Source organism: Orcinus orca, chromosome 10 (assembly GCF_937001465.1).
Source record: "Orcinus orca chromosome 10, mOrcOrc1.1, whole genome shotgun sequence".
Lineage (NCBI taxonomy): Eukaryota > Metazoa > Chordata > Mammalia > Artiodactyla > Delphinidae > Orcinus > Orcinus orca.
In genome coordinates, this window is record NC_064568.1 from 85533216 (window position 1) to 86027104 (window position 493889).

General features: G+C 41.6%; 2 protein-coding genes, 1 long non-coding RNA gene and 1 pseudogene across 18 annotated transcripts; 3 read left to right on the forward strand and 1 right to left on the reverse strand.

Moving 5' to 3' along the window:
• Positions 1–9233: 9233 nt before the first annotated feature.
• Positions 9234–327871, reverse strand: CARMIL1 (capping protein regulator and myosin 1 linker 1). Of its 11 annotated transcripts, none has more exons than XM_049715467.1 (39): positions 327177–327869; positions 323025–323122; positions 204163–204213; positions 198933–198992; positions 189440–189561; positions 177543–177640; positions 177136–177206; positions 176813–176886; positions 155890–155965; positions 150341–150429; positions 149045–149139; positions 136698–136784; positions 129064–129167; positions 126574–126651; positions 126353–126429; positions 123252–123356; positions 118130–118199; positions 109571–109652; positions 108685–108784; positions 108530–108584; positions 103599–103771; positions 101957–102025; positions 99109–99202; positions 92309–92407; positions 81232–81360; positions 80221–80352; positions 68965–69140; positions 66822–66909; positions 62853–63002; positions 44732–44749; positions 40464–40530; positions 40022–40218; positions 31566–31678; positions 25841–26276; positions 22127–22208; positions 20178–20381; positions 18871–18996; positions 16116–16262; positions 9234–10279 (listed from the first exon to the last, which is right to left on the reverse strand). In XM_049715467.1, the coding sequence occupies exons 1-39, from the start codon at positions 327214–327216 to the stop codon at positions 10143–10145; spliced, it is 4269 nt and encodes a 1422-aa protein (XP_049571424.1). In that variant the 5' UTR covers positions 327217–327869; the 3' UTR covers positions 9234–10142. The 11 variants fall into 11 exon arrangements, with proteins under 11 accessions (XP_049571424.1, XP_049571423.1, XP_049571425.1 ...); XM_049715466.1 differs by having other exon boundaries at positions 16116–16265; XM_049715472.1 differs by lacking the exon at positions 9234–10279 and adding an exon at positions 16601–16625 and having other exon boundaries at positions 16126–16262.
• LOC125965529 (uncharacterized) lies at positions 10228–12344 on the forward strand. The gene is made up of 3 exons (XR_007479515.1): positions 10228–10351; positions 10835–10996; positions 12236–12344. It is a non-coding gene; the product is annotated as an uncharacterized LOC125965529 (long non-coding RNA).
• Positions 327872–385164: 57293 nt separating the features above from the next.
• On the forward strand, positions 385165–485521 carry LOC101281745 (cytidine monophosphate-N-acetylneuraminic acid hydroxylase). Of its 6 annotated transcripts, XM_049715475.1 has the most exons (19): positions 385165–385386; positions 392183–392265; positions 424952–425013; positions 429239–429336; positions 429577–429780; positions 433164–433255; positions 448129–448238; positions 450521–450711; positions 456262–456409; positions 456739–456820; positions 457595–457732; positions 460114–460249; positions 468213–468353; positions 471753–471927; positions 473507–473623; positions 476895–477062; positions 478413–478528; positions 481386–481482; positions 484208–485521. In XM_049715475.1, exons 4-18 carry the CDS (start codon positions 429329–429331, stop codon positions 481459–481461), a joined length of 1902 nt encoding a protein of 633 aa, XP_049571432.1. In that variant the 5' UTR covers positions 385165–385386; positions 392183–392265; positions 424952–425013; positions 429239–429328; the 3' UTR covers positions 481462–481482; positions 484208–485521. The 6 variants fall into 6 exon arrangements, with proteins under 6 accessions (XP_049571432.1, XP_049571433.1, XP_033290650.1 ...); XM_049715476.1 differs by lacking the exon at positions 424952–425013; XM_033434759.2 differs by lacking the exon at positions 476895–477062 and having other exon boundaries at positions 385171–385386.
• On the forward strand, positions 445452–446985 carry LOC117202678 (myc-associated zinc finger protein-like; annotated as a pseudogene).
• Positions 485522–493889: the final 8368 nt, after the last annotated feature.

Genomic DNA, 493889 nt, shown 5'->3' on the forward strand with positions numbered 1-493889 from the left:
TCTGAGGTCCCCAGAACCCACGAATCCAGGCACGCTGAGCCCCTTTCCCACCCACTAGCCCAGCAGGAGGACGAGGAATATGGAGAAGGGTGGGAAGAGGCCAGGGTGCTGGGAACATACGCCAAAGGCCTATTTCCACCCGAACGTTCGTCTCTGTAAGCCTGGCCCGACCATCCTGCTCAGGTATCTGCTAAGGGACCGTCAGCATGCTCTCATAGGAAGCTACAGAAGCAGACCTTCTCCCAGAGTGCATCCCTCCAGCCAGGAGTCTTAGGGGGCCTCTGTATTAATCATGCCTTTTTATTTTCTGTAAATATGATGCATTGACATCTTGGGGCCTTGCTGACACTGGAGAAACTGCCCCTCCCAGGGCTGGCCAATTCCTAGAGATAGTAAACAGCATCTGTGTGCTTTTCATTTGCAAATTAACCAATCCAGAACCCACACACTCACCACCTACCTCCCCACTCAGGGCCACTATTCCCCTGCCCTAATCACTCCAGGGCCAGGTACCAGCAAACTTGGGACGGCCACCGTACTCCAGAATCCACTGAAATTATTCAAACTAACCAATCCTAAACCTTCTTGCCCTGCCTTGCCTATTCCTTCCCACAGAAACTATAAGCACCTTATTTTTTTTATTATTATTTTTTAACATCTTTATTGGGGTATAATTGCTTTACAATAGTGTGTTAGTTTTGGCTTTATAACAAAGTGAATCAGTTATACATATACATATGTTCCCATATCTCTTCCCTCTTGCGTCTCCCTCCCTCCCACCCTCCTATCCCACCCCTCCAGGTGGTCACAAAGCACCGAGCTGATCTCCCTGTATAAGCACCTTATTTTATTGCACTTTGCAAATGTGGTTTTTTTTTCTTTACAAATTGAAGGTTTATGGCATCTCTGCATTGTCAGATGATACATTTTTAGATTAGCACTTTTTAGCAGTAGAGTATTTTTTAATTATGGTATGTACCTTATTTTTTTAGATATAATGCTATTGCACACTTAATAGACCACAGTATAGTTTAAACGTTACTTTTATGTGCACTGGGAAACTGAAAAATTCGTGTGGCTTGCTTTATTGTGACATTTTCTCACTTTATTGCAGCGCTCTGGAGCCGAATACGCAATCTTCGAGGTATGCCTGTACCATATAGACTCTTGCCCATGTTCCCCCCCACCCCCCCGGCTCCCCAGAGGCGGAAGATGGGGCGTTGGGGGTGGATGCAATGGTGAAAGGCGTCAAAAGGTACAAACTTCCAGTTATAAAATAAGTCATGGGAATATAATGTACGCCATGGTGACTGTAGTTAATAGTACCGTATTGCATATTTGAAAGTTGCTGCACACAGTGGGGTGCTGCTACAGAACCTGGCTTCAGACCATGTAAGATCCCCTGTGCAGTAAGCCATTGATGTCTCTGTCACAACAGGTGGAAGACATTACAAAAGGCCTATCCGAGTTGTCTAGTAACGCAAAAACAAACAGCGTTTGGGGCCTAGAAGAGCTGTGTGCGCGACATACAAGACCCCCATGGACATTAATAGTGACCAAGGGATCCACTTTGTCGGCCATGAAGTTCAGGAATGGGCCGATAAGAATGGCACACACCGGCATCTCCCCCCGCCTCACAACCCCACTGCTGCTGGGCGGTGAATGAGCTGCTTCAACAACAGCTGAGACGGGAAACCCGCTCCTTCAACGTGTGGACACATCCCAGGAGCTGACGCCATGTTAACCCAGAGGCCGCTAGTCAACGCCGTTCAGGTTCAGCTGTTGACCACTGAAGGACCGTTGCCGACTGCTGGCCAGGACGATAACTCACTTTTGCCCTCGCCACAGGCTCTACCCCCAGGGGAACACATCATAACATGGCCCTGGGACTGGCAGGTAAGTCTCTGTGGTTTGGGTTTGCTGCCTCCTGGAGAAGAGGATTAGAAAGAGACTTAAGAGGTTTCACCTGTCTCCTACCCAGCCCCACCTAAGAGCACTAAGGTAATTAATCCGCGCCCCCTACTGGAGAAGGGCACCATTACACTAACCCTGCAGTCTGTTATATGGCCTCTCCAGTATTCGGCACTGGCTGTGGGGACTGAGGGTAGACAGGCCGTGGGGTCCTGCAGGCCAGGACAGAAACCACGGGCAGGGGTGGTGGTATCTCAGTGCTGTTACTGCTTGTATTTTGCTCAGTGGTCATCATCTTCCCTGTATTGTGCCTGTTAAACACCTTACATTTCACCCCTAGTCTGAGCAGAGGGAATCTGTTCACAGACTGGGCGACAACAGTGGCCTCACTGTGAAATGAGTTTGATGGCTGGGTCTACAGGGAGACGCCGTCATGGTCCTCCTCTGGCCCCTCCATGACCCGATAAGCTCCTGACTCCATAGGTTTGCCCACCTCTTGGCCTCCTGATTCTCTTTCGCTGCTGTTGTCTGTATTGCATTTGTGGTAGCTGGTTGCAGTTCGTCTCTGTATACCTGAACCCTCAGAAGAGGGACAACGAGGAAGAGGGATGGGCCAGGACTGTAAGGGTCGTGCAGGGTGTTTAGGGATGGAGTGTATGGTCAGGTCGCTCAAGATGGCTGTTGCTCCCTGCACATCCCCTGCTCCACCGACACCTGAGTCAGCTCTGCCCTACTCACAGGAAGGTGCTTTCCCCCTGCCCCTTAGGCCAGAATGGCTTCACCTGCTAGTTTATTAAAAGGAAACATCGGCCCTGGTGAGGGGCTGTGAGGGAGGTGCCCCGGCTGCCGGTTTCCCTGGTAACTGATGAGCCTAACTAACATTGGTCAATTTCCCCTATAAATGGTAGACCACCACCCCCCCCACCACCCCCCACCACCACCCCCCCCCACCACCCCCCACCACCACCCCCCCCCACCACCCCCCACCACCACCGCCACTATAGGAAAGACTGCTGTTGTGTCCTGCTCGCTGGCTGCCTCACACGGTGGGGTGTTGCTCCAGGACCTGGCTTCAGATTTGTAAGCTCCCCTGACCAATAAGCCGTTATGTGTCTGTCGTTGTCTCCCGGGTCTTACTTAGGTCTTGAAGCTGGGCGACTGCAAGGCTTGCAGGCCTGCGGGGTGCAGCCCAACAGAGTATTACAGTGGAAACTAATTACATTGATGTGTACAGTTACTAAAAATATTTTTAAGACAAATTTTGATTTAAAAGTGAATGCTTTAGAGGTGAATGTGCTTTAGAGGTGAACGTGCTTTATCTATTAAATAACACGATCTAGCAGGATATCTCATAACTACCATAATTCTGAGTTGTGATGTGTGAAGGATGTCTTGCAACGCCTGCAGTGATTGTAAACTGGTAGGAAAATATCCCAAGTATTGCTAATACAACCGTGGCTTGTTGCATATCCTCAAACTGAGGGAAATGCTAAATTGCAAACGAGGTTAAAGAAAATGAAGATGTAATTTTCACGATCCAAGTTCACAGATGCCTTGAATCCTACCCAGCCCTTGGCCTGCAGGTTAATGACCTTGTTTAGGGTTTGGGAAATCAGTGGCAGGTGGACAAGCTGGTCTCTTTGGACTGAGTCTGGCTTCAGCTCAGGGGCACTCTCCAGGAGCCCAGCAGTCCAGGCCAGCAAATCATATCTTTGTTAGCAAATGGTCCCCCCTGCCCTCTGGCCTGGAGTGGGGAAAAAGCCATGCTTTTCCTTTGCAATCTTGGGCGATGAGGGTACCATCAAGGTATCTGGGATGGGATAGAGCAAGCTCGGCAACCTTTTGCAAAATCAGTTTCCGCTCTATAGAAATGTAAGGGCATGGTGCTTCTGACCCCTTATCTCCGTCGAGAGTTGGGTCTTGTGAGTCCTAGATCTCTACAGTTATCACAAAGTTTGATTTTTGTCATTACTGGGCACGCCTCATGGTCACTCTACACTCATGAATCACTGGTATTGGACACGATTACTTCTTTTTTTTTTAATTAATTTTTTTAGAGTATAGTTGCTTTACAATGTTGTGTTAATTTCAGGTGTACAGCACAGTGAATCAGTTATATGTATACCTATATCCACTCTTGTTAAAATTCCCTTCCCATTTAGGTCACCACAGAGCATTGAGTAGAGTTCCCTGTGCTATACAGTAGGTTCTCATTAGTTATCTATTTTATACATAGTAGTGTGTATATATGTCAATCCCGATCTCTCAGTTCATCCCACCCCCCCTTCCCCCTTTGGTAAGCATAAGTTTATTCTCTACATCTGTGACTGTATTTGTGCTTTGCAAATAACTTTATCTGTATCGTTTAGATTCCACATATAAGTGATATATGATATTTGTTTTTCTCTTTCTGCCTTAACTTCATTCACTCTATGACAATCTCTAGGTCCATCCACATCTCTGCAAAGGGCACTATTTCATTTCTTTTTATGGCTGAGTAATATTCCATTGTATATATGTACCACATCTTCTTTATCCGTTCCTCTGTCAGTGGACATTTAGGTTGCTTCCATGTCTTGGCTATTGTAAATAGTGCTGCAATGACCACTGGGGTACATGTAATCTTTGTGAATTATGGTTTTCTTCAGATATGCCCAGGAGTGGGATTGCTGGATCATAAGGTAGCTCTGTTTTTAGTTTTTTAAGGAACCTCCATACTGTTCTCCATAGTGGCCGCACCAACTTACATTCCCACCAACAGTGTAGGAGGGTTCCCTTTTCTCCACACCCTCTCCAGCATTTATTGTTTGTTCATTTTTTGATGATGGCCATTCTGACCTGTGTGAGGTGATACCTCACTATAGTTTTGATTTGCGTTTCTCTAATAATTTGTGATGTTGAGCATCTTTTCATGTGTCTGTTGGCCATCTGCATGTTTTCTTTGGAGAAATGTCTATTTAGATTTTCTGCCCATTTTTTGATTGGGTTGTTTGTTTCTTTGATATTGAGCTGCATGGGCTGTTGGTATATTTTGGAGATTAATCCCTTGTCAGTTGCTTCATTTGCAAATATTTTTTCCCATTCTGAGGGTTGTCCTTTCATTTTGTTTATGGTTTCCTTTGCTGTGCAAAAGCTTTTAAGGTTAATGAGTGGACACGATTATTTCTGATGCCCATGGGTCATCCTACTGATGCTGAAGACAGTGGGAAGCAAGAGATGAGGGGGACGTCATCACCAAGATGCGAATTGTAGCCTTGGAAGGGAATAAGGTTACCTGGTGGTGTGATCAAAGTGAGAAGGTGGTCCATGAGGGGCCAGCCTCAAAATAATTTGATTACTGAGAGAACAGGCTTCCAGGACTGGCCAGGCCACAATGTGAATGTGCCACCAAAGGGTCAGATGTCCCCTTGAACTCTTTTGATCTCATAAGTTGGAAACAGCCTGCCTTTACTCTCCCCTCCGAGGACCTGAGAGAAGATGGTGATCTCTTGACCCCTTGGATGGATGTAGGAACATCCCTAACATGAGCTGCCCCCTGTACCAACACCTCCCACTCTGCAGGCGCTGTTCCAGGGCTCCCTCCTCCATGGTTCCTGCCATGGGTAAGGACCCTGTTCTACGGAAGAATCCGTGTACAGCACACCTCTGAATTCTCTGCAGGGATTCAGTGTCTAGGAGGTCAAAGCACATCTTCCCAGCAGTGGTTTTTCTGCATCCAGCCAGGCTGCTCTGATCACATGGAAACCAACTTGGAGTGTCTGCCACCTTGACAATATTTGTCTTTGAGATAATTCCTTCACACCTTAAGAAACAGGTTAAATGTATGCTTTTATTGTCAACAAAGACTTCATGATCACAGTATGGCAAGGAGGTGCAGAGTTGTGCCTAATCCCAAAGTACTGGGTTGGGTATGGATGCATGAAACAGGCCCGCAGTGTAAACAGTGCATACAGTGTGACAGCCTCATTCTGAGTTAAATCTAATGCAAGCTGAAATTAGAAAGTATGGATGTATCACGCTAGTTCTGTTATATTTGCCACCATTGAATAACGGCATGGATATTACCCTTGGAGGGATACCTAGTGTGAGAAATCTCTAACGGGGGAGAGCATCTAATTCATAAGAAATTTTTCCTTCATCAAAGAAGCTACAAATTCAAGGTGTGATTATGAAACAAGGTAAAAATCTGACCTTAGACTAAGAAATCTTGAGATGCAGTGTGTGGGTCTCACGTGCCTTGTTCTACATTTTGAACCTTGGCAATTTGGGGGATGGTGGCCAACAGTGATCAACATTCCAAACCCCAGGCAGACGACCCTGGCTCCGGGCAGGTGCTGACGGATCCACAGAAGCCAAATTCATTGCTTTCCCATGTCTAGATGTGAGACAAACATCACATAGATCTTAATATACGTTAATTTTGTTACCAGCAGATGAAACTGATGGCCCGTGTTGGTGAATCAAGCTTCTCCTGTGTTCAGCTGTGTCACATGGGGTGTGTGTGCAGCTATAGTTGCAGGGGGCTGGGAGGCTCCAGTAAAACAGCTCGCTGAGCAGTTTGCCCAGCCCCAGGCCTGTACTGTGAAGGAGAGGTGAGGCCAGGCTGCTTCAAAGCATGGATTTTTAAATTTTATTTAAAAAAATTTTATATATAGTTTTTATTTTTTTAATTTTTATTATAGTTGACTTACAATGTTGTGTTAGTTTCAGGGGTACAGCAAAGTGAATCAGTTATACATATACATATATCCACTCTTTTTTAGATTCTTTTCCCATATAGGCCATTACAGCGTATTGAGTAGAATTCCCTGTGCTATACAGTAGGTCCTTATTAGTTATCTATTTTATATATAGTAGTGTGTATATGTCAGTCCCAGTCTCCCAGTTTATCCCTTCCTCTCCCTCACCCCCTGGTAACCGTAAGTCTGTTTTCTACATCTGTAACTCTGTTTTGTAGATAAGTTAATCTGTACCCCTTTTTTAGATTCCACATATAAGCAATATCATACGATATTTGTCTTTCTTTCTCTGACTTACTTCACTTAGTATGATGATCTCTAGGTCCATCCATGTTGCTGCAAATGGCATTATTTCATTCTTTTTTTTATGGCTGAGTAATATTCCATTGTATATATGTACCATCTCTTCTTTATCCATTCCTCTGTCAGTGGACATTTAGGTTGCTTTGATGTCTTGGCTATTGTAAATAGTGCTGCAGTGAACACTGGGGTGCATGTATCCTTTTGAATTATGGTTTTCTCCAGATATATGCCCAGGAATGGGATTGCTGGATCATATGGTAGCTCTATTCTTAGTTTTTTAAGGAACCTCCATACTGGTCTCCACAGTGGCTACACCAATTTACATTCCCACCAACAGTGTAGGAGGCTTCCCTTTTCTCCACACCCTCTCCAGCATTTATTGCTTGTAGATTTTTTGATGATGGCCGTTCTGACTGGTGCGAGGTGATACCTCATTGCAGTTTTGATTTGCATTTCTCTAATAATTAGTGATGTTGAGCATCTTTTCATGTGTCTGTTGGCAATCTGTATGTCTTCTTTGGAGAAATGTCTGTTTAGGTCTGCCCATTTTTTGATTGGGTTGTTTGGTTTTTTGATATTCAGCTGCATGAGCTGTTTGTATATTTTGGAGATTAATCCCTTGTCAGTTGCTTCATTTGCAAATATTTTTTCCCATTCTGTGGGTTGTCTTTTCATTTTGTTTATGGTTTCCTTTGCTGTGCAGAAGCTTGTAAGTTTCAGTAGGTCCCATTTGTTTGTTTTTATTTCCATGACTCTAGGAGGTGGACCAAAAAAGATCTTGCTGCGATTTATGTCACAGAGTGTTCTGCCGATGTTTTTCTCTGAGAGTTTTATAATATCCAGCATTACATTTAGGTCTTTAATCCATTTTGAGCTTATTTTTGTGTATGATGTTAAGGAGGCCAAGGGGTTGGGTTCTGGCCCGGTTCTGGTCTTCAGCAGTTTGACTGAGGGATTGGGTTCTGGGCTAAATGAGAGTCGGGAATGCAGGTTTCTAGTTGACTGTGTGTGTACCTTAGGAAGAGCAGGACTCCAAACACAGCAGTGACAATCCTTGAGGGTCTGAAACCTCTATTTCCTTAGCGCCTTATAGAGTGGACATGAGGGTCAGCCACATAATCTAGAGCCTCTACCAAGACCTCCCACTGGGCTCCTTCAACAATCTATAGAAGGTGTTGGTTAATGTTCTTGCTCTGAAGAAAAAAAGAGGAACAGGCAGAGAATGAACTCCAAATGGTTTCTACAGCAGGGCCACCGCACCTGGGCAGTGCTTTTAATCTAGCAAGTAAAAAATGCTAAATCTTTTCATGGCCATCTCAATTTAGGATTTGCACACTAGGGGTTGAGGACAGGTGCAACATTTTTGAAAAACCAGGGCTGCCCTGCCTCCTTAGATTTTCTGTTGTAATTTTTCCATATATTTTCTTTCACAAAAAAGAAATGAGTCATTGTTTTCCCTTCAAGTTTGCAGTATTTCCTCTGGGAATACTGTGTTAAAGTGGATACTGAACAGAAGCTGGATCACACGGGGAAACAAGCCAGCATGGGGCAGGATCAAAGGCATGAGAACATCTTTTCTACCACAGGTGGAGACAGGTGGAGCTCCCCATTGTAAATAACCAGGTGTCGGTTATCCTCTTCCTGGATTTTCAGTGGCCATTTTTTAATTGCAGTTTGACTTCTTTCCAACACCTGACACATGCCTGCCCAATTGCTGGCCAATGGCCTCTGCAAAGTAGACCCAGGCCAACCAATGTTAAGCTAAGGAAAAATACATTTGGAAGGTCAGCCTGCCCAATGTAGCCATACAACGAAGCGTCCTCAAAACAAAGTGATTCCTGGCTTTTTTGGCCCCTGTTTGGTATAATTGAGATGGGGTGTGAATTACTGATAGGCTGATTCTTAGTTTAGGGCTTGCACATGGCACCGGTAGGAAAACCATGGTCTGTAACTTAGGTGAAGATTCCCAGACCCCTCCTAGCAGTAGTCCGGCTCATCTCACAGTGCCTTGGTATTTTCTGAGCAACTCAGGCACCCACTCCATCATCTGGCCCTGTCATTTGGCCTGAGTGGGCTCTCTTGGACACTCATAATATAACCTTTTGATGAATTTCATCCTTTGGCCAAAGGTGAGAGGAGGGCATGGAATTAGCAAGTTGCATTTACTTGGAAAGTAATAGGTTTTTGATTATCTGGGAACTGTGGTTATTGTGGATTTTTGGAAAACAAAGTTCATCACAAGCCAATCCTCACTAAAAAAGTCACTGGAGAAAGTCGCAGTTCCACTTGTAAAATCATTTTATTGGTATAAATATACATATGCATAAAATACCTTCAGCGCGTATGTAAGTGAATATTTGTGAAATGTCTTCAAAAGTAGTAGTTTGATTTTTTTTACAGGTGTCAAAGTAGTCTCTCTTAATCACACGTTAAAAGCTAATATGCAGACAGAAATTAAAGGCCTTCAAAAAACACGAATATTCATAAAACCTCATTCCAGTCAACTATATACATTAATCTGGGCACATGGTAGAATCAGCCACGGGCCTTTCACTCGGTTCTTAACTCGCTTGTTGATGGTATCACAAAGGTCACCAGACCAAGTTAAAATGTACAATTCCACATCGGGAAGGAAGGAGTTCCCCATGGGAGAATGCAAAAACCATACCCAAGATCTAATATATATAATTTATACAAATTATTAGTGTGCTCTGTTAATATAATTACAGTGTGCAATTGCATACATCAAGAATAAATTGCTCTATCAAGTCAAGTGCAGATTTGACACAGGTACGTGCAGCAGTACCCCAGGGTCAGCTGGATGGTGTTACTTGTGAGTTTGTGTCCAGTTACTTTGTTTACCTCCCACAACTCATCTTACAGGGCAAACTGTAGCTGCCTCAGAGAAATTCAAGTAGGGCCCATGGGATAATTGCTGGCATTCACTGAAGGCATATGAAGGAATGCATAGAAATCAAATGCTAAGGGTTGGGAGAAGATCAGACATGTGCTTTGATTACCGAGAGATGGATCTGTTTCAGTTTTGGTGAGGGGGGGTGGGGTGGGGAAGGACAAAGGAAAAAGCACCAAGAGAAGATGCTTAGGAAGTAGGAAGAGGTGTTGCCCTTGGTTCCTCTCTGATGGCCAGCAAACGCACCCCGCATGGTAAGACTTCTACGTGGGTGACCGTTACACAAAAATAAACTCTTTTTCTGCTTCTTCCCCAGAGTCACTGGATTTGCTGCCTTGCTGGCCATCTTTACTGGAGGACCACTGCTTTTGTTCTTGACACTCCTGGGCCTGCTGGCCCCAGCTTCTCCTGGACACTGAAACAGAAAGGAAAGGAAGTCATTATAGTTGATGAACAAGAAGATGCCAGTGGCCTGAGCAGTAATGGGGTGAGATGCAGGGGCCCCGAAGAGTGGGAGGGTTCGGGATGAACTTGCTCAAAAGCAACTTGCCAAGTACATTTCAAGACTCTAGACAGAAATTAAAAACGAACCAACAAAACAAAACAGAAAAACCCCAGTCTATGAGAGGGTGAGCCTCTCATAGATGTGGTTGACCATCTGAGGGCAAGGACCCCAGGAGGTGAGGGTGTGGGTGGGAGTGAAGGGAGAGGCCAGGAAGGAGGAGCACTGAAGCCACTGTGCCCCAGGTGAGCTCCTCAGTCACAGCTGCCCCCTCATGCAGCACAGGAAGCAGAGCCCTGAGGTGGACCATTCAGGGTTGGCCATCCCTGCTTCAGGGACGGGATATAAGCAGAGGCCCTAGTAATCCTTGTCAGGGTTTTCTATGTCTTAGAAAACTTCAGTTTCACTCGCTAGGAAATGAATCGTCTTGTAGAGATGAATTAATACTGCCTATATTCAATCCTCTAGGAACCAGCCTCCAGGTAAAAGAACTGCCATTTTTGTTGCCTGTTTTGATCACATATAAATACGAAGGATCTGCTGTGTCTCTACAAAGCAATGAGAGAACAATCACCAGCCTGAGCCTTTGTGATGTGTCCTGCCAGGCGCTCTGTTGTTCACAGCTACGGGGTAGGTTCCATAAAACTTGGAATCGGGATTTAACCCAAATCTTTCTCCAAAGCCCATGTTCTTTCCAACTAGATCATAGCTTCACTGCTACTATACCTTGGGAAAGGTTCAGATGCCACATTCCAGCATGACTGTTAAGGGTTATTAAATATTACTCACCAAGTCTATTGTAGAGACACCACTTAAGCTAAAAATACCAAACCCATGCACTTTGTGTGGCTTGAAAGAGTACAGCTACCTCACTCCTCAGAAGTTTAAATGATCCAACCAGGCACGTAGTCCTGGAAAAGCAAGAGGATTCATTTGATTCTTCTAACCATTTCGATGTTAGCATTATGCTAAAAAACTCATCTTGGATAATTAAATGTTTACTCTGCTAAAGAATGGTGTTTCAGGAAGTGAAAGCTCATGAAACCTAATAGTCAAAATGCAAACATAGTAAAGTACTTCTCCTGCCACTCCTGCCTCCCGGCCAGATTCTGACCTCTAGACAATAAAAATTTAAGTTTCGTTAATTACATTAAATTGAAATTACTCAATTCTGAAAAGGAATAAGCTTTCAAATCTCACCATACAAGTAATTTTTAAAAATTTTTTGACTTCTTTTTACCCAACAGCTTTGAGCAAATTCTCAGATGGAGGGGAAAAGCAATGAAAAAATGATATATATTGATTTTTATTTTTTAGCTTGCATTGGGTAAAAAAATTAAATGTGTTTGTTTGGTCCTTTGAAAGTTGTTAACAAGCCAGGTTTTGGAAAAGTAAATAATTTTCTATAAATAGTTTGCCCTTTATCACAAAGCCAATTTGATAGTATTCAATAAGACTCAAAGTATTTAAGTTCTCAACTTGTGTGTATATTATGAACAGGAGTTAATAGAGAAAATTTATCATATTTTCATCTTGAAATACTGTGCAATAAATAATCTAACCTCATAGTAGAGCATTACTAGTGAAAACTGCTAGGAAATTTTATTCATTCATTTTAAAACTAAAGTAAGTATTACTCAAAAATTTCCAACACTACAAGCTCTAAGGAAGAAATAAGTATGGTGATGCATTGCTCATTTGTTTTCAGAGCAAACATATTAGCTTTTATTCTTAGATTAAAACTTTTCATCCTTCCCAATAGTTTAGGCTTCCTCGAAATCCCAGGTCTAATTGATGTTACATGATATGACATCAGACTACTCTCTAAAAATGGAGAAATTCACGCAATCAAATATGTTTCTGTCACAGATAAAAACCGAGAACCCTGGACCAGGGCTAAGCGAAACTGAGAGAAATCCAACACAGGAATCTTCCCTGCAAAAAGTAAGATTGTCCTTTAGCCTCCATCCAAGTGACACTAGTATTTGAGTCCTCCAGGGATGGGGAGTGGGCGGGGGGCAAGTTAACAGGCTGGTTTCTGAGTTGGTACCAGTCATGAAAGCAAACATTTTAATTTGTCCGACATAGTCACTGAGAGGAATAATGACATGCTCTTTCTGGGGGACTGTCAAAGCAGTTCACTAGGGTGGTACCATTATCTAAAAATTTATTCTAAACATATTCACTGCCATTGATTTAACTCTACCAATTGGGAATGTGACAATGAGTCTAGTACCAGGCTGACATTTTCTTTGTATCATAGGTAGGCACCTTTCTTGGATAGGAAAACTGAGGCATGGTGAGATCAAGGAACTAGTTGCACAACTAACTTTGCGTTTGGAACCCAAAGCACACAGTATTAGTCCAGATCACTAGTGCAAACAACTTTGTAGGGGGAATGTTCTTTAGGGGGAATGTTCTTTGTCAGGCTTGTTTTCCAGCCTTTAGGCAGCATTATTTGATTGCATGTGATTAGGATGTTAATTACAATTATATTGAAGTAGGTTCAATATTTCTGAATTTAGACTCTTAGGCAGCCTGCTTTAATGTGTGAATTCTTACATTAAAGAAGTGCAGTAAAACAATCTAATTTCTTTTATACTGTAAAGTGCTGGAACATCTCTCTATATGTCTATACACATATTTATTACCGTTCCAGGTACCATTAAAATTATAAAAGATACCTGAGTAAGTAAACAGGCAATGTATTCAACAGACACTCCATGTATATTCATATCCTATCTACAGTGGCGATAACTGGCCTAGAGAGGCTCAAATGTGAAATCTGTCATTCTTGAAGATGATCTGATTTTGCGTATATATATATATATATATATATGCAAATACATATATATGCTAATTTTAAAGCTTCTGAAATGTGCATATAAATTCAGAATTAGAGATTCATATAAAAATTTGAGCTTTTCTTCATTTTAAGCTCCACTGACCTCCATATTTCCCAGGAGAAAACATTATGATGACCTTAAAATAATACTCAGTAGTCGGCCCTGGTTTCTTAATACTTTCTGGCAAGGGCCCAAAGTGCCAACCAACCATTAAATTTCTTTTGAAGAATTCACGTAGGGGTAGTAGAACCCAGATCTGGTGAAAAATGGGGAACAGAGCACTGGCTTACAGACAATAATATTTGTTGGCTATAGGCTGAATTATGGAAGAAGCAAGTGATATATATAGAAGGAATCTCACAATAAGATGGCCTGTACAAATAGAATACATTACAATGCATACAAAGCCAAAACCAACTATTTTCTTCAAGAAAACAGGACATACTCTAATGAAAACATCACAGCTTATGAGTAAACGTAGCGAGGAAATGATATGAAATGCATATCACTTGATGCAGTTACAAGTACTTCCAGGAAAAGAAAGTAAGCATTTTACCTGTCACATCAATATTAAAATAGCCACACAATTAAAACATAATAATCATGATAAAAATAGGTAGCATGCTTTGAGAACAACAGCCTCTGTTTCACGCATACATTTAGGAAAATAAGAAAGCTATTTTAGCATAAACAAAGCTGTTCTTAAAGAAAAGTACACACTGTGGTTTAACAGAATTGCTCTGCTGAACGCTATTGGTTAACCAGGAAACTATGCAGAAAGACTGCTACGCAGTTCTCAGGGGTGAAGACAAGTGCTGGGAATCGGCACTAACAAAACAGGATTAAAATATTATACATAAAATTACTTTAATTGAAGCTCCCGTAAAAATTACATTTTTGGTTTCCTGTCCATAGTTCAAGAAATCAAGGCAGCAAAGCAAATCAAGATGGTCCTATTGAATTCCATCAAAATTTGCTGCAGCCCATCACAAAGAGGTCATGAAAAAATCAGAGAGACACAGAAGTTCTCGCCTGTCTAGGATTTGGCTTATCTCTGGCTTCATCTTAGTTTAACTCAAAGCCTCGCTGGCTGATCCATGTGGTACTGGCAGGCGGGCTCCTCGTCTGTGTGTTGTATAAAGTGCTCTAGTGGCCTCTTGAAGAAGGAACATTACTTTGTATCAAGGGTGCTTTGTTACTAACAAGTGATATGAGTCAACTGATGCAATAGTTCAAATGTAAATTTCCAAAATCTAGAAACATCTATGTAACCTTGGGTGTCCTTATCAAAACTTCTGATTTCATATACTCTAAGAATTAATTCTCTCCAGAAGATAAGTGTCTTAGGTGTTCATTTATGTAATTTTTCTGTGACTTGAAGACAACTGATTTTCTTAGAAAATCTCTTGCAGGGAAAAGAGTTACTGTAATCGTGTGTCTATGAACACACCTACCACAAAGGAAGTACTTTAAAAGTGAAGGACCAAGCTGGTTGGTTTCCTCTAGGGCAAGTGCTGCTCGGCCCAAACAGAATGGTCCATGCGTATCTACAGACTACGGACTTCGCTTTATGTGGTGGGCATGTCCTTAACTCCACCCTGTCATGTGGCTAGTGTGCGCCGGGCCTCCAGGCAAGTCAGAGTACATGGCTCATCCAACAGTACTGGCCAAGAAGGCTGATTCCAAATGCTGTTGCTCGTGGGGGGCTGGTAGATGTTTTCTTTGTGTTTAAATCTGTCGAGGAAAGTCCTCAAAGACAGTAGTTCCTACTTGAGAAATCATAACTCACTGGGCTACTAAGCTCTAAGGTGGGAGAGGTTTATCATCAATAATCAAGTGCTAAAGTTTGAGAATGGTTTCGCCTTTTAAAATAAAGGGAAATTATCCCTATTATAAGGTCACTTCCAGTGCCCTTCCCTCTTGAGGGATGTGGGGTTATGGCTAGACTGCGTGGCTGTGGGCACTTTATCCTTGGAGCCAAGACACTCATATGTTAACATCATATGTTAACCTCTGATAGTTTTACAGAAAGAAATAAAAGCCGCCTTCTAAGGGAAAAAGTCCCTTAAGGAAATTTCACATACCAGAATTTTATATTCTTTTTCTTTTATGATACTAAAATTTCCTTTAAAAGACTTTTCAAGTCATATTTATAAAAAGTTATTAACCAGGGAGATGATGAATGGTCATAGAAAAGCCATTTCCTCTCTGAATCAGCAGTGCTTGTTCTAAAATTTCCCATTGGAGACGAAAGCTGATTTAAAATCCGTCTCCTTTTTCTCTCCTAGGACTGTCCTCACCTGAAAATAACTTTACAGAATTTACTACAGTGTCAAACGGCAGAGAGAAGTTATTGAGTAACTGCTGTGAAATAGTATAAATTGTTCCTAGAGGTTGAAAAGTTAATTGGTACTTTTCCTTTCTTACTAAAGGGTCATAAAATGTCTGCTAAAAGATCACGTGCATCCTTCCCTAAAAGAGTGTAAGGTAAGGTGTTAGACCAGCATTCTCTAAAGGGTAAACTGTGCTACTCTAAGAATTTCTGACCCCATCCCAGTTGAAATCTAAGAGAAGAGTAAAGAGAGAAAGGGAGAGAATAGGAGACATGACCCTGAATATAAAAATAAACCTCCAGGATCACAGAAATTTGAAAGGACAAGTCACCATTCTCCAAAGTAACTTGATCCTCCTCATAAGAATTTCTAAATTTAGATTTTTAAGTCAATACTTTTTGCCCCCAATGGAAGGACCATCCCGTTGCCATTTAGAAAAAAAAAAAAAACCAGTTTATGAATAATCCCTGACCCAGTCCCAGGATAGAAGTTACTCAATTAAAGTTTGTTTTTGTTAGTGCCAGTTCATAAGCTTTGGGACAGTGAGGGATGATAATTGAAGACTCTAACCATTTGTTGGCTGTGACCTCCTGTGCCCAATTGCATTCACTTCCTCTTCTGCAATGGTGGAGTACAGTTTTGAAGGTCTTTTCCCTCTACTGGAAGGCTTGCCACTGTCATGATCTGAATGCCTTTTGTAATAATCTCCTCTTTGCACTACTGAGGAAAAGGGATTCATTTTACCCTTTGTAGTAGCAGATAACATCATGTTGACATTAATATTAAAAAATATTAATCTATAAAACTTAAATATCAGCTTACCCACCCCACTTAAGATTCAAGGAACCTCCAGTGTTGGTCCTGAACAGATATACCATTATCTACAGAATTCAACAGCCAACATTATGGAAATGTCGTGCAAAATGAGGTGAGCGCTGAGTCTGCCCCCAAAAGGTACTAATAAAAAGGCCCCCGCATTACCATTTCGATCCCAAGATGGATTAACGAAAGTCACATTCACTATGGAATAATCCAGAAGAATCACAGCCATTTACCTGTTTCAGAAATGAGTTGGGCACGCTAGTCCAAAGGGAGGCACAGAACAAGGAAATGAAGTAACCAGCATGAATCATGTACAAGAAAATAGGAATGAGCACAGCAGGAACATTTTTCTAAAGAAAAAGAGAGGGCTCACAAGGGCTCTCCTTCCTGGGCCAGCTTAGTGGACAAGCTGAAAAATAAACTGAAATCAAAATATTACCACCTCAGACATGTACAGACCGTGCTCAGACCTCACCTAGATTTTCAGTCCACTTTCAGTATCTTACAAACCGTGCTCAGACCTCACCTAGATTTTCAGTCCAATTTCAGTATCAAGCGACACCATCAGAATGATCTCGGTGACTAACTTATCCTGGATGCCAGAGGGGAAAGCAGTGGTCTCCCCGGCTCTACAGTCTTTAGCTGGAAAGACGGGGTCGCAAACCATCCATAGTATTTGCTGCTGGGGGGAGTGAGGAAGGGAATCAAACATCTATCCCTGAAGCTATGAAATGTTTGAGAAGCAACTCATTCATTCCTAAGTTCCTGGGGAAAGAACACCTGAATTTTTCAAAGCAGCAACGAGCACACAAGCAGCATCCAGTATTTCACCCGCTCCGTTAACCAGAGGCTCCATGGTACGTGCTGTTACTCATGAGGCTGGCGGGTGACTCTAGGCCTTGTCTGATCATATAGCCAGGCGTCTTAGAAAACATCATTTTTCAAAAATGTTAAGCAATTATTTCTTGTTCAACCTTCTCCCCCTTTCTTTTTAATCCTTCCATATTTCCAATGGCTTTTTGATGAGGTGAGCATTCCTACTTACCCCTACCACCCCTCCATGCCTCCCTATTTCTCTCCAACAAAATTCTCTCAGGCATTTTCAAAGCTTCCTTATAAGTAAAGATGCAAAGTCAGCAGTGGCAGAAAGAAGGGCAAATGAGGGGTGGGGCTGTGTGGTGTGAGTGGTCCTATCAGGGACACTCGCTGGCTCCAGTCCCTCTGACCTGACACCACCAAAGTTTCCTCTTCCTACACCAAGACTTCCTACACCAAGACTTCCAAAGGCCGTGGCTGTAACACCAAGCCCTGTATTTATTGATTACCCCGTGTGAAATGACTATACGTGTCAGTCATTGTTCATGGCTTTAGTTTCTCTGACAGAAGTGGTCTGTCAGCTTTGGTCAAAAACCCCACCTTTTTAAATGTACAGCCAACAGGTGAGTGAAGCTTGCACCCACCAAGTAAATCTGCAGAATGGAGATGAGAGAGCAGGCTGTGTTATTTTTCATTCGACTCCCAATTAACAAAGACAGTACTCACAAACACTTTCTATTAACTTCAAACCAAGACCATCATGAAGAAAAGAAAATGGCCCAAGGGAGGAAGATGTCAGAGCGGTCAAAGAATTCTAAAGCATCAAACAATAAAATAAAACCAAGCAACTCCAAACCACACTGAGAGCTATCTGGACATGGGTGACGATGGCGCTACAATTTCTTTATAGGTGGGGCTTAGAGATGGCAATTACATTACACTTTATGAAGGACAGAACCCTAAAGGCAACTGTGCATTGAACAGAATGGGAGGAGTGGGGGAAAGACCTGGTGGGGTGCGGAAGACGTCCCGAACACACCTCGCCTCCGCCGATACCGACATTTGATCTGATTCTGGGAGATGAGATTCAAGTCCCGGGACTACCTTGTTCTGCTCCCACCTCAGCAAATTAGAAGGAACACACTGGTGCCACGATGCGCTGAGGGCATCCACGCAGATGACACACTTCTGAGAACGAGGCTCATCTGACCTCACGACTGAGCGAGCTAACTAGCCACAGGGTCTCCCAGGCCTGTGCGAGCCGCTCCTGAACCATAGCAACGGTGACTGACAAGGTGACTGACAACCAGGGGGAGCTCTTCTGAGCAGTGATGGGACCTAGAAACCTACAGGTAGCAACCAAATGAGCCACAAAACAATGTGTGCGCACTTCTAACACACTGGCAGTCACTTCAGGAGCATCTAGAGATTATTATTACAAAGATCTTTGGGCTGAGTGTCTCCGTTACGCTTTTATTCCCTGTATATGGTCCTCCTTTAAGACCCAGTGTCACCAACAATGTTGAATCAAGTTTCTGAACAAAGTACTGCACTGGTTCCAAAACTTAATCCAAGGGACGCTGAGCTGACCGACAAACTCTAGGATATAAGTTGAGTCCAAGATTAATTCCTTCCGCTTGAAATGACTCTCCTTGCGGAGAGCTCACTCAGAGAAAACATGTCTTACCTTCCCGGGAAAACGTCCTGGGACTGGGCTGTGGGCTGCCCTGGCTATCTCTCTCCTTTTTCAGGACAGGCGGAAGAAGAGCGACTTTAGGGGAATCCGGGCTGGATGGAGAGTCTGGGATGTCCTCTACGGAGACACAAAGACATGAATCAACCTGTCTCACAAACTGGATTCCTAAAGCTATAAGCTGGGTTAATCTTTAAAAACAAATGACTAATAATCTTTTAAAAGGCAGCAGAGAATTTTTCTGGCCAAAAACTAGCTTCATAGCTCAGTGAAGTAACAAACAATAGAGAGAAAAATAATGAAAACTTACGAAGAGTTAAAATCTGCAGATGTGAATCTATCTTGCATATAGAATTTCAATTTCAGTGAGTTGGTATTTGAAAATTAGACTGTAAGTGAACTGAATACTCCCTCTGCCTCAAACACAAAGGCTATTTGATTCTCTTAAAATACGTGATAGTTATAACCCATTGCCTTTACCTGTTGTCAAATCCAGTAAAGTGGTCACCATATGTATATAATATATATTTGCGCTTTCAGGAGTGGAGGTGCACGTACCTACACACACATACTGAGATCAGTAAGAATAACTTAGAATCATGGACTTTGAGAACCAGAAAGGACTGTGGTGAGCACTGTATAACTGGAGACATTGAATGACCTGCTAAGCTAAAAAGATGGCAAAATAGGTAGGATTAGAACTCTCGTCTCTTAATTCTAAAGGCTGTCCTGTTTCAGTCTAATTGAAAGGATTAACTGCATTGCACTCCTTTCTCTGCTCTACCACCAGCAAAGTAATTCTCAGTTTGGTGTGTGTGTGGGCCGGGCTGTGGTATACACAGACGGTAGGGCTGTGTGCCCATGACATGTTATTTACAAAAACAGCCCCATAGTTTGCCAAGCCCTGTTCTAAACCCTAAATATTTCACAGGCTATGGGATTAAAAACACAGCAACTTATGCGTTCCCTATTTGTGGCCCTCATCCTTCAACTGTGGCCTTCTGAAGGGTCGGAGCACCAGGACACAGCTTTCAGAAAGCTACACTGAGCCCTGTGAAGGGGTCAGCACCCCACGAGGCTGCTTTATCCATCCTGCCTCCGAGCCGTAGCCCTGAGCGCAAGGACAGTCCCTGAGTGGGTGACCTCAGGGCTGAATGAAGGCACCCTTCAGCCTTTGTCACTGTGGCAGGTTTCTCACGGCCCCTCCCGCACACACGCCCCCTCCACGTTCACCAGCCGCCCTGGAAACCAGCTGTGGAGGCCCGGTCGTGGTGTCACTTCCTGACCAGCAAAACCCTTACCAGGCCGCGAGGCGGTTCTCGGTTTCTGCGGGATGGTGGGCCGCACCGACAGGCTGGGTTTGGGGGACTGCAGGAGGGGCTTCGGGCTGGTGGGCCTGCTGGAAAGGCTCCGGGACCTGGAGCCCGCCTCCACCTTGAGCTCTGCTTTGGTGTTCTTTTCTGGTGTTCCCAAACCGAAGCGGTTCTCTGGATGCACTTTAGGCACTTTTAAAATGAAAATGAGTACAAAAAGCACTTTACTGTAAAAACTCAAAGGTGAAAAAAACCAGTCCTTTGAAGGTAGAGGTCTGGTGCAAACTGCTATAATGGTTTCTTGTCATTTCTCATCAGATATTTTATTTAATTGAAGTATAGTTGACTTACAATATTATATTAGTTTCATGTGTACAACATAGTGACTCAATACTTTTATAGATTATACTCCATATATAACGTATTATAAAATATTGGCCATATTCCCTGTGCTGTACATTACAGCCCTGTATCTTATCTTGTACCTAGCAGTCTATACCTCTTAATCCCGATCTTGCCCCTCCTCCCACCCATCACCCCACTGGTAACCACTAGTTTCTTTTCTGTATCTGTCATCAAAGATATTTTAGAACAGGAACATGCTATTCTAGCATGTTTTCAGAATCAGAACACGCTGGTGGAAGACAAAAATTCTTGCTAGAAAAGTGGTGAATTTGGTGGTGCTCTTCCGATCACCCCTGACTATTCCAGAGATAAGCCTCATAGTTAATAGGGTACATGTCCATATGAGTGTATAGGGGGAGAGCAGGCCTCAGGCCATTTGAAGCCATCAGATCTTCCTTAGATCTGGCACAAGGTACAGGTCTAACCAAGTGCAGGTGCCTCCGTTCTGGAGCACAATCAGTTAGGGGTCTGGCTGCAGGTCCTGGGAGAGGAGCGCTGTGCCGATGCCCAGAACCTCAAGTCTAGTGAGAACCACTCCAGGAGTATCATCAGCTCATGCCCCGCCTCCATAGCTTTTGCTGCCTTAATTATCCAGATAAGAGGCAAAAAAGAGCCAGTTGAATATGAGTTTTAGTCCAACTCTTACCTTATGAAGATGCTAAAGCCAAACACAATAACGTCAAACAGTAAAATGAGGTAATTTCTGCACAATTTACAAGTTACTCGCCAGTGTGCATCTAAAGTATCTTACTCTCTTTCTGCACCTGAAAAGTCCGAGGGTCAAAGGAAATCGGATATTCAGGAATATTCAAGCTGAAAGAAAAGAGCATCCCCTCATGTCAGTTAAAGGGCCTCCTCCCATATACCATGTATGGCCTATTTTTAAATCATCAGTAAAACAGAAACAGATTCATAGATACAGGAAACAAGCAGGTGGATTCTAGAGGAGAAATGGGTAGAGGGATGAGTGAAATTAGGTGAGGGAGATTAAGAGGTCCAAACTTCCAGGGACAAAATAAATGAGCCACAGGGATGAAACGTACAGCATGGGGAATACAGTCAGTGATTTTGGTATAACTTTGTACAGTGACAGATGGTACTTATCATGGTGATCATTTTGTGATAGAAATATCAAATCACGGTGGTGTGCACCTGGAACTAACACAGTGTTGTAGGTCAATTATACTTCCATAATTAATTAATTTAATTAATTCATCAGCCATGATGAACAGAACAAGGAAATGAAGTAACCAGCATGAATAATGTACAAATGCCCACAGTTTAGGAGTTCTTCTCAATGAAGTCTCTTCCCTTTAGGGAACAGGGAAAGGTGCCCTGCCCAGGTGCCAGGCTACTATGGTGGGAGGTGTCGGGCAGGTGAAGGGCTGTGGTCTTTCAGGTGAAAGCTGAGAACATGTAACACAGAGGCCCATCCTTGCTCTCCATCTTTATTTGCCTTCTGTCAATCACATTTGAGGCATGGAATCAGACCGTGTTTTTCTTAAGGGGGTGACGGCAATGGCCTGACTTACCTGCCCCACCTCCATCCAACCGTTCTGTGCTGCTCAAGGCCAGGCTGGAAGAATCCTGGGAGATGGCATCATTTCCAAGTTTCTAAAAAATTCAAGTGCCCCGCCCCAAAAGTGCATAGTTTTTTAAAGTGTAAGAAAAAGAACAAAGCAGATAATAACTGGCAACAAATAATGGCTCCTTAACTCTACTGTCATTACACTGACTGTGTCCGACCTCCCCATCTCCCTGAGGCTCTGCTGCTGGGACAAAACCATGAGACATGCTCTGTTCTGTGTTTACAATCAGGGCTCTGGGGTCCAAGGTGCGGCCAGTTCCCTCAGGATGCTCCCCATGGACAGAGGGGCGGGGCCACAGGGAGCCAGTGGGCGTGGTGCCGTCTCTTGTTTTTCTGATTGAACACCTAGGCGGGCTCTGCAGCCCCTGATGCTCCACGTGATGGGGGCACTGATACTCCAATTGTTTCCAGGACCCTCTCCAGATTGGGTTCCACTGATCTAAAAGCAGTGGAAACCTTCCCAACCTCAGTGTACGAAATAGGTAGGAAGGGGCCTGAAATGGGCAGGGTCTTCCCTGCCACTGAGGCAGAAGCACTAGACACACGTCTATAGTTTAGGAGAGGCAAGTATAAATAGGTCTGAATTAATTTTTTTTAAATCTGCAGGTGGGAAGAGTTTATGATGGCAAAGACAAGGAAGGTGAGATGGTGAGGGAGGAATCAGCCTCTGCTTTATGGGGCAGGAAGTCCACAAGAGCGTGAGGCATTTAGACACAAAAAAGATATGAAAAAACAAACAAAAAAAGGCTAGCGTTTGCTCAGTGATACCCGAGAACCCTATTGGCAGAGATGACCCACACCTGCCTCCCGTCTACAAAACAAAAAAAGCGGGGCGGGTGGACCAGGAGGCATGAAGATTCCTAAGACAGTTCGAGCTTCGGCCTGCCGGTTCTTGCTCAACTCACGCTTCTGACAAACCTAAAAAGCAAATATCTGCTGCCAGTTCCGGGCTTTAAATTGTTTCTGATGATACAGGAGAGATGATCTCAAACACAGTTGAGATCTGCCTCGTTACAATCTGCCACAGCCGCGCATCCGCCAGGAGTGCCAGCTGTGTCAGGAGGGAGGGGGAGCGTGGCAGGAGTGCCGAGGAGTTTCTCAGCGAGCCTATGGAAGTTCCACTTTCACTAGTGATGGTTACTGAGGTCTCAGAGGAAGTGTGTACACAAGTACCACAGCGAAAACGACACGTTATTTGACATCATTATGGAAAAGTGACCCCAAGGAAGGGAAGCCCCGTGCCAGGGGCAGCACGTGGAGACCTCTGAGTCCTGACGCAAGTCCGCAGGGCCAGGGGCTAGCCATGAACTGCCAGCCAAAACCAGCAGGGGGCGCTTTACTCCCCCCCCAGCCCCCAAGCCGTCTAGAGGCTGGGCCAAACCGGTCCTCAGATGCAGAGTGCCTGACCTAGCCTTTTATAGCTTCTTAGAAGGCAGGGGCGTGGGTATCCAAGCTCAGATAAAAATGATAAAGTGGAGTATTTAAACAGGGCCAGGAATGAAGAGAAGTTAAATTTGTGCCCTGAGCGCCTTGCTTAAGGAGAAACTGCCTTTTAGGCTCATGCAAGTGCAGGGCCGGCATCTGAGAGTAAGGGCCTCCTTAAATTTTATACCCTGGGCGCCTCACTTGCCTACATTTAAAATCTAATCCTAGGAGTTGTTTTCACTTTTTCCTTCCAGGCTTTCTGAGGTAGTTATAAATCCCCAAAATGCCTGTGCGGAATGAGGATGAAATAACCTGAAGTCAATTGTCTCTGAGTGCAGGCAGCTGACGAGGTGGCCCCAGGAGAAAAGATGTGGCCGCTAAGCTTTCAATACCTGTTACTCTCCTTTGTTAATAAATATAAACACCATACTTTCATTTTCAGTTCTTTCTATGAAAATATATGTATTTTTTAATAAACACATATATTAAAAGTAAGTAGTGTAAAGAGAATTACTTCAGATGAAAGTGAAGGCTATATGTATACATTCACACACATAATATATATATATAATATATATATTTATCATAGTATATTCACTTCTGGTGCTTATGTTGCTAACTTTATAGGGAACACAGTCATGGAATTTTAGGGGAAAATATTCTAAAACTCATTTTCAAAACACGTTCTCATTATTTTATAGTTCTGATAGAACACCCTTGACTGGTTCCAATTTTAAGTACTAAGGATTTTTATTCTTGTTTTAATAGACACTAGATGGTGCTCAAAGATCATTAGTATAAGTCTTGAACAAATTAAACCTTAAGAATTTTGTCACTTGGAGCCGGTTTATCAAATCCAAAGCACCTGGAAAAAAACCCTCCAACACTTCTCATCTTTCTACCAGAAGGCTGCTATTCACCAATGGAAACAGTGATAAAAATAAACCGCTCATTAGTGAGAACAGCACATCCCTTGTTGTAAGGAAATTCTATGAAACAGATTAAAATGTAAACATATCCTTGGGTGTGTGACTCACCAATGATGTGGTCACAGTGTTCAGAATTCTGACCAGTGAGGCCACAACACGCCTCCCATGTTAACAGAGTGCAGTTTCAGCCCCTCAGCTCTTCTCTACGGCCTAATGAGCGAGTGAGGAGGGATGTGTAACTAGAAAATTGCTAGATAACGATGGTGCTGGCGGAAGAACTACGGTGAACAGCTGTAAAATCATGCGGGGTGCAGGATTTAATGAAAAAATAATCAGTTGTTTAGAAGTAATATAAAACAGCCCTGCATGTCCTGGTAAACAGTTAACCATTTACTTTCTGAAAATCAAGGGTTCATTGGGATGAACTATTTTATTCTGATTCAAATAAAAATCGATGTGCAATTTTCCCTTCATTGGAGAACCCAGTTTCACAAACATAAAAGAGCTCAGGATAGTGCACAGAAACCAAAACCTGGGTTAAACATATTAATCTCTGTGATCACAATAAGGATACAATCCTCAAGTAGCTGCAGGAAAAAATAGAGGTAAAAGGAGAAAAAAAAAAATACGCAACTTATATTTTAAACAGTTCAAAAGTAAGTAATGCATTAAGTCAGATTTTGGGGGGACTCAGCAATTTTTAAATGATAAAGTGCTTCTTCATAGCAATAGACAACATATCTCAATGGTCAAGTATTCAATTAATTCTAACAGAATACTTTGACTTTTAAACCTGGAATTTAGCAAGGAACTTTCAGGTTTGGAAAAGGACATAAATTCTGAAATAACTGAAAAACGGATCTCCCCTGATATAACTAGAATCTGGTTTCAATAATTTTATTTGCCTCTGTCAGCTCTCCTATCTCCAATCACCCTCAGGTCTCTGTTTGGATTCAACAGACAGTCTTTCCCAAAAGTGGGGCATGTCCCTGGCACAGCTGTCACATGTTTCTATGACACGCACAGGAGCACCTGAGCAGGTGAGACAAGGCCCATGGACCTTCAGCCACTGCCTGACCTTCCCAGGCTGAGGCTCTCCGGGAGACCGTGACTCTCATGCCAGCGGGAAAACATGGGAAGACCAGGCCCTCTGATCTGTGTTCCGGGTTCTTTAGGAAAAAGGCGTGTTTTCGGATTTTTATTTAACCCACAGGTTATTTTTCTGTACCTGTCTTGCCCATAAAAACCGAGTGGAGACAAAAACGACAAAGGCAACCAAGTCAAAACAGACCCTCCTCCCTTACCTTCAGTGAGCAAGCAGCCTTGGCTTTCATCTCCTGCTTGGCCTTCATCTCTGCCAGCAGCCCGCTGCCCATCACTTGGACCCTGTACCTTCGCCCTCCTTGGGGGCTGCCCTTGCTCTCACTCCGGTCCACCTTCCCCACGTCTTCCCCTTGACTTTCTTCTAGGGAGTCAGGTGTTTTGATCTCCTCTACCCGATCAGCACTGCCATTGTGCTCGGCTGGCTTCGTGTCCTTCCTGGGGGTGTCCACAGCTGGACTGCTGACTCCTGCCTTTGGAGAGGAGAGTTCTTCTGTCATCAAGACCGTTGGTGACCGCTCAGGTTTGGTCCGGGGTTTGAGTAAGTTGAGAAAGCCACTTTTCCGAAAGTCCCGCTTTTTCTTCTCGTCTCCTCCTTCACTAAGCTCATGGGACTCTGAGCCTCTTGCTGACCCTCTCCTGTGATTCAAAAGAACAAATCCTGTTGGGTTTACTGTAATGAACGCTCCAGCAAGAATCAGTCAAAATAGAAACAGGGAGATCGCTGCTTACACGGCAACCATTCTGAAGCATTTAAAGAAAAGCTGACTTTGGAAATAGGAATGTTGAATATCATCATATCCACACAAATCGACAATGGGAATCTGATGTGACTGGGAGGACTGAGAGCGGAGTGGAGTTTAATGTTTAAGTGCTCCAGAGAGCTTCCAGAAAGGGTGGCTCCACCCAAGACACAGGTGGGCGACGGACTGCCTTATTTAATTTGGCGGGCACTGGAAGGGCCAGATTTCCGCTTAAGCCCCTAAAATCCTTCCCTGGTCATTAGATAACATCTGAAATCCCGCCCTAAGTGCTCAAACCAAGATCCGGATCCCTGCTTAAATGTAATACCACTGCAAGAGGCAACAACATGAAAAAGTGGACAGTAAGCTTTGGTAGAGGTTTGTCAGGAAATGGATGGGGAGAAAGTGTAAATGATGTGGGTTGAGTGGGAGGTATCATCACTGCCTTTCACTTAAAGCTGGAAGGATGAATACCCGTTTAGCTCCTTGAGTCCCCGGGAAAATCCCAGTAAGGGATTGAAAAAAAAAAAAAAAAGGCATAAGCCCCAGAGGGGAGAAAAGGCAAAAACAACAGTTCGGAAGCCACAATAGTTAGGACTTAATCTGGGAAAGCTGAGCTCTAAAGCATTAGTAGGGGAGGCCCTGAAGCAAATGGATTTCAGGGGAAGGGGAGCAGAATGTGCCACCCCGAAGTATGCCTCTTTGGCACAGGATTATTTTTAAGGAACAGCAGACACAGGAGAAGCTCTGAAAACAAGAGTAGTTACCTTTTCTGTAAGAGAAATTTACATTTCTAAGGAAAATCTCCATTTGTAAGGGTGTATTCCTTTCAGTACCAGGAAAAATAGAATCACTAAATCCCTAGAAATGTATCAATGGAGAAGGCAGGGACTTAAACCTGCATAACGACCTTACCCTTGTTTATGTGGTTCAGGATAACCTCCCCAAACTGTCCCCAACCTCATCTTTCTTCTGTCTTTAGCTGAAGATGGTATTTAAGGTGGTAGTGTGGGCCATTTCAGGGAATTATTGTTTCCCTTGGGATCTCCCATGTATTCAGGGGGTATACATGTTAATAAACTCCATGAAACAAGAATAATAGAAAAATGTGACAGCATAAGTGGAAGACTCAAGGTTGGAAGATAAGACAGAGGAAATCGCACAGAAAGTTGATGGGTGGAGGCTAAGAAAAAGAATGAAGAAACAGAAGAGAAACAGTTTTAAAAAAACAAAACTAGTGGATTAATAGAGGAAACAATAATGGGAGTTTAAGAAAAAGAATATAGAGCAAAAGCAAAGAAATTTATATATATATATATATATATATTTTTTTTTTTTTTTGCAGTACGTGGGCCTCTCACTGTTGTGGCCTCTCCTGTTGCAGAGCACAGGCTCTGGACGCGCAGGCTCAGCGGCCATGGCTCACGGGCCCAGCCGCTCCGCGGCATGTGGTATCTTCCTGGACTGGGGCATGAACCCTTGTCCCCCACATCGGCAGGCGGACTCTCAACCACTGCGCCACCAGGGAAGCCCAAAAGCAAAGAAATTTAGAAGAAATAATTCACGAAAAACTCCAGAACCAAAAAATATAAATTCCCAGATTGAAATGGCTCATTAGTGCCTAGCAAATGGGTTTCAACAAAACAAAATCAAAAAACCCACACAGAGGATATCATCATAAAATGTCAATACACCAGGAGCAGAAAGAAGATCCCAAATGCTTCCTGAGAAGAGGAAAAAAAGAACAAGCCACAAACAAAGGATCAGGACTCAAAATGACACTGGATTCTTAGAGCAACTAGAAGCTTGAGGATACTGGGACCAGGTTTTCAAAATTCTAAAGAAAAATGGATTCCAATCTAGAGTTCTATACCTAGTCACACTATTAAGCAAAATGCAAGACATATGCATTTCAGAAACTCACTTCCCATGCTTCCTTTCTCAGCAAGCAAACCGAGGAGGTGCTGCACCAGAAAGAGAGTGAAGTAATAAGGAAGACGACGACCGGGCCAAAGGAAACAGTAAAGACACAGGAATGAGCGAGGGGAGGCCCCCAGCAGACAGCAAAGGGACATCCCAGGAGGACAGCAGGGGACGCGGCCTACAGGTCACCCTGGGGTGATCAGAGAGCAGTGAAGGATGTGCCCAGGAAGATGAAACTGAGAAGACTTGGGGAAATTTCTACCTCTACTGGAGACTTAGGAGATATGTCAGAGATAGGAATACAGAAAACTAAGCAAATGCAAAAGGAGACAATTGTTAACTCCAGGTAAAATAAAATAGCAGATGAACCTATTTGCAAAGCAGAAATAGAGACACAGACATAGAGAACAAACGTATGGACACCATGGAGGTTGGGGGGGATGAATTGGGAGATTGGGATTGACATATATACACACTACTATGTAGAAAATAGATAACTAATGAGAACCTATGTCTAGCACAGGGAACTCTACTCAGTGCTCTGTGGTGACCTAAATGGGAAGGAAACCCAAAAAGGAGGGGATATATGTATACGTATAGCTGATTCACTCTGCTGTACACAACATTGTAGAGCAACTATACCCCAATAAAAATTTTAAAAAAAGAGTTGTATAGGAAAGGAAATGTAATCATACCATACTGTATAACTTAGCTGTGAATATTTACATGCTTATAATGAAGTAAACATTAAACACTGATGTAACCAACAGTTACGACATAACTAAATAAGATGGCAGGAAGAGGAAGTGTGTGTGTGCGTGTGTGTGTGTGTGTGTGTGTGTGAGTTTGCCTGCATGCGTTTGGTGGACAGAAGGGTCAGACTGTATAAGAGCTAAAGTATCATCCTCTATATAGTAAGAAGCCACCAGTTATGGTTACTATTTAAAACTGAAAAATAAGAAACAGCAACAACAACAAAAAAGAAATATGGAAGCAAAATCAAAGTAAACGGCTAAAGGAACAGGAATTAATTGCCCTGGGGAATAGGGAAAGAAACAGCCCCCCGCCTTTATTTGTTAATAAAAAGCCTTGAAGAACACCTGACATTTTAAACTATGAGGAGCACGTATGCAACTTTGACTTTCAAACTTCCTTCATACAACTTGATGGTCTGACCTGCGCCTAGACCTCTACGTAACAAACTGACAATGATCTGGTTTTATATAACAAAATAAAACAAATCACAACTTTTAGTAGATTCCATCATTATTTGACAAAAACTGATGTACCTAGTTCTATGTGTGCACTTGGACATGCAGAGAATCCTCCTAGAGCAGTATCTTTGTAGAAAGTGGGTTTTACACCTTATAAAGTTTGCCCAACTTTCATTCACAGCCTATTAAAGAAGGAGGCAGCTTTAAGGGCAGAGGACATCACTCTGGCGGTGACACCACAGATGATCTAGATCTAACGCGCACAGATCTCTCCACTAACTCAATTTCCAAAGTTTGGGAAGAGGAGAGCCTACAATTTTATCTGTTTATACAGATACAGGCCAAAGACTGTTTTGATTCATTAAACCAATAGTGACTGAGGGCAGATGATACATTATGGGCTGTGTCAGACACTGAAGTTATAATGAACAGTAAGACCCAGGCATTGTTTGTGAAGAAAAGCATCCTTTGGGAAGAAAAGACTTGAAAGCCAGTCATCAAGAAGGATTTTCCCGTTTGGCTCAGTTTATGCTCGTACTGCTTGAATCTTTTGTGCTGAGAATATGTCCATCTATTCCCCACGCTGTAAAAAAATTAAAAACCAAACAAACTCTGGAAGGATTCTGTTGCCCTAACACGTGTGTGTAGAGGATGAAAAAAAAGGGGGGGGGGCAGGGTTGACTCAGCACTAGAGAAAGAGCAATTAATTTGGGGGGCTGGGGGTGGGAGGAATAGTCAAGGCTTTCCCCTGACTAGAATAAATAACATTTATTTTGAATAAATGACATTTACATTGGATCTTGAAGGAGAGGAGAATAGAATTTTCCCTAGTATGCCAAGCTTCAAGTGTCAAAGAAGCCAAATGATTGGGTCCTAAAGCTTATAACATTAGGTAAGTTATACTGGTATGGACACAAAAGTTTAACTTGTTCCCACCTCACCATCCTGCTAAGGCAAGATAAGGCACATCAATCTATAGAACGGACTAGCTTCTTCCTTCCCAGTGCTGGCCTGTTCACCCTCAGCTTATCAGGATGCTTAAATTCGTTCTTGAATTTGATATCTCAAGGTGAAGAATACTTCACAGACACAAATCCATATTCAGAGAGTACTTGGGGATGGATCTGCATATAGTTGGGGATTAAGTAACTTGGTACAAGTCATGCTTAAAGGCTGGAGTGTTTCAAGTTAAGCTCTTCATAAAAGTACTATTGAGTTGTCTTCTAAGGAAACTCCATGTTGTTAATAAGAAAATACAGAGGAAACTTTTTAGAGGCTAACTCTGAAGGCTCTTCACTAATTCTGTTGTCATTCTGACACTGTCTGTTAAAGCTTTGCTATTTAGCAATGATATAGGCCCCCAGATACATCAAATTATGAACGTGAGGAATTTTTAAATACAGCTGACCCTTGAACAACGAGGGGGTTAATTCACATATAACTTAGAGCAGGTCCTCAGTATCCGAGTTTGTCCACATCCACAGATCAACCAACCACAGCCTGTGCAGTACTGTAGTATTTACTGTTGAAAAAAGTCCACAAATAAGTGCCATTTAAACCTGCGTTGTTCAAGGGTCCACTGTAAGTAATTTCAGCCTGCCAGTGCCCACTGTCCTAGATATACCCAGGTGAATGTGATGATGCCCTAAAAAAAAATACCTTGGGGAGGTACGTTCTGTGGTCTGATTTAGAAGAGTACAATGGTCCTTCAACTTGAACGTGCCTCAGTACACCCTGGAGGGCTTATTAAAACACTGGCTGCTGGGCCCCACCTCTAGCTTCTGATTCAGTAGGTCTGGGGTAGAGGTTTGAGAATTTGCATTTCTAATAAGTTCCCAGTTGATAGTGATGTTGCTGGCCTGAAGATCACATTTGCAAACCACCAGAACAGTAAATCCCCTGCAAAATGTACTTATATGAAATGTACATGAAATACATTTCATACTTACATGAAATAAGAGCCTTAGTACATACTAAGTTTACTTGTAATTGTTAGTAATTTAAATATGAATTAAATCGTATGATTAGTGAAATGACTCTGAACTCACTTGGAATCCATTTTGGTCACCTTCTTGGTGAAAAATTCATCTACACCTTCATCCACTCTCCCCATAAGACCATTCTGTTCACCATCTTGGGAGACTAGGCTGGTAGCACAGCCCTGCAAACCAAACAGGTGTGATATTAATTTACATTCAACTTAATTCGGCAAACATGTATTGCTAGATTCAAGGCACTGTGATAGAGGCCACGGGAAGGACAAGACTGACTGACATAGGGCCCTTATATTCTACTGGAATAGAAGTCACATTACAACTGTAACAAGGGTAGAAAGAAACAAAAGTGAGAAATGCACTAGAAACACAAAGCCTGCTGGAGGATTAAGTCTGACTGCTGTCTCAGAAGCAGCTTGGAACCTAGCAGGCTATGAAGAGTCATGTGTTCCTGAAGCAGAGGAAGGCATTGCGGGCATATTGGTAAGGGAAGAGAGAATGCGTGAGAAAATGATACACTAAGTTTTGAAAACAGTAATAACTCCCATGGCCGGGGCCTGAGGTTTAGGGATAGAGTTAACTGCTGAGTATTAACCCTAGCAGATACTAAAAATGGCCACTCCAAACACCCCCCCCCCCACCACCACCACCTGCTTTCTTTCTTGCTTGCTGGAAGAACCCTGATTTCAAGATGGAATACTTATCTGAACAAGTCAAATACATTAATCTCCTTGTCTGTGACTGGCAGGCATGGGCATGTGATACAGTTCTGGCCAGTGAGTTACAAGGGGGCTCATGGGCAGGTTTTCCTGCAGAGGAAGGGATGCATTTTTTTCCTGCATGGTTGTGGGAGAGAGGATGTGATGTCTGAGCTGCAGCAGCCACCTGGAGTTCAAGAGGAAGCAAACCTGAGGACAAAATCCACCATGCTGAGGATGAAATAGCAGAACAGTGGAAACCACCTGGGTGCTTATGCTGTGAATAAACCAGTCCTGGATCCCGAGACTTGTGGATTTCTTGTTAAGTAAGAAAATAAGTATTTCTCATGATTTACGTCCTTTTTAGTTCAGTATCTCTCATTATCTCTAATTGAATGAATACTTCCCAACTAATAATACAAGGACTGACAGTGAACAACCTTGAATCCTATGCTAAAAAGTGCGGAATTTACTTTGTAGGTGAGAGGGAGCCTCAAAGAAATGCCATGGCCCAACCTGTATTTTGGTCAGATGATTCTGGGGCAGCATGAAGGATATACTGGAGAAGCCAGGGATTATAACTAGGGAAATCTGTTCAGGAACACAAACGAAAGACTTCTGTGATTGTTTGGTCTAATCTGGAGGAGATGAGGGACTAAGTACTAGTGAAATGAGAAGAGAAAGAAAGACGTTGCCTAAGATGAGGTTGAAGTTTCCAGGCTGGGTGAATGGGAGCATCATTCTAGGGAACACAGTTCAAAGATTCAACTTTGGGAAGAAGATGATGAGTCCAGTTTCAGGCAGTGTTATCTGAGGTGCTGTGGAAATCCAGGGGCAGGTGTCGAAAGCTTGAGTCTCAGGACAGAAGCTGGTGAGAAGGTATATGGAAATTATTCATCAATCTAGCATTTCTCTTTGAATGGACAACTCATAGTGAACTCAGTAACATGCTTGGTTTGTGTCTGCAATAGTGTATTACTATTTCACACAGATAGGTTGTGGGCCATTGAGAAAGGACATGTATCTTGCCCATTCTGTTGGGCAGAGGACAAGTTCCCATGTGGTTGCGATATCTGAGCAGGTTGTCTTGCCACAGAGCGGTGGGAAAGTTCCTTCCTGTAATCTTGATTTGCAAGTCTCAAGTTGCCTCTGGGGGTACCTGGCTCTTGTCTGCACAGGCACTGTTTAAAGAAAAGACCCATCATTTGCTTTAAACAATCATTCACTGGCAACGTCCATTATAAAAATGAGCTGTGTGTTTGAGTTCACATTTGTGAAATGCTGAAAAGTGAGCAGACAATAGGTAACAGACCAAGAACCCTGTGAAATGTGAATAATGAAAACAATGAGCCTCTCATCTGAATGGGCTTTACAGTGGAGCAAGGCTTTCATGTGAATTGCAAGAGAGCAGAGAATCAGCCACGTTTGAGAATTCAGTTATGGAGAGAAAGCAGCTCACTGAACAACTGCTGTTTAAATTACAAAAGACAAAGTAGGGGGAAGGGTGAGCTGTGACAAAGCGAGAGAGAGGCATGGACATATATACACTACCAAATGTAAGGTAGATAGCTAGTGGGAAGCAGCCGCATAGCACAGGGAGATCAGCTCGGTGCTTTGTGACCACCTAGAGGGGTGGGATAGGGAGGGTGGGAGGGAGACGCAAGAGGGAGGGGATATGGGAACATATGTATATGTATAACTGATTCACTTTGTTATAAAGCAGAAACTAACACACCACTGTAAAGCAATTATACCCCAATAAAGATGTTAAAAAAAAAAAGAGAAAGTAGCACAGAACTTGCTTGGATTGTCATTTTGCCTTTTGTAAAAGAATGGAATCTCTACAGTAATAACAGCTCCCTAAGTTTGTACAGTGCTCGATAGTTTACTATTTCATCTTCACACCTACCCCTTGAACTGCAAAGGAAAGATAGCGTTATCCTAGGTTTTGGTTAGTAGATCAAACCTTGGCTCAGAGGGTGAGGGGTGCCCACACAGGTCACCTGACTGATGGATGAGAAGGATGTGACCCCAGGACATGTGGTCCTAACATGGGGCTTCCTTCCAGGGCACCCTCTCTTGCCCTCAGAGGCTGCCTCTCAAATTCCTCTTCCCATTTTGAGGGGGAAAAAAAAGTTTTACTAGTATAATTTCTCCTTTCAGCCCTTTTCTTTTTTGCCTGCTTTGAAACAATTCACAGCTAGCATAAAAGGTCTCTGGGGACATGAAGAACAATCAACGGATTTCAGAGACGGAGGCACACAGGGCTCAACAAAGCAATCTGGTTTCCTGTCCTGTAGGACAGGCCAGTTTTTAGGGCTGGACAGGACCTTAGAGACCCCACCCACCACCCCGGGCCCAACCCTGTCATTTTAGAGATAAAGAGACTGGGAGTAGAGAGATTAAGAGAAGTCCAGGATCACTGGGAGACCTTGAGCGAGATGCAGCTTAAAATGCATCTGTTAAAAGCAAGAGGTGTCAGCACCCTGTAAGAAGAGCAGCAGAGAAGCTGAAGACTCAAATGACATGCAGTTTGGCAGGAGAGTTCAAAGACAAACATACATGCTGTTTCAGGTCAATATCCAGCAAAAGGAAAGGAAAGGAAAGGAAAGGACATACAGACATCGGAAGTTCTCACAATTCCATTTGATTTGGGTCTTTAATGTCAAGGAGAATAAATTTCAGACTAAAAAGGGGAGCGGAGCTATTGGAAAGGGAGAGCAGAAAGCTTAGCCCTGAGCTAGTTGGAACCAACTGCACCTGTGCTCAGAGGCAGGCTTTTGCAAATAAAATCAGAAATCGCTGCTGTTGGTATCTGAGAAATAAAGAAGGTAGATTTCACACCTCTGGTGTATAAGTAAATGCTAATAGGATAATTTGTGAATGCTTAGAAGATAACCCGGTGATTATGAAGACTAAAGACAATCAGACCACCCTCCGCTCTCCTCTTCCTGGATTATTAAGATGAATGCACCGGGGCAGCACTGTAGGGGTGCACCTGGATTTTGACAAGGCAGCTGCCAAATCTCTCATGTCTCCACCGGGCGGGGGGGGGCGCGGGGGCGAGAGCTGGGCAGGAAGGAAGGACAATTAGGTGCATTAGGGACTCTGAGCAAAAGAAACCCGAAGACTGCTAATTAGTGAGTTGAATAATCTTGAAATTTTACATGCATACATTAGACAGTAAGAAACATGGAAAATTAAGAGCCAAGCAATCAAGCCAGGAAAAAAGGACTCCAAGAGGAAGTAAAAGCAACAAAATATAATTTAAAAAAAATAAGGCAAAAATTAATGAACTTGAGAGGACCAGTAAAGCTAATTCTTTGAAAAACACTAGTAAACGAGACCTTGCAAAATTAGGAGAGAGGAATTAAGATATATTAGAAATGGAAAAATGGGACACAGCTATTGATACAGAAGAGATTAAAAATGCAAAAGAATTCTATAAACAAGTAAATGAACTATTAGACTAAGTAGGCAATATCCTAGAAAACCAGAAATTACCAAAGTGGCCTCAAGGAGAATTAGGTAATCTGAATAGATCTGATGAAATAAAATTCACATTTTACAGCAAGATGAGAAAAATTTAAACATAAAAGTTTTCTCTGCCCGTTTGGGCCTCCCTCCCCCCCTCCCCTTTAGAGTGTATTGTGCATTCTGCCTTAACCAGACCTCCTTAGGCGATAACCTTCCTTTTTAATCTTGTAAGGGGTCAGGATGACCCACTTCTCACTTTGTTCATGCAGGTCTGGATTGTGTAAACTGTCAGTACACCATCTGACGTATAATCCTTTGTCTCAAAAACTTATATAACTGTGTTTCGACCACTAACAGGCAGAATAGTCCTCAGAGCTTCCTGAAAAACTGTCTCCCGGGTTATAATCCTCAGGTTGGCGGAAATAAAATTTTCCATTTCTTTCTTAGATTGACTATTCATCTTTTTCATCAATAGATCTATAACAAAAGAAATAAAATCCCTAGTTTAAAAAAATCGACAGATCAGCATGACATGCACACAGACAGCACATCAGGCCCAGGTGGCTTCCCGGGGGAGGAACAGAAAATCTATAATACTTGCAAACTGTTCCAGAGACTAGGAAAGGAGAGAGAGCATCCCAACTATGTTATGAAGATAGCTGTGATATAGTGATTTACAGTAAGAAATACATATTTGGTCTTCATCCCCATTTCTGACACAGAGCTCCTAAACGCTTGGAATTTCCTAACTAATGAGAGCCATAAAGGTGTTTTGGTTATGTTAATGAGGTGACTTTGGAACCCACCTAAAAATGGGGGCTGATAGCCAGGAGACCCAACCACGTGATTAGAGGGTTTGAATTTTCAGTCCTACCCCCTCCACTTCAGGGAGCTGATAGGGCCCAGAAGTTCAATCAGTCACCAATGGCCAGTGATTTACTCGATTATGACTATGTAATGAAGTCTCCATAAAAACCCCAAAGGACAAGGTTCGGAGGGCTTCTGGGTTGGTGAACATGTGGAGATGCAGAGAGTGTGATGTGCTGGGAGAGGGCATGGAAGCTCCGTGGCCCTTCTCGCATATCTTTCCCTAAGCATCTCCTCCATCTGGCTGTTCCTGAGTTATAACCTTTTATTATAAACTAGTAATCCAGTAAGTAATGTCTGGGTTCCGTGAGCTGCTGTAACAAATACATCAAACCCAAGAAGGATTGTGGGAAACTGTGATTTATAGGCAGTTGGTCAGTATGGGTAACAACTGCCAACTAAAGGTTGTCGCTTGCCATGTCGCTCTACAAGGATTAAGCCATTAGCCACTGCAGTCACTGACCTTCAACACACCCAAAAGGAGTTCCCTCTGTGCTCTGGGAAAATTGGCAGAACAGGCCTTCAGAGAGTTAAATATTTTCAAGAGAAAATGTCATGAACCCAATTTCTTGCATCTTCCCATACTTAGAAAAGCACTACAATCATTAAGATATCGGTGCCCCATGACCAGCAGCAACCTTCTACCAAGACATGTGCTTGACTGCACATACCCGTTCTCCAAAATCACACATATGCTGACCTGCCCCCCACCTCTTTGAACAGTTCCTCAGAGTCTTTGAGAGGCTGTCTCCCAGGCTATAGTCCTCAGGAAGTCCCCAAATAAAACTGAAACTCACAGCTCTCACATTGCATGCTTTTATTTCAGTTGACAGTATCCTTTATAATAAACCAGTAATAGTAAGTAAAGTGTCCTCTTGGGTATTCTGAGCCATTCTAGCAAATTATCTAACCTAAGGAGGGGGCATGGGAACCTCCCATGAAGTCCATCGGTCAGAAGTACAAGAGGCGACCTGAGACTGGTATCTGAAGTGAGGGTACCGCTGAGCCCTTCACCTGAGGGGTCAGAATTGAATTGAATTGTGGGACACCCAGTTGTTGTCCAGAGTTGAAGAATTAGCAGGTGTAGGGGGAAGAAAACCACACATTTGGTATTAGAAATGCTGAAAGTAAAAACAGCCTCCATACCTTGGCTTTGAGAGTTCTGACATCTAGAAAAGCTCATTAGGGGCATTAGGGGTCAAGGACAAGCTCTAGAAAAGCTAAGATCCATTTAGGGTGGACTAAGGCTACTCAATCCACCAAAACAAAACCAAAACGATAATATTAAATGACTGCTGCTACTAAATACTGCAGCTTTCTCACCCGCCACTGGAAAATGCGGACAATGGGGCCGGTGTGGCAGCTTCACACAGGTGTTCAATGTGAGAGCACTTTGAAAATCACAAGCTCTGTGAAACCATCAGGCAGCATATTTTCACTGTGAACCCAAGGGAGAACAAGCTGTGCACGTTTTTTCTCAGGCTACCAAGCCTCTGGGAAGATCTATTTAGACCCAGGACCATAATCCATTATCCTAGGACATACCCTTGTGCTACAGAGTCCTTAGGATGAAGCAGCCTGGGGTTTGCCAACCCTGTTAAAATCAAGTAAGTTGGAAAAGAAAACAATTTACTAAAATCTTTTTCTTTTGTCTTTTTGAAACCATGTCAAGATATTCAGAATCAAATGAGAGAAATCAACCAAATACACCCAACCTGGATCTGGAATGAGCAAATGACTGACCATGCAGGTAACCGGATGTGACTTTTATCCATCTACGACTCCAGTCATCCACCTATCATCCAGTGAGTATCGAACGCCTGCTACGTTGTATTGAATAAGTTCATACCAAGCGCTCAGTATACAACCATGGATAATAAACCACACACCTTCCTACACAGAGCTTACACACAAGGAGGAAAGCGTGCTTAGAAAACACTGGACGGCGAGGGCTGTAACAGGGTAAAAGCCAGGCACTGGGGGAGCAGGGCCTCCATGGAAGGTTGCTCAGGCTGTGCACTGTGCACAACTAGTGTGGGAGAACAACCTTCGCTGGAGCCGTGCACCCCCAGCCATGTGGGAGAACAGAGGTAGAGACAGGGAGGGCTTCCTGGGAGAAGTCTTGCCTCAGTGGAGGTCTATTCAGTTAAATTCTATCCACCTAGGAGCTAAGGGTAGGGGGATGGAGGGGTGGGGGCGGGGGGGAGAGAGGAAGCAATGACAGAAAGGCTGCATCACTGGAGGCCTGAAACAGGATGAGAGTGAGGGATGCAGGGATGATGAGAAAGGAAGAAGGTGAAGAGCAAACAGGGACGGCAGTGGGGGCTGGTGTTGGGGATCATATCCAGGTTTCTAGCTTGTTGACTGGTGACGCTCCTTGTGGGGCAGGGCAGGTTTATAGAGAAAGATAGGCTCCCAGTTTTAAATTTGTTGAACCTGAGGTGCTCTGGGGCTTTAAAGTTCAGGAGGCAGGTGAATATCTGAATATGGAGTTCAGCAGAGGAGGCAGGAGTCAACAACAAACTGAAACCACGGGTTTAGATGACATCACCGAGACAAATAATACACTCAAAGGCCAGGCAGAGGAAAACTGAAAAGGCATCGCTGGAGAGGTGAATAGGAAAGAAAAGAGAGTGATGACTCAGAGGCCCACAGAAGGATGGCGCCTTCCGGGTCAAGTAACTGCTGAGGTGTCAAGTAGGCTGACAGCTGACAAGTGTCCACAGGATTAGGTTAGGAGTGACCTTGGCAGGGTCGTTTCAGAGGTGGGTAGGTACAGAATGAAGATTTTGGTGGGTTGCAGAGAGACAGGAAGGTGAGGGAGAACGACCACAGGCAAAGACGAACTCTTTCAAGAAGTCTGACTGCAAAGGAGAGAAAAGACACTAACCAAAGACAGACATGGGGTCAATTGCATTAAGGCTCCTTAGCGCAGACAATTCAGTCCTCTCCTGAGTGGAGAGCAGGACGCTGAGAAGCATGCCGCCTGCGTGGTTCTCCCAGGTACGGCCTCTCCTCCACCGCTCAGCTTGTGGGGTATCAAAAGCCAGGGCACCAGAGCAGGTCAGGACACGGAGGTGGGGGAGTATATGGGTGCGGTCCAAAATCAAATGCAAACAATTTTTAATCACAAATCAATTCTTTGGTACTTAGTCTCCATCTTTTCACACCCGGACACTATAAAATCCTATAGATGTAGGCTTTTTATCTCACCCATGTGACTGGTATTTTTCTAACAACTTCCAAGGGGCAACTCTGTTCTAAAGAGTTGAAAACCTTACAGTGTTGTCTTTTCCAAAATTGTTGAGCACCAAATGAGACATTTTATGTGAATACCACACACACATAGAGGTTCCATTCTCCTTAACTACAAGCTTTCAGGTATGCAACACGCTTTTATAAGACTCTCCAGGTTTCCCTGGAGGAGGACAGGGTGAGGGAGAGATGGGCCCCCTCCAGCCCACCTACCGCTGCGTGCGTGGACTGCTGCTTCTTAGCCCGTTTTGGTCTTAACTTGGTAAAGTGCTCCAGCTTCTTTCCTTCCTCGGACGGCAAGTCAGAGATAAACCCCGAGCTCTGTTTCTCTTGTCTGATGGATGGGAAAGGCGGGTCTTCAACGTGAATTGGCACTTCTTCCAGGGCTTTATCAAGGTCAAATTCCATTTCTAAAATAAAGCAAGGCCCCAGGTTGAAGCTTACTGCATAGAGATGGATAGAAAAGTTCCTAAAAGTCATTTTAAGTCTATCACTGAATAGCAAACACTCATTCACAAATCACTTAATTCTCTTTCTCAATATTTACTCACTTAGAGCATCCCTAAGAAATATCCTCGAAGTGGTCCGAGGTTCTTGCTGAGGGGTGTTTCACGGTTATAAGGAAATGACTGGCATTAGCAAAATACTCACTCACCAAATGCCCTGGAGACAGGCCGCAGCATCCGGCTATGAATAGTCTTCCTTTTGGATTTAGGCGTCATCTAGCAATAAAATAAAGAAAGCACTTAGACAGGTATTCCCAGAAAACTTAACTTTCAAAGTTTAGAAACATTGTTGGGGGGGGGGGTAATATTGGGACCAATTGGTTTACGCTCAGTATTTACTCCTTCAGAGGATGGTTAGTAACATCTGACAGCCAGACTGAAGGGGCGAAGCCACGACATTTCTAAATGTTTACCACTTTCTCAAATGATAGAGCCAACTTCTTTCCCCCAGCCCTATTCAGTTAAATTCTATTTTTATAGCTAAAAGGAACAATGAACGATATAGGATTTAACTCTAACCTGCACACGAGGATGTTAAAACAGATATAAGGAATAAGAATGAAAGACTGTAAAAATCAGTCGCTAAAAATTGAAAACACAATTACTCACTGTTCATTATCACAGCAACATCAATATAAGCAACACCAAACTCTTTGTCATGTTAATGATTTAAGCAGTTTAACTGTTGTTGTTGGTTTTTTTTGCGCTATGCGGGCCTCTCACTGTTGTGGCCTCTCCCGTTGCGGAGCACAGGCTCCGGACGCGCAGGCTCAGCGGCCATGGCTCACGGGCCCAGCCGCTCCGCGGCATGCGGGATCCTCCCGGACTGGGGCACAAACCCGTGTCCCCTGCATCGGCAGGCGGACTCTCAACCACTGCGCCACCAGGGAAGCCCAGTTTAACTGTTTTGTTTCACATTTCTGCCACAAAAATTTTGATCTTTACATTATGAGCAAAGACCATAGACCAAAGACCAAAGAAAAAAGTTGCCATGATTTAGAAGTCTATCTGCTGTCCCTTCTCAGTAAGACATCTTTGATCCTTCTTTTCCTTTTAAAAAAGGAGACCAAAACCCAAACTATGCCCAAAACTTCTTAGAGCATTTTTCTAGCATTGGTGTCAACTGTTGATTATGTTAAGTCAAACCTTAAGGAAGACATTAGCTTCTCCCTCAACACGATAACTCGTGTCAAAGCTGGAGGGGACCTTTGTCATCACCTCCACAAATTGCAAGGAAGAAACTGAGTCATGGAGATAAGGACTACAACTCAAGTCAAGAGGAGCAGGGCCAGGGACAGAGCCAGTTATTAAGGTCAGCCCAGCATCCCTCCTGCCTCACCACTTGTGATCAATGAACGGATGGATTTTAGGGGTGTTAACTGCTTTGATACTGGAAACTGGTATTCGTGTAAACTAAGATATAACTGAAAGAACTTAGTTTGTAGACTTTCATTTCACTTAATAGGTTGTCATCTAAAGCTTTCTCAGAAAAAGAAAATCCACAGGTTGATAACAAGGTTCAAAGAATAAATTGTTTCATATTGACCTTTAAAGCAAACAGCTTTACAGTTTTGACAATCTTATGTCATTTTTAACAATAATATCCTTTTGCTATTATTTATTATTGAGAGAAAAAGGAGATTAAAAATGGTGAGCAATAGAATTTAAATCCAGACTGGTCTTCCTGAACATAATGAAACTTGCTGATTTGGTTCTTTCAAGGTTTTTGAAAGGCAGACAATCAGAGGAAAATCTCTTTATAAAGCATCGGGCTTTGCAGGTTCAATAAAAATACAACCAATCCAATGCAACTGGAAATGAATCCAGTTTCAAGATAGTTCTCCCCAAAACAGGCCTTACAGTTGGTTGAAGGTGGTGTGACTGGTCTATTCGTAAGTGAAACCTCTAAAAATAATTTTCAAGGAGACACAAACTATCAAAATATATGCTGTGTTTGGTCATAAAAACTCCTTCAGTATTGTATCCACCTTGTGCACAACCTTGATAGGTAAAAGGATTAAGAAGTAGCTTGGGATATAATTTCCAGCCAATTCATTTAGATAGTCACAGATAAATAGGAAAGAAGTTTAAAAATGCATAGAATGAAGATGTCTTCCAAAATGCTTTCCTGTCACTCCTGATTAGATTTTATAAGAAAAAGTGTTTGTGGGCAAAAATAATCTGGGTCAAGTTTCCCTATTTAGCCTTTATAATGAATACCAAATACATGTTAAAACATATGACAATAATGACATTTCAACTATATTATAATTTTTAAATATATAAAAAGAAATATAGAATTACATATAAGAGAATATATATAACATATATAAAAAATATCATTTACAAACTGATGCCCAACTGTAAATGGATCATTCCGTTCAATCTAATTTTATAGACACACTGAGAAACATACAAAATCATCAGGATTTTTGATGGCTGACAGTAATCAAAGGGAAACCAGTTGCCTTTCTTGGTCTCGCTTTCTAATGCCTCAAAACGTAGTACACAAAATTTGAATATCAGAAAGATGCATTCTAATGCATTTTCATTGCTTTCTTTCATTTCATATGCTCTTTACATGAGCATATAACTTCCGGTTGCATTCTGCATAAAACTCTCTCTCTGTGTCTGACATATCTGTGAATTCTGAAGTTGTGCCATGTTTGGACAGGGCCAACGGCCTTTTGCTAAAATGGTCAGAGCTTGCAATCAGGCTGGTTTCTACAACTGGTGTTAAGAACGCAACCTGATTTTATACATTTCTTCCGATGGATGAACTGTTTTACAATCTCTTTCTTTCATGAGAAAGAATAAATATGGATTTAAGTATAACAATGGAGAAAAAAAGTGAATTTTATTTCTTCATTGTTTTCTTTACAATTGTTTCTTCCGTAACAGTTTTACAGACAGTGTGGACTTGCTCAGTCTTATTGGCTCATTCCTATGATTTGATTACATATAAATCTAAAGCAAGAGGAAATGTAAGAATGATACAATTATCCACCTATGTGTACATTTAGGAACACATACTGTATGTTTCTCTAGAAAGATGGTTTCTATGCACTCTCTTCCCCCTTCTCACACCTGTTGGTTAGATGAATTGAATCCTGGAAAAAAAAAAATCTGGCTTTACCATCCAGATTTACATTTACTCTCTTCCCTTTTTGAACCAAAATGAAAGGGTTAATTTTCTCACGCTATGTCTTAGTCCTTGTTTACTCTTCCTGGACATTTGTCAATGCTTAAGTATTTTCTGATCAGAGAAATCACAAAGTGCCCAACAGATGAAGGGGGTCAGCAATGGAAGCAGGAGAGGTACACACGCCAAAGGGACCCTTCACAAATCGATGTATGATTAACATTGCCAACTATTACTTCAGGCCTAGACTTCAAAGTGCATTTTATGAGAAGTAAGTAATTTTCAATATTCACATCCTCAGGAAATATGAGGAACGATGTGTTAAACCCTTTAAAATATAACTTTAGAAGGAAAACTCTAAACATAGACTGATTCTGATATCACAAACATCAGTAAATCCCCATCGTGGCAGACAGTGAATGAAATGCATGGCTCTATTCTCTAAGCATCCAAAAGCAGCACAATGTCTACATTGCTTGGAAATCTTACTCGTTTGATCCAATTTTTATAATGGATTTATAACTATTCTCCATGTAGCTCAATAGAGATACATATCCACTTTTACCGTAAGTTAAGGACTAATGTTAGAACCTTATAAACAACACATTTTTCCTGTTAAACTCATTTTTAACACATAATTGCTAGACATACTAATTTTTTTTTAATGAGAGTTAAATTGTTTCTATCACCAGAAAAATAGGAATGGAGTAGTTTCCTCATTCATTTTACCAAGTTTGCGCAAAGAATAATAAACAACACCCTCACTCCGAAGCTCAAGATTCCTTAATTACTTTTCTTTTCCTTGAGGTTAAAAAAAAAAAAAGAAAACAAACAGTTGGAAAGCAGATTAGTAAAAATCTTCTAATACAAGAAGGTATTATGATGCCAGTTTTCTACAACTCTGGGAAACAAGTAATATGACAAGAATCAGAAAGTAAAAACCTTGGAAGTTTAAGTAATCATGTCTTGTTTTTTAAACATGAATGGAAGAAGCACTTTTCTCCTCTTGAATGTTTATACCCTCTTCATCAACACTTTGCTTGCTTTCAGGCACATGGCTGGGAATATTTTAAATTCATCGCCTGTTTTGCTAAGCTGAACCATCTTGTAAAGTTCAATCTTGTCTCTAAATTGCTGCCTATTTTATTCAGGATCCAAGATGGATGACGACACTACAGTCTCCTGGGAGATCAGCCAGGCAGCGCGGAAGCAAATGGAGCACAAGAATGTAAACTAGTACAGCCAGAATCTGCAGAGCCACCAAAAAATACTTACACTTGTACAGCAGAGAGTCTCCATGCAGCAAAAAGAAAGGAAAAAAAAAAATTTGAATGGAAGAGAAATAAAGCAACAGCATTACAAGAAATGGGGAGGGAGAGACACCATACACAAATAAACAGAAAAGCTACATAAAAAGCCTTCATAGCAAAGGAATGAGGCAAGAATGAGGCCAAACTATTATTAGCTTAAGCCATCCAACCTAGCTTCTTTTAAGCAGAAGCACAATTACAGCTTGAAAACTGCAGAAACTCTTAAGAGATATTACCTCTTCTGCTAAGTGCGTGCAAAATGCCATCTACCAACCCCGTAAGGTATTAATCCCACTTGGGAGATGGAGATGTCATCAGCTCCAAAGGCACATAGTAGACAGAACACTGGATGGACATTAGCAAACTCCACGCAGGTGTTGGTTCTCGGGCCACAGGGCTAGTCACAGCAACTAAATAGGGACAACGTGTCTTTGGGCACGTGTAAGCGTCCCTTCTCGGAATCTTTACATCATTCTGTCCTCCCCACTGTAGCAGCAGCTTTGAGTTCTCTCTCCCCCTCAGTCATCAGAGCATTTCAAGCAAGGATCTGATACCAGGACCTACCACAGTTACCTACCTATAGTGTCATTAACATTGATAGTACCTTATACCTTAGTGGGAATTTAGGTCACCTTACATTTCACATTAAATCTCTAATTGAAGAATTGTTAAAACCTCATTGGTCACCATTATTAACAGTTGTTAGGGCATGTTAATATTCTGAACATTTATAAAAGAATTTTTAAAAGCATAACAAAACCAAAAAAGTCCCACTGTAGAACGTCAGATCTTTGTGAAGATGGGGGGGCATCTTTTCCAAACTTCCTGAAAACACACTCAGAGGAAGGCCACCTACTCCATCTACCTGGGGCTGACTTTTTTCCTTCAAGTTCCTTATTTTGTGTGTGTCAATTCTTCTCAATATACAGCAGGATGAAAATACAGGGCTTCTCAGTTTGTGACTAAACCGGTGGGTGGCACACAAGTAAAAGGCTTCCTGTAACCATCACCACCATCATTTTGATCATCCTTGGCATTATTTGCTTATCAGAAAGGTTTCCCTCAGCAAGGTCCTGAAAAAGTCTCAATCCACAGACTTCTAATTTCTTATTTCATTAGGCAATTTTCTTCAAATACACCTCATTTTTTTTTTTTTTTTTGCGGTACGCAGGCCTCTCACTGTTGTGGCCTCTCCCGTTGCGGAGCACAGGCTCCAGACACGCAGGCTCAGCGGCCATGGCTCACGGGCCCAGCCGCTCCGCGGCATGTGGGATCTTCCCGGACCGTGGCACGAACCCGCGTCCCCTGCATCATCAGGCGGACTCTCAACCACTGCGCCACCAGGGAAGCCCAAACTTAAGGATTTTTAAAAATTAATTCAATGTATCCTAAACTATTACTGTCATTACTGTTTTGGTTGCAGGAGTATCCCAGTGGAAGCCATTTCAATCTGGATTTTGTATCCTTTGCAATGATCCCACTGGATTTAGAGCCAATCCTTGCTTTTTGATTCAAGATATCCTAGTGTCATCTTGTGCTTTCCTGTGTATTTTTAAAATGAATATGGGTAATCCCTGTTTAATGAACTAGACTGTAATAATTTAATATTTCCTACCAGATTGTCATCTGAGTCAATGCTCAAGGGGAACCCAAAGTTAGTCATTATTATTTTTACCCTCAAAATATCTAACCAAACAGTATCATCACATTTGTAGTTTAAAAAGTAATTTTTATGCATTTCTACTTGTTAAAGTTTGAGGCGGTATAAATCTTACTGAGAAAATGAGATACCTAATCCTTCCTATGATGACTGTTGGAGAGCAACAATCTTTAATATCTAGGAAGAGTAGTATATGGAAGCCGTAACTCTGAGAAAGCCACTATAAATCAATGGACAAAAGGAGGAATGATGTGTAGAGATTTAGTAAGGCATCACATTTCTTACTGAATGCAACATTAAATCCAGCTATTCACATCACACTCATTAACTTTTATATCCAGAATCTCATTTCATATAAAAGTTAAAATGGCATCATGATGTTAAAACAAAAACATTCAGGGAGCTGTACTGATGAGACTGTTGTGAAGATCACAGTAGAGTACTATTTTTAAATGAACATGGTTTGTTTCCTTATTTTCCAGATCTGCACAGTTTTTTTGATACAAGAAAATTAAATCTTTATCTTTGTCATGTTTTCTCCAGGAAACAGCCCACTTTCTTATTCATTTTAACTAATCTTGCAACCAAGCTATAGTGGAAAGTTGAATGAACTGTCTATCAAACACACTGTGATGTATTACAACCAAAGAAGGATGGCTTTCAGAGTATGTAATCTCTATCGTCCTGACTTAATGTTAACTATAACAAACCCTGTCTTGTCAATGACTGTCTTTCATTAACATTTTCCAACATTTAAGGCCTCAGCATCAAATAACAGGATACAGATGGTCAACGGATTCAGTTACCTGGGGAGTGGAGGTCACACACTGCGCAACTAGAAGCCCTTTCTGAGGTTCTGCTACGGCCGTGACAGAGGACGCTCTGAAATCTTTTTCAGGGAAGGGCCATTTTGGCCGTGCTGAACTGGGTATGGCATTTGGAGATTTCAACTGGGTACAGTTGACCCTTGAACAATACAGCTTTGAACTTGTGCAGGTCCACTTAAGTGGGGATTATTTTTCAATAAATACATACTACAGTACTAGTCAATCCGAGGCTGGTTGAATCCGCAGAGACGGAACAACAGACATAGAGAGCGGGCTGTACAGAGTTATAGCCCAATTTTGGGGGGGTGTCGGCACCCCTAACCACCGCGTCATTCAAAGGTCCAGTGCATTCATGCAAGGGCTGAAGTGGAATGAAGGCTGCTCCCAGAGAATCCTGGCTTGACTTACAGGTACCCACCCTACCGTTCAGCTCTGGTTAGTTGATCTCCTGTCTGGGAGAGCAAAATGACCACATACCTCAATTTTGATAATCAAAGTCAGATCAGTTAGGTCTAAACCTTGCAGCACTAGTTCCCAAGGTTAAGGCTCCACCTCACCCAGCAAGCAAAACAGAGCACCATGGAGTCATAGATAAGGACTGATCTTGAACTCTGCTGTATCATAACTTCATTCCCTCCTTAGCAAGCCTTTATTTTCAGGAGATATTTGGCTAACCCTCAAATTCTCCTAGGCAAGAAGGAAAACTGTCCAACTGAAAGTCAGGGCCAGTGGCATGGCCTGAGTAAGCAGGACTGAATTGGGGATGATCATGTGTGTTCTCAGTAGGCAGCTTCCAGAGGCAGACAGCCCTCTCTTCTCAGTTTTTTTTGCTGCTTGTTCCCATCAGTTCAGACACCTACAACTCGAGCCATCACTTGCCCCATTATTTCAAAAGGTGGGATTTGCTACCACAGGTTAGAATCCCTACCAGTTCACTAAGAGGAAGAGTAAAACCCTGGAGGGACAGAATTAGCCTGCAGTTAGAGACACCACCCACCAAACTCTCAGTGCAAACCCTCCGTGAAAAGGCTCTTCCCCAACCCAACCTTCCCTGGACTTTTCTTCCAGTGACCTGGTCCAGCATGAAGACCAGGGATGCAGCAGAGAGGGTACAGGCTTGGGAACTGGATCATTTGGAGTTGAGCCCTCCGCTCTGGCTACCCCTAAACCAGCCGTGTGATATGGGGCAAGTGTATTAACGTCTCTGAGCTCTCATCTGAAAAATAGGTTAAAATAGTTACCACATATGGCTGCCATGACAAAGCAGGGGGCACAGTGCATGTCTCACAGCGGGTACGTGGTTTTCTCCTTTTTTCCTATACAACTTGTTGAGAGCTTGGATTACTGAGGATATAACCTATAATATTCTCATTAATAGAACCTCATAGGTTTAAAGATAGCCTTTTCACGCCAAGAATCATTTTCTAGAGTTTCCAGAGAAATCTGTTACTGACATTTATTGCTGGCATTAGCTGTATAGAATTCAAAGACGTAACTCCCGTACCCTCAAGGAGCATAGAATCTAGCAGGAAAGTTGAGCTAAGCAAGGAACTGCAGTACAAAGCCAAGGCATTAAACAAAATGTACTGAGCAATTATTACGTGCCAGGTACTGGGCACTAGATACTGGGATTATGTTGTCCAAGTACAATCCCAGTCCCTGCCCTCTAGGAGCGTATGCTCCAGCGTGGGGAGATGGCAAAAAGTACCTACATGAGTAAACAAGATCATTTCAAGTACTGATAAGTGCTGAGCAGATAAAACAGGATAATATGGTAGAGAGGCTGGAGTGTTTCTTTGGCTCGGAGAGTCATGGAAAACTTTTGAGAGATCTGAGTTAAGACCTGAGTGGTGGGGAAAAGGTAGCTGAGGGAAGATCTGGTGAAACGTGTTCCAAGCTGAAGGAAGAAAAGGATAAGATGGGAACCAGGGCAAGTTCTAGAGAAAAGCAATGAGGCCACAGTGGCTTGAGGGAAGTGAACAAAGGAGAGAGTAGAGCACATAGAGAGATGGAGGCCAGATCATGGAGGACCTTGTGAACCCCGTGGGGAAGAGACTCCATTTATCCTGGGTGCAATGGGAAGCTGTCAAAGGGCTTGACACCTCACACATTGATCTGTTCTCTACTTTAGAAAGTTCCTGGGCTACTGAGAGGGGATTGATTGCAGAGAGGCCAGAGTGGAAGCATAAGTATAAGCTACAAGTCTATTTCAGGAATACAGGCAAGGGTGGCTAGGGTGAGGGGCCGGAGTGGATACGGACAGTAAGGGAAAGGGTAAGATTGAGACTGACTGTGGAGTTAGGAACAAACGGGTAGAATAGAAGGTGGTGTCCCACACTGAGAAAATTAATGCTCCAGTAGGGGAAGGGGAAATCAATGATTCTGTTTTGGACACATTAAGTTTGAGATACCCAGTAGACATCTAATTGAGATGTCGACTAGGCAGATGAATATACAAGTCTGCAGCTCAAGGTAAACTGAGATAAATGTCATGAATGTAGGAAAAGAAAAGTGCTTATAGAGTTGAAGGGACAGCGGTCAGGTGAGGGAAGGTGTCTGGTGAGTGCATCTGTACCATGGCTGTGCATGGATGACTTACCAATACAGCCCGGGCTACTGAGCTCTGAGGCCGCCTCTACAACTCCCTACTGGACATCTCAAGCCAGGGTCTTGCAAACGCCTCACCTCAACATAACCAAGACGGGAATCACTAACATCTGTTTCTGCCAAAATCTGCCCCTTCTCCCATATTCCTCACCTTCAGTGTTGCCTTCAAAATAAATAAACAATATAGAAACAAGTCAACCCTCAGCGAGCTCTACGAGGCTCTTGTGATATGGCCTCCACCCTCGTCACCTATCCTCTCTCCTACCCTTTATTCCCGTTGTATCATAATCCCACAATAGTTCCTCAAATCGTGATGCTCTCTCCTCACTCCAAGCCTCTATATAAGTACTATTCTCTCTGCTAAATTTACTTACTCATTTTCCTCTCGGCCAACTTCTCCTTCAAATGCTAACTCTCATTGTACCAACAGTTACTAAGGGCCTTATTATGTACCAAACATGATGCTCAGAACTTTCCTCCAGGACGGCTTCCTTGACAACGGCCCTTCCCAGGCTGGGCTGGGCATCCCTTCTCTCCACAGCAACCTACACATCTCTGTCAGAGCTCTCTCCCACCATATCTCATATTTCAGTGTATTAATGCATAACCACCTCAGTCCAAAAGAAAACTGAGGCTCATGCAGAACATCAAGTTGTTTTTTTGATTTGTTTTGTGTTTTGTTTTTTTTAGTTTATACCCTTTTACTAACCTATATCTATTCCCCAGCCTCCCAGCCCCTGCCGTGGCAAACACTTTTCTACTCAGTTCCTATGAGTGTGACTCCTTTCTTCCTTTCTTTTTTTTTGAATTTTTTTATACAGCAGATTCTTATTAGTCATCCATTTTATATATATCAGTGTATACATGTCAATCCCAATCGCCAAATTCAGCACACCACCATCCCCTCCCCACCCCCACAGCTCTCCCCCTTTAGTGTCCATACGTTTGCTCTCTACATCTGTGTCTCAATTTCTGTCCTGCAAACCAGTTCATCTGTACCATTTTTCTAGGTTCCACATTTATCTGTTAATATACGATATTTGTTTTTCTCTTTCTGACTTACTTCACGCTGTATGACAGTCTCTAGATCCATCCACGTCTCTACAAATGACCCAATTTCATTCCTTTCTATGGCTGAGTAATATTCCATTGTATATATGTACCACATCTTTTTTTTCCATTCGTCTGTCGATGGGCATTTAGGTTGCTTTCATGACCTGGCTATTGTAAATAGTGCTGCAATGAACATTGGGGTGCATGTGTCTTTTTGAATTATGGTTTTCTCTGGGTATATGCCCTGTAGGGGGATTGCTGGGTCACACGGTAATTCTACTTTTATTTTTATAAGGAACCTCCATACTGTTCTCCATAGTGGCTGTACCAATTTACATTCCCACCAACAGTACAAGAGGGTTCCCTTTTCTCCACACCCTCTCCATCATTTGCTGTTTGTAGATTTTCTGATGATGCCCATTCTAACTGGTGTGAGGTGATACCTCACTGTAGTTTTCATTTGCATTTCTCTAATAATTAGTGATGATGAGCAGCTTTTCATGTGCTTCCTGGCCATCTGTATACCTTTTTGGAGAAATGTCTATTTAGGTCTTCGGCCCATTTTGGGATTGGGCTTTTTTTAAATATTGAGCTGCAAAAGCTGTTTATATATTTTGGAGATTAATCCTTTGTCCATTGATTTGTTTGCAAATATTTTCTCCCATTCTGAGGGTTGTGTTTTCATCTTGCTTATGGTTTCCTTTGCTGTGCAAAAGCTTTTAAGTGTCATTAGGTCCCATTTGTTTATTTTTGTTTTTATTTCCATTACTCTAGGAGGTGGATCAAAAAAGATCCTGCTGTGATTTACATCATAGATTGTTCTTCCTATGTTTTCCTCTAAGTTGTATAGTGTCTGGTCTTACATTTAGGTCTCTAATCCATCTTGAGTTTATTTTTGTGTATGGTGTTAGGGAGTGTTCTAATTTCATTCTTTTACATGCAGCTGTCCAGTTTTTCCAGCACCACTTACTAAAGAGACTGTCTTTTCTCCATTGTATATCCTTGCCTCCTTTGTCATAGATTAGTTGACCATAGGTGGGTGGGTTTATCTCTGGGCTTTCTATCTTGTTCCATTGATCTATGTTTCTGTTTTTGTGCCAGTACCATACTGTCTTGATTACTGTAGCTTTGTTGTATAGTCTGAAGTCAGGGAGTCTGATTCCTCCAGCTCCGTTTCTTTCCCTCAAGACTGCTTTGGCTATTTGGGGTCTTTTGTGTCTCCATACAAATTTTAAGATTTTTTTTTGTTCCAGTTCCGTAAAAAATGCCATTGGTAATTTGATAGGGATTGCATTGAATCTGTAGATTGCTTTGGGTAGTATAGTCATTTTTACAATATTGATTCTTCCAATCCAAGAACATGGTATATCTCTCCAGCTGTTGATATCATCTTAATTTCTTTCATCAGTGTCTTACGGTTTTCCTCATACAGGTCTTTTGTCTCCCTAGGTAGGCTTATTCCTGGGTATTTTATTCCTTTTGTTGCAGTGGTAAATGGGAGTGTTTCCTTAATTTCTCTTTCAGATTTTTCATCATTAGTGTATAGGAATGCAAGAGATTTCTGTGCATTAATTTTGTATCCTGCAACTTAAATTCACTGATTAGCTCTAGTAGTTTTCTGGTGGCATCTTTAGGATTCTCTATGTGTAGTAGCATGTCATCTGCAAACAGTGTCAGTTTTACTTCTTCTTTTCCAATTTGTATTCCTTTTATTTCTTTTTCTTCTCTGATTGCTGTGGCTAGGACTTCCAAAACTATGTTGAATAATAGCGGTGAGAGTGGACATCCTTGTCTTTTTCCTGATTTAGAGGAAATGCTTTCAGTTTTTCACCACTGACAATGATATTTGCTGTCGGTTTGTCATATATGGCCTTTATTATGTTGAGGTAGGTCCCCTCTGTGCCCACTTTCTGAAGTGCTCTTATTATGAACAGGTGTTGAATTTTCTCAAAAGCTTTTTCTCCATCTATTGAGATGATCATATGGGTTTTCTTCTTCAATTTGTTAATATGGTGTATCACATTGATTGATTTGCATATATTGAAGAATCGTTGCATCACTGGGATAAATCCCACTTGATCACGGTGTGTGGTCCTTTTAATGTGTTGTTGGATTCTGTTTGCTAGTATTCTGTTGAGGATTTTTGCATCTATATTCATCAGTGATATTGGTCTGTAATTTTTTTTGTAGTGTCGTTGTCTGGTTTTGGTATCAGGGTGATGGTGGTCTCATAGAATGAGTTTGGGAGTGTTCCTTCCTCTGCAATTTTTTGGAAGAGTTTGAGAAGGATGGGGGTTAGCTCTTCTCTAAATGTTTGATAAAATTCACCTGTGAAGCCATATGGTCCTGGACTTTTGTTTGTTGGAAGATTTTTAATCACAGTTTCAATTTCATTACTTGTGATTGGTCTGTTCATATTTTCTATTTCTTCCTGGTTCAGTCTTGGAAGTTTATGCCTTTCTAAGAATTTGTCCATTTCTTCCAGGTTGTTCCTTTTATTGGCATAGAGCTGCTTGTAGTAGTCTCTTAGGATGCTTTGTATTTCTGCGGTATCTGTTGTAACTTCTCCTTTTTCATTTCTAATTTTATTAATTTCAGTCCTCTCCCTTTTTCTTGATGAGTCTGGAAAATGGTTTATCAACTTTGTTTATCTTCTCAAAGCACCAGCTTTTAGTTTTATTGATCTTTGTTATTGTTTTCTTTGTTTCTATTTCATTTATTTCTGCTCTGATCTTTATGACTTCTTTCCTTCTGCTAACTTTGGGTTTTGTTTGTTCTTTTCTCTAGTTCCTTTAGGTGTAAGGTTAGATTGTTTATTTGAAATTTTCATTGCTTCTTGAGGTAGGCTTGTATAGCTATAAACTTCCCTCTTAGAACTGCTTTTGCCACATCCCACAGGTTTTGGATTGTCGTGTTTTCACTGTTATTTGTCTCTAGCTATTTTCTGATTTACTCTTTGATTTCTTCAGTGATCGCTTGGTTATTTAGTAACGTATTGTTTAGCCTCCATCTGTTTTTTTTTACATTTTTTTCCCTGTAATTGATTTCTGATCTCATAGCATTGTAGTCAGAAAAGATGCTTGATATGATTTCAATTTCCTTAAATTTACTGAGGCTTGATTTGTGACCCAAGATGTGATCTATCCTGGAGGATGTTCCATGTGCACTTGAAAAAGTGTAATCTGCTGTTTTTGGATGGAATGTCCTATAAATATCAATTAAATCTATCTGGTCCATTGTGTCATTTAAAGATTGTGTTTCCTTATTAATTTTCTGTCTGGATGATCTGTCCATTGGTGTAAGTGAGGTGTTAAAGTCCCCGGGTATTATTGTGTCACTGTCGATTTCCTCTTTTGGAGCTGTTAGCAGTTGCCTCATGTATTGAGGTGCTCCTATGTTGGGTGCACATATATTTGTAATTGTTATATCTTCTTCTTGGATTAATCCCTTGATCATTATGTAGTGTCCTTCCCTGTCTCTTGTAACATTCTTTATTTTAAAGTCTATTTTATCTGATATGAGTATTGCTACTCCACCTTTGATTTCCATTTGCATGGAATATCTTTTTCCATCCCCTCACTTTCACAGTCTGTATGTGTCCCTAGGTCTGAAGTGGGTCTCTTGTAGACAGCATATATATGGGTCTTGTTTTTGTATCCATTCAGCAAGCCTGTGTCTTTTGGTTGGAGCATTTAATCCATTCATGTTTAAGGCAATTATCGATATGTATATTCCTATTACCATTTTCTTAATTGTTTTGGGTTTGTTTTTGTAGGTCCTTTTCTTCTCTTGTGTTTCCCACTTAGAGAAGTTACTTTAGCATTTGTTGTAGAGCTGGTTTGGTGGTGCTGAATTATCTTTTCTTTGCTTGTCTGTAAAGCCTTTGATTTCTCCACGGAATCTGAATGAGATCCTTGCTGGGTAGAGTAATCTTGGTTGTAGGTTCTTCCCTTTCATGACTTTAAATATATCATGCCACTTCCTTCTGGCTTTTAGAGTTTCTGCTGAGAAGTCAGCCTTTAACCTCATGGGAGTTCCCTTGTATGTTATTTCTCGTTTTTCCCTTGCTGCTTTCAATAATATTTCTTTGTCTTTAATTTTTGCCAATTTGATTACTATCTTGGCATGTTTCTCCTGGGGTTTATCCTGTATGGGACTCTCTGCGATTCCTGGACTTGGGTGGCTATTTCCTTTCCCATGTTAGAGAAGTTTTCGACTATAATCTCTTCAAATATTTTCTCGGGTCCTTTCTCTCTCTTTCTCCTTCTGGGACCCCTATAATGTGAATATTGTTGCGTTTAATGTTGTCCCAGAGGTCTCTTAGGCTTTCTTCATTTATTTTCATTCTTTCTTCTTTATTCTGTTCCACAGCAGTGAATTCCACCATTCTGTCTTCCAGGTCACTTATCCACCGTTCTTCTGCCTCAGTTATTCTGCTATTGATTCCTTCTAGTATATTGTTCATTTCAATTATTGTATTGTTCATCTCTGTTTGTTTGTCTTTAATTCTTCTAGGTCTTTGTTAAACATTTCTTGCATCTTCTCGATCTTTGCCTCCATTCTTTTTCCAAGGTCCTGAATCATCTTCACTATCATTATTCTGAATTCTTTTTCTGGAAGTTTGCCTATCTCCACTTCATTTAGTTGTGTTTCTGGAGTTTTATCTTGTTCCTTCATCTGGTACATAGCCCTCTGCCTTTTCATCTTCTCTATTCTTTTTATGAATGTGGTTTTTGTTCCATGGGCTGCAGAATTATAGTTCTTCTTGCTTCTGCTGTGTGCCCTCTGGTGGATGAGGCTATCCTAGAGGCTCGTGCAAGTTTCCTGATGGGAGGGACTGGTGGTGGGAGCTGGCTGTTGCTCTGGTGGGCAGAACTCAGTAAAACTTTAATCCACTTGTCTGTTGATGGGTGGGGCTGGGTTCCTCCCTGTTTGTTGTTTGGCCTGAGGCGACCCAACACTGGAGCCTACCTGGGCTCTTTGGTGGGACTAATGGCGGACTCTGGGAGGGCTCACGCCAAGGAGTACTTCCCAGAACTTCTGCTGCCAGTGTCCTTGTCCTCACGATGAGACAGAGCCACCTCCCGCCTCTGCAGGAGACCCTCCAACACTAGCAGGTAGGTCTGGTTCAGTCTCTATTGGGTCACTGCTCCTTCCCCTGGGTCCTGATGCACACACTACTTTGTGTGTGACCTCCAAGAGTGGAGTCTCTGTTTCCCCCAGTCCTGTTGAAGTCCTGCAATCAAATCCCACTAGCCTTCAAAGTCTTATTCTCTAGGAATTCCTCCTCCCGTTGCCGGACCCCCAGGTTCAGAAGCCTGACGTGGGGCTCAGAACCTTCACTCCAGTAGGTGGACTTCTGTGGTGTAAGTGTTCTCTAGTTTGTGAGTCACCCTCCCAGCAGTTATGGGATTTGATTTTATTGTGATTGCGCCCCTCCTACCATCTCACTGTGGCTTCTCCTTTGTCTTTGGATGTGGGGTATCTTTTTTGGTGAGTTCCAGTGTCTTCCTGTCGATGACTGTTCAGCAGTTAGTTGTGATTCCAGTGTTCCTTGTTTTGTTTTTAATGAGTAAATTAGGATAAAAATGGGAAATAAGTGAAGCCAGAACTAAGACTGAATACAACAAACTATACTTCTTTAGGCCTGGAACTGCACCCACGCCCCTAGTTTTTTGATGTGGACCATTTTTAAAGTCTCTATTGAATTTGTTACAATGTTGCTTCTGTTTTATGTTTTTGGTTTTTTGGCCACGAGGCATATGGGAACTTAGCTCCCCAACCAGGGATCGAACCCACACCCCCTGCATTGGAAGGCAAAGTCCTAACCACTGGACCACCAAGGAAGTCCCAGGCCCAGAACCCTTTTAATATGTCAAGTGCACATACAGCTCTGAGCCTCTCAACTTACAGTACAAAAGGCAGGCATAAGTCATAGCACAATTCACTGTGTCTGAGACAGAGCAAACTAACGGCTCCAGGTTTCCACTCTTCTTGACAAAGAACTGCAATTTCTTCTGCATAGATTTGCAACAAAGGCATCTTGGGATGAAACTGAACAGTGCCCACAACAGTGGTACAGACAGTAGAAAGAGCACATATGGTAACAATTTTTATAGGGATATTAAAGCGGCCCTTAATGAAAGTCAATGACATGGTGCAAAAGCACAACACAGTAAGAGCAATGCAATACGATAGGAAAACCAAAACAATAGGAAAAAAAGGGGTTGAGTCTATTTAGCAGAGACCCTCCAGGGCACCATACCCTCTGCTACCCCCAAATCTCTGTTCAAGGCCCTTCTGGACCTTGGTCCTGAAGGAATGAGATCTGGAATGTGCTTCTGGCACTTCCACCAAGGGCTGTCAAGAAAATTACTAGAAATTTTAAGGAACATACTTTTTAGCTGAATTATACAGATGGTATCATAGTTCTGAAATTTAGAATCTGGAAATTAAGAGGTTTTCATGTGTTGCTTTCTAGTGGTTAATAAGTTAAGCCTCCATTTTTCCAGAGTGATATCAATATGAAAATGACAGTACAGAATAAATAAAACTGTAAGAGGAAACAAACAGTTAGGACTTGAATCACCTTCTGTGTACAGTTAATATCAGTGTTGACTAATTTTAAAGGAGATATCGACTTAATAGTCTGTGCTTGGCAACACTGTTAATAGATTAGTTCAATTAATAACTGTTGGTACATGAAAATGAGGTGATTTGTTTAAAAATAAAATATCATTTTGACCAAGACAAATGGATCTTCACTGAATTTTAATCTATATTAAAAAGCTTAAAAATTATATATGTAAATTTGAGGTTGAATTCGTTAAGGGAAAATAATTGCTATTTGATCATTGGAGCAAGGATTCACAAGATATATTCTGTAACAATTCAAGCCTTTTAAAATTGTTTTCCTAGGAAAGAGCAGTAAGTATATGACCTGTTCCCCTGCATGAATATATTTTGTTTTAAAACTGGTATGACACTCATTAAAATAACTGCAAGAATTACACACAATTAGTGAGCTAGTTTTGCCTAAGGAGAAGATACTGACTCTTCACCACTTGGCACATTATTTGAAACCTCAAACGTATGCAATTTTTTAAAGGTAGTAGACTATACATAGTGACAAATTGAATATGTAGACATTACCAGTCAGTAGAAGGAGAACTGTATCCTTTAATACCCCAAGGGCCAATGACAAACCAAAGTTGAAAGATATGGTGGGAAATACTGATTTCCTAAGAGCACCTGATAGCAGGAAAAGAACAGATTGTCTACGGACAATAAAGACTCTAAGTGAATACCCGCTTCAGCTTGACATACAAGGCATGTATGTTGAAATGACAAGAAGCATATTGGAAAGCTCATTAATCACTGTCAGCAACAAAGTAACACATGGAGAGGCACGGAATGTTCCAGGGAAGCCAAAAGTAGACAGATTCATTTCTAACAACTGGATAACCATTAAGTGGATCAGATCCTTGATGCAGTTGTTTCCAATAATGTTTAAAAACTATGGGTTTACATTATGGTTAAATGGCACACATTTTTCGTTTCTGTTCACATATTAATTTAGTATGGAAATAGTAAGCAGATATTTTGCATAAAACAATGCAGTCTATTTACATCTAACTTGGAATTTAATTCTGATTGCAAGAAACGTACCAGATATGAAATCAGTATACAGATTATAGCAGACTGGTTAAACATGCAATGGTCTACAGACCATTGGGCGCCTGCCTTTGGGTGACCTTAGATCACCTCGGCCAAGTTACTTAATATTTCCATGCCTCAGTTTCCTCATCTGTTAAATAGAAGGTATTAACAACACCTATCCTTCATAGGTTGTCATGAGAATTAAACGGGTTGCAATTTAATAAAAAGCTTAGACTAGTGCCTAGCATGTCATAGGTGCTATGTAAGTGTTAAATAAATGAATAAGAAGACTTTTCAAGCCATCTGATTCCCAGCCCTGGAGTTAAAGGGTTATCAGAATCTCTGGCGCTACGACAGTGGATACAGGTTGAAAAGCCCTGAAGGTTATTCTAATAGTTCTTGTTCTACGCTGCCCTCCTCCCCACAGGTAAACTAAATTACCTCTTAGTTTCTTTCTAGATAAAAGGAAAAAAAATAATAATTACTTGACTGGAGACAGAGTTTTAAAAAATGATTCCCCTTTCTGCCATTTTGTTTAAAGAAATCAGCCTTTTTTTTCAACTTTATGAAATTAAGGTTGATGAGAAGCTCTCAGTCATCCTCCCAGCAGATAACAGGCCCCATCAAATCATTCAATCATCCCTATTTCAGCCCTCAAAGTACAAGTTTAATAGGTGTTGACTAAGTGAAGAATTCCCTTTTAAGAAATCAATCATTGTTTCCATCTCCACGAAGGCAATCCTTAAGTTCAAACTAATATGTATTTCAACAACTAATCTATGGCTCTGAACCTTCCCTAGTGCTATCATAGCTATTGGTTCTTTAAAGAGACTTAAGCACTGAAATGGAATTGACTTTTGGACCACAGAGAAATGGAGGAAAACATAAAGATATCCAGGAATAGGGGAACGAAGAGATGCCCAGAATCTCCACTAAGTCTGTTAAAGAAATGTTCAACAATGGATTTAGTAGATACCATGAACATCACAAACAGAAAATGCCAGGATCTGTTAACAATCTTGAATCTATAAGTAGTAGGTTGGTGATGAGTCAGAGTTACTTTGGAATGTCCTAGGGAAACTATTTCAGGGCTTTGGGCTACAAATAAACATTTGAGGGAATAAAGTTATAGTATCTCCCAGAGCAGTCACATTCAAGAGAGCTCTGGCTCCATGTGGCATGATTTCTACCTGCCAGGGATGTATAATTCCATGTGGGAAAGGTTGTATGCATGTACTTAAATGCTTCTAGAATTTTCTATGCAACAGTTTATCCTGTGTCCTTACTTCCTGGATCACTTACGATCTAAACGCTGCCAAAGAATACATATAGGCTCATTTAGAAAATCATCACCAATTAAATGTCTCTCCCTTTGAAATATGTACTTCAAACATTTTTTTAAATTGTACCACATAAGGATAACAACTTGAAATATGTGGTAAGATGTCAATGAGAAACAAAAATGATTTGCTACTTTGATTATGAAAGGTGGCAGTGCAAGTAACTTAAAAAGGCAAATCTAATGCTCTTTCCAGTTAGATGTGAGTTTGTACCACTGGCTTAGGGTACAAAGTCCAGAGCTTAGAAAGTCGATTTTCTTTCAGGACGGGACCTTTGCACCTGGGGTAATAACTGCCACCATGTAAATGGGGCTATCTTTGGGTGGCTTAGAATCAATAGTTAGGCTGAGAGTATAGAGAAAATTACTACAGCACAAAATCCACTGACTTGCACTTTCTACACAAAAATGTTCTTTTTCATTAAACTAACATCAAATTTGGCTCTGGTTTTCTGCTACTTAACAATTCATTAGCCTCGTTAAAACAATGATCAAAGACAAAATTTTTAGAACTGAAAATAATGCTATTTTTAATGGCTTAAAAATTCTGCCCAAGTATTTTTCTTTATAGAGAGCTCTGTCTTGTCTCAACAAGACACTCGACACCAGAGGCCCTGCTTTTGGTCCTAGGATTCAGTAGGTGCTCACGTCAGAAATGGCCCTAACTGCTTGCCTCCCAGCCGTCTGAACCAGAAAAAAACCACCCTTCTAACCTGGGTCATCCTTTGAGTGAAGTTCAGAGAGCTCTCCATCTAGTTCTGCCTCTTTCTGCATCATGGCAACAAGACAGTTTTTACAAAACGGAAGCCACACGGTGCTGGATGTGCCTGCAGCATGGTTTGCCCTTTGGTCCTCATAGTGGTTCTGCATCTGCATTTTTTTTTTTAAAGTACAAACTTCCAGTTATAGTAAGTCCTGGCGATGTAAAGTACAGCATGGTGACTGTAGTTAACAATACTGTACTACGTATTTGAAGTTGCTAAGAGAGTACAGCATAAAAGTTCTCATCACAAGGAAAAAAATCATAACTATGTGTGGTGATAATGTTAATTAAACTTGTTGCAATCACTCTGCAATATATACATATATTGAATCATTATGTTGTACACCTAAAACTAATACAATGTTATGTTAATTGTATCTCAATAAAAACTAAATTTTAAAAAAGGGTTCTTTTCCTCTATCCTCACCCCACCGACTTTAAGAACAACTTTTATTTCTTTCACATTACAAAAGAAAATTAGTCAATCAAACAAAAACAAACCAAGCTTATACAATTTAAAACCATGAGCTAAGCCAATCTTTTTTAACCAACACTCCATCACCCAAAACCACATGACTTATAAACTCAGAAACTCATGTTTCCTATACCCCTTTCCAACTCACACACAATCAGATAATTCTGGCAGAAAACATCATATGTAGAGTTAATTTTAAATTTTTAATTCAAATCTATTTCCTATTACTCCTTTTTTCTTTTTAGGGTTAGCCTAAGAGGTTTCCAGAGTAATTACCCTATGATAACTTAGTGTCTATTGCCTCAAAGTGTAAACAAAATTTAAAATATTAAACATACATTTTATAACATACTAGATAAGCAAGTTTTAAAAAACTTGATATTCCCTCTACATAGACCAAATATATTTATAGATTTATACAGTTATATATTAACAGGAAATTATTTATCTTTAGTTATACTAGAATGTTACTAGTTGAAGTATATACTAACATACTAATGTTGAAATCTAAGATATGTTTTAGTCTTTCTTTGCTAGTCTCCTTGTATATGATAAGGTTTTATCTGGAGGGCATTTAACTATTTTATTCACAGATTTTAAAGATGATAGTAATGGTTTATAAATAAGGAACTACTTAAAGCATATTCTCTTCCGGGCTAGAAAAGTAGTATCAGTCTCATCAGATCTTTGGTTATGAAAGTGAAAAACAAGTACCATTTCTTTACAATGGCTGCATTGAAAAATTACTAAAATCAGAAGCTGATATAGAAATGTTTGGGCACATAAGTAGACCAAACCTAGTCTCACCAGCACCCTCTCAGATTACAAGAAATTACTAAAAATGAATGTTTTAGTAAAACATAAAAATACTACATACAAAGGATGAAAACATATTTAATACAGAGGTATATACAACTATATTAATGGTAAAATGAGAAATAACTACACTAATACCACAAATTTTAGAATAATAAAAACAGACATCAAATTGTCCCCAGAAAAATGAAGTATCAACAACCTGAATGCTTCAGTTTTATGGCCAGATGGATGCATCACGTGGACGCACCGTATTCCATCTTCTAAAGCACATCAAGTCAAGTCAATGAAAGAGAATATGAACTAAACGGTAAATGCAAATCTTAGAGTGTACCCCAACATTACGTAAAGAAAAAACAGGAAGAAGCAAGAGATTTTAAAAATACCTATAGGACCAACAAAGAGATAATCATCCTATGTATTTTTGGGGGGAAAAATTCCTTCCCCACGTTTTTCTGAAGGCTTATTTAAAGGTATTTTCCCATCACAAATGACCTTTAAAAGGTAAAAAAATAATTTCTCCTAATTAATTTAGGAATTCCCACCCCCCGCTATGGCTTTAGGGACAGATCCAAGTTTTATGTTCACTGCAATTTTCACAATTTTTCATTTTTTGGGGGGGTGAGTGGGGTGGGTGGAGGTACTCGTTAAGAAAAGTTTTAGAAAATTACAGATAAAAAGTGAGTTATAGGGCCTTCGTGGGAACCAGAAGGTTAAGCTTCATCAGTGTCATTAACAGACTATATACAGCAACAAGTTTCTGAAAGAACTGTCTCTGCAGGGAAGTTTTATTTGGTCTGGTTTGTAAAGGTGAGATTTTTTAAAAAAAAAAAACAATAGCAAATCCAGTGAATGGGATAATGCTGTCACCAAAAGATGTGTCTTACCATACAAGTATCCAGATCTTCCAAACGTTCTATCTCTGTGAGCTCCTCCACCATGACGATGGAGCGTTTAACGGGCTTCTCCTCAGGCAGCTCGATCTCCAAGGAATCTTGCTGAGGAAGGGCCTTGCCACGTCTGCTGAAATGGTCGGCCTAGAGAGTCAAGACACATCCAAGGAGAAATGAAAGCCCAGAGGCACAGGAAGAGCAGGTCAGCTGAATTCCAGAAGATACCTTCCACAAGGTGGCACAGTGAAGGATACTGTCTGCACTTGGTTAATGGCGACTCTTAATACATTCACACTGGAGTAAGTTACCTCTTTTATCATCTTTCTTTGGAAGGTGGAGTATTTTAAACAAGAAATTACAAAATCTCCTTTTAAACATCTTTTGAGACGTTAGTTGAAAAATAGGTAATTCATAAATGTTTGCCATGTTCGTGTAAATATGAACAAAGTAGGCATGTATTTTTGTTTTCCAAAAGATGCATTATGAACATTTTCAGGAAGCTGATGTGATTTTTTTCTGCTTTCAGTCTTCAATACAATCACCTAAATGTCCGTCGACAGATGAACGGATAAAGAAGATGTGGCACATATATACAATGGAATACTACTCAGCCATAAAAAGAAACGAAATTGAGTTACTTGTAATGAGGTGGATGGACCTAGACTCTGTCGGAAAGAGAAAAACAAATACCGCATGCTAACACATATATATGGAATCTAAAAAAAAAAAAAAATGGTACTGATGAACCTAATCGCAGGGCAGGAATAACGATGTAGACGTAGAGAATACATCTGAGGACACGGCGGGGAAGGGGAAGCTGGGATGAAGTGAGAGAGTGGCACTGACATATATACACTACCGAATGTAAAACAGATAGCTAGTGGGAAGCAGCTGCATAGCACAGGGAGATCAGCTCGGTGCTTTGTGACCACCTAGAGGGGTGGGATAGGGAGGGAGGGAGGGAGGCTCAAGAGGGAGGAGATATGGGGACGTATGTAAGCATATGGCTGATTCACTTTGGTATAGAACAGAAACTAACACAATATTGTGAAGCAATTATACTCCAATAAAGATCTATTAAAAAAAAGAAAAAAACACTGGGAAGCAAAGAAGTCAAAGGGGAAGGACAGATTGAAGTCGCTGGATTAGACCCACAACCATAGCAACTCGGGGCTGGTCTGGACGCTGATTCCAACATCTTAACTGGAAGAAGACATCTCTGAGTCAACTGGGGAAATCTGAATATAAAATGGATTCTAACTGGTAATAAGGAATCTTTGTTGATTCTTGTAGGTGTGACTGTTTCGGCAATCATGTAAAAATCATGGTGCCAGTTAGAGACACCTTCTGAAGTATTTACAGCAAAATGGCATGGTATACGAGAGATGCTTTTAAAATAGGCCAGAAAAAAGTGGGGGGGGGGCGGGGAGAAGAGAGAGGTAGGTAGAAAAAGCAAAGACAGATCAGCAAAATATTGGGATAATTGTTAAAACTGAATAGTGGGCAGAGGAGGGCTCACTGTCATACTTTCTCTGTTCTTGTCTGTGTTTGAAATTTTCCACAATAAAAATGTTTTCTCCCCCTTGGGGAAAAAAAAAAAGTAACTGAAGCACGATGTCATTGCCACCAACATTACTGGTGGAAATATAAGGGAAATTTAAACCAGAAAAATAACTGACACAGGGTAAATGGGGAGACCACTTAGTACAAAAGAAAATAAGAAGCGTTCTTTTTTGTTAATTTTATTTCGTATTTCCTCTGAAAGAATTTCTTTCTACATCTAGTGCTCAAAAGTATCTAATGAGGGGAAATAAAATGATTCCAACCTTCACTATTTTTAAAGGACTGAAAGGAAAGAAACTGCTAATAAAATTTTAATTATTGCTAGCTTTCATTGTTTTCATGTAATAATTATCATATTTTACATGACTTATTAATTACCAGTGTTGTACTTTAGATAAACCTAAAAAAGTAAATGGTAAGAGATGAAACAAACTGGGCTGAAATTAATAAGCTCTAGTGCTGAGCTGATTCATCACCAGGAACTTTGAAACGTTGAGAACCAGTTGACAATTCTATGGAACCTTCGGGAATATTTCTAAACTTAAGTCGGAGAAAATATGAATGCTACTGGAATGTCTTTGAAAGCAGTATTTCATTTTGAAGGTACAATTTCTTTCACACAGCAGTTAAGCTCTCAACTTACAATCCAAATCAGCAGTAAGAAATTCAAAACGAAAGTGCATTCACACAATTCTTTTTCGATTGTAAAAAGAAAATGTCAGTACTTAGAGTTACCATATTCTTCAAAGAAGGACAAATGCAAAAAAAAGTGAAAACATTCAAAGTGTCAGTGTAGTTCTCACACGCAGCCAAAGTGATACAACATCTAGTATTTGTGTCATCAAGTAGGCACCTTGAGACAGTCCCTGGAGCTGTAGGTTATCGATAAACTATTTCTATAAAGGATGCCTTATTGATTTTGTTTCTGCTTATTAAAAGAAAGTTTGAATTGTGATCTCTTGACAAGGTTGTAGCTCTTTATTGTGCAACGAACTGCAAACCAGTGCTTCTTAAAATCTCTGTGGTGATGAACCAGTTTTTAGTATTTCCAATTTGTCACAAACCAGTATATTGATAAAATACAATACCAATTAAAAAATTTTTTAATAACATGTGTTTGCATATTACTGCCATGTCAAATTGCTCTAGAAGTCTCTCCACGCTTCCTCTTAGTTTCTGAACTTGCCTTGTCACGGACTAGTAACCATTCATTAGTGGGCCAGCTCCAGTCCACAGGCAATACTTTGAGTAGCTAGAGATGTCCAGCTTATCTTTTAGATTTTAGAGAAGAGTCATATATTTTTCTCAAGTGAATTTTTCAAAATACTCATTTTGTCTGCCTCCTCAGAAGAAGCTGTTACTGCTCCTGTGACTTTGGTGTTCTCTACTGTCACTCAACAATTCAATGCCATAAAACTGTATCTACAGCCTACATAGTTAACCTGCAATTCTTCTCTGGAGAAAAAACACTGTCATAACTTGTTTGGGAGATTTCTACTGCATCATATCACAAATATTTTCGAGACACAAGATATAGCCACTTATAAAACCTTCATCTGCACCTCAGAGGACTTCGTGAAGTTTCTGATATATTTTTCATATGCACTGATATTGGAAATATTTCTTCCTAGTTTCTACCTTGATGTAGAACCAGTCGCTAGATGAAGAAAATTTTAGTTTTCCACCTTGGTGATATCCAAAAGGCCTGGCTGGACACTCGGCAGCTATCAATCGCTGGAATGTGTCCATTTTACTCTTGCACTCTCTTTGGACTCCAAACATTTCATTTCCGTCATGTTTTTAAGAATACTCTGTTATCAGATAATCATATCAGAGAACAACAAAAGGAGCACAGATAAATTAAATACAGGTGAGCCTTGGACTACGTGGGTTTGAGCTGTGTAGGCCCACTTACACGAGAATTTCTTTTAGTAGTAAATACTACAGTACTACACGATCCGGGTTGGTTGAATCCTCAGATGTGGAAAGCCAACTATAAGTTATACGTGGATTTTCAACTGCAGGGAGGGTCCTGCCCCAAGCCCCCGGTGTTGTTCAAGGGTCCACTATAATCTAAAAAAAAATTCTCAATTTTAGACCTCAGTCCCAACATCATCTCCTATCAAAATTTTTGACCTGTACGCATTTTAAACGAACAACAACAATTCTGAATACCATCGCTTCTGCTTTGCCCTGCCATTCTCTCTGGAGAAATTCTAACATGCTCTGGAACAGCTGGAAGCAATGAAGAAGAAGGAGGAAAACTAGGATTTTAACCCATAAAGCTGCAAAGGAATAAAATGTAGAAAAGCAACCACAACCCCACGCTGGAGACTGCCCTGCGTTACCGCAGACCAAAGCAGGGTTAGGATAAGGGTTCAAGACGTCCACAGCACTTACCAGTTTGTGATGGCAGTGTGAAAGTGCATCCAGAATTTCATCCACGATTCGATCAGATAGGAAGGAGGCCACTGTCAACTTCACTTCACTGTGTGAAAACCAAAAGCACAGAGTGGCATTTTAATTTGTGCAAGAGGGAAAAAAAATCACCCACCCTTGATACTATGTTGATAAGGTCAACTGTGATTTTGTTTCTGTCTTTGAAAATGGCATACAAGAATGTGCAAACAGGGCTAAGGAGTTCCAAAAATAAGCCTTAAACACTGCCATAAACACACAGGTAATAGACTTTCTTCACCAATTCCAACCTGCCTCTACAATTTCAAAACTCAACGTTTAGTGGTAGAAATAAAAAACATCTGGATAAAGACAAACTTAATGGGAACCATATGTACCATGTGGGAGGAACAATTCATCCATTGACATAAATGAAAACAAACTTGGGCTGGAGTAAATTAAGAAAATCTAGTCTGGTTGTGACGTCTTGGTTATTTCTTTCATATGCATATCCACCGCCTTTCACAAAACTTTTTACCAGTCAAATGGTACCATATTGCACTGCTCCCGCTTTGACTTGCCATCAAGTCAAATTCACTGTTCTCTTGCCTCTTATGAACAGCAGTTATTAAAATGTTTAGTTTTAGTGCCTCTTACCTAACCTTATAAAGATGCCCAGACAGCAAGAAGTAGCTTCTGGTTTTTACTAATAAATGACTCAGCCGCTAAGGTTTCCATCAGAGGGCTGGTATTTTGGTTAGCATTTTAGCTATTTGGCATTCCCAAGAATTCAACTGCCATGTGTGTCTTCAGTCTACATAACCCTACCTAAATGCACACATGCACAAATGTGCATAAACGCACAATACACTGCAAGGTAAATGTGCTGGCGAGATACGTACCCACGTTCCAACATCGTCACATAATTTCAGCCTACTTCTGAAGTCAATAATTTAAAAAATTTTCGAGCAGGGAAAGGAGTTATCAAAATAAGATTATTTACTCCTAAAGCTAAAGTTGAAAGTATATTTGTGCAATAGGGGAAAATCTTTCTAACTGAAATTTGCATTGCAATGTTTCTGCTCAGAAGATTTCTGATGGCAGGGCAGAGGGGAAGCACCAACTCTTTGATGACTACAGTAAAAATTTTCCTGGGCTACATATAAAGGAATGTTTCTTTAATTCCTGTCTCTCAAACAAGGTCTCACTAGCTATTTGGTTTATCTAATACTATATTATTCCTCAGAGGTGTCCACTGATAAGATTCACCCGGGTTGCTTATGAAAAATACAGATAACTAGGTCCTACCCCAAACATCCAGAGAGGCCTGGGAATCTAATGTTAACAAGTACTTCCTCTGATGCTTTTAGACATGTTCGGGAATTCTGCTTCCTTCTAAGACTACAGAGTCAGTAGTTTGTTTCTCTTCCCCACCCCCCGCCTCTCTGAGGTCGGGAGGGAAAGTTTATTGCAAGTTATAACATCAAAACAAGGTTCTCGGGCTTCCCTGGTGGCGCACTGGTTGAGAGTCCACCTGCCGATGCAGGGGACGCGGGTTCGTGCCCTGGTCCGGGAAGATCCCACATGCCGCGGAGCGGCTGGACCCGTGAGCCATGGCCACTGAGCCTGCACGTCCAGAGCCTGTGCTCCGCAACGGGAGAGGCCACAGCAGTGAGAGGCCTGCGTACTGCAAAAAAAAAAATGAACCCAAAGGGAAACATGGTGAAGTCCTAGTGGGCCTCTTTGCCTATTTATAGGCTGTGCATTGGCTCAGAATATTCTGGTGGTAGAAAGCAAACCGACCTCAGTCTTCAAAAGTTAGTGATTTATAAAGGTGAAAGATAAGCTTCAGAAGCAGAACGAAAGAGGGGATTACAAACAGGTACCCCCTCTTAAAAAAAATAAAACTCTTAAAAAGAGCAGGTAACTGTTCCGCAGTAATGCAGGCATATCTGTGGTCATCTGATTTTGGAAATGTATTAAACCTATGCATTTAGGCACAGCTATATCTGTATATAGTCGCTGCCTCATAGACATGTCTAAACACATTCTGTACGAATAAAGCCAACGACAACACTCTTCACAGCTGCCTCAATTGCATTCACAGACACTGCAGCTCCTCGGTTTATTAACATTATAAACCTACCTAATTTTGTTAAGGATATCAATTCCAGACTGCTCCAACAGGACATTTTTAACAAAGGCACGTGGGATGGAAATCTTCTCAGTGCTGGCATGAATCAAGTCTTGCCGAATGTGGGCTTTTTTCATCACATTGGGACAAAGATTCTCGGCAGCATCAACCATGGACTCAAGCAACGCCTGCAACGCAGCACAAGTGGAGACAGAGGGATGATGACACAGCCCCGGAGGCGACCCCCATAAAACTGAAAGGTGGTTATTTATGACGCCGAGCTCTCGGAGAACAGGGACACAGCAGAGTCCCAGGTGCGACTAAGGATTCGGAGCTGCCCTGGGATGACTTGCGACTGCTGGGTGATCACTGATTGCAGGTGATCACTTTAAACCAGACACCTGGCAGATCCACGCAGGCTTCACCCTGGCGTCTGAAGCATGATGGTGTGCTAGCTGTCCTTAACACAGAGGCATTCGTGATAAGATTTACAAAGACACATATACACCAATTTACCACACCAGACTGTTCTCCTGGGTATTAGCAAATAAATTTACACATGTCCCTAGAACATACATCAAGTTAGAACTCTTGTGCAATTTCACAAATCACAGAAACCTCAAATCAGGGTGAAGCATTCAATAGTTCCATCAAAAGAGCAGTCATAGCAAACCGCTACGTAACAACTTCTGGCTTTCCCCTTTTAAAAGAAAAGCTTTAGTGTTCAGTAAAATTGTAATTGTTATCGGAACAATCAAAAACATGAATAACAGACAAAAATATTAACAGAGCACTTTATAAACAACATTAATAATAACAGTCAAAACCTACTTATATAGCACTTCAGAATTTTAAAAATGTTTCCGTTCATTTTATCCTTCCAAGATCTGTGAAGATGGGTACCGAAGCTATTCGTGTGATCACCATCTTATAGTTGAAGAATGTGAGCTAAGGGAAGTTAAAAGATTTGCCTGAGATGGTGGCACGGCTGGTAAGTGTGGAAAGGGCACCCAAGTTAGCATCAGACCTAAATTTGAATCCCAGCTGAGTAACACCGGGCTAAGTTACTGATCTCCCAATTTTACTTTCCTCATCTATAAAATGGCAGATAAAAAAGTTCTTGCCTAATAGGATTACTGAAGATTAAATGATATGACATGTGTAAGGTGTTCAGTATCGTGTCTAGCATACAAAAAAATTCAGTATATCACAGATAATGTTATTAATTTGTTTTCAAAGATGCTAATCCTCATGATAAGATCCCAGCATATACCCTGAGAAAACCAGAATTCAAAAAGAGTCATGTACCAAAATGTTCATTGCAGCTCTATTTACAATAACCAGGACATGGAAGCCACCTAAGTGTCCATCAACAGATGAATGGATAAAGAAGATGTGGCACATATATACAATGGAATATTACTCAGCCGTAAAAAGAAATGAAACTGAGTTATTTGTAGTGAGGTGGATGGATCTAGAGTCTGTCATAGAGAGTGAAGTAAGTCCGAAAGAGAAAAACAAATACCGTATGCTAACACATATATATGGAATCTAAGAAAAAAACCCAAAAGTCATGAAGAACCTAGGGGCAAGACGGGAATAAAGACACAGACCTACTAGAGAATGGACTTGAGGATGTGGGGAGGGGGAAGGGTAAGCTGGGACAAAGTGAGAGAGTGGCATGGACATATATACACTACCAAACGTAAAATAGCTAGCTAGTGGGAAGCAGCCGCATAGCACAGGGAGATCAGCTCGGTGCTTTGTGTCCACCTAGAGGGGTGGGATAGGGAGGGTGGGAGGGAGGGAGACGCAAGAGGGAAGAGATATGGGAACATATGTATAACTGATTCACTTTGTTATAATAAAGCAGAAACTAATACACCATTGTAAAGCAATTATACTCCAATAAAGATGTTAAAAAAAAAAAGAAAGCCAAGCTTGATCCCATTACTATTCCAGTATGAAGGGGACTAGTGGAGCATTATTATGTAAAGACTAGTCTCTCGGCTCATATATTCACATGCAGAGCACGATGCCGATGCCAATAGTACAATCTCTCATCACACTGCAGGATGAGCAGCAGAGCAGCAGGATGTTTATAAAGATCCTGTGAGAAGCAGGAGAGGAGTGGGGGAGGCAGCCACTCGAGAAGTTTCCGAAAGCCACTCGTATCCTGACAGTGCTCTGTCCCTGTGAGAACTCTGAATAATCACTCATTTAGTACATTATTCCAAGAGAGCTACAAGCCATGCCAAATGAGTCAGTTTAAGACAAATCATTTTCCTCTTTGGCATTAAAATAAACACATTCTGTTCCAGATGGAGTAGCAGAGTCCAGCACTCCTGATAAGAACGACCTCAGGTATCAATACGCTGTTTGAATTCTGTCATGTTCATCAATATAGCGTGACTTTCTGAAAGGTCCCCAGCATGACAGTGTTCATTCAGTTGGAATGAACTCCAGACCTAAGGAGGGAAGCCTGGCTTCCGATGCAGATCCCGACGGGAAATTTCTGTGGAATGTTAAGTGCGCAGCGTTAAGTGAAGAACCTTTGCAGATCTCTGCTTTCTGACCTATAAAATTATTTCTAAGGTCTCTTTCTGCTCTACAAATTGACTACTGAATGATTTTTGACCCTATAAAAAGGAATTTCATCCTGCCCTGGGCATCCAATTCGACAGATATTTTGCAGTTAATTCCCTACTACCATCTCTAGCCCGACAATTTATACTCTACAAAGTGATTTCATCCATGATTTCCTTTGATCCACATAACAACCCTGTGAGTAGAGGTAGATTTTAGCAAACCCATTTTATAGATGAGAAAACGGAGACTCGGAGGAGATAAGTGACTTCCTCAAGGTCACGCAGCTGGTTACTGGAATAAGGGAGAAGGGGACTCAGGTGTTTCATCTTCTACTCTTGTTTCCTACTCCAGCCACCCTCTTCCAATGCTCTGCCCATTGCCCAAAGGTGTGTCCCTTTCGGCTCTCTTCATTACCTACAATTTTCATCCCCTAATGCTGGTACCTAATGCCACCATGGTGGATGTTCTGGTGACAGGGCTGGTAAAAAGGGGAGAAAGGATCACAGGATAAATTTGTAATGCAGCCCCTGACCACTTCTTTGTGTCTAGCCCCCAGCTCAGGTCCTTAAACAGCATCTCTTTCCAAGTCCCATGGCCCTCTACACACCAAACCATATTCTTCAACATCCATCCTTCCCATGGCTTCAAATTACTACCTATATTCCAATGGCTCTCAACTAAATGTTTACCTATAGCCACCTACACAAAACATCCAATGCATATATAATACAGCCTATTAGGAATTTCCACCAGGATATTCTACCATGGCAAGGTCAACTACAACATGTTTGGCCTCCCATTAATCCCACCTAAACAGTAACTGTAACAGCAAAATCAACCATTCTTGCAGTTTTTATTGTGAGGTATGGTACCAAACTAGGGCAGAAATTTGCAACTCTCCTTACACTCCACCTACCTCAACTCCTTCCACCACAAGTATCTCTAAAACATGTTAAATTGACTCCTAGACATTTTCTCAAAAGTGGAAATATGCCAAAAATATTGCTCATTAGCACAGAATAGAAATCCCTGAAATATCTGGTAAATGCTCAATTTTCTAGCCTCATTTTTTGTCATCTCTCTATATTCCCCTTATAACTATTCATATCCAGTTATAAGGCAGTTCCCCACATGATCCAGGCTCTGTCTCCATGCTTTCTACAACTGTTCTCTTAGCCTAGAATCCTGTTCCCCTCTGTAGCCAGAATAAATCACCTGTATGCCTCCCTTCTCAGCTCAGCTCAAGCATCACCTCCTGGAGGAGATGTTCTTGCTTGTTCCTTCCACGCCCTTCACACTCCAAACTGCACTTGATGATCTCATAGCATCCCGTGGCGACCTCAGTAATCAAATGTGTTATAAAACGGGCAAGAATGCAGTAACGTGGGGATCAAAGAACGCCTTTGAGAATCGATGCACACGCATCCAGAAAAATTGGTATGAGATTTTACATATAACTTTGGAAGTTCATGGAGAGCTAGAGGCACCAGACTCCAGATACACAACCTGTACCTGATAGCAACTGTGAAGCCCTACCCTCTCTCCCCAGGGCCTAGCACACTTCTTGGAACAATCTCTAAGAAACATATAAAAAGTATTATAAGCTCAGGAACTTACTGAATGTGGGTTCTGAATAGTCCATCATTTTTCTGTTGATCAAAGATAACTCACTGAAGGCGGCATTATGAAAATTTGCATAGATGTATGGGTCCATTTCTGGGATCTCTCTGTAGCATTGGTCTGTCTACCTCTGCATACTGTCCTAATTATGATAAGTCCTAATATGTGGTAGGGCAAGACTACCAACCTTCTTGTTCTTCCTCATAAGTGTCTGGGCTTATGAAGAAGCCATATATTTCACTCTAAGTACTGGTTTAGCGGCATCTCACAGGTTCTGATTACTAACTACTTTATTGTTTAATTATAAATATCCTCTAATTCGAATTTTGCCCTCCCCTTTGACCCCTGGGTTACAAGTCATTTTTAAATTTATAAACATGTGGGGGTTTTCCCTTTTTAAAATTTTGATATTAATTTCTAATTTATTTTAAATGAAACCAGAGAATACCACCTTTGAAAATTGTTGAGATGTTCTTATAGACCTCATGTCAAATATTTCACGTATCCTTGCAAAGAACTGATAGTCTCCTATTATTGGTGCACTGATCACATAGGTCCACTAGGTCACAACTGAGAATTCTATTGTTCAAATATTCTTTATCATTATAAAGAATTTTTTCAAATATTCTTTATCATTACTTTATTTACTTGATCTATCAGTTACTGGCAGTCATTTTGAAAGATCTCTACCATAATAGTAAATGTTATCAATTTTTCTTTGTAATTTTGTCCACTTACTCATATATATAAAGCCATATAATTAAATACATACACAGTTGAAATTATCTCTGGCAAATTGGATCATTTGTCATTATTCACTGATCTATTTTATCTCTAGTAATGCCTTTTTTTTTTTTTGGCCACGCTATGCAGCATGCGGGATCTTAGTTCCCTGACCAGGGATCGAACCCATGCCCCCTGCAGTGGAAGCGCGGAGCCTTAACCACTGGACCGCCAGGGAAGTCCTAGTGATTCCTTTTCTACTGCATCGCTAGATGTTGAGTGAGGGCATTCCTTCTGGCGTGGAACTGAACCTTGTATTACAGCATGTTTAGGATCATTATCACCTGCCCATGCCAACCCAAAATAATCCCAAACATTTCCTAATGCTCCTCTTGGTATGCAGTATGACCCCTGGTGCACTGCCTCTGTTTTGGTGGTTACACTAGAAAGTTTAACCTGCATGCTTTACTTCATGTCTAAAGCAGCAGTGTCCAATAAAACTTTCTGAGATGATGGGAATACCTGTGCTGTGCAATATGGGAGCCACTAGCCACAGGTGGCTATTGAGCCCTTTAAATGTGGCTAGTGCAACTGAGAAACTGAATTTTAAATGTCATTGAAGTTTAATTAATTTGCATTTAAATGACCATATGTGGCTAATGGACAATGGACAACCCAGATCTAACGTTGATCCCTTAAGTTTTTTCCAGAATAAAACTAGGATGTTACACTTCTTTTACTCACTCCTGACTTAGATGCTCACTTCTAGTATTTTACTTGCATTTATTCTTAATTTGACAGCAAAAATTAGACATCCATGTTGTTGTCTCATATATGATGTTTCACATTTGGCATTTTCCCTGCTCACTATTCTTTCCTGCAGCTCAGACACTCTTTCTTTGATAATGTTTCCTTTGTCCTAAAGCATATCCTTTAGGTGTTTATTTAGTGTGGTCTACTGGCAGTAAACTATCTTGGATTTTGTTTGGATGAAATGTTTTCATTTCATCCTCATTCTTAATAGGAGGTTTATTGAGTATATAATTCTTGATCTGTTCTCTCAGAAGCATGAAGATATTATTTCATTGTCTTTTTAGCTTCCTGTCAAGAAATGAGCTGTCCTGTCCGTCTTCATTTTGATCTGTTTAAAGTAATATGGCTTTTCCTTCCCTCTGGCTCCTTTTAAGATCTTCTCTTTGTCTTCAGTGTTTTCCACTTTTCATTATGATGATTCGAGACATGGATTTGCTTCTATCTTTCCTGTCTGGGTTTCGCTGGACTTCCTGAATCTGAAGATTCTAGCCTTTCATCAATCCCTGAAATTCTCAGCCACCATCCCCTCAATTGTTACCTTCTTCTATTTATCTTCTCTTTCCTTCTGGAAATCTAATTTGGCTTATGTTAAATTTTCTCACTCTATCCATGTTTCTTAACTTTTCTTACATATTCTCCATTTTGTGAGTCTATGTGTACTACCTTTAGACAACTTGAATGAGCAGGCCCTGTATTTGAAATGTGATAATCAGATTTCATTTTGCATGTATCTTCCAAATGATAGTTAGGAGAATCTATATTTCTTAACTGTAAAAATAACTAATAGTACTTAAACCTTGTACAATATTTGTAAAATAAATTGAGTTAATATCCTTAACATGGCAGCTATGCTCACATATTCTTGCAGTGAACAAATGACTAGCTGTAATTCATTACAAGCAAATACAACTTCCACACTGAAGTGCTCTGAAATTTCTCTTTCTTTTGCTTTGGAAAATATTATATAAAATGTAGGAAAATAAGAAAACTCAGAGAACTCTCCCAGCAAACTGAGTTAGTACTTGCCAAAATGCCACCTACACCCCTCAGGCCTCATTTCCTTGGTAAACCTGATATTTACCAGTGAAGCCCTGGTATTTCACAGTTGAAGCCCTGAGGGAAATGAAGCATTTTCAAGGCCAAAACAAGCATTCTAAAATTTAAGTCCAGAAGGGGAAAATGAAAGTTCCCTTATGTTAAAACATTCAAATCCCAACATTCAAATCCCACTTATTCATCTACGATTACCCCAGGAATAAATGTTAGGATGAAAAACAGGGAAAACAGGAGGTGAGTTGTCATTTAAAAACACCTAAAACAGGCCAGTCCAGAGAAAATATCACTTCGTTTCAAAGAAGGACTTTCTCCACACTTACTGCTTTCTTCTCCTCCAGAAGTTTGCTAAGAAGGCTGGCTCTTCCGGCCATTTCTTTGGCTTTTCTGAACTAGTATTTTTTTGAAAGATGACTCAAAGAGCTATTTGAACTTATTCTTATCCAGAATTCAAAATGTGTACTGCTGGCCATGATGCAGGATGAGTAAATATTAAGGATAAAATCTCCCTAATTATCTCGAGACCAAGACAATCCTGCACAAGGAGGCTCAGTCCCAACAAATTAGGTGACTTGCTTGGAGCAAACAGCTAGTAGCAAACCCAGGTCACAAATCCAGGCTTGCTAGTCCCATTTTTTTTAATTCACTACAATAAAAACATATTTTTACAAAAAAGTACATACACTTTAGCTTTTGCTAGTATAACATGTTAATCTTAAGAGAATTTCAGAAATAGAGAAAGGACTCTTTTTTAACCAAACAAAATATAATACTACTAGTGAAATAAATTAGGACACTGTTGTTTAATTTAAGAAACTGAATATTGATTGTAGTAAAAATACATTCTTTTCCTACATAATTTTAAGAAAATCAAGGTGCTGGAAAGCTATATAAAATAGATAAATGGGGATTTTTTTTTTAAATCATAAAATGATGTCCACTTGTCAGGTCAACTGGAAGGAAAAAGAAAGGAAGTAACTGTCTATAGTCTGTTGAAAGTATCAAAAACTGTGAACTCAGTGAAAGGGAAATTAATAAGTAACATTTAATTAAGAAGTTGTGGTTGAGGATTTACTTTGATTCATGCCAGAAGTCCCTGAAGGGAAGAGAAGGGAAGAGAACTTGCAACTCAAAAGGATTGAGAGTAAGGAAAACAAGGGAGTGGGGAATAGAAAAAATCAGGGCATTTGGGAGCCTGGGACCTCAGAGACAGAATGAGAGAAAAGCAGGTGATGACACTTGCAAATAAGGAAGCTGTAATGAACGGAGAACACTGGTGACACTGACAAGGGGCCAGAAAGGTCAGCCTCAAAAAATCTGGGGAATGTCTATTTACAGAAAAAATATTTTTGGTCCTAAATATATTGTTATTATTTCAGGCTTTTAAAAATTCAAATGCCTTTTACTTTTAGACCTCTGCCTTCTACTCCCTTCCAAGAATGACTGGCAAGAGTCAATTCCAACCATCTGGTGTGCTGGGGAGGAAACGGACCAAAATTTCAAGGGATAGCTTGTGGTTTAGACCAGTTGAAACAAGTGCCCGTAGGAAGCTGTTTGACAGGAAAGTTCCAGTTGCAACGTTTCGTGCTGATTTAAATGACAGCCCATTCTTAGTATATAAGGAATTCTTACAAAAACTTTAAAGGAAAAAGGCAATAGATACAAATATGTAATTTACAAAAGAAGAAATACAAATGGATAATAAAACTACTTGATGCCTCACTGGCTACTAAAGAAATCCAAAAGACAAAATGAGATTTTTTTTAACCTGTTACACTGACAAATATTAAAACGTTAAAATGCTTAGTATGGGTGAGGGTGTGACAAAACAAGCAACTGGGTACACTACTGGAAAACAGTTTGTGAATACATACGAACGTATAAAATGTGTGTACCATTTGACCTCGGAATGGATCAACTACAGGCATTGACTCTAATAGGATTAATCAGAAATTAGAAAATAAATTATGCTGGCTGTGAGATAATAGAAAATATATATTGGTCTCTGCCCCCAGTTCCTGGCATAGAGCTCCCGAAACCCTTGTAATTTCCTAAGTGATAAGAACACTAGGGGGATCTTTTGTTCTAATATTTGGTCCTTGATCCTGGTTCCTTACACAGTATTAGGTGGCACAGTATACCTGGTTCCTACACAATATTCCTGAAACCCTTGTAATTTCCTGGGTGATGGGGGTGTCTTTTGCTTTATTGGGTGGGCTCTTGGATGGCTCCTGGATGAGGGCTGGTCACTGGAAAGACCAAGCCATGATTAGAAGCTTGGAATTTTCAGCTCCACACCCCGCTCCTAAGGAGGGCTAAAAATGGAGTTAATGACTGGCCATGCCTACATGACGAAGCCTCCATCAAAACCCCAAAAGGGGCTTCCCTGGTGGCACAGTGGTTGAGAGTCCGCCTGCCGATGCAGGGGACACGGGTTCGTGCCCCGGTCCGGGAGGATCCCACATGCCGCGGAGCGGCTGGGCTCGTGAGCCATGGCCGCTGAGCCTGCGCGTCCGGAGCGTGTTGCTCCGCAACGGGAGAGGCCACAACAGTGAGAGGCCCGCGTACCGCAAAAAAAAAAAAAAAAAAAAAACCCAAAAGTATGGGTTCAGAGGGTTGGTGAACACGTGGAGGTGTGGGAGAGTGGTGCTCCAAGAGAGCATGGAAGCCCTGAAACCTTTCCCACATACCTGGACCTGTACATTTCTTCCATTTGGCTGTTCATCTATATCTTTTATCATATCCTTTAATAAACTGGTAAACATAAGTGTTTCCCTGAGTTCTGGGAGCCACTCTGGCAAGTTAATTGAACTGGAGGAGGGGTTATAAGAACCTCGGATTTATTGCCAATTGGTCGGGAGCTCAGGTACAAACTGGACTTCCAGTTGGTATCTGAAGTGGGGCGGGGGCAGTCTCGTGGGACTGAGCCCTTAAACTGTGGGATCTAATGCTATCTCCAGGTAGATAGTGTCTGAATTGAGTTAAATAGTAGGACACCCAGCTCGGGGGGCGGGGGGGGAACCCCTCACATCTGGTGACCAGAAGTGTCAAAAGTGAGGAGTTCTGTGTGAAAGTAAAGGAGAGACACAGAGGAGGACTGAGCTTCTCCAGTGCACTGGGACATCTATACAATGAAATACCATGTAGCCACTAAAATGATGATGAGTACTCACTGATCTAGAATTGTATTCACGATATTGTACCAAATATTAAAAAGTACGTGTAGTATGATCACACACGTAAAATTGTGTGTGTAGACAGAGAATGTTTGGAAATTCACTAAAATATTAAGAATGATGCTGTCTCCGGGATTTCAAGTGATTTTTACTGTTCAAATGTTTCACAAAGAGTAGTTTCATTTTTTACAGTCAGAAGTAAATAAGCAACAAAGATGACTTTATTTTAAATGTGTAAGAAAGTATCCTTTTTACATATTTGATCCTTCATGGAGGATAAAACAAGTGCTGTTAGGTAACAAACTGATCTAGCAGAACTCTATATCAACCAACCAGTCCTTTTCCTACCCCTTTGTCTTTGCTCAGAATGTATTCAAAATAACCACAGTTAAGTAAAATAAAAATGATACACAAGAGTCTCTCTGTATTGTACTACAGGAAGAAAGGGGCTTAAACGCCTAAATAATCCACAACGTTCTCTCCCACATTAATTAAATTTACAAACAGAGTAATTAGCATGTTGCAAAGTTATGACTGAGCTGCTCATCAAATCCCGCTGAGCTACAGCAATTGTGTTCTCAGAAGAAAACGAACCAAATAAACACAGAAATTTAGACAAGGTCTTTTTAAGGCATCCTTGAACACACTGAAAATGATGAAAACTTTCGGAAAGTGAAATGTCTTCTGCTGTAGCTGTTTTTTGAAGTTACCTTAGGAAAAAGCTGGTCTTAGGTTACTCTCGTCGCTTAAATTTCAAAGACTTTTTTTTTTTTTTCTTCAACCTATGAGCCTATAGACAAGTTTCTGCTACTTTGGGTGCCTTGTAACTTCATTCTAAATCCCTCTTTAATCTTTCAACCAGCTCTTTACCTAGTGGCAAACTCTCCATATACGCAGAAGCTTGGCACTGTAAGCACACAGCTCCGTCATCTCTCCCATTCTCTAAATCGAATGTAGTAACAGGAGATATTTTTTCGCGAAGCAGACTTCTCTTTCTAAGCAAAAATCAATCTTTCCCTTATCAGTGGCCACCTGTCATACGTTAAATACGGTTAGAGATTTACCATCAAAAACAAAATTGAATTTGATAGGTTTTACTTGACCTTATTATGCAAAAAGTTATTCCAAAAACTACAGATGAAGCTGGGAAAGGCACGGTATTCAATTTTTACTACACGTGCACACGTGCACGCACACACGCGCCTATAAAATATAGGATGGCATGGTATGAAATGCTATCATACATAGTTAAGTCATAACGATTCCATTTTCCAAAATAACAGAAACCACAAACCTTGAGTTGTTCATCTACAACTCTCGTAACTTCTCCGGCCATCGATTCCAGGGTCTCCTGAATTGGACTGGATAACAAGCCACTGGCTCCCGCCCAAGATGCACCACCAGCGTGGTATAAATTTGGTAACAACTGTAAGAAAAATAAAAGTAACCTCTCCATAATAAATATTTAAATAAGCACCAAAGTCACTGCAGAGTTCATAAAACAGGGTCGAGAAATACTAGAGATAAACGAAGATCGTCTTGATGAAAGGCCCTTTATACCAATTAAAAAACTGAGGTCCAGCTTTAAACCCAGAGGAACAGTACCTTACCTGTTTGTGCCTTAAAGTCTTCATCTCGGGTGTGAGAGTATCTGACTAATCCACAAGATTCCTCCTAATTATAAAATTCAATGATTGTGTGATTCTAATAGCAGAGCCTGGACCAGATCCCAGGTTTCCTGACTCCCAGTTAGTCCTTTCTCTATGAAATCACACTTTGGGGACCACAGTCTAAGTTGAGAGAAGCTTCCTTTTAGAGGTGACAGAGGAGAGTTTCGTGCTATCAGTTTGGCAGTAGAATCATGTGCAATGAGTTGCTACTCATTGAAACTACAACTACCTCCCAGTTACCTAGAACCTGATTATACCCTTTGTAAATCACACTGACCCTCTGCTTTTAATTCTATACAGCCGCTGGCTGTATCCGAGGCTGCAGAACCCGCGGATAAGGAGGCCCACCTGTGCTACACCATTTTATATGTAAGGGATTTGAGCATCCACAGATTTTGGTATCTGCAGGGGGTCCTGGAACCAATCCCCCCGCAGATTCTGAGGGACAACTGTATTTTGATTATTGGTAATTAGCACGGGTACAGAAAGGAGGCAAAGACTAACTCAGTTCACCTTGCCACTTGTTAGTAACCTTGAAATTGGGTAGAAAAGTAAATTTAGTTAGAACTAGTTTCTAAAACTAGTTTAAAGTCTTTTTATTCCACAGGACTCATGTAGCTGGAAGTGAAACTCACCGTTTTAGAGTTCTTAGCATCACGCATGAGCCTTTCTGCTGCTTTTAGATCTTCCTGGACAGCATCTCCCCCACAGTTTCGTAAAGAGTTGAGATGATCTTGTACTTTCACACATATTCTGTCAATCATCTGCTCCACACATAACAAGGAGAGCAAGCACCCAGGTCAGCACAGCCAATGTTCAGACAAAAGGAAACACTGAATGAGGATGAATACTTCTCCTAACTGGAATCTTCAAGACAGCTTATAGCCAATTATTAATTTATCTATTTCTGTAAGAAACCTTTAGCAACATTAATTCCAAACAAACATGTAAGGGATTTTGGTCCCCTCTCCTGCCTTAGGAAATGCAGCATGTAGAACAAAAGTGAATACTTCTTGATGATTCAGAATCTCATAGCTACTCAGTGACATTTTGCTTGATAGTAACTCTCCTTCATTAATTTTTTTGAGTACCCTCTATGTGTCAGACATAGTGCTGGGTACTGAGGAAACAGAAAAAGGAGATGTACAATTCTGAGGCAGCTGATGACAAAATGATGCCCACAGCCAGTTGGTCTCAATATTATGGAAATCAGAACATCCCTGGAAATTAATATTTTTTAATTAGTTCAATTATATCAGGTAATTTTCTACCAAAACAAGCATAAGCTGAGGTTTTATTATATTAACATAGGCAATAATAAAGTTAATAACATCTAGTTTCTATTCTATTAAGGTCCTTCTCCCATGTTAATTACATCTGAATCACTTTCAGATGTTTCATGGATTTAAACATAAAACCCACAGGGTAGTGGCAGATCACTACTGTGGACAAAAACTAGTACAGAAGGGTAAGATTATGCTCTATTCTATTTGTATGTATAAAGAGAAACATGAACAAAGCTAAGACGTCTGAAGAAAAAGACAATTACAGTGTGGTTTTAAAAGTTTCTCCAATTTTTTTTAATAGATCTTTATTGGAGTATAATTGCTTCACAATACTGTGTTAGTTTCTGTTGTACAACAAAGTGAATCAGCCATATGCATACACATATCCCCATATCCCCTCCCTCTTGAGCCTCCCTCCCACCCTCCCTATCCCACCTCTCTAGGTCATCACAAGGCTAATCTATCTCCCTGTGCTGTGCGGCTGCTTCCCACTAGCCATCCATTTTACATTTGGTAGTGTATATATGTCAATGCTACTCTCTCACTTCATCCCAGCTTCCCACCCCTCCACCCCAGATGTTCAAGTCTATTCTCCATGTCTACATCTTTATTCCTGCCCTGCCACTAGGTTCATCAGTACCATTTTTTTTTCTTTTTTAGATTCCATATATATGTGTTGATCAGAGCTGCAGATTGTCTATTCTTAAAAAAAAAATCATTTATTCCCCAGAGACCCTACATATCAAGTCGTATCCTTCCTGATAATTCATTCAGCAGAGGTGACGATCCAGCAACAACCTTTTTTATTTAAATTCACACTTCTCTATTTAGTTTGAATTATTTGGTATAACAGCTATAGGAAGCCAAAATGAGCCCTCCTTCCCCCATAAATTCCACCATAATAGAAACTTTACTACACTGCTCAGCAAACTGAAGGTCTGATTATAGAGCCCGCATCTACCTGCTGCAGTATCACCGATTCTCCTGCCTTTCTCTTTTAAAAAATCAGTTTCGTAACGTCTACTCCATCTTCTTTTCTAGTGTATGATGAAGACAACCCAGTAAAATAACATCACTCAAAGCACTTAGTCTCTTGACAAAGGGTCAGTGATGCTAATGTTAACGTATGACCTCTAAAAATGGTTCGTTATTCACCTGACCCAGAAAACCCCACAAAATCATGCAAGTCGAGAGGTTCAAATCCTCGCGTTCACTTTAAGAACACTTGTGAAACTGCCCAGGCCGTTAAGGGTACACATATCCGAAAGCCACCAAGTATCTGAAGGATGTCACTTTAAAGAAGCAATGTGTGCCATTCTGCCATTACAATGGTGGAGCTCGTAGGTGTGCCCTGGCCAAACAATGGGGCTGGATGCAGGGTTGGTGGCCCAAAAAAGAGTGCTGAATTTTTACTGCACATGCTCAAAAATGCAGAGAGTAATGCTGAACTTAAGGGCTTAGATGGTCACTGAGCACATCCAGGTGAACAAAGCCCCCAGGATGGGGTGTAGGACTTACAGAGCTCATGGTCAGATCAACCCATACATGAGCTCTCCCTGCCACACTGAGATGATCTTCACTGAAAAAGAACAGATTGTTCCTAAACCAGAAGAGGAGGTTGCCCAGAAGAAAAAGATATCCCAGAAGAAACTGAAGAAACAAAAACTTATGGCCTAGTAATAAATGACACAAAAAATAAATGCAAATAAAAGTAAAAAAAAAAAAAGAACAGCTCCTATGACTGTAAAATGTACTGAGGCTACATAGAACTATGTGCAACTCTCGTAGGAAAAAGAAGTTACTTGAATAATGCTTCTCATATAATAATCATCTCCCTAACCAAAATCTAAGGTTGTAGGCAGGGAGCACATCTTAATTTTCTGCATTTACACAGAGTCCTGAAATAACTATGTTTTTTTTAATCTTAATTGATATAAATTCCAGCTCTTCCAACTATTGTATTGATCTGTGCTTCCTGAAACAAAAATGGTCATCAATAATTCATATCTCACCAAGAATGAATACCTAATTTCAAGAAACAAAATGAACCCCATACTAAGAAAGGAACTGATATACATCTGAGGCCACAAAAGACTAATTTGAGAGGCATGTGGATGTGGTACCATAAAATTGATCATCTTTAATAATCATGAGAGACCAGAGACCCTTGAAGCGTGTGCCATTAAGCGTACACCAAGGAGAGAGGGTGTAAATGGACTCAGCAAAATGGTCTTTAAGTAGAACTTTTAAAATCACATCCAAAAGAAACATAAAAATTTCGTTCTTCGATTCAAATAAGACATTAAATCTCACAAGTCTCAAAGGTTCTTCTGTACACACACTTGCTAAGGTTCAGCACAGCCCAATAGATCACATTCAGATACTTTGCAACTAAAGACCTCAAGGCCCAGAAAAGTGAAACTACTTAAGATGACACAGAACGATTACACAGAGTACCAACCGGAAATTTTGAAAACAGGAAACCAAGGATTTTGACTCTCAGTTCATATTCAAATCCCTAAGATACACAAATAAAAACAAAGGAAACTGCAGTCTGAAAGACTGTCATCTCTTTGGTTATCTCATGAAAGACCTCAGGGTAGATGATTGCATTTGGGCTCTTGATTTTCAACTCCCTACTTTACCCTAAGCCCTAGTGTTCCATTTTCTAAAGCACCCCAGGAAAGTTGTTAACTGCCATAGTTTGAGAAGCTCACTTTTTTCCAAGGAAATGTACTTGGACTTGGTCTTCTTTGAGCCCTCGTCTGTCTTCCCATGTTCTTCTATAGGTCACATGTCTTCCCCCTTGAGAGCACTCTGAACAGTCACAAGCTCTCTTCCATGTGACAGTCTTGCCCAGTCTTATCTTCTCTAATCTTTTCTTCTTCAGGATTGACATTCCCAGTTCCTTCTACCATTCTACTGTGACACCACTGTGTGGTCCCTGACTGCCACCTCCCCCTGTCCACCCCAGGTCACTTCTCTGAATTCTCCCTCCATCTAAGACCGTCACAAAACATGCCCCCCCCTCAATAAAATAGATTGTAACACAGGAAGAGTGGATCAGTAAGCTGAACGGGGCTACCACCTTTCTTAACATAGAAAATATACTTTCATTTATGTGGTATAAGTCAAATTGGCTTCTTTGGCAACTAAATCACACAGCAACTCACATGTCACTTGGCAGTGACCACTTAGGCTTTTCCAAACATACTGGGCTATAGAACCCAAGTGCAGAACTTAGAACCATTCGCAATAAATGCTATCTTCGGTTGCTTGCAACTTGTTACAACTGTTCTCAGTCCCAGCAAATAGCTTACTCGTGGAAAATTTTATCTTCCTCCACGTCTATTTCTTTATTCAATTCAAAAGAAATATACTCAACACCTTGCACTGAATGAGATACAGTCCTGAGTAAGATATACCCTTTGCCACCAAGCAACGTAAAAATCTAGAAGTGGAAAGACGTATTAGCAATAACACAAGATATAAAGTTTGCATAATGTAATATCCACAAAGACAGGCACATTTTGTTCACTGCCAAAGCTCCATCTCCTATAATAGTGCCTGCCATATCACAGACCCTTATAAGTGTTTATTCAATGACTAAATAAATGACAGAAAGTTCTAAAGGATTTCAGTCAAGGGAGGGATCACATGTAGCTGATGCTAAAGGTAGCTTTTAGACTGGGTCCTGAAAGATTTCTACAAACTGAGAAAAGAGAAGGGAATTTTAAAAGCAAAGAATGAACATAAGCAATGGCATATCCAGACACTTGTGATTCCTATTTCCTGATTAGGAACAGAGGTACTTTATTGTGGGAGATCAGATTGGAATGTTGAGTTGAGGCAAGATAGTATAAGACTCAGGCACAGGTTAAGGAGTTGAAACACCGTGTACAAGGCATAGAGCATCTATTCCCCCAGCTTCTCCCACAATTGTGAAGATCTAAAAATTCCTTACCCCATAACACTCACAGTGACTCGGCTTCCCTGATACAAAGGAAAAGGGCTGTAAAAAGCACAAGGAGAAAAGAAGATATACAGACTGCCAACAAACACATGAAAGAATGCTCAACATCATTAATCATTAGAGAAATGCAAATCAAAACTACAATGAGATATCATCTCACACCAGTCAGAATGGCCATCATCAAAAAATGTAGAAACAATAAATGCTGGAGAGGGTGTGGAGAAAAGCGAACACTCTTGCACTGCTGGTGGGAATGTGAATTGGTACAGCCACTATGGAGAACAGTATGGAGGTTCCTTAAAAAAAACTACAAATAGAACTACCATATGACCCAGCAATCCCACTACTGGGCATATACCCTGAGAAAAACAGAATTCAAAAAGAGTCATGTACCAAAATGTTCATCGCAGCTCTATTTACAATAGCCAGGAGATGGAAACAGCCTAAGTGTCCATCATCGGATGAATGGATAAAGATGATGTGGCACATATATACAATGGAATATTACTCAGCCATAAAAAGAAACGAAATTGAGCTATTTGTAATGAGGTGGATGGATCTAGAGTCTGTCATACAGAGTGAAGTAAGTCAGAAAGAGAAAGACAAATACCGTATGCTAACACATATATATGGAATCTAAGAAAATAAAATGTCATGAAGAACCTAGCAGTAAGACGGGAATAAAGACACAGACCTACTAGAGAATGGACTTGAGGATGTGGGGAGGGGGAAGGGTAAGCTGTGACAAACTGAGAAAGTGGCATGGACATGTGTACACTACCAAACGTGAAATGGAGAGCTAGTGGGAGGCAGCCGCATAGCACAGGGAGATCAGCTTGGTGCTTTGTGACCACCTAGAGGGGTGGGATGGGGAGGGTGGGAGGGAGGGAGACGCAAGAGAGAAGAGATATGGGAACATATGTATATGTATAGCTGATTCATTTTGTTGTAGAGCAGAGGCTGACACACCATTGTGGAGCAATGATACTCCAATAAAGATGTAAAAAAAAAAAAAAAAGCACAAGGAGACATAGAAGATGAATAAACTAGTCTTTGCAGTGCTTGTAAAAGAAGACATAGGAGGGAGTTAATAAAAAGCCTTAACAAGAGGAGAGGCAATAGAAACAGAAAGAAAAGAATGGCTGTAAAAAACACCTTGAAGGTAAATGGGCAGTGAATAGTGACCTTGGATGAAGAAAGCAAACGAGGCATCCAAGATGACTCCAGGAGCTCTATCCGCAGTGAATGATGATGTCACTGAGAGAAATGGCAAAATCGGTTGTTCCAAGGGATGAGTTTGGTCGTAGTGACCGTGCTCTCTCAGAGGGCCATCTGGATGAAGATGCTGAACAAGCAGTTGAAAAAAAGGATTTTCTGGAAAGAAACAGGGACTGACAGGATAGATCCAGGAGTCATCCACAGATGAGAGTTAAAACTGGCAGAAGCAGATCAGATAGCACTAAGTACAAAACTCTGAAAAATGATTGCATTTGAAGGATAAAAAGAGAAAGTTATGTAGAAAGGAGACAAAGAGCAGTAGAAAAATATTCTGAACAGCACACTGTCGGATGAACCAAGAAGTGCGTCTTAAGAAAGATGAAACAGTCTATAATAATGATAATAATCGTGATAATAAAAATATAGCTACAAACAATGTTTACCAGTGAGGAGCCAAGTACTTTGCACGCATCACCTCACTGAATTGTCACAGCACCTTCTGAGTCATTTTCCCCATTTTTACAGATGAAATCAAGCCTTAAAGAGGTTAGTAAATGACTAACAACAGTTCCCACCGAGAGGGAATAGCAGAGCCTGTACTTAAATCCAGGTCATCTGACTTGAGAACCCAAGTTCCTGACCACTACACATACAGACGGCCTCCTTTCATCAAAAGACAAAGAGGGAGAAAAGGCCTCTGACTCGGTGACCAGGTCCATTGAGAGCCATCTCGGCAGACAGATTGGGACAGAGGGCACATTCTGAAAGGTTGCAAAGTGAGTGGGTAGCAAAGAAGTCATGAAAGCAAGTATAAAAATCTGCACATGAAAGGAAGGAAAGAGAGTGTGCTAAGTAAATAGGTCTAGGCAATAAAATTGTTTTGTTTTTTCTTTTAAGGGTGAGAAGGCTTAGCATAGTTTATCAATTCTGGGCCTGTCTTTGTAAATAAAGTTTTACTGGAACAGCCACACTCACTCATGAAGATATTGTCTATGGCTGCTTTTGCTCTACAATAGCACAGCTGAGTAGTTGCAACAGAGACCATACAGGCTGTAAAGCCTATTTACTGTTTGGTTTTTTATAGAAGAAGTTTGCTAACTCTTGATTAAGAGGGTTTATAAGATGGAAAAGAAGCGATCAAAAGCAGAGGTGGAATGTTGAGTCATGTGAAGGTCAGAGGTGGAGTGTCGTCATGTGAAGGTCTTTCCTAAACAAAGACCAGAGACAAAAACAAATATGTGAACAATTATGAGACTGCAATGTTTCACTGAAACATATTTTAATCCCTCAGTGTCACCCGGGAATGATGACTGGCTATGCGGTTGGCAGAAGTAGTCACAGAGGGTCTATTCTTTCTGTGTTCCTATTTCTGGAAACTTCAATAAGAAGTTTCAATAAGAAGGAGATAAATCTCTCCTAAGGTGACTGAAACAATTAAAGTCTGAAAACTGCTAATCATCATGTCCTAAGAAATCCCTAAAGCAAAAAGGTGGCAGTATACCTACTACATAATGACTCAAATAATTCAGAATGATTTATTCCCCCATGCAGAATGAAACATCTGTATATGCCTCCTGTGTATAATTTCCTCTTGATTGAGAAGACGAAACCTACTTTTAAGAATTAGCATTAAAGGTTGTGGCAGTAATTTTTTTGGATGAGCAAAACCCCTGTAAAGGAGGAAAAAAGTTAAAAGGATATTGTATTAAGAAAAGCCTGCCTTATGGTAGCTCATAAAGGAACCCAAGGCAAAGGTTCAATGTAAGATTTTAGCACTCTCATTGTTTTTAATGTTAAACACTAAAACCAGGAAATAACAGTAAACCATAAAGTACTAAAGGTTCATATTGGTCTGCTGCAGGAAAACAATTTAGATTTTTTAAGGCACTGGTAAGGTCAAAATAATGTTTTCCTTCTCAAAACTCCCTGTTACTTCACTAATACTCATAATTACTGTTTTTCTTTTTCTCAACACATATCGCTTTACTTTTCCTTATATAAATAATACATGCTTACTGTAAAGCATTCAAACAATACTGTGAAGTATAAGAGAATAAAAATCACCTAATCACAGCACCTGAGAGAACCATCATTAACATTCTGGTGAACACTTTTCACAAATCTCTATGTATATCTATGCAGTCATCCATATAATTTTACCTACTTAAATATTACACGCAACTCATTTATTATGGACGTCGTTCCTTCATTCTCTTTTAAGAAAAAAGAACAACAAAAAATTAAAATGACACTCCATCCCAAAGCAGTAAAATACATATTCTTTTCAAGAGCACATGGAACGTGCTCCAGGATAGATCACACGCTGGGCCACGAAACAATTCTCAATATATTTAAGAAGATTGAAATCATACCAAGCATCTTTTCTGATCAGTATAAGACTAGAAATCAACTACAAGAAAAAAAGTGCAAAACCACAAACATGTGGAGGCTAAACAATATGCAACTAAACAACCAATGGATCACTGAAGAAGTCAAAGAGGAAATCAAAAAACACCTGTAGACAAATGAAAATGGAAACACAATGATCCAAAATCTACGGGACGCAGCAAAAGCAGTTCTAAGAGGGATGTTTATAGTAATACAAGCCTATCCTGGGAAATAAGAACAATCTCAAATAAATAACATAACTCTGCACCTAAAGGAACTCAAAAAAGGAGAACAAACAAAACCAAAGTTAGTAGAAGGAAAGAAATCCTAAAGATCAGAGCGGAAATAAAAGAAATAGAGACTAAAAAAAAAAAAATAGAAAAGATTAATGAAGCTAAGAGCTGGTTCTTTGAAAATATCAACAAAACTGATAAACCTTTAGCCAGACTAATCAAGGAAAAAGAGAGAGAGGGCTCAAATAAATAAATCAGAAATGAAAGAGAAGTTACAAGTGACATTACAGAAATACAAACAATAAGAGATTACTACAAATATACACCAATAAAATGAACAACCTAGAAGAAATAAATTCCTAGAAACATACAATCTCCCATGACTGAATCAGTAAGAAATAAAAAATATGAACAGACCAATTACCAGTAATGAAATGAAATCAGTAATAAAAAAAAAAATTCCCAACAAACAAAGTCCAGGACCAGATGGCTTCACAGGTGAATTCTACCAAATACTGAGAGAAGACTTAACACTTACCCTTCTCAAAGTATACCAAAAAATTGAAGAGGAAGAAACACTTCCAAAGTCATTCTATGAGATGAGTGTTACCCTGATACCAAAACCAAAGACACCACAAAAAATTAAAATGACATCTGCCCAAGGTAAGAAAATAGAACAAACCATACAAAATGGTCTCAAATGACAAAACTTTCCCTACCAGTCAGTTCCTCTCAATCTGCTGAAATAAACATTTTTGAAAACCCTGTTTTAATTCTTTTGGTGGCTTCCATTTTAACTTTAAATAGATTTACATCTGTATTTTTTATTTATGAATTATAGAATATAGATTATTCCATGAAACAAAAAGTAAAAATTTAGTATACTTATACTACCACTCACCTTTCTCCCTCTTCAACTCCTAATTTTAATTAGTTTCATTACTTTTACATTAAAATTTCCAACATGTAAATTTTTTAGTGTAGCAATAATTAGGTGTTCCCTTCCTGTCTAAGTTGATATTAAAATTTTAAGTCCACTAAAATGCAGGTAAAGAATTATGATTATGGGATTCATAGAGAAAGAAATGTAATCCTGTATCTTTTAATTCTGCAGCTCAAAGCAGATTTTCCCAAAGTGGCAACTTTTTAAAGCTTTCTTTCAGCTCTTATAACTTCTATGATTTCGTTTCTGGTTCAGTTTCTTATTTATACCTCGTATTGTATACTTTCTTGTTTTTCTTTGTTACACTGGAGAATTTCCTCAAAAAGCCTTTTTTCATATGGAATATTGGGGGTAAAATTTCTGGGTCCATGTCTGAGTACAGTTTTAGTCTGCCCTCGCATCTGTTTGATAAAATGACTAGATATAGAATTCTTGGTCCAAAACAAATCCCCCTCTGAACCTCATTTGTTTCTAGCAATTGAGATTGAGGCTAAGAATTGGTTCCAGTTCCCTTGTAAGATAGCCTGTTTATTCTGTCTGGAACTCTTTAAGATGTTTTTTCTTTATTCTCGGTGTTCTGACGAGGTGTGGGCCTTTACCCATTCATCCATATCAATTTCAGTAGGTCAACCCCAAGATTCATATGAAATGCTTTTCTATTATTTTCTCTTTTTTAACTTTTTCTATTATTCTTTTTAAATTTCAAGGTTCCTATTAGAAGGCTATTGGTCACTTTTAATCTCTTCATGATTCTGACTTACTTTTCTCTCATCTATTTTATCTGTCTTTTTACTGCATGTTTTAAGATTTTCTCTTGTTTTCTACCAGAGAAACAGCTTAATTTGTGCCCTATTGGTTAATTTAAATCTATATTACAGTTTTCATATTTTCAACTGTTAAGCATTGTTTCTTATTCTCTGATTATTCTTTTTCATAGCAGCTCATTCCTATTTTATGGATATAATATTGTCTCAATTCCTTCTGAACTTACTTATTACAATATTTTTTTAAAGTCCTCTGCCGTACTCTGAATTATCTGAGCTCAATTCTTTGGTTTATCTTCTTCTTTCTTTGACATCCTATAGGTTTTCCTCAAATATCTTATGTTCCTTGGTTTTGGTTAACATTTTTGGAGGAAAACATTCCATACTTTTTTTATTCTAAAGTTGGGTAGAGAGAAGAGGAATGAAGTAAAAAACTGTTTAGTTTCTCTTCAGCACTTGTGTTAATTAACATTCAACAAATTCTTAATTATTCAGAAGAATAATTCTTAACAAATTCTTAATTATTCAGAAGAATCTGGGAATTTGTTTCCTACTCATAGAAGTGAGAGCGAGTAGAAGAAAAAGAATAGGATGTATCCAAAGTAGCAAATTTGATTACCCTCAGACTTTTATCATCTGTAATCCAGGGTTCCTAATAGTTGTATATAAATCTAAGATACACCTTACTGACAATCTTAAAAGGCAGAAATCATCAACAATGAAAAATGCATATTTAGCATTTCTAAACTCTACTTAACATTTGTTGTCATTTTCAGAAACAGGTTCTTGCTGCCCCATTGGGAATGATTCAAACGATAAAAATCCTTGGTCCCTGGTTCTTTAAAGGGTCAGTTCAGCATGTGTAGGAGGAGGAACTGTCACTGGGAGAAGACTGGCACCTTCTTACCTGCTGCGTGGTGCTGGTGACAATGCCCTGCTGTAGGCGGTAGGCCTGCTCTTGAAGGTATTTTCTAGTCTCGTGATTCCGGAGCAGATAGTTTTCTATCTGGAAATTAAGCACATGTCTCTCTCAAGAACACATTTCGACTCAGCAGAGAGTAAAATCATAAGTGCAACAGCCAGTTGCTAAACTGAAGACCCAAGCGACTAATTCACACATCCTGCCAGGGCCTTGACCCCACAAAACGTATGAGATGGGGAAACTGGCTATTGTCGTGATGCATTACGGGTGTTTTTAGTTAGAAATTTCACTCGCAGGTAACCAGGGTAATTTTTATGTGACTCAGTAGTTGACAAAGATGAGCAAGTGTTTAATTGCCTGCAGGGTTAGAGACCCCTTTTAGTGACTTCTCATCACTTTCCTGTATACGATCGCAATCTTTCTCTCTCACAAATTTTTAACCACTAAACAGTTCACAAGCTAAATAAATACCTCTACAGTGTATGGATGGTCCTTTCTGAACCCCTTGGCCTTATCCACCAGCACTCAGAAAATTCTTTATTTTAAGGGAAAAAAGGAGAAAATAGGTACAAAATTGGAAGGATACAGGCTGGTACAACTCAAAACCATATACCAATTTCCTTAATCCACCAGGTTTACATGTTTTCTCAAAAACAGGAATGCTTTTAGCAAAATTACCAAAAATAAGAAAATGGATTTCTACAGAAAATGAGAAATCTTGAAGTTGCTTGACAATCTATATTTTTATACATAGACAATGTTTTATGAAAAATTCAAACATACAAATGATAACTAGATTGAAATAAAGTATTGAAGAAGAACAATATACAATGGATATATAATACATTGAAAAATGTAAACTATTGATTATAATGAATACCTATTAATGTGGTTTTTTAAAGAACGATTGAGATGATTAAGTATGCCATCTATTTTTTTTCAGTTGTTGTTTTTATTTGTTTTCATAACGCAACTTAACCATTTGGCTTCTAATTTGTCACTACAGTTCCCTGGTTAAGAATTTCTAGTAACTGTGAGGCTTTCAGGATTATTACATTTTCATTTTCATTTTGCATACGCTAAAATGACTACTACTTAATGCCAATTAGGAATAATTAAAATATAGGCTATAATTATCATCATCCTTGGAAACCATAAAGCAGAACAAAATGTACCATTCTACTAAACATAAATGAAGATATTATAAAAAAAGATCCCTGAAATGAAGCATCATTAAGGTGACACATTAATACCATGACATTATATTACATTAATTTTCTCTTGCTGCTTCCCAAGAAGTCATCTCTTTCCAAGGTGACATTACCATCAAGGTAGAATGTCTTTGCTAAAAAAAGATTCTGCCTAAAATATGACAGGCACGCTGCCACCCAGCTTTGGGTGATTTTGTTTTGTTCTTCTACATTTGGCCTCATTAAGCCCTGGCCATGGGCCAGTTCTGAGAGCAGCTTGTTTATTCAGGAGGCTGAGCTCACACACAGGCAGTGCACCCAAGGCTGGCCCATGCGCTTCCAGGCCTTCCCCAGGTGCACCAACAGTGCTTCACAGACTGAGCCCGCAGGGAATATTTTAGAAAAAAAAATAAAAGTCAAAGCTCATTTCTAAAAGCTAGTGCAAGGGGAAGGAAGAAAAACAATGCTTAAGTGTCTTTAATAACGGTGAAAGTTATTTGCTGAAAGTATTTGCATCTGGAAAGTTTACAAGGTAAACTTTCCTTCTGTGCACCATTAGAGACCAAGACAGAGAACCAGGACAGGACACGGGCCTGACTCAGGTCAAAAGGAAAGAGGAAGAGCCAAAAGTGTCATTAAACACATTTGCCAGTACCCCTGGGCAGCAGTGACCTGGGAGACAGTCTACAGTCAGTCAGACATCTTCAGTCTCATTGCTGAAAACAGCAGCAGCACAGAGGGCAAAAAAATTCTGTTTTAATAAAGGAATCTTATATTTTAAAAAAATAAAGATTTAGTATAGAATCACAATATTGTTTCTCAGTAGAGTAAAATTAAAGAGCCATAATCCTTCCAGAGGACAGTTCTGTTAAAATGAAAACTTGAGGGGCTTCCCTGGTGGCACAGTAGTTGAGAGTCCGCCTGCCGATGCAGGGGACACGGGTTTGTGCCCCGGTCCAGGAAGATCCCACATGCCGCGGAGTGGCTGGGCCCGTGAGCCATGGCCGCTGAGCCTCCGCGTCCGGAGCCTGTGCTCCACAACGGGAGAGGCCACAACAGTGAGCAGGCCCGCGTACCGCAAAAAAAAAGAAAAAAGAAAAAAGAAAACTTGAATATATAAGAGCATAGTTAAATACTATAGGGAAGAAAAACCAATAAATATGAGCTTTAAAGTCACCAATTTTCATTTAAAAAAGACACAACTTTTATAATTAATATATTTGCATACTCTGCATTTGCTCTTTGTTTATTCTTTTAACCTCCTCTCTTTTTGTGCCTTCTCTGGTTTTAAGTATTGTATATGATTGCACTTTTCTCTCCTTTCTTAGAATATTAAGTATACTTCTTTATAAATATTTTAGTGGTTTCCCTAGTGTCTGCAATATACATTTACAATTCATCCAACTCCTCTTTCAAATAACACTGCAGTTGTCCCTTGAACAAACAGGTTTGAACTGCACAGGTCTGCTTATAAGTGGATATTTTTCAGTAGTAAATACTACAGCATACTTGGTCCATGGTTGGTTGAATCCATGGATGAAGACAAGAAGGGCCAACTATAAGGTATACTCAGATTAAGCCCCATGCTGTCCACGGGTCAACTGTATACCGTTTCACAAATAGTGCAGGTACAGGTACATTATAAGGGAGTATCACCAATTTCTCCCTTTCACCCCTTGTAACACTGTTGTCTTAGAAAGTATTTCTTCTTTATTTTTGAAGGAAAATATTGCTAGATACAGAATTCTAGGCTGCTGGGTTTTGGGGGTTTTTTTTTCAACACTTTAAATAAATATTTCACTCTACTTTCTTCTTGCTTGCATGCTTTGTGACTCAAAGTCTGATGTAATTCTTACCCTTATTTCTCAATATGTAAGGTATATTTTTCCTCTGGCTTCCTTCAAGATTTTCTCTGTCTTTGGTTTTCTGCAGTTTGAATATGATATGCCTACACATCATTTTTTTTTTGCGGGGGAGGCGGTATTTATCCTGCTTGGTGTTCTCTGAGATCCCTGGATCTGTGGTTTGATGTCTGTCATTAATTTTGGAAAACTGTCAGTCATTATTACTTCAAATATTTCTTCTGTTCTTTTCTCTTTCTTCTCCTTCTGGTATTCCCATTACCAGGATGTTCAATGTTTTGTAATTGTCCCATAGTTCTGGGATCTTCTGTTCTTTTTTCCCCCTATTCTTTTTCTCCTCTTTGCATTTCAATCTGAGAAGTTTCTACTGACATATCTTCAAGGTCAATGATTCTTTCCTCAGCTGTGTCCAGTCCACTGATGAGCTCATAAAAGGCATTTTTTTGCTTGTTACAGCATTTCTGATCTCTAGCATTCCCTTTTGATTTTTTTTTAGAGTTCCTGTCTCTCTGCTTTTATTACCTATCTGTTCTTGCTTTTTTTTTTTTTACTTTTTCCATTAGAGCCCTTAACATATTTGATCATAGTTATTTTAAATTACCTGTCTGATAATTCTAAAATCTTTGAGTCCGGTTCTGATGTTTGTCTCTTCATACTGTGTTTTTTCTTGTCTTTTAGCTTGCCTTTTAATTTTTTGTTGAAAGCCAGATATCATGTAGCTAGTAATAGGAACTGAGGTAATCATCCTTTTAATGTGAGGCTTTTATGTTCATCTGGCTAGAAGCTGAGTTGTGTTGAATGTCTGCTGTAACTGTATATGGCAGTTAATTTCTTCTATTGACCTTGTTTATGTCTCCCCTGCTGTTTTGGGGTTTCCCTAGAAATGCCTCCTTAAATAAAGTGTCTTACAGCTTTGCTTAGTTGTAATTCAGTGTTATTATAATTGATTTGTGATGGAAGTATAATACGGAGGGGAAGCATTCTATAATCATATGATTAAATTTAGGCTTTTTTTTTTAATTTTTTAAAAACCAGGCCTGAGTCCCTGGACTGTGACCTTCAGAAGTGTTTCTTGGCCTTTTTTTTTTCCCTCCCTTATGTGCAACAGGAAGGCTGGAAGGGCTGCAGTGGTCTGTCTTCTACTAGGTCAGATAAGGCTCTGGTAGAATAGTTTCTCTTGAGGGTAGGCCTTTGTTATGGAGAACAGCATGCTCTGAGTGTATTTCAAAATGGTTACTTTTTCCCTTCCCCCTGCCAGAAACAGGAGTGAATTATCCTCCTCCAATCTTCACTGTGATAACTTGGGTTCTTGTAACTAAAACCCAGGCAAAGGTCAGGGCCTCCCTAAGACTAAGCACCTAGGAGTATTTAGCTTCTTTTTTTTTTTTTTTTAAGCTCTTAAACTAGTCCACACTAAGCCTCCAGCAATTCATCAATTACTGTTTAAGCATTCCTCTGAGTTACCAGCTCCATTAGCTTCTGCCCCTGGTAGGCTTTGATTCTCTGTATTACCATCTCTCCAGTTTCCAGGGTGACAGTTTGCCTTGTAACCTCAATTCTCTGGCAGACCTAAGAAAAGTCACTGATTTTCCGTTTAAGCTTTTTTTTTTCTTGTTGTGAGGATGGCAACGATGACTTCCAAACTCTTTACATGTCTAATCTGAAACCAGAAACCTTGTTTCTGTAGAATATGTCTTTTGTTATAAGCTGACTAATATCCTTTAGGAAAGTGTAAAGATATCGAACATTTGTATATTGCTTTACCGTCTACAAACTGCTTTTCACATATACCACCTCATTTGATCCTCATGGACACCTTAGGTAAATTACTTAATCACTCTGTCCTTCAGTTTTCTTATCTGTAAAATGAGCATATAATAGAACCTACCTCATGGGTTTGTTTTAAAGATGACAGATGTTAATTTATGTAAATCATTTAAAATAGTGTCAGGCACCCAGTATAAACTATATGCTAAGTGTCAGCTAAATACAGTTATTGTGTAGCTTTATTTTTTATGTAGATGGAGAAACTAAAGTTCAGAAAAATTAAATACATACTGAATTTACGACGCTGGGAAGAGTTTGATTTAGTCAGATCTTCTGAATCCAAACCTTAGATGGTTTCTTTTGCTACACCACAGCTTCCTCTCCCCTCCACTCCCAACCTTACTCCCTTTAATTCACTGAATGTCTGAAGAACATCCAAGCATGCATGCCAGGTACTGCACTAGCTTCTGAGAATAAAACAAGATGAAAAATATAGGCTCTGCCTTCAAAGAGCTCACAGTCGCTGGGAGAAAAGAAAAAAAAAAAAAGAGGCAGGTAACTTAAAACAATGTCACAAGGCCAGTGACGGAGAGAACCACAGGAAATTGTGAGAAGACCACCTACCTAGCAGGGAAAAGGGACTCCAAGAAGTCTTCCTGGATGAACTGACCCTTGATTTCAATCTCAACAGATATGCACAGTAGTGGGGAAAGCAAGAGTATCATCTAGAGTCCAGCAGTGATTCTCAAATGTTACAATCATCAGGACAACTCAGAAAAACACACATGGCTAAGTCCCACCCCAGTTTCTGAGGCCCAAGAATGTGCATTTCTAACAAGTTCCCTGAGGTAGAGCAAAACAAAGACTAAGGGTTGGTAAGAGATGAAATTGGCGGTGAATAGGAGGCAGATCCTGGGCAGAAATTCATGATAAGTTAAGGAGATGAGGCTTTATCCTAAAAGCCACCAGGAGGAATGGATTGAACGTTTTAGTCTGATCAACTTCACCATGAAGGAAGATGGCTATTTTTGACCGCAGCATGGAAAACAGACAAGAGGATGTAATCATCCTGGTGAGAGAGGATGAGGTTTGAATAAAGGCATCTGTTATAGGAATAGAGGGAAGGAGAGTTAATGAAGAGATTTATGCGCTAGAATCAGTAAACTTGGTGACTGATTGGCTACAGAAGATATAGAGGGAAAAAAGTCAAGCTTAGGAGATTGGACAGAGGGTGGTACCACCAGATGAAAGAACAAAGAGGGAAGAAAGATTTAGAAGATTTCCCAAATAACATCATAATAAAGGTGGAGTAGGCTTCCTCAGATGGGAAATATTTGAGCACATCTAAAAGTAGAGAGAAAGGTAGCCATAACCATAGAACGAGAAGGATGAAGATATGAAAGAGCGAGGGAATGACTCACAGGGCAAGTTTCCAGCACAGGGCAGAGATGTTGGGGTCAAAGGCACTGAAGATGGCTGGGCTTTGAAGGGGAAGGTACCCATCATCCTCTGGGGTTGCCAGAAAGGAGGTGGGCATGGGTGTGGATTCAGACACATTTATAGACAAAGGTGGTAAAGCGAGATCTCAGTAATGCCTTAAATTTCTCGATGAAGAAGGAAGGGAAGGCTCTAGCTCTTGAGGATGAAGGGGATGAAGGTTGTGCTAGCTGTCATTCACTTGTACACATTCTCCAATGGACGAAGAGGGAGGTATCCATGCCTAAGTCTGGCACGTTGATGCTGTAAGAATGTTATTTTACTCCATTTAAATTTCATGACAAGTTCTAGTCTTTATTTTATTCCTCCCCCAGTCATGCATTATGCCAGTCATGATCATAAGAATACAAGCTAATGTGAAGAAAGCTTTTTAAAATACAAAGCACTGTTCATATGTTCAGAATGTATTATTCACACAATTCCACTCGAATGTGAATTTATTATAATTAAGTTACTGAGCCTTCAATACCTTCTGCAGAGCCTCTTCTGTTTTTTCAGGGTTTGTTTTTAAGGCTTGAGAAGCATCATACATAGGAATTGGCATAAATCTCAACGTGTAGTTCCTAGAAAAAGGAGAAAATGGTGTGTTTATTTGAAAATAACTTCCTATTATCTTAATTCAGCACTCTTTTAAAATCTGAAAAGAGTCGCCAGAGTGTCTTAGAAAATTCTAAACTACCGGACCATCTTAGGCCCCTCGACTGCAGGTAGGTGGTCCTACCACCTGTGCGACACCACAAGTGACCTCGTCGATTCACGCTGTCTACAAAACCTACGCAACTTGAAGGAATCTGGTTTTGTTGTTCTGCTTTCAGCTTTCAGTTACAGTAAGGACAGGATTTTCAAATTGGAACTGGAGAGATGGTCTGAGAGAAAGGCTGGGAAAAAAGTCCAGCATCAACTTGCTACTTGGATTTTAGTCACCAACGGATCTGAAGGTAACTTGATTACCACAGTGACAACGTGACAGACAGACCCAGAACAGTAGAGGAAAACCCCAAAATAGAACCAAAACATTTGCTCGCCAAGCCAAGGATGTGAGCATCCACAAAAACCATCTGTTCAGGCTCTGGGTTCCTTTAAATAACCAAGTCCAAGACCAGTGACTGTCTTTAGAAAACCTTCCTGCTGGCTCAACAACCTGACCTCTGCAGGGCCTGGCAGTGGGCACCCCAGATCAGCCCGAGTGCCCCAGGCTCTAGACACCAAGTAAAGCAACTGTGGAACTCTGGGTCTATGTAATACCTCACACGGCTGTTGCCTGGCTGATCAGACACAAGAATGCGAGGGTGAGTCATTTTTGCGTGAGAACTCTGAATCCGCACTCTGGCCTGTGTTCCTGAACTTGCTACAAAGTGCTATGTGTCTGGATGAACACTCACACCTGCTCCCCTACCACAAACTCTAGACCTGGAGATGCCTCCTCTCTCCCAACCAAAATGCATCTGTTTCTACAACAAGACACTCAGGAAGGATGGCCTTGTGGGCCACGTGTTGGCAACCGGTACCTAGGCATCCCACAGCTGGCTTGTTTCAGGTCTCTCAACAACAAGCAGCATTCATGGTGTAACTCTTATGGACAGTCAGGTGGCTTCTACTGGAAGAATAAATTAACAACTAATTCCTAAAATAGGTACTAATAATGAAATAATAAAGAAAATAAACAGTCATCTTAATAAAAGCAGCCAATCTGGATGGTTACCTAATGGGAAAAAAAAAACAACTGTTCTTCATCCAGTCCAACTGACAAGATGGCTTAAAGTAAAATAATCTGCAAAGACAAGGCTGTTATTTCTATAACTTTCATTTTTACCTTAGCTTTGTTTGAGCAAAATTGCTTTTGTTTGACTTAAGAGGAAACAGCCAACTGAAATTAACAGATAATACGTCTCTTTTCGCAGCCTTGAAGCTTTTCTTTTCCCTCATCCACTTTTCATCATGCTTCAGACCAGTGTGGTTTATTTAAACCAAATGTGATTTCACACCATTGGCATCTTGTAGCACAGAGTACATAACAGGCTGTGATCAGGGAGTTCTACTTTCAATCTGGAAATGTGGAGTGTTGAGGCTGCATCCTCTTGGCTTCTCACAAAGACCTGCCTGGGCTGGCAGTCTGCAACATCATTAGAGTGGCAGCTGTGCTGTGAGCACCCAAATGCAGCAATCTGTAAATATATGTTTCCATTCAAAGGTTTTGTGTGCAATAGGTGTAATTACAGGAGGTTCTGCAGTCACAGAAGTCTCCCGGGAGAAGTGGCCATGATGACTGATGGCATAAGCTGCCTTATCCATGTTTAGCGATGGCTGGTGGTGGCAGCAACTTTGACTTCCTGGCTAAAGGAGAACCACGGGATTTAGAACTGAAGCCACTTAGAGATAATTTACTGTGATTTCTCACTTTATAAAAGAAAAATTCATCAATGAGGTGAAATGATCATAGGCTCAAGATCATAGGCTTATTGGTGACAGAGCTGGGGACTGAATGGAGGGCTCCTAATTCCAGGTCTAGGCTTTTATCCAGGTCACCATGTTGGGCATGACAGCTCCACCTGAGGGGCCGTGCATGCAGGAAAACACAGAATAATGAGCACCCCCTCCCCCTCCTAAAAGGCCCAACTTCTGTGCTACTGGCCCCTAATTTCCCTCCTACATTTTGTAACCTCTCGTTTTTAATGCTATAAATCTGCTTTGATCATTTCTACCATTAGAATACAATAGGAGGATTGAAAAGCTCAGAAAGAACCAGATTTCTAGCATTTTTTTCAGCCACGTCTGTATTCTTCTTTCCTCATTTAGTTTACTGGGAAAGTAAATTTGACAATAAGTAACAGTTGCAGACTTTAGTTACGAAGGTAATTTAAAAAAAGCCTTTTACAGGAATGAGACCAGTGAGCCCTGGCCTTGCCACTTCCTCAATTTCATTTTTATTTTCTGGACCTCAGCTTTCTTCTCACCACTGGATTCAGAGTTGTCATCCTGGGCAAAAAAAGTGAGATCCAGTGGAAGGAGATTTAAAACCACAGGGAGAAAAGAAGCAAGGTGACCGCTGTGTAGCACCCTCCACCCCACCCCCCTGCGACCATGATCTTGTGTGCCCTGTGGAATAAGCATCTCTGCTCTCATTTTATAGATGAAGAAACTCACACCAGAGGAGAGTCAACGTTGGTCTTCCCAGGTCCCATGGCTGGTTAGCAGGAGACTAATCAGACCCAGATCTTCTGACTCCCAATCTACTGCTACCTGTATTACCCCACAGAGACACAAACACCATTGGTTCTTTTCTATTTTTCTAGACAGAAGTCCTAAGTCAAACTTACTTTTCCATAGCAACAGCTATATCTTGAAAGCCTTGGGCAGTAATGTTGTTCTTGTCCCATATAACAGTCCTGTTTGGAAACCAAATCACATAAATGATCAGATACTTAAGAATGGAGGAAATGATTCTCCCATTGCAGATAAATCTCTTATAGGCAACACTGTCTAGGTATTTTAGTACAATGAGCAAGGAATAATGTTCAGCTTTGTTTCAAACAAAGCAAGGATGAGCATTTCCCCCAACATTAGATTCCAAAGCCATTCTCTGCTCAAGTACTATGAAAAAAACCATACTTAAAAGCAACAGCACACACATTAACTTACCACTAAGTCACCTAATGCTTTGCTAGCCAGAAAGCCCTATTTCCCTGATATTCTCCCAACAGATTCTCCAAACAGCATTCTAGTATTCAAGTCTGAGGCTGAAGTGATTTATACAAGAGGCTAAACAGTCTCATGTCCAACAGAAAGAATTCCAGATACTGAGACTTTTTTCTCTTCTAAACAACTAGAGGGACAAAGTGGTCATATTTTCTGACATTTCATCACTGCCCTGACGTGATATGATCAGCAGTCCCAGCAATTGAGTTCGCTCTGCGGATAAACCTCAGTTACTCTAGGAGGTGGTTTACTTTCTAAATACAAAATCTATTTTGGAAGAAAAGTATGACTTTCCTTTCAGAATGTGAATACTTCGGAAGTATTGTAGGATTTGTCAATTCACCTGACACATGAAATGCCTTTTATTTGTCTGAACGCTCCCAGGCTCACAACCTCTAATTGCTTTCTTTCTCTTCCTAACCTCAACGACCTTCTTCACGTACACACTGACCTTCAAAGAAACTGCGGCAGATTTTCGCTTTTGCCTTCAGTTTAGACGGAAGGTGCGGGCTCTGCCTTGCACTGGGAAGCAAGGGAAACAGCCAGAAAAAGCCCTCGAGGAGCAGTGTGAATTATTAACTCTTCCTTCACCAGACTGCCGGGCTAGGTAGCAACTGGGTCTCTCTGAACGATGGATGGTAAACATGGTTACCAGATAACTAGTCCCTAAGAGAAGTGGTTACTGCATAGCTCATCCTTAAGAAAAGCCATGCTTGGGAAGCACTACGGATGAAAACCACTGAACAGAAGAGTTAGCATCCAGTACAAACTTGCCTTTGACACAGTGGACTTCATGGATCCCTTGGGTTTTAGGTCTTTATGTCGCAGGAGTGGGAAGGGAAGATAAGACGCTGGGCTCACAACCAAGTACAGGGAAGCCCCTCGTGTTATTCCTCCAGTCTTCCCAGCTCTGCCCCCAAACCCCTCCTCTGCTGCCCCCTGCCTTTCCGGACACATCAGTCAGCTGCCAATGCTGCTGTGAAATGGGAAACTGCAATGGTTCTCAGCCGGGTTTACCTCATAGTGCAAATCTTTAAGACAGCAGTTTGAAGGAATGACTGTGTCTAAATTTGGGAACACCCTCCTCCATATTTTGAAAAAAGACTTGAAGCTGTCGCTTCTGCTCCCCAGCTGGTCGCCTGGGAAACTCAGGCCTCACACGAACACAGCCGGCCCCCCCAGTGGTTGCTGGGTCAGACCCTCTTCCAGACCTTCCTTTGAACCAGCATCCACTCCTCGGGGCCGAGGGCCCGGCCTGCGTACCTGAGCTTGGTGTTGATCTGCAGTGCTTTGGCCAGCATCTTTGCCCCCATGTCCCCCATGCCATTCCCACTGATGTCCACTGTGGTCAGGGAGGTGTTGCTTCCCAGGGCATTGATGATGATGGTGACCTCGTTCTTGAGTTTCGAGTCAGCCAGGGACAAGGACTGCAGAGGCTGTGGAGGGAACACCAGGCAGCGCTCACACAGTGTTGTCAGAGCTGCTGCCGCTCGCTGGGACCCACTTCATGCAGAACCATCAGGGGAGGGACCCACCGCACAAACACAAAGTGCCTCATTTGGAAACTTCTGGCCAAAAGACACTGATGAATGGGACCTGAAGGTTCTGGACCCTTGGAGTCAAACATGAAGAGCTTGTGTCTTAATGTTGAATATCAGCCACCTCTCTTCTAAGGGAAGCTGTGGAAAGATACCCAGAGTGGCAGATGCCAGCTCTTTTGAAGTGGAGGATGGGAGGAAAGAAATAAAAATACTACACGGAAACGTCTGCACTTCAGTATGGCAACACTATCCCTTGACCCATTTTATTTCTATGCAAGGTAGAAGGACGTCTTAAAATACTAGTAGAGGAATGCTAGTACTAAATTACTAGAAGTAGTAAATGCAAAATAAAACCCAGCCAAGATCAATAATAACTGACATTTATTGAACACTTAACCACTATTTAAGCTTTTTACATATATTTACTCATTTAATCCTCCCAGTAACCCAATACTTAGGTATTATTATATTAGGTATTGTTATCCCTACTTCTCAAGTAAGAAACAAAAGGTTAAGTGATTCAACCAAGGTCACACAGAAAGTAGCTGAACAGGAACCGGACAGACTGGTTACAGATTTTGTGTTTTCAGCTCCTACACAACATTGCCCTTATTGGCTTATCCTAGATCTTTTTGATCCTCACTCTTAGCTTTGTCTTATAAGATCCAATCAAAAGACACACTTACAATTTAAAAACAAAAAGTCAAATGTGTGTGACCTTTTCATTACTGTAAGCTGTGTGGTGAACCCAAGCCAATCCACTCACTGTCTATTTAAACCAGAGACTGAGAGCCCTCCGCCTGGAGGCATGTTTTGTTTGGCCTACAGAGTATCTGACCAAAAAAAAAAAAAAAGAATGGGCTCCCTACTTACACCCAGCTCACACGTGTTTATGTCACCTTCCTAGCGCTGTGGGCATTTAAATTGCAATCCCTGATTACAGCCATAACTGAATTAATGAGGTGGTGCGAATTCCAGGACTTAAGCCAAGGTTGCTCTAAAAGTCAGAACTAAGACTTCTCCGGGGGATTTGGATGTCTTCTGGGTTGCCTGCAGTGGTCTACACTGGCCCAGCCGTATTCAACAATTGTACATGCTAACTCCATGAGCAGTTCGTACATTACAGGAGATGGATGCTGGAAGCAGCTTCTAGGATCATCTATGACCAGGTTCCATGGTGGCCCGTGGGACTGGGGTTCTTGAGATGTGCCTAGGTGGTCTGTAGGACCCCCGCACAAATCGTGGGGTGTATTCGTGTCCACTTAACCACTGAACACGGACTTCTAATAGAACACCTGTTCCAGGCACATCTGCCAAAAGGCTCAGGAGGCAGAATGAGAGCGTTGACAGTTTCAAGACTCGTATGTCCACAAACTGGCATTATGCATTTGGTTCTACTTTTCCCGAGTGATTGTCCTTATTGTCCAAATTTGACCATGTTTTCTAAACATCTATGGTAAAATCAAAAGGTAATATTATATAAATTAGAATCAAATTTCTTAAGGTTAAATGGCATAGTAAGTGCTAAGTCAATTAAAACCTCAGCCCAAAAGCCTGCGTAATCTTAGACTCAGGCAGGTTTAGGGAGGGAGCTTCAATTTTCTTAAGAGTCTACGTTCCAGTAGATAGAAAAAAAAACTAAACGAAAAATGCTTCAGACTCAGGAAACTTCACGTTTTAAATGAAAACATAAGCAATGCTGCTTTAATAAAAAGCTGTAATCGCATCTCCCATCATTTCAATAAGCTCTATTCAACGCCTACAAAAATGACACATTACAGCTTCTTCCTCATATTGGAAAACTGGCAAGTCTCCAAGCTGGAGAGCACCAATTCCAGTACTATATTCAAACCCTAATACACCCCAGTCAACACTTAAAAGTAATAGGCAGAGCCATTAATGCGAACAGAACAGCCGGAATTGCATGCATATTTATAAGGTCATCCCTTCCTGATTTACTGCACTTCCAGGTAACATTACTATTTGAAATCTTACTATTCCTGTTCATAGCTGAACACGCCTAATCTGACAATCTGTCTCCTTGCTACAGGGACTCCCAGGACAAACACATACTGTTGTATTGTTCACAAACAACACAGGTTTGTATGTAATACTTCAGAACAAGAGTCCCTGTCATCTTGGCCCCTCAGTGTTACCGTCCCTCGAATCTGGGAGCAGCAGCCTGACAACCACTGTCTAGAGCTGAAGGTGACACGGGAGCCCGTGCGTCTAGGTTGTCCAAGTGAACATACTGTGCAATATCGGGAGAATAAAGTATTCCACACGCTGTCTAAGAATAAGCTCTACAGACACAAGGTCAGAATGTAAAAAGCAAAGAGTTTTCTTTTTATATGTAGAAACCTTTAAAAAAATAAAACCGAAAAATGAGCCCAATGGCGCCAGTTACGGGTGGAATTTTTATAGTCACAAGACTGAACTCCTAATCATTTTAAATAGTTTTGCACATTACTGATTCAGAAGTAGAAAAAGGATAAAAAGAATGTAATTACTTATTGAAAAAGCCACCTACTTTTCTGTGACATGAACATAAAAGGCTTTTCACTGTACATTATTAGCGGCAACTTTTCAAATTTATAACAGAGTTCACATTTTTGTAGCAGACTTTACCATCTGCGAATATGTTTTTAGGTGTACTTTAAATATCAAGATTATCTTTGAGTAAGAGACTTTGAAAATTATAGGAACAGAGTTTGAAGACCCTCGTGTAATAAGCAAAACATGAAATTAAGAAATATATTTTTCATAACATATAAATTTTCCTGAAATATGTGCTAAGGAACAAATATTTGGGAATGATTACTAAATATGATTCTGCAGGGCTTCCCTGGTGGCGCAGTGGTTGAGAGTCCGCCTGCCCATGCAGGGGACGCAGGTTCGTGCCCCGGTCCGGGAAGATCCCACATGCCGCGGAGCGGCTGGGCCCGTGAGCCATGGCCGCTGAGCCTGCGCGTCCGGAGCCTGTGCTCCGCAACAGGAGAGGCCACAACAGTGAGAGGCTCGTGTACCGCAAAAAAAAAAAAAATATATATATATATATATATATATATATATATATATATATGATTCTGCAATACTGGCTTCCCCAACCTTTTAAAACTGGGCCAGTACTAGGAAATCAAAATCTCAAATACAGCAGGGTGGTATAAAGTCAAATTAAATATGTAAAACAAACTGCATGATTCTGAAAAGTGTAAATTACATTCTAATTATGCCTCTAACTTTAATAACCCAGTATAAGAGTACAAAATATGGGGTTTATTAGCAAATGAGGACAAAGAGAAGTGTCTGAATTCATTAAATAATAATGAGTTTCATTTCTAGTCCACAGGTTGGAAATTATATCCACACAATGAAGCGGCAGGACAACAGAATTTTCTCCTGCCCTCCAGGTCAGAGCTCCACAAAGAGATGTGGGCAAGGGTAAGCAAGGAAAAGTACCAGTCTCCATCTCTCCTGACCGCATGGCTTCCTCCAAAAGTTTAGCTTACAGTTATAGTAGAATTTGCTATAACCCTGTGTGAATTCAAAATGGGAAATGATACTTTTTGCTTTTAAAGATTTTTTTTTTGATGTGGACCATTTTTAAAGTCTTTATTGAATATGTTACAATATTGCTTCTGTTTTATGTTTTAGTTTTTTGGCCGCGAGGCATGTGGGATCTTAGTTTCCCCACCAGGGATTGAACCTGCACCCCCTGCACTGGAAGGCAATGTCTTAACCACTGGACTGCCAGGGAAGTCCCGAAATGATACTTTTTTTAAATGTGACATATCTCACATGATTAATACAGGAAATCACTCTTATAACCTACAAGAGTAGCTATCACCAAACATGAATAATATGAATCTTCATTATACAAATTGATTTGGATTTTAGGAACCATAAAAGCTCTTCGGTGGCTGAATAGGACTAAGATAGGAAAGGGACAAAATCTTAAAGAGCATCAGTAAAATATAAGATGTGATGCACCAGGTTTAAATGAAAGGAATTAATGGTAGAGCGCTTCTCACTTTGTCCATAAAATATCTTCCTTTATCCTAATGCATTTCTAAGGGCAGCCAAATAGGATACTATGTGAAATTAAATTTCTTTACCCTGAACCGAGTCTTAGCCAGGAACAACTAAAGGGAATTAAAATAGAAGAAGGATTATTAGAGTTCTAGACACAATTTAAGATGGGGGACAACTTTCTTAGTCTCTTGTAATTCTGCATAATTACTAGATGAAATTCAAATTAGCAACATGATGCTTCTCAACATGATAGAAGGTTATAAAGTCAACTAGAGAGTAAAAATTCACACTTGCAGATTAGTGTATTAGCTGAAGCTAGGAAGTAGTAAGGCTTACTAAAAGATGGGCTTAGGAGTCAATGTATACGTCTTTTCATCTATTAGTTACAATCTTCCTTTAATTAGTGATAAGCTGAATAAAGTGAAAGTAGGTAAATTTTAAGTACTCTCTAAAACTGTACTAAAGCATAAATATTTATTGCACTTAAAAACAATAACAATAGAAAATGTATACAGAGATAAAATTATCTGAAAGCGTATCTGCATTAACCCAGCAGACATAATTCGTAAGAACAGCAACAAACGGCAGATTTTAGGCAAGAGTGTTAAAAGTAATACTCACTGATTCTTCATCTTGAATCATCTGTACTAAGTTGTCCAACACAGGTGTCAGATTTCTAAAGAGATTTTAAAGATGTGGACAGTGGAATCAAATCAAAAGCTTTCAGGAGGCTGGTTATTTTCATCATTGTCATATAAAAAATGCAAAACTCTTACTTGGATTTCATATTATTAAAATTTTTGCCTAACGCCAGGTGTTGTATGGATCTGTTTTTACTGAGCCACACTATTAGGGTAGATAGGTCAGATTCTAAACCTGGAAAGAATCAGAGTAAATGGAGAATCAACACACATGTGGATAAACAAATTCTCAGGTGCAGCACAATTAAACAAAGGTGCAAGGCAGTGGATGACTTTCTGTACTGTCCTGAGAGTCCTGAGATGCTAATCCTTCTTCCCCCAACCCCCCACCAAAGGTACTCTGTGTCCTCTTATTTCACAGGGATAAACTCATTCTCCACAAAGACTTACCTAAACCTCTTATGCAATCAGTGGCTAAATAAAGTCAACAAGGAATGGGGAGGCATGACAGCAGAAAATTTCATCTCTCCCCATCGCTTTGTGAAAGAAGATTCTGACATACTGTTCACTGGGAGGTAACCGCAGTTAAAGTTGTCTATGCAAATTCATACTGCATTCTTGTCTGTGCAAGTTCATACGCACATGTTAATGTAACCAGTAGAAATAAAGCTAATGAAACAAGTTTCTGAATAAATAAACAAGACCTCAATTTTATTACCACTAAGCATGCAAAAGGTTGGACTCAGATCTTTATCAATGTATTGATGACAAGGTTTTTTTTGTTTGGTCTGAATTGTTTTACTGCATAGACTTTTCATTTTTGGCCATGGAAAAATCTTAGTAAGACTCTGGCACAGAATTATTCCATAAATAAACTCTGTTGAATTAAAAGGTCCTCTAGTCAAGAAGTGAAATAATTTTATTAAGGTGTCATCTAGATTGGGCTAGAAGATTATTTTCCCTTTACCAACTTGCTTCAAATAACATTTCTATGTCTTTTCTTCTCTGATTTCTGACTTACCATTATCGGAGATGTCTAGGCTGGTGATGTTGTGGATTTCGGCGATGCAGCCTTCTAATACCTGCGCACCTCCAGATCTCAGCTAGAGAAACACAAACCAAACAGGTAAAGTGGTCACTGGAGGGGTAAAGCCAAAAAAATGAAAAATAGGAGATACAGTCTCAAACTTAGCACCAAAGAAAAAGTGAAAACTTATCAACTCCAAAAAAGCTATCATCAATGTAAAAAGCTAATCACTAGTCATTATATGGTTTCCCATCTCACGTAAGTCTGAAAATCATTAGAAAAAGAATCAGAAGACAGAGGCCACTCCACATCACCATTGCCAAGATGGTCTCCGTCAACACACAAGAATTTTCTTCATTTCTGACTTTTGGAAAGCTAACAAATCCCTTTTATACATTAGAAACTGCTACTATTTTATTTGATTATTACAGATTTCAAGGTATAACTCTCCACCATGTAGCAGCAAAACAACCAAAGGAGACAGTAAAGACCTATAAAACCCTTTTCATCTTTTCCCATAAAACCAAAAGCATATTTTACAGAGGTCAGAGTATTGTTGTTTTCCGTTCAGCAACTATCTGAGTTCCTACTATGTGTAAAACACTGTGCAGGATGCAGTTTCCCAAGCTGTGGCCCTTTGTTCAGTAAACTTACGATCTAATAAGGGAAAAGAAATTCATTTATTGGGAAGCTACCATATGCCAAGGAACATGGTAGTTTCTCTATTCACTTAAGAAAATTTAAATTTATGTAAAAATTCTACACCAAATTGATAATACTTTCTACTTGTTCAAGTTTTGATGTAAACATTTAAAGAATCCTTATTTCACTATTTTAGATGAAATATGTCTGCGGTACTCTGGACCAAACCCTGCCAATTTCCCTGGCTGCTTACATGTTAAGTAGAATTTTGCACAGATCTTTGGAATTGCTTTATTCAGGAGTATTTCAGCTGGAGTGTTTAAATTCAGTCCTTTCTACTTTTTCAGGTAACAGCAGGTCACGGTGAGGTGCCTGATGTGAACTCTGACGGGGAGTGTCACACAGAGGCAGACCTCCCCAGGAGGCTGGTCTACACGCTTCAGGGAAACCAAGGCCAACCAACTCCACAGCTGCAGGGCTACGAATCCAGTGTGTGGAGCTATGGCCATTTTTATTATATTTTTGCCAAAGTACTGGTTTATGATTGGCTGTAAATTTTAAAACAACAACCAGGTTCTTCACAAATAGATTTGAGAAACACTGTTCCAGGCCACAGTTCGTTAATATTTGAAGAAGTGAATGTTATATGTAGACTACGTCAACATTAAAGCAAGAAATAATTTAGGCAAACACTTCCAAGGAATATAATTTGATTTTCAGAGCGTGAAAAAAATTATGCTTTTGAGAAGACAAACATAAGTTTTTACAATTTCATTATTTGCTGTTAGTGATTTCTCTGTTGAGAAGTCAAATTTCTACAACAAAATCTCTACTTCTTATCATAATGTATAGTAAAAATAGTCCATTTGCAAAAACGGAAAATAAAGGTGAGATTTCAGTGCTCAATTCTGTTTATTTTCCAAATACTCCTGACTGATACTTGTAGCATATACTAACATTTTCCAATACTAAAAAATGTCAACATACCCTAATTTATTGATTCAAAAAGTACTTACACAATGGCCAAGCTAAGGAAAGCCCAAGGAGAAAAAACAAAAAATGTTAAGTAAGCAGAATAAGAACAGAGAAGTAGACGTCTATCAACACACGATGTAAAAAGGCAGAGTCAGAAAAAACACTTCAACTAAAATAAACTCCCAAAACAAAAATCCAAAACTTAAATAAGAAAATAACTGACCTTCAGTCACAAGAACATTCGATTGAACTCACAGGTTATTAGATGCCTAAAATTCCCCCAAAGCTTAAGGCTTTCCCAAAACAGTAAAAGCTTTTCCATTACTGTAAATGAAAATCCTTTTAAACAAATTTGCATAATTAGAGGCTGTGTCTGCATGTATGCATGTGAAACTGGTTTTAAATTACCCTCATTTGGATCCCACACACCAGCATTATTTTAAAAGAAAGCAAGATCAAAGAGGAGTAAATGTGACTGAATCACTCAATACTTTTTGAAATGTTAAAAATAAAATCACATTTCTTTCAAGAGAGAAGTGTGGTCTCACTCAAGGAAGGTGGAATATTTCAGCTGGTACTCACAGTTCTAAGTGAATAGTTCTATCTAATACAAAAACTTCCATAATGGGTACAGAAACAAGGAAACTATAATCTAGAGAACTTTTAATAATTCATTTTCCTTCCTCAAGAGCACTGGCCATTTAAAAAGAGGTGGCAAATATTACAGGTTTAAATATAAAATGACCTCCCTATTTATCACTTGTCCTCTATAGGGGTTCCATTTTTAATGAAAAAATAACTTCCATCCTGGGAAATTTTCTCACATGAAACTGTGAATACTGTAAGATTCTCCAAGAACAGAAAATGGTTTGACATGATCCAGTTCAACATATCCTCGCTAGCAGGGTTTGATGCCAAAAGGTAATTTAGAACCCAAGAAAGATATATAATACAATCGACCCTTGAACACCTCTGGGGTGAGGGGAGTTGGGGGGGCCAACCCTCCACACAATCAGAAATCCAAGTATAACTTTACAGTTGGCCCTCAGTATCCGTGGTTCCTTCCCCACGTGCAGATTCAACCAACCACGATGTACTACTGTAGGAGGTATTTAGTGAAAAGAAATCCACGTGTAAGTGGACCCATGCAGTTCAAACCTGTGTTGTTCACGGGTCAACTATATATATACTGTCATTTCCAAGAGAATGGAAATACTTGCATTTCGAAATAGTTGCATGCATTATATTGCTTATGTCCATCCTGTGGTGAAACATTTTCCATTTTGCATTCCACACCCAGCCTAACAGGAAAGTGATAGCAAGGGGTACAGCAATGATGATGCTCAACACACACACGCAAACCCGCCTTCTCACCTCAAGGTGAATGACTGAGTGGCTGAATGACTGAATGGCTGAATGACTATCAAATTGAGTGGAACTGTCTGAAAAGTTCCTAGTGACTTGCTGCAATGTCCTACTTGTTACGAATTTTAATATCTGATGCTCTTTTTTCTACTCATCATCAAAGCACATGGCAATGAATATGGCATAATGTGCAGGTAAATTTCTCCTTAAAAGAACCAACTCCCACATCCAGACTGCACCAAATCCTCAGTTATGGCTAGCCTTTACGTCTTCTCTGAAGCATCAGAGATTTTCCTCTCTCACCTGGAAGGAGATTAAGCTTGAAGAATTCAGTCCCAGCACTGACTTATTCTTCCCTTGAAGTATGACTATGAAGTAATAAGATTTTTAAACACAAGCCAGGATGCATACACCCATTGCCTCCTTTCAGGCAGAGGGGTACATGGGGAGAATGCATATGAATGTCAACATCACTATCACCATATATAAAAGAGTTTTGAAACTCTTGTTTTGGAACTAACCTTGAGGACAAGGGAACATACACATTTCTCCGAACACCTGCACAGATGCTAAGTCCTTACGCTTTGAGAGTGAGTTGGGATCAGCCCCGGGCCATTCAGAGCCTGGCCGTAGAGGGTAATGCTGTTTTGTGTCCAAAACCAGGTGTGCCTATAAATTGATGAGACTAATTATTCTTGAGAGATTTAAAACAACTTTGAAGGTGATTTTTTAAAAAATAGTTTCATAAAGATAGTTACCCTAGGCTTGGCATTGTGCCAAATACTATCTCGGCAAACTATTACAGTCGGCTCTCTGTGAAATTTCAGTCCTAGGTTGGTTGAATAAGCAGATGTAAACCCTGCAGATATGGAAGCCAACTGTATTTATTGTATTCCACTATATTACATGCGGGACTTGAGCATCTGTGCATTTTGATATCTGTAGGAGCTCCCCGAACCCATCCCCGGCGGATACTGAGGGATGACTGTATAATCCCCATTCCACAGGTGAAAAATGAGGGCTGAAAGAAGGGAACCTCTTGGATTCCAAAGTGCCCACCCTTTGTTTGCTATGATACTCTCTTTCCTTCCATGACTCCTTGGAGTCATTTTCTTATTCTTCTCAAAGAAAACTTTTCTGATACTAAAAGACCAAGAAAATGAAATGATAACATAATTAATGTGAAACAGGTAAGTTTTTTCTCTAAGTAGAGAAGTTATCTGTAAATGAAAGGTTAATTTCAGTACTGACTAGCTGAGCCCTCAGAGCAAAAGATTACAGCCCCAAATTTTGGATTGAAGTTTCTAAATATCCAGGATGTTTGTGTTGTAGGAAAGCAACTCCACAATTTATAAATATCTGCATGACACTTTTTTCTTTAATAGCATGAAGTGTGAATCTCTCTCATTCAAACTGATGAATGTGAAATGCCTCTTTCAGGGCAGTACTGAAGGATAACACACCAAGAAAGGTAAACGTGAAGAGTAAAGGAATCAGTAAATGGTAAAAACAAAATAATCTGCTTAAGGAAAGTTATTCTAAGTTTCCTGTCTAGACACTTTTAATTCCTGTTTCAAGGTTACAGTCTCTCTCCTCCAAATAAACTCAACCACGATTTTAGATGATGGTCGTTTACTTTCTATGACACCCATATAAACCTAATTTTAAAGTTAATCAGTGGAGAGCAGCTGTTTTATAATAAAATAAGTAATCTATTTATAAATATGAAAAAGATTTTCAACGTATTTCACATTTGTCCTCTGCTTCCATGGTTTGGGTAGACTATTGTACTTAGAGGTATCTGTAGGGGGCACTGAACTCATACAGTGCCCACATCTGAAACTCCCCAGTATTATACAACAGACATTTGACCTTTTAGGTCTGTCAGTCCCTCACCTTGAGTAAGCCACCCCTGTAGAAATGACTTCCCGAGATGATTATGGCATCAGGGTGAAGCTTCTTTCCCCCCAACCCACAGGTGGGGGCATTTATCTGATGATCAGTTTCTTTTTATTCATCATTAAGTGATGAATTCTTCCATGGTTTTGACTGGCATGATAATAAGAGTAAAGAAGGCTGGGTCTACTGTGGCTAACTAGAGAATGAACAGAAAAAATTCACATATGCATAATTTTAAACTTCCAAGTTAGTGAACGCTTTTTTCCAAGAGCATTACATAAATTCTGAAGCAATGAATGATTTAAGGAGTAGGAGTTAATACTCTAAGTGCCAAGCATTCTAAACAGAAAACACTGTAACTTCTAGTACCTTTATAGGAAAGAGGTTTACTGTATCATGGAGATGAGCAAAGTGAAACCTAGTTAAACTTGGACATCTAGCTTTAAGAAGAAAAATGTCACAAGACACCTTAATTTACAAAAATAATTTTGTGTTTCATTAATTTTTATGAGCAGCAATACAATGTGTGACTTAATAAACGTGGTCACCAGTACTGTGCTTCAAGCTGTAAGATGGTGGAACATGGCACTAAGGTAGTATTAAGGGGTCCCCACCTCAGCAGTATCATTTTATCATATAATTCACAAATGAATGGCCAAAATGAAGTTGGAATTATCATCACAATAATGGTCAATCCTACCATCAGAATTTGATCTGGATTCCTACTTTATTAAGAAAAATTATAAAGGAAAACGTCTACTAGCATTTGATGGATTCATATGAAACTGCCAATAGTCTGCCATTTTTTTCTTCCATTTGTGTAAAATAGTTTTTTAAACATCTTTATTGGAGCATAATTGCTTTACAATGGTGTGTTAGTTTCTGCTTTATAACAAAGTGAATCAGCTATACATATACATATATCCCCATATCTCCTCCCTCTTGCATCTCCCTCCCACCCTCCCTATCCCACCCCTCTAGGTGGTCACAAAGCACCCAGCTGATCTCCCTGTGCTATGCGGCTGCTTCCCACTAGCTATTTTACATTTGGGAGTGTATATATGTCCATGCCACCCTCTCATTTCGTCCCAGCTTACCCTTCCCCCTCCCCGTGTCCTCAAGTCCATTCTCTACGTCTGAATCTTTATTCCTGTCCTGCCCCTAGATTCTTCAGAACCTTTTTTTTTTTTTTAGATTCCATATATATGTGTTAGCATGTGGTATTTGTTTTTCTCTTTCTGACTTACTTCACTCTCTATGACAGACTCTAGGTCCACCCACCTCACTACAAATAACTCAATTTCGTTTATTTTTATGGCTGAGTAATATTCCATTGTATATGTCGATGGACACTTAGGTTGCTTCCATGTCCTGGCTATTGTAAATAGAGCTACACTGAACATTGTGGTACATGACTCTTTTTGAATTATGGGTTTCTCAGGGTATATGCCCAGTAGTGGGATTGCTGGGTCATATGGTAGTTCTATATTTAGTTTTTTAAGGAAACTCCGAACTGTTCTCCATAGTTTTCTGCCATTTTTGACCCACAGAAATGTCAGTTTTATATGGTTCACCAAATATAACTGTCTCTGAAAGTTATTCTGAATAGGATCACAAAGGAGTTTAAAAAAGAAGCTGTGTGACAATCTAACACAGTGTTCTTTGGTCATATGGTACCTATCAACTTATTTGAGGAGAAAATGTCTAATTGTATGATATTCTAATAATTACTAGTATTAACAACAATCGGGAGAGCATACTTTGATTATGACTCTGCCATTAGTGAGCTGGATTATTTCAGCTTCTTTAGACCTCAGTTTCCTCATCAATAAGCATGAGAATCAGATGATCACTTATGTCCATTCCAGTTTTGATTACAGAATTAAATGAATGATGTTATATTGGTAGCAATCGTGATCTTTAATCAGGATAGTAAAGCATATGGGTTATTGCTAATTCAGTATTTTGATCTAACAGCAATCAAGGTTATACCAGCTTGCTTTTTTAATAGAATAACCCTTTCTATCCTCATTCGTCTTACGCCTTCCCTCATAAGGAATTTTTATTATTTGCATGCCCTTAATATTAAGTGCTGGTAAACAAATAATTAATTCATATTACCAGAGCTAGTTTCTGTTTTATGGTCTGCCTTTATAAATGAAAGAGCATTAATTGGTACATGAAAATTTCACAATGCCAGGTTAGGTTTTTAAGATTTTCCCTTCCCCCCACTCCCCCCAACAAACAAAAAGACTAGTAAATCACACACAGTTGGCGTTCACCCCAGCTCAAAATTAATAAAAAATCCTGCACTAACAATTTATATGGCTGATTTCAGACTTGTCAGTTTCTAGAATTTTCAGAGAGGTAAAGCATTAATCTTCAATATTTAGTGTTGGCTTACTGCTCAGCATTTTGTTAGTGGCTAAAGGAAACACAAAGCAAAGTAAGACACAAATACTGCCTTCCATAAAGCCACAACCCAGCTGGGAAAGCATACAGGAGCCAATTTAATAATTGTGCAAGGCACTACACGTGGTTCAGTGTCCAAATGCATGTCACCGTCATTAAGTACTAGACAATTAGAAAAAAATAAGACCACAAAGTGCTGAAGCAGTCAGGGAAGAAACGTACAGACAGATAAGCAACAATAGGGAACAACCTTTATAGGTACCAGACGATCTAAGCATCACATTTCAAAGAAGAGCTCTTTTAAACCTCATAACAACCTACTAGAAGAGGCACTAATGTTTCCTTTTTGCAAATGCAGAAATTGAGATGTAACGCTATCAAGTAATTCACCCGGGATTGCATAGCTAGTCATGGCCAAACTCAGATCAAACAGTAGGAATCTGATGCAGGTACAGAGGAGACAGCACCTGAACTAGATCCTCAAAGAGAGGGAGGCCTTGGGGAAAAGAGGGACATGGCGGGAGTGTTCCAGAAAGAGAGAAGAGTGGGTATAAAGGCCCAAGAATAGGAATGAATAAACTCCCACCTCCAGCCCTGAGAAAAGGCACCAAGTTTGACACGGTGGGTAAAGTCAGGCTCTGAAGAGCTGGATAGTTTGTACCCGGGTATTTTCTTACTAATCTCCACACAAACTAAAAGTTTCAAGATAGCGAAAAAGTTCAGGTACCCTCTAAAATGTGGAAGCTTTTAGTCTCAATTCCTCTGTGTGTACTTTGATAGAAACTGCTTGTAGTTCCTATAATTTTGAGAAGCATCTTAATTTTCCTGCTTTAAAATGAAGATATTAAAAAGCAAAATTAATGACAAAGATCTTCCCTTTCACACTCTCCAAATCCAAGTTAGGCTGTACACATCTTGGCCCCTGCAAGGAAGGCTGTATGGTACAATTTTCCTGATGGTAAAGCTAGTTTAAGGCTTGATATCTCCAAGTTTCATCATAAAATACTTAAGCAACTGGCAGGAAGAAGGGGAGAAAAAGAAAAGTCATTAAAAGCACATTTGACTGCTTTCTGAATGGTGTTCCGTGGCTGTTTGTAGATAAAACTGACAATATACAGAACATCAGAAATTTCTATAAAGTGTGTTATTCTGCTCCTTGTATACCGTCTGGAATCACAGTATCACACTGTTTCCAGGAAAAAGACAAAGCAATTTTCAGGCTATTATCTATTCTAGTGCATCATCTAAAGGTGTTCTTACCTCACAGTTGCTGAGATCAAGAGAAACTCTCTTCAAGTTATGATTACAAGCCAGGCCCAATAACAGCGCTCTGAGGGGAGGAAACACACACACTTTAGATAAAAATTCCACTTGTTGCTCTAAAAATGTGTAAGCACACTGAACAAAACCCAGAGAAAGAAGAAGGCCTTTTCTGAATCACAGGTCAAGCACCAAGTGGCGTCTCACTTTTAAAAATGCCAACTGCATTTCCGCCCACCAAGAGTAGTGACAACAATGACAGGGAAGCACTCTTCTGTTTGACACAGAGCAGGTCCCTCATAAATGCGAAACCCGACAGGGTTGCTAATTCCTCAGGAAATAAACCAACAGTGCTCCTCATTGCACACTGAAATTAAATTGTGTTCATCACAGATAAACTGCCCCCTGCATCTGCTTGAGAACACCTTTAATAATGTTTAGAATATTATTAGGCAATTGTTATTAGAATAGCAAAGTAAAGCTAGTTTTCCCTAAGGGTTATGTTAATGGGGGAAGGCAGGCCCTAGAGTATTCCAGGATGTGAAATCATATCTAGATGAGTTTGTTAAAGGACTTGCAGAGGTGGGATGGGTAAGGGTGTACAGCATGGAAGACAAGGTACTAGTCTTGAGTTTGAGTGCAGGATCCTGCCTGTCTATCCAACTACTAGCTGGTCACAGGATAAACACCATCACCGCTCTGCAAAGGATTTTTCTTAACTGCTTATGGAAGAGACTGGACTCATCATGTGGATCTCATAGGTAAGAGAATAAATTAACTCCACTTTTACAAGTCAGTCCTATAAAATCCAACACCACTGAACAGGCTTGAAACAAAAATTTCATACAGGCACCCACATCCATTAATTACACCCAAAGGAAAAGAGACCCTCAACTAGGCCCTGTGAGGAGTACAAAGATGAGCATGAGAGGGCTGCCAATCTCAAGCAAAGGAAACAAATACGTGTGCAAATAACCACAATGCAAGGCAGACAGTTGTAAATACTACAGAGTAGAACCAAGGCAACTGTCACCGGGGGGTGACTACCTGTTCTCTATGTTCCCAGGAAAGGCACCTCTACTAGCAGACTCCAAAAATACCCCAGGCGAAGGGGGAGGTGGGAAAGTAGGGAATTACTTCATGCCAAAGTCTCTGAGATTTTCCCCCATCCACTGATTCTCTGGTCTCATCCACTGAGAGCGAATCCCCGAGGTGGGCAGAGCGCAAGAACTTGGCTGTTCCCAGCTGCGAAAACAACCCCTGTGGGTAAGAAGGTCGAGGAGACTGCGTGTCTCTTCGTCTCTTCGTTCCTTTAATCGAGTTCACTGTCCTCTCTTCTAAAACACCATCCTATGAAAAAGGTTGGGCATGTCTCATCTGTGTGTGTGCCTCTGTTCAATTAATTATTCAAGTGTTTCTCTTTTCCTAAAAAGTGCCTTTTCGCCCTTTCTTTCTTGGGGGCGGTATTGAGCTACTGAAAGCTATTGGTACTAAGAACCAAAAGGCCTGTCCTCAGGTCCTGATTCTGTTACTGAGCATTGGGTAGCCTGAAGGACATCACTTTTCCTCTCTGTGTCTCAGGTTCTCATCAGCAAAATGGGAGAGTCAGGACATTACCAAACAGGTCCCTACATTTCTAAGTTTTCAGTTTCTAGGACCTAGCCACATATTTTAACATTGTATTTGTCTAATGCTTAGATGGAGGGAAAACTCCTCCTACTTTTCTGACGAGTAGGTTAAGGACAAGGAAATAAATGGTGTCCTTTAAGATACTTAACTACAGAAGGCCAATGATTAAGAGGTAACGACTCATGAGACAAATATAAATAACCCACAGAAACTGTCCCCAGTAAAACTAAACAGAAAAACTACAAGAAAGCATCACAGGCTCTGGGGGAAAACTCCATCACAAGGTGTGTTGTTTATTTTAACCCAGAGTGAACTGCCTTCACATCGCCATCCTCTTGGTCCTCAATCATTAGCGCCAAACTGACTAACAGAAGAATTTGTTTGTTTGTTTCTGCTTTATAACAAAGTGAATCAGTTATACATATACATATGTTCCCATCTCTCTTCCCTCTTGCGTCTCCCTCCCTCCCACCCTCCCTATCCCACCCTCCCTATCCCACCCCTCCAGGCAGTCACAAAGCACTGAGCTGATATCCCTGTGCTATGCGGCTGCTTCCCACTAGCTATTTACTTTACGTTTGGTAGTGTATATATGTCCATGCCTCTCTCTCGCTTTGTCACAGCTCACCCTTCCCCCTCCCCATATCCTCAAGTCCATTCTCTAGTAGCTAACAGAAGAATTTGTATGTCATCTCCACGGCTCTGGCAGCGTCACCATGTTCTTAAAAAGCCCTGAAATACTTTAATGTGGACAGAAAAGAGCCTCCAAGGAAAAGCACAATTATGAAATAAGCAATTACATCAAGAGAAGTTGCATTTCTTTAGCTTTCTCTCTTATGGCTACTGATCTCCCTTTAAGAAATGAGGGCCTCCCTCTGCCCCTCTTGGTGCCTGGGGATACAGTGTGGGTTTAGGAACAGGATTGAGCCAGTGTCCGCTGGCTGACAGCAGTGGACTCTGCAATGTACCTCCCAGAGCCCCCTCAGCTGTCGGTCCTCTTTGGGGGCTGCCTCAGCCCAAGACAAGTGCCTCGCCCAAGGTCACATCTGCTTCTGGGGCAGCCTGTCTCCAAGGACTGATCAACACAGGGGTATACAGGCCCAGCCTCGTCGCCCAGCTCAGGGACATTCTAGCAACAAAGCTCCCATCGGGTTGGCTGAGGTCTTCCCAGTTCAACTTGCCCTCTGTCCCATCCTGCCTTCTTCCTGCTCCCCCTCCACAGGTGGGATTGCAAGAGCACTTCCTAATAAACATCCTACATGCTAATCTCCAACTCTGACTTGGCTTCCCAGAAAACCCAACCTGCGATGGCAGTGAGTTTTCACAAATTACTTAGCTTCTCTGAGCTTCCATTTCCTCAGCTGTAAAATAGGGATAATGATACCTTCCCACGGCTGTTGTCAACACTGCAGGTGACAGTTTGTGGGTAAGCACCCAGTTGTGTGTCTAACTTAGGGCAGTGCTTGGCAAGTTCCTTTCCATCCTCACCCCCTCACAGGCAAACCCAAGCACCTCAGTTTTGTTATATCTTTTCAAATTATAGTATCACATTAAATGTACATCCAGAATTTTGTTTACAGAATCTTTGGCCATGAAGACTTTTTCCTCATATTAAAATTTTTACTGAGTAAAACACAGACCTGAAGAGACTACGGGCATACCTCATCGTATTACATTTCAGAGATACTGCGTTGCGTGTTTTTACAACTTGAAGGTTTACGGCAATTCGCATGAAGCAAGTCTATTGGTGCCACTTTTTCAACAGCATTTGCTCACTTCACGTCTCTGTGTCACATTTTGGTAATTCTCACAATATCTCAAACCCTCCACCAGCAAAAAGATTACGACTCGCTGATGGCTCAGATGATGGTTAGCGCTGTTTAGCAATAAAGTGTTTTTTATTTAAGATATGTACATTTTTTTGGACATAATGCTATTGCACACTTAATAAACTACACTATAGTGTAAACATAACTTTTAAATGCACTGGGAAACCCCCAAATTTGTGTGACTCGCTTTATTGCAATATTCACTTTATTGCAGTTGATCTGGAACCAAACCCGCAACATCTCCGAGGTCTGCCAGTACTGATTTATTATTAAACATTAACATAAGTAACAACAGGTCACAAGATTTAACACTGACCTATAATAAAGTACAGTAAATCCAGTGTTGTTGTGGTGAGGATTATTCTGTAAAATCAATTGTACTAATCAATGAAGAACTACTCTATCTTTTACAGGAACCAGCAACATTGAATTAGCATACCATGTACCTATCACTAAAACTACTTTGAATATGCTAATCTCCCGCTGATATGATGGGATAAAAGCAAGTCTGGTTTTGCTTCCTACTCAGCGCCTTCCTGGCATCTAGTCTGTTGTAAATGCTCAATGAATATCAGTTGAATGAATATGGTTAAATTATAATGGATCCCCTTTAGAATATTGATGCTGATAGCTTTATTAACATCCATACAGCCTAATCATGTTTTTACAATTTGCAGCTATTATATTTAGAGATCTCTATTACAAAGATTCAATTCTTCCTCTTTTTTTTTAAAAACAGGCCGCCATAACATCAGGATTTTTTTTTGCACAGGTGGATCAACTGTTCTTAAACGCCTCCATTGTTTTAGTCATATGGTACTTTGTAGAAAACTAATCAAGAATCTCACACCTCTCAAAAAGCAAAGAAAAGGCAATTTACAAATTAGATGATTAATTTTCTAGTAGAACGAATAGCAGACATTGATTTTAACATTTCATACAAATTGCAAGGGAACAAATTGAATGCTGATTTACATGTCAGCTGAGGAAAGGAGAAATCTGTGCATACATTTGAACACACCTGACAACGTAGATATTCAAAACTACTTGAAAATGTTCTTTTGACTCAGAGAGAATTAGATTCTATAGTCCTTTTGATTATTTCTGGCAATGGTGAAAAGAAATTCAAGGATAACAAATTATTCTAAAAAGTTCAACTTTACCATGACACCTACACTAAGGATATTAACCCATAAGTTGCCTGCCAAGTAAAAATACCAAACAAATAGATACCTAGGTAATTCAGAAAACAAAGCACCTAAAAATTGTTTCTGCTGCACACATGTGTATAGCCTTTGATTATTACTGTTAGTAGAAATATTGAGAATAGATTTTAAAATGCACACAAGAATATACCTAAAATGGACTGAACAGAGGTCAAAAGAAAGGTGATGGTACCCAGAAACACAACTTTTATAAATCAGTGACTACTGCCAAGGTCACAAACCAAAGGAAGATTTTTTTTTTCATAGAAGATGCAATAATATCAACAGCATACAATGTACTCAGAAAGAATTTGACTTCCTTTGTGACCCAAAGTAAAAAGGCATTTTTATCTGCCTTGTCTGTCTTAGGATTGTACGTCTTTTTCCCTTCCCTCAAGCACATTCCTAATAACAAATTGAACTTTAAAAAACTCTGGAGAAAATGAATTCAACACTCACTTTAAGGGCTCAGGAGACAGTTTTGTGCCTGAAAGGTTGATTTGCATCAGAGCCAGAGAACTACTAAAAAACTGCTTGAAAGATGGGGGTGCTTCTTTTCCTTTCCTGAAAAACAAAACATGAGAGTCTTACATGCAGTTAAACTTCCATCTCTGCACCCCACTTCCAAACTGGCACAATTATTCATCGGTAAATTCAAACCCTGTGAAATAATCCATGAACTGGCTGTGTTTCAGTAGAAATTTAAAGGTAAAAAGAAACAAAATGTCTGAAAGTTAAATAAATTAATTCAGTGTACTTTCGAAAATTATGTAGGAGAGGTTAAGAAATGTCATTAAGTCTTTAAAACATTTTATTCCTATTCTTTGTAGCCAAAGAACTCATTGTGTTCCCCCCCTAGTTCTTCTTCAGGAAACTCCGTATTTGAATTTTTAAGAAATAAGTCAAAGAAGATACATATTTCTCACCAATTTAAAGAGCCTTCCCACTGGGTGGCATCAGATTGTTAAGGATCACTACCTGTGTTTGGCTATGTTTTCAGATGCAGCAGGTCTCAGACGCAACGGGATTGTGACCAGATGTCAAGTCTGATTGGCAAGAAGCCTGCATGACAAGTATCCTACTCGGCTCTTATATCCATATCACAGATCTAATTATTTCAGGCCAAATATTAGAATAAAGACAAAACTCCAAAAAGAAATGCGTATAACCTCCAAATACGTCCCCTTGCTATTCCAGTGGGAAGTATATGAATCAAATCATACAACTCAATAAGAAGACAGAGTCAACACTATGAGGATTTAAGAAAAGATTCCAGAGTCCAAATTGGAATACGAATGCTTTGTTTGTTTTGTTCTATCTGATAGAATTGTTGGAAGGTCTGAGTAAGTACAGCACTTAGCCTGATGTATTGTAAACACTTATTCAATGAGAGTTATTCATATTCTGTGGAGGGAATCATAGACTCTCAGGGCAGAGGCCGTCCTAGGGGTCAAATTCAACCACAGAACATTCAACAATATTTTACGTACAGAGGTCTAGGAAACCTGTCAATATTTGAAAAAGGTTTTAAAACAGGACAATTTCAGGCTGAGAAGAAATACCTAAGCAACCAGAATATCTATTTAAGAGGATGAAAAATACACTTAAGAGGAAAGAGAATTCTGGTAGAATACATATTAGACGTTTCAAAACAACTCTGGTCCCCGACAGACGCTTGTATATCGTGTTCATTTTCTTTTTCTTTTTTTTTAATTGAATAATTGAAGTAAAGGTGAATTACAATGTTGTGTTAATTACAGTTGTATAGCAAAGTGACTCAGTTATACATATATATACATTCTTTTTCTGATGAGCAGACTTTGGCAGACTTCAGAAATGGGGTCTTGGTAACATGAATAAATTGAGGGTGGCTAGCAGCCAAAATCTCAGGAAAAACAAAAAAATGAACCTGCCTTGTATTCCCTGAAGTACAATGGGATGTGAGTGGAAGTGATGTGTGCGATTTCCAGAGACAAGTTTTACCATGATTCTTTCTCCTCTACTATGTGACTGTCAACGTACTAGAAAGAGGCTGCTCTGCCTCCCAGAGTGATGTGGCTAACCCATAAGGCACACGTCGCAAAACTGCTGTTGCTGAAAGCTGTGGAGAGGGTGGTGGGTTGGGGGGATCATTTGTTACTGGAACAATCTGACCTATCCTGACTGCTACACTTATGAAATTATCTGTGAACCAAAGTATGAATAGCCTGGCTAACAGTCCACAACTCAGTGTAAATGCAGCAATTTCTACGTAATTACTAAGGGCTTTCTATGGTTATATCTAGGTAAGGTAGTGGGTACTAAACAGTTTAATCACAGCCTCTCATTTGGAAGACAAGGAAATTTGTTAGCACAATTCCAGCTCTATAAGCTTAATAGCTCTACTTAGGACCAGTCATCACAGAATTCACAGTAGTATGAATTCAAAAGAGCTGATCAGATGAAAATCCTTATCACCTATGATATCCTTTCTAACCCAGTTCCTCAGTCTATTATAGCTCCACCAAAGCATGACCTCATAAGCTGACTTCAAATACATGAGTGGTCTGGGTGGTCAAGTTAATACCCTCTAAGGCCTTTGAAATAAAGTATCTTAGAAAACTCTCAACTTCTCCCACCATTTTATCTCGTACATTTTACTCTCTCTGATCTTATCCTATTGAAGTATACGTGGCATATTTTTGCTATCATAGACATTTACATACTGTAGAAGTAATGGACCAAGAATACTTTAAAATATAGAATAACTCACTATGAGGCATAATTGTAGAATAAAGCATGCTGGATTGTGAATTTTCCAAACAAGTGACTGTTATCCCTTTGAATATGTAAAGTTTTCAAAAAGTTAACCAATAAAAAAGGAGGTATTTCTAATATTAAGCAATTCTCCATGTTATTAAAAAGCATATAATGACTAAAACATTGTTTACGACTTGTGGTAATAATTACAAATGCTAAGTGTTGAACTGTATTAATACACTAGATGGTTCCAGAATTCCACAGTTACATAACCCATGTACTTTTCATAATGTTTCTGCATTCTGCCGTTCTAAGTTGCTGCTGTGTGTGAATACTTTTGCTTCTAATCTACTGCCTGATTTTGCAAACAATTCTAAGTCGGGAAGGTAGAAGTGAGGTACTTAGGCGGGCCCTCCACTTCTACAAATCAGAATGCATGAGCTCTGGGGTGACGATTCTCTTTATCTCCCAGACACAGTTGATACTTAATTCAAAGTGCATTATTGAGAAACACCCATAGAAGTTTCCAAAAGGGTCTTTACCATATTAAGAGAGAATGCCTGTCCACATATGAGAAATAGTACATTATTACATCGTTCATATAGGCAGTCTGGAGTTATTGATAATAACATTGTCCTGCAGGGAAAAAAGATATAATAAAAACTTGAACTTGCAAGGTCTAATAGTCATAGATAATGATTTAGGACCATCCCCTTTCATGCACAACATTCACCCTTTATCACTCTGTTTTCATCTCACTACAACTTTCTCTGAGAGAAAGACACTCCTAGATGAGAACGATAGCAGGAATAAATCCATACCGGTGAGAAAAGACAGTTCTGGAGAGATTGAGCACAGCTAAATACTGAAGGCAGCCACGGAGAAGAGCTCCACAGACCTGGGAAAGAAACAAGGCTCTCTTATTTTCAAATATTTCTAGGACTCGGAGAATATTTTATTGGGAAGAAAGCCCACTGTTTCCCATCTAAATATGGGACCCCCATATTTGAGACCCCCCCCGAGCAATATAAAAAAATATTACCATGTCCAGGGAACATTCTGTATTGGACAAATCCAGATGAGCAATGGCATTTGGCTGGGCCAAAAAACTGTACATGGACTTGAATAAAAAGCAAAAACCAAATATGTTAGGATCCAGAAACACACATGCACACACTCGCGCGTGCACACACGATGTTAAGTTAATATTTTAAAAACAAGTTGCCCAAATCCACTGAGGATCATCCTCTACTCTTCCCAAGAGAATGGCAGAATTTTCTGTCATTCCATTACCTTCCCTGAGAGCAAAATCCCAAAGAATATTTTAAAGTATGTTTAAGTTTAAAAAAGGCCAAATGGAGTCCTGGCTACCAAACCTCCTTTTTGTTACACATGGCTCAGTTTTCCTGATTAGCTCCATTTTTATTACACAATTTGGAACAGTGCTAATTAATTTTAACTGCTGAGATTGAAATACCACCTGAATTGCAGCCACCCTATCAAAATGCTAATCACTTTTGAAAGTGTTTAAGGAGCCACTAATTTGAATTTGAACCACAAGGATGGTGGTCTCGGGCTATACTCTCTTCAGTTCAAGAAAATAATTTTTCTATCCTTAGTTACTTCCAAAATCTAACAAGAAAGGGCCTGACAGCACTATTAGGCTTTTTATTTTTTTCTTAATCTCACTTATAACTAAGACCCTCCAGTTTCTAGAGTGTCACAATGCCTAAACTATACCCTCATCCCCATGCAAGGCTATCCAAACAATAAAATGAACTCTCTGTTATTCTCTAATAGCCCTGTGTGAGTAGGTGGCGCCAGTATCCACCAATAGCCACCAAATCCCAGCTCCTGCCACCAGGCAAACAGCTGAATTCTGCTTTGCTTCACTGGATGCCACGAGATACTTGCAAAAACAAACAAGCTTACATTGAGAGGTCCTAGTCCTTGGCAAAGACTCGTAAGTGTAGCAGCTTAGCTATAGATGCTTGAGAAAACTCCTCTTGACCAAGGAATTCAGAATAGCAAAAGACTGGCCTGTAAGTATTTTAGAATAACCAGACATACAATGTACTGTATTATGAAAAGTTCTGATTCAGAAAACTAATCTTGTTCTGACTTAATGAAGATCTGACTCTCTGTCTTTGCCTGGCCCTGTGAGTTTACTCCTGGCCACCAGCTGCGGAAGCTCTAATCACCCTCAAGTGGTGACAAGACCCAACCTGGCCAACACTTCTCCAGCAGTCCCTGCTAGGCTGCTCTCCTGGAAAGCACAGGGCCAGGTAAGCCCCTCCCTGCACCTGCTGAACGGCTCTCAGAACCTCAGCCTGTCGGGGCTAGAAGCCCACTGTCACTCGGCTTCATCATTCCACTTGCCCTTCCCCAGAGGCGAGCTGGGACAGGGCTCCTGGCTGGCTACTTTGCTGTCTGGGGTGACTATCAATGCCCCTGTTAGCACCCTTCTTGTTTAATCTTCAGGCTCTTCTTTTACCTTTCTCTCTATCCTGCTAGTTTGTCACTGTAATGTTTGGGTGGTTTCACATCGGACTCCTTGTTTCATCTTGGGAGGGAGCAGATTTATGAATCATCAGTGAAAGTGACAACTACAATTGGACAACACACTGAAAAAGTCACGGCACACCAGGAAGCAAGTACTAATATTAGGTAAATGAGTTCAAGAGTAAGGGAGAGGAAAATAACTACAAAGAGGGCTGTGGCAACATTCCCTGTCTTACAGGGAAAGGAAAACAGAAGAGAAATGAGAATACATGTCACAGTGTTTTTCACTCCCATAAAGCAATGGAATGTAAATTAAGGTCCTTTGAAGAGGTCCATGTGCTGTGGGTCCCACCCCATTGGTAAGGGAGCATTTCTTCTAAATTCTATCCTGTGACTAGAGGGGACTATTCACCCCATCTGGCAATGAGATCATACCTAATTCACTGTATCAGTAAGATCTGCCAAACATTTATATTACTGATTCAGCTGCATGAAAAATCTTGTTATAGTTGAGGGGAAACTTTTTGCCTTCACACTCAAACTTTCAAGAGTGGCCCCAGCTGACTCCTAAGCCTTCCCCTCTCTACTGTAATCATGGAATATGGGACTGAAGTTCATCCCAATATCCCCTTTCCATCACAAACCATGTTTTTAAAAAGCCACCAGTCTTCTTAACAATATTATTTAATGATGAAATAATTCATTTTACGTTTCCAATCTTTCTTATCAGGCAATTTTAACAGGTGCAATAATGTTTTGAAGTGGAGAAAAAAATTCTTTCAGAAAAAGTATTTCCAAAAAGAATTTAAACTTCAACAATCTTAAGTGAGGGGGGATAAAATCTCTAGAATAGGCTACATTTAGTAAAGGAAGGCTCTGGAACATTTCTCTAAAACTGTTCATAAGCTCATGACTAAATGATTTGAAGGTGTCATGATAAAGGGAGATGTGGGGAAATATGTTTCGAAATTATTCCAGGGTTAGTAAGTACAGCTTCTTTGAAGATGGCAGTAAGGAAAAGAAAACCTACCGAGAGGTCATCTCCGCGAAGGATGTTCCCTGAGAGGTCCAGATGGTTAAGAGTGGTGGCGGTCAACAGGTTGGCACTGAGTGACTGAGAAAGGCTATTCACCCCTGCAACATTGATGAGATCCAGGCTCAGTTTCCACTCCAGGAACCAAAATGAGGTTTGTGAGTTTCTTTAAATGGTCTAGCAGCCCCACCAACTTGCAGGACTGAGGTTAACCATAAGCCCTGTCCCCAAAAGGCAGCTCTAGGATGGTCTTCTGACAGGAAGAACAGGTTAGTCACAGACACGACCAACTCACCGAGTAGGAGAAAGAAACAGAATCAACTTCATTTTGCTCTACTTCTAATGATGTGGAGGGAAAGGATTTTACTTTGAAGTCTTAAAATGACGCAAGCAGTCTAACTGAGCATTTTCGTCCTTCTCTTAATCCTGCCAGGTGATTCTTGCCTTAATGTACAGTATTGAAAGCATGCAGATGCAAATTCAGATACTTTAGGCTATTCAAAGTACTTGGAAGTTAATACAGGAATGTACTGCTCTACTTAACATATTATATACTCAAGGCAAAATTTAGATTGAAATGGACTTTACAAAGAGCTAATGACATGTACACAATGGAAGAAGCAATCAAAAGGAAAAACTGATAATGAACACTCTACACACTATTTATATACATAACATAAATGGTTCAAGTCAACTGAAATAAACTGATAATACCACCTCAAAAAACAAAGAATGAACACAGGAGGAGGGTAAGATTATTCTGTGCAGAGAGAGGTATGGTCTACTATCTGTGGGTAACAGGAATTGAAACAGGCCTGTTAGTCAGGAACTTGTGGTGGGTAGATTTTCATCAGGTCACTTCAAAATGGGAGCCCAGAAGAGGCTGGTCCCTCCCTGGGATTCAAAGAGGTCAATACACACAATTATCACTGATGATTATTCTTCAGATAACTGGGATATGGATACTGCAAAGCTCTTCATGTTTCTACTGAAAGTCCATGGTTCTAAATCGTATATTTTGGAAATACGGCTATTTCTAAGGTGGGTATACTTTCATAAATCGTTCTGTTTTTCTTGTTTTTCAGTAAAATTCTTCGTGAAAATCCCAGCCTATCTTAACCACCCGAAAGGGAAACAGGGAACGGGGTTTTTGCCTGCACATGGACAGAGCCTTTCATCAGGATAAGGGGCGAGGGTCAGGCCAGAACTGGTCATGGCTGCAGGACCCAAGGAGGCACTCCAAGAAAAAAAAAAAGCTGAGGGTTACAAGTACTCTGCTCCACGTTTAGAATGTTTGGTGCATGGCACTCATGGAGGGGTCACTACCTCATCCTTCAGCTTTGGAGAGTTACAGAGAACCAACTCCAGTGTGTGTCCAATAAAGGCTACTGAGCCATTTCTTGATGGTGAGTGTCCATTTGGGTTTGTAGGGAGAAGACTCAGAGGCAGAGAGGGGAAAATGTTTTACTTAAGTACATGGAAGAATTTCTTGGCCATCAACTCAACATGTATTAAGCGCTCATAACGTGTTTATCAAATGCTGGGGATTCGGGAGATATGTGTAAATAAGACCCATTCTTTGCCCTCAAAAAGTTCAAAGACCACCACGAAAGAAGCTAAATAAATTCCAGGATGAAAAGCCAGTGCTACACGAGTATTTATTCAATACAACAAATCTTTATTTAAGGCCTACTGTATACCAAGGCGTGGGCTTCTGAGACCCAGGGGATACCTTTTTACCCTCTCAAAGCCAGTCCAGTGGGAGACCCAGACAGTTGAATAATCATAATCTAGCGACGTCAATACTATCAAAGAGGTAAGAGACAAGAGCTTTGCAGTGAAGGAGGCAGAGATTTGATTAATTGTGTTAGATAAAAGGAACTCGCAATGGCCCACAGAAAAGGTTAATTTCTGGAGGAAACTTCTAGGATTGTTTAAATGACCAACTCCCTTCAGTTTGTCCTGTTATTGGTAGTATCAATGCATTCTGAAATGGAATAATCGAGTCCAAAACCTGTGGAAAATATCAGACTCTCATCAAGAAAATCATTTTTAAAATTATGTCCCTAGTGGGGTATAACAAAACTCAATAAATAAATTCCGAAATTAGAAGGTGAAATTAGCCTTGACAGCAAAACGCTCCTTGCCAAGCGTGGGCGCTTGGCAGTTGGCCAACATTTGAATAGAACTGGGAGAGAATCATGTTATCATGATCAGCTTCAAGCTACTGAAACAGAATGAAGGATTTCCTCCCCCACCTCTGGAGCCTACATCCACATGAGGCCTGTGTTAATAACACACTAATAGCAGGAAATCACAAAAATGTAGGATGGAAAAAATCAGGGCTCTTCCAACCCAAACTAGGCACAGATTTTCATGCTATTGTCGATTCTGGTTGTCTAGTGATTTTGACCATTCTTCATATTTATTATTGGAGTGTTTACAGCTGGAGAAAGGTGGTACCAGATGGCCCTGCATTGACATAATCTGGCAACCAGCAGGACATTTACTAGAAATCCAGAAAACTATCACTTAGCTAACATCTGAGGAAGAGAAAGGATATTTGGAGACAGTGTGGATGTCATGGGCAGATTAAACAAAAAAAATCTGTCTTGAATTATGAGCCATGAATATAAATGTTTTCGTGGAACAAAAATACAAATGTGAGTCAAATTCAGCAAAAGCTTAAAACTGCCATTTAATCTGAGTTATTCTGAACCTGCAAAACCTTTCAGATCCTTTGTGACAGTCTGCAAGAATACTGAAAACCTTTAAGAAATCAATTTTTTAAAAAAACAACATTTCAAGATATACATCTTAGGAAGGGCAACTTAAAATTCTTTGGGTCACGTTATAAAACAATATTAATTCTCAAACACATTTTATTGCAGAGAAGAGATAAAGGTGTTGATCTTTATTTGTGAAGGGTATAGGGCATGGGGAGCTGTCCTGATTCACAAGGAAGTTGAGGAACCCAGCTCTGCCTAGGGACTCTGCCCACTCTCATCACACTGGAAGGGACAGGGCATCAGTGAGTGGGTGGCACTCAGGTGCCTCAGAAGCCAAACCTGCCCTCAGAAGGATCAATGATCACAGCAACCCTCTATCTGTCTTATAGTAATTAACAAATAAGTTAAATAAATATAATCAAGTTTAAAAACAAAAAAACCTCTACCTAAAAAAAGAGTTAGACTTATGAAGCACATAATAAATGATTAACATTTTAATGTGTGGAGAATTCAAATGAATAAAGAAGAAAATTGACACTCTAAACAGAACAGTAACAGAGGAGGGGGGACTAGCAATTTCCTCCAAAAGAAATACAAGTGACTAAGGAACAAGGCGGGAAAAGCTACTTAAGCAATAACTGAAGAAACTAAAATTAAAATATCAGAATACTTTTGTTCATATGCTTGATAAACAATTAAAAAAGAGAACAATATCTACTGACAGTGAGAGTGTAAAGAGGGTTATATGAAATACTTGGAGGACAACTCGACAATAAATATCAGAAAAAGCTTTTAAAAATGTTTGCAAACTCTTGGGCTTCCCTGGTGGTGCAGTGGTTGAGAGTCCGCCTGCTGATGCAGGGGACGCGGGTTTGTGCCCCGGTCCGGGAAGATCCCACATGCCGCGGAGCGGCTGGGCCCGTGAGCCATGGCCGCTGAGCCTGCGCGTCCGGAGCCTGTGCTCCTCAATGGGAGAGGCCACAACAGTGAGAGGCCCCCATACAGCAAAACAAACAAACAAACAAAAATGTTTGCAAACTCTGATCTAGCAATTCTACTTACAGGAATTTATCCTAAAGAAGAAATTAACACATGACCATTAACTGGATATAGAAGTCATTTTAGTGTTCTTTGCACTACTGAAGAATTTTAAATGATCTAAATGTACAACAGATCATTTAAATAAATTAGGGAACATTTTGCATACGCTGAACTATGGCATAGCCTTTGAAAGTGGACCAAGTATTTACTGACATAAATGATCACAATTTACTACAGGGGGCAGGGGAGGAAGCTTATGCGATAGTAAGCACAGTATAATCGCATATATGCATGTAAGTGTTTTTTGTAGGTATGTATATAAATAAACTATGTACAGGCAGAAAACAGTGTGGAAGGATGGGTACCAAGTTGTCAACAGTGACAGTCTTGTAATGGCTTGGTACTGGCATTACAAGTAATTTTTGCTTTCTCGTTTATACTTTTCAGTATCTTCTAAATCTTTACCATAAATATGCAATGCATCGATAATCATCAGAAAAAAAAGGTTTTTATGAAACTAATTTGCTGAGGTAGAAGAGTGATAACAAAAAGGGACCACACACACTTAGCTTTAAGATCTGTAGATGGCTTCAGGCAACAAGACAGAAAACACTGGCTCCCAGGGAAATGTTTCCCTTTGGAAAGTTGCTTTTATGCCTTCATCTTAAACATGTGGGTACAAATGTGTGCACATAAAAAATCATGGGACGTATGGAACCACCCCCAATTTCAAATCACTCAGTGAAACTGTATGGTCAGAATAAAGTATGACTAGATGGACAGAAAACCATTCCGGGACCACTTTGCTTCACCCACGCATCCACGACACATTTAGTGAGAACTTCCAGTGTGTTGGGTGCCAGGGACATGGCAATGAATGAGGCAAAGCCCTTACCATCCAGAACCTCCCAGGCTAGGACACAACCAAAATACAATGGGAGACTCACTAAAACTGAGGAATTTACAAATTCCTGTGCTATGGAACACAGAGAAGGGAACATCTAGTCCCACAGGGTGTGGTGAGAGGAGGCTGTCTGAGAGGCTTCAAAGAGAAAATGAGACAGAAACTGAATCTTCCAGGAGCAGCAGTCATTCACCAGATTTGTAGGTGTGACACTGCGGTTGTCCCAGGCGAAATAAAAGCATATAAAAACACACAACAGAGAGAGGGGAGGAGGGAGGGAGGGAAGGCGGGAGGGAGGGAGGGAGGGAAGGCGGGAGGGAGGGAGGGAGGGGAGGAGGGAGGGTGGGAGGGAGGGAGGGAAGGCGGGAGGGAAGGGGGAGGGCGGGAGGGAGGGAGGTAAGGTGGGAGGGAGGGAGGGAGGGGAGGAGGGAGGGTGGGAGGGAGGGAGGGAGGGAGGAAGGAGAGGAGGAGGAGAGGGAGAGGGAGGAGAGGGGAGAAGGAAGAGGAAGAAGATGATGGCGGCAGGGACAGCACGGCCCTTTGTGCCAAACACTGCACTGTATGCGTATTAACCCATTTAATCCCACACCTCTGATGAAGCAGATGCTCGTATTTCCATATTACAAATGAGGCAGGTACAACCAAGAGATTGTAAAAGCGAATTTATAGTAAGCAAAAAAGTTAGGATTCAAACCTAGGCAATCTGCAAGAGAACCAGCCATTGCTACACATACTGCCCTCAAAACATAGTGATATAGTTAAGGAATGGGAAATTATTCAATTCAAGAAACTTTCACTGAACACCCACAATGGTCCAGGCACTATGTCAGGTGCTGGAGATACGGATATGAGAGATACAGAGGCTGCAAGGAGAGCCCCCTTCAAGTAGGGAAGACACCACATTTATACAATAATGTTAGATATGATCTAGAAAGGAACGAGAAATTGATTCTGTTGAGGCCTCAGGAATAAGACATCTCAGAAGAGATGATCACAGACGAGGGTTTTATAAAATAAACTGAAGCTCTCCAAGAATATTTGGAGATGTGTGAGATAAGAGAAAATATATATGGGTCTCTGCCTCCCATGCCCGTTCCTGGCACAGAGCTCCTCAAACCCTTGTAATTTCCTAGGTGATAAGAGCACTAGAAACATCCCTTGTTCTAATATTTGTCTTTGACCCTGACACTGACCCAGGTCTCCTTAAACTCCTGTAAATTCTTAAGTGGTAAGACTATTAGCAGCATCTTTTGCTCTAATGAGGTAACCCTGGTGGGCTCCTGGATGGGGGCTGGTCACCAGGAAGACCAAGCCATGCTGAGAAGCCCCACCCCCACCCATCAACACTTCTGCAGAAAAGGGAGAGGGTCTGGAAATGCAGTGAATAACTGACCACGCCTACGTGATGCGGCCTCCATGAACATCCCAACGGTATGGGGTCTGGAGAGCTTCCAGGTTGATGGACACATCCACATCAGGAGAGTGACACACCCCGACTCCACAGGAACAGAAGCTCCTGGGCTCAGGACCCCCCCCAGACCTCGCCCTAAATATCTCTTCATCCGGCTGTTCATCTGTACCCTTTATCATACCCTTTAATAAACTAGTAAAGGTAAGTACGCGTTTCCCTGAGTTCCGCGGACCACTCTAGCAGATTAACCAAACTCAAGGAGGGGGGTCTTTGGAACCTCTGATAACCTGGGCGTGTGAACTGGTATCTAAAGGCGGTCGGGGGGCATGGCAGTCTTGTGGGACTGAGCCCTTAACCTGCAGGATCTCGTGCCATCTCCAGGTAGATACCGAGCTGAATTGTAGGCCACCCAGGTGGTGTCACAGAGAATGGCCTGTTGTGAGGGAAAAACTTCCACACATCTGGTGACCAGAGGTGTCAGAAGTGAGATGTTTTGTGTGAGTAGTAAAGGAGATGCACAGGAAAGAGAAACACAGAAGGCAGGCAAGAATGGAGGTTTTCCCTATACAAGATGAAAGACAAGTTTTTCAAGCAGAATACGAAGTTTATACAAAGGCACGGCGTATGCAGGGAGATTTTAATTATTATTGTGACGGTGCTGATGTAGCAAAATAAGAACAAAACTGAAAAACTGAGAGGATGGTGAGTGGAGTCAGGATACAACCTGGGGAAGGAAAGGCAATTTCCAGGACAGGAAATAGAGCAGGTAGAGCTACAGTGGTGACTGGGACTGGGCAGTTAGACCCAACTGTTTTCTGTGCAGCAGACAGTCCATCTGGAGGGGAAGGGGGAACGGGGAAGTGGGGATGCCTGATGTCTTTCCAAGGATGAACCAAGAAAAACGCAACCAGTAGTGACCATTTTGTCATGTAGAGAAATATCGAATCGCTATCTCACGCACTTGGACCTAACAGAGTGTTGTAGGTCAATTATACATCAATAAAAACAAACAAAACATTGCTAAATCAAAAAAACAACAACAGCAAAACACAACCAGCTACCTCTAGGAATGTGAGGCAGGATGCAGCCAGGTGAGCGTTCCCTGACTCAAAGTTTAAAAAGTTGGAGACCACAGGCATACCTGAAAATTATTCTCTACTCTGAAAGCATTTCACTTTAGAACACCAGAAGTCCAATCAGATAACTTCTTTATCTTAAAAGTACTTAAAAGAGTACTATAATACACATACAGATGACCCCTGAACAACGTGGGGATTAATCTGCGTGTAACTAATCGTCAGCTCTCTGTATCCACGGTTCCTCCACTTCCACAGATTTAACCAACTGTGGACCGTGTACTACTGTAGTATTTACTGTTGAAAAATATATGCATGTAAGTGGACCCGGGAAGTTCAAAGCACATTGTTCAAGGGTCAACTACATTTTTAAATGCAGATACACAACAAGTATTAATTCTAACTATGTAAGGTACCATGGGGCAGCAGAAATATTATAGACACAGTTAAGTAAATAAGATATACTGTACCTTTAGGTGACAATGAGGTTTTAGATAAATTTAAATGCTTTAATCCCTTTGGGAGTTTGGCAAACTGAATACTTAAAGACGACACACCTGAGAAAGAAAGGGAACAGGGGGATTGTTAGAATTTTTAAGTTGTTAGGATTGCATTTGTTTTACAATGCCTGAAAGTTAACTTTGATTCCAATTAAAGTGATCGTTTTTTCTTTCTAATGTTAGACACTGTTTTCTAATCATCTACCATCATGCCTCCTTTACTTTCAGTCCTACCTATAGGGTAAGAGAAAAGCACAATTATCGAAACTTTACCATTAGAGATGTTTTTCTTTGGACCAAGTATTATCCTTTCCTCATAGTGCTATTTCAAATGCAAATAGTCTTGGGAAGAGTGATATAATTTCGACTCTTTTCTTTTTAACCTGTGTCTTAATGAGCTGATCACTCTTCTGGGTGAACGGATGCATGCTATTTAATTATTGTCAAGAAAAACAATGTGATGTTAACTATTCAGATAACGGCTTCACTTTAAGCAGATGACTTCCAATATTTAATTGGCTTATGGCTAACAACCTCAGACAAAGCAACAGAGCATGTTTTAAACTACCTTTAACCTACGTTTGGTAACATAAAATTAATCCCAAGGAATGTACAGTAATAAAAATCCGGTGGTCTCTAAATTTAATGGCCAGAGTGGGCTACTGTGAAAACCAGCTCACTCACCCAAGGACTGTAATGAACTCTTTTCTGGGAGGAAATAAGTAATAGATGAATGTATGCTCTTCCAACAGGTCCTTCAACCAACCTCCTGCTGTATCTGAGTTATCACCTTCCCAGGGGGCATGTTTTGGGAAGAATCCTAAAACAGTATTAACTGTATGGTCCCAAACTCCAGGCACCAATAAGGAACAACCGTGCTGGCTGCTGCCCTATCACATAACCCCAAATTACATATAAATTTTATCAATTAATACGTACTACTCTAGCAATAACCTAAACGTCATTCAGCTTGATGAAGCTTCTAGATGGGCATTTCCCCAAGGATGGTAGGGTACTGAGAGACCCTACCTATCTCCCACAGCATTTCCAAAATAAGTTTGACAATCACTGGATTAAATAATGGATTATTGGACAATAATGGATTAATGGACAATCACTGGATTAAATAATGGATTAAATCCAGTGATTAAATAATCACTGGATTAAATAACAGGTTTTTAAATTAAAAATATTTCTAGAGATTTGAAAATGTTAATCCATAATATTAATTGCAGAGAGGGAACAGGACTGATATTTAGTCAATACATTCTTGTAAAATGTATTGGGGTGGGAGGGGAGAGAGGAAAAAGATGGAGAAATTTTGAAAACTTTATTAATCCAAAAGTCAAAAAAAGGAAAAGGGAACAACAAAAAAAAGTGATAAAGAGAAAACAGATATACAGTAGATTGTCACACAAATAAATCAATAATTACATTAAATATAAATGTACTAAGTATTCAGACTAAAAGTCAAAGATGGATTAGCTAAACAATAATATCAGATGGCTTTGAGAACACTTAGAAATGCATGTATTCCAAAGTGAACCTAAAAGCATGGAAAAAGATATATGCTGCAAATCTAACCAAAAGAAAGCTAGTTTATCTGTAATAATATAAAACAAGTTAGATTTTAAGAAGTATTACTAGAGATAAATGAGATATTTCTTTAATGAAGAAGATGTAATAATTTTAAATCTGCACAATCTGAACATCACAGTCTCAAAATATATAAAGTAAATCTAATGGCAAAAAAAGAAAATACACGTATTATTATACATATATATGTGTGTGTATACACACACACACACACTCAATAGAGGGAGATTTTTAAACACATCTATGTCAGTAGCTGATAAATGGACCAAAAAAGCTATAAAATATACAAGATATCAAGAGCATACTGAAAAAAATCTATTTGATATATTTAAAACACTGTACTTAATAACTACAGAATATATTTCTTCAAAATACACAAGGAAAATTTACCAAAAGTGACCATCTACTGAGTCATAAAGCAAGTCTCAACAAACAGTATATTCCTTAACTTCTGTGAAATCATACAGAGTATATTTTCAAACTATTAGTATGTTCTCTAACTGCTACCATTACTATGGAATTAAGATAGGAATTATTTAAAAAATTACAGTTAGAAAAATCCCCCAATAATTAGAACTTAAGCAATATATTCCTACATAACAAATGAGTCCAAGAAAAAAAAATCACAATGGAAATCTTTTTAAAATTTTTATTTAAATTTTAAAAAATATGATATCCAATTTTGGGGATACAACTCAAGCCCTCCTTAGAGTGAAGTCTATACTCCTAAATACATATGTGAATAAAGAAGAAAAGCTGGAAACTAATTATCAAAGTATCCATCTCAAGATGTGTAAAAAAAAAAAAAACAGCAAATTTATCCTCACTCCATCCCTATAAACAGAAGGAAAGAAATAACAGAGAGAAGACATCATTAAACAGAAAGCAGTCATAAAGTAAGTAAATTTAACAAAGCTTGTTCTTCAAAAAAAAAAAAAACCAATAAAAATTAATAAATCCCAGCAAGACTTTAAAAAAGAGAGAGAAAGAAAAGGATCAAATCAAATTATATAAATCAGAAATGAAAACAGAATGCTAGTAGCGATCCTGCAGACACTACAAATAGAACTGAAGGGTATAAAAAAATCTACAGATCAAAAAATGTATCATTTTAGAAGAAATTCCACATGAAAAATACAACTTGGCAAAATTCACATAAGAAGAAATAATCTCCTCTATTTAAGAAAATAATAAATCTATTATTAAAAACCTCTCAACAAAGAAAAGCAAAAGAAGACAAATATAAAAGAGTATGTATTATATAATTCTATAGTGGTGAGGTTCCAGAATAAATAAAGCTAATCTATCATAACAGAAGTCAGAATAGTAGTTACCTTTTCCAGGTGGTGGAGGGGAAGGGTGGGGCAAAACAAAAGAGAAGCTTGTGTAGTGCTGGTAATGTCCTATTTCTTGATCTTTGTAGAGGTTGCATAAGAGCATCCTCTTTGTAAAAATTCATTACGGGATTTACAAACTTTTATCAATGTACATTATACTTCAATGGAAAAAGTTACTTCAGAAAATTAGGTACGGAAAATAACAGAGGAGAAAATCTAGATGTCTGTGGGTGGCAATGACTTTTTAGATACAACAGCAAAGGCACAGTCCATGAAAGAAATCATTGATAAGCTGGACTTCATTAAAATTAAAAAGTTCTATTGGTTACCAAGGAGGGGGGAAGGATAAATTGGGAGATTGGGCTTGACACACTACTATATATAAAATAGATAATAAGAACCTACTGTATGTCACAGGAAACTACTCAACACTCTATAATGGCCTATATGGGAAAAGAATCTAAAAAAGAGTGGCTATATGTATATGTATAACTGATGCACTTTGCTGTACAGCAGAAACTAACACAACATTGTAAATCAACTATATTCCAATATAAATTAGTTTTAAAAAATCAACAAGTTCTGCTCTGCAAAGGACAATGTCAAGAGAATGAGAAGACAAGCCAGAGACTGAGAGGAAATCTTTGCAAAAGGCACATCTGATAAAGGACTGTTATTCAAAATATACAAGAACTCTTAAAACTCCACAGTAAGAAAATAAACAACCTAATCAAAAAATGAGCCAAAGATCTTAATAGATATCTCACCAAAGAAGATATACAGGTGGCAAATAAGCATATGAAAAGATGCTCTACATCATATGTCATCAGGGAAATGCAAATTAAAACAACAATGAGATACTACTACACACCTATTAGGATGGCCAAAATCTGGAACACTGACAACATCAAATGTTCCAGGATGTGGAGCAAGAGGAACGCTCACTCATTGCTGGTGGGAATGCTAAATGGGACAGCTGCTCTGGAAGACAGTTTGGTGATTCCTTATAAAACTAAACTTATTGTTACCATGTAATTCAGCAATCACACGCCTTGGTATTTACCCATAGTAGTTGAAAACTACACGAAATTCTGGAAAAGGCAAAACTCTGGAGACAGTAGAAAGACCAGTGATTGCCAGGGGTTGGGTATGGGGGTGCATGGGGAGGAAGGATAAACAGGTAGAACACAGAATTTTTCAGGCAGTGAAAATACTCTGCATGATACTATACTATAATGAGGGATGCATGTCATGATACATTTGTCCAAACCCATTCCACACCAAGAGTGAACCCTAATGAAAACTATGGACTTTGGGTGATTACGATGCATTAATGGAGGGTCATCAATCGTAACAAATGTCTTAACTCTGCTGATGGATGTTGATAACAAGGGAGGCTATGCCTATGTGGGCCCAGGGAATATATGAAATCTCTCTACATTTCTCTCAATTGTGCTGTGAACCTAAAACTACTCTAAAAAAGTTAAGTCTTTAAAAAAATCTAGGTATGGAAGAGGAAAGGACACCAGATTCTTATTTTAAATATTGACAAGAGTTATCACTGACTACTCATGACCAATTCTTTCACGTATTTTTTCACTCAGCAAAGTATATGCTACGACAATGTTTAAAAATGGATATATATATCCCCAAATCATGCTGAAAATATCTGTTAGATCAAAGTTAAACTTCAAATTTGTTTCACTCAGGTTGACTTGAGTTGTTTTGCTTTGTTCTTTGAGAAAATGATAATTTCTAAACTTTCAATATTTTCTTTTGTGTCAGACACACCTGGAACACCACATAAAATTGTAAATGCCTACAACCAAATGAAAGGCCAGAATGGAACAATTATTTTACACTACTGGTGACACCCACCCATCTGTTCATTCCTTAATCATAAACTTCCTTTTAAAAAGGAAGGTAGACAAAAAAGAATAAATAATGCAACAATACTTTTCTCTAGAAATAGAACTATCACACCCTCAAGTAATGAAAGTAATAAAACGTGAAGCTCCTAAGTTAGAATAAAGGTGAATAAAGTCATGTTTGAGCGTTTATTTTAAACAAAGAAAGCAGCATTAAAGGTAAAAAGGACTAAAGTCTCAGATACAAGATTGTTCAGTTAAAGTATTTTTTACCTAATCCCAGACTAAGTTACTAGCTTCTTTTTTTCCTGATGAAATGTTTTGTTTTAGTTTCCTAGGCATCCACAACTCATAAATATATTATATTTCTTCTTTAAAGAAACACCCTTGCTAAGTGCTAATGGAATGAAAGGCATAACTGGGGCCAGTACTGTTCAGTTTTTTGAAAACGAAAAAACTAAATTCACTTTTGATAAAAACGTAACAGATTATTACACAAAGGGTCCTCCACTCTGGCAGACTTCAGAAATGGGGTCTTGGCAACATGAATGAATTGAGGGTGCCTGGCAGCCAAAATCTCAGGAAAAACAAAAAAATTAACCTGCCTTGTACTTCCTGAAGTCAGTTACTCAACAGTGCCATGGAAGAAACTGATCACCAAGAAAACATTTCCCCACAAAGAAAGGACAGAAGAGACGTTTTCAACCTCTGGCCAAAACTATTCAATTCTGCCCCCCAAATAAAGCAAAACTTAGCCTTCAGAGCTGTGAATTAAAACGAAATTTATCACCAAAAGCTTTCATCTGGACACTTTACTGGATGAATAACCCTTCTTGTAATTTATTTTTGTTTTACTATGTGTCAAATTTAGAAGAAAAAAATGGTCAAATTTTTATTTCTCCTTTCAAAACAAAACTATTATCGAAATATTTATGACTAATAAAAAAGTAATTATAAAATGTTTAGAATTATAATTTGCCATCTGATGTAATTAACTTCCTAAGACAGGAAATTAAATTTGACATTGCAGTTTTAACCCATTAATCATGCATGTACTTAAAAGCCTATGACAATCACATATAAAACTCTAAAATTTTGATATTCTGGAATCAGTGTGATTCACATGGTTGGAAAAAACGGTTTAAGGTGGGTCCTGGTTGACCGGAAGCATAATATTAATAATTTAACAAAATCCTGCTATGGAGTTCTAGCAACATGATACAGGGAAACAAAAGACCTCTTTCTTGTCGGTTAGAAAGCATATAGATTTGACACTGTAGATATCAGAACACAGGTGAGAGTTAAAATCTTTAGATTTCTACTAATTCCAATGGCTTCCCTGGAGAGTTCAGAAACACTAAAAAAAAAAAACTAAGTAAATAAATAAAACACGATGGAGTATTTCCATTTCAAAAATAAGACTGAGAGAAAGAGATTCAAGAACTAGGAATATAGGAATAAAAGACTAGTGGGAAAAAACTGTCAACACACTTAATTTTTGAATGCCCTAAAATCCAAATCTATGCAGTTTTTAAAATACTGTTTTACCCTGTATAACCATAAAAATATCAATTAAATATGGCTGAAATCATGACTCTAAACAAAAGTACTTTCTGCTGAGTAGCTGTCACACAGAAACCTGGCCTCTTTAAATATCAAAGATTAAGAATTAATGATTAGGGCTTCCCTGGTGGCGCAGTGGTTGAGAGTCCGCCTGCCGATGCAGGGGACATGGGTTCGTGCCCCGGTCCGGGAAGATCCCACATGCCGCGGAGCGGCTAGGCCAGTGAGCCATGGCCCCTGAGCCTGCGCTCCGCAACGGAGAGGCCACAACAGTGAGAGGCTCGCATACCGCAAAAAAAAAAAAAAAAAAAAAAAAGAATTAATGATTAAGAAAATGCATGACGTGCTATGGAAAAAGCCAATGTTTTCCAAATTGCATACACAAAATTATTTCCTTACACTTCCAAGGGAAATCTAGACAGCCAAATCAGAAAATCCCAACCACAGTATAAGAGGCTGATTGATCACTAAGGCAATTCTGAACAAGAGTCTGTCGGTACTAGGTATGACTCTGCAACTTTTCCAAATTATGTAAACATGGTTTCCTCATCTCTAAAGGGGAATAATAACATTTGTGCTATTTAACTTCACAAGACTATTTTATGAATCAAATATGGTAGTAAAAGTTAACACTTATTGAGAGTGCATAGTATGTGACAGGCGATTCTTATGGCTTTTATGTGTATTATCTCATTTAATCCTTAGAACACCGTTATGTAGGAGGTGCTATTATTATTTTAGAGATGGGGAATCTGAGGCATAGAGAAGTTAGGTAACTAGTCCAAGGAAACTCAGATGTAAAGTAGAGAAGCCCAGATTTGAACCTATGTATTTTGACTCCAGAATCCACTGGTATACACTGAGATATGAAAGATCTACAGCACCCCAAAATGCAAGGGACAATTCTAGAATCTATTTATCTTGTCTCATCCAGAAAATCAAATCAGAGCCACCACCAGATGGCTGGAGAAAAAATAAAATATTTGGGTGCTTCAGGTCAACATTTCCAAAAGAAAAACACTCCAAGACAGGATTCTAAATCATCTTTGAACAAAATAATCCAATTTAGAACAAAGTGAGGGGAGGAAATAAGGACAGACATTCCTGATGAGGCTAAGATCATAAAATCTAGGATAACTGGGACGGGTAACTAGGGAGAACAGAATACAGAGCTTGTGACATTTAGGGAAGGAAAGTGTGTGAAATGAGCAGAGAGAGAAGAGCTGCATTCCCCCAAAACACTCAACTTTGATCCAAAAAGTCATCAGATCCAAAGGATTAGTCACGAGGTGATGACTGAAACACCCTGGTTCAGATACTAGGTCAGCCCAGAGGACTCACCACAGAACTAGTTAATGAAGTTCAGCTAGAACAGGGAGTTTGAAGCCTTTTCAACCATGACCCACATAAAGAAAGAGATCTGTCATCATGATGCAGGAACCTCATACCAAAATAAACACATACACATGTAATAGAAAACTAAAACCCAAAATTTCCTGAACAATGCACTCTGATATTTTCTATTCTATTTCTTTTTTTTTTTTTTTTTAATGCTTACCAGGTCTTGACCCACAATCTGAAAACACACTGGGCTAGAAGGCCAAGAGCAAGCTGGGGCGCAGGGCCGGCCCCACAAACAGGATAAGAGAAGTTCCTGCCTGTGTGTGGTCCGTTCACTGCCCTGTGGGGCTCTCGCAGAGCGGAAGCAGGGCATCCAGCATTGGAAACGTTGCCCATACACACTACACCCCTCCTACTAAATCATACTTCAACCTCCTCCACCCCAAGCCCCTTAGCAACAGAAGGCTGCCTGTCCTCTGCACATGAGCCTGACAGGGAAGCTGAGCTGTAAATATCAGGGCTTTGCTGCATCAACTTTCATATCACAAAGCAAGGAGCCAAACTTCCTCTCTAGAGTTTCCAAATAAGTCCCTGAAAGAATGGTTCAGGTACAAAATCAAATTCCACTTGGTGCTTAAATTCCTCAGAATTCGAGGCTGCCAAACTGCCTTGTGTTTCTTTGCAATTCCTTGTAAATAATCTTCCTGGGCTCGGTCTCAAGACTGAACAATTCAATTGCAAACTCCTCCCCCATGCTTTTTTATTGTTTTCCATTGAAAAGCTCAGGAAAAAAGTCATGAACATTTTTCCCTATTTTGAAGTTTCTATAAATATTTTACACTCAGTTGGATTTCTTGTGGACTTTCCATCCAGGAGCAGAAAAGCTACCAATCACTTTCAGATATTTAGCCTGGATGAAAAAAAAGCCCGTAAAGAATTTGTGTTCAGGAGGGTCAGCCCCAAGAGTGAAAAAAGGTGGGGAATACAGGTGTTGGCAATTGTCCCAGGGCACCGGCAAACACAGCGACGAATGAATCAGAGGGGGCAGAAACGTGTCAGGAGTGTCAAAACTTGAATGTAAGTGAGCAGAAAACACCCCGAAGAGTCGGTATCTACGCATCAAGCTGTGGAAAACATCCTTGGAGGGATTCATGGTTCTAACACCTGGGAACAGACTGCAGGTAGGGGAAAAGATGCACAGAATCAGGTCACACAGGTAGGAAAGTGGAGCAAAGAGGCAGAGAAATGTCATCTCTGAATACATGCTCTGACTCTGTACAAAAGAAATCTCTATAAACTTCACCATGGTTTTCAACTGCAATTTAAAAACCACAACAGGCAATTCGATTAAATGAAATCAAATTTAAAGAAAATATTTATTGATTACGTACAAGGTCCTAGGCTAGATGTAGTGTGTCTTTGAAGGTTAGGAAAGAATGACGGACGGAAGTAGGGAAGAGAACTAAGCTGGTGGAGAAACATCCACATCTAATTACAATGCGGCAGAATGAAGGAAGCACTGTTGCAGGAGTTTAAACCAAAGGAGAGGGTCCAATAGACAAGGCTGTCCAGTAGGGCTGCACCTCAGGGCATATGATGCACATGACAAGAAAGATGAAGGGCCTCAGACTCATTCTGCCCCTCACTGCCTCCCAAACCCAAACAGTAACAAGAGGTCTTTGGGGTCTGGCTTCTTCAACTGAGTGTAACGTTTCTGGGGGTTCAACCGTGTCTTAGGCAGGATCAGTGCCACGTTCTCTCATGCTACTGAGTAGTGTTTCACAGTACAGATACACCATATTTTGTTTATCCCCTCACCAGTAATGGGCATTTGGGTTTCCACTTTGGGGCGATCATGAATAACACTGCTATCAACATTCATTCACGAGTCTTCTTGTGGACATACGTTTCATTTCTCTTGGGTAACACCTAGAAGTGGAACTGCTGGGTCATCAAGCAAATTTGTGTTTAACTTTTTTTTTTTTTTTTTTTTGCTGTACGCGGGCCTCTCACTGTTGTGGCCTCTCCCATTGCGGAGCACAGGCTCCGGACGTGCAGGCTCAGCGGCCATGGCTCACGGGCCCAGCCGCTCCGCGGCATGTGGGATCTTCCCGGACCGGGGCACGAACCCCTGTTCCCTGCATCAGCAGGCGGACTCTCAACCACTGCGCCACCAGGAAAGCCCGTGTTTAACTTTTGAAGCAACTGGTTAACCAGTATCCGAAGAGGCTGCCCCATTTTACACTCCCGCCAGTAATGCATGAGTTCCCATTTCCCACATCCTCTCCAACGCTTATGTTGATTATAGGCAAACTATTGGCTCTGAAGTGGTATCTCAATGTGGTTTGAATTTGTGTTTGCCTGATGACTAAGGAGTGTCCCTTACTGCACTCTGGATTTCACATCCTTAGCAACTGGCATTTAACAACTACTGATTTTGTCCTGCCAGTAGAGAAAAATGTTCGAGTCCCTTCCATCTTAAAAACAAAAGCCAAACAGACCTCATGTCTATAAAAGGTGATCTATAATGGTTTCCACTTTGTTATAGTCACCTCTTTGTGGCATTCGACTAATAGAACAGTTGTTTTTCTTAAAGAAAAGACTAAACCCCAGAGAAACTCCTGTTGCAGGGATATGTCTCCATTATTTTCAGCTTTGCCCTATATATCTATGAGAGTGTCTTTCATGTGAACTAGTTTTCCAATTCAGTCTCAACCTTCCTTTAGGTTCACTACTTCAGAAGCTGTGAAGTTCCTCTTCGAATGTTTGTTTGGAAACCACATGGGTATCTTTTTCAATGAAGAACAATGTCAATATCAGGAATAAAAAAGCAGAGCTGAATGTCTATATCAGTATCTTCAGCTCAGCTGAATAATTAATCCTCATCGAATATATCACATCACAAGATGAAAGGCCCTTATTCAACAATGCTGCAAAACACCTGCAACAGATAATGAAAATGAAGTATTCCCTCTAGAGATAAAGCTACTTCATCTTAAACCTCATCCTACTGTGAATTCAAACTCTCAAGTTTCACTTTCTAAACCTACTGACTCTTCCCTCTACTCACACAAACACTTGTAATGAAAACTTCTTTTGCCTCAGCATGAAATCTAGTCCTTCAACTTCTCTCTATTCTTACATTCAAATCTTGTTAAAAATTTAAAAACATTTGTGATGGTCAGAATCGTAAGATGGTCCTCAAGATTCCTGCCCCCTGGTAAACACACCCGCTATAATTTCTTCAAGTGTGTGGGCAGACCAGTGAATATGCTGGGATATTATGAATGTGATTAGGTTACTAATCGGTCAACTCCGAGTTAATCAAAAGGGAGATTGGGGCTTCCCTGGTGGTGCAGTGGTTGGGAGTCCGCCTGCCAATGCAGGAGACGCGGGTTCGTGCCCCGGACCGGGAAGATCCCACGTGCCGCGGAGCAGCTGGGCCCGTGGCCATGGCCGCTGAGCCTGCGCATCCGGAGCCTGTGCTCTGCAATGGGAGAGGCCACAACAGTGAGAGGCCCACATACCGCAAAAAAAAGGGAGATTGTCTTAGGTGGGTCTGACTCAAACAGGTGAGCAGACTGAAAGAAAGAGCATCAGAGAGATGTGCTTCTGCTGGCCTGGAATGCGAGGCAGACAGGCATGTTGTGAGAGGAGGGGACTACATGGCAAGGACCTGAACACAGCCTCCAGGTGTTGGGAGTGGTCCCGGGCAAGCAGCGAGCAAGAAAATAATGACCTAGTCCTACAGCCTCAGGAAATTGATTCTGCCAACAACCAGTGAGCTTGAGGAAGACCCCAGGTCACAGGTAAGATCACAGCCCCAGCTAACAACTTGATTTCTGCCTCATGACACTGAGAACCCACCTAACCTCTACCCAGACTTCTGACCCCAAAACACTGTGTCATAATAAATCTGTGTCACCTTAAGCGGCCAAGTTTCTGGTAATTTGTTACCCAGCAATAAAAAACCAATACAATAGTTTAAAAATAATATCCTCTTTCCAAGAAAGACAAATACCGTATCACTTATACGTAGAATCTAAAATATGACACAAATGAACATATCTACAAAACAGAAACAGACGCACAGACATAGAGAAGAGACATGTGGTTGCCAAGGGGGAGGGGAGGTCGGGGAGAGGGATGGACTGGGAGTCTGGGGTTAGTAGATGCAAACTATTTCATCTGGAATGGATAGACAACATGGTCCTACTGTATAGCACGGGGAACTATATTCACTATCCTGGGATAAACCATAACGGAAAAGAATATAAAAGAGAATGTATATATGTGTATAACTGAATCACTTGGTTGTACAGCAGAAATTAACGCAACATTGTAAATCAACTAGACTTCAATAAAAATAATAAATAAAAATAATATCCTCCTTTCCATCTGTGTCACTTCAAGAATAGCTTATCAGCTGATAAAATTGTAGCACGAGTATTTTCACAAAAGGGTGGAAAGAATTAGAAGCCAACAAGAGCATCAGCAGTATTTATACCATAATTACAACTAAGCTTGACACTATTCTCCAGGCACGGCTCAATTAAAACTCCCTAATCCTCTTACAGTTCTGGCATCAATGGTCACGTAGATGTTACGGTACCTCGATCCTCCAGTGGGTTGCCAGCAAGGTTAATGGTATGGAGTCCTGAGTTGGGATTATGTGCTAGAGCACTGGCCAGCTTTTGTGCAAAATCTCTGCAAGTAAACAAAACAGTCAGATGAAATAACACAAAGTGTAAAACTGCTCAAATAAAAAAGTTAAAGCTAGAATAGCTAGGGTGAAATCTAAAAAGAGAAAAGCATTCTTTACAATATTAACCTATATATCATATATTTGTTAAGAACCAATCTATTTACCCTAGTTCATATCCTCATTAGAGTCTGTAAAGCCATAGCTAGAATATGGTTCATCTTGATCAGTCAAAATCTCATTCAAAAGAAAAAAGAAAATATATAATTGCCCCTTTAAAGACACACTGCAGGATGCTATTAGTAGTACTATTTGGCTCCTTCATGACTTAAAAAACAAATCCTGAACTGAACCTGCTTTTCATGAAAAGTACAGTAGGCTATTCACTGTATCCGTTCTAATTTCATGCAATAATCATGAACGCAAAACTGACTGCCCTAATCATTGAATTTAAAGGCTACAGTCGCTAGCACTATATTTTAACAAAAGTCAAAATCACTATTTCAGGTGTGTTTAACGTAAAATAACGCACTAAGTGCTATGATTATGAAACCGTCAACCCTCCTCATGTAGTAGCAGTAAAGTCTTTACTCCAGCAGATTCAAACTCGCCTGCCCCGGTAAGGCTTGGGTATTGGTTACTGAACCACTAGATGAAGATTATTTAAGTGTGAATTTGAAAAGGGAGAGAAATGGCTAAAACAGCTCAAAACAAAGCAGTAACATCTTATGAAATGTGTTATTACTATGACTACCATTAATGATACTAGCAAAAGCTAACGCATAGCATCTATAATATGAAAGATACTTTTCTAAACACTTCCCAAGTATTAATTCATTTATCCTTACTACCATATTCTATAAAGGAGGCATTATTATTATCTCCACCTTAAAGATGAAGACACTGAGGCACAGAGAACTGAAACAATTTGCCCAAAGCCATCAGGCATCTGGCTCAAGGGTCCATGCTCTTAACCACTATACTTACGTACCCTCAGAAATACCATGTGACACAACCGCAAAAGATGTTAGAAAATCCTTGACCTTCATGATAATGATGGGGATCACAGGGACTTTTTTAAAGAAAGGAATACACTATACTCTATATGTGAGTAGCCTAACGTTTTTCTCAAAACTATACATTAATTTTAGAGGAAATGGCAAAATGTTTTAAAGCAACACATTCATGTATTCAGGAAATACTCACGTTCTAAGTCCAGCGTTTTCCAACACCAGTTCTTCCAGTCGATTGGACCTACTCACCACCCTCAAGATCTGTTCGCAGACATCAGTGGACTATAAGAGAAAATATTGTTTGACCATGTCATAGGTCTAAAAATAATCTCACTTCACTGTCATAATCTATGCAGATGCAAAGTTTTTGTTAAATAAATCATTCATTCGACAAACTATGACTCAACATCTACTACTACACACCCTCACGATGAAGGTCCTGGGAATACAACGCAGAGGACAAGGTCTCTGCCTTCAAGAGTGTACCCTCCGGAAGGCAATCAGACAAGAAGGAAATACACAATTATGATAGAAAAATAGAAATATAGAAATAGAAAACTAGAAGGGCCATTTTTGGTAGTGCTATGGGCATACAGAGGCGTATCTCACCCAATCCTGGGAAAACCAAAAGGAATTCCCAAGAAAGGGATATCCAAAATAACACACTGAAGACTGAGTGGTAGCAACAATGGTGATGATGACGATAATGAGGCTTTCTTTACTGAGCTAAGCCCTTTACGTGTATTTCATTATAAAACTGTTAATTATTATTATTCCCTTTTTGTAGATAAGAAAATTAGATTAAAGATGTCATGTACTTTAAAAGGGAGGCTGAATAACCACTTGATAATCGTTAGGTATTACGATGTTCCTACTAGTTGTAGGTAATAAGAAAGACTTCAGTAATTAATAAGAAAGGTAAGACTAAGGTAAGGTAATAAGAAAGACTTCAGTAAGGTAATAAGAAAGACTTCAGTAATTAATGGTCTCATGTTAATAAACCTCATGTTTACAAAAATTATGTAGTTGTAAACTTACATCTGTCAAACTATTTTAAATTCTTATGATATAATGTTAAATGAAAATGCATAATTAAAATGTTTAATAAAGATTACAACAATTGAAATAGGTGAGCTACGTAGCAAAAGTCTTGAGGGGGACTATGAAAAATGAAGAGTTGTGCCCTGGTAGAATTGTGCATAATTTTTTCTTTTAAATTTTTATTTATTAATGTTTTATATTTACTTATATCCTGCCTTATTCCAAAAGTAATTTAAGGTGGCTCCTGACCTTAAAATTATTTGGACATTAAAAAGTGATATTTAAATGTCATTATAATCTAGGGTCTATTTAAATCCTTTATATTATTTTAAAAAGAGAGAGAGAGAAATCATTTTGTGTCATGCATACAAATGTCAAAGCAGTTTCTTTTCTTAGAATACCACATAAAAGTATTATAGTTCTTTGATTTATCAGATCATAAATACCCAAGTGGATTAACCATTATGGGAACAGTATAAAATATAGCAAAAGTTCTCCAGTGAAGTAGCCTTTAGAAAAACTGACTTGGAAAAACCACCAAGTCACCCAGCATTTAAGGCTGTTATAATTCTTCTGTGCTGCTTGATCCCACTGGGTCTATAATGTTGCTTTCACACTATTCCTGGGCTTCTAATGTGTCCCACAGATTGATGAGGGGAGAGGAAAATTAATTCCAAGGGACCCAATGCCTGCAATTTATATTATGCTGACAGTGGTGATTTTCAAAATGGTGACCCCTTATCAGTATAATTCTTCGCCTTACAATATACACCCAGAGGAACTGATCTTATTCTGTGTCGTCATGATAAAAAGTGATTACTCAGACATGTTTTTGCAAAGATTATTCTAATTTCCAGAAATAATCCATGGTATCATTACCGTTCCAGGGCTACCTCAGAGCATCCAGAAAAGTAATTTACCAAAGCCAGGATGTAAAGCAGGGCTTTCATTTACCCATTGGGCATAATTACTGTAATAAAAGTTTTTTTAAAAATGTATGAAAAGTGTGTCCAACTTTTCTTTAAGATGCCAGTAGGGGAGAGGAGTAATAAGTCGTTCATGATTACATTAATTTTGCTACTTTTTATTAAGTGCCAACTACATGAAAAGCATTATTTGCTACACCAAAGAACATAAAGTGATGGACATTTTAAAGAGATACACACACAAACCTAGATAACAAGTAAATGTTACCATTACGTAGTCTTCCCCAAATGTCTACTTCATGTTCAGCACTACGTTTACAGATTTAGAGGAAATTTTTTTTAACGAATTAATACAATGACTCTCTAAGAGCTTGTATTTATTTAAAAATCAAATGTAGGACTTCCCTGGTGGTGCAGTGGTTAAGAATCCGCTTGCCAATGCAGCAGACACAGGTTCAAGCCCTGGTCCAGGAAGATCCCACATGCTGCAAAGCAACTAAGCCCATGCACCGCAACTACTGCGCCTGCACTCTAGAATCCGCGAGCCACAACTACTGAGCCCGCGCACCACAACTACTGAAGCCCGCACACCTAGAGCCCACGCTGTGCAACGAGAAGTCACTGCAATGAGAAGTCCACACACCACAACGAAGAGCAGCCCCTGCTCGCCTCAACTAGAGAAAGCCCGCGCGCAGCAATGAAGACCCAACGCAGCCAAAAAAAAATAAAATAAAATAAATTTAAAAAATAAGAAAATCAACTTAAAAAAAAATTTAAAAATAAAAAGTACAGTATAAAAACTAGAAGAATCACTATAAAATAACAAATGAACTAATCCAATAAAACAAATATGAAAATCTGGAACTAAGAGGAACCACGTACATTATCCAGCCCAACCATATCATTTTTAAATGATTTTAAAAGACCCATTGATGCTCAATGACTTGCCTAAATTCTAAAACTGAGAGCGTTGAGCAAGACCTCAATTCTACTGCTAATTTAATGAGTCCAGAATCCTGGTCCTAATTGCATATTCAGCATATCTTCAAAAAAAAAAAATCCCTCTATCCCTCCATTTAAATTTACGATACTGACTGCTAACTGGCTTCATAAGATCAGCATAAAGCATATGTCATATTTTTCCTGTGGTACCTTCAGCTCAGGAGACTTCTACTGAGCAAGCGGCAATCTTAACAACCCAGAGAATTCATGTAACTTGAGAGGAGGTTACTTCTTTCTACACTTCGTGTTTTAAAAAATTCACGGAAGGTGTAATGTCTTCCTTTGCCTCAAACAGACCAGGTGTTAGAAAATGTTCTGAGACTGCATACTGTAGAAGCCATCAAAGGGGAAAGTATCATTTCTTTTTTTTTTTTTTTAATTTCTCTTTTTGGCTGTGTTGGGTCTTCGTTGCTGCGTGCAGGCTTTCTCTAGTTGCGGCGAGCAGGGGCTACTCTTCGTTGGGGTGTGCAGGTTTCTTATTGCGATGGCTTCTCTTGTTGTGGAGCACAGGCTCTAGGCGCACAGCCTTCAGTAGTTGCAGCACGCAGGCTCAATAGTCGTGGCTCATGGGCTCTAGAGCGCAGGCTCAGTTGTTGTGGCACACGGGCTTAGTTGCTCAGCGGCATGTGGGATCTTCCTGGACCAGGGCTCAAACCCGTGTCCCCTGCATGGGCAGGTAGATTCTTAACCACTGCGCCACCAGGGAAGTCCCTATCATTTCTTTTTAACTTTGAGTAATAAACATGGAAGAATTGCTAGTATTCTTTTTGAAAACTTGCAAAGAGATAGCCCAAAGACCATTTTTCATTTTTAAATACCCAATATTAAAACTATGCACATTTGCATTTTTATGTTTAAATCTCAGTTAATAGATAAGCAGTGAGGGCAATCCTCAAATCCTGTCACTCCATTTCCTGCCATCCCGGGACACCCAAGAAAGCATATGAACACTTACATGCTTTGTCTAGCCAAGACTGAAATAATTGGGTGCATGTTTTCTTCCCTAAACATCTAAGGCAGTTAAAAGGAGATGCTGCCTGGGAGGAATAATGACAGAATGGCAGCACCGGTGGCCTGGTACTAATGATTTGGGACAACTTCCAAAAGTGGGATTTCCACAACCTCCTCACAGCTCTCTTGTGCCCCGTTTTGAAAATCATGGGCTTAAGGTGAATGTTTGAATGAACCAGGAAACCTGACTTGGTAGCAAAGCATTGTTCTCTCTGATCCCACAATCCCTGGGCTAATCTACTTCTCATTCCTCAAAATGGCTCCCCTCGCGCACCTGGAATCTCTGCTGCTTCAGTCCTGCAAATGGTCCCCATCCCTGCAAACAGCAATGAGAGACTTCTGTTCCCAGGTCTCCCATCACGGCTGTTTGTTCCCTGGGAGGTCACCATCCGTACCTCAAATCATCACTGACCTCAGACACCACCACCAACCCCGGCCATGTAGCTGATACAGTTTCCATAATTCATGCTCCCCCATTTGTTCATTTCTCAGCCTCTTTGCTAATCTGATTGTGACATGCCTGTAATACGTTAGGCATTGTTAGAATTTCTATACACATTATTTACTCATCTCAATAACCTGCAAAATAGTTATATTTCTATGTCCATTCATTCAACAAACTCATTTGACATCTATTTATTAAACCAAGTTTTACTGTGTAGCTATTGAGCCACAGATTCTGATAAGACATGAGCTCCAACTAGCTCACAATAATAGGGATGCAGGAAACAGAGGCCCTGGAAGGTCAAGTAATGTATCTAAGGTCACACAGCCTTGTAATAAGAGTCAGAATCTGAAACCCAGATTTGTGGGTTTCCAAGCCCACACTCTTTTTGTCTGCTGCATTGGCTCTTAATAATCCCCAAATGAGTTCTGCCTATGCTCATACCTATAACGCCTTAAGCCACTCACACGCCAGGCAAGTTCAGAGAACCAGCAGGCTGGCCGCCAGCAAATCGCAACCCTCCACTTTCAAGAGATCCATGTCTCAATCCAAATTCTACCTCTTCACTTTTAAAATCTTAAACCCCCAATTTCTATGACCTCTGAAAGGTGGAGGCTTGAATGTAAGAGTCTCCGATAAAACAACATCTAAATTATCTTCTGTGCTAAGATGAAGCAGCAGAAACCTAACTCATGGATAAGCATCTGTCCATATGGCTGCTTTGAATTTGCAAAAAAAAAAAAACCCAACAGAGCATCTTATTTCCTATAGTAAAACAGACCAAAACTTTGGCTCCCCCATGCCTTATGAAAACTAACAGATTTCACTTTGATTTCATTTTGCTTACATATAAATCTGCCCAAAAACTCATCTAGAAAATGAATGTTAACTATCATAATTAAACCAGACCAACTCTACCTTAGCAACGTTTTCCTAAATTCTCAGGAAGGGAAGCTTTGTGGAGATGGAATGCAAGATAGGAACATACAACCTGCTATCTGCAGCTGTGCAAATGTAACTTTAATAGCCCTTGCCAACAGAATGAGTGTGTACTGAAGCTCCACTAAATGTGTCTTTCTGTTCATCATCTAAAATTGCCTGAAGCAGCTGAAAACATGAGGAAGTACTTCTCTGAAGCATCTCACATTACAAACTTTATTAAATGGTCTGCAGATCATTTATAAGAAAATATCCCCCTAAGAAATAACATGTACATGGCTCACCAGTGTGGTAGAAAAACAAATGTGTGTTGTGTTTTTATATAATTATCGGGTTTTTGAAATTCAGCAAAGCTAAGCAACATCTTCAATTACTTACCAGTTTTAGATCCTTAGAGGACAGCTTAGTGAACCACTGATTGTATTCCAGAGCAGCGATGATAGGTATTAGGTCCCTAGAAGCAGAAATAACAAAATACATGAAAGTGCTCTTACAGTAGCCATATGGCGCTTGACTTTTTAATCCATGACATCCCAGTTCACCTGTTAATTTCTGTTATTTATAAGCACAACATTCAGCTATATCTATTTTGACCCCCAGACAACAATTAAATTCTCTAGGACAGATCTTCAGGATGATGTAAGCAGAATTCCTAAAAGTTGAAGGTAAATTACCTCTAGGGACTCTGATTCCCATTTCCAAAGAAAAAGAGGTTGGTAGCAGTGTTTGTTTGAAGAACCTCCTTACTCTAAGAGAAATCATATGTCTAATTCCATACTAACAGGTCCTATTTCTTTAGACTGCTCCTTCATAAATTCTTTCACCATCAAGTATATCATATGCTCTCTAGCTAGAGGAGTTTATACGGCAAGCAAGGACAGTATCTAGCCTGATAATGAGTGACATCGGATGGGATCCCCAATGCTTATTGGCAAGGATCCCACAACCATTTGGTACCTTCCTTGCAGTTCTTAGTACTGATTATACACATGAGATAGTCCAGGTGTTATTTTTTGTCTTATGCTTCATACAAGTTCTTCAACCATAGAGTGAAGCTATTTGTAACAGAGATCTGCCACCACACTGTTTTTCCAGCCCCTAACTCATGCTCAAGCCAAAAAGCAGACACTTCACTACTCACCAAACATATGCAATTTCACAATCAGAGTTATCTTTTACCACGGGGGAAGAAGGGTGGGGGGAAGGAATAGTTAGGGCGTTTGGGACTGACATGTACACACTGCTATATTTAAAATGGATAACCAACAAGGGCCTACTGTATAGCCCAGGGAACTCTGCTCAGTATTATGCAACAACCTAAATGGGAAAATGTATAACTAAACCACCTTGCTGTACACCTGAAACTATCACAACATTGTTAATCAACTACACTCCAGTACAAAATTAAAAGTTAAAAAAAAATTAAAAATTAAAAAAAAGCTGTGTTCAGCTACAAAAATCCATGTATCTTTCAATGCCTGTATCATAATTCTCTCCTCTATTAAGTTCCCCCAGGTCACCTCAACCAGCACAATATTTACACCTCTACTTAGCATTTATTTTATTCTGTCTTATAGTATAGTTTGATGCTTAAACATCTATTCCTCATCACCCCAGGTTGTAAGTTCTTTGAAAACAACATCGCTGTCTATTTCAGCTTTGTGGCTTCAGGGAGGCCATATCAGTTTTACCCTCAGGGCATGACAAGCAGCAAATGAACACATCTTTACTGAAATAGAAATGAAAGGCAGAAGGTAGAAAGAGAACTGAAAATCACTATTATTTCAAGCGTCAAGGTACCAGGCCCCATGCTAGGCACTTTACATTTAAACCTCAAACAACAGCTCATTTAAATCTGAAAACAACGCTAGGAGGTACTATTGTTTACATTTTACAGATGAAGAAATAGATGCTCAGAGAAATATAGTGAAACTAGGCCAAAGGGACAGAACTACAGTCGAAACCCAGCCTCTGAAGCACGTGTGTGTAGTTGCATCAGATTTGCTTTAAAAAGTGAAATGAGCACCCACAGGTGTCAGAGAAAACGCCAGGGAATTAGTCTTCATCATGGGGTTCCACGTGCCATCTTTTCCACCGAAAAGCCTCTTTATTAACTTTGCTAAGTTTTAGATTAAAAAAAGAAGTTTCAGATTAAAAAACAACTCTTCCCATAGTTGTTTTAGGGTCTCCACTCTCTCATCTCTTTCCATCGACCGAGGGCTCAGAACAAGTCCCGACATTTCTCCATGACATCTAATGACAGTTGCAGCTTCTCTGGGAGTAAATTCCACCTTATGATACAGGGCCCCCCAAGCCCACGGTATCTGAGAGTTCTCACCTGTACTTCCCCATTCAGGAACTATGGCAAATCATTCTCATCTCATCTCCTTTTGTGGATTTAATGTCAAGTAGTGACTACACTTCAGAACCTCTTTATTGTGTATTTTGTTCTGTCACTTGATGTGACTTGAAGTACAGCTGGCTTTTGTCATATGAATTCATTTCCAGGAGTTGAAGGGCACATCAGTAATAGAACCAGATTTCACGTTAATGCGGTGGGTAGGACAGCATCATCTCTATATGTGACATGCAAAAACCTTGAAAATAATATTTTGGTACACTAAAAGTCAAACCTAACACTTAATGACACCAGAAATGTTTGGAGTGCAATATTAAATTTTAAAAATATACAGCGTTACAGGTGCATACTTGTGTGATCAGAGCCAATGAGTGTAATTGGTAAAAACTACATATAAAATGATAGATATAAATGCTCACAAATATAGACACTGTGTTTTTTTTTTAAGAAGAAAAGTATAGCAAAATGTTACGAGAATACCTTGCCTGGGTGGTAGCATTAAAGATGATATGAATATTTTTCTAACAGAATTTTTGTACTATATTTCTAAATTTATCTAGAATGATCCATAATCTAAAAGAATCATAAAAGCAAATGTTCTATGGATGGTGTAAATAAAATTTTATTATAGAAAAAATGTCCATGAAGATGATGGAGACGCGTGCATGCTGGCATGGTCTGCCCACCGTGTTTCTCTAAATTATGTTAATGCCTAGGCTTTTTAATGTTAAAAATAAATTAGAAAAGGACAAACATATACCGTAATTCATTCAATAAACATTTATTTAGTACCTACTAAGTCCTAGGTAGGGATATTAAGGTCTGAGGATTAAGTGATGAGTAAGGGCAGCTCTGCAGTGGTGGAGAAAGACCCCTCCTCAGCTACCTGCAGCACCATGGGAGACATGCTGAAAAGGGAGCATGTTCAAAGTGCCCTAAGAACACAGGAGGACATGAGCACTTCATCCTGGAGCAAATGGGGAAGGGTCCACAAGGCTTGAGAGATAGGAAGGGGCCAACCAGGCAGGGAAAACGGAAGAGAGTATTTCAAGTAATTAGGAAGAGCATGTGCAAAGGCATGGGAACTCGAAAATGACCAGCAACTCCATCCATTCACAGATCCAGCGAGTGCCACCCACAGTGCATGAATCACTGGGTTGAGGCAACAATGAACACAGCAAGATAGCCCCTCCCCTTGTGATACTAACCACCCAGCACAGCCTAGCAGAAGGCTCAGAGAATAAAAGCAACTCTAATAGAGTGAAATAATCCCTCTGGCATAGGGGGAATATGAAGTACTACTGTGCAAATAAGAGAGATGTTAAAAAAAAAAAAAAAAGCAGTCACGAAAGATTCTTATGGGAAGTTCGTGAGCCTTCTAGATGAGACACATCACCATCCCAGAAGAAATGGTCAACAGAGTAATGTATGGCTTAGTCAAAGAGTTTTTTTGTGTTTTTCTTTTTTTTCTTTTTTTGCTGTACGTGGGCCTCTCACTGTTGTGGCCTCTCCTGTTGCGGAGCACAGGCTCCGGACGCACAGGCTCAGCGGCCATGGCTCATGGGCCCAGCCGCTCCGCAGCATGTGGGATCTTCCCGGACCGGGGCAAAACCTGCGTCCCCTGCATCGGCAGGCGGACTCTCAACCACAGTGTCACCAGGGAAACCCAGTTTAAGAGTTTTTATATCTGACGCCAAAAGCAAAGAAAAAAACAATGATACACTGGACTTTATCAAAGTCAAAAAGTCTTGCTCAGCAACAGATGCTGTTGAGAGAAGGGTGACACAACCATATTCTGGGAGACAATATTTGCAAATCCCAGTTCTGACAAAGGACTTGGTATTCAAAATGTATAAAGAACTCTCAGAAGTCAGTAATAAGAAACAATTAACTCAATTTTTTTCAAATGAGCAGAAACATCTAAACAGACACTTCATCAGAGAAAACATACTGAAGGCAAATAAGTACATGAAAGATTTTCAAAATTATTAGCCATTAGAGAAATACAATTTAGAGCCAAAATAAGATGTCACTACAAACGTACTGAATTGCTTAAACAAAAAAAAAGTGACAATATCAAGTGCTGACCAGGATGCAAAGCGACTGAAACCTCATACACTGCTGACGGGAATGCAAATGGCACACTCAAGGTGGACAACAGCATGACAGTGGCTTAGTAAGTTTTATGTACATGTACCACGATCCAGCAACCTCAATTCTGGGCATTCACCCAAGAGAAATAAAAACTTTTATTTACACAAAAGCTTACATATTGGGTTGGCCAAAAAGTTCCTTTGAGTTTTTCCATAAGATGTTACGGAAAAACCCAAACGAACGTTTTGGCCAACCCAGTAGTATTGTTGGTAAACAGCTGTATTCGTAATTGTCAAAAATTGGAAACAACACAGAGGTAGATGTCGTCCAGTGATGCTGTGTGACACCAGGTTAGAAAAGGTAATAATACGGCTGCTGCTTGGCCCATTCTCCCTGTCTCCCTCTTCCTCTGATTTGGCCTCCCTTAAATAGAAAATACACAAGACACTACATAACTAATTTCATTTCTGAGAGTTCATTTTCCGGGACGGCTTTCTCAGAGCACAGTTATCAGTGAGCACATAAGCAAATCTTGGATAAATACTCAATTTGCATTCACATGCGTCTCCCAGCTGCTGTGCTGATGTCACCTCACTGCAGAGAACTCCCTGCACTTCCCTGACGGGGGTCTGTTTCACTCAGGAACAATTCTTGCCCATGTTTTCACTAAGTACTGCTTGTATCACATAATGAGTATATTATACAATGTAGAAAGCTTTCCAAACACCCGTGCTAGTCATCTTGACTGATTTTCTCATGGTGGGAAGTGGGTAACAGCTTTTTGCCATCAGTTCATGGCATTTATTGTATATCCCACTATGGCTTTTTCTTTTCTTTTTTTTTTTTTTGCGGTACGCGGACCTCTCACTGTTGTGGCCTCTCCCGTTGCGGACCACAGGCTCCGGACGCGCAGGCCCAGCAGCCATGGCTCACGGGCCCAGCCGCTCCGCGGCATGTGGGATCTTCCCGGACCAGGGCACGAACCCGTGTCCCCTGCATCGGCAGGCGGACTCTCAACCACTGCGCCACCAGGGAAGCCCCCCACTATGTTTTGCTTTGACTTCCTAAATGACCCTTCATTACCACGTGACTTCTGATCTGAAGTTAGCCTTGAAGAGTTACAGCCGTTGAGGGAAGCCTCTTCTGAGGCACCTCACAACACAGTATTCTCATGTATGTTCTCATGTGACACTTCTACCATTTCCTTAAAATGGGAGTACAAACCTTTCAAGACTCCAAACCCTGAAAAGGAAGAGCCAGTGTGAATAACCTGGAGGGCCACACGGCAGAGTTGTTTCTTATACTCTGCTGAACAGAGACAAGACAGTTCCTACCCCCTAACTTTTTACTGACGTAAACGTACTACATACAGAGTTGGTCTGTTGTTGTTGTTCGTCCAGCCTCTAGTTGGGGTTGGTAATAAAAGTTGGGATCCTTATTTCTCATTTCAGTTGACACCTTTGAATAATCCAAACTTTCCCTTAAAACTCAAAAGAACTAAGTTTTTCCCTTTTATCTTTCTAGAAGAAAATACCAGCATAAAACTGACAAGACAGAAGCAACATAGAAAAGACCATAAAAAACTCTCTGAAATATCTAAAATTTTCTGTAATGTAGGGATTTTGTAACTCTAATCCTTTTTCTTTCAATTAAGAAAACTGGTCACTTCATATAGTTGTTCATTTAAAAAGAGGGCAAATCTTGTAGGATATAAAAATAGCAAGTATTTATTTAAACATTTTTATGTACTAGCACCAAGTGTTTTTTTTTTTTTGCGGCATGCGGGCCTCTCACTGCTGCAGCCTCTCCCGTTGTGGAGCACAGGCTCCGGACGCACAGGCTCAGCGGCCATGGCTCACGGGCCCAGCCGCTCCACGGCATGTGGGATCCTCCCGGACCGGGGCACGAACCTGTGTCCCCTGCATCGGCAGGCGGACTCTCAACCACTGCGCCACCAGGGAAGCCCTACGAAGTGTTTTAAATACATTAATCCATGTAGTCTTCACAGTAACTCCAGGAGGGAGGCACTGTCATTAACACCACTTTATAGATGGAGACCCACCCTCCTCTCCCAAGGCACAGAGAGGTTAGTGAGCTGCCCATGGTCACAAAATTAGTCTGGACAGAGACAGGATTCAGACCCAGGCACTGTGACCTATGATCTGGTTGTCTTAACCACTGTGCCATCATCTCGCTAATGGGTCAGATGCTTTCCATATTGTCAAGAGTCTTCAACCTACTCTACAGGGGAATCCAGGGTGGCATATCCATGGGTTTTCAAATCAAAAATTTCAAACCCCTTTCATTACATTCAACCAACCACTTAGTTTCTAATTTGAAAGCCAACACTAAGATGTATTCTGAGGTGATTTCTTAAGCAACGATTGTCCTCTTATTCCTTTGGACATCAAAAATAAACTAATATTTGGGGGCTATTAAAAGAAGTTAAAATGCAAAAACAAAGAAGTTGGCAAGCAATCTGGAGTCTAAATCACTTGCCAAATTCTTTGCCACTCTAGATTCTAGATAATCTATTGAATTAGAATTTCTCACCTGACCTTTGTGATCTAGATGACTTTGTAAGAATTCAATTTTTCCAGTTATTATTTTTGGGCCAAATTTCCCTCCTTACTCCTTCGCCCCCGCCCGCCTCCTCCCTGAAACTGTAAAAACACTGTGACTTTCAAATAGTGTGAAATACTCCAGGACAGTGTTAACGAACAAAAATGACTGACAGATTGGAAGGATGTCTAGCAGGCCCCATAATCTACAATGCAAGAAAAGCACAAAGGTACAGAGTAATAATCCAATGAACAATATTGTGATTATCTGAGTGTGTCCACATTCCACAGGATCGAAGAGTTCCCCCCAATAAATCTTACATTTAAAGGCTCGAAGGAAGCGTTTCACGCAAGAATACAGAGTTTTGCCACTCTGCTGCTTTCTGTGTGCACACAATGAAATATGCTCTGTAGTAGAAAGGCTGGTAATACTCAGAACCACAGCAGTCTGCTCCTGACATATTCATCTGATAGCCTTTCTGGGGATAATTTAGACTTTTCTCCTTTACATCTAGTTTGAAAATGGGAGTGGGAGAGCTTTAAAATTTTTTAAATGTCATGGATACCAATCCTGCCTGATATGCTAATTTATATAGATGTATGTTGATGTTCAGGGACATCAACATATAAATGCATACGTCTATATAAATGAGTTGGACCACTCACCAACTCTGACGATATGACAACCTGAAACACTTCCCAGATGAGGACATGCCAGAGGCCTAAAGGGGTATTCTCTAAATTTTTTGATCGTTCACTCCTAACTGAAACGTATTTTGAGCACACATCTCCCCCAAATCTGTGTGTTAATCTATAAATTATATACATGTGCTACTATATTAATATATTAGGCTCAGTAAAAAAAAAAAAAATGCATACCCACACACATAAAATGGATAAGAAGAAAATAAGCATAAAACAAGTTCTACTCTTTTCTCCACATTCCTCAATATCTCATCACTTACTGTGTTCACCATACAGTCCATCTGACCCGGTCTGGAGACCATTGTTTTACAGAATTATTTACAGAAATTTAGGAATGGAAATAGAAGCTAATGCTTCTGATTCCACACTCCAAACAGCATTTCTTCCTTTTTAAATGAGAGCAGGAATAAAGAGAAGGAGCTTAGATTGGGAAAGAAGTACACCAGCGTCTTCAGGACAACCTTGACAAACATTAATCCACACTCCAAACTCTTCCCTGAAAGCATCAGGCACATGAATGTCACCTTGATGAGTATGAAATGTGACAAGACAAAAACATGAGTCTGAAGGGGATGAACTGCTGGCTGCGCTCTCACGAGCCAAGTTTAAGCTCGATGATGCGTGTCGCGGAGGCTTCAGAGGAGGGAGAAGATTAGCTCCCCTTAAAAATCTTCAGGGAACAAGAAAAATCGATGTAGTTAAAGCTATATATTCTCTTCTCCTCGGCACCACCACCTCTAACCTCATCGTTCCCTGCCACTCCAAATTACAGTGTAATTACATTTTTAACATGTCAGCTCACAGGCCATTGAGAGATCCCATGAGAAATGTATAACAAAGCCTTCTTCAACCTGTGCCATCTTTTCGGCCCACTGATACCTAAACTAGAATAAATTTTAAGAATACACTTAAATAAAATTTTGGAAGCTATAAATAATAACTGAATGGGCATTTTTCCAAGTACTTCCTAATGCCTATTCTCCTCCAGAGACGAACTGGATGGATCCAGGATGACCGCTGTCACCCTCATACCTGAATGCTTATTCAGCAACAACGGGGTACCTGGCCCTACATTTAATTCTGATAGAGCCATAGTTCGTTAGTTAGAATCAATTAATTCATTAATCAGTTACAGCATTCAAGTTGCTTATAAATCTACCTTGAAGCTCCTGGGCAGACCCTAAGCGGTCTAGTGAGGTAGCAGAATATATAGGAACAGAGAGGCTGGTCTACAGTGAAGAGAGAATAGCATGCTGGATGACTCCTAAGAAGCCTCAATACAATGTATACACTTCTCTATTTCTCAGTACATGAGGCTCTATAGGTCATGTGATGTAACATGTATTATACCACTGGGCATGTCTCTGAAGAAGAGCAGATCCCAGGCAAATCAGAGGGTGAGGACATTAGTAAGGTCTCTGTGATGAGAACAACGACAAGGGCACTGCCCTGTCCCTAGATCTGCACCTTCTTCTAAATCCGTCTCCTATGTGTGATGATGGGGTCACACAGAGATCACCGTTTCTTCCATCCCTGCGCTCCAGATGATAAAGCTGCCAAAGCCATGTGTGGTCCTCCCTGTTACTAGACCTGCAACATTAACATCAGTACCACACACACGACCCAGATCTCCCACTTTGTATCTGAGCTGGTCCTAGAAAACGGTAGTTACAAACCCCTGGGTGCAAAAAGACAATGTACTGGGCGAGTGAACTGAAAGAAACAGATGGAATTGCAGAGGAATCCAGACAGGATTTAGCCCTGGATTCGAGGAGGTAACGCAGAGCAAAACGGGGTGCCGTTACAGCAATACTTGCCAACTTGAGTATGGGGAAGAAAGTAACTGAGTAATCCGATAGGCTCTTAACACATTATTGACCGGAGGATTTCTGCAGAAACCAACACCTCTGGCCGTAATATATCTCTGGTCAAAAATGTGTCAAAAATTAATCCGCTCAGCCTCCCAGGATTCCGCTCTGCTATCCTAGAGCAGTTCAGTTTCCCTTGAAAAACCTTCACTCTGAGCCACTGGTTTGACTGCAGAGTATCAGGTCATGCAATGTGAACAAGACAGAGAGAGCCCAGTTCCCATGGAACTTCCATCCTGGGAGCACTAATGATTTCAAGGACCCTTAAGGCATCTACCTCTCATGACTAATGCAATGGGGAGAAAAAGTGGAATGAAAAATAAAGCTTTGAATGATGGACAATCGGGAGAGCTTTCAGACTGACTATATGAAATGGTGTACAGCTTTCTAGAAGGAAGTCTGCTGAAATGATCAGGTTCAGGGACATCAACATATAAATGCATGCAGAATCTCATTTTAATTGTAAACAAAATTGCTTATTTGTATCTGAATTATGATCAAATAGAGATACATGGGAGCCAACTGCCACAGTGGGAAAAGTCATCAGTACATATGAGAACTATTGCCCCTATTTTCTAACAAACTCCAGCTCAACACACGGCCCATTTAATCTCTCCTCTTACACCTCTAATTCCTCCGTTCTCTTCTCCCTAACTCATACCCAAATGAGAAAAATACAAACACAGCGTGTTGTAAAACCTCTCAAATGACCCCCGTAACACTCAAATTGTGCCATTATGAATCCTTCCAAACTCCTGTGCCATTTAAGTACAGACTGTTCCTTCATGGGTAAGAGTGCTCATTCTAACACAGAGAAATGTTCAGCCAATATAATTTGTTGCAACTTGATTAGAAAAATACTATTAATACAGGCCATCTAACAGGACTGGGGGTAGCCTCTTTACACAGAAGCTGGCTTTAATTTTAACAGTAAGAACCATGGGAAAAAATTAACTCCTCAAGAAGAGGAGATAAACTTTAAAGATCTGGGTGATTAAGACAGACATCTGAAAAAAGCCAACTACTTAGGCATTAGCAGGAGAGATGACATCTAGGGCAGTGGTCCCCATTCTTATTAATCAAGCCCACTACAGTAAAAAAGTTTTCTAATTTTTTAGAAAAAAATAATTTTTTAACATTCAGTTATTATATACGAAATATATCATTGTCATTATATATTATAAAACCAAGATAGAAATCTTAAAAGGAGTCAACAATAAAAATCAATAGAGGTTCTAATGTTTTTTGTAGCTCCTTCGGTTACATACATCCTGCATAAGAAGCCACTGATCTACATCAAGAGTCAGCAAGCTACAGCCCACAACATATATATATATATTTCTTTAACCATTCTTTTTAAGGATTTATTTATTTATTTTTGGCTGCATTGGGTCTCTTAGTAGTGGCACGTGGGATCTTTGTTGAAGCACTCAGGCTCTTTGTCACGGCACGCCGGCTGGCTTCCTCTCTAGTTGAGGCGCCTGCGGACTCAGTACTTGTAGTGCACAGGCTTAGTTGCCCTGTGGCATGTGGGATCTCAGTTCCCTGACTAGGGATCGAACCCGTGTCCCCTGCATTTGAAGGCAGATTCTTTACCAGTGGACCACCACGGAAGTCCCCACAACACATATTTTTGCAAATAAAGTTTCACTAAAACACAGTCACACTCATTCAGTTACATACTGTCTAGAATTGCTTACAAGCTATAGCAGCAGTGATGCATAACTGTAACAGTGACTGTCTCATAAAGCCTGAGATAGTTACTATCTGGCCCTCTGCAGAAAATATTTCCAACTTCTGATCTAGAGTCTCAGGAATGGAAAAGTCCTTCTAGCCCTTAATGAAGTAAGAAAAGCAGATGATGGTAATCCGCCCCATTAATGTGGTGTTCACTGATGAAATAAAAATTCTCCAGCTAAGAAATTAGGAAAAATCTACTCACGGGAAAATTCTAAGTTTTGACAGAGTTTCTCGATTTTACATAGTACTCTACATAGTTCAAGTAACTGTATTTAGGAGCTTCTCTAGATATAGTTTAATCAACAAATTAAGCACAGGGGATTAACTGGAAAGTTTAGCACTGATGCCACGCCTAATCTATTAACAGTGTAAAAATCATGAAGAGTATACGAAGGAAAGCTGGAGAAACACCTCAGGCTGCCCTACATGTCTTCACTCCTGCAGACCAGCTGTTCTCCAAGTATGGTCCATGGACCCCTGCGGGACCCTGAGACTCACTTAGAGGTTCACAAGTTCAAAACAATTTTTATACTAATACTAAAACAAATTTGTCCTTTATATCATGTTGACATTACATGGATGGTGCAAAAGCCATGGTGGCAAAAACTGTTGGTGTCTTAGCACAAACCAAGGCAGCAGCATCAAACTGTGCTAGTCATCACTGTATTCTATACCACAAACAAACATCCATTTCATTTAAGAATGTCCTTGATGGGACTTCCCTGGTGGTCCAGTGGCTAAGACTCTGCGTTCCCAATGCAGGGGCCCGGGTTCGATCCCTGGTCGGGGAACTAGACCCCGCATGCCGCAGTTAGGAGTTTGCATGCCACAACTAAAGATCCCACATGCCGCAACTTAAGATCCCACACACAGCAACTAAGATCCGGTGCTGCATAAATAAATAAATAAATAAATAACTATTTTTTAAAAAGAAAAGAAAAATCAAAGTGATCTGCCAGACCGGTGGAGCTTCAAGATGGCGGAAGAGTAAGACACAGAGATCACCTTCCTCCCCACAGATACATCAGAAATACATCTACATGTGGAAAAACCCCTACAGAACACCTACTGAACGCTGGCAGAAGACCTCAGACCTCCCAAAAGTCAAGAAACTCCCCACGTACCTGGGTAGGGCAAAAGAAAAAAGAAAAAACAGCGACAAAGAATAGGGACAGGACCTGCAGCAGTGGGACGGAGCTGGGAAGGAGGAAAGGTTTCCACACACTAGGAAGCCCCTTCGCAGGCAGAGACTGCGGGTGGCGGAGGAGAAAAGCTTTGGAGCCGCGGAGGAGAGCGCAGCAACAGGGGTGCGGAGAGCAAAGCGGGGAGAGATTCCTGCACAGAGGATCAGGGCCGACCGGCACTCATCAGTCCAAGAGGCTTGACTGCTCACCCGCCGGGGCGGGCGGGGCCGGGAGCTGAGGCTCCGGCTTCAGTCGGAGCGCAGGGAGAGGACTGGGGTTGGCGGCGTGAACACAGCCTGAAGGGGGTTAGTGCACCACGGCTAGCCGGGAGAGAGTCCGGGTAAAAGTCTGGACCTGCCGAAGAGGCAAGAGACTTTTTCTTCCCTCTTTGTTTCCTGGTGCACGAGGAGAGGGGATTCAGAGCGCTGCTTAAAGGAGCTCCAGAGATGGGCACGAGCCGCGGCTAAAGCGCGGACCCAGAGACGGGCATGAGACGCTAAGGCTGCTGCTGCCGCCAGCAAGAAGCCTGTGTGTGAGCACAGGTCACTGTCCACACCTCCCTTCCAGGGAGCCTGTTCAGCCCGCCACTGCCAGGGTCCCGGGATCCAGAGACAACTTCCCCGGGAGAACGCACGGCACGCCTCACGCTGGTGCAACGTCACGCAGGCCTCTGCCGCCGCAGGCTCGCCCCGCACTCCGTGCCCCTCCCTCCCCCCCGGCCTGAGTGAGCCAGAGCCCCCCAGTCAGCTGCTCCTTTAACCCCGTCCTGTCTGAGCAAAGAACAGACGCCCTCAGGCGATCTACACGCACAGGCGGGGCCAAATCCAAAGCTGAACCCTGGGAGATGTGCGAACAAAGAAGAGAAAGGGAAATCTCCCCCAGCAGCCTCAGGAGCAGAGGATTAAAACTCCACAATCAACTTGATGTACCCTGCATCTGTGGAATACCTGAATAGAGAACGAATGATCCCAAATTGAGGAGGTGGACTTTGGGAGTAACGATATATATATTTTTTCCCCTTTTGCTCTTTTTGTGAGTGTGTATGTGTATGCTTCTCTGTGAGATTTTGTCTGTATAGCTTTGCTTTTACCATTTGTCGTAGGGTTCTGTCTGTCCGTTTTTGTTTTTTTCTTTTTTACTTAAAAAATTTTTTTCTTAATAATTATTTTTTATTTTAATAACTTTATTTTACTTTATCTTCTTCTTTCTTTCTTTCTTTTTTCCCTTTTATTCTCAGTCGTGTGGAGGACAGGCTCTTGGTGCTCCAGCCAGGCATCAGTGCTGTGCCACTGAGGTGGGAGAGCCAAGTTCAGGACACTGGTCCACAAGAGACCTCCCAGCTCCACATAATATCAAATGGCGAAAATCTCCCAGAGATCTCCATCTCAACATCAAGACCCAGCTCCACTCAACGACCAGCAAGCTGCAGTGCAGGACACCCTATGCCAAACAACTAGCAAGACAGGAACACAACCCCATCCATTAGCAGAGAGGCTGCCCAAAATCATAATAAGGCCACAGACACCCCAAAACACACCACCAGACATGGACCTGCCCACCAGAAAGACAAGATCCAGCCTCATCCACCAGAACACAGGCACTAGTGCCCTCCACCAGGAAGCCTACACAACCCACTGAACCAACCTTAGCCACTGGAGACAGACACCAAAAACAACGGGAACTACAAACCTACAGCCTGCGAAAAGAGACTCCAAACACAGTAAGTTAAGCTGTGAGATGAGAAGCTGTGAAATGAGAAGACAGAGAAACACACAGCAGTTGAAGAAGCAAGGCAAAACCCCACCAGACGTAACAAATGAAGAGGAAATAGGCAGTCTACCTGAAAAAGAATTCAGAATAATGATAATAAAGATGCTCCAAAATCTCGGAAATAGAATGGAGAAAATACAAGAAACATTTAACAAGGACCTAGAAGAACTAAAGAGCAAACAAACAGAGTTGAACAACACAATAAATGAAATTTAAAATTCTCTAGAAAGGATCAATAGCAGAATAACTGAGGCAGAAGAACGGATAAGTGACCTGGAAGATAAAATAGTGGAAATAACTACTGCAGAGCAGATTAAGAAAAAAGAATGGAAAGAATAGAGGACAGTCTCAGAGACCTCTGGGACAACATTAAATGCACCAACATTAGAATTATAGGGGTCCCAGAAGAAGAAGAGAAAAAGAAAGGGACTGAGAAAATATTTGAAGAGATCATAGTTGAAGACTTCCCTAATATGGGAAAGAAAATAGTTAATCAAGTCCAGGAAGCACAGAGATTCCCATACAAGATAAATCCAAGGAGAAACACGCCAAGACACATATTAATCAAACTATCAAAAATTAAATACAAAGAACAAATATTAAAAGCAGCAAGGGAAAAAGAACAAGTAACACATAAGGGAATCCCCATAAGGTTAACAGCTGATCTTTCAGCAGAAACTCTGCAAGCCAGAAGTGAGTGGCAGGACATATTTAACGTGATGAAAGAGAAAAACCTACAACCAAGATTACTCTACCCAGCAAGGATCTCATTCACATTTGACAGAGAAATTAAAAGCTTAACAGACAAGCAAAAGCTAAGATAATTCAGCACCACCAAACCGGCTTTACAACAAATGCTAAAGGAACTTCTCTAGGCAGAAAACACAAGAGAAGGAAAAGACCTACAATAATAAACCCAAAACAATTAAGAAAATGGGAATAGGAACATACATATCGATAATTACCTTAAATGGAAATGGTTTAAATGCTCCAACCAAAACAAACAGACTGGCTGAATAGATACAAAAACAAGAGCTGTATATATGCTGTCTACAAGAGACCCAGTTCAGACCCAGGGACACATACAGACTGAAAGTGAGGGGATGGAAAAAGATATTCCATGCAAATGGAAACCAAAAGAAAGCTGGAGTAGCAATTCGCATTTCAGACAAAATAGACTTTAAAATAAGGACTATTAAAAGAGACAAAGGACAGCACATAATGATCAAGGGATCAATCCAAGAAGAAGATATAACAATTGTAAATATTTATGCACCCAACATAGGAGCACCACAATACATAAGGCAAATACTAACAGCCATAAAAGGGGAAATCGACAGTAACACAATCATAGTACGGGACTTTAACACCCCGCTTTCACCAATGGACAGAACATGCAAAATTAAAATAAATAACGAAACACGAGCTTTAAATGATACATTAAACAAGATGGACTTAATTGATATTTATAGGACATTCCATCCAAAAACAACAGAATACACATTCTTCTCAAGTGCTCATGGAATATTCTCCAGGATAGATCATACCTTGGGTCACAAATCAAGCCTTGGTAAATTTAAGAAAATTGAAATCGTATCAAGTATCTTTTCTGACCACAGCGCTATGATACTAGATATCAATTACAGGAAAAAATCTGTAAGAAATACAAAAACATGGAGGATAAACAACATACTACTTAATAACCAAGAGATCACTGAAGAAATCAAAAAATACCTAGAAACAAATGACAATGAAAACACAACTACCCAAAACCTATGGGATGCAGCAAAAGCAGTTCTAAGAGGGAAGTTTATAGCTATACAAGCCTACCTTAAGAAACAAGAAACATCTCAAATAAACAACATATTCTAACACCTAAAGCAATTAGAGAAAGAAGAACCCAAAAATCCCAAAGTTAGCAGTAGGAAAGAAATCATAAAGATCAGATCAGAAATAAATGAAAAAGAAATTAAGGAAATGATAGCAAAGATCAATAAAACTAAAAGCTGGTTCTTTTGAGAAGATAAAATTGATAAGCCATTAGCCAGACTGATCAAGAAAAAAAGGGAGAAGACTCAAACCAATAGAATTAGAAATGAAAAAGGAGAAGTAACAACTGACACTGCAGAAATACAAAGGATCATGAGAGATTATTACAAGCAACTATATGCCAATAAAATGGACAACCTGGAAAAATGGACAAATTCTTAGAAATGCACAACCTTCCGAGACTGAACCAGAAAGAAACAGAAAATATGAACAGACCAATCACAAACACTGAAATTGAAAATGTGACTAAAAATCTTCCAACAAACAAAAGCCCAGGACCAGATGGCTTCACAGGCAAATTCTATCAAACATTCAGAGAAGAGCTAATACCTATCCTTCTCAAACTCTTCCAAAATATAGCAGAAGAAGGAATACTCCCAAACTCATTCTATCCTTCTCAAACTCTTCCAAATTATAGCAGAAGAAGGAACACTCCCAAACTCATTCTACGAGGCCACCATCACTCTGATACCAAAACCAGACAAAGATGTCACAAAGAAAGAAAATTACAGGCCAATATCACTGATGAACATAGATACAAAAATCTTCAACAAAATACTAGCAAAGAGAATCCAACAGCACATTCAAAGGATCATACACCATGATCAAGTCGGGTTTATCCCAGGAATGCAAGGATTCTTCAATATACACAAATCAATCAACGTGATACACGTGATATTAACAAACTGAAGGAGAAAAACCATATGATCATTTCAATAGATACAGAGAAAGCTTTCGACAAAACTCAACACCGATTTATGATAAAAACCCTCCAGAAAGTAGGCATAGAGGGAACTTTCCTCAACATAATAAAGGTCATATATGACAAACCCACAGCCAACATCATCCTCAATGGTGAAAAACTGAAACCATTTCCACTAAGATCAGGAAGAAGACAAGGTTGCCCATTCTCACCACTATTATTCAACACAGTTTTGGAAGTTTTAGCCACAGGAATCAGAGAAGAGAAAGAAAAGGAATCCAAATTGGAAAAGAAGAAGTAAAGCTGTCACTGTCTGCAGATGACATGATACTATCCATAGAGAATTCTAAAGATGCTACCAGAAAACTACTAGAGCTAATCAATGAATTTGGTAAAGTAGCAGGATACAAAATTAATGCACAGAAATCTCTGGCATTCCTATACACTAATGATGAAAAATCTGAAAGTGAAATTAAGAAAACACTCCCATTTACCATTGCAACAAAAAGAATAAAATATCTAGGAATAAACCTACCTAAGGAGACAAAAGACCTGTATGCAGAAAACTGTAAGACACTGATGAAAGAAATTAAAGATGATATGAACAGATGGAGAAATATACCATGTTCTTGGACTGGAAGAATCAGCATTGTGAAAATGACTCTACTACCCAAAGCAATCTACAGATTCAATGCAATCCCTATCAAACTACCACTGGCATTTTTCACAGAACTAGAACAAAAAATTTCAGTTTGTATGGAAACACAAATGACCCGAATAGCCAAAGCAATCTTGAGAAAGAAAAACGGAACTGGAGGAATCAGACTCCCTGACTTCAGACTACACTACAAAGCTACAGTAATCAAGACAGTATGGTACTGGCACAAAAACGAAAGATAGATAAATGGAACAGGATAGAAAGCCCAGAGATAAACCCACACACATATGGTCACCTTATCTTTGATAAAGGAGGCAAGAATATACAGTGGAGAAAAGACAGCCTCTTCAATAAGTGGTGCTGGGAAAACTGGACAGCTACATGTAAAAGAATGAAATTAGAACACTCCCTAATACCATACACAAAAATAAACTCAAAATGCATTAAAGACCTAAATGTAAGGCCAGACACTATCAAACTCTTAGAGGAAAACAACAGGCAGAACACTGTGACATAAATCACAGCAACATCCTTTTTGACCCACCCCCTAGAGAAATGTAAATAAAAATAAACAAATGGGACCTATGAAACTTAAAAGCTTTTGCACAGCAAAGGAAACCATAAACAATATTAAAAGACAACCCTCAGAATGGGAGAAAATACGTGGAAATGAAGCAACTGACAAAGGATTAATCTCCAAAACATACAAGCAACTCATGCAGCTCAATATCAAAAAAACAAACAACCCAATCCAAAAATGGGCAGAAGACCTAAATAAGACATTTCTCCAAAGAAGATATACAGATTGCCAACAAACACATGAAAGAATGCTCAACATCATTAATCATTAGAGAAATGCAAATCAAAACTACAATGAGATATCATCTCACACTGGTCAGAATGGCCATCATCAAGAAATCTACAAACAATAAATGCTGGAGAGGGTGTGGAGAAAAGCGAACACTCTTGCACTGCTGGTGGGAATGTGAACTGGTACAGCCACTACGGAGAAGAGTATGGAGGTTCCTTAAAAAACTACAAATAGAACTACCATATGACCCAGCAATCCCACTACTGGGCATATACCCTGAGAAAACCATAATTCAAAAAGAGTTATGTACCAAAATGTTCATTACAGCTCTATTTACAATAGACAGGACATGGAAACAACCTTAGTGTCCATCAACAGACGAATGGATGAAGAAGATGTGGCACATATATACAATGGAATATTACTCAGCCATAAAAATGAATGAAACTGAGTTATTTGTAGTGAGGTGGATGGACCTAGAGACTGTCATGCAGAGTGAAGTAAGTCAGAAAGAGAAAAACAAATACCGTGTGCTAACACATATACATGGAATCTAAAAAAAAAAAAAAAGGAAAAAGAAAATGGTCAGAAGAACCTAGCGGCAAGATGGGAATAAAGATGCAGACCTACTAGAGAGTGGACTTGAGGATATGGGGAGGAGGAAGGGTAAGCTGGGACAAAGTGAGAGAGTGGCATGGACATATATACACTACCAAAATAGCTAGCTAGTGGAAAGCAGCCACATAGCACAGGGAGATCAGCTCGGTGCTTTGTGACCACCTAGAGGGGTGGGAGGGAGGGAGATGCAAGAGGGAAGAGATATGGGGACGTATGTATACATATAACTGATTCACTTTGTTATAAAGCAGAAACTTGACACAGCATTTTAAAGCAATTACACTCTAATAAAGATGTTTAAAAAAAAAAGAAAAAACAAAGTGATCTGCCAAAAACGTAAACTGATGCCACTTTTCTTGCTGACTGATTTTTGTTTTGGAAAATAGTTATTTTTTATAAAAATGGTATATAGGGCTTCCCTGGTGGCGCAGTGGTTGACAGTCCGCCTGCCGATGCAGGGGACTCAGGTTCGTGCCCCAGTCCGGGAGGATCCCACATGCCGCAGAGCAGCTGGGCCCGTGAGCCATGGCCGCTGAGCCTGCGCGTCCGGAGCCTGTGCTCCGCAACGGGAGAGGCCACAGCAGTGAGAGGCCCGCATACCACAAAAAAAAAAAAAAAAAAAAAGGTATCTATATTAGCATGTTATAGGTTTACTAACATTATTTTCAAAGGACTTAATAAACTTTTTTTGGTTTTAATTTCCAATATGATAAATACCGTAAGATAAAACCCACATGAACAATGCAACCATTTTTAAGACTATAAAGAGATTCTGGGGCCCAAAACATTGAGACTGGATACTGTAGGCCTACCTACTCTTATCTTATTCTACATATAATTTTGTTTTTATTGAAAAATATTTACAAAATAAAATATCTTCCCTTTATGTTTCTCAGTGCACTTTTTCATGATCTACACAGGAAACATCTTCCCTAAACGGGAGTATGACATTCCCTCAAATATAGGAAGAGGGAGAACGGCTCTAAGCAAGAGAAAACTCCCTGTTCCACAAAAAGGAATCAAATCTGAGCTTGAGAACTGGGGGCTTTAGGCTTTAGCCACATCTACAGACATAGCCGAGCCTGCTTCACCATCCACCGTAGACCCAGGCTGTGCACAAAGGCCATATCCATCCAGCACACTTTTTCTTTGTTCAATTCAGTGGCCAGAACTCTCTGGGGACTCTGCTACAATTTTGGACTCCCTGCCAGGTAAGTGGGAAAATAATTTGAAATGGTATTTTGGGGGCAAGATGCTGGTGGTAGAAAGAGGCAACCATCCTCTCTACAATTCCAGTCGTCCAAATGGCATGAAAGGTACACCTGGAATCTCAGATTTCTCTCTCTGCATTCCAAACAGAGAGAAAAGATTTCTCTAGCTGGGATTCATTGCGATGGAGCTATCATATCTGCCTACCTAAACTAACTAGCAGCATCTCCAGGGTTAAGGAGATAGGCCGGGATAGATGACCACAAAGACTTGCCAGGGGCAGGGGGGTGGGGTGAGAGGGGGGTTGCAATGCTCAGCATGTCAGGTATCAGAATCACTTTGCTAGGTCTGCTCTTACAGAGAGAAGGGGAACGGAACGAAGTTTCTTCTCCGGGGCCTGATCACACAAGCCACAGCCCTACATATAGTAAAGTCGACATCTTAAAACCTACAAGTCTCTCAAATAACTTGTAACAGGCTTCAGTCTTTTATTATCACTATCGTAAGGTAGATATCGGCAAACTGATTCCCACCAATATATGCATATAAACCCTAGCCAGTCCCAATAAAGGAATTGTAAAGTCATTTGTTAGGATTTTAGCATAAAGTTCCCTTATAGAAAAATGTTCTAAATGGCAATTAGGCAAAATAGTACTGTATTTTATATACAGGGTAGATTAAATAGATTTGTGGGCTGGCATAAGAACCTAAGAATTAAATTGTTTCCACAGTTTATAAGTGTAAATCCTGGACTTGAGGTACACTCATGCACCCCCATCCCAAACCAGTCGTAGTGATAAACACACTGGAAACTCTTACTTAAAAGGCAAAATCTAGAGATTCTTAGGCTCTCCTGATTCCCCTTATAAAAAAAGGATTCTCTGGAGATAATGTACACTTATAAGTACCGACAGACAAGGGCAGCTCTGAAAGCAAAATCAGAAGTGAAAGAAAGGAAAGAAGGAAGCTTACCTGTGGTCAAGATGACTGAAGTCTTGTAAATTCAATTCCCTGGTGTCTTGTGTCAGATAAATTGTATCCACATCCTATTTGAAACATAATTCAGTCATATAAACAGTCCCCATAGAGGATCAGGGAAGCAAGAGAGATGCAAAGAGAATCAGACAATGACACAGGCAGATTTTTATGTAATCTGAGGAAGGAAGATGTTAAGCAAGCAATGAATGGTGGGGGGAAAAAGAGCGAGCGAGCGAAATAAGCCAGTCAAATACTGGAATATTCTCCAGGTGCGTGTGTGAGAAAGCGTGTGTGTGCATGCGTACAGATACACTTACCCATTGTACTTCTTCCCTGTATGAAAATCCAAGCCAGTCACAAACACAGGCATACATCTGAGAAAATCCACCTGAATTATGCAACAGAAATGTGACAGGTTTTCGACTAAATGTTTTTTAAGTTAAAATTTAAAAGCTTAAATATGGCCGATGTTGACAGTGCTGATTATTCTCTCCTTTTGGGAAAACAGCAAAGATTCTCCCCCCTGTTCTACAGTAAGTACATAGCAGGATGCAATATAGCTTAAATATAGGATGCTTGTCTACCAATCTAAAGTCTGTGCGGTGCTAATTACACCTTAAAAGTAATTGTACCTTTACGGTAGCACACTAGGAATAGACTTAGCTTCCTGGCAAAACGGCGGCCATCCAGCCATTTATTTTTCGGTTTTAAAATGCATGCTCACCACAGGGGCCCTGCTCGGCCACAGTCTGGCTGTCCCACAGAGCCTGGAGACTGGCCAGTCGCTCAGATGGCTCCATGCAGACTTTTTTCATGATTCTCCTGGAAGATCAACAAAAACAACGATACATTTCAAAAATCAAGTTTTCTGAAATGCACTCAGAAATTTGTGATACACCATTTTTTTTTTAAACAAACATGGGTTTCGGGACTTCCCTGGTGGTCCAGTGGTAAAGAATCCGTCTTCCAGTGCAGGGGATGCGGCTTCCATCCCTGGTCGGGGAACTAAGATCCCACATGCCGCGGGGCAACTAAGCCTGCGCGCCGCAACTACTGAGCTCACACACCTCAACTAGAGAGCCCGCGTGCCGCAAACTACAGAGCCCATGTGCTCTGGAACCCGCACACCACAACTAGAGAGAAGCCCAGGCACTGCAACAAAAGATCCCGCATGCCTCAGCGAAGATCCCACGTGCCGCAACTAAGACCCGACGCAGCCAAAAAAAAAAAAAAAAAAAAAAAAAAAATGGGTATCACTTCAATTTTGGTAAATATAATTCCCTTTTTTGAGTACTAGGAGCTGGAGAGCTATAGGGACTTAATAATAAAGCCCTTTATTTAATGCCCATTTGTAAGCTAAAGGTATCTCACAACATAAATATTCTCCATGTTTAGTTCTTTCACAACATTAGATTTTATTAGAATAGTTAGAAAATGGTGTGTTCCACTCAATAAAGTATCTAATTTATCTAATAATAATTTATTAGATTATGTGTACACTAAATATAAATTACTAATTTTCAAGGAATTAAAGTACAAACCTCCTCTTCTGTCCTTCCATAGTACTAATAGTACAAATGTCCATCAAGAAACTGGGCATTTCATATTGGAAGAGCTGTTCCTTTTACTATCTCTTCCCCTGGACTACAACTCCTAGGGAGCCTGTGCTTTCCAGAGACTGAACACAGTTCAAATCAGTTAGCAAATAATGTGTGATAGGGAGGGGATAACAGGAATCTAGGAGCTAAGTGGGAACCAGGTCACAGTGAGCCTCAGAGGTCAAAGGAAGGGGTTGGGATTTTATTCTCAGGGCAATGTGGAGCCACAGAAAGGCTACACAGGGAGTATAAGATGATCAGACAGCACTGCAAACAAACTGCTACAGGGGTGGGGGATAAGCCTGGGGCAAACTTGGGAAATAAAGAGAGAGAATAGCTTGAGAAATTAAAAAGAACTTCCCCGGCCGTTAAGAGCCCAGTGAGAGTGAACGTCATGAATTGGTGGTGGTACCAAGCTGAACAGCTGTGTGATCTTCTCCTACAGCTCCCAGCAGCCCAAATGTGTGTGGAGAAAGGGCAGTTGGCTTGCTGCACGGATGCAGGCTCTCCAGGCAGGCGAGCCAGAAAAACAGTGGGGACAGAAGGAGTGGGGGATACTGACAGGGCCCCACTGAAGTGATGGACACCATGGGGCTTGGCGGTCAGGAAAGGAAGGGAAGGCAGGAAGGAGATGGAAACAAGGGGAAAGCTAAGGGATCCATGGCCTGGAGGCCCCCCAGAAGTCCAAGTATGGGTACCGCCAAGGGAGAGAAAGTGAAAGACTAGAGGCTGTGGTCCGAGAGAGATGACTAAATGATGATTTCACCCCAGGAGAAGCCGTTCCAGGAGATGACAAGGTGTAGGGTGTGATCATCAAGGGTAAAGCGGGGTGGAGGGGTCACGGGCTGTGAGGAAGGCTGCTGGCAGGTCGAAATCACCCAGGACCATGACAGGCCCTGGGTGCAAAGTGGTGAAATAAACATAGTAAGTCACACTGAACATCATTTTAATCTTTCTTTAATGATTTAAAGCACTTTGGCTATGTGTATAATGCTTATCCTCATGAATTTCCATCACCTTGTATTGTACTGGAAGAGAATGGTCCCAATTATTTCCACTTTCTGATTGGATGAATATTCCAGATAAAATGTGCCAGAGCCTGCTGACAAGTTGCCTGGCTGGCCTGTTCTACTCCTAGAAAAAACTTCAAATACACACCCAAGCATTTAAATACAAGCATTCCGCTAGCATTGAAAAATACTCCTACTTCTTTATAATTTCTATGACTGAAGCATAAGCAGGTATTACCAATTGATGTCAATTATCAGTGATCCCTTCAAATTCTTGTGTAAATGCATGACATCTACAAATGCAACATGATTTTTCTGTTTTACCTGAACACACATATGATTAACTCTCATTATTCTAAAAGTGCTTAATTTGGGGACAACTGTGGGTTAAAGAAGATGTTCATCATGAAAGTGATATTACAGAATCCCGCAATTCGGAATGGTTCATCGCAGTTCAATACCATCATTCTGGTATCGCAGTGGCATTATTTTCTGGCTACAAGACAGCGAAGCCGGATATTATGTAAAGAAGGAGCAGAGTTGTTGGAAGCAGATGCATTTCCACAGATGAATTAACTAAACCTTGGACACACCAAGCTGGATTTATGTCTGACTTCATCTGAGATCACATTTCTCTGCTAAAATTCTTGCTTTATTTCAGCTGAACTGTAGGGCATGTTGTTTCAATAACACACAGGATGAAGTTGAGCTAGTCCAAAACAGACAGAAAATAAGGCAGGAAGCTGGTAGGATTAAGAATAGGAAGGTGGCTGTCTAGGATTATAGGGAGGAATAAACTAATCCTTATGGCAGGTGCAGAAACCAGAGCCTAATTTTACTCCAAAAACAGCACTGGACAGTCACACTCAGAAGTAGGAGGAAATCATCTGGAGAGGGAAGCGGCCAGTGTAGACATCCACGTGAACAGGGCCCTGCTGTGAGGTGGTTACACCTGGCATTTTCCCTAAACTTCAAACCACCCTTCAAAAGTATCAGTCTGAGCTTCTCCAAGTAGCTCCCCTTCTGTAACAGTTTTCATCTTTCTTTTTTCAGGAAGGAAAAAAACTTAGGTATCAGGAACTAAAGGAGTATCATGAAACAAGTGCATTTGTTTACATAAGAGGTAAAGTCATAAGAACTAAACTTCCAGAAGGCGGCAACTGTTTCTTATGTTTTCTAACACTAGAGAGAGACAATGAGGAAAAGAAAAATCTACCCCACATGAGTTCTGCCTGTAGCTAAATAACAGCAAAGAGCCATCTGTGTATGCGCCACAGGGCACCTGCTCACACACACACACACAAAAAGAGCGCGTGTGTGTCAGACACAGACAGACGAAGGAGTTGCTGTCAGAATAAGTGCCCTAAGAGGTAAACCAAAATCCTAGCGAACAGATACGTACATCCTGCCTCTCACTAACAGGCGGCACTATACAGCTGAACCAACTACATTTCCATTACGTGCATTTAATTTACACAAGACTCAGAAAATAGTTGTATGTGGTAAGAACAGTGAACTCGGTGACAAGCATGCCCGCTCTCTATGCAAATCTCATGCTTAAACTGTTGACGTGGGAAAAAAATCTGCAAATTATTTTAATCCAGGTAAATTAATTGGTTTATAAAAATTCAATTCCAGTGCTCATCCTATACCATATGGCAGCTGTCGCCAGAAGAGGACACGTTTTATTGACGTAAACCACACCACACAGTGCTACCTACTGCTTTAGAGAAATATAGAAACTGCCACAGCCTGTAAAGCACCTTTCTGTTGTTTAACCATAAACTTCTATTTTCCCACTTCTCTTCACTTATAATAACCTCACCTTTTCATACTTAACCGGCTTTCGACTTGAAAAGGGATTTGCAATTCCATTTTTATCATCATAGTAAAGACGCATTGTCCTAACATACCGACACTAATACCCAGCCAACTTTCAAATTGTCACATACGTGAAAGAATAATCCAATATGATGAAAGCCTAGAAGAAAATCATGTTAGAAGGTTACTGTTCTGTCACCTAAAAAGGTATTATGAGCCACATTTAACAACAAAGAATCAAATTAGAGAAATGCAACCAACTTACATAGAAACATATAATAACAATAATAAATCATAAACATCAAATAAATTCCCTACGGATGTCACCCATTTCCTTTCCAACAGTGGAGGCTTTCATTCCAGGGCCTCTGGGTAAGAACAGCAACGGGCTATACAGCTTAAGACTTGTGGAGCACTTGTTAAGCAGTCAGCACGAGTTAATTTAATCCTCACAAAACTGCATGAGTATCATTATTCCCATTTTACAGAGGAGGACACTGAGGCATTGAGAAGTGCATTAACTTGCCAAGAGTCTCGCCCCCTAAAGTAACCAGACAATCTGACACCTTCTAGTTCCACCTGGAGGCTCTCTTCCCCCAGGTTCATAAATCAGTGCTACAAGACTGACTCTCCCTTAAGTGTAGCTGTCATTTCATTCTAAAGTTCAAAAGCCTTCACTAGCTCCCTACTGCCTATCCCAGAGGCTTTTCTTCAGGGCCTCTCCAGGTGTGCCTTACCTTTGTCTCACAGTGATATCTGCAGGCTCCCAATTCTAACTGCTTTAGGCTGGCTGCTGTCCTCCTAAGGCAAGTTAAGTTACAGCTGCACCTGCCCTCGCCTCTGCCTCCAGCCTCCAACCTCTGCCATTTCCCCCACAGAACTCTCCCTGGAGCTCACCCCCAACAAAAGCCCACCTCTCAAAACAAAGAGGAAAACAGACACAAATCGAACATTATTTTCTTGACATCCCAAGTTACATGGAACATTCCCTTCTCTGAAATCTGAGGATATTTCACTCTCTTCATGATATTATCTGTGGAACTTTCCTACACTACCTTTAGACAAGAAACTCTTAGATGGCAGGAAACATTTCACTCATCTATGTTCTCTAGTAAACATTTTCTACATTAGTTCTAACTCGCCCTAACGATTTAATTTAATATTAAAAAAATCTAGCTTGGTTTTGAAGAACAGCCAGGGTTCTTGGTATTAGAAAAGCGAAAGGCCGTAACACAAAACAGCTTCCTGAAGGGAACTGCCATTACAGACATCTCTGTGAAACAGATTAAACAACACTTAGGCTACAAATATTTCCCTAGTTTCCTCCCAATATCACCGCCTTAGAGATGAGGCCTCCAGTGATAGTGACTATCACACAGCAAAGATGAGAACGTTGACAAAACAATGCTAATGGTGATCTGATTTTTAAATTTAAATTTTCTTCTTGAATCTTTACATTTTCTCTATATTTTAAAATAAACTTTCCTTATTTAATGGGGGGGGGGCAGCAGGGAAATGGCACTCTGTGAGGGAAGAGAGGGAGAGAGGGAGAGAGAAACATCCTAACACATACCTGTAGCAGGGAGGTGAAGATTCTAGGTGTAAAAACTTAATTTTAATTAAAGTTCTTCATTTTTTTTTCCTACCAGCATTCTCTTGACTATAGTCAAGGGGATTGGTTATATTTTATAGAGATATATACTATTTTTATATATTTGATTTTGATCATGGATGTTATTTCAAAATTATATTTAAAACCAGAAATTCAGGTCCTGGCAGGTTATCATTTCATTTATAATATATACAGCCAACCTTAGGTTATTCAAGAACGTATTACGTTAACTGAGGCCCTGGCTGTGTTTGTCCTCCTGATTCATCCACTTTCTGATACCCGCTCATCAGACATTTCCCCGATGATCAGGCTCTACCTGGGTAAGGAAGGAGGTGAGGGCTAAGGACCCAAGGGCCCCACGACGGGCTCAGGTAATACATTTGATGGGACAAATGACTCAAGCAAGGCTTGAGAATTCCAAATACAGTATCATATTCTCCAACTTAGTATGAGCAGGTCGTATGACGTTACCGGGGACCTGTTTTCTTTTGCGTGTTCTATATTGTTTACGTAAAGGATCTATTTCCCTTCCTGACAGCGTTGACTACTAGGAACGTAGAAGAAAGGGTATGATTACCTTCTCCTTCCACTCTCTCTAGTCACAATAACCAACACCAATAGAATTATACATTTTCCCGGCCAACTTCATGTAATACAATCTAAGGAACTTCACGAGTAAAGGCAGAACATGCAAGTCACAAAATATTAAGAGTTTATTTGGACAAGCTAACTGTGCATGTTGGGTAAGAAAGCGAAATGAAAGTCAAGTATGTTTATTTAAATTCTCTGCCCAGTCATTTTCTAGATTATAATCTATACCGTCTTCCATGTTGGTATATTCATTTGAACTGCCTCTCCTTTCCCTACCCTTTCCTATAAATTCTCTCCATCCTTTCCAGGTAGATCTCCTCTGCACAGCCAGCCTCCACTCACTCACCGCCCACTTACACCCAATCACTTTCAGCTCAAGAGTCCATGGTTTGAGGGCAGAGCTACCATCTTGTAAGTTCTATACACTCCCAGGGCACCTCTCCCAACAATGTACTAGGCACAGAGGAAGCACAAAATGGATGTGCTCATCCAAAACCTCGGTGACTATCTACTATGTGCCAAGGGCTAGGGACTTAAGATTAAGAAAAAAATTGGCCTTTGCTCAAGCAGCGCCCAGGGTAGAAGGAAGGTCAGGTGTGTCTTGTACCCCTCTTACCTTCCCAAGGATATTGCTGGTTTATTACCAATGTCTCCAGCAACAATCTCTTTCTACTAGATCATTCCCCTTGTTACAGTCATATATTTTAATATCTCCCATTCTGAGTACAAAACAGAAGTTCCCTGAAATTCCTCATACCCGTCATAGCTAAACTTCTCTACTTAGTTTTCTACACATACCACATCCACATTCTCACATCTGAGTTCATCCTACAGCCACAGCAGTCTGCCTCTCCCAATCAGAAAACGTGAACTGCTCTGGTCAAGGTCATCTGTGCCCTTCACGGTGCCAGTCCACTGGAAACCTCTCTGCCCTTGGCTTATTCCATGCCCAGTAGCATTCTGCAATCACCCACTCCTTCCTCCAGAAAATTCTCCCAGGCTCTGCTTTCCCACTGGAATCCACCAAAAAATCTGGTTTCCTACTAGAGTAATAACCCAGCTCCCTTTGTGGTTCTTCCTCTTTTGCTTGACCTCTAAATGTTGGGACATTTTCTCCTCTAGGTCCACATCTCTCTCCAGGTGATCTTATCAACAGTCATGAATTCAAGACCCTCTTTACACTAATGACTCTCACATTTGCTACATCTCCGGACTTGGACCTCTCCTCCAAGCATATCTAACTGCCTATCTGATTTCCCCACCTAGATGCCCCAGATTTCAAATTTTGCATGCGTAAAACAAAATGGTTGGTAATTTTTCCCCCAAAAAAACTTGCCCCACCCTACTCTAGGCCCTCTTCACCTCACTGAAAAGTAGTGTCAGTCACTAAGTTATTAAATCAGAAACCTAAGAGCCATCCTTGGTTCTTCCCTTTCCTCACTGCTGTCACCTACCTACCGAATCCATCATCATGTCTTATATCCAAAATAAATCTTAATAAATCTACTGTCGCTCTCATCTTTATCTCTACTAGCATTACCTTTAGCTATCAGCTTTCAAATTAGCTTTGATAATTTCCAAATTAGCTTTCTACTTCTACTCGTTCCCCTTCGCAACCCACTCTATCTAGAAGCAAAAATAATTTCCATAAAATATACAAGGAACCGTGTCTTTCCTTACTTACAATCTTACACTGACTTCCTAGTGGAATTCTACTAAATTCCAAACTCTTTACCAGGAGTCTCTATATAAACTGACCAGGGCCTATGTTTCCAGCCTGATCTTACACCATTTCTCATTTTTCTTTTTTAGGGGGTTTCTTTCCCGGTGTAAGTAATGCAACTTCCCAGTGTAAGTTCCATGTGGTCAGGGACCATATTCACTGTTGGGCCCCAACACTTAGCACTCTGCCTAGCATATAGTAGAAAGTCAATAAATACTCACTGAATGTATAAATGTATAAACAAACAATTATAACATGATGTGATATGTGGTAGTATAGGCAGTAATCACAACGTTCTATGGAAACATAAACTCTTGACTGATGAGGAAGTCTTCACATACTTGGGCTATGTCTTTTGGAGTGGGAGTCTGTCAGGATTAGAAGCTTATATAAAAGGCATGAGAATATAAAAGAGGCTGATGTGTTCAACAACAGGCTGGACTATGGGGCAAGATGGCAGTGGTTTTCTATGCCAGGCTACACATTTTGGATTTTATCAGGAAGGATAGCCATTAAAGAACTTAGGCAAGGGGCTTCCCTGGTGGCGCAGTGGTTGAGAGTCCGCCTGCCGATGCAGGGGACACGGGTTCGTGCCCCGGTCCGGGAGGATCCCACATGCCACGGAGTGGCTGGGCCCGTGAGCCGTGGCCACTGAGTCTGTGCTCCGCAACGGGAGAGGCCACAACAGTGAGAGGCCCGCGTACCACAAAAAAAAAAACAAAAAACAAAAACTTAGGCAAGGAATAGAGACTATGTGAATTATGGAAAGATAATTCTGGTGACAGTACGGAAGATCAGTTGGAAGGGCAAGAACTAGAGACAGAGAAACTAGCTAGAAAGATGCTGCACTGGGCAAGTGAGAAGAAAGACAAAGGACCAAAGAGCTATTAAGACAGAAGCAAAAGACCTTGGCAACTAATTAGATGGACAAGTAAGGAACAAGAAATCAAAGCAGCTCAGCTTTTCACTCGGGAGACTATGTAAATGAAGAAGCCACTCACTGAGATAGAATATCCAATACGGGGAGGTTTTCGGGGAAACAGTAAAAAGTTCCGTTTGGGACATACGAAGTGTGAGGTGCGTGGGGACATCCTTGTGGAGATGCCTGAGAAGCAGCTGCGGGACAGAAATGAAAATCAGGGTGAGGTGGAGGGTCATGGATTTAGAAACCTCTCTAGAGGTAATGGCCTCTCTAGAAAAGAAGCTGCGTATTTAAGACTTGTGGTTTAATATTTGCTGCCTAAATATTTTAACAAGAAGTTAAATGGAAGAGGAAACGCTTTTCGTACACAACTTCCTCCAGGAAAAATAAAAGGGAAAATCCAAACCAAAAATAAAACCAATAATCTCCCCCCCATGACAAATCCCTAGAGCATTAAACAAAGTTGCCTTTTAAAGAAAACAGAGATTCTCACTATCACTCTGAGGGTCTTACAAGCCCTTGCTGAATAAGGCTGTGCTTAATAATTTTCTTATTCCATCGGTGTTGATTTGGAATGAAAGGAAAGACACTCTGGAAGGAACCCTGTGTCCAAAGTCACATTACTCAAGTGCAGTTTCAGGAAAATGGGTTGTATAATTACTGCTATCTCATGATTACCCCGGACAGTTCTCTGGCGGCTCTAAGGATGATATGGAAAGCATTCCTGAGACTGTTTTGCTCTGGGTACTTCCCCATTGCCATGCCTCACCTCATCCCACCACCCGTCCCGGCCCTCGCGTCCCCTCCACACACACGAGACCAGAGACAGCCGGCCTTTCAGACACCTCAGACCTGGAGATGGAGCCCCGGCTCCCCGCTCCACTCCGCTGGGACGGGGCTGGGACCACTTAGCTCCCTCGGCAACCAGCTACCCGGATCCTCAGAGCAGCACAAGGTGACTTCAGCTGCAGGAAGGAGGAAGCCCTTTCTGAACAGCCAGAAAGCACAGGGCCAGCCCCTCCACTGTGGTGTGTGAAGGGAGGGAAGGGACCAGGGAAGAGCTGTGAGAAGGACCAAGCAGGTCTTCTGAAGCCGAGGAGACTGAAGGGAAGCTCCTATCCCCCAGGAGCCACTTTCCGCTCACCAAAAAGGTTTGAAAGACACGAAGGCCGGGTTTTCCTGCTGCTTTGCCTCCTAATTTACAGGCAGCAGCAGTGTAGGGACACGTTCCATGAAGGACAACAGTCCCCCGAATTCCCCTCCGGCCCCCACCAACCAAGGCACACAGCTACCCATCTCTGTGCTCTATGGGAGGTTTCAGCAGGGATTTCCTGCGATCTGTGTATCATCTCCTTCCATCAGGAAGGTATTCTGAATATGCGCTATTATTTTAGGGAGCTTTCTGACATAAGGATCTCTCTGCCTTTCCACCTCAGCCAATTTAACTCCCCCTTTCCAACAAGCTACACATTCCCTATGATCAAACTCTGTTACCTAAGCACAGAATCCTGGTTTAAAATGCTTGACAAAAAAAAAAAATATGAGGACATGTACAGACAAAATGTACTCATATCCTTAATGTGTATTCCAGAAACGTGAGAGGAAAATGAAAGAGGCTAATTTTGATGTTCAGTTTTGGCTTTTTAAGTTTCCTCTTACTGAACAGAAAAAAATAAGGAAAATGAAGCACTCTCACTCTTCATTAATACTCACTGCCTTCCTTTCAAAGCATGCAGCTCCTGGCATTCTGCTAATAGCTGTGAGTAAAATTCACACTAGGGTAAATCTCAGGTTACATTAAAAAGGCTTCTGTTTTAGTCTTAGGAGTGGAGGTCAGAGGATTGCCAAATCCCTTCATCACTCCAGCTCTTTAAAGAGCAGCCATATAACAGAGGCAGAACACTCTATGACACAAATCACAGCAAGATCCTTTCTGACCCACCTCCTAGAGAAATGGAAATAAACACAAAAATAAACAAATGGGACCTCATGAAACTTAAAAGCTTTTGCACAGCAAAGGAAACCATAAACAAGACCAAAAGATAACCCTCAGAATGGGAGAAAACATTTGCAAATGAAGCAACTGACAAAGGATTAATCTCCAAAATTTACAAGCAGCTCATGCAGCTCAATATCAAAAAAACAAACAACCCAATCCAAAAATGGGCAGAAGACCTAAATAGACATTTCTCCAAAGAAGATATACAGACTGCCAACAAACACATGAAAGAATGCTCAACATCATTAGTCATTAGAGAAATGCAAATCAAAACTACAATGAGATATCATCTCACACCAGTCAGAATGGCCATCATCAAAAAATCTACAAACAATAAATGCTGGAGAGGGTGTGGAGAAAAGCGAACACTCTTGCACTGCTGGTGGGAATGTGAATTGGTACAGCCACTATGGAGAACAGTATGGAGGTTCCTTAAAAAACTACAAATAGAACTACCATACGACTCAGCAATCCCACTACTAGGCATATACCCTGAGAAAACCAGAATTCAAAGAGTCATGTACCAAAATGTTCATTGCAGCTCTATTTACAATAGCCAGGAGATGGAAGCAACCTAAGTGTCCATCATTGGATGAATGGATAAAGAAGATGTGGCACATATATACAATGGAATATTACTCAGCCATAAAAAGAAACGAAATTGAGTTATTTGTAGTGAGGAGGATGGACCTAGAGTCTGTCATACAGAGTGAAGTAAGTCAGAAAGAGAAAGACAAATACCATATGCTAACACATATACATGGAATCTAAGAGAAAAAAAAAAATGTCATGAAGAACCTAGGGGTAGGACGGGAATAAAGACACAGACCTACTTGAGAATGGACTTGAGGATATGGGGAGGGGGAAGGGTAAGCTGTGTCAAAGTGAGAGAGTGGCATGGACATATATACACTGCCAAACGTAAAATAGACAGCTAGTGGGAAGGAGCCGCATAGCACAGGGAGATCAGCTCGGTGCTTTGTGACCACCTAGAGGGGTGGGATAGGGAGAGTGGGAGGGAGGGAGACGCAAGAGGGATATGGGAACATATGTATACGTAAAACTGATTCACTTTGTTAAAAAGCAGAAACTAACACACCATTGTAAAGCAATTATACTCCAATAAAGATGTTAAAAAAAAATTGAATCAAAAAATAAAGAGCAGCCATATAGAAAATCTCAGACATAAAACACAAAGGTTTGAGAGAGGGTTGTAACACGTAATGTTTAAGAGAAGAAGAAAGTATGAGAGAGGAACCAAGTGAAGGGGCAAGAGAAAGGCTGTTTTCAGTTTGAGGGAGAGACCAGGTCTCTGCTCTCCTCACCCTCCCGCAGGAGAACTCACAATGGGGAGAAGCCAGGGAAGATCTTCCGCAGGCTGGTGCCGATGTGCGCCAGCACCTCACTCACGTCCTCAGGTGATGCCATCTTCAGGGAGATGCTGCACTTCTCAGTTTCCACAACCATCTGCAACAACCAGGTTGGACACTGCTTAATAATGAATCCAATTCCTTCGATTTTTTTATTTTAAATAATGTAAACTATATACGGCAGTCCCCCCTTAGCCGTGGGGAAACGTTCTAAGACCCCCAATGGAAGCCTGAAACCTCGGATAGCACCGAACCCTATATATGCTGTTTTTTCCTATACATACATGCCTGTGATAGTTTAATTTATAAATTAGGCATACTAAGAGATTAACAACAATTAACTAATAATAAAATAGAACAATTATAACAATACACTATAATAAAATTTATGTGAATGTGGTCTCTCTCAAAACATCTTACTGTATAAATTTAATGCCTTTTCCATTTTTTGTAATTGAAGTATTGATGTACATATTATATAAGTAACAGGTATACAAGATAGTGATTCACAATTTTTAAAGTTTATACTCCATTTATACTTATTATAAAAATATTGGCTATATTCCTTCCTGTGTTGTACAATATATTCTTGTAGCTTATTTTCTACCTAATAGTTGTACCTCTTAATCCCCCACTCATATATTGCCCCTTCCCCTTCCCTCTCCCCATTGGTAACCACTAGTTTGTTCTCTATATCTGTGAGTCTTTCTTTTTTGTTATATTTGCTAGTTTGTTGTATTTCTGAGATTGCACATATAAGTGATATCACACAGTATTTGTCTTTCTCTGTCTGATTTATTTCACTTAGCATGATGCCCTCCAAGTCCAACCATGCTGCTGCAAAAGGCAAAATTTCATTCTTTTTTATGGCTGAGTAGTATTCGTGTGTGTGTGTGTACACATACCACATCTTCTTTATCCATTCATCTGTTGGTGAATACTTAGGCTGCTTCCATATCTTGGCTATTGTAAACAGTGCTGCTATGAACACTGGGGTACATGTGTCTTTTCAAATTAGTGTTTTTGGGTTTTTAGGATATATACCCAGGACTGAAACTGCTGATCATAAGGTAGTTATATTTTTAGTTTTTTTGAGAAACCTCCATACTGTTTTCTACAGGGGCTGCACCAATTTACATTCCCACCAATCACGTACACGGGTTCTCTCTTTTCTCCACATCCTTGCCAGTATTTGTTATTTGTGTTCTTTTTGATGACAGCCATTCTGTCAGGTATGAGGTGTATCTCATTGTTTTGATTTGCATTTCCCTGATGATTAACGATGTTTTGCATCTTTTCATGTGCCTTTTTGCCATCTGCATTTCCTCTTTGGAAAAATGTCTATTCACGTCTTATGCCCAGTTTTTAATCAGGTTGTTTGTTTTTTTGATGTTGAGTTGTATAAGCTGTTTATATATGTTGGATATTAATACCTTATCGGTCATATCATTTGCAAATATTTTCTCCCATTCAGTAGGTTGTCTTTTCACTCTGTTGATGATTTCCTTTAATACCTTTCTTCATCTTAATTAAGCAGTTATCACACTCTGTGGTCATAACTTCGGCAATTTGAGGTGCAACAGCAAAACTCGCACAAATTTCTTTTTCCTGCTTCACAATTTCACAGATAGAAGATTCGTTCTTGCCATAGATCTTAGCATCCTCAGCATACAAATGTTTTTCTTTCCTTATTAATCAAGAACTTTCACCTTTTCTCTTAAAGGGAGCACTTTATGGCTTCTCTTTGGCACTTCCAAATTGCCCATGTCATGACTCTTGTGCTTTGGGGCCATTATTAAGTAAAATAAGGGTTATTTCAACACAAGCACTGAAGTACCACAACAGTAGATCTGATAACCTAGCTGGCTACTAAATGACTAACGGGTGGGAAACGCTGGATGAAGAGATGATTCAAGTCCTGGGTGGGAAGGGGCAGGACAGCGTAAGATTTCATCATGTTACTCAGAACAGCATGAAATTTAAGATTTTTGAATTGTTTATTTCTGGATTTTTCCATTTTCCAACCATAGTTGACCACAGGTAACTGAAACCACAGAAAGTGAAACTGCGGTTAAGGGGGAACTTCTGTACTCACGCTGATAGATACTAATACAATACCAGCTTCTTAAGAAGCACTTCCTTAAAATAATGCTCTTAACCTTAAGACTGAAAGAACTGTTTGGGTAGAGGGTGGTTAGTTTGTCAGAAACGTCCAGAAACTGAAGCAAGTTTCTAAGGGCCAAACTGCAGATTCAAACAGACCCCCACCCCCACCCCCACCCCCGGTGATGGAAACTGAATAGCCACATTTGCAGGTGAGTTCTCCTTTTACGAAGATTTCATCTTGACTTACAAAGTCTGTCACATCCCTAGCATCCAGTGTAAGTAAGAATACCTCCTTCAGTGAGCACCGGAGGATAACCCAATAGTCACTTTTTTGTAAAATGTGTTTTAAAAACAAGACACATCATGAGATGTTTAAGTAAAATGGTGAAACCTTTTGCCTGATAACAAAAGAAAAATCAAGTGCTTATAAGAGCTTCAACTATTCTAAGAAGACAGGATACTTGGAAAGGATTATACAAAGGGAACAAAGTAATAACGTCCATGCTAGGCAGAGACTCATTCCTATAGTAACTGCTGGAGATGTCCAAAAATGCCGAACTGAGGTCATATAGCTAGTCTTACAAGTAAGTATAAAACAACCTGACAGATAGGGCAGGTCACAAAAGGGAAGACAGGTTGATTATAAACACGTTCCAAATAAAAAGAACTGACTTCAATCACTCTTTTTTAAAAAAAATACTATTTATTATCTTGGATCTCAAAAATATTCATGTGCAATTCAATCCTTTTGATGATCACTGCATCCAAATATCCTTATACATTTACCTCTTGTTGTTACTTAATTTGTACAAAAATATGATGGGGAAACACTACCCTTAATGTGCGATTAGCCAACTGGATTGACAAAGAAGCTTTTAGATTTGCTTTAGGTTGTCCTACGATTAGCTCAATTTTAAAAAAAATAATCTGTCTTTCAGAGTGTTTATGTTAAAAGAACAAGCAATCCAATCTATTTGTCAAAATGATGAGATCAAAGAAAAAGACTTCAGTGATTTGAGTCCTTAAAATGTTATTTCTTCGTAAGTACCCCTAGGGGAATCTGTTAACAGGTATTTAATACATACCACCTTTGTACCAGTTAGTTGGCTCCCTATATAAAAAACATTTTTTAATCCTAATTCTCAACACATTCATTCCTCAAGGAATTAATGGCACTGCCTTTGAAATTCTCTAGACAAAAGATTGCCCCGGTCTTGGAGAAGCTGGTCCAAGAGATATTTACCCCCAAAAAGGCAGCAAGTATTATTGTACTTGGAGGTATTTACTGATACAACACTTCAGTGAGGTGTCTTAAGTAAGACTAAAACTGCTTTATGAAATAAGGCTCAGATATTTTATAGGCACCTATCTGGGCAAATGTATGTTTTAAAAAGCCAGATACTTTGGGATGCAGCCACCTTATCTATGTTCCACACCCCACCCCCTACCTTCCCACCACAGGTAATTATATTTTTCACTATAAGGTACTTCTTCTTTCTTCACATCTAGTGCATCTATTCAGTTCACAGTTTGGGTACGAGTAATTAGTAATTAGCTTATTCTAATTCCACTTAATCTTAACATCTAATCATCCTTAATTGCACAGGATTGAATAGAATGACACGGAAGAAGAAAAGGTGACAGGTGGGAAGAAATGAGGCCTTTAAATTCAACTTCACATAAAAGCATTCATCCAGCCCTGCATAATGTGTCACCACCTTTGCATAATGTGTCACCACCTTTGCATAATGTAAAGAATTACAACAAAGTGACAGAGGTGAGACCAACACAGTAAATCATTTCATCAGGAAAAAGAACTCCCTCTCAAATATCTCTTTCCCTCCTATTTCAGCTGGGGAAAACTAGAATGTTTGAAACAATTTTTGCTTAGACACCTAGCAGAACATAATTCATGACAACCAATACACATTTAAAATAATAGTGATATAAGCCCTAGTATCCTATTTAAGACTCAAGTTTCCAAGCCCACTCTGCCTCTTGTTTTAAGGTAGAACCACCTGACTAACCTTTAAGTTTTGTGTTTTTTTTGGGGGGTGGGGGGCGGCTGCGTTGGGTCTTCGTTGCTGCGCACCGGCTTTCTCTAGTTACGGCAAGCGGGACCTACTCTTTGTTGCGGTGCGTGGGCTTCTGCTTGCGGTGGCTTCTCTTGTTGCAGAGCATGGGCTCTAGGCCCGCGGGCTTCAGTAGCTGCAGCACGCAGTCTCAGTAGTTGCAGCATGTGGGCCCTACAGTGCAGGGGCTTCAGTAGTTGAGGTGCGTGGGCTCAGTAGTTGTGGCTCACGGGCTCTAGAGCGCAGGCTCGGTAGTTGTGGCGCATGGGCTTAGTTGCTCCACGGCATGTGGGATCTTCCCGGACCAGGGATCGAACCACTATCCCCTGCATTGGCAGGTAGATTCTTAACAACTGCGCCACCAGGGAAGTCCAAGAAAAGCACTTTTTACTAAACCCCAGCCAACAGATCTGTAAAGTGTTTCTCTTTCTTCTAACAAAAACAGCCAGGGGTGGTTTACCAAAATCGTTCTATGACGTAGCAAATAATTAACTTACAATTAAAAAAAAAATTTTTAGCAGGTACTTCAGTTGTACAAAAAAAGGTCCAAAAATTCTATAACTATAAAACTATACAACTTTTGGTCTCTATTTATTGACTGTGACAGCAAGAGAACTTGAACACCAGAAAGTGTGATGGCAAGGAGACTTATAAAGTAAGATGAAGGTCTCCCCCATTTTCACAAGAAAGAGGAAAAGAGCAACAGTAAAATCACACTTCACAAACTCAACAACACATTCACTCACTCTCACTCATATACCATGAATTGTGTGTACCCCCTGGCATTTTATTGGAATTTACAAACTGTAATGAAATAATGATAAAAATAGCAATGACAGAGAAGTTAATAAACCCCAGAGAACATCAGAAAAAAAATGTTCTAATCGAGGCTAGACTGCAAGTGCCACAGGCAGACACGATCATCCTTATGATTTCACATCAGAGAAAATCAAAACCAGAGACAGCAAGGGTCCTGAGGTTACACAGGTTATTCACTCTCAACCTCTGGAACACAACAGAATCAAATGCCCACCCCAGACATATCGAAGCCTAACTGTCATGAGAGAGAGAGAGAGAGAGAGAGAGAGAGAGAGAGAGTGTGTGTGTGTGTGTGTGTGTGTGTGAGAGAGAGTGAGAAAGTGTGTGTGTGTGTGGCAGCGGGGTGGGGTAGAGCTGCTGGATGTATCAGTATCTTTTTGATTTTTTATTCAATTTTTAAAGGTTACACTCCATTTATAGTTATTAAAAATATTGGCTATATTTCCCATGTAGTACAATACATCCTTGTAGCCTGTCTTAAACCCAATAGCTGAGGTATGAGTATTTTTAAAAAGCACCATAGGCAATTTTGAAACATCAAATTTTGAATACCACTAAGTGACTCGTATTCCAAGTGTCTGGATTGCTAGCTCCTCTGTGAAGTAGTACCACTGTTTCACTATATAGTAATTTCATTCCCAAGGTCCGTACCATGGGACAAAGTCAAACTGAGGTCATGTTGTAGAGCTATTTTTGTGGTACTTACAACCACAGAACAGCTCCATGGGACTAAAGTGGATTGCTTTACACCCAGTTCCTCTGAATGCTGGACATATTGAACAGACAGGACCACAAGTGTAGTAAGAGCAGTTTCAGCAGCCACATGGGAAAATTAGTCTTGCTATATCAACATCCTTTCTCATAATTAAATACCACAGTCTAATTATATTCTGAATATAACCTTGGCACTGGCATTTCAATAGCGCCCTTCTATTCCCATCCCAACCCCAAAATCATAAACATAAACATTCCTGAATTAAGACCATCAAGAAGGCCCTGGTTATGTCATCATTCATGAGTTATCACTCACTCCTGCATATGTTTGCCCATTTGGGCAAATATATGGTGCTGTAATTTTTCTTCCAAACGCCAGTTCTTGGAGAATGATAAACATAGGATAAAACATTGCTCTAAGATGAACTATGGAAAAGTTCCAAGGATTTGTATGTAATCTCAATCAACATAAAGTGATGATTTTGACAATTTCTTTTACGAATGCTATCAGCAAACTACACACACACACACACTCTCTCTCTCTCTCTCTCTCTCTCACACACACACACACACACATTTTCTTTAGAGTTTTAAAAACAAAAAAAAATAAGTAGAAGGAAGGAAATAAAAAGGTCAGAGTAAGAATCACTGAAATAGAAAACAATCAATGAAATCAATAGAGAAAAACTAATGCAACTGAAAAGCAAGTTCTTTGAGAAGATCAAAAGAATTGATAAACCTCTAGCCAGACTGACATGGAAAAGAAAACAGAGAAGAACCAAATTATCAATATCAGGAATGATATTCTACAGATATTTAAAGGATAACAAGTGGATACTATGAACAACTCTATACCAATAAATATGACAACTGAGATGAAATGTATAAATTTCTTAGGAGACACAAACTACCAAAGCTCACTCAAGAAAAAAAATATGAATGTATCCATATCTATTAAAGAAACTGAATGTGTAGTTAAAAACCTTCCCTAAGAGAGAACTCCAGGCCCAGATGACTTCACTGGAAATTCAACCAAACATTTAAAGAAGAATTAACACCAAGACTACACAGAATTTTCTAAAAACAATTGAAGAAGGGGGACTAATTCCCAAGTCATTCCATGATACCATGATTTATCTAATACAGAAAGCAGATTAAAACATTTTAAAAGAGAGAAAGAGAGAATTACAGCCAATAAGTCTCATTAACATAGTTGCAAAGTTCCTTCACGAAATTTTAAAAAATGAAATCCAACAATATATAAAATGAGCAATACATCAGAACCAAGTGGGGTTAATCTCAGGAATGAAAGGTTGATTTAATATTTGAAAAATCAATAAAATTTACCATATTAACAAAAGAAAAGAAAAGCACACAATCGTATATAACAATAATTCCTAATACAAACTTTCAGCAAACTAGGAATAAAAGAGAACTTCCTCAACCAGATAAACGGCATCTATGAAAACCAACAGCTAAAATCACACTTAATGGAAAAAGAATGATGCTTTCTCTCAAAGATAGAAGTAAATCAAGAGTATCTGTTCTGGGCTTCCTTGGTGGCGCAGTGGTTGAGAGTCTGCCTGCCAATGCAGGGGACACGGGTTCGTGCCCCGGTCCGGGAAGATCCCACATGCCGCGGAGCGGCTGGGCCCGTGAGCCATGGCTGCTGAGCCTACGCGTCCGGAGCCTGTGCTCCACAACGGGAGAGGCCACAACAGTGAGAGGCCCGCGTACCGCAAAAAAAATTTTTAAAAAAAGATGTCAATTCGCCCCAAACTGATTTATAGATTTAATATAATCCCAATGAAAATCTCAGCAGGCCTTTTTGTAAAATTCATATGGAATTGCAAAGAACCTAGAATCACTAAAACAACTTTGAAAAAGAACAAAGTTAGAGGACTCACACTATCTGATTTCAAGTCTTACTATAACAGCCTCAGTAATCAAGACAGTGTGAGAGCAGCATAAGGATAGACAAATAGACCAAAGGGACAGGATTAAAGGGACCAGAGTCCAGAAATAGACCCAACATTTATGTGAACAATTGATCTTCAACAAAAGTGAAAGCCAGTTCACTGGGGAAAGGACAGTCTTTCAAACAAATGGTACTTGAACAAGTAAAAATACTATACATAATGGGGGAAAAAAAACTGATCCACATATTGCTTTATACACAAAAATTACCTCAAAATGGATCATAGACCTAAATGTATAACTCAGAGCTATAAAACTCCTAGAAGACATAGAACATCTATGATTAGGTTAATCAAGGATTTATTCAATAATGATACCAGCATGATCCATAAAAGAAAATACCGATAAACTGAACTTCATCAAAATTTAAAATTCCACTCTTTGAAAAGCACTGTAAAGAAAATGAAAAAAGAAGCCACAGACTGAGAGAAAATATGTACAAATCACATATATGATAAAGGGTTTGTATTCAGAATATATAAAGAACTCTTAATAAGAAAACTCAATTTTTTAAATGGCAAAAAATTTGAACTGGCACTTGAACCAAAAAGATATATGACAGCAGATAAGCAGATAAAAAGATGCTCCACACATCTTTAGTCATTAGGGAAATGCAAATTAAAACTACAAATGAGAAAGCACTACAGATTTATTAAAACGGCTAAAAATTAAAACGCTGACCATACCAGTGTTGGGAGGATGTGAAGGAACTGGAACTCTTACACAATGTTGGTGGCAATGTAAAGTGGTACAACCACTTCGGAAAACAATTTAGCTGCTTCTTAAACAGTTTACATACACATTTACACTATATACATACATACATTTACATACATACAATTCAGCCACTCCACTCCTAGATATTTACCCACAGGAAATAAAAGCCAATGTCCAATCAAAGATTTGTAAATAAATGTTCATTGCACCTTTGCTTGTCGGCCAAAAACTGGAAACAACACAAATGTCCATCAGTGGGTGATGGATAAACAAACTGTGATATAGTCATACAATGGAACACTACTCAGCAATAAAAAGGAATGAGGTATTGAGACATGCAACAAAATTCATCAGTCTCAAAATAATTACACTGGCTAAAAGAAGGCAGACAATAGTACACATACTGTATGATTCCATTCATATGAATTTTTAGAAAATGCAAACTAATCTATAGTGCTGAGAGTAGCTGCCTGTAGATGATTACAAATGAGGAGGCAAGAAGGAATGTTTACTAAGATGCCTGAGAAAACCTTGAGGTGATGAGTATATTCAGCATCTTGACTGTGGTAATGGTTCCATGGGTCTACATGTCAAAACTTACCAAACTGTACACTTTAGTTGGCTGCCCGTTACTTATAGTTCAATAAAGCTGTTGTTAAAAATCTACATTTTATTAATACCAAAAGATTCACTTATCACTCTATTCCCAGAAAGATCTTACAGATTACTATAGAATAGCTATGAAATGTTACTGTTGTAACTTGTACAACATCTCTAAGGAACAGTACTCTCATGTTTACATGGCCAGGTAACGTAAGAGCTAATTGTTCTTTTCAAATTGAGTTATGGAGAATGTGTTTCCCTTATCACAAATTCCCGGTCCCCTCCCACCTAGCCCCTGTTCAGTCTCTCATGCAGAAACTTCCATTTTCCCTTACCTTGTTTTTCCACATTATCTCAAGAAACTTTCAATAGTGAACCAAATAGAAGGTATTAGCTGGTGTCAGAAACTCAAGAAAGGTTCTGACCTTGCAGTAATGACAAACAGGTCATTCACACCCACCTGAGTTGGCTTGCTGCACAGGACACCGTGAATCTCCAGGTAGCTGAAGGTTACCTCGAGCTGCAATTGAGGGAGGAGGGGGAAATAAAGACCTGTAATGAGGGTTTTAAAACCTATAATTCAAAGTAAAAATGCTACAATTAGAAACAGTCCAGTGCAAACAAAACATTGGGCATCTTCTGAAGGTAGGCTGGTTTAATATCTCCATACATTCAATACAACATGACCTTGATCTAGCATATTTCAGGAAAAGCATTATTCACTTTCCCAAAGGGCTGAAAGGAAACTCCAAGTCTGACTTTTTAAATTTCATCCAAGGACAAACCCAATGGAAAGTTTCTGTACTTCTACTCCAGTATTTATTTACTGAGAAATGAATAGATGAAGGGAGTCATCTAAATAGACTTTTTTTTCTCTTATTTCAAGATGTTGCTTCAGCAAATCAGATCAGGATAGAGACAATGTTTGTTTTCCCTTCTCTCTAAACCTTTACCTCTTTGGGTTACCCTCTGACCACTTACTGGAGTCATCTTTCCTTCCACTGTCTTTCATTAAAGTTCATATTTTGAATGGATTTAAAAGAATATAATATTTAGGAATTTTAATCTGTGTTTCAATGAAACACACATAGTTAAAGTCTTCTCTCTCTCTCTGTGTATATACATAAATGATGATTTATTTCCTTTCCATTTTAATAACAAGTGTCCCTTCCTCGCTTCTCCTGTAATCAGCATTTCTTTTTCTTCAAAATACCTCTAGTCTCACACTCTTTGCCTATTTTTCCTGGAAAACAGCCACTAATCTTTCTCCCAGTTTTTCAGTCTCTCATCTCAGTACAAACAGTCACAGGGCCTGGTACTAAAGACAATGAAGAACTGAGTTGGATCAGTTTATTTTACCCTCTCGTCTTAAAACTAGAAATGTGGGGACTTCCCTGGTTGCGCAGTGGTTAAGAATCCGCCTGCCAATGCAAGGGACACGGGTTCGAGCCCTGGTCCGGGAAGATCCCACACGCCATGGAGCAACTAAGCCCGTGCGCTGCAACTACTGAGCCTGTGCTCTAGAGCCCGCGAGCCACAACTACTGAGCCCACGTGCCACAATTACTGAAGCCCACGCGCCTAGAGCCCATGCTCTGCAATAAGAGAAGCCACCGCAATGAGAAGCCTGCTCGCCGCAACTAGAGAAAGCCCATGCGCAGCAACGAAGGCCCAATGCAGCCAAAAATAAATAAATTAAATAAATAAATTTATTTAAAAAAAAAAAAAAACTAGCAATGTAATGGAAAAAGAACCCATTCAGAACCAAACCCATAGGACCCTTAGTTCTGCCTGCTGGTGCTATGTTGTACCTTTACACATTTGGTCAGATAAATTTTAGAACAGAGAACCCCTGAATCCCCAGTATGGTGATGAGGGCTGGAGGTAGAAAGATAATTCATTCTTTCGTCATTCACACAGCCAACCAGTAGAATTTACGGAAGGCCTACTGTGTGCCAGCACTGGAAAGAGGAATGAGACATTTATCTTGTCCTCCCATGGTTACATGCAGCATCGGGGGCACATTTTAAACATTCCATTAGAGTGGACGTCTTCTTACTTATCATTACCAAGATCTATACTTGGTGGATTTTGAAAAGTCATTTCAAGCAGGGAATCATTCTCTAAAAACAGTACCTCTCTACCTTCATTTATTTCAAATTAAAACTTATAAACATTTTCATCTGCTAGCCTTGGACATAATGCCAAATTTTCTTCTTTGAGTCAAGTCCCATTGTCTGGCCCTCCAGTGGCATTTCCTCTGTGGACCACACCCGTAAATGCAGGACACACAACTTCCAACTGAAGCTCTTTAAAACAGAGTGAGAGCTTGAAGACACTGGGAAAGCAATGTGAGGGCATAAGTTCTCTAGATTATTATGTCCCCCAACCCCCCAGCCTTTAACAGTTGTCCGGTCCTTAACAAGACAGTAATTTTTTAAAGTGAATTATTTTACCAACATTCAGTATTTCACAGATACTCTCTCCTTTTGCAGCCTATTTCATTGATATGTAAAATATCTTTTTAACAATTTACTATTGTAATTATAACTGTTATGAATAGGTTTGGAAGCAAACCACTGACCCTTGGTGGGCATCTCATACAACTGGTGGGAACAGGTGTAAACAGCTACAGTCTCTTATAACCTAGCGGCTCTGAAGATGCAGCTGGCATCAGTCAGTGTATCAGGACTAGCATGGGCAGCTTTGGTCAATTTGGCTGGGGGAGGTTAGCTGGAGGTCAGGTAGGATGCTTCTGCTGCACCTCAGTGCTGTCCCTGGAATAAGCAAAGTGCCAGGGAACCAGGAAAGCACTGAGACATTCCAGCTAGGCCCTGAAGAATGACTTCAAGTGTGTCAAAGAAAGAAGGAGTGAAAAGGGAAATCCAGGCAGCAGAAGAAGAATTTGCAAAGGCATAGAGGCATTCAAAGAACAAGGGCAAGACAGAAACGAGAAGTAGACCCTGCAGTTTCAGGGATGCGTGAGGGGCCAGGCTGAGCACGCGATTCATCGGAGCCCTGGTTCTTATCAATGGTGAGGAGGGGAGATATGGAGACACACTGACCAACATCACAGCAAGGTTCAAGCCATTCTCTCTAATCTCACCCATGGCTCTTTTTAACAGGCCTTTGTTCTCAGCTCCCACCACTGACCCTCCTGACTCCAGCCCACCCGGAAGACAGTTTAAAGAATGTCACTGGGCAGGAGGGGGCAGGGGGACTAGTTAGGAAGCTGAGACACAGGCAGGCTGCAGGAAGACCTGAGGACATCTTTAAGAGAGAACCACAGGGCCTCCCTGGTGGCGCAGTGGTTGACAGTCCGCCTGCCGATGCAGGAGATGCGGGTTCGTGCCCCGGTCCGGGAAGATCCCACATGCCGCGGAGCGGCTGGGCCCGTGAGCCGTGGCCACTGAGCCTGCGCGTCCGGAGCCTGTGCTCCGCAACGGGAGAGGCCACAACAGTGACAGGCCCGCGTACCGCAAAAAAAAAAAAAAAAAAAAGAGAGAGAGAGAACCACAGATACAAGTGATCAGTTAGATAAGAGGAAGGAATCATCCAAGGCCCGCCTCTACCCTCAGCAAGACAGTCCCCACCCAAAAGGCAACAGAGCGAATCTAAATGTGATTATGTGATGCTCCTTCGGGAACTCCAACCGTTCCACATGCAGCAACCCATGTCACGACTGCCCATCTTTCTGACCAATTTCCCTCCCTCCACAGCCTCCTACTCAGTCCTGGGCCCACATCTCAGCTCCCCAAACACACTGTGCTCTTGCAAACTGCTAAACCTCTGACCAGCAGGAGACCCCTTTATCTGCCTGGTTGACGCAGGCTGATCCTGCAGCCCAGCTTCTCTGTAGACCCTTCCCTGATTTGACAATCACCCGCCCCCCTCCTCCCCCCTTCTGGAGGGAATGGCAAAGTTCTACTTCTTCAACTGAGTGTGACTGCAGAGGTATCTGCTTTGCAATTTATCACGGTGATATACATTTCTATTTTGTGCATTTGACTGCGTACGTGGTACATTTAACAATAAAAGGACAAAAGAAGAAAATGTTTAATTAATCAGCCCCCAGAGAAAAGAGAAGAAACCTATGTGAAAATCGGGGCTGTTGTACACTACTGTTCTGAATATAATTATTTCCCCAGAAAAATGTCATTGACACCGGTTCTGCTTCTCAGCCAAGGTGCACTGTGACACATGAAAACCAGCCTTCTGCAGGCAGGTCACTTTGGAAGAAGATCTGCCTTTATTTGTGATGCTGACAGTATCAGAAATCAGCACCAATGTCCAAACTACCCTAGCCAGGCCGATGTGAGATGTTATATACATCTTGGGATGAAGCTGGGCCTTCCCTCAGGGGCAGAGCAAGGAGGGGGCAACAGAAGGGAGGCAGATGACTTCCCAAGAGGTAATACACCTTCTGCTGTGTCAAAACATTTTTAATTAGGGTAAACATATCTTTCAGGAGCCTTCTACTCAATAGGCTGCTTGACTATTTTCTCAAGCCCATAAAATTTCCTTCCACAATTAATTTTTCACCAGTGGGATAATGGTTAACACTTCCTTATATCCTGCCTTCAGGTACTTTAGCATATAGGTAATTTAGTCCAACACCATTTATATAATGACTGATTTCACTTATAACACATTATAAACATAAAGACTCACTTTGTATTATCAAAAGGGGTGGGATAATATAAAGCCTCATTCCTCGGAGAAACTTTATAAAATTTAGCATTTGTATGATCAGAAAGAAAAAAGGCAGTATGGCCTTTGACTAGCAAACAGTGGGTTGGTACCTTCTCAAAGTTCAACAAAAATCATGCTAATCATTAGTTTGTCAGTCCTACCAGGTCCACTGCACTACAGCACCGTGTCCAGCACGTAAGTAGGTATTCACAGGACAGTGGCTACATGTTGAATTTTAAGAAGCAAGAAAGGACTGAGAAAATGAGCAAATAACACTGCAGCACAAACATAGGAGCAAGGCTGAAAGCGTCTCCCAAACCTTCCCCATTTTCCTGGGTTTGTGGGCAGGTGAGTTCATATCCTATAAAATCAGTCAACACCTTTCTGTTACCATAAAGAAAATAAAAGAAGCAATTATGATGCCTAATTCATGAGCTATCAGTTCAAATGTTAATTTGCACCGTATAACGAAGGACATCTTATGGAAAATGTTAGATCTTTTAAGGAACCAAGTGGCACCGTGTTATTTTCATAGGCAACACCAGAGTCTGCCCATGAAAGAGGGCTAGGTGGCTACGTTCCCGGTAATGCACTCCGTAGAGTTATGAAGGTCATTTCCCACGTGTCAAAGCCTTAGAAAAATGGGTCGTTACTGGACCCAAAGAAATAAGAACTAGACTTGAAGAAAGTGTAAACCCTGCCCCAGTTGAGAGAGAAAAATAACTGAAATCCACAAGCCTCGGGGATATGGAACATGAAATGCTTCGCCACTTTTCTTGGGATGCCTTTAACACGGAGAGGGAACAAAGGAGGAAATGTTTAGGTGCTTTCTAGGGAGAAGGAAGGAAAATATGGTTGTGCAAAGAGAACTCTGGACACATTGGCCTAAATCATAAGTGTACGCAATTGAGAAGCGAGTGCGTTTTGCAGTGTGTGTGTGTGTGTGTGTGTGTGTGTGTGTGTGTGTGTGTTGGAAGGAGGAAACTCTTCAACACTTACCTTGGTGGGGATTCGTGCTGTGACAAGGAAGGCTCGGCATGATGTAAGCACCTGTAAGACAGAAGCAGCCGCATCAGTATAAGTACCGAAAAGTGAGCTGGTGGGCTTTGGTGTGACCCGCAGGACTTTAATGATACTGAAGCCTCGAGAGGCTTGGTTCCTGACATGTAAGAAGAAGAAGTGACCTGGGACAGCTTGTTGGCCTTGTCGGATTACTAGCTGTACTCTAAGAATCACTGTATGAAGGGCCCTATCAAACAAATCACCTGCAAAATCTCAAGACGAGCAACCAGTCAGCAGCCCAAAGGAGCCACAGATTACGCCAGTTGAGTAAGCAAGACAGGTGTCTAAGATATTAAAACACAGATATCTTATCCATAGGAGGAGCCTCACTATATCAACAGCAAACTTAATGAAGAAGCCAAGTACTCATTCACACTTTCCAAATTACAACCGCCACCCACGTTTGCCCTCTTGCCTCCTGTTCTCTGTCCACTAACTGATAACATTACATGACACACAGGCAGCAAAACAGGCTACTCTCCCAAGAAGTCAACCCCGACTTTGATCCTCAGCTATGCCTCTCTCAGTCCTAGAGAGAACATTTACCAATTCCAGCTCTCAGCTCTCAGCTAAGAACATACAGATAGCCCATGGGGTCCCATATGCCTACAGGCACCTCTTGCCCAGCAGGGGCCCTTGTGAATACAAAGGGGCTGGAACTAGGCTGAACTCCTAGTTCCTACCTTAATCTCTAAACGTGCCACTCCGCAACCCGGAGGTCCGGGCAGGCCTCGGGGGCCTTTGCAATAAAGAAGGCGGACTCCAGCACTTCTCAAGTTCTGATGGGAGACCTGTCTTTGATTTTCCAAACAACTTGCTTGTCACTAAGTTGATATTTAGCAAATGATACGTCTGTGCTAGTCTGAGAATGCTAGATTTGAACACAACTTGAGAAATCATAAGTCAAGGCCACTGAGGCCCAAGTTGCTACAGGATTTATCCGGATTCAGGCCAGGGCTCATCCTGTTCATTCACACACAGAAGGTGAGTCTATGCGAGTGCCTGTAGCCTGCTCTGTGCCTCTCTTTACGCTCCCAACTCTAAACAGAAACAGTATATTTTCTAGATAACTCTTCTTTAAATAATCAGAGGTCACTGCTATTGGGAATAACTCAAGTCAGGATCCTTTATGAGACAGATGGTAAAGAGAGGTAGCCCAACACTGGCTGGGAGAGTCTGATAACGAGCAAAGGGAAGGCGGAGACAGAGGGGCACGGCCTGTTGAAGACTTTCCACCCAGATGCCTTCAATCACAGTTATTCAGGGGATCCTTTTCCACCCGGGTTCATTTTTGCTACTTGACTTTAGAGGTGATATGCTCTAAAAGACCATTAATAAGTGACTTCTAAAAGTGGAGTCAACAAAAGACATCTATATTTGAATATTCTTAGGCCATGAACCACAGTTCTTTTCCCAAAGGAATGATCCTTACTTTTTTTTACTCAGGCCCTTCAGAGATGGGGCGGGGGAAGCAACAAGCAATAGAGAGGGGAGAGGCGTGTAAGAAGTGGGGTCAGATGAGTGAGTGGAGGCCAACTGCAGCCCAGAAGTAGCAGGACTGGCTACATAAACTGCAGGGCCCTTTGTTCAAAAATTATGAAGAATTTTAAAGACAGAGACAGAAAGCATTTACCCAAGCGTAGGGCCCTTCTGAGAGCAGTGCCCCATGCACCTGTACAGGTCACATGCCCATGAAGCCAGCCCTGAGTAGTAGCTACCATTTATCAAGTGTTCCCTATGGGCCATAAATGGGCAAACATCCTTGGATACACTGATTCATTTAATCTTCCCAACAACCATATTCTCTATCATTATTACCCCCATTTTACAGATGAATAAACAGATTCTGTGATATAACCCAAGGGCAGGAGTAGGGTTCACGTCTGTCAACTCCAAAGCCTATGCTCTTCACCATTAGGCTACCTTTACACATTCTAACCCAATCTTGCCTCCTGGTCTCTAGCCCCTGGCAGTTCGGTTAGATTTGGGGTAGAAGGGTAAGAGCCCAGGGCCACCTGTGACTGGGAAGGGATTCACAAAGCTCCCAGCTCAAACAGTATCTTCCTCAACATTCCAGTAGTTTAAAAGATTCTCTTTTCAAATCCAAGAATGGCCCGGAGAGCTAAATTTTTCAAGTAATCTACACTAGCCAAGCCTTGACTAAGACAGCAGTACCCAGGGAAGTAGAGTTTGGCTGCCTTTGGGGAAAAGGCAAGAGGCAGTCTTATCGCGTGAGACACACAGGGCTCAGTGGTGAACATCAGACAGTCAGAAGAGGCCTGACAGTAATAGAAAGGGAGATAAAAGGGGGCCAGAGACAGGCGTGGCTGGTGTTCTCATTTGCTTAGGTCTGGCAAACAGGTTATCTGTGACTAAATTACAAGATAAGGACTCATCTTAAAGGATGAAAAATTTGCCTTCTCTGAACTAAGACCTTGTCCCACAGCACTTTTTTTTTTTTTTTTTTTTTTTTGCGGTTCGCGGGCCTCTCACTGCCGTGGCCTCTCCCGCTGCGGAGCACAGGCTCCGGTCGCGCAGGCTCAGCGGCCATGGCTCACGGGCCCAGCCGCTCCGCGGCATGTGGGATCTTCCCGGACCGGGGCACGAACCCGCGTCCCCTGCATCGGCAGGCAGACTCTCAACCACTGCGCCACCAGGGAAGCCCAGCACATTTTTTTTAACTGAAGTTTAGTTGATGCACAATATTGTGTTAGTTTCAGGTGTGCAGCATAGTGATTCCGTATTTTTGCAGATTATACTCCATTATAGATTATCACAAGATAGTGAGTATAACTCCCTGTACTATACAGTATATACTTGTTGCTTATCTATTTTATATACAGTAATTTGTATCTGCTAATCCCATACCCGTAATTTGTCCCTCCCCACTTCCCCCTCCTCTCTGGTAACCACAAGTTTGCTTTCTATATCTGTGAATTGGTTTCTGTTTTGCATATACATTCATTTGTATTACTTTTTAGATTCCACATCTAAGTGATACCCTTCAGCACTCGCCTTTCTCTGTCTGACTTATTTCACTAAGCATAATATTCTCTAGGTCCATCCACCTTGCTGCCACTTTCATTGTTTTACCGCTGAATAATATTCCATTCCACGGCACATCTCGACGTGGCATCCTTTCAAACACTGCTCCTCCTCCAGGGGAAAAGGAAAAAAGAAAAAGAAGGAAATCACGCTGACAGTCGTGATGACCAGCATGGCTATAGGAAGCCAGACTCCTCACCTCTTTACCTATGGTTGACCCTTGACCAACTCGGGGCTTAGTCTGCATATAACTTAGAGTGGGCCCTCCATACCCCCAGTTCGGCCACATCGGAGGATTCAACCAACCACAGACCATCTAGTCAGTACTACAGTCTTTACCACTGAAAAATATCTGCATAAAAGTGGATCTCTGCAGTTCAAACTCATGTTGTTCAAGGGTCAATGGTACAATGGCAGCACACACGTTTCTTTCTTCCAGGGGTACTTGTATGATCAATCCCTGATTTTTCAAGAATCTTTTTTTTTTTTTTTTTTTTTTTTTTTTGCGGTATGCGGGCCTCTCCCGTTGCGGAGTACGGGCTCCGGACGCGCAGGCTCAGCGGCCATGGCTCACGGGCCCAGCCGCTCCGCGGCATGTGGGATCTTCCCGGACCGGGGCGCGAACCCGCGTCCCCTGCATTGGCAGGCGGACTCCCAACCACTGCGCCACCAGGGAAGCCCTTTCAAGAATCTTAAGTCCACAAAACCTTTACACAGAGTCAAATCATAAAACTCACATGCCAGAAAGGACTCAATATCAATCACCTAGTGAAGACCCCCTTAGAGTTTATAATCTGAGAGCAGATCCAAAGAAACTCATCTCGTAGATAGTCTGTGCCAGAGCTGGACTGGAAGAGGCAACTCCTTATTCCCAGTGTATTACCTTTTCACTCTCTCCTCAAACGGCAATAAGGGTCAATGCCAAAAGCCCCAGACAGGAACACACAGCCTCTTCAGTAGTCAGAAAAATATGTTTAGCTCTGTGAACATTCCCTCAAAGGAAAATTGGTCCTACAACATCCAGGATCCTTTTACAAGCACAGCAGTAATACCAGTCAATACATGTTGGGTACCATGTTCTCATAGGTTTGCATACATCATCTCCTTTAATCCTCACAGCAGCCTATGGGCTAGATACTATTATTAACCTCATTTTAAGAAGAAGAAACTGAGACACACAGAGAGTATATTACTTGCCCACGTCACTTAGCAAGTAGGTGGCAGAGCTGGGATTCGAACCCAGATGGTCTGGCCCCAGAGATTGTGCTAATTACTTATAAGGGCTCTCAAATCTCACCTGCCCAAGAACAGCTTCCTCAATAGTCTGCACACATGCAAACACAGATGAGTCACAGAGCTTTAAAGCCAGAAAGAAGCAAACAGGTAAAAGCGTCATCCATAAGGTGATGGATATTTGCATATCGTAAGAACAAGGACCAGTCTCTACTGTCTGTCCAGACCAGTGTCTGTCTGTCTCTGTCTCTCTCTGATCACAGGGTAATCTCTGTGAGTCTCTATTTGGATCTGTCTACTTGATTCTACACGTGTATCTCTCAGCTTATCTGTGTCTCTCCTTGCCCGTTCCCCACCCCTCCCTCCAATCCCTCCTCTCTGCTACGGCCTCCGCTATCCCCACCATGCCCCAACCCATCTTCTCGTTCTCTTTTCCCTCCTCTGGCTCCCCACCCGCTTCACTCTGCCCCCATTTCCCAGCGCTTTCTCTCTGCTAATCACTGAGAGCTTGTATCTTATTTATGCCCATTGCAAAACAACATGCACCCATCACAGAAGAAATTCTCCATTCTCAAAGAGTATTTCATTTGGAACATAGTCACAGAGAAACTTGAAAAAACCATGAAATAAAAATGACAAGACACCTTTTGACATTATTATACAACGAGCACATCAGTAATTAAGTGATTACGAGGTCCCCTGGGTGAATCTAGTTACTAAAATCTAATCTCAAAACAGGCATCCACATAACTGCCACATGGCAGCAATCTCCAGCGCGAGGCGCGGGCTGGCCTTTCCGCCCGTTTACAAGTGTCACGTTTTGGAGAATAACGTCTCCCATGAGAGCCGAGGCATCAGGTGACCTACCTGACTTCTCTTGATCTGCCCTCTCCTGGAAAGTCACCAGGGGGTTGGTTGCTAGGGGCCACTGACAAGGTATTAACTGGCTCAATATATTTTTTAAAAGAGAGGGAAAAAGCCCAGGGTGTTCACACGGATTCACCTTTCGAGTAAAGAGCAAACTCTTGACCATATGTAGATACATGAGGTTCTAATGATCACTTCCGCTTTCACTCTGGCAACAACAGCGCTCACAATCTGTGGCCCTGCATGCCAACTCCCTTTCTTTAGAAATATTTGAAAGGCCGCGTAGGTACACAGTGTCCTTCAGAAGTTGGACACAGGCCAAAATCATCTGTTTGAAAAGAGACACACCCAGGCTTTGAAGGCACAAGCTTTGTGCTGGCGGTCCCGCTTCTGGTGATCAGCTCAGATCTCCAGAGGCATGAGGACTGTTCTTAGAAAGCCTTGAAGGGGATGGAGCCGAAGGGATGAAATTCTCCAATGCTGACCCAGCCTTTCCCAACACCATGCCCACTTGTGAGCACAAGAGCGTAGCAATGTTTTGAAGCAAGTGTGCAAAACTATGAATGCTACCATTCCAAGAATTGTACTTTTTGTTTTTTGTTTTTTTTGCGGTACACAGGCCTCTCACTGTTGTGGTCTCTCCCGTTGCGGAGCACAGGCTCCGGACGCACAGGCTCAGCGGCCACGGCTCACGGGCCCAGCCGCTCCACGGCATGTGGGATCCTCCCGGACCGGGGCACGAACCTGTGTCCCCTGCATCAGCAGGTGGACTCTCAACCGCTACACCACCAGGGAAGCCCGTGCTTTTTGTTTTATCAACCCAAACTGCGCCAATAAATGGGGCCACATTCATGCTGAGAACCCCAAAGAACTCAATCTCCTAGCTTTCCTGTTTGGGGCCAAGATGCCCTAGGATTTGTGGCCTTGGAGGTCTTACACACACACACACGGCTTCTAGCAGGTGAGGGGGGAAATCGCGCAGGAAAACTCCTCTTTGATCTATCAGGAAGTGTTTCCCGGTAGTGTGCACTACCTTGGTGCTAGGGATAGCAAGCATCTTCCTTGCAGGGTGACCACATCTTCATTTCCAGTTTTAGCTCTGAGAATCCTGTCTCCCGGAAACTGGAACACTTGGTTGCCCTACTTTGCCGGGGTTTTGGAATCAGGAAGACAGATTCCAATGCTGGCTCTGCCGCTTTCTAGCTGTTTAACACTGACAGAGTTAGTTAACTTCTCAGTTTGCTCACCTGTAGAACAAGAATAATACTGCTGTGCAGGACTAATCTAATACTGTTGTTTTAAGTAAAATACAAACGTAGATAAAGCCCTAGCCCAGCACCCAGACGTCTCTGCTGAATATATCAAAATAATTGGTGTAAGAGCATCTTAAATTTAGATTCCCAAAGTAAGACTAACATCTATTGAATTTTTAAATAATGGCTTTTGTCAACAGAACAAAACAAACAACAGCAAAACAGAAACAACGATTCTGAGACATCTCCTAGGCTGGCATTTTCAGTTCAATATATATACCTTTAACCTTGAAGGAGAAGAATTTTCTTGCAGAGTTAAAAAAAACGGGGGTTCGGGGTGGGGGTGTGTGTGGAGGGCATTAGAAGAAGTATATGGGCTGAGCCAAGGAACCTTAACCACAAAGGGCAAGCTAGAACTTCCCTCCCACCTCCTCTGCGAGGCCCATTCTTCCAGAAGAGTCTTAGCATGCAAACCACATTTTCAACCTCTATAATGAATTTCCTCTCCCTTTCATTGAAATGCAAGCAGCAGCCTGGTTCCCTTTGAGGCTTCTTGGTTCAACTTTTAACTTCAAAATTTCACTTGGAAACATTTATAAAAATCCTCCCTACTGTTAAGACTCATAGCTTAGCAGAGAAGCCTAAATTTCGTTATGGAAATGATACAAAATGAGGTCGGTCATGGAACCCTATCATGGCACACTTACTAAAAACAAAAGTATCTGTTTCACCCTCTTATAGGACTCCATTACCTAAAGCCTACCGCTGCACAGGCAATCCATAAATTCACGGCCCCTAAATCCACATTCTCTCCTGCACATTACCAAAAACGCCTTTCCTGTAAAACTGGGCTCTTCATGGCAAACATTCGACCAATGGTCTTAAACCACCCAAATGCTCTCTAATTTGCAAGCAAACTAAATGATGAGTGCCATTTAATACGTTTCCCCTCTTCCAAACCCCCAGACCTCATTAATCCAAGACACAAGCTTTGGGGAGGGAGAGGGGCAGGTGGCGAGGACTGTTAGCGCCACCGTGGAGAGTTACGAGTGACAGATGCTCAGGGACTTGGGCAAGGTCACCCAGAAAGTTGAGGAAGAATAAAAAGCCCCTCTGGCTCTGAGCCTCGTAACAACCCACTGCACACAGCTCTGATGACCTTCACCCTCTCTGGCCAAAGCACGACCCTTCACCCAAAAGGAATACAAAACAACACATCGTTTTAGCGCAATGTCTGGCCCCAAATCCCTTATAAAACTGGATCACCACACTAGGAGGCAGCATAGTCCAGCGCAGGTCCTGAAAACTACAAATCCAGCCCCACCTGTTTTTTATAAATAAAGTTTTACTGGGACACAGCCCCAACCATGTTTAATGGATCATCTCCAGCTGCTTTCACACTATGAAGGCAGAGCTGAGCAGATGCAACAGAGATTTTTATGCCTCACAAAGCCAAAAATATTTACTATCTGGTCCTTTACAGAAAGTAAAGGTTTGCTGACCCCTTGCATAGTGGTTTCGAGGACAAACTCTGGGGTCGGGTTGCCTGGGCTTCCAAGCTTCACTATTTACTATCTGTGTGCCTTGGGGCAAACTACTTAATCTTCTCAGTGGCTCAGTTTCCTCTTCTGTAAAATGGGAGCAACAAGGTACACCTTATGGAGCCATGAGGGTTAAATAAGTTAATGTGTGTCAATAAGTGAACATATGTAAAGTGCTGAGAAGAATATACGGAAAGTGCTAGAGTTTGTTATTATTTATATTACAATATTATAATAATATTATACATGTCCATTATAGTATTACACTAAGAACAGAGTTACTGGATTTAGCCTGGGTTTGGCCTCAAGCTGGCCAAGTGACCTGACTCTGAGCAAGTTACTGTCTCTGTGGACCTCAATTCACCCAAGTGTAAAATCAGGGGGTTGGAACAGGTGTCTAACTTACCTTGCTACACTCTGGGTCATGACTCAGGCCCACTGTGGAAATGTCCCAGTTCTAGGACCCCTCTTCTCTTTGCTTTGCATGGACAGCCAAGAATGGCAAATCGCCAGTAAATATTTGCTGAGAGGAATTAATTCCTTCTTGGGCCCCTGCTCCCCGGAAGGACAGACGCTCCCTCAACAGGGGGGGCAAGGAAGTCAGTGGAGTTTGGTTTCTGTCTTCTGATATCTAGTTTCGGGGGAAGTCTTTGTACTCTAACACCTGTGTGAATCCATTTCTTTTCACCTGGTTATTTATGCCATTATGCAGAAATGGAATGTTTACATACAGCTTGTCAGACACAATGGCTTCATTCTTCCTGCAGTGCTTTCATTGCAAATTGTAAGGTTTTATCAAAGCATGAAAGAAAACAAATGTTTCTAATTTTTCCCCACGGATGAACATGTGGCTACTTCCAAACAACATCAATTCTTCTTGATGTCACTAACATTTCAGATCTTCGTTTCAAAGCACTGGCCAAAACAAAACTCTGGAACCAGATGCATTGATTCTATGATGATAACATATTTTTAAAGGCAGAATAATGGCGTGACCATAATCCCTGGAATGGGACCACCTCTTAGGCTAAGAGTAAAGATGAGCCCAACACCTAGAACCAGCTCCACAGGTCCAGGAAGGTCAGGCTAAGGCACTTACATGGGGCAGAGTTTCTGCCCAGACCTCTCAGCATTGGGGTCTCATGGGTCTGCATGGGGCACACGTGGAAAGGGACCTCTGCTAGTCATCACTGTCATATTTATGGTTTAAATGAATTCACCAACAGTAGAATCACAGTCATTCAAAGAATACAGAAAAATACAACATGAATGTAAAGGTCACATTAACCCAGTTAACAAAACTCCTCGTGCTTCCCTAACACAAGGCCAGCCAGTCTCTTCTTGAACAAGCCATGAGTTACCAGAACCTAACTCTAGCAAAAAATCACAAAGTTAAAAGCAATCTGGAGATAGGCATATCTAATTCCTTTATTTTATAGATGAGGAAACAGACCAGGAAGGGTCAAACAATTGTCTGCATTTATCAGGGCTTGCTTTTTTTTTTTTTTTCCAAACAATGGAATTTAAGCACAAATAAATGTTTTAAAGGAAATGAGTAGCTCTCATAATAAAAATTTTTTTTAAAAAAATGTTTTTCATTAAAAACCAGAGCTCAAGAGGGACAGAAACGAAATCAACTCTACAGATTTGAGAAGAACTAGTGGGGAGTCCCTTCTGGCTGCCCTGATGGAGTGAATGGACTTCAGCCACGTTTCTTCCAAGTATGATTCCTCTCAAGATTCAAAACCCAGAAGCGAGAACCCCATCCTGGGCATGGCACCCAATAAAGACCACAGAGAATTACCTGAAAGGAAAGACACGTAACAGTTACGGCTGAATGACAAAGACCACGGGCTCCAGAGGCAGAAAGCCTGGGTATGAACCCCCGCTAGACCACTCACTACTAGCTGTGTGACCTGGGGCAGGTTACTTAGCTTCTCCATGCCTTAATCACCCCACCTGTAAAAACATGTATACAATACGCCCACTAAGATAACATAGTTACACAGAACGAGACCTGGCACATAAAAGAGTCCAATAAACACATGTTCTTGGACAAGTTCAGTGGTAATATTAGTTAACCAGCTATACAGCAGAGCTGGAACATGAAGTAAGTTTCACTCATCTTTTATCACAGTTCTCATGCTGTGGTCCCTCCCCAACCTACACTATTTCAACTTGCAGCCTACAAGGGGGGCCCTTAGATCCCCATCTTCTCAAGCCAAGGAGGCACAAGTGTCACTTCCTTATTCTTCACCTTTTGTTAATTATCATTTTCATCAAATGAAAAAAAGTTCACATTTTCTTTCCTGCTCTCAGAGCAAATTTATGAAATATTCCTCCACTCTGCAGAAGTGTGGGTGGCATATGGTAGGGGGAATTGGCTTAGATTTAATACTGTTGCATAAATAATCAGATTGAGAGATATTCTTCATTACATTCCACGATAAACAGGGAGAGAAGGAGAAAAAAGATTTGGAGTGATTATATTGAGAAATCCAGGTATGCACATCATTTTCAAACTGAGGGCTGCAGCCCACTGGTGGCTGGTTAAATCAATTCAGGAGAGTTTAACAAGCATATTAATAAAATAGACTGAAGTGGCAGTGAAAAGAAAATCAAGTGCATTGCAAATAGAAACCAGAGCATTGTTTCATGAAACTTCTGTTTCAGAGATATCAGTGTGCTCATGGCACACAGGCATGCGTGTGTGTGTGCGCAAGACTGTGTGCACACGTGGGGGGGTGCTTCTCAGAATCAATATAAAATGCATTTCTTCTGTGGGTCCAGATTTTGAGAGTTTGATAAAGACTGGTTTACGGCACCATCCGCACCTATAAGTATGATCCGCCATGAGGCTATAAGAAGGTTGAGGCAGCGTGGTAGGATGGCAAGAACATGAGCTTTGGAGACAACAAAATCCCAGCTTTGGCATTTTGTGAGCAGACTGGTCATAGGCAAGTTCCTTTAAAACTCCAGGCTGCAGTATCCACACCTCTAACTTGGAGACAGTATTTGTCCTTGTGTAAGAATTGGAGATTACCTATCAAGTGCTAAGCCTAGAGCACACATTAATATCAAAGAAGTCATTGTAACTGGCCTCAAAGAATACAGCTCTGAAAGTGATCTATAGGGATAAAAAACTGAGACCTACAGAGACATGTACACACTTGTTAGTTAGGGACAGAGACAAGCCCAAATGCCCTGTCTCCCGCCCTGAATCCCGTTCTCGACACATCATCTCCAGGATGTAGGTTGAGTCAGTGCAGGGGGAGATTATTCCCATGGTAACTACAGCCTATCTGAGAATTAGAAAAGAATTTCCATGTCTGGATGGGGATGTAGTGAAACCTGATATAGAGAAAGAATGGGCTTTACATCATAAGAGACTACTACAAGCAGCTCTATGCCAATAAAATGGACAACATGGAAGAAATGGACAAATTCTTAGAAAGGTATAACCTTCCAAGACTGAACAGGAAGAAATAGAAAATATGAACAGACCAATCACAAGTAATGAAATTGAAACTGTGATTAAATATCTTCCAACAAACAAAAGTTCACGACCAGATGGCTTCACAGGTGAATTCTATCAAACATTTAGAGAAGAGCTAACACCCATCCTTCTCAAACTCTTCCAAACAACTGCAGAGGAAGTAACACTCCCAAATTCATTCTATGAGGCCACCATCACCATGATACCAAAACCAGACAAAGATACTACAAAAAAAGAAAATTACAGACCAATATCACTGATTAATATAGACACAAAAATCCTCAACAAAATACTAGCAAACAGAATCCAACAACACATTAAAAGGATCATACACCATGAACAAGTGGGATTTATCCCAGGGATGCAAGGATTCTTCAAAATACGCAAATCAATCAATGTGATACAACATATTAACAAATTGAAGAAGAAAAACCATATGATCATCTCAATAGATGCAGAAAAAGCTTTAGACAAAATTCAACACTCATTTATGGTAAGAGCACTCCAGAAAGTGGGCACAGAGGGGACCTACCTCAACATAATAAAGGCCATATATGACAAACCGACAGCAAACATCATTCTCAATGGTGAAAAGCTGAAAGCATTTCCTCTTAGATCAGGAACAAGACAAGGATGTCCAGTCTCATCACTATTATTAACATAGTTTTGGAAGTCCTAGCCACAGCAATCAGAGAAGATAAAGAAATAAAAGGAATACAAACTGGAGAAGAAGAAGTAAAACTGTCACTGTTTGCAGATGACATGATACTATACATAGAGAATCTTAAAGATGCCACCAGAGGCATGGACATACATACTCTACCAAATGTAAAATAGCTAGCTAGTGGGAAGCAGCCACAGAGAGATCAGCTCCGTGCTTTGTGACCACCTAGAGGGGTGGGATAGGGAGGGTGGGAGGGAGACGCAAGAGGGAGGAGATATGGGGATATATGTGTACGTATAGCTGATTCACTTGGTTATAAAGCAGAAACTAACACACCATTGTAAAGCAATTACACTCCAATAAAGATGTTAAAAAGAAAAAGATGTCACCAGAAAACTACTAAAGCTAATCAATGAATTTGGTAAAGTTGCAGGATACAAAATTAATGCACAGAAATCTCTTGCATTCCTATACACTAATGATGAAAAATCTGAAAGAGAAATTAAGGAGACAATCCCATTCACCATTGTAACAAAAAGAATAAAATACCTAGGAATAAACCTACCAAAGGAGGTAAAAGACCTGTACTCAGAAAACTACAAGACACTGATGAAAGAAATCAAAGATGACACAAACAGATGCATAGATATACCATGTTCTTGGTTGGGAAGAATCAATACTGTGAAAATGACTATACTACCCAAAGCAATCTACAGATTCAATGCCATCCCTATCAAATTACCAGTGGCATTTTTTTTTTACAGAACTAGAACAAAAAAATCTTAAAATTTGTATGGAGACACAAAAGACCCCAAATAGCCAAAGCAGTCTTGAGGGAAAAAAACGGAGCTGGAGGAATCAGACTCCCTGACTTCAGAGTATACTACAAAGCTACAGTAATCAAGACAATATGGTACTGGCACAAAAACAGAAACAGATCAATGGAACAAGATAGAAAGCCCAAAGATAAACCCACACACCTATGGTCAACTAATCTATGACAAAGGAGGCAAGGATATACAGTGGAGAGAAGACAGTCTCTTCAATAAGTGGTGCTGGGAAAACTGGACAGATACATGTAAAAGAATGAAATTAGAACACTCCCTAACACCATACACAAAAATAAACTCAAAATGGATTCAAGACCTAAATGTAAGACCAGACAACTATACAACTCTTAGAGGAAAACATAGGAAGAACACTCTTTGACATAAATCACAGGAAGATCTTTTTTGATCTGCCTCCTAGAGAAATGGAAATAAAAACAAAAATAGACAAATGGGACCTAATGGAACTTAAAAGCTTTGGCAAAGCAAAGGAAACTACAAACAAGATGAAAAGACAACCCTCAGAATGTGAGAAAATATTTGCAAATGAATCAACGGACAAAGGATTAATCTCCAAAATATATAAACAGCTCATGCAGCTCAATATTAAAAAAACAAACAACCCAATCAAAAAAATGGGCAGGAGACCTAAATAGACATTTTTCCAAAGAAGACATACAGATGGCCAAGAAGCATATGAAAAGCTGCTCAACATCCCTAATTATTAGAGAAATGCAAATCAAAACTACAATGAGGTATCACCTCACACATTTAGAATGAGCATCATCTGAAAATCTACAAACAACAAATGCTGGAGAGGGTGTGGAGAAAAGGGAACCCTCCGCACTGTTGGTGGGGAATGTAAATTGACACAGCCACTATGGAGAACAGTATGGAGGTTCCTGAAAAAACTAAAAACAGAATTACCATATGACCCAGCAATCCCACTACTGGGCATATACCCAGAGAAAACCATAATTCAAAAAGACACATGCTGGGCTTCCCTGGTGGTGCAGTGGTTGAGAGTCTGCCTGCCGATGCAGGGGACACGGGTTCGTGCCGCGGTCCGGGAAGATCCCACATGCCGCGGAGCAGCTGGGCCCGTGAGCCATGGCCGCTGAGCCTGCGCGTCCGGAGCCTGTGCTCCGCAACGGGAGAGGCCACAACAGTGAGAGGCTCATGTACTGCAAAAAAAAAAAAAAAAAAAAACCACATGCACCCCAATGTTCATTGCAGCACTGTTTACAATAGCCAAGTCATGGAAGCAACCTAAATGCCCATCAAAAGGTGAGTGGATAAAGAAGATGTGGTACATATATACAATGGAATATTACTCAACCAGAAAAAGAAACGAAATTGGGTCATTTATAGAGATGTGGATGGATCTAGAGACTCACACAGAGTGAAGTCAGAAAGAGAAAAATGAATATCGTATATTAATGCATATATGTGGAACCTAGAAAAATGGTACAGATGAACCAGTCTGCAGGGCAGAAAGAGACACAAATGTAGAGAACAAACGTATGGACACCAAGGGGGGAAAGTGACGGAGGGGGCGGGTGTGTGTGTGTGTGTGATGAATTGGGAGATTGGGATTGACACATATACACTAATATGTATAAAATAGATAATAAGAACCTGCTGTATAAAAAAATAAATAAAATTCAAAAAAAAAAAAGAATGGGCTTTCGACTCAGACCAATTTGAATTCACTTGCCAATTCCCCCACTTCAATTATATAATCTCTGAGTCTTAATTTTATTACCTGTAAAATGGGTACGGCATAAGCTCTCTATGACAGTTGTGAGGATTAAATGAGATAACTTGTAAAAACACTAGCACTCTCTTAGACACCCTAACTTTATTCACTGATGATGCTAACACCTGGCTAAAAGTCTCTATACACCATCTCTTCTCCAACTTCTGAGATCAGAGGTCAGTAATGCATCCATTCACATAAGGGCACTAGACTCTGGAGATGTACTGGAGTTTTACTGTCCCAGTTTGAATCCTGACTCTGCCACTCACAAGTGTGGGTGACGTGGAGAATGGCCTCCCTGTGTCTCTCTTTCTCATCTGTAAAATAAGGGATCATCATACACACCTCATTGGGGGCTGTTGTGAGGATATACACAAGGTGCTTAGAACAGTGCTGCCAACAGTTAAGTGTTAGCATCACTGTCATGCATCGGCAAGACTCAGTGATCAGGTGGCCTTCTTATTCTTTGACCTTTTGGTCCCCTTAGTCATTCCCTGGGCCGTGCTGTCTATCTGCTCTACGATTCCTATTTCATGCATCCCACTCTCTGACCACAACCTTCTCATTTCTCCTTCACTGTGACCCATGGGCCAGAGGGGCTGGCATCACTTAGGAGCTTGTTAGAAATACAGAATCTGAGGCCCCACTCCCAGACCTACTGCATCAGAATCTGCAGTTTAATAAGATCCCCCGGTGATTTGCAGCATCTTTCCCTCTCCTAAGCTGGGCCTGCCACTCTGTTACTTGCCCCCTGACCCTGCCAGGTCACTGACCATCCTACATCCCCCCAGCCCATCTTCATCCCACTAAAACCCCACTGAAATCATTCCTCCACTGTTAATACCTTCGGCCTGTGTGCCCTATCCTTTCATTACGCCCACAGAGAAAACCCTCAACCCTGGAGGAACCCACCCAGCCACCTATTCCAGGTTTGCAGTGGCGCCTGCCAAGTGCAGCTGGAGAACAGGTCTAACCCACGAGTTGATTTCGCTTCCTGCATCTGGGAAAACGACTTCACTCCTACGCCACTGAGTACACAGACTTCATCAGAATGGTACCGCTGACCATCCCACCCCAACCCTCCACACCTGCCTGCCCCTGCGGCTACATCTGTCCTCTCATCTTCCTCTTCTTCTGCCGTGCTGGAGGTAAATGCCCACCCCCTCACCTGGGCTCTGGATTATATCCTGCCCACCTTTGCAGGAACTTTAAGTGACTAACTATGCCTTCCATTCCATATGTAAATATCCAGATAGAGAGATCCCAAGATCTAGATCTGTAGCCTGGATTCTTCACCCCTCTTGTAGCTCCATCTAACTCCCTCCTTCCTCTGAGCCCAACTTCTCAAAAAAGGATCTGCACCTCATGTCTTCATTTTTCTGCCTCAAATTCACTCTACTGTTCAAAATTGGCTTCTGTCCCCACAGCTCCACTGAGGTCCCAATCACCTCTTTGTTGCTGAGCCCCGTGTATAGTTCTTAACATTTCCTAACAAGATTTCTCCTTAGCACTGGGCACAGCTGAATGAGACTTCTCCTTAGCACTGGCACAGCCCTCAAGCTTGGAATTCTCTTTTCCACAGGTTTGTCCACCCACCTCCCTGGTCATATCCATTCCCCACTCCCCGCTACCTGCCATTCTCTTCCATGACTTCGATGGATCTCAGAGGAATCCCAAGTTCACGTGCAGCCCGGATCATTCTTGGATCATCAGATCTATCTCTCTAACTCCACTTGGATGTCTCTCCGAACCTTAAACTCAGCATGTGATCTTTCTTCCAGAATCTGCTCCTCCTCTAAGAGTTTGAGCTCAGTAACGAGTCATGGCCATCCATACAGTTTCTCAAGCCAGAAATCCAGGCATTGTCAATGTCACTCCCTACCTCAGTCATTCACCAAGTTCAGTGCAATCTAAACATCTCTTAAATCCAGTCACTTCTCTCCAGCTCCAGTGCAATGACTATACTCCAAGCCACCATCATCTTGCTCCTGTACCACATGCCATAGCCTCCCCACAGACCCATCTTGCCTCACCAAGTCAGCTGCCCATATAGAATCTTGATGCAATCTTCTAGAAACCCAAACATTATCTTATCGCTTCTCTGCTTAAGCTCTCCGGTGGCTCTGCATGACTCCACTGATCCCTGCTTCCACCTGCAGCCTCCTTTCCCTCCCGCTCCTCCCCACCCCCCCTCCAGTTCCAGCCACATTGGAACTTGGTCCCCTCAAGGGGACCTGCCCCACCCTCTGCTCCAACTGCTCTTCCTTCCCGCTTTCTTCACCTTCACGTGATTCACACCTGCTCATCCTTTAAATCCTAACCTAAAGAACTTCCCTAAGAAAATCCAGACTAGAGCAGGTCTCCTGATCATATATTCTCACAGTATTTGCACATTTCCTTAGTAATACCTTTTAATTATTGGTGGAATTGTATATGTAACATCTAACAGCACCACCAGACTGTAAGGTAGCTGGGAGCAGGGGCCATATCCTAGTCAAAGTTTACTGCTCTACCTCACCCCCTTTTCAGCTGCAAAAACTCGAGTTCAGAAGGTAAAAAGAGTTGCTACAGTCTTTGAATCCAATTATAAAAATTCTGTTATGCCTGTTTATTCCTGACAGCTACCACATAATAGACACATCCTTCCTATGTAATAGTCATATCCTATAAGGGAAGTACCTGAAAATCTGTTGTGTGCAGCTCATCTCGACCCACTTCAAACAGATCTACTAGCTAATCCCCAACTCACCTGCCAAAAAAAGAATAACAGAACAAGAAAACGGTAACCTAGCAGAGGAAAGGTGTAGCAATGCCAAACGCTGACATCCCTGCCTTTTGCCTACTGTGTTTGAAGAATTTCTTTACTCAAAAATTCACTACAGAAAGACTCTAGTTTTCTGCAGCTCCCACAGGCTGGGAATGTCATTTCTAACAACAGACGCAGGAAAAGCAAAGTCCACTCCAATAAATGATTTCAGGCGTCCTAAGGCTCTCTAGACCTTGATTTTGCCCTTGATTGTGCCAACAGAGTGAAGTCCACAAAACGAAACAAATCACAAAAGGTGGGTCAGGGTACTGATGGGACAGACTTCATACAAAATATAGGGGAAAAAAATCACATGTTATTTTAACTGACAATTAATAGACCATTTAAACAGAAGGAAACTTATCTTTAAAATGCAGCCATAATGAAAGGACATGCCAAAGAGAGGAAACCTTGTTTTGTAAACAGAGCATGTTTTTCTTTCTTGAAACTTCAGATAAATGAGATTTGCTATGTGGAGAAGTGTTTTGCTCTGGGAACACAGAAACATCACTCACCTGTTCAAAGAACCCCACCTGAACGTTGTGCCCAATGGCTCAAAGTTGCCAGATAAAGTGAAACTAGGGGCAGAGCTTTCTAAGCCAAACCCAGCCTTTGCACAATGGGAGGAAGTGAAAAGCTGACATCCCTCAAGCGCAAACACTGCTGCTGCTACGCCCTTTAATGTAGAAATTAGCAACTGGCTCTCCGTGTGGCTAAGCCTCCTCCTCCCTGCCTCGGTAGGAACCAGCAAACTGTAAGTGACCCCTGTATTTTTTTTGCTCCCGACCACTCCCAAGCTTTCCCCTCTCCCCAGCCATGCCAGAAACAGGCCGGGTACCCCAGTCTGGCATCAGCCACTTCCCAGCGCGGGACAAGAACTCTCTGCCTCTCTGTTTCTAGATTCCTATTTCTATAGCTCATCACCTCCCCTCCCAAGGCAGCAAACTCTGGCTGGCCCCTTCCCCCATGGCCCCTGCTTCCTCAGACACACAGACCCGTGCAGCCCAGCTCCAACACCAAGAGGATCCCTCTTCTGCCTTCTTTGAATGTCCGCAAAGGACTGGCTGGTCTGCCCAAGGATCAGCCCAGACTGGAGCCCCAAGTTCTTTTTCTTTTCCAAGTTGTCCACATAGAAGCCCTGGAGCCCTGGTCCAAACTCTCCTCTCTGGGGCCCCTCAAGACTAGGAGGGAGAACAACAGAGGCCTCTGGCAGAGCCCGCAAAAAGTGGAGGCTGAACCCAGAGTCATCTCAGAGGGGAACGGGGTAGAGGCAGGATTATGCCGGAAGGTGTGCCTTTGTGTTTCTCTATCTCTTGCTAAAATGAATTTCATTAAACTAGCACTCTTTGGTTCCAAAAAAGTAGAATTCTCTTTTAAATGCACCTATCTTATTCTTTTTTGTACTATTTATAATTGTCATTAAATATGTAAGTCATTCATTCATTCATTAGATTATGGTTGTCTGCCTTGTAGACGTTAAGGATAAAAAGACATAAAGCCCTGCCTTCAAGCAGCTTATAGTCTACCGGGAGGAGACAGACTACACACAAATAAATAAGTAAAAATAAGGTATGTCAGATGGTGACGAACGTTATGGAGAAAAAGCTACCAGGAAAACGGAAGAGTGAGTGCTGTGTGGGCACTGGAGAGGGGGTGGTGGGTAGGTGGCATTTTTAAATAGTTTGGTGAGACCTCATTATGAAGTGATGTTGAAAAACGTCTAAAACAAGTGAAGGAATCAGCCACGTGGACATCTTAGATAAGAGTGGTCCAGGCAGAGGAAGTGGCAAAGGCAAACACAGCATATTCCTGAGGCAAGACTATGCCTGTGGTACTTGGAGGAGAAAGAAGAGCTCACTGTAGCTTGAGGGGAATGAGAACCAGTGAGGTCAGACGGGGCTGTGAGACCCGCGAGGCGCTACAATCCACTGTCCACACTTTCACTTTTACTTGGAATAAAAGGGGAAGTCACTGGGGGATTTTGAGCACAAGAGTGATGTGACCTGACATTTAAAATGATCTCTCCGACTGCCGTGTTGAGAACAGACTGGAAAGTGGGTGAGAGGGCAAAAGAACAGACGCGGGGAACCAGTCAGGAGGCAACTGCAATAACTTGCGAGAGAGAGGGTGGTGGCTGGGACCAGAGTGGTCAGTGGGAGTGGGGAGAAGTGGATATCCTTTGATGACAGAGCCCGAATGGATTTGTGAACCGAGTGGATTTGGAATATATTAGTTATTTTGCTAAAGGCAACAGTTTGGTTCATACCCGTGAAATAATCATATAACAACTGAAGATGGTACATGATTAAGTGACTACTGTATTGGTCTGGGTAACGTTACTTAAGTAAGAAAATAATTATGGAAGAAGTGCAACTTGAGAGCAAAGAACTGGTTCCAAGATTTTCCAAGTGTTGTTCTGAAAAGCATGTTTGTCCTCAGCAGGGAAACAAATGATGTTTGGAAGTAAGTGGTTCTTCTCTGCCCAAACGCCTTTTGCTTCCCTTAACCATTTCAAATGTACATTTAAAATTTAATAATATAAGGCCAGAGATTCTATCTGAATTCTAAAAAGCAACTGGGGGAAGGAAGAGGCAGGGAATTTTCTTTTGTCTTTTTCCAGTTCCTCTAGAGTAGTACTGTCTCACAGAACCTTCTGGAAATGTTCTATATCTGGACTCTCCAATACTGTAGCCACTAGCCACATGTGGTTACTAAGCACTTAAAATGGGACTCACTAAAAGTTTAATTTCATCTGATTATAATTTTAATTAAAATAGCTACCTCTGGCTAGTTGCCACCAGATTGAACCATACAGCTCACCACACAGAGGAACATTCCTGAACTAAACATAACACTATTTCCTTGAAATTGAGTTTAAAGGATAGATACGAAATAGATGTGTAAAACCTTGAAGTACGCATTCTTATTTTCTATTTTACCCTACAGTCACCATCTAATTCTCCTATTTGAAAGGAAACAGTAGATGGCTTGGTTCTAATCATTTTTAAACACATTTTCTTAGTTTCTGCAATGCAACTCTAATATCTTTTCGGCCATCATTCTATCAATGACATTCAAAATGAGATTTCCCTCCCTGATGCGTATTCAATGCTAACATTTTAAATGTCACATAAAAATAAAGATAGAAGATTCTTATTTTAATTGAACTTCCCTCCTGCTCTAAATTCAAAGCACTTTGTGGCATCAGTTATCTTATTTTTTCTTCCCAAAACGAATGAAAGGGCTGAAGTTAGTACCACCATTTTTCAGTTGAGAAAATCAAAGCAGAAGATTAAAGGCAGGCCGTTATACAGTGTACATCCATAGTTTTGGTGGAAAAGAGCAGAAATTAGGAAGATATAAAAAGGGAAATCAGTTGAAAATGGGGGGGGGGAACTACATGTAAATCCTTGGTTACCAAATTCAAGTGAGCCGAGACATGGGTCTAGAAAATGCTGTCTGGATGAACAGGGTTGGTGTCAGACCTTCTGCGGGTCCCTACAGTGCACCTGATGCAAGATGCTGGCTCCACAACTAGAGGGTGAAGAAGATGCAGTGGTCAGGCTGTGGCTCGATTAATGAGGTGGTCTCAGGATAATGATGCTGGCTTATTCATCAGCAACCCAGGTTCAAATGACAGGGCAACGTTCTTGAATAATCTCCTAACCCGACAGCTGGAGAATGAGCTTTCATTAATCTTGCTTTTGAAACACTCAGGCTAACCCCAGTTATATCACTAAATTGCATGACCCAAGAGATTAACAGGGCAATTCAATCAGTTTAGAGCTGACCTCAGAAGCTGTCAGTTAAATTCCTTCATTTTGAGAATGCGGATACTAAATCCCAGGAACACTGTGATACTTACAAAAGAGCAAAACGTTATTCATTTTACAAACAAGCAAGGCTGCATTCCTATGTTACGTATAACTGATATGGTGCAGTGTCTCCCATAAATAGTTAAAAGAAGAACAGTTAAAAGACTATCCTTATTTTGTAACTCCAATATGTTTCTAGAAACTATAGGTTAGAGGATAATCAATGTTATATATGTTATATTATACATATAACATATAACCTGATTATCACATACCAATAACATATAACATAATTATATATATATACAGTTTGTATGTGTAACTTATATAATTTCCCCCACAGGAAGGATATTAAAATTGGTGACTGCATCCCTTTACAACATTCTTAAATCTGAACTGAGACACAACAGTGTTATAAAAGCAAAGATTAAAAAAAAGATTAAAAAAAAAAGATAAAAATAAAAAAATAAAAAAAAAATAAAAGCAAAGATAAAGCAAATACAAACCATTAAAATAATTCAAAATTGTTCAAGAGCGTGTTAGTTCCTATGAAATAAGCATAAGTATACTAAATATATTATAAACAGAGCCAAAAGTACTATTCAATACCTAGGAAATGCATAAAATGAGAACTATCTATATCATAAATCTTGGAATTTATGCTTCTTGGAATCTGGAAGGGCCTCCTCAGGAAGGCTTGGTTGGCCTGGTCTTTCAAAACGCAGTCTGGTCAAGTCCAAACTGATGCTTCCTTTCAGTGAGCAGATACTCAGACATCCCACCCACGCCTGCCCCACCGTAGCGATAAGGCAAAATGCTGTATACGGGCAGTGGCTTCAGACGCGTTTCCCACGACAATGAACACGCTGGTGGTGATGGTGTTTTCAATGCTAAAGCGCAGTAAGGCCGATTCTGCTCTGCTCCAGGTTTCCTGCCCGAAGGTTGCCAGCTGTGTGGCGTCACTTGGCTTATCACTTTGATAGCCACTGTTAGGAAAAAACACATTTCCTTCGTAAGCGATTTTTTTCATTCCCCAAATTATAAGTTTTTAAAGGACCTTCAAGATATGAGTCCAAAAAGTTCCCCATCTTAATCCTGAAAAAAATTTTGGCCAATACCATTTAAGTACAGCCAGGGGCAGGGATATAATCTGCATAAAGCATTTTAGAAAAAAGGGCGATGAGTCAAAATTCCATCGTTATACTTAAAATGTCATTTTGATACCCTGAGACACCTTCACGGCAGGAAAACTGATTCCAATTCTTCCAAAGATATGCAGGAAGGAAAAGCTTCCAGGAAGATGCGTGTTGGTCTAACACAGAGAGAAGCTAATGCAATCAGAATGGGCACTGGAAGAACCAAGTTCCAGAGACTTCACCTTACAGTCTTTAGGTCTTTTCAGTGAAAATGCTAAGTGGGTTCACCATAGATTTTGCTAAATTAGCATGATGTACATGTAGATTTTAAGGTGAAGAACTGAAGACAGAGAGGAATAGAACAGAAATGGAAGCGGCACAGACATATGGCATGAATTCTGCATGTCACACAATTCCCACAGACATAATTCTAGATGATGCTACAGAGCTTCTCAAGACGGATATGCCTGAGCCAGCTCTACTGCTTACCAGTGGTGTTAGGCAAATTATCTTATCTCCCTACACCTCACATCCTCGGCTGTCCATGGACACAATACAGTATCCACTTCCTATGAGTGTTGTGAAGATCAGATGCGAGGATGTAAAAGCTTTCCGGCACAGGGCCCAGCCAACAATAACAATTCAATAAATATTAGCTGTCTAATGATCATAAGAAGAGCAGTCATGGTTCAAACAGTATAATAGCTCTCTGAAAGGCCAAGCGAAACCATTTTTTTAATTCCCCTAACATACCAATAAGTTGACGGAAATTGGATTTAAAATTTCCCCCAGGCATAATTTGGTTTACAAGTTCTCTAATGATTACATAAAGGACATACACAGAGCAGGTTCCATCCAAACCATGCCTACACATTCATTAGTGTTATTTTCCAATTTAATAAGTTAGCAGAAACTTTTGTTTTCCACTCATTAGAAGCCAGCCTCTTATATTTTCTGAATGTTCAAGGGCTGGTTTGATATCTGGTTTCGATACCTCTGACATTTTTACAAAACTTGCCAATTTGCAACCATTTTCAGAAACCTGACTCACACCCAGTCACCAAATACACACTCGTCCCCAATAGAAGGTGGCCATTCAGGTCTCCTATAAGCATCCCTGGTCAAAGGGACCACGGCCGTCGAGGAATCTTCTCTAGCACATGGGCAGGTTTACAGCCACATTTGGGCAGAGCGTGAAGACGGGAAGTCCAGAATCCTTCGTTAGCAGATGTATTTGGAACGACAGCCCCAGCAGCTGGGCAGCCCCTGCCGTCTGCATTATACCTGCACAAGCAGGGAACCCAGGCTTTATCTAGACGCAAACACTGGCCTTCCGCTCTGGACCACTCATATAGTATCTTTCAGATACGTATCAAAAGATATGCTAGTTCACAACTACTCTTCCTCTTAAGAACTGCCTGGGAGGAGGAAGCAAGGAAGGAAGATATTTTTGAAGTCTGCTGTAAGCCAGGAATGGGGAGGCACTTCCCTCATTGCATTTAACCCTGTACAGAAGGTACCATAATCTTCGTGTTATAGATGAGGAAACCTAGACACAGAGAGGTTTAATTTAACTTGCCCCAAGGACACTGAAAGGAGTCAGAATTTGAACCCACATCCATCAGTTCCTACACCCGTGTTCCCAGCAGCTCCCCCTGTGGGGTGAGCCTCTCACTGTCAGTGCTTGTCATCACCACCTTAAACCAAGCTGTGGTGCTTGAACCGTGAGTCACCTGATTTACTCCTCACCTCAGCGTCTTCTCGTGTCGGGCAACAATTTCTACGCACCTCAAAGAGCTTGTCCACGTCATACTTCATTCAGCACAGCGTCTGGTAGAAAGGAGGCAGCTGCCCGATCTAAGTCTCCCCTCTCCTGACCTGAAGACAGCAAGCCTGTGTCCTCTGCATGTGACTATCACATAAATGAGCCTCAGTAATGTCAAGCTTCCAAAAACCAGCCTCTTCCCACTAAATAACAGGCTAGTTGGTAATTAAAAGATGCACTGGTCCCTCATCCTAAGCACTTCACGTTAAGAAAAGGATTAACTCAAACGGAGGACGCTACTGACACCCCTATGTAGGGAGACCTTTGGAGGAGGGGGGGAATATGCATTATTTTCATATACGTGCTGATTTCTCTACTTGTGCGTTCCATTGCCTCTGAGTCGTTAAAGAGGCGTGTCGTGGCTGTGATTTCTGAGCGCAAACAGATTAATTATCCCTAGTTGAAAGCTCTTGGAGGAACAGATCCTAGTCACGAATATCACTGGGTCTCACTATTAGAGATGCAAAGCTCCATCCACGTCGGAAAAACATTATAATTGTCTCATTCATTAATTTGTAAACAGTTCTTCCTCCAGCCATGCCTCTTTTGCAGTAAATATTCAGAGATGTGACCCCTTTTCTGATTGCTTAGGAAACGAATCCTTTTCCTCCCAATACTCTCAAAACATACGAATTTGTGCTGAATGTCAGCATCAATATTGATAATCCAGGAAAAGGTGTGTACATGTCCCCTACACCCCCACACACATAGCTATGTAAATAAAAGGAAATAAACCTAAATTTATTTCAAATGTGTACATTTGCAAAGAGTATATCTGCCTAATTTTAAGTGCCTAAAATATGATTTCAAATTTCATGGATTCTCCAGGAAAACTATACCGAGTAAGGGAAGGCCTAGGAATACATTAGGGGGAAAAGAGATGACGGCCAACTTACTAGAGATAAGCCAGACAGCAAACCATCCTTTACCCAGATTAAGCAGCACTTCTCCAGTGAATACCGTGCTGTGCACTTGACAGAAAACAAGCGTGTCCAAAAATGGTCCCTCCACGGGAACCACTAAAGTGCACATAAAAAAGACCCTTTCTGGGAATTCCCTGGTGGTCCAGTGGTAGGGTCTCCGCCCTTCCACTGCAGGGGACACAGGTTCGATCCCTGGTTGGGGAACTAAGATCTATGCATGCCGTGTGACACAGCCAAAAAAAAAAAAAAAACCCTTTCTTTGGTTGGTGCCTATAGCTGCAACTTTCATCACTTACCCTCTGCCTTTTTAGACTCATCATTATCCCAGCCCACATTCAGAACTGCCCCCATTCCTGTTGAGTGCTTGTTCCCCAAGGTCTATTTGCTGCCATTTCCCCAAACCATCCAGATTTCTATTCCGACCATCTACTTGACGATGCTCTCTTGATGGGAACTTGGGCCAATCAGCCTGCATTCCCCGCCTCAGACACCGTACACTACAACTTGGTATCTCACCTTTTATGACAGTTTAACCACCAGGCATTTGTTTTTGTGGAGATACGAAAACAACACACATTTTTTTGGAAAAAGAAGCTAGAATCACTGGGCTAGAAAGAACTTTAAAACTGTAAACGCCTTCAAACACTTTTCTGGACTATCTGCTCCTTGAGGGCAGGACCAGGCTTCAATCATCTTTATATCTTGGTAACTCACTCCCCCAAAAGTGTTTGCTGAATGACAACCTCTTCGATGAAGCCTCTCACCAGCCTCTTTCGTCAACTGGCTACTTACATGAAAATTGTTAATCAGCTTGGGACAAGAGACCTTAACGAAAATGGCTCCATGGAGTGAAGAAAGCACCGGACCAGCAATCACTAACGAGCTATTCCATGTTGGGTGAGCCCCCTACCCTTGATGCACTCATTTTCTCATCTCTGCAGAGTATGACCAAGACCACTTCTAAGGGACCCTGTGGCCCTATCATTCTCTACATTTAGGTTAAGGAAGAACTTCCTTTAACTTCCTATCGAAAGAAAAAACAGACTTTGTTACTGTGCGTTAGTGAAACCACCTAAAGACTAAGGTATAATATTTACTGATTCTCCTGGGATGCTTTTGCCCCCAGGGCTTTAGGAAGCAAGGATGTGGGCAATGGGTTCTGGAAGAGCTCTTTCTTGCAGTTCTGTGACCAAGTGAGGACTTTTCAAAACAACGTTACAATACTGCTATTAAGTTGTTTATAATGCTGTGGCTTTTATGAAATAGACAGTCCTTAAAGAAAAAAAATTTTTTAAAAGGCAGAGCAATTGTAATTTTTCCTGGAAAGAAATGGGGAAAGACCTCCAGGAAGTGCTGCCAAAATAAATCTGCTTGGCTTTGTCACCGGGAGTCTGCATGCCCTGAAGGGGATAAAGAAGGGCTTGAGTGTTACCCACCAGTCAAGAAATCACCACAGAGCAGGAAAGACTCTGGGAGGAGGGCGAGGCACGGAATCCTATTCAGAATTTGTGTCATGTGGAAATCACAAGGACCCCCACGGTCAAGGGAGCCACCCAGAAGAATAGTCAACACCACAGCATAAACAACAGGCTTCATCACCCTGCTAGAAACTATCCTCCCCTTGCAAGTGTCTCACCTCAACAGGATGACAAATGAAGTTTTCTTATTTCCTCCATCCTCTATATAAAATTATCATCTATAAGAGCACCTTTAGAGGAATGCTAATAAGGATGACTTGCAATGCTCAGGCAGCTCACTGATGCAAAAAAGTAAATAACAATATATGAGTGATTACTGAAGAGGTTCTCAGATTTTTATTTATATGTAAATAAAAACACCTTTTTAAATCCTTTAACAGGAAAAATTAAAACAAAACTGCATATTATCTCATTTCCGACTAGAAGAGGCATTCTTCAGTTAACAATCTTATTCACAGATACTGATCAAGGAGTGGCCCCAAAGAGGGTCAACTGCAAATACTTTATTTTAGCTTCGTTTTTTTTTTTTTTTTAAACTGTAATTTAAAAAAGCCTTACCCCACCCAAAGAAGCCAATGAGCCTGGAGCAGGAAGTTTCTAAATTTTCAGTAGTGCTAAGCATTTAACACAAAGGATGCTTTTGTTTTTGATGTATAAAAATTCTTGGGCTTCCCCGGTGGCGCAGTGGTTGAGAGTCCACCTGCCAATGCGGGGGACACGGGTTCGTGCCCCGGTCCGGGAAGATCCCACATGCCGCGGAGCGGCTGGGCCCGTGAGCCATGGCCACTGAGCCTGCGCGTCCGGAACCTGTGCTCCGCAACGGGAGAGGCCACAACAGTGAGAGGCCCGCGTACCGCAAAAAAAAAAAAAAAGAAAAAAGGATAAAAGGGAAAACATATTGAAGGAACAGTATTTTTTTTAAGTGATAAGATGCCTTGGTAAGTGTAATTAAGGCACACTTTACAATACCATTAATCAGAATATGTTTTATGGGTAAAGTAAATAATCCTTAGATACATTTCCCCCAAATTATTTTCCTCTGCTAAGGCAAAAGAAAAAAAGTCTATAAATAGTAAGACACTTCCAAATAGGTAGTGTTCATTTGCTGGAATCCTTTATCCTGTCACAAACACCCCCAAAAAGCAAACGTTTATGTATAAGGTTTCTTTGAAGTAAAACTAGATACATAATGTAACTCTCCTTTACTGAAATCCTTCATTTCTAACTATTCCAGCAAAATTGTTTATATCAAAACACTGATCCTTCCAACAACTCATGATGGCCTTGTTGGGAGAAGACCATGACTTCATCACCTGCATAACCCCAGCTCCTGGCACAGCAGTGGCCACAAACTAGCAGCTGGAGACAAACGCAGAGGTTACTTTTCATGATCATAAATGGTATCTCAAATTTTTTCTATTAATTCTATAGATTAGAAAAAATTTTTTAAACCTAGCCTAACCAGAGTGATTACCAGATTTCTCGTTTTTTTCCTTACTAGTTGTGTGATTTGGGACACATCATTTCATCTCCCTGTGCCTCAGTTTCCCCTTCTATAAAATGGAGATAAATTACAGCATTTGTCTACTAGCATCATTATAAAGATTAAATGAGTTAATAATGTAGTACTTTGCGCTGAGTACCCACGCCATCATCCTAACCATCATTACCAGTGTTGGGAAGAGAGACAAAACCATGGTGGGAAGGGCTCCAGTTCCCGGAGAAAATGACTACCACGTATCAGCTCTGTAAATACAAGTTCATTAACAGTGGATAATGACAGAGGGATGGATAGATTATGTGACAGAGTAAAATGTAAAAGGTAGAAACTAGGTGGTGGTATGTGGGTATTCACTGTAACAGTCCTTCAACTTTTCTATATGCTTGGAAATTTTCATAATAAAATGGTGAAAGAACTGGATAAGGGGAAGAAATACGTGAAAAAGAAAGAGAAATTAACATGGGCGATTAGTCACTCGACCTCCCTCCAAAAAAGTATTATTCATCAGTAACAACGAGAGCACAACAGTAACAGCCATGATCTTCACAGAAGTCTCACCTACCGTGTACTATCATCTTGATTTTAAGGCTTAGAACGATCCTAGGAGGAAGCTACTCCAAGGACCATTCCCATTTCAGAAACTCAAAAGCAAGGACAGACAGAAAGACCTGCTGGGGACATATGGTTGATAAGTGTCATCACAGAGAATTAAACATGTTCTGCTGCATCCTTCCCAATCGCCGGAATAGTTCTACCACTCATTTATGCCCTCTTCAAGGAAGAAACCTCTCTCCTTCACCTCTGTGTCCCCAGTGCCATGGTTCTTGACACACAGCAGGCACACAAAGATTGGTGAATGAATGGGATGAAGGAAGGAAGAAAGAAAGGGAGGGAGGGAAGGAGGGAGAGATGGAGGGAGGTTGGGAACATTACCTTCTTGTTTCACTCACTACATCCAAACTCTACCCAATATAGTGACTGGAAAGAGAAACAGTGCTTTTATTAAAATTATATAATAGTTTCTGATTATAAAAGTAATACATATTTATTACAGACAACTGTATTACTTCTTACCAAAAAAAACTAAGTTACTATGTCTCCTACAGGTGGATAAATAGTAGCCATTTTTTTCCCTCAAGAAAGACTTGCCATTTTCTGAATGTACCTAGCCATGAGATACATTCAAATGAAAGATGAAATTTTCAGTCACACAGATCTAAGCCATCCTGTGGAGTTTGTCCAGACAGAAGCAAGCAGGATGGTGAGAGGTTTGCAAAACATGTCACATAAGGCATAGCTGACGGAAGTAGGCCTACTTAGCATATAGGAGAAAAGACATAGGAATGACAGGAAAACAGTCTTCAAGTATCGACAGGGCTGCATATCAGAGGGAGTAAACTTTTTTTTGTGAGCCACCTTGGACCAATGTGTAGAAATTAAAGGAAGGAACATGTTAGCTTGATACTAAAAAAAACGAGATTAGAAGTTGTGGAAGGAAATAAACTGTTTTAGAAGTTCTCTCACCATCAACAGCCTTGTCAAGAGTATGTGCAGGGCTTCCCTGGTGGCACAGTGGTTGGGAGTCCACCTGCCGATGCAGGGGACATGGGTTCGTGCCCCGGTCTGGGAGGATCCCACTTGCCACGGAGCGGCTGGGCCCATGAGCCGTGGCCGCTGGGCCTGCGCGTCCAGAGCCTGTGCTCCGCCAACGGGAGAGGCCACAACAGTGAGAGGCCCGCGTACGGCAAAAAAAAAAAAAAAAAAGAAGAGTACGTGCAAGGTTAAACTAGATACCTTCAAAAGTCCTGTCCAACTCCAATACCCTGTGATTCTAGATCCCCATGTCCTCTATGTGATGGGCATCATATAGACCAGGGTTAGCGATATATGGCACATGTGGCAAACTATCACTGTACACACATGCAAGCGCGTGTACACACACACAGCCTAAGGTGAATCACAAATATTTATAAAACTAGAATTATGTAGTAAGAACTAATTCTATTATTGAGTCTCTCTCACAGACTTTGGAAGAAGGATGTAATACTCCAGGGACAAACGTTTTAATTCAAATTATGATGTCCAAAACTGAAGAGCTGCATGATATATACATTTTTTAATTGCTAAACTAGCGCAAAGTCCTGATTCTGCACTAACTAGTTACGCGACCTGGGGCGTGCCAGTTCATCTCCATAGATGTCGGTGTGCAAAAGAACTTGGAATGCAATTCAATATGGTAGCCACTAGCCAGGCGTTCCTTTTGGAGCCTTTGCAGTGCGGCTAGTGCAACAGAGGGATTCTTAATGTAAATATAACTTAATTATATCTCGTAATTAATTTATTAATCTAAACAGGCTCATGTGGCTAGTGGCTATTGTATTGAACAGTCAAGCTCTAATGATTCCTGAACACTTCTGAAGGAGAGAGTGCGATTCCAGACCAACTTCATTCAACCCATCATCCTGAGTAATATCTCAATACCATAGAGGCAGCTGTGTGAGAAGGAAGAGAGATGAAATTCTTGAGGCCCAACCACAGAAGATTATTAGGGCTCCTGCCAGCTACTGCCTCTCCAGTGACCATCTGTCCAATATCCTGGGATAGACAGCCCAGTAGCCCTTTATCCTTTAATGTCCAGAGTTGGGTTCCACATTCAAGTATGGCAGTGTAATTATCAAAGTTCTCCGGAAAAGATCACCTGTGAAGTGCAATGCCCTGTTGGTGGGAACTACCACCAGCCAGTAATACCACCAGCCACCTACCCTAATATGAAGACATCAGTGAAATATTTGTGAATAATAGTGAATAAGTAGCACCTATCATTGAAATATAAGGTTCCCTGCAGAGTACAAAAAGCTACCTCTAAATTAGTTTAACATCTCTTATGAAGTACACCATCGGATTTAGTTTTATTTATTGATTTCAGATCAAATTGTGCAACCAACCCTAAAAGCTCTTTCACATGTTTGAAAACATACTAAGTCATAAAAGCCAAAAATTATGACTTTTTAAAGAGTCATCTTGGTTGTTTAAGAAATGTAGAGTCTAGAAAAACTCCCTTTTAAAAAGTTGCCGGATAATGTTAGTAACAGGCATGTTCCAGAGCTTCAGGAGAAAGCTGGAGACAAATCTACTAACATATATTAGTAATATCAATCATTACAGCACTGGAAAATGAGACCTCAAAACAGCAAATGTGAAAGGGCAGGGAGCCTAATCACAGGGGCTATTTTTAGGAAAAAGTTCACAGCATATCTAGGATATTTTATTATTATTATTATTATTATTATTATTATTATTATTGCAGTACTCTATTCTTGCAATATTTTAAAGTCTTTGTTTTTAACTAGGCAATGGCCACCAGAAAAAACATCTTACAAATTACAAGTCAATCATCTGTTTAACAACTGAGTGGATGGCTTCCTAGCATCTAATGCACCACCACTGGCTAGTCTCACAGAGGAAATTCTACACAGAAAACTCAGATGTCAGCTTGCTGATTCTTAATTCCTGAACTGCATTCTGCTGATAACGCATACTGCTCGTAATTATCATGAGTCCTATATCCAGAGAACAAGGCAGACGAAAGCTCCATTGCTGTGCCCATACCAGCATCAGCCTGCCTTTCCCTGCTTAGCTGGCTCTGATCGCTGGGCAGACACTGCCTTTTTCTTTTCACATGCTGACTCAAGAATTTCCAGCATGAGTATTCATGTTTCAGAGTGTCTAGAATAAAAAACACTGATACTCAACTCCAGCAATTATCCCATTTTAGACTTTAAAGAAAAGTGATCAGCTACTTCCAATCTGACTTAAGCAGCTAACATTTTTTAAACACTTGACTTAAAAATAACTTGAGGTTATAAAAAGTATATATAATGGACAGTACCATAATTTTTTAACATTTAATGAAAGGCTGAAGGACAGATTCCTTTAAAGTTGCCCATAGACCCTGTCTTAGTTTGCTTGGACTGGTATAACGAATACCCTTAGACTGAGTGGCTTAAACAAAGTTTACTTCTCACAGTTCCAGAGGGCTGAGAGGTCCGGGCTAAAGGTACCAGTCAATTTTGTTCCTGATAAGAGCCCTCCTCCTGGTTGCCAATAGATGCCTTCTTGCTGTATCCACTCATGGCAGAGAGAGAGAGAGCTAGCTTTCTGGTCTCTTCTTGTAAGGGCACTAATTCCATCATGAGGGCTCCACCCTCATTACCTAGTTACTTCTCAAAGGCTCTGCCTCCAAATAACATCACATTGGGATTAGGGCTTCAACAGATGAATTTGGGGGAACACAAACATTTAGTCCATAGCAGACTCCACATAAGGCATGCAAGTCCTCCTCTTATCTTCTGAATTAGATCAGCACATTTTCAGTAGGGAGGGTATCCAGAGGTGAGAGAAGCACAGTGCATGGTACAGTTCCAGGCACTTGGAAATGCCTGATGAATGCTGAATTTGCAAACGAGGGTGTGTGGGTTTCCCTGGCCGTGATGGAGGAAATCCCCAGCAAAAAGGAATGAAAGCTGAATTCCCCTTCAGCTAGCTGTTCCTACGTTCTAGGTAAAGCCTATCTCGTAAATAAATGGAGAAACCCATATTGAAAGATGAAAAAATAATGCCATTGTCTGACTAAATACCTCGGAAAGCTGCAGGATTAATATAACAGGAAGCGTCATTCCTATCACAGAACTTCAGCTCTTTCAACTAGGACAGATATCACCATAAGGAACACTGGCCTTTCAATACTCTCCGCCCTTAACTCTCCTGGAGTTTTCGAGAACAATGCCAAGCGTAACATTTATCAGCTCGTGGATATCAAGACTATTTCCAAACACCCGCAGACACATGACAGGTGTGATGCTGCAATCACAACATGATTCACAAGGTCTGGAGGCTCCTTGCACTTGAGACATTTGCTCCCACTTGCCCACCCGCTCAAGGTCCCTTCTTTTTTTCTCCTTATGAATATGCTTCCCCTGTTTCCTTTTCATTTTTCCAAAAGATATCCAAAATGACAGAATCCATTTGTCAACTCATAGCCAGAGTCCAAGAAGTCATTACCCACTGGAAAAGGGGTCCATAGTCACGACTGGTGGTTATTCTCCAGTTCATACAATGCCTACATGTTTACATTTTTCCCTCCAAGGCCTCATTCTTGTACTAAAACTATTCTAATTGTAATTATAAAGTCATCACCACCCATGTGTATAGCTGGTTCATTTTGCTTAGAGGTCACTGCAGCCAAGAAACAAGTCGCTTTAGTTTCCGTCCCTCCCTCTCGTTGTGCTCAACATCTTCGCCAGTTGCATCTAGAGAAAGGCTTGCTGAATTGAAAAGTAGAAATTCCAGATTCTGCATCTTCAAATCCAAAAGATGGTTATAAAAATCGTAGCTTGAAAAGCCGCTGAACTGCAGAATATATATTGCTATTTAAGAGTCTGTACGTCCTCTATTTAAGGAAGAGTAGACCCCTTAGAAAATTCAGAACAATTTACATTAATGCTTCATTTGTCTTGAAATAGGGCTGGTGAGCACAGTGCCTGATAAACTGAGCTATCTAATATTTAGTCACAGACTTTGATGTTTCTGCATGCGTTCTTCAGAATTATTATTTTGGGAACTGTTGAAGAAACGTCAAAGCCGAAATGCTATATTTACCTGTTCCTCAGTTTGTAGTAAGAATTTTTCAAACATAAGTCTACACGGATAAACACTTTCAACTTCCTTGAACCTAAGTATTTTAAAACGTCTAGTCTGCCCTTGCTAGTGAAGTAAAAGGTGATATAATTTTATATTATCTAGTCCCATATGCCATATTGTCTTATATTATCTAGATATTGTATCATCTAGTATTGTCCTGATCCTCACCTGTTGCTTATTAATTTCAAAGTTCGACTGATTTTCAAAAGTATACAGATCCGTAATAATGGCCAATATTTATATAATATTTACCAAGTGCTGGACCTTAGGCATTGATTATATTAATTCATACGATCCTCACCTTGACCCTAGGAGGTAGGTACTATTACCTCTCCAAGGCCTCAGGGAATTGTCATTTGTTTTTATTTTAAAATTCCTACTCCTAAACTATACCAGCAAAGTGCAAGTAAAAATAAACATCAGAGGAATAACAAAATAAATTCCATGTCCTTATATCAGACCAGGGTAACTTATTTCATACTGCAAATGATTAATGTGATAGGTAAAATAATGAAGTATATTAATTCCTGGGCTATTTGCTCACATCAAATTTCCAAGGTTAATCTGACCCCTCAGTGTGTGAGACACACACCCACCAGATACATCCAGACATGGAGTTACCCAGGCTTCAGAGAGAGTAAGAACTACAGACTAGAACAAGACCATAGACAACTTGCAATCCAATTTTTTGTATGAAATATTAATCTCATCACTTTCTTTACCGAATCTGCTAACAAGTAGCAAGTCAAACAGAAGTTTCACTCTCCTCCGTCCTCCCCAGTCTCTGGTAGAGGTGCTAATGAATAGAAAAATGAGAGCCTACAGCCTAGAATAATCTACAGACTGGAATAATCAATCTTTGAAACTTCAAGGGCTGATTTAATAAAACTTTACTAATTTGCACCACAGAAGTGGCTCAAATCCAAGATAAAATACCCCAAATCGGCTGATTCCTTTATATAACAAGCATGTATTCAAAAGTTTGGCATGATCATGAACACCAAACTCTGCAATTTATTTGGTATTAATAACTTCAAAAAATCTTACTACTATTTCTCTTTTTGGTTCTCCTTTGTGAACAAATATTCCATGTGCCTAGAACAGAGCAGGGCACAGAGCAGGTGCTCAGGAAAGGTTTACTTAATGAAATGCATGAATGAATAGTTGAGGCACCTCAGCATTCCCTGAGTTTCCAGTCCCTGGCCCCTGAAAACCAGACTGCACATAAACACAAGAGAGACTTTTCCAGAACACAAATATATCTATGTTGCTACACTACTTGTATCCCTTTCACAGACTTCCCCACACCTCAGCAAGCTGAACAGACCTGACTCTGTCACAGAGCAACTGTGTTACATCTCCAGCCCACAGTCTCACCACTCTTCACCTGAACGAGAGTGAAATTCCCCATGGTGTCCTCTCCTCCCTTCCGTCCACCAGATGCCTTAGCTGACTGTGTTCTCCTGAAAGGCTGCACCTATCTTTATCACTGCACTTAGCTCACTGTTACTAACTCTTTTGGTGTCTAACTGCCCCCCCCAGCCTATGAACTCTTTAAGGGAAGATTATTTTAGTAATCACTGTGTCCCCAGCATCTAGCAAAGTATTCAAAACACAGTAGATATCAGTAAATGTTTACTGCAGGCCTGAATGGATGAATAGATGGGGAAAATCACACAGTACTACATCTATTCATAAAAATCCCAGGCAGCCATGCTTTTGAGGATGATGATTTCAGACTTGCCAGGAGGAAACGAAAACCACCATAAACGAATTACATAACAAAATACTCCCCATTATTAGCAATGATTACAGAATGTATACTCATCATGGAAGGCACTGCCTGTTGGGACTTTCAATTAATTTCTCAGGGCAATGAGGTTTGGGCAAAACTAAGAACAGGGAGCTTAAGCGGTAGCTACACACCCGTGTATTCTCTGCCCCAGAGGTAACATTCTGAAAGCAAATCTAAAAACAGAAATGATTTTCAGCCGGTGCTAAGGAAAAACAAGCCAATGCCCCTGCAGTGCCATGCAGGCACACGGCTTCCACTCAGCGCAGAGCGGGTGGGGGCTGGCCCAGTGCAGCCTTAACCATCACCCCACAGGCACACCAGTGCAAACCCACCCTCCTGTAGAAGAGACAGCTATCAGAAGCCCAAGTACCTGGTGTGCACTGACTGGGCTGGCACTGCAGAATTTAGTCAGTCTAGCTTTAGCTAGAACCAGAACGCTGGCCAGAAGTTTTTGGTTAGTGTCTCAATTGAGGCATCACCTTTGGCACAGATGCTGAGCGCTGCTGGCCACAGGGGGACCTGAGCATCAACGTTGGCAAAAACGGACAAAAAACTAGAGTGTTTTTGCTGCATCTGAGCTGGGCTAGGGAAGGTCCCACCGTGTCATGCTCCTGCGCTTCAGGCTTTGTCCCCAGATAGAACACAGGGGACAATCGGCATTCACTTCTTGAAGAAAACAATTATTCTGAATTTCTGTATCTTCAAAACAGAAAATAGATGGGAGGTTCATTATGCTATTCTATTTTTGCAGATATTTAAAACTTCCGGTAATAATCTGTTCTCAAGACATTTTCCATAGTAAGTTTTTGAATCTATAACTCATAGTTTTCTATCTCAGGACTTTAATTCCAAGGTAATTGGGACACTAAAAAATAAGAAAGTGATTATCCCGTTGAAGGGAAAAAAATGCCAAAATACTAACAATAGATTTAAATTTAGATTTCATCCCACCTGGTATAGAGTGACTCGATTAATGTCACCAGAAGCAGATCATACTCTTCTCTATGAATTGTTATATATTTGTGGAAATTGTGCCTTTGCAATATATTATTTTTGTTTTCCATTTCTAAAATACTTCAGATAGGCATGATGCTTTTCTTCTACATCTATATATGTTTAAAACCTTACACAGACAGTCCTAGGCACCCTCAAATACCACCATCTGAGCCCATCTTATTCCCACCAGCTGACCCTTCATGACCGCAAAGGGCAAAGTAGAATTTCCCTCTACTTCAAAGCAAGCCACTATTTCATCAAAACAAAAAAGGCTTTTCCTCTATATTTTTTATAGAGGAATATATAAACCGCTGCCAGTTACATATTTTTATATTCACTCCCTCATTGTGTCTTCATCACTGACATACTCTGCCAACTGTATTTGTAAAAATGTATCTTTTTATTTCTATTCTTTAAATGTTCTTCCCTCAACCCCAACTGCTTCCTCTCACCTCAATAAACTCTACTAAAGCACATCTTTGGGATATTTTTTATAATATGTAAAGTAAAAAGAAATGAAAGCCTCTTTCTTCCAAAGCCTTTTCCAAAGTCACCTGAGCCCAGATCTTTCTCATCTTGAAGCCGAGTCTGCTCCCTCTCTCTCCAACTCCCTTGCATTTTGTTGATAAAAGGAACAATCCCTCGAAAGGGAATCACCTCCTCATGCCATACTCCTACTTCGGCAACAACGTTCTATCTGTCCTCCATTCCATCACACGTAAATTTCAGCCTGGCTCCCAAGGTCCTCCGCTATCAGAATCACGGATACCTGTCCAATTGCGCCAACCCACAGTGCTCAATGGGCCACGCCACTTGGGGTCGGAGAACTCACATTCCACACCCACTTGGACTTTAGAACCTTCTCCTTCATGAACTGCCCAACAACTCCACCCAGTCTGCAGAGGCCAGAACGACTCAGGTCCAAAGAACACTCTGGAAAGGTGACTAGACACAGGACAATTCTCTACACCTGTGTATTTCGATACTATTAGCATATTACCCTCTGCAATCTGGTGGGGCTGGTCTATAATTTGATGGGGAGAGCTGACAAAAATTCACAAAATGATGTAAGGTGACTAAGTTAAAACTACAAAGGGCAGGAAAACACACAACCTCTTGAATTATCAAGACTGAGAGTGTTGGCAACCAAGTACTAAAATAAATATTTTCACCACTTGTAAATTCTTTGAGCAGACTTTTCTAACAACACGCAAATAAAGAGAAACAAAAATACAGAAGTCCCAAGTGGATATACAACAGAGAAAGAAAAGATGAGTGTCCCCCCCCCCAAAAAAAGTCTCTTTTTCGATGCAGGTTCCTTGGTACATTGAGCCGTAAATTTGATGTGGTCCAAGGCATGGGCCCTCATTTGGCAACAACGATGCACTGTCTAGACTGTGGCTCCCTAGAGGAAAGGTCTGTGCCTAAATTATTTGTGAACTTCCAATGACCTACACAGTGTCTGGTACAAAGAAAACAATAAATGGTTGCTTAATAAAGAGAGGCTTGTTTTGAACCTTAGATCCTAGATTTTAAAAAAAAAACTATAGATAAAGATGTTTGGGGTTTATTCACAAACTCATTATTGAACATGAAGTTTAATCCAAACAATAGGAGAAAATTTTTTTCAAGCTTTTGGTGGAATTAATTTTCTGAAAATGTTGTGATTTGCCTACTTTTAATTTGCCACTTACCTTTCCAATCCAACAAAATCTCTTTCCTTTAGGGCAGGGTTAGTGGACCAAATTTGACTCTCTGAAGCAGTCTGCTATCTATTTTTATAAATAAAGTTTTATTGCAAAAAGCTATATGCAACTATTTATCTGTTGTCCATGGCTGCTTTCATACTACAAAGGCAGAGCTGAGGACTTGCCACAGAGAATTGACCTGCAAGCCTAAAATATTTGCTATCTGGCCCTCTATAGGAAAAGTTTGCTGACCCTGCTTTACGGCATCATGTAATACTTAATATCCAATAAAACTGTGTCGTTTAAAATAGCTGGAAGGTTTACTGAGCTAAAGTTATTTACAAGTTAATTGAATATACTATTTACTTCTGGCCACTATGGTTTTATTATATCCTCAAAATTGAAATCTACCAAAGACATGCGTCGAAAAAAAAAAAAAAAAAAAACAGAAGTCTAATGATAAGGAAATTTTTTTCTTGCCACCTATCTTATGCCATGGTTTTCTTAAAGCCTTTGAGAGCCCATAGAGAGTAGAATAGACTTCATAGAGGTAAGAAGAGGAAAGGAAAAACTGCATAGAGAAGTTAAGAAGAAATTTAAGACTGTACCAACTGAAGCAGGGGACAAGGCACACAACACCTTCATCTCTCCACAGATGGAGCAAATGTGGTATTTAGGAGAAAGAGGTCTGAGTAATGGTAAAGAAAAAATTTTTTAATTGTAGAGAAAATAAGGGAGTGTTTTGTTTGGATACGTCGGCTTATCCAGACTAAAAGGCTATCACAGCAAAGTGCCTTTTGGGGAATATGCAATCCTAGCCATACACAAGGAATTCTCAGTGAAGACAGTGGGAAGAGAACACACGCATTTCCCCCTGACCTGTATCCATTACACCAGAAGGTTCACTCCACCCAGCTTTCTGTAACTGGAAAGCAGCAAATTCCCGGAACCACCTGGAGCCTCAAAGCCTGCCTACTCATCCTCAGTGCAAACAGCTCTCCTGCCAGCTGGGAGGCCTCACCTTCCTCTGAAACAACCTTGTTTATTCCTACCAAGTATACCCTCACCCCTCTTCCATCCATCCAAATGCCACCTATTATCCTTCATGGTCCCATTCAAAATCCCAACCAGTGCACCTGTAGCAGTCAGAGGGACCCACTCACAAAGACGATAGTGTGAAGGTTGCTCGCGGAGTTGTACAACACGGCGGCCCCAATCCCAGCCCCTCCATAAAGTGTCTCCCATCCACATCACAGCAGGCTGGCAGTCCCTCTCTCTTTCCTAAAAGTATACGTGTGTCTCATGCCCTCACTGGGCTCGCATTATGTATTTTTTCCATACGTAAGTCAGCAGTGACACGAACAACAAACAGCCCTCCGTGAGTCAGGCCCCGCGCTAAACGCTCTGTGTGCGTCATCTTGTTTAGTTCTCAGAATAATCCTATGAGTAGGCATTACCACCATTTTCCAGTTTCATAGGTGAGGAAGCTAAGACAAAAACGGTAAATTTGCCGGAGGCCACACAGCTAGAAAGTGGCTGAGCCAGGATTCTGACTGGGGTCTGTGATTCCAAGGCCAATGTCCTTAAATGATACTCTAACTCTCACCCAGAAGGTACTCAATGAAACTTGCTTCGTAGACCAAAACTCTAGTTCAACCCCTAGCTACCCTTTGGTCTTTCCACTTCTTACTTAGAACAGCCCACAGAGTGGGAGAGCTTTGAGGCAGACACATCTAGTGCTCTACCATCCCACACAGAGTGACTACAAGACTCCATTGGGATGGTACAAAATACCGAATATCCCTATTTTTCACTCCTATGAGCAAGCATATCACACGAACAGTTTACAATTACTTTCCACGCTTCTTTTGAACAGCCAGGCGATGCGTGGCTTTATCTTTGACCACTGAGCTCATCAGACTACACACCCTCAAAAATAAACACAGTTACAGGAGAGTAGGTCTGTTCCAGGCTACTCTACGGGTAGCAAAATGACTCTTACGGAACCTTGGAGCTGTGGTCAAAATGAAGACTCTCCTCTCCTTTACCTGTTCCCTCCTACTCCCAGTGAGGTGAGGGATTAAATAAAACGCAGGCATCCAGCTCCCCATTCTGAAATGAAAATTCCATACTTAGAAAAGCATTAAGAAGGTCCCTTATCATGCTGGTTTCAAGTGTTTAATTATATGCATCATGTAATTATATTGCATACATACTTTGTCACTGTTTTCTACTGAGGTTGGCGGGGACAGAGAAACTCAGCGTTGGATTCTTAGTTTAATGGGCTTGTTTTTCTGCTTACTATACAGCTTGCTGGGTGAGCACCGGAGAGACAGTCTGATAAGCTTTAAAAGAGGTGGCAAGGAAAACCAGCCCCCTGTGGACGCTACCCATATGGAAACAGGCCAAGACTGGAAACACCTTTAGGAAGAAGGGTATCCAAGGTAAGCGACATCCTTCAGAGATGGATGAAACCTTGACTGCAACCCTCCTATTTTCCAATAAGATTTTGAGCTTTGAAAACAAGTGGATGGGGGCGGGGGGAGCCACAGCTGCTTAATCTGAAAGCATCTTTCAGTTTCCTTGCAAAAGTTTCCAAGTCAAGGAAGGGGAAGAATCAACACTTACCGCACAAAGCAGGCCCTGGAGAGGCAGCAGTACCCCAGGGTACGGTCCCACCTGAAGGAAGTGCTCCCAGTGGAAGAAGCTACTATGAACCTAAGGCCCGTAAGGGTGAGAAGTCAGAAGCTTATTTGGGAGTTTGCCACCTTGAAGCGTAGCAAGTGAGGAAGTAGTGAGAGGTGGCAGATGGGATGGGGCGAGGGTAGAAACTACACCCAGACAGCTGTGGTGTTAATAAAACCGCAGCAGCTGAGCAGCATGGAAACAGGAGTCTTAAGCATCTGAGTATCTGAGAAGCAGCTGTGGTAATTTCTGAAATAACTTGGGGAAAAAAATCAAAATACAGCATTACATTCAACTGTTAGGTAGAATCCACGGATTAAGAATAAAACTAAAACCCAAGACACTAAGCGTTGCTCTAATGGCATCTACGCCCGGGGCCAGACTTATGGGTAAAGCCAGCTTATAGGGAGCTCTCCCATCTGGGACTTACAAGAAGAGTTCCCTAGAACAGGGTCCAAGACCGATCCACCCAGTATTTAAAACCAGCCTTTAACAAAGGCCCCGTATGGACACCAGACTTAGTCATTTGAGCCTAAGAAGAGCCTCCTAAAAAGTCAGATAAACTTGACTAACTTGAACTCACCCATTAGAGCAGAGATAGAAAGAATGTGTAATCCAATCATGTAAAGGTTTTTAAAACTCAGCCAGAATGACTGGCAAATAGGACCATATGAAAATTTTCTTGCTAAAATGGCAAAAAACCAAAACCCTCCTAAAAGAACGCTTCATTATAATTCCTTACTGTAAATCAATAACTGTACCGTTCTAAAGGACATATTGGTCCATACAAGCATTTTGGCTGATTCAAAATTTGGATGGAGAAACATGAGCCTAGGACAAGGGACAATGGCATACATGTGAAGTAAGGCTGCAGACATGCAGAAGTCTCATCAATTCCACATCTAGACATTTGCGCCATTTCTGAAGGGCGGGCAGAGAGAGGGCTTAAGAGTAAAGACTGCCCACTTCACACACACTTCAGTGGGAAGATTCACAGATTATCAGACAGTTCTTGTGCTGTTGGTTATGCCAGGTCATTTTGCACTGGGTGTTCTGTGAGATTCTCATGTCTGCTTTGTCTCCCCAAACTGACTGCCCACCTTCAGTTTCATTGGAAAAACCTTGATCTGTATGTATCTGGTGCTTATGAGGAGGTGTTACCTGTCTGCTCAAGGAGCTCAAAGAGCGATGTAGTAAGCTCATTTAATGCAAATGGCTTTATAGTTCTGTCTCAACCTTCTTTCTGCAGCCGCCTACTTTTTCTAGGGCAGGGTAATGGAAATGATTTCAAGAAATGGGAAAAGTGTGATTTAAGTTAACGCAACTGAGCTTATTTCCCTTGGGAAAAGGACAGCTAGCTGACTAGGCTCAGAAATTAATTAAGTGGTGTCTGACCTCTATTAGTTATTTAAATTTAGTAGTAACTTTACTAACAAAGAGAAGGTGCTCCAGTCAGCTCGAATGAACGTCAGGATTCTCTGCTTTCAGCATACTGAATGACTGAACTCGCTGCACTTCCCTCACAGCTGTACACAGAATTTTCTTTAACGTTCAGCTGACATAGAAGAGTCAGAATCCAGTACATGAAAGGTGGTTTGGGGGTGTCTGTGGATAGTGAAGGAAAGTGTGAGTTGTTTGGGAGCCAAGTGTTCACACGTGGGGCCTGTCTCAAAAAAATGAATTACTTTCTTGCTGTCTTAACGTTCTCCCTTAACTCTTCCCTCTCCAAGCTGTCTCCTCCTGGCACTTTTCTTCTTTAATTAAAGTACAGTTGACTCACAGTATTATATTAGTTTCAGGTGCGCAACATAGTAATTCAATATTTTTATAGATTATATTTCATACAAAGTTATTATAAAATATTGACTATGTTCCCTGTGCTGTACATTACATCCCTGTAACTTATTTATTTTAGACCTCTTAATCCCCTTCCCCTATCTTGCCCCTCTCCCCACACTTCTCCCCTCTGGCAACCACTAGTTTTGTACCGGTGAGTCTGTTTCTGTTTTGTTTTTTAGATTTCACATATAAGTGAAAACATACAGTATTTGTCTTTCTCTATCTGACTTACTTCACTTAGTATGATAATCTCTAGGTCCATCCATGTTGCTGCAAATGGCATTATTTCAGTCTTTTTTAGGGCTGAGTAATGTTCCATTGTGTATATATACTACATCTTCTTTATCCATTCATCTGTTGATGGGCACTTAAGTTGCTTCCATATCTTGGCAACTGTCAGTAATGCTGCTATGAACGTTGGGGTGCATGTGTCTTTTCGAATTAGTGTTTCTGTTTTCTCCAGGCATTCTTAACTCATATAGGGCCAAGTAACAGGAAGCACCCACACAGCCACACCACAGAGAGCTGGAAGTCCTGCAGGCACCAGTGGGAGAGGGGGTGCTAGCTCTCCCTTAGGAGGCCTTTTCCAGCTACAGCACACCCCCTTCCTGCTCCTCAGCTGCTGCCACCCTCCACACCTCGCTCCCAAACCACTCAAGCAGTCCCAGGGAAACCAGACCTTCATCCAGCCCGGAAGCTTCCAATTCCACCCTACCCTACAATGCTGTTGTATAGACAACACTGTATTTTTTCAACCAGAGCATATATTACAGAAAGTATCCCGAGAGCAATACTTACATCTTTTTCCATTCTTTGCACTAACAAAAACAGCCCCCAAAGAAAAATTTAAACCAATAATTTACTTCCATCATGGATTCTCCTTTCACCCAGAAAGTAAATGCTCTATAGCACTGGGCCACACCCCCCAGATCAAAACAGTGACACAAGCTAACAGAACGTATGAGGGAGACCAATTTACACAGTAGCAGCCAACATGTGCGAATACTTTCATTGCAAAATTGCAGAGTGTAGCTCACCAAATACATGCTGGAATGTTGATGTGAGTAATTACACAGGTGGTTATGCAAACACTGAAGTCATGCTTCAATCTGGCAGAAGGGTAAACATTTCTAGGACAGTTTGCAAGGTTCAATTATCTAGATCGCCTGGCTAATGTCCTTTACATCTGAAAGAGTTCCCCCAAAGTCGATCATTTTCCAACAGAAAAGTCACTGCTAGGAACATTTTCTGCATAGGCAAGAAAAGTATACACTTGTAGTAAACTGACTCAACATTTTTAAATGAGCATCTTTACCAGGAGCTGACCTGTGCAGACATGATTATTCTATTGTGTCCTACAACTTAGTTCAAACAAATCTTTACTCTTGAAAACATTTATTTGAATAATATCCATTATCTACTATTTGCCACGCACTATTCTAAGATGCTGGGGACACAGCAAGGGATGAAATAGGCAAAAACTCCTGCCTTTTGGAGGCTCATGTTCTACCGGGGGAAAACAATACAGTCACATAAATAAGACATAGGGCATGTTAGATGGTGATCAAAGTGTGACGGAGAAAAATAAAGCAAGTAAGGAGAATGGGGTGGGGGCGTTATAACTTTAAATATCAGGGAAGACTACAGGGAAAAGGTAGCATTGTTCAGAGACTTGAAGAAGGTTTAGGGAAGGAGCCAAGCCAGGTGGAGTCCTGGAAAATAACTTTCCAGGCAGAGGGAGCAGCTAGTTCAAAGGCCCTGAAAGAGCAGCGTGCCTGCTGGGTTCAGTGATCAACAAAAATCTAGAATTGGCTAACTATTCCATAATCTTGTTAAAGACTGTATCCCACATAGAGATTTCAAAAGGCTTCACTGTTTACAGTTCTGGAGTTTTCTCTTAAATATATATAGCCTTTGACATGACTGATTCATAGAAATGTATGTGTTTTGCTTTCCCCCATCCCTGCATGCACTGACAGCTTCTTGTTTGCAGTGACTTAAGTCCCAAGGGCCCTGGGAGTATGTTTAGTACCACAGCAACCAAAGCTAGTACAGCACTCAGATATGCTGTAAGTCAAAGATGCCTATATATGGATTCAAGGAAAGGCGTGCAGGAATCTCTACCTTTATCCCCTAACACCACAACATCCTCCTCCTTTGTGCTCCGGTGTCAAGGTAGTGAGAGGTCAGCAAAAAAATCTCCAAAAATGGTAATACGCTCAAAGCAGAGCTGGAGGGAAAAAAGTACCCATCTCTGCACTTCCAAAATAATAATGTGATCCAATTTGCTTTCTTAAAAGTTACAATTTTTTAAAAAAGAAAAAAAGCCAAGAAGTCTAATTTTGAATACAGGGAAAGGAAAAGGAGAACTGAGTACGTAAAAGAACAGACTGTGAATCCCGAGTCCAGAGTAAGGTCAAGGGCAGAGTGAGAGGCCCCAGGACTAAGAGTCTGGCACACCTGGGCCCCCTCTGTGCTCCACTAGCTGTGTGGCCGTGGCTGTGCCACTTCACCTTTTCGAGGCTTCACTTCCTCATCTGGGGGAGAGGATTCATAATCCGTACAGTGCTAGATGGTTGCAAAGATTGGAAGCGGTGCATGAAAAGGGGACAGCGTGGAGAAAGGCCAATCGCCAAAGGTTATTATTGTGTGATTCTATTTATAGAGCATGCGTGAAATGACAAAATTACAGAGGAGGAGAACAGACTGAGTGGTTGTCGGGGCTGAGGGCAGGGGATAGAGAGAAAGTTGGCTATGATTATAGAAGGGGACCACGAGGGATCCTTGGAATGGAGCTGCTCGGTATCTTGACTATGGCGGTCACGTGAATTGTCACACGTGATAAAACTGCATAGAACTCCACACACACACACACACACACACACACACACACACACACACACACACACACGTGCATGTAAACCCTTGGAAATCTAAATAAGATTGATGATTGTATCAATGTTAATTTCTGGATTGTGAAGCTGTAACACGGTTATGCAATATGTTACCACTTGAGGAAATGGATGCAAGGATATAGGGTCTCTATCCTTTCTTACAACTACATACGAATCTATAATTATCTCAAATAAGTGTTTAAAAAAAAAATCTCGGGCTCGGCTCTCCCAGACTACTAGGAGGTCGGCCCGCTGTTCTGGCAGCGAACCTTCCCTCTAATAAATTCTGTCTTCTTTAAAAAAAAAAAAAAAAAAAATCTCATCACCTTAAAAAAAACAGTGGCTGGCATGTCATGAACACTCTCTAAGTGGCATATTGGGCAAGTTATCTGTCACCTACAAACCAGAACTGCAAGTTCCTACTTCCGGCTTCAGATTCCAGAAGAAATGCTGAGCGCCATCCCTGAGTGAGCACACCATGTGGGGGTTCATGCCACAGAGGTTATCACCACCACCATCTTCGGACCCCAGCCCTCCAAAACCTCACCAATATCCAAGTGAAATACACATACTCTTTATATAACCAATGGAGAAACTTACTGACAGGAATCCACTTACCACACTATTTAAAGAACCTTTTTTCTGTCTGGGAGTAATAAACACATACACACTAATAAAAAAGAGCTCTCTAAAAACAGAGAGAAAAAGTACTTTCATGGTCCAGAGCAACATGTTCCAAACTATTCTCCAACCAAGGAACACCAGTCCCCCTCAGGGACTAATAATTCAATAATGATAATGCAAAATTTTAAAATCACGGTCAAGTAAATTTGGGAAATACTGCATACATTTTCCCCCTCTGAGAGCTCTAGTGGGGGCGAGGGGCAGGAATCCCCTTCATTTAACTCAGCTTTTTCCAAATTTACTTGTTCACAAAACCATTTTATTATACCTACTGGCATCCTGAGAAATACTCCCAAGGTCTAGAAATTTAAAAATCATTCTACATCGGTCAGCTACTCACTACCAAATTTCTTCACCCTCTATGTACTTTAGAAGAGAAATGGATGGTTTTTCTATAGCTAGCACAGTAGTTTTAACTGCATGCAATTGGTCATCAATAAACGTTTGCTGAATTAGATACAATGCAGGTACAATTTCCAGGATGACAACTTTAGGCATAGGAGAAGCAGCATTTCCTGATGTTGTTGTTGTTGTTTGTTTTTTAAGTCTCAGTTGAGAAAACAAAAGTGCTCCTTTCTAGAAGTTTCTAAACATTTCTCAGAAACTTGTCTCCTCCTGAGTGGCAGCTACTCACAACTAAAACAGCACTTTACCACATGGTATGATTATAAGGAATAAGCTCAAGACTAAAAACATCTGTACTCAAAACTCTAGGTCCTGAAATTCGATTAGCAAGATATAGGGCCTTGCATACCAAAAATAAGGGAAAAAGCTGTAACTGCGATTATTCCTGGGAGAGGGAATGAGTTAAATTTGTCATTTCATGAAGATGACTTTAGCTTAAATGAATTTCGAATGTCAGAGAGTTTTCTGAGATCAGGCTTGGATGAGGGCAAGAGAAAGGTGAAGACCCTGAATCCTAGGGAGGGGCAGAAGAAGAAAGAGAAAAGGGAGGCAGACAGTATCAAAAACAAGCTCCATTTAATTCACAGGTACCTCAAGGCCAGAGACACTGGTTTACAATGACACATTTCCATTTATAGAAATAACCCATACTCAACTTGAAGAACCATAAACCAACTGGAAAATTAAAAGGAATTAATCAGAATAATTTTAAAAGAATGAAATTCATCAGAAGAATGAATAAGAAACAAACATTCAGGCTCTTTAAAAAATACACAAAGCGGGCTTCCCTGGTGGCGCAGTGGTTGAGAGTCCGCCTGCCGATGCAGGGGACACCGGTTTGTGCCCCGGTCCAGGAAGATCCCACATGCCGCGGAGCGGCTGGGCCCGTGAGCCATGGCCGCTGAGCCTGCACGTCCGGAGCCTGTGCTCCGCAACGGGAGAGGCCACAACAGTGAGAGGCCCACGTACCGCAAAAAAAAAAAAAAAAAAAAAAATACACAAAGCACTTGAGGAATATGCACTTGGAAATTAACTAAATTATACACATCTTCTATGTAAAGATTTGGAAAAGAAGAATTTATCATGAACCCCTGATGTACCAGAAAAATGTATCACCAAAGGATAATAAAGTGAATTCACTGAGCATTCCCCTCCAAGGCACACTCATGCATTTTAGGAACATTTCCAACATGTCTGAAAACAAAATGGGTTTCAGATAGAACATCAATTTAACCGGCAGAACCTAGCTTCGCAAGCATTCCTGGTTTTCAAGGCTGCTGTGGAGAACTGAGCAATGGTTTAGACATTCCATCACAGTGAATAATCCCCACATCACAGGAATACGGCTATCACACACATCCATTTCTCAGTATGAATAAGGCCAGGTCTAATCGTTCCAGTTCAAATGAACTAAGATGTCAACTGACAGATGTCAATCTGGCCCTCCACTCTGCCTTCTCTGTGGTCCTCCCCTGCAGCATCACAGGACCGCATCTCTCCCCTTGGTTACAATAATTTGAGCAGCTTTTGCCTTGACTGTCTCAGCCTTCTCCTCTTCTTGGCCCAGAAAATACTATGGCGAAAATATTAAGTATTTTGGTTAAAAAAATGTTTTCTTGTAATTGAGCTGAAATTGACATGACAACAACAACAAAGTATCTATGGTTTAGCAGAGATCCCAATGAGCTTCCAGAACTCCGGCCCCCACAAACTCAACAAATTGGAGATAAGAAAGTCAACAGAAAATTTCTAAATCTGCCTGCGGACTAACTGAAACGCCCTAATAGTCCATGAAAGGTTTCTTACAAGGAGCTCAGGTATCTTTTATACTCTCCTTGCAGCAAGATGTTCTTTTCCGATTTCAAAGGGAGAAAAGTGGTCTGTTTCTTTCCCTCCCCCATTCATGAACACAGGAAATAGTGATTTTCCTAAATTCCTTTTAACACTGATGGAAGGAGGGAAAGCCTAGGTACTCTATCCCTAATCCAGTATTCTATTAATAGAATTTTAAATGCTGTGCACTTTTTAAAATAATTAAGTGCGGGCTTCCCTGGTGGTGCTAATGGTTAAGAACCCGCCTGCCAATGCAGGGGACATGGGTTCGAGCCCTGGTCCGGGAAGATCCCACATGCCGTGGAGCAACTAAGCCCATGTGTCACAACTACTGAGCCTGCGCTCTAGAGCCTGCGAGCCACAACTATTGAGCCCACGTGCCACAACTACTGAAGCCCGCGCACCTAGAGCCCGTGCTCCACAACGAGAGAAGCCACCGCAATGAGAAGCCCACGCACCGTAACCAAGGGTAGCCCCCGCTCACTGCAACTAGAGAAATCCCATGCACAGCAACAAAGACCCAATGCAACCAAAAATAAATAATTTTTTTTAAAAATCATATTAAAATAATGTAAGTGGGAGGACAATGAACAATGACTGTACTGGGGCACTCTGCTCCCCTCACCTCTCCAGGAGGCTGACTCATATCTTATCTGGAGGCTCCCATTCGGACACTGATGCACCTGCAAAGTGACAGGCCCTGCCTACCTGCAGCAAAAGCACTCCCTTTTATCCTTTAACCTGCCTAACCTCATTTAGGTCAATAAAGCCAGGTTCAAAAACAAGCTAAACTTTTCTCATTAAAAAAAAAAAAAAAAAAAAAAGGGCTTCCCTGGTGGTGCAGTGGTTGAGAGTCCGCATGCCAATGCAGGGGACACGGGTTCGTGCCCCGGTCCAGGAAGATCCCACATGCCGCGGAGCGGCTGGGCCCGTGAGCCATGGCCGCTGAGCCTGCACGTCCGGAGCCTGTGCTCCGCAACGGGAGAGGCCACAACAGTGAGAGGCCCGCGTATGGCAAAAAAAAAAAAAAGTGCTGGGACTTTCCTGGCACTCCCAATGAAGGGGGCACGGGTTCAGTCCCTGGTAGGGGAACTAGTAAGATTCCGCATGCCACACCACATGACCAAAAAAAAAAAGATTAAAAATCTAAAACAAAAAAAATTTTTTAAGTGCTTTTGTTTTTGTAAAAGACTAAACCATTCAGCAAGACTTGGCCAAACCTTCCATTTGCACAGTGGGAAACACAGTAACAACTGGCCCAAATAACCCTAAGGGAAGAGCCAGACTCAGGGCTTCAGAAATGAGCTAAAGCCTCCAGGTGGGCTTCCTGGTTCCCCCACTGTGCACATTAGGGCACTCACAGGAAATGATTCCCGTTGCGATTCCTCTGCTTCCATAGTCAACGGAAGGCAATCCCAGCAACAGGAAAAAAAAAAAAAATTACTATGCCACTGGAGCTCAAAGCCTGCTGGATCATCAGAGCACCTCCTCTCCAATTCCAAACACAAACCCACATGCCTGAAACGCTGCCACTGAGGAGAGGCTGTGTGCCTGCCTCCAGGTCTTGCTCCGCTAAGTATCTTCACGTTTATCTTAAGCACTGGGCCAGCCAAATGGCTGATGCTCTTGCCTTCCTGGGTCCAGTGGCAAGTCAGCCAGGAGATCCTCCCGGCCAGGCAGAAAGAGCTTCGGTGAGCTAAGGGAAGCCAGCCGTCAGAGCTGTGTGTGTCTGAGAAAGCAGCCTGCCCTGCCACGCGGTTCTGAAACACCAGCTCATTAAAGGCTTCCAGCAGCAGGACTGAATGGTGTCAGCAAAAATCAGCGAGTCCAAGTCCTTCCGGCTTCCCTTTCTGGCCAGTATGGGAGAGTCTTAGCCCCAGCGGCCTTCATAGACCTCTGCCCAGCAGGAGGGAGCCTTCCCTTTAAGGCACTCAAGAAGCCTTTTCTGTGCACCCTGGCAGAAAAGGACAAACCATGATGCCAATAATTAATGCACACCCAGCAGAGAACACAAATCAAACTTAGCATGATTATACATTCACAGTTAGCGTCCCAAACTGGGTGAAACAATCAGTATTCTTGGTCACAATGGCCACATAATAAAACTGCTATCCTAAGAGATTTCTAAGCACAACGTCAGTATACATGAATTGCATGTGGCTAACAGGATTGCTGCTCAGATCGCTGGACCCTCCTCATGTCATATTTCTTAAATTGCTTATATACTAAGTTCCGTTGTTTTGCTGTACATTTCCTGGCTTTACTTCTCAGAAATGCATGGTACACATTGCCACTGTTTGCTAGGGGACCGGCCTTAAACAATCTATGGCTTCTCATATAAGCAGCTAGAGACTACTTATACCTCCTTCAGAGATACATCACTTCCTTATAATAATGACTCCGTATGACCCAACTATCACTGAGGCATACAGATTGGCTCTGAATGTCCCAACTTTGTACAGCCTTTGACATGCTTTACAAATATTGTAATGTTTATAGGTAATGTGTTATTTGATTAATTTCCTAACTTTTACTTCTTTTTAATCTCTAGCATGTGCTCTAACCCCCAGAAAATAGAAAACCCTGTATATTTTTTCTACATATCACATTAAAGTAATACCTCTCCTACCTTCATATTCCCTCTTTGTTTCTACTGTCTATCTAATCTAACCAGAAATGAAAGTACAAGACAATTACAATGCTTCACCCAGAAATAAAACCCATCTCTTATTTCACGGAAGAAAAATTACAACCAATACGACACTTTCTGCTGATGTTTTTAAGCCAACAGCCAAGACACAGCAACAGCATAAGTTGTGTTCATAATCTAGTTCAGAAATGGTCGGTCCATGCATTGAATTGGTTAAGTTTTATTTTAAACCAATATTAATTTTTATTACCAGAAAGCTTTTTTTTTAAGTGCATGTAAGGCACTGTTGGTTACTCCTTGTATAAACAAAACCAGTGAATAAGACAAGTTGGTCCAAGTTGAGGGGTTAAAAGCTTACAACCCCACTCAATTAACTAACTAGATTCACCCTGCCCTCGCGTAAATCATAAAGTGTGTGATTTCAAACTCTGAGATGATCACACCTAGAAATCTGAAGCATTCACAACATACCATCAAAGACAACGTGCCCACCACACCACATTAGTCCACCCCCAGGGAGTAAGGTTGAAATTCTTGTGCCTTCATTTCATTCATCAGCTACTTGTTAGAAAGGCACTTCAACTTAAGAAAATAGTTAGAGCTTCTTATCTCATTAACCACATAATTACAGGTTGTTTACCCTGAGCTGGGAAATTTACCCCTACCCAGGATAGGCAGTAAATGACAGCTTCTCAAGGCTTACTAAACATTAATTAGAATAATAAACCATATCTATGTGCTTTCAGACTGTGTTGAGTTTTGTGACACATATTTGTGACTCTGAAATTTCAAGTGCTTTCTCAATTGTATTAAAAAAAGAAACAGAACCTGACAACAACTGCCCCAAGAAGGAAATCCCAGTTATCTAATTTAATTTCATTTATTCTAGAGGTGAGTCCTCCTGGGGAAAATTCATCTAATAACGGACTTTCCTCAACCCTTACAGGTGGCTACAAAAATAATACAAAAGCCTCTGTTACGTCTCAGAACACAGCTCCCATCCCACCCTGATAGATAAGCCCACTAAAATTCTCAAGTAAGGCACAAAACCACCTGCAAAGGTAAGAGGTGGAAGAAAAGGCTGCAGTTAAAGGGTCCCCAAAGAGAATTCTGTTTTTCCCACCATTGTTTACTAAAGGCTGCACAAACAGCATCCTTATAAAAGAAGGTCAGCTGGACAGACCACAGATTGCCAGGGTGCCTGCCTGGTAAACACAACTTCATGACTAATTCATGAATTCAAGAAACCACACAAGAGCCTAACAGCAATAAGGCCAATTAACTCAAAATTAAACAGCACCCAACACCTGTGATTCAGGCCCAGCAAGACAAGGGCATGGTTGCCAGGGGGCATTAAGAACTAGGGGAGCTACCATATGGGATAGTGGAGAGGGAGAAGAGCCAGGAAAAACAACCCTGTACATCTTTCCATGCTGGGACCTTGTGCTCAACTCAGAGAATATTTTCAGCTGAAGTATTTGGTGAGGTTTATACTTGCGGCCCCAAACATTCCCTCTTGTTAAACCAAATCTCTGGTTTTTCAAACCCTACCTCTACCTAGATTCGCAGGTAGCAAGTTTGTAAAGACAATACAACAACTTGGGCAAATTCACTGAATGGCTGGCTCAGCAGTCTTTACAGGGAGGAAAGTCTGGCCAGAGGAGCATCTTTTCTGGACTAAAAGCCTCAGTAGGAGCATTTTGTAGAAGGGGGACAAGCAGCAGGGCAAGCGGTAAATGAACAAACATATAAAGATGTGTCTCACCCTACGTCACTGTGAAGCATACTCAGCAGACAAGATGAAAAAGTTCTGGAGATGTGTTGACTTTTGTTACCTCTTGGGCATAAGATGGATGCCCTGCCTCTAGGCTCAAGCCCATGTGGAAGGCAGAGGAAGCTGAAAACAGGAAGGGATAGCTCCTGTCTCAGAAAAGCAAAACTTTCACAGAAAGCCCCAGCGGACTTTCACTTGTATTTAGTTGGCCAGAATGTATCACATGGCTCTCTCCAGGCCAGGGTTTCTCAGCCTCAGCCCTACCAACATTTGGGGCCAGATAACTCTCTCTTGTGGAGGACCACCAGCCTGTGCATTACAGGATGTTTACCTGCAGTCCTGGCCTCTACCCACACATGCAACTAGCACCCCAACCGCAGTTGTGACCATCAAAAATGTCTCCAGACACTGCCAAATGTCCCCCGGAGGGCACAATCACCCCGGGTTGAGAACCCCTCTTACGCTAATCACCATTCCATAGGCTAAGATGAACAAGGGAGTGATGAACGGGGCAGTCAGGCAACCAACAGAGCCTGCCGCAGAGGCTCTATACCTATTTCTTTTCTTTTCTTTTTTTTTTTTTTTGCGGTATGCAGGCCTCTCACTGTTGTGGCCTCTCCTGTTGCGGAGCACAGGCTCCGGACGCGCAGGCTCAGCGGCCATGGCTCACGGGCCCAGCCGCTCCGCGGCACATGGGATCTTCCGGGACCGGGGCACGAACCCCCGTCCCCTGCATCAGCAGGCGGACTCTCAACCACTGCGCCACCAGGGAAGCCCCTATACCTATTTCTTAAATGTTTTCAAATGAGCTCACTTACCACCATGCTAAGTATTTTGGAAAATTGAGGAGAAACAAAATGCCCCCCCCATCTTAGAAGTACTAACAATAAAATTTAAAAGTCAAGATTAATACACAAGAAATAATCAGCAGGAAAAAATATACTGTAAAGGACTTAAACCATAGAGAGAGGAAAGACATCTTTCATTTGGTCTAGATCAGGAGGGATAAAAGCACATAAGAGTGTAGCCTGGAGTCCGTAATGAAAATGTCACTTCAGAGCAGAACTTGCTTTTGAAGACTCGAAATACTTAAGACAAGTGGCCGGAGAGAAGGAAAACAATCTAAGCAGAAGTCATAGAGTGAGCATGGCTAAGAGCTCAGGAGCTACTCTTCAACAGGCCTGGGTTCTGACGAGTCAAGCCTGAGAATGGACAAGTCATTTAGCCTCTCTGTGCCTCAGTTTTATCATCTGTATAATGGGGATAATAACAACATCTACCCCCTAGGGTTGTTGAGAGGATCAAGTGAGAGTATTTGACAAATAGTAAGCAATCAGTTGTTAGTTTCGATTGTTATTGTACAGCTATAAGATGATAGACTAATTAATATAATAAGAATTCAGAAAGAGAGGCTGCCTATCAGGAATCAGAGGAGTCCCTGTTAGAGAGTAGCTGTGATATTCTAAGCAGGACAACCAGAACCTAGAGTTGGTGGGTAAAGCCAGGCTCCTGATGGCCGTGAGATACTGGCTGAGATCCAGGCGGGACAGCAGAAGGACCACCCCGAAAGCACCATCCACACCTACCAAGAGGTGGCGGCAGGAGGGTTGGCTGGAATCTGTGGGTGATTTCTAGTAAACATCCTTGCCAGCAGCCATGGTCCAGTCAATAACAAGACATATGTTATAAAGGAGTTGTAGGTTACAAAGCATTTCTTCATGTACTAGCTGAGTACTTTGCATGTAACAAGCCCGTCCACAGCTAATAGAGAGCTACCCTGGCAAGAAGGGGTTCAATTTATCATGTGAAAAGTTACTGCCAAGCAAAGCCAATCTGCGGAAAGAAGTGAGAGATGTTAAGACTTGCCTTTATAGCACGAGACATGGATTTGAGCCATAAAATGATTGATTAATGCAGTATCTTTCATTGATTTAAGAGAAAACAGATAAGCATTAAAAAAAATTTTTCCAGTTATGCATTTTTATCTGTGAGCAGGCCACCAATGAGCCTTCAGAGTCCCAAACTCCTATCTGCTGCGTCCTGATTCTTTTATGATCAAAGGAGAAAGGATTAAAACACACACACAGCTACCAATTATTCCTGGTACGCTGTGCTTCCATTCAGGGTTTCTCTAGCAGTTAACACCTGCAGATGCTCCCCAGGGTTATACACATTCATCTTCCACTAAGTTTAATAAGTTCCATAAGGCACATAATAATAGTTTGAGGAAGTGGAAAACTTAGCCTTACCTAAAAAAAAGAAAACAACATAAAACTACAAAGTACTCCTGTGTGTGCCAGACACCCACAAAGGGAGAGGACCAGATGAAGAGCAGGGATGCGTTCTCCACGGCATGGTTTTGGTTACTCCGCCCATCCTCACTTGTCCAGTTATCTGGGATCTTTTATGTAGTAATATATAGATTGCTTTCTACCGTACCCACGACAGATGCCTCCAGCTTCTGTCAAAATTCAAGGCGTCCAATACTTTCTACAAAGTATCTGTCATTTAGTCCACTGCTGGGTTTCGATAAATACTGAACCTCAACAACTGAAAAGACTGATCCACTTATAATAAAAACCTTTGCCACGGAAGGAGTGAGTAGAAAAAAATCCACGTAGAAAGGTTTTCTGGTGGATCCACGATCACATCACAGAAGCAAACAGGTGCCTTTTTCTGATTTGCGGGGCAGCCTTACTTCTAGCACACAGAAGTGATAAAATGAGACTTTTTTTCATACTACCAGGAATGATAAATTTAAACAAAAATAAATATCATTTACTGTACTGTGTCCTCAATATTACACTGGGCATTTTACATTTATTATTTTCCCTAATTTTCACACAATAGGGTGGATCACCAATGTCCCTAATTTTCAGGGCAGCGCTCTGAGGCTCAGGAGGTTAAATAATTGACTCAAGGACATACTAGAGAAGCTTGAATTCCAACGAGCATCTTTCTGACTTCCAACAGTGTCACACCACCAATACAGCCAAACAAGCAATAGAGCAACTTGGTATCCAACTACATGCACCAAATACACTACAGTGATCAGTGAAGTACAAACTTTATTAAAGCCAAGAGTTATGAAAACAATTTACCATTCCATTCTGTCCACACTTGTTCTTTGAACTTGACTTTACCACAGCCTAGAAAACAGGCTGCTCACCCTTCCTTGCCATCAAATACAGCAGAATCTAGACCGCCCCATCCAGCAGAAACATAACATGAGTTATGTCTGTAAGTTTACATTTTCTTGTGGCCACATTTTTTTTAAGTAAAAAAAGAGAGATGAAATTAACAACTTAATTTAGTTAATCTAATTATCCAAAATAGCAGCATTTAAACATGTAATCAATACAAAAATTATTACTGAGACATTTTACATTCTTTCCTTCATGGTAAGTCTGAAATCTGGTATGTATTTTACACTCACAGTGCAACTCAATTCAGACTAGCGCATTGCAAGTGCTCAGTAGCTCCATGTAAATTTGCAGCTACCATATTGGGCCACACAGATATACACCCTTAGAGTTACATGTACAAAACCCCTTTAATAATTAGCCCTGTGTCTCTATAATGATCTGAAAAGAGAATGCTCTCTTCTTGCTTCTATATGTACACGCTCCTAAACGGGAGGTGGGGTGGAGGATGGAAGGACTGGGAGTTTGGGGTTAGCAGATGCAAACTCTTATATATAGAATGGATAAAAAACAAGGCCAGACTGTATAGCACAGGGAACTACATTCAACATGCTGTGATAAACCATAATGGAAAAGAATATGAAAAAGAACGTATATATATGTATAACTGAATCATTTTGCTATACAGCAGGAATTCACACAACACTGTACATCAACTACAGTTCTATAAAATAAAAATTTTTAAGTACAATTCCTAATTTAAACAAATAAACAAATAGAAGTTTACATTCCTGGGATGAGATTACAGGGATACCAACCAGACACTGCCTGAAATTCCACCACTGTAGCTTCTTCCACTTAGTTCTTTAAATATAGTACTTTGAGCTGTTCTAACAAAAACGCCCCTGAACAGAACACTTTACACTGATATGCATCATTAAACCTTAGGTCACACAAAGGGAGCTGACAGCATGTCCGGGAAGAGTGGACAGGACACAGAAGACAAAACGAGATAGCCGACTTTCGGCACACCTAGGCTCTGAGCCTATCGCAAGTCCCTGTCCCAAATTACCTTTGTCCTCCACAACTTGGAGGAATTACTGAAATCACTCCTTGTCAAGAATAACTAATGTCAAGAAACACAAAAAGGATGGACTTCCCGGGTGGCACAGTGGTTAAGAATCCGCCTGCCAACGCAGGGGACACGAGTCTGAGCCCTGGTCCAGGAAGATCCCACATGCCACAGAGCAACTACGCCCTTGTGCCACAACTACTGAGCCTGCGCTCTAGAGCCCACAAGCCACAACTATTGAGCCTGTGTGCCTAGAGCCCATGCTCCGCAACAAGAGAAGCCACCGCAATGAGAAGCCCCCGCACCGCAATGAAGAGTAGCCCCCGCTCGCTGCAACTAGAGAAAGCCCATGGGTGGCAACGAAGACCCAATGCAGCCAAAAATGAATAAATAAATAAATTTTAAAAAGGAATACATAAAGGAAACTACTGGGGCTTCCCTGGTTTCCAACCCAATAACCTAAGGCAAACGCTGTAAATGCCCACAGGGTCCCACAGATGGAATGCAGGGGCCAGATGAGCCTGTTCCCAGCTGAGGGCACAGACTTGAGTCCAGGCCAGGAGACCATGGCGGGTGGGAATGTGGCCCCAGCGTTGCTTGGTCACCTGACTTCTCAAGAGAAGTCACAAAGCTGGATTTTCAGGTTCATCACCTGATTTTTACGTGGTAGCAACTCACATAATATTTTAGATAACCGTGTACAGCTAAACAGGAAGTGGCTGCAAATCATACGTTATCTCAGGGAACTCATTTGCACACTCGGAGTTTACATGCAGACTAAGAGTGGGACTAGACCTCATGGAGCACTGACACTGCACCCTCTTCCTGCCATGATCTTTGCTGTCCTCTGGGGGAGACAAAACCATCCCTTGCCAGCTCTGAGACCAAGAGAAGCACAGAAAGCAAGACAGGGTGGGCTACGTGCAACGTTTGCCTCCTGGGGCATCTTCACCTGTAAGATGAGGGGCTGGTTTAGCCCAGGGCTGCATCGGGAGGGGCACAATCTGGAGTGAGTGGAATACACTTGCCCGTAGAGAAGGGACAGCCACATCTTGGAGGCACTCAATTGTCCCAGTCAGTGGACAGACCTGGAGCAGCAGGAGCTACCAATGTCTTAAAAAGAAGGCAAAAATACAGATTTTTCTGGAAAACCTCCGAATCATTAAATGTTGGCAACTAATTCAAATCCTATTCCAATATTGTATGAGCTGAATTCAGCTCACAGGGCCACCTCTTTGTAGCCCCTGGATCAGGACGTCTCCAAAGTTCCACCTAGCCCCTTAAATGTGTAATTCTCACAACTTCCCTGCAGCATTAACTTGACCCACTTTCTCATGTAAAGTTTTGAAAGAGGTGCTGTTGATTGCAGGAGACTAGGAGAAAAATGACTAAATGAAATACAGTATCCTGGATTGGATCCTGGAATTAAAGGACGTTAGTGGAAAAACTGGTAAAAATCCAAATGAAGTTGGCAGTTATAGTATTGTATCACTGTATCTTGGCTTTGGTAAGTTTACTACAGTTAAGTAAGCTGTTAACGTTAGGGAAAGCTGGGTAAATGTACATGGGAATTCTCTGAACTACTTTGGCTACTCTTCCATAAATCTAAAATGATCTCGAAATAAATTTTTTTTTAAAAAACTCATAGAACTGTACCCCACCCAAAGTACTGACTTTGTAGTACATTAATTTCTAAAATGAAATGTGTTTTTAAACTTGCTGGTAAGCAGAACCATGAATTGCCTTGAATCTTCACTCTGATAGACTAAGAGAAACCAGAACGTACCAGGACAGGTTCTGTCCTTTGCTTTATAGCGTCTGTGCAATAACCTGTGGGGCATGGAATCAATGGACTTTTACTAAGATAGCAAATGGCTGAATTTAGGTAATTATGATTAATTTGACTTGAGAAAGTTGCCAAATACTCAACAGCTTTTTGGTCTTAGAATACAAATTAACTTACAACCGGAGGACTGGAGACATGATTACCCAAACAAGAGAGGTAGAACCGAAGTAATAAATGAAAAGTTCTGGCATGGAATAATGCAAACTGCACAACAAAAGGCAGTGATCAGTGCCCTCTGGCAAATGAGGTAATTAACATAAATAACATACAGTCTATTCACATCTCACCCAGCGTTTGAAACAGCACCGTAGGTTACAACATACTTACATCATCAGTTTCCAACCAGCTCCTTTCAATCTTTCTTTGCTTTTGTAATAAGGCGGGATACATGGACAGAAATAAGCTGACATATATTTCCAAATGTATAGAGAAAGCTGTACCATGAATGGGACGCACTGAAATCAACCAGCAGGAAAAGCTGTAGGAACCCTTTTCTAATTTGCATTCTGTCTGCCATTCCTATTATTACAGTCTTTAAATCAATGTGACATATATAGTAAATATACTTACTAGAAAACATGAAATAAAATAATTAGTTTCATTAGTGCTTTGTGGCAAACAGATTTACAATAACTTTAAGCCACAAGAATGCCCAGAGCAAGAAATAGTCATCCTTGTTTAACAAATATTTATGAGGCTCTACCACAAAGCAACCTATGCGCTCAGCCCCGGGAATAAGCAGTGAGCAAAACAAAGACCTCTGGTCCTGTGGAACTTACATTCTAGCAGAAGGGAGAAGAGACAAGGAATGAGATCAATAAATAAAATGTAGACTCTGTTAGATGATGCTAAATGCTAAGGAATAATAAAGTAAAGAAAGGAGACAGAAAGTGTTGGAGGGGTGTTGAAAGTTAAGGCGGGTGGTCAGAAAAGGCCTCACTGGACAAGTGACATTTGAGGAAAGACCTGAGGGATGTGAGGGAGCCTTGCCACATGGATACAGGGCGGGAAAGGAAAGGGAATTTCAGCAAATGCAAAAGCTCGGAGGTGGAAGCAGGCTCAGACTGTTTGAAGAAAGTCAGGATGGATGAAGTGGAGAAAGTAAACGGGGGAAAGTAAAAGATGAAGTGAGAGAGGAATGGCGGCCTAGGTCACATAGTAGCTTACAGGTCACAGGAATGACTTTGGCTTTTCCTCTGAATGAGATGGAAAGAGGATTGACATGATCTGAGCACATCTAATAACAGACTAAAGGGGATCAGGCTGGAAGCAGAGAGGCCGGTTAGGACATTCCATTAATCCAGGTGAAAAATTATGGTGGCCTGGCCCAGCGTGATAGCAGTCAGATGATAAGAAATGGATTCTGAATATATTTTGAAGGATTTGGATTTGCTGATGGGGTGTGAGAGAAAGATAATTCAAGAATGACTCCAAATGTTTTGTCCTAAGTAAATGGAAGAATGGAATGCTGTTCACTGAGATGGAAAGACTGGCGGGGCAGGTTGGTGGGGGAGGGGAGCAGCTTGGCGGTAAGAGGAGAATTAGGATTTCCTTTTTGGACAATTACATTGTTTGTTTTTATTGTGGTTTTAAATTCAAGCACTCGATTTTTTTTTTCACGTGGGAATAGTTTTAATTGGCTAAATGCCCTAACTGAACACACTTCCCAAAATTAAGTAATAGCCACACCATTTTCATTAAAAACATTTCAAAACCAAAAGAACAAAAGAACTTGAAGTTTTGCCTTTTCCCCAAGGTTCATTAAACAGCCAAACACAGAGCTGAATAGATAAATCACAAAATAATAACTAGTAACTAGCAATACTGAAACCTAGTTAACTCTCAGTTACCCAGATAATCAAGTTATCCAGAACACTTTACTCACCAAAGTCAATGGAGAAATGGCACTGAATGTATCAGTGGACTAGAAAATATTAAAAAAACATCTGTACGTTTCATGCAGTTGATTTTTATTCCAGTATTCCTGAACTTATATAATCAAAAAAAACAAGCTGACAGGATATTACCTCAAGGTCCATTCAGAAAAGGCATTATCAGCCCTAGGTTTCATCACTGATTTACCTTTTCCAAAGCTCATCCCCACATCCTACACCCCTCTCAGACTCTCCCTCCGAAAACATTAACGCTCCTCAGCAGTAGTAACTTTGACGAGACTCAAGCAATTAACAAGGCAATTTTGCCCCCAACCTGCCTCTTTTTCCCCTCCCTTTTGCCCACACATCCTTGTGCGATCCCCACAAGATGCAATCTCCCAGAAAGGATCCCCTAGAAATGATCACCCAGTGAAACAGACACCTCTCAGCACCCTTGAGGGGTTCCAAGGACATGTTATGTTTGAAATGCCTATTAGACACATCTGAGTATCGACGACCAGCAGGCAGGCAGATAAAGGGGGCCTGGGGTTCACAGGAGAGATCAGGGCTACAAATAAAAATGTAGCAATCTTCACCATACAGATGAGTTTTAAAGCATAAGCTAAACAGAGAAGAGATATAAGTGCCCTGAGGCACTCCATTTAGAGTTTGGGGAGATGAGGAACCAGCAAAGGAGGCTGAGAAAGACCAGCCAGAGAGGAACAAGGAAAACCAGGAGGGGTGTGTCCGGGCAGTCAAGTGGAGAATGTATTCAAGGGGCAGAATAATCGACCGTGTCAAATGCTGCTGTAGTTGAAATAAGAGGAGACTGGGACCATGGTGGACCGCAGCAGTTAAACGTCACTGATGACCTGATAAGAGCAGAGGCAGTGGAGTCTGAATGAGGGGTAAAAACCCCACGGTATGGGTTCCGGATAGAACGGGGCGGGGTTGGGGGCGGATAGCAATATTAGACGTGATGAATACAGATGACTCATTCCAAATGTTCTGTTGTAAGAGGAAGAGAAGAAATCGGCCAGTAGCTGGAAGCGAAATCAGAGTCAAGAGAGGATGTTTTTATTTAATGGGAAAAATAATAACTTGTATGCCTGTGGGAATTCAGTAGAGAGAAGAAAACTGATGATATAGGAGGGAAAGGAGAAATTTTATGGAGATGGAAATGGGATGTCGTGCCCAAGGAGCTGGGGGCTCGGGCACAGACAGGCAGGTGCTAGGTGTGGTGCAGGGAGCATGTGGAAGTTCTCTTACAATTGCTTCCATTTTTATTTTTAGTTTTTAGTGAAAAGGGGAATGGCAAAGAGTACAGAAGACAATGGATGTTTGAAGAGCAAGTATAAAGTATGGGATGGTTGTCTAAGAGAGGGAGGGAATGAACAGACAGTGGCAACACGACATGACTGTCAGGTGACATCAAGGGCCCACCTGGCACTTGTGATCACTAACTTAGAGTGAGATGATCAATACGGTGGGGTATGGTTTTGTCCTGGCACATGTGGCTGCACAGGTGCAAGTACAGAGTAGGTGCAGAGAAAGAGATGGATTTAACTGGAATTGTGGTTTAGTCAAGCGAGAATGACACAGTGTGAGAGGGACAAGAGTGATGAGGATGTAAGTAGTGATGAGAGTGGTTGATCGGGGAATTCAAGCTGGGAAAGGAGAGAAGTCAGGACTTGGGGTGAGGGTGGAACCGTGAAGAGGTGGCGGATTCAATGAACTGAAGGTCCTGGTGGTCCAAGGACTGCCGAGGTTGGAGGTACCACACAAGGCGAGCCAGAAGGACGGGAGTGGTGGTCAGAGTGGGGTGTCCAGAGAGAGCTATGGAGGCACTGAGGTTACTGGTGATGACAGGACCAAGGGCATGACCCTGGGATGGAGTCACTGAGGAAGCTGGGAGACCACTCACGGGAGGAGATGAAGTTGAGAAGCTGAGGGATGAAGGGGTTGGGAGGATTACCGACATGAAGAGTGAAATTCAGGAGAACCAGCAGGAGTTGCACTGGAGAGAGGGACAGTGAGCCAGAAACCGAGCCCTTCAGGGAACGAGGGGAGTGACTGCATGGGGGAGCAGATGCCTGGCAAGGGACGGGGGGGCCACAAAGAGACCTGAGACACAGCAGGAGGCTTTCGGGAGGAGGGGACACAGCACAGAAACTTCGGAGAAAAAACCTTTTTTTTTAAAAAATAAATTTATTTATTTATTATTTTTGGCTGCGTTGGGTCTTCGTTGCTGCACGCGGGCTTTTCTCTAGTTGCGGTGAGCAGGGGCTACTCTTCGTTGCGGTGCGCAGGCTTCTCATTGCAGTGGCTTCTCGTTGCGGAGCACGGGCTCTGGGCATGCAGGCTTCAGTAGTTGCGGCACGTGGGCACAGTAGTTGTGGTTCGTGGGCTCTAGAGCACAGGCTCAGTAGTTGTGGCGCACGGGCTTAGTTGCTCCGCGGCATGTGGGATCTTCCCGGACCAGGGCTCGAACCCGTGTCCCTGCATTGGCAGGCGGATTCTTAACCACTGCACTGCCAGGGAAGCGTAGAGGATGCTACCCCATCCCTAACCGTGGTTCAAGGGTAAGGTTAAAAACCTGCAGCCACTTGAGAGGCCTGCAGGAGAAGCAGTATTGTCAGGGGAGCCCCAGGTTTCCATAAAAGCAAGAAGGGGAGGGGATGTCCACAGACAAGGTCAGGAAGTTGGGGATTTGCTGATGACTGACCCCGAGGGCACAGAGTGCACAGGGAGAGGGCTCCAGAGGGAGAGACAGGATTTTAAAAACTGAAGTAAAGAGTCAAATGAGGATACGACAAAGGGATGAGGGATGCCTTGGGAGTCCAGGCCTCCTATGGTGACTGGCACAAACAGGAGTAGCAAGTGTGATGCGACTGGTCCTGATGCTGAAGGTAGAGAGTGATGGAGAGGCTGGCAGTGCGGAAGGGTCTTTCCAGGAGCAGAGAACTGGGGGTCCTATCTGACCCCTACTGAGGACGTTAGGGGTGCTGAGGAAGGTGGGGGGCTGCTGAGAAGATACAGACTTACTCCTCACTAATGGGCCAGTAGAGAGATGTTTTGTAAAATTAGCCTCTTCCGAAAAACGTGAAAATACTGACTTGACCTAACTATCCCAGCAATTACCTTAGATCCTTTACGTCTAGAAATAAATGTAAATCCTCTAGAAACCACAATTCTGCGTTTTTTAAACTACCCAAGGGAACTCCCTGGCAGTCCAGTGGTTAGGACTCGGCGCTTTCACTGCCAGGGCCCGGGTTCCATCCCTGGTCGGGGAACTAAGATCCCACAAGCCACGTGGCCAAAAAAATAAAATAAAATAAACTACCCCAAATTTCCTCAACTACGGGAGAATGAACATGAAAGCACATAAGCCTTCACAGTGGCACACTGGCCATTGGGTGCTATAAACATTCTAAGTTAAAGAAACACCCAATGATGTACATTCTTCCGCAAGTACCTACAATCTTATAAAACATCGGAACAAGGAGAAGCAGTGCTTAGGCCCTGAACTCTTCAGGATTCTTAGAAGGAAACTGTGTGCTTATTTTACGTCTGGAAAATAACATTAGACAGATAGTTACCTCATATTTCCTGACAAGATTATTAGAGTGCGGTCGCCACAGTAACCAGTGAGCCACGTGCAGAGCTGGAGGAGGAGGAAAGTTAGAGGGCATCTTTTTCAAAAAGAATAAATGACATACTTTCAGAGCAGGTAAGAATTGCTAAAGGCCCTGTAGTTGGATCCTTCACCCAAAGGGCCCTAGAAGATATAAAGTTCTTACATATAGAGAAACTGTAAGAAATGCTCTTTTGAAATTTCCCATCATCCAAAGAGAAAAATAAGGTAAAAATGAAACTTCTTAGGCATGAGTTGAGAGATGCTGGAAAACTTATCAGTAATAATAAATAAAATAAAGATTTCAAGCCTAACTACAAAGAACAGAGACATATCCTCAGTACTTACTAGATGCCGAGCACTTTCTTTTCACTTAATCCTCACAACAATTCCATTTCTTCGGTTGAGCAGTCAAAGAAGTAATCAAGGTTACAGAGTATAGTTGGCCCTTTGGATCAGAGGGTTCCGCATCCGCAGATTGAACCAACAACAGATCGAAAATATTTGAAAAAAAAAATTCCAGGAAGTTCCAAAAAGCAAAACTTGAATTTCCTGCACTCTAGCAACTATTTACACAGCATTCACATTGTATTATGTATTACAAGTAATCTAGAGATGATTTAAAGTGTGCAGGAGGATATGCATATGTTATATGCAAATATATGCCATTTTATATAAGGAAGGTGAGCATCTTGGATTTCGGTATCCTTGGGGGGTGTTCCGGAACCAATCCCCTCGCGGATACCGAGGGATGACTGTAAGTTCTAGCGCTGGGATTTGAACCCCGGTGAGCCCAGCCCCCAAACCTGCCCTGCATCTAGAGACTCTCGGGACGGCCCGGTATCCATGACAGCTGTAGTCAGGTTATCAGTCCAGATGAGCGTCTAGCCTGTTTCTCACCAAAAGCTGACGTGAGAAAGTCACTCTCATCCTCTCTGAACCCGAGTTTCCTCATCTGGAAATGAGATGAAATAACCTCTTCACAGAGGGAAAACCAAAGATCCAAATAAGTCTCTGGCCTAGTCTTATACATACAAAGTCATGTTCTTAGAAACAGGTCAGAGGAAACCTTAATGGTCTCATCACCTCCTGGTGTTTATATCGCGTCTGAGACATCCCCGTGCCGAAGTCTCATCCATCTTACACCTGACTTCTTCCAAGTGCAGGTTACTAACCAGCCAATGAAGAAAAACACTTTAACTCCAGACAATTAAACTCTGTCCCGTCTAATGTCCTTTCTCTGACTCTAGTTGTATACTATGCACTCATTCAGAGCAAGTCTGGATACTCAGGAAGCTCTAAATATTGGAAGATACCAGCTCCTTTGAAGAAGAGCTTCGCAACCTGTTCCACACCTGCGCCCCCCTCCACCTGTCAGGCACTATTTTCTGCTCTCCATGTTCCCTAAAGATTGCAGGCATGGATGAACAACCTCTAGCCCAAATGTCCTCAGGACCCTGGGAAGGTATTCTGTTAGGCTAAGAGACTTAAATTCATTTAGAAAAACTAGATCTTTCTTATTACTTCCCCAACACATCGTTAACATTCTGGATTTTTAAATATGTATATAAAAGATAGACCCAAAAAAAAAAAAGATAACAGGAGGTGAAGGGTTATGCTCCATCAGTACACACACTCTCCATCAGTTCCGTTCAGATGCAGCTTTTATTTTCCTCTGGCTCTGAGCACTCCTTTGACAACATTTTACCGTCCATAGCATCTTCTGCAAGTCTCACATCTCTCTAGAATCAGACAGCCTCGAGTCACACCCCAGCTACTTAACTAGCTGTGCAACCTACAGCACTACCTAAAAGCTCAGTGCCTCAATTTACTCATCTGTAAAATGGCCATAACAATAACATCAACCTCATAAAGTTCTAGTGAGGTCAAATAAGAACACCTAGTGCCTGGCACAAGTATGTAAACATTAGCTACTATCACTGCGGTTCCCCTTGACTGTCAGGCCTCTGTTTTTTGTGTACTTGCTTTTAAGACCTAAGTTCATCAGGAAACTGCCACATTGTCATACTTCTTCCTTCTGGTACTTTCCCCTTATCTTCTACGAAGGATTCCTTTATAAATACACAGTCAGAATTAAAACATCTGAGAGTTTCCTAACTTTCCTGACATCTGGAGTATGATCACTTAGCAATTCTCATTCAACATTTTTTAAAACAATAGCTCCCTTACAGTCTCTCCAGCATTCATTTTGGAGGCTGAGTTTACCGACTCACCACCTTGTACGCAGGGGGCGTTTGGATCTCTCCTCCTAGTGAGTGGCTGGTTCATGGTCTTCTGCGGATCCATCCGGTCTTTCATCTATGTGACCAATGCCCCTTGTGGTCAACAGCACACATGTTAAAGACAGATGGCTGGGGTCTGAGGTTCAATCTGAAGTTGTGGAACAAAGCTACACTAATTGGCCTATCTGGGAATTAAACCTCTGGTCTTTGGCCTTTTTAAGTATCATACATAAACCAACAGGCCCATATTCTTGGCCTCCAGACAAAAGCAATAAATTCTCGTGGATTGTTCTTAGTCGTTTGTAAAGTTCTACAAGTGGAGGATCTGTCAGATAACGAATATTCTACACTCAAAATGTTGTGACAGGGCTTCCCTGGTGGCGCAGTGGTTGAGAGTCCGCCTGCCGATGCAGGGGACAGGGGTTCGTGCCCCAGTCTGGGAGGATCCCACGTGCCGTGGAGCGGCTGGGCCCGTGGGCCATGGCCGCTGAGCCTGCGCGTCCGGGGCCTGTGCTCCGCGGCGGGAGAGGCCACAACAGTGAGAGGCCTGTGTACCGCCAAAAAAAAAAAAAAAAATGTTGTGACATAAACACTGGTTCAAAAATAGCAATTGTTACAAAAGACATTAAGCTACACATTGAACACTGAAGACTTTAATGGCAGCTGACTTTAGAAGTAAGGAGAAACCTTCTGCTTCTTCAGTACGGAGCTTGAAAAACAAATGACCCTCCCAAGGAAGGTCTGCCCACCTGGGTTAGTTGGGGAGAGAATCAGAGGCTCAGTCAAATTTCCATTTTAATGCTATTTAGAAAGTGGTCTCTGACTGTGGTTAAGGCTAAAGAAAACATCTTAAAAATATAAGTAATGAATCTATAAGGAGGGGAAAGTAATAAGGAACCAAACAAATAATGAAGTTGACAGTTTCCTTGAGTCTGACGACAACGCAGCCTAAATGGGCATGATGGTGGAATCTTGGAAACTGGGAAGGGAGCGTCTACAGCCAATTCTTTCTTAATAACATCACCATCACCTCCACCATCTACTGATCATGTGCCAGTAAATGACTGTGCTAAGAGTGTTCATGTCATACCTCATTAATCTTTATAAAAACCCCAATGGCAGAGATTACTGAGGTTTAACAAGGGTAAGTAACATGCACAAGGTGGCAGAGAACAGGGCTGGGACTCAAACACCAAAGCCACTCCATGCCCTTAATTACTGCCTTCCAACTAACACCAGCATCCCTGCATCTGGCCTCCCACTTCCCAGCCAGAGACAGACCCAACTCTGAAGAGAACAGCAACTTCCATTTGGTGGCTTTACCAGTACTGGACACCATGGTCCCAAAGGCCACCGATTTGTCTACGGCCACACTGCTAGGAGCTGCTGTTCTGTTCAAGAAAGACCATCTGAAATATCTACTACCTGAATATCCACCACACAGGGAAGGATAATGAAAACTGGACAAACTCCATGATCGGAATCAAAGTAAGCCCAGAAAAGAAGCAGGCAGGTTGCATAAAAGGTAAAGGGTTTCCTGCCCCAGTATTACATTAAGAAAATAACCTCCTGGCAGGGAAAACTCCGTGAATCCCGGTGAAAGGAAGCAGAGGGAGATGGAGGTGAGAAGTAGAGGGAGGTGGATGTGGGGAAAACCAAACTCCACCTTCCTATGCTAGCTAGAAGCCAGCCAGGCAAACTCAGACTCGAATGACTTCCCAAGAGGGTTCAAACAGCTAAGGAGGCGAAAACATTTTCCCCTCCCAGGCCAAGCTTAAGAGATTGTGGGTGTGTGCATGGGGGAGGTGGTAGGCCCCTATTTATAACAAGGGCAACGTCTTCATTTTCACCCCCATCAGTTGGTTGTGGTGGTTTTATATTATTTTATATTGGTGGGGTAACAAACGGGAACTTGGGTAGGGAAAAAAAAAGTCACAAAGGAAATTCTGTAGTTTGTTTTTCATTCATGGAATATACAAATTCCATCAAAACTATTACACCCCTTAGGGACCCTCTATGGGAGGAGTAATGCTGGTGGAAACTCAAATTCTGAAACAGTGGGATCACCCTGTAACTTTCAGCATAGAAAACATGTGCCGATCCGTTTCATTTTAAATAACTTTCAAAAGACAAAAATAGCACAGCCCAAGAAGTAAGATTTAAGTGTGAAATCCCTTCATAACAACAACTCATTCATCAAAACAGCTGTTAAAACCCAATCAATGGGGCTTCCCTGGTGGCGCAGTGGTTGAGAGTCCGCCTGCCGATGCAGGGGACACGGGTTTGTGCCCCGGTCCGGGAGAATCCCACATGCCGCGGAGGAGCTGGGCCCGTGAGCCATGGCCGCTGGGCCTGCACTTCTGGAGCCTGTGCTCCGCAACGGGAGAGGCCAAAACAGTGAGAGGCCCACGTACCGCAAACAAAACAAAACAAAACAAACAACAACAAAAAAACCCAATCAGGGCTTCCCTGGTGGCGCAGTGGTTGGGGGTCCGCCTGCCGATGCGGGGGACGCGGGTTCGTGCCCCGGTCTGGGGGGATCCCACGTGCTGTGGAGCGGCTGGGCCCGTGAGCCATGGCCGCTGGGCCTGTGCGTCCGGGGCCTGTGCTCCGCGGGGGGGAGAGGTCACAGCAGTGAGAGGCCCGCGTAACGCAAAAAAAAAAAAAAAAAAAAAAAACCCCCAATCAGTGGCCCACTCACTTACTGGAAAAGTGCTAAATACAAAGATTTCCTCAGGATAAAACTCTCTGAACTGGTCTTCTAAAATAAGTGCAGCAATTTATATCTGCTCATAGATAATGACATAATGGCAAAACTATTACCAAAAGTACAGACTCTCCTAATAAAAGTAGTCAAGACACAGAAAAAGGACCACCTTTTTTCTGTAAAACTAACATGTAAAGGCAGAACTACTAGAAAAATCAAGGGACTATGCCTGCCTCTATTCTCATCAGATACACAGAAAATGAGGACCATGGCTCTTTCCCTGCCGCCGCGGAGCTGCACAGAGGCGGAGGCTCGGTGCACTCAAGATTCGGTTCCACCCTTAACCCACCACCATGGCCCCATGGCTGAGGACGGCTTTGCTGCTGGAGGTTTAATGGACGTTAATACTGCTCTGCAAGAGGTGCTGAAGACCGCCCTCATCCAGGACAGCCTAGCACATGGAATTCGCGAAGCTGCCAAAGCCTTAGACAAGCGCCAAGCCCATCTCTGCGTGCTTGCTTCCAACTGTGAGGAGCCTATGTATGTCAAGTTGGTGGAGGCCCTTTGTGCTGAGCACCAAACCAACCTGATTAAGACTGATGACCACGGGCTTCCCTGGTGGCGCAGTGGTTAGGAGTCCACCTGCCGATGCAGGGGACGCGGGTTCATGCCCCGGTCCGGGAAGATCCCACATGCCGCGGAGCGGCTGGGCCCGTGAGCCATGGCCGCTGAGCCTGTGCGTCCGGAGCCTGTGCTCCGCAACGGGAGAGGCCACAACAGTGAGAGGCCCGCGTACCGCAAAAAAAAAAAAAAAAAAAAAAGATTGATGACCACAAGAAACTAGGGGAATGGGTAGAGGCCTCTGTAAAACTGACAGAGAAGGAAAACCCCGTAAAGTGGTTGGTTGCAGCTGTGTGGTGGTTAAGGACTATGGCAAAGAGTCTCAGGCCAAGGATGTCATCGAGGAGTACTTCAAACGCAAGAAATGATCAAATTAAAAAACTGGGTTCTTGTTCCTCATATCTGGTTTTTTATTTGGGGCAGGGAAGTAAGGTCCCTGTTAATGAAGGACAAAAGATATTCATTGCAAAATAACTGGCAGCATGCTATCTGTCTCCTGGTTTCTAAGTGAAAGGCTATTCTCCCAACCAGTAAGTAACTTCAGTGTTGGCAAGTAGAAGAGCACAGCAAAGACAGGCTTACAGTAAGGTATTGTTGACAGTCAGGGCTTCTTGGGTGTGGACATTTATCACAACTACGACAAGGCCAGCCTAGAACCTAGAGAAATGGGTTGAGGCTAGTCAAGCGTGGGTGTCAATAACTTAAAATCCTAAAGCTGGATTGGATTTAGGCTGTGGGACACTAGGAGGTACATGAAGTCCAGGTGCATTTATGCACGTGCCCATTAGGGAAGGTCAGGGTGCCTTAACCTTTATTTACCTAAATATTAGGCACAGAAACAAGACGTGCTTCTATGTATTCTATTCCCTCTAGAATCTCAGTAGGGAGACGTAATGGTGACCCATGTACTTCAAGCCTGGATCGAGTTGGGTTCGTTGGTATGAGTATGAAATGTTGAGCCAGGTAGGACTAATGGAAGTCTTAAAACTGCAATCCCTTGTAAATTGCCAACTGGGGTGCCTTGAGTTTCTCTCCCCTGGTTTGCCAGTCTTACTATACAGTTACAGGACACACGTGAAGGGAAAGTGAATTGTTTGCTTTTTTTTTTTTTTTTTTTTTTTGGCGGTATATGGGCCTCTCACTGCCGTGGCCTCTCCCCTTGCGGAACACAGGCTCCGGACGCGCAGGCTCAGCGGCCATGGCTCACGGGCCCAGCCACTCTGCGTCATGTGGGATCTTCCCGGACCGGGGCACGAACCCGTGTCCCCTGCATCGGCAGGCGGACTCTCAACCGCTGCGCCACCAGGGAAGCCCTCAGTTTGCTTTTAATTCTAATTCCTTTATATCATCGTTGGCTTAACATTTTGAGTCCCTACACTGTATTTGGCGCTGTTTGAGTCTGTTGATGCAGTGGAAAAAGCATATTTTTGTTTGAAAAAAAGAAAAGAAAATGAGGATTGTGATTTGACAACCCTTGCAAAATAGTCTCCCGGGGGACAAAAGTCCTGGGGACAGAACGCATCAGTGTACAGCCACAGCCAGTGGGGTACCCTCCTATCACGTTAAACACTACTGAGTATTTGTAACTTATAATAACCTTCTTTACACACGAAGACCTTGTGGTTAAAGAAGTGTTTTTTAATATCTTTACTGAGTCAAAATATTAGTCACCAAATGAAAGTTTTCAAAAACTCTTCACTACATCATGTCCACTCTGAGCAAATAACACTCTTTGTTACAAGCACATTTTCGAGTATTTTGTTTCACAGTGGAACAAAGGAATCACTCACTGGGCTGTCCTCATTCGCGGCTGGCCTCATTCAGTTCACTTGAAGAACCTCTGACCCATCACCACCACGATCGCCCCCCCCCCCACTGCCTTGTGTTTTCTCTATGGCACCTTTCAGAGAACAACTCCACTCAGTTCAAATGTCAATGATGCCATTATGGGCATGGAACCTTTTAGAGGATGTTGGCTGCTTATACCATTGTGTGACTGGACAACTGACTTGACATTCAGTTTTTCAGAGGTGGTCCAGATCTCAGTTTCCTTCCAGCTTCCTTAAAATAGAGGTGAGATCATCAAGGTCAGAAGAAAGGTGCCCAGTTACTATAATACCAATGAATAAACAGAAACGTAAAAAATAAAGAAATTAAGACCCTTAGCTCGTGAATGTTATTTGGGTTTCAAATAGTTGTGGAGAAATGAGACCGAGTGCAAATATACTGGAGTGAATATACTGGACACTGAGCCATCAATACCTGAATCTTGAACGGATATATGGCTGACTCACAGCAAGACATTCATTAACTCAGAAGTGGAAATGCATCATGAGGAGGTAGAGAGATGTATTTGAATAGCTCTACATTTTTTTTAAAGGCACAAATCATGATAAGCATTTGTCTCTTTAAACTTTATGACATCATAATCCAGCACAATGACTGCCTTTACAAAGAAGCACTTCCCTTACTAGAGCAGGCATACAGTTTATTTAAACATGATACTTTTTACATCCAATCTATACACTGTCTTTTAAAGGGCAACTGTACCAAAACTACAAATCTGTGAGTGAACGAACAGAATTTTAAAAAGGCAACTCTAAATGACTCCTGAGTCTGAGGAAGATACAGATATTAAAGTTTATATCTATACATTGCTCCTAAAAGGATGCATCTAAAACAGTGATTGAAATAAATCTTTTCTGGAACACAGCTGGGCATAACTTGACAAACACTGAAATAGGTGCTCTGTTAACTGATTGTTTCGGTTGACTCATTCAGATAGGCAACGTTTACTGAGTGCCTACCAGATACCGTGCACTATGAAAGGGGCTTGAGGGTATAAAAATGGAATGAGAGTAGTTTTTTACTCTTAATAAAAACCAATAATAATAATACTAGATTGAAAATATAAATAATAGTCAATAGGACTTAAGCATAGGTGCTTTCATGAGTGATTCACATGCATTAACTCATTTATCCTAAAAACAATCCTAGGAGATAACCATTTTACAGGTGACAGAGCTGAAGCACAGAAAGGTTAAGTGACTTGTCCAATGTCACACAGCGTGGAGCCAGTACAGCACGGGTTTGAACCCAGGCCACCTGGGACTACAGTCCACACTCCTCACCATCATGTTGTACTAAGTTGCTCACAGGCTGATGGGAAGGTGGCTGCATCTGGAAAGGCTTCCTAGAGAAACACACACAGGAGCCGAGTCCTGAAGGATGAGGTGGATGGAATGGGGAGAGGGAGGCATTTCGGTCAGAGGTTAATGCTACCTAAGAGCATAGAGGGAAGAAACCTCTTCTCATCCACAGAGCAAGTAGTTGCTAAAGCTGGGACTAAGGATGCACACAACAAAGGGCAGGAGACGTGGCTGGAGAGGGAAGCAGGGGTCAGAGAACAACACCTGAAACCTATGGGCGGGAAGTGGGTGAGTGAAGGGTTTTTCCTCCTGGGAATACCGAGGATGGGTGGAAGGGGGGTGAACTAGGAAGCGAGGAGGCAAGTTGAGAAGCAATTCAAGAGAAAAGTGATGAGGATCTAATGGAGGTGGTGGGAACGGTCAAGCGACCAACGATCATAGCAACACGACAGCATGGAGATCCGCCAGGAATGAATAATTTAGACATGCACCGTCTTCATGTAAAAGATGTGCATATCTTCCACATAACATGACTTTAATTACCTGTAGGTGATGTGGAAACCTAGAGATCATAAACAAAAATACAGATGCCAACACGAGGCGAGGGAAAGAGCACTGCACATGAACCCACGGAGCACGGCTTCAGCCCCCACTCTGCCACCACAGCGGGGTGACTGCGACAGCCCACGTGACCACTCGCTGCTCACTTCTCTGTAATCAGCCTAGAAATGAGCTATATACGTCTCCTTCTCATTGAGTCTCTGCCCGCCATTTCTCAGCTGGAGGCGTGTCAGAATCAGTAAAATGCTTCATCCTACTTCTCTATTAGCTTATTTTCAACAAGTGTTTACAACAAACACAGCTTCACAAAAATCACAAAGATTAAAAATAAGAGTACAACCACACTCTCAGAAAACAGGTCTCTTTAACAGACATTGCATCAAAATGGAAATGCCTAATGACACTGTCTAGAACGTGGAACGTACAGGGACCTCATGTCATTTTCATAATTTAACACACCCTTATCATTTAAAGCCAGGAACCCAGAGTTATTATATATTCCTTATAACAAAATCAAATCGATAGAACTGTGTGCTTTCCAGGATTTCTGAGGATTGGCCGCTCACCTATAGAGAAGGCCTGAGTAATAATACAAGAACCAGAAGCACAAGTTGCGATGCAAATTGCAATTTAAAAAACAAACACATTCAGACCATGGCATATGGTTCACAGAGACAAGCATTTTTATACGACAACCCACACGTGATGGGGAAATGAATGTCAAAGACAGGAAAGCTGAGTTTACCTTCCAGACCAGCCCTGACTTGTATGACCTCAGGAAGTCTCTTAACCTATGTGTGACTCAGTTTCCTCATTTGTAAAGATGGGATACTTATAGGTGTTTCACTTCTTTTTTTAAACCCACAGTTAAATAAGTTTGGCAAATACTGCGTACTTGGGCTTCCCTGGTGGCGCAGTGGTTGAGAGTCTGCCTGCCGATGCAGGGGACACGGGTTCGTGCCCCGGTCTGGGAAGATCCCACATGCCACGGAGCGGCTGCGCCCGTGAGCCGTGGCCGCTAAGCCTGCGCGTCCGGAGCCTGTGCTCCGCAACGGGAGAGGCCACAACAGTGAGAGGCCCGCGTACCGCAAAAAAAAAAAAAAAAAAAAAAAAAAAATACTGCGTACTTTACTAATCCTCTGGAAGACGCGCAAAACACATTGAATATTAAAGGCTCTGACAAGTTCTGCCATCAAGAAACCTCTTTCTTTAAACTTGTTTGACCAAATAAAGTTCTAGTCATTTAACACTTTGGAACCTTGGCATTCCAAGAGACAAAGCATAGCAAACAGCAGGGAAGGGGTCTTTCCACAAAGCTCAGCTTTCCTGGGTGAGGACCTCATCCTCCGCTACTCAGAAAGGTTTCCTCCCATGTAGCAGGATCAAGGCACAGGCAGCGGAGGGGGTACCACACAGTCTCTCCAACTGAAATACTGCCTCTCTCTCCAGGGCAGTGTTTCCAAAGACCCCAGTTAGGACTCTTGCGTGGGTCACATGTCCACCTCCTGGACTAATCGCTGTGGTCAAGGGACTAGGGCACAGGGACCAGCAGGCACAGAAGCACAGGACAACGACGCAATAAATATTTGCAAACAAATGAATAAACTGGGAAAGGGCTGCTGGGCTGGGCAGACAAACAGCAGATTGCCAGTTCAACCACTACCTAGGCTTTTATGATTATTATGACTGAAAATTTTAGCGCTGAGAGTCCTGGCAACAGAGGCAAAAAGCAAACACAGTGTTATTTTAACTAACTGATTTTTTAAAAGGAAGCAGGTTAAGTTTTTTAAATGAGAAAAGTTTGGTTTTCCTGGCACTAGATGCTAACAGCAATTTAGCATAGAAGCTATTCACTCAAAAATATCATTCACGGGTCCTTAAGGGAGCACAGAATAGGAAAATGGACTGATTATTCCTTTAACCAAAAAATGTGGACATGTCCTTCACACTCAGCTTCTCATATCAACTTTTGCTAAAAGACAAACATTAAAAATTAAAGACACTTCTTCAGGGTGCTTCTTCCGGGTGGGTCCAGCCAGATAGTTTTCTAGAAATCTAGTAACAAAGAGGACTCTATTCTGACTACCTGGGGGACAGTCCTCTGGGTCCTGCCAGGCGGTGAGGCAGAAAAGAAAGAGTAAAGGCCGCAGGGTTGGACAGACGACCAACGTTGTCGGCTTCTGGCCTCCACTGATTAGCTTTGGAAAATGGTTGAAGGATTTTAAGCAGGGAATGAAACGCTTGGATTTTTCATTTCAGAAAGCCACTGGGGCAGCTGTGCAGACAGAGGATCAGAGTGAGGCCACAGGCCATGGGGCCAGTAGTTAAAAGGCTGCTGAAGTTTGCCTGGAGAGCCGGTGATGACAGCCTGAACGAAATTTTAATGGGACTTAGTGCTCACAAAATCTCCTTAGTCTATGACAGGTCAGCCTCACTCGTGAGGCGTCTATGACAGCAGTGGTGCCCCAGGAACACACAGTCCTTCCCCAGAATATTCTGTGGAGGGCTGTTCCCCCACCCACTAATGAGGTCCTTGCATGCAGCAGAGAACAAGTGACTTCTTCACCTTTTATACTAAAACAAACAGAAGAAAAATGGTTCTGACAGCAAGAGGCTGGAGGAGGCCCAGAATGAACTGACCCCAGAGCGCGAGCAGTGGCTAACGCTTCGTTCCTCAGGGTCCTCATGGGCGGAAGAGATGCTGCCTACCTCCTCCCAGGAAGCTTGTTTCCCCTTGTTGAAGACTGATTTCCCATAGAAACAATGTTAGAATCAAACAAACTTCTTGTATAATTTATCTTGATAAACATGATTCACTTCTGCAAAACTTTTAGCAAAATTATATTACAATAAGTTCTGTCCTCCCTCTCCTATCTAAAACACACAAACAAAAAAACCCCTTAAAATACAAACTATAATTTAAGAGCTCAACAAAATGATAAGACTGACCAACAATCCTCGATCTTTCTAAGTCTATAATGGAGCATCTGAGCCAGTCCTTCAAAATGGCAAAGAGCCAGCACCTCTGAGAAGTGTTCACCTTAGGCAGCAGGTAAACCATGGCCTAGGCCATTCTAGGTCCCATCCTCACCTGTCTTCTAAAACCAAAAAGGATTTTCTGACTTGGTTACAACTTAGCAGGTCTCCCAGCCTCCAGCCTTGCCAGTCTGTAAGCCCGTTACCACACTGGGGTCAAATGTAAATCTGATGTCTCCCCTTCTTTCTGGACTCCTTAAAAGGTTCTGGAAAGCCCTCCATGACTTAACTCCAAACTATACTTCAAACGTTAAATTCTTTTCCCACCTGTCACTAACTCGTAGCCTTCAAGCCTCAACTCAGGCTCAACTCAGGCGTCAACTTCCCAGGGGAACGTCCATCTAGCTCTGAACTAAGCCAAGGGCCAGTCTGTCATCCCACAGCACTGTGGGCGCACCTCTTACTACATGATACTGAGATTGTCCGTTAGAGTCTGCATGTTCTTTTTGTTTTGCTTATCTTCCTACCCCTGGTAGTAGCACTGGGCCCAGCACATCACAGGCACCTCATTGGTGTTTGCTAAACTAACTACAGAATGAAACTTCTTCTCTGACTTCCCTCTCTACTCCTGACCTTCAATTTCCTGCCCTACAACTGTGTGCCTCAATGTGCACAAATGGGTTATTTTAACCACGAATCCCCGGTGCTGAATAGAATCACATACTCTTCACAAGTTCACCACTAAACAACTCATATCAAAGAATGTCTGCTAGGGGACTTCTCTGGTGGAGCAGTGGTTAAGAATCCATCTGCCAAAGCAGGGGACACGGGTTCGAGCCCTGGTCCGGGAAGATCCCACGTGCAGCGGAGCAACTAAGCCCGCGAGCCACAACTCCTGAGCCCGCGAGCCACAACTCCTGAGCCCACGTGCCACGAGCCCGTGCTCCGCAACAAGAGAAGCCACCGCAATGAGAAGCATGTGCACCACAACAAAGAGTAGCCCCCGCTCGCCACAACTAGAAAAGCCCACGCGCAGCAACAGACCCAACACATCCAAAAATTAATTATTTTTTAAAAAAGAATGTCTACTTAGATTAATAATAATGAGTCAATGCCCAGACTAGAGATTGAAACCTTCCATATATCTTCATATACACTGAACAGCCTGAACAACTCTTTGGGGTAAAAGTATCCTTTCTTCTCATCGTTTTTCTCAACTCTATCTTTCAAAACACACACATGCAACAATATCTTTGAAAAATCCGGGCTGAAACAAGAAGGGATCTGTACTTAGATATGACGGAAGAGATGATCAGTTCTCTCATTGAACTTCTCCAAAAGATCCCTTATGTGTTCCATTTAAACACATGTCTCCTCTTACTCATATCTTGATCTGAACACCAGCAATGCTTCTTAGACGAGAAGACTTCTCACCCTGTGCTTCTGCAAGGATAATACACATTCCTGGGCTTCCCTGGTGGCGCAGTGGTTGAGCGTCCGCCTGCCGATGCAGGGGACACGGGTTCGTGCCCCGGTCCGGGAAGATCCCACATGCCGCGGAGCGGCTGGGCCCGTGAGCAGTGGCTGCTGAGCCTGTGCGTCCGGAGCCTGTGCTCCGCAACGGGAGAGGCCACAACAGTGAGAGGCCCGCGTACCGCAAAAAAAATAAAAAAATACACATTCCCAAACACATCATGTTCTGATCACTTAGGGTGAGGGTCAGGGAACCCAAATGTGTACAGAGGCCAAGGTGGTGTTGGGCCAGTCACTACCTCTTCTGATCTGTGTTAGGCACAGACGTAGGCCTGATTCCAAAGTCTAAGCTCTCAAGAGCGGCTGGAACTGAGATATATGACTGAAATCTCCCAATTTGTAAATACTGGCAACCAATTTAATTTTTTTTAAACTCTGTGTACTTAAAGCACGTTAGAATAGGCTGCAGGCCGCTAGCTGGTGACATCTGCTTTCCGTCTAAGCTACCCATTGTCATTTTCAGTGGCCCACTGATTATAAACTTTTGTCTTCTCCAACATGGCACAGAGATCTTTTGTGGCTGGAAATACATACGACCCTCTAAGACTGGCACCAATTGTAGGGCCCAACACCCGATGCCCCGGGCTCCAGAACAGCTGGATTAAAGCATCCATGTTCACCCACAGGAGTTTCATCCAGCTCATCATTCCAGGAGTTTCCCCCACATTTCAGCTTAATTACCTCAACCACTGTTTCCACCAGGAGCCAGGGGAGAGGTGACAGCAAATGCAGTCTACAGGGAACTGCTCCAAAGGCCCACAGAACCCGAGATAAGTCTGGGAGAGAGAGAGAGATAATGATCCCAAGATCGTAGAGTGGAACTTGAGAGAGAATAGGTTAGGAGGCTGAGACATTTGAACTCAGAGAGATGGAACTTCTATAGGAAAGGAACAAGGCCTTCCAGGTCTAGAGGGAAGAAAAGGTCAATAAACCTCAAAATAAAAAGGAAGCTTTTAATGAAATGCCCAAAGAAGCGCCTGGTCTTTAACGTAGCTGCTTTAACGTAAGATTCACAGGACTATCTAGAGAACTCCCAGGTCCGTCTTTAAGGGCCAAGCCCAACACTGAACATCTAAAGAGTCCTTTCTGTTCTGTGAGGTACCTGCCAGTGAAACTAAACTTAAGTGCCTTGCCATGGCTCAGTCTCCTTTAAAGTACCTCATTAGGGACCTCCCTGGTCCAGTGGTTAAGACTCCGTGCTCCCAATGCAGGGGGCCCAGGTTCCATCCCTGTTCAGGGAACTAGACCCTGCATGCCGCAACTAAAGATCCCTCATGCCACAACTAAGACCCGGCGCAGCCAAATAAATAAATATTTTTTTAAAAAAAACCAAAATAAAATAAAGTACCTCACTGGTCCTTTATCCCTTGCGGACGTGTCTGGCTTTATCTGGAGAAACTCACTCTGTAAGCCCTGTCCCACACTCCGCTCTCACACCTACTCTGCCCTCATAAGCTTGGCATAGAAGAAAGATCCATTTTAAACTTGGATTTAAACAGAAATTTTCTTTATTCGCTCATTTCATCAGCTACAAATGAGGAAATCCCACCTGCCTCACAGTGGGGATGAGATGAAATAATAAACCAATGATTCCAACCATAAACGGTGCTCAAATGTTCTTTTCTCTCCCCAAGCCCAGTCTCCCACTCCAGCCCCAGCATTGTTTTCTTTCTTTTTCCTTTTCTTTTAATTGGAGTATAGTTGATTCACAATGTTGTGTTAATTTCTGCTGTACAGCAAAGTGATTCAGTTACACATATAATATCTACATTCTTTTTTTATATTCTTTTCCATTATGGTTTGTCATAGGATACTGAATATAGTTCCCTGTGCTATACAGTAGGCCCTTGTTGTTTATCCATTCTCTATATAAAAGCTTACATCTGCTCACCCCAACCTCCCACTCCATCCCTCCCCCTCCCCTCAACCCCGTCCCCCTTCAGCCCCAACGTTTTATAGTTTATGACCCAAAATGTCAAAAGTACAAAATTCTGAAATACTGACTGTACCGAACAGAAGCTTGAAGTGATACACAAGTGATAAATCTCGTTTTCCTCTTCTTACTCATTAATATAAATTTGCTCAGTGACAGATTAACTAAAAAACTGTCAATTCCACGAAGTTGGATGCAAAAACACAACTTAAAACACACAGTAGCCCATATCAACAGCCAGTAATAATTTTTATTGCCGCCTGTTACACTAGTTGCCAGGAAATTTTTTTTTTTAATCTTGGATGTTGTTTTAAATATGTAATAAAAGAAAATATGACCGGCTGTTGAAGCCCATATGCTACTCCTTTTCAGGACTACAAAATGCTCACTCAGAGCTGGTTTGCACACAGCAAGGAGCAGCTTCCTTCAAACACTCCCTCGTACACTGGCAAGTCCCAAACGTATTTCTTGAAATTAAACCTTTCCCTGGGCTATGCGCTCATGCTGCCACCAAAGGTCAACATCTTCACTTGGACGTTTCAAAGGCATCCCAAACTCAATGTGTTCTAAAGTTATGTCCTTTCGCAACCCCACCAGTCTCCCGCATCACACTGAACAAGGTCCCTACCTACCCAGTTTCTCAAACTCATCACTGATTCCTCTTATTTTCCTCAACTCTCATATGCAAGTCCCACTACTTCTATATTCCAAACACATCCCGAATCTGTCCACCTCTCACCACCTCCTCTAGCAATCCTGAGACAAGCGGTTCTCAAACTTTTCCGTGCATCAGATCATCTGGAGGGCTTGATAAAACACAGATTGCTGGGTCCCGTCCCACCCCCTAGAGTTTCTGATTCAGTAGGTGTGCGATAAGGCTGAGAATGTGCATTATTACTAATAAGTTCCCAGGTGATTCTGCTGCTGCCGGTCCTGAGAACACCTTGCAGACCCATCACCCTACACCAAGTCATTATCTCTCACCTCCCTACCCAGGAACACCTAAATTACTGGTTGTCCCACTGTCTTGCCTCCCTCTAATTTATTCTCTCCTTAAGAAGCCTCAGTCATCATTTTAAACATATCAGATTGTGTTATTTGAAAATAAAATCCAAACTCCTTAGTTACCACAGTGTATGTGGTCTGGCGTGGCTTCTCTGATCCATCGTGCTCTAGCCTCGGTGCCCCTTTAGGTCCCCTAAAACCAAAAGCTTCCTCAGGACCTTTGCATATTCTGCTGAATCTGCCTAGAAGCCCCTTCCCCTCACTCTTCTCTCTTGACCTCTCTTTTCCTTCAGGCATTACCTTAAATGTCACCTCATAAATGTCTCATCTAACTACCCTGCATAACCCCCCACCCCACTCCAAATTCCTTATCATTGCACCCTTTTTGACAGTTTTTAGCCTTGCCACAATTAATGTGTATGTATTTATTTACTTGTTTGTCTGCCTCACTGTCTAGATGGCGAGTCAAGCCATATGTGTCATACTTGCTGTACACCTAGCACAGGGCCTGCCATATATATGTAGTACATACCGAATAAATTTCTATTGTATAAATGGATGGATAAATGAATGAATAAATAACAAACCTTATAACAAGAGCAGACAATGACTTCAAATTTCTAGCTAACATAATCAAACCACCTTCCAGATTATTTGAATCCATCTCTTTAGGACAAGTTAATTATGTTGCAAACAAGTCAAAACAATACCATATGAGAGCTGTAAGGGGTGGGAAAAATACAACTGAACACAAATCATTTCCACAAAAACAGACCCACAGCAGAACCCTGAAATCTGAAGGTAGACTGTCTTGTCCAGTCCTTTTTTTTTAAGATAACTAAATATCAGCCTTCCCACCAGATGACATTTTTACAAAACATTTCCATATTAAACAACTCACGGTATATGACAATATGTCAACACACTTTCATAGAATATATATTCCTGCGTCACATAACAGCAAATATTCAAGTTTCAACGAAGTCTCCACCACATGGTGGTGGAAACCTCATCTCAAGGCACAGCTCAGGGAACTGGTCTCCACTGATACTCAGTAATAAATCAGGCAAATGATCACAAAGCTCAAAGGAACCTGCACCCCCAACCCCCCAAATCGTGTCTGCTCTTCTCTGATCCTTGATAGAAGGCCTACTCCATGCTTGCTCATTTAGCAAATTTTTTTTGAGGAATAAGTAAAATCATACATCACGGGCACTCACAGCAGTATCCTGTAACCACAGCGCCACTGGTATATTCCTCCTAGAGTCTGTTATCACTTTTCTGCTTATAATCCTCTGATAGCTCCCAGGGGCCTTCAAGAAAAACTCTATACATTCCTCAGTGTGGCACGTGAGTCCTTCCTGACCTGCTTTTCCTCGCTGCGGCTGATGCTTCCAGCTACATTTCTCACCACTCCCTGGATTCTCCTCTTGCAATTCTGTAACCAAATTTGTTTCCCCTCAGATCAAGTCTCCTTGCTCAGCAAACCCACCACTGACCATCTCCTTTTTTTTTTTTTTTTTTCCTGGTACACGGGCCTCTCACTGTTGTGGCCTCTCCCGCTGCGGAGCACAGGCCCCGGATGCGCAGGCTCAGCGGCCATGGCTCACGGGCCCAGCCGCTCCACGGCATGTGGGATCTTCCCGGACCCGGGCACGAACCCGTGTCCCCTGCATCGGCAGGCGGACTCTCAACCACTGCGCCACCAGGGAAGCCCGACCATCTCCTCTTCATCTAATTCTAGTTTTTCCTCAACACTTAGTTTGGTGTAACAAATGTGGACCACGTGCCACTCTCTGGGCTTCCCACCACCATCGCTCTTCCTGGACTCCACGGAAATAGTTCATTTACTTGCTTTCTCCTTGACGACACTGTGATGTCCCTGAGGGTCTGATCCGGGCCGTGTTCTTTTCCCATCCCAGTACCTAGCACAGAGCCTGACACAAGCAGGGTTCAAAAGAGAGTAACAATAGCCAACAGCAGAAGCAACCCAAATGTCTGCGAACGGATGAATGGACAAAGAAAATGGGGTATATTCATACAGTGGAATATTATTCAGCCTCAAGAAAGAAGGAAATCCTGTCATATGCGACGATGAACTTTATGCTAAATGAAATAACCCAGGCTCCAAAAGACAAATACTTACTGATTCCATTTATATGTGATATCTTAAGTAGTCAAACTCTTAGAAACAGAAAGTAGAATGGTGGCTGCCGGGTACAGAGGGGGCAGAGAAAATGAAAGTTGCTATTCAATGGGTACAAAGGTTCAGTTGTGTTTTGTTTTTTTGTGGTACGCGGGCCTCTCACTGTTGCGGCCTCTCCCGCTGTGGAGCACAGGCTCCAGACGCGCAGGCTCAGCGGCCATGACTCACGGGCCCAGCCGCTCCATGGCACGTGGGATCTTCCCGGACCGGGGCACGAACCCGCGTCCCCTGCATCGGCAGGCGGACTCTCAACCACTGCGCCACCAGGGAAGCCCAAAGGTTCAGTTTTGCAGGATGAGAAAGGCTCCAAAGCAAACCAAGAGGAGACCATCCAGCAAGCCGAGGGCCGACAAGGCCCTGTGTGGCCCGGCCCCTGGTTACCCCTCCACCAGCCCCAGCAGCCTTTTTGGGGTTCACACGTGTGCTTCCTTGATCAGGCCAAGCATACTTCCACCCCAGGGCCTCCATTCACACTGTGCCCCAGCTGGAATGCTTCCCCCCATCACTGCAGAGTTCTCTACTGAATGTCCTCAAGTTCCTGACAACCACCATCCCTAAAACAGCACCCCTCACCCCACTGGGTCCCCTCTCCTCCCTGCTCTTATTACTACCAGAGATTTTGCCATGTGTTTATCTATCTGGCACTGTCCATCTCTCCACCAGAATACAGGACTCTGAGACTTGTTTTGCTTGCTGCTGTATTCCCAACACCTAGAAAGTCCCTGGCTTACGGTAAACACTCAAATGTTTGTTAAATAAAGAGCAAGATACATTCAGCCCTACATGAGAAACCGTGACACTTAACACTCTTAGGACTGCCGTGCCACGCTTAAGCATCCTGCAAAAATCAGCAGCAACTTCCCAACACCAGAAACTTACTTCTCATTTTCTTCTGACCAGTGTGTTTACCACGAGAGCTTTGCCCTGAGAGTCCCTCTATCAACAGATGTGTTTTGAGCCTCCCCCCAAAAATAAAATGTATTGAATCGTGAGGTATGACGCTCTTCAACATAATTACTACCTTGCATTAGGGATGCTATACTGCTGTCAGAGCATCCCCAGCTCTATAAGTGGAAACAGGAGGGTCTCCCTTCAGGGGTAACCCAAGTCTCCTCCACACTCCCCAGCCTGGGGTCTGCTACCCTCTGTAGCAGCCGCAGACAGGAGAAGGCGTTCCTACAGGCCAGCGCCCTTGTGGGGCATTAAGTGAGGTGAACTTCCACAACTCATGACTAGCTAGATGATTATCTAAGCCATGGGCTCCCAAACTGCTGACTTGGGATGGCAGCCAGATACTCGTCTTTTTTTCTCTTTTGTCTGTGCCTCTTTTTTTTCTGCCATGATGATTAATTCCTACAACTATCACTACTCTTCCAGCTTTCTATTCTGAGCTAGAAAACCAAAGTTCCCTGAGTCCTGAGCCATGTTTTACCCTCTTGTAACCTGATCACTTATATGTGAAAACGATAGCCGAGAGGGGGAAAAAATGAAACAAGCAAATGAGCAAACTGCGCTTTGCACGGGGGGATGCGAAGATGAATGCAACAGTCCCAGTCCCCACAGGTGTATAATCTAGTGACTATCCATAAAAGGAGCTGTCAGGAAAACTGGAAAAAATAACCAGGAACTACTTATGGTTTTCAAAACTCTTTGCAACCATCCACAAATTCCTTAAGGTCAGCTTCAACTAAGACAACCAACCAACCTTCAGGAATACTTTTTTTTTTTTTTTTTTTGCGGTACGCGGGCCTCTCACTGCTGTGGCCTCTTTCGTTGCGGAGCACAGGCTCCGGACGCGCAGGCTCAGCGGCCATGGCTCACGGGCCCAGCCGCTCCGCGGCATGTGGGATCTTCCCAGACCGGGGCACGAACCCATGTCCCCAGCATCGGCAGGTGGACTCTCAACCACTGCGCCACCAGGGAAGCCCAGGAATACTTTTTAGTTCACTTTCTTTTACCCATTCCTTCCCTCTGTCACTGTGAATATTTTTTTCTACGAATACTTTTCCAAATGTTGATCCAGCACAAGATAGACATCCCTTTTGATTCTATCCACCTAATAGATTTTTACTTCTCTGTTTCTATCTGTTGGAACTCAAGAGCTACCTAGCCAGCAGTCTACAGTGAGAGAAACTTTCCAAACAAAGTTGGAATTAATTACTTGTAACATTTTCAAAACACCAAAGGGAGAGGGGAAAAGAGTGCTACTGCAGGAAAAAAATTAATCCCACCATCACTACTCTAGCTCTCCCCCGCCGAGTCTCCTCCCTCAGTACATGCAGACCATAAATCATCACGTTGTCTTTGAAGCTGACTGGAGCAACCCAGCCAAAGAGATGGGGCCTTGGACTAGATGGAATGGTGATCTGTTCAGAGATAAGATCCCAGCTTTGCATTTGGCAGAGAGACTCCTGTGAGAATTATCTGAATATTGATAAGGAGGGGCAGAGAGACGTAAAAACCGGGCTTCCGTGATAGCAGTAAGTTATCAGAGCTTAACAGAAAGCCTGCTCCTCAGAGGCTTCAGCCTAAGACTGTCACCCAGGTAACGCCATCCAAATCCAGTTGGATCAAAGAACGTCCCACTACAGTATGGAGGTAGCATTTTTTCAAATCATTATAATGCAGAGACTGTGGTAGTAAAGGGAAGTTTACAAGATCATGGAAAATAGAAGATTCTGATGGCCAAGCAACTCAAAGGGAGCGCCTAAGGGGACAGAGGAAAACGTTATATAAGGTCGAATGCAGCTTCACTGTACTTCTGGCATTTTCCTGTGTAGCTTTAGGGAGAATAAGACAACTTTCTGTCTTTTCTCTACTGATAACTTACATGGAAAGGTTCCCACAACTAGAAGTGATGGGGACACTCATTCCTCAAGTGTTTCCCAAGGTCCACGGGCCACACGGTGTGCTGAATGCTGGCAATACAACGGCTCCCACCTTTGGGGCATCCACAGTCGAGGGGGTCAACCCAACTCACCAGGGAACCCTCTTCCCATGTGAGATTAGGCAGCAGTGCTACTAACCAATGCCAACACAATGCCTTTGTGTTGAAAAACAGTGGACCTTGAACAACGTGAGCATTAGGGGCAGTGGAAAACCTGCATACAACGTGTTGCCAGCGTCCCCGTACACAGGAGCAGCTCCTCCACACCCTTGGGTTCAACAACCCTGGATGCGTGGTACTGCAGTATTTACAGTATTTATATCCTCATATGAGTGGATCCGCGCAGCTCAAACCTGTGTCATTCAAGGGTCAACTGTAGTTATTTTCTTTTTTTTTTTTTTATAAATTTATTTATTTATTTTTAGCTGCGTTAGGTCTTCGTTGCTGCACCCAGGCTTTCTCTAGTTGCAGCGAGCAAGGGCTACTCTTCGTTGCCGTGCACGGATTTCTCATTGCGGTGGCTTCTCTTGTTGCCAAGCATGGGCTCTAGGCACGCAGGCTTCAGTAGTTGTGGCTCACGAGTTCTAGAGCACAAGCTCAGCAGTTGTGGCTCACGGGCTTAGCTGCTCCATGGCATGTGGGATCTTCCTGGACCAGGGCTTGAACTCGTGTCCCCTACATTAGCAGGCGGATTCTTAACCACTATGCCACCAGGGAAGCCCTGTAGTTATTTTCTTAGAGAAGAAATGTTCATCAATACAGCTCTGACCTGAGGTTGGCATTGACAGTAAACACAGATGACAGCTCGGGGAAAGCCCCAGTGCTCCCGCAGCTTCCCCATGCCCATAGAAGCCATTAGACACATTTCTCATGGGTTGTATCTAATAACTTCACTGGCCAAACTTGAAAACGATTTTTCATCTGCCTCCTGCATTCTTCCTCATAAGTGTCCTAGCTGCTCTGGGACACATTCTGACACTTACAGAAATTATCTATAGGGCTTCCCGGGTGGCGCAGTGGTTGAGAGTCCGCCTGCCGATGCAGGGGACACGGGTTCGTGCCCCGGTCTGGGAAGATCCCACATGCCGCGGAGCGGCTGGGCCCGTGAGCCATGGCCGCTGAGCCTGTGCGTCCGGAGCCTGTGCTCCGCAACGGGAGAGGCCACAACAGTGAGAGGCCCGCGTACCGCAAAAAAAAAAAAAAAGAAATTATCTATAGATTGTAAGTACTTCAACACATAATGATATACCATCCCCGCAGCAGGAGAGAACACTGAAAATTATACGCAGCATTCACTGACGTGCGCACACATTTATGTCACCTAAACTGTGTGTGTGTGTGTTTAATCCAGAGCACTTTAACAATCACCCTATTTACTCCTTTGCATCAAAACATTGATTTCTTTAAAATTAACTGAAAGAAATGGAAGACTCAAAACAGCATCAAATACTTAAATTTATTTTCCCGAGTAATATGTAATGTAACATATTACATGTATGTTGTGTTCTGTTGATTCAATTATCTTCATTTTTGGAAGCCTTCTTTGTTCTTTTATTTGGAAAATCACTTTAACCTTTCCTATTTACATAAAGTGCCCAGGCTGTAACATTCCGGAGGTTTACAGTAACAGTACACGTTTACCATTCATTCAAGTGCCACGTTCCCCTGAATCTTACCGGTCTCACCGAGGCTGAATCACACCCTCCTTACGCTTCTCAAGCATTTGGTGTGGCTGTTAGCAGAGCTCTGCTCTCACCTGCAGAGCTCCTAGACTACCTACCTGTCCCCCCATGAGTCTGGGAACAAATCGAGTACAAAGACTTTTCTTGTCTTACCATAGCGCCTTCTAAGTTCCTGCAACCCCGTAGGTGGGTGACGGCTAAAGGTAGAAAAACAGTAAATGACCACATTTCTATTGACCAGCGACTATATTATATGCAACCAGGTGCTGTAAATCCTCCCTTCGAGGAGTAATTCCAATTCTGGACATTTATAGAAGACAGGCAGAGACCAGGCAACCCGTGTGCGTAAAACGTGGAATGTACACGTTGGGGGTGAAGGAGGCAGATAGGCGTAGCACAGAAAGGTCTAGATGATCTTAATGCTCCTCTCATTCCCGAGAGTCCTAGAAAGAGGCAGGGCACGCCCCTCCCACCTGCGCTCGAGAGAAACTGGGAGGAGCGTTCGGCTGCCTCTCCACGGCTTCCACCAAGAATGCCAGGTCCCATCAGGGAGAAATGCTATCTCAAACATCCGACTAGCCTGCAGGGAGAGATTATTGACTACACAGCTTTGTTTCCTTTTTATTTCTGCACAAGGCCTATTCAAAACGTGCAATTTGTTGGGGGGATAAAATGGGCTGTGATATGTAAAAAGCTTAGAAACAGTAAGCACTCTATGTCTGTTAGCTATTAATATCGTTTTCTATTTAGTTGGGGCAAAGGTGAACCATGACATTTTGCTGACAGTTATCTTCCTGATCCTCTGACTTGTCTGCTGTGTCATTATTCAGCCACACGTGCAAATGAACAGACCTGGGGAATCGCAATCCTAAAAACAAGCAAACGAAAGCGCACCCTCCCCTGTAAGTTTAGGGCAATAGCTTTGCTTATGTAGATGCAGCAAATTCACAAGGTACTGCTTCCTCTAAAGCATCCAGCGGTGCCCACCCCTCCTCTAAAACCTGCCTCTAACCATGGAGAGGGGTCAGCAGGAGGGCCAAGACAAGGGAGAATGTTCCCATTTCACCTAATCAGAGTGCTTTTTCTCTTTAGTAAACCACTTTACAAGCGCAGTAGAAATAACACCATATTCTGATTACCTTTTGGGTCTTTGAAACAAGGTCGCCTGTGTTCATTGACTAGGCCTCAATGATTAATCTTCTTTGACTACTGTCTGAACATAACATGTGCAGGTGCCTTTGCTGATACACATGCAGAGCAAACAGGACTTAACTAACCCACTCTCAGGGAGCCATCATTTTTTTTTTAAGAGGTGAATACACGTAGAGAGTCAGTATTTCCCAAATCTGCGGCAATGTTATTCCACTCAAGAAAACATTTTACCTAATTTATTAGATAAACTAGGAGTTTGGGATTAACATATACACACTACTATACATAAAATAGATAAACAATAAGGACCCACTGTTTAGCACAGGTAACTATACTCAATATCTTGTAATAATCTATAATGGAAAAGAATCTGAAAAAGAATAGATATACATATACATCACTTTGGTGTACCACTGAAACTAACACAACATTGTAAATTAGCTATACTTCAAGTAAAAAAAAAAAAAAGTTTTGCAGAGATTCCTACTCTGAAGGGGGCTAACCCCTCCTTTGAAAATCTAATGAACTATGGGTCCCAGAAAAATCAATACAGATTAAGTTAGCATGTATATTCTAGCAGGTTAATGGGTCCAGGATTAGGAGAGTTAGTCTGAAAAACAAAGGCTAAACTCTGTGTGTGTATCCCCTCTCCTGAAAGGACCATCAGCCTCCCTTAATTAGCTGTTATCAGATTTATACACTCCCTGCCTTTTAAGGAAATCTAGCTCCTTGAAATTAGCAGAACTTTCAATGTCACAGTTTCAAAGTATGCATGCTACTAAACAAAACCTTACCCAAATTATTACACTAATTTTTTAAAGTGTGAATTATAAAAAGTTATTTTATTACTTGCAACATTCAAAGAAATCAGAACAAGTCGGCTGAGTGAAGCCCAGCACAGGCTGCAAAGCAGAGGATTCCTCTGATGAATAAATCAGAATGGTGCACAATTAAGTCTAATTAGTTTACTCAACACGTAAGCTAAGACTTCTGCAGGGCTAGAGCAGGACACTTAAAAAGGAGCCTATGTTCTTAGCTGTTTCAAACACAGCAACTCCTTCCCCTTTGACTTACCTTCCTGTGTCTATATTAAGTGGCCTACCTCGTGAATAAAGAGCTAATAATGGATGTCAACAAGTCCAGCCTCCGATAAATACAATTTTCAAATTCTGCTATTCACTGAGTAAGGCTTTACTAAGTATGAGAGTGTCCAGATCCCACTTCAGGTCAAAAGAAAAAGCATTCTGACCTTCCCTGGTGGCCCCTGTGTCCCTGTTGGGCATATCATGAATGTGGGTGAGCAACCACCTTCAGGATACAGGACTGGGTTTTCTGGGCCATTAAGACCAGGTTGACATCCGGGCACTTCGGGACTTCACCCACTTAAGTGAACTCCCAGGTGCTCTGGGGCAGCAGGAACACCTCTCCCAGGTACAGAACATCCTGGGTGGCAGCCTCATAAATACTGCCTCATGCTTCATCCCCAAGAGGGAACCGTGGGCAAAGGAGTTGTGTTAGACAAAGGGCGTCCCAAAGAATTAGTCTTGCTTAGGAAGTTCAGGCCACCCACCTCCTCGTGCTGGAGGACTTGAGGCATGGGGCAAAAGAAAGAAAAAAGAAAAGGTGAGGTGGCTTCTGCAGTCACTTCTCACTTCCCTCAGTAGGATTTACGAAAAACAGCTCAGAAAGGATTAAAAATTTAAAAAAAGCAAACTCTCCTGGCTCAAAGCTTAGTTGATAAGGTTTCCCAGAGAGGAGAAAAGAACACCAAAATCTGAAGAGGATTTTCTCAAGGCCCATCAAGGCCTGATAATCAAGGTCACACAGATTCTTCCCTTTTCGTTACTCTCTGCACCCGACCAGTAGCCCAGATCAGCTGGTTTTGTCCCCAGAAGGTCTTTCACGTCTCTGCATCCCCTCCTTTCCAATTTCATTGGGTATGCTCCAGTCTGAGACCACCCAGACAGCTGTCAAACCGGTGCCCTGCTGATCCCCTTCCAACCCACTGTGCACACAGCTGCCGGAGCAATCTTCCAGGGCAGACCCCTTTCCTCCTGCCCCAAACCTTCACAGCTCCTCAGTTCAGACAGAACAAAATTAGAGGCTGCGTGGTCTGACGCATACCAGGCCCAGAGTCTTGCACATAGAAGATGCTCAAGCAAGGGGGAGCTAATAACAGAAACAAAATGAATATGCTTCTTTCTTTCTTTCTAAGAAATACTAAGTTAATATGTATTTCCTCACTACTTCCAAAAAGAATGAAATGCCTTAAAATGCAGATCCTAAAAAAAGAAATTTTTAATTAAAACAAGAATTGGAAGACAAGGAGGAAAAGATGGGTGAGATTTAGAAGCTCTGTAAGTAAAGAGGAGCTTCCAGTACAGAGTGAACAAAACTTAGGGGCATCCAGGAAGAAGAATATGCAAAGAATATTATGAGTTGTAGCCCTCATTCTCTAATAAAAGGGAACAAACAGTAAAAAACCTTCCCAACGCAACTTTGAGAGAAACTTGTCCCAAGGACAATCCCCAAAATATGCATTAGAGAGGGAAAAAAATGATCAGTGACAGTTTTTACTTTGTAAATTGTAGAAACAGTCCTCAAGCCTTCCCCCTCCGTTCAACATTCTGATTAAAAACTGAGAGCCTACTGATAAATCCTGCCTCTAGAAAAACCACCCTAGGACCGGAGGACCACACCGCCAGGTACACTACCTTCATGTAGCGATTCAAGAGTTGTGCCATGATGAGGATTTAATAATTAGCCCTTTGGAATATGAACCATCTTTTCCAGAATCATTAAGGCAATTCAAAACTGAGACCCTGCCAGCCCCTGGGGGACAGGCTGCCCACCAAGCTGGAGAACCACAAGGATGGTGTTTCCTGACAAATGCAAACACCCTGAGTTGTGTCAGGGTTCACTCCTAACTCCACACAGGGCTCTGCCTGGCAGCCAGGGCTCCCTGTCAAATTTTTAACCTGGTGTAATCATTTCACTAATTAATTAAGGCTACTTTCAGTTCCATCGTCTTAGTTGTTAGAAGCATTTCTCAGCTTATGTCAAGAAACATTTCCCAATTTAAGGTCGTTCACAAAGCTCATCAGCACCAGCGTCACTACTAATAATGACATTGAAGGCTTTCACCTGTGACCAAGTCTTAACATTTAGCCTTCAAAGAGCAGGGGACGAAGGTAAAGCAGACTCACAGTGTTTCTTAAACATTATGCGCATATAATCACTTAGACTGCAGGCTCCGGTTCTGTAGGTCTGGGAGGGGCTAGGATTCTGCAGTTCTAACAAGCTCCCAGGTGACGCCAAGGACGCTGGTCCATGGACCACAATTTGAGTAGCAAGGGGCTACATAGTGTCTGTTTCTTTTTCTTTTAATTCTATTGTATCTTATTCTGAGTGAGCACAGGGAAAGGAACACTAAGCTTAGAATACTGATGAATCAGATCCCAGCAATCCCCAATTCATGGGAAGGGGTACCTTCAATATGTATGACAAAGGTGTGAAACTAAGAACGCATTTTGTCATAGAATAAGATTTCCTGAGATGGAATCAATTCATATGCCTTGAGGGAAACACATACACACAAAAAGGAGGCTGGAGAGAAAAAAGGAATGAAGTGGTATGTATCATTATAGGGAAGGCTATGGAAGAGCCAGTGACCTCCACCACAGAGGAGGTATGTGGGGAGCCCTTAGGGTGGACAGTGGAGGAAGCAACAGTGTACAAGCTCTGTTTCTGCAAGGGGGATGTTTATAACTGAGCAGTGCCTATCATTCTCAAACAGTGAGCAATGAATAACAAGAAAAGGATCAAAGCACAGGCTAGAATTGGGGTGTAGGAGAAAACCTCACCACATCACAAGATTCCTAGGATTAGACAGGGTAGACTAGGAAATTTTCCTTCAGGCAGGGGAAATGAGCGCTGTCCTTATAATCTGAGACATACGGCCTCATCCACATTCCTCCCTCCTTCTGCAAACCGGGGTGCCCAGCTAAAGTTTCTGGCTTCGGTTTCCTCATCTGTACAATGGAGAAAATAAGAGGACCCACCTCATGCATTTACTGAGAGGTTTCAACTGGTTACTGCATATAGTAAGGGCATATAGGAAGCCTTTAATAAATGGGAGCCTCTATTCTTTTTCTTTTTCTCCATTCAACAGAGCAGTGGCACACACTATGTCTGAAGTACCACCCCCTCTATAACATTCTATGATTCAATGATACTTTTCGGTCCCCTCTAAGACTTTGCTGCTATTTTTCCGACACTAAAGCAACTCAGTTCATAAGCAAAACCCTAAATATGTAGGCAAATCTAACCATCAGAAAGTTAAAAGTTATTTTGGGGAGTTTATACACACTACATCCATCTGTATCATAGCCAGTTCTTGTAATAAAGCCAAGTATACGCTCAACTGTTGATAAATATCTGTAAGATGAAAAAGATTCCATTTCGGAAACAGTTGGATATATCAGGAAATAGCATGGATATACAGAGATATTGACAGAGAGGAGTAGCAAAAATTAGTTTGACTATAATTACAAATATATACACACATTAAAGCAAAATAAGCTGGCTTTAAAATTGGGCAGAAAAAAGACCTGCCAAACAGCTTAGACTTCCTCTAGGATTCTTTTTTTTTTAATTGAAGTATAGTTAATTTACAATGTTGTGTTAGTTTCAGGCATATAGCAAAGTGATTCAGTTACACATATATTCCTTTGCAGATTCTTTTTTTAATTGAAGTAGAGTTGATCTACAAGGCTGTGTTAGTTTCAGGTGTATAGCAAAGTGATTCATATATTTTTTTCAGATTCTCTTCCATTATAGGTTATTACAAGATATTGAATATAGTTCCCTGTGCTGTATACAGTAAGGCCTTCTTTATTTTATATGTAGTAGTGTGTATCGGTTCCTCTAGGGTTCTTTATTCATTTTACCTAGAATATTTTTCCCAACGTTCAAGTGTCTGAACCACTATAATCAGAAAAAGATCAACTGAAAAGAAAACAGAATAATTGAACGCATAATTTAAAAATCTCATTGGATGCAATAGTTTTCATTTTCTTTTCCCCTCCAAGTTTTGCTGGGGCTTACTTTAGCAAAATTCGTTCCATGTTTTACATCCTTTGGTTTCTCACACCCATTCCGAGGAATGAAAGAAATCATTGAAAGACAAGAAATCAGAGAAGGAACTGGCCAACCCGCAGATAAGTGAGCCCTAAAACACATTTATTTGAAAGTTCAAGGCACCTATCTTTTTAAAAATATACTACCTCTGGTTTCTCCCAAATAACCTTTAAAAAAAAAAAAAAAAAACTGCTTTCCCTGGGTAAAGATCTAAAGACCTTAGAAATGCCAGCACTACTGGTACACACAAGCAGATCTTTGTCCTCAACTCTCGGCTGGACTGCTAACTAGTTTCCTGGTCCAGAAGCCCATCCCCTCATCCCCAAGCTGCACCGCTCACCCTACAAGCCCTTCCGATCCTAAACGTCATCCATCCAGATGGGTCTCGGCCAAGCGTCCTCAGCCCCACATCTTTCTGTCCACCAACTCTGCAGCCTTAGAGACCCAACAGCACACTGGCACTAACAGTATAAAATGATTAGGGAAAGAGAAGCCCCAGGGAAACAAGCCACTCCATGCGAGCCTGGGCTGCGGGCAAGCCGGGCAGGGGGGCCAGCAATTCCTGTCCCCAGAGGAAGGCCATCCTCCAGGGCGGGGTGCAGCCTGGCACAGGAAGGATGGGAGGAGAGAAGGACCCCTCTTTCCCTCCGGGCAAATATTCAGGCTACTCCTTTTGTAAATTTAAGGACAGTGTGTTTCCTCTTCCATTAATCATTCCCACACTTAGGAAGATAACTACATTCACTAAGCGAAAAAGAAAAATTATTTTCCAAATAAAAATGCAGGAGGCAAGGCCAGTATACACACAGTTTTTGCAGAGTTCTCGCAGGCTGAATTTGGGAGGAGGGTTTCTCTGAGTTCCTCACACACTGTGGTCCACCGAAGGAAACAAGCACAATTAAATGAAAACCTTCATAAAAGCCCTTGGCAACTCAGAACTGGAAACAAGGGTTTCTTCTCCCCACTTATTCCCCTCTGCTGGCTTTTTTTTTTTTTTTTTTTTTTTTTAACTGAGTTACGCGAAGGAAATTTCAGGCACTGGCACGAACAGAGTTGGGACACTGCAGAAATCTGCCAGCTGTTTCCTTAAATAATGCAAATCTCCTTACCACCTGGCAACACTTCAAACAACTGTCTTTGGTAATTTCTTAGGGAAAAGAAGACAAAAGTCATTTGAAAAGGGTGATGGGAATTCCAAAAGCTATCCCAACAATAGGACTGAATGACCCCCCCAAAAAATAAACTCTAAAAAGCAAGTTTCCACATCAGAACATTAATTTCCCACCAAGTATGTATCCTCAATTAAAAAGGCTTATCACACATTTGAGGGAGAAAAAGATGTTAGGAATTAAAATGCCACATGTATTATGGTTGTGGTCCTCAATTTATGTTCTTATATTCATGAAGGTTTGTCTTTTTTTTTTTTTTTTTGCCTCTCACTGCTGTGGCCTCTCCCGTTGCGGAGCACAGGCTCCGGACGCGCAGGCTCAGCGGCCATGGCTCACGGGCCCAGCCGCTCCGCGGCATGTGGGATCTTCCCGGACCGGGGCACGAACGCGTGTCCCCTGAATCGGCAGGCGGACTCTCAACCACTGCACCACCAGGGAGGCCCACTAATAACTAGATTTTAAGTTCTACTGGCATGGGATAATTCTGTTGTTGTTGTTGTTACTGTTATCACCTCCCACCAGACACAGCACGTGGCTAGGCACACCGTACATACTATGGATGTTCAAACTAGTCGTATTGACCAAGGGGAAAATAATGCGCCAGTATGATAGGCAGCTAATGCCTTCTGGAAGAAAATCAGTGACTGGGAAACAAGGGTGGATGGGAGGGTAGTGTCTTCAAAATCACCTTGGAGTGACTTTGAAACTACACATCCCCTGCCCCTCTGAGACTATAACACATCCATAGGGGTTTGGCATCTTTCCCCGCTTCCTCCTCCCCAGCCCCATGTGAGAAGCATTGCCCAAGTGTGTCTTTGTTTCTGAGGGATGTGTGTCTTATCTCAGGTGTGTGGGTGGGTGTTGATGGCTAATGATTTACAGCTTCACTCTGTAACCTTGGCATCTCCTTTAGGATAAGAGGAGGAGCTGTCATCCGATGGATGGGGGTGGGGACTGGGGTTTAATAGCTTTTATAGACCTTTACCTAATGCCCTTCTTTTCAGCTCCACATCCTCTAGCCACTGCTGCCAGACCTGGGGCTTCCAAATCCTGGGTCTTTCTGGGTTCTGCGGAGCTAGCTGGCTCACTTCTCATTGGGCTCCCTCTTTGTGACCTTAGAGTCCAGCTGCCTCTGCTCTACCAAGTCAGTGACCCACTCCTTCCAAAACTCTGGTGGTGGCTCTTATCTGCTGTGGTCTCTCGTCCTATTCTCCCATCTTTGTGGGGCCTACGTCTTTTTTATTCCTTTGCTTTCTCCTTTTAGAGGTGTTTTGGAAGGACTAGAGATATTCATGTGTTCAGTCCACCATGCTTTACCAGGAGTCCCTGGGATTGCTGCTTTACTTGTACGCCTCTCCTGCCAGATTCTGAAGTCCAAAAGAACAGGGCTTTTCCAAACCTTACTTATGCTATGCCCCCAGAAGCTAGCACAGTCCAGACACATGGTAGATATTTTAGTATTTGTTGAATAAATGAATAATTCTAAAAGCATAAAGATCACAGACCTCTAAGCTTTCAAAGCATCTTCAGATTTCTAGGTTATGCTCTTTTCTACCTTTGTGTCTCTCCATCTTCAAGTAGGACCATGTTTAAAACTCCAGATTAATAACCTAATCCCCTTTTCCAAAAGCCCCAGGATTTCACACTTCTGACTATAACCCAGAGTGCCGAATCCATTTTACACTACAGTTCACTACACATTCACGTGTAGCTGACAAAAATTTTACACAATACTCATGCTTCCCACATGGGACGCTCTCTGATCTCTGATATCAACTATTCTATTTATTACAATAGTTCAGCTCTTAAAAGCACTAGCCATGACTCACTAAAGTGATTTCACAACCTACTAATGGGTCATGACCTACAGTTTGAAAACCATTTTTAATCATACTTTCAAGTCTCAGCTTAGACATCGTGTCCTCAGGGGAAGCTTTCTCTGCCTCCCACAGTTAGGGCTACATGTCGCTCCCTTATGTTCCCATAATATCTGACCCCTCTACTGTTATGTAACAGATCTGTGGGATGGGAAGGAGATTTAGGATATCTAAGAGAAGTGAACACATATGTTCATGCAAAATCTTGTACACACAAGTTCAGAGGAGCATATACTCACAATGGCCAAAAAGTAGAAACAACCCAAATGTCCGCCATGGATGAATGGATAAACAAAATGTGGTATATATATAATCCATACAGTGGAATAGTATTCATCCATAAAAAGGAACGAAGTGCTGACGCAAGCTACAGCAGGAATGAACCCTGAAAACATGATGCTAAATGAAATAAACCACACGTGAAACGTCACGTATATTCTTTTATATGAAACATCGAGAATAGGCTAATCTATAGAGACAGAAAGTAGATCGTGGTTGCCAGGGGCTGAGGGGGATGGGAGGACTCAGACGAGAGCTAAAAGGGACGGGGTTTCTTTTGCAGGAAATATAAAGACTCTAAAACTGATCGTGGTGATGGATGCCAACTCTGTGAATATGCTAATAACCACTGAGTTACATACTTCAAATGAGGGTATGGCACGGTATGTGGATATTTTTAATAAAGCAGCTTAAAAATAAGAGAGGGAATTAGGGGGAGACCTGGGAAGCGGCCTAGATTGCAGAAGGCAGGGGAGAATCTGCCTCCTTACACTTAATCCCCGGCTTCTGGCACAAAGCCAGATGTGTGGCAGAGGTTCCGTGAGTATTTGGTGAGTTAATAATTGACTCCAAGACGAGGACTGGATGGGCTTCCTCCTCAGGCAGACACTCCTACCACTCGGGTCAGCCTGAGGTTAACCACTCGAAGAAGGAAATGGGCTTTGTTTTTATTAAACAACCTACCACCTTCATTTATAAATTAATCCAGATTCCAATAACCTCGATGATTACAAACTCAAGGGTTTTTTTTTTTTTAAAGAGAGAACAACATTATTTTTTACTGTTCTACTGTTCCGAAAAGAAAAAGTCATCAAGCTAGTACAACAGTCTGCCCTCTAGCACCTCACCTGAAATCGCGCTAATAACAGCTTTCTCAGCCACAGTGAGAAAGGATTGCTGAAAACGGCGCTGCTCAAAGTTAGGTCATGCCTCTGCAGTGGACCACGACCTCAAACTGCCAATGTTAAGCTTAATTCCTGTAAAATTACAGTTGGGCTCAGCTACGGATGGCAGTTAACCACCAAGAGACCAGAAATAAAGGCTCAGTGGAACTAAAATCACAAAAGCAGTGATTTTGTGCTACTGCTACTTTTGATAATAAAAATACAATTTTTACATCCGTGTTAAATATGGAGCTTAATCCACACATTCATTTAGCCTGAGCATAACTGGATAGCTACTTCACTGAAGGTCTTATCAGTGTCTGGATGCCCAGCCACTTGCCATTAACAACACAAGCTTGCTATAAATAGATGGATAACATTCTGACCCAAGAGGTGAAAATTCTAGTTGTCTATTAAAAATAAAACCAACAGCCACAAAAAACCGTCTTTCACCCATCCCCCATCTCTTAAAAAAGCCTTTAAACTTCAAATTTAGATGCCTACAGAGTGGCCAAAGGAAAGGCAGTCTAAACAAAATAAGAACTAACACGACCTACAACTATCCTCAATGATATTCTCTTCCCGTACTATTTCAGTTCCCGATGGAAGCTGTTCCCCAATATGTATTGTTCCCCGATATTTTTCCGTTTTACCATCTTCTTTTTTAGCATTTATTTTTAACAGCAGGAATATTTCCCATTCCGCAACCAAGAGAACTTAAATAATATCGGATCTTAGCTCTGGCAAAACAAAACTCAGAAAGAACTCCAATGTGTTTCTTTCAAACTGATCTCTTTTTTTTAAACGATATTTTAGAGTATGTTGCACATCTAACTAATGTAGCAACAAACAACTATTGATGTATGAAGTGCAAAAAAGGTGGCCATCGGGCTTCCCTGGTGGCACAGTGGTTGAGAGTCTGCCTGCCGATGCAGGGGACACGGGTTCGTGCCGTGGTCCGGGAGGATCCCACATGCCGCGGAGCTGCTGGGCCCGTGAGCCACGGCCGCTGAGTCTGCGCGTCCGAAGCCTGTGCTCCGCAACGGGAAGGGCCACAACAGTGAGAGGCCAGCGTACCGCAAAAAAAAAAAAAAGGTGGCCATCAATGGAAAAATGCAGATCAGGTCAAGGAACTTCTAATGAAGTAGAAAACACAGACAGGTACCCAAACAAATGAAATTCAAGCAAGACAAAATATAAGTACATAAAGTGCTAATATACTCTCTTCAGTTTTCTAATTTAAAGTTCCAAACAGTTGATAAATATCTGAGAACACTTTTTACAAACACAGGTACTACTGCCCACTTTTAAAATCACCAGGATGGGCTTCCCTGATGGCACAGTGGTTGGGAGTCCACCTGCTAATGCAGTGACATGAGTTCAAGCCCTGGTCCAGGAAGATCCCACAAGCCGCAAAAGCAACTAAGCCCATGCGCCACAACTACTGAGGCTGCGCTCTAGAGCCCACGAGCCACAACTACTGAGCCCGCGTGCCTAGAGCCCGTGCTCCACAACAAGAGAAGCCACCGCAGTGAGAAGCCCGCGCACAGCAAGAGGCGTAGCCCCCGCTCGCCACAACTAGAGAAAGTCTGCACACAGCAACGAAGACCCAACGGAGCCAAAAACATAAACAAACAAACAAACCAATAAATAAAATCACCAGGGCACTATAGAAAACAGTTTGGTGGCTCCTCAAAGAGTCAAACACAGAATTCTCATATGATCCAATAATTTCACTCCTAGGCATATACCCAGAAGAACCAAAAGCAGGGAGCAGTACATCGATATTCACAGCATTACTCACAAGAGCCAAAAGGCGGAAACAACCCAAGTGTCCAGTGACAGATGAATGTATAAATAAAATGTGGAACATCCATACAATGGAGTATCATTCAGCCATGAAAAGGAATGGTGTTCCAGCACATGCTACAACGTGCACGAGCCTTGAAAACATTACGCTCCGTGAAATAAGCCAACCACCAAAGGGAAAATACTGTATGATTCTACTTACATGAGGTAACTAAACAGGCAAATTCACAGAGACAGGAAGTAAAATGGTGGTTTCTGGGGGCAGAGAGAACAAAGAAATGAGGCGTTACTGTCTACTGGATACAGAGTTTCTGTTTGGGATGATGAAGAAGTTCAGAAAATGGATGGTGGTGATGCTTGGATTGCGAATATACTTCATGCCACTGAACTCTACTCTTAAAATGGTTAAAATCGTAAGTTTTATGTGATCTATATTTAACCATCGTTTTTTTTAAGTTAAAATAAATTTTTTAATGGCTGGGGCATAAAGCGGCTCAATGAACATGTCATCAATGGTAGAAACAGACAGGGGCCTCTCCTTCCCCTCCTAGAGGCCAGTAACTTACAGGAGGCTACACATTCACAGAAGAGGACAATTATCTCCAAGTTCCCACGAGAGAAACGTTGTATTGCTTTATTTTTTGTGCTCCCACGATGGCCAGGGCTACCCATAAAGGAAACTTTAGAATAAAAAATTATCAACAGCCCCCACTGCATGCAACTCACTAGATAAAATTTCAGAGCCCAAAGTTGAGACTGCGAGCAATGCTGAAAGAGCAGGTTGCATTAGGGAAGCCAGAGTGGGAAGCAACTCCCTAGTCAACTTGCCACTTGTTTTAACTACTTAGCAAAATGAATGTCAGTAGATGTACAATAATAATACTTTGAGGAAAGCTCCACAGTTTACCTTGGGGGCGGGAGGTGCGGAACTAGTAAGTTATCTTACCTTTTGAAAAGCAAAGAAAGAAGGAATCTCAAAGGGAAGAACTCTTCATGCATTATTAACTGAATGAACTGGGCCCTCTTCTAAAATACTAAAAGCTCTACTTCCCACTTACTCTCACAGTATTCCTAGAAGGAAGCTTTTCCATCCCCACACTATTAACTAAAACAGCAGACTAAGGACTTTTTTTTTTTTTTGCTGTGCCCCGGCATGCGGGATCCTAGTTCCCCAACCAGGGATCGAACCCGCACCCCCTGCATTGGAAGCTTGGAGTCTTAACCACTGGACCACCAGGGAAGTCTCCTAAGTATGTTTTCAAAAGCCTTAGCACTAACCCTCAGGTCTTCCAATTCCCAAGTACCCCCAAGGAGAATGGCTCTGTAAGTGCCCCTACATCTTTCCGCAACTAGACAGACACACAATGCCTGTTGTTCTCTGCCACCGGGACAGCAGGGGGAGAATTCTGCTCAGAGTAAGATTCAGAAGTGCCAAAATCCAACCCTGATAAACATGTGCGACAAAGCTTCTCACATCTCTACGGGAACTCAAAGCAGCAAACACGCTGCTGTAGGCCAAAGAGCCAGACTTCCCAATGGGATTTTAACCTCATCAAAGTGATAAAGTGTATTCAATCCTAAAACACAAAGCCAGTCCACACCAGCAGTGAGACTCAAGAGTTCCCAGCAACTGCTCTGTCCTAGCCTCACTAATAGAAGTTTTCAGTTTTTAACAGTATACTTGCAATAGTTAATAAGCCCTAACTAACAAAAATTATTTGACACATGAGGAGTGAAAGCTCTGAATCCTGGAATCTTAGATCAAAGGATGCATTTTCCTACTTGAACGTCCTTTAGGACATCCCAGTTATGAGGTCAAGCAATCCACACTTGAACTTGTCCAGTTCCAGGGAACTCAAGCTTCCCCCCTCCACACAAATCAGCAAATTCTATTACAGGACGGCTCTGGCTGTTGGGGAGATTTTGAGTTTCAAGACAATCCTCAGGCCCTGGTAGTTTTTATCCATTGCTCCCCGTTGGGGACTATAGACAATAAATCCACACCCTCTCCTCTGTGGCGGCCCCTCCCATATGTGAGGGCCGCTCAGCACTGCGAGAAGGCAACTCGTAACATAAACTGCACACAATCTGTGAGATGAGTATAGGTAAGGAAACTTTCCCCGCCCCATTTCTCAAAATTTGTTTTAAAGCAGAGTATTCTGAAATTACCCTAAACATTTATAATAAGCAGACTGACATCCAACCCAACTTCTCTTCCTCAGATCAGACCCAATGGAAGAGATTCCTGAAAAAAAGGTTTCTTCTTTGACTTTAACTCAATCAATTCCCAAGGCACTGCCTTCTTCCTTCCAGAGTTCCTTTACTCACAGATGGCATGAAGTAATTATTTGATAAATGAAACATTTCAATAATCTTCCTAAAAATAGGATGGACGAGTGTGTCTTCTTGACATATTTTTCCCCCATCGGCTAATTTGTACAGCATCAGAAGCAGATCACGACAACAGTCCAAAGGGATGTGCGAATTCTAATACAGAGGTCCTTTGTGTAAAAGACAAAACACTGAAATAAGTAAGTTGTCAGCCTTTCTCTGAGTTCCTTGGAACCCTGCTGCCCTATGAGATGTTAATCGGTGCTTTATGACATGTACAATGTATATTAGTAAGAACGCTAAAGGTTCTGAGAATAGAGAAAGGAGAAACCTGTTTAGGTTTGGGAAACACAGGGTCGAAGTCCTTGGGCAGCAGCACTTTGCTGCCAGCACATCTTATTCATATCTTGGGAGCAGGATCTCTTCTCCACTTTAGGAAACACAGGCTTGGAGCTACACAAGGTTTATATGTTAAAATGGGTTGCTAGTGGAACCAATAGGAAATGAGATGCTTTCTTGGCTTTTCCAACAACTGTAGGTGAACTTACAGATGTCAGTTCTACGTGTTTAAAAATAATAAAATCACACATTATAATTTTATCACACAAAAGCAATGAAGTGTCATCTCTGAAAGCCTAAGAAAAGAAATCCTTTCATTGAATCGGCATAACTCTCATGATGGAAAGAAAGACTATCTTTCCAGGCAAAGGAGGACCCAGTAACCAGCAAAAAGTTGAAAGTACATCCAATTTCTCTCCCATGTAATTGATGAAACCAAGCCTTCACAAACAGGAAATAAATCACTCTCTCTGACATGATATGCAGGAAGGGAAACGAGAAGTGACTCATTTGCACAAAGGTTCACATTCCTGAGACAGTGGCACAAACACTGCACAGTACCGCAACAGGGAGACGTGACCACCTTTCTTTTGAAGCATTCCATAATCTCCTGGGTTAGGAACTGGCCGTAATGGGAAGCTGAGCTCAAGTGAACTAGTCAGGGAGCACTTCATGGCTTTGTGGACTGCACTCATCATTCTGACCAAAGTAGAGTCCAGTCCAAGGGTCTGCAGCTGGACATTCTCCCCCACTTACTGCTTCACTGTTATTGGTCCCTGCATCCCGCACAGGGCTAAATTAAAGATGCACTACGTCAGATAAGGCTGCTGAGTAAAGAGACTTAACCAGGTTCCTGAGAAAACCAGTTTGGGCTTGAAATTTGTACTCCAGGCCTGGGTCCTTTACTAGCCAACTATTCTGTGTCTACCATGAAAAGTTCACCACTAGGGGTAGAGGGCTTGGTACACAAGTACAATAAGGAAATAGCCCTAGGCTCTGGAGTAGTTGACAGTCTCCTCAAGGATACTAATTTGAGAATAGGAGAATTCTGATTATGTTGTTGGTCGGGCCCCAAATCTTTTAAGCAGGACTTGAAAATAACCACTGGCCCACATTCCCAGACTCTATTACCCTAGTGGAACTCAGCCAACTTTCCAATGTAAGATATTCTGTATCTCCACTCACTCCTCTCCAGAGGGATTTGTGTGAAGGAATCCAATAGATTTGCTACATGAAGGTACTCATATTCTTTCCCAGGTTTTAATGGAAAAGAGAGGGAGGGAGGGATGACTGCACGGATGAGGGAAGTACTAATGAACTATATAGGGCTGATGTCAATAGTTCATACCGGAAAGAAATTTCTGTAGGCCCACTGAATTTTTAGAAAACAATACACAAGGTTAATTTCAACATTCTACTGCCGGTGTTCCCACTGGTGTTTTGTTTGTTTGTTTTAAGGGTCTAACTCTTAGCACATCCCTCAAAAGAGATGGTACTGAGATGCCTTCACAGGAAATACTAGGAGAAAATGTTATTGGAGTCAAAGCAATAGATCTTTAGAATGACTACGGTGAGCTGGCCTCTTTGGTCTGCTCTAAGGAAGTGAAGCCCGGCTTGAGGTTTCCTGAAATGTGCTCTACGCAGGTTTCTTTGGGGCAAGTCAATACAACATGATGAAACGAACAGCGTCCATTGCCCATTCTTTCCTGTAATGTTAACTTCAGTGGCCTCTGAGAGTGTTTTTAAATAAAGAGGCGGGGCTACCCAGGTGTTTCTGAGGCACAGACAGCCTGAGAGGCTCTGCTTTAAGGAAGCAGCGTGCCATGAAGCCAGTCTGCAGAGACCACCTGGTCTTCCAATCTAAGTATGGATTTGTTGGGCCCATTCAGGTGGCAAGGAATAGACATACACTGAAGCCAACTCGGTGAATGATGGTCTACCATGAGGATACCTAGAGAAGGAAGCAAGACTGGAATCCCTATCGGCCCAGCTGGGCCTCCTAGAAAACTGAAAACTACTCTTCCAAGATACGGTCAATAGTTTGATTCACTCAACTTTTGGAATCATCCTCCAAAAGCAGCCATCCAGGGCTCTGTCCCCCTCTTCCCACTGTTCTTACTACAACTGGCTTGTTAACAGCCTCTTCACGCTCTGTGGCTTCTGCTTGTATCGGGGCTTTTACTGCCTCGTGCCTTCTACTTTCTTCCGCATCGTTCTCCATGTCTCAGACTCCCAAGAGGAAGAATCTCTGTCTCATACAGATCAGCCCTGTGGGGCACAGCTGGGAAGTATAGGCTGTTGGTTGGCCTACAGAGGCTTATCTTGGCGGTCATAACCACCCCTAGTTCAGAGATGCTGAGGAAAGGAAACCCCCAAAAGGAAGTTGTGGATGTCACAGACTCTCAGAGGGGACCAATATGACCAGCAGACACCTGGCATGACCTGCCTAGTAAAAGACACTCCCCTAAGCAGATTTCAAAGTTCTGTATGTGGCGGGTTATGACTATTTCTCAATAAGGCTTATTCTACAGGCATCTAGTTGGCGCTTACTTAAGACTCTAACTCAGTGTTACTCAAATTTCAGTGTGCATCAGAATCACCTGAAGGGCTTGTTAAAACGGATTGCAGGCCCTACTCCCAGAGTCTCTGATTCAGTAGCTCTGGATGTGATGCCTATGAATTTGCATTTCTTTTTTGTTTTTTGGTTTTTTTTTTGCGTTACGCGGGCCTCTCACTGTTGTGGGCTCTCCCGTTGCGGAGCACAGGCTCCGGACGCGCAGACCCAGCGGCCATGGCTCACGGGCCCAGCCGCTCCGCGGCATGTGGGATCTTCCCGGACCGGGGCACGAACCTGTGTCCCCTGCATCGGCAGGCGGACTCTCAACCACTGCGCCACCAGGGAAGCCCTGAATTTGCATTTCTAACAGGTTCCCAGGTGATGCTAAAGTTGCTGTTCTCAGGACCGCACATTGAGAACCACTGGCCAAATCAATGGTTTTAAGACTAGGTATCTTAAAACAAGACAAACTTCTATTTGCTGCCATCTGTTATTTTTGTTACATACAGATATAGGGATCTAAGTACTTCAAAAATAAGTATTTTAAAGTGCCTATGGATTTTTAATTAAATTAACCAAAGCTATATTACAGAACATACATTTTCAGCCTTCGATATAACTTTATAAGCTAAGTATGACAAGGTATGCATTTGTTCTCTGACATTTGGGGACCCGCTGATCTAAACCAGTGGTTCTCAACTGGGGTCAATTCTGCCACCCAGCGAACATCTGACAACGTCTGGAAACATTTGTATTTGTCAGAACCGGGAGAAGGGAGGGCTGCTGCTGGCGTCCAGTGAGTAGAGGCAGGGATGCTAGTAAAACACACAGTAACGCACAGGTAGCCCCTGACACCAAAGAATTATTGGATGCAAAATCAATAGCAGTGCTGTGGCTAAGAAATGCTGCTCTAACACTTATTTAGAAAGTGAGAATCCAGCATGGCCAGGAGTCCTCAATGGTGGAAAAGCAGAGCTACACGAGCCCATGAACGCAAATAAATCCCCTGGCATCAAACAAGAGCCATCATAACCGAAACCCAAGAGGAAGCAATCGGAGTGAGGTACCACGAACAGGTGGCAGGACCCGTGGGAGCCCCACGAGGATGAACAGGGGCCAACTACTGATTTTTGGCTTTTTTGAGATCTGACTTGAAAGTGAAAGCGGAACTCGAGTATATTTCTGAATACATCGGGATCTGCAGGGAAAAGGAGGCATAAATGTACCCACAGAAAATGCACAGTCCTGTCTTCAGAGACATATATCTCAACAATGTACATACCTAAACCCTTTCTTAAAGAAAGATTTTTTCCAAAATCCACGTACCCTCTTTAAGACCAGCAGAGTGAAAAAAAGATCCTAAACCCATTTGTGGAGACAGCCGATACTGGATTCAAGAGCTCTGACCAGAGAAAACATCAAAACAGGTATCTTGCACAGAGCCAGGAAAAGATGCAAAGTAGAAGTGCTTCTCTGGGGACTTACCTGATGGTGCAGTGGTTAAGAGGTTAAGAATCCACCTGCCAATGCAGGGAACACGGGTTCGAGCCCTGGTCTGGAAAGATCCCACATGCCGCAGAGCAACTAAGCCTGTGCGCGCCACAACTACTGAGCCTACGCTCTAGAGCGCAAGCCACAACTACTGAGCCTGTGTGCCGCAACTACTGAAGCCCGTGCGCCTAGAGCCCGTGCTCCGCGACAAGAGAAACCACCGCAACGAGAAGCCCGCATACCGCAATGAAGAGTAGCTCCCCGCTCCCCGCAACTAAGGAAAGCCCGCGCCCAGCAATGAGGACCCAACACAGACAAAAATAAATAAATAAATTTATTTTTAAAGAAAAGAAGTACTTCTTTGGGGCTATTCAGATAATATATATCCAAGTAATCTATGACTATGGACACATAACCAGATTCTCATATCAGAGCATTCAGCACAGTTCACTGCAACACCCCTCACAACAGTAACCATAACTAAGACTTGAGGACTTACTCTATGCCAGACACTATTTAAAATATTTTATATGGAATGTCTCATTTAATTTTCAAAACAAATCTAAAGGTAGGTTCTATTATTATACCCATTCTATGGATGAAAAAAGTGAGGCACCGAGAGGTTACATAACTTGCCCATAGTTAGTAGTTTTAGGATTCTAACCCAGGCAGACTGATCCCATAACACAGAGGAAGCCTCTAAGAGAGTGGGAAGTATAAAATGTCTGCAAAGATATTTAAAAAGAAAAAAAAAAAAAGCCATCCCTGAATTTCAGGCTAACTATACCACAAGCATGACTCTCCAGAATATGAAAGTATGGAGCCCTACTCCGATGGGTAGAGAAACTGTTTATTCCCAGAGAACACAGAGCCTGCCAAAAAGGACCCGAGTGTGAAGGCTTCCTGCACACACAGCATTGCTGACAACACTTGTTCAGTTCCACGGACAACCTGCGCGTATCTGATGTAAAGACAGACGCTTCATTAAGTCTCTGCAGTGAGAACTCTCAAACGGGAGGATGCTTAAGAAACTCTAAGTGACAAAGTGCTAACAGCCTCTCCTTTGCTCCAGTTGCTCTGTTAAGAAGCAACACTGGACAGGAAGGATTGGACCGACTTCTTGCATCCAGGCCTTGTGGAGAAAGAGAAATATTGACAGAGAGACCTACCATATTTCTTGCAGAGACCACTTAGAGGACTGTAAACTGATGGAAGGTTAAGGGCTACTGGAGCTTCAGAAGTTTGTTTTCTAGAGAGAACTGTTGAAACGGAAACCGAACTTCACAGGTAACTCACCAATGATAAATTTTGAGGGGGTAAAAGTTCTGATAAGGAATACGACACCCAGGAGATTGCGATGGAGACAGCCGCACAAGCCGAGTGCCCAATGAACTAAGCCTTTCCCTGCAGGCTGGTTCTGATTTCCATCAGCACAGGCAGTGCCCATGATTCAGTGAACTAAGTTGTACAAAAAGTTTCCCCAGACTGTAACATTTTTGCTACCCCAAGGATGCAGGCGAAAATAGAAACCGGCTCCTGGAGACTTAAAGGAAAAAGGGCTGAAATGTTCCAAGTGCCAAAATGATCTGTCCAAGAACCACAAGTACTTCTCTCCAGGTCTCGGTTTCATTCTCATGCCTAGGAGGGATGATCCAATCTTCTTTTGGTTGCCAGTGACAACCGATTTCAGACAGATGAATTCAGGAAACCGAAAATGCCCACTGGTAACACCTAACCAACCAGCCTGGACTTCACCAGCCATATTTTAGCTCAGATTCACCAGGAGAGTGTTGCTGGGCTCCGCAGGCCTGGAAGTCAGGAATCAAACTGCAGAGAAACTGTCTTAAAAGAGACTTTGCAAGACTTCGGAAATCTCAGTAACTTCCCTACTTCTGGTTCTATTTTTTCCCTTGTCTGTTCCACACTGGGACTGAGAATGTAACTCTGAAAACGGAAGGGGTCCTACGTGCTTGTTTTCTGATAAGCATAAGAGGTTCCCTGAGGAACCTCATCCCACCTGCCAGTCTTGGAAAGAAAGATAACCACAGGCAACAGGGTACCCAAGGGCAGCACTGAAAGGAGAGAAATGCAGGCTGAACACTCGAGGGACTCACCAAGGAAGATGGGGCTGCAGGAGGAGCTGCTCATGGGAGGAGAGCCCAAAGGTCCTCGTGACCTGGACACACCCCCTCAGGGGTGGGGAGACAGGGAAAGGGTGAGGTAGTGGGAAGAGAAGCAAGAACTACTCTGCAGGTGTAGGTGGGGTGGGGAAGGACCATGCCACTTAAGAGATGGATGTTAGCTACACAGGTGAAGTCAATTGCCTTCAGAACTGCCTGAGAGAAAAAGCAATGTCTCCTTTCCTTATGATACTAAAATATCTTCTGAGACACCAGACGAGCTGTACATGCACACTGGCTTAGGGTTCTTCTTAGCTACACTTCATCCAATGAAAGCACCATGGGCTTTATCAGTTGCACATCTGCTCAACTACCATTCATCAGAGCCTCAAGGACCCAAGGTAAGAAAGTCTTGAGACCAGAGCAAAGACCAAAGATCTAAATTGTATAATGCAGTCTCACATCGAGCTGGGGTGCAGCCACGAAAAAGCTGTGGCTGATTCAGCAGGAGCCAGGGCCGAGCAAGACCTGGGACTCCAGAACCCACCGGCAAACACCAGAGCCACAGGACTCCTCGCCTGCAAATATACTCCAGTAGAAGACAATGTCACATCCACCCAGGCAGACTTAAAAGGGCCCTAAACTGCAAGGACAAAGTTTGCCTTGGGAGCTAGGGTCCAAGGAGTCCTTGCCTAAGAAACGTAAGGACCTGAAAAAAGAGAACCAGCCATTCTGCTAAGCAGACCTTTCTAAAGACAATAAAATTAATGAGGTGGGGGAATTATTCTCTATTGAGACTTCCTGAATAACAATCAGGTGAAAAATACATCCTTTAAAAAGTCTGTCAGGCAGCAACTCCACTGCCAGGAATTTATCCAAGAAAAATAAAAGTGAGGATGTGTCACTTATAAGGCAAAATACTGGAAGGAACCTAACTATCGCATTATAAGTGTTAGATAAATTATGGTATACTTCTCAAGTGGGCTAATAGAGTGCCAGGCAGAAATTCAAAACATTATATATATTATATATATATATATAATATATATGTATTATATATTATATGTATTTTATATAATATATATAATTGTCATGGAAAGCTTTGACCTCAAAAAGTAAAATTTAAAAGTAGGTTACAAGATAGGCTTCAGGATTCCATTTTAAAAACAGATCATATAGTTTATGTATGTTAGCATAGAAAAATTTTTTCCAATGATTACATCCAAATTGATAGGACTAGATGATGCTTCAGTTTTACTATCTTATATTTTATAACTTTTTAGTAATGCAAATAGCATAGATACTTGCAAAATTTTAAAAACAAGAAGAAAACTTTTACTTGGCCAGAGCAACGTGCAGCTGGTACTCTTCACTTGGCCGACTGCACCCACACCCATGTTTCCTACAGAGTCTGGAGAACAGATTCTGTGATGCCACACACTGCATTCCCCCCTTCAAGTGGCACAATTCACAAAAGCCCATTAAAGACTCTGAGAAAGTCTGTTTAATTCCGGTTTTAACAGTGTTTGCCAAACATTTGTAATCCCCAAACACCTACAGCTTAAAAGGCTCACTGGTAAAGTAGGATGGGTCCAAGGCAAGGCGATCAGAACAGTGAAAAGTCTGAAAGCAATGTCCTCCAAGGATTAAGATTTGTAGGAAGTGAGCATATTTCGCCTGAGGACTAAAAGACCAAGGAAAAACATAACTGTCCTCAAATACCTGACCCGCACTCATGTAGGAGGGAGCAAAATTGTCCTATGATGTTCCAGTAGCCTACATTACAGTGAATTCAGAGAAGTTACTGAGAAGCAGGTTCCAGCCTGAACTAAGAAAGGGCTTTCTGGGATTCTTGCTTTTCCCATCACCAGAAACACTGAAGCAGAAAGTGGATACTCAGCTATCAGGGATGCTACAGAAGCAACTTCTCATAGGCTAGAGTGCATGGTTAGATGGCTCCCAAGAGTCCTCCAGCCTCAAGATCTTCTGGGCAGCAATCAAGAGGGGCCAGGGCTGAAGAAACTTCCCCAGAGTCAGCTTAAGCCAATCTGTCCACACCAGATCCTGTCTGGAGGACACGCCTACTCATCCCAGTCGATGCCCGTAAATGTCTCCTGAGACCCCAGAGCCCAGGGATCAGCAGGAATGGACACACCTGCCTCCTCAGTGGGAACTCAGCACATTCATCCCAAACCCTTGCCACAGGCTGGAGGTGCTCTAAGCACAGTTCAGGGCATTTGTACAGCCCTGCTTCCACTTCTAAGAGGACTTGCTGTGCACCCAGTGTGTCTAAAGAGACAAAGATACCTGCTGGCAAAGGTTCATCGGGAGATGATGTTTCCAAAAAAGAAAAATTCTCTCCCAAACAACCAAGATGAAGGAAAGGACCCAATGGGTGAAAGTGAACAGACTTTTATGTAAACACACACACACCCACCCCACCCCAAGCATCCTTCTTTCCTCCCTTTATTGTACCCCTCTTTTCTCAAAGAGTTGGGGAAAGTGATAGAGAGAGAGAGAGAGAGACAGAGAGAGAGAGAGAGAGAGAGAGAAATAGGGCACAGGAAGATTTAGACAACAATAGGCCCCATATATACCAATCCAAATCCTTGTATTCTGTTCAAAGACAACAAGCTTTTTAGAAAGGGGGAGAGTTCTATCCTTCATCAGATTTTAGTTGCATTTTCAATCTACTTTAACAAAAGATATTAACAGCATTTCTAATGAAATGAAGCATAAAGGTGTTACAGTAACCTTTCACCAAAGCCTTTCTGTTTTGTTTTCTCTGTACCTATTTTACGACTATGAAAAATGAGTTCTTCCAATTCATGGCATATTCTAGTTAGATTTCCCGGGTCCTCCTTGTCCAAAATGCCCCCTTCCCAGGGTGCCTAAATCCCAGAGGCTGGAAAGGACTATCTTTTTAAGAACAATGAAAAGTTACACCAAGGCTGGTATATGTTCAATAGCTTCTTGCCCAAGGTCATTTGACTCACCTAACCCAACTACAGAAGAAACTGGGGCAGATGAGAAAGTAGAATGTAAATGCAGCTCAGGTAACAAGTTCAAGTTGGCCAGAACTGTCTCCTGGAAACATGTGCCCAGAGCCATAGCCTGCCTCCAACCCCTACCCAGAGGTCAGCGGGAGCTGACTCCAGTTCTGAGTTGGGGAGAATTCTGAAGTACTCAAATACGGATTATTTTATTTTGAGTTTCCCAGAACTTTTGCCAGGACCCTTGGCAACAATGTGTGCTCTCTGATACCTACTCCTGAAGATTGTTTCAATGTTGTTGCTGTTTTCTAAAGCTCAATTTTCTCGTCATGTAACTTCACCCAGGTGCTTTGAAAATTACCTATGCACTGAATTGTAAGTGATCCTTAAAAGTTGAGGCTCCTACAGTTCCACAAAGAGAACTGTTCAAATTACCCAACAACTGGTACAAGCCTCCTGCAGAGGGAAGTAAACCCGGAGGCCTAGAGCAACGATTTTCCAATAGCATTCTTCAGAAGCCACTGCAATCTACAAACATCTGATGTGGATTTCATTCTTACTTCTATTTTAACTGCTGGGACAAAACACAAACACATGATTTGATGTTACACCAAATTTAACTTACTGGAGATAACAATGAGGTAAGCTTTGCTGTCAGGATACCCCACTTTTGTGCAGAACTCAGGATAAAGTGTCTCCTGACATCTCTATTTCCTTGGAAAGCATCTGGAGGTTGCAAAAGTAGCTATTTTAAAAACTGTGACATTTGTACTACTTAAAGGGTAAATAGGGAGTCTCTCTATACTAAGGAGCCAAAACCAAATCCAATCTCCCCTCTATTTCTAAGTTATGTTCATCAAAACAGCCTCACACAAATCACTGATTGGGTTTATACTCATATTTTGGATTTTAACTATAAATTTGCAAAACACACTTACACTCCTAAAATAGCACTATTTTATTGGTCCCATGGAAAATTATGTGTTTTAAAAGGGTACAACTGATTTAAAAAAAAAAAAAAGTCCAGAAACCATCGGCTAAGGTTGATGTCACCTGAAAGTAGCTGCAAAATGTAATTTCCAGAGTGAATATTTGTCTGAGAAGTGACTGTGCCGTGGGTCGTGCTGCTGAATAAAGTTAGGTATTAGAGACAGGGGAATTAGGAAAATATTAAACAGACTAGCCACAAAAAACGAGCATGGCGTCGTGTAAAAGAAAAACGCTTTCCGTATCAGACTGAGGTTTAAACTGATTCCTGATTATGTGGGCCAGATGCTTACAAAACTTTTAGGTGAGAGATATTCCCTTTTTAATGCATTTTTTAAAAATAAACAGGTAGGAGTAGAGTTTATATTTTAATGAAAGACAGCACTGCCACCAAAATATTTTAAGGATACATGTTACCCCAAATAACGTTCTTTTACTTTTCCTCGTCTTAAAGTTAACTTAGTTATTCCAATCAAGCTGAATCCAGGTGCTCAAAAGTTATAAATAAATAGCCAAACAAGAGGAAAATACATTAAAGAGATTCAGGTTAACTTTTCAAAAGAAAATAAATGAAGGATGGATCAAGTGTTTTCAAGGGAACCGGTGAACAAACTGACATGGTTACATTTACATGCCATTCCTCGACATGCTCAGTCTAATAAGAGAGTCCTGCTTCTGCCCCCTTTTAAGAGGGATGTGGAAGAACAAAGGGTTGGCAAAGATGATTGAACCCAAATTCCAAAGTGAAACAGGAAAAACAAAGCTGAGACCAGGAACAGATCTACACAATTCAGAGGCACTGTTCTGGAGAGAGAGACACATTCCTCTCCCGCAGACAAGCAACAGCAGAAGCGTGGGTGGAGGACCTTGCTTTCCCCTGACAACATTTTTCTTTCAACCATTAGTCCTCAAAAAAAAAAAAAAAAGGCCAGGCAATACCAAATTGCCTGGATCACACATGCATTGCTGGTAGGACTACACAATGATTCAGCCATTCTGGAAAATGGAAAAATGACGGCTTCTAAAAAAAAAGGCAATTCCTATACAAACCCACAATTATACTCTTTGGCATTTCAAAGGGAGAAATGGAGATTTATTTTCACACCAAAATCTATAAACGGGCTTCCCTGGTGGCACAGTGGTTTAGAGTCTGCCTGCCGATGCAGGGGACACAGGTTCGTGCCCCGGTCCAGGAAGATCTCACATGCCGCGGAGCGGCTGGGTTCGTGAGCCATGGCCGCTGAGCCTGCGCGTCCGGAGCCTGTGCTCCGCAACGGGAGAGGCCACAACAGTGAGAGGCCAGCGTACCGCAAAAAAAGAAAAAAAAGAAAAAAAAAGTCCAGGTACTACAAAACTTGGGTGGAGATTCAAGTAGCAAATGGGAGGAAGGACTGAGAGTCTAGGGAACCAGAATCTCTTCCTGATGACATCCCCTAAAGACAACAGAGAAAGGCCGTACAGCAAAGGATGACATGGTGCCAGTGTGTGGCTTGCGGCAGACCTGCCCACAACTTAGATAAAAGGTACAGGCCGGGGACTTCCCTGGTGGTCCGGTAGTTAAGACTCCGTGCTCCCACTGCAGGGGGCACGGGTTCGATCCGTGGCTGGGGAACTAAGATCCCACATGCCGAGCAGCACGGCCAAAAAAAAAAAGTCCCCAAAACGTACAGGCCAAAGAACTGTCCGCCAGGAGGACATTCCAATGACAGAGAGCCTGTTCTAGTCTGTTCCATGTTCCCTTTAACTGTTCCCAAAGGCACCAGCTTGGACCTGTTCCATCCCAGTTTCCCAAACTGTGGTCAGTAGGGTCTCTGGCCATATAAGTTTGAGAAAGACAGTATACTTCCGCTCATTCTGAGAAATCTACTACGCACAAAGGTGTACTAAAGGCTCTGAATCAAAGCCATGCAGTGAAGACGCTGGTTTATCTTTGTTTACCACTTGACTGTCAAACTTGGTTTTCCCCCCGAACATCGATTTCTGATTTCACTAGACCAGCACATACCTTAGGAATTTGGGATCTCATCAGTTGCACTCCATCCAGCTTAAAAGGTACCATAAACTATAAGTAATTATTGGCCTTAGAGTGAACTAAGCTCAATCCCTCAATAAAGGCAGTGAATACCTGGGCATGGAAAGAACAGGCATTTTCTGTGCCACGGAAAAAACAGAACGCACAACCCTTTGGTTCCTTCTGCTTTATCATCTGTTGGGAGTTCATCATGTACTAGGCACTGTGCTAAGCAGTGTTAAGATACATCCCAGTTAATCTACAAAGAAACCATGTACAAATAGAAGGTCTGTTTCATTAGAGAAAGGAATTGAGGCTGAACAACGTTATAAAGTGGCTAGGCTGCAGTGTGAACTGGGCATGACTCAAGGTCCAAGGCCTTAACCGCTGAGTCCTACTGCCTCCCTAAAAGAGGGGAGGATAAAGTTCATGTGATGGTCATTAGAAACAGGTGGTGGGAAGAGACCTGTTTAACCCGTCCCAACTTTCACCTGATCCCAATTGCAAGAAAAAGAATCAGCTTTAAGCCCAGCCATTCTCCACCCGTACCCCTTGCTCCAGCTGTACTTAGTATTTGCCTTTAATGTGCTAAGCTCTCTCTGGCTTCCAGGCATATTCTGTTTCCTTTGTCCATAACATGTCTCTGCTCTCTTCCCTTAGTAACTCTTATTCATCCATTGGGTGTCAGTTTACCTTTGCCTTCTTTCTGGAAGTCTTCCCTGACCCTCAGGCCTGAGTCAGGGGTTCCTCCCATGTGCCCCCAATCATCTTGCTCACAGCACACCTCAAAGCTCTGCCTCTAGAGATGTTTACCTCCCAACTCGACTCTGAGCTCTGAATCCCATGAAGTCAGAATCTATGTCCATCTTGTACATCTGGCACATGGAGAGTCTCAACAAGGGTAGAACCAAGCAATGTACAATGTTATCCATCAATCAGTCAAATCCACACAAGGGAGCACTAATCCTTCTAAAGTCCAAATCTTCCTGAAAGTTTGCAACCACTGAACAAGCCAAAGGATATTTTCTTTCTATTTTGAGCATAATGGGGAAGTGGACAGGCTCTGAGTGAGACAGATCTGGGTTCATTCAACTCCCGGCTCTGTCATTCATTAGTTGGATGACCTGAAACAAGTTCCTTTAGCCTCTCCAAATCTCAGTTCCCCCAAATACAGATGTAAATAGTGCCTACCTCAGAGGGCTGCTGCTGGAGCGAATACGGCAATGCATAATCAAGTGTCCAACAGAGCCTGCTGAATGAACATCAGCTCTTAGGACCATGAGAAGGAAGATGAAGATAAACCCTCTACAAAAGATAAGCTAGAAATAGCATAAAGTCTCAAAGTGTGAAAAGAAGGAACCAAGTCCTATACAACACACTCCCAGCTTTATAAGGAAGGATACTAAGAGCACGCGGGGCAGGGGGGGTGGGGGGGGTCACTTGGGGAAAAGGAACAAGAAATAAAAATCAGAACAGAAATACTGATTTAAGCCAATTCAGGTATACCCTATTTTACTGAACTGACAGCCAAAAGAAAGTCAGAAATGCAAATTATAAGGAAATTCCCAATGTTTTAATTTAAGTAAATGAATTTCTCTGAATTCAGAAACTCGAAAATCAAAGACTTAAAAAGGTTAATTCATAGACCATCCTGCTCAAACCTGAAGCTTGTCAAACCTTGAATATTTCTATTAACGATTCCTGCCCCTGCAAGTAAGGAACAGGCAAGACAAGTTTACCCCAAGCCACTAGAAACTGCTCAGATTCCAGATTTGGGGAGATAAATGCTTAAATTCAAATACATTTGTAATTTGGTTACAACCTTAATCAACTCCAGCTGACGTTAAGAGCCCCACCCCCCCACCCCCGACAACATCTTAACAGTAAGTACCAATCATAACTACTCTTTAATGGTGCCAACTTTATTACAATGGACATGTAAATTTGTCTTTGCAGTTTTAACTTTGCCAATTTTACTCATGGCATGGGTTTATGAATACTACTTTGATGAATAGTGTCCATACCAAATAACACCACATACCATGTTAGACTGTTGCAGGAAACCTACTTGATATTTAAATTGTATAAAGGTGAATCCATCTTGTGAAGATTTACTGTAAACGTATAAAACAACAAATGGCAGAAACAAAATTTCTTCTCTGCACTACCACTGCCAAAACATACCTCTATCCTGTGGCTGAACAACAATAAGTAAAACATACTTTAAGGAAATTTACTCTTTATTAAAACTAAATAAAGCAGAATGATGACACCCATCATTTCTGCTATTGGTAACCTTAATGCTTCAGTCTGTGTGAACACATTTCATTGCAGGGCAAAAGTCACTCAATCAAGTTTTTCCACTTCAATTTCTCTGCCATCCTGATTTGTACAGAGAGATAGAAGTCATCCATCAATAGCACAATCTTCCATCCACAGGGGAAGGCAGTCAGATATTTTAAAAGATTCTCAAGACAGATGGTATGAGAAAGATACTTCAAACTCTGTGGCAACTTCAACTGAAGAAACAGAATATTAAAAATATTCTCTTTTAATGACATATGCTTGGGATTTATTTTAAAATACTCCAGAAGTGTGAGGCGGGGAAAACGGTGATGAGATAAAACAATATTGTCAAAATGCTGAAAACTGTTGAAGCTGGATGAAAGGTACACAAAGTTCAATATACTGTTCTCTACTTTTGCATATGTTTAAAATTTTCTAATGGTAAAAAGATGAAACCGAATATTTTCTCCAACAAAAACACAAACAAGGTATATTCACCTAAGCTTAAATTAAGGCTTGCCACAGTTTCAACACAGAAACCACTAAAACACCACAAAAGGCTTTTCACCTCTCTAAAGGTACAACTCAGGCACTGACAACTCCCTAGCAATCCTGTGCTCCACAAGGGCCAGTCCCTCAGCCCCCCAGCAACTCTTCTCACAAGCTAGAGGGAGGAGCCGGCATTTCCCTCCCAAACACCAAAACCAATTTAAAAAGACAAATGTTTTCTTCGCCTTCTCAGACCATCACCCAGAGATGGCTGCCGATATAACATTTGAGAAAATTTAATAATTATACTGACATAGGAGGAGTTTAAAAATTTCATCTCAAGTCCTCACAAATAACATCAGATAATCAGACACAACAAAGATAATAAGCAAGCCCCCTTTAACATCCAACTTTGAATAACTTGAAAACGGTCTCTAGGAGATGACCTAGATGTGGGTGACTTTTTACAACATTAAGACAGACAATTTTTAAAAACTTCAGTCTCTAAAATTTAAATTAACCCTACTTTTAACTTTCAGTGGACAAATATTCCAACTAACCTAGGACAAAATGGGCATCAGAACTTTCGAACAAGATATAAAACAGAACCAGTGCTGCATGAAAACTAGGCAATCAAAACAATAGAGGGGAAAAACATTTTTACTTCCCAACTTTTTTTTTAAGAAAAACGTTAATACTTACCAGCACTTTGTTTTCAACTTTGTCTCCCTTCACTTCCAACTTTACTTTCTTCTTCAGTGCAATCTTTATCTTTCTGCCAATAACATCCTTTATGCTTTCTGAAAGAAAGGAATAATTTTGTTATATTCTTTTATTAATAAGAGAAAAGCATTGGGGAGGACAGCATTTGAAGGAGCATTTTTGGTTGTTTTTATTTTTTATTGCCTTTTTTTTTCTTTTTAGTTTTCTTTTTTGTTTGTTTGTTGTTGTTGCTTGTTTTAACAAGCCTGATAGTTACTGGTCACCAAGTATTTGATGAACGCCTACTTTGTGCCTTGGACTGTGTGCTCAGATGCTGAGGCAAATATAAAAGCATATGATATAATACCAGTCCATGCAAGGCATGATATAATCTTGCTGGGCAAAGAGGATAAGCACACACAAAGAAAAAAAAAAGCAGCAAGATCAGGCAGTAGCACAGAGCACTATATTGCAGGCACTATATTGCAGGCAGGCAGACCATAAGCACAACAGGAATTTATAAAACCCCTTGGCTGGTTACCTCTGGCCCCCAGCAGACTCTGTGTTCATGACAGTGCCATATACGTATTATCATTTTCCAGGAGTGCCTTGACATGAAGGTTGGGAAATATGGCAAAGAACCAGAACCGGCCCAAACAATTCAGTCAGGGTGCTCCTGGCCATCTGTCCTTTCAAAATCTTCATACCACCGCATCCCTGAAGAGTGGTCAAAGGCAGAATTGAGAGAGAAGGGGAGAGTTGAAAAGTTGGATGGTAGCGGGAAGGCCCTTCTGGGACTCCCGTGAGGACCCCAAACTGAACAGGTCCCAAATCAAAGTCACTATTTTCCCTGCTCCTCCTCTGGCCCTTAATGAAGCTAGAAATCTTGTTTATCTCCAGCTCCATTCTCTCAGGGAGCCAGTCACCTCCTCTCCTAGGACCACCTCCTAACAGCTCCTGACCCGTGGACTTGATCCTGCATTCAGGGCCTCAGAATCTCTCAACCGAGACTAAGCCTACCACCTCCAACCTATCAGCCCCTGTACCACACCTCCCCCAGAACTAAAGCGACCCTTCCAAAGCCACAGATCTGATCGTGTCCCTCTTGCTCTATGAGGGACATAGATTGGATGAACCCAAACCTTGCAGCAGGCCACTCAAGGCCTTCACACTTTTCCAGCTTAACTTCTCAGCACACACCCACTTATCTCTATCCTCTCCATCCTTTACATCCCTAGGATCCTGTATATTATTCTCTTTCCTGGGCTGCACTTTCCTTATTCTCCTGCTGGTTAGATTCTACCTTCCTTCAAAACACAGCAAACTCCTTTATACCCCCACCACTCTGAATTGTGTATTATAATCATTTGGGTTTATTCATATATTCAACAAATATACCTAGTGTGCCAACTACTCTACTAGATGCCGGGCTAGAGATGACCCCTGCCTTCCACAAGTGCTTACCATCTAGTGGATGATTGTAAGCCACTAGAGGGATTGACGTCACTCGATGAATCTGCACTCACTACCATGAGATCATGGACAAGAAGATACATGAAGGTTTCAGGGAGGAGGGGACCCTTGAGCTGAAGCTTGAAGGAGGAGGAAATAGACCACTGGTTTCCAAAGCACAGTGCACAATACAATCCATTGGGGTGCAGGAAGAAAACAGAATTTCTATTTGCAATGTGTTTCAGTTTATGTTTTCGATTACACACACTAAATGAAGTATGCATGCAGCTTAATATATATATGCTTATTAAGGGGTGATCAAAATATTCTTATTGGAAACCCACCACAAAGAGTTTAGAGCCACTCAGATAAGAAGAGTGAAGGAGGGGAGGATAGGGCAGTTCCAGCAAAGAGAAGGGCATGGGAACAAGGAAAAGTACAGTTTGTCCAGGGAACGGCAATGAGGTGGAATGTTGGCCGGGGTGTGGGGGATAGGTCGGGGAGCTCATTACACAGGGAGTTCTCTAAGCAGCTCCTATCTTATCAGAACTCAAAACGGGTACAGGCTGCTCGTCCCTCCCCTAAAAAGAACTGTGGGAAATGAGCATCTGAAAGTGATTTAAGAATACACACACAAAGAAAAAGATGGGAAAGTTATATACCCATAGGTCAAAAGTAGCTATCTTGGAGTGGTAACATGGGTGGCATATATTCTCATTCTTCTCTGCATTTAAATTTTTTAAGTAAAAAGCCTGTATTACTTTAATAATCAGAAAGATACACATTTTTTAAATGCCTTGGGGGATTAGCTTCAGGGACTATATTGAAGTTTTCACATGGTTGCCATTTTGAACTGATGAGAGCAGAACTCCTGCAAGCACTTGAAATTAGAGACTAAAGCAGAGGCAGGAATTTCCCCTAGCCCAGGCCAATTAGACCATTTAAAGGCCCAGAAAAATCATATTGGGCCTATCACAAAAACATTTGTCCTTTGTTTGAAAGATATGTGAGATGGGCAGGACTCGATAAACACAAAAATTCCATTTCTAGATAAGGGTTAAATTCAACTTTTAAAATATACCAAAGGATTTATTTTGAGGACCATCAATATAAACCAGGTACCTTATTTCCATCCTATCCTTCATCGCCCTTTTTCCTGGGTAATTACCTAAACTTTTCACCACCAGGCTCAAGGACAACTAATTAAAAACTCTGCCACCTTCTTTAGTTATCCTTATCTCCTGGCCAGTGAGGCAAACCCGCCCCTAAATTCTCTTTCTCAGGACCTCTGGAGGCATCTTCAGAGGTTGTGGGTGTTTGTTTCCTTCCTGGAAGGGTGTTGGAAAGATCTCAGCCTCCCAGAACTGGATGGACCACTCACTCCCAGTGGACTCTACAGGGTTGGGGAGAGAAGAGGCATGATTAGGGGGGAAGGGGGGGTAGACTTAATACCCTAAATTTGGTAGTTAGGTTTATTTTAATTCAACAAAAGCAGAAGCTTCTATCTTCCATACAAGCCTAGCAACAGCTTCTTTACATCTAGTTTCACCTGCTGAGCTAACAGTCACTAATGCAAGAGCACACACAAACTCCTCCAAAGTATTACTGCTAGAAGGTGAAACAGAGGGGCAAATTCCTCAGATGCAGATGAATGGGCGGTTAAAACTCTTGTCAGCATCGATTAAACGTCTTTCTGAGCTGTAGGCTGTGTAGTGTGCCAAGGATGGGACAGTAAGGAATACAGGTCACTGGGGCTCAAAACACACACGCACACAGAAACACATACCTTGTTACAATACAACATGCTACACACACACGCGCGCTTAAACGCTTGGTTTTCCGAACACTCTTCCCCCCAAACCTCATTTGAGCTCTGCCATTTTAACCATCCACTTAATTAAGTTAAACCCCAAGACAAAATATTCACCACTCCCACAAAAAGAACCCTCAAGGGACTCAAACAATGGGTCACCTTGCATAAGGGTACCACACACAGGTTCCCTAAGAGATCCGGGATGGGGAGAATCGGTAGGTTAATCATTACTGAAATAAGGTTTTTATCATTAACCCTCAATTTCCTGGCCCGAGTTTGCGTCAGTCCTGTAACCCTTTCGCTCCCAGTTCGCTAGGCGAAGCCACGCCTTGCTAGGCTCAGTCATTATACCGGACTAGCGCCCCCCTCCCCCAAGTCTGTACGTCACAGGGGCACCTCCCGCCGGTTATTTCCTGGGGTCAGGGTGGTCCTGGCACGTGCCGGAGGCGACCCACTGTGCGCTCGCCAGCCGTCCCAGTGCTGGGCTTTCCCGGACTTCCCGAGTTGAGGACACTGGGCTGGGCGCTGTAAAGGATTCTCCTCGCTTCCAGAACTCCCCAGACCCTCGCAGACCGCCCCTTTCCTCCGCCAACCTGGACCCCCGGTCGCGGCGGAAGGAGGCGCCTGGGGGGTGTCCCAGCGGCGCAGCACAGTGCGCTCCCGGGTCTCCCGATTCCTCCCCGCGCCGGCCCTCTCGGGACTCGGCTTTGCAAGCGGTCAGATGGGAACAAACTTCCCGGCGCCCCCCAGCGACCCTGCCCGACACCACTCCGACCCCAGGGGCGCCGGGACTTCGCGGGACGCACGGGAGGGCAGAGGTGGGAAGGGCGGGGGAGGTGAGGGGGACGCAGAGGCAGAAGGAAAATCAACCACCGCGCGACTCTTACCTATCAATTCCCTGGGCACCTCAGAGCTCTCCTCGGTCATGGTGGCCTTCTAGGTGCGGGGGTGCTGCAGGTCCAACTCTGATTTACAGCTCCCCACCCTACCCTGAACCCCTCAATTTCTTAGAGGCAGATGCAGCTTGCAAATGGGAATAGGCAAGAAAGCGGGGGCGGTGATAGAATTTTGCCGCGCCCCCCGCCCCACCAAAAAAAAAAAAAAAAAAGAGTTGCAAATCCGAGGTGGGTTTGCGGCTGCTGCTACATGACGCCTCCTTGCAGTTCCTGGCGGCGGAACGGAGACCCGGCAAGATTGGGAGAGGGCGCGGGGCGGCTGCGGCTCGCGGCTCCCGGCGGCGCTGCTCCGGCTGCTGGCAGCTCCCGCCCGGTTCCGGCGTCGCACCTACGGCCCTAGGTGAAGGCGGAAGGCGTGGGGAGAGGCGGGGAGAGCGGCGCGGGGCGGGGGACTAGGGTTTCCTCGCGCTCCTGCCGGGCTTCATCGGGGCGGGGGCAGCTTCGGCGCTCCTCCTCCTGCTTTTCCTCCTCCTCCTCCTCCTGCTCTCCTCCTCCAGCGTTTCCTCCTCACCTCGCGAGACCCGGCCTCCCGCGCCCAGGCTCACGTTCCCCGGCGTGGGGCGCCCAGCCCGGAGGCACGCGGCGCGGGGCGGCGGCGGGCACGGTGCCCCTCCTGGCAGCCTCCCTCCCGAACCGCCGAAGCCCTGTGTCTGGAGAGGGGGCGAGAGAGCCCGGGAGCCATCTGCTGGCTGCTGGGGAGGACAGCCGGGTGGGCCTCGGCTGCCCGATTCCCCGTCCCCACCTCCCGGCGGGCCGAGGGCGCCAGGGGATGGGAGGCTGCAGGCTCGCGCAGATTCCGCAGACCAGTCTGCACGGAAACCGGGTCTTTCTGGGAGACCCTCTGCGCTCTTTCCTTTTTCATCCCTCCCTGTGACTGCTGACGTTTCCTCAACGTTATTAATTTTCCATTTCTGGGGAGCAGGAGCTAGACGAAACCTGTAAACACTAACCATATGGTAAAAAAACACTCTTTTGTATGCTCAGCGGGCGCGCCGCCGCCGCCGCCGCCGTTTCCCGTCTCAGACACTCGAAGTGGGAGAGCGCCCGGGAAATGCCTTTTACCCGCTGCGGAACCTCCTTTAACCCCAGCGCATATTCGGGCAGCTGAGCGTAATTCACAAAGGCCAGAATAAGCCTGCTGATAGGTCTGACTGACCTGGCCCAACTCCCTCCGACTTTCCCTGGGCTCCACCCCCGGAGAGACAACTTCTGGGCAACTTCTCGCCTCAACTGCTGCATCAGTGCCTGGCGGCTGGGAATGCCTGTCGAATCAGGTTCTGTTTCTAAAGGACGGAAGGAGGGGAGGGAGAAAAGGAAAGGGAATCCTACGCGTTGATAGTCTAGTTTTAAACACTGCCGTCGACCTTGGATCCCCAAGAATCATCTTCAGTCTCTCCGCCAGGCGTTACCGTTAAAGCATTTACCAATCTGGCCCCTTCGCACTCTTACAACCTAACTCTCCAAAACTATTTGCTATTTGCTTTTCCCTTCCTTTTAAGGGTATCTGATTCTTACCTATGCTTTCAATTCCAGCCCAATGTGTACCTTCTTTGTGAAGATTTTCCAGGGTTTTTCAGATCACTGTGATCCCTCTATTCAAAACCGCTAGAATATATTGCCTGAAACACTATTTTCCAAGCCCAACCACACAGTGCCTTGTTTCATTACTTGTGTATTTGTATACTTTTACTACTTAACTCTTGCTTTGTTCCCTGAGTTTGTGTCTGCCCAACTAGACTGTGGGCGATTTAAGGGCGAGAGTTTATCTCAGACTTTTGAACCTCTTCAGCAGATTTGTGCAAAATAGGTGTTCCGTAAACATTTGTTAATTTATTGGTTTTAGAGCTTTGGACCTCAGACTCCCTACTGTTTCTCAGATGTTGGCGATTTATTGAAGATAGACCTGTCCTTTACGCATTAAATATCTTTTTATGCAATAAATGGAAATTAACATCTCAAAACCATCTTCCATTCAACTGTGTGTGTTAAGAGGATTTTTCTGGCACTTACCAATGAAGTTTCAGAAATTGCCCTGAAGGTTCCACACCATGTGGTAACTCGTGAAAATAAAGACAAAACTTTTTTTCCCCCTTGGCCTGGGGTGGTCAGAAGAATAAAGAACAGGCTGTATGGCATTCCTGTAATTCAGTGCTCCCTGGTGCCTTTTACAGGAAGCTGGGGTTTCAATGAAGAATCAAGTTTTTTCACTGGAGCAGGATCCTGATTGACTCCTACACCTCTGAAGGCATGGATTCAAATGAATCTCCTATATTAATGCTCAAAAATGACTGATTTTGGAAATGAAAATCATTTCCTTCTTGGGAGCAAAACTCAAGTATGTTTCAGAATAGCAAGCAGAGAACTCAAAGGAGCACTGTTTATAACACTGTAAACCCCAACAAGTGGTAAATGTCCCCAGCACAGGACAACCGAGGAGTCAGCTTAGAGAATGCATTTTGAATTCTGAAATGTGCACTTGTTGACTGGAATCTGCCCACCCCCTCCAATGCTGCAGTCTTTCCTCAGCATCTCTGCCCTCCAACTTCCATGCTTTTAAGTTTACCCCTGCCATTGTGCTCTTGATTAAGAGAGTGATTAAACCACTACCTGAAACTAATTGCCACTATAAATGTGATTACCTACAGCTTCATCTAACATGTATATATGTGGCTTTAAGTCTTATAACTAGCACTGATGAACTGAAACCTATTAGTCAGAAAGGAAGAGAAAACCGGCTTTTCAGGGAATATCTACTGCACCTGAACTTTTAAAATGTTAAACACAATCGCAACAAATTTAACACATACCCAGAAACAAAATTATTTTGGAAAACTATACATGGACTTTTATTTTTAGTTCCAAGGTATACATTCATATCTCTATTGTATATTTTGTAGTGCATTATGGTGAGAAAATGTGCTCTGAATTTAAAAATCTGCTGAAAATACTTAATGTCTATAATGGTCTAACATACTCTCATTAGAACCGTATCATATAGGGACTTCCCTGGTGGTGCAGTGGATAGGAGTCTGCACTCCCAATGAAGGGGGCCTGGGTTCGATCTCTGGTCAGGGAACGAGATCCCACATGCATGCTGCAACTAAGACCCAGTGCAAACAAATAAAAATTATTTTAAAAAAGAACCATATCGTATAATGATTAAACCCATGGAGACAAAATAAAAATTAAGAAATCAGCAAGCTAACAACAGTAAAAAAAAAAAACTCCACTATTTACCCAAATCCATTTCTGATCTTGCCTACTGCCTTAAGAACTGGTTTTAAAACTGAAAGATATTCAGTTATGTGGGAACCAATGACATTTCCACTCCCCAAGTAGTGACTTGCAGACTAACTTCCCACCCTTAGCAACTACTGTCGGTCTGGGGTCTGCTTAATGAGGTGTGTGTTTCTCAGCTGGGTTAATTAGCCCTTTCAGGGAAAGTACACAATAAAATACTAAGCTTATAAACACCTCTAGGAAAAAATTAGTTTATCTCTGATTAGAAGACAGTGAGAGGTAAATGTCTATTGGACAATATGCCCTTAAAGTATTTACAAGTGATATTATATTAGATTTGCTTGAAAAATAATCCATGGGAGAGGAGGGTGTTTGTGGAGTGGGGTGGGGGACTGAGTAGGGATACACTCAGGGATACAGTAGGGCCCTGTACTGATTTTTGTTGTAGTTGAATAATGGGGTACATGGGAATTCATTGCTCTCACGTTTAAGTGTGTTTGAAATTTTCAGTCATCATCATAATCAGAGCAAATCCTCAACAGATATGACCAAGAGACGAGGAAAGTCAACTCAGTCATTAATGCAGAAAGTATCTATTTGAGTGTGCCGTTATCAGAGCTCATAGTACAATTGTTTTCCATATTCAGAACATTTGAACAGAGCACTTCAACAGATGCGATAGTGCTGTGATTCAAAGGAGCAATTGTGGGCTTCCCCGGTGGCGCAGTGGTTGAGAGTCCGCCTGCCGATGCAGGGGACACGGGTTCGTGCCCTGGTCCAGAAAGATCTCACATGCCGCGGAGCGGCTGGGCCCGCGAGCCATGGCCGCTGAGCCTGCGTGTTTGGAGCCTGTGCTCCGCAAGGGGAAAGACCACAACAGTGAGAGGCCTGAGAGGCCTGAGAGGCCTGCGTACCGCAAAAAAAAAAAAAAAAAGAAGCAATTGTTTTCATTTTAATGATAATGAAATCAGAATGCATTTCATAACTGTTGTAGACAATTAACATCATGCTTCTCATACCTCACCCCCAACACAAATACAAAATCTGCTATCAGATCACTGGTGCATCTAACAACTGATGACCTCTGACAAATAAGGAGATAAGGATTTAGCATATTTGAGTTACCCAGTGACCGCTTAGGTTAAAAGGTGTACTTACTATATCTTTATCACAACTGGGCATAAGTTCAGATTTGTGGGGTAACTTGCTCAAAGTTGCAAGGGTTGAACCTAGATTTGAGATCTCCAGGCCAAAGTTCATTTTACTACGCCACTTCACCAGCCCCTTGGTCCGTGTTCCATGGAAAGTGTAAAGATGGCCAAGGTTGGGCTCCACCCACTCACAAGGAGCTCCACCTCTAGAAGGAAAATGAAGGTGACCTTCGATTGCCCTGCAACTAGTCCAGTGCTGACCACGCAGTAGGTGGTGAGCTAGTTGAATTTAACTGAGCAATTTTAGAAAACAATAAGATAAATGAAAAATGTGCAGGACTTCCCTGGTGGCGCAGTGGTTAAGAATCCACCTGCCAATGTGGGGGACATGGGTTCGATACCTGGTCAGGGAAGATGCCACATGCTGGGGAGCAACTAAGCCCGTGAGCTTCAACTACTGAAGCCCGCACACTCTAGGGCCTGCGTGCAACAAGTGCAGCCACTGCGAGTGATGAGAAGCCTGCCGCCGCTCGCTGCAACTAGAGAAAGCCCACACGCAGCAACGAAGACCCAATGCAGCCAAAAAAGAAAAAGAAAAATGTACTAGTTAGGTGCAAAATGATGTGTTCAGTATATGCTGTAGAAATTCATGGAGGTGGTGGGGAGAGAGCACTAAAAGGAGGAGAGGTGTTTTATAATGTCACTCAACAAATGTGAGGGCAGCACTGACTATTCGCCAGAGGATATAGTGGTGCATTACACAGATGCTTCATGGAACCCTCAAGAAACAGTCTGGGGGGCGGGGGCGGGGAGAGAGAGAGAGAGAGGCAATTACTATAAGTGCGGATGTGGAGAAAAACAGAATTATGGAAATGAGAGGGTTGTGGGGGGGAGGAGAGAAAGGGAGTGAAAATGTTCCTGGTAGCAGGAACAGCATGTGTACAGGCCAGAAGACAAGATAAAAACGTTGAGAAACTGAAATAAATTCAGTGTTTTTTTTGGCTGCGTGGGGTCTTACTTGCGGCAAGTGGGCTCTTCGTTGCGGCGCGTGGGCTTCTCTCTAGTTGTGGTGCACAGGCTCCAGAGCACAAGGGCTCTGTAGTTGGCGGCACGCAGGCTCTCTAGTTGAGGTGCGCAGGCTTAGTTGCCCCGGGGCATGTGGAATCTTAGTTCCCTGACCAGGGATGTGAACCCTCGTCCCCTGCATTGTAAGGCAGATTCAGTTACCACTGAGCCTCCAGGGAAGTCCCAATTCAGTGGGTTTTAATCAATAGAGATGGAGTAGGAACAGAAGCTTAAAAAAAAAAAAAAGGACTGTACCATGCAGGACTTCATGAACCACTAAATGAGCTTGAATTTCCCAAAGAGCAAAGGGTAATTCTTGAGAGATTTTGAGTAAGGCAGTATCACACCAGATTTTCTTGTTTAGAAAGATTACCTAGTTGGAATAATTAAAAAGACTGGAAGGGAGGCCAGAGTATTCGAAGTAGAGAAGTTAGGAGGCTGTTGCAATGGTGAAGCAAAACAAAACCACCATAGTAATCTGAGCCAGGGTGGTGACAGCGGATGGACGAATCTGAGAGCTGCAGGTGCGGGAGGGGAGGAGGAGACAGGGAGGCCCAGGGTCTCCCCGTCAGGAGGCAGTGGTTGCTAACCGGAAAAGGGAGCCTGGAGAAGAGCATATGTGGTGAATCAAGATGAGGGCTTCGGGTTTGGCCTGAAGGGGTGGAGGTACTGCGGGACATCCAAGGGAGATGTCCGTTAGGTGAATGGATATGGAAGTCTGAAGTTCAGGAGACATTCTGGTATGTAGACTCAAGATTCATCAACATACGGTATATGAAATGATAGGATTTAGTAGGAAAATCTAGCTTATCTGATGAGATGACAGTGGGGGGGTGGGTACATTGTTACTAAAGGCAATGTGCCTCTCGGGAAATGGGTGAGATCTAACAAGGCAAGTATGCAGTATGAGGAGGAAGGGAACTCTGAAGAATTACAGGCATCTGGACAAAGAAGAGCTGCAAAGGAGACTATAGCAGTTATCTCCTGCAGTGTAACAAATTACCCCCAAACTTGGCAGCTTAAATCAACATTTAATATGTCAAAGATTCTGTGGGTCAGGAACCTGGGAGCAGCTTAGGTGGGTGGTTCTAGCTCAGAGTCTCTCATGAGTTGGGATCAGGGTGTCAGGTGGGTCTGTGGTCAATTGAAGGCTCAACTGGGGCTTCCTCTTGTGTGGGCAGCTGTCAGTTCCTTACTGGTTGTTGGCTGGAGCCTCAGTTCCTCAGGACACACAGGGCTGCTTGAGTGTCTTCATGAAGAACAGCTGGTTCCCAGAGTGAGTGATGGGGGCAGGGATAGAAAATACAGTGCCTTTTATAACTTTATCTTGGAAATTACATACCATCATTTCTGCTGTATTCTACTGTCACATAGATCAAGGAATCACCCCAGGACAATGAGAGAGATGACACGAGAATGTGAATACCAAGAGGCAGGGAGGGGAGGGATCATCGGAGGCATCTTGGAAAATGGCTACTATAGAGTCAGTGAAGGACCAACCAGCAGAGAAGTAGTAGGAAACCGGGAAGATAAGATGTTAAGTTGGGAAGATGCGAAAAAATAATATTTCAAGAAAGGTTTGACAGTGTCATGTTTTGCTAAAAAGTCAAATGTGATAAGGTAACATGTATCTGAATTTAGCAATAAGGGAAGCATTAATTTGTTTTTGTTTTGGGGAGAGATCGATTTTAGTAGAATAATGGGGGAAGAAGATAAATTGCAATGGGTTGGAGAGTGATTAGGAGATGGAAAAGGAGAGGAAAACAGAATGCAGATAACTCCGGAACTGGGGATATGAAGGAGAATAAAGGCAGAGGAGTAACCAAAAGGCTGTATAGGGGACCTTCTATTAAGCAATGAGGATTTAATACTTGCATTTATATAACTTGCTTCTTCCCAATGAGAGTAGAAGAAAAAAAAACACATAGAATCCCTAATGTAAACAGTGGACTTTAGTTAATAATATTGTATCAATATTGGCAATTGTAGCAAATATACCAAACTAAAGTAAGATGTTACACTAGGGGAAACTGTAGAGAGTGCGGGGGTATATGGAAATTCTCTGTACTTTCTATTCAATTTTTTTGTAAATCCAGAACTGCTCTAAAAATAGTTTATTCACTTATATTAAAAATGCATAAAAATGCATAAAGCCACAAGGACAAAGAAGATAGGAGACAGTAGCAAAGTAGAAAATGTAACATTTTGGAAGCTGGGAAAGTCAGTGGAGGAATGGTAACTAACTTAACAGACCAGGGAAAGACAAATTCTAAGCCAGAGGGGAGAAAGCAAATAAAAAGCAAGCTAATTTCTATAGCAGAGCCCAAGAAAAATCTCAGGAACTAGAGACACAAATGATCTCTGAATGCAGAAGTGCAGAATGAGAGAACAACAAAAAACAGGAGGATTGGTAGAGTTTAAAAGGAAGAGTTAGACACTCCATAAATTCCCCCCTCTATCTCACGTAGCCAGTCAGCTCTGCACTGCCTTAGACTGGAGGCTTACTCTTAGAAGAGATTGAAACCAAAAGGACCTAGTCTTAGAACAGCAGAAGGTAAAAGTGAGACATCATATCACTCAGAAAAGAGGGAAATTTAGAGAAAAATCTACCTCCTAAATATAAAGCCACCACAAATTGTTTCTCTGCTTGATTCTTAGAAATCTTAACAGCAGGGTTTATAATCCTGGCATCAGATTCCTCTCCTAGATTACTGACTATCCTTAAAAGAAAAACCTGTAGGATACTGATACGTGTTGATTTGCCAGTGAAAAGACCAGGTCCCCACCTATCACCCTAAACTGAGCCCCGCCAGTTGAGAAGCCCCATCCACTCATGTAGAGCTTTAGATCAGCTTTATTAAGCCTCACTGTTAATATAGACATCCAAGGAGCACTGACATTTGAGGAAAGCCTCTATCATGAGAGCCAGAGACCAAAACAAACAAGCCTTAACAAGGATCATAGAAGAGCCTGGGAGCAAAAGAAAACTTAAGAATTCAGAGTAAGGGAACTTTTGCTTGAGGTCATGATGGAATAATAAGGATTGGACATTTCCTTCCTTCAAAAACTAGAAAATAGTACAAAATATAAGGAACTACTGTTTTTCAGACATTGAACATTAGATAGGACAGGACTGTGATCCTTGAAAGAAGGGAAGCAAACGAAGTGAGCGCCACAATTGCCCCAGATTTCTACCTGGAAATAACTGGATGATGGGTGCAAAGAGGGGCACCCTCAACAGAGTCCACTGGGTCAAGGAGATGTAAAGTTTGTAGAGAGAGAGGTGGCTGTATTTTGTGAGGTAGAGTTCCAAGGAGGAGGGAGCTGTACTGAAAATCAAATCAATAAATTTGATACAATTCTAGGTGCACTGATCAAGACAAAAAGATACAAATTAGCAATATGAGAAATTAAAGAGGAGGCCTCACTGCAAACATTAAAAAGATATTAAGAGGATACTAAGAACAACTTAATGCCAATAAATTTGATAATTTAGTTGAAACATACAAAAGACAGAAATTCCCAAAATTGACTCAAGAACAAACAGAAAAATCTGAAGAGCCCCAAATCGATTAAAGAAATTTATGTATATATTTTGGCCATGCTGCATAGCTTGTGGGACCTTATTTCCCCAACCAGAGATTGAACCCAGGCCATGGCAGTGAGAGCACCGAGTCCTAACCACTGGACCACCAGGGAATTCCCTCAAGTAAAGAAATTTGAATTTGAAATTAAAACCTTCCCATAAATAAAAGGAGATAATCACAAAACACCTCAACAGATGTGCACACACTCTCTCACACACGCACACAAAGACAAAATTCAATACCCATTTATAATAAAAACTCCAAGTAAACTAGAAGAAAAGACAACTTCCTCAACTTGATAACAGGCATCTATAAAAAAAACAAAAACAAAACCAAAAACCTATACCTAATTATATAGACTAAATGCTTTCCCCCTAAAATCAGGAACAAGAGAAGGATATCTACTCTTCTTACTTGTATTTAATATTAGGCTAGAAGTCTTAGCTATTCCAATAGGGCAAGCAAAATAAATGAAAGTCATAGTGATCAGAAAGAAATAAAAAGCTTCGTAGACAACATGATTGCGTTCATAGAAAATCCTAAGTAAATTACAAAAAAAAAGCTATGAGAGGGCTTCCCTGGAGGCGCAGTGGTTGCGAGTCCGCCTGCCGACGCAGGGGACATGGGTTCGTGCCCCGGTCCGGGAAGATCCCACATGCCGCGGAGCAGCTGGGCCCGTGAGCCATGGCCGCTGAGCCCGCGTGTCCGGAGCCTGCGCTCCGCAACGGGAGAGGCCACAGCAGTGAGAGGCCCGCGTACCGCCAAAAAAAAAAAAAAAAAAAAAAAAAAAAAAGCTATGAGAAATAATAAGTGAGTTTAGCAAGATTGCGAGACACAAGGTCAATATATAATCAATTGTATTTCTGTATGCCAGAAATGAAAAATTAGAAATTGAAATTTTAAAATTATCATTTATGACGGCATAAAAAACATGAGATGTGTAAAGATAAATTTAATAAAATGTGTGCAAGACATGTACAATGAAAACTACAAAACATAGCTGAGAGAAAGTAAAGAAGACCTAAATAATTGGAGAATACAGCAATAACAATAGATTGGAAGACTCAATATGATTAAGGTGTTACTTCTCCTGAAATTGAACTAGAGATGGTAATGCAACCTCAACAATAATCATAACAGTATTTTCTGTAGAAATTAACAAGATGATTCTAAAATTCATATGGAAATTCAAAGAAACTAAGATGACCAAAAAATTTTGAAGAACAAAGTTGTAGAACTTATACTACCTAAATTCAAGACTTAAAGCTATTATAATTAAGATGTGTGATATGGGCATAAAAATAGACATAGATCAGCGGAACAGAGTAGAAGGTACAGAAATAAGCCCACACGTATTTGATCTATTGGTTTTTTTGTTTGTTTTTGTTTTTTAACAAATTGACAAGGTAATTCAATGGGCAAGAGCAGTTTCTTTGATGAATGATTCTGGAATAACTGGCTATCCCCATGGAAAACAATGATCGGTGACCTTTATTTTATGCCATAAAAGATCAATTTCTAAATGGATCAAAAACTAAATGTAAAAGTTAAAGCTATACAAACTCCTGGAGGACAACACAGGAGAAAATCTTCACGGCTTTGAAGTAGGCAAAAAATTCTTGTATGCTATACATAAAGCACAAGCATAAAAAAAAATCGATAAATTGGACTTTATCAAAATTAAAAACTATCGCCCTTTGAATGACACTGTTAAAAAAGTGAGAAGGGAGAACATTTTCTTCCTTTTTTTTTTTTTTGCCCATGCCTCGTGGCTGGCGGGATCTTAGCTCCCCAACCAGGGATCCAACCCAGGGCCCCAGCAGTGAAGGCACTGAGTCCTAACCACTGGACCGCCAGGGAATTCCCAGGAGAACATTTTCTCAATACATATATATGGCAAAGGATGATATATGGAATATACAACCATTGCTTACAACTCAATAAAAATGGGCAAAACATTTGAACAGCTATTTGCCCAAAGACATACGAAATGAGCATATGAAAAGGATCTGAATACCATTATCATAGAAATGCTAATTAAAACCACCTTGAGATACCACCACTCCCACTAGAATGGCTAAAGTAAAAAAGGTTGACAGTGTTGGTGAAGATACAGAGTAACTAAACTCTCATACATTGTTAGTAGGAATGTAAAATGATACAATTACTTTGGAAAGTATTTTGTCAGTTTCTTACAAAATTTACCAAATACTTAATATACAATCCTGCAATTCACTCCTATATATTTACCTAAGGCAAATAAAAAGGTATGTCCACACAAAGACGCATACATGAATATTTATAGCAGCTTTATTCACCATAGCCAAAAAACTGGAATCAAACGAAACATACACAACAGATGAATAGATAGACAAATGTAGCACGTTCATACAATGGAATATGACTCAACAGTACAAAGGACTGAACTAATGTTAATTGCAACATCATGCATGGATCTCAAAAACATGCTGGGCAACATATTCCAGACACAAAAGAGTACATGCTGAATGATACCATTTATGTAAAACTCTACAAAAAGGACTTCCGTGGTGGTCCAGTGGTTAAGAATCCCCCTTCCAAGGCAGGGGACGCAGGTTTGATCCCTGGTCGGGGAGCTAAGATCCCACATGCCGCAGGGCAACTAAGCCTGTGTACCGCAACTACTGAGCCCACACGCTCTGGAGCCTGTGCGCCACAACTGGAGAGAAGCCTGTGCACTGCAAGGAAAGATCCAACATGCCACAACTAAGACCCGAGGCAGTCAAAAAAAACCAAAACCAAAACCAAAACCAAAACCAAAACCAAAGAAACTCTACAAAAGACAAACCTAATTCATAGTGACAAAATGCAGATCAGTTGTTACCTGGGGCCTGGGGCTCAGAGGTATTTGGGAAGGGGCCCAGGAAACAATCTGTAGTGATCAAAATATTTCATAACCTGATTGTGATTGTGGGAAGAGAGTGGATACATTTGTCAAAACTCTTTGAATCGTACACCTAAAATGGGTGCATATTATTGTCTTATTATGCCACAATAAGGTTGTTAAAAATATCTATTATTATATCATCAGAGATTTAAAAAAATCATTGCATCCATGAACACTAAAGAATCCATGGGGATTCTATTTCAGAAAATAAAATCCCTTGCATCAAATCCCTCCCCTATCATGTTGCAAATCTCCTTTGCCCCTGAAACACCTATTCCTTTTAAGAGTTCACCTGATTAGATCAGGCCCACCAAATGCAGTCTCCTTTTTGTCAATCACTTGTGCTGTATTAACATACCCTAATCATTGGCAGTGATGTCCCATCATATCTCAGGTCCCTTCCACACTCCGGGAGAGGGAATGTACAAGGGGAGGGGTCTTTGGGGGTGATTTTGGAATTCTGCTACCACAATAAGGCTGGCCTAAAATTTAGAGAAAAATAATTAGGAGGAAATTTCAACAAATTATTATGTATGGATGCAGACTGATGAGCTACACTTGTTTTTGCTTTCTTTTGCTTTGCTTTGCTTTGCTTTGCTTTGCTGAACTTACGGGTGTGTGTGTGCTTGTGTTGTATTTTTAGCATATTGGTCCATTACAAAGTCCAGCAAAGATATCAAACTGTTTTTATTAGTGAATTTAAGTATTTTCCATACTCCTCTTTTCAATTGATTCCTATGTACTCAGGATTAGGCTTTATTTCGCTTATCTCTTCTGGAACTTGATATCAGGAAGCATTTCAAGAAGGGGTCTTTGAAGAGGGAGTAAAAAATAAGTCAAGTTAAAAGCAAAGACAGGGACTTCCCTGGTGGCACAGTGGTTAAGAATCCACCTGCCAATGCAGGGGACACGGGTTCGAGCCCTTGTCCGGGAAGATACCACATGCTGGGGAGCAGCTAAGCCCGTGCACTACAACTACTGAGCCTGTGCTCTACAGCCCGCAAGCCACAACTACTGAAGCCCACATGTCTAGAGCCCATGCTCTGCAACAAGAGAAGCCACCGCAATGAGAAGCCCACGCACCCCAACAAAGAGTAGCCCCCCCAGCTCTGCAACTAGAGAAAGCCCGCATGCAGCAATAAAGACCCAACACAGCCAAAAATAAATTCAAAAACAAATGACATACACATACATACAAAATGACACACACACACAAAAGTGAAGACAGCTCATGATATTTTTTCAAATTCTCTTAATTAAAAAATCTAGCAACCAAGATGCCCTTCAGTACATGAATGGATAAATAAACTGTGGCACATCCAGATGATGGAATTCAACGCTAAAAAGAAATGACTTATCCAGCCATAAAAAACCATGGAGGAACCTTAAATGCATATTACTGAACGAAAGAAGCCAATCTGAAAAGGCTACTTACTGTATTATTCCAACCATGTGAAATTCTGGAAAAGGTAACCCTGTGGAGACAGTAAAAGATCAATGGTGGCCAGGGGTTTGAGAGGAAGGAGGGATGGATAGGAGTCCAAGGATTTTTAGGCCAGTAAAACTACTCTGTATGATACTATAATGGTAGATACATTTCATCATATATTTGTCCAAACCCTAAGAATGTACAACACCAAAAGTGAACTCTAGTATAAACCATGGACTTTGAGCGACAATGATGTGTCCATGGAGATTCCTCAGTTGTAATAAATTACCACTCTGGTGCTGGATGTTGATAGTGGGAAAGGTTGTGCATATGTGGAGGCAGGGAGTATATGGGAAATCTCTGTGCCTTCCACTCAGTTTTGCTGTGAACCTCACACTGTTCTAAAAAAAGTAAGTCTACTTTAAAAAAAAAGTAATAATACCAACAGTAATATCTGCCGCTTATGATGCTAAGCGCTTGACATATTTCATCAGCATTGTTTATATTCTATTTTCCCTTGTTCAGTTTCATCACATGAATTTTCATACAAATGAGACTACTGCTGCTTAGCTGCTCATCAGCTCCGACTGTGGAGTTCTCCCCAAAAGAGTAACCTTCCTGTGAGACAGCACTCTTCGTTAGTATTGAATAGAAAATGTGTGGGATGTTTTTGGACTGCAAGTGGAAATACAGTTTGCCTCTTTAATTGAACTCTTGAGATTGTATGGAAATCATCTCTTCCCCGCAGCACCTTAATCACTCCCATATGGATGAATTCATTCAATAAACACCTCTCTTTGCATATCTGGATTATCGCTAGAAATAGCAGTCCCTGTTTGGGGGAAACTTTGCTGTTTGAGCAGTTCTCAAAAGCGTATGAAAGGATCCCCATCTACAGACCCCTGAACCCCAACTTCATCCCCCAGTTTTCTCCCCCACATCTTTTCTAGAAGTGAAGTAAACTGACTCTGAGGCTTTTAAATTCTGAATTCTGGCTCTTTCTAACTGGATCATTCCAGCTCATTCTAACTGAGTCATTCCAGAGGTCCGGAGGTACAATGTCTCCTTTGTCCAGGCAACAATAAGCTTAAGTCAAACTGTTCACTTTCTAATAGCCCTGGGGTTCCCTTGCCTATCTAGGTAGGAACTCCATTAGCAAGCCAAATGCCCCTTGGATAAATAGGAAATCTACAAATAATTCACCACTACTTTGAGTTAGTACAACTAGGAAGTTATCAGACAACCAAGATACTCTAAAAGGGATCTGTGAGAAAAGCAGCAATTAAAAAACTCTGCCCAATTTCTGGCTTTCTTTCAAATGATTACCTTAAGTGCGTATTGCACCCTTTGTTAAATTTTCAGTTATTTAGATCTCCTTTTACTCTGTTGTTAAAATTTCTCTGTTTTTAATATTATTATTGCTCTGTAAAGAAATACCTCTTTTTTAAAATTAATTTTTATTTATATTATTTATTTTTGGCTGCTTGGGTCTTCATTGCTGCGCACGGGGCTTTCTCTAGTCGCAGCGAGCTGGGGCTACTCTTCGTTGCGGTGCGCAGGCTTCTCATATCGGTGGCTTCTCTTGTTGCGGAGCACGGGTTCTAGGCATATGGGTTTCAGTAGTTGTGGCACACGGGCTCAGTAGTTGTGGCTTGCGGCTCAAGAGCGCAGGCTCAGTAATTGTGGTGCACGGGCTTAGTTGCTCTGCGGCATGTGGGATCTTCCCAGACCAGGGCTCGAACCTGTGTCCTCTGCATTGGCAGGCAGATTCTTTTTTTTTTTTTTTTTTTTGCGGTACGCGGGTCTCTCACTGTTGTGGCCTCTCCCATTGCGGAGCACAGGCTCCGGACGCGCAGGCTCAGCGGCCATGGCTCACGGGCCCAGCCGCTCCGCGGCATGTGGGATCTTTCCGGACCGGGGCATGAACCCGTGTCCCCTGCATCAGCAGGCGGACTCTCAACCACTGCGCCACCAGGGGAGCCCCATGCAGGCAGATTCTTAACCAGTGTACCACCAGGGAAGTCCCAGAAATACCTCTTTTAACCGTCTGATTTGATTCCTGTTTTGGCAAATTGACACTTTGTCAAGTGGCATGAGAACAGTATCTACCATACTGAATAAAAACAATATTTATGGTCCTTCCTTCATGCTGAACAATTTAAATCTTTTCTCATTTAATCCTCAAGACAATTTTTACTATCTCCATTATTCAGGTAGGGAAACTTCACCCCAGAGAGGTTAAACGACTGTCCCAAGGTCACACATCAACACCACAGAGTAGCTCTGATTTACAGGTTGGATTTAAAATGTGGTATTTCCATTTATTTCTAAAGCCCATAAGCTGCTTAAACAACGGACTACTACTGCCATCTGCTGGTAGCTAGCTGAGTTGCTCTTCCTCAGGTTGCACTACAGGCACAAGTGATTCTGACACACACTACTAGTGCCATCTATCATGCTGGCGTCTAGAACAGTGCCTGACACATAGTAAACACTCAAAATTTGTGAAACGAATCTCTGGGATATCCCAGGAGAATTTTGGTTGATAAAATCTCTCAAGTTGTTCTTTAACTCCGCAAATAACCAAATCCAGAAAGAATACGAAGGCTACCTCCACATAAGACAATGATATTGTTGTAGACTGTTTACTCCATCAATTGTGCCACCTCTGCATTTATATACACACTTCACATTGCATTGCTTTAACCTAATTTATCAGTTGAGTCTCACTCTCATGTTTCAGTCCAGCTCTACTATTTTTTTTTTTTTTCAGCTCTACTATTTGTACTGTATAGATTTCAGAAAGAATCTTAGTTTTATCTCTGAAAAGGACCTGAGAAATCCTGGCTAGTGTACCTCAAGTCCTGTTTCAAAAGATGGCGATAAAAAGCGATAGATAGATAAATAAGTTTCAGCAACGATGCAATAAATGAAGTTCCAATGGTTTCTTCACAGAAACCAATGTAGACCTTCTCAGAGTAATTAACATGCTACTGTGCCTTAGGGCTTTCTGAAAGAAGGAATATAGGATACAGCACTTCCCAAATGTACTTGACTACTGAATTCTTTTCCATTAAACTTCTGTTAATATCTCAAGGAATGTTGGTGTTCTGTGGAACTCAATTTGGAAAGCTCCAATATCCCAATTCCAGTTATTACAGATGGAGCTGAATGAGAATAATTTCCTTAATATCATTCAGCAGAGCTAGGACTCTTTTTTTTTTTTTTTTTTTTGCGGTACGCGGGCCTCTCACCGTTGTGGCCTCTCCCGTTGCGGAGCACAGGCTCCGGACGCGCAGGCTCAGCGGCCATGGCTCACAGGCCCAGCCGCTCCGTGTCATGTGGGATCTTCCCGGACCGGGGCACGAACCCCTGTTCCCTGCATCGGCAGGCGGACTCTCAACCACTGCGCCACCAGGGAAGCCCTAGGACTCTCATTTTAAGTGTTCTTTTCACAATATCATTCTTGTTCTGTGTCATTTCTCCATATGAAAAACAAACACTAATACCTACTGACTGGTACAGAACTTTACAGTTAAAAAGGGGATGTGAAGTAACATTTAATGAGTGCTGTTATGTGCTCTTTTCTCCCCCTCCCCCCTGCTATCAATGGGCTAAACATTCCAGACCTTATGACTGTTGTATTTCACACCATGAAATAATAAATGAGTCTCCTTGCTTAAACATATCCCTCTGTAGGATTGGTCAATGAGAGTCTGCTCTGAGAGATACATCTTGTTGATTTTCGATGTATCAGCCACATTGGCCTTTTTTATTTTCTGGAAAGTTAAACCATTTCCTGCCCTAGACCATTCATACATCCGGTGTCCTTCTCTATTCCTCCTGTTTTATTTCTCCCACTGGACTTCAGCTGCATACAATTAGCTTAGTCATAACTTCTGGTTGATAGTACACCATCATCATTGATCCATTCACAGCATCCTTTATTTTAATAAAATAATGAACATAATCCAATCCAAGGGCCAGAATACAACCACGAATATATTTACCTACATGTTTCTTCCTCATCCCATCTTGCTGCATCTCCCTCAAAGGATAAGCTTGATCTTAAATATTAGATTTATCATTTCCTTGCTTTTTTGTTGTTTTAAATTTGCTCACATGCATATGTGAACACACAAACATACCCATTTATTTTATTTCTTAAGAGAACCTTTTTTTTAATTTTTATTTATTTTTGGCTGCTTTGGGTCTTTGTTGCTGCGCATGGGCTTTCTCTAGTTGCGGCGAGCGGGGTCTAATTTTCGTTGTGGTGTGCGGGCTTCTCATTGCTGTGGCTTCTCTTGTTGCAGAGCACGGGCTCTAGGCATGCGAGCTTCAGTGGTTGCAGCACACGGGCTCAGTAGTTGTGGCTCGTGGGCTCCAGAGGGCAGGCTCAGTAGTTGTGGCACAGGGGCTTAGCTGCTCCGCGACATGTGGGATCTTCCCCCACCAGGGATTGAACCCGTGTCCCTTGCATTGGCAGGTGGATTCTGCATCACTGCGCCACCAGAGAAGTCCCCATTTCTTTTGATTACTTGTTTCTGGGTCACATTCTCTTGCTTCTTTGCCTGAGAATCTTTGAGTAGATGCTGGAAATTGTGAAGGTTATATTAGTTAGTGTCTGGGTTTTATTTTCTACCTGGGGTCCACTTACATCCCAAGTCCACTGAGACCAAGGGACCCATTACATAGTGTCAAGGCTGGTTCAGTTTGTCAATTCCATTGAGATTGTTTTATTATTTGATTAAATTAAATAATCTATTGAAGGTTTAATTTTATTCTGAAAGTTTTCCACATTTGCTAAATAAGATCGGGTGGATTTGACTTTTCCCTCTTATCTTGTCTAGTTCTAGGTCGCAGATCAAAGGTCATTTTAATGATGCCTCCAAGCAGATACAGACATTGCCAGGAAACTCGCTGCTCATTAACAGATTAATGTTTCAGTCCTTGGACACCCCACGTTTAGAAAAGGCAGCCCTGTCTGTGCGAAAAGCATAAATAATTTAGAGCAACAAAATAGAAACATCTAGAAAGGGAACTAATGCAAAGTCAAGCCCAGTCACAGAAGTATATCACTTAAACGCACAAATGATCTCCAATGAGATCGAGCTCTAACACGGGGCTTCCCAACCCCATTTCTGACATGCACACATAGAAAATAATTGTATTTGTCCAGAACACTGGCATAAACAGATGGGGCAAATCTCAACAGGAGGGCGGTCTTTCTAGGGCCTCCAGCACATCCCCAGGCCCTGCCTGGCTGCCCTGAGGGCTGAGGGGCTCAAGATGTTAACGTACTTAATATCTATTCACTGGGTGATAGTTGAGATTCTCTAGGCTAAAGGTTCTTGTAATTTTATAAATACTGTTCAAGAAAGAAATAAGATAAAAAACCTACAGTTTCGGGCTTCCCTGGTGGCGCAGTGGTTGAGAGTCCGCCTGCCGATGCAGGGGACACGGGTTCATGCCCCGGTACGGGAAGATCCCGCATGCCGCAGAGCGGCTGGGCCCGTGAGCCATGGCCACTGAGCCTGCACGTCCAGAGCCTGTGCTCCGCAACGGGAGAGGCCACAGCAGTGCGAGGCCCGGGTACCGCAAAAAAAAAAAAAAAAAAAAAACAGCAAACCTACAGTTTCTATGACTCCGTAGACTCATAGTCAGCAATTGTTGAGATGTTTAAGATCTGCGCTGACTCAGAGTGAGGCTGAACAAGTATTATATATTTCCCTGCCAATCGATTATATAACATCATCTTATTCATGCCTTCGATACACACACACACTAATATATACATACAATTACATAATACATTTTACATCATAGAACACTTCATCATGAAAGCTTTTTAAAAAAACACCAAAACCAGGGACTTCCCTGGCAGTCTAGTGGTTAAGACTCCATGCTTCCACTGCAGGGGGCATGGGTTCAATCCCTGGTGGGGGAACTAAGGTCCCACATGCCACGTGGCATGGCCAAAAAACAAAAGAAAAAATTTTAAATCCCACCAAAACCTATTACGGCACTTAAAAAAATTCATCCTCATTAGGTAATCTTACTCACTTTGACTAACAAGGAATAGGAATGGAGAGCTTCTTGTTTTGTTTTGTTCGACGAAGGGTATACATCTAGTAAGTGAAAGAGCTAGTACTTGAATCTGGGTTCTTAATTATACAATATGAGTACACATGTGACAGCTGAGGAACACATCTTGAACCATCACTGGCAGGTATGTTTTTTGGTGGAACGAAAGAGACATCCATGGGCAACATAGCAAATGCCACCATCAGGATGGGTCCTGAAAGAATAAGATCTTGGGTATTTTAGTTTTGCTCAAATGCAGCTAACATTTCCACAACTCGAAAGGAAAGAGGGAGTTTGGTGACATTCCTGTGTACGACCATAAAAGTTTGAATTCTTTTAATCACATGAGGAAAGCTGAAATAGCATCAGTTTCTTTTTCTTGGAACAGACAAGGGCACTCAAGTACAAGAAAGACCACGTCCCTGGTTTAATCTTAAAGGGGACTATTTTGTTCTTTCCTCTTTAGAATAATAAGCCCTGAAAGAGGCTAGAGAACAACCATGGAATTTTAGAATTACAGTGAACAGCCATTAGATTGTAGCAAAACCAGCCGATGGTCAAATAAGCTTTCAAAAAGAAAGTCCTTCATTAGGTGTTTTATACATATATATATATATATATATATATATATATATATATATATATACATTTATAGTTTAAACTTCCTGTACCAAACACACCTGCATGCAACCTCAAGGAAATAGAAAGAACTAAAAAAACTTTGCCATGGAGCTATAGTACCCTTGACTAAAATAACAAATACAGAGGATGGAAATCTTAATTCCAAGAAAAAATACACTTAAGCCACAGCATAAGAAATGCGGGTTGGAATTAAGGAAGATTTCACTGACACCTAAGTTTATTACTTAGTGGAAGAAGAAACAGGAAAAGGTAGTTAATTTCCTTCTCTGAAGATCTCATTTTGTTTGTATTTTCAATTTATTAAATATAACCACAATAGGCAATATTCAGGGAATAGAAAACACATTTAAATTATACTCTCATAGTGTTATATTTCTAACAAAGCAACTGTTACCATTTTTGGTGTATCTTTGGCTACTCTTTTTGAAATATGTGCACTGATTACAGAGCTGTTGCTACACCACAACAAAACTTCATATTTTACCATTTTCTTTTTTTTCTTCTTTATTGGCCACACCTTGCGGCATGCGAGATCTTAATTCTCCAACAAGGGATCGAACCCGTGCCCCCTGCAGTGGAGATGTGGAGTCTTAACCACTGGACCTCCACGGAAGTCCCTACAATTTTTGGTCAACATTCTCCAAGTATTTTTCGATATTGCTATGGATTCCATAATCGTTCTTGAAATTAACATTCCATAGAGGAGGTACACTGTAACATTAAACATTGCCTTAAACATTGCCCTATTGTCACTTCTCATTTCCTATCAGTATGAATTATACTGCAACAGACATGTTCATGCAGATAGTTTTTGTTCATGTTTGGACAAATTTCTCAGGATAAAGTCCCAGAAGTTTGGATCAGAAGCTAGGAACATTTTTTTGTGGCTTCCCAAATTGCTTTAGAAGGGTATCATTTTTATTGCTGTCAGCCATGCCCAAGAGCGCCAGTTTTACTAAAACTCTACTGGCACTGAATAGCCTAGCTTTTTACATTTTCACTAATTCAGTAGGCAGTAACTGTTCCCTCACTCTTTGATTTCTTTTCTTTTCTTTTTTTTTTTTTGCAGCCACCGGACAACACAGTAATTAGCAACGTATCTAATTTATCTCTTGACCAGTTCATAGAATGGGATGTTTGGCTAATTCCTTAAAGTGATCTGTACAGGTGATGACTCCCGTTTGGAATGTTGTTCAATCATTCCTTTTTTAGGTGCATAAATGGAGAAGCCTGTCTTCTCCAAATACCAGTTTATAGTTCATATTTTTGCAGCTTGATTTAAATCCTGTTTGTATTTTGAAGTACTTGAAACTGAAAACAGCAATTGGGGGAGAAATATTCACAGGCAAGAATATTTAGGAGGAATTTGATTAGAAATATGCACAACTCTATCCAAACCTCCACACAAAATTAACAAGCTTTCTAACTGGTGCAAATTATCCCAGCCTTGAAAGAGATCAGCTTGTGCTCATGACTGATTCTCAGCTGCAGTAAGACGATGAGAATCACTTTCAATGTGAAAAGTGAAGTATTTCTTCAGTTTACTAATTCTTTCTGCCCTCAAACATACCTGCTCTAATTAGTTCAATTCAACCCACAGTTATTTAGCACCTAATGAATTCACGGTACTATATACTCTGAGCTGCAAAGGCTGCTGCGATGAATAAGGCACGATCTTTCCCTCATGGCACACACAGCTTTATATTATAGATCAGGGAATACTTTTCAGGTGGCAGAGTTTCACGACGTACCTCCAAGACTGCAAAATAACATGTTGCATCTGGAAGACTGTGAAACTTAGGGGGCGATATGCTCTAAGGCATATTTGTCTTGGATTCCATCCAAGGAAGCATCAAACTTTTTTTTTTTTTTTTAGTGATGTAGAATTCCGCACAATGGACGTGGCAAGCATCTATGGTAGTAAACCAAGAGATTCTCTGTGGCTTGTAGCTTTAGAAAGATCCCAAATTCCCACTATGTTGCCCTGGGTGCAAACTTGTAAACTTGAACATAATTAAGATTTAGTTAGCAGAAAAAAATCAATAATATCAAACCCTTTTTGGAGAAAGATTTTGTGAACAAAGAGATAATCTAGAACAGGTGGGGGGTTGGGGAGGGACAGTCAAGTATGGCTCATGGACCCAATCCAGCTTGTTGCTTGTTTTTGTATATAAAGTTTTATTGTGAAAAAAAATTTTTTTTAAATGATGTGGTTTTAGCTACGAATGGGCCACACAATATTTCCCTGTAGGGTAGCCTGGGCTCATGTGTTGACTCGAAAATCAATGGCCTTTCTTAAATGACTCTCTGTCTTAGCAGAGTATACATTTTCAAATGTTGCTTCCCAGTGTGTGTTGATTTCAATGGTTTAAAACTCTATGTTTTTATTGAATACTGGAAAATGCTTTGCTAGAACTAAAAAATGCAATAGCCATTGCCAGGTTTTCTGAACAAAGTATTTCAATAGCCAATTGATATTGATTAACTCTGTCCTAGTCATACACCCAACTTACACCTGGTTGAAAGGTTGGTTAGTCAAGTCCATTGGTTATCGCCCATCACTGGAGCTCAGGCTTCCGTGAACTTTACAAAAGATTGGGCATTGTCCCCACTTCCAGTGAGCATGTAGTTTCCTGGAGGACACAGTTTAATATCCAGAGAGAACCACCATGATAATAGCATGCTGCAGGCAGAGCGGGTTGGGGGCAATGCTAATGGTAATCAAGTGTGAGTATGAGCTAACATTTGTTAAGTGCCTACCCTGTATTAAGCACTGGGCCAGGCACTTGATATGTATCCAGTCTTGAAATTTTCCTAAGAAGAACACGGGAAACATATTATCCCAACTTTCAAAATGTAGACACTAAGACTCAGAGAAACTAAACAACTTTATCAAGCTCACATAATCAATAAATGGTAGTGCTAGCATTCGAACTCGGAACAGCCTGACTCCAGAGCTAATAGTCTCTCCTTCATTCCATCCTGTTCAAGGAAAGCCACTTGGAAGACACATGTCAGGTGTGATCAGAGGGAAGTCCAGTTGGTTGAGGACGCCACATCAAGTGGTTCTAGGTACTTTCCCCATAAGCATCTTTGCCATAGATATCTTTGCCCCAAGCATTTTTGCTGCAAACATTTCAGCCATGAAACTAGACCGTGACCGTAGGGCACGAAACATGACCGTAGGGCAATTTTGCCATAAAAGATTAAATAAACCAAACATATCAGTTTGGTTTGACGGTTTGGTTTCAACTGGTTGAAATGCATTAGCATTTCTTCCAGTTAGTGATGTTACTGGTAGCTTTATTGAACTGACAGATATTGATGGATTGCCCCCAAGAATTGGTTCTTACTTTGAAACACACCACATTGGAGGAGAAAGAGGCTGAGAACCTCAAAGGTGCAGAATTGAACGAACCCACATTTCTCTAAAAAATTGGAATGTCTCTCAACGGACACGTGACCATATACCAAGAACAACAAACAAACAACCGTGTAGATGCTTTCACGTCGCAATAAAAAGCTCAGTTACAAATACGCAACCTAGTGTTTGGAAACTGATACCTGTCTTAATGAAGGAGGAAATTTTAGTGAAAGTGAAAATGTATGGTTTGGAATGAGGAGAAAAAATTCAACAATCAAGAAAAAGTGTGTGATTAAATATTCTGAACAAAAGACTTGGAGGACAAATGCTTAGGTACAACCCCAAAATAAAATCAGTTATTTGTGCAGTATTGCCATGAATCGACACACATTTTAAATGTATTCAAATATTTTGTATTTTGCAGTAAAGTCTTTTAAATTTTGTTATTCATTTTTCCTGTTTCGTTATGTCCTTTTTAATGCCCCACTTTTCTATTTTATCTTTTATGGCAAAACTGCCTCATGGCCATTGTTATGTGGCAAAAATCCTTGCAGCAAAGATGTCCACAATGAAGATGTTTATGGCCAAAGTACCAGACACCATCTTGAGCATCCGCGACTCTTTGAGCAAGTAAACCAGCCCTGCCTTTGAGGTTATTTGGGCTACCTCTATGCTCTTAAGTTACTGGGGGTTACCAACCAGTAAATAAAGCCAATAAATATGGTGAATTTTAATTGTATTTGATTTTGTCTAATGGAAACTTAGGGGAGGTAATGAAGAACAAAGTCAGGGGGAAATTAGAATGCTCTCATTTGAAACGGAAACATTTCCCTTTAACCTAAAATACATAATACTGAAATGTAGATGTATGTAGCATTGGCATTAAAAGGTATGTGAAAATGAGACTCGGGCTCCAGGGGTTCATTTATTTTAAAAACTTGATTGACGTGCTATTTTACATGACTCATTTACTTATTAGAGCTGACATATCTAAACTATATCTTTCTCTTGTCCGACTCTCTCTAGCTTCTGTAACTTTTGCCACTTAGATCCTCTTTTTCTTTTTGTTTATCATCTTCCGCTGGCAGCTGTCAAATCATGCTGGCTGACAGCAAAATCATCGTGCATTTACCACACAGTGACAATACTCTGGCCCATCCATGTTTACAGAGGAAGCTGGGTGGGTTTTTGAATGTATTGTTGGGCATAATTATGAAGTGGTAGCAACTGTTCTTCAGTAGAAGGTCGGGACAATTTGCCTAACAAAGCCGTTTGTCAAGTTCACCCAGTGAAGCATCTGTGGTCATCCAAGGGTAAGCAAGGGCAGGTGGGTCTTGGCAGAAGAAGTGACACCTAAAAAGCTTTGAAAAGGTATCAATTCTCCACAGAAGTGAAAAAACAAGAGTCACAGCTGTTAGACACACAACGGAAAAATACCTTGTGCCCAACGCTTATGAAGGGGTAGTGGCTTGGGCTCACGCGGGATTCAAATACTGGACTCAGTACGACACGTCAGGTCTCTGAGAGTCAATGTCCCCATCTGTGAAAGAAAGATTATGTATCAGCCCTGCAGGGTAGGTATTGGGATTAAATGGGATAAAAAATAAAGCAATGACATATGATAGAGACTCAGCAGATGATAGCTCCTTCTTCAACTCATTCTCACGCTCCTGAAGCATTTTTAGCCACTTGTGAGGACAGCAGAAGGACACCATGTGTGTTTCCTCTCCCTGTTACCTCAAGTGCTTGCTGTGTTGATGCAGGTTCAAGTTTAATTTAAAAACTTTCCTCCCTCCTTCCCTTCCTCCCTTCTTCCTTTACTCCTTCCTCCCTTTCTTTCTTTTTCTCCTTCTCCACTCCCTCCCTCTCATCCTTCCTCTATCCATCATTCCAGCCAATTTTTATTGCTTTTCAAGTTACATGCATTCAATTACGTGTTTATTGTAGAAAATGTACATGTTTATTGCAGACAACACAAATAAGCAAAAAGAATATACAATTTCCCATAAGCCACATAACAGGTAGCTCTACTGCAAGTGTGTGTGTGTGTGTGTGTGTGTTTGTGTGTGTGCATCTCTAAATCAGTAATTCTCAACCTTGGCTGTAATTAGGATCACGTGGGGAGCTCTTGAAGTAGGTGCCTGGGATCCCCAACCAGATTCTGACTTAATCGAACTGAGGTGGGGTCTGGTTATTGGATTTTTCGAAAGTCCCCAGGTGATCCTTCTGTGCAACCAGTACCTGTTCCAAACTACTTTTCTAAACTTACTTATTTCACAAAAACAAGCTCATAGGCTGATATTTCCCCTTAATATACCATGAAGATCTTCCTATGTAGATAACGTACTTACATCAAATCATTTTTTTAAAAAAACAGAAGTTATACATAGTGAATTTATTCAAATAAAAGAAATGACTGACACAGAACTAGTCATATCAGAAATCTGCACACAGTAAAAAAAGTAAGTATACATTAGCTAAATCCCTAAACATTTCAAGTGAAGCATCTGTAAAGGAATTTTTCATCTCTTTTCTTTCACGTAGATACTCATTCATGACATGTTGATTCTGGCAAACATCAGAGAAACCAAAAATAGTCTTGAGTTTTATAAACTGTGTGAAATTAATTTCAACCACCACATTCTATATGGATGTACAACCCTGATTTCATCGATGTATTTTATTGTGTCAGAAATATGATGGTTTTTGTTTTTTAACAGTTATTGATATCATGACATATTGGCTTATTAATAATTATGATATTTTGCTTACCTAGTGTCTCTGTGAACAAAATATTATTTACTTTTAGAAACATTTAAAACACTTCAACATAAGAGAATAGCTACACACATTTAAACGTTTCCTTGTGAAACAATCTCAAGCAAACGAATGGCGATTGTTGTTTGCTGTTTCTGGTAATAAATGTCTTTCACTTTTCTTCATAGAAATATAAATTATATTCTTGGGCAATACGAAGAATTGCTTAAGGGCAAAGTATTCTTAAACAACATTAGAGGGCTCCCCTGGTGGCGCAGTGGTTGAGAGTCCGCCTGCCGATGCAGGGGACACGGGTTCGTGCCCCGGTCTGGGAGGGTCCCACAGGCCCCGGAGCGGCTGCGCCCGAGAGCCATGCCGCTGAGCCTGCGAGTCCGGAGCCTGTGCTCCGCAACGGGAGAGGCCACAATAGTGAGAGGCCCGCGTACCGCAAAATAAATAAATAAACAACATTAGACATTTCAGCAAAGGAATTTCCCATAGTACACTTTTACCTCCTTTCACATATTTTTCAACTTTGCTGCGAAGTAGATTGCTATTTTTCATTGGTGCTTTCATTATATAGTTTTTAAAAAGGTTTTGAATAGATGTGTTTCTGGAAATCATGTATTTCAAGAGATTTTGGATGACCAGTAGGCTTTAATAGGCAAAGCCTCTCAATGCAACTGCAATAAATATTACCAGGATGTTCGGGAACTAACGGAAGATGATATTCTCATTTCCACAGTCCTTTCAATTGTTTGAAAATCTTAACATCTGCATCACACTCAATTTCTGTATGGGCTGATAGGCCTGACAGTTTTTAAATGATTGCTTAAAATCAGTTTAAATCAATCATTGCCTATTCTTCAAGTTGCTTTTGAGACATGACGTTATAAGAGGCAACAACACAACAGCCAAGTGAGATGTATTCTTTTTCTTTCTGTAAACTCTTGGTGAACATAGGAATTCAGCTAAAACCTCACTTTCTCTGGGAAGCCTTTCATAACCTCCCTACCCCAGCAGAATATAAGGAATTATTCCTTTCTCTATGCCATTTTACCTTATACCTATGTCTATAATTACATGACGCACTTCTGTTACTGAATTACATATTCACCTTCCCCACTAGAATTGTGAGCTTCTTGTGAGACCAGGTTTCCAAGTCTTATTCATTCATTTCCCCTCACCTGCTCCTAGCAAAATGTCTGGCATATATTAAGTGTTCAATAAGTGTCTTTGAATGAATGAATAAATGAATTTTAAAAAGACTACCTTTTATTTAAAGAATTTTTTTCTTGAAAGTGCTTTGTATAAATATTATTTCTCTTGATCCATGTAAGAATCCAAAGAAGTAGCCATTATCATCCCTAAGAGATGTTAAGTGAATTTGCCAAGGTCAAGTAGCTAGTTGGGTAGAAGTTCAAGGACCACTTCTTGAACTCCCACCCTAAATACATTAAGTTGTTACCCACAAGCGGTCCTCCACTTTCAAGTAGAATGAAACAGGTCACGGCTGCACAGTGCTTCTGTGCAGCAATCAGAAAAACTGGATAAATGACAAAAGCATGTTTTTTTATGTACAGAGAGCTGTGAGAGCAATGCAAACCAGAGGATTGAGTTTAGCCTATACAGTGGGACTCTGCTGGAGGAAAGAGAAACCAGTGAAGTTCTGTGCATGGCTGGTATGACACGCTGGACATTTGAGGAGCGGCAGGGAGACATCTGCTGGGTTCTGGGGTTGTGTGAAGGAAGCTGAGAGGCTGGGTTTGGATCAGAAGAATGAAGTCTTCTTCAATTCCACATTGTCTAGGAGGCAAACTCCCAGATAATGCTAGAGGGAGGGAACCCATCTTTAATATATAGCTGGTCTACCCCTCAAGACTTCTTCCATATTTGAAGCTATTGAGAGAAGGAGGCTAAATAGATAAGCTCAGAATCTCCAAAGAGCAGGGCAGAATGTGCTGCACTCTTTCAAGGCTAGGGAGACAAAAACTGCCAGGCTCTTGATCGAAAGCCATGTAGGACCATGTCCAAGGAATGGGGAGGAACCAGAGCAGACCTAACCTTTGTGTGTGTGTGTGTGTGTGTGGGAGAGAGAGAGAGAGAGAGAGAGAGAAATTTATTATTATAGGAATTGGCTTATGCAGTTATGGGGGCCAAGAATACCCCTGATCTGCTGTCTACAAGCTGAAGAACCAGGAAAGACAATGGTGTAATTCAGTCTGAGTTCAAAGGCCTGAGAACCAAGGCAGCCGATGGTACAAGTCTCAGTCTGAGTCCAAAAGGTCCAAGAATCAGGGGATGGGGGTTAATGGCATAAGTCCTGGTTCAAGTCTGAAGGTCCAAGAACAAGGATTGCCAATGTCTGCGGGCAGGACAAGAGGGGTGTCCAAGCTCAAGCAAAGAGAGCAAATTCATCCTTCCTCCACATTTTTGTTCTATTCAGGTCCACAACAAATTGGATGAGGCCCATCTGCACTGGTGAGGATGATCTTCTTTACTCCGTCTACCAATTCAAATGCTAATCTCTTCCAGAAACACCCTCACAGACATGCCCAGTAATAATGTTTTACCAGCCATCTGGGCATCCCTTAGTCCAATCAAGTTGTCACATAAATTAACCATCACAGTGGGTTGACTTCTCTCTCCGTACTTCCCCTTAATCTTTTCTTTAACTAGTAGGTTCTAGAAGAAGAAGGTCAGAACCATTTGGCTTCCTGCATGCTTCCCAAAGCCATAACCACTTCAGAGATTCTGAATCAGTTAGGATATTTCCAGTTGCAAGTAACAGAAATTCCAACTGCATTACACAACAAAGGGAACATATTCCTTAAGGTGTGGGTCAATCAGGGTTACAGTTCTCTTTAATTTTCTCAGTTTTCCCTTCTTGGTGTGTCGGATTGATTCTGAGGTTAGCGTCCTATATGGTGGCAAAGTAACAATAACAATTCTAACTTTATGTCCTACACTACACAGAAAGAAAGAAACATGTTTCAGAAGTGTCAATAATAGTCCTGAAATTCACTATTGGCTAAGACCAAGGCCCATCTCTGATCTGATCACTGTAGTCAGTACAGTGAATGTCCTCTTTGGCCCAGTACATGTCATTTGTTCCTGCCCTGAAGTGGGATATTTGAGGGTAACAATGGATCTGCAGTGTAAGTGGGGACCATTGGAAAAGGTTAAGTGGGGCATGGATATTGGGGTTCAGCCATTAGGTGGCCTTCACAGTGCTTGACACAGATTCTAACACAGACACACACACCCCGACCAGCAGCAACTAGAAGCTTAACCAAATAAACGAACATAAATCATTTACAGAGTATGTTAGAGCAATAGACTCATATAGAAGACAAGAATTGTGTTAAATTGTAAAACTATAGTTTAGTGAACCAGAGTGGATAAATAATATACAACATTGCGATGGGTTTTCTTCCATCTTTCTGTAGAAGGTTTTGTGTGAAAAAGAGCACTGACTTTCCTTTGCACTTCAAGGCTTAAGCATTTGAGAATTTCTCTTGTACTCTCAAGTATAATCATATTACATCAGATCTTAACTCAAGACTTTAACGTCTTTGTTAATGTTCTAAGAATGTTCCATACTCATGGCTATAAGCATTACTGAACTTGGCATTCTGCCCCTGTATCCTTCCTTGTTAGATTAATGCTCATGTAAAAACATTGACATAATGACAGCAATGGTGGTTGGCAGACACCCTCTGTGAGCATAAAAGGAAACTTAAAGCACAAAGAAAATGTGCGTTAAAGAGGAAAGGGCTTGACTGAGCCGTGGGTGACAAGTTCTCCAAGTTAAAGCTCGTTGAATATAAAAGTTGGATTTACATACTGAGCTGGAAAGGATCTCAAGAGGTCATCTGGTCCAGTCCCCAACGTCTAGGAAGCAGCACACATTAATATTCAAGAATAAGAGTTAACTGTAGCATTTTTTTTTTCCTCTTAAAAAATTGAACAAACAGTAGGGGAAAGAAAAGCCCAATTAATTCTTAATTCAAAGCTTATTGTATTTTATGGTTCTGGAATATTTGAGAGAAGATTTAAAAATTCCAAATCCCTGCCAGATAGAAAGCAGATATTCCAAAATAAATATTTTACTATTTGTTCTGCCGGTGCGATATTAGGCAATAATTCCTTTATTACCACAAAAGCCTAGGGGAAGCCTTTGGAACTAGGATCAAACTAGCAATTCTGCTTTTCTGAGACTGTTGAGGGACAGTCTGTTCTTTAATTTTCCCAGGGATTATTAAGCACACAATCCAACCAAAATGCTAAAAAATATATCAATTATATTTGTAAGAAACCCTCACATACTTCATGAAAGTATATTACTCTTTTCTGCATATCCTATTGACTTATATGTAATTTAAATTATGATAGCAACATGATTTTGTACCACACTTTGCTCCAGCAACTCAATTTCCACTTCTAAAAGTTTATCCTGAGGAAATAATCACAGATGTGAGAAAATACTTATATACAAATGTTAATTACAACATTATTTCTAAGAGCCAAAATTGGAAACCACTAAAATACCGAACAACAGAAAAGTGCTTAAATAAATTATGGTGCATCTGTACAACAAAATATTACATAGCCATTAAAATTATGTCATAGTGTATCCATGTTATGGGAAAATGTTTGTGACATGTATCATCGTGAAAAAGTCCAAGCGTGTATCATATGATCTGATTTTTAAAGCAAACAATATGGTCTAAAGGAAATATACCAAAATATTAATAAGAAGTTAAGCTGAGTGGTAGATATACATGTGATTGCTACATTTTTCTTTGTGTTCTATTGTATTTTCTATAGTGAATGTCACTTTGATAGCCAGAAAAAAAAAAAAAATCCATAAGAACCCTCCTACACTGTCGGTGGGAATGTGAATTGGTGCAGCCACTATGGGGAAGAGTACGGAGGTTCCTTAAAAAACTAAAAATAGGGACTTCCCTGGTGGTCCAGTGGTTAAGACTCTGCACTCCCAATGCAGGGGGCATGGGTTTGATCCCCGGTCAGGGAACTAAGATCCTGCATGCCGCATGGTGCGGCCAAAAAAACCCCAAAACCTAAAAGTTACCATATGATCCAGCAATCCTTCTCCTGGGCATATATCCAGAAAAGGAGAAAACTTTAATTTGAAAAGATACATGCACCCTAATGTTCATAGCAGCACTATTTACAATAGCAAAGACATGGAAGCAACCTAAATGTCCATCGACAGATGAATGGATAAAGAAGATGTTGCACAGACACACACACTGGAATGTTACTCAGTCGTAAAAAAGAACGAAATCATGCCATTTGCAGCAATGTGGATGGACCTAGAGATTAGTATACTAAGTGAAGTAAGACAGAGAAAGACAATATCATATGACATCATTTAAACGTGGAATCTAAAAAAAGATATGAATGAATTTATTTACATAACAGAAACAGACTCACAGACATAGAAACCAAACTTATGGTTACCAAGGGGGAGAGGGGGATAAATTAGGAGTTTGGGATTAACAGTACACACTACTATATATAAATAGATAAACAACAAGAACCTACTGTATAGCACAGGGAACTATAATCAATATCTTGTAATAATCTATAAGGAAAAGAATCTGAAAAATAATGTTTATATAACTAAATCACTTTGTTGTACACCTGAAACTAACACAACATTGTAAATCAACTATACTTCAATTAAAAAAACCCCATAACTATTATTTTTAATGCTATATCTCTTAGTTTAAGTAAGTAAATGTTCAAAATATTCAGTTTCTATGCATTGTGGAAGATATACATTGCACGTTATCTATATATATTTCTTGCTCAGTCTACATATATGCTGGGAACCCATTGCCTTAAACGATTATATACATTATCTCGAAATAGTTCCATGTGTTGTTACTTGTATTTAAAAAAAATTTTTTTTTTATCATTGTGTTCTGAATTCACAGCATTATTTATTTATTTATTTATTTATGGCTGCATTGGGTCTTCGTTGCTGCGTGCAGGCTTTCTCTAGTTGTGGTGAGCGGGGGCTACTCTTCGTTGCAGTGCGCGGGCTTCTCATTGCGGTGGCTTCTCTTGTTGTGGAGCACAGGCTCTAGGCACGTGGGCTTCAGTAGTTGTGGCTTGCAGGCTCTAGAGTGCAGGCTCAGTAGCCGTGGTGCTCAGGCTTAGTTGCTGTGCGGCATGTGGGATCTTCCCGGACCAGGGACCTAACCCATGTCCCCTGCACTGGCAGGCAGATTCTTAACCACAGCACCACCAGGGAAGTCCCTGTCACTTGTATTTCTAATTCTTCATTCTAATATCTTTCCACCTGACTAATGCTTCCTTTTTTTTTTTTTTTTGCGGTACGCGCGTCTCTCACTGTTGTGGCCTCTCCCGCTGCGGAGCACAGGCTCCGGACGCGCAGGCCCAGCGGCCATGGCTCACGAGCTCAGCCGCTCCGCGGCATGTGGGATCCTCCCGGACAGGGGCACGAACCCGTGTCCCCTGCATCGGCAGGCGGACTCTCAACCACTGCGCCACCAGGGAAGCCCCTGACTAATGCTTTCTATATCTCAGTAGTGCTTTAAGACTCTTTCACAGTGTTTTTCTATTAGATGTGGTGTTGCCTCATATCGTAATTCACTCTGGAGAAAGGGTATTTTCTACCCAACTGCTCCTCTGCAAAATTATGGGCCATCTTGGCAAGTTTCATCAGTCTTTACTCTGATTTGAACTCAGGTCATTTTAGGAGATTTCTTTTAAAAGAAATTTACCTCTGATACCACATATCATGTTGATTTTAATAAACAGAGAAGATTCCTTTTCACAAGGCCCTGCATCAGTGAAAGTAAATATTCTGCTTCAAGTGACATCCTCAATGAGGGACGTCTCTTGCAAATTAAAGAGACATTAAGGGCACACTCTTACAACATCCTCACCTGACTCCACTCTAAGTAGACCAGATGAGACTGTAAAGAACTCTGTAGGCTGTCCTGAAGAGCTATACAGCAGGCTAGTTTATGCTCCAGATTGTCTAAGATATTTTAGTTGCTTTGTGCCTGCCTGCTTGTCTGCCTTCCTGAATAACTCAGTCCAAAGTCACCATGAAAGACAGGGTGAAATGGGCAGCAAACTAGTACCAGGAAGGCATCTGTGTCTGGGTGTGCAGTCAATGAGGGGGTGAGGAGAACACCCACATGGGAGTGTTGGCAGTGGCCTCACACAGGGTGTTAGAGCCCAGCTGGGTTTAGGAGGACACCCACATGAGCCTGGGGGATTTTGGTGGTAGCAGCAATGGGAGATTAGTAGGTAGCGGGGCCGGTGAGGATCAAGGTACTGACAGATTCGTTATCTGGTGAGAGCCCACTTCCTCACAAATGTCTGTCGTTTTGCTGTGTCCTTACATAATAGAGGGGGATAGGAAGATCTGTGGGCTCTCTTTTATAAATGTATTAATCCCTTTCATGAGGGCTTCACCCTCATGACCTAAGCACCTCCCAAAGCCCTCACCTCCTAATACCATCACATTAGGTATCAGGTTTCAGTGTAAGAATTTTGAGGGGGACACAAATATTCGATCTATAGCACCCATTAAGAGACCATGTACTAAACAATTAAAATTATATTCCAGATAGCCTAATCTAAGGGGTTCCAGGTGTCTGGGCTGGTTCCTCAGGGTCATGTACCAGCCCTTCAGCAGGTCATTTAGATTTGATAGAAAAGGAATCTCCATAGAGGTTAAAGCTGGTCTTCAGGGGATACATGAGGCTCTAGAGCAGCACAGCCTTATAGAAATATAATGCAGACCTAAATCTGAGCACAGGCATAATATGAAATTTCTTAAAAGCCACATTTAAAAAGTAAAAAGAAATAGGTGAAGTCAACTATGATAATCTGTCTTCTTTAGCCCAATATGTACCCTATATCATCATTTCAACATGTAATAAATATAAAATTATTAATGAAATATTTATATTTCTTGTTTATGCTAAGTATTCACAATGTGGTGGTATTTTACACTGACAGCACATCTCAGTTTGGACTAGCCATATTTCAAGTGTTCAACAGACACACGTGGTACCTTACTGAGCCTTTCTAGGGTCTTCAGGCCCTGTTCACAGTAGCAAAGCAGTTCTTAGCACCTCTCTTCTGGGTAGAGCCAGGTCATGTTTTACAAAATATTGCATATACCCTGATGTACCATTCTGTGTACCCGGCTGGCTTACAGCAGACTTTGTTAGTGGTCTTTATTAAGCTCCTTCAAGCAGGGATCCTCTCTCCTAGGGCTTCAGGGACACACTCACTGGCAGTTCCCTTAGCTTAAGGGAACCCACCAGAAACATCCTCTAGGATTGAGAGAAAGTGGTGAGAGCCCATCCTGGCGGGTTAGAACATCTGCTGTGTGAGTTGGATTTTGGCAAGGTCATGAGATTAGCTAAAATGATTTGGCAAAGCAGCAGTAACAAAATAAAACAATTAATTCCATCATAGAAAAACAAGAGACAGATGAGTGTGGCATGAGAGAAGGAGCTTGATAGTTTTGGAAACTCAGCTGGGTCAGGTTCCAAGGGCTCTGATAGACCCAGCACAAGATTTTGTTGCTCAGGAAACTTTGGAGCAAAAATTTTTATTCTGGGACTCATGCACCCTTAGAGGTCCAGAGATGGGTTTCTGGGGACCTCTGAATCCCTAGAAATTATAAGCAAAATGCTGTATTTCCACGTTGGGGGAGACAGGTACAGGAACGCATTAACCACAGAAGACAGAGAATCGTGTTTTATGAGGCCTGGGGTGACCAAGTACAAGGTCAGAGTAAGAATTGTCACTTACTCAAAGCCAGGAGGGAGCTTGGGGCTTCTGAATGAATCCTGTCATTTTCCAGCAGAGAATACAGAGAGACGCAGAGATGTTGAATTACTTGGCCAGGCAAGGATTTTCACCAGCTACTTATTGACTGAAATACAGAACTACAAGATTTAGGGGAACTAAATCTTGGCCTGTAAGACTTAGGAGAAATGAGGTACCCTGGATCACAGAAAACCCACTTGAAGGCTCAAAACCTTCTCTGATTATCCCAAGTGGATGTGATCTTTCCTTTGCTCTCTGGAGCACCTGACTTGTATCTAACTTACAGCACTACACTAATTACATTATAATGTAATAACAATGTTTTCTCAACCTTGAAGAAAGCACACAGTTGCTCTTACCTTGGCACTGTTGACATTTGGGGTGGGATACTTCTTTGCTGATTGGGGCTGTTCCGTGCATGGAAGGCTGTTTAGCAGCATCCCTGGCCTCTACCCAGTAGATGCCAGCAGCTTCGTTTCCCATCCCCACCCCCAATCGAAGTTGCAACAATCGAAATTGCCTCCGGACAGGACCAAATATCTGGGGGTGGGGCGTGGAGGGAGGCAAAATTACCCTCAGCTGAGAACCACTGCCTCCTACTTAAGGTATTTATGCCACGCCTCTAGATGGAACGTTGCAAGGGCCACACCTTGCAAAGCTCGAGGCAAGCACAGTCCTTAGCATCACGTGCTTAATGTATTGGCTAAATAAATGGTCAGTCTTGTGTTCCTGGATCCTGCAGGCCACGCTGTTTCCAAATAAGCAATGGCTTAACGGTTTCAAAAGAGAAGAAAATAAAAAGGAAGTATTTCATTCCACTTGTGCTTTTAGGTGCTCCTGAGTTCTGCAACAGGAACAAGTTAAGGCTTTTCTTTTCCTTTTTGAGCAGTAAAATATAGGTTGTCAGCTTGTCCAGCGTGATAAGGAAGAATACAATTAGAATCTTACCCAAGTGAAGTTTTCCTTTGGCCTCACACAATGCATTCCATTCAGAGTTCCTCACAAAGAGAATATTTCCCTCTTACTTCCCTCACATTCTTTTAACTGGGAGTTTTTTTTTTTTTTTTTGTGGTATGCGGGCCTGTCACTGTTATGGCCTCTCCCGTTGCGGAGCACAGGCTCCGGATGCGCAGGCTCAGCGGCCATGGCTCACGGGCCCAGCCGGTCCGCGGCATGTGGGATCTTCCCGGACCAGGGCACGAACCCGCATCCCCTGCATCGGCAGGCGGACTCCCAACCACTGCGCCACCAGGGAAGCCCAAACTGGGAGTTTTAAAAGGGCCCAAAACTCACCGGAAAATTAAAAAAAGAAATTGTCCCTCTTAATAGTTACCTCTTAAAAGAAGCATGCTAGAGCACAATTTTAAAAATCTGCTCTCCTCCCTGCCCCCCCCAATTAAACCATGCCTTATGAAGCATTTCAAGTAAAGTCGATGAGCCCCCAAATTTTCTTTCTTTTCCACTCCCACCCACAGTGTCTTGTGTGATTCTTATACAAAGTACATATGCAAAGAGTATCAGTAGGGAGGAAATACATTTCAAGCCAAAGTTTAGATGTAGACAACTTAATTCCACGCCATTTCAACCTTATGACCTTAACTAGATAGAAATAGTACAGTAGTTTCCCAGGGGATAGGGCTGGAGGTGCAGGGCTGGAAGAAACAGCCTGTGTGGCTTGGATGGGCTTGTGCAAAGGGATGACGGAACAAGAGAATCCTCTAGTCATGGAAGCTGAGCCTCTGCCAGAGAGGCCAGACCCTGGGGAAGGGCTGGGACCTGAGACAGACCCACCTGGGGCCCTGCAGGCTCTAGCAGGTGGTTTCCATTTGCTTACCTACTTTTAACAAACTTTTATTTTAGAATAATTACAGATTTAAAATTGCAAAGGGAGAGGGTTCCCGTATACCTCTTACCCATTTCCCCTCACTGTTGACATCTTACATTACCATGGTGTTGGGCTGTACCCCGTAGGCCTACAAAGCCTGTACTTGCCCACCTTCAAGACCAAAGACAGAGCCCAGAGTCAGCAACAGACATCACTGGTTTAATGGACGGGAGAGCTTACACGTCTGAAGCCGGGTTGGAGCAACACCCCACCGTGTGCAGCAGGTAGCTGGGCAGGACATGGCGCCAGTTTTCTGGGGGGAGGCGGTTGGGGGGGGTTACCAGTTATAGGGGGAGCTGACATCATCTTGGCTCATCAGTTACCAGGGAAACCAGCAGAGGGGCACGCCCCTCACCATCCCTTTAATAAGCATAGTGGAGAGCGCTGATCTAAAGCTAGAACAGTCATTAGCTGGGGCTGGGACAGGTGTGTAGGAAGGGCAGTCATGTGAGTAGGGTGTAGGTGAAGCAGGTGCTGGTCGGGCAGAGGATGTACAGAGAGCAAGAGAACAGCCATCTTGGGTGGCCTGACCATACACATGGAGTATTTGTCAAAACTAAGGTTGGTGTATTATCATTATTTGTTTAATTTTAACTAAAAGGTTTAACTATTTTCTTTAACATGAAAACATTCAATACACATCTGAGGTTTCAGATGTCTGGGGGTGCAGGCCAGTGGCTCCCTCGAGGACACAAAAAAGGCAGTTAATTAGATGCTCCTGTTGCATCCATGATAAAGAACGAACCCCATAGCAAGGCTTGTTCCCCAGCGTTTGAAGTAATTCCTTCTGTCCCTGAACATTTTCAGTTATAAGCCTGTAGGGGTGTTGAGGGTCTCAGAGGGAGTCCCCATCCTGAAGGATGGTAGGGTGGGCAGGGCAATTTCCCTAGCATCCTACCCATAGGGTTCCTTGGTAGGGGTGGGGTTAAAAACCTGAAGAATAGAGCTCTTGGGGCCTCCATCTGGGCATCCCATAGGTGCTGGTGGAAGCACGCTGTCTTCCACCTATTTGGGAAACGCTGGGTCTACTTAAGAGGATAAGTGTCATCTGGTCTTCAAAGGCCAGCTCTGGGGCTCTTGGAGCCTCTAGGGCAGGATCCAGGACTGACGCTCCAGCCCATCCCTTTTAGAAAGGTCAGGAATCTGGCATCTTTCTTAGAGGGGATGCCCTCATTTACTTGTTATGAGATATAAGCTCCACCCACGGTTGTTTGTCTCACAGCCATCTTGGGTAAGTGCTGACAAGCAGATCCTTAAGCCCAGATGCAGTGGCTCAGGGATGGGTCCTAAAGATTTGTGTTTCTAACAAGCTCCCCAGATAATTCTGATTCAAGTAGTTGGTGCTTAGGTGGGCCTATGCTGTTTGACTAGCCTGCCCATCTAGGCACTAGAAATTTCAATTACTGTCAGCTGAGAGGGTCATGGTTCGCACTCCCCAGGGGGGAGGCTCCTTAATTTAGGATTTTATGAATTTTATTTTACTGTCGTTCATTGACAGCAACTGAACATACATTATGGGAGGAGAACTAGGTACAATTTCCTAAACTCTTAACTGAAGCATGAATGTATATATCACAAGTTACATGCAGTGCTGTTCTAGTGATTAATAACCATTCTCCACTAGATGGGGTCAAGGGAATTGTTCTGTTCTGGGTCTTGGCTCCTGGATTTCTGTTGGCTTCCAGAATCTTTCAGTATTTTGAGAATGTCATTTCACCCTCTCCTGGCCTGTAGAGTTTCTGCTGAGAAATCTGCTGATAGCCTAACGGGGGTTCCTTTGTAGGTTGTCATCCTTTTCCTCTGGCTGTCTTTAAAATTCTTTCTTTGCCATTGACTTTTTTTTTTTAAAGTATCCTATGTGTTTTTATTTTTTGCATAAAAATGAGGAAGATAACAATTTATTTGTTTGAATATATATATAGCAGCCTCAGAAAGGATACATATGAAACCAGGAACAGTGGTTCCCCATGTTGAGTGTCAGGGGAACGAGGCAATTAGGGACATTTTATGGAATCCAATTTTTAATTTAATGTCAGTTTACAAAGAATCACATAGTTCTATATGTAGTGACAATGTAAAGATGTACTAAATTTAGAAAAGTCAGACTCAAAATAGTAACCTGATTTTGCCAACTATAGCATATTTAATATAATGTGGTCTTATTTTTTAAGATGCTTCAGAATCTTGAGTTGATTTCTAGTTCTGAAGATCAATTTTTTTTAACATGCTTACTGGAGTATAATTGCTTTACAATGGTGTGTTAGTTTCTGCTTTATAACAAAGTGAATCAGCTATACATATACATATGTCCCCATATCTCTTCCCTCTTGCGTCTCCCTCCCTCCCACCCTCCCTATCCCACCCCTCTAGGTGGTCACAAAGCACCGAGCTGATCTCCCTGTGCTATGCGGCTGCTTCCCACTAGCTACCTATTTTACACTTGGTAGTGTATATATGTCCATGCCACTCTCTCACTTTGTCCAAGCTTACCCTTCCCCCTCCCCGTGTCCTCGAGTCCATTCTCTACATCTGCGTCTTTATTCCTTGCCATTGACTTTTTTTTTTTTTTTTGCCATTGACTTTTGACAATGTTAATATAATGTGTCTTGGAGAAGATTTTTTGCATTGAGGTAATTAGGTGTTCTCTTAGCTTCATGGACTTGTATATCCAGTTCCTTCCCCAGGTTTGGGAAGTTCTCAGCTATTATTTCTTTAAATAAACTCTCTGCACCCTTCTCCCTCTCATTTCCTGGATACCCATCATCCTAATATTGCCCTTCCTAAAAGAGTTGGATAGTTCCTGTAGAATTTCCTCTTTTTTTTCTTGCGGTAGGCGGGCCTCTCACTGTTGTGGCCTCTCCCGTTGCGGAGCACAGGCTCCGGACGCACAGGCTCAGCGGCCATGGCTCACGGGCCCAGTCGCTCCGCGGCATGTGGGATCCTCCCGGACCGGGGCACGAACCCGCGTCCCCTGCATCGGCAGGCGGACTCTCAACCACTGCACCACCAGGGAAGCCCCTCCTCATTTTTTAAGATCTTAATTCTCTTTCTTCTTCTACCTGTATCATTTCTAGATTTCCATCTTCAAGCTCAGCAATTCTCTCTTCCATATTGTCTGCTCTATTTCCAGTGCTTTGTAATGCACTCTTCATCTTGTGTATTGGGTTCTTCAGCTCTAGAATTTCTGTTTGGTTCGTTTATAGAGTTTCAATCACTTTGGTGAAGTGTTCCTTCTGTTCATTAATTTCATTCCTGAGCTCACTGAACTGCCTTTGAGTTTTCTTGGAGCTTGCTGGGTTTCTTCATGACAGCTGTTTTGAATTCTCTATCAGATATGTCACAATATTCTGTGACTTTAAGTTTGGTTTCTGGAAGATCGTCCTTTTATTTTTGTGATACACTGATAACTGACTAAGCACCATGAAGAACCACAGTTATTCCTTTGCTGGCACATTTGAAGTAGCGAACACCTTTCTTCTTTCTTCTTTAAACATGATTGTAATGATTCAACAGGTTAGAAATTAGAGGCCTTTCTTTTACTTTCCAGAAGGTGGTGCTACAGCACAATTTTTGGGTTTTTCTTACCTGCGCTGCCTCTTTCAGAGTCAACACTTTCCACCCACCATCCCCTCTGTCAGAGGTGTGCCCTCCTAGTCGATGCTTGTGCCTCCGGGGTCGTTGGTGCCTTGCTGCTGCTGGTGTCACTGGCTTCGCCACCTGAGGCACTGGGATGGCACGTGCTTCCACTGCTTCCAGGATCTCTGGAGATGCAGGCTCTGCTGACATGCGGAGAGGGGGAAGGGTGGGGTGGAAGAAGGTGAGGTTTCGCGTACCTCTGCCCCGTCTAGGGCTGTTGGGTTTATGGGTACTGCCGCTGCTGGTGGGGGGTGTAGGGCTGAAGTCATGGGTGCCTCAGTGGCTGGAGGGAGGAGGCCCTGTTGCCGCTGCTGACCAGTTACCTGTGGCTCTAAGAGCTGCTGTGTGCTGTAGCTGGAAGGCCAGAGTTGTGTGTGCCTCCTCCCCTGCTGTTACTGGGTTCTCTGTGGCTGCGGGTTCAGCTGCTATGGTTCAGCTCTTGTGCCCTGGGGGCCGGGATTGCAGGCAGGGTCTCTGCTGTTCCCATGGTTCCACTCCTCTATAAGTTCCAGTCCACCCACCTTTAAACGTACAGATGTGTGGGATTCTCTGGCATCCTAGTGTGTTGGGCAGAGGCACCTTTGTTGAGTTGTGGATGTTGTACTGGTTGTAGATTGAAGGGGAGAGATAAAGAGAGCACCACCATGATGGTGACGTCACTCCTCCACTCTTACAGAGACAAGAGTTCCCTTGACTCTCTCCTTGGTGCTAAGAGCCTCAGCTCCAGCATCTCTTCTTGGCTCCAGTCATAGAATTCAAGCTAAGCTCATGATAATCTCTCAGTCACAGGGCCAAGATGAAAGCAGTGAAATACTCATTAAGGCACAGATTTTAAGGGAGCATCAAAAAGCCCAATAATCACAGTCAATAATATTTTAACGCAATATTTAAAAAAATTAAAATGAATGCAGAAAATCCATGATGAACAAAATATCAAAAGTTCAAATAAAGACAGGCTGTTTTTTTTTGCAGTACGCGGGCCTCTCACTGCTGTGGCCTCTCCCGTTGCGGAGCACAGGCTCCGGACGCGCAGGCTCGGCGGCCATGGCTCACGGGACCAGCCGTTCCGCGGCATGTGGGATCTTCCCTGACGGGGGCATGAACCCATGTGCGCTGCACCGGCAGGCAGACTGTCAACCATTGCGCCACCAGGGAAGCCCCCATCATTTTTTAAATTTAGGTATAACTGACATATAACATTGTATTAGTTTTAGATGTACAACAAAATGAGTTGATATATGTATATATTGTGAATGATTATCGCAAGTTTAGTTAATATCCATTATTACACATAGTTACACATTTTTTTTCTTGTGATGAGAAATTTTTTTTTTTTGGCCACATGGCATGAGGGATCTTAGTTCCCCAACCAAGGATCAAACCCACTCCCCCTGCACTAGAAACGCAGCGTCTTAACCACTGGACCACCAGAGAATTCCCAATGAGAACTTTTAAGATTTACTCTCTTAATGACTTTCAAATACATGATAGTTACCATACTGGACATTATATCCCCAGAACTTATAATCTTATAACCAAGAAGTCATAATTTTGAGAATCTAAGTTATATAAAACATATTATCTGCTCATATTGAAATAATTACATCAGAAATAAGCAATAAAAAGACTTGATAGAATCTAAATATTTGGAAACTTAAAACGGAATTCTCAAATACACATGAGTTAAACAGGAACTATAGCAGAAAAGACAAAATATTTGTATTGAAGGAGTGGGAAGGTACTACAGATCTGAACCTGTGAGATTAAGTTAAAGGAAAATTTATAACCTTATATGCATTATTTAAAAACAACAAGATCTAGAAATAAATTAAGCTTTTTCCTCATGAAGCTATTGAAAGAGTGATAGGGCAAACTTAAAAAAAGTAGAAGCAGGGCTTCCCTGGTGGCGCAGTGGTTGAGAGTCCGCCTGCCGATGCACGGGACACGGGTTCGTGCCCCAGTCCAGGAAGATCCCACATGCTGCGGAGTGGCTGGGCCCGTAAGCCATGGCCACTGAGCCTGTGCGTCTGGAGCCCGTGATCCGCAGCGGGAGAGGCCACAACAGTGAGAGGCCTGCGTACTGCAAAAAAAAAAAAAAGTGCTACCATCTTAGTATTTGTGTAAATATTAAGAAATACTTAGTAAAGTTTATCTTTTTCTTTTCAAAAGGTTTTCACTATAAGGCACATAATATTAGACTCTAGAAGCCATTAGATTATGTAATATTTCCCTTTTAATCATTATTTGCCTTTTACCTTGTATTACCTGTATGAAGCAGGTGAGTAGTGTAGTTATAACAGAATTGATCGAAACTACTGGATTTAATAAATAACGTATTTGTATGCAGAAACGGTATTATTAACTTCATTTAATGAGGAAAATGGCATATTATATGTAAACTGTGGATCCTATACTGTTACAGGCAAAAAATATTGTGAGGCACTTAGATTCACACTGAAGGAGAAAAGTATTGAGATTTCCTTTTTTTTTTTTTAACATCTTTATTGGAGTATAATTGCTTTACAGTGTTGTGTTAGTTTCTGCTGTATAACAAAGTGAATCAGCTATATGTATACATATATCCCCATACCCCCTCCCTGTTGCATCTCCCTCCCTCCCTCCTTATCCCAACCCTCTAGGTGGTCACAAAGCACTGAGCTGATCTCCCTGTGCTATGTGGCTGCTTCCCACTAGCTATCTATTTTACATTTGGTAGTGTATATATGTCCATGCCACTCTCTCACTTCGTCCCAGCTTACCCTTCCCCCTCGCCGTGTCCTTAAGTCCATTCTCTACATCTGTGTCTTTATTCCTGTCTTACCCCTAGGTTCTTCATAACCTTTTTTTTTTTTTTTTTAGATTCCATATATATGTGTTAGCATACGGTATTTGTCCAGTGGTAAACACTAAAAGTAACTTCTATTTTGTTTTCTAAATGCTCTGTTCCTTCTTCATTTGGGAGCGTTCTTGAGTTGCACTGCTATAATCTAGCTTGTCATTTAAAAAAAACAGAGTGTGTTATACCAAACCCAGACCCCTTGCCTTTCTTTGGTAAAAAGTCCCTCTCTTTAGGCCTTTTTTTTTAAAAAAAATTATTTATTTAATTTATTTTACTTTTGGCTGCATTGGGTCTTTGTTGCTGCATGTGGGCTTTCTCTAGTTGCGGCGAGCGGGGGCTACTTTTCGTTGCGGTGCGCAGGCTTCTCGTTGTGCTGGCTTCTCTTTGTTGTGGAGCACAGGGTCTAGGTGTGTGGGCTTCAGTAGTTGGGGCATGTGGGCTCAGTACTTGTGGCTCACGGGCTCTAGAGCACAGGCTCAGTAGTTGTGGCACACAGGCTTAGTTGCTCCGCAGCATGTGGGATCTTCCCGGACCGGGGCACGAACCCGTGTCCCCTGCATCGGCAGGCGGACTCTCAACCACTGCGCCACCAGGGAAGCCCAGTTCATTCCTTTTTATTGCTGAGTAGTATTCGATTGTATGAATGTAGACTATCTAGTCTCTCATTGATGGTTACCTGAGCTATTTCCTGTTTGAGGCTATTATGATTAAAGAGGCTATGAACGTTTTTGTATGTTCTTTTTTTGTGGACACGTGCTTTCATTTCTCTTGGATAAATACTTAGGAGTAGAATTGCTGGGTTATGGCGTCAGCATATGTTTAGTTTTATAAGAAACTGCCAGACTTTTTAGAAAGTGGCAATGCATTTTACACTCCCACCAGTAATGGCTGAGAATTGCAGGTGCCCCGTATCTTTGCCAGTATTTGGTGTTATAGTGTCTAATTTTAACCTTTCTGATGGGTATGTAGTGGTAATCTCATTGTGATTTTAATTTGTGTTTCTCTGAGACTCTGATCATTAATTCCTGATGGTTAACGATGTTAAACACCTTTTTCATATGTTTGTCATTCATAAATCTTCCTTTGTAAAACATATGTTAAAACATTTTGCCTATGGGGCTTTCCTGGTGGCGCAGTGGTTGAGAGTCCGCCTGCCGATGCAGGGGACACGGGTTCGTGCCCCGGTCCGGGAAGATCCCACGTGCCACGGAGCGGCTGGGCCCGTGAGCCATGGCCGCTGAGCCTGCGCGTCTGGAGCCTGTGCTCCGCAGCGGGAGAGGCCACAGCAGTGAGAGGCCCGTGTACCGCAAAAAAAAAAAAAAAATTTTGCCCATTATTTGATTGGATTTTTTGACCTTTCTTAAACTGAGTTGTAGGAATTCGTTACCTATTCTAATTATCAGTCTTATGTCAAATATTAGTTTTGAGAATACCTTCTCCTGGTCTATGGTTTATCTGTTAAATTTTAATAGTGTCTTTTGATGAACAGAGTTTTAATTTTGATGAAGTCTAATTTATCACGTTCTTTTATTTTCTTTTTTAAAAAAGTATTTATTTGTTTTTATTTGGTTGCACCAGGTCTTAGTTGCAGCAGGCAGCCTCCTTAGCTGCGGCATGCATGTGGGATCTAGTTCCCTGACCAGAGGTTGAACCTGAGCCCCCTGCATTGGTAATGCAGAGTCTTAACCACTGCACCATGAGAGACGTCCCTCACTTTCTTTTCTTTATAGTTATGGCTTTCCTTGTCATTTTCAAGAAACCTTTGCCTCCTCCTAAGCCACAAGCATAATGTTCTGTTTTATTTCAGAATAGTTCTACCCTTTATGTTTAGTTCTATGGCCTATTTCACACTGACTTTTGTGCGGGTGTGAGGTAAAGGTCAAAGTTTCATTTTTTCCCCCATGTGGATATTCAGTTGTTTCAGCAGCACTTGTTGGAAAGACTTTTCCCATTGGACTGCTTGGGAACTGTTGTTGAACATCAGTTTACCATATAAGCATGGATCGACTTCTCAGCTCGATTCTGTTTATTTACGTGTGTATTTTTATCCTGCTACCACATTGTTTTGATTACCATACTTTACAGTAAATTGTGGAGATGGGTAGTATCAGCCTGTACTCCAACTTTGTTCTTTCTTTTTCAAGAATTATCTGGCTATCTTATGATCCTTTTCATTTACATGTAAATTTTAGAATCAGTTTCTCAATCTCTATTAAAGAGCCTGGCAGGATTATGATCGAGATTGCACTGAATCCCAATTTAGAGAGAAGTGGCATCTTAACAATATTGTATCTTCCTGTATATTAACAGGCATATTTCCCCATTTATTTAGGTCTTCTTTAATTTCTCTCAGCAATATTTTGGAGATCTTCAGTGTAGAGGTCTTGCATATCTTTTGTGAAATTTATTCCTAAACATTTTTCAAAAAATAAATTTATTTTATTTTTGGCTGCATTGGGTCTTTGTTGCTGTGTGCAGGCTTTCTCTAGTTGTGGCTATCGGGGGCTACTCTTCGTTGCAGTGCGCGGGCTTCTCATTGCGGTGGCTTCTCTTCTTGTGGAGCACGGGCTCTAGGAACGCGGGCATCAGTAGTTGTGGCTCACGGGCTCTAGGGCACAAGCTCAGTAGTTGTGGTGCATGGGCTCAGTTGCTCTGCGGCATGTGGGATCTTCCTTGACCGGAGTTCGAACCCATGTCCCCTGTGTTGACAGGCAGATTCTTAACCACTGCGCCACCAGGGAAGCCCAGCATTTCATTTTTTTTGCTGCTATTGAAATGGAATTTTTAAAATTTATTTCAAATTATTTGCTACTTTTAATATGTTCCTTTTTACATGTTGACCTTGTATCTTACAATTTTGCTAAATTCATTTATTCTAGAAGTTGTTTTGCAGATTACTTAGGATTTTCTATATTGATGACCATATCATCTGCAAATAGAAACAGTTTTGTCTGTTCTTTCCCAATCTTCATGATTTTCTTTTTCTTACTTTATTGCACTAACGTCTCCAATACAATGTTGATTAGATGTGTTCAGAGTGGACAATCTTGCCTTGTTTGTTATCTAATGGGGAAAACATTTAATATTTCACCACTAAGCATGTTGTTAACTGTAGGTATTTTGCAGGTGCCCTTTATCAGATTGAGGAAGGTCCTCACTAATCCTAATTTGCTGAGATTTCACCATAAATAATGTTAAATTTTGTCAAATGTTTTTTCTGCACCTATTAATATGATCATACGATTTTTCTCCTTTATTCCATTAATACAGTGAATTACATTGTTTGATTTTCAAATTTTAAACTAACCTCATATTCCTAGGTTAAATTCCAGTTGGTTATGATGTATTGTCTTTCTTTTATATACTGCTGGATTTGACTTGCTAATATCTAAGAATTTTTTCATTCATTTTCTAACAACTTGATATTAAAACCCAAAGCAGTGTATGCTTATTGGGAAAAAAAGCACCCTCAATGAATATAAAAGCATGTGAAGTAAAAAATGAAAGAGCTTCTCCCCTCCCACCCACCCTCTTGCAAGAGGCAATCATAATTAACAACTTGGTGTGTATCCTTTCCCACTTTTTTCTGTGCATGTACAAATATATTACATACAGTGTAAATTCTGCTTTTTCGCTTAATACTTCCTCATAACATTAACTGTTCTCTTAAAACATGGTTGTTTTGTTATTTAAATGGTAGTATCACATAGCATTGACTCTAATTTATTTATCTATTGATATTTTCCTATTGTTGGACGTATAGGTTGCCTATCTTACTTTATAATGGAATGAAACAAAATGGTATTGACGTTCGTTCGGGTTTTTCTGCAAGACGTTGCGGAAAATCCCAAACAAACTTTATGGCCAGCACAATAATAATGACGTATGATAGGATTGTAATAGAGATGTACACCAGCTGCTGAAAAAACTTCCCAGGGCTTGACCTGAGTTCTAATGGTTGAGTGAGTGCTGAGTTTCTTCATTAAGAAAGGAGGGGATGGGAATTCCCTGGTGGTCTAGTGGTTAGAACTCTGTGCTTTCACTGCTGTGACCTGGGTTCAATCCCCGGTCGGGGAATTAAGATGAAAGGAAGAGAGAGAGGAAGATAAGGAAAAAAGAAGAAAGAAAGGTAGGAAGACAAGAAAGGGAGGGGGGAAAGGAGGGGAGAAGGAAGGAGGAAAGAGGAAAAGAAAGAAGGAAAACAACGTCAGTGTTAAGCCCAGGAGTTGGCTGACATAGACTATATCCATTTTTCCATTCCAGTGGTAAAACACTTAGAAAAAATAATCTCTTCCCAATATAGTTCATTCTTTTCTTGCAAAACTTTTCTCGTTATTTGACTTTTATTATTTTTAGCTGATGAAAAGGCAGCAACTCACTGAAAACTTTCCCATGAGGTAATGGGAGGAACCACTGAACCACATTCCAAATTTCTTTTTGTAAGTTGATTATATGCAAAAGTTATTTTCCTCCTCTGCTTTCCCTGTGGATAAAGAAGAACATCTACAGATGTTTGTTTTGTAATGGCTCCAACTCCTTTAGTAGATTCTATCATGGTATGTCTTCTAAACTCTCACTAAACACAGGGGATTTTGGGCAGGGGATTTTTGCCTCATTTGACCTCTTTCTTTTGAATGGCCTACAACAGACTCTTTCCACTTAAGTCTGGCTTTAAAAAATTTACCTAAATTCTCCTTCTTTAGCATGCCACTGTCTTCCTACTGAATGGTATTTAAAAGACTTTGAAGATCTTTATTATTTATTTCCTGCTAGTCTTCTAATATTATTGGTGTGAACAACAGGGAATTTACTCCTGGATTATTCTAGTTATTGTAGTGCCCCTTGAATTTTTTCAGGTGAAACCAATCCTTGTATTTGTTCCCTATAGCGAGGTGTGTTTCTTTTCTGTGCACTATTTTTCACATTTGAAAAATGGATATAAATTTGCCATGCTTCTTCCCAAGGGAAGAATTGATAATCAAATGAAATAATACAGGTAAAAATCATTTAAATGTTGGTAGAGGCCCTATATCAGTAAGTGCTTATTATCACTTACTGATATAGGGGAGAGTAAATCCAGTGGGCTGCCTCTGCTTCCTCTCATGATGTTGGCAAAACAAGCTCTCTTTTGAGATTCTGATAAATGGTTTATCCCAGACATCCTGGACCAGACTGTTCCTGCCGGGAAACTGACCCATTAGCTCCTACTTTCTTGCTCCTGGAGCTACCCAGTGTCCTGCCAGCTTCCAAGGTGGGTTCTCTTAGCTTGCTTATTGATTTTCAGAGCTTATCCATTTCCTCACAATAACTCATTTGCTGGAGGTAGGCAGCATTGGGTTTTTTTCCCATTAGTAAGCAAAAATTCTCATTCTTGTATTCCAAATATTGGCCAATTAAGGGTTCTTGGAGAAAGAGGCTGTTGCCTGGAAATAGGAATAGAGGAGAGTATGGGAAATAGAGCAAAGATGGGGCTTGCAGGAGCAAAATTCAGCAGGAAGTTAGAAGTGGAAGGAGATGGAAACAGAGGAAGAAAGGCCAATTTTTTTACATCCATTCCCTCCCCCTGTAACAGCCATATCCACCTCTCACCTTAACTAGCTTCCTACCAAGGCCTGTACTTCAGATCCTACCCCTCCCATTCAAAGGCTTCAAACTGTCCAGGGCCCATCTGCAACTTCACAGGCACTTCCCACGCATGTACGTCCCCACCCACCAACCAAAGGCCTCATATCTCTCAACCAATCTGTCATTCCACCTCCCCACCCTGTCCCTGGACCTGCCTGTCCCTGGACCCTGAAGCCCTTGGACCTGCCTCACTCATGTTTGTCTGTATTAGACAATTACTTTAGGTTGAAATGCTCAGGTGAGGATGACCTGAAGTACGCAATTAAGACTTGCATCTTTTCACAGAAGTGCTCCTTTAAAAATAGAGGCTAAGACTGTAAAGTGGTTGCTTTTTTTAAAACATCTTTATTGGAGTATAATTGCTTTACAGTGGTGTGTTAGTTTCTGCTTTATAACAAAGTGAATCAGTTATACATATATATATATGTTCCCATATCTCTTCCCTCTTGCGTCTCCCTCCCTCCCACCCTCCCTATCCCACCCCTCCAGGCGGTCACAAAGCACCAAGCTGATCTCCCTGTGCTATGCGGCTGCTTCCCACTAGCTATCTATTTTACATTTGATAGTATATATATGTCCATGCCACTCTCTCACTTTGTCCCAGCTTACCCTTCCCCCTCCCCCTATCCTCAGGTCCATTCTCTAGTAGGTCTGCATCTTTATTCCCGTCTTGCCCCTAGGTTATTCATGACCTTTTTTTTTAGATTCCATATATATATGTTAGCATACGGTATTTGTTTTTCTCTTTCTGACTTACTTCACTCTGTATGACAGACTCTAGGTCCATCTACCTCACTACAAATAACTCAATTTCGTTTCATTTTATGGCTGAGTAATATTCCATTGTATATATGTGCCACATCTTCTTTATCCATTCATCCGATGATGGGCACTTAGGTTGCTTCCATGTCCTGGATATTGTAAATAGAGCTGCAATGAACATTTTGGTACATGACTCTTTTTGAATTCTGTTTTTCTCAGGGTATATGCCCAGTAGTGGGATTGCTGAGTCGTATGGTAGTTCTATTTTTAGTTTTTTAAGGAACCTCCATACTGTTCTCCATAGTGGCTGTATCAATTTACATTCAAAGTGTTTTTTTGTTTTTGTTTTTTTTTTTGCGATACGCGGGCCTCTCACTGTTGTGGCCTCTCCCGCTGCGGAGCACAGGCTCCGGACGCGCAGGCTCAGCGGCCATGGCTCATGGGCCCAGCCGCTCCGCGGCATGTGGGATCCTCCCGGACCGGGGCACGAACCCGTGTGCCCTGCATCGGCAGGCGGACTCTCAACCACTGTGCCACCAGGGAAGCCCAAGAATTATTTTAATCTTAAATAAGTTTGGGGAATGTGGAACACAGTATCGTTTCTTTCTTGATTATTCATAATGCACATTAGTATATTAAGTTCCTGAATAAACAATGACATCATGGGCATCCTGATAGAAGAAACAAAGTCTTACCTATGCAACACTCATGAAACAAATTGAACTTGAATCTAATCAAGCCTCTAGAGTCAACTAAAGGAAATATGTACGAAAGCAGAGGGACGTGTTAAATTATACCACAGGGATGTAATCTGCGAGATCCATATGGTGTAAAATTCGGAGGGCCAAAAAACTTGGTTTATTCTACAAATAAATTTGTAAGGGGAAAAGAGATGGAAGGGAGTCTACTAACGAAAAAAGACTTAAAAGATATATCAACCAATCATGGTATGGAAAGCTTGTTTAGATCCTGAATTTTTTTAATGCTAAAAAAGTTTTAATGACAGTTATGAGACAATTGGAAATTTGAACACTCAATATTTAATAATATTGAGGAATATTTTAGATGTTATGTTGGCATATAGTTTTTTAAAAAATAAATTTATTCAGTTATTTATTTTATTTTTGGCTGTGTTGGGTCCTTGTTGCTGTGCGCGGGCTTTCTCTAGTTGCGGTGAGCGGGGGCTTCTCTTTGTCGTGGTCCGCAGGCTTCTCATTGCCGTGGCTTCTCTTGTTGTGGAGCACAGGCTCTAGGCGCGTGGGCTTCAGTAGTTGAGGCATGCGGGCTCTAGAGTGCAGGCTCAGTAATTGTGGCGCACGGGCTTAGCTGCTCCGTGGCATGTGGGATCTTCTGGACCAGGGATCAAACCCATGTCCCCTGCACTGGCAGGCGGATTCTTAACCACTGTGCCACAAGGGAAGCCCCAGCATATAGTTTTGTTTTAAAAGTGTTATTTCTTTTAGAGATTCATATGCAAACACATATGGATATAAGGGATTTGTTTTAAAAAAAATACTGGATAGAGGGAAGTGGATGGGAGTTCGGATGGGACCGTGGGTTGGCTGTGGGTTGCTGGTTGTTGGACTGGGTAATGGGTACGTGAGAGGTCATATTATTCTGTCTACTTTGTGTGTGTTTTAGATTGCCTGGAGTAGAAAATTTTTTAAAAGAGTGGTTATAATTTTTAAGTGGCCGTTTAGTGTCAAATCTGACAAGGGAAGAGAGCAGATCAAGGCAAATCTGTTTTTCATAATGTTTGGAAAGATAAATACCAAACTGTCATTGGTGGCTGTTACATAAAGCTTGAAGAAAAGATTTTTTCCCCATTGTGTCTAATAACTTAGCTCAGATGATCACAAATATCCAATTCCTTAAAATAATGAAAGCATTTTTACAACAAGTGTCACTGAAAATGAAAGAGTATCACATGTTTTGACATGTAAAATTCTGATGTGTTATTTAAGTCTTGTGATTATTTAGTTCTGAGTCATACATAAAATCAAATAGATCTTATTGATGAAGCATAAACTGATTTTGGAAAATGAGTGTAGAGCCAAGGGAAATCACGCCAAGGACCAGAGCCAGAGACTCCCCACCTACTCAGAGGCTGTCTATTCATTTAGCCAAATGGCCAGACACAACAGGGATTGGGGACACCGTATAAGAAAGTAAGACAAAAAATGTGCTGATGTAGCTCACTCTTTCTTGAGTGCCCATGACATTCCATTTTTGTTCGTAGAAGCCAAGGTAGAAAGCACACAATATAATTTGTGATAACTTTTTATAAGGGTCTCTCTTTGTTTTGGGGATCTGTGTCTTCAAGTATGTTATCTCAGCCAGGAGGTCATTTATTCATTCAATTTACCCATGGTGGGAGGCAATATAGTATGATGGTAAATGCTTTTGTTTCTATTTGCCACAAACCACATAGCAGGCATTTAAAGGGCAGCTACTGTGTGTGCAGCAAGGTGTGATAGAGATAATGAGGGCCATGACAACCATTCTTTCAATAAATATTTGTGGTGTGCCTACTAGGAGTCACGTGTTATTGTCAGTCCTGTGGATAGAGGTGAACAAAGCAAAATTCCTTCTCACATGGAGCTTATGAACTAGTGGGACAGAGAGATAATCATATACAAATATATAATATAATGACTAATACTGATGCTAACTGTGAAGAAAAACGAAGCAGGGTGTGTAGATAGTTATGGGACTGCTACTGATCATCACATATTGAAAGGTTACTGTGTGGCAAATGCAATCATAGAAGCTTTGAATCCATAAGCTCTCTAACTCCACAACCTCTGTGGAGTAGGCATGGTAGAGTATTTCACTGCTGCAGATGTGGAAGCTGAGGCTTAAAGAGGTGAAGGTCATTTAGCAAGTAAAGTGGAAGCCACAGATAAGAACCTCCTCTCCCCTCCCCAACTCCCCTCCTGTCCCTTCCCATCCCTCCCCTCTCTCTCCCAATTCCAAACCTTGGGATCTTAACCATTATGGTGGAGGCACAGCAGAGAGATGGAAAGTCATGTTAAGATGGAAAAAATGACCTTTCTCTTATACCAGTGGCCATGTTGTGTGCTCTCTCTGTGTCTCACTTTTCTCATCTATAAAGATAATCGTATCCACTACATGGAGTGTTTTTAGGATTACATGGGAAAATATGTGTAAATCAGTAAGAACACACCTGGCTTATCAAAAGGCCTCGGTGCACGTTAGATTCTCAAATACAATTGATGGGCAGGTGATGAGGGGGTTGATAAACACTGGGAACTTGCAGTACTTTCTCAGGGGTGCAGGTGGCACCTGATCACACAGGCCATGGGCATATACAGATCAGGAGACTCCTGGGTGTTTGGGGGAAAACTGGAAGGACATTAAAGGCCAAAGTCACCCACTTCACATTTGCCTCAGACAGGCCCTGGATGCCAGTATAACATGTGAAGAAAGAGTAGCACCCAGATATTTAACAAAACTGTTTTCTAAAAATCAACAGCAGGGGGTGTTGCGAGCTGCTTTTTTAATTGATAAGGACCATCTCAACTTGCTGTTTTGATAGTGGTTCCCCAAACTGGCTGAAAACCAAAATAACCTGGGGAACTTTTTGAAAATACAAACTCAAGTGTTCCAAGGTAAAATATTTCTGTGGTGGGGAAATTTTGAGGACCACTAGTGTAAAGGGAACAAAAGCATTTGTTCATTGCTTCATCCCCAAAACCTAGAGCAGTGCCTGGTATGTAGGAGAGAATCAATTAGGATTTGCTGAATGAAATTTCTGTATTCTCACCGCCTTCCTATCTTTCCTTCCCCAAACACATAGGGCATTTTCCCCCTCTGTGAAATACTCTCTGAGATGCTGAGTATTCAATTTAGTCTTCTCAGTGGTAGGCCCGATGTAGAGGAAGAAGATGAGAGATTTAAGTGGCATGGTCAGGACTTTCTTGCTCCAAACTTCCTCTCTGTGTCTGCCAGACAACTAGCAATTTCTACCACTGCAGCTCTTCTTGGGTTAAGATGTTGTGTCTCCGAGGAAACTTCAGTTATTAGACAGAATACATTATATCAAGAGAGGGAGGTTGTTGGAAAGGGAAGGTGGAGAGTGCCAGGGGTAAAAACACCTTATTCACAGTATATCACACATTAGGACAGATAGCAGAACTGATAGGAAGTAGCAGTAAGGAAAAGTCTCAAGGCTTGGGTATTGCAGGCTAGGAGGAGAACCCCAGAAGCTGGCTGGGATGGGGGTGGGGAGAGTTGATGGGGCGGGGAGGGAGGGTAGTGGTGGTAATGGTGGTGAGCATTTGAAGAGTACAGAGAAGTTCACACTTAAAAGAAACTTTTCCTAAGTAACACTTTATCTATGGAGTAGGGTGGGCTGGGGGGGAGGGGGTCAGGAGACATTAACAGCTCCAAGTGCTTGGTACAAAGTTGACTGTGACCTGTTGAAATGCATTGCTGAGAGTTAGCAGTTCAATCCCACGTACATTTTTGGATATCTTCTAAGTGCTAAGGTTTGGGATACAGAGATTGTCCTGTATGCTGCCTTCAAGACTCCGCACTTCCACTGCAGGGGGCGCAGTTTCGATCCCTGGTCGGGGAGCTAAGATCCTGCATGCCGAGTGGTGCGGCCAAACAAACACACAAACAAACAAACAAAAAAACCCCACATGACTTCTCAGATTCACAGATTCACACCATACCCAGGGCTCTGTTATTGTTTCCTTAAATCATTTCAGTGGTTCTTTCCCTGGCCTTAGCCCTTTCTCTCTCTCTCTCTCTCACACACACACACACACACACACACACACACACACACACACACACACACACACGCCCATGGGTACTCAGCTAAATACCTGACGGGCCCTCTGCAGACCTCAGAGTTCTCTCTTGGTGCAGAGCTCTTGTCTTTCGTGTTCTGCCCCACAAACCCTAACTGCCCCAAACTCTCCAGACCCTCAGGTGTTTCCTCAACTCAGGGAGACTTTTGGAAAGGTGACCCTTTCCTTCTCTGTGACCTGAAAATTCTCTGGACAATAAGCTGGGGCAATCATTTGGCTTACCTTATCTGTTTGTTTCTTGAAGGTCACTATTCTTTGTTATTTGATTTGTTTTGAGAATTGTTCCTTCATATATTTCATCTTTTTTTTTTTTTTTTTGGTTGTTTCATACAAGAGGGTAAATATGGTTCTTATTTACTTCATTTTCCAGAAGTGGAAATGTATGAGTCATTCTTGATGCTTTTTCTTCCTACTATTTTTGGTTTTAATTTACATTTCTCTGATGACTTGTGATGTTGGGCACTGTTTCATGTGCTTATTGGCCCTTGGTTTATCTTTTTTGTTGAAATGTCTGTTCAAATCTTTTGCCTCCTTTTTTTTTAAAAATTGTGTTCCTTATCTTTTTATTCTTGAGTTGTAGGGATTCTTGAGTTGTATATCATGGACATGAGTTTTTCAGCAGATATGTGTTTTACAAACATTTTTTCCCAGTCTGTAGCTTGCCTATGTCTTTTGTTATGCAGAAGTTTAAAAATTTTTGATGAAGTCTAATTTGTTAATTTCTTTTTTTTTATATGGTTATGCTTCCTGTACCATTTCTAAGAAACCTTTGTGTGCCTCCAAGTCCTGAAGTTATTTTCTGTGCTTTCTTCTAAAAGCTTCATAGTTTAGTGCTTAAGTTTAGGTCTATGTCTTAATCTCACATTAATTTTTGTATATGGTGTGAGGTAGGGATAAAGGTTAATTTTTTTCCTCCATATGAGCACTCAGCTGTTCCAGTACCATTCGTTAAAAAGTAACAAACGGTTTGTATTGTGTTCCATCAACCTAATTTTTCAATCCTTTACTAGTACCACAGTCCTGATTCCGGAACTTTACAATAAGTTTTGAAGTCAGATAGTATAAGTCCTCCAACTTTATTCTTCTTTTTCAAGATCGTTTTGGCTATTTAGGTTGTTTGTATTTCCATATACATCTTAGAATAAACTTATAAATTTCTACAAAAAAACCCTTAGATTATGATTAGAAATGCATTGAATCTATTGCATCGACAGATCAGTTTGGAGAATTGATATTTTAACAACTGAGTCTTCCTACCCTTGATATTTTAGTGTTACTACTTATGCAGGGTTTTAATTTATATATTATATAATTAAGTTTTAATGGAATACTGGATTTAATATTGTTCTGGGATTTTATCCATTGCATCTATATATTTATATTTATTGCTACAAAGATTTTTATATTATGCTATCTTTTGAATGTCTACAGCATCTATAGTATATCCTCTTCTTTCTTCCCTATAATGGTGATTTATGTCTTCTTCCTTTTTTTTTCTTGACCAATAATATTGCTAGATATTTTTCATTTTTGTTTCGACCTTTTCAAAGAACTAATTTTTGAATAGATTATTATATATATATATCTATCTTTATTGGAGTATAATTGCTTTACAATGTTGTGTTAGTTTCTGTTGTACAACAAAGTGAATCAGCTATAAGTATACATATATCCCCATATCCCTTCCCTCTGGAGCCTCCCTCCCATCCTCCCTATCCCACCCCTCTAGTTCGTCACAAAGCATCGAGCTGATCTCCCTGTGCTATGCAGCAGCTTCCCACTAGCCATCCATTTTACATATGGTAGTGTATATATGTCAATGTTACTCTCTCACTTCATCCCAGCTTGAATAGTTTATTTTGAATAGGTTATCTCCATTGTATGTTAATTTTCTATTTTATTAAATACTGCTCTGTATGTTCTTTCTTTTTTTCTCTGTTTAGTTTGCAGTTCTTTTTCTAACTTCTTGGAATTAATATTTAGCTCATTAAATTTCACAGTTTCTTTTCTAGTGTCAGCATTTACCTCTAAATATTGCTTCAGTGAATCCCCCAGGTTTGTTATGTATATTTTCATTAGTACCTAGTTCTAAATATTTTCTCATCTATTATGATTTATTTATGGCCAATATATCACATAAATATCTGTTTCTTAATTTCCAACAGTAAATTTTATTAGTTATTGTTTTGGTTTTGATTCTGAGTTTAGTTGCATTATAATGTATGCAATATTTTATCTCTATACGATATTATCTCTTTGAAATTAGTTGAGATTCAACCTGTGTATGATCAGCTATGGTAACTGGATAACTGTTACATATGTGCAGGAAAATTATGTATATTCTGTAGTTGTTGAGTGGTTTGTTATATATGATATATGTTATAGAGGCAATATATAAAATTATATATTTATAAATATATAGCATATCATATATGTTATATATCATATAGAGGCATTATATATGAACAAAGGCATTGCATATGATATTATATATATACTATTTGATGTATCATACAATGTTATATATGATATTGAGGCAGTATATATGTTACATATGATACAGAGAATAAATAAATATATATTTGGTTGTTTCAAACAAGAGGGGAAATCTGGTCCCTATTACTCCATCTTGGCCAGAAGTGGAAATACATGAGTCATTCTTGATACTTTTGTTTCCTATTCATTTTTGGTTTTAATTGACACTTCTCTAATAACTAATGATGCTGAACACTTTTTCATGTGCTCATCCGCCATGTGTGTGTCAAGTTTATTATGTCAAGTTTATTAATTGTGTTATTCAAACCCTCTTCATCCTTACTAATTTTTTCCCCCTGATGTATCCCAACATGTATTTGTGCCTTTGGGGGGCTAACACTTTTCTGATGATGGCTCTAGTGAGTCTGGAAACTGCACAGATACCATCATTAGGATAAAATTCTTCTTGAAGTCACTCCCTGAGCTAAGTTAGTGCTTTCTCTTGAGGGAAAACAAACACCACGCGGGATCTGCCACGAGAGTCCTGGTGGAGGGAGAGTGGGGGGCAGGGAGCCTCGGTGCGGGGCTCATGGAGCCGAGCGCCCGCCCTGCGCGCAGGGGCGCAGGAGGCACTGGGGAGGTTTCGCCTCGGCGGAGGGTGCTGGGCGGGTTCCCAGATGTCCTTGAGCCATCAATAGTCTGTGACGCGGCGGGGAGGAGCCTTTTCCGATGTAACGGGACGGGGAGGAACCGTTCCCTAGCTCCCTGTCCTGACGCTTGGGCTGCGCCCAGCAGGTACCTCCTGACCCCACGCGGTTCCCAGCCAGGCACCTCTGGTGGAGCCTATTTAATATTCCCTTGACTGGTGCCTCTCCCTCCCGCCTCTCCGTGTGCAGCCATACTCCTGCAGTGCCTGCTTCTCCGGGGGTGCATCCGATCAGGCCACTCGCCTCCTGACTACCCTTCCTTAGTTCCCACAGGTGAGAAGGCCTCACTCGCTGCTGGCGAGCCGCGCCCTCCACGCCAAGCACTTCCTGCTGCGCTTGCGCACTCCTAATTGCTAAAATACATTTTTAATCGGCTTATGCTATCAGTTACTGAGGAAGCATTTACAAATCTACTATGATTTTGAACTTGCTTTTTACTCCTTATAGTTTGTTAATATATCTTGAGGCTGTTATGAGTCCATGCAAATTTAAAATTATTAAGGTTTCTGGTGAACTGAACCTTTTATCTTTATGAAATGCCTATCTCTGGCAACGTTTATTGCTTGAAATATTCTTTCTCTATTGTCAGTGTGGGTCTGTCAGTGTTCTCTTGGTTAGAATTTGCCTTATACCTCTTTTATGCATACGTGATATATGTATAAGTACGGAAACAGACATATTTCAGGCCGCAGTTCATAGAATTGAATTGATGATAATTTTATGGACTTTTTATGCTGTTGTTTTGGCTTGTGGTGCTTTGGCTGTTTAGTTATTTTGTACTACAAGATCCTCGATGCTTTAGAATTTTACCTGCAGAAATCGTCTTCATTTGGATTAGAGGTGGAGTCCTCCAGAGGGGGTCTTCATTTGCTTCTTCCAGGTTTATGGGAACTAATAGTCTAGGCTCACTGAAAATCAAATCTTTCTCCATTTCTCCCAGGTAGTGTGAATCCAGGCTGAAACCATTCATGAAGGCCAAGTTCTGTTTTTTGTTTTTTTGTTTTTGTTCCTTCTAAACTGATGGTTTAACCCACCCAGATGCCGACTTTTGATGAGAAGATCTGTTAGATTCCTCAGGTTGGGCAGGCTCTGGGCGGGGTCTCTGGAGTCCTTTTGAGGCTATGACTTCAAAACTCAGTCTTCGTTTCCCTTTCCCCCCTTGTTTGGTAAATAGCTGGCTATAGTGCTCCCTCAATATCCCTACAGATTTCTGTGTCTTCACTTAATCCTTGATTTGAGAAGTCCTAACTTCTTCTGTGACAGCTTATTGACTCTTTTAAGATTTTTGTCTGTTTTTTGTTGTTTTCAGGAAGAGGATGCATTCAAGTGTTTAGCTCACCACCTTACTGGAAACAGAATCTAAATTCGGTAGATGGTACATCAAACTCTATTAGGTGGCTGACTTATGCTTTTCCCCCTGTCAAGTAATTTTATATCTCAGTACACTATAAATGAGAAAATTGGTTTTCTTTAACTGAATTCCATAAAGAGAAGTTGGAAGGGTGAAAGGCCTTAGTATGTGATAACTGTTTTAGTAACATTTTTAGCATGGGCCAGTTTAAAAAGAGGACACCACAAAGTTTGGAAGAGGATACCACAAACCATTTACATCTGTCCATTAGAAACTGCCTGGGAAACTCGACTTTTTTTAATTTTTAGCTTTTACTTCCCTTTAGATTATATTTCTTTTCTAGTAGGCTTCTTTCAAAAGTAAAACCACACAAACACATGGTAGTGAGTTGATTGGTTCCCCCAGCCTCCAAAAATGTGTCTAGTCAGAACCTCTGAATATGACTTTATTTGGGAAAAGGGTTTTTGTAGATACAATTAAGTTAAGAATTTTAAGATGAGATCATCCTGGATTATCTGGTTAGACCTGACCCTAAATGCAAGTGTCTTTATAAGAACAGATAAACACACAGACAGAAAGAGGAGAAACAGAGATAAGAAGGTGATTTAAAGATGGAGGCAGAGACTGAAGTGATGATCTATGAGCCAGGGACTGTCAAGGATTGCCAGCACCGAAGCTAAAAGAGAGGCATGGACGTAAAGGCAGGGTCCTTTACAACCCCCAGAAGCAACTAACCCTGCTGACACCTTGATTTCGGACTTCTGGCCTCTAGAACTGTGAGAGGATACATTTCTGTTATTCTAAGCCACCCAGTTTGTCATCCTTGGTTATGGCAGTCCTAGGATACTCAGAACCAAGTTTGTAGACTCCCTCTGCTCCAATAATTTTGAAAAGCCTGCAATCTAGTTTCCCTTCAAGCATGATTAAGGAATGACAATCAGGTGAGGGAACTAACATGTAATGTCTCTGGGGGCCCCTCCCAACTTCAGGAGTTTCCTGGTTGTGCGGATTAAATGTAGTGCATGCTTAAAGCTTTATGCAAGTATAAAGCCTTTCCTGACTATTACTGTCACTTTTTTTTTTTTAACACGCTAGCCTTCAAATGCGGCACTTGTCATCAGCCTCCTCTTCATCTTCAACTATGGCAGTGTTTTTTTGTTTGTTTGTTTGTTTTTGCGGTACGCGTGCGGGCCTCTCACTGTGTGGCCTCTCCCGTTGTGGAGCACAGGCTCCAGATGCGCAGGCTCAGCGGCCATGGCTCACGGGCCCAGCCGCTCCGCGGCATGTGGGATCTTCCCGGACCGGGGCACGAACCCGTGTCCCCTGCATCGGCAGGTGGACTCTCAACCACTGCGCCACCAGAGAAGCCCTATGGCAGTGTTTTTAATGTTTGATCCTTCCTCCTGCCCTTTCCTGCTTCTCCCCTCTTCTTACATAAACATTGAAATAAGGCTCCCTGAAACTTCCCAGAGTGACTCTGAACTTGGCAGAGAAGTCGTTTTTATCCAGTGAAGACCAACCACAAAATAGCTCCTGGAATTTGTACAGCAAATTATAACTTAGAAACTAATTTTGCATATCTTGTTTATCATCATGGCAGCTCTTTGAGGGAGGTATTATCATGACCATTTTATTAATAAGAACAGTTTTTCTCCAGGTAGAATCAAAGAACTGGATCTGGAAGGAACCTTGGCACTGCTGGCCTGATCATTTCATTCACTGATGAAACAGTTCTTGAGTAACTATCATGTACTAGATTGAAAGAGTTTCTGGAAATTCAAATGTAATCAATATGTTCCAGACTTCATCTGCTGGTGAGCAAATATATATCACTCCCAGCAATAGTGTAGCAATTTTGTAGCATTAGTAAAGTGGATATTAATTTTAAAGCAAAGTAATTATAAGTAGAATTTTTGGCACACTCCAAATCAAAAAATATAAATGAACAATATGTGTTGTAGAGCCCTATTTATGTTGGTATCTATAAATCTACTTCATTTCTAACTGCTATATCCACAAGGTTGTGCCGTAATTTATTTGCTCATTCCTCTATTGGTATTTTCAATATTTTGTTGCAACAGACATCTTTTTTTTTTTTTTGCGGTATGCGGGCCTCTCACTGTTGTGGCCTCTCCCTGTTGCGGAACACAGGCTCCGGATGCACAGGCTCAGTGTCCATGGCTCACGGGCCCAGCCGCTCCGCAGCATGTGGGATCTTCCCAGACCGGGGCACGAACCCGTGTCCTCTGCATCGGCAGGCGGACTCTCAACCGCTGCGCCACCAGGGAAGCCCCAGACATCGTTTTGTACAGTGCTAAAGTATTTCTTAAAAAAAAAAAAAAAAAAAAAAAACTTATACTAGAAGTAGAATTGCTGAATCAAAGGATACTCACATTTAAAATTTGCTAAATACTGTCAAATTTCCCCCTAAAGTTACCAATTTATACTCCTATGAGCATTATGAACATACACCTTTCCCAATGTGCTCACCAACACTGAATAATATTCATCTTTAAAATTCTGTGAAACTGAAGGGTGAAAGATAACTCAATCTTGTTTTAATTGATGGGAGGAGGGCAGAGGAGAAGGTTAGGGGAGGTTTTCACTTTCTTCTCTTTATATCTGTTGGGAGACGAATCTGGATGGCCTGAGTACCTATCTCCTTCTACCAGGCTGAGCTGGCTGGAGCCAGTCTGTAAAGGGACAGCAAGGCTTTTGGCGGATGCTAGCATTCTGGGTATACACAGGCACTTCAGCATAGTTCCAGGGCCTTCCATATGCAGACTTTGACCTTCACTATAGACCCAGGCCCTCAATATGCATTCTCCCTACTCTTCTTGCTGGACCTAAAAATCCCGTTATTCATTTCCCAGGACCTGGAGAACCTAAGTATTCCATAGGCCAACATACCTTTGCAACAACATAAATGTGTAACGTGGCAACATCTTTGGTGTGAGATCATGTCCTTTCTCTAGTGAATCCAGACTACTGTCAGAGGCTGGCCCTTCTCGGCTGCACGTTGGCCATGGTGGGTACAGACTATCTCTGCCTGGCCCAGGCTATGGGGAAATGAGAGTTGGGGGATTCCATGTGCTCTCTCTTCTGTGTAAGTTTTTTCTAACAGACTCTATAACTGTACTGTGTGGAGCTACTGCTGTGTCTCTGTGGCCCTCTAGCCTGACAAGACCTGTCATGTTTTCCTTTTATACTAATAGAAACTTAATTTAAGTATCACGTGAGTACTTTTTTCCCCCAGCATTTATTATGCTCACAGAGCCTGTGGGTCAGGCATTTTCAGTCAGGGCACTGCCGCAGGGACAGCTTGTGTCTGCTACGTGCTGTCTGGAGCCTCAGCTGGAAGACTCGAGGGGCTGGGGATGGAGTCATCAGAAATCTCACTCCCTCACATGCCTGGAGTTGCTGGACACCTATGCATGGTTCCTTCATGTGGCCCAGGCTTCCTTATAACATGGTGGCATCCAAGGACAGGTCCCAAAGAGGGAGGGCCAGGTGGAAGCCGTATGATTTCAGACACAGCCTCAGAAGCCACGAAGGATCACGTTTGTCGTATACTCCACTGTTTGAAGCAGTCACGATCTCCCACCCAGATACAAGTGGAGGGAACACAGATCTCAGTGAGAGGAATGTCAGTCACATTGTAAGAACAGCCTCGTGGGAAGGTGCTGCCATTTTTGGAAATACAATCTAATTCCTAGCAACTCATTCTTTTTTTTTTTTTTTTTTTTTTTGCTGTACGCGGGCCTCTCACTGTTGTGGCCTCTCCCGTTGCGGAGCACAGGCTCCGGACGCGCAGGCTCAGTGGCCATGGCTCACAGGCCCAGCCGCTCCGTGGCATGTGGGATCTTCCCGGACCGGGGCACGAACCCGTGTCCCCTGTATCGGCAGGCGGACTCTCAACCACTGCGCCACCAGGGAAGCCCGCAACTCATTCTTTTAATTTCCAAACTGGAAGATACTTGGTCAAATATTTCCCACCACAAAAATGTAATATAAGATTGGAACTGCTGGAATGATAGGGGGATCACACATTTATCTCCCTAAACTAGAGTCTAGTTCCAGTAATTATTTAATCATATATCTTTCATTTATTGTAGCTTCCCCGGAAGTAAATATCTTAAGAAAAATGATTTCCCTTATATTTATTATGACCTTCAAAACTGCTGATCCTAAATCTGACTATACACAAAGTTGGTATATTCCTCTTAATGCCTTCTCAGTACTTAGGATGGTCACCAGGAAGATGAGTGGCTAGAAATGCCTTTACTGCATTGTAGGTGATGACCTCTAGATGTCAAATCTGGACACAAGACCTGACCATTTGAACAGGAGAGCCGTATTTCTTGCAGGTGGTACTCTTTAAGTATTAGTCAATGTCATATATTCTTCATTGAATTTAGTGCTGGAAGAATGTATGCATCAGGTGTTTTTTATTTCTCTCACAACTTTACATTTAATTTCTGATCCTGGAAATTATATTTACCTGTATATAACATCTACCCCTTTTAAACTAAAAATCCTGCCTCTCCATGTTTACATAAGAAATTCAGTTGTTCGTAGTTTGGAAACTAGAAATGGAACGGGCCTCAGAAGGAAAGAAGATAACATCCAGAGCCAGTCTTCACAGCATAAAGGCGGAGGGGGAGTAAGTTCTCAGGCCTGAGAAACACTGCTCTTCTATTCATGTGCTAGATGGTTCCTGGCCCTGTGCATCAGATCAATGTGTCAGTTCAAGAAACTCTGGTCTTGAACTTGAACAGAAAGAGAAGTGGAACCCAAAGAACTAGCTGCAAACTTCTGCTTCTTGGGGGTTACAATTCTGCAATTTAAAAAGCATAATTTGTTTCCCACACCTTAACTTCCCTCTCGCAGACAGGAGAGCAGGTCTGTATCATCACTCTCTTTTAAGGCACTGCCTCGCTCCATTGCCCAGCATACAGGACGATTTAGTCAGTCCTGGATTGAACTGCTGCTGTCCGTACAGGGTGTGTGTAGCTAGCAGAGCTCAGTATGGCAGCATTCGACTTCACAGGAGCCAAGTGTCACAACAGAGGAAGAGAACGTGTGTCTGTCCTCATCCGAGCATGTTTCAGTTTTGATGCATCGCAGGAAGAGGACACTGGTGCTTTATTAAGGGGGAAACTGAATAAGGTAATGTGCTTTACTGATGTTGGCTTGTTTGGAAAACAGGAATATGAATCCATTTAACCTTAAGTTTTTGCACAGGCTCCGGACGCGCGGGCTCAGCGGCCATGGCTCACGTGCCCAGCCGCTCCGCGGCATGTGGGATCTTCCCAGACCGGGGCACGAACCCGTGTCCCCTGCATCGGCAGGCGGACTCCCAACCACTGCGCCACCAGGGAAGCCCTAGCCTTAAGTTTTAACTTTTTTCTCACAAGTTGAATATTTAAAGTGTGGCTCAAAATTAATGATTATTGATTCCATCAACATTAATATAGTCAAATCTTGCTCATTTTGTTTAACGTATAGTATATCTTTTCCTATCCTTTTACTTTCTATCTTTCTGTGTCGTATCTGAAATGAATTTCTTACAGACAGCATATTGTTGGTTCATGGTTTTTCATTCTCTTTGCAAATTTCTGTCTTGTAATTACTGTATTTAGACTACTTATATTTAAGGTAATTTTTTGTTTGTTGTTTGTTTTGGCCACACCGCCCGCATGGCATGTGGGATCTTAGTTCCCCAACCAGGGATCTAACCTGTGCCCCCCTCAGTGGAAGCACGGAGTCTCAACCACTGGATTGCCAGGGAAGTCCCTAAGGTAATTGTTGATATGTTAGACCTTATATCTTGCATTTTATTTTTTGTTTTGTTTGTTTCCTCTGTTTCTTGTTCCTTGGTTTCTCTTTTTGTACCTTCCTTTGGATGGAATTTTAGGATTCCATCTTGGCTGGAACCGAGAGCTGTTGAGTACTTTTTTTTTGCATTGTAGTCAAATATATATAAAACATAAAATTCACAATCTTAACCATTTTTAAGTGTACACTCAGTGGCATTAAGTACATTTACAAAGTTGTGAAACAATCACTACTATTCCAGAACATTTTCATCAGCCCAAACAGAAGCTATGTATTCATTAAGCAATACCTTTTTCACCATCTCAAACAGAAACTATGTACCCATTACGAAATAACTCCCTCCCTCCTACCCTTGGTAACTCTGTTCTAACTCTAGATGCGTTAGTATTGCATGTAAATGAAATTGTACAATATGTGTCCTTTTGTGTCTGACATTCACTTAGCATGATGTTTGCAAGTTGTATTCATGTGGTAGCAGGTATCAGAATCTCGTTCCTTTTTTAGTGTCTGAATAATATTCCATTGTGTATATATCACATTCTGTTTATCAACTTGTCTATGGATGGACCCTTGGGTAGTTTCCACCTTCTGACTGTTGTGGATAAGGCTGCTAAGAACATTGGTATACAAGTATCTGTTTGAGCCCCTGCTTTAAATTCTTTTGGATACATACCTATGAGTGGAGTTGCTAGATCATCTTGAGTAAGTTTTTAAAACACAAGAAGTTTTCCAAATAGTCTATGACAGCAAGGAGACTGATTGTCCCAGAACTCGGAAAGGACGGATGAGAACAATGTCGTACAACGCCGCCATAGAGGACTTACTCCTTGAGTTCTCCTTTATGGCATGATGTCAAGGAGTTCCTCAGAGTCCTTCAGTTACTACTATTAGCACCTCCTGAGCCTTTCAGAAGTGTGGGTGGTGAGGGGAAGGTGTTATTTAGCAGCACCTAAAGGGTCTCTCTATGCAGGGTATGCTGTTTGGTGAACCAGGATCAGATTAGAGGAAGGCAAGGATTTCCAGAAAACCTTTTTCAGGACTTAATTTGGAGAAAGCTTATAAATTCCATGAAATTAGAGTTTATTAGAGTCAAGGATCAGAAAGAATTCAGTTTCATTGATACAGAAACTGGGTTTCTATTACCAAATTTGCCACTAACTGGGCACAAAACTTTAGGAAAGTGATTTAACCTCATCCAACAGTGGCAGGGAGAAGAGCAGGCGGGTTCAACTGGATAATGTAAGGTTCCTTTCAACCCTAAACATCTATGATTTTTCAATTTCTTGTGGATTTCTTTTTCTCTAGATCAAATTTTTGTATAAAGCCTTGATTCTAGGTCCAGGCTTTGTTGACTTATGGAATGAGCTAACGCCAAATGTCTCATCCCAGAAACCCTTGTTTGTGTTTATGCCGCCACACATCTACTTAGCTCAAGATATGCACCCTGAGTTTATCTAATATAACAAATATGTCCTCAGGATATGAACCATACTACTGGCCAGAGGTATTGGATATTGTCACACGGTAGATTCTGTTGTATTTTATATTATAAAACTTCAGAATAACAATGGTTCTCTTAAAACCCATTGTCTCCTTAGCTGATTTCCATAAATATTCTCACCCTTTACAAACATCCAGCTCTTTCTATAAACTCTTGCATTGGTTTTGATTGAATTTCCCCTAGAAATTATAGTAGTATAGGTTTAGAAGCAGCTTGGCCCTCCTTTCCCTCTGAGGACAGGCTTAGGTGTCCCTCTTTGTTATTTTAAACAGCATTCAGTGTATCCATTCATTCATTCAAAAATATGCACCATGCTAGGTGTTGGGGATACAGCAATGAACAAGGCAAGCATGACCCCTGCTTTCATTTAGCTTAATGTCTAGGGATGAAGACAGACATTGAATAAGTAATAATAGGCATGCTGGATATTAAGAAAGAGAAATGCAAAGTTCTGAATGCTATAGGATCTTATATGGGCATTTAACTGAAATTGTGCTATAAGAAATTTCTAGATGAAGTGGCATTTAAGTGGAAATCTGAGTAGTGAGTTGGAGTTAGTCAGGCAAAGATGGGGAGGAAGGACATTCAAGCAGAAGGAACAGTTGAAATGAAAAAGTCCACGGAACATTTGAAAACCGATAAGGTCACACTGGCCATAGTGGGGAGAGGGAAGAAGAGAATGGTAGGAAAAAAGGCTGGAGAGGCAGACACAAGTCTGACCAGGATGCGTGTTATAAGCCATACTAAGGATTTTGAACTTTATCCTCAAGGAAGGTGGAAATCATAGAGAGTTTAAGGCAGAAAAGAGACAGGATTAAATCTGACATTTACAAAGCTCATTTGGCTGTAATGTAGCAAGTGGGTTGGAGGCGCGTTGGCAGGAGAAGAGGCCGGAACTTAGTTAGGATGTTCCTGCTGAGGCTGGATGAGAATGATATGGGCTGGGACCAGGGCACTCTGTTCACTTGGAGGCGACAGGGTTTGGTGTTGTGAAGAAGTTGGGGGAGGAAGGGAGGACAGGAATGGTTCTGTGAAGACCAAAATGAGAGGGTGTCTCAAAAAGAAGAATGCTGCCAACTGGAGCTGAGCTGTCCAGTAACGGGATGACTGAAAAATATTGTTGAGATTTCATGATGTGGAAGATATTGCTGCCTTAGGGAGAATACTTCTGGTGGAATGAAGGGGGTAGAAATCATATGGGGTGGCTTGAGGGGTCAATGGAAAGGAAAGAGAAAGGAGGAAGAGAGACAAACAGTGAGTGACTACTACTTTTCATTGCTTTGACTATGAAAGTGAAGAGGAAGAATCATTGCTGGGAGATACTGGTGAGTTAAGAATTACAGTTTTCAAACTAGGAGAGGCTTCCATATATATAAATGCTAAAATGAAGTAGCAGGTAGAGGGGAGAGTGGAAGAATTAGGAGAGAAAGGGACAAAGCCAAAGTTTCCCGAGACTATGGATTGGAGGATGAATTCTGGAACCAAGGTGGAGGAATTGGTCATTTGTCACGTTTTGCTGACATTTTCCAACTAGATGTCTGTCTCCTGTGAACTCCTGACAACTAGGGAGTGTACCTTCTTTGATTTTATTGATTTTATATCTCCAGCACTCAGTTTAAGGCTCACCACCCAAAGGTGCCCTGTAAGTGTTTAGCTGAACTGTGGGTCATTTGTGGTAGGAAGACCACAGATGTTTTCCCTTAAGGATATAGATTAAATGCCTTGATGCTTAGAGGACTGGGGATCAACTTGAGAGTGGGCTTCTGGAATAGATTTAAAAAATGACCAAGAGCTGTGGAATGGCAGAGCTGTCTGGCCAGTTGTGAGGCTAATTAACTTGGGTTTATACCTGACGAGAAGGCCTCAGCTGAAATTAATCAAGTGGAGATAAAGAGCAACCTATAACTATAGGTCAAGAATAACTAAAAAACGAACTCCCTCCCTCTTGGCTGTCTCCTCGGTCCAGAAAAGAAGATGAACAATCCAACAACACTCCACGGGAAAAGAAACAGTGCTTGATCCTTTGGAGTCCCAATTTCATCAGCTAGGACGCAGCTGTGCACTCAGGCCATGAACACAGCAACAAATAGCTGACCTCTAATGTTTCTCCATCCAGTTTATTCTAATGTTGTACAAATAGGGAAGTTAAACGAATTCAAGTGAAACAATTACATTAGAATGTTTCTTCTGTACTGGCAGAGGATGCCATTAACATTGATTAGCAAATGTTATCCCATATTTATTTGTTCTCCTGAAATTTCAAAATCCTTCAAAAATGTTTGATATTTATGTCAGATTCTCCCAGGAATAAGAAAAGGAGATGGAAGTGGCCTTTCAGTATCTGTAGGAAGGGAAAATGGAAGCAGGATGAAAAGGACATATGGATTTGGTTACAGAGGGAAACTAGTTAATACTTCTAAGAAGGGAATATGCTGAGGATCTCTGTTGAACCAATATTTATTTAACATTTACTGTGTGCTTCTGGCCTAGGCTCTTCTTGCCAGATATGGGCAATAAGAAGGAGATACTGCTTGTCTTTCAGAGTTCATAATCTACAATGCTCACAGTCTTAGAATGAATTCAAGTTCCTCTAATACTGTTCAGGGAGAGAGTTCCCTAAGTTCTAGCAAATGGGGCATACACATAAAGACCCACTTGCAAATGGGCAGAAAGAATGATTTTATTACTCAGAACAGTACCCTATAAATCCCAGTTCAGACTTCTTTGATAAAAGCCAGATTACAGAACATGGCTGAGGACAGAGGTTTACGTGGGGTCCTCAATCTTCCATCCTGGATTTCCCTTGGGGGACTTGCATGTTCCTATGTGCCTGCGGAGATATGACTGGGCTTGCAGAGGGGATTCTGAGTCCAACCAGTAGCCTAAAACAGAACCCCAGGCCTCCCCCCTTCACTGGGCCCATTCCTTAGTGGTCCTGCCCACTCTTGAACTTGAGCCTGTAAATGCTAGTGTCTAGTCTTCCAGATCGGTCTTTTCCCTTTCTCCCATAGGCCATGGAAACACAAAGAGAAGGGGGATACGTGTTTTGCCCTATCCTGACACGAGAGGAAGAGTTCTTTGAGATTTGCTGGATCCTCCCAGCAGATCCCTCTTTTCACTTGAGGAGGTTTTGCTCCCTGGAAACCAATGAGTGAGGCAGACAGTCTCTGTAATAAGATCAGTGAAGCAAGGGAGCCTGGGAAACAGGGACATTTAAGGTCAGGCAGAAAAGAAGGAGAAAAACAAAACAAACAGTGGTAGAACAAAACAGAAACAGAGCTATGGAGACCTAGGAGAGAATATATTTACTTCTCAGATTTCTAGAGAGTAGGAAAGTTTCAAGAAAGGTAGGTAGCAGCACTGAGTGTAACAATGAGGTCAAGGTACTAATGAAGGTCTGACAAATGCTCATCACCCTTCACAGTGTGGAGGCTACTGATGGCATCTGTCCCGGTGAATTGGTGGGAGAAGCCAGATGGCATGGGGGAGGGATAAAGTTAGGGAACTGAGAGGACGAAGAAGGGAAGCAAGAAACTTGGTAGATGGGGGGAAAATAGAGAGGATAGTTGCTAAAAGATATCATCGGAGGTTTTTATTAGGACAATGATTTGAGGTCTAGAGACCAAGGGTATTGTGTGGGTGAGCGTGGGGACATTACAAATCTACTAGAGAAGGCGGGAGGGCTTCTTTGGAAGGGACGGAGCGTTCCGTTACAGAGGAGTTTGAGGCTGCAACGATTAGGATACTGTGGAACTGATTTTCTGAGGGCACAGTTGGAAAGTGTATATTCTGAGTCCTCGTACGTCTGAAAAGGTCTTTATTTTATAGCCTTGCTTGAATTACAGATAGGCTGTAGACTTCTCCCTCAAAATTGCATAAATATCCTTCCATGTGGTTCTCTGGCATTCAGTTTACAAATGAGAGGATGTCAGCAGGTTTCTTTTCCCTTGTCTGGTGCTTGAGTCAGGCAAATCTTTTGGTGGAGGGAGTAGGGTAGGGTAGGGGCATGGTCTGGAAGCTTGTAGGATTTCTTGTAGGTTTTTTTTTTTGTCATTTGTAAATTTCATCAGATTATCTATAGCGGGGGTCCCCAACCCCCAGGCCACAGACCGGTCCTGGCCCCTGGCCTGTTAGGAACTGGGCCACACAGCAAGAGGTGAGCGGTGGGCGAGTGAGCAGAGCTTCATCTGTATTTACAGCCGCTCCCCATTGCTCTCATTACAGCCTGAGCTCCGTCTCCTGTCAGTTCAGCAGCGGCATTAGATTCTCACAGGAGCACGAACCCTACTGTGAACTGCACATGGGAGGGATCTAGGTTGCGTGCTCCTCATGAGAATCTAATGCCTGGTGACCTGAGGTGGAGCTCAGGCAGTGATGCCGGCGCTGGGGAGCGGCTGCAAATACAGATTGTCATTAGCAGAGAGGTTTGACTGCACAGAGACCATAATAAATCAATTGCTTGCAGACTCACATCAAAACCCTATCAGTGAGTAGCAAGTAACAATTAAGCTGCATCTGGTGGCAGGCGTTATAATGGCAACTGAGTTGACGTACTTCAGTTGTACAGCTGCATCTGGTGGCAGGCTGTAAGTCAGAATCCGACACTTATTTTAGTCTGCGCATGGCCCACCCATTATTTTATTTACCACTTCCGTCCGCGTCTCTTTCCCACACTGGGCACTTGTCTCAGTCACAGTTTTGGTAAGCCCACAAGCTAACCCTAGCCAAAATGAGTAAAAAACAAACGTCGCTGGAGAGCTTCTTTGAAAAGGGGGAAAGACCCAATGATGAGACAGCAGAAAACTCTAAGACTGCCCACAAAAAGAAAGCTGCATTTAAAAGAAAATACCAAGAGTCCTACTTAAATTACAGGTTCATTGCAACAGGTGATCACATTCTCCAATCCCGCTTTGTATAATATGTGGCAACCAGCTATCCAATGAAGCCATGAAACCTTCAAAACTGCTTCGCCACACGGAGACCAAGCACCCTGCATTAAAAGGCAAGCCTTTGGAGTTTTTCAAAAGGAAAAAACATGGACACGAAGAACAGAAGCAATTATTGAAGGCCACCACTTCATCAAATGTGTGTGCACTGAGAGCATCATACTTAGTGGGTAACTGCATTGCTAAAGCTAAGAAGCCCTTTACTATTGGTGAAGAGTTGATCCTTCCTGCTGCTAAGGACATTTGTCATGAACTTTTAGGAGAGGCTGCAGTTCAGGAGGTGGCACGTGTTCCTCTATCGGTTAGCACCATAACTAAATGAATTGATGAAACAGCAGAGGATACTGAGGCACAATTGTTAGTGAGAATTAATAAGCCACCGTGGTACGCAATCCAGGTTGACGAGCCTACCGATGTTGACAACAAGGCAACAGTGCTTGTTTTTTGATATATAAATTTATTTATTTTGTTTTATTTATTCTTGGCTGCTTTGGGTCTTCGTTGCTGCACGCGGGCTTTCTCTAGTTGTGGCGAGTGGGGGCTACTCTTCATTGCAGTGCGTGGGCTTCTCACGGTGGTGGCTTCTCTTGTTGTGGAGCACGGGCTCTAGGTGCGTGGGCTTCAGTAGTTGTGGCACGTGGGCTCAGTAGTTGTGGCTCATGGGCTCTAGAGCACAGGCTCAGTAGTTGTGGCACACGGGCTTAGCTACTCCGCGGCATGTGGGATCTTCCTGGTCCAGGGCTCGAACCCGTGTCCCCTGCATTGGCAGGCCGATTCTTAACCACTGCTCCACCAGGGAAGTCCAACAATGCTTGTTTTTGTGTGATATATTTTTCAAGAGGATGTGCTTGAGGATATGTTATGTGCACTTTTGCTGCCAACCAACACCACAGCTGCAGAACTATTCAAATTTTTGAATGATTACATACCAGGAAAATTGAACTGGTCATTTTCTGTCGGTATATGCATGGACAGAGCGGCTGCCATGACTGGACGGCTTTCTGGTTTCACTACTCGGGTCAAAGAGGTCACTTCTGAATGTGAGTCTATGCACTGTGTCATCCATAGAGAAACGCTGGCTAGACGAAAAATGTCACCTGAACTTAACAACGTTTTGCAGGATGTGATTAAAATTATCAACCACATTAAAGGACATGCCCTTAACTCACGTCTGTTCGTGCAGCTCCGTGAGGAGATGGACGCAGAGTACACATGTCTTCTCTTATACACAGAAGCGAGATGGCTTTCTAAGGGAGATCACTGGCCAGAGTTTTTGAGAGCCACTCCAGAGATTTCTTTCAGAAAAACAGTCACCACTGGCAGCACATTTCAGTGACACAGAATGGGTCGCAAAACTTGCTTACTGGTGTGACATATTCAGCCTGCTCAACGAACTCAATCTGTCACTTCAGGGGAGAACGACAACTGTGTTCAAGTCGGCAGATAAAGTGGATGCATTCAAAGCCAAACTGGGATTATGGGGGTGACGAGTGAACATTGGGATTTTTAACAAGTTTCAAACATTAGCAGAGATTTTGAAAGAGACTGAGCCAGGGCCTTCTTTCTCCCAGCTGGTGCATGATTGCCTATCTCAGCTTTCAGAAGAGTTTGAGCATTACTTCCCAACCACAAAAGACCCATGTGTGAATAAGCCAGGTGAATCGGCTTTGTCTGTGCCAGAAGACGATCAACTGCTTGAGATCACAGATGACGGTGGTCTTAAAAGTATGTTTGAGACAACTTCAAATCTCCATACGTTCTGGATTACAGTCAGGGTGGAATATCCTGAGATTGCCACAGAAGCACTGAAAAGCCTGCTTCCATTTCCAACATCTCATCTTTGTGAAGCAGGGTTTTCTGCAGTGACAGCAACCAAAACGAGATTACGGAGTAGACTGGACCTAAGCAACACACCTCGGGTGTCACTGTCTCCCATCACCCCCAGATGGGACCATCTAGTTGCAGGAAAACAAGCTCAGGGCTCCCACTGATTCTGCATTATGGTGAGTTTTGTAATTATTTCATTATATATTACAATGTAATAATAATAGAAATAAAGTGCACAATAAATGCAATGTGCTTGAATCATCCCCAGATCGTCCTCCCTGCCCCTGGTTATTGGAAAAATTGTCTTCCACGAAACCAGTCCCTGGTGCCAAAAAGGTTGGGGACCGGGGACTGATCTATAGGATGCCTTTTTTTCAGTATTTCTGCCCTACAGTCATTAGATCCTTTAAATATGAAATCAACTTTTTCTTTAGCTCAGAAAAAGTTCTATTATTTCCTTGATCATTCCTTCTTCATTTATTATCTTTTCTCCTTCTGGAATTCCTGTTATACAGAAATTAGTTATCCTGTGTTTTTCTTCCTGCTATTTTGTTTTTCATAATTATTCTCTCTCACTTCCTTGTTCTCTTTCTTTCACTCTTTTTTCTGTTGCTGTTGTTTTAGATTCCTTAAATTGATTTTCTGTGTCACAGATTCTTGATTTGGTTTTTTTTTTTTTTTTTTTTTTTTACGGTACGCGGGCCTGTCACTGTTGTGGCCTCTCCCGTTGCAGAGCACAGGCTCCGGACGCGCAGGCTCAGCGGCCACGGCTCGCGGGCCCAGCCGCTCCGCAGCATGTGGGATCTTCCCGGACCGGGGCACGAACCCACGTCCCCTGCATCGGCAGGCAGACTCTCAACAACCGCGCCACCAGGGAAGCCCTAGATTTGGTTTTTGACATGTTATTCTGCTACTTAAGGCCTCTACTGCTTCTGTTTTGCTTGGGCGCTCTTGGTCTTATTTTCTTAACTTTTTGTTCTCTTGTTGCCACTTTTCATGGCTCCTGTTTCATTTACACAACATCTTCCTGAAGGCTACCCTGTCCTTTGAGATTTAAATTAAAATGTCTAATTCCCAATATGATATGTGATGAGAAATGTAATGCCTCCCCTAGGGTTTTTCCATTTTAATTCTGAGGGGTTTTGTACTTACGGTCCCCTCTGGGTCCAGTTTTCTTTGACCAATGATCTCCTGATCTCACTCCTTCTTATAGCCCATCCTGGCCTGAGCACATCTGTCTCCCTTGTATTTCCCAAATGACATTCACCTTGTGTAAGGTGAAGTCGTAAGGAAGTGGTGATATCACAGCCCTCCAGAGAGCACATACTGTTCTTAAAAGTCCTTTGGCCACCCCATCACCAGGGATTTCTCACCTTTCTCAGTAGGACCCCTCTCCTGTCCTGTTGAGAGGCTATTGGTTCACAAACTGGTCCCATACAAGGAGGGCAGGGGTAGACCAAAGAAAGGCAGACCGTTCAGATTGGTAGGTGGCAGGTTTAATAAGCAAGGAAACTTATCCATGAGGCTTGTCTTGGGCGACTGCAAGAGTAGGTCTCCGAACCCACCCACCAGAATCTTAAAGTGTATGTATCAGTACAAGCCTTAACTGGGTTCAGTCATGTATTCAGTCCAGATGGCCTCAATACCCTACTCTCTCAAGGCTACGACCTTGGAACAGCTCCCACTGTGGGAAAGGTGGGCAAACATACATTCCAAGGATGGGGAAGGAGCGATGAGCTTCCCATTGCCTAGATCCAGCTCAGGGGTCAACCAGTGGTCACGTCTTCCTGATGCCCGTCACAGGCCTGCCTCTCTTCTTACCTCCCACTTCCGTCTCTTTGTGCCAATTCCAGAATTTCCTTCTCTTGCATTCTAAAGTTTCCTTTGTTTCTCTGTCAATACTCAAATAAGTCAGAAAGAAACCTCTTCTCTCCTCAAGAGAATTCAGTGGATTGAATTCGGGTTCCTGCTGTTAAAATGACAATTTTTTTTTTTTTTTGCGATACGCGGGCCTCTCACTGTTGTGGCCTCTCCCATTGCGGAGCACAGGCTCCTGACGCGCAGGCTCAGCGGCCATGGCTCACGGGCCCAGCCGCTCCGCGGCATGTGGGATCTTCCCGGACCGGGGCACGCACCCGTGTCCCCTGCATCGGCAGGCGGACTCTCAACCACTGCGCCACCAGGCAAGCCCAGGAAGCCCTATTGTTTCTTTTACTAAACCCATCTTGGCAAGAGATATCTTTGCTCTGATTGCTCGTTATTTTCTTCGGAGAGCTAATTTTTCTCCACCCATCCTGGATTTCTCTTATTTCTAAACAGGGGTCTAGGTTCCTCTTGGCAATTGCTGTGGGTTTCTTCAGCAGTTGTGCATGTCATGGTTCATTTACTTCTGGTAGTTTCCTGCTTCCTTTACCTAAATGAGGCTTATATAGGATTTATTAACCATGTAATAAATATACAACCATACTACCTCCAGCAATAAAACATGGACCCTAGAGGGGGCTGTTCTAACCTGAACTAACTATTGCTTCTCTCTCAGATACTTGAATCACTGTTAGCCAGGAGTAAATAACAGACTCCTTACTGTCTATCCTCCTGTGTTTACCTGATTTAGATTCATTTTTTTAATGCATCTGTTGGGTTGTCCATATGCTTGCGTTAGGACTGATAAACCAATCACAAAAGTTCATAGTTGCTTTGAATGCAACTGGCAATGTCCAGTTGACTAACTGCACACTAAAAAACACGCAAAAATGTCTGATGCAAAAAGCTGTGATAGTGCAACAGGAACTCTTGCATTTGCTACTGGGAGTATAAATTGGCACAGCCTTGTTGGAAAATTGGTTGACAGTGTCTACCACAGTTTAATGTTTATGTACCATTTGACCCAGAAATGCCACTCCAGAGATGAGGGCTTATGTCCACCAAAAGTTATGCACAGGAATGTTTATAGCATATTTAGTCAAATAGCCAAAACAAGGAACAATCCAAATATCTAACAATAGTAGCATAAAGAATATGTAGTGTATTTATGCAATGGAATATTATACAGTAATGAAAAGGAACACACCACTGCTATGTGTAACAATGTAGATAAATCCTACAGTCATAATGGTGGGAGAAAAAGCCACATATATTACATTCCATTTATATGAAAGGCAAGAGTAGGCAAAACTAACCTATGGTGATAGAGGTTAGAAGAGTGATTACTGTTTGAATGGGTTTTGTTTGTTTGTTTGTTTGTTTTGCGGTACGCAGGCCTCTCACTGTTGTGGCTTCTCCTGTTGTGGAGCACAGGCTCCGGACGCACAGGCTCAGCGGCCATGGCTCACGGGCCCAGCCGCTCCGCGGCATGTGGGATCTTCCTGGACCAGGGCATGAACCCGTGTCCCCTGCATTGGCAGGTGGACTCTCAACCACTGCGCCACCAGGGAAGCCCTGTTGGAAGATTTTTAATCACAGTTTCAATTTCATTACTTGTGATTGGTCTGTTCATATTTTCTATTTCTTCCTGGTTCACTCTTGGAAGGTTATACCTTTCTAAGAATTTGTCCATTTCTTCCAGGTTGTCCATTTTATTGGCATAGAGTTGCTTGTAGTAGTCTCTTAGGATGCTTTGTATTTCTGTGGTGTCTGTTGTAACTTCTCCTTTTTCATTTCTAATTTTATTGATATGAGTCCTCTCCCTCTTTTTCCTGATGAGTCTGGCTAATGGTTTATCAATTTTGTTTATCTTCTCAAAGAACCAGCTTTTAGTTTTATTGATCTTTGCTATTGTCTTTGTTTCTATTTCATTTATTTCTTCTCTGATCTTTATTTCTTTCCTTCTACTAACTTTGGGTTTTGTTTGTTCTTTCTCTATTTCCTTTAGGTAAAGGTGAGATTGTTTATTTGAGATGTTTGTTGTTTCTTGAGGTAGGCTTGTATTGCTATAAACTTCCCTTTTAGAACTGCTTTTGCTGCATCCCATAAGTTTTGGATCATCGTGTTTTCATTGTCATTTGTCTCTAGGTATTTTTTGATTTCCTCTTTGATTTCTTCAGTGATCTCTCGGTGATTTAGTAACGTATTGTTTAGCTTCCATGTGTTTGTGTTTTTTACGTTTTTCTCCCTGTAATTGATTTCTAATCTCATAGTGTTGTGGTCAGAAAAGATGCTTGATATGATTTCAATTTTCTTAAATTTACTGAGGCTTGATTTGTGACCCAAGATGTGATCTATCCTGGAGGATGTTCCGTGAGCACTTGAGAAGAAAGTGTAATCTGCTGTTTTTGGAAGGAATGTCCTATAAATATCAATTAAATCTATCTGGTCTACTGTGTCATTTAAAGCTTGTGTTTCCTTATTAATTTTGTTTGGATGATCTGTCCATTGGTGTAAGTGAAGTGTTAAAGTCCTCCACTATTATTGTGTTACTGTTGATTTCCTCTTTTATAGCTGTTAGCAGTTGCCTTATGTATTGAGGTGCTCCTATGTTGGGTGCATAAATATTTATAATTGTTATATCTTCTTGGATTGATCCCTTGATCATTATGTAGTGTCCTTCCTTGTCTCTTGTAACATTCTTTATTTTAAAGTCTATTTTATCTAATATGAGTATTGCTACTCCACCTTTCTTTTGATTTCCATTTGCATGGAATATCTTTTTCCATCCCCTCACTTTCAGTATGTATGTGTCCCTAGGTCTGAAGTGGGTCTCTTGTAGACAGCATATATATGGGTCTTGTGTTTGTATCCATTCAGCAAGCCTGTGTCTTTTGGTTGGAACATTTAATCCATTCACATTTAAGGTAATTATCGATATTTATGTTCCCATTACTATTTTCTTAATTGTTTTGGGTTTGTTTTTGTAGGTCCTTTTCTTCTCTTGTGTTTTCCACTTAGAGAAGTTCCTTTAGCATTTGTTGTAGAGCTGGTTTGGTGGTGCTGAATTCTCTCAGCTTTTGCTCATCTGTAAAGCTTTTGATTTCTCCATCGAATCTGAATGAGATCCTTGCCGGGTAGAGTAATCTTGGTTGTAGATTCTTCCCTTTCATCACTTTAAATATAGCATTCCACTCCCTTCTGGCTTGTAGAGTTTCTGCTGAGAAATCAGCTGTTAACCTTATGGGAGTTCCCTTGTATGTTATTTGTCATTTTTCCCTTGCTGCTTTCAGTAATTTTTCTTTGTCTTTAATTTTTGCCAGTTTGATTACTATGTGTCTTGGCGTGTTTCTCCTTGGATTTATCCTGTATGGGACTCTCTGCGCTTCCTGGACTTGGGTGACTTTCCTTTCCCATGTTAGGGACGTTTTTGACTATAATCTCTTCAAATATTTTCTCAGGTCCTTTCTCTCTCTCTTCTCCTTCTGGGACCCCTATAATGCAAATGTTGTTGCATTTAATGTTGTCCCAGAGGTCTCTTAGGCTGTCTTCATTTCTTTTCATTCTTTTTTCTTTATTCTGTTCCGCAGCAGTGAATTCCACCATCTGTCTTCCAGGTCACTTATCCGTTCTTCTGCCTCAGTTATTCTGCTTTTGATTCCTTCTAGTGTAGTTTTCATTTCAGTTATTGTATTGTTCATCTCTGTTTGTTTGTTCTTTAATTCTTCTAGGTCTTTGTTAAACATTTCTTGCATCTTCTTGATCTTTACCTCCATTCTTTTTCCAAAGTCCTGGATCATCTTCACTATTATTATTCTGAATTATTTTTCTGGAAGGTTGCCTATCTCTACTTCATTTAGTTGTTTTTCTGGGGTCTTATCTTGTTCCTTCATCTGGTACATAGCCCTCTGCCTTTTCATCTTGTCTGTCTTTCTGTGAACGTGGTTTTTGTTCCACAGGCTGCAGGAGTTTAGTTCTTCTTGCTTCTGCTGTCTGCCCTGTGGTGGATGAGGCTATCTAACAGGCTGGTGCAAGTTTCCTGATGGGAGGGACTGGTGGTGGGTAGAACTGGCTGTTGCTCTGGTGGGCAGAGCTCAATAAAACTTTAATCCGCTTGTCTGCTGATGGGTGGGGCTGGGTTTCCTCCCTGTTGGTTGTTTGGCCTGAGGCGACCCAACACTGGAGCCTACCCGGGCTCTTTGGTGGGGCTAATGGCAGACTCTGGGAGGGCTCATGCCAAGGGGTACTTCCCAGAACGTCTGCTGCCAGTGTCCTTGTCCTCACGGTGAGACAGAACCACCACCCACCTCTGCAGGAGACCCTCCAACACCATTAGGTAGGTCTGGTTCAGTCTCCTATGGGGTCACTGCTCCTTTCCCTGGGTCCCGATGTGCACACTACTTTGTGTGTGCTCTCCAAGAGTGGAGTCTCTGTTTCGCCCAGTCCTGTCGAAGTCCTGCAATCAAATCCTGCTAGCCTTCAAAGTCTGATTCTCTAGTAATTCCTCCTCCTGTTGCCCGACCCCCAGGTTGGGAAGCCTGACGTGGGGCTCAGAACCTTCACTCCAGTAGGTGGACTTCTGTGGTGTAAGTGTTCTCCAGTTTGTGAGTCACCCTCCCAGCAGTTATGGGATTTGATTTTATTGTGATTGCACCCCTCCTACCGTCTCATTGTGGCTTCTCCTTTGTCTTTGAATGTGGGGTATCTTTTTTGGTGAGTTCCAGTGTCTTACTGTCGATGATTGTTCAGCAGTTAGTTGTGATTCTGGTGCTCTCACAAGAGGGAGTGAGAGCACGTCCTTCTACTCCGCCATCTTGAAACAATCTCCCGCAAATCATTATTGTATTAGAGGCCAGAAGTCCATGATCACAGCACTGGTATGGCTGGGTGAGGGCTTCCTTCCAGGTCGCTGACTTCTTCTTGTATTCTCAGTAGGCAGAAAGGGCCAGGGAGCCACTTCTGATTAATCCAAGCATGGATCCTTGAGTGGGTATTGATTGGAGTACTAGAGTACTAGAATTGAGTGGAGTTAGCTGGAGTACTAGAAATGTTCTATACCTTGGAAGTAGTTACATGGATATATACCTATGTACATGCGAGATTAGTACACCTTACTTTGTTATACCTCAATTTTAAAAAATCATGTGATGTCTTCTAGAACAAGAGAAGGAAGGATTTGAGAGAGCTTCTTGATTTGGGAAAGAAAAGACTACTTTCAGGACAAGGTGTTAACTAGAAGAATTGCCTTATGTAGAAGCCCTTTCTTCCTTTATCCTATTAAGAGACATTTCTCCAACTAGAACTGGTGTGGTTAAAACTGACCCTTGCTGTTTTTTGGGAATTTGCCACTGAGTTTGCTTATACATCATTGTAAGCACCGTGGTGAATACAAGTCCTAAGACACATTCCCTGCACTCCGTAAGCTTACAATCTAATAGACAAGACCAACACAAATAAAATATTTAGAGAACTTAGTATTACTTTTTTCCTAAAGTGCAAATTGTGAGGTGCAGAATTCTCTAGGAATTCAGGAGGAAGAAAAAATGGGTGAGAAATGGAGTAGGTAATTTTCATGAAGAAGGAAGGGCTTGATACGCGTTTTTAAAACTAGATGGGCAGACAAAATGTCAGAGAGCTCTTCACTTTATTGTACTTGTTTAAAGAATCATAGAAAACCTGTTTGCTAGAGCTGGAACGGTGACCAGCCAAAAGACAGGATATTTGTCAAACAGGAGGCAGGACCACAGACTTCTTGGGAGATCCAGGACTGGACCCTGAATTGACACTGGTTGGGGCTCTAGGGGTGGGAAGACAGAAATACAGAGGAGTGTAGGGATCAGAAATAAACTGAGGCCAGAACTAAACCACACCCCAATGGGAAATATTCTACGGAGATCCCTTCTTTTTCTAATAAAGCAATTATTCTTACTGCATTAAAAAAAAACATTTTGTGTGTATGTGACAGGCTGAGTCACTTTCAGAAGAGTTCAGAAAGCTTGGGGAAGGATATTAATTCTTCCTTAATGTGTTTTCCTCTTTCACCCCACTGAGGGGTCTGCCAAACACACCCCCCACCCCACCGCTCCCCTCTACCCCCCAACACACATACACTTCATATTCTGGTGTTGGCAGGGAGTTTACCTAAAGCTGCTAGGCTGTGGGTGGAGCCTGAACAGTAACAGAAACATTCAAAGATATATAAAGACAACTGAAATTCACATCAGCTGACTGAGCATGCATTTTACCAGAAGTCTGACTCGTCTGCTCTGCTCTCATAATTGCTTTTGAAAAGGTTTTCTCTGAAGAAATCAAATCAAGTCTGTTACCAAGCAAATTGAAATTTCCAAGCTGCAGCCATTCTAGAAATTCTAAACATCATTTAAAAGAAGATCTCAATCTCAGTCTGTTTCTACTTTCTCTAAGGAGCCATTTTTGTGCTGTTTGGCCCCTTTCTACCTGGAATGGAACAAAGGTACAGTTGAAAATTGTTTTCCTACTGAATTTAGGATTGATATTTTTGGTAGTTTGTCTTTACTTCTTCTGGTGAAAAGGTACAAGAACTGAGAGCTCTTGGGGGATGGGGTGGAGTTCATGATGTTAAAACAATTTTTGTGGATATAGTATGCACCGTCTCAGAAACATCTGATTCACAGCTCACCCAGTTATTTGGGTACCGAGCTTGCCTTCCCCACGCCCTGCTTGCCCTGGATAGTCTATTTGCCAGAGCCCCTCTCTCCAAGCCCTGTCCTCTTCACCCAGCCCTGTCACTGGTGACATCTTTTCTGTAGATTTCCCTTATTTTTCCTCTGGCTGCCAGTGTATCTTGTCTTTTGGAACTTTCCTTCTGCCAATACATTACCTACTGCTCTGCTTGGGCCTCAGAAAGCCATAGGACCAAAAGAGGTGCTAAAGATTCAGGGCTGAAAGAGTCCAGAGGACTCAGGGTTTGGAGTTGAGGTGTGGTCTGGACTAAGATGTGCCCTGAATTTATGGCTCAAAGCTGCAGTCCGTTTTACAGCCCCTCACAGGAAAATGCTGAGTTCTTCAGGGCATAGATAAGATTTTGTAGGCTGGATTAGAACTTAATTGCCATTAACAACTTGTTTCTATGGGGAAATATTAACTGCAATACAAGTAAACTTTAAGGTTGCCACCTAGTCATAAATGGGGCACTGTCTGTAGGATAATTTTTAAAATATCAGTGTCACATTTGGGTACATGCTAGTTCTTAAGAAAATATGAACAGGTTACAGGTTCATAAAAAAGCTTTTGTAGGAATCATTGTGGGCCAGTAATTGCAATGTTCATTTATTCTTTCAACAAATATTCATTGGAATCCTCATGTGTGCTAGGCTCTAGGGGTACAATGCAAACTCAGACAGGCATGGTTCCTTCCTTCGTGTGTCTGTTAGTTATCTTTAGGGGATACAGGTATTAATCTCATAATTAAAGATGAAATTAAAAGTTTGATAAGTCACATGAAAGCACAGGTACATAGTGCTGTGAGTGTTTATAATAGTAGGATTTGACCTTCTTTGGGGTGTCGGGGAAGACTTCCCAGTGGAGTTAATGATTGAACTGAGATCAAAAGGATAAGGAGAGTTAAATCTGTGAACAAGGCATCAGGAAGTATATTCTGGGCACAGGGCTGTACTTTGAGCAAATGAAAGAAGGTCAGGTGTCATAGAAAAAAGAATATAGTTCAAAAAGAGCTGGAGGGGCTTCCCTGGTGGCGCAGTGGTTGAGAGTCTGCCTGCCGATGCAGGGGACGCGGGTTCGTGCCCCGGTCCGGGAAGATCCCACATGACGCAGAGCAGCTGGGCCTGTGAGTCATGGCCGCTGAGCCTGCGCGTCCAGAGCCTGTGCTCCGCAACAGGAGAGGCCACAACAGTGAGAGGCCTGCGTACCACACACACACAAAAAAAAAAGAGCTGGAGGAAGTGATTAGGGGTCCCTGTGCGTCACCTCTTAGGCCGTATTAGGAATTTTGTTCTTTCTCCTGGGAGCAATGGGAGGATATGAGGCATTTTTAAGAGGTGGGAGAAGGATTGGCAGGATGAGTTTATTTTGAAATTTCTATTTTAAATATGTTATTCTGGCCATAGTGGAAAGAGCAGAGAGTGAATGCAGGGTGACCAGTTAGGGGCCCATGGCAGTGGCCCAGAAGGGAGATGATGGTAGCTTGGATCGGGGTTGTAGAAGGGGATGCTTATGAGATAGACTTAAAAGTTAAATTGACAGACTTGAATTGAATATGGGATAGTGAGAGAAAGGGAAGGGTCAAGGATAACAGGGGTGGCATGGTGGACATTTGAAAGTTTGGGGAGGGGTGAGATGTGCTGAATTGGATTTTGGATGCACTAAGTTTCAGGGGTCTTTAGGACATCCTAATGGACATGTACAAAAGGCAATTAGCTCTCCACATAGGGCTTCCTGACGCAGGTCTGCTCATATGGGAGTTACTGTGTTCCGGAGCCATGGGTATGGATGATCCCTTAGGGGGAAAACGTCAAATGAAGAGGATACAGAACTGAGCCTTGAGGAACTACAACATTTCATGACCAGGTAGAGGAAGGATGAGTCTACAATGGAAACAGAAGAATGGCCAGAAATGTAGGGTGAAAACTAATAAGCTATTGGGTGTGTAGAAACCACCACCACAGAAAGTATGTCTGACTGTGAAGGAGAGGAGAAAGAGAACTAGCTGGAGAGTATGTGAGGCTGAGCTGTAATTTTTTTTTTTTTGTGGTACTTGGGCCTCTCACTGTTGTGGCCTCTCCCATTGCGGAGCACAGGCTCCGGACGCGCAGGCTCAGCGGCCATGGCTCATGGGCCCAGCCGCTCCGCGGCATGTGGGATCTTCCCGGACCGGGGCACGAACATGTGTCCCCTGCATCGGCAGGCGGACTCTCAACAACTGCGCCACCAGGGAAGCCCCTGTAATTTTTTTAATGGGAGACATTTGGACAGTTTAAAAGGCAATTTAATGCTGTAGGATTCCATTTATATATCATTTGTGAAATGACCATATTATAAGGGTAGAGAACAAATCAGTGGTTGCCAGAGGATAGGCGATAGTGGGGGTATGACTATAAAGGGCAGTCCTTGGAAATTATATCCAGCAAGTTCTTTGGTCTGGATGGAAGAGTTAGATGTCTTGATTTTAGTGGTAGCTACGCAAATCTATAAATGGAATAAAATTTCATAGAACTATCTATGCAGACACATGCACATATGCAAAAATGGTTGCACGTACAAACTGGTGACATCAGAATAAAGTTTGTACTCTAGTTAACAGTATTGTACCACTGTCAACTTCCTGGTTTGATATCGTAATACAGTAATAAAGTGATGTAAGATGTCCCTATTAGGGGAAGCTAGTTCCCCTAAGGTACAGGGGACTCGACTATCACTGCAAATTCCTGTGGATCTATTTTATTTTCATTCGAAACTTTATTTCAAAATAAAAAGTTGTAAAAAGTCAATAAGAGAGAAAGATATGAAATTTACAGTGAAAATTGTGGAGTAACGTCTTTTTCTCTTTTTCTTTAGTACTTTGTCCTTCAGGTGCAACCTAATTATTATCATCATCATTATTACTCATGCATAATGTATAGGAATCACTTCTCATTAATGTATAACTCAAAACTCCCAAGGCCTTGCCACTAGAAGACACTTTACAGAGGCAATTTGGCAGACTTAAAAGAGCCAAATATGTTCATGGTAGGACCTTATGCATTGATTATAGCTGGTGGCAGGAGTGGGCTGCTCCCTCCTGGGAGGGCAAGCTTTACCCTTCCACATCCGTGGATTCAACCACCTGGGATCAAACATATTTGAAAAAAAACTTCCAGAAAGTTGTAAAAAGCAAAACTTGAAATTGCTGCCCCCCACCCTACCCCATCAACTATTTACATAGCATTTACATTTTATTAGATATTATAAGTAATCTAGAGATGGTTTAAAGTATCTGGGAGGGTGTGTGTAGGTTATATGCAAATACTATGCCATTTTACATAAGGGACTTGAGCACCTGCAGATTTTGGTATCTGCTTGGGTTCTGGAACCAATCCCCCTCAAATACCGAGGGACGACTGTATACATCAGAATAAGTGAGGTGTGCATATGCTTTGAAAGAGCATGTTTAAAATATCAGCTTCTCCATTATTTTTATTGTGCAATATAATGTACATAAGAAAAGTTTATAAAATTTAACACTTATAAAACAAACACCAGTTTACCCCAGGTCAAAAATAATAACATTACATACCAGCACCCCAGAATTCTCTCACGTGCCCCTTTCTTTTTTTGAAAATATCTTTATTGATATATGATTTAGTACTATGAAACTGACCCGATTTAATTGTACCAGTCAATGATCTTTAGTATATTTGCAGAGTCATGCAGCTATTTCCACAATCTAATTTTAGACTCTTTCCATCACTCCCCAAAAAGAATGCCCAACCATCAGTCACTCCCCATTCCCATACACACCTCTACTCCCACCCTTGGTAACTACCAATCTACTGTCTATCTCTATAGACGTGCCTATTCTGGTTAGTTCACATCAATGGAATTATACTATATGTGGTCTTTTGTGTCTGGTTTCTTTCACTTAGCATGATTTTTTGAGGTTCATCTATGTTGTAGTATGTATCAATCACTACTTCATTCCTTTTTATTGCCAAATAGTACAGTTGATCCTTGAACAATGTAGATTCGAACTGTGCTAGTCCACTTACACACAGATTTTTTAAAATAGTAAATACAGGCTTCCCTGGTGGCGCAGTGGTTGAGAGTCCGCCTGCCGATGCAGGGGACACGGGTTCGTGCCCCTGTCCGGGAAGATCCCACGTGCCGCGGAGCGGCTGGGCCCGTGAGCCATGGCTGCTGAGCCTGCGCGTCCGGAGCCTGTGCTCCGCAACGGGAGAGGCCACAACAGTGAGAGGCCCGCGTACCGCAAAAAAAAAAAAAAAAAAGTAAATACAGTACTACATGCTCTCCAGCATTGGTTGACTGTGGATGAGGAAGTGTGGTTACGGAGGGTGGACTATAAAGTTATGTGCAGAGTTTTAACTGCTCAGAGGGTCAGCATCCCTAGTCCCCACACTGTTCAAGGGTACATGTATTCCATTGTGTGGACGTACACATTTTATTTATCCACTAAGCAACTGATGGACATTTGGGTTGTTTCACTTTTTGGCTATTATGAATAATTAGCTAAATGAATGTTCATGTACAAGTTTTTGTGTGGACATATGTTTCCAGTTTTTTTTTTTTTAATTCTCAATCTCCTTTTCTTTTTTTTAAAATTTATTTATCTCATTTTTGGCTGCGTTGGGTTTTCGTAGCTGCACACGGGCTTTCTCTAGTTGCGGCGAGCAGGGGCTACTCTTTGTTGTGGTGCACGGGCTTCTCATTGCGGTGGCTTCTCTTGCTGCGGAGCATGGGCTCTAGGCGCGCAGGTTTTGGTAGTTGTGGCTCACGGACTCTAGAGCACAGCCTCAGTAGTTGTGGTGCACAGGCTTAGTTGCTCTACGGTCTGTGGGATCTTCCTGGACCAGGGCTCGAACCTGGGTCCCCTGCATTGGCAGGCAGATTCTTAACCACTGCGCCACCAGAGGAGCCCCACAGTTCTTTTGGGTAGAGACCTAGGAGTTGAATTACTGGATCCTATAGACACTATATGTTTAACATGTTGAGAATATGCCAAACTGTTTTCAGTCGTCCCACCAGCGATAGATGTTGGATCCTGTTTCTCTACATCCTCACCAACACTAGTACTACCTGTATTTGCTATTGTAGCCATCCTAATGGATGTGAAGTGTTAGCTCATTGTAGTTTTGATTTGTGTTTCCCTCTTGACTAATGATGTGAAGCTTCTACTCATGTGTGTCACTGACCATTCATATATCTTCTTTGGAGAAATGTCTATTTAAATCCTTTGACCATTCCTAATTGGGCTATTCGTTTTGTTATTGAGTTTTAAGAGTTTTTAAAAAATAAATTCCTGATATGTGATCCTTATCAGATATGTAATTTTTTCTTGGTTTGTGTGTTGTCCTTTCACTTTCTTGGTAGTGCCATTATCAAAGGACTACCTTTGTTGATACTGTCTAATATATGCAGAGTTTCTGTTTTATGATTCTTTCTTCTTTCTTTGGATTATTTTATTGTTCTTTAACATCCTTGAGATGGTTGCTTTTTAGCCTTTCTTTTCTTTTTTTTTGCGGTACACGGGCCTCTCACTGTTGTGGCCTCTCCGGTTGCGGAGCACAGGCTCCGGACGCGCAGGCTCAGTGGCCATGGCTCACGGGCCTAGCCGCTCCGCGGCATGTGGGATCTTCCCGGACCAGGGCACGAACCCGTGTCCCCTGCATCGGCAGGCGGACTCTCAACCACTGCGCCACCAGGGAAGCCCTAGCCTTTCTTTTTTTAACGTTCACATCCGAGGCTATATATTTATCTCTGAGTACTCCATTATCACATTGATCATTCTAGCTTCATCCCCTTGCTTATCTATTGAGTCCCACTCCAACAATGAGAAAGCTGGCTCTCACCATTGTTGTCCATGTATTTAATTATGCAATTCCAGTATACATGTATAGAAGTATCAGAATTGCTAACCCATACCCCTATGCAAAATCGCTTTATCAACTAGAATATAGTAGTTCCTATGTGCAGCTCCTTGTGCCTCTAATCTTACAGACTCCATTCATTTCCAAAGATACTTGGCCAGCACTTTTCCCCTCACCCACTTCAGTTAGGTTGTTTCATACATTTGTAATAGTTAGATTCTCTTGTCAGTCTATATTCTTTCTTGGGATTCCTCAACCTCCTAAATGATTTATTTTTTTTTCTTGTTCTTACTTTCTCAGAGCCTCAAAAAACAACAACAACCTTCTAGATTTGAATAAGTGTAGATGTTACTACATTTATATAGTTTACCTATAACAACTACTGTGTATTTTCTGACTAATGGATAAAATCTTCTTTTATTTGCCTACATCTTTTATTTCCAACTTCAAAATGCTGCCCTCTCCTCTCTAATATTTTGAAGTTTGATGAATAAACCTGTACTCCATTTATGCTTCCCCTCTCCCCTAAATCTTCATCTCTTCATAATAAAAGAGTTCTAAATTTTAGGTTCTAAGTAGAAAGCTCTTCCATCTACTTTATAACTTCAATCTCATTTCTCAGGACCTCTCTCAACTCCGGTATGTCTTCCTTATGGTGTAGGGAACCAAAAATGCACAGCATATCTAGCTGTGGAAACTGAGTGGTTTTTGAATGAACAAATTTCATTTTGTTTCCAGTGTCCTTTCTGGTAACACTCAGTGTTTAATGGCCTTTTGTAATGAAACATGCAATGTAGTGTCTTAAGGGAATAGTCTAAGCTGGTGCCTGTTTATTAAATAGTTTAGCTTAGAACCCATTATTCTAAAAGTATAATTGGAATTACTTTTCCCAAATGTTTCTTCATATTTGCCTGTTGCTCTTTTGCCATAATTTTGCCTATTCAAACAGCCTCATGAGAACTTGTTGTCTCTCAATTTCTCATTTTGATTTCTGGAACGGCGTGAAGGCCATTTGCAATCTTGAAGGTTTCATGTTACTGGTTCAACAAATATTTATTCAGTTCCTAATGGAAAATGCAGTGATGAAAGATTCCCATATGAAGCTCGCAGCCTAATGTTCTTCTGCTAGATCATTGGTTACTAAAGCGTTTTGAGTATAGACCTCCGTTTTAAATTAATTTTTTATTGGCCCTCATTCAATAGTGGTGTTTTTAATGGCTGGTCATTGGGAACAATATGTAGATCGGGAACTACCATTCTAGGTAATTTATGAAAGCATTAAGCTCCAGTCCAGAACTGGTCAATGGGTTTCAAAACTCCACTGTTTCATGGTTCCCCATAAGTGACAGTCACATAAACACACACACACACACACACACACACACACACACACACACACACACACACACACACCCCATAACATTTGCCCAAGTTCTGTGGAATTCAGGGTTTTTTTGGTTTGTTTTTTGGTGGAATTTGGGCATTTAAAATCTATAGAAATGCTGTCTACTAGTTTTGCTGTAATCATATTGTTTTTACCCATTCAAAGAATTCTAGTAGGGTAATGAAGCCCTTTCAAAATTAAGATATTCCCTCCCCTTCACCCAGTTGATATGTTTTCTTAAGTATTTGGAAAATTTCCTAGTCAACTAGTAGATCCTGTAATAAAAACTGAGAATTTATATTCACTTTTTTTTTTTTTTTTTAGTTTCCAGATCTTCTTTGAATAGAAACTTATCCTGAGAGAGGACACAGTGTCAGTCTGCCAGTCCTGGAGTTGTTATTTACCCCCAAGGGGGTTGTACTTACTGTAGCATGGTTCCAGTGTCTCACTTTTGAGTGAAATTTGCTCTCAGCCTAGACTCCAGAGAACTGAGGAGCCTGCCTTGTCTGTTGACTAGCACACTAGATCACTAGGTGAGCTTGTCATGCCTGGGTCCAGCTTGTTCGGATGCTTCAGGGTGAGCCCTGATGAGTGTTCTGCAGGGTAGGCCATGGTCCCTGCTGGTAGTTATGGACATGGGGCAGGGGCCATCACCAGACTCTGAGCCCTGAGTACGGCCCCCAGGCAGGGTAGGCAGCTGTCTGTGGTTTGCTCTTCCTAACTTTGGCATGCCACTTGCAACAGGTTGCAGAGACTGGTGTATGCTGAAGCTTTTAATCTCGACTACACCTTTTATTTTAATTAAGTTACTTCATTGATTTTCTATCTTGCTGAGTCATGCCAGTGCTTTAAGAATTTTATATTAATGATTTTTAGAGTCTTCTGTAAGAAGCCCATTAAATTTTTTGACTTGCCTAATTTCTTCTTCTTCTTATATATTAAATATATAATTTAATAAAATTATATAAGCAATATAATTTGAAATAAATGCTTTGAAAAGAAATTGAAAATACAGATAAACAAAAGAAAATAATCTAATCATCTGTTGAGATACATTTTAGAGTATTCCTCTACCCTTTTTCATAAAAATTATATTTATTAAATTTTTTTGTTAAATAGAGATTTGCTGTATATACACTTCAGTATCCCTTTTTTCTCATTTTATATTAGGAGCATTTCTAATAGCCTTAAACATTGATCTATAAATGATGCCTATCATTTACTTGTGTTAAAATACTGTAATTTACTGAACCAATTTCCTATTGCTAGAACTTTAGGTTGTGTCGTATATTTTGTTATAATATAATTTTGTTATAAATAATTCTGTAATGATTATCTTTGTCATGTGCGTCTCTATTTCCTTAGGATAAATTTCTGGAAGTGGAATTATTGAGGCATATATATATATATATATATATATATATAGCTAAAATTCTGTGGAAAATGATTGGAAAGTGATTGCACTAAACCTATAGATTGCCTTGGGTCCTATGGTCATTTTAACAATATTAATTCTTCCAATCCATGAGCATAGTTTATCTTTCTATTTGTTTGTGTCATCTTCAATTTCTTTCATAGGTGTCATAGTTTTCAGAATACAGGTCTTTTACCTCCTTAGTTAGATTTATTCTAGGTTTTTTTTTTTTGACATAACTGTAAATGGGATTGTTTCCTTAATTTTTCTTTCTGATAGTTCATTGTTAGTGTATATAAACACAATAGATTTCTGTATATTCATTTCATATCCTGCAACTATAGTGAATTCGTTGATGAGTTCTAGTAGTTTTTTTGGTGGCATTTACAGGGTTTTGGTATCATATCATGTGCATACACTAACAGTTCTACTTCTTCCCTTCCAATTTGGATGGTCTTTATTTCTTTTACTTGTCTGATTGCTGTGGCTATGACTTCCAATACTGTGTTGAATAAAAATGGTGAGAGTAGGCATCCTTGTCCTGTTCCTGATCTTAGAGGAAATATTTTCAGCTTTTCACCATTGGGTATGATGTTAACTGTGGGCTTGTCATTTATGGCCTTTATTATGTTGTGTGTTCCCTCTATACCCACTTTGTTGACAGTTTTTTTTTTATCACAGATGGATGTTGAATTTTGTCAAAAGGTTTTTCTGCATTAATTTAGATGATCATATGGTTTTTATTCTTCAGTTTGTTAACGTGGTACATCACATTGATTGATTTGTGGAAAATGAATCATTATTGCATCCCTGGGATAAATCCCATTTGATCATGTTGTATGATCCTTTTAATGTGTTGTTGAATTCAGTTCGCTAATATTTTGTTGATGATTTTTGCATCTATGTTCATCAGTGATTTTGACCTGTAACTTTCTTTTTTTGTGGTATCTTTGTCTGGTTTTGGTATCAGCATGATGCAGGTCTTGTAAAATGAGTTCAGAAGCATTCCTTCTTTTGTAATTTTTGGAATAGTTTGAAAAGGATAGGTGTTAACTCATATTTAAATGTTTAGTAGAATTTACCTGTGAAGCCATCTGGTCCTGGACTTTTGTTTGTTGGGAGGTTTTTTTTTTTTTTTTTTGGTTCAATTTTATCACTGGTAGTATATTCACATTTTCTATTTCTTCCTGATTCAATCTTGGGGGATTGTGCATTTCTAGGAATTTGTCTTTCTCCTACGTCGTCCATTTTATTGTCATATATATTGTTCATGGTAATCTCTTATGATCCCTTTATTTCTGTGGTATTGTTGTAACTTCTCTTTCATTTCTGATTTTATTTACTTGAGCCCTCTCTTTTTCTTGATAAGCCTGGCTAATTTTCATCAATTTTGTTTATCTTTTTAAATAACCAGCTCATAGTTTTATTGATCTTTTCTATATTTTTAGCCTCTATTTCATTTATTTCTGCTCTGATTTTTATGATTTTTTCCCCCTTCTACTAAATTTGGGTTTTGTTTTTTCTTCTTTCTCTAGTTCCTTTAGGTGTAAGGTTAGGTTATTTATTTCAGATTTTTCTTGTTTCCTGAGATAGGCTTCTATTCCTATAAATTTCCCTCTTGGAACTGCTTTTGCTGCATCCCATAGATTTTGGATCATTGTGTTTTTGTTTTCATTTATCTTCAGGTATTTCTTGATTTCTACTTTGATTTTTTTCAGTGACCCATTGGTTTTTTTAGTAGCATATTGTTTAGCCTCCATGTATTTGTTTTTTGCAGTTTTTTTCTTGTAGTTGATTTCTAGCCTCATAGTGTTGTGGTTGGGAAAGATACATGATATGATTTTAGTCTTCTTAAATTTACTGAGACTTGTTTTGTGGCCTAGCCTGAGATCTATCCTGGATAATGTTCCATTTGCACTTGAAAAGAATGTGTATTGCTGCTTTCGGATGGAATGTTCTCTATATATCTATTAAGTCCATCTGATCTAATGTGTTGTTTAAGGCTAGTGTTTCTTTACCAATTTTCTTTCTGGATGATATGTCTGTTGATGTAAGTGGGGTGTTGAAGTCCCCTACTATTATTGTGTTACTATCAATTTCTCCCTCTATTTTAATATTTGCTAAACATATTCAGGTGCATGTATGTTGGGTGCATATGTATTTACAATCATTATAGCTTCTTCTTGAACTGACCCCTTTATCATTATGTAATGTCCTTCTTTGTCTCTTGTTCCAGTTTTTGTTTTAAAGTCTATTTTGTCTGATATTGCTACCCCAGATTTCTTTTTTGTTTCCATTTGCTTGGAATACCATTTTCCATCCCCCTCACTTTCAGTCTTTGTGTGTCTTTAGATCTGATGTGAATCTCTTGTAGGCAGCATATGTATAGGTCTTGTTTTTGTATCCACTTAGCCACTCTATGTCTTTTGATTGAAGTATTTAGTCCATTTACATTTAAAGTAATTATTGATAGGTATGTATTTATTGCCATTTTGTTAATTATTTTCTGGTTGTTTTTGTAGTTCTTCTTTTGCCATCTTCCCTTGTGATTTGATGTCTATCTTTAGTGTTATGTTTGGGTTCTTTTTTCTTTTGGGTGTGTGTATCCATTACAGATTTTTGGTTTGTGGTTACCATAAGGTTTTTATATAGCAATCTATATATATGGTCAATTGCTTTAAGTTGCTGATCTCTTAAGTTAGAATGCATTTTAACAACTCTGCTTTCTTACCCACCCCTCTGTATTTTGACACCATATTTTACATCTTGTTTTGTGTGTCCCTTAACTACTTATTTTGGATATAGATTGTTTTACTACTTTTGACGTTTAACCTTCCTACTAGCTTTATAAGTGTTTTATCTACTACCTTCTCAGTATTTTGCCTTTACCAATGAAATTTTTCCTTTCATAATTTTCATATTTCTAGTTGTGGCCTTTCCTTTTCTACTTAGGGAAGTCCGTTTAACATTTCTTGTAAAGGTGGTTTGGTGGTGCTGAACTCTTAGCTTTTGCTTGTCTGTAAAATCTTGATTTCCCCTTCAAAGGTGAATAATAGCGTTGCCAGGTAGAGTTTTCCTCATTGTAAGTTTTTTTTAATCACTTTAAATATATTGTGCCACTCCCTTCTGGCATGCAGAATTTCTGTTGAAAAGTCAACTGATAGTCATGGAATTCCCCTTGTACATAACTAGTTGCTTTTCCCTTGTTGATTTAATATTCTCTCTTCATCTTTAATTTTGGCACTTTAAATACAGTGTGTCTTGGTGTAGTCCTCTTTGGGTTGATCTTGTTGGGGACACTTTGTGTTTCCTGAATGCCTGTTTCCTTTCCCAAGTTAGGGAAGTTTTTCAGCTATTATATCTTCAAATATGTTTTCTGTCCCTTTCTCTCATCTCCTTTGGGACTCCTATAAGGTGAATGTTAGGATGCTTGATGTTGTTCCAGGTCTCTTAAGCTGTCCTCATTTAAACAATTTTTTTTTCTTTTTTTCTGTTCAGCTTGAGTGATTTCCACCACTCTGTCTTCCAGTTCACTGATCAATTTCTCTGTATCATCTAATCCACCGTTGATTCCATCTAATTTTTTTTTTTTTTTTTTACGGAGGAGAAAGAAAGCGTGGCTTTATTTCTTTGCCAGGCAAAGAGGGAACACAGTAGGCTAGCACCTCAAGAACTGTGTCCCTAATTCCATCTAATATATTTTTTATTTCAGTTATTGTGTTCTTCAGCTCTATTTGATTCTTATTTATATTTTCTAACTCTTTGTTAAAAACTTCCAACTTCTGATTTTGTTCATCCATTCTTCTCTCGAGTTCTTTGAACATCCTTTTTATTAAAGATAAATTTATTTATTTATTTATTTATTTTTGGCTGAGTTGGGTCTTTGTTGCTGAGCACAGGCTTTCTCTAGTTGTTATGAGTGGGGGCTACTCTTCACTGCGGTGTGCGGGCTTCTCATTGTGGTGGCTTCTCTTGTTGCAGAGCATGGGCTCTAGGTGCATGGGCTTCAGTAGTTGTGGCATGCAGGCTCAGTAGTTGTGGCTCGTGGGCTCTAGAGCACAGGCTCAGTAGCTGTGGCACATGGGCTTAGTTGCTCCATGGCACGTGGAATTTTCTCGGACCAGGGATTGAACCCGTGTCCCCTGCATTGGCAGGTGGATTCTTAACTACTGCGCCACCCGGGAAGCCCTGAGCATCTTTTTGATCATTAACTTAAACTCTTTATCAGGCAGGTTGCTTATCTCCATTTCATTTAGTTCTTCTTCCAGGGTTTTATCTTATTCCATAGTTTGGAATATATTCCTCTGTCACCTCATTTTGCTGAATTCTCTGTTTTTATTTCTAGGTATTAGGTAGGTCAGTTACACTATTGATCTTGGAGGAGTGGCCTTATGTAGGAGATGTCCTATGGGGCCCAGCAGTGCACACTGCTTTGGTCACCGGAGCTATGTTCTAGGGTTGCCCTCTGTGTTGGTTGCCTGAGCCGTACTGTTGGGGTAAGCTTATTACTATGGGAACTCTGATAGGCTTGGCTGGCCTGCAGCTCAGTTTGGTGCCAGACCACACCTAGTGAGAAAGCTGCCAGCCCATGGAAGGGTGAGGCCAGATCCTGAGATGGCTGAGGGTCTCAAGGTGTCCTGGAGCTGGTGTTGGCCAGCTGGTGGGCAGAGGTAGGCCACAGGGGCAGCTGACTGCAGAACCCTAGGGAATCCTGGGGCTAGTGCAGAACCCCTGGTGGGTGGAGCTGGGTCCCAGGGTGGCTAGCTGCAGGCTACAAGGCTGTGAGGTTTCCAGGGCTGATATTGGCTTGCTGGTGGGTGAGACCAGTTCCTGGTGCTAGTGCTGGCCAACAGGTGAGTGTACAGATTCAGGACAGCTGGCTGAGGTGTCCAAGGTATCCTGGAAATGGTGTGAGCCAGGTGTTGGGTGAGGTTGGGACACTGGGCAGGTGACAGCAAAGCCCCAGAGGGTTCAGGAGCTAGTGTTGGGCTACTGGTGTGGAGGGCTGGATGCTTGGGCAGCTGGCTGAGGAGCCCAAGGTGTCCTATACTTGGTGTCAGCCAACTATTGCCTGGGGCTGGGTCAGGAGGCTGTAGAGCCCCGGGGAGTCCTGGGGCTAGTGCTGGCCCACTGGAAAGTGTGGACGAATCTCAGGGTGGCTTGCTTAGGGGCCCAACATGTCTTGGAGCTGATGTCAGACAGCTGTTCCAAAGGGCTTGGTGTAGGGTAGCTGATCACTGGGTCCCGGGTGGCTGGTTGTGGGACCATGGGGTTCCCGGGATTGGTACTAGTCCCATGGTGGATGAGGCTGGATATAGGGTGACTGGATGACAGTCCCATGGTGTCCTGGAGCTGGTGTTGGCCAGCTGTTGGGTGAGGCTGGGGCATGGGGAGGCTAACTGAAGAGCCCTGGTGGGTGCTGTGCCTACTGCTGGACTACTGGTGGGTGGGCCCAGATTCCCAGGTAGCTGGCTGAGTGGCTGTAATGTTCCAGAGGCTGAAGTCAGGCCCCTGTTGGGTGAGGCCGGATCCCAGGGCTAGTGATGACCCATTAGTGAGTAGGGCCAGAACTTGGGGTGGCTGCCTGGGGGACCCAAGTTGTCATGGGGCTGTTTCAGCCAGCAATGGGCAGGACTAGGTCACAGGCCGGCTGACTGAAGAGCCCTGGTGATCCGAGCACTAGTGCTAAAGCACTGGTGAGTGGGTCCAGATCCAGTGCCACGGGTTGAGGGTCTTGAGGTGTCCTGGAGTTTGCCAGCTATTGGGTTGGGTTGAGTCATGGGGCTGCTGGCTACAGAGCCCCAGGGGGTCCCAAAGCAGTGCTGGCCCACTAGCAAGTGGGGCTGGATCCGAGGGCAGGTGGCTGACGAGCTGCAGGGTTTCTGTGATGGTGTCAGCCCTCTAGTGGGTGAGGCTGGGTCCCGGGGCTCGTGCTGACCCACTGGTGAGGAGCCAAAGGTTTCCTGGAACTGGTGTTGGCCAGTCTTGCTATACCATGTCTCCACCCCTCCCACTGGTCTCATTGTGATTCCTTCTTCATATCTTTAATTGTAGAAGATCTTTTCTTCTAGTCATCCAGTCTTTCTCATTGATAGTTGCTTTGTAAATAGTTGTAATTTTGGTGTGCCCATGGGAGGGGGTGAGCTCAAGTTCTTCCTACTCCACCATTTTGGCCACTCCCCATTCTGACCCATTTTTTAATTGGGTTGTTTGTTTTCTTGTTGTTGAGTCTTAAGAGTTCTTTGTATATTTTGGATAACAGTCCTCTATCAGATATATCTTTTGCAAATATTTTCTGAACAAAATATGATACACACACACAATGGAATATTATTCAGCCTTAAAAAGGAAAGAAATCCTGTTCGTACGTTAGTTACAATATAGATGAACCTTGAGGACATTATGCTAAATGAAATAAGCCAATCACAAAAAGACAAATACTGTATGATTATACTTATATCAAGTAGCTAAGGTAGTCAAATTCATAGAAACAGAAAGTAGAATGGTGTTAACAGGGGTTTGGCAGGGGGAGGGAAATGGGGAGTTGTTATATAATGAGTATGGAGTTTTGGTTTTGCAAGATAAAATATTTTGGAATTTTGTTGCACTTAACAATGCATATATACTTAACACTACTGAAATGTATGCTTAAAAATGGTTAAGATGATCAGTTTTGCATTAAATGTAGTAAAACAAAGTGCAGTAAAGCAATTTTTAAAAAATTTGTTACATCTCTCTACCAAGAATAACTGATCCAAAAATAAAATTACAATGATACCAATTACGATAGCAGCAACAGCTATAAAATATCTAAGAATTAGCTATGAAAAAGTAAATTTTCAAAACCATAATAAAGAGCAAACAAGATGATTTGAATAAATGAGGAAATACTCTCTGCTTTTTCATGGGATTAAAAACAACAACAACAACAACGCTCCTAAGTTGCTTTTTATTATTATTATTTTTTTTTTGGCTGCGCCACGCGGCTGATAGGATATTAGTTCTCCGACTAGGGATTGAACCTGGGGCCCCGGGAAATGAGACTGCTGAGTCCTAACCACTGGACCACCAGGGAATTCCCTTAAGTTGCTTTTCAAAACTTGTATGTGCCATTAATTGGATTTTTCCCTTAACAGATCTGTGACCTTTGGAAGCATTTTCACATCATTTGTCTACATGCAGTACATATTTCATTCTTGTGAGTGTATTCCTTCATTAGCCAGATATTTACTGGGCACCTACCATGTGACAGACACTTTATACCTCAGCTTTCATGGAGTTTACATCCCTGTGAACAGAATACTGAACATCTTCCCATTTAAAACAAAACTAATCTAATTAAGAAATTATGAAACGTAAGGTAGATAGCTAGTGGGAAGCAGCCGCATAGCACAGGGATATCAGCTCGGTGCTTTGTGACCGCCTGGAGGGGTGGGATAGGGAGGGTGGGAGGGAGGGAGACGCAAGAGAGAAGAGATATGGGAACATATGTATAACTGATTCACTTTGTTATAAAGCAGAACTAACACACCATTGTAAAGCAATTATACCCCAATAAAGATGTTAAAAAAAAAAGAAATTATGATATTGAGCTGCTTGTAAATTTTGGAGATTAAAGGATTAATCTCCAAAATTTACAAGCAGCTCATGCAGCTCAATATCAAAAAAAACAAAAAACCCAATCCAAAAATGGGCAGAAGACCTAAATAGACATTTCTCCAAAGAAGATATACAGATTGCCAACAAACACATGAAAGAATGCTCAACATCATTAATCATTAGAGAAATGCAAATAAAAACTACAATGAGATATCATCTCATACCAGTCAGGATGGCCATCATCAAAAAATCTACAAACAATAAATGCTGGAGAGGGTGTGGAGAAAAGGGAACCCTCTTGCACTGTTGGTGGGAATGTAAATTGATACAGCCACTATGGAGAACAGTATGGAGGTTCCTTAAAAAATAAAAATAGAACTACCATATGACCCAGCAATCCCACTACTGGGCATATACCCTGAGAAAACCAGAATTCAAAAAGAGTCATGTACCAAAATGTTCATTGCAGCTCTATTTACAATAGCCAGGACATGGAAGCAACCTAAGTGTCCATCTCCAGATGAATGGATAAAGAAGATGTGGCACATATATACAATGGAATATTACTCAGCCATAAAATGAAACGAAATTGAGTTATTTGTAGTGAGGTGGATGGACTTAGAGTCTGTCATACAGAGTGAAGTAAGTCAGAAAGAGAAAAAGAAATACCGTATGCTAACACATATATATGGAATCTAAGAAAAAAAAAAAAGGTCATGAAGAACCTAGGGGCAAGATGGGAATAAAGATACAGACCTACTAGGGAATGGGCTTGAGGATATGGGGAGGGGGAAAGGTAAGCTGTGACAAAGTGAGAGAGTGGCATGGACATATATACACTACCAAACATAAAATAGCTAGCTAGTGGGAAGCAGCCGCATAGCACAGGGAGATCAGCTCGGTGCTTTGTGACCACCTAGAGGGGTGGGATAGGGAGGGTGGGAGGGAGGGAGACGCAAGAGGGAAGAGATATGGGAACATATGTATATGTATAACTGACTCACTTTGTTATAAAGCAGAAACTAACACACCATTGTAAAGCAATTATACTCCAATAAAGATGTTAAAAAAAAAAGAAATTATGGGTAGCAAAATGCATTTATAGATTGACAATTCTCAGTGAGTTGCCTTTTCTTCCTCTAGCCCTTTTTCTCAGAGCTTAAACTTCTGGAGGATTCCTGGCTTCATGAGATGAATATAATCAAGATGAATATCATTAACATAATATTTTTAAAAATCAAAGCTAAAGCCAAAATTTCATGATAAACAAAATATCAAAATTTTAAAGACAGGATGCTGCACTGCAATGCCATGCCACCAAGTCTGAGGCAAAAGGCAAAAATGTATGTCCCTATATAAATGCTTTTGTGTATTTTTTAATAATTATTTTTTCACAAACATTAAAGTATTTGAAGAAATAATGAAATGTTGAAAAGTAGGTGTACTAAAACTCACGTCATTTTAGTTTAAATATTTTATTTATACCCAAGCCAGAATTGACTATAATTTTACTTTCCTGATTTTAATGGAATCCAATCCAATTTTTAATAGCTTTAAAAATTGACTTTTGGGAAAAACTAACCATTAAAAAATATACAAAAGCATGTATATAGGAGGGCACATTTTAAAATTTTGCTTTAGGTTCCAATATACGTTTTCAAGGAATTGATAAAGATGTAGTTAGTTCAACCTGCTTTCCACAGTGCATGGAAAGCCTTAGAATCGAACACAGAACTTTGGCTAACTGGTTCATTCAATCAGGTAAAACAAAATATTTAGAAAGGTTTCCTTTTTACACTTTTAGGCTAATTATTCCAGAAATTGCCTCAGTGCTTGCTTTGGCTTGGTGTCAGATATTTGTACTCATAAGAACAAAGATAAAAGAACTTCATGAGGCTTAACATGGAATCCTTTCTATCAGATACATTTAAAACATATATTTGGAAATATTTAAAGTCTACTGTGAACAGAATTACCAGGAATTTGGGACAGAAGTGACAATGAGAATCTGCTTTAAAAAAATGGATCATACTCAATTATAGAGCTCTGCCTTTATTAGTTGAAAATTGGAAGTAGCTTTCCTGTTATTTTCTATTATGATGTGTTTTTTATATTATTTTAATTTCCTGTTTAAGAAATTTGTGGGACTTCCCTGGTGGGCCATCTTGCAACGCAGGGGGCACCGATTTGATCCCTGGTCAAGGAATTAAGATCGCACATGCCGTGGGACAACTAAGCCCATATGCCGCAACTACTGAGCCCATGCGCTCTGGAGCCCGTGCGCCGCAATGAAAGATCCCGCGTGCCGCAACTAAGACCTGATGCAGCCAATTAATTAATTAGATTTAATTAAATAAAACCTGATCTTTTTTTTTTTTTTTTTTTTTTTTCCCGGTACGCGGGCCTCTCACCACTGCGGCCTCTCCCGTTGCGGAGCACAGGCTCCGGACGCGCAGGCTCAGCAGCCATGGCTCACGGGCCCAGCCGCTCCGCGGCACGTGGGATCCTCCCGGACCAGGGCACGAACCCTCGTCCCCTGCATCGGCAGGCGGACTTCCAACCACTGCGCCACCAGGGAAGCCCCATAAAACCTGATCTTTAAGAAAAAAGAGAAATTTGCAGTCTTCCAAAAATGAAAGTGAGAGTGCCACAAATGTACATGAGCTCCAAATCAATTTTAAATTAACACATGAAGAGAATTTTGACCACTTTTGGTTTGGAGTGGAATGTAGAATTAAACATGCACCCAGATTTCATACCATGGATATGCCAAAAGTTATTTTGAAATCCCTCTTGGCGAAAATTATATTCCACTATGATTCAGAGTTGCATCATAACAAGAGTTTGTTTAAAGATTGGAGTTTGAGAAATGTAACATTTGTATTTTCCTTGAAAAAATATGAGAGATCAAATGCTTTGCTGCTAGAGCTTTTTATAAATTACTCAGATTGCGTGCAGTTGGTTCAAGCTTTAAGTAGCTAGCTCTTAAAGATAGTCTGCTAAGTGGTGGGAAGAGAAAAGCAGAGGGAGTGTTTTTAAAAGCATCTATGTGCAAGTAAGCAGGGCAGTGCACTGGTACTAGGTTATCATGTTCTACAGAATAGTAATACACATTGAGAAGTGCTAGACTTATGATAACTAGACTTATCATGGTGATCGTTTTTAAATGTATAGAAATATCGAATCACTATGTTGTGTACTGGGAACTAACATAGTGTTGTAGGTCGATTATACTTTAAAAACAAACAAAAAAAACCTCATAGAAAAAGACATCAGATTTGTGGTTACCAGAGGCAGGGGGTGGAGAGAAGGGGATTTGGATGAAGGTGATTAAAAGGTACAAACTTCCAGTTGTAAGATAAATAAGTACTGAGAATGTACAACAGGATCAACATAACTGACACTACTCTACATTATATATGAAAGTTGAGTAAATCAGCTAAGAGGTCTCATCTTATCTTTAATTTTATATCTATATGAGATGATAGATGTTCACTAAAAGAAAAAGAAAGAATGAATTTCAATGTCTCCTGGAAAGTAAAAAAAAAGAAGTGTTAGACTTGACCTGGGGGCCGGGGTGGGGGTGGTGGTGGGTAGCTCGGAAGGCTTATCCAAGGAGGGGATGATTGAGTTATGTTTGAACCTAAAGGATGACTCTTAGTGGGAAAGGAGAGCAGGTGCAGAGACAAAAGCATGGAGGTGGGGAGAGCAGACTGGGTTCTTGAAGCTAAATATAAAATTTGGCTTCTAAGAGAGATATGGTAGGGGAGGAAGCAGTAGGACGGAAATACTGAGCTGGGCCCACACCCTCTTTATCCACACAGACTAATGTCTCCTGAGAGCGAATGAGTCATAGAACCTGAAGGAGCAACTGCAGTTCTTCTGAAACACCCAGAGAGAGGCAACGACAGACCATGGGCAGGCAAGTGAGAGGGGCATGAGCTCTCTGGGAAAGTGGAGATAAACCCTCAACAAGTAGGATGGACATTGAAAGGAGGGGAGAAAATTCACCATCAGGTGCCACCAGGCCTGGGTACTTGGAGGGATGGCCTTAAAAAGTATTTTAATAAAAAAGAGGTTTTTGAGGTGTCAATGCCAAATTGTTCTCTCTTGAAACCTAACAGTATCACTCTTTCCTCTCAAAATGTTCGCGATTTCATAGCATCGAACAAACAACTGAGATCCTGTTGTGTCTCTCACCTGCTGAAGTTGCCAATCTCAAGGAAGGGATCAATTTTGTTCGAAATAAGAGCACTGGCAAAGATTACATCTTATATAAAAGTAAGAGCCACCTGCGAGCATGCAAGAATATGTGCAAGCACCAAGGAGGCCTGTTCATAAAAGACATCGAGGATTTAGACGGAAGGTAACACGCGTCCTCTGCTTTCTCCCTGGTGACCCTTCTTACAATTAGATGTGGCAGGAGATGTGTTCATTGAAAATCAAATGAACCAACTGACAAATTATTTCTTTTAGCAAATTCATAACTTTTACTTGTGCTCACTGAGGCAACTCTCTGATCTCAAAACATTATGACCTTTACTTAATTTCCCACTCTCTCTTAAGAACTCTAATTGAAAATTGATTCCTAGCTTGATAAACAGTGAAATTTCTAAGGTACGTGTGTGTGTGTGTGAGTGAGTGCTTGGGTGTATGTAACAGCTTTTATTTTCCAGGACTCAAGCCTCCTCTGGGTTTCCTTTCCCACTCCCCCAGAAGTATGAGTGGGGCAAGGCCCTTATCCAAACACTGCTGGAGAGCAGATAGACTTGCTTTGACTGCCTCATGGTGATTAAAAACCCAAAATGGCAGAGCCGCAACTGTATCTGCCCTGAACAGCAGCTCTTCTAATCATTTCTTGGAAGAACTAGTGCTGGTACCCGTCTCCCCCCACTTGATGAAGCCTACAATATAGATCGCCTTCCTCACCAGTTCAGGAGCAATACCAGGACAGGATGGTTGTGGGTTTTGTTTGTTTGTTTGTTTTCAGTGACTGCCAAAGAGATAGCAGCACTGCCTGGCAGAGACAGGGGGAGTTCTGGGTGAGGGATGCTTTGTCAGCCTGATGGTCAACACCAGCAACGAATGAGTGGTTGACCGCACCTTTCCAAGCTCTGCTTCAGCCTAACTTGACCTGGGTGCTTTTTAGCCATTCCCACGTCCGGCTTGACATCCACCGTGTTGTTGAGCTGATTTCTCGGGTCATCTGTGGGCAGTTTAGTGCAGGTGGACTCAGAGGGAGCTGTGTAGTTTTCTAAGAGCTCCCTGCTATAATCGTATAGAAGACCATTGCCCAAGTCTAGAATGTTCTTACACCTGCACACAGATTTGCTTCACTGCATACTTAGTTTCAGGGCCCAGACGCACACTATTAGATTTCTAAATGTTGATAAACACTGTTGCACCTGTAGCTTGTTTGGCTCCTTCGATGGGGTTGCTAGATTAGGCAAATAGAAGGCACCCAGTTAAATAACTAATATATTTTTAGCATAGATAGCTTGCAAGTATTGCATGGGACACAGTTTTAGCGACAGCTGTACTCTAGGAGCGCCTCATGGTTATTTGCTGACAGCCCTGTTTGGAGTCCCTTCCATCTTCTCAGTGGATTCAAGTCAGGGAAACCTCAGACATGGCTTGTTCTGTCACTGGTAAGTTTCTGCAGGCACTCTTGGACCCTGAGGTTTTCTGACTGTTGCGGTTTGGGGACTCCGCGTTTCCTCTCTCCCTTTCTCTCCTTAGTGGGCTTTTCACGTGGTGCTCGCTGAGCCAGCCGTTCAAGGAAGTGTTGCAGCTTTGTGATTAGGAGCAATGATCTTTCCTCACAACCTGCCCTGTTCAGAAGCCTGCCCCCACCACCTATCAGCTCCGTGACCTTGGACAAGTTTCTTAGCCTTTCTGGACCTCAATCCTCTCCTCTATACAGTGAAATTGAGAGTATTACCTACTCTGTCTGACTGCTGAGAGGATTAAGTGATTTCAAACACATAAAGCACTTAAAACAGTGTCTGGCTATATGATAAGTGCTCAATAAATGTCAATTACATTTATCGTTATTACTCTGTCATGAGCTTCTAGTGTGGCTTAGGAACAGAGGTTATTTACAGGAATTCAGATTGTTCTTGAACCTGGCTGGCTTATCTTAACAGAGTGATTGCTTTGCCACAGGCTGGCCTTTCTCTCCTTCACCCAAAGCCTTGGGGGTGATTGATCCTAGTTTCACCGTATTCTGTTGGCAGGCTAACCTAGAGCTGGAATTGTCTTAGTGCTCCGGCACATGAGGAACCAGCTTTATCTCCTGCACATTCTCCCAGCTTTATTCCCAGATGCAGCTCGCCAAGCATTGATGTGCTGAAACACCATCCTCAGAGGAACTCACACCCTATACTCCCCCATCCATCGCTCCAAATTTGACTGCTTCTCTGTGTAGCAATTCACCCGAGGAATCTCTCACCTAGGAGACAGTCAAGAGTAATGACCTACCTCTACCACCCTCTCTACATTTTTCTTCTTCACACTTAACCAACATCAGCAACTCTCATAAGCTGTGGTTCTCATTTTCTAAATCTAACAACTTTTCCCAACCTCTTTGCACATGAAGCTGTCGCCTCCCTCCTGTCTACTTGCTGCCTATGAACAGTTAAGATCCTGCCACGTTTCCCCTTTAATGACCCAGCATGTTGAATAGCTGCGTTTGGAATGTTCTCAAGTTTTGAAATGTTGTTGGCTACTCATTGATGAGAAAGTAGATGTTTCAGAATAATCCTCTATAAATTGAAGTGCGGAATATGTTTTTTGCCTTATTACTAGAAAAGAGTGTGAAAAATTCTTGATACAATGAAGCTTGGGAAAATCAGTGTAATTTACTGATATATAAGTTAAAATAGACATTGTTAGATTAAAAAATCTGATGTTTCCGGTTTGAGACATACTTGTTTGTAAAAAAAAAATTCTTTAACTGTGAAAAAAAAAAAAAACTTCACGAGAAACACTACCAAAATAGAGAGGAAATGGAACTTCTTTGCCTCACCTTCCACCACCACAACCCCCTTCACGGTCTGGTAAGAAATAGAAAAAAAATTACTAAGCCTTCTATTTTGCTGCAATTTGATTCTCATTCTGAAACAGGGTTGCTAGAGTTAGCAAGTAAAAATGCAGAACACTCAGTTAAATTGCAGATAAATGACGACTTTCCAGTATATGTCACATATTGTGTGAGTTGTGTTTTTAAATTATTTCTTATTTATCTGAAATTCATATTTAACTGGGCATCTTGTATTTTATCTGGCAACCATGCTCTGAAATCTTAAACTTTAAGGAAGTCTTTTCTCTTCTGAAAACTTGAGTTGAACTTAGGTTTAGCACACTATATACTAGGGGCTAAGGGTTGTAAAGTGATTATAAATCATAGGTATGTCTTAATGACTGCATTCTTTCCTCATATTGGCCCCAGTTGAACCTTAACCAACTTAGCTTTTGTATGACAGCCATCCCTAAAGATGACTTTATTCTGATGGCTCTGTTGATCTCTAACACATATTATTTTGTGACATGGCATTTATCTTCACTTTTAAAATTGCCTACTGATGATTAATCTATATTTCCTTAGATAGTTGAGTATGAGCTATTAGTAGTTTTTCTTTCATGCATTTTATGTTCAACCAACTACAGTTGTTTATAATGCATTTAAGCCTAATAAGATGAATTTTTATTTTCACCATTTCAGAAACCTAAGTATAATTTTTCATCCAGGTCTGTTAGATGCACAAAACACAACTGGAAGTTGGATGTGAGCACCATGAAGTATATCAATCCTCCAGGCAGCTTCTGTCAAGACGAACTGGGTAAATATAATCCATATCGATCAATGTTTTCTGCTATTATTATTATTGGGGTCCTTCTTGTCAACTTGTTTCCAATCTCACTTGAAGCTTTGAGTATATCCTGATTTTAAACTATGGACATTAGATCTTTTAAAAATAATTAACACTGAAAATTCTAAACAGGATTTCTCCAAAAGATCCCTTCATTCATTCATTTGTTCAGTAAGTATCTGATGAGAACTTACCAGGTGTAAACATTGTATTGGGTATTAAGAGATACAAAGATGGATAAGATAGAGTCAGTGTAAATTAGATGATATTAACATGAGGTGGTGGCAAAGACAAGCCTGTGAACAACTGAGATCAGGGATACTCTGACAGGTTTCTTTGGTACAGTGTACTATAGAATAGTGGCTCTGAATATTGTATCAGTGAAGACACACAAGATAGATATTCAAGTGCATGATCTTTTCAACAGTTATAATGAAACGCCACAGTTTCGGTTGGGAAATAAAGTCCTTCAAATTCCATGGCTCTTTCTGGCATAGGTAAGATGCTACAGTTTACATGTGATTCTCAGTATGCTGGCTCCACTTCTACTTTTTCCTTCCTCCTACTCAAGAAAGCAGGTAGAAATATGAGTAAGGAGGGCTTAATAATAGGAATAAATTTGTCTTTGACCTAAGTGATTAAAAGCGTGTTTTATCAGTAGAAAAAGTTACTTGGGAAGATTCTTAAAACTGCTCATGCACACTGTTTCAGAATGTCTGTTATAAGAATAAAAATATAGATTTGATCTAATTGGGGGAATCATAGAAAGCTTCATGCCAGAGATGGCATTTGTGTTGGGTTTTGAAAGATGGGCAGAATTTCATCAGGCAGAGAAGAGAAAGGAGGACATTTCTGGTAGAGGGGACAGCTTGGGCTGTTTTAGTTTATTTGGGGCCAAATGTGTAGTTTAGTTGGCTGGAGTACAGGGTATGTGTATCAGAGTAGTAGAACATAAGATTTCAAAGGTACATTGTAGGGAGGGCCTTGAATATAGTTGAAGAATCATGACCTAATCCAGAATGTTATTAAGTGTGTGTTAGGTGTAGTATTAGGCACTTTGTGTGAATTATTTCACATTATCTTCACATTGACAATGCAGTAATGGGACTCAGTAATGGAGAGTCATTACCACCAAATTGTTCAACCCATCTGCCTCTGTGCCTGCATATTCTTCCTTGACTCCTGTGACAGTTGACAGTGGCTGCACTGACCCTGCTCCTATGGCTCGCCCTGCTCTCGCACCCTGGATCCCACCTCACACCTACTTGAGGCCTTCCCTCCTGCAGCTGTCCTTCTCTCTCCTGTATCATAAATTTCGTCTTTGCCTATTAACCCACATGTACACACACACACGTGCGCACGCGCCCTAGTGTTCAGATAAGCCCTCTTATGTTTCCATTTCTCCAAATGTCTAAACAGCTAAACCCCTTGAAACAGGCATCTCACACTCGTTGTCTCTGTTCCTTCCCCTCCCATCGTCTCTCAGTGGAGCTTCCATCCCTACCACTCCGCTAACACTGCTCCTGTCAAGGTCACCAGTTTGCTAAATTCAGTGGTCGCTTTGCCATGGCCATTGTACTCAAACTCTCGGCATGCAGCCCAATGGCCCACTCTGTCCTTAATATGCAGCTGACCCTTGAACAATGCGGTTTGAACTGCATGGATATTTTCCGATAGTAAATACTATAGGACTACACCAGCCAAGTTTGGTTGAATCTGCGGATGCAGAGGAACCGCGGTTAAGAAGGGCCAACTATTGAGTTCTACATGAATTGACATATATATATATTATATATATATATATATATATATATAAAATATATATATATATTTTTTAATTCGGTTGCACTGGGTCTTAGTTGTGGCATGTGTGCTCCTTAGTTGTGGCAGGTGAGCTCCTTAGTTGCGGCATGTGAGCTCTTGGTTGAAGCATGCATGTGGGATCTAGTTCCCTGATCAGGGATCGAACCCCGGCCCCCTGCATTGGGAGCATGGAATCTTAACCACTGCACCACCAGGGAAGTCCCATGAATTGACTTCTAATAGGCATTACAAGCTGTGGCCAAAACAGAACTCCTAATGGCCAAGCCCACCTTATCCCCAGACCTGTTCCTCCTCCAGCCTTCTCCATCTTGGTAAATGACGCTGCTTCCACTCAACTGAACAAAACCTGGTGGTCACTCTTGAGTCTTCTCTTTCCTTAAACCCCCATATCCAAACCATTAATAAATCCTGTGCCAAAACACCTTCAGAATCCATCCACTTCTCTCCGTCTGCTCTGTCTCCAACCAAATGCAAGTCACAGACACCTTTTATCTGCACAACTGGCCTCCCTGCTTCCATGCTTGTTTCCTGCAGTCCATCCTGCTTACAGCACACAGCTTGATATTTTATTTTATTTTTGTTAATTTAATTTAATTTTATATTGGAGAATAGTTGATTTACAATGTTGTGTTAGTTTCAGGATGGTTAGTACCAGACTGATATTTTAAAAATTCATGTCATTCCCCTGCTTAAAACTCTCCGATGAGCTTCCTATCACACTGAAGAAGGTGCATCCGTTTGACCCGGCAATTCCACATCCGAGACCACATGCCTAAGATCTTAATAATCACTGATATGTCAAAGATACGGCTATGAGAATGTTCATTCACAGCAATACTATCTACAAAAGAGAAAAATTGAAAACAATTTAAACACTAGAAATAATTCCACTGTGTCTTAAAAGTGATACTATTGAAGAAACTAAAATAATAAGAGGGACTTTTGATAAATAAAGCAGATTATAAATATTACATATAGTATGGCCCTATTATGAAAAAACATGTATACATAAGCACTTATGGACGGGGGCAGGCTCACCACTGGTTACCTGTGAAGGGAGCTGAATAGTAGGCTTCCTGGGCTGGACCTCCAGTCTGGGAACTTTGATTACACTACCTCTACATCTTTTTCAGGCTCAAATTATTGTATATGGAATAGGCTATCAGGGCCAGTGTTGCCCAGGTGTCTCGGTGAGACCAACTCCTAATCACTTTTTAAAGAAGGGTCTGACCTGCAAAGGCATTCTCCCAGTTCCCAGAGCAGAGGTGTCACTTACTGAGGTGTATGTCCTTTTCTGGTCACCCCCCAAAAGAGATAGAATGCTATTCTGGGGAAAGTTGCTGATTGCTTTGACTACAAGTTCATCCTCCCCCTGCCCCTCAAAGGGATGTCTCGGTTACTAGGTTCTTTTGCCAGTAAGCCTCATTCCATGTCTGTTGACCTAGCCTAGGAAACCTGCAGACTGCATTGTTAGCAGGAACTGTACAAATACTGTTAAATTTATTTGGCAGAAAACAGGTAAGAAGCAAAGGTTTGGACATATCAAACTGTTTGTGTAAGTGAAAGGACAATAGACTATCAACTTTATGAGTATGTAACCCAGAAATCGATAGCTGCTTAGGGGCCTTTATAAAACCTCTAAGTCTTTTGGACAAGACCTATAGTGAGACATTATAGCAAAGTGGTTAAGAGCGAATGGTGCAGGGCAGTCTGGGCTCAGATCCTGATGCTCAAACACACAATTAAATGACTTGGGGCAAGTTAGTCAATCTCTTTGTTCTTTAGTTTCCTCACTAGGATATAATATTGGTAGTAGCTATCTTATTGCGTTGTTGAAAGAATTTTCAAAGTGAACAGCTGTGGGCTTCCCTGGTGGCGCAGTGGTTGAGAGTCTGCCTGCTGATGCAGGGGACACGGGTTCGTGCCCCGGTCCGGGAGGAGCCTGTGCTCCGCAACGGGAGAGGCCACAACAGTGAGAGGCCCGCGTACGGTAAAAAAAAAAACACAGCTGTTAAATTCTCAGAACTTGGTACACAGAGCATAATGTTTTATTTGTATATGTATGTCTCAAATAATCTGCACATCACCCCTGTAACTGAGACCTTAGGAGCAGGAGGAAGGGATTTCCCACCCAGCAGAAAATTGGATCAATTGGAAAATAGATCGAGGCTGGGAACTGATGCAGAGGGCTGATGTTTGCTGCTATGGCAGGTGAAAGGCAGGGCTAGAGGTGGCAGCAGGGTCAGTGGAGGGTGGAAATAACAAGACCACTAAATTTTTTAGCCTTTGCTCCAGTGAGGAAAGTGGAAAATTGAGAAAGTGGAAAATTTCCACTCTCTGTGAGAGTGGAAAATATTGTTAACAGAGCCCACTTTTCAGTCCAGTGCTACCTACACTGTAGTGATTTCCTACCACATCCCAAGAAAGAGAAGGATGGCTTGAGCTCGTATGAACTTAGATTATTTGATTTTATTATTATTATAAATAACAATATACGGTCATCATTAAAAAGGTAAAAATCAGGAAAGTAGAAGGAAGAAGACGCTCACTTGCACTCCCATCACCTCAAGACAACACCTGTTTTGGTATCTTTTCTTCCGGTCGTCACCGAGGTCCCCTTCCTTCCTCTCCCCAGCCTTCTCCTCCTCCTTCTCTTAACTGAGATATAATTCATGTACCATAAAATTCACCTTCTTAGAGTGTGCAACTCAATGGTTTTTAGTATTTTCACATGTTGTGCCATTACCACCACTATCTAATTCCAGAACATTCTCATCATCCCGAAAAGAAACTTTGTAACTATTAGCAGTCAGTCCCATTCCCCTCTTCCCTCATCCCCTGGCCAACCACTAATCTACTTTCTGTCGCTATGGCTTTTCCTGTATTGAACCAGGCTGGCATAAACCCCACTTGGTCATGGTCATAATTATTTTTTATATTGCTAAATTGTATTTGCTAATATTTGGTTAAGGATTTTTATGTCTATATTCATAAGGAATACTGGTCTGTAGTTTTTTGTGTGTGATGTCTTTGTCTGATTTTGGGATCAGGGTAGTAATACTGCCCTCATAAAATGAGTTAGGAAGTGTTCCATCCTCTTCTGTTTATTGGAAGAATTTGTGAAGTTTGGTATTGATTCTTCTTTAGACATTCAGTCAAATTCACCAGTGAAGCCATCTGGGCTTGGGCTAATGTTTGTGAAGTTTTTTGTTTACTAATTAAATCTCTTTATTTGTTATGGGTCTTCTCAGATATTCTATTTCTTCTTGAGTCAATTTTGTTAGTTTGTTTCTTCCTAGGAATTTCTCCATTTCGTCTGGGTTATCAATTTGTTGATATATAATATTTATTATATTTCCTTATGTTCTTTTTTATTTCTGTAAGATTGATAGTGATGTCCCCCTTTTCATTCCTGATTTTAGTAATTTGAACCTTTTCTCTTTTTTCTTGGTTAGTCTAGCTAAAGGATTGGAAATTTTGTTAATCTTTTCAAAGAACAAACTTTTGTTTTCATTGATTTTCTCTTGTTTTTCTAGTCTCAATTCCATTTATTTTAGCTCTGATTTTTTAATATTTCCTTTCTTTTGTTTGCTTTGGGTTTAGTTTGCTCTTCTTTTTCTAATTTCATAAGGTGGAAGGTTCGGTGTTTTACTTGAGATCTTTTTTATTATAGGTGTGTTCCTTTTATGCACTGCACTGTTTTAGCTGCATTCCATAAGTTTCAGAATATTATGTTTTCATTTTTCCTTGTCACAAAGTATTTTCTCATTTTTCTTGTGATCTTCCTCCTTAAACCATTTGTATTCAGAAGTATGTTGTCTGATCTCTACATATTTGTGAATTTTCCAACTTTCTCCTCTTATTGGTATCTAATTTCATTTCATCGTGGTCGGAGAACATACTTTATATGACTTGATCCTTTTAACTTTATTTTATGGCCTAACATATGGTTTGTACTGGTTTGTGGAGAATATTCTACATGTACTTGAGAAGAATGTGTATTCTATTGTTGGGTGGAGTGTTCTGTCTATGTCTGTTGGGTCTGGTTGGTTTATCGTGTTGTTTGAGTCTTCTATTTCCTTGTTGATTTTCTATCTAGTTGTTCCAACTTCCAGTCATCTTTTTAAGCATACTTTTACAAATAATTATAATTATTCTATATATTATTTTTGCATCCTGTTTTTTTGTCTTGTTAATCTACTATATTAGTCATATTATGTCAGATTCTATATATACATAATTTTAAAGTATGCTTACATTAAATATTAACTTAAATAATTTATTTAGCCATTTCTCTGTTGTTGGAATTTAGGCTGTTCACAGATTTTTTTTTTTTTTTTGCCGTCAAAACCAAAACTGTGATCTTTCTGCTTAAGAATTTCTCTGTTTTTGGAGTTTTTTCTGTAAGATAGGTGAATTACTGGCAACAGGGTATAACTAATTAATGCTTTTACCCATATTTAACACCTCATACATCGTAACATAAAGATGGGCTTCACATGGACTAATAGCCTAAATGAAAAAGGTCAGACTGTAAAAGTAACAGAAGAAATGTAAATATCTTTGTGACCTAGAAATTGGCGGCACTTCCTGACTCTTCAAACAACACTTCAGAAGTACAGCTCAAAGAATAACCCCCCACCAACACACACACACACACACATACACACACACAAAACCCTGGTGAATGTGATTTCAGCAGCACTAAAGATTTCTGCTAATTGGAGGACACCATGGACAAAGTTAAAAGATGTATGACAGTTTGGGTGACTATTCTGCAATATTGGCAACCAACAAAGGAATATTATCTAGCATATAGGAGGAAGTAATGCAAATTGACAAGAAAAAGATAGGAAACCCAATATAAAAATGCAGAAAGGATATGAACTAGCATTTTACAGAAGAATCCACAAAGGTCAATAAGCACATGAAGATATGCTCAAACACGTTAATTATCAGAAAACTGCAAAGTAAAGCAATGAGGTGTTACTCTATGTCTTTTTGACTGATAGAAAGAAACGAAGGTGCCGCGGAATGTTGTCAGAGATATAAGGGTATAGAAATAGTCATGCCTGTGGTGGGAATGTGGCTGGTACAGCCACGCTAGAGAGGAACCCGACAGTGACTAGTCAGGGGAGGTTTATGAATACGCCATGACCCATCACTCCCATTCCTATTTGTATACCAAAGAAACCTTGTTGTGGCAGAGTCTATGGGTCCACCACTGGGAGAGTGAATCAGTAAAATGCGGTGAACCAGGGAATACTAAACTGCAGTTAGAGGAAGTGGACTAGATGTACACGTGGTAACATGAATGCATCTTAAAAACAGGGTATTGAGTGAAAAGGAGTAAGAAACAGACTGGAGACCCAATACCGTTTATATAAACTAAAGATGCACATATACAATATAATACATATTTTGCACGACCATTCAAATTGTAGCCTGTAGGGGAGGACGGGGAAATAAGAGTGGGAAACAGAGATAAAGGGAATAAGTAAGTAAGTAAGTAAGTAAGTAAGTAGCTTTGCCTGGGCCGAATATCATGTGTCATGAACTGAAAAATACGATTAGCACAGTCGTCTTTACTTGAGGTACTAAATGAATGAATGAGTCCATTATTCATTCATCCATTCTTTAATATATATTATATTACAGTCCATTTTTTAGAATGAACCAGTTTTTATTCCCTCTAACTAGTTAATAAGCCTGCCTTTTCTCTTCATGCCTTACCAGCTCAGGGCATTCTTAATTTTTCAGACTTTCCTTGTTTGAGTCAAAAAGAGCATTGTTGTTTTAAATTACACTTGTTTCTCAAATATGTTGCTAATATTTTCCAAACACGTTTGCCAATTTTCTTTGGTAGTAGAACTTTTTCATTTTACATTTGTATCTCTTCAGATTTTCCATTGGACTTGTTTCCATTGCTATTAAACTTAGAAGTCCTCCCTTTGATATACTATTTTTTCATACTTTTTAACCACTTGGTTGCTTTTCTTTGTGTCTTTAATCAACTGGAATACTTAGCTAACCTGTTGCACAGCACCGTTCTTAGCTAGCCCTTCCTTTTCCACCAACCTAGAATATTCTCTTAGAATCTAGAATATTCTCTTAGAATATTAAACTGTTATTTAATTAGGATCCTCTCCTTGACCGTCCTTATGCCAATAATCAATGATTTAATTATTACAGTTTTCTAAAATGTTTTTGCTCTAATTCTTCTTCATCGTTCTTCCTTGTAAAAAAATTTTAATGAATTCCATTTGTTTGTTCTTCTGGATAAATATTCAGTTATAACCCAAATAACCTAGATTGCATCAGTTTGTGCAGTCACAAGAAGGATGACACATTCACCTGCTTTAATAGAGGCAGGGCGTTGGCAGAAGTTATGCTTTACTTCCATGCATAAATGCATTATCTTTGTGCGAGGGGCATAAAAACTTTTATGGTGTTTGCTTTGAAATAATAGTTAAGAGTTACAGACTCTTATTTTTTTCTGCTTTTCTTGAGAGAGAACAATTCTAAAGAAGGAAAATCCTTAAGAGTGGATATCAATGCAGTTTTCTGAGAGGCTTCCATAATACCTTGTATTTTTGAAATGGTATTTGCTAGTATATAATTTTGTTTGTCCAATACTGAACTTTCTTTTTAACTCTTCATTCTTTGAAGGTAAAATAATTGCCATAATAATTCTATTATTTTTTAAATCCCTTCTCTGTGCCAGGCATAGTGCTAGACCCTACAGGATTTGTTCTATAACTCTGCAAAGTATGTATCATAAGCCTATTTTACAGATCAGGAAACTGCATCCCAGGATGCTGATAATAGGCAGCCCAGTCATAATCCCAACCCAGATGTTTCCAAATCCAGCATTCTTTCTATTTCACGACAATGTTTTCTGGCAATCATATAGCCTGGAAATAATAATAAGATGTATCTTTATTATATCACTTGCATTTTCAAGGACATAGTTTAATAAGAATAGTGCTATTAAGCATCCTTTGTGTGTTCCTGATTTTATTAAGAAAGCCAATTGTGTTTTACTATTAAATAAGTTGATAACTATTACTAGGAAAAATATTAATTAATATGCTTCTATTAAATTCTTAAGCAATATTTAAAAGGTATAAAAATAACAGAGTGAACAGCCATGTGCCCAGTGCTCAGCTTAAGACATAAAACATTAACAGCAGAAGATCTTTAAATACCTTTCCTTGATCATGTTACATATCCCCTCATCCCCCAGAGGTAATCACTCTTCTGAATTTGGGGTTTCAGGATAGCAATTCTTATTTATTGTATTAGTTATATTCACAAAAGGAAAAAAGATGGCCCCCTCAAATTGGGATAATTTGTAGAGCGTGTTTTCATCAAAGGATATTTTATAAGGTGTGGATGTGGGAGAATCACAGGGAAGGTGGAGTAACCTGGAGTTGATAACAGCCAAATTATCTGTCTTTAGGCCCAAAGGGATGAGGGGGGAGCAGTTTCCAGAATCTGGAAGAAGAGAGAGTCATAAAGAATTGGCTTCTATGAGATAAGCAGTGACCTCTGTCCATGCCCAGAGCATAACTAGTTCAAGGTGACCTTACAGGGAAAGAGCCAGAGGTATAAGTGACCCAACCTCACTGAGTTCTCTTATCATCTCACCCTGGAGCTTCCCAATAGCCAAACTCACCTAAAAGGAGGAGAGTGTGGGAGCCCTTTGATGTGGTCCAGCTAAGTCAACCTCCTGAAGGAGACAGTAGGTGGACAAGGGTGCAGACAGGTAGAGAAGAAGGGGTTTGTAGGGACCAGCTGAAGCTATCTGGTGTGATCATGTTTCTAGCTTTTAAAGTGCTCTTTTAAAAATGAAAAAGTAATATACTTTATTTGGGGCTTTTGTTGAGATAATCTTATATCTAAATTTCCCAACTTGAGGTGCCCAGTCTGGGCAGGAGCAGTGCCTGGGTTGGGAGAGGGGGCTGTGCACCCCAAGAGAGTCTTGGGAGACATGGAATGATGACCATTAATTAATCAATTAACTCAACAGATATTTAACAAATGCCAATTGTGAGTCAGGCAACGTTCTTGGCACACTACTGACAGAGCATCAAACAAACCACGATGCTAGCTCTCACAGAGCTCATAGTCTTATAGGGGAGACAGACCATAAACAAACAATATACAATATGTCCAGTGACAATAGGGCTAGGAAGAAAAAAATGAGGGTAGAGGGCTGGAGAGTGCTCTTTGAGATGGTGTGGTCAGAAAGCCCTGTCTGATAATATGACAGCTGAGTCCCAAATGAAGCCAGGTAGTGGGCAGTGCTGTAATACTGAGGAGAGCTTTCCAAGGAGATCGTCTAAATGTGTCATCAGTGTGTCAGGGGCAGAGAGGGAGAATATGTAGCCACGAGGGTGAAGCTAGGGCAGTGAGAGAGCAAAACAGACTTTAGGGGAGGTAATTCTTTAAGTTTTCAACTCTTCTTTATTACAGTCCCTCAAGTTGACCTTGAAAATTGAAATTTGACAGCATATATAAGTTTTCGTTTTCAACTATTAGGGAATATTAAAAAAATGCACCATTTTTCATTTTAGGGGTAATTTTTACCTCAGTTTCTTCCATTAGCAGTTGTCTTAAAGTGAGTAAAATTATTCATTTGGAAAGTGTAGGCAAAATATTTTTTTTATATGCTTTGAAGAAAGTAGGAAAATGCTTGGCTTTGAGGGCAGGGCAATGATGCCATTTCCACAGGGACTGCTTTGGTCTAGGACCTCATTTGCTTCCATTGAGCAGTTAGTAAAATTGCTGACACTTATTAGGATGACTGTCCTTGGAGGTGGCTGGGGTTATAGATAAAAACACTGAAGAATGGAGAAGTCAAGTAAGGTGTCCAAGGTCATCCAGCTATTAAGCTATTAAGTGGGAGAGTGAGGGCTCCAAACAGGCCATCTTTCTCCTGAGTGCATGTCCATCAGTGGTTTGCTGATGGCCTCCCAAAACAATGGGGAGGGCTCTCAAATATGGTCCTGCCTCCCTCCAATTGATCCTCTCCATGTGTCTCACAGTGGTCTTCCTAAAATTAAGTTCTGATTTTAATACTCCCTTCCTATAGCATTTAGGTATTGCTTTCAGCCATTGTAATAGAAAACGCAAATAACAGTGGCCCAATCATATCTGAGGTTTTCTTATATCACAAGAAGTTGGAAAGCAGGCAGTCTTGGGCATTACGGCTGTTGGTTAATCAAGGAGCCAGGCTCCTTCTGTCTTCCCATTCTGTCATCCTTAGTATCTGACTTTTTTCCTCAGGGTCTCAGGATGGCTTCTGCTCCTCCAAGCATGGCAACCAAGTTTCACACAAGGGGCGGGGGGAAGATGAAGGGTGAACAGTCCAGATCCGTTGAGTTTGTTCCTCTTTGTCAGGAAAATAAACGTGTTCCTGGAAGTCCCACTAGTACACTTCTGCTCACATCTCACTGGGCAGAACTATATAAACTGTACGTAGAGCTATGGCCACTCATAATTGCAAGGGGGCCTGGGAAATCATGATCTTTAGATAGGTGTATCACCACTCCTTAAAAAAAAAAATTAGATGCTAATAGTAAAGAAGGAGAAAATAGATTTTGTGCAAGCCACCAGCACATCTGCTACAATTGCTTAAAATTCTTCATTGACCCCTCATTGCCACAAGATAAAATCCAAACTCCTCCTTAGCAGGGAATCTAGGGTCCTTCATGACTTTCTCTGACCTACCTGTCTATCCTGGCCTGGCTCAAACACCATTTTCCTCAGTCATAAATGAGTAGTCACTGTGCATATCAAGCTCTCATGCCTCTATGCCTTTACACATGCTGTTGTCTCATCCTGTTTGCTTCACATCATCATATTTCTTTAGTTGGGCCCAGATGCCTCATCTTTCAAGTCTAGCTGGAGCATTACCTCCTATTTGAAATCTGCTTTGACTCTTAGAACCAAACTAGGAACTCCTTCCTAGACACTCCCATAGCACCTTGAACTCATCTCTAGCAATTATTCATTTGATGGTAATGAAGCTGTTGGTGTGTGGCTGTGTCCCTGATACACCTGAGATCTCATGAGTTCCTTAAGCGTAATATGAAGAAAGAAATGAATGGGGCGCCCTCCCCGAGGCGCCGCCGGGCGAGCTGCGCAGCTGGGGCGGAGGCTGTTCCCTCGCTCCCCCCACCCGCCCAGCCAGGCTCCAACCGCCGCAGCCCGCGCCCCCGGCCCCGCTGGGCCTCCTGCCCCCATCCAGGGGGCGTCGCCACCGCCATCGACGCTGCGCTCCACGGCCCGTCAGGCGCCCTCCTTCCCTCCCTCCCTCCAGCCCGCCGGCTTGCGAGGGCGGCGGGGCGGCCCGCCGGCCATGCCTTCGGCGCAGCCCGCGCCCCCGGCCCCAGCTGAGCCCCGCCGTGGCGGAGGCCATGCTCCCCGTGTTCCCTTGTACGGTGCTGCGGCCTGGACTGGGCCTGGACTGCCGGGGGAGTGTGGGAGGTGGGCGGCCTCTTGAACTCCTTCCTGCCACCTGAGGGTCACTCCCAGAACCCCCCGCAGGTCGGGGCTGAGCTCCAGCCCGGCCTCTTTGCCTCCCAGGGCTGCGCCCAGAGTCCGTTCCAGGCCGCGCCGGCGCCCCCACCCACGCTCCAGGCCCCGGCGGCCGAGCGTCTCCCGGTGGACTTACTCCGAGTTCTCGCCGCCGCCCAGGAGTGCGCCGCGGCCGCCGCCGTTGCTGCTGCGCCCCCGGCCCCGGCCGCCGCCTCCACTGTGGACCCAGAAGTTCTGAAGCAGCCCCCGGCGCCCCCTCCGCCGCCCCTGCGGGTGTCGGCGCCCGCCGCCGAGGCCGCGCCCCCTGCCTCTGCCGCCACCATCGCCGCAGCTGCGGCCACCGCCGTCGTTGCCCCAACCGCGACGGTCGCTGTGGCCCCAGTCGCATCTGCCTTGGAGAAGCAGCGTAGAGCAAGGGGCCCTACCTCTGCGCCCTGTGCGCCAAGGAGTTCAAGAACGGCTACAGCCTCCGGAGGCACGACGCCATCCACACGGGAGCCAAAGCCAGCCGGGTCCCCTCGGGTGCTATGAAGATGCCCACCATGGTGCCCCTGAGCCTCCTGAACGTGCCCCAGCTGAGCGGAGCTGGCGGCCGAGCGGCTGCAGTGGCCGCGGGTGCCGTGGGTGCGGTGGAAAGCGCATGCAGAAGAACCACGCCTGCAAGATGTGCGGCGAGGCCTTCCGCGACGTCTACCACCGGAACCGACAGAAGGACCGCAGGAGCTACCACGTGTGCTCACACGACGGCGCAGTGCACAAGCCCTACAGCTGCTCCCACTGTGGCAAGAGCTTCCCCCCGGCGGGATCACCTCAACAGTCACGTCAGACAAGTGCACTCAACAGACCGGCCCTTCAGATGTGAGAACTGCGAGGCAGCTTTTGCTACGAAGATCAAGGATTGACTGCGGGTCCGCACAGTACGACACGAAGAGAAGGCGCCGGGTCATGTGTGTGGCAAGACGTTGAGCTCGGCTTATATTTCGGACCACGTGAAGGTGCGTAGCCAGGGCCCTCACCACGTCCGTGAGCTCCGCAACAAAGGCTTCACCACGGCAGCATACGGGCTGACCTCATCCTGTGGAAGCTGTGCAGCGTGTACTGCGAGACCCTGCCCAGCTGGCTGGCCACAGGCGGACCCATGGGGGGGGTGACGCCCCTGTCCCGGAGACGCCTCCCCGGCCACAGCCCACCAGCTGAGGGGGACCCCCGCACCCACCTGGTACAAGTGAGGCCTGTCCAATGGTGGCGGCAGCCCCTCCCAGAGCTGTGGCTCCTCGGGGGCCGAGGGCGTGCGTGTGAGCTCTCAGCCACTTCCCTCCCAGCCCTGGTGAGCTCCAAGTTGGTGCGGGGGAGAGGGGAGAATGGAGGAAAGTCCCTCGGTACCATCTCCTCTTCCCCTGTCTCTCCCCACCAACTCCTCACTACTTGCCCTGCCAACCAAGGAGCCTCCAGAAGGAAAGGAGGAAGAAGTGTTTTCTTAGGGGAATTTGCTAGGTTTTAACGACTTGTTTCTCCTGCCCCTGATTTCTCCCTGTCAGACCTGACGCCATATGCACACCTGGCCCCTCAGTCGTGTTGAAGCCCCCTGGACAGTGGGCAGGGGTGGCAGAGGACAGGAGCGGCCACTGCCCTCGCCCCCTCTCCTCTCTGTAACCCCCTGCCCTGCCCTTCCAGGGATTTGTGAGCCTTTCCCTCGGTGGTCCTCCTTGCTCTCCTCCTTCCAGTGTCCCCCTACTGTCTGCTGCCCCTCCCTGGGGAGTTGGTGCTTTTTTGTTTTTTCCAGGAGGAGGGAGGAGAGGAAGGAAGGAAATTAAAGATTCTGCCCCAGAGAGGGGGACAGGTGAGATTTGAGAAGGGGCCGAAGCAGGGAAGACACAGTTTGTACCTTCATAAGGTGAGGTTGTTTGGGGTCAGGCCCTAAACATCATCCTGCTTGAGAATCTGTCAGGGGGAAACAAGTCAAGGGGAGCAAAAGAAGGAGCCACTAGGGTCAGAGGTAGGGCAAGAGATGAATCTTAGGGGGCCAGGGTCAATGGGGGGATCCAGGGACTAGAGGTGCTCTCTGGGGGTGGGGGGACTGCAGCCACAGTGTCTCCCCCTTCCCTCTTCCACCCCAGCTCCAGCCCTGGCCTTTCCTTTTCATCCCTTCCCCCGCGACAGAAGCTGTGGCCCTGGCCATGTCATCGTCTTCCTGTTTCCCCTGCATGTTCCCCACCCTTCACCCCCTCCTTTTGTGCAGACCCTATTACAATAAATTTTAAATTAAAAAACAAAAAAGAAATGAATGGGTGATGGTCTTCAGCCCTCATCTCAGTAGATGTTGCTTGACCCAAATGAGCATTGCCTTTTGTTTTTATTTTCCTTTGATTTTTGTACTCTGTGTACCTGAGCCATGCATTTCCATTTCAGTGATGCTTTTTAAAACTCATTTCTGTTATTGTTGTTAATCCAGATTTGTTCCCATTTGGTTCTAGTTGTGGAAAAGAATGAAGAAAATGGACTTTTGTTTCTAGAACTGAATCCTCCTAACCCCTGGGATTCAGAGCCCAGATCTCCTGAAGATTTGGCTTTTGGGGAAGTGCAGGTAAGGAAACATTAAATTGTAATAATCTTAAAAACAAAAATAGAACTAAGATTTCCTCTTATATATATATATTTACATCCTGTATTACCTTGAATATCCTTGGAGGTGGCTGGTTAGGACATATAATATAGTTATTCTGAACTCTTGAGCACATTTTCTAGGAACCCCCAGAACTTGCCAGGGATTACAAGGAAATACATCCAGAAAAAAACAAAACAAAAAATCTTTTAGCGGAGGTCCCAGAGGAGAGTCTTGCAAAACTACTGGCGGAAGTTCAGAAATTGCCCTTGATACCAAATCACTATCAGGTAAAACGGCCAGTTGTATATTTCTGCACGTTGCCCTGAGAACTTTACAAACCTTCCTGTGCATTCTCCTACCTTTAGAAGAGAGTTTGCTCCAGAGAAAACACTTTGATAGTTTGAGAGAGGTAAACAATCAAAAATTAAATTTTCTGGAGTATTTGAGAATCTTTTCATTTGAGAAAATGGGCTGTTACTTTTTTGAGGAAACAAATGGGAACCTATTAGAATAGGCATAATCACCTGAATTTCATTTCTTTTTATTTTTTTATAGGTTTATTATTTAGTTTTGGCTGCGTTGGGTCTTCGTTGCTGCGCGTGGGTTTTTCTCTAGTTGCAGAGAGCGAGGGCTACTCTTCGCTGTGGTGCGTGGGCTTCTCATTGCAGTGGCTGCTCTTGTTGCGGACCATGGGCTCTGGGCGCGTGGGCTCAGTAGTTGTGGCTCGATGGCTCTAGAGCGCAGGCTCAGTAGTTGTGGTGCACGGGCTTAGTTGCTTCGCGGCATGTGGGATCTTCCCGGACCAAGGCTCCAACCCATGTCCCCTGCATCAGCAGGAGGGTTCTTAACCACTGCGCCACCAGGGAAGCCCTGATTTCTTGATCTCTCCTTACCCTCTTTATTGGCTTTTCACACTGGAGTTTCTATTACCTTATCTCTGCTCCTGGTGTTTTCCTTTTTCCTGTGGATATGCCAGATCAGGGGAAGGAAGTGAGGGATTGATTTAGAATCCTCTAGTCTATGCCAGTCTCTAAGTCACTGTTCATAGCCATTCTCAGAGGATCCTGACATCCTGAGTGAGTCAGCAGGTAATTTAGAAGAGAAAGCCTTACAAGCCTGTTTAGCCAGGCTGCATGGCTATGCCAACCCAGTCTCGGGTGGCCTCAGCCTGCAGCGTCTTGAAGCAGAATCTCAGTTCCCTGACCAGAGATTGAAGCCAGGCCACGGCAGTGAGAGCACTGAATGCTAACCACTAGACCATGAGGGCCAGTGACGAGGCCTTGGCTTGTCTGCTTTGTAGAAATACATTTCAACAAGAGACGAAAAGTAGTGAAACAAGTAAAGTTTTTATTAGGAGGAAGAATGTACGTGTGAATAAACACACATGGGTGGGCTCAGAGAGAGATAGTTGTCCCTTCGTGGTAGTTTAAATCACTTATATCGGGCATTTCTTCTGGGTTTCCTCTGGTCAATCATCTTGCTTTGCCTGGCTCTGAATCTGTATTTGGTTATAACTCAGGGTCCTCCCCTGTGTGTGTGTGCATCTCTTAGCCAAGATGGATTCTAGTCCAGAGGCCTATGGGAAGGTTGACATCACCTACTGTGGGGTGGCGCCCCCTCCCTTTCTGGCCCCCCGAGGAGCCTTTCTGCACAGGTGTAGTCAGGAAGGTCCCCTTGACCTCGAGAATGAGGTATATGTGGTCTCTTTATCTCTTATCTGGGCAGGACTCAGCTCCTCTCTGCTCCAGCTATTATCTTTGTCTTGGAGTATCTGTCCACAGGCGACAAACTCCAGCTGCTCAGCCTGGGGCCCCTCTATCTCCTGCCTTAAACCCACCAGGAATCATTCATTCGTGTACCTATTCCCAGCCACTCCAGCATTTAAATCCCCAAGTGTCTGCCATAACATCTCTAATTGCCCTTCCTTGTAAATTGTGCTTTGAAGGACTGGCCACAAACGCTATTCTGCAGTGCAGACTGTAAATAAATATTTAGGAGCTAATTTAAAGAGAGTAGGGCTGGGTAAATCAATTGGTTTGACGCCTAAAACCCACCATGAACACTTCTATTCTACTAAACTAGTGACCTGTGCTGAGAGTTGTATTCTATATAAACGCTCCTGCTGGGTCTCACTTGCATCCTGTTTCACTGAACAGACTTAGGAGCCAAGTTCTCCAATGTGACTTGTCAGCTAAGCAGCCGAGTTCATTTTTGCTGGCTGGTGATGATACAATAATCTGAATCTCGCTGTCTTCCGACAGATAACATACCTGACTCATGCCTGCATGGACCTCAAGCTGGGAGACAAGAGGATGGTGTTTGACCCTTGGTTAATCGGTCCTGCTTTTGCCCGAGGATGGTGGTTACTGCATGAGCCTCCATCTGACTGGCTGGAGAGGCTGTACCAAGCGGACCTAATTTACATCAGTCACATGCACTCAGACCATCTGAGGTAATAAAGTCTGAGCACTCAACTCTGAAGAAAATGCTGCAGTAAAGGCATCGCTGGTTTTCAGGTTCTTTTGCAATCACTGATCATTTTGAGGTAGATTCAGTTGGGCTGATGATAAGAGGACTAATTTAGATAAATGCTTACATTTGCATAGCATAATTTTTAAAGTGCTTTCACGTTTTATACCACTGGGAATGCGAAAGCAGCTATTGTGGGAAGGAGGACAGGGGTTAATAACCCTCCACCCTCTCACTTCCCACCCTCAGGGTACTTGGTGAAAGTCTAGGTTTAAGGATTATTTTTTTTTTTGCGGTACGCAGTCCTCTCACTGCTGTGGCCTCTTCCGTTGCGGAGCACAGGCTCTGGACACGCGGGCTCAGCGGCCATGGCTCACGGGCCCAGCCACTCCGCGGCATGCGGGATCTTCCCGGACCGGGGCACAGTCCCCTGCATTGGCAGGCGGACTCTCAACCACTGTGCCACCAGGAAAGCCCCCCTTTTTTAGTTCAACATTTATGGTAGGAAGCAGCACACGTTTCCTATAAAGGGCCAGGGTGTAACTATTTTCGGCTTCACAAGCCATATGGTTGGTGTTGCAGTGACACAGTTCTGCTGTTGTGGCACCAAAGCAGCCATAAACGGTCCTGAATCAGCCTGATTGTCTTCTAATAAACCTTATTTATGGACGACGACATGCGAATACCATAAAATTTTAATGTGTCACCAAATAGGATTGCCCTTCTGATTTCCTTTTCAACCACTTAAAAGGGTAGAAGGTTTTCCTAGCTTACAGCAGCAGGTCGCTGTGGTTTGCCAACTCCTGATTCGTAGCATTTCAACAACACTGAGCTCCCAGCTTTTGAACCCTGAGTCCACTTCATCCTTCATTGAAACCAGAGCCATGTGATACTAAGGATAGGAACTGAAACTTCCTTAACCCCAGCAATCAGAAAGGAGGAAGAGGAACTTGGATTTACAAAACCACACACATTTGTGAATGAACTGTTACCAGAAGAGGCAGGGTCATATTCCCAATCCCTTGGTGTCATTTCAGGGTCCTGTTTGTTCATGCTTATTCAGAAGTTTGTGTCACGACTGCTGGGCTGCCAGTGTAAACATCTAGCAGTGCCCACAGTGTTCTAAAATGAAGCAACTTCACCGTATTTTTTTCTGTGACTTTATATGACAAAATTCTCACGAAGGACACACTTTGATCGAAATGTCCATGGTGAGGGAAAATATGTTGTTTGCTGGACCCTGGATTTTTCTTTTGAAAGCATATGAGATCTCTAAGGCACGAGTATGTTCTCTCTTTTTTTTAAGGAAACGGTTTAAAAACAAATGATTAACTGCTTTAGTAACAAATTACCTGCAACACACTTAAAAATTGAACATCACCCACGGGGATATTGTGGTGCCACAATTAAAAATCGACTTGTCCACCGCACAACACCTTTGTTCCATACAAGCCTCTGGAATCAAACACATACAACTGCAGAATTACGAGAGGCCTGGGTTCATGCATTGTATAATAACAGTATTGTGTGGTACTAATTTCATATAGCTTGTATAGAGAGAACAGTATCACATAAACCAGGTGATTGCTTTATAGTACCTTTTACAAGATGCCATTGCCTAAGGTCCTGATGAGGGACATTCCATGGGAAAGTCCTGAATTTTAGGGAAGATAAGAACTTTTCAAGTCACTTAGCCCAGTTATTTCTCAACCACTGTCCTGAAAACCAGTTTCATTTCAATTTCAGGGAATTGTGTGGGCAAAGTTGCCAGGCATTAAACACTGGTCCTCTACTGTAGTATCACAGTGCATTGGTTGTGTAGTGTACTGTGAATAGTTTATTATGGAAAGTTACCAAAACTTATAGTTTTCACTCCTTTGAGTTTATTTCTCTGATATAGAATAGACCCTTACTTTTTGACTCTTACCTAGTCAACTAATAAACACCAAAGTCATTTGTCCCCAGTCCTCTTGTCTGACCTTGATTTACTGAATAAAACCTCCTTTATTTACAAAAACAAGGGGGAAAGGCCAATGTGCTTTAGAAAAGTCTTTTTTTTTTGGTAGAAAATAATTTGATGTACAAATTTATTTATCTGATTGTATTAAAGAAAGCAGGACAGAATCACATTCATTTTCTTCCTAGTATCACTGTAAATAGACTGAATTTCAGAGCTCTTAGTTTGCTTTGGAAACTTCTAAAAAGCTGCCGGGTAGCAGCCTAGGAAGCATTTTCCTTCCCCTCCAGGATCTCCTGCTCCTGGGGGTAGGTGGGGGGAATTGGTCACCTTTGATGCTGAATAAATAGCATGTGGTGGATTTTGCCAAATCCTTTTCAGCTCCTCCTATAGGCAACAGGATGACTTGGCTTATTCTTGATCTGAAGTCATTTGAATAAACAAGCAGGTTATGAAACACAGAATGGAGTGAAGTTTCCATCGTAGATAATTCCCAAGGTTAGGATGAGCTTAACTGTTCAATCCCTTCTGCTGATCAGAGAGAGAGATGCTAGCAATGGATCTCAGATCTTTGATCCTGTGAGACATCAGCGTAACATAATCCATTCCTTTTATTAAAATGCGTTGGAAAAGAGATGTCTGAGTAGACAAGAGTAGTTTATTACAGTGATGGTACTATAAAGGGAAAATCAGAGTGCAGGCAGTGTCCCTCTCTTGTTGAACTCCAGTGGTCGCTCCATTCCTGTCAGCTTTACAGTCCAAGCAAACTCCGTCGGAAGAGCAGAGGGTGGTAACTGGGGCAGGTACATGAGGAGACCTTTACCTGGATTTGTGGACCACTTCATATCGTTCTCGATTGCCAGCTTTGTTCACTCTGTAGTCGAAGTAGTTATGGGGGATTTAAGGCTTAAGATTCCATCTTCTGGCCAGTGCAGGAAAATGGCATAAACAGCTGATCCTTTTGAGGTATACCACACAGAGGTCGTGTTTTCTTCAGATTGTACCCTCCATGGTTTGGAGGCATAGATAGCCTCCCCATTGATGCTCAGCCACTCCCCAACATCAAGAAGCCTTTCTTGGAAGATGCGAGCAATCAGTCCATCTTTAGTTGGTCCAATGTTGAGAAGATAGTTGCCTCCCAAACTTACTGTCTGAATCAGTTCTGAAATGTTTTGAGATTCACTTGTGATGTCACCCATTGCCATGTTGTGACGATAGCCCCAGGACAGCTTGTCTGTTGAGGTGCACATCTCCCACTTGTGATCTGGCAAGGTCTCTGGCTTGAATTTATCTTGACAGTTGTAGTATCATCCATGGCAACAGTAAATGACCTCATAGGCCATTTACTATGACCACATCCTTAACTGGCCTATCGTTGTAGAGCAAGCAAGAAAATTTGTAGAGTTCCAGTAAGTATCAGGACATTCCCACTCTCCATCAGACCAAATCAAGTCAGGTTTGTACCTGTTTAAGGCTTATAAGTAACAAGAGCCAGGATTCGAATACAAATCTGCCAGATGCCAGATCCTCTTCAGGGTCCGGCAGACCATGTTGCCCTTCTTCAAGGCCCTGCTAACGAGGTCATATAGCTCTGGCGTTGTTTTCGCACGGACAAAATGCTGTGTTTTGAAGCCATTTTTCTTATCACATAGGTAGAGGGGATGGAACCATTCTAAGAGTGGGTGATAGAGTCCGTAGCGTATGTTCCTCTTTCGGATGGCTGTTCCCAACTCACCAGCCAAATCACGATGGGGCCTCAGATCCTTAGAGTTCCAGTTCCAAGACGCAGGACGTGGCCAGTTTTTGAAGCCTTCGTGATGCTTTGTTGTGAGGACTGCATACCTGCTGGTGTTGGAGGGTCTCCTGCAGAGGTGGGGTGTGGCTGTGGCTCACCGTGAGGACAAGGACACTGACAGCAGAAGTTCTGGGCTAGAAAACAGTCTTTAGTCAAAGAAATGTGATTTATTATGTTAATATATGAGTATCGTAATGGATGATATTATTAATAGATGCCAGTAAGAATTGTCAACAATTTAAAAATTGCAAAGCAATAAACATCCATTTTAGAATAACTGATCCTAACTCCTAAAGTCCTTTAAAGTAGAAGATTTAAGTGGTTCACCCAGAGACTGAAGACGTGTTCAAAGAATCCTTGATTTTTTGAATCCTTTGTTTTTAGAGAAGAAAAGCTACTGATTTTTTTCGTCTGGATTCTACTTATTTAATATAGTTCTGGAACTTGAATATTAGTGAAGCTAATAAGTGCTGATATGCTGATTTTGTTTATACTTTTCTTACTATTAAATATCTTATTTCACCTGACATTATACTCTGTGCACAAGTCTGATTCTTAAACCAGATAGTACATTCATTAAAGTTGGAATTGCCTTCTTTTTTTTTTTGAACCTTTTATTTTATATTGGAGTATAGTTGATTAACAATGTTGTGCTAGTTTCAGGTGTACAGCAAAGTGACTCAGTTATACATATACATGTATCTATTCTTTTTCAAATTCTTTTCCCATTTAGGTTGTTACATAATATTGAGCGGAGTTCCCTGTGCTGTACAGTAGGTCCTTGTTGGTTATCCATTTTAAATATAGCAGTGTGTACATGTCAATCTCAAATTGTCTTCTAATAGAAGAAGCACTAAGTTTAGGATCAGAAAACGTGAATTTGAATACCAATTTACTATCTGTTAGTCATGTATTTCTGAATATGTGTCCTCATTTATTAAAAGCAAACAAAAAATTAGAGGGTTTTTTGGTGAGAATCAAATAAAATAACGTGAAAGTGCCTAGCACCATGACTGATATATAATAGATATCTAAACAGCCATTTATTTGTTTATTATTCATGTTTTACCATACCCCACAGTGGTATATAATTCTTTTATGTAATGAATTCTCAGAAATGAGAATTGACAATCTATGTAGGTACTAAAAAAATGCTTGGATGGTTAATGGTGGGTGTACTGAGTTGGGATTGCTACAAATGCTGAATGTCATTTTCCTCTATACTAGATTTTACTGTCTTGCCTACCTGCTAACCAACTCTCCTAAAGGACAAAGAACTCATTCTTTATACCACAGTGTGACTGTCAACCTTTGATGGTTGAAAAACTGTCTCCAGTGATGGGCAGTTCATAGGTTCTCCTTGTTTAATGGCCGAGACCTTTCTCTTATTGGGAGCTGCTAGTTGAGGGATGAGAAAAAATGAAGATCATGGAGACCTTCACCTACCAGAAACCTCTTCAGCAGGACTTTTCCACTCTGCAACTTCTGTTAGAACTACCCTTGCTCAAAGCAGCATCAGTGTGGAAGATGGAATTTGCACTCCTGGTTTGATATACACACTGTGGTATATGGTATGTTCTCAAAATAAAGGGAAATCTCCTAGGAAACTCCCCTCATTGTTACAGTCAACCTTGAGAAAAAACTCTTCTTTTGGACTCTGCAGAGAGTCTGGTATTTCAGTACCTTCCTTCTTGGTCAACATGGTGTAAGGAGCAGACTGTCTCTTATACTAGATGATTCTATTTTTTCACCTTTCAACCTTTGAATTCTTCTGATCCTAGTTACCCCACACTGAAGAAGGTTGCTGGAAGAAGACCAGATATTCCCATTTATGTTGGAAACACGGAAAGACCTGTCTTTTGGAATCTGAAGCGGAGTGGTGTCCAGTTGACTAATATCAATGTAGTGCCATTTGGAATATGGCAGCAGGTCAGACATCTGTGTTCTTTCCATACTTTTCAGTTATGCTTTCTGGGGTAAATTTTAGACGAGGTAATCGCTTTAAACACTAAGGAAACAATGGCCTACTTTTTCTGTACATAGTACTGTGTAAATACCTAGCACTGTGTAAATCTCTGTTTGAGCTAAAATAAAAGGTGGCTTTTCTCTCCATTTATCAATGGTATGATTCTACTGGATAATAAATCCAGTTCTGAATAAAAGGGATTTCTTTCCAGAAGAGATGACAGTTTCTTCAAATATTGAATTAAAAGCCAAACTGACATAAACTGTTGTTGGTTTTATTGTTAAAATTCCAGGTAGACAGAAATCTTCGATTCATGATCTTGATGGATGGCGTTCATCCTGAGATGGACACTTGCATTATCGTGGAATACAAAGGTATTTTCTTATTCTCATTAACAGTGAAAAGTGAAAAATATTCTTGGTAAGAAGGATAATAAGAGCTATCCAAAATTTCATCCTATGTTCATCTTCTTCTTCCATCTTCATTTTCCATAGAATATAATATATTCTATCCCTGTCTTAGGAAAAGGGGCTCTCATTCAGATAATCTTACAGAGACCAAATTAGCAGTAATGTGCTCGATGTAGTGACAGGCGCAAAGATTCTTTTTCATAAGGCAACACATATTCTATATTTCACCTATAGTAACTTATTCAAAACTGCCTTTACTGAATAAGTGTTTTACTTTCATCTTGAAATACTATGATGTAACGTAATCATACACTTCTGCCTTTCATGTGAGAAGATGGCTTTACGCCAACAATCATTGAATAGAATTTCCAAGGGGTTGAGAGATTTGTGTTGATTCGGTTACTCTTTCCCCTGCATCCTTTGGGCTCAACATCTGAAGATAGCCGGCCGAGGAATGTAGTCTATCTACGATCCGGAGTGGAATCAAGCTAACTCTCCTCACCCAGAACCCACTAATCAGACAGGATGAGTTTATTCACTTGAAAGTTCAAAATGTGCTATTGAAGAGTTTAGATGTTGAAATCTTACTCTCTCTTTTCCTTGGACATAAGCAACTCTTCTGTAATTGAATGAGTCAGATTATACAGACTTACATGGAAGAGTTTGTTGACCTGGGATTTCAAATTGTGGTTTTCAAGATTTCACCTTGAGTATTGATGCCACTTTATTTTTCCACAGGTCATAAAATACTCAATACAGTGGATTGCACCAGACCCAATGGGGGAAGGCTGCCTATGAAGGTTGATCTAATGATGAGTGATTTTGCCGGAGGGGCATCAGGCTTTCCGATGACTTTCAGTGGTGGAAAATTTACTGGTAATACTTTCTATCAAAGGGATGCCAAGGAGCATGCATGGCACTTTGCTAAATGCTGTGCGAATCAATACAAAAATTATTAAGACATGATCCTTCCCCACAAGACGCTTACAGTCTTCTTGGGAAACCAGACTTGCAAATCACAGATATACAAGCCAAAGTTTCCAGCTCAGAATATGCTGATGGAGCATGAAGGAAACACCTAGGAGATTAGGGAGCATCTCAGGAAAAGTCAAGAAAAAGAATCATTTGGATCAATTTGATTCCTGATGTAGACTGGAGAGCAGAACAGGAAGAGTCTGACATTGGTAATCCAGGCTTAAATGTTCTTGGTATGTGGTTCAGAATAGGGTGTGGGCAACCCGAGGTGGGCACATCCCCTTGGACTTGTGGAATGCCCATACAGGGGAGGAATGAGGCAAAGGAAGCTCCTCTAAAGTATGGGGTTTCTGGGGGCCGGGGAAATAGTGGTCAAAGAGTACAAACTTCTAGTTATAAGATGAGTACGTTCTGGGGATGTAACGTACAGCATGATGACTATAGTTAACAATACCGTGCTATATACTTAAAAGTTGCTAAGGGTAGGTCTTACATGTTCTCATCACACACACAAAATGGTAATATGTGAGGTGATGGAGGTTAACCAACCTTATCGTGGTAATCATTTAGACATACATGCATGTAATGAACCCATCCTGGTGTATACCTTAAACTTATGTAATATTATATATCAGTTATATCTCAAAGCTTGAAAAAAATGTGGGGTCCAAGGCAGAAGCTCTTCTGCTCTGGGTCTAAGGGTGGTGCTAGGGTTGGGATGGGGGAGGGCATGTAAATGGTATATTTTGTTCCTACTTTTGCTCAGTATGTAAGCATTGCTAGCATTGTAAGTTCTCAATATATGTCCACTTAATAAATTAATATTTTCTGTAAGCGATCTCTGTTTAGCAATGTGGCAGAAATGCCCTACTTGCAGTATGAGGAAAGCCTGTCCAGTTCCTTCCTTTCTTCTCTGAGTCTGTGGTCATTGCCTCCCAGAATGAGTCACCAGTGAGAGATAGAGGGGAGGTGCTATCTTTACGGGGTTAACAGTGTGACTGGGAAGGTGACATATACCTACTAAAGGGTAGCTAGCATAACTCCGTTCTTATGTGAGTGTGTGCGTGCGCGCACGCACATACATTTAAAAAGGTCTAGAATATACCAAAATGTTAATAGTGGTTATGTCTACCTTATGGATAACTTATTTTTTTCTGTATCCTTGTCTGTGTTTATCAGATTTTCACAGCAGTAACAGTAAGAGCAGTTCCCTGACATGGTACCCCCCATGCTCTGGGCCCTGCCTAATTTCAACTTCCTTTACTGCCTGTATCCCCATTGCTTGACAAGTGTCAGCCCATACTGGCCCGCTTTTTGTTCCTCAGACCCAATACACCAAGTCCATCTGTGCCCTGTACCTTTGTATGTGCTGTTTCCACTGCCTGGAGTGCTATTGCTTTTGACCTCCACGTGGTCGACAACTTCTATGTCTCTGTCTGTGTTCTATGATTCCAATGTCATCTTCACTAACTGCCCTAATATGCCCCTCCACCCCACACCTCATCACCCCAGCCACTCTCCATCCCATGGCCCTGTTTTACTTTCTTCCTAGCTCATCACTCTTTGAAATGAACTTATTTCCTTATTCCTTATTTGCTTCTTTCACTAGAATGAATGCTCCTTAAGAGCAGGGACCTGCTTTATCTTGTTCACCACTGTATTGTCAGTTCCTAGAACTACGTCTGGCACATAGTAGGTGCTCAATAAATATCAATCAAATGAATGAACGAGCAAACGAACAAATGAACAACCTGTGAGGTAGGCAACATGATTCTATTTTACAGAGGAGAAAACAGACTTAAAGAGTTTAAGTGGTGGAGCTGCATTTTGATCCTAAGTCTTAACTGACTCCGACATCCACACCCTTGACCACTGTGCATCACCTGGGTGTAATGAACATGCTTTGCTTTTATAATCCATGAAGATAGCAAAGCCATTTCCATGTTAGTAGAGAGTTAAGCATTACAAGAATTACAGTGTCCTTAAAATGTGCATGCATGCAAGATACAACTACACATGCCACCCTGTTTATTCAGCTAGGGTCCAAATGAATTGCCATTAACAAGGAGAGGGTTCAGTGTCTCTGGCTGGTTTGGAAACATTTTCCTAGTAACCAACTGAAATTTGCAAAATAAAGCCACTAATGACAAGGAGCTTTGCTCTCTGTCTGCATTCGTTAGCTGTCAATTTTTATCTCCTGAAAGCCTTCTAATCTACTAGAACTCTTGTTTTTCTGTGATTTCTGAACAGAGGAAATTCTAATCCAAACCCTGTTATTCCAGAGGAATGGAAAGCCCAATTCATTAAAACAGAAAGGAAGAAACTCCTGAACTACAAGGCTCGGCTGGTGAAGGACCTACAACCCCGAATTTATTGCCCTTTTGCTGGGTACTTCGTGGAATCTCACCCATCAGACAAGTATGGCTGGATATTTTGCATAACATATTTACACACGAGTTAATGTATGCTGGGATGAATGATTTAGCTATGAATACAACATGAAATGAGAAAAAGTAATTAGTAGGAGTCTGGAGCTTATTTAACAAGCTGCCTGGGAACAGAGAGCCATGCTTGACAGCTAGAGTTAATTCAGATAGATTTTGTCCAAAAGGATCCTGGAAAGAATGAAGGCAACTGATATGTATTCAGTGTACACTAGGAATTGAACTGGGGCTTTTAATCATTTAGTCTTCCAATGACACTGTAAGGTAGATGTTATTATACCTGTTTAAGTTAGGGAATCTGAAACTCAGAGGCTAAGGGACTTGCTTGAAGTCACCCCGCTGGAAACACTGGAGGTGAGAAATGCATCCTGGTATGCCTAGCTCTAAAGCTATTTTCTCTATACCACACTACCTCTCAGAATAGAGACTGTATCATCATCAAGTTATTTTCTCATTTTTGAGTATCTAAAAGGACTTCTCTTGCAACAACATAACTTTTAGATCTTGTTTTTCAAGTGTAGTTTTGGAGGTCAATGAGTTTTCTTTGAGAATGTTTAAATGTTGAATTTTCACTTTAATGGTCAAATGAATGACAATCTTAATACTGGGTATTACACAAGATTTCATAAATGTGGATATTCACACTTATGGTTCTTTTTTGGTCACTTTGATACCAAGTCATCATTAAAGATTTAGCAGTTAACTTTTAATAATAAAATGTTTCTCAAACAGGAGAAACTTCAAATTTAAGAAACATTGTTTTTTTAGTTCAGCTTAACTACTGTTTTTAGATTGGATTGTCCTTCTTGGGACTCTGCTACTGTCAGGTGCCTGAGCTGGGGAAGTGCTTTTCCTTTTCTCTCAAAACATGGACCCTGTGATCCAAAATTTCCTATGAATTACTAAAGCCAAACTAAACATTTGCAAGATTGTTAGTGTCCTTTTGAGATTTTGAGTAGACCTGCTAGGGCCGAACAATGAGAACACTTATTATTTATATTGCAATCACGTTAACTATATAAATTAGTTTAGTATAAATAATATCATTTTGTTATTTAGTCCAAAAACAAGGCATGTCTTTTCATTTGTATAGGTTTTCTTTTGTGTCATTCAGCGGCATGTTAAAGTTTTCTTTATGTAAGACTCACACACTTCTGGTTATGTTTATTCCTAGTATTTTCACTTTTTCTTTTGGTTGCTATTGCAAATGCAGTCTTTTCTATAATTATATTTCCTAAGTAGTAGTTGTTTTAATTGTTTGGATAGTTTTCAGCTGATTCTCTTTAAATCATCTGCAAATAGTGGTAGTGATATCTCCTTTCATTACTTTATATGTCTGATTCATTGATGTTGTTTTATTGGATTATTTCAAGTAAAATATTCCTGACTTAAGAATGTTTATGCTCACTTAACTATGAAGGATGGAAGATGGAGTAGGTACAGTGAAATTAATGGAGGTAGACAGCAAATGAAGAACTTAGTGAACCAGGGAAGGGTTGTCTGTGTCAAGTGACAATGATACAGAACCAGGGGAATGAGCTACTCCAATATTACTAGAAGTTGATGGCCCTGGAAAACTTCCCTTCAATTTCCCACAAACCCTTCAGTTTTCTAGTTATCAGTGACTAGGTGTGTCTCACACTCAATCTTGATCTAGAGTGAAATGACAATCAGTTAATGCGACAAGAATAAACTTCTCAGTGCCTGCCAATGTAGACATGGCACAAAGGTTTCACTTAAATGCACTAAGATTCAGTGTAGTTAAGAACCAGTACGGCATAGACACCAAGCAATCAGAACAGATAACAGGTAGTGCTGGATCAGGTCCTGGAGGCTCTGCTCTCTCAAACTTTAATCCTTTAGTTGACTGAATTGAGAGAGAGCTAGGAGGCCCCAGGGGAGGGTCAGGTGCCTGGGACAGCAAAGAGGGCACTCAGGGAAGCAGCTTTGAACCAACTGGCATAGAACTATTTCAGTATTTTAGCAACTGTTATGCCTTCTGGCTGAACATCAGTCTGTCCTTAGAGCAGTGGAAAAAGGAGCAGAGAAGAGATTCTGCTGCCATTTCCAGCTCTCACATCATACTACGTGGAAATACCCAAGAACTAAGGGATTAGACTGTGGTGGTATTTTGCATACCACACTGCTTTGGACAGTGGTGAGCATCTGTGAAAAGATATAAAGAGAAAGCATGTCTAAGATAAATCCAGGAGAGTCTGTTTGAGAAGGTGAAAACAGTGGGTTGTTCTATCACTTTCATTTTCTTAGTTATGGGCCACTCAGGTAAAAAGTACAAAATCGAGAGCAATATTTGCCACATGACACTGTGGAGAGTATTAAAGTCAGGCCGGTGAGGAAGTATTATTGAACGTGAATTTTTACAAAAACTCAGAGAATTTCCTAAATTGGCTTCATGTTAAATGTTCCACGTCAAAGCATGTAGTCTGAATGCAGATAAGTTAAGCATCCTTTGAGATGATCTTACGGTCTAAGGTTTAACTAGAGAAGAGGAACCAGGCAAGATAATGGACATTTAAAGTGACTTAATCTATTACCTAAAATGTGAGAAGGAAATAATTTTTTGCATTGGACCCACAAAGGGTTCTCTGCCTGAGAGGTTAAAAGTGGAATTGTACCCCAGACTCAGGTGTATTAGAGAGGTAGAGAGATGGTCTGTATCTGTGGAAAAACAGAAATACAAGCAGAGGAAAGAATGCATTGTACATATGGAGAAATTCAAGTATGGATTTCTAGTCATAAACCATGGAGACTAGAAGGTAGTAAGATAGTATTTTTAAATTGCTTAAAGAAAAGAACGGTCAACATAGACTCTATATCCAGTGAAAATATCCTTCAGGAACGAGGGTAAAATAAAAACATTCCTAGATGAAGGAAAACTAAGGCAATTCATTATAAGAAGACCTACTTTAAAAGAAATGCTAAAGAAAGTTATTTAGATAAAAGGGAAATGACACTAGAGGGAAACTTCTGGAGGGACCACACCACCCAATTGTAAGACTTGCTATAAAGCTCCAGTAATCAAGACAGCATGATATTGATGAAGAAATAAACACATAGATTAATGGACTAGAGTCCAAAAACAGAGCCACCCAAATATAGCCATTTGATTTTTGACAAAGGTACAAAAACAATTCAGTGGAGAAAAGACAGTCTTTTCAATAAATGTTATTGAATGTTGAGCAATTAATTGGACATTCATATGCAAAAAATGAACCTCAATATAGTAGGCCCTGCACTATATACCAAAAAATAAGTCAAAATGGGTCATAGATCGAAATGTAAATGTAAAACTATGAAATTTTTAGAGGAAAATATAGGAGAAAATCTTCATGACCTTGGGTTAAGCAAAGACTTCTTAGATAGGACACCAAAAGCACAATCCATAAGCGAAAATTTTAATAAATTGGGCTTTATCAAAATTAAAATTTTTGCTCTGTGAAAGACACTGCTAAGTGAATAAAATGATAAACTACAGACCATGAGAAAAATTCGCAAATCATATATCTGATTAACAATTTGTATCTAGAATATATAATGAACTTTCAAAAATCAGTGTAAGGAAACAAAGAACTCAATAATAAATGGGCAAAACATTTTGAACAGATACTCCACCAAAGAAGATATATTGATGCAAATGAGCATAAGAAATGACGTGCCCATATCACTAGTCATTAGAGAATGCAGATTAAAGCCACAATGAAATAAGAATTAAAGTTAATAAAATTTTGAAAGGTTAACACTATCCAGTTATGGCAAAGATACAGAGCAATAGGACCTCTCAGACATTGCTGTTGAGAATTCAAAATGATACAGCTATCTGGAAAGCACTACGGCTGTTGCTTTAAATATACATTTATCATACGACCCAGAAATGCCATTCATGGATATTTACCCCAGAGAAACTAAACTTTTATTCACACAAAACTATACACAAATATTAATAGTAGTTCTAGTCATAATTACCAAATCAACTCAAATGTCCTTCAGCAGGTGAATGGACAAACTGTGGTATATCCACACCATGGAATACAATAGAAAATAAATAACTACTGATATACACACAACCTGGTTGAATCTCAAGGGTATCGTGCTAAGTGAAAGAAGTCAGTCTCAAAAGATTATATATTGTGATTCCACTTATATGACCTTCTGAGAAAGGCAAAACCATTGGGATGGAGAAAAAGGTCAGTGGTTGCCAGAGGTTAGGCTGAAGGGAAGGGAGGGTTTGACTAAAAAGGGCCAACATGGGGGAGTTTTGAGAGAACAGAATATAGAGCAGAGAGAAGTGCTCTGTATCCTGATTTTAGTAGTAGCACAAATCTGTACATGTGTTAAAATTCATAGAGCTGGGGCTTCCCTGGTGGCGCAGTGGTTGAGAGTCTGCCTGCCAATGCAGGGGACACAGGTTCGAGCCCTGGTCTGGGAAGATCCCACATGCCGCAGAGCAACTAGGCCCGTGAGCCACAACTACTGAGCCTGCACGTCTGGAGCTTGTGCTCCGCAACAGGAGAGGCCGCGACAGTGAGAGGCCTGCGCACCGCGATGAAGAGTGGCCCCCGCTCGCCACAACTAGAGAAAGCCCACGCACAGAAACGAAGACCCAACACAGTCAAGAATAAATAAATAAATAAAAATTAAAAAAAAAAAAAAAAAAAAAATTCATAGAGCTGTTCACCAAAAAAAATCCAAAAATTGGATCTAAGTAAATCTTAAAAACAACAACAAAAAAGCTAACAGTTATTCTTAACACCTCAGTCATGTTAATTAAAGCTACGTATTTATTTAGGTCATATTTGTGATACAACAAATATATATGCACATCTTATATAATACACAGCCCCTTGAAAAAACCAAAATATACAATTAATCCATTTGGTCATATTTGAAGCATAGTTTTATTATTTTAAATGTTAAAGTCTTTTAGATGTTTTAATTTTGCTTTTATAAGATTCTGTCAATTGTATAGAGCATCTATTTGATCACGAAGTGACTCAGCCCCTAACATTTATGGTGTTTTTATGAGCAAGTACCAGTACCGTCTGCTTCATTGCTGATCACTTTATGATCAGTGCCTGGAACATTTTGTGAACAAAGGTCAGGGACTGCCCACATGCAGACGGAATGCATATGTCTTTCTACTCTGAGGGTACACTTACCTGTAAATTCGTTGGATAGTAAAGAAACTGATAGACTTATCAGTCCTTGAGATAAGTTTTCATGACAAAATCCTGTAAGTACTGGCCATAATTTCTCATCCATTGAGGGAGCAGAGTACAGTAGGGGAAGTAGTGTACATGGAATTTAGGGTCTTTCCTACTACCACTTATTAGGACCAATATTTTTGACTTCTCTGGGCTTCATGTGACTCATCATTAAAACCTGACTCTTTTCACTGTGAAGTTCTTCTCTCTCCTCTGATGACATATCTATATGTGTCTAGTCACTTAATGTGTCCTTTTGCTGATATGTTTCCTTCTTTATTACCTTCTTGTTGATATTACTTAGCTGTCTCTCATCTTCCAAATATTTCCAGAAAGATTGGCCTAAAGTTAAAATATAATTTATTTCGATCAGTGCTGTTCATCATTCATTCATTCATTTTTTGAGCAGCATGTGCTAGGTGCTGGAGAACTAGAGATGAAATGACTGTCTTCAGCGTTGGAAGAGAAAAACAATAGTAACACAGAATGATAAATGTTATGGTACATGTATGTTCTGGAGGCAATGGGATACAGATGGGAGTCAGAAAATGACTACTGGATGAGACTATGAAGCAAAGTTTTGAAGTATGAGTAGACACCCACCAGCAAAGATGGAAAGATGCTGAGATGAGAGGTTGCAGTTCAGTGTAGGGGACTGAGGTGGGTGTATTGGGGCGGGGGGCAGTGGGAACCAGACAGTGAACACCGCTGTGTGTCACTCCACATGGCTTGGATTTTATCCTTAAGAATGAGGAACCTGGTAAAGGAGTCTAACAAGGAACAGAGACATGATCAGATGTGCACTGGAGAGGTTAGGTTGTATGTCTGCATGGTGGGAAGGGAGACAGGAATGTCGATCCTGGAGTACAGTTTGAAAATCATTACAATCATCTCAGAAGGACTGATGAATGACAGTGGGGATTGAGAATTCAGATTCTAGAAATACAAAGGAGGTTGAATTGCAAGAACTTGGAGATTAACTGGATATGATGGTTTCTTACTTAAGGACACTTGACCACTTAATGTGATGCTGCCATTTAAAGTAGTCGTAAGTCACAATTCTGTGTATTAGTAGTTGGCAGATGTTACACTCTGTACGCACAATACCCCTCAGAGGGCAGTGTCTGGGTATTACTTTATTATTATTTTAGAGAGGCAGACAAAGAAGCATCAAGAAGTTAAGGACTTTTGTGAACGCCACGCATGATGTTTTAGGAAGAGTAATCTGATAGCATCCCGGTTCGGAGGCGGGGAGATCAGTTGGTGAACCATTTTGAGACTAGAGGTAGTAAGATGATGACACAAAGAGGTGACACTGCTTCAAATTGAGGACTGCCCCAGTGGGAGGACATTCCCATGTGTAGGAAGGGACAAGTTAGACATCTTTGGGTGGAGACATATCTTTACTCATGTCTGCAAGATCATAAATAATGTAAGTCAGTGGGGATGACAGTGGGGATTGAGAAAATACAGTGGGGATTGAGAAAATACCTTGGTGCTATAGAAATACAAATGCTTACATATGTTTTGTGTTTGTCTATCTGACTGAAAATATCTATCCAGTCTAGGTAACCCAGTTGTAGCTCAAGAAAGTAAAATTCCCTTTAACAGAAATGTCTGTCTATGTAACCCATGTCTGATGAAACACAGTGACAAATCCTGGATCTCTCTTTTTCTGCTCCAGCATCACCACAATTACCTGCCCATATGACATTAAAATTGATGATTTACAGCTTTTCCAGAAAGATTGTGGCTTGGAATTAAATTTGGGAGATACCCAGCGCTGATCAATAATAGCACAATTAGAAACTAGATCTCAGGAGGGACTATGACTGAGGATGTGTGTGTTCTTTTGTAACAGGTGGATTTCAGTGGTTTTGAATGGAAAGCCTTTTTGGGGGGAGAGGGTTTATAAACAACAAATTTAGTTTTCAAACTTCTGGAGACTGGAACGTCCAAGATCAAGGCGCTGGCAGATTTGATATCTAGTGAGGGCCCACTTCCTGGTTCCTAGACACCTGTCTTTTTAAATGTAACCTCACATAATGGAAGGGGTTGGAAAGACTTATCAGACTTTACTCCCAAAGTTGGGGAGACGCTCCTCCTCGTGGCCTCCTGGGAAGGATAAGCCCTGCTTTGGCGGTGGAGAGCTGGGTGGACACTGCTGACCTGGGGCAGGTCACCTGAGCCCTCTGATCCTTAGTCTCTTTCTCTATAAAACAAGAGTAATAATGGCAGGTATCTCAGTGGGTTGTGAAGACAAAATCAATTAGTTCATGTTAAACGCTTAGTATATACCTGCCAAGTAATATTTAATCATCTATATATTTCATTAATATTAAATGTAAGGAAATGAATCACAATGCTATAAACAAACTAACACACTACTGTAAATAACTATACTTCAATTTTAAAAAACTGGAAAAAAATTAAATACAAGATTGTGTTATTCCTACCTCCTTATAGTAGTCTTGCTACATCTAACTTCAATTCCAATCACTATGTGATTATACTAAAAAACAAAGTATAAATAATAGCTGTTCCCTAATTAGGGACATTAGCCCAAATATAGTCTTTATTTTTCCTGGGATAACTGCAGGGGGATTGGGAAGTAGGAATGCAGAGGAAACAAACAAACAAAAATTCTGTCATTGTTCTAATCAAAATTTCATCTGAGAATAAACTTTCTTACATGGGAATTTTCTTATTTCTCAGGTATATTAAAGAAACAAACATCAAAAATGACCCAAATGAACTCAACAACCTTATCAAGAAAAATTCTGATGTGTTAACATGGACCCCACGACCTGGAGCCACTCTTGATCTGGGAAGGATGCTAAAGGATCCAACAGACAGGTTTGGCTTAAATACTTTTTTTTTTTTTTTTGCGATACGTGGGCCTCTCATTGTTGTGGCCTCTCCTGTTGTGGAGCACAGGCTCTGGACGTGCAGGCTCAACGGCCATGGCTCACGGGCCCAGCCGCTCCTCGGCATGTGGGATCTTCCCGGACCGGGGCTCGAACCCGTGTCCCCTGCATTGGCAGGCCACCAGGGAAGCCCGGCTTAAACACTTATAGAGAAAAAAATGATTCAGGGATTTTTTCAATTTTATGAGAAAATAAAGGACGTACCTGTGGTCTCTCGGTAGGTCCCTATTTGTCAGAATATTAAGTTTTTCTTGAGTAGCATCCTCAGCTTGTCATGCATTAACATCCACACATCACTTTTTAAAATGGAAGTCTTGCTGTTTAAAGAAAATAAACTATTAAATAAGTATCTTTCAAATCTAGGGGAAAAAAGGCTGAGTTTTTTCTCAGTCCTATATAATAATTTTCTCATCCTATGTAATAATTACTCAAAGGTTTTCCTCGTCTCAGAGCCTTACTTGAAAACAAAGAGTGAGGAAGTTTTTTCTATGAAGGACAATTGATGCAGCTCAAAAATAAGTTGTCTGAAGTAACAAGCAATAAGCATGAGAATTAGTTTTCATATCAGTATAAACATTACCCAGCTGCCAATTCCACAGACAGTACCTTTGAACAAGTAACAGTGCACTGGGAGTGCAATTCAGGAAAAGTTACTATTGATGTCACAGACCTATATCTTTACATATACTTGTCTTGAGCCAAATGGAACTGTTAGTTCCTCACCCTTATTTAGAAATGGACTGAACGTGCTGGAGAGCTGGGCACACAGTTGCCAACAGCACACCCCTCTCCTGGCCTCACCTCTGCAGAGTTGGTGTGAGTGGCACAGCCAGCTGATTATGCCCTTTTGCTAACTTCCCATATCGAACTAGTTACCGAATCTGGCCAATTCTTCGTAAATCCCTCACAAATCCACCACTCGTCTCCAGCCTCTTCCGTCGTGACCTTAATTCGGCCTCTCACAATTTTTTTTCACCTAGATTCAAGCAGTGGCCCTTGACTTGGCTCTGTGCCTCCACCCTGCTCTCCTCTGATCTATCCTCCATGCCAGCCTTTTTCAGTCTGCTGGCCACAATCCACTGGTGGGTTGTAAAAATCAATGGCATTGATCATGACCAGCATTTTAAAAAATGAAATAGAATAAAATAGAATAGACCTGAGTACATTGCCCGAGTACATATAACAAGGAGTAGTATTATTTCAGGAGACTTTGTTTCACAGGTACGCTTGGTATTGGACCCCCAGGGTCCTCAAGTAAAATGTAATTCTTACTGGGATCATAAGCAAGGAGAGCCTCCGCTCTGCATTGTGGTGGAAGAAACCTTTTTTAAATGCAAAATTCTTCCTGTTCCTTTCCCTGCTTAAAATTCCTGAGGATCTCCCCAGTACCTCTAGGGTAAAAGCAGTTTGTATTCTCCAGATCAAGGGTGAGAGAAGTTTTTAATTATTTCAGGTTTTAGCAGGACATTCAAGGGTCTGGCATTCGGCACTGGCAGAATTCTCCATCATCTCTCTCCAGTTCCGCAGATGTATCCTATGGTAATAATCCTCAAACTTGAACGAACATCAGAATAACTTGAAGCACTTGGATAAATGCAGCTCCCTGGGCTCGACCCCCTGAGATTCTGATTCAGTAGATCTGAGGCAAAGCCTGGGAATCTGCATTTGTATCATTGTGTCACACCAAAGCATTCTGGGTAACAAGAGACTCGATATTGTTGGATTCTCAGTAGTAAGACAGAGTGTAAGGACACAGGGAGGCTAAGTGCTTAACTCTGCCTTGTGAGGGGAAGAGGGGCCAGGAGAGAACAGGAAATGTGGTCAAGGAAAGCTCAGTCTGAAGTCTTAGGCTTTTGAGCTATGTCTTAGAGATCAGGAGGTAGGTTATAATTAAGAGAGACAGATGGAGATTCCGCTCAGAGGGACTGACACGTGCTGGAGAAGGGAGGTGTAAATAGTGTCATGAGTTTGGTGAGTGCAGATACTTTAAGTGAATAGACCTATGCCATTCATTCGGAAGTGATTTATTGAGCTCCTTCTGTATACCTGGCATCATACTAGATACAAGGAAACAGCTGTGAAGAAAGAGGTCCTTCCCTCATGAATCCAACCATCCACCTGACTGTAGGGTTGGTAAGTGAGGGTGGAGGAAAAGGATGAGATGGGAATACCCTGTCGGGCCAGGGTCGGAAAGGACTTGTGAGACAGTCCACGGAACTTGCCTATGAGTAAGGAGAGCTTGAGAAAGTTATAGAGCAAAGAAGGAACATTACTTCGTTGTGTTTTAGAAAAACTATTTTACTTTTTGGAAGACCATGTCCTGGGGAAGAGGCCACAGCGGGGGAAGAACTAGAGTCAGGGAGGCCAGCTGGAAGACTGAGGCTTTATCCAGGAAGAGATTAGTGAGGCTGTAAACTGAGATGGGGGGGAGGAGTTGGAGAAGCAGATTTGACATTCATTTAGAAGTTAGAAACTTTAGGTTTTGATAAGTAATTTATTATCGAAACCAGTGCCTCTCTAGCTTTGGGCAAATAATGGACTAAAAGTGTTGTTTTGACATAGTTACCAAATCGCTACTAGCCAGGTGCCCATTTCCCTCCTCATCTTTCCCTTATCCAGATCACATCCTATTCTATTGCCAGGATTCAATATTCCATGTTCCATGCAATGATCCATCTTCACACTGGATGGACAGCTCTAGGAATGTCAGAGAACTCTCTCGTCCATATTGCTGACTGGGCTTACATACAGAACTGCCCATGTGTCTGAGAGGTGTGGTTTGATTAGTATAGTGAGAGGACCATATATTAGAGACACAGAATTCTACGTATATCTCAAAGATAGGCTAAAGTCATTCCTATGTTCAACAAATATTTATGAGGCCCCTTCTATGTGCCACTCATGGTTGCTACTCTCATCAAACTTATATTCTAGTGGAGGTGAGGGGCAGGGCAGGAGTGAGCAGACTTCCACAAAATCAATACAGCCACTTATATTCAACATTTCCATAATTTAGTTATTTGAGCCGAAAGGGTCTGCATCAGTGGTTTTCCAATTTTTGTTTCCCCGACATGGACTTTTATCTTTAAATGTGTTCTGACTTGGAGAGTGATCACACTAAACAATTAACAGGAGCTGTTCTGGTTTAGGCTGGGGTGGGGCCCTACCCCTCAGTGTTCCCCGAGGCACTTCTGTGAGACGCCTTGGTATCATCTGAACAGTCTTAAAGCTGCTTGTCTGGTTGACTGTTGAAATTGAAGTGCTAATTTCTGCCTTCCTTATTTGTTGCTTTCTTCTTTCCTTGTTCTCTCACGTTTGTGTCTTTAAGGAAAGGCATCATAGAGCCTCCAGAGGGGACTAAAATTTACAAGGATTCCTGGGACTTTGGACCATATTTGAGAATCTTGAATGCTGCTGTAGGAGATGAAATATTTCGTCACTCATGCTGGATAAAAGAATACTTCACTTGGGCTGGATTTAAGGATTATAACCTGGTGGTCAGGGTATGCTATGAAGTATTATTTGTCTTTGCTGTCTAGTATTATGAAGTATTCCAATTTGTTTCTCAAAAAACATTTATTAAGCCCTACCATCTGCTTCACAGAAAATAGATCGGACAATGTGCTAAAACAATCCCTTGTTGAAAATGTAGGGAACGTTCTGAGGTCCAGCTCAGTTTCTCTCTCGGAGCACTTTTTCCTCCCATCACCATGTGTTAGTTTTTGTTTTGTGGGTGTTTTGTTGTGTTGTGTTTGTAGCAGAAACAGGTACTTAAACTGTGGAACAGGCAAGTGGGCTCCACTGGAGAGGTGGTGTCGTGTAGCAGCAGAGAAGCAGGTAATTCTTATCTGCAGCTGTGGTAAGGAATGAATTGCACAAACCATGAGGTCAGCTTAGAACTTAAATTAGCCCCAACATGTACGCACAGAGCTCACAAGCCCAAGTGGTTCACGTTATAAGCTGGTCACCGAAACTGAGAGGTATCCAAAAACAAAATAAGTACCAACAGGCAGGGGGTGAAAGAGAAAGAGGAGGCCTGAAATGGGCTGGAAATCCCTGCAATACTTATATGTATATTTTATCCCTCTTACATATAGTGCCTGAATTTGTGCATGGGGAGCAAAGTTTAAGGAAAGCATCAGGAAATGGACAGCATTCATACCCTTAGAAACAAAAGACTGGTTACCCTCAGGGTGAGGGCTGTTCTCAAGTTTACCTTTCAACCCCAGAACATTAATACTGGTTACCAGGCAACACTTAGCATTCTCAAAATCAGTGAGTCCTAAAAACCTACCTGGGGGTCAGAGCCAGTCTATGACAAAGTTTTTGATGGTCAGTAATGAAACAAGTATGAGTATGCATGTGAGTGTGGTTGCAAGGATGTCAACTCTCTTTTCTTGGGATGAATTGTCATTATTCCAAGATTAGGTCCTTTCTATTTTTGAGGCATGAAAGCAGTCGTCCTTTAATGAAATAAAAGGATAGTAGATGTAAGAATTTTTTTTAAGTCCTCACTTAGCAAAATGAAATGTTGATGCCTACATTAGCTACCAAATATTTTTTAGAAAATTGTCTTTGAAACCCAAAGACCTGGGAAACATTGGTCTACATTGTATCTTCAGTTGAGCAATTAGTATGAAAAAGAGAAAATATTTGGATTTTTCAATGACACTCTTTATGTTTAGCTGCTATGTGGTGGTGAGAAAAATTTCACATTTTATTTATTTTTTAGCCTGCAAACATACAGTGGCATTTGATATCTCATTACTAATAGTGCTTAAGATAATGATATCCTTCTCTGTAAATTTGATTGAAGCTAGTGATATGAAGCAGTTTTGCTAGTGTAGAAGAGTAGGATTAGAATTCAGTTCAGGAAAGAAGAGAGAGGGAGAGAGGGATTGAAGGGGGGGGTAGAGGAGGGGGGAATAGAAGAGAGCAGAGAGGAGAGATTCTTTTTATATTAACTCCACTTCATTGCTATCATTTAAGAGCATTTGGGTCTTGTACGTTCCAAAATTTTTTAAGGACCTTGACCACCAGATTGATATGCTTCTTCCCTTTACCATGTTGTCATTTGCACAGATGATTGAGACAGATGAGGACTTCAGCCCTTTTCCTGGAGGATATGACTATTTGGTTGACTTTCTAGATTTATCCTTTCCAAAAGAAAGACCAAGCCGGGAACATCCGTATGAGGAAGTAAGCAGGAACACCAGTGGACGTGCTCCTTCCTTCCTTCCTTCCATCTTTCCTTCCTTCCTAAATAAACTTTTTAGTTTGGAATAACCCTTAGATTTACAGAAAAGTTGCAAGGATAGTACAGAGAGTATTGTTAACATCTTACTTTACTGTGCTACGTTTGTCACAACTAACACGTGGATACTGAAACATTATTATTAACTAAACTCCATACTTGTTTCTTTTTGAGTTATTTGCAAAGATTGGCTTTTCTACCTGCTTCCTTCCAAACAGCTGACCCGCCTGCACTGTTACCAGACCTGCAAGCACTGATCTCTGCCTTCCTTGCCTTCTCTCCAGTGGTGTCTCCTTCCCCAAACAAACCCAATGGGTGGCTCTCTAAAGAAAGTGAAGTCAGCATAAACCTACACATATTTTGTTGAGCTCCAATTTTTAACAGATCCCTAACCCACGGCAGGCATGGTGTTAAGAGCCGGGGCTTTGGACACAACGTCAAGACTGGGATGGGTACCCCATCCCTGCCGATGAGGATTATTGATTGTGAGGCTTTGAGTCCCTGTCCGAGCCTTGGTGGTTTGTTTTTTTTTTCCTTGCATTGGGCTTCTTCCCACCTTATCAGTTTTTTTTTTGTTATAGTCAAATGACATAAAATATGTGAGCATACATTGTAATTTTAAATTCTATATAAATGCAAAAATCACTAAATAAATTAGGAGGGTGTCTAGTCTGCCCTTAAGTGTACTACACATGACATATAAATGTGTAATGCCTTAATTATAGAAGTTTAAATGTACCTTTATAAAATAGATGTATTCTTAAACTACATTTTAATAATTTGACTTGTATTTTTATGTTTAGTACTTGCTGTTGAAGAGAATCTTATGGTGAAACTTTAGTAAGACCAGTAATCCACTGCCTGCTTTATGGGTTTTAAAAAACTGGGTTTTCACATATAGGAAAACCCTACATAAAAAACACCTATTTTAAGCAAAATGAATCTGCTAAATTTATTGCTTTATTTATGAAACACATACATAACACAGCTTCATATATCTTAGGTCATTTAATACAGCCGCCTCATGAAGCCATATTACTATACTCCCCATTTATGGATGAGGAAAATGCCATGCCGAGGGGTTGCATAACCTGCCCAAGGTCGTACAGCTAGTGAATGCGTGGTGCAGGGCTTTGACCACAAGTAGTCTAGCTCCACAGTCTGTGTATTTAGCCACTGTCTTGCTTCTTAACTCTGATTTACAAAACTTATAAATTAAGGTATCTGTTGCCATAAGGGAGATTTTTCTTTGGAATTTTAAAAATCACAAGTTCATTAAAAATATTTCATTGAAAAAAAGTCACTTTTCCACAGCTTTTCATAATGCATCTGTTGGATAAAGCAGGCAACAGCTCTCTTGCAGATTTAATACACCACGGGGTAAACCGTCATGCCCGCTGTGTACGTGGTGGTCCCTATTTCGACTCTCAGTGCTTTTGTCTCCCAGGATTTTAGTGAGATTTCTGTATGTTGAGGTTCATATATAGCGGATATGCCTATACTTGGAAGAGCTCCTTCTCTTGCCACCTGGAGCCTTCTCATATTGCCTTTTTTTTGAGGGCGGGGGCCATTCATTGCCTTTTAAACTCATAAGTATATTTTCTATCACACCAACTCTCCATCTTTTTTTTTTTTTTTTTTTTTTTTTTGCGGTACGCGGGCCTCTCACTGTTGTGGCCTCTCCCGTTGCGGAGCACAGGCTCTGGATGCGCAAGCCCAGCGGCCATGGCTCACAGGCCCAGCCGCTCCACGGCATGTGGAATCCTCCCGGACCGGGGCACGAACCCGTGTCCCCTGCATCGGCAGGCGGACTCTCAACCACTGCGCCACCAGGGAAGCGCTCCATCTTGCCTAGATGCATGGCTCCTGTAGCTGTCCATCCTCCTGCTCCAATCTGGATGGGCCCCTCTCTAGGTCTGCTGCCAATCTGTCACCCTGTGACATCCCTTACCCACTCCCAGACCCCACCCATGTCTTCACCTTCTTTGCTTTCCTCCTTTGTGGGACTTTTTGCTTAAGTATCTGCCAAAGAAATGTTACACGGGAGCTAAACTTCAAGTACTTTCCTGTCTGATCTCGCACGATAGCTTGCCTGAACCCATTATGCTGGGTGACAGTCACTTTCCATGGTTACCTGAAGGCATTGCTCTTTTGGCTTCTACTGTAGTTGCATGCAATGTTGCTTACCCCAGGCTGACCTTTCTTCCATTGTAGGTGACTTTTAAGAATTTAGGGATTAATCTATATTTACCAAAAAAAAAGAAAAAAAAAAAAGACCTTTTCAAGCAGCAGGCTTTACTTGAAGGCAGGGGTTACACGCTTAAGTGCTCACAGGCGGACCCGAGGCAGATCTTGTAAATAGGGGGAGCTGGGTGGGGACTGTATCAAGTGGAAAGCAGGGAAGGGAGGAGCCCCTACTGAGCTCCAGCTGATCTTCCGAGTTTTCCAGAAAACTGGGAAATCTGGATTTTCATGTAAAATACCCAGATTTATAAATGTGGAAAGTTAATTCAATTTTTTAAAAAGGGACTGTAAGCTATCAGCTAAGACCTAGGTTGTATTTGGACAGGGGGGCACCCGTTTAAGTTATGAAGGTGAGGAGCCAGCTATTAGGCTGAGGGACCCCTAAATACCGAAATGTGGAGGTCGTTGCTCTGGGGCATCACATATACACTCCCGCCTTCATTCTTCCTGCAAAATGGATTCCATTTATTCAGAGAACTGTCTGAATGTATTTGGCCCAGGAGCCATGCGTAGGCGTAAGGAAGGGGTTGACTGTTTTGTGTACATACTTTTGTGCTCTGTGTCCCTGCTGTCATCCATGGTACGTACCTCTTCTGCTTCTGAATCTGAATGTCCCTCCACATACTCTCTGGGATTCTGCAGCCTCTGCCTTCGCCTTTAGATGCCACTCACCCTCCTGCTTTCCAGAGTCACATTAGTTAATTGGAATCTCCTGCTGTCAACGACTCACCTCATTTCTTCTTCACTGTGACAGTTCGTACCTGTACGCTTGCTTTGTCAACACTTCAGTTGCATCTAGAAGTGGGCAGAAGGCGGGTTAGGTGTGGGATCTGCCCATCATTTTGAATTAGAAGTCCTTTCTCAGCTCCAGTGACACTAGCCCTCGTTTTCTTCACTTCTTGACTGTTCTTCTACATTCTTTCAGGGTCTCTCTTTCTCCAGCCACCACTTAAATCTCTTGTTTTCCTCCAGGGTTCTGTACTCAACCCACCGAACACATCTGCTAGCACCGCTTCTCCGACGCCAAAAATCCATAGGTCCTGCCCAGACCTTGCCCAGCTCCCGCCAACTCTGTCCAGCTTCAGATTCACTAGAGTTAATCACCTGCTGGATATCATCACCTGGATATCCAAATCCCTGGTACCTCATTTTCAACCTGTTCAAAATGCGACACATCATCGTTCTCTTAAAACTGCTCTTTCTCCTTTTCTGTCTTGATCGTTGGCAATATCAACTCCTCCCCCCTCCACAGTGAGCCCAGCTAGAAACAGGGGGGTAATCTTCACCTTTTTCCTTTTCCCTCATCCCCAAATCTAATTAATCACTAAGACCTTCCCATTTTACAATCTAAACGTTTCTCAAAACCTCCCCAGTTCTTCCACGTGCTCCTCTCTAGTTTGAAAGGTCAAGAAAGGCCACCTCCCCCCCACTGTGAGGAACTAGATCTTGATACTGCGCTTTAGCTGGGCAGTCCTCAACTTAACAAACTGTGCAGTCATGTTTCTAAGTCTCTACTGGCAAAACAGGAGATCTTCTGACCTGTGTTTGCGATCTCGGTTCACAATGGATGTAATCGTTTTGTAGGAATGGTGCAGAAAAGAGAAATAAATCCTAAATGCCAGTCTTCTGATCATTCCGTGTCATTTAATGGCCTGTCATTTATGATAAAGTTGCCTCTACTGGCATTAGCACGATATTTATCAGGAAAAGAAATGTGATGCCAGATACTGAAAAAGGCTCCTGGTAAACTGGAACATGTACCTATGAAGTGTTAAAACCATGTCCAATCTTAATAACTTCCCTTCATGCTACCTCATGCTTTTTTTTTTTTTTTTTTTTTTAATGAATTATCTCTTTTTTTCTCACAACAGTAACAGAGGAGACCGAGGCTTAGCAAGGTTAAGGTCACATGATTAGTAAGTGCTGGGCTGAGACTCAAAACCATCTCTGCCTGCCTCCTAACCCTGTGCACCTTTGACTATTCAGCAGATCCCGTGTCAGGAGTTGGGATTCTTTAAAGGTAAGGGCCTTGCCCGCCGCATTAAGGTAATCTTGCTCTGTGGCAGGCCTTGTTTTCAGTATTTTATATACACTGACTCAGTGAATCCTCACAGTAATCCTGTGAGGAATGTTCTGTTACCTCCATTTTATAGATGAGGAAACTGAGGCACAGAATGTTTGCCAGGATCACACAGCTAGACCATGGATTTGAACCCAGCAATCTGATTCTGTCTGTGCCCTCAGCCACTCTGCGCCACCCCCCACCCCCGGCTCCTGATCCATTTCCTGTTTTCCTTCCCTCAATTTCTACTGCACTCAGGAGCCTCTCTTTCCCCCTCCGCCTGTGATATCTCCTTCAGTAGGCTTTTCTCCTTGACTCCTCAGACCCCTGCCGTTATAGGCAGCTGCTTCTTTCAGGGACACAGGGGTCAGTACCGATGCTCACTGCTGGCTGGGTCACCCCTACTAGTTGTTCCTTATCTGTTTCAGATTCGGAGCCGGGTTGATGTTATCAGACACGTGGTGAAGAATGGTCTGCTCTGGGATGACTTGTATATAGGATTCCAAACCCGGCTGCAGCGGGATCCTGACATATACCATCATCTGTAAGTCTGAAAATGCCTGTTGTGCTCTAGGCCACTGCAGAGGATGCTGTGGATATATAAGCAGAGTCGGTGACCGACTATGCCCCCAGATTTTGATGGGTGTGTGAGATTCTGCCATTAGAGCTTTATTTCTTTGTTAACGTGTTAAAAAGCAAATCTGGTTAGGAAAATAACATTTTAAAGAGTCATTGTTTCCTTATTCATGCAAATGTGTTTCAGTCTTTTCTGAAAGTGGTTTATGGTATAGGAAAGGGAAGGACATTATGAGAGGGAAAGGGTGTGTTTGGCCAAGACAAGAATGAGGAGGGGGTCTTATGTGGCAAAGATGTGATCATCGAAGACAATTATTTCCCATGACAAATTTTTGCCTGTGCCCAACTCTGAGCATGAATTTGGTGAACTAGTTGGTTAACGGGAATGGCCCTCCAAGTCTCTACCTGCTTACACTTCAAAACCATGTAAGTTTCTCATTGCAAAACTGTATATGTGGACTTCCCTGGTGGCACAGTGGTTAAGAATCCGCCTGCCAATGCAGGGGAACACGGGTTTGATCCCTGGTCCAGGAAGATCCCACATGCTATGGAGCAGCTAAGCCCGTGCACCACAACTACTGAGCCTGCACTCTAGAGCCCCTGAGCCACAACTACTGAGCCCGTGTGCTGCAACTACTGAAGCCTGCGTGCCTAGAGCCTCTGTTCCGCAACAAGAGAAGCCACCGCAGTGAGAAGCCCGCACACCACAACAAAGAGTAGCCCCCGCTTGCCACAAATAGAGAAAACCCGTGTGCAGCAACAAAGACCCAATGCAGCCAAAAACAAAAACAAAACCCAACTGTATATGTCTTTAAGACTATAGTTGGAATATTTGAGTTGAAGTGTCAGAAGGGCCCATTTGCTATTTTCGTATTTGCAAAATAATCAGCAAGAGGGAGAATGCTGTCTTATCATTACCACTGACCCTCTGAAAAGTTCAGGAATTTAATTTTAAATGAGCAAAGCCTACTATCTAGCTTCTGCCTTGAGCTCCCAGGCACAGGCATGTCTTGAATTTTCTTTTTTATTTATTTCTTTTTGAATGTTTTGAAATGATTTTTAAAATATTGAAAGAATGTAGATGTATATAAAATAAAAGGAAAGAACCCTACCCCACACTTCCCAGAAAACCTGTTTCCTGTCTTTCCCTCTACCCACTCTCCAGGGCAACACTTGATCACAGCACAGTGTGTGTCATCCCAGGCCTAATTCTGAATACATCAACATTTAACTAAATATATTTGTTCTCAATAAAACGTCCCAGATAGTTGGGGAGGGAAGGTTATTGTTGCTGTTGTTTTTTAATGTAATCCTAGTACATCTGTAACTTGCATTTTTTACTCATTAATATATCTTTGGTATCCCTAGTGTTGGGACACACAGATCAACCCCAAACATTTTAACAGCGGTAGAACATTACAAGTTTTGTTCCTTTTCAACAAAACTTATACGTGTCTTCTTGTTCTGGAAAAAAAGGAAATGTAACAACTTTGGGGGAGATTTGAATGTTACTTTTCTTAAAAAAATAATTCCATCTTGGAAGCTTCTGGGATATTGGTGCTGAAGCCTATTTCTTATGTTGTTTTGATAGCAAAGGGCATAAATGTAAGAGAATCCCATAATGAATCTTGGAAAGCGGTCACAACCCAATTTATCTTTGTTGCTTTCAAAATGGGATTTATGAGTTTATTAAATATTTTTCTGGTCATAAAACATACATATCTACTGCAGAAAATTTGAAAAAAAATTTAAATACAAAAACAAAACAAAAACAACAGTTAAAACCACAAATGATCACACCATCCAGAGAGAGCAATTTGCATTTTGGTATCTAGTTAATCTTTCTTCACATGCACTTTTTTTTATAAAAATGGGATAATACTGGATTTCCCCGTGGCGCAGTGGTTAGGAATCTGCCTGCCAATGCAGGGGAACACGGGTTTGATCCCTGGTCCAGGAAGATCCCACATGCCGCTGGAGCAACTAAGCCTGTGCGCCACAACTACTGAGCCTGCACTCTAGAGCCCATGAGCCACAACTACTGAGCCCGCAAGCTGCAACTACTGAAACCCACGTGCCTAGAGCCTGTGCCCCACAGCAAGAGAAGTCATTGCAATGAGAAGCCCGCGCACCGCAACGAAGAGTAGCCGCCACTCGCCACAACTAGAGAAAGCCCGTGCGCAGCAACGAAGACCCAATGCGGCCATAAATAAATAAATAAATTTATTTTAAAATAAATCAATCAAAATTTTTAAAAACTGGGATAATACATACTTTTGTTCCTGCATGTTTACTGAACAATCTTTGATCCACCCTGTAAGTTTCTAACTTTCACTATTTGAAATGATGTTTTGCCAAATAAACACGTAGGTGTGCCTTGCACACTTTCATAGTGATTTCTTAGGATAAATTCCTAGTAGTGGAGCTGCTGGATACAACACGCACTCAGTGTGTAGACTTTTGTTGCACGCCGCCAAATCATTCTTAGGAAGCCAGCTCACCTCCCCAGAAATAACGTACAACACATTTACCTGCACCTTCACCAATACCAGGTCCTTTTGTGTACAGAATACAAATCTATATTTTAACATATAAGAATTCCTTAAAGCAAGGCGCATCACAGAAAACTAAAAATAAGACACAGTTGTCATGTTTTAAGGGACTGCATTCAACACACTGGAAATGTGAAGCTACATTAACATCTGAAACAGTACAGGAAAATGCTGCCTCAGGGAGAGCTGAGTACCAGGTACCCAACAGATCTTGGCAAAACAATAGGCATGGAAGTTTCAAAAACATATTTTTCTGCTTTATCTCTTTTACAGGTTTTGGAACCATTTTCAAATAAAACTCCCCCTAACACCACCCAACTGGAAGTCCTTCCTGATGTACTGTGGGTAGAGAGGACCTGAGATTTCCCAGGTAAAGCATCCTGTAGATCTGGGAGACACCTTTATATCCATCCCATCACACTCTCTTTGGCATCTGAATTAAGCAGGCACCGTGCCTATCAGAAAACCTGACTTTCCGGGGAATGAGAGGAGCTAACATTACAGGAAGAACATTCAAGATTAAAAACAAGTAAATAAAATGAGTAGTGAGTGCCTCCAGCCCAAAGTCTATGGAATCTTTGGTCTGGTTGAGGTGAACATGCAGCCGATTAATAAACAAGACAAAAATTATGCTAGGTGGTCGGTGAGTGTTCAGAGCTAAATCCTGAACATATGAAGGAAGGCAGCAACCAAAGACAAATACTGTGTGATTTCACTTATATGTGGAATCTAAAAAGCAAAACAAACGAACAAACATAACAGACAGTAATAGAGAATGAACAACGTGGTTGACAGAGGGGAGATGGGTGGAGGGAGGAAGGAAATGGGTGAGGGAGGTTAAGAGGTACAAACCTCAGTTTAAAAATAAACTTGCAGGTGCAGTCACAGGTATGAAATGTACAATGTGGGGAATAGAGACAATAACAATGTAATATCTTTGTGTGGTGACATTTCATAACTAGACTTATGGAGGTGATCATTTTGAAATGTATAGAAATATCGAATCACTATGTTGTGTGACAGAAACTAACACAGTGTTGTAGGTCAATTATACTTCAGGCAAACGAACAAACTCAAAGAAAAAGAGATCAGATTTGTGATTGCCAGAGATGGGGGGTAGGGGGAAGAGGAATTGGGTGAAGGTGTCCAAAAGGTACAAACTTCTAGTTATAAGATAATTAAGCACTAGGAATTTAATATACGACATGGTAAATGTAATTAACACTGCTCTATGTTACATATGAAAGTGGTTAAGAAAGTAAGTCCTAAGAATTCTTATCACAAGGAAAACATAGTTTCTACTTCTTTAACTGTGTCTCTATATGAGATGATGGATGCTCCTTAAACTTAATGTGATCATCATTTCATGATATAGGTAAGTCAGATCATTATGCTGTACACCTTAAACTTACATAGTGCTGTATGTCCATTATATCGCAATAAAATAAACAAAAACACTGGAAAAAAAATAAACACAAAAAAGAAAAGCAGCAACCAAAACTGAAAGGAGAAAAACTAAAAACGGAGTGAGATGGAAAACATCACCCCTCATTTCAATAGACCCCTCTCTTTTTCAGACTGATGGAGATCAGCTTGTCTGACACAAACCAGACTTGACATTCCTTCCTACCACTCGGGATGTGATTTTATAAACTGAACTACAAAACCTGTTTCCATACATTTGTTATTGGAAAGATCACATAATATCACTACAGAGATAGTAAATTCCTTGACTCATGCATTTATTTATTTATTCCACAAACAGCTATCCCATCACGTTGTATTGTAATAATCTATTGTCTCTTCCAGTCAGTAGACTCTGAATTTCTTAAAAGTAGACACTTTTGCCTGCGTAACCCTAGTACTCAGCACAGTGCTCTGTGCACACACAGTATTATTCATAATATGCATTTAAGGAAGGAAGGAACAAGTGAATTTCGTCTTTAACTGTCAGTGTGACTTACATCTTAAACTTAGCTTTGGTGTCCTTACCAGTAAAATTAAAGATCTAAATAGAATATTCTTTTCAGTTGTAACGTTCTTTATTCCATACTCTAGCCTAGATCTTCTGAGTTACCATAGGCTAGAAGGGATGCGAAAGGAATTCACATACAACTAGATTATAAGGCAGACTTAGTAAGCACTATATTTGTTGTACCAACTTAGTTTTGGGAATCCTGAGGAGAGAGAAATTACATCTGACTTTTTGCAATGACCAGGAAGAACTTTACAGAAAAGGTAGTATTTCAGGGGGGTAGGGAGGGGGCGTTAGGAGAGCACCTTGAAGGTTGGGGAATATTTTTAATAAGCTGAAATGGAGGGAGCGATGATAGAATATTCCAGACAGAAGGAGTGGGTGAAGTTAAAAGGTAGAAAAATACAAGGTGAATTAGAGCAATGGCAAGTCCTCCTGGTGTGACAGAGAAGGAAGGGAAAGCAGGAACGAGGCATGAGTGGCCCTGGGAGGATAAAGAGAGTCAAGAGGCTCAATGGGGATGCTGAGCGTCTGCAGTAGTTGCGAAAAAGCTGGAGGCATTAAAGGTGAGGAGGCAGCTGAACGAGACAATGCCAAGTCCAAGGTCTTGGAGATGGAGCAGATCTGAAAAAAAGGTCAAATATCAAGGAGGCAATAGTACGGTGGTCAACACTTCAGACTTGGAAACTGACTTCTTGAGTTAAAATCTTGGTTCTGTCACCTACTATGTGACCTTTGGGGAATCTGTGTCTCGGTTCTTCACCTGTGAAGTGAATATAATAATAGCACCTACCTCACAGGGTTGTGTTGTGTTCTTAAGGCCCTTCTAGAAGAGTGAGTGGCACATGGTAAGAGAACAATAAATGTTGACTATAACAACCTTATGAAATAAACAGGAGAGTCATGTGACCTATAACCAGTCATTTGGTGAATCTGTAAAAAGTTGGGAGGAGAGTCAATTCCAGTTTACATTCCAGCTTTAGATCTTCTTTTACCTTAAAGCATCATAGACTATATAACCTGAACTAAAGACTAAAAATAAAAATTCACCCCAATGCAATAAAAAAAGAAAAAGTATTAAAATGAGTTTCATACTGTTGCTCATTAGTAATATCTTTAGTTCACAGGGATACCAAGCAACATGAAAAATTCAAGTATTTACTGATGCTACATCTTGAACATAGACACTTATACCAAAGAGACCATGCCTTATTGACATCAGCAGTGGATAATTACATGTTGCATTTGTGAAATGTTCACGTATCTTATGTTTGTTGGATCACTACATAGATTATTAATATTTTACTTATTCCGTCCATAATTTTCTATAAAAGAACCAATGAACGCAATAGGAACAACTTCTCTGTGGAAAAGAAAGATAACAGGAGATGTAAATCCAAGCACAGAAGAAATAGAACGGGTGGAGAAAAGGTTTCCTAGAAGACAGTGAAGAAAAAGGAAGGGGGTGGGGGAGCAGAAGTTAAGCTAGAAGAAGAGAAGAAAGAAGAGAAATAGATAAATGAGAGGCTATAAGAAGAAAATAGGGAAGAGAAAAAATTAAGATGGAACTTAAAAAGGAGAATGTAAAAACAGACATTTTGTTCCTTAATAGATTGATTCCCCAAACAGAGTCTGTGAATCTAATTGAGTAAGAAGTGTTCATGAGCTGTTTTCAATTTTTCAAAAAGCTTTGTTGAAATCATCTATTTACCAAAACAAGGCTGCAGAGGCTACCCTAAAATGTAATACTTTCATTGGAACTGAAAGTATTTTAATTCGGTAACAAAATCTGTTATTTAATGTAAATTATAAATTCTAACAAATGGCGGTATCTTTTGACTAAAAATACGAACACTAGCTAGTGATAAAATGAGTTTTATAGACAATAATTTTCAAAATCGATAGAATAATGAACAATAAAGACCCATGTCTTGAAAAAAATTAGGAAATCCTCTTCTGAACATTTGAAAATGCTGTTGCAATGGTTAAAATAGGCAACTAATTTATTTCTGCTAATGTCTGTAGTTTCTGATGATATTCCCATGATTATCACATTATCCCTAGGAATATGTGATTGTTAACTACATTTCTATTTTACATATTGCTCTTTCCAGTAACACAAACCCCTCATTGATCTGAACATCAAAATTGATTTTCTGATTATGTATACTACCTCTTTAATTCTGAAGAAACAAGAATCCAATGATGGAATTTATCTCCTTAAATCTCTTGATTATCTACATCTCATAAAGATGAACACCAATGAAGTTTGATGGCTCTGGTCCACTTCACACATTATGCATATATTTTGTGATTTACATTATGCATATATTTTATAAATTATTTAATTATCACCAAAAAATAAATGTATATCAACAGAATATGTGTTAAAATGTATATGATGAGCAAATAAAAGATTATTTTAAAATACGAATTTGTTTTCTCGCCACCAAGCCTATCTTTATTCTCTTGCTGTCTTCCTAGTTATTGCCATCTGATACCGTGACTCCAGCAATTCTTTGTTATTACCAAGACCTTCAATCAATTGACCCTACATGTCCTCACTTCTCTCCTTAATCATCTTCAATGGTTCTTTTCTACCTGTGTCCACATCACCCCCCCCTTCCTTTTTCTACCTCACGTCACCTGCCCTCTTTCCCTCTCTCATATTCCAGATCTCATTTCCATGACTTAAACCCCAAACTATGAAATCATTCTTTATACCTTGTTCGAACATCCACTGCATCAGCAGATCCGTCACCTTTACCTTCAAAATATACCCAGAGTGTAACCACTTTCCACCATCTCCACTCCTATCAAATCAGGAGAAAAAGGAAACCCACAGAGGTAATCTTGGCATTAGGAACTGGTTTTCCTTATGCCATGAATAGGCATCTGTCCATTCCAAAAAAGGCTGACAAGCTGAATGCCTTGAAACTTGGCTCAGAGCCGTTCAAGGGGATGCTGGGAAAGCCATTCCTGGGGAGGTGACTTGCAGGCTGCACAATCCTAAAGCCACTTTAGAGGGTCCCAGGGTAACAGCTAGATGCTGGGCGCTGCTGCTTATCTCATACTTCAGGAGCCCAGCTCTGGAGAAACTAAGGAGAGCCAGAACAGAAACCATTTCCTTCTCTAGTGCCCCTCTAGTGCCCTCTACACCCAAAGCTTCATACTAGCTAGCAAAAGAGATATAATTCTTTTGTGCATAGCCGGCAATACAGAGTGGATTTAAAGCTGAGAGCCAATAACTGACACACACTTGATAAGAATACATTTTGTAGTCTCTAGGGTAACCACTTAAGAAATTTTAAAAGAATGTGTAACCACAAAGGTCATAGAGGGAAAATGAAATAGTTTAAAAATATTAATCTGTGAAAGAAGCCAATTAAAGAAAAAAACCATAAATGAGACAATAGAAAGTAAAAATCAAGATGGTAGATTATATCAATAATTGCATTAAATGTAAATGGATTAAATGCTGTCATTAAAAGACAGTTTGACAGACTGGATTTGAAAAAACACTCTTTGCTTACAAGACACATACTTAAGTACATTGAAAGCTTGAAAGAAAAAAACAGAGGAAATACATACCATGAAAATACTAATAAAAAGATGGCATAGCTATCTTAAAGTCAAACAAGGAGGAACACCTCATAATGTAAAAAGTCTTAGTTACCCAGGAAGCTATAAAAATCTAAATTTATATGTACGTAATAAGAGCTTCAAAATGTATAAAACAATGATATAACTAAAAAGAAATACACAAATTCAAATCAAAGATATTTGAAAACCCCCTTTTCAGTAAATGATAAGCCAAGAAAATTTTCAAGGCTATACTTGTCTTTTCTTCAGAATTTTAAGATCAGTTTATCATGTGCCAACTTGCTTTTGGAAAAATTTATTATCAGCAACTTTATTTCCACGTCTGTTAAGGATCTAAGAGATTCTAGTGAGGGAAATGCTGAGACCTTGCCTAACGGAGGTGGGGGTGCAGAAGGAGGGGAAAAATAGACACAGTAGAGACATCCTGTCTTGAAGACGTCACAGTTTAAATGCCTAAAGATTGTGAAGGACCATTAAGTAACTGGAATTATTTTCCTTGATGACCCAGCTGCCCAAGCTACCCCACTTGGCCTCCTTGTTTACTGCCAGGTAATAAGTAGCTTGCCAAAGAAAGGAAAACAAAGTTTACTATTCCCAAACTGTGGTTTTTCTTCTCTCTGTCTCTACTTTTTATTTTTTGTATCTAAATCCCATTTTTGGTGTGTTAAGAGGACATGAAAACAATCTATTGATTGATTTCCCTTGTATACAAGCAAATTATAGGCTGATGATTATACTTCTTTGAGTTATTTGACAGATCATTATAGCTTTAAGAAACTGCTGTGGTTTCAACTGGAGCTGGTAACTGTTTCAGTTAAAAAGTATTTCAGTTATGTAAATAGCCATTGAAAATGTCTTCCTTATGTAATATAAATTCCCACAAGAAGTGTACAGGATCTAAAGAAAACAATAACATTTTGTCAAGGGATATAAAAGAAAACTAGAACTAATAGGGAGAGATATTATGCTCTGGATGGAAATATTTTATGTTGTACCAATCTCTAAATTCAGTGAAATCTCAATAAAAATCTAAAATTCATAAAGAACTCCAACAAATAAATTTTAAAATGTAAACAATGAAATAGAAACTTTTGCAAGAGATATGAATAGGAAATTCTCTAAGGAAATATAAGTGGCCAATGAATAAATGAAGCTTAAATTCATTAATAAGGTGTACCAAGATAAGTATACAGGAGAGATCATTTGCAAAATTATTTAACATTTTTAAAATGAGAAGAAATAAGTATCTATCAATTGTGACATAATTAAAGTACTAGAATACATCACATTCAATAGTGGTTAAAAACAATATAAATAGTAAATATATACTGTTGATCCAGAAAGACCTATAATGCAGATTTTAAAAAGAATCAAGTTGCAAGTAATACAATATTATGACTTTTATGTTAAAATAACACTACAGGGAATTCCCTGGGGGTCCAGTGTTTAGGACTTTGTGCTTCATTGCAGAGGGCTCAGGTTTGATCCCTGGTCGGGGAACTAAGATCCCGCAAGCCGTGTGGCCAAAAAAAAAAAGTTTCTAAAAAAAATAACACTACACATAGTAATGTGTACGTGTGTGTGTGTGTGTGTGTGTGTGTGTGTGTGTGTGTGTGTGTGTGTAACTCCAAGGAAGAAGATCTGAAGAGCTTACATCAATCTACTAACAGGATCCTTCATTTCTTAATATATTTCTGTATACTTTAAATGTAATAACAAGAAAGCTTTCCTGTATTTATCATGTAATTAGGAAAACATAAATATTAGTATACATAGCATTGTAGACTCTAAATCCACCCTCTAACTCAGTTTTGATATTTTAAATATTCTTTTCCAGTTTTATTCGATATTTCTGTTTTTACTATTTTATATCTTCTTGGGTATGCATTTTTTAATATTGATGTGTTAAGATTATTTTCATGTCTGCAATATTCCATATTTTGAAGGAACAATAACTTCTTCTGTTGCTGAGCATTAACTAATCTTATAAAGACTATCATCCGTATTACTTTTTTCACATTTTGGGATTCTTTTCTCGGGATAGAATTCTTGAAGTTGGATTACTGAATCGAAGAATACGGACAATTGGGCTTTTGGTAGCACCTTCTCAGTCTTCCAGCTAATGTACAGACCGCTAAAACATATGGACAGTCGCCCATGCTATACTTGCCTTTGTTCATTCCCCATGGAGCTCCATAATGTTAATTCTGCAGGCCCAACACACTCTCTTGCTTGCAAATCTTACTCATGTACTATTCCTCTTCTAAAAATTCCTTCATTACCTGTAGGGTGATCATTTTTTTCTGAAAAGCAGCAACAACAAAAAAATACACAATACGTTATGTATTCTAAAGCATTAAGCTAATGTAAGAAAGACAGTAACAAAAACTCTGCCTACCTCTTACTCCCATATATTATTATTTTGGCAGCTGAAAATCAGAGTTAATTTACTCAGTAAAATAAGCCATCTAGATTTTAAGAATATGTATTTTCCCTGACGACTCAATAAATCTATATTAATTTGAAGGCAGAAAAATGTGCCTTGAATGGTTTTGAGTTTCCTGGACTGCTCCTTATCCTGATTTGGTCCACTTCATAAGGAGCCTAGGGCCCTTTGGAAACTGCAATGAGCTGATGTCGTCGGTAGGTGGCGGAAGAGGAGCGCATCCAAACCTCGCGGCCCGCGAGACCGACCCCTTCGGCGGGTTTCTGGATGGGGCCTGAGGGGTGGGTGTCGTTCGCTCAGTGATGTCTTCAGAGTAACTCAGGCAGCAGCTCTCACTCTTTCAAGAACCCTCTTTCTCTGGTGTATCTGGAAAGAGAAGGGCTCAGTGGTCCCTCGGAAGCTCGCAGTCGTCTTCCCCGGCTCCTCCGCAGGGCACGGGACACCTGTCGTCCGGTCGCCACGCCACCGCCTCGCAGACTGAAGGTACGGCCACTGCACCCCAGTGTTGGGATAATTAAGGGAACAGCGGAGCAGGAGGTTAAAACTTAAAAGCTGTGCGCTAAACATGGCTTTCCCCTGTGTTGGTGGGAAAACACGTGAGGCATCAAATCCTTTACAGGAGGGCACCTGGAGTGGCGCACGATCCCAGCCTTCACTGTAGGGGAGGAGACAGGTTAAACGCCCTGCTTCCTATATCACCCAGGCATCCCTCACCCACCATTTAGGGGACCCTTTCCCACCCGTTGAAACGGACCCAGGACCATGCCTGTTCCCAGGTAGTGCATTTCCTCCGGTCTGAAATATTTACTCAGTAATTCCTCGAGGGCATCAGTGGCGCAGTCAACACCGCCTTTATGGCTGCAAGACCTGCAGGCCCTGCCGCTTTGGCCTCAAGGACCCCCATGTCCAGGGCAGGGGTGGGCCTCTTAGCCCAGTCCACTTAGAGCTTCCTCTGAGTAAACATGCAGGTTACAGTTGAATCAAACCCACCGTTCATCGAGGGACAAATGTTTGTTTTTGGAAAAAGCAGTTTCAAATTTTCAGAAGGGATAGTTTCCTGACTTGCTAAACAGCAGAGTTCAGACTTTGCTTTATGGGTCAAAGCAGTGTCACTTCTTGTCCTTTGACATCATCACGCACCCGCTCCCGTCCAAACCTTCTTTTCAAATTGTGCAGCTTTGGGACAAGCGGGCATAAGAAAGAGCTTTGTGTCTGAGCCATTTCCCTTTTAATGGACCCTCCCTTCGGTACACAAATGTTACAGTCCCTTAACTTTGAAATGTGTTTTTTTTTTTTTTTGCCATACGCGGGCCTCTCACTGTTGTGGCCTCTCCCGTTGTGGAGCACAGGCTCCGGACGCGCAGGCTCAGTAGCCATGGCTCACAGGCCCAGCCGCTCCGCGGCATGTGGGATCTTCCCGGACAGGGGCACGAACCCGTGTTCCCTGTATCGGCAGGCGGACTCCCAACCACTACGCCACCAGGGAAGCCCTTGAAATGTCATTTTGTAAGGGTTAGATGCTTAGTGTCCTCCTCAGCCTCAGTCTATGGGAGGATGGGAAGTTGGGTAGTTTTATTCTTCTGTTTACATAATTAAAACACCAAGATGGGAGGATTGTACTGCTATGTGTTACCACAACTATCACACAATTGAAAGGCATAGGCCTGCTGAAAGGGCCTCATGTGTTCCTAATAATCTGATAAAGGATGGTGGACCTGCCCAATAATAATCCAGCTAAAAGAACAAAGAAGGGATTTTTTTTTTTTCCTTTTGGAAGCATGGACCTGTCCAAGCTGGACCTGGGAAGTCCTTGTTTCCATTAAAACGGCATTTATAGAGCTGATTATTTCAGTAGCTAAAATTGACTCAGGTGAATGGAACCTCTTCAGCAGTAAAGACTTTCATTTATCCCTTTTGCCTGAAAAAATTCTAGGATGAGGGTTAATTTGCCCTTACAAAAATAGATCAAGCAAATTCTTATAAGGCCAGGCAATGAAACAATATTCCCAGATCCTCAGACTAATATTTCCCTAGAAAAAAAATTAAAATATCAGTGGCCTCACAGTCCAGGAACAAACATTCTGTTGCCCTCTGGGTAGACAAACATTATTAAGTATGAAGTTCAACGAGACATTTGGGACCCAGTGACCAGAGCATTTATGACTATTGCAACAGTGGGTCCCAACTGCCCTGCCCCCACCAGCTGAAGTGCCCAGGAAGTCAGGTGCAACTCTATGGATCTTACAGTGAATTCTGAAAATGGCACATGTCCGATAATAATGATCATTGTTATTACTGTATACTTTTTATGAAGTATTTATGAAGCCAGATAGCTTATTATTCAACAACATCACCCAGGAAACGTGGCACTTGTGTTCCTGCCCACAAAGAGAACCATTTGGAACTTGAGTCCCATCTAGAATTTACTTTTCCCTTCAAGAGGACAAAATACCAAAATTCATTTTCATCTCCCATCAGTGACTAGGGGAGAAAAGAGGCAAATGGGAGAAAAAAGTGCTCTGAAGAGCAGTGCTGCAAAATTGGGCAAATAAAGGAAGAAATCCCTCCCAGGATAAAAATTCAGCTCAGACTGATAGTTTGCAAAGCTTATTAGAGAAAGCAAGAACTCCTTAGGAACATAATTGCAAGATACTCTGAACCTATAGTGCTATGCTAAAATGAAGAATTTTCATTGATGAGTAATTAGATAGTTTTAGCATTTACCTGAATTTAGCCCCCAGTAGGATAACTTCGGACGCAGAGGGTGGTAGGAACTGGAAAGCCAGAGGACAGTAAAAGCCCAGACAGTTCAATCTGATCATCACACTCAGCTAAGAGTTTTCATCAATTTATATTGGAAATGAATGAGCGATTCACATCCGAAATTTGCAGCATCATCTGCAGTTTGTTGTATGTAATGTCGCTTTAGAGAAACCTGTACCCGGCTGTCATTGCAGAGTGTGGCTTCCATCATTCTCAGCTCCTGTGCTGGTTGTTAGAGGCTTGTGATTTGAAGAACCCTTGAGTGGTGGGTGGTAGACATGTGACTCCTGTCAGAGGATCTGCCTCACCGCTGATCCCAGCTTCTGGGTCTCGGCTGGGATAGCTCAGGTGAGGGGAAAGGAGCTCCTGTTTCCTTCTGGAGCGCCACCTGCCCCGTTTACCCAGCATGCCTCTCCTCCAGGCCTGTGCTGGCTTCCATTGAGCTTTTTCTTTCTTTACATCTTTCAAAACCCCAAGCATCCTCATCGCTTACCTCCTGGGCATGTCCATCCTGCACCTGTCTGTACCCACTTCTTTCTTCTCTGAACCCTCGTCACACCAAACAGCTGAGCACACGCTGGATGGCTGATCACTTTATGTGATTAGCCTTGTCTCCCCTTGGAGTCCATGAGCTGTGGAGGCCAGGGTCTGTATATTTCTGTGCTCACACTTCCTAACACAGAGATATTTTCAATGAATACTTATTATTAACAATAGTTAACATTTACGAAATTCTACTAGGTGTCAGGCACTCTGCTAAGCATACACTATACATTGCTTTTCCTTTTATTGAGCGATGGCTAATTTACAATATTATATTAGGTTCAGGTGTACAACAGAGCGATTCAAATACATTGTTTCTTTCAAGATAGGAAGAAGGTTTTATTATCCCTATTTTACCAATGAGGAAACCAAGGCTCAAAGAGCTAGTTAACTAACTTGCCCAGGGTCATACCATCCATTTGATCTAGAAACTTGAATGGGCTGGTCCTAACCCCTCAGGTGCTACTTCTCTGGTAGGTGGACTGGAGGCGGGTGGCATTTCCCAGTGACCGTGTTTCTCCTGTGCCCTTTGCCTGGGCTGTCACTCAGGGCTTGAGGGAGGTGCTTCTGATTAACTCATTTGGCCGCAGGACCTTTGCAAGGACTGGAGGGAAATGTAGCATTCTCCCTGAGTACCTGTAAAACAGGTCCTTTGCGATGCTAATGGCTTTTCTGGAGGCAGGTGAGCAGCTCTTGGGGGTGGAATGGCCCATGATGCCTGGTTATGCATTCCTAGTACACGAGCCTCCTTTTGGGAGGAACTGGGTCGGACGATTAAACAACTATTCTCTCTCTCCCTCCCCACCCCAATCTGCTGCCTGCTGTCCATCGAGGATACTTGCTTTTTTAAAAAAATAACTCTCTGGGTTTAAGGATACATGTGAATATTTTCTTTTCCCAACTGCATCAAGAAGTACCTGGATGTTTCAGATTCTTGGGGCTCTCAGAGATGGTTCACGTCAACAGTGCTGTCCGCTTAGGATATGGCGGGTTAGAAAGACGATCCAAATTAGTGCCTTCCAAATTCCAAATGTAAGATAACAATAATCCTGAATATTAAATTATCATCATTAAGGACTCACATTTAGCCAGGGCTTTCTCTTAGCTTTCAGTCAATATGCTAAGTTTATAATAAGCTTTTTCTCATTTAATCACCAAAAAGCTCCCACCAGATAGATATTTATTAATTGTGTGACCTGGAGTAAGCTCTTAACCTCCCTGAGCTTCAGTGCCTTGGTGTGCGAAATGGAGATAATAATAGTACCTGCCTCCTAAGTTTGTAATGATGACGGAATTAACTAATCCACGGAAAGGGCTTAGCCCCTAAAGACAAAGTAAGAGCTCAGTGTGTGCTCTCATCCCCGTCTTACAGAATCAGAAGTCTGAGCCCCCCAGAATCTTGCCTAAGGTCTCATGTCTGAGATCTAAACCTCAAAGTAAAATCCAT

Coding starts and splice junctions, on each gene's coding strand:
- CARMIL1 (XM_049715466.1), bottom strand. CDS start 327,216: ATGACCGAGGAGAGCTCTGAGGTGCCCAGGGAATTGATAG. Junction 108,585..108,684: donor TTTAATAATATGAAATCCAA/GTAAGAGTTTTG, acceptor AAATCTCTTTAG/AAATCTGACACCTGTGTTGG. Junction 18,997..20,177: donor GAGAACCGCCTCGCGGCCTG/GTAAGGGTTTTG, acceptor GTGTCTCCGTAG/AGGACATCCCAGACTCTCCA.
- LOC101281745 (XM_049715475.1), top strand. Junction 456,410..456,738: donor CATTTGGAATATGGCAGCAG/GTCAGACATCTG, acceptor TTAAAATTCCAG/GTAGACAGAAATCTTCGATT. Junction 468,354..471,752: donor CTAAAGGATCCAACAGACAG/GTTTGGCTTAAA, acceptor TGTGTCTTTAAG/GAAAGGCATCATAGAGCCTC.